This window comes from Pristis pectinata, chromosome 3 (assembly GCF_009764475.1).
Source record: "Pristis pectinata isolate sPriPec2 chromosome 3, sPriPec2.1.pri, whole genome shotgun sequence".
NCBI classification, from domain to species: Eukaryota; Metazoa; Chordata; class Chondrichthyes; order Rhinopristiformes; family Pristidae; genus Pristis; species Pristis pectinata.
Genome location: NC_067407.1, coordinates 66518943 through 67095658, shown reverse-complemented (window position 1 = coordinate 67095658; position 576716 = coordinate 66518943). Strand labels below are relative to the sequence as shown.

The window sequence follows — 576716 nt, the reverse complement described above, 5'->3', positions numbered from 1 at the left end:
CCTGAACTTCTGGCCCAGGCTGAGGTTCCATAGTTCTAAAAGGATGAACACTTGCCTGGGTGCGAGGCGTTGGGACGATTCCAGGCTGTTGAATGCCATTTTTCTCCTGGTGAGACTGCAGCTGGAGCACTATGTACAGTTCTGGTCTCCTTATCATATAGTCATAGAGTCATAGAGCAATACAGCACAGATACAGGCCCTTCGGCCCAACCAGTCCATGCTGACCATGGTGCTCACCCAGCTAGTCCCAACAGCAAAAAAAAAGTTGCATGTTTCAATGAGGTCACCTCTCATTCTTCTGAACCAGTCCTAACCTTCTCAAATCTCTCCTCACTTGACAGACTAGGAGAATGAGGGGTGATCTTATTGAGGTGTATAAAATCATGAGGGGCATAGATGGGGTCAACGTGCACAGTCTTTTTCCCAAGGATGGGGAATTGAAAACTAGAGGGCATAGGTTTAAGGTGAGAGGGGAGAGGTTTACTAGGAACCTGAGGATCTTCTTTTTCATCCAGAGGATGGTTTGTATATGGAATGAGCTGCCAGAGGAAGTGGTTAAGGCAGGTACATTAACAACGTTTAAATGATACTTGGAGAGGTACATGAAGTGGGCCATATGCGGGCAAATAGGACTAGCTTAGATGGGAATTTTGGTCAGCGTGGACCAGTTGGGCAGAAGGGCCTTTTTCCATGTTGTATGACTCAATGACTATGACTTGCCATCGCAGGAACCAGTCTGGTGATGCTTCGTTATATGAATATCTGTTTTTAGCATGAAGACTAAAACTGTGGACCTTAGTTCAGCCAGAATCTCACCAAGACTTATATAGTAAGACAGCTTTATTCTTGTCTTCAAATCCTCCAGCAATAACGGCCAACATACCACTAGCCTTCCTTTCTGCCTGCTGTACCTGACATTAGCGTCCAATGACTGGTGTACAACTGATGTCAATAACCTCACAGTTTCCACATTTTACTCTGCCAGCCATGTAAATTGGTAAATTGGTTTATTATTGTCACATGTACAGTGAAAAACTTTGTTTTGCATGCCATCCATACAGGTCATTTCATTACAACACTGCATTGAGGTAGTACAAGGGAAAAGCAGAATGCAGAATAAAGTGTTACATTTACAGAGAAAGTGCAGTGGAGGCAGACAATAAGGTGCAAGGCCATGACCGAGGTAGATTATGAGGTCAAGAGTTCATCCTATCGTACCAGGGACAGTTCAATAGTCTTATAACATCAAGACAGAAGCTGTCCTTGAGGCTGGTGGTACATGCTCTCAGGCTTTTGTATCTTCTGCCTGATGGGAGAGGGGAGAAGAGAGGATGTCCAGGACGGGTGGGGTCTTTGATTATGCTGGCTGCTTCACCAATGCAGCGAGAAGTGCAGACAGAGTCCATGGAGGGGAGGCTGGTTTCCGTGATGTGCTGAGCTGTGTCCACAACTCCCTGCAGTTTCTCAGCAGAATGTTGTTGCCCACATTCAGTTGAAGCCTCTCTACATCACCACTCACATCCCCACTCAGCTTCACGTCATCAGCAGACAGGGAAATGTCACATTTGGTGCCCTCGGCCAGATCGTCAATGTGGGTTGTTAATCGGAGGGCCCAGGGGTGGATCCAATCAGTATCACAGTCTGAGAAGGACAGTTTGTTCTGACTCTTTGTTTTCTATCTGTTAACAATCTCAATCCATACCAGTGTATGACCTCCGTGGAGAACGTTACCAGGATTGGGGGAATTGAGTTATGGAGAGAGGTTGAACAGGTTGGGACTTTATTCATGGAGCATAGGAGAATGAGGGGTGATCTTATGGAGGTGTATAAAATCATGAGGGGCATAGACAGGGTGAATGCGCACAGTCTTTTTCCCAGGGTTGGGGAATTGAGCTAGAGGGCAGGGGTTTAAGGTGAGAGGGGAGAAATTTAATAGGAAACTGAGGGACAACATTTTCATCCAGAGGGTGGTCAGTATAGGGAATGAGCTGCCAGAAAAGTGGTTGAGGCAGGTACATTAACAATATTTAAAAGGTACTTGGGCAGTTACGTGGATAGGAAAGGTTTAGAGAGATATGGGCCAAACGCAGGCAAATGGGACTGGCTTAGATGGGAATCTTGGTCAGCAAAGACTAGTTGGGCTGAAGGGCCTCTTTCCATGCTCTATGACTTCCAATTCCATGTGCTCTAACCTTGTTCACTAATCTCCTGTGTGGGATCTTATCAAAAACCTTCTGAAATTCCAAATACTCCACATCCACTGGTCCCTCCACTTGATATATCCCAAAGAACTCCAGCAGATTAATCAAACATCATTTCCTTTTCATAAATCTGTGTAGACTCTGCTCAATCATATTATTATTTTCTAAGTGTTTTGATTTCACATCCCTTATGATTGATTCCAGCATTTCCCAACTACTGACGTCAAGCTAACAAGTCAGTTGGGCCTTCTCCCTCCTTTCTTAAATAGTGGGGTGATGCTTCTCACCCTCCAATGGAACCATTCCAGTCATCTGGAAGATGAGAAACAGAGACTTCCTCCCCTCCAGAACCATATCTCTCAAATCTCTGGCATGTAGGTCATTAGCTCCTTGGGATTTATCAGTTTCCAGGCTAATTAACTTCTCCACAGGTATTTTGTAACTAGAAGTTGTTTCTTTTAGAGTCATAGAGTCATACAGCATGGAAACAGTCCCTTCGGCCCAACTGGTCCACACCGACCAGGAGTCCCATCCAAGCTAGTCCCATTTGCCAGTGTTTGGCCCATAACCTTCTAAACCTTTCCTATCCATGTACCTGTCCAACTGTCTTTTAAATGTTGTTAATATACATGCCTCAACTCATTCCACATACATTATATATATCACCCTCAATGTAAAAAAAGTTGCCCCTCAAGTTCCTATTATATCTCTCCCCTCTCACTTAAACGTATGTCCTCCAGTTCTTGATTCCCCAACCCTGGGAAAAAAAACTGAGTGCATTCACCCTATCTATGCCCCTCATGATTTTATACACCTCTATAAGATCATTTCTCAGTCTCCTATGCACCAGTGAAAGAAGTCCTAGCCTGTTCAACCTTTCCCTATAACTCAGCCCCTTGAGCCCTGGCAACATCATTGTAAATGTCTTCTGCACTCTTTCCAGTTTAATAACATCTTTCCTACAGCAGGGTGACCAAACAATATTCCAAATGTGGCCTCACCAGCATCTTGTACAACTGCAAGATAACACCCCAACTTCTGTACTTCATCCAACTTCATTCCTGACTGAATAAGGCCAGCATGCCAAAAGCCTTCTTCAACACCCTGTCCACCTGTGACTCCACTTTCAGGAAACCATGTACCTAAACTCCCAAGATCCCTCTGTTCTACAACACTCCCCAGGGCCCTACTTTGTCACTGGCACTGGAAACGTGGTTCTTCCATACTTCTAGGAGTTTTTTGTGTTTTCTTCCTGCAGAAAAAGTACTGAGTTCCTCTTCCATTTCATCTTCCCCTGTTGTAAATGTTCCCACCTTGGTCTGTAAGGGACTCACGGGGAGGTATCCCTTGACTGTAAGGGGTTTGTAACTGACCCCTTCTGGGAACGTGCTGGTGAGAGAACGTTGCTGCTGCCTGTCTCTTCCCCTTGGAAACACTTGTCATCTGTAGGAGCTTCAGCAATGGCATTGGGCTGGCTCCCAAGGTCGGGGTGGAGTGTCTATAGTCAGGGCTCTTGGGACTCAAACTCAAGGATCTCGCAGCCTGAGATGCCGTGCTGATAGTTACTGAAATGGTCCTGCGCCTGAATGAGGTTTGGCCAACTTCCGATCTTTCCTACTCCAGCTCCTTCATATAAAGGCCAGCAGTCCCTCCTTCACTCCTTTCAGTGCTCCTGAATCTCTCTCCATCTCCTAACCCCCCACCTTTCACAGAATGAGTAGTGATAGAGAGGATGCGCCCATGGTTACTGGGGTGATGGGTATGAACTCAGCTCATGGCACCTTACCTTAACCCACTGTGGTGAACCAACTCCTGGATCACGACTGGACATTTGGACTGGCCCACATCTTGTTCCTGGCCTTTACCTGGCCACAGAATGTGCATTGCAGAGGACATCAAGAGTCCTAGATGTTGGGAGGATGGGGCTATTGATCCAAAACTCCGAGATCCATGACCATCCCTGTGACCTGCTCCCTCTGCAGATTCTGTTCTCCTGCCCCTCCCCTTGGTTTTCACCTGCCTGAACCGCGAGCACTGAGTTCCTCTCCACATCTCTCCACCTCGCTCTTTCTAAAGTACTACTTAAAACCCACGTCTCTGACAAGCTTTTGGTCACTTGTCGTCGTACTTCCTGAAGCATTTTGCTCTCATGGTTTGATTGCTCCTGTGAAGTGTTTGACGTAAGACCATAGACCATAAGATATTGGAGCAGAATTAGGCCATTCAGCCCATCGAGTCTGCTCCGGTATTCAATCATGGCTGATTTTCTTTTTCTTTCCTCAACCTCATTCTCCCGCCTTCTCCCCATAACCCTTAACCCCCTTACCAATCACGAACCTATCAATCTCTGCCTTAAATACACTCAATGACATGGCCTCCACAGCCCTCTGTGGCAACAAATTCCACAGCTTCAACACCCTCTGGCTGAAGAAATTCCTCCTCATCTCAGTTCTGAAGGGACGTCCCTATATCCTGAGGCTGTGCCCTCAGGTCCTGGACTCTCCTACTAATGGAAACATCTTCTCCATGTCCACTCTATCCAGGCCTTTCAGTAGTCAGTAGGTTTCGCTGTTCCGCTACAGACAGCTTATGTCAAAGAGAAGAACGATAAATGTGTAACCTGTCTTTGCAGGGTTTGTGGAAGTCCATGTTTGACAAGGATATGACCACATTGAGGGAGTTTGAGAAGGCCACCAACAGCCAGTGCCAGGTCCGAATGATGCAGCAACAAGGTTCTTTCCGATTTGGCAAGTTCCCAGCAGACAAAGTGAAGGTGATTGAGCTCCCGTACAAAGGCGACGACGTCTCCATGGTGCTGATCCTCCCCATGGCCGGAGGCAACATGCAGGAGATTGAGGGTCGGCTGGGGCATGAGAAGGTGATGGGCTGGCTCAACAGGCTGAGCATGGTGGAGGTGGAGCTATCCCTGCCTCGCTTCCAGGTCGAGGATTCATTCAGCCTGACCAACAAGCTGAAGCAGATGGGCCTGGTCGACCTGTTCAACGCTGAGAAAGCCAGTCTCCCAGGTTTGTGAGCGACGTTGCCGCTGCCCTCCGGCACCACCCGCCACCCTGATTTTCCCGCCCTCCCCCCCCCCCCCCCCGCTCCTTCTCCTTCCCACCCACATCGGCCTGTTTCCCAGCTCCCACCCTTACCCCGTCCACATCACTGTCTCAATCCCTCTGTCCCCCGGTTGGTTCTCCCTCCTTTCTCCCCACCTCCATGTATCCCCGCCCTCTGCTCTCACCAACCACCCAACCGTTCCCTGCTCTTCCCTCCTCCTGTCTCCTGTTTCTCTCTCACACACCTACATAGCTCCCTCCTTACTCCGCTCCCCAACTCCCTCCACCCGATCCTGCCTCCCTCCCTCCACCCCATCCTCCCTCCCTCCACCCTGTCTCCTTCCCCACCACACCACTCTCCTTCTCTCCACACCCCCTCCCTCCACCCAGCCCTTCTCCCACCTCCTTCCACCCATCCTCCCTCCCTCCCCAACCCCCTCCCTCCCTCCTCTCCATCCTCCCTCCTCCCTCTCTCTCCGTCCCTCCACCCCATCTCCCTCCCTCCACGCCCTCCCTCCCTTCCCCCAATCTCCCTTCCTCTCTCCACCCCCTCTCCCTCCCTCCCATGCCCCCATCTCCCTCCCTCTCTCCACCACTCCCCCCCTCCCCCACACTCGTCTCCTGACACCCCTGTCCGTTCAGTTTCCCTACCCTGGTCATACCAGGATGCCTTATTCCTGTCTGTATCCCCCCCATCACTGTGACTCCCTGTGCTCCGCCCTCACCAGGCTGAGCTAACCAAAGTCTTGTACCACGCAGTGTTGAACCACATCCAGTCCTGCACACTGCTGGTCAGAGTCTGTTCCGATCAACCTCAGTACTTTAGGTTTTAGAGCAGTGAGCAGCCTACGGACTGCCCCAACCTGCTGGTGTTTCGTTTCTCCACTCACCGCGCATTGATGTTGCGTTTGGGGGAATATTGACTGTGTTTACCTTACAGGACTGGTTGAAGGATTGCACACTGACCTTTACGTCTCTGATGCATTTCATAAAGCCTTCTTGGAGGTATGTTGCTTTATCTCTTACCTCTAAATAAGCCTTCTGTTGACCTGACAGTTGCTCTTTAGGAATGCAATACTGCAGCTGAAAAATATATTGAAATCATTGCATTTCTTGTCTGTATCCACTTACGTTCTGCTTTATTGCGTATTGCTGTAACTCTCCCTAATACAAGTATTTGTGTCCACAGTTGGAAAGTCCAGATAAAGTCATAGAGTCACATAGCACAGAAACAGGCCCTTTGGCCCAACTCATCCATGCTGACCAAGTTGCCTAACTGAGCTAGTCCTATTTGCCTCTGGGTGAAAAAGTTGCCCCTCGGGTCCCTTTTAAATCTTTCCTCCCTCACTTTAGACTCTCCTACCTTATCTATGCTCCACATGAATTTATAAACCTCTATTAGGTCACTGCTCAGCATCCTATGCTCCAGGGAAAACAGTCCCAGCCCATCCAGTCTCTCCTTATAACTCAAGCCCTCCTGCCCCAGTAACATCCTCATGAATCTTTTCGCACCCTTTCCAGTTTAATGACATCCTTCCTATAGCAGGGTGACCAGAACTGTACGCAGTACTCCACATGTGGCCTTACCAACACCTTGTACAGTTGTAACATGACAGCCCAACTCCAGTACTCAGTGCCCTGACTGATGAAAGAAAGCATGCCAAATGCCTTCTTCACCACCATGTCTACCTGTATCACCACTTTCAAGGGACAATGAACCTGTACCCCTCGGTCTCTCTGTTCTACAACACTCCCCAGGGCCCTACCATTTACTGTGTAAGTCCTGTCCTCGTTTGACTTACCAAAATGCAACATCTCACATTTATCTGAATTAAATTCCAAAGATGAACATGTCCCAGTTCGACAGTGGTGATGATCCATTGCCTGCACCAGACTGCAATCCAGTTTACCTTGTTTATGGATTCAAATTCCATTCAGAGCCCTGATCCTTGAAACTAAGTTATGTAAAATAGCTGAATTCAGTGTTGAGACCCAACGGTTGTAACATGCCCAGTCAGAAGGTGAGGTGCTGGTCCTCACACTTACATTGGGCTTCTTTGGAACAGTGTAGGAGGCCCAAGGCAGAGAGGCCAGAGTGGGAGTGGGACAAAGGGTGGGAACAACACTTGAATCTGTATCTGGCCTGAGGGGAATTGTTGAATTGCTACCTAACTGTCCGAGGCTTCTTTAATCTGAGACAGCATTACTGAGTGCCCAATCTGTGCAATAGCAATGCTCATTGTTTTATTCAGTCTCAAATCTGCTCTGAGACAATACAATGGGAGAGTGCAGATTCTTTACACCATTTCTCCTTTATATTTAATTTTTTTCTTATGTTTTTATTTATTGGCCCAGCCAACCTATCAATATAGCTCTGTAAATTATAGACTTGTCAGTAATAAATGCTGGAATCCATTACAAAGGAGGTAGACTCATAGAGTTATACAGCATGGAAGCAGGTCCTTCAGCCCAACTCATTAATGCTGACCAGGTTGTCTTCCTGAGCTAGTCCCACTTGTGCTTGTCCCATATCCCGCTAAACCTTTCCTATCCATGTCTTTTAAATGTTGTTAATGTACCTGCCTCAGCCACTTCTTCTGGCAGCTCATTCCATATACATACCAACCTTTGTGTGAAAAGTTGCCCCTTAGGTTCCTATTAAATCTTTTCCCCCTCACTTTAAACCTATGCCCTCTAGTTTTAGACTCTCCTTCCCTGGGAAACAGCAGGATATTTAAAAAATCATAATTCAGCAGAGACAGTGTGGTTTTGTGAAAGGGAAATTATGTCTGACAAAGTTAATGGAGTTCTTTGACAGGTACAGTGTAGAAGGAACCAGTGGATGAAGTGTATTTGGATTTTTATAGGGCACTCATTATGGTACCAGATGAAAGGTTATTGCTTATGGTTAGACCTACTGCATAATAATGGGAGTTACATGGATATGAGATTGGATAACGAACAGAAAGCAATGTGAGGATAAATGGGTTATTTTGGATTGGCAAACCATCCAATTCGTGTGCTGGGGGCACAACTATTCACAAACTAAATTAAGGACATGGATAAAGGGGCCAAGTGTATTATAACAAGATTTGCTCAGTACAAAGGTGGTTGGAAAACGAGTTGTGTGAAAGACTTGAGTTTGCAAAGGGATATAGATAGACAAAGTGAGTGGGCAACAATTTGTCAGATCGAGTATAATGTGAAGAAGTAGAAGTTACCCAATCTGTCAGGAAGAGTAGAAAAGTGTACTGTTTAAATGAGAGAAATTACAGATTGCTGAAATTCAGTAAGTCTGGGTGTCCTTGGATATGAAAAGTAGAAGGTTAACATGCAGGTGCAGCAAGTAATCAGAAAGGCAAAAGAACATCAGTCTTTAAAGCAAAGGGGATGAAACTAGGGAATTCTTGCTCCAATTTTAGAGGGGGTTAGTGAGGCCACACCTGGAATACTGCATACAGTTTTGGCCCCTTACCTAAAAAAGGATATTGTAGGTGGAGGCAGTACAAGGAGATTGATCAGGCTAATTCCTTGGATAAGAGGATTGTTCTATCATGAGAGGCTCAACCAGTTGGTCTGTATTCTAGTATGGTCCCCATTTTTGAAGCAGGGGTGGGGGTACACTTGCACTGAGAAGGTTATTCAGAGAAGGTTCACAAGGTGGACCCTTGGGATGAAGGGATTGTCTCATGAGGAGAGCTTGTGCCAATACTCATTGGAGTTTAGAAGAATGATAGGTGATCTTCTTGGAATGTAAGGTTCCGAGGAGTCTTCACAGAGTGGATGCTGTGATACTATTTCACTTTTAGGGTAATCTAGAACTTGGGAGCATAGTGTCAGGATATGAGGATGAGGAGGAATTTCTTCTCTCAAAGGACTGTGACTCCCGTAATTCTCTAGCCCAGAGATACAGCATGTGCAGACTGGGCCACTGAAGGCCAAGATAGGCAGATGTTTGGTCTACGGGGGACTTGAGGGTTATAGAAAACAGACAGGAAAGTGGAGCTGATGTTACTAGATATTGGCAGAAGCTCACAGGGCCCTTTGGCTACCCTGGATGCAATTCTTGAAGGACAGTTGAAAGTTAACATACAGGCCTGACCGGTGAAGAGCAACAACATATCTTCCCTGAGCAAATTTGTGAATCAGATGAATGTTTACAATGTTCAATGGTGTCAGGGACCCATCTCTCACAGCAGTGTTTCACTCCAGATCATTTAATTAACATGCTGGGATAGTCTAGAGTGAAGCTTACTCTGTATCTAACCCGTGCTATCCCTACCCTAGGAGTGTGCAATGGGACAATGTGGAGGGAGCTTCACTCTGTATCTAACCCATCTGTTCCTGCCCTGGGAGTGTGTGACGGTACAGTGTAGAGGGAGCTTTACTCTGCATCTAACCCTCTGTCCCTGCCCTGGGAGTGTGTGATGGGACAGTGTGGAGGGAGCCTCACTCTGTATCTAACCCTCTGTCCCTGCCCTGGGAGTGTGTGATGGGACGGTGTAGAGGGAGCTTTACTCTGTATCTATCCTGTGCTGTATCCATGCTGGGACAGATGGGATGCGATGGGACAGTGTAATAGGGATTTTACTCTATCTCCACTCCATTGTGCCTTATCTGGGAGTGTTTTACTGGTGGTGTGAAGATTGTGCTGCACTCTACCTCGCCTACATTGCACGTTTTCTGCAAGTGTTTGCCAGTGCAGTGTAGAAGCAGCTTTGCTCTCTGTTCAGCATGCCTTGGGAGGGTTTGAGGGGGCCGTGCGGCTGTGTACTGGGTCAGCCTGACATGGGACACGTTGCCTGGCAGGTGAACGAGGAAGGCAGTGAGGCTGCAGCAGCCACGACCGTGATGTTGATGGGACGTTCACTGCGGCCAGGCCTGGAGGTCTTCAATGCCAACCGGCCCTTCATCCTGCTGATTCGAGAAGTCGCCATCAATGCCATCATCTTCATGGGGAGAATATCTGACCCCTGTGGTCCTCCACAGCAACGAGGGCAATGAATGACATCATCGTTACTGCAATTACACAAACTTAATCAAGTACTTACAGGGTTGTTATCTTATTAAACAAAATTAAGAAAGATAGACTGCTCTGTCACTTCTTTCAGATCTCGGGAACAGCAGCTCACAGTGAACAAGTGTAATTGTAAAGCAAAATACTGCAGGTGCTGTGAACCTGAAGTAAAAACACAGCGTTGCTGGAAGTACTCGGCTAGGTGGGCAGCATCTGTGGAGAGAGTTAACCCTTCATCTGCCAATATGCTGCCTGACCTGCTGAGTATTTCTGGTTTTGCTTCTTAAGTGCATTTGCATTGTCTTTTCCTCTTCAAGTCAGACAGCACGGAAGCTCCCTTCAGCCCAGCTCGTCCATGCCAACCAAGATGCCCATTTACGCTGGTTTCATTTGCCCCATATCTCTCTAAACCTTTCTTGTTCATGTACCTGTCCAAGTGTCTCTTAAAGGTTGTTAATGTACCTGCTTCAACCACTTCCTCTGGCAACTCATTTCACCCTCTGGGTGAAAAAGTTGCCCCTCAGGTTCCTATTAAATCCCCTCTCACCTTAAACCTCACCCTTGATTCCCCAACCCTGAGAAGAAGACTGTATGCATTCACCCTATCTATGTCCATCATGATTTTATACACCTCTATAAGATCACCTCTCATTCTCCCATGAATAAAATCCCAGCCTGCCCAATCTCTCCATAACTCAGTCCCTGGAGTTCCAGCAACATCCTTATAAATCTCCTCTGCACTCTTTCCAGCTTAATGACATCTTTCCTATGGCAGAGCAACCAAAACTGAACACAATATTCCAAATGTGGCCTCACCAATGTCTTGTACAACTGCAACATAACCCAGTTTTTACCCAGGCCCTCTAGATTGAAGAAGACTAGCTTCCACTGCAGTTCCATGGGTTCTGATGAGGCCACCAGACTCTTCCACAGGTGAGGCAGGAGGTGGCTCAGGTAGTTTGGGGCAATGAGGTCCTTCTGCTACTTGCACTGGGCTTGTGTGTGCTCCTGATGAAGTGATTCCTGGTGTCATCCTGACTACACCTCCTCCATTTGGTACGTGAGCCAAGGATTCCACTCTTACAAGGAGGCTCCAAGAACATCCATGAATGGTTTTCTCCATCCACTGTGATCTCTTGCCATGACATCATCCAGGATTAGATCTGTGTCCAGAGTCTGGTGCAAATTCCGTGGCCTGTCATGTGATGACAGCTTCAGTGCTGGGAATACTGGCTGGGAACAGTGAGAGGTAATTGGTAATTGTCACATGTACCGAGACACAGTAAAAAGCTTTCAGCTGTGTGCCATCCAGACAGATCATTTCATACATAAGTACATTGAGGCAGTACAAAAGAAAGGAGAATGCAGAATATAGTGTTACGGTTACAGAGAAAGTGCAGTGTAGGTAGACAATTAAGGTGCAAGGGTCACGACGAGGTAGATCGAGAGATCAAGAGTTCATCTTTATTGTACAAGAGATCTGTTCAAGAGTCTTATAACAGCGGGATAGAAGCTATTCTTGAGCCTGGTGGTATGTGTTCTCAAACTTTTGTATCTTCTATATGATGGGGGGGGAGAAGGTCTGGGGTAGGGTGGGGTCCTTGATTATTTTGGCTGCTTTACGGAAGCAGCGGGAAGTGTAGACAGAGTCCGTGGAGTGGAGGCTGGTTTGCGTGATGGACTGGGCTGTGTTCACAACTCTGCAACTTCTTGCGGTCTCGGGCAGAGCAGTTGCCGTACCAAGCAGTGATGCATCCGGATAGGATGCTTTCTATGGTGCATCCGTAAAAATTGATGAGGGTCAACGGGGACATGCTGAATTTCCTTAGCCTTCTGAGGAAGCAGAGGTGCTGGTGAGCTTTCCTGGCTGTAGTTTCCATGTGGCTTGACCTGGACAAATTGTTGGTGATATTTACACCTAGGAACTTGAAGCTCTCAACCATCTCGACCTCAGCACCATTGATACAGACAGGGGCACCTACTCCAACCCACTTCATAGAGGCAATGACCAGGTCTTTTGTTTTGCTGACATTGAGGGAGTGGCATTTAGGAAGGAGCCATAAGGCAAGGGATCTCAAAATAAATGGCAGGATATTGAGTGGTGTGGAGGACATTGAAGCCTACATCTACAGATCTGTAAGGTTAGTAAAAGGCATATGGGATTCTTTCCTGAACCAGCTGAATACAAGAGCAAGAAGGTTAAGAATATAAGAATAGAAGCAGGAGTTGGCCATTCAGCCCCTGAACTACTCTGGTGTTCAGCAAGACCATGGCTGATCTTTTACCTCAGTACCACTTCTCTGCACCAACTCCACATCCTTTAATATCCAGAAATCCATCCTGAATACACTCAGAGACTGAACCTCCACAGCCTCATGGGTCGAGAATCCTGACTACTCACTGCCCTCTGGGCGAAGACATTTCTTCTCATCTGTCCTGAACAACCAGCCCTTACTTTGAGACCCCCAGTTCCGGCTTCCAGCTAAGTGGAGGATCAAGTCAGCACAACCGTCATAGTTATAAAATAAACAACAGAAAGTGCAGAAAACACTCAGCAGGTCAGGCAGCATCTGTGGAGAGAGTAACAGTTAATGTTTCAGTGGTGATCTCCCGTCAGAACTGGGAAAGCTCGGACGCCAGAGAGAGGGAGGGGTGGAGAGGACAGAGGGAGCGTTCGTGATAGGAGTCACTCCAGATGCTGGGGTCTGGAGCAACAAACAAGATGCTGAGGATCTCAGCGGGTCAGGCGACATCTGTGGAGGGAAATGGACAGTCAACGTTTCAAGTTGAAACCTTTTCATCTGGGCTGAAAGAGTAGAGGAGAGACAGCCAGTATAAAGAAGTGAGGGGCAGAGGTGGGGCAAGAGCTGGCAGGTGATGGGTGGATCCGGGTGAGGAGGGGTGATGGGCGGATGGGGGGGGGAGAGTGGGAATAGCGACAGAGGCTGGGAGGTGGGAGGTGGAGGTGACAGATGGTGGAATCTGATAGGAGGGGAAGGTGGAGCATGGAATCATGGGAGGGAGGTGGGGAGGGCAGATGGGAACAGTGGGGGGGGGGACCCAGTGGGAGGAGTGTGGGGGTGAGGGGCAGATGGAGAGGGTGGGGGAGGGGAAAGAAACAGGGTGATGGGGGCCGGGGTGGGTGTGGAGGAACCGGGTAGATCAGGAGGGGAGAGAAAAAGGACAGAGGGGGATAGACTGGCAATTGAATGCCGTATATGGTGGGGATATCAGTCGGAGGAGTGTTGGGGGAGGGGGAAGGGCCGTGGTGGGAGGAGGAGGATGGCCCTATTCAGGGACTCCCATTCATTTCCTTCCATGTTCCCAGGCAGCTTAGCTGAGTCTTGCCCAGCCCTCCTTTCCCATCACTCTCCCTCCCATTCACACTCCCTCCCCATCACTCCTCCCTATCCCATCACTCCCCTTCCCCTCCCTCATTACTCCTTCTCCCCATCACCCCTCCTCATCACTCCCACTCCCCCATCACCCCCACTCCCCCATCACTCCCTCTCCCCCTCCCCATCACACACTCTCCACCTCCCCTCATGATGACCCCACCTCCATCACAACCCCTATGCTCCCTTACAGCCTCTCTCCCCCTTCCCCCTCCTCCACTATGGCCTCTCATCTTTGATCCCAAGGTGAGATTGTTGACACACACCTCTCATCAGTTCCTCCCTTTGCTGGTGTGTTGCCGAAACCCTCACTCATTGCCCCTGGAGATGATGAGTTCAATGCATTATTGTGCAGCCTCCTCCATTTCAGCTCATAACCCTGAGGTTTATCAAAACTCTGTAGCCCATGTCCTAACCTCACCCCTCAAGTGATCATCCAATTGACGTGTCATCTTGTTTTTAAAGCCTCACAAGTCAAGTCAAGTCAGGTCAAGTTTATTGTCATGTGCACAAGTATGGTGAGGTACGGATACAATGAAAAACTTGTAGCAGCATCACAGGCACATAGATTCAGACAACAAACAGAATATGAATTGTATATAAATTATGCATAAATTGTACAAGACAATGAAGAAAAATAGACTGTGTGAAACAAGAGATTAGTGCAAAAAAACAATCAGAGGCAAGTCCATAGTAAATTTTTTTTAAAAATTTTATTTACAGCGTGGTAACAGGCCCTTCTGGCCCAATAAGTCCGCGCCGCCCATTTTAAACCCAAATTAACCTACCCGTATGTCTTTGCAATGTGGGAGGAAACCGGAGCACCTGGAGGAAACCCACGCAGACACGGGAGAACGTACAAACTCTTTACAGACAGCAAAGGGAATCGAACCCTGATTGCTGGCGCTGTAATAGCGTCGCCCTAACCGCTACGCTACCGTGCCACCCCCTAACCGCTACGCTACCATGCCGCCCCACACTGCCCCATAGTAGTGCAAGAGAAACCTACCTGCACTCAGTTTTGGCCACTTGCCTTCAGGTGCAGGGAGCTTCATTGGATTTCACTGCTGCAAGGGTCTCAGGATGTTGGATGTAGTTAATGATGCAATCTAAATGCAGGTCGTCTCATTCTGGACTGGGCTGTATAAAAAGAAAACATGGCCCATGCAGTTAGAGTTTGGGAAATACTGCCGGAGCAGCTGGATGAGAGTGTGAACGGAAGGAATTTGCAGAGTTGTGGGGAGGGCAGCGGAATCACTCCTATGTAGAGTTGGTAGGGAGTCAACGGGCCCAAGTATCAACTCCCATACTGGAACCATTCTGGGAATCACTACCGAATTATGGACGCAGATTCCACCATAGGACATACAATGAAATCTGGACATACGTGAGGAAAATAGGGCAGCTCAGTTAAAGTGATGGCTTGGGACCAAGTGCTCTCTCAGAGAGCCCACCCCCAGCACAGTGGGCCAATGGAATCAAGTGGCGCTGATTGATTCCATGAATAATTGCAAATCTGAAAATACTGCAGATGCCGGAAATCTGAAACAAAAACAGAAACAGAAACACTCAGCAGGTCAGGCAGCATCTGTGAAAAGAGAAACAGAGTTAGTGTTTCAAGCTGGAGACCCTCTCTCAAAACTGAGAAAGAGAACTGGGAAAACTTGTCTTTAAGTTAGTTTTACGTTGCAGAGGATTGTAGAGAATGAGAGGTAATCTTCTCGAGGTGTATAAAATCATGAGGGACATGGATAGGGTGAATGCATAGAACGCAGAAAAACTACAGCACAATTCAGGCCCTTCGGCCCACAAAGCTGTGCTAAACATGTCCCTACCCTAGAAATTACTAGGCTTACCCATAGCCCTCTATTTTTCTCAGCTCCATGTACCTATCCAACAGCCTCTTAAAAGACCCTATCGTATCTGCCTCCACCACCGTTGCCGGCAGCCCATTCCACGCACTCACCACTCTCTGAGTAAAAAACTTACCCCTGACATCTCCTCTATACCTACTCCCCAGCACCTTAAACCTATGTCCTCTTGTGGCCACCATTTCAGCCCTGGGGAAAAGCCTCTGACTATCTACCCGATCAATACCTCTCATCATCTTATATACCTCTATCAGGTCCCACCTCATCCTCCGTCGCTCCAAGGAGAAAAGGCCGAGTTCCCTCAACCTACTTTCATAAGGCATGCTCCGCATTCCAGGCAGCATCCTTGTAAATCTCCTCTGCACCCTTTGCGCACAATCTTTTTCCCCAGGGTTGGGGAATCAAGAACTAGAGGGCACAGGTTTAAGGTGAGGGGGAGAAATTTAATAGGAACCTGTGGGGCAACATTTTCTCTCAGAGGGTGGTCCATAAATGGAATGAGCTGCCAGAGGAAGTGGTTGAGGCAGATACATTAACAACACTTAAAAGGTACTTGGACAGGTACATGGATAGAAAAGGTTTAGAGGGACATGGGCCAAACACAGGCAAATGGGACTAGCTTAAGTGGGAATCTTGGTCGGCACAGACCAGTTGGGGCGAAGGGCCCATTTCCATGCCGACTTGGTAAGGGGGTTAAGGGTTACAGGGGGAAGGTGAGAGAATGGGGTTGATAAAAAATCAGCCATCAGCCAGTTTTGACCCGAAACGTCAACTGTTTATTTTCCTCCATAGATGCTGCCTGACCGAGTTCCTCCAGCATTTTGTGTGTGTTGAGCCATGATTGAATGGCAGAGCAGACTCAATAGGTCGAATGGCCTAATTCTGCTTCTCTCTTGCATGGTCTTATGGACTCCATGACAAATGGAACATCTGTGATAGGGTGAGGCTGGGGTTGGGGTTGCTGTGGGGATAAGTGGTGGTTACTGGCGGCAGTTGGTGAGTGATTAAATGTTGCTAAATGCAGGGATGTGGGATGTGACTAGCAAGTCAGGCTATTGAAAACAAAGAGAGACATCATCACAGATGGATGACAGGGTGGTGACCCTCTGGAATTCTCAACCCTGGATGGTTGTGGAGGCTGGATCTTTGGAGATATTTACAGAGGAGGTAAATATATTTTTTGAAAGATCTGGGGATTCAGCAGTACAGAGGGTTAAAGGTTACAGGGTCAGCAGTACAGAGGGTTAAGGGTGTAAAAATACGAGCTTTTGGAGGAACTCAGCAGGTCAGGCAGCATCTGTGGAAGGAAGTGGACAGTCAACATTTCAGGTGGAAACCCTTCACCTGGATTGAAAGAGTAGAGGGGAGATAGACTGTAATAAAGTGGTGAGGGGGAGGGCTGGAGCAAGAGCTGTCCACTTCCCTCCACAGATGCTGCCTGACCTGCTGAGTTCCTCCAGCATTTTGTGTGTTGCTCCAGAGTCCAGCATCTGCAGTCTCTTGTGTCTCCATCTTGTATTCTATGGAGTTTAGAAGAATGAGGGGTGATCTTTTGCAACAGATAAGATTACCGGGGGGGGGGGGGGCTTGAAAGGGCCGATGTTGAGATGCTTTCACCAGTGGGAGAGTCTCCAGTGAGGGGACATGGTCTCAAGAAAAGGACTGGCCCTTTAAAACCAGGTGCATAGAAGTTTCTTTTCACAGAGGGCAGTGGAAGCTAGATCATTAGATCATAAAAATCATGAGCGGCAGATATAAGGTGGATGGCCATAGTCTTTTTCCCAGCGTAGGGGAGTCTAAAACTCAAGGGTGTATGTCTAAGGCAAAAGTTTAAAATATACCCGAGGGGCAGGTTTTTCACACAGAGGGTGGTGGATATATGTTACGAGCTGCCAGAGGAGGTGGTAGAGGCAGGTACAATTGCAATGTTCAAAAAACATTTGGACAGATACATGGATAGGAAATAGTTTAGACCGATATGGGCCAACTGCAGGCAAGTGGGACTAGTTTAGGTAAGCGCCTTGGTCGGCATGGACGTGTTGGGCCAAAGGGCCCGTTTCCATGCTGTATTGTGCTAGCAATATTTGAAAGGTTGAAGAATTGAGACTATGGGAACTGGCACTGGAGTTGAGACCAGCATGGATCAGCCATGATCATATTGAACAGTGGAGCAGGATTGATGTGCCCACCTCTGCTTCTATTTTCTTGAGTTCTTACATCTGAAATCACCAGTTCTGTCACAGACAGAGAAAGCTAGTTACTGGAAGTTGTAGAATTCACTACTGAGTCAGAATCAGAAGACTGCAGCGGTGCCCAGACAGAAGATGAGGTGCTGTTCTTCAAGCTAACAATGGGCATAAAAGTGCAGGATGGCAGGTCAGAGTGGGAGTGGGAGTGGGAGTGGGGACGGAGGCAACCAAACACTCAAGATCACCCTGCGGTCTGAACACAGGTTTTCTGCCAAGCGATTGCCCTATCTGTGTTTGGTTTCTGCAACATAGAGGAGGCCACATTGTGGACAGTGATGCAGTAGAGTCATAGAGCACGGAAACAGGCCCTTTGGCCCAACCAGTCCACGCCGACTAAGATGCTGTGCATACATTTACTTGTGCATATCTCAATAAGCTCCACTTGACTTAACTTGATGCCCATCTAGACAAGTCCCATTTGCCTACATTTGGCCCACATCTCTCTAAACATTTCCTGTTCATAAACCTGTACAACCCCCTGTGTGAAAAGATTGCCCCTCAGGTTCTATTAAATCTCTCCCCTCTCACCTTAAACCTATGTCCTCCAGTTCTTTAAGATCTTATCTTTATTAGTCACATGTACATCAAAACACACAGTGAAATGCATCTTTTGTGCAGTGTTCTGGGGGCAGCCCGCAAGTGTTGCACACTTCTGGTGCCAACATAGCATGCCCACAACTTCCTAACCCGTACGTCTTTGGAATGTGGGAGGAAACTGGAGCACCTGGAGGAAACCCACACTGTCACGGTGAGAACATACAAACTCCTTACAGACAGCGGCCTGAATTGAACCTGGGTCGCTGGTGCTGTAACAGCATTACATTAACCTTTACACTACCATGCCCTGGGGGGGGGGGGGGGGGGGCAGAAAAGACTGTGTGCATTCACCCTATCCATAATCTCATAATTCTTCTCCATGGATTGTCATCTTGTCGTGGTGGAGAAGCTTGTGTGGTCCTGAGATCCCGAGAGCGATGCCGTCTGGAGCTATGCTCCTGGTAGGGTCACCCATGGCAGTAAGGTCGATGGTGAGGTCCCTGACAAAGAACAATCCAACCAAGACCTCAACGGTAGAACAGGTGGACGAAGGTACTTGAACTCAATGGCTGTGAAGGCGGATGAAGGCTGCAACAAATCCATCAGCTCCAATCGTCGTGGTTTCCATGCCATTGGAATCATTTGGTTGATTTGTGAAGTATCGTGTGCTTTTTGTAGTGCAACATCAAGTACACGTTAAACAAATACATGCACAGGCGTCTTCGCTCTGTGGGCTATAAAGCCCGAACTGCCATCTGGAACTACCTGTCCTGAACGTGGAAGAACTTTCAGAGCCAAGATTGGACTCGTAAACCACTTGAGTAAATAGATCAACATAAATAGATTAACAGAACGAAGACCATCATCCTCGACCTCGAGGGATAGCCACGACGAATCTCATAATTATATACGCCTCTATAAGATCACACCTTATTCTCCTGTGGTCTAATGAATAAAGTCTTAGCCTTCTCAACCTCTGACTATAACTCGGTCCCTCAAATCCTGGCCATCTTTTCCGCACTCTTTCCCACTTAATGGCATCTTGCCTCTAGCAGGGTGACCAAAACTCAACACAATATTCCAAATGCGGTCTCACCAACTTCTTGTACACTGGATTGGGAGAAGTGCCAGTGAATCACTGATTCACCTGGAAAGATTGGGTCCCTGGGTAGTGGAAAAGGAAGGTGAATGCTCTCCTGTGGTTGCATCAGTTTTTACACGTGTTTCCATGATCTCAATTTGTGGAACCCATGTCAGATGTATTACTGTTAATTAACCAAGCATCTCAGCATCTGTAGAATGCCTCCTACACTTGTGTCAAACTGATGGCCTGGACCTAAGCACCGGGTGACCTCCACACGTCGCTGTCCATGGAGAGCGGCCCGCTTGGCGAATGGGATTGTGGGGATTGTAGTTTCACCTTCCCTGGGATGCATTCACATCCCATCAGGAGGTCAGGCAGTGCAACTACATCTCCCTATGCGCCTTTCCCAAAACCGCCCCAGCTTTATCGCTGACTGTAGCACGGAGATACATGAGATAGCTTTGACTAAAGTTCGTGGGAGCGCAGTCCAGTCGTAGTTCCTTTACCCCATTCCCAAATAATCCGCGCAACACTCACCCGCCCCGGGTCACTCCTTCTGACCGAAATGGCGGCGGTGTTGAGTGCATCATGGGAGGTGTAGTCCTGCCAGCATCGTTTCCGGTGATCTGAAGCGGGCCGGAAACTACGTGTCCCAGGGTCTGTGCGACAGGGCATGCGCGGTAGGGCACGCCTGGGCGAGGAGTGTCCGGTAGGCGTAGAGCGGTGAGTAAGGCCCGCCGCCGGTAACCGGGCAACGGCGCTCGGCCGGGGCAGGCGGCTGAGGCGGCGCCATGGGGCCGAGCTGAAGCACAGGGCGGGGCGGAGAGGAAAGCGCGGGAGGTGCAGGGTGTGAGGGCCCGGCCTGGGTGCTGGGGGAGGAGGGAGAAGCCCGCGGGACCAGCCGAGGAGCTTCCAGTCCGGGGCTCGGTTGGGCCATAGTTTTAATGGGACGGCGGGCGTGACCCATTGGGGCTCCTCCCCTGGAGGGCCTGTTTACCTGGCCCCTCCTCCTGGGCGCGGCCAATCGTGCCCTCCCCTTCCTTGGAGGTGGGGCCGATTGCCCTCCCTCTCCCTCCCCCCACCTCACACTGCCACCCCCCTACCCTGTTCACCCTCTCAGGGGCATGTTCATCTGGGTCGCTCGCCTGCTGGGCAGGAGAGATGGGGTAGTGGGGAACTTCTGATGAGGGCTTGCCCAAACAGGGGGTGGGTCTTTGCCAATTGAAGCCCTGTCACAGCACAGAAACAGGCCTTTTGGCTCATCACGGTCATGCTGACCTTTTTGCTCACCTACACTAATCCCATCTGCCTACATTAGGACCACATCTTTCTATACCTTGCCTATTCAACTGTCTGTCTAAATGCCTCTTAAACATAGTTGTATCTGATTCCACAATCTCCTCTGGCAGCACATTCCAGATACTAACCACTTTCTGTGGTTTAAAAAAAGTACCTGTTAGATTCCCTTTAAATTCTCCTTTAAACCTATGCCCTCTTGTTTTTGATATCCCTGTCATATAGTTGTGGAGCCATATCTGCGCTGAGGAGGATTATGCTAGCTAGGACAAACCCTCCAAGCCCTGGTGGGTACTAAGTGGGAGCCACCCCAACTCACTACTCCCCCGCCCCCCCCCCCCCCCCAGCTTTGCATCCCTTTCCCCTTTACTCCCATCTTAGCTTCCCTCTCATCTTCTCTTTTGCCACCCCCTTCCATGGATCCCCCAGAGGTTAAGTTGTGTTAATTTTGGGATCGTGACCTTGGTTGAGGCCATCACGGCTGTAATTCAGTGATTGAAGCTTCCTTCAAGGGCACTCTGAGTGTTCAGCAGTTAGAGGATTGTAATTGTTTTATTATTGTCAATACAGTGAAAAACTTTGTTTTGCATGCCATTTACCCAGATCATTTCAAAACACAAGTACATGGAGGTAGTACAAGGGAAAAGCAATAATAGAATGCAGAATATAGTGTTACAGTTACAGAGAAATTACCATGCAGGTAGACAATAAGGTGCAAGGGTCATGATGAGGTAGATTGTGAGGTCAAGAATTCATCTTTATCGTACAAGGTGGGTTGTGTGCTTTCGGTTGATACCAGTGTGTAAAAGGCAGAGAAGTACAGAATTGGAAGAGTGTACTTGAGATACTGATTAGTTGTAAAAGATTCATTGTTTTATGGGCATGATATGAAATATGTACACATGAGATGAGAGTCATTTTAGAAAATTCATTTAGTGCATCTGCTGTGCCTGTATCTTCAATGGATATTACATTACATTGGCTATGTGGGATCATTTTATTACTAGACTACTTATGCTACCACAGGGAACTTCTCTGCATGACCCAGAGCCACAAAATAACGTTGTTGGCAAATGAGCTCTATTTCCTCTTTTTGTTTTGCTGCTGCTTCATTTTTGAACAGATCATAAATCAGAACATCTCTGTGTAACAATGTCAGTATTTGAAGGTTTTGTGAATCTAATGCGAATGTTATAAATCTGTGCTTCGTTACAAAGTCCACATTCAAACTGCATAGTTAATATATTTGGGATACTCTGGTACAAATGAAAATAGCAGCAGGAGGTAGGCCACTCAGCCCCTTGCCTGCTCTGCCATTCAGTTTGATTTGGCTGATCTTCCCCAGGCCTCATCTCTGCCAGTTCCTCGTAGGCCTTAATTTCCTGATCTTTCAAAAAAAAATTATATATTTCCTTTTTAAATCTGCCAGGGTAAAGAATTCCAGAGATTTATCACCCTCTTTTACTGTGGTGTAAATGGTACAAACTGCTACATGGTTCTGTTGTGAACTAACTGCAGTGCAGAAACTGGAAACATTTGGAAGCACAGTTTTCCTCAGTGTGCTGGAAAGTGGAAGGAAATTGCACAAGGTAGCAGTTTCACATTGCGACAATCATCAAGAACCATTCTTGCAAATGATCATGAAAGACAGCAATGAAATGCACATTAATAAGACTGCAGGAACTTCCCAAATTTGTTGATCTGGATAGACAAAACATTGAATCAGTAAATGTCCATTGTCCATTCACGAATCGCTTCCAATTTAGAATGCAGGAAGATGCATATCAACACACTGTAGCTCTGGCAGCCATGCCAGTTTGAGGAAAGCAACAGCAGATAGATAATGCAAAATTGTGGAAGAAGAGAAAATTGTAGCCCACATTATGGCCCACAAATTCAATGCAGTGTAATTCTGGACACTGGTACAAGATAACAGTGAGGAATAGTTCCAATTTCTGAAACAGGACAATGCCATGATATAATTATGCATACTCACATGCGTGAACAGAAGGGTAGGATTCTACAAAGGAGAATGGCAACTATTATCGCAGAGGTCAGGCTGTTTGCAGATAACACAAATAACCTTTGGCTCTGGCTGCCAGTACCAATACAGATTGGCAAAGTATTGTTCAAATTCCTCCCTTTCTTCCGCCCCCAGTCCCCCTCTCCCCGCCTCCCTCCTCCTCCTTCTCCCCCTCTCCCCACCTCCTCCTCTCGCTCTAACCCCCTACCCATTCCTCTGTGCCCTTCTCCCTCCTGCCCATTTTTCTCTACCCTGCCTCTCCTAACCCAGATCCACTCTCTACCCGCCCCTTTCATGCTTGCTCTCAGGAAGGAAGAGTTATGATGTAATGGAGGTGGAAGTAGGTAGTCTGTGTAATGGCAGAGGTTTCTGATCCTAAGTTCGCCCTGGGTCAGATATGCCAAAGCTGCAACACGTTTGGTTCAGTTTGAAATAAAACAAAGGATGCCAGAAAACACTCAGCTGGTCAGGCATCATCTATGGAGAGGGAAGCAGAGTTAATGTTTCATGTCGAAGGTCTTTCAGCAACTGTGAAATTTTTGGTGTACTTTCAGTTTACCGGAAGGAGTGGCAAGCGAACAGGGTTTAGGACAGAAAGCAAATGGCTTCGGTTTTATCTATTACTTGTTTTGAGGAAGTTTCTACTCAACCTCTTTCAGTTGTCAGATAAATGGTCAGTCAATTTAAGAGCAGGTGGAAGGATGGAGAGAGTTGTAGCTGATCTAGAACTGAGCACTGTCAGTGAACACGGAGACTGACGTCAGAGTTTTGCTGTTGTAAGGGCTGGTGTTTTGGGGGGTATTCATTTGATGATGCACACATTTGCTGTGAAACCACCAAGTCATGTTGTTCTTGTACTGTAAAAATAAATAAAACTGTAGAGTGGAACAAGGGTCCCTGGATCTTTTCGATGTCAAGTATTTAATTTCCATTTCACAAGTTGCTAAATTTTCTGACATCATGTACTTTCTGACTTTATTAGTTAATATCTTTTGTTTTATAGATTGAGACTACGGAATGGCTAGGTTCTACAGGAACCCCGTGCTGGAGCATTGTTGCATGTTTTGCGATGCAGCATCACTGTACTGTGGCACAGTTGCATGGTAATTGGTAAGTTTGTTCTCTGTGGGACTGGTGGGCGTGTCAATTGAAGGGATAGTGGAAATTAGCCAAAATTCCTTGCCTGGCTCAGTGATCTACCTTTGATCTGTGCTACAATATAGTAGAATCCTACAGGGGTTGAGCAGCCTTCACCAGTAACCTCGTGACACATGTTTCACTTGTTATTGCTTGGCATTTTTACCATAAGCGACGTAACTTGTAGAGCTGCTTCCTTGCTGCTCCAGCGGTCTGGGTTCAATCCTGACCTCTGGTCCTGTCTGTGGAGTTTGCACATTTCTCTGATAGTGTGGGTTTCCCCTGGATGCTCCTGTTTTTCTCGCACATCACAAAGACATGTGGGTTGGTAGGTTAATTGGCCACTGTAAGTTGTCCCAAGTGGGTAGCATCCTAGTGGAGTTAATGGGAATGTAGGGAGAACAAAATGGGATTAGTGTGATGGGGTTGATCAGAGGATTGAAGAAACCGTTTCTTTGTTGTATGACTCTAATTCTATAATTGTCTGCCAACCACAGTGATGGTCTTTAATTAATCTCTAACAAGGCTCTTACATTCACTCAACTGACTTTCTCTGTACTAACCCCCAGTCCACATCAAAAACATCCAACACTCTTTCAACCCTTCCTCTATCAACCAAGCCTGGGACAGTGAGACCAATTATAGCGCCAGAGCTGCCACCCCAACAGAGTTGACCAGGCTCTGTACAGGGCATGAATCAAATCCCGTGCCTTAGCACCCACTGTACTGATCTGCATTGCCCTGAGGTATGCATCCACTCAGTGGGGTGCTCGCTTTTTCAATGAGCACTGCTATCAGAAATGCCCTTGCCACTGGACTAAATTTGGCAGCAGTAATCCTGTAGCAGCAATTAGAGTTATACAGCATGAAACAAGCCCTTCAGCCCAACAAGTTGCCTACCTGAGATGATCCCATTTGCCTGCGTTTGGTCCATATCCCCTTATTCTATCCATGCACCTGTCTAAATGTCTTTTAAACACTGTAATTGTACCCACATCTACCTCTGGCGACACATTCCATGTACGCATCACCCTCTGTGTGGAAAAAGTTGACTCTCGTGTCTCTGTTAAATCTTTCCCCTCTCACCTTAAACTTATGCCGTCTAGTTTTAGACTCCCCTACCTTGGGGAAAAGACCCTCATGATTTTATAAATCTCTATAAGATCACCCCTCGGCCTCCTACATACCGGGGAAAACAGTCCCAGCCTATCCCGTCTCTTCTTATAACTCAAGTCCTCCAGTCCCGGCAACATTCTTGTGAATCTTTTCATAAGATATCTTTATTAGTCGCATGTACATCGAAATGCACAGTGAAATGCATCTTTTGCGTAGAGTGTTCTGGGGGCAGCCCGCAAGTGCCGCCACACTTACGGTGCCAACATAACATGCCCACAACTTCTTAACCTGTACGTCTTTGGAATGTGGGATGAAACCAGAGCACCCGGAGGAAACCCACGCAGACACGGGGAGAACTTACAAACTCCTTACAGACAGTGGCTGGAATTTCTGCACCCTTTCCAGCTTAATGACACCCTTCCTATCGCTGGGCAACCAGAATTGTGCACAATACTCCAAGTGTGGTCTCACCAATGTCTTGTACAATTGAATTAGTTGGTGATTGTTGCAGATGTGATAATAACAAAATGGAATGGCAGAGAGAAAGTGTTTGATGGTGCAGGCACATGCTGGTAGGGGGAGATTTTCTTGTGGGGAATACTCAGGTGGAAGTAGGTTCTGCTGAGGGATACAAGGAAGTGACTGGAGACTGCCCTGCAAGCAAACTAGGGACTACAAAATTGTGATGTCCAGGGTTGGTGGTAAATATGGGTGAGATTCTTCAGATTGGATGTGTGCTTGGGGAGGAAGAAAGGCAAGGTTTACAGAGAGGAAGATCGAAAAGCCATAGGTTGCGGGGACATATCACTCAACAGTCGAGCTGGGGGGTAGGTGGACAAATGGACATTTAAAGGAGAAATGAGAATAAGGTGCTCAAAGGTGGTAGACACACTTTGGGTGGTAAGGCACAAGGGAGAATGCATCTATTTTAATGCAAGGAATTTGACAAGCAGATGAACTAAGAATGATAACTAGCTTAAGGCAATATTGTTATTATCACAGAGATATGGCTGATAGAAAGGCAGACTGGCAACTCAATATTCCAGCCTATTCCAGCTACTTCAGCATTGCAATATTAATGAGGGAGTACATTACTGCAGCAAAAAGGGAGGATGAACCAGAAGGTTCTTCAAAGGAGGCCAAGTGGGTAGAGCCTGGAAACAAAAAGCAGGCAAGTACTTTGTTTGGGGTGTACCACAGACTTCCTAACACAGCAAGAGATAGAGCTGCAGATATGTAGGGAAGTCATGGAAAGGTAGAAACAAAAAGCAGGCAAGTACTTTGTTTGGGGTGTACCACAGACTTCCTAACACAGCAAGAGATAGAGCTGCAGATATGTAGGGAAGTCAGGAAAAAAAAAGCAGGCTTGTTTGGTACCACAGACTACACAGCAAGAGATAGAGCTGCAGATATGTAGGGAAGTCATGGAAAGGTAGAATAACAATAACGTTATAGCAATAGGGATTTCATCTTTCCCAATATTAACTGTGATCACCTTAATATGAAAGGCTTAAAGTACATCCAAGAGAGTTTACAAAGCCAGTACCTGATCCCCTGAGAAGGGGTAATTCAGGACCCAGTCTTAGGAATATAGCTGAGCACATGTCTAGTGTCAGTGGGGGAGCATTTGTCGATAGTGACCATGACTCTGCAGGTTTCAAGGTAGTTATGGAAGAGGATAAAGATGGATGCACAATTATAGTCTTGAATTAGGGGAAGGCCAGTTTCAAACCTATAGGCCCTGGCTGCAGCTACTTGCAGTTAAGTCTACATCCAACAAGCAGAGGGATTCAAAAATGAAATATTGAGAGTTCAGGGCCAACTGTTCCCGTGAGGGTGAAAGGTAAGGACAGCAAGTTCAAGGAACCTTGGATGTCAAGGGGAATTGAGAGTTGGATTAAAAGGGAATATTTGGGCAGGCATGCATTTAAAGGGAGAGGGGGAAAGTTCAAAGAAGATATGCATGCAGAGAGTGGTGGGTGCCTGGAATGCACTGCCTGGGATGGTGATGGAGGCAGATACAATAGAGGTGTTTGAGGCTCTTAGGCACATGAATATGCAGAGAATGGAGGGATATCGACCATGTGCAGGCAGAAGGGATTAGTATAATTAGGTATCGTTAGTTTAATTAGTTCAGCACAACATCATGGGCTGAAGGGCCTGTTCCTGTGCTGTTCTATGTATAGAGAAATGGTGATTGCCCTTCAGGAGGAGAGAGAGTGGACTGGGGGTACTCAAAAAAAAAGAAATTAGCAGGGCATAAAATATCACTGGCGGACAAGACTAAGGAAAATCCCAAGGCAAAAGAATAACCAGGGAGAAAGTAAGGTCATTTAGAGATTAAAGGGGCAATCTGTGCATAGAGTTAGAGGTCAGGTCTTAAATTAATACTTCTCATCTGTATTCATTAAAGAGAAATACATTGTAGTTAGAGAATTCAGAGAGGACAGTGGTGAAATTATAGAACATGTTCTCATTAAAAAGGAGAAGGTATTAGATGCCTGAATGGACTTAAAGGTGGATATATCCCCAGGGCCTGACAAGATGTATCCCAGGCAAAGATTGCTGGGGATCTGACAGAGATCTTCAAATCTTCGCTGGTTAACAGGTGAGGTGCCAGATGACTGGAGGGTAGCAAATGTGGTACCTAATTCAAGAAGGGCAGCAGGGATATGCCAGGTAATTACAGGCTAGTGAGTCTAATGTTAGCAATGGGGAATCCTGAGGAACAGGATTAATCAGCACTTGGAAAGGCAGAGATTAATCAAAGATAGTAAGTAAGGTTTTGTTGGATGAAGGTCCTATCTGACCAATTTGACTGAATTTTTCAAAAGGGTAAGGAAATGTATGATGAGGGTAGTGTGGTTGATGTAATCTATCAAGAGAGAAAGATGGTTATTTCACTCTCTACTTCCTTTAATTTTGCCTTCCATCCTCCAAAGAACTTCTTCCTCCATTAGGATGCCCACCCTCATTCACCACAATGGCCAATGATGTTGTTACAATAGTAATGCTGCTCAGTACAAGACGGACCACGGGTTTGGACATCTGATGTATATGCTTGGCTGAGGAGCCAGTGGTGCAAAGCTACCATCTGTGGGATTATGATTGAATGTCTGATAGTGTCAGAGTCGTACAGCACAGAAACAGACTCTTCGGCTCACCAAGTCTGTGTAGACCATCAAACATTGACCCTACACTAATCCTGATTTATTCTCTGCACATTTTCATTAACTTCTCCTGAACTCTACCACTCACTTAGACACTAGGGCCAATCTGTAGTGGCTAATTAACCCACACATCTTTTGGAATGTGTGAAGAAACTGGAGAACCTAGAGGAAACTAATGGGGTACCTTGCTAAAATCTCGTGTGCCTCTTCTTTGGTCACCAATCCTTCAACAGCTCCAAAAATAATTTCCATTTAATAAAACATTGAGGGACTTGGGAAAAAAGGGGCAGGGATTTTAAAACTGTTGGAGTGAGAGCCAGTATAGGTAAGGAAGCGTAAGCATACAGGACGGAAGAGATTAAAAGTGAGTTGAGATGCATGCAGTAGAGTTCTGGTTGTGTACAAATTCTATGTAGGGAAGAAAGTAGAAGGCTCACCAGTTTACTGGCTGGAATAGTCATCTGGAATGTGGCTTTCAGCAGCAGGTAAAGAAAAGTAGGGGTGAAGATGAGCAACGCTACAGGGGTGAAAATAGGAATTCTTGGTGATAGAGCAAATTTGTGGAGGAAAATTCAAATCTGTTGTACTGAACACTGTGGTCACGAATGATCTGGTTCACATTCTGACGGGATGGGGAATGGTGCTCAGGGAACTGAGTTTGTTGTGGGAACCAAAGATTCTGGCTTCAGTCTTCCCTATATTAAGTTGTAGGAAATATCTGCTCATCCAGTATTAGATATCACCTAAATGGTGTGACAAATGTGAGAAGGTGGAGTAGTGATGAGATAGACAGAGCACTAATGCACATGCGAAACCTAATAGTGTGTCTCTGAATGAATTTGCTGCAAGAAATAGCCAAAGATGGATCTTTGGGGGACGATAGAGATGGTGCAATAGCAGAAATAGTGCTAGCCATGGTTTGAGAGATCAGATTGGAAGCAAACAAGCATGGTTAGACCCAACAGGATAGTGGAGGAGAGGCTTTGGAGGGGGATGAAGTGATGGCAGGCTGTGGGTGAGTCTGGAGGGATGAAGATTTTGTTTACCAGATTCAGAGGCTCCAAGGATGTCAGTTGAGTGTTCAAAGTATTATAGCAGGGTTGCAAACTAGATTAGAGGAAAAGGCAGACACATATTTGAGAGATGACAATATTTTGTATAGGAAAGGGAGCATGGAATTGTGAAAATAATTCGTAGAGGACAGTAGTAATGAGGATGTTTTTTTTAATGAGATAGCTGCTGAGGTAAACTTGGAAATGAGAAAAGTGGTAAATGGGAACTATTTACTTAACAACTAACATTAAGCCTGGGATGGAAAGTAGCTTGTATATTTATGTATAGTTTATATACTGTGTGTTGTGCCTGTGACACTGCTGCAAGCAAGCTTTTCATTGTACCTGTACCTCACCGTATGTGTACACATGACAATAAGCTCGACTTGAGACTTGGTCAATATTTGGTTGAATGAGGGTGAAGTGAACAAGGAGTGGGCCTTATGGACGAGTTGAGTTTGGAGGAAGCAAGACTGGTGCTGGAATAGAATCTAGGGAGAAACCTGATTTCACGACTTGGTTGGGGAAGAGGAGAGTGGCAGATGCAGCTTCTGTGAGTCCTCTCTGGTTCCAAAGTCCCTTGATGAGGTTTTTCCATGAGGTCATACCCTTTATTGATTGGTCAGTTGAAAAAAGCTATGGGACTTGGTGACTAACAGCATGAAAATCCTGGGAACAGTGCAGTGATAATCGATGGGTGGAATATGTCTTGATATGTCTCATTTGTCTGTGCCTGTATGAGAGGGAGCCATTCTCCTTTAGTAACCACAACGCTGCTTCTTCCCCGCAGGACTGTGTGAGCTGTACTGGGAGCCATGGAAAAGGAGGGCAGCATCCAGCTGGAGGTCCCGGATTTCAGCAGCTCTGTGCTGGCCCAGCTCAACCAGCTGCGGATGCAAGGGCGGCTCTGCGACATCGTGGTCGACGTCCAGGGGAAGTCCTTCCGCGCCCACAAGGCTGTGCTGGCCGCCAGCTCACCCTACTTCCGTGACCACATGTCCCTGGGTGAGATGAGTGCCGTTTCCATCTCTGTCATCAAAAGCCCGGCGGTGTTCGAGCGCCTGCTGGCCTTCTGCTACACAGGCAAGTTGTGCCTGCAGGTGGCCGACATCATCAGCTACTTGACAGCGGCCAGCTTCCTCCAGATGCAGTACATCATCGATAAGTGCACACAGATCCTGGACGGCATCCACTTTCGCATTGATATCTCCGAGGTGGAGGCAGGGCTGAGCCAGGATGGGTCAAAGCGCCCGGGCCAGCCCCGTGGTGGGGGAAGTGCCCTTCCCCCGAATCCACGGCGAGGGCGGGCATCCTCAAACTACGCAGGGGGTGCAGCCCACGGGAGCCCACTGCCCGACGAGTTGGGGGCCGAGGGTGGCAATGACGAGAGGCTGGTGCGCATCGACCGAGTGGGCCAGTGGTACGTGGAGACTGGTGTCAGTAGTGACCGCAGCCCGGAGACCATCCGGCAGATCAGCAGCATGCGGATCAAGACGGAGACCCCAGATGAGTGGATTGTGTCGGAAAACCAGCCATCCGGGGAGGACGGCAGTAGTGCAGAGGAGGTGACAGCCATGGTTATCGACAGCGCTGGTCACAGCACCCTGGTCCAGGATGCCTTTCACACCACGGCCTCGAGCGGCAAGACCTCCAGACCCTCCAGCAGCTTCAGTGAGATGGACAGGTAGGGAGGGGAGGACGTTCTGTGTCTTTTGTATACAGCTTTGCTCTGCTGATATTCGGGCAGGGTGTGGGGTCCCAAAGGTCTGGGTTAGGGCCCTGCAGGGCAGACAGACCTGGGGTGGATCAGATAGGGTGGCGAGGTGTCAGGTGGGGCTTAGTGTCCGTAAAAAGCATAGTTTAAAATGTGCACAATGGATCTGTGCGTGAATGGACATTAGAGCCAGGGTTTAGAACGGACATGTTGATGCACGGATTAGTTTGTGGACACACTGATCATTCATGTTGGTACTTACAAGGTTGCTAGTTTCAGAATGATCTAAGCACATAAATAAATTGATCACAGTTTGGCTTTTACCAGCAACGTTTGACAGCATGAAAGTTTAAGGAATGGTCCAAATGAAGCGTTTGAGATGATAAAAGGATTGGATGGATTATAAAGAGGGGATGTTGTTCCCCCTTTTGCAGGAATCTTTCAAATGTAATTGCTTCATTTTTTTAAGAACTTCTGGTGTTTGTTTGCAGTGGTGAGCAATTAGCCTGCTACTTGCCCAGGTTAATAGATGACTAGGTAGAAATGGCTATCTTAAGTTAGCTGACTTGGAATTTATGGTACCTGGGATTGTGCATCCATGGATTCTGCTGAAATGTACGATGTTCTAGTTCAGTGTGCTATGTCCACAGTATGTGGGTTTGGTGAGATAATGGCACTGGGATAGCTTTGTATTTAAATAAATAAATTAAATAGATCTACAGTTGTACAGTATGGAAACAGGCCCTTCAGCCCAACCTGTTCATGCTGACTGAGATGCCTTTCTACACTAATCCCATTTGCCTGCGTTTGGCCCATCTTTCTCTAAATTTTTCCTATCTATGTACCCGTCCAAGTGTCTTTTAAATGTTGTTAATGTATTTGCCTCTACCACCTCCTCTGGTAGCCTATTCCATATACCCATCACCCTTTGTGTGGAAAAACTGGTCTTTTAATCCCCTTTGAATCTTTCCCCTCGCAGCTTAAACCTCTGCTGTCTAGATTTGGACTCCCGTACTGACAGAAAAAGACTGTGACTACCTACTGTATCTATGATCCTCACAGTTTTATAAAACTCCATAAGGTCACCCCTCAGCCTCCTTCGCTCTAGGGAAGTCAGTCCCAGCCTATCTAAACTCAAGCCCTTCAGTCCAGGCAACATCGCCGTGAATCTTTTCTGCACTCTCTCTAGCTTAATCACATCCTATTTTTAATACATTAAAGTAAGTCATCAACTACATCTGTAGTAAGTGTCTGCAGCTTGAGGAACTTGAACTTGGAGTTGAAAATTAACAAACTACAGATATTGGAAATCTGAAATAAAAATAGAATGCTTGAAACACTCAGCAGGTCAGGCAGCATCTGTGGAAAAAGAAACCGAGTTAACCTTTCAGGTCAAAGACCCTTCATCAGAAATAATCTGATGAGGGGTCTTCGACCTGAAATTTTAACTCTGTTTTTCTCCCTCCACTGATGCTGCTCGACCCGCTGACTGTTTCCAGCATTTTCTGTTGCTTATTACTGGGGAAATGGAGCACTCCATTGGCACAGGTAATAATTGAGTTAGGCTAAGCAAATTGAATAACAAGGGATAAGAAGTGGTAGGCAGGTGGGTGTGGGATAAGGTTCTGGTGAAAGGAAAATTAGAGAGAGGAGGAAATGCAGGATAGCAAATTGGCAACTGAAGTCTAACAGGAAGGGTCAGTGTATATTTAAAACAGAAACTTTTACTTGTTTACTTCTAATAAGAGTCAGGAGGGAAAAAATGGTACACGGGCAAAATAGAAACTATTATTTGTTGCTGGAACTCAAAATAAAGTAGAATCAGATTGGAAGAAGCTAAGGAACAGCAAGAGACAGGAATATTGGTGGGAGTTGTTTTTAGAGACATAACCTTTGGCCCATCCTGTCCAGGTTGACCATCAAGTACCCATCTACTTTAATCCCATTTATCAGCACTTAGTTCATAGCCTACTATACCATGGTGATTCAAGTGCATGTCCAGATGCTTCTTAAATGTGAGAGTACCTGCCTTCACCACCACCTTCTCCAGCAGTGCATCCAGATTGCAACTACCCTCTGAGTGGAAAGATTCTTCTTCAGGTCCCCTCTAAAGTTCTCACTCCTCATTGTAAAGTATGCTCTCTGTTCATAGTCACCCTTGCCATGTTTCTTACTATCTACCGATCTCTTCTGGGGAAGGTACGACCTGTACAAAAGGGAAGGGTTACACCTGAACTGGAGGGGGACCAATATTCTTGCGGGCAGGTTTGCTGGAGCTGTTGGGGAGGGTTTAAACTAGTTTGGCAGGGAAATGGCAACCAGAGTGATATGTCAGAGGTTGGTGCATTTAGTGTACAAGTAGATGCAGAGTGTAGAAAGACTGTGAGGAAGGATAGGCATTTGAAAGGGCAAAATTGCAGTCTGTTGGATGGGCTGAAGTGTGTCTACTTTAATACAAGAAGTATCAGGAACAAGGGTGATGAATTTAGAACATGGGTAAGTACGTGGAACTATGATGTGGTGGCCATTACAAAGACTTGGCTGTCACAAGGGCAGGAATGGCTGCTGGATATTCTGGGGTTTAGATGTTTCAAAAGGGACAGGAATGGAGGTAAAAGAGGTGGGGGGGGGGAACAGTTTCACATCTGTAGAAAGGGAGGACATCCTGGAGGGATCGTCTACTGAGTCAGTGTGGGTGGAAGTCAGAAACAGGAAGGGAGTGATCACTCTATTGGGAGTATTCTACAGACCCCCCATTAGTAGTAGAAACACTGAGGAGCAGATCGGGAGGCAGATTTTGGAGAGGTGCAAAAATAACAGGGTTGTTGTCATGGGTGATTTCAACTTCCCTAATATTGATTGGCACCTCCTTAGTGTAAAGGGGCAGAGTTTGTTAGATATGTCCAGGAAGGATTCCTGACACAGTATGTGGACAAGCCAACTAGAGGAGAGGCCACTCTGGACCTGCTACTAGGCAATGAGCCTGATCAGGTTTCAGAACTCTTGGTGGGAGAGCATTTTGAAGACAGTGACCATAACTCCTTGACCTTTACCATAGCTTTGCAGAGGGATAGGAGCAGATGATATGGGAAAGTATTTAATTGGGGGAGGGGGAATTATGATGCTATTAGGCAGGAACTTGGGAGCGTAAATTGGGAACAGATGTTCATGAGGAAGTGCACAGTGGAAATGTGGAGGTTGTTTAGGGAGTACTTGCATGGGATTCTGGATAGGTTTGTCCCATTGAGGCAGGGTAAGGATGGTAGAGTGAAGGAACCATGGTTGACAAGAAATGTAGAATATCTTGTCAAGAGGAAGAAAGAAGCTTACCTAAGGTTTAGAAAGCATGGATCAGACAGGGCTCTGGAGAGTTGCAAGGTAGCCAGGAGGGAGCTTAAGAATGGACTTCGGAGAGCCAGAAGGAGGCATGAGAAGGCCTTGGTGAGTAGGATTAAGGAAAACCTCAAGGCGTTCTACATGTATCTGAAGAATAGGAGAATGACTAGAGGACTAGAGTGAGGGTAGGACCGATCAGGGATGAAAGTGTAAGAGGTAGGGGAGGTCCTTAATGAATACTTTGCTTCAGTATTCATCAGTGAGAGAAACCTTGACGTTTGTGAGGATGGCATACGACAGGCTGATATGCTAGGGCATGTCGATGCGAGCAAATGGGATGTGCTGGAACTTTTGAAAAACATTAGGATAGATAAGTCACTGGGGCTGGACGGGATATATCCAAGGTTATTATGGGAAGAGATTGCTGCGCCTTTGGCGAAGATCTTTGCGTCCTCACTGGCCATGGGAGTAGTGCCAGATGATTGGAGGGTGGCAAATGTTGTTCCATTGTTTAAGAAAGGGAGTAGGTATATCCCTGGGAATTATAGACCAGTGAGTCTTACTTCAGTGGTGGGCAAATTACTGGAGAAGATTCTTAGACAGGACTTATGGGCATTTAGAGAAGCATAGGCTGATTAGGGACAGTCAGCATGGCTTTGTGAGGGGCAGGTTGTGCCTCAAGAGTCTGATTGAATTCTTTGAGGATATGACAAAGCACATTGATGAAGGTAGTGCAGTGGATGTGGTGTACATGGATTTTAGTAAGGCATTTGATAAGGTTCCTCATGGAAAGCTCATTCAGAAAGTCAGGAGGCATGGGATGCAGGGAAGCTTGGCTGTGTGGATTCAGAATTGACTCACCCATAGAAGACAGAGGGTGGTGGTAGATGGAGCGTATTCTGACTGGAGGTCGGTGACCAGTGGTGTTCCATTGGGATCTGCTCTGGGACCCCTGCTCTTTGTGATTTTTTTTTATAAATGACTTGGATGAGGATGTTGAAGGGTGGGTTAGTAAGTTTGCTAATGACACGAAGGTTGGTGGTGTTGTGGATGGTGTAGAAGGTTGCTGTAGATTACAACAGGACATTGAAAGGGTGCAGAGCTGGGCTGAGAAGTGGCGGATGGAGTTCAGCCTGGAAAAGTGTGAAGTGATACACTTTAGAAGATTGAATTTGAAGGTAGAATGCAAGGTTAATGGCAGAACCCTTAGCAGTGTGGAGGAATAGAGGGATCTTGGGGTCCACGTCCATAGATACCTCAAGGTTGCGTGCAGGTCGATAGGGTTGTTAAGAAGGCGTATTGTATGTTGGCCTTCATTAGTCAGGATGTTGAGTTCAAGAACCTCGAGGTAATGTTGCAGCTCTATAGAACTCTGGTTAGACGACACTTGGAGTATTGTGTTCAGTTCTGGTTGCCTCATTATAGGAAGGATGTGGAAGCTCTAGAGAGGATACAGAGGAGATTTACCAGGATGCTGCCTGGATTGGAGAGCATGTCTTATGAGGATAGGTTGAGTGACTTAGAGCTTTTTTCTTTGGAGAGAAGGAGGATGAGAGGTGACTTGATAGAGGTGTACAAGATGATCAGAGGCATATATTGAGTGGACAGTCAGAGACTTTTTCCCAGGGCGAAAATGGCTAACATGAGGGGGCATAATTTTAAGGTGATTGGAGGAAAGTACAAGGGGGATGTCAGAGGTAAGTTTTTTTTTACACAGACAGTGGTGGGTGTGTGGCATGTACTGCCAGCAGAGGTTGTGGGGTCAGATATATTAGGGACATTTAAGAGACTCTTAGATAGCCACATGAATGATAGAGAAATGGGAGAGAAGGGTTAACATTTGGGAAGGTAGGGTTAGATAGATATTAGAGCAGGATAAAATGTCAGCACAACATTGTGGGCCGAAGGGTCTGTACTGTGCTGTAGTGTTCTATGTTCTACCTTTTCTATGTCTCTCATAATTTTGTATACCACCACCAGGCTACAGACCAAATGTGGGTAAATGAGACTAGGATAGATAAGCACAATGGTTGGCATTGATGTGGTGGGCTGGAGGACTTGTTTCGACTCTGAGGCCCCTCCTCTGCTCGAAGAAAAACAACCCCAGCCGATCCAGTCTCTCCTCATAACTGAAATGCTCCATCCCAGGCAACATCCCAGTGAATCTCCTCTGCACCCTCTCCAGTGCAATCACATCCTTCCTATAGTGTGACAACCAAAACTGAATACACTATTCCAGCTATGGTCCAAGCAAAATTTGACCACGACCTTCCTGCACTTGTATTCTGTGCCCCAGCTAATGAAGGCCAGCATCCCGTATGCCTTCTTCACCACCCCATCAACCTCTGCTGCCATCTTCAGGGATCTTTGGACTTGTAAACCAAGATCCCTTTGTTCATGGTGTACGTCCTATTCTTGTTAGTCTTCCCAAAATGCATCAATTCACACCTGTCAGGATTAAGTTCAATCGGCTATTGCTCTGACCAACATACCAGTTGATCAGTATCATCCTGTAGCCTAAGACTACCCTGCTTACTATCACAACACCACCAATCTTTGTCATCTGCAAACTTGCTAATCACACACCTTACAATTGTAGGCACATAATTAATGTATACAACAAACAACAAGGGTTTCCAGCACTGTTCTCTGTGTGCACCGCTGGTCACAGGCTTTCAATCACAAAAGCAACCCTGTACCATCATCCTCTATCTCCATTTACCAAGCAAAGTTCGGATCCCGCTTGCATTGGATCCCCTGGACTCTAATCTTTTGTACCAGCCTTCCATGTGGGAGCTAGTCAAACCACAAGAACCGCACTGCCCTTATTAATACACTTTGTTAGCTCTTTAAAAAGTTTAATCAGATTGGTCAGACAGAATCTGCCACCAACAAATCTGTGCTGACTGTCCCTGATCAATCCCCTCCATGGACTCTGTCTACACTTCTCGCTGCCTCGGGAAAGCAGCCAACATAATCAAAGACCCCACCCACCCCGGATATTCTCCCTTCTGCCCCCCCCACCCCCCCCATCGGGCAGAAGATACAGAAGCCTGAAAGCACATGCCACCAGGCTCAAGGACAGCTTCTATCCTGCTGTTATAAGACTCTTGAATGGTCCCCTAGTACAATAAAATGGACCCTTGACCTCACAATCTACCTTGTTATGGTCTTGCACCTTATTGTCTGCCTGCACTGCACTTTCTCCATAAATGTAACACTTTATTCTGCATTCTGTTATTGTTCTCCCTACCTCAATGCACTGTTATAATCTGTGTGGATGGCACGCAAAAACAAAGTTTTCAATGTACCTTGGTGCATGTGACAATAATAAACCAATTCCAATCCTATCTCTCAGAATTTTTTCCAATAATTTCTCTACCACTGACATTAGACTAACTGGCCTTCAATTACCTGGCTTATTCCTGCTGCCCTTCTTGACTAAAGGGTGCACATGTCATCTGGCACCTCACTAGTAGCCAGTGAAGATGCAACTATCTCCACCAGGGCCCCAGCAATCTCCTCCCTTGCCTCCCATAGCATCCTGGGATAGATCATGGCAGTCCTGGGGATTCATCCACCTTTATGCCTGCTAACGCATCTAATACCTCCTCCTTTTCAATCACAAAGTGCTCTAGAATATCAGCATCTCAAAAGAAATCTCCAACTAACTACAATGTCTTTCTCCTTGGTGAATACAGATGAAGAGTATTCACTTTAGACCTCGCTCACGTCCACTGGCTCCATGCTCAGATCGCCTGCTAGGTCCCTAATGGCCTCTACTTTTTACCTTTGTACCTCCTTGGTCTTAGTATACATAAAATGTTTTGGAATTTTCCTTAATTTTATATTTGTGGCCCCTCTTTTCCCTCCTAATTTCTTTATTAAGCACCACCTACCCTTTCTATACTCCTGAAGGGCCTCTCTTGTTTTGTACTACACCTACCATAAGCTTTCTTTTTAATCAAACCCTCTTTATGCCTTGATATCCAGGGTTTCCTGGACTTCCTGTCCTTGCCCTTCTTCCCTGCTGGAACACGTTGGCCCTAAACTCACTATTTCACTTTTAAATGACACTTGGATGGGACAAGATCTAATAAACTGAACGTGGATTTATAAAAGGGAAATCATGCTTTATAAGCACAGTAGTGTAGCGATTAGCATAACGCTATTACAACGCCAGCGACCCGGGTTCAATTCCGGCCGCTGTCTGTAAGGAGTTTGTACTGCGTGGGTTTCCTCCGGGTGCTCCGGTTTCCTCCCACATTCCAAAGATCTATGGGTTAGGAAGCTGGGGGATGTTATGTTGGCGCCGGAAGCATGGCGACACCTGTGGACTGCCCCGCAGACACTCTACGCAAAAGATGCATTTCACTGTGTGTTTTGATGTACATCTGACTAATAAAGAAATCCTATCTTAAATCTGGAGTATTTTGAGGATATGACTAACAGAGTAGGTGAGGGAAAACCAGTGGATGTGGTCTATTTGGACCTTCAGAGAAAAGATTTATCAGGATGTTGCCAGGACTAGAGGGCGTTAGTTATAAGGAGAGGTTGGCCAGGCCGGGTCTTCATTCCTTGGAACATTGGAGAATGAGGGGCAACCTTATAGAAGTGTTTAAAATTATGAGAGGCATAGAGGTGGATGGTAAGAGTATTTTCTCTGGAGTAGAGGAGTCCAAAACTAGGGTGTACATGTCTAGGGTGAGAGGGGAAAGATTTAAAAATTACCTGAGGGACAACTTTTTTCATACAGAGGGTGGTGAGTATATGGAACGAGCTGCCAGAAGAAGTGGTTGAGGCAGGTACGATAGCATCATTTTAAGAAGCACTTGGATAGGTACATGGAGGGGTGGGTCTTGGAGGGATAAGGGCCAAACACAGGAAAGTGGGACTAGCTGGGTGGGCACCGTGGTCAGCATGAACTGGTTGGGCTGAAGGGCCTATATCCATGCTGTATTGCTCTATGACTCTATAACTCTACGAGAGATTTGCATCCAAAATTAAAGTGCATGGGATTATGGGTAAGATATTGTTATGGATAGAGAAGTAGTTGGCCGACAGAAAAATAGGAGTGAGAATAATCTTTTCTCCAAGTAGCTGACAGTGAGTGGTGAGGTACTGTGGCGATATTGACCTCCTTGTCCAAATCACTTGTATGGATCATGGATAACTGGGTCTTCATCACCATACCTTGTTGCACCCACCTCCTGCAGTCTTTCCAACAGGATCATGACATATTTATTCCTGTTCTCTGTTTTCTTTCCAAGGCAATCCTTTATCTATGTCATTATACAACTATTAGTTTGAAGTGCCCTAAATTTGTTTGATCATTTCCGTGGCTCCTTATTCTTAAAGTCTAGTTCAACCAAATCCATTGAATCCCCCTTACCTATTCTGTTAGTTACAATCTCCAAGTATTAACATAGTTGTCTTGTGAAACAAATCAATGGTAACTTTGAACACAGTAGAATTGAGCACAGTAGTAACTGCAACGGTGTGCCTCGAGTATTCAGCTAATGGAACGGTGTGTCTCGGGTATACGGCGAATGAAGTGGTGTATCTCAGAAGTCATCTCAGGATTACTTGCAATGCCACATGCTACCAAGCACAGAAATACAAATGTAAGTAAATGCATGGCTGGAGAGTTGGTCCAAGAGCAGAGCTGTTGATTTCTGAGCCATTGGAATCATTTGTGGGGTAGGTGAGAGCTGTATAAATCAGTGGGACCAGGACCAATATCCTTGTAGGAAAGTTTGTTAGTGCTCTTGGAATGGGAACCTCAACGGGGATTTGGGAAGGAGAAAAATTAAACGAGAATGGAAGTTAGAAAAGTAGCAACAAAATAAATAGGCAGAGAAAATGTGGGAAAGCAGTGAATGTGGTCAAAGTACAGAATGATGTCAAAAGGAACCATATCTAAATACATGCAGCTTTCAACAGATGAATTAATGGCACAAGTACAAAGTATGACTCATTGCCATTACAGAATTGTGACTGCAGGCTGCCCAAAGCTGGGAGTTGAATGTTCAGAGGTATTCCCATTTAGGAATTTCAGGCAATAATGTAAAGGAGGTGGTGTAGCACTATTATCATGCAATGACATCAGTGCTGTGGTGAGAATCAGTCGTAGCCCGACAGATCATGATGTGGAATTAGACTTTGGGTGGAGCTCAGAAGCAGCAAAGGGCTGTAGGGAGTATTGAGAAAGAAAAGGACCTCTGTGTACAACTCCAAAGATCCCTGAAGAAAGCAGCACTGGCAGATAAGGTCGTAAAGAAGGCATGTGGGATTCTAGCCTTCATTAACCAGGACATAGAATATAAGAGCATGGAGATCATGGTACAACTTTATAAAACATTGGAATATTGTGTGCAGTTCTGGTCACCACGCTATAGGAAGGATGCGATTACACCGAAGAGGGTGGGGAGAAGATACTACTAGTGTTTCAGATATGAGGAGACTGGGCTTGTTTTCCTTGGAGCAGAGGAGGCTGAGAGGGGACTGCATAGTGGTATACAAAATTATGAAAAGCTTGTAGTCTTTTAATTGGAAGTTTCTTACTATTTACATTATTTATTAGTAAGAAACTTCCCCTTGTGAGGTATCTAAGACTACAGGGCATAAGTTTAAGGTGAGGAGTTAGAGGTTTAGAGGGGATCTGAGGAGGATTTTTTTCACGCAGAGGGTGGTTGCACTGCCTGTGGTGGTAGGCACTGTAACAACATTTAACAAGCACTTGAATCACCAAGGTATAGTAGGCTGCAGACCAAGTACTGGTAAATGGGATTAGTATAGATAGGTAGGTGGCTGGCATAGACCGAATGGGCTGAAGGGGCTGTTCAGAATCAGGTTTATTATCACTGACATATGTTGTGAAATTGGTTGTTTTGTGACAGCAGTACAGTGCAAGACATAAAAATTGCTTTAAGTTACAATAGTAAATAAATAAATAGTGCAAAAGAGGAATAATGGGTTCATGGACTATTCAGAAACCTGATGGTGTAGGGGAAGAAGCTGTTCCTAAAACACTGAGAATGGGTCTTCAGGTTCCTGTACCTCCTCACCGATGGTGGTAATGAGAAGAGGGCATGTCCCAGATGGTGAGGGTCCTTAATGATGGATGCCACTTTCTTGAAGATGTCCTCCATGGTGGGGAGGGTTGTGCCGATGATGGAGCTGGCTGAGTCTACAACCCTCTGCAGCCTCTTTCGATCCTGCACATTGGAGCCTCCATACCAGGTGGTGATGCAACCAGTTAGGATGCTCTCCACTGTACATCTGTAGAAATTTGGAAGAGTCTTTGGTGACATACCAAATCTCCTTCTTCATGATTGCATCAATGTGTTTTTGTGCTCTCTGACTGACATTGGTGGGAGTTATTAATATACCACCAATTAATGTTTCTAATATTGTGCATGGCATAAATCAGGCAATTTGACTGCATATAACAGGATAGTACAGTAATCATGGGTGTTTATATAAAGGCTGGACGAGTTAAATTAGCACTAAAAAAGTGAGGAGGAATTCTTGGAGTGTAAGCAAAATGGTTTTCTAGATCACTACATTGTGGAATCAGCTGGGGAAAAGGCTATTTCAGATCTCGTAGTGTGCATTGGGGAAGAGTTAATTAGTTACTAATCTTGTTAAAGAGCTTTAGGGTAGAGTGATCATAAATAGGATCGACTTTTACATTGAGTTTGAAGATGATGTAATTCAATCTGAAACTGAAGTTTTAAATCTGAACAAAAAAAAATGACAAAGGAATGAGGGGCGAGATGTCTGCAAGTTGATTGGGGTCTGCATGGAGAGCTATGATGATTGACCGGTAATAGCTAGTGTTTAAAAAGTTAATATGACATGCAAAAAATATATCCCTTACAGCACAGCAGGGAAAGTGGACCATCTGTGGCTGACAGGACCATCTGTGGCTGACAGTCTCTATCAGGGACCTTCCCTTTGCTCTCTCCACCTCTTCTCCTCTGCAACTTAAACCATATTTGATATCTAACTTTGCCTCATTCTAATGAAATGTCATTAACCTGAAACATTAGTTTTGTTTCTCTCTGTATAGATGCTGTCTGGCCTTCTGTTTCCACCATTTATGTTTACACTTCAGAGATTTCTAGCACTTAATTTATCAATCACTCACCATTAGGAGAAAATACTTGCATCCTTTTTTTCTACCAAAGTGGATGAGATCACATTTTCCTCATTGTTTTCTAACCACCGTGTCCTTTCCCATTCACATAACCTGCCCCTGAAGCCTCGCTGCATCTTGCCTGCAATCCACACTGCTACTCAGTTTTGTATCATCAGCATATTATACAATCTCCTCATCCAAAGCATTGATAGATTTTGAATAACCGGGACACACTACCAATCCCTGCGGCACGTCACTGTCTTGTGGCTCGATTATTCCTACGTTCCAGTCTCAGTCCATTAACTACTCCTCAATCTGTATTATCCCCAAAGCTGTGTGTCTTAACCTTGTTTAAGGACTTCTTGTATGGCACCTTATGAAAGGTCTTTTGAAAGTCTTAAGTATAACGCTCCAGGAAACCTGAGTGCGAGTTCAAGTTTCCTGAGTTCAGGAAACTAGCGGAAATGTTTTGGGGAGCCTCAAATTTACAGAAAGGAGAATGAGGGAAACCAGGAGGACCGTGTGGATATTGTTATAACATTGAAATAGTTAATATTGAAACAGATGATGGATTCAGCAGCAGCGTGGGTGATGTTGTGACTAATTGAACTGAGTCACCAGATATAAAAGTCTTTATTCAACACAGCAGATCTTCTGGAGATAATCTAGTTCTCCTCTCCTGACACAATGGTTTATACTACTTGAACACAAAGACAACAATAAACATTCAACTACAGTTTCAATGGCTATAATTACCGACTTTAAAATGTTGAATGTCGACAGGTAACTTTGCAGAATTGCATATTTGCAATAGTAGCACATCCCAACTAGCAGAACCCCTTTGAATATTCAAATACTGGTGGCTGGTCTGAGAGCTTCTGAGCACAAACTCCAGACACCCAAAATGTACCTCTTTTGTCACCGTGTTCAGGGATGGCTCCCTGAATATACAACTAGACAAAATATTAAGTGACAAAATATAACTAGACAAAATATTAAGTGACAAAACAGACTTGTCCTAAACTGTGCATTAAGTGGCAGGCTTACTCCTTTAACAATGTAATAATGCTATACATAATTTCATAACTCCAGAATAATCCCTAATAGGTGAACTTGGCCGAGGTGCATGGCGTAACAGTGGTAGAGACAGTCGGTCATAGTGATGGCATGGATATGTAGTCTGAAACATTGGCTGCAACATGATGCCGAGATTGTAAGCAGTCTGGTCCAGTTTTAGACATTTGCCAAACAGAAGGGTTGGAGTCAGTGGCTTGGGAGCAGACTTTCTGATGGAGATTGAAAAGAATGAAATATCGTCTTTTGACTTTTCCACACTAGTTCCTCCTTTCAGAATGTTTTCTCGCTGATATGTTGTATATCGGTATTTTGTCTCAATGTCCTGTCCATTTGCTGCATTTGCCTATATTGGCGCTGACTAAACTGTCCATCATTGCTGTGTTTGCTGAACAGGTTTAGCCCATCGGGCAGTGTAGTTTGCACCGTGTCGGAGCGTCACAGAGCGAGGAGTGAGTCTCCAGGCAAAATCGATGAGCAGAAGCAGTCCAATTCACAGGTAACTCCATCAGTGCCAGTAGGGCAGTTGTATCATTCTCAATGTAATTAACCAGCTCCAGATTTTATCTTGGGCAGAATTTTTGTTTCTAAGTCCAGCGATTTCGTTTCCCAAATATAGGACAATCCTTGAGATTAGGATGTGGGAGGCTACGGTATCTGCAGAGCTGTGGCCTTTGTTGGTATAACTATCACATTGTTCTGCTGGTGAGTGGGTGCTGACTATCTCAAGATTTTATACAACAGTAATGTGCTGTATTTTGGGAAAACAGGAACTGTTGAATGTTAGAGTTAAAAAAAAAACTTTTGAGAACCATAGGTCCACCGTCACTCATTCCTCCCAAGCACTTCCACATGTCATCTTACATACTTATCCCAAATTTTTTGAAGAAAAGTTGTTTAAGTTACATTTGAATGAATAAATTGCTCAGAGAAACAAAGACTGGAGATGCTGGAATCTAGATGAAAAAACGAGATGCTGGCGGAACTCAGCATGTCAGGCAGCATCTGTGGAGACAAGCAGGTGGTCAACATTTTGGGTCAGGACCCTTCTTTAGGACTGAAGCTAGGAAAAGGAGAAGCCCAATATATTGGGGGTGGGGGGGGGGCGTGGGAACAGAGCAGTGATAGGTGGACAAAAGAGGGGAGGTAGGGTGGGCACAAGGTGATATGTAGATGCAGGTAAGAAATGGTGATAGGCAGATGCGGGAGAGGAGGGGAGAGCAGATCCACCAGGGGATGGGTTAAAGGTATGGAGGCAGGTCCCCCTTGGGGGGGTGGTGGGGGGAGGGGTAAAAAAGAATAACTTGCTCATGTACATTTCTGAGGAACTTGCTCCAATTTTTGGAGAGACAAGAGTCTGCAGATGCTGGAATCTGGAGCAAAAAACAAACTGCTGGAGGAACTCAGTGGGTCAGGCAGCATCTGGAGAGAGAAATGGACAGTCGATGTTTCAGATCGAGACCCTTCATTTGGACTGAAAACATTCATGCTCCACCTTCCTCTCGTATCAGATTCCATCATCTGCAGCCCTTTGTTGCCTCCACCTGTCATCTCCCAGCCTCTGTCGCTATTTCCATTCTTCCCTCCCCCATCTGCCTATGACCCCCCTCCTCACCTGGATCCACCAGTCACCTGCCAGCTCCTGCCTCGCCCCTTCCCCTCACCTCTTTATACTGGCTATCTTCCCCTGTACTCTTTCAGTCCAGATGAAGGGTCTCAACCCAAAACCAACTGTCAATTTCCCTCCACAGATGCTGCCTGACCTGCTGAGTTCCTCGACCAATATGTTTTTTGCTCCATTGTTTGGCTTCTGTCACAGTGAAATGACGGGCTGGGATCTAATACACAAACATGCTGTGAATGGGATTGGAGAATCCTTTAAGATGTTGGGGACTTGGAAATATATGTGTTTGTTGGTGGCTACCAAGATATTTTCTTTTGGGTTTTCCAGTCAATCTCTGGCAGTGAATGTAATGGGAAACCTCTTAAGCTATCTGTATGTCCAAGTGTAACTTAATGAAGCGAGTGGAAGGAACTCAAGTTTGCTGTTGGAGAAATGAAAGTGCTACAGTTGAGTCAAGAGAGGCAAAGGCTGCAGCTTGCTTCAGAAGAGGCACTTCCCTGGATGTGCTGTGAGGAGGGGAGGCAGATACTCTTTCTCCAGCAGCCAACTACTGAGATGAAGGAGGCATGGTTGGAAATTGTGGAGGAGGGTCAGAGTACTGTGGTTGGTTAGTTGGTTGGCTGTACAACTGCATTGTAGCATTGTTGGAATGTGGTGATGGTGCCCATATTGTTTTAATGATCTCAGCAGGTATGTACTGTGCTACATCAGGGTTGGGCACTACATTCTGCTATGCACATCACTCTATGCCTTCACTCTCCCACCTCAGTTAATCTCTCTTCATGTCCACTTAGATTGCAAGTGCATCCATCCTGTTGTATCTGCCTAATTAGCGGATCTGCTCAATCTAATTGGTCTGTAATAGTAATCTTTAATGATGTACTCCACCCACTGAATGAACATATGCCTTCACACACATTATTTCTTTCTCTCCTTGCAATAAAGAGCATAGAGTAGAAGGGAGGGTACAGGATATGGTCTTCCATAGATCTTAAAGCTGATTGCTAGAGAAGGGGGCATGAAGATTCAGTCTCCTTGATCATCTAAGGAGGGAGTTGCCAGTCTTGGTAACTTGTGATGCAATTAATGACAAGCCACCTACTTGTCATGTAGCACTCTCTGTGGGCTTTCACCTGGTGGTTTTTACTTCACAAGCAATCAAGACCAGATTGTGGAGTAGAGTATAGCTGTGAAGAGTTTGCAATGGAGGACAAGCTCTGCCTAATTGGATAGGGGTGGTGGACCCAAGGACTTCTGATGAAAAGGAGAATCAAGGAGCTGTAGCAGGCAATTTGCAATGTACTGGCAGGCTGTCCAAGCACACAGACCACAACTGTAGAGAGAATAGAGAAATCTGCCTCAGGCAAGAGGGTAAGATGCAGCCCACTTTCCAGATGCTATGTTCCACAGAGGGAGTGGCTTGCAGCATGAATAGTCCTACACTCCTATCAAAAGAAACCAAACATGCCTTGAACACCACCCATGTAGACTTTGCTCACATATCGGTTGCCTTAAATAAAATGAATGATGTCTTGGCCTACTAAGGATGGATAATTGATTTGTTGGCCCCAGGATGGCTTTGTAACATTTATGGAATGGGAGGTAATGGAGAAGGAGTGTCGTTTGCATATATTTGAGACGTGTCTCACTGGGATGCATAGAATCATAGTCATACAGCACAGAAACAGATCCTTCTGCACACTGCATTCATGCCCACCATCACACACCCTTCTATACCAATCCCATTTACCAGCACTTGGACTGTAGCCATCAATGCTTTGTTGATTCTAGTGCTCATCTAGATACTACTTAAATGCTGTAGAGTATCTACTTCTACCTTCTACTGGGACAGTATAACAGATACGTTAGCATTCAAAGCCTGCATTCCAGATTCCAACCACCTTCTTGAGAGGGGGAGAAAAAGTCTTCCTCAGATCCTCTAGAAACCTCTTGCCCTAATCCTCTGCTCTTGGCTTTAGTTATCTCCATGATAGGGAAAAGTTTCCTGCCAGCTACCCTATGTATGCCTCACACAACTTTGCATACCTCCTATCGGGTCCCTCCTCCGCTCCAAGGAAACCCAGCCTATCCCGTCTCTACTCTGCCAAGAAAGCTCACCAGCACCTCAGGATGTCCCCTTTGACACTCACCAATTCTTATTGATGCATCATAGAAAGCATCCTATCTGAATGCATCATGGCTTGGTATGGCAACTGCTCTGCCCGGGACTGCAAGAAACTGCAGAGAGTTGTGGACACAGCTCAGCACATCATGGAAACCAGCCTCCCCTCCTTGGTCTCTTCTCTATACTTCTCGCTGCCTCAGTAAAGCAGCCAGCATATTCAAAGATCCCAGCCACCCTGGACATTCTCTCTTCTCCCCTCTCCCATCAGGCAGAAGATACAGAAGCCTGAAAGCTCATACCACCAGGGTCAAGGACAGCTTCTATCCCACTGTTATGAGACTTTTGAACGGTTCCCTAGTACGATAAAATGGACTGTTGACCTCACAATCTACCTCGTTACGACCTTGCACCTTATTGTCTAACTGCACTGCATTTTCTCTGTAGCTGTGACTTTATTCTGCATTCTGTATTGTTTTACCTTGTACTACCTCAATGCACTGTGTAATGAATTGATCTGTATGAACGGTGTGCAAGATCAGTTTTTCACTGTACATCAGTACAAGTGACAATAATATTCCAATTCCATTACTGAAATGTTTTAAAGCAGTCTGAGTGAACTGTGTATTAAGGGCATCCTGGGCAGAAATGAGATGCATTGCTGGGATAACCCTCTTCATCAGCTGCGTTCAAATTGACAGATGAGGATCTGAGCTCTTTGCTTGTCTCTCCTGCATCTCCAAGCCTTACTGTTTCACTGCTACAGTTTGCAGAGCATACAAAACTACAGTTCTGGAGTTGCTGACTGACAGATTCATGCAGCATAGAAACAGGCCATTTGGCCCACCACGTCTAGACTAATCAGTGGGCACCCATCCACATTAATCCATCTTCCAGCACTTTGCCCGTAGCCTTCTATGCCTGGGCCATTCAAGTGTGTGTCTAGACACTTAAATTCTGTCAGCAACTCTGCTTCCACCACACTCTCAGGCAGTGTGTTCCAGGTACTCACCACTCTGGGTGGAAAAATGTCCCCTCAGATCCCCTCTACCCCCTATCTACATCCTCTGGTTAAAATTCACCTCTGATAAGGGGAAAAAGTTTCTTGCAGTCTACCCTTTCCATACCCCTCATAATTTTATAAACCTCTATCACGTCTCCTCTCATCTTCCTCCACTTCAGGGAAAACAGACCCAGTCTATCGTAGTAACTGAAATGCTCCATCCTAGGCAACACCCTGGTGAATCTCCTCTGCATCCTCTCCAGTACCATCACATCCTTCCTGTACTGTGGTGACCAAAACTGCATGCAGTACTCCAGCTGAGGTCTAACCAATGTTTTATAAAGTTGGAGTCCATAAGAGCAGAATTAGGCCATTTGACCCATCGAGTCTGCTCCGCCATTCAATCATGGCTGATTTATTTTTCCCTCTCAAACCCATTCTCCTGCCTTCTCCCCGTAACCTTTGATGCCCTTACTAATCAAGAACCTATCAACCTCCGCTTTAAATATACCTAATGACTTGGCTTCCACAGCCATCTGTGGCAATGAATTCCACAGATTCACCACCCTCTGGCTAAAGAAATTCCTCCTCATCTCTGTTCTAAAAGGATGTCCTTTTATTCTGAGGCTGTGTGGCCCAACTGTGTAGTCAGAGGCTTTTCCCCAGGGCTGAATTGGTGGCCACAAGAGGACATAGGTTTAAGGTGCTGGGGAGTAGATATCGAAGAGATGTCAGGGGTAAGTTTTTTACTCAGAGAGTGGTCGGTGCATGGAATGGGCTGCCGGAAACGGTGGTGGAGGCGGATATGATAGGGTCTTTTAAGAAACTGTTGGATAGGTACTTGGAGCTGAGAAAAATAGAGGGCTATGGGTAAGCCTAGTAATTTCTAGGGTAGGGACTTGTTCGGCACAGCTTTGTGGGCCGAAGGGCCTGAATTGTGCTGTAGTTGTTCTATGTTCTAGGTCCATAGGACACCCAAAGCGACTGCGCAGGTTGACTCTGTGGTTAAGAAGGCATATGGTGTATTGTCCTTCATCAATCGGGGAATTGAATTTTGGAGCCGAGAGGTATTGTTGCAGCTATATAGGTCCCTGGTCAGACCCCACTTGGAGTACTGTGCTCAGTTCTGGTCGCCTCACTACAGGAAGGATGTGGAAGCCATAGAAAGGGTGCAGAGGAGATTTACAAGGATGCTGCCTGGAATGCAGAGCATGCCTTATGAAAGTTGGTTGAGGGAACTCGGCCTTTTGTCCTTGGAGTGACGGAGGATGAGGGGGGACCTGATAGAGGTATATAAGATGATGAGAGGTATTGATCAGGTAGATAGTCAGAGGCTTTTCTCCAGGGCTGAAATGGTGGCCACAAGAGGACATAGGTTTAAGGTGCTGGGGAGTAGGTATAGAGGAGGTGTCAGGGTTCAGTTTTTTACTCAGGGAGTGGTGAGTGCGTGGAATGGGCTGCCGGCAACGGTGGTGGAGGCGGATACGATAGGGTTTTTAAGAGACTGTTGGATAGGTACATGGAGCTGAGAAAAATAGAGGGCTATGGGTAAGCCTAGTAATTTCTAGGGTAGGGACATGTTCGGCACAGCTTTGTGGGCTGAAGGGCCTGAATTGTGCTGTAGTTTTTCTATGTTTCTAACTGCTTGGACAGTGATCTGTTTGACCAAATCCTGTCCCTGCCATCACAAACTCCAGACCAAGTGACCAAATGCAGATTACAACTGCCTGCCTCAAGGCTTCAGTGTTCCCTTGGGAGCAAACTCTCTCCTGGCAGAGCTGCCATCTACTCCCTGTGGAGACCAACCTGTCCTTGGGTGGCATCTCTTTGTTCCTGGAGAATAACAATATGCTCCCGGGTGCCATCTCTCCATTATCTCATTACAGCCACCTGAATCCAGGTTATCAGTGCTATAAAGGGGTCAGCCTGAGAGTCCACAGGGTGCCAAAGAATGGCCTCTGCCTGTGCCTCAATACTGCCTCATGAACAGCTCGCTTGCCCCATCAGTCACCTCCTGCCCCATCTGTGGAAGAGTCCGCAGTTCATACATTGGCCTTGTTAGCTATCTCAAAACCCATAAAACCAGAGCGGAAGCAAGTCATCCTCTGTTCTGAGGGACTGCTGAGGAAGAAGTGTATGCAAACAGAACAGGTGTCTAAGCTAAAATAGGTGGTATAGTGGACAATGAAGAAGATTATCAAAAATTACAGGGGCAATCTTGATCAGTTGAGTAAGTGGGCCAAGGAATGGCAAATGCCGTTTAATTCGGATAAGTCCGAGGTGTTGCATTTTGGAAAATCAAATCCAGGTAGGACTTTCACAGTGAACGGCAGGACCCTGAGGAGTGCTGCAGAACAGAGGGATCTTGGAGTACAAGTACATGGTTCCCTAAAAGTGGAGTTACAGGTAGACAGGGTGGTGAAAAAGGTTTTTGGCATGCTGGCCTTCATAAGTCAGAGATTTTGAGTATAAAAGTTGGGAGGTCATGGTGTGGTTGTACAGGACACTGGTGAGCTGCACTTGGAGTATTGTGTTCAGTTTTGGTCGTCCTGCTGTAGGAAAGATGTTATTAAACTGGAAAGAGTGTAGAAAAGATTTACAAGGATGCTGCCAGGACTTGAGGGACTGAGTTATAGGGAGAGGTTGGACAGGCTTGGACTTCATTCCTTAGAGCTTAGGAGACTGAGGGGTGTATAAAATCATGAGGGACATAGGTAGGTGAATGCACTCAGTCTTTTTCCCAGAGATAAGATAAGATATCTTTATTAGTCACATGTACATCGAAACACACAGTGAAATACATCTTTTTGTGTAGTGATTTGGGGGGCAGCCCGCAAGTGTCACCAGGCTTCCGGTGCCAACATAGTATGCCCACCACTTCCTAACCTGTATGTCTTTGGAATGTGGGAGGAAACCAGAGCACCCGGAGGAAACCCATGCAGACACGGGGAGAACGTACACACTCCTTACAGACAGCAGCCGGATTTGAACCCGGGTCACTGATGCTATAAAGCATTACGCTAACCGCTACACTACTGTGCCTGCCCGACAGTTGGGGTATCAAGAACTAGAGGGCACAGGTTTAAGGTGAGAGGGGAAAGATTTAAGAGGAACATGAGGGGCAACTTTTTTACACAAAGGGTGGTGTCCATATGGAATGAGCTGTCAGAGGGGGTGGTTGAGGCAGGTACAATAACAACTTTTAAAAGACAGTTGGACAAGTACATGGATTCAAAGGTTTAGTGGGATATGGGCCAAACGCTGGCAAATGGGATTAGTTTGGTGGGGCATCTTGGACAGCATGGACCAGTTAGGCCATGCTGTATATGACTATGACTTTATATCAGTTGTTAAGGGATGAAGAAATGACAGGAGTAGGTAAGTTAAAGTACATATTTACCATAGAGATTGCTGGTTTCCTCTGCGGGGCATAGGTTGGTCCATTGCACATCAGGACAATCTTCCCCTCCAGCCTAACCAGGCCCTGAGCCCAAGAGGCCCCTTCCTGTCTGCAGAGCCAGTCTGCAATTCCTCCCAACTTCAACATGAAGGGTGCAGAATAAACATTTTCTTATTAGTCCACCAGTGGCATTCTTATCTTCCTTGACTGTCGATTGGAGCTGGAAGCAGAACAGTTGAGGAGCAGATTGGTGTCACCTTGTCACATTTGGATAGGTCATGATGCTTTCTCTGGCATTTCTCCATATTGCAAGGGGGTGTCATTCCTGGATGATGGCTCTGTTGCCAGCTCCTGAGCTCTCCTAGTTTTTGTCTTTGAAGACCTCCTGGCTGCATAACCCCTCCTTCCCCATGCTTCCATGGCAAACCACAAGGATCCTAAGGTCATGGCTGTTAAACTGAGGGGCTTGCTCTGTCCTTTGTCCTGTTGCCGTCTCGCTCATGGCAACTTTCTGTAGTAATGCATCACCATGGAGAAAGTTCCTTTAAAGGCTGGAGCCCTGATGTTCTTGCTCCATAGCTAAGGAAACATTGGGATCTGTGCTGCTTCCTGTGGGCCATGACAATGCAAGCTTGCGCTGTTACGAAAGGATCGTGATCAAAATCTACAATCCTTATGCACTAGGATAAATTGAAGAGTGAACCACGCAACGTGTATTAATGCCCCTTTTCTGGAGTAAATGAATTGCTAGGCAAGTGTGCTTTCTACACGTTTTAAAATATTTATTCAAGGGATGTGGGCTTCACAGGCTGAGCCAACATATAATTACCCATCCCTAGTTGCCCTTGAGAAGGTGGTGGTGAGCTGGCTTCTTGAATCATTGCAGTCCTTGAGGTGTGGGTATTCCTACAGTGTTGTTAGGGAGGGAGTTCCAGGATTTTGACTCAGCAATGGTGAAGGAACAGCGATATATTTCAAAGTCAGGATGGTGTGTGGCTTGGAGGGCAACCTCCAGTGGTGGTGTTTCCATGCTTTTGTTGCCCTTGTCCTTCTAGTTGGTAGAGGTGGTGGGCTTGGAAGATGCTGTCTAAGGAATCTTGGTGAGTTGCTGCAGTGCATCCTGTATATCGTACAAACTGCTGCTACTGTGGTAGGTGGTGGAGTGAGTGAATGCTTATTGATGGGGTGTCTATGTCCTGTATGGTGTTGAGTTTTGAGACTCCATGTCAAGCTTCTTTAAGAAGCTTTGGTGGGCTATATACATAGTCCATTATAGTTTCATGGACATAAAATAATCATAAAGGCTAACGAACTGCTGGTCTTGAAATCCAGACAACTTGAATAGAAAGGGTTGAAGGTTATGCCACAGCTTGTACAGAGCTCTGGTTGGACCACACCTGGAGTACTGTGAAGTGTTCTGGCTACCACACTTTCAGAAGGAGGGATTGAGAGTGTACAGCATAAACTTATTAGGACGATACCTGGACTCTCAATTAAAGGGATAAATTTTAAAATCTAGGATTGCATTCCCTGGAATGCAAATTCTGGATTTTGGAAAAATGGTTAAATTCATTTATCTATTCCTTTCTGCGATGTTCTACAAGCCAAGAGAGGTCGAAGCTTGGAGCTCACTTGGTAAATTGGTTTATTATTGTCACATGTACCATCCATACAGATAATTTCATCAGATCAATAAAGTGTTACAGTTTCAGAGAAAGTGCAGTGCAGGCAGACAATAAGGTGCAAGGCCATGACGAAGTAGATTGTGAGGTCAAGATTCCATTTTATCCTACAAGGGGACCGACCAGTAGTCTTATAACAGTGAGACAGAAGCTGTCCTTGAGCCTGGTGGTACGTGCTTTCAGGCTTTTGTATCTCCTGTCCAATGGGAGGGGTGAAAAGAAAGAATGTCCAGGGTGGATGGGCCTTTGATTATGTTGGCTGCTTTATTGAGGCAGCAAGAAGTGTAGACAGAGCCTATGGAGGGAAGCCTAGTTTTCATGATGTGCTGAGCTCTGTCCACAACTCGCTGCTGTTTCTTGCTGCCTTGGGCAGAGCAGTTGCAATACTATGATGCATCCAGATAGGATGTTTTCTGTGGTACATCTATAAAAGAAATTGCTGTAAATGGGAACATGCTGAATTTTTTTAGCCTCCTGAGGAAGTAAAGGAGCTGGTGTGCTTTCTTGGCCATGGCGTACTACGTGGTTGGACCAGGACAGTCAATTGGTGATGTTCATTCCTAGGAACTTGAAGCTCTCAACCCTCTCGACCTTGATGTAAACAGGAGCATGTACACCTCCTCCCTGAAGTCTATGACCAGCTCTTTTGTTTTGCTGACATTGAGGGAAAGGTTGTCGTCATCTCCTTCCTGTACTCTGATTCATCGTTATTTAAGATTCAGCCCACTACAGTGGTGACATCTGCAAACGTAGATGGAGTTAGAGCAGAATTTGGCCCAATAGTCGTGAGTGTATAGGGAATAAAGTAGAGGGCTGAGGACACAGCCTTGTCAAGCACCAGTGTTGAGGATAATCGTGGCAGAGGTGTTGCTGTCTATTCTTACTGATTGCGGTCTGTTGGTCGGGAAGTCAAGAGGTGCTGAGTTCTAGGTCTAGGAGTTTGGAGATAAGTTTGCTGGGAATTATAGTATTGAAGCCTGAGCCGTAGTCAATAGATAGTAGTGTGACGTAGGTGTGTTTATTATCTAGATGTTCTAGAGATGAGTGTAGGGCCAGGGAGACGGCATTCGCCATGGACCTGTTTCAGCGGTAGGCGAATTGCAGTGGGTCAAGGTTGCCTGGGAGGCTGGAGTAGATGTGTGCCATGACCATGCTCTAGAAGCACTTCATGATGGTGGGTGTCAGAGCCACCATACAGTGGTCATTCAGGCATGTTACCTTATTTTTCTTTGGTACCAGGCTACCCCACCAGCTGATCTGCACAGGATCTAAGGACACGATCAGGGACTCCATCTGTACCAGATGCGTTCCGCAGGTTCACTCTCCAGAAGACTGATCTGACGTCTGCAGTGGTGACTGTGGGTTCAGGTGCATTGGAGGCTGTCGGGGTGGGTGGTGACATTTCATTTCCCGCTGTTCAAAATGTAGATAGAATGCATTGAACTCATCGGGGAGGGACGCGCTGTTGTCACCGATGCTGCCTGACTTCGTTTTGTAGCCCATTATAGCACGTAAACCCTGCCACAACTGATGGCTGGTCTGAGACTCAATTTTGGACTGGTCTCATCTCTTGGCATCCCTGATAGCTTTAGCTTTATGAGGGAAGTATCTCAATTTCTTGTATTGATCAGGATCCCCTGATTTAAATGCCGCAGTCCTGGACTTCAGTAGGGAGTCAATCTCCTGGTTCAGCCATGGTTTCCAGTTTGGGAACACCTGGATTGACTTCTTTGGTACACAGCCCTCTACACACTTGCTGATAAAGTCTGTGACTTTACTGACTCTCTTCAACAACTAGCTAATACTTTGTCAATTTTAACTCTGATGTTGATAGATTTCCTTTATTCATGTGTATTAAAGGGAAAGGATGGGTATATGTCACAGATCAGCTGCAATATCAGATTAAGATGGAACAAGCTTGAAGGGCTCATTGTTCTATTCCCAGTCTTTAGTTCCTATGCTGTTCTGGGCTTGAATCAGAAATCTTCAAATACACCTCAATGGGGGACCATGTAAGTGTTCATGAAATCCTGCAGCGTAAAAGAAAGTCATTTGGCCCATCATGCCTATGTCAGCTCCTTGAAAGATCTATCCAATTTACTACCACTCCACTGTTTTTTTCCACAGTCATAGAACCGAGAACAGTACAGCACAGAAACAGACCCTTCAGCCCACAATGTCTGTGCTGACCATGATGCCAATCTAAACTAATCCCATCTGCCTGTACATGATCCATACCCCTCCATTCCCTGCATGTTCATGTGTCTGTGCCTAAATGCTTTTTAAGTATTAACTATTGTTTCCTCAAGGCAATTATGTAAACACAAAAACTTGCCTCAAACTTCTCTTTTAAACTCCACCCCCACCCCACCACCACCACCACCACCACCTTAAAATTATGCTCTCTAGTATTTGGCATTTCCACCCTGGGAAAAGCACTGACCCTTTCTATGCCTCTCATTATTTTATAAACTTCTGTCAGGTCTCCCCCCAGCCTCTAATGCTCCAGTGGAAACAATCTAAGTCTGTCCAACCTCTCCTTTCCGCTAATACTCTCCAATCCAGGCAACATCCTGGTTAACCTCCTCTGCACCCAATATTGATTGGCATCTGCTTCGTGCCAAAGGTTTAGATGGGGAAGAGTTTGTTAAGTGTGTCCAGGATGGATTCCTGTCACAGTATGTTGACAGACTGACTAGAGGGAATGCCATATTAGATCTAGTATTAGGTAATGAACCGGGTCAGGTGACAGATCTCTCGGTGGGTGACCATTTGGGGGACAGTGACCACCGCTCCCTAACCTTTAGCATTGTCATGGACAAGGATAGGAGCAAAGAGGACAGGATGATATTTAATTGGGGAAGGGCACATTATGAGGCTTTAAGGGTCGAACTTGCGAGTGTAAATTGGGATGATATTTTTGAAGGGAAACGTACTATGGAGATATGGTTGTTGTTCAGGGATCTCTTGCAGGATGTTAGGGAGAAATTTGTCCCGGTGAGGCAGAGAAAGAATAGCAGGGTGAAGGAACCATGGGTGACAAGAGAGGTGGAACATCTAGTTAGGAGGAAGAAGGCAGCATACATAAGGTGTAGGCAGCAAGGATCAGATAGGGCTCTTGAGGAATATAGGGTAGCAAGGAAGGAACTTAAGAAGGGGCTGAGGAGAGCAAGAAGGGGACATGAAAAGGCCTTAGTGAGTAGAGTTAAGGAAAATCCCAAGGCATTTTTCACTTATGTAAAGAGCAGAAGGATGATGAGAGTAAAGGTAGGACCGGTTAGAGACAAAGGTGGGAAGATGTGCCTGGAAGCTGTGGAAGTGGGTGAGGTCCTCAATGAATACTTCTCTTCAGTATTCACCAAGGAGAGGGGCCTTGATGACACTGAGGACAGTGTTGGTAAGGTTAATGTTCTAGAGCATGTTGATATCAAGAGAGAGGATGTGTTGGAGCTGTTAGAAAATATTAGGACAGATAAATCCCCGGGTCCTGACAGAATATTCCCCAGGCTGCTGTGTGAGGCAAGGGAGGAGATTGCTGAACCGTTGGCTAGGATCTTTGAGTCCTCGTTGTCCACGAGAATGGTACCAGAGGATTGGAGGGTGGCAAATGTTGTCCCCTTATTCAAAAAAGGTAGTAGGTTTGACTGCATTATTTGGGATCGTTGGAGAAAAAGATATAACTTTGAAGGCTTCTGATCTACACATTCTGGCTTTTATTCCTCTTATAGCCAGGAGAGCTGTGTTGCTTAAGTGGAAGGAAGTTACTCAGCCTACTCATGCTCAATGGTTACGGGATGTTTTGTCATACCTGAATCTAGAGAAGATTCTTTGTTCAGTTTTTGAACCTAACTTAGACTTTCAAACCCTGTGGGGATCTTTTTTGAATTATTTTCAAAACTTTTGATTTGGTGACTAAAATACAGACATTGGCTGACATTGTTACGTTTCAAGGGTTTTTCCTTGTTTTTTTTATTAAACAGCTTTGGTTTTTTGTAGTGGGAGTAGATTTTTTTTATAATAAAATATTCCAATTTTTCCTTTGTTAACTAACTATTACATGTGATTATTAATTTAGAGTATTGTGATCCTAAGTATGATTTCATACAGCCACAGATCCCTGAAAGTTGCCTCACAGGTGGATAGGGTAGTTAAGAAAGCTTATGGGATGTTAGCTTTCATAAGTCATGGGATCGAGTTTAAGAGCCGCGAGGTAATGATGTGGCTCTACAAAACTCTGGTTAGACTACACTTGGAGTACTGTGTCCAGTTCTGGTCACCTCATTATAGGAAGGATGTGGCGGCGTTGGAAAGGGTGCAGAGGAGATTTACCAGGATGCTGCCTGGTTTGGAGAGTATGGATTATGAGGAGAGACTAAGGGAGCTAGGGCTTTACTCTTTGGAGAGAAGGAGGATGAGAGGAGACATGAGAGAGGTGTACAAAATATTAAGAGGAATAGATAGACAGCCAGCGCCTCTTTCCCAGGGCACTAATGCTCAATACAAGAGGGCATGGCTTTAAAGTAATGGGTGGGAAGTTCAAGGGAGATATCAGAGGAAGGTTTTTTTACCCAGAGAGTGGTTGGGGCGTGGAATGCGCTGCCTGGGTTGGTGGTGGAGGCAGGTACGTTGGTCAAATTCAAGAGATTGCTAGATAAGCATATGGAGGAATGTATAAAATAGAGGGATATGTGGGAGGAAGGGGTTAGATAGTCTGAGGCGAGGTTTAAAGGTCAGCACAACATTGTGGGCCGAAGGGCCTGTATTGTGCTGTACTGTTCTATGGTTCTTTCCAAAGCCTTACTGTAATGCAGTGACCAGAACTGCACCGAATAATCCAAGTGTGGCAAACCAAAGTTTTATGCAATTTTAGTCCCGTTGAATAAAACAGACATGAGTGAGCCATATAGGAGTTGGAAGGTTCTGATGACCAAATGTACAACATACAGTTTGTCCCAACCTCAGGAATTTTTAAACCCTGGTGAGAAAATCGAGTCTTTCATGGAGAAAGATTGGAGATAAGGTTTTTACAATTAGTTCCCACCCAGCATCTAAGATCGTTCAGACTCTGAACTCTTTGGGGTTTGATTCTGTTGTCTTTATAGTTGTTTCAGGCTTTCTAATTTGCTATATTTGTGGTTTTGTCACTTTAATTATCTTGGTGACAGAGCCTGTGCCAGAGTCAAAATGGTGTTAATTGGCACAGGATCTACATGCCCATCTATATGCAGCTCTTTCATTTTATACAGAAGATACAAAGCCTGAAAGCACGTACCCCCAGGCTCAAGAACAGCTACTATCCTGCTGTTATAAGACTATCGAATGGTCCCCTTGTATGATAAAATGGACTCTTGACTCACAGACTACCTCAATATAGATTTGCACCTTATTGCCTGCCGGCACTGCACTTTCTCTGTAACTATAGCACTATATTCTGCATTCTGTTATTGATTTTCCCTTGTACTACCTCAATGCACTGTTGTTATGAAATGATCTGTATGGATGCTATGCAAAACAAAGTTTTTCACTGTACCTTGGTACATGTGACAATAAACCAATTTACCATTCTACACACCATGCACAACTCAGTGTGAGATGTGAATGCGTAATGCAATAGGGTTTTGAAGATTGAGATGGAATAGTATAATTTGGATTCAGAGTACTGGGTAGTGATCTCTGCTGCCCAATGTGTAGCTAGCTGGCACGGCCAACAAGGACACTTGGGTCTGAAGATCCAGTTACTGCCAAGAGCAGCCAAGCTGGGCATCGGAGGTTTAAAACTTTGGCAAAGGTGAAACTTTTCCAAACCAATCAGCATTTTCAATCCCATGTTTTAACAATAAAGAAATTTGCCAATCCAATAAAACATCCAAGTACCAGCAGGTGATGCCAGGTAACAGAATGGGCAGCATAGAGACTGTTGATGTTGAGTTTATAGGTTTCAGATATAAAAGTTACATGATGTAATTTTAACATTGACACTGAGGAATGTAGAAAATATAATGTTACCTGCTTTAGCTATCGGCTGCGTCTCAATAGCAACTCTCTAAGGTGTGGGTTCAAATCCCATTCCAGAGATTTAAGCACATAATCTCGGCTGATACTTCAGTGCAGCACTGAAGGAATGCTGCATTCTTGGAAGTGCTGTCTTTCTGATGTTAAATCAAGACCCTGTCTGCCCTCTCAGGTGGAAGTAAAAGATCCAATCGCATTACCCGAAGAAGAGCAGGAAAATTCTCCTCAGTGTCCTGCCCAATTTTTATCCCTCAACCAACCTTACTAAAACAGCTGTATGTAGTAACACCACTACTCCTGGCCAGAAAAGAGATGATTGCGTATTTCCTCCATCAGGCGCGCCTGGAGATAGCACTGCAGTAAGTGATTAATTTTATGCACATAATTATTCTCCATTTAATGCTTTTTTGGGTGACTGCTGTAGTTTCAGACTTGTTCCATTTACAAAGACTTGTATTGATAGGCTGCTCTGGTGTGCTGTTTAAAAGATTTCCTTTGCGCTAAGATGGACTATTTTGATGTTGAAACTGTTGGCTGCCATTGTAATATCAGTAGACACCCTGAACTAAATCAGACTTACTCATCATTATCACGGTTCTGATTGTGGGGACTCGCTGTGTATAATCCAGCAGTTCTAACTCCTACACTGCAGTGGCGAGTACACTTGAAGAAATGTTATAGACCTTGACTTGCTCTAGGACTTCCTGAGGTTGTGAAAGCCATGAAATAAATGTATAGAACACATTTTGAAATGAGACCCAGTAGGTCAAGCGGCACCTGGGGGGGGGGGGGTCGAAACGGAATTGTCAACGTTTCAGGTCCTGATGCAGGGTTTTGATCAAAAACATCAACAATTCTTTCCTCCCCACAGATGCTGCTCGACCCACTGTGAGTTCCTCCAATAGATTTCTTGTTGGTCCAGATTCCAGCATCTGTAGTTTCTTATGTTTCCATTTTGAAATGACTCACATTTATATAGTCTCTTTCACGATTTCAAAGCATCTTCAAACTCTTCAGCTGTTGACATCTTCACATGATGTGGGTTACAGGAGTGGTGGAGGGCTTACCTGCTTGATACCAAGTTTCTGGGTCTTTGGCCATTACAATGGACTTGGGAGCTGGACCTTTTGTTCAGAACAAACCACGAGAGAACATAACTGAGTTCTTTCAAATGGATTCCATTTGGGTAGATTGCTTATTTGAGGTGAATGCAGGCACATCAACACAGGATTAGAGAATATTAAGTTTGGCTGGACTTTTTGAATTGCCGCCTTTGGAAATAAGTTCCCTGAATTTGTGGGAGGATTTACTGCAAGCCTTTTAAGAAGGAACTGGGGCTTCCTGCATTTGAAGGGCTTTTTGTGTTCTCAGGGTTAAATGCAGCATGTTTGCCTGCAGTTTGCTTGAGAGTTGATAAAATGTTTGTATTGTTTTCCGAGCTTTCGTATTTAGACTTGCCTACCCCAGAGAGGCCAGTGTTCCATGTAGACTTTACTGTAACTGCTTGGGGCAGGTTGAGTGGATCAGCTGATCTATTTTTATCTTATGTTAGCTACAGTTGCTACTGGGCCAGGATGTCGTGGACTGGCTGTGTGAGGTGCTGGCCCACCACGTCCTCTCTCCGGATGCAGTGGGCTGGATGAACTGGTCAGGCAAGGCAGAAGGAGCTCTGAGTGGAGTCTTGGCCTTGAACGTCACATCCAGAGGCCCTCAGCACTGATAGTCGAAGGCATTTAAAAACTATTCAAATGGACTTAAATCCTTAAAACATTTTAAATAATTTTAATCAAAAACACCTTAAAATGCTAACAAAATACATTAAAAATAAATTAAATGACTTGAGCATTAAGCGCACAGAACCAGTGACTGTTACCATCTTCCAACACTGGTGCATCTGAGCTTCAACTCCTAGCCTTGCTTGCTTGGCCATGTGTGTGCAGACGTCCGTGACTTCTGAGACTCAAGCAGCCGATAGTCGAGCATCGGTCAGCACAATTCACCCCCATTGTTTCTTAAACAAATCAGGCAGCTGATTAAGATAGAGTACAGTTAGGTGAACAGGAAGTGGGATAATTGGGTCGTTTGCTGAAAAAATAAGTTGCTGTCATTTAGAAGTGAGGTGCGTAGAAATTTCTTCTCCGAGAGCAGCGAATCTCTGGAATTATCTGCCCCTGAGGGTGGTGGAGGCCGGATCATTAGATATATTTAAGTTGGAGATGGATAAATATTTGAAAGATGGAGGGTTATGGGGAACTGACACAGAAGAGGAGTTGAGATCAGCGTAGATCAGCCATGATCATATTGAATGGTGGGGCAGGTTTGAGGAACTGAGTGGCCTACTCCTGCTCCTATTTTCTTATGTGTTCTTGTATATTTTTTGATAGTGTTGGTGGAGAGATGGACAGAAAGAGCTATGGATACACTTCGATATGACTTGAGGGGGATCAGGGGGTCTTGGTTTGGTATCTTATCAATAAACAGCACTTTCAGCAATATAGCCTAATGTACAGAACTCCCTGGAGCGGGTCTGAATGCACAGCCTGGGTGAGGGCATTTCAGTGATATTCAGGAGAGGTTATTTTGAACACACTGCATCCAAGTTATCTGATATTAAGTAACCATGACAGCAATATTATGACTGATAGCATTTGGAGTGCCTAAAATGTTGTAGCAGTAGAGTGCTCAGTTGGTGCAATCTGATACCTTTGCTGTTATTGGGGAAACCTTGATGTGAGTGGTGATGTATTTATTGTTCTTGTCGCTGTGTAATGACTCATCCAACCCTTTTTTTTGTTGCTTTTGTGAAAATAAGTTTGTACACATTTACTTAGTTCCAATGCAAGTCTGCGATGTGGATGAAGAATGTCAGGACAGTGGTGATGCCACTGGATAAGTAATTCAGCAAATCTGGACACATAATATGGAGCAATGGGTTAGGATCCCACTAGAGCATCTGGGATATTTAACTTGTTAATTGAATAATTTTGGAACACAAAGCTGGTAAACGTGGCCAAAAAACCACTGGATTGTGGGTGCCCTTTAGGGGAGGTCATCTGGAACATTTAATCTGTGTTGGCCTATTTGTCCTCCAAAGGGTGTTCCTTTCAAGGGCAATTGGAGGTGAGTAGTGAATGCTGGGATTGCTAGTGACATCCCTTCATTCAGTTAATTTTTAAAAAAATTTTGTGGGAAATCTATGGAGAGTTTAAGACAAATTTCTTACTAAAGACTCCCCCTTCAGGATCTTAAAGGAAGTGGTAGCCTTTTAGACTATAACTTTACTTCGGCATGTTTTGCATGTAAATAAATCTGACCCAGTTATTTAGGCTTTAGGCAGTGATGTAATGGTGGGCTATTTTCCACTGCCAAAGGTTACAAGCAACTTGACTTGATTGGGAACTGATTACCACAGACGTGCTAACTAGTACAAGGTAGTGAATAAAGATGCAGATTCCACTGGCAGAATCAGTCATTAGCAAAGAATACAGTATTGCCTGACACAAGAACAGTGTTGAATGAGGGGTGCTGGTGATGGGATGGTGTATGGAGTAGGAAAACTACTAATGACGTTTTCAGAAGGTCTGGTGGCAGTGAAATGTAGTTGTGGCAATGTGTCTGCCATTATTGAATTTTGGGCATTGCCCTGGTGTGGGAGAGGCAGGATCAAGGACCAAGAGAGAAATGGATTGATCCACTCCATGACATTTGGTTGGATGTAGTTTACAGAAACCTGCTGCAATATAGGAGGAGTAAACGTGTGGGTTCTTGCGTATACTTTATTCCAAAGATTAAGTGGATTCATGATTCTGAATGTTTGGTGTTGCAGATTTACTGTGTGGACATTAATTTAAACATGCACTTAAAAAGTGAACACGAGTTTAACCAGGAGAATTGGGGATCCTGATGGTATAATGTAAGCTGACCATACTTTAACCAAATCCCAAGCATCTCTTCCAAAACCTACTCGTTTATTATTCTTTCTCCATGACAACCAAGTGTTTCTGCATTGCCTGGTACATCTCCATAATTGGATTATTAATGAAATTTCTCTTCTGATTTTGTTATATTTTCATAAATCAGTACAATTTCCCAGAGTTGCTATCAATAGTTTCACTCACAATTCTGAGTCTCTAACATTCTGAAACATTCTCCCGTTTATAGAAAGAAAGATGTTCTTTGAAGAACTAACTTGTTAGCTGATTAAAATTCTCTGACATTCGATCATGAGTATGCCTTGACCAGTGTCGCCACAATATATTATCTGGTCTTCTGTGGGCACATTGACTACATTTCCTACATTACAACTGCAACTATGTCAAAAGAATACTTCATTTGTTGTGGAACATCATGCTAATGAAATGCAAGATCTTGATATAAAAATCAATAACACTACACTGGCTGACGTCTGCACTGTTTGATTAACCCTTTCCTCCTATTTCCTGCTCCATTTGCACCTTCTGAATTGACACTGTGTTCTCTTCTAGACTGGTGACGTCCCACTTTTTGGCGCCACTGGCTACGAAGAGTACCTCCGGGACCAAGAAGTGGCTGAGCGCTGGTACCGTTACAATCCTCGGCTGACGTGCTTGTACTGCGGCAAGTCTTTTAACCAGAAGGGGAGCCTGGACCGCCACATGCGGTTGCACATGGGCATAACGCCTTTTGTGTGCCGGATCTGTGGGAAAAAGTACACCCGCAAGGACCAGCTGGAATATCACATACGCAAGCACACTGGGAATAAGCCCTTCCACTGCCATGTGTGCGGCAAGAGCTTCCCATTCCAGGCCATTTTAAACCAGCACTTCAAAAAGAACCATCCTGGCTGCACATTGCTGGAAGGGCTGCACAGTATCTCACCAGAGACCACCTCCAAGGGACAGAATGGTGAACAGTCGCCACTTCAGGACCAGCCAAAAGCAGTGGGTGAACTAATTCACACTTCCATCTCAACTACAGGGCCTGACTGACTGCGTACTGGGGGCAGACGTCTGTCTGAGAGACTCCGGGGACACTGTTTTTCTTTAGAGTGGACTATTTCATTTGGATTTAGAACCATTTATATCAAGGGTTTTTTCTGCAGGAAAGGAAGATTAAGCCTCCCAGCTGCAGGGTTGCTGAAATTCACTATCAACCATTACCCTTTCCATTATCATGACTTTTCCCTGCCTTATAAAAGTAACAAGAAAGGGATTCTTGGGTGTATAAAGATGAGAAGGGGCGGTGGGGAGAAAGTACCCTGGATATTAGAAGACTGAGTAGCTAATGTTGAATGACCAGATCCAATAAAAGGTATTTTGCTGTAAGGATCCCAGTGATACTCTTAGGATAGTTAGTAAACAGTCTGAGCCCCCTCCTGAGCTCATCCCTCAGTAGGTCCTGGGTAGATCCAGAGGTGCCTCCCTGAAGCTGTTGAAGTGATTTATTCAGAGCTGTCACCATCTAGAAGGGACAACATAAAAGAAAACAAGACCTTCAGGAAAGATGTTACTGTTCAGGCAGTTTGGGGGTGAAAAATGCTGGGGAGGGGAAATGGATCTGGAGTGGAACATCCTAATTATGTTCCTCAGTGTGAGGTGACTTGTGCGGCAAATGGAAAACCCTGTGGTTCTGTACATTTCTGTAAACGACTGACAAATGTGTTTTAAACCATAGATAGTGCTTAAAAGAAATGAAAATACTCCAAATGAACATGGGTGCCCTGGTTTGACAGTAGATTTACAGTTGAGTGGATTTGAGTGTGTCATGTTTCTCATAGTGTATGTGTCCTTTAACCCAAGAGATCCCTTTCAGGAATGAAAGTCTATCATAGTTTATCTATCTAAAATACCTGCTCTGAATTTTCCAATGAAGCATTTCTGTGTGAGTTTGTGAAGCTGTTTTTATCAAAAATGGATTGAGGAAATGTACAGAACACAGAATATTCCATAATTTATAGCATTCCTAGAATAAACTAAATGAAGTCATTGATCTTTCGACTTTGGTGCAGAAATGCTTCTGAAGAACACGTTAGAGGAATGGGGCAGGGAATGCAGTAGGTGGGAATCGGAGTGCTTCAACTCGCCCTTCTTGTGCAACCTGTGTCTCTAACAAGGTGCTCCACTGTGACACGATTGGAATCTGTTTCTCTCTCTTTCTCATGCTGTAAAATTTTTGTTTTACTTTCAATTGATGCTGTTTATTGTTCTGGTAATGATTTCAGCTTAATGGATGGTGGAAAATCTACTATTGATGAGGAAAACAGAGATGATGATTGGAAGAATTTATAGGTAGAGGGAGAGAAAAAGTGGGGTTCCTGAACAAAGTTAGAGTTGGGCCATTTCGTAGTGATATGTTCAGACAGAAAGAGGGAATTCTCTTCCTCAGTAGGAACCTGAGGCGTTACTTTTTCACCCAGAGTGGTCAGTATATGGAATTAGCTGCCAGAGGAAGTGGTTGAGGCAGGTACATTAACAACATTTAAAAGGTACTTGGACAGGTGCATGGATAGGCAAGGTTTAGAGGGATATGGGTCAAACGTGGGCATATGAGACTAGCTTAGATGGGAATCTTGGTTGTCATGGACCAGTTGGGCCCAAGGGCCTGTTTCTGTGCTGTGTGACTCTATAATAAAACTATTGAGGCTCAGGGCCAATTGAACATTTCAAAACTAAGGTTGATAAGATTTTTGTTCATACAAGGGTATTAATGAAATGGGATTTGTTATAAGGAGTTAAGAGACAGATCAGCCATGCTTTAACTGAATGGAAGAAGGAGCTCAATGGACTGAATGGTTTCTTTCTGTTCCAATGGCTACTAACAACCAGGACCATAAGTGTTTCATATTACAAAGTCTTGAAGAGCTGCGTGAGTCGGAGCTGCTGTTGTACTCAGGGTGTGAATGATTTAAACCAATAACTAGCTTTGTGTAATTAGGTGGACCTAGCCAGGACAAATACTGAAACAAAAACAGCTTGGATGGAGCTTGCCATGGGATGAATCAAGCAGTGATCAGGGACCACTAAGTTTGTGAAGGAGTTTTACATCACTATTCCTGGAATGGTGTGTGTTACGAAACTTGCATTCAATCAGGAACAAGCAGAACTGTGGCCAAAATAAGGATTATTTACTTAATGCTACAAACAAATGGACGGTAAACATAGTCCATTCTTCCCAAATAGTTCTTGGAAGCAGATCATCCCAAATCATATTTACCCATAATTTTCAAAAATCCATCCACCCCAACTAATTCCGAATGGTGTCTTAGTTTCTGTCTTAGCTGCTAACCCTGTCGATGAACTCCATGAAAAGCAAGGGGCCCAGTACTGAGCGCCTTCAGTAACGCCTCCTCGGCAACTGAAATCTGCCTTTTACCTTTCGCTTCCTGCCACTGAGCTTAATGTTTAATGCAATTTGCTCCTCTTCTCTTCGATCCCAGGGGTTTTGCTTTCTTCATCAATCTGCCATGTGTGACTTTGTCAGACACCTTGTTGAAGTCCACAGAAACCACACATCATCAACAATATTCAATGAAGTGAGCCAAACCTCACCTTTCCTTTTAACAAAATAATAAACCATGTTGCCAGTCCTTAATTAACCTGTGCCTTTCTTAAATGCTAGTTTGTGCTGTTCTAACACTGCTGTCAGACTCCCTGGCCTGGAGCTGCTCAGTCTGTCCATTGTCAGAGAGATACAGCACAGATACAGGCCCTTCGGCCCACTGGACCCATCAACCACCCATTTTTACACTAATCCAAAAGTGATCCCATTTTACTCCCAAAAGCACGGGGAACACCACCACCTGAAAGTTAACTCCAAGCCACACACCATCCTGACTTGGAAATATATCATGGTTTGTTCACTGTCACTGGGTCAAAATCCTGGAACCTCCCTCCTTAACAGCACTGTGAGTATACCCATACCTCAAGAAGGCAGCTTACCACCACCTTCTCAAGGCAATTAGATATGGGCAATTAAATGCTGTCTCAGCCTCTGAAGCCCTCAACCTTTGAAAGACTATATTAAAAAAATTATCATCAATTCAACCCAGAATCTACCCTTCACCTACACATCCAGGACACTTTACAGCAGCCAGTTAACCCACCAACCATCACATCTTCAGGATGTGGTAGGAAATCAGAGCACCCTGGGGGAAATCCATGGGGTCACAGGGAGAACGTGCAAAGGGGGAAGAGCACCAGAGGTCAGGATGGAACCTGGGTTACTGGGGCTGTGAGGCAGCAGCTTTATTAAGTGCACCATTGTGGCTCCCTGTTTAAACAATGGCGCACACATCAGCTGTCTTCCATTTCTCTCACACCACGCCTGTTGGGGAATAAGCCTGTGCTATTTCCTGTCTTACTTCTTTTCACAGCCTGGAATACACTGGTATCTTATTCACTCTTAAAGCTGCTTAGATCATTCGCTCTGTTCATCATTTTCACTATGTCACGTTCTTCCTCAATTTTAATGTCCTCATCATACCCTGTCCTGTGAAGAGGGTTCATTAGTACTTTATGCACGTCTCCCCCTCCTCACTTATGCTGTTGTTTCATCATAACACCCAGCCTTCCCTTTTTAATTATCTTTCCCATCTTGTACTTGCAGAACATCTTCAGGTTTTCTTTGATTTTACCTGTCAATGCATTCACATGCAATCTCATTACCCTCCTAGTGCCCCTTTAAATTCCACCCCTGCACATTCTCTCCGCTCCACTTCAAGTGTTGGGCTCTCAGTATCCATCATAAGCCTCCCTTTTAGCTCTATTCTGCCCTGTACGTTCCTTGACATTTGTGGAGATCTAGAGTTGGGAGCTCCCCCCTTTTACATGATTACTTATTGAGTAAAATAGGGCCAATCCTAATTTCTAACTTTTACTCTTGGTCTGCCTTGTGCTCTCTACCTTGACACTGTTAAATCTAATTAAAATATGACCATTGCCACAGTATGATATCCTCTGCCATCTTTTTCACATGTTCATCCTACAAAACTAAGTGTACTGCTGCTTCCCTCCCTTGTTGGACTTGCTTTGTACTGATTTCAAATGCATTCAAGAGAAATGTTTTCAAAATTCTGCTCCTTCCATACCCTCTACTCTGACATCGTCCCAGTTAATGTTAGGATAGTTGAATTTCTCAGCTACCATTGCCTTGTATTCTTTGCACTCTTCATAATTCACCTACATGTTTTCTCCTCTCATTCTCTCTCTCTCTCCCTCCCAGAAATGTGATTGCCTCTTTCTATTCCTGAGTTCATCCTGTACAGCCTCATTTGTTGGGCAGCTCACATTTCAGCTCTTTCCCTCTAAATCCGTATCACCGACACAGTAAACAGGAGTGGTCTGAGAACAGAATCCCCCACAACAACACTTCTTCCAACCACTGAAAAGCTGCTGTTTCCTTTCCTCGAACCAGTTTTTAATCCAGTTTTCCATCTTCTTAATTTCACGTTTGATCTTCCATGTCGTACCTTGTCAAAGTCTTTTCTAAATTCCATTTACATGACACCCACTCCATTTCCTCATCTACCATTTTATATAACACTTCCAAACTCCAGTGTAAACCAGTCCCAACATGCAGCATTTTTTTCATGCTCACCTGCAGATGTTAACAGCCCTGATGTTACACCAATAAGCTCAGCCTCTATATTCCTTAAAGATGCTGTGTGGTCACCTGGCAGATAGAGCCCCAAGATGTAATTTCACAGCCCTCTGATCTCTCCTTCCTCTCTCACAAACTCAGCATGAATCTAAAACTCATCCCACAGATCCTAGGGGTTAACCCAAACAATTTTATCTAAATTTGTACTTTCATTCTTTATGGTATTGCATGATTTTCCTCCCATCCAAAATCTTTTTAGTAAAAACCAATTCAAAATATTTGTTGGATACATCTGCCATTTTATTGATTGCCTACAAACATAACAGGTAACTCTTTTGGGGAGGGAAATAAAATCCATCTTCATAACAATAGAAAGGAAGTTTGGACCCAAGGTTATAACAAGGGAGAGAGGATAGGCTAACAGAGAGCAGATTGGACCCAAGATTATAATGAAGGAGAGGAGAAGATTGGGCTTGGGCTTTTAATTAGCGAGGAGGAGGTTGGGTGTGGAATTATAACGGAGATTGTTTACCATTGTAACTTATCAAAACTCTAATACATGATGGTTCTTTGATACGTAATTTATTTGTGCATCTTCATCCACCTGTATTATCTGTTCTATATTTTGTCTTTCCTCATGTCGGAATTGACCCGTTTTTCATTTTAAAAACTGATCTTCCTTTGAGTCCCAGTTGCTAACAGTGAACTCATCATGAAACAGAAGTGAAAGCAAGAGCTGGCTGAGGTGTGACAGCAAGTAACTTGTTAATAACTCAAGGGCAACTGTTGAAAACTTGTGAACATTAGTCACCACCATCTCCAGTAGGTAGGCAAAGAACAGGAGGAAAATAAACTGATATAAAATTTGATATGCTGTCTTTGTTTTGAAGTATTCTATTTGCCTATTCTCTCCACACTGGGGAATTGGGTAACCTGGCCCCAGTCACTTGGATTACCATCCATACAATCACTTGGCTGGTAGAACAAAAAACTTGAGATCACATGTAATGACAGCTCTTCCTAATGTCACAGCAGGGTCAACAGGATTTCACTGGCTGGGAAGTGGTCTGAGGGCATGAAGGGTGCACTTCAGTGGGCAAACAGAGAATGCAGCTTCAACAGAGTGCGGATGGCAAGGAGTTTGATACAAGAGGGAAAGAAAGTGCTGTGTGATTTAGAAACAAATTGGGTTAAGAAAATAATTAGTTAAATGAACTGGTAAAGCAGCCAAGTTAAATTACAACAAAGTACATAGCTGAAATTTATAACTTGAACAAAATTAACTTGATCATAAAAATCCCAAGTTGCTGATTGAATAAGCTATTGGTTTATTATTGTCACGTGCTAAGATACAGTGAAACACTTTTGCTTTGCGTGCCATCCAGACAGATCATTCCATGCATAAGTATATCGAGGTAGTACAAAAGGAAAACAGAATGCAGAATATAGTGTTACAATTACAGAGAAAGTGCAGTGCAGGTAGACAAATAAAGTGCAAGACCACATCGAGGTAGACTGAGAGATCGAAAGTTCTTTATCATATAAGATGTCTGTTGGTAACAATGGGATAGAAGCTGTCCTTGAGCTTCGTGTTACATGCTCTCAAGCTTTTCTATCTTCTGCCTGACAAAGGGGAGAATAGAGAATGACCAGAGAAGGAAGGTTAAAAAGGACAGTAAGAGAAGGTTGGTACCAATTAGGGAGTAAGACACTGATAAGAGTGTAGCTGTGGACAGGACAGGGTCGGAATAGTTAGTAGTACATTGTTTCAGTTGTTATCAAGAGAGTGCTGCTAGAATCTCAATACGATAAGTAGAGGTAGTAGAGCTGATGGATAGAATGAAAACTAATGAGGAGGAGGTCCTAAGTCTGGCCATGCCTGAAGTAATTAAGACACTGGTCCAGATGGATGCATCCTAGGTTGCTGAGAGAGGTTAGAGAAGGACTTACCATAATCTTCCAACCTTCCCTAGACATAGAAGACTGGAGAGTGGCAAATGTGACATCTTTTTAAAATGGGTGTATGGAAATGGCAGGCAATTTGCAAGATTTTGGGGAAAAGTTTATAATAAGTCAGGGAAAAAAATGAATATGCACCTGGAAAATTTTGGGTTGATAAAGTGCAGCTAATGATAATTGGAAATTATGTTTTACTACTCCCATTAATATTTTTGCAGAGGTACTAGAAAAGGTTGATAGAACGTAGTAAATGTCATCCATATGGATTTTTGGAAGGGGGTTGACAAGTTCCTCATAAAAGGTGAATTTGCAAAAAGTGGGGCCCAAGGAAGAAGAGACCAGGGTTAGGATGCAGAGAGTTATGTGAAAGTTATTCAGACCGGAGCATTTCAGTCATTGGTCTTCCCCAGGGGTCAGTACTGAGTCCGTTAGTTTAGTTTTTTATGGAAATTATGTTTATGGGTATGTGTGGTAAAAGTCTTAAAATTTGCAATTGGCACCAAAATTTGTATGGCATCCAGTGGCGAGGGTGGTGTTTAAAGTGCCAAAGCACATAGGCTAGCAGATTGGGCAGCCAAGTGGCAGATGAAATTTAGTACAGAGAAATGTGAAGACACAAGCGGCTGCAGATGCTGGAATCAGGAGCAAAAGGAAAACAAACTGATGGAGTGTGAAGTGATACTTCTGTGAGAGAGAGAGAGAGAGAGAGAGAGAGAGAATTAGGGGAAAGATGGAGGGAGGTGTTTTGCTGTCCCAAGATCTAGACCACTGGTCCCTTGCCTCTTCCTGTGTATCTGCAAAGCTCTGTGCATATCAGTGTGACAGGTTATTGCATCATGGCCCTCAGAAGCACCCACAGAAAGGCTTTGACAGCCTAAGGTCACCAACTGCCAAAGCTGTTACTGTTATTGAACTTTTCTGATATCAATCAACATTCAAATTGACTTGAGGTCTGATAAAGGATGTTCCCTGAACTAAAATGTTTAAAAGTTAAATGTTGATAGAACATACATATTTAAGCATTCAATCTAACTTAATTAAATCAAAAAAGCTCCACCTTTTCCCAGCTATTGATTTCTTGCATTCTTTCGAATGAGATGGCTGAACTTTTCATCAGCTTTAACCTGGCACTGATTTAGCAGACTGAGCTAAGAACTGTGGAGACATTTGTGCTGCCCTTTTGGGTGTGGAACAGTGCAATACTCCCTGAAACCTAAGCCAGCACTGGACTCTGGGACTGAGAAATGTGGCAAGTCCTGCTATCAGTATTAACATTAGGGCAGATCTGTTCCAGTGTACAGACTAGTTGGCACCATACCAAAGGGCAAGCAGGAACATAGAGATCCAGGTGTGCATGTGCAAATGCATGGAAGTTGTGTTGAAAATGGATAATGCACTTCAGCTAGAAGAGATGTATTGGAATGGTTTTGGGAATGAGAAAATTCAGCTAGAATGTTAGATGGGAAGTTGACAGGAAATTTGAAGGAGGGTTTATAAGATTATGTTGGGTAAAGACAGTAAACAGAGAAAAGTTGTTCCAGTAGTGAAGGATTTGAGGGCCAAACGACACAAGGTCATCACAAGAGAGACTGGGGACGTGAGGAGGTAATTTTGATACAGAGACTGGTCATGATCTAAACTTCATTGTGAATGTGGTGTGGTCAGTGTCTTCTAAAGGGAATTAGATGGGCACTTGAAAAATAATAATTTGCAGGGCTTCAGGAAAACAGTAGGAGAATTTAACTAAATGGATTGGTCTATGGGGAGCTGGCAGGGACAGTTTGGGTCTTCATGATTTTATATGCACGTAAGTATTTTCTATGACAGTTGTGATCTCTCGCAACTCGGTCCTATGTACACCATTTCCTACTTAAATAATTCTTCCTCTGTACCTAATACTATGATGCTGTTCCTGTTTTGAGTGGAAGCAGACCGTCGGGCATGTCCATTTTATGCTGGTGTTAATCCTCCCTGTGAAGAGTAGTCCTAACCCAGTGCCTTCTTCCTCTGAGCAGCTCCAGGCACTGCTTGAATGAGATTAAAAGCCCAGAAGTTGGCCACCTGCCGCATAGAGAGGAAAGGGTTGCAACTTATGCAGCAAAGCCATGTTAGAAAAAGCTCCAAATGGAAGATTCAGAATATAAGTATACTGTTCAATCTTATAGAACATCGAACAGTACAGCATAGAAACAGGCCCTTTGGCACACGATGTCTGCACTGAACACGATGCCAAATTAAACTAAATCTCTTCTGCCTGCACATGATCCATATCCCTCCATTCCCTGCATATTCATTGCCTATCTAATAGCCTCTTAAATGCCACTATTGTATCTGATTCCACCACTACCCCTAGCAGCCCATTCCAGGCACCCACCACACTGTCTGTGTGTGTGTGTGTGTGTGTGTGTGTGTGTGTGTGTGTGTGTGTGTGTGTGTGTGTGTGTGTGTGTGTGTGTGTGTGTGTGTGTGTGTGTGTGTGTGTGAGATATGCCACACACATCTCCTTTAAACTTACTCCCTCTTACCTTAAATGCATGCCCTCTAGTATTTGACACTTCTACTTTGGGAACAAGATTCTGACTGTCTATTTATGCCTCTTATAATTTTATAAACTTCTATCAGATCTCCCTTCAGCCTCTGACATTCTAGAGAAAACAACCCAAGTTTGTCCAACCTCTCCATATAACTCATACCCTTTAATCCAGGCAGCATCCTGGTAAACCTCTTCTGTACCCATTCCAAAGCCTTCACATCCTTTCTGTAATGGGGTGACCAGAACGGCGCACAATACTCCCGCAAGTGCGGACTAACCAAAGTTTTACATAGCTGCAACATGACTTCTTGACTCCTGTACTCAAAACCCTGACCAATGAAGGCAAGCATGCCATATGCCTTCTTTACCACCCTATCTACTTGTGTGGCCACTTTTGGGGAGCTTTGGACTTGGGTCCCTAGATCCCTCTGTGCATCAATGCTGTTAAGGGTCCTACCATTAACTCTATACTTTTCCCTTACATTTGACCTCCCAAAGTGCAACATCTCACACTTGGCCAGATTAAACTCCATCTTCCATTTCTCCACTTGTAACTGATCTATATCCTACTGTATCCTTTGACAACCTTCTTCACTGTCCACAAATCCATCAGTCTTTGTATCATCTGCAAACTCAACCAACCCGTCTGCATTTTCACCCAAGTCATTGATATATATATCATAAACAACAGAGGTCCCAGTACAGATCCGCGTGGAACACCACTAGTCATGGACCTCCAACCAGAACAATGCCCTTCCACCACTACCCTCTGTCTTCTCTGGCAAGCCAATTCTGAATCCAAACTACAAAGTCACCATGGATCCCATGCATCTTAATCTTCTGGATCAGCTGCCATGAGGGACCTTGTCCCATTTTATCTCCCATGTTGTTGCTCAAGATCAGAAGATCCATTCAGCTACCCACATGACAAATTCCTCTTGGAAGGGATTAAGTATAATGATTTGCTTTGATAAAGCAACTGCCACCGCCTCAGAAAAGCCCAGAACATCTTGCAGGCAACAAGGTACTTCTTGAAATATTATTTTAAATATTGTACCTGCTCAGCTGCTCAGGCAGGATATGTGGGAAGAGAAACAGTTAACATTTTAGGTAATCAACTGATAATTAGAAATGGAATAAGAAACAAAACAAGTTTAAGAGAAGGAGATGGGGAAGAACAAAAGAGGTCTTTGATGCACTGGAAGATTAGGGAGATGATCCCAGAAGGCAATGAGGGTAAGTAACGGGGAAATAAGCATGAAATGAGTCTACAGGAGGTCAGGTTGGACAGGTACATGGATAGGAAAGATTTAGAAGATTATGGGCCAAACTCGAACAAATGGGACTAGCTTAGGTCAGCATGAACGAGTTGGGCCAAAGGGCCTGTTTCCGTGCTGTATGACTTTTGCAAATACAGTATCAAATGCCCTGCTGCATAGAGAATTGTTAAAATTTCCACCAGAAAACAGCAAAATAATTTCATTTATTTAAAAATTTACTCTAACCCAGAAGTAAAGGTGCAACTGAACCAGTTGTGTGTAGAGAGCAATCAGATGATCAAAATTCTGGAAAGCATGCCTGTGAGCTTCTGGTTTACTATGCTTTCCTGACTCCCATTTTAAGTTGGCAGCCGTGGAGTATTTCCCAGCAGCCGATAGTCAGGGAAACAGTCCTTTGTTGCAGGTGGGTGAGCTATAAAATCAGACAGAAGGCAGACATCGGTGGTCACTGGAATTGTTTCACAGTGGAGAAGTTACTTGCAGTCATAGACCATTGAATATCCGGGCAATTTTTGCATTTATCTTTCACAACTTCAACATCTCACATCCATCATAAGTGGGTAAAACTTCAGAGTGGAATGGCTATGAATTTACTAAGGGAATTCAGTAAGACAAGTTTTTCACTGTACCTCAGTACATGTGACAGTAATAAACAGAAAGAGATGATGCGAGGTATTTTATACAAGAGTTAATAATAAAAACATAATTATGTGGTCTTTAAACTACTTAACAGCTCTGTGTTAAGTAAGTGTTGACCTGAGGGAGGTGTTATATGTTTCCAGTAAAATGACTCCTTGCTCCCATGGAATGCACCTCCTGGGCCACATGGGAAATTCAGGATGTTTCCCACATCCTGGAGAACCCTGGGAGGACATATCATCAACTGGAAGTGCTCAAGATCTATAATTTTATACTTGAACCAGTTGCTTGTGCCACCACAGTGTATCCATGAGGCTGAGCGTTACATGGAGAGTACAATCCAGGAAGTGGGCACCCCATGGAGCAGTAATGGTAAATTGGTTTATTACTGTCACATGTACTGAGGTACAGTGAAAAACTTGTCTTACATACTGTCCATACAGATCAATTCCTTACATAGTGCATTGAGGTAGCACAAGGTAAAACAATTACAGAATGCAGAATAAAGTGTTACGGTACAGAGGAAGTGCAGTGCAGGTAGACAGTAAGGTGCATGGTCAAAACGAAGTAGATTGTGAGGTCAAGAGTCCATATTATCGTACAAGGGAACTATTTAATTGTCTTATAACAGTGGGATAGAAGCTTGAGCCTGGTGGTATGTGCTTTCAGGCTTTTGTATCTTCTGCCTGATGGGTGGGGGGAGAAGAGACAATGTCTGGGGGGGGGGGGGGAGTGGCTGGGATCTTTGATTATGTTGACTGCTTTACCGAGGCAGCAAGAAGTATGGCAGAGTCCATGGAGGGAGACTGGTTTCTGTGATGTGCTGAGCTGTGTCTACAACTCTCTGCAGTTTCTTGTGGTCATGAGCAGAGCAACTGCCATACAAAGCCATGATGCATCCAGATAGGATGCTTTCTATGGTGCATCGATGAAAATTGGTGAGGGTCAAAGGGGACAAGCCTCCTGAGGAAGTAGAGGCGCTGGTGAACTTTCTTGGCCGTGCTGTCAACATGGTTGGACCAGGACAGGCTATTGGTGATGTTCACTCCTAGGAACTTGAAACTCTCAACCTTCTTGACCTCAGCACCATTGATGTAAACAGGAGCATGTGCATCGCCCTCCTTCCTGAACTCCATGACCAGCTCTTTTTTGTTTTGCTAACATTGAGGGAAAGATTGTTGTCATGACACCATGTTACTAGGTTCTCTCCTTCCTGTACTCCGACTCATCATTATTTGACATACAGCCCACTATGGTGGTTTCATATGCAAACTTGCAGATGGAGTTAGAGCAGAATCTGGCCAAGCAGTCATGAGTGTATAGAGAGTAGAGTAGTGAGCTGAGGACGCAGCCTTGTGGGGTGCCAATGTTGGGGATAATCGTGGTGGAGGTGTTGCTGCCTATCCTCACTGATTGTGATCTGTTGGTCAGGAAATCAAGGATCCAGTTGCAAAGGGAGGTGTTGAGTCCTAGGTTTAGGAGTTTGGAAATAAGTTTGCTTGGAATGATAGTATTGAAGGTAGAGCTGTAGTCAATAAACAATAGTCTAACATAATGTGCCTTTACTGTCCAGATGCTCCAGAGATAAGTGTAGGGCCAGGGAGAGAGTGTCTGTCATAGACCTGCTTCGGCTGTCGGTGAATTGTAGCGGGTCGAGGTTGTCTGGGAGGCTGAATGTGTGCCGTGACCAGACTCTCAAAGCACTTCATGATGGTGGATGCCAGAGCTACTGGGCGATAGTCATTAAGACACGTTACCTTGTTTTTCTTGGGTACCGGGATGATAGTGGTCTTCTTAAAGCAGGTGGGAACCTCAGATTGAAGCAGGCAGAGGTTAAAGATGTCTGCAAATACCCCCGCCTGTTGATCTGCACAGGATCTAAGGACAAGGCCAGGGACATCATCTGGGCCGGATGCTTTCCGTGGGTTCACTCTTCGGAAGACTGATCTTACGTCTGCAATGGTGACCATGGGTTCAGGTGCATTGGAGGCTGTCAGGGTGGATGGTGACATTCCAATCCCCTTCTGTTCGAAACGTGCATAGAATACGTTAAGCTCATCAGAAAGGGATGCACTGTTGTTTGCGATGCTGCCCAACTTTGTTTGGTGGTCCATTATAAACAGAGCAGGAGGAGCAAGCAAGTGGTACAGGCATCCTCTGGGTACACCAGGATCTCTCACCTACACTCGCGTCAGAATACAGGAGAAAGTGGTGGTTCCTCAGGGGAGTACAGCCACACTCAGTGCACCGTGGTCGACTCAGCTGTACAGGGTAGAGGTGAGAAGGAGAGCTATAGAGATGGGGGAGTTCAATAGTTCGGGTGGGGTGGCAGAGTTTGGGTGGTACAGAATAGTTTTTTGCATCCCAGATGCCATGATCACAGATGGCATGGAGTGTCTGCAGGACATGTTGAGGGAGAGATTGGTCCCTGTCAGTCCCAGTGACGTAGGTAATGTTAGACAGGTGGTCACATCACAACTTAAGCATGAGTAAGCAGAGAGAGGTGATAATCAGATAATCCAGGAGCAGGCTGGTCACACACAAGTCTTCTGAATCAATCTTGTTCTGCAACAAATTCTCCCTTTTGGATGCTATTGGGGGGAATAGTGCAGAAAAGTGCAGTCACAGCCAGGAGCACAGCATTTTTAGGCCACAGATCAGAATGGCATGTTGCTTTTCTGGTACCAGGTCTAAGGATGTCACCAAATAGCTACACAGAGAGACTTTGAACCATTTCTGGGTCAAGTGGGACCTGTACAAATCAGTCAGGTGATGCTTCAGCAGGGCCAGAATCAATTTCCTTGCGGGGGTTTGTTGGTGCTTTTGGGAGAGTTTAAACTAGCTTGCCAGGGGTACAGGTACGTTAAAGGGAATTCAGGACAGAGAGAGATAAAACAGGAAGAGGTAGCTGGAAACGTAGTATGTGAAATAAGTAACACACAGCAAAAACAAATGTGGGCATCAGAGGGGGTGGTGCCCAGTCTGAATGCACACAGCACTTGCAATAAGGTACAAATAGAAATAAACAGGTCTGATCTCTGCTTTTACAGAAACATGCCCAAAGCTGAGAACAAAAAATTCCAGGGTATTCAACATTGAGGACAGACAAGGAAAAGGGGGCGACCTGCCCCATTCATAAAGGAGGGGATCAGTGAAGTGGTGAGAAATGTTCTTGGCGTGACAGATCGTGATGTAGAATTGGAATCAATTTGGGTCGAGCTTAAAACATTGGTAGGAGTTATCTATAGGTACCAATTAGTAGTTGTAATTTTAGGCATGGCATAAATCAGAAAATTAGAGGAGCATGTAACAGGCATAATACAGTACTCCTGGGACACATTAACCTGCATATAGAAGCGTGGAAACATACAGCACAGACACAGGACCTCTCAGTCGACCTCGTCCACACCGACTATGATGCCTACCTAAGCTAGATTGGACAAATAAAATTTGTTGTAATGAAGGGGAAAACAAATTCAAGAAATACTTATGTGATAATTTGCTGGATCAACATGTTAGACCATAAGATATAGGAGCAGGATTAGGCCATTTGGCCCATCGAGTCTGCTCCGTAATTCAATCATGACTGATTTTTTTTTAAACCCCATTCTCCTGCAAATTCCCCATAACCCTTAACCCCCTTACCAATCAAGAACCTATCAATCTCTGCCTTAAATACACCCAATGACTCGGCCTCCACAGTCCTCTGTGGCAACGAATTCCAGATTCACCTCCCTCTGGCTGAAGAAATCCCCCTCATCTCAGTTTTAAAGGGACGTCCCTTTATTTTGAGGCTATGCCCTCAAATCCTAGACTCTCCTATAATAGAAACATCCTCTCTACATCCACTCTATCCAGGCCTTTCAGTATTTGATAGGTTTCAATGAGATCCCCCCCATCCTTCTGAACTCCATCAAGTCCAGGACCAGGGACGTCAAACGCTCCTCATACATTAAGCTTTTCATTCCCAGGATCATTCTTGTGAACCTCCTCTGGACCCTCTCCAGGGCCAGTGCATCTTTCCTTAGTTACAGGACCCAAAATTACTCAAAATATTCCAAATGTGGTCTGACCGACAGCTTATAAAGCCTCAGCAGTACATCCTTGCTTTTGTATTCTTGTCCTCTTGAAATGATTGCTGACACTGCATTTGCTTTTATTACCAACTCAACTTGCAAGTTAACCTTAAGGGAATCCTGAACTAGACACCCAAGTCCCTTTGCACCTCCAATTTCTGAATTCTCTCCCCATTTAGAAAATAGTTTACACCTTTATTCTTCCTCCCAAAGTGCATAACCCCCAAACTTCCCTAAGCTGTATTCCATCTGCCATTTCCTTGCCCACTCTCATAACGTGTCCAAGTCCTGCAGATTCCCTGCCTCCATAACACTATCTGTCCTGTTGAGGAACCAACTAGGGAAGAGGCTATTTTGGATTTCATTTTGTCCAGTGAGAAAGGGTGGATTGATGAATTCATTGCCAAGGGGCCTTACATGTAGGCATAACATAACAGAACTTTAAAATGAGTCTGAAAGTAATGAGGGTCAATGCAAAACTAGGGTCTTAAATCTAAACAAAGAAAATGATGAAGGGATGCAAGGAGAGTTGGCTGTGGTTGATTGAGAGAAAACATTGAAAGGCATGATGGTGGACAGATAATGGTTAGCATTAAAGAAATAATGCATGCTTTGCAAAAATATATATACAAGAACTGAAAGGGAAAAGTGATTAGAGAAATGGAAGATTTAAATCAAAGTTAGAGACTTATAAAGTGGCCAGAAATAGAAGTAGATCTGAGGATTGGAAGCATTTTAGAACTCAGTAAAAGAGGAACAAGAAATTGAATAAAGCAAGATGAAAAAGAGAGTAGACTGGCAAGAAACATTAAAACAGACTGTATGTGCTATTATAGGTATGTAACACGAACTGACAAACTATGGTATGGACACAGATGGAGGAATTTCTAATTGGGAACTGGATAGGCTGGGATTGTTCTCACAGGAAGCTGAGGGGTGCATGAGGGGCATAGATACGGTGGATTGTCTTTTTCCCAGGATAGGGAAGTCTAAAATTAGAGGACATAGGTTTAAAGTGAGAGGGGAAAGATTTAAAGGAGATCTGCAGGACAGGTTTTTTCCACACAGGGAGTGGTGGGTATATGGAATGAGCTGATAAAGGGTGTGGTGGAGGTGGGTACAATTATGTTTAAGAGGTACTTGGACAGATACGTGGATAGGAAAGGAATAGAGAGATATGGGCCAAATATAGAAAAATGGAATTAGCATAAATTAGATACGATAGGGGCTTTTAAGAGACTGTTGGATAGGTATATGGAGCTGAGAAAAATAGAGGGCTATGGGTAAGCCTAGTAATTTCTAGGGTAGGAACATGTTCAGCACAGCTTTGTGGGCCGAAGGGCCTGAATTGTGCTGTAGTTTTTCTATGTTTCTATAGGAGGCCTCGCAGCTGACATGGATGTTGGGCTGAAAGGCCTGTTTCTGTACTGTATAACTGGAATAAGAAAAAAACAGTAATTACACAGTTATTTTGTTTCTCTCTTCATAGTAGACACACAAAACCTACCAGCTATATTACAGAATCATGTTCTTGTTAGAATTATGAACCGAGGGAACTCAGTATTAGTTTCAGAGAAGGTGAGTTTGATGATCTGCATCTAAGAAGTTTTGAAGGAAGGGTTGTTATACAGTTGATATTTTGGTTATCATCATTCAAGGTTCTGCAGATTCTGGGAATATTCCTGTAGGTTGGAGGGTAGAAATGTGACCCAATATTTAAGAAAGGAGGGAGAGAGAAAACAACAGGAACTACCAAGGAGACACAAGAGACTGCAGATGCTGGAATCTTGAGCAACAATCTGTTGACGAACTCAGCAGGCCAAGCAGCATCCGTGTGAAGAAAGAAATTGTCAACGTTTCCAGTTGAAACCCTACATTAGGAAGTACCAACCATAATGAAGGATGTATTAAAGAACAGAATAATAGGATTGAGCAGTCAGTATGGTATATAAAGAGAATATCACGTTTGACTGATCTGTTGAAGCTCTTTGAGGATGTGACTGGTTGATCAGGGAAGAGGGAACCAGTGGCTGTGGTGCATTTGGATTTCTACAAGGTCCAGTGCAAGAAGCTGGTTAATGAGGACAGAGCACAGGGAAGTGATGGTATAATTTACTTATATGATTTTTTTTTCTTTTGAACGTTGTGCCTTTAAACGCTGTGTGCCTGTTGCGCTGCTGCTGCAAGTAAGTTCTTCATTGTACTCGTGCACATGACAATAAACTCCGCCCGACTTGATGTACCAACATGGGTGGTTACTGAAGGCATAAAAGTGGGAATACACACAAGTTTCACAGAAGATGCAGAGCCGCAGGTGAGCCTTCGTGCACGCATAAGGCCAAGTGAGGTAAGCCAGGCCGATGTGTCCCGGCCCCGGCCCCGGCCCGCTGACAGACATGGGCCTTCCCTCAGCCGCTCCCGAGCCGGGGTTTGAAGACCCTCGCGCATGCGCGAGCTCATCCCGCGCCTTCCTCGCGCGACCGTTACAACGGCGCCTTTCAAAAAAAACCCGGACTTTCGAACTGCCAATCAGACCCACTGGATCAGCGGGCCGGATCAGGAATAGATTGACAAACGTATTATCCAATCGTCGGTCTTCATGTGGCTCCATGATCCAATCGGATTAGCGCCTCGGAGGCATGTTGCCCGCCTCCTTTGCTGGTCCCATGAACCCCCGCGTGGGGATGTCTATAAAGACCCACTGCGAGCGCCGCCCGGTCTCATGCGTTTGGAGGAGATGGAGGTGGGTGGTGGTGCAGGCCCGCTGCGGGCGGGTGGGCTCCGGGGCCGGCCCGGTGATGAGGTTATGTTGGTAGGGACATCCGAGTGTCTGTGATGAGGACCCAACATGCTGAGGGCGTGGAGCACGGGCGGGTTGGGGCGCGGCTCAGCCCCGTACCTCTCACCGACTCTCCCTTCCCTGTCTACAGGCGGCCGAGGTGCGGCGGCGGCGGCGGCTCCGGACGGGCGGAGAGGCTGATGGCCCAGGTAACGTAGTGCGGGGAGGGCCGCCGGTGTTGGGGGGGGGGTGTGTGGCGGCTGGTGAAGGGGACGGTAGACCAGTCCCCCGGGGAGAGGCGGAGCGGCCCGGTCACCGGCTGGAGCCGAGCGCACGGTCGCAGGTCGCCGCCTCCGGCCCTCGGCCCGCCCGCAGAGCCGATGATTAACGAGTAGTGGTCAGGACTGTTCCTGAAAACCTTCCGGATGAGGCTTGTCCCGTCGGTCGGCGGGCTGGAAACGGGGCAGGGCCGGGAGGGGCGTTGGACTTGTTAGGGGGTATTTGGTACCCGAATTGGGCGAAGAGAGGGCAGGGAGTGTCACGGTGGGCAAGGGCAAGGAATGTTCTAACGCATTTATAGAAAAAGGGCCGGGGGGGGGGGGTAACTATGAAAGTAGGTCCTTCAGGGAAATGTGCATGGAGCCGGGGCTGTAGGTGGCGTCTTAATTTCTGTAGCCAAAAACAAACTGATGGAAGAATTCAGTGCGTCAGGCAGCATCTTGGGTCAAGACGAGTTGCTGATGCAAGGTCTCATTTCTATCTGTATCCACTATGGTGAAAGAGATTTGAGAATTCAGTATGGTAGTTGATAAAATTCTGGAGCCCTTTATCATTGGAAGAAAATGGGTGTCCTAGTTACCATGGCTTTGTTGTGGGAGATCTTATTAATCACTTTGATTAAAGGTAATGGAATGCTCTGCGTTTTATGCACTCTGGAGACTTCAGCAATGTCACAAATGTTTTTGTATAACAGGGACAGAGCAGTGGTGGAGAGTTTTTGATGATGTACCGCAAGGATCAGTGCAGGGATCCTTGCTGCTTGTTATAGGCACTAATGATTTGAAAGCAAAGGTAAATACCATTTGTGGTCCTGGTGAGGAGGGTGCTTGTATTGGTCAGTTGGTATGATGGGCACAGCAATGGCAGGTGGAATTTGATCCAGATAAGTGTGGTATGATACATTTTGGAAGGGGCCAGATGATGAATGTTAGAGCCTTGATGAGTTTTGAGGAATGTGAACCAATGTTCTGTTTCTGTAAGTTTACTCATGGTATGGCTGTGGAACATGTGCAGCAGGCCCCACTGGTCAGAAAAGACTGAGCCAAACTGATGCTAGAGTGGGTCATCTAAAGTTGGAGAGTTAGATAAGAGTCTCACTGGCTGCAATGCGCCCAAACAGTAGAGGTAATCTTGTGTTGGGTCTCATAATGTAGGAGGCCACAGTCATAGTTCAGAATGGGAGCAGAGGATTGTAGCAGCAGGAAATGGGAAGCTCAGTCAATCTTTCTCTGATGTGGCATGTAATCTGTATCGATTGCATGCCCACTTGATCAGTTCAATCCATTCATGGTCACATTCATGATCAAGGATCTTTGGAAGGTTAAATCTATTGCATGCTCTGATGTGAGTTTTTATTTTCAGGTGCTTGACTCTGAAGGCAAGAGGAAGGCTAAAGGCAGGTGAGTGGATAGAGGCTGTTAATTTTTCTCCTGTGGGGTCTCTGATTTGGTAATTGTACAGTTAAATTTCATTGCAGTTTCTGTGTATCTGTCACCAACCTAATAAAAGTAGCTGATTGGCATATCAAGAACTCCAACTAATTTTGGTATTGTAGAATGAACAGGCTGAAATGCATGTTGCTGCTTTAAGCAAATTGCAATTTAGATGCATCAGTTTGTGACACTGTGTCATTTTGCTGTGTAGAGCTTTATCTGGAGACCAAGTGTTTTGTGGGTCACCTGTGAGCTCTGATGTTAGCCACATAACAGTTGATCTGTAACTGCCTTCCTTTCCTGAGACCCTGGGGTTGCAATGGTGTGGGGCTTTCTATCTGAGGATTGAATGATGAACTCATAGTTCAGCAGATAACTGATGACGATTTGATCATTGTCTTTCGCCATATACCTGACATTTCCTCTCAACACATGTTGTGATGTGTCATGTTTTCTACCCCAAGTTAATCCTCCTGTTTTTGGGTTCCAGCCTCAATTCCAAATCTGATGTTGGCCTGTGGATGGCATCAGGTGAGTAGAGTTCACTATTTGGTGGTGTGGGGTTGAATCAAGTGCACCTCTTCCAGTTCTGGATACATAAGGTCATGGTTCTAGGTGTCTGGAATATTGGTTTGAGTTTCTCAGACATCTGGGGAATTAACGTGCAGTTCATTAGGGATTTAAAGTCTGCTTTGTAGTGGAGATCTGGTATTGTCTTGCCAGATGCTGGGACAACAGTTTTTTTTGCACAAGGGGTGTGAAGGGTTGGGTGAGCTGTGATGGACTGGTATCCAGAATTGGAGAGATCTCAATCTTGAATCTGCAACCTTTTGCATAGCCCATTCCTGTGGGCAGTGATCTTTCACTAGCCTGTGCATAGATGATGGATTCACATCCTTTGAGATGAGGGAAAAAAATCAAATAGTATAAGTGGGTAGTTGATGGTCTGCAAAGGCTGAAAAGGTGTCTATAGTTGTATATCTACACTCTGTTCCTAAATGGCCAACACCTGACCCTGTGTCTGGTCCTTGGATCTGTGCACGGGGGTGGTGGGAAGAAGACATCTTGGATCCATGCATCTGTTTAAGATAATCCTTGTCCTTCCAGGTACTGGTGAAGGTGTCCTTGGTGGCTTTTCATGTGAAACCAGTGATGAAGAAGATTCTGCCATATGATCATGACTGATTCTAATTGAATCTGTTCCCTAAATCTGAGGTTTCACTGCTCTCTGCAAGTTTCACTGTGTTGTGGTCTTGTCAATAACTACATGGTCTCTATTTTCAGGGTGAGGTGACGAGGTGCTCACTGGATGATCCAGTGACGGAAAGGTGAGTTGTACCATTCTTGTTCAGAATCTGTTGATGTGGATAATTGCATGATCAGACTGGGTTGAAATTATTCCTAACAGTTGATGTGTTCAATGGCTCTTAACAAATCCAAGGGGTTGAAAACCCCTGCATCACATGGTATCAAAAACAAGGATATAGGTGTAAGGGGAAGGAGGAGTTCTGAAGGGGATTTGAGGGGAAAGTTTGTTTTTACCAAGTGGTTGCACTGCCAGGGAAGGTGGTGGGGTTCAGACACAATTGCTATGTTTAAGTCGCATTTAGACAGGCATTTAAATAGTCAAGGAACATCAGTATGGCATTAGTGTGGATGTGTAAAAAGGTTGGTATGGATGTGATGGGCTGTAGGGCCTGTTTCTCTGTTGTACCACTGACTGTCTGGAACTGGGTTGTTTCCCTTGGGATTCCATGAGATACATTGGGTAGGGATTTCTGCCAAAGATGGTGAATGCACAGGTTGGTAGTTTTAATTCATCAATGTATAGTGATTCCAGTCCTGAGATTTTTTTTTCTTCTTGCAGATTCCAGTTTGTTTTCAGATGTGGATCAGGACTGTTTATCAGCCTGGAACAGGTAGGCACTCGGTTCAATCCTTTTTCTGTTGTTTTAACTTGCCCTTCAATGTGATGTATGAATTAGGTCTCCTAGTCATGAGGACAAGTAATTGACTGATAGAAGCCAGTTCATTTGTTTTTAGAATGTCTCCTGTAAGCCTGGTTGCTAAAGTACCTTTTTCTCCACTCAGGTGTCAGGCTGCAGCTGTGGAGACCATTGCCTGGTGAGTATCTTGCTTTGTTTCCTTTCACAATAAGTACCTGTGATGAGAGCTGAAGACCTGAAATGTCTGTGAAGACCGTCTGATATTAGCTCTAACTGATTTGGTGTATGAAGACCACTGGATGTGAGACAAGATTGCCAGCAGTGACCTGACGTTTCTTTCTGTTCCAAGGCTGAGCTGCAGGAGCAAGTTGATTGGGAGCAGTGGTGGGTTTGTGGCAGCTGCTCAGGCATTGTCCTGGGAGAGGGATGACAACAGCAGGATTTTGGAAGAAGAACTCAGACTAGCAAGGTGGGTGTTGGTGTTCTTTGCACTCATTAGCAGGCAGTAGAATGTTCAAGCTTTTTTGCTAAAGGAGTGCTTTCAGCTGGCCTGCTTCCCATCAAGCCACCTTGCTTGATCTGCTTCCCATTGTCCTGTAACTGGGATGATGGGCCCTGTCAGAATTTGTACTGCAGCTTTAATGTTGTTGATACATGATGCATCACCACCATCCCATTTTGAATGAGGCCAGTGGTGGGATTTTAAGGGCATAGTAGTCTTTCATGATCTGTACTGAAGTACTCATCATAGTTTCAATTTGTCCTGTTAGGACTCTGAGCATGGAAAATGATGAAATGTTCTTGAACTCTCTCACTGACAAGTGATGAAAGGAAATTATCTGAATCTGTGCCAAGAGGCCAATATATTTTTCTCTTGTCAAGATGGGTTAGATTAATAGGGTTGGTTTTCCACTTTTCCAGTATTAATTTTCTTTTTTCTTCCTTTAGGTGAACAAACAGCCAGATATGACAAATTGAAGCCATTTACCTGTAAACAGGAGGGAGTGATGTCATGCCTGAGCACTGTATTAACATAATAAACATTTGGCTATTATTAAAGCTAAGGTTTCTGGTTTTTGGTGAGGGAGCATTCTGCAGATTGTTTGAATCTTCATTATTATGATTAACCAGATACTGTTTTTTGAAGGCATAAATGCTATAATGTATTAATCTGGTTTCTGCAAACTAAATAGAAACCAATCTTGTAGCAGATTATTTGGTATCACTGAAGCTTGTGTAGCTCATTGAATTTATAAATTGATTGCTGAGCCCCAGGGACAGAGCTGATGCTCTTGGACGGTGCTAGGATTAGTCAAAGGGATGAAACATTCTGAGGGGGCTGCTAAATCTGCAAGTGGGATGGTGGAGGAGCTTAAGTTCAAAAATTGCCATACTGCTCCAGGGACTTGTATTCAATTCTGACCTTACATGTTGGGTGAAGTTTGAATCTTCTCCCTGTGACCACCTGCATCAAAAGATACAGCATGGAATTGGGTCCTTTGGCTCACTGTCCAAATGTAGAAAGACTAAACACCCATTTTTACTTGCCCTAACCTATTAATCCTTACTCATAGCCCCTAGATTCTACCACTTGCCTACACTAGGGACAATTTGCCCTTCAATTTACATCTTGGGGGTGTGGTAGGAAATGCATGATCATGACACATAGGTCAGGATTGCCAAAGCTGATCCTGTTGGCTGTACCATTGACAATTCACATGTTCCCAGAGTGTTCAGGTTTCCCACACCCATCCCAAGAACATGATAGTTGCCTACAGTAAATTATACCTTCGTGCTAATTGGCATTTGAATCAAATGTGGGTTGTTAGGCATGTGAGAGAATAGGTTGCAGGAAATAAGATGAAAGGGGATAAGACCGATTACTTGGAGCAAACCTGGATCTAATGGGCCAAATGGCCTATGTTGTAATAAAATCCTGTGGTGTGGGTGGTGAATTGGGGATAGGGAATCGTATAGCAGAGGAAGCTGGGAGTGAAGATATGTTGTTCATGATGGGAAGGTGGCTGGCCAGGTGGGCAATGGTTGAGTTGGCTTTGGTAGTAACCTCCATAAATTTGAGTTTTTGTTGAAATGATAGAGAAACAATGTCCTTGCTGACCATCAGCCTCCCATTTACACTAATCCTAGATTCTCATCAATTATTTCTACCACTTGCCTTCAGTTACAGCAGCTAATTAAGTAACTAACCCACATCTCTGGGCTATGGGAGGAAACTGGAATACTGGGGGAATCCATGTGATCACAAAAAAACATACCAAGTCCATACAGAACTCAGTTAGAATTGTACTCTTGATGCTAAGAGGCTGTAGCTGAATGAGCTGTGCCATGTTGCAAATGTATTAAATGCTACTGAACATCTGAGTTCGGGACCACCTATGCATGAGGGATTATTTGATGACTTATCTCCTATGAACTAGTAGTTATGACCCTTTACCCTGGTGGTCTTGGTAATATCCATTTACAGGACACTCTATTCAGATGACTTGCGGCCCCAAGTTGATATTGACCTATTTGTCTAAAGGACATTTTCTCTCCATTTCAGAGGTAAGAGTACTGCAGATCAATGAGACTGTAGTGCCCTTGCTTGTGGAGCAGAGCTGGACAGTGTGCCATTTGTCCTCCAATACTTTTCCAGCAGGAAGGTTGTTGCTGAGGTGCAGTACTTTAGCAAGAGGTCCAGAAAGTTAGGATACATGGGATCTAGGAGGAAGAGATAGTTAATTGGATACAAAGTTGGCTTGGTGGTAGGGGGCAGAGATGGTAGTGGAGGGTTGCTTTTCAGATTGGAGACCTGTAACCAGTGGCATGCTGCAGGGACCAATCTTGAGTCCTTTGTCATTATATATTAATAATTTGGAAGAGAATATAGGTGGCATAGATGACACAAAATTAGTGGTGTAGTGGAGAGTGAAGAAGGTTGTCTAGTTACAACAAGATCTGGGCAGGGGAATGGCTGATGGAATTTAACAGACAAGTGTCAAGTGATACTTGGAGGAGTTAAACCAGGCCAGGACATACACTGAATGATAGAGCTCTGGAGAGTGTTATTGAACAGAGATCTGAGGATTACAATTACACAGTTTCCTGAAAGTGGCAACACAAATAGGCAGTGCTGGAGAAGGTGTATGATATGCTTGCCTTCATCAGCTGAGGCATTGAATATAGGAGTTGGGCTGTTGTGTTACAGTTGTACACAACGTTGGTTAGGCTGTATGGAGTAGTGTGTGCAGTTCTGGTTGCTACGCTACTGGAAGGATGCAATCAAGCTAAGGATCTTAGAAGCTAAGTCCAAGATATCCTGAAGATGGAGGGAGAACAGCCAGAGGTCATGGTACATATTGGTACCAACAACATAGGTAGGGAAAGGAATGAGGTCCTGAAAAAGAGACTATTAGAGAATTAGAAAGGAAGTTGAGAAGCAGGACCTCAAAGGTAGTAATTTCTGGGTTACTGCCTGTGCTAAGTGACAGTGGGTATAGGAACAGAAATGAGGTTGAGGGATTGGAGTAAGGAGCAGGGATTCAGATTTCTGGATCATTGGGGCCTCTTTTGGGGCAGGTATGACTTGGTCAAAGAGGACGGGTTGCACTTGACTCCCAGGGGGACCAATATCCTGGCGGGGAGGTCTGCTAAGGCTACTGGGGAGGGTTTAAACTAGAATTGTTGGGGGGTGGGATCCAAACTGGAGAGACTGGGGAAGAGGTGTTTGGCTCTCAAATAGAGAAAGCTAGTAGTAGGTACGATAGGCAGGTGATAGAGAAGGGACGTGCTCAGAAAGGCTTGAGATGTGTCTATTTTAACACAAGGAGTATTGTGAATAAGGCGGATGAGCTTAGAGCTTGGATCAATACTTGGAGCTATGATGTGGTGGCCATTACGGAGACTTGGATGGCTCAGGGACTGGAATGGTTGCTTCAAGTGCCGGGTTTTAGATGTTGAGAAAGGACAGGGAGGGAGGTAAAAGAGGTGGGGGAGTGGTACTGTTGATCAGAGATAGTGTCACAGCTGTGGAAAAGGTGGACGTCGTGGAGGGACTGTCTACAGAGTCTCTGTGGGTGGAGGTTAGGAACAGGAAGAGGTCAATAACTTTACTGGGTGTTTCTTTATAGGCTGCCCAATACTAACAGGGATATTGAGGAGCAGATAGGGAAGCAGATCCTAGAAAGGTGTGAGAATAACAGTTGTGATGGGGGATTTTAATTTCCCAAACATCGATTGGCATCTCCATACAGTGAGGGGTTTGGATGGGGTGGAGTTTGTTAAATGTGTTCAGGAAGGATTCTTGACACAATATGTAGATAGGCCTACAAGAGGAGAAGCTGTGCTTGATTTGGTATTGGGAAATGAACCTGGCTAGGTGTCAGATCTCTGTGGGTGAACATATTGGTGATAGTGATCATGATTCTATCTCCTTTACGTTAGCACTGGAGAGAGATAGGAACAGACAGACTAGAAAGGCATTTACTTGGAGTAAAGGGAATTATGAGGCTCTCAGGCAGGAAATTGGAAGATTAGATTGGGAACAGATGTTCTCAGGGAAAAGTACGGAAGAAATGTGGCAAATATTCAGGATATTTGTGTGGAGTTCTACATAGCCATGTTCCAATGAGATGGGAGTCATGAGAGGATACAGGAACCGTGGTGTACAAAGGCTATAATAAATCTAGTCAAAAGGAAAAGAAAAGCTTACAAAAGCTACAGAGAGCTAGGTAATGTTAGAGATCTGGAAGAGTATAAGGCTAATAGGAAGGAGATTAGGAGAGCCAGAAGGGGGCAATGAGAAGGCCTTGGCGGGCAGGATTAAGGAAAACCCCAAGGCATTCTACAGGTATGTGAAGAGCAAGAGGATAAGATGCGAGAGAATAGGGCCTATCAAGTGCAGTAGTGCGAAAGTGTGTATGGATCTGGAAGAAATGGCAGAGGTACTTAATGAATACTTTATGCCAGTATTCACTACGGAAAAAGATCTGGGGGATTGTAGTAGGGACTTGCAGCGGGCTGAAAAGCTTGAGCATGTAGATATTCGGAAAGAGGAGGTTCTGAAACTTTTGGAGAGCATCAAGTTGGATAAGTCGCCGGGACTGGATGGGATGTACCCCAGGCTGCTGTGGGAGGTGAGGGAAGAGATTGCGGAGCCTCTGACATTGATCTTTGCATCATCGATGGAGACAGGAGAGGTTCCGGAAGATTGGGGGGTTGCGGATGTTGTTCCCTTATTCAAGAAAGGGAGTAGAGATAGCCCAGGGAATTATAGACCAGTGAGTCTCATCTCTGTGGTTGGTAAGCTAATGGAAAAGATCCTGAGGGGCAGGATTTATGAACATTTGGAGAGGTATAATATGATTAGGAATAGTCAGCATGGCTTTGTCAAGGGCAGGTGCTGCCTTACGAGCCTGATTGAAGTTTTTGAGCATGTGACTAAACACATCGATGAAGGGAGAGCAGTAGATGTAGTGTATATGGATTTCAGCATAGCATTTGATAAGGTACCCCATGCAAGGCTTATTGAGAAAGTAAGGAGGCATGGGATCCAAGGGGGCATTGCAGTGTTGATTCAGAACTGGCTAGCCTACAGAAGGCAAAGAGTGGTTGTTGAAGGGTCGTATTCTGCATGGAGATTGGTGACCAGTGGTGTACCTCAGGGATCTGTACTGGGACCCTTGTTCTTTGTGATTTTTATAAACAACCCGGATGTGGAAGTGGAGGGGTGGGTTAGTAAGTTTGCGGATGACACGAAGGTTGGAGGTGTGGTTAGTTTAGAGGGCTGTCAGAGGTTACAGAGGGACATAGATAGGATGCAAAGTTGGGCTGAGAAGTGGCAGATGCAGTTCAACCCAGATAAGTGTGAAGTGGTTCATTTTGGTAGGTCAAATATGATGGCAGAATATAGTATTAACGGTAGGACTCTTGGCAGAGTGGAGGATCAGAGGGATCTTGGGGTCCGAGTCCATAGGATGCTCAAAGCGGCTGCGCAGGTTGATTCTGTGGTTAAGAAGGCATATGGTGTATTGTCCTTCATCAATCGGAGAATTGAATTTAGGAGCCGAGAGGTATTGTTGTAGCTATATGGGTCCCTGGTCAGACCCCACTTGGAGTACTGTGCTCAGTTCTGGTCACCTCACTACAGGAAGGATGTGGAAGCCATAGAAAGGGCGCAGAGGAGATTTACTAGGATGCTGCCTGGAATGCGGAGCATGCCTTATGAAAGTAGGTTGAGGGAACTCGGCCTTTTCTCCTTGGAGTGATGGAGGATGAGGGGGGACCTGATAGAGGTGTATGATGAGAGGTATTGATCGGGTAGATAGTCAGAGGCTTTTCCCCAGGGCTGAAATGGTGGCCACGAGGACATAGGTTTAAGGTGCTGGAGAATAGGTATAGAGGAGATGTCGGGTAAGTTTTTTTACTCGGAGAGTGGTGAGTGCGTGGAATGGGCTGCCGGCAATGGTGGTGGAGGCAGATACGATAGGGTCTTTTAAGAGACTGTTGGATAGGTACATGGAGCTGAGAAAAATAGAGGGCTATGGGTAAGCCTAGTAATTTCTAGGGTAGGGACATGTTTGGCACAGCTTTGTGAGCTGAAGGGCCTGAATTGTGCTGTAGTTTTTTCTGTTTCTAAGGTGCAAAAAATATGCACAGGAATGTTGCCTGAACTCGAGGGCTTGAATTATAAGGAGAGATTGGATAGGTTGAGACCGTTTTCCCTGGAGTGAAGGAGGCTGAGGGGCAGAGTGAGGGTAGTCCTTTTTCCCCCAGGGTAGGGGAGTCTAAAACTAGAAGGCATTGGTTTAAAACAAGGAATTTAAAAGGGAGCTAAGAGGGCAAGTTTTTTCACACAGGTAGTAGGTATATGGAACAAGCTGCTAGAGGAAGCTGCAGAGGTGGGTACAGTTAAAGGATATTCGGACAGATACATGCATAGAAAAGGTTTAGAGGGGTATGGGTTAAATGCAGGTAAGTGGGATTAGTGTAGATAGTCACCCTTGTTGGCATGGACAAGTTAGGCCGAAGGGCCTGCTTCCATGCTTTATAACAATGAACCTCAGAAATGTTGAGAGAAACATTGAATGATGGAGCAGACTTAGCACCCAGTCTGCACTGAGTGTTGTTAAGATCACAATTATGTGCCATTTCACTTTAGATGTGTGATAAAGATGAATTTGAGGGCAGCCAGATTTGAGATGGATACTCTACAGTCCTTGTGATTGCTTCACCCGTGGCAGACAGCACAAATCCTTGTGTAGAAACTGCAATTGCATTTATCTTGTATTTTGAACATGGTCTCCTGGCATGACGCTGTGAACATGATGGACTGAAGGGCCTAGAGTCATGGTGTTTTATGACCCAGATGTGGGAGATAAGTCTGCATGTTTGTGACTTGGAATTTCAACAGGGATATCTTCTACTCCTGAGAGTTCAATTAACATGCTCTTACTCACAACTAGCTCTACCATGGTGCCAAGATAACCTCTATTTCCTCATAAGATACCCTCTGCCCTTGGCTGTTAGCAGGATAATCCATTGGGTGTTTGGGCTAGATCTAGAATAAAAAGGGATTAACGTAGTGGGTGCCTGATAATCAGCATGACTTGAAGGGCCTGTTTGTGTATAAATGTGATAGAGTAAAGACATTACCCCAGGTGCAGTCTCATTAATTGTAATGTATGCAATTTGGAACTCCTTCCCTGAAGAAATATATACTTGCTACATCGAGAGTGTAGCAAAAATCTACCAGATTGGTTTCTGCAATGACAGGTTTGTCAAACGAGAGCTTAAGAAGAGGCCGATATTTTCCAGAGTTTAGAACATGAGAGGTGACCTTATTGAAATGTATAAAATTCTTAGATGACTTGACTGGATAGTTATGGGGAGTACGTTCCTCCCAGACCAGAACTTTGGGTCAGTCACTAAATAATGTGTAGAGCTGTTGCCTCAGCTCCAGAGACCCTAGTTTGGCCCTCACCTCCAGGGCTGTGGGTGCGTAGAGTTTGCACATTCTCCCTGTGACTGTGTGGAATTCCTCCAGATGCTCCAGTTTTTCTCCCAATTCCTACAAACATGAGGATTGTTAGGTTAATTGGCCATTATAAATTGCAATAGTGTAGGGGGATGGTATAGTTGATAGTAGTGTGGGACAATGGGTTTGATTTGTGAGCTGGCAGATTTGATGTGCCATGTGGCCTATGTCATATCGATACATTGATTCTTTTACTATATCCATCTGAACTCGCCTTAACATTCTAGTTTACAGGGTTTAGCAGATAATCAGTCATACCCACATTCAAATAGAGATAGAAACATAGAAAAACTACAGCACAATTCAGGTCCTTCAGCCCACAAAGCTGTGCCAAACATGTCCCTACCCTAGAAATTACTAGGCTTACCCATAGCCCTCTATTTTTCTCAGCTCCATGTACCTATCCAACAGTCTCTTAAAAGACCCTATCGTATCAGCCTCCACCACCATTGCCGGCAGCCCATTCAATGCACTCACCACTCTCTGAGTAAAAAAACTTACCCCTGACATCTCCTCTATACCTACTCCCCAGCAGCTTAAACCTATGTCCTCTTGTGGCCACCATTTCAGCCCTGGGGAAAAGCCTCTGACTATCTACCCGATCAATACCTCTCATCATACACCTCTATCAGGTCCCCCCTCATCCTCCATCACTCCAAGGAGAAAAGGCCGAGTTCCCTCAACCTACTTTCATAAGGCATGCTCCGCATTCCAGGCAGCATCCTAGTAAATCTCCTCTGCGCCCTTTCTATGGCTTCCACATCCTTCCTGTAGTGAGGTGACCAGAACTGAGCACAGTACTCCAAGTGGGGTCTGACCAGGGACCCATATAGCTGCAACATTACCTCTTGGCTCCTAAATTCAATTCCCCGATTGATGAAGGACAATACACCATATGTCTTCTTAACCACAGAGTCAACCTGCGCAGCCGCTTTGAGCATCCTATGGACTCGGACCCCAAGATCCCTCTGATCCTCCACACTGCCAAGAGTCCTACCGTTAATACTATATTCTGCCATCATATTTGACCTACCAAAATGAACCACTTCACACTTATATCGAAACTTATATCAATACTTAGATCGAAAGATGCAGATGTTGGAAGTCTGAATATAAAGAAAATGCTGGAAACACTCGTGGGTCAGGTGTGAACAGAGAAATAGAGTTAACTTTTCAAGTCAAAGACCTGGTGTCAGAACTGTAAAAGAGAATTGAGTTAGTTTAATTCCCTTTATCCCTTCCATTCTTCCCCATCCACTGCAACTTGAAAATAACTTTTTTCCCCAGTTCTGATGAAGTGTTTCAGACCTAACTCATTAACTGTTTCTCTCTTCCCAGATGGTGCTTGACCTGCTCAGTGCTTCCCAACATCTGTTTCTATATTAATAATCTGCTTGATTCAGTAAGTGAGGGCAGCTGGAGACAAACGAAAACAAAGAAATCTGCAGTTTCTTTGACAGGAGAATCTGGAGCATCCATCTGAACTCGCCTTAACATTCTAGTCTACAGGGTTTAGCAGATAATCAGTTCAGTTCAAAGGTTGCTCCAGATGCTGGAATCTGGAGCAACCTTTGTTACTTCAACAACTTATCCCCATGGTAGTCCTGGCATCACTATATCGAAGGCATTACCTAGATCCATCCCTCTGCAACTGACCTATTTTCTTCCTGTCCCTGTTCTGAGCAAGGATCTTTGATCTCACGCTGACTCTGCTCCTCCCTCCACAGATTCTGCCTGGCCTGCTGAGTATTTCCTGCACTTTACTCCACTATACTAAGCCATAGTTCATTAATGGCCAGGGATCATCTGCCTTAGATCCTTTCTCCACCTCCAGTTGTGGACTGGTTCCCATTCCCGTTCCCACTGCTCCTCCCTGCAAGGACACATGCTGTTCGCGCATGCGTCAGATCCAGACAGTCCCTGCCCCGCAGTTTTGGAAACCCCCTCCTCTGCATCATCACGTGACTCGCTGCTAATCTTGATAGGCTGTTGCCTTTAGGGGGGGAGGTTTCGAGGCTGGGCAGTCGGAACTGCCCAGTGGCCAATGGGATCAACACCACTGACAAAGATTTGATTGACGGTTTGATTGTCCAATGGAGTTGAAGGAATGCTGGGCGTTAGTGGATCCCATGACGCCTCGCGCGCTAAATTATAAAAGGCTGCTGCGTGGGCCATGCGGTCTCATTCAGCGCCGGACAGTAACGGAGGTGAGTGGTTGCTGCAGGCAGGGTGGCTGCGGGGCGGGGAACCCCGGGTGCGGTTCGGCTTGGCCTCACGGTTTCCATTGATTCTCCCTTCCCTGTCTGCGGGGTCGTTCGGACGTGGCGGCTCCGCCCGGACGGAGTGAACATCTCAGGGTGCGGGGAGGGGTGGTGCGGTGGCCTCGGGTGCCGGGCACTGTGGGCCCGGTGTCGGCCGGGCGCCTGTGGAGCAGGGAAGTTGCCCGTGTGATTGGAGCCGAGCGCACAGTCGCAAGTCGCCGCCTCCGGCCCTCGGCCCGCCCGCAGAGCCGACGATTAACGAGTAGTGGTCAGGACTGTTCCCTGCAAACCTTCCGGATGAGGCTTGTCCCGTCGGTCGGCGGCGGCTCCCGCATGAGGCAGCTGAGTGACCATGTCTTTCCTCTCCTCTAGGTTTGACCTGCAGCTGCTGTCCATTGTCTGGATAAACAGGTAGCTTGTATCTTGGTCTTTTCATTGCCCGATTTCATAGAGACCTGATGTCTTAAAGATATTATTTTAAATGCTTTTGTTATTTGGGCAACGGTGTCTATTGTGTTATTGAAATGTAGTTGAACTTCAGTCCCTCACCGCGATCTTTCAATAAACATACTGGTCATCTGATATTCCACATTGCTGCTGTTATCCCTTGCACCTTTAAGGTGCAACATGTGCAGCTGTTAGTACTACTGCCTCATAGCTCCAATGACCCGGGTTTGAGGCCGGACCTTGGGTGCTGTCTGTGTGGCGTTTGCGCATTCGTACTTCGTCAGTATGGGAGTCCTGTTTTTCTCCCACACCCCAATGATGTGCGCGTAGGTTGATCGGAATTGTAAATTGTCCCTTCAGGTGTATGGCAGGTTAAATTTGGTAAATTGTATCTCAATAAACCAGTGAAAAATTTCATTTTGTATGCTCTCAATCCAGATCATTTTGTCAAGTCAATACATTGACATAGTTGATCACCAGTAACAATGCACAATATAGTTTTCATTTAAATTTGTTTTCTTTGGCCATTCAGCCATCAGCTACTGGGAATAGTTTCCTTTATCTAGATGAGTTCATTGTTCGAGTTATATTTGTATTAAGTATTTTAATCCTATCTGCCTCTACTGGTTCCTCTGCCATATTGTCCCATATACGTGCCTCCTTCAGTAGAAAGTTGCCTCTCAGTTTCCTTTAAATAATTCTCCTCTTGCCTTAAATCCATATCCTCTAGTTTCAGACTCCTCTGGCAGCTTGTTTTGCCTGCCCACTAACCTCTGTGGGAAAACTTTGCTCTTCAGGTCCCCATTAAATTTTTCCCTTCACCTTAAACCTATGTCCGCTAGTTTTGGGAAACCCTACCTGGGAAAAAGACTGTGATCATTCACCTTGTCTTTGTCCTTCGTGATATTATAAACCCCTTAAAGGTCACCCCTCAGCCTCCCACGCTCAGTCTCTCCTTTTAGCTCAAGCCCTCTAATCCCAGTAGCATCCTTGTAAGTCTTTCCTGCATCTTTCCAGCTTAATGGCACACAGTCCTGGTCCAGACTGACCACAAATGTGGTCTCAGCAATGTCTTGTGGAGCTGTAATGTGATGTCCCAAAATATTTCCACTTGCCACCTGTCCTTTAACCAGCAACCAGCCTCTGCCAGTCAACATTTGCAAGTTCCTGTCCAATGCCATCAAAATTAGCTATGGTCCCATTTAATACTTAAGCTTGTGGGCCAGTCCTGTTTTTTTTCCATGAGTATGGAAAATTAGGTCACTTGGCCCCTTGAACCTGGTTCACAATTTAATAATTGCATGGCTGATCTTGTTGTAATCTTGACTGCATTCCCATCAACCTGCTTTAGCTATTTACCCCTTTTCAAGATTTCCTGGGCCCTCAACCTTCTGACAAGAGAAAAAATGCCTCTTAGTATCAATTATCTTTAAGCAGTAACTCCTCGTTCTAGATTTGCCCATAGAATGAAACACTGTCAGGATCTCTCAGGGCCTTGAATGTTTCATCAAATCTGTCATTCTTTCAGTGGATGCAAAGCCTAGCCTAACCTTTAAGACATTAAAGATTAGGGTTGCCATTCTAGGTATATTTAGAACATAAAAAAACTACAGCAGAATTCAGGCCCTTTGGCCCACAAAGCTGTGCTGAACATGTCCCTACCCTAGAAATTACCCATAGCCCTCTATTTTTCTCAGCTCCATGTACCTATCCAACAGTCTCTTAAAAGACCCTATCGTATCAGCCTCAACCACCGTTGCTGGCAGCCCATTCCACACACACCACTCTGAGTAAAAAAACTTACCCCTGACATCTCCTCTATACCTACTCCCCAGCACCTTAAACCTATGTCCTCTTGTGGCCACCATTTCAGCCCTGGGGAAAAGCCTCTGACTATCTACCCGATCAATATCTCTCATCATCTTTCTATCAGGTCCCTCTTCATCCTCTGTCGCTCCAAGGAGAAAGGGCGAGTTCCCTCAACCTGCTTTCATAAGGCATGCTCCTCATTCCAGGCAGCATCCTTGTAAATCTCCTATGCACCCATTCTATGGTTTCCACATCCTTCCTGTAGTGAGGCGACCAGAACTGAGCACAGTACTCCAAGTGAGGTCTGACCAGGGACCTATACAGCTGCGACAATATCTCTCGGCTCCTAAATTTAATTCCCCGATTGGTGAAGGACAATACACTATATGCCTTCTTAACCACAGAGTCAACCTGCGCAGCTGCTTTGAGCGTCCTATGGACTCGGACCCCAAGATCCCTCTGATCCTCCACACTGCCAAGAGTCCTACCATTCATACTATATTCTGCCATCATATTTGACCTACCAAAATGAACCACTTCACACTTATCTGGGTTGAACTGCATCTGCCACTTCTCAGCCCAACTCTGCATCCTATCTATGTCCCTCTGTAACCTCTGACAGCCCTCTAAACTACCCACAACACCTCCAACCTTCGTGTCATCTGCAAACTTACTAACCCACCCCTCCACTTCCTCATCCAGGTCGTTTATAAAAATCACAAAGAGCAAGGGTCCCAGTACAGATCCCTGAGGTACACCACTGGTCACTGACCTCCACCCTTTAGTTAGTAGACCAATGTTGTACATGTTGCTCCACACGATGTTCTTGTCACTATTGTATGGCCTTTCAGTGGCTGAACATTGAAATAATTTGGTCTTGCTGGTTGCACGTGTCATGGTTGAGTGGCAGTGATGCAGCAGGAACTACTGCATGGCTCTAGCTCCCAGACTTGAACCTGGCCTCCAGTGCTGTCTACAGAGTGTAGATTTGTTTCCCACCTCTCAAAGTCATGCTGGAAGGTTAACTGGCTACAGTAAAAGTAGGCCCTGGTATAAATGGGTGGACAGAATTGAGGAGTTAATGGGCATGTGGGAGATGGCTTGTGAGTACTGACATTTGCTTGATGGGCCAAAAGGACTCCATGTCATTATATAAGTGCTATATAATGTGAGGGTGGAGGACAGTTTCTGTGGTTGGATCTTCAGGGCTGTGACACCTCCATATGTTCCATGTGCATTTGAACTGTGCCAGTGATGAAGCTTATTTGCTACTCTTGACATGTTGGATGACGAAGAATATGAACCACCTTACAGATTCTGAGGCACATAAAATTTAACACTGGTATGCCTGATGCTGTAACCAGTTACTAACTTGCCTCTCTTCTACAGGTGTGAATGCAGTCAAGTTGAAATGCCTGCTGCTGAGGTGAGAATTATCTGGATGTAGAGGGAGAGATTGCTGAACTGAATGTGGCAAACCCCTTCAATTGGATTTGGAACTCAGTCAAAGATCTAGTGAGGAGTTCACTTGTACTGGTGATGATGTTAATTGGAATACAATGGGAATCTCTCTGAGATGGTGTGAAAGAAATTTGACCATTACTGAATCAGTATGAGGTGACTTCAATTGCAGCAGAAGATTGCAGAAACTGAAAGTCCAAACCCAAAGCAGAATGCTGGGCATTGCCATCATTCTGTTCTTCATTTTCTTTGTCAGGTCAATGTTTTGTTCAAGATTGTCACTGTCTTCAATTTTCAGAAAGATTGGGCAGCACTTGGATAGGAAAAGCATAGAATTATGTGGGCCCAATGCAGGCAAGTGGGATAGGCATCAAATTCAGCATGGGCAAGGTATGGGCTGACAGGGCTGTTACTGTGATTCTATTAACTGCTCCATTGCAACCTATTTTGATGTGCACACTGTCGGATTCGGTTATTTTCAAATCCGCATGTTTTTCAGGAGTCGAAGAATGAGTTTAAAAACTTGGTGTTTAAGTCTTATTGGAAAAGTTTAAAACAAACGGTCACAGAGCACATGGCACTAGCTTTACTGCTAGGAGCCGAGACACAGGAACTAAAATGAGTTGGGGGAGGAGGAAGAGAGCAGAGAAAGCGATTAACAAGAAGCACCTTTTATACCTGGGATAAGAGGTACTCCTTGGATAACAACAGTCCAATCAGAAAACCTATTAGATGCCTGTGGCAAAATCAACCAATGGGAAAACACATTCACCTGATGGATGAACCAATAAGCTAAGAAGTGGTTATGCCTTGTACAGCCACTTGAGGTGTATCAAACACTGTATGTGCAAAAATTACTTAAGTATATTAAACAGTTGAATCCAACTACACTTTGTGCTTCCTAATTTCATGCTATTTGTAAACTTTAATATTTCTCAAAACACAGTATGGAACAGCTAGTAGAGCTGTTGCCTCTCACCACCAAAGACCTGGGTTCAATTCTGACCTTGGATGCTGTCTGTGTGGAGCATGTTTTCTCCCTAGCTTACCTCCCACATCACAAAGATGTGAGTTGGTAGTTTAATTGACCACTAAATTATCCCTAGTGTTTAGGTGAGTGTCAGAATCTGGGGGAGCTGATGGGAATGTGGGGAGAATAAAATGTGCAGTTAGCTTAACTGGATCATAGGTGTCCCTAATGATAGTACTGAGTTCTTGGATGTGGCCCAGGAACCCCACTTACCTTTTTGCTCACTTACTTGTAACCTGTTCCAGGCATGTCCCAAGGTAGTCCAGCACTGCGGACTTTTGTCTAGTGGAAACTTAATTCATATCAGGGTATTAACTTTTTTCTTTCAGATGCTGGAATTGTCTAGAGATGGGTCTGATGGAAGGTGAGTAATGGGACAAGGTTGAGTTAGTAAACCTTCTTACAATGCAGTCTCCTGTTAGGGATGAGTCTGTTTAGGCTGCTGTGCAGTTACAAATCTGTGTTGTGGTTAACCATGAGCAAGTCAGGTATTGGTATCCTTGCATCAGTGTTGGTTTGCAGTGGAAGTGAGCAGCATATGGAAAACAGTGAATAAGAAATTTCCCACTGCTTTTGGGGATCTTCAGATAATCTCACAGCCATGTAAATGTTTCTTCCATGTTTTGGGTGGTATAATTGATTGTGTCAATTTGCTATGTAGACCTTTGGAGAGCAGGTGTGTTTTGTGGGTCACCTGTGAGCCATGTATCAACAGTTGATCTGTAACTGCCTTCCTTTTCCTGTGACCCTGGGGTTGCATTGGTGTGGGGTTTTCTATCTGAGGATTGAATGACGAACTCATAGTTCAGCAGATAACTGATGACGACTTGATCATTGGTCTTTCGCATTTACCTGATGTTTCCTCCTCAACATAAATGGTGTGACATGTTGTTTCCTGTCCCAAATTAATCCTTCTGTTTTTGGGTTCCAGCCTCTGATTCCAGATGTGAACTTGGCCTGTGGACACCACGATGTGAATGGAGTTTGAGTGGTTAGCATGGGATTGAATCATGCGCATCTCTTGCAGTTCTGGTACATAATATCATTTATTTGAGTTCCTCAGACAATTCAACTTGCACATTTGTTGTGCCAGATGTTGGGACAATGAGGTGTGTTTTTGGGTAAGGGTTTGAAGGGTTGGGTGGGCTGTAATGGATTGGTATCCAGGATAGGAGTGATCTCAACCTTGAATCAGCAACCTGTTGCATAGCCCACTCCTGTGGGCAGTGATCCTTCACTGGCCTGTGGAGAGGTAGAGAATTAAAGGTTCCCAATCTCTGAGATTGGGGTGGGGAAGACATCTTGGATCTATGTATTTGTATGAGATCACCCTCGTCCTGGCACCAGTGAGGATGGGACAGTTGTCCTTGATGGCTTTTCATGTGAAACCAGTGATGAAGATGATTCTGCCATATGATCATGACTGATTCTAATCGAATCTGTTCCCTAAATCTGAGGTTTCACTGCTCTCTGCGAGTTTCACTGTGTTGTGGTCTTGTCAATAACTACATGGTCTCCACTTACAGGGTGAGGTGACGAGGTGCTCACTGGATGATCTGATGACATACAGGTGAGTTTTACCATTCTTGCTCAGTCTGTTGATGTGGCTAATTACATGTAAAGTCTGGTTTGAAATTATTCCCAACCGTAGCTGCATTCAATGACTCTTAATGACAAATCAAAGGGCTTGGAAGCCCCTATATCCCATGGTATCAGAAACAAGGGTGTAGTTTTAAGGGGGTGACAGAGGAGTTCTGAAGGGGATTTGAGGTGAAAGTTTGTTTTTACCAAGTGGTTGCACTGCTCGGGAAGGTGGTGGAGTCATATTCTCGCCTTATAAGTTGGCAATTAAATAGGCAACAAAAAGGAGGATATGGACTACATTGGGTAGTGGTTTCTGCTGAAAGACTAGATGGTGAATGCACAGGTCAGCAGTTTTAATTGTCCCATCAGTGTGTAGTGATTCCAGTCCTGAGATATTTCTCCTTTTGCAGATTCCAGTTTGTTTCCAGATGTGGATCAGGACTGATCAGCCTTGAACAGGTGGGCACTTGGTTCAATCCTCTTTCTGCTGTTTTAACTTACCCTTCAATGTGATGTATGAATTAGGTCTCCAAGTTATGAGGACAAGTAATTGACTGATAGAAGCCAGTTCATTTGTTTATAGAATGTCCCCTGTAAGCCTGGTTTCTAAAATACCTTTCTCTCTCCACTCAGGTGTCAGGCTGCAGCTGTGGAGACCATTGCCTGGTGAGTATCTTGCTTTGTTTCCTTTCACAATAAGTACCTGTGATGAAAGCTGAAGATCTGAAATGTCTGTGAAGACCGTCTGATATTAGCTCTAACTGATTTGGTGTATGAAGATCACTGGATGTGAGACAAGATTGCCAGCAGTGACCTGACGTTTCTTTCTGTTCCAGGGCTGAGCTGCAGGAGCAAGTTGATTGGGAGCAGTGGTGGGTTTGTGGCAGCTGCTCAGGCATTGTCCTGGGAGAGGGATGACAACAGCCGGATTTTGAGAGAACTCTGCAGACTGGCAAGGTGTGTGTTGGTGTTCTCTGTAAACATTCAATATCTGAGCATGTGAATTTGGCAAATTATAACTTCGTGAAGTGTGGGTGAGAAATTTGATGTGTGCTGTGATGCTGAGTGTGACAGTGACCTCACTGGTGTGAATCAGCCAGCAGCTTCGTGTTTTGGATCTGATTTCTTGGGCTGGGTTACTGTTTCAGAATTGATTTGGTAAAATATTCGCAGTTTTTTAATTTTTGTTTTTTCTTTTAGGTACAAATGGAGCCTGTCACCCCACATCAGATCTAATTTTGTGTGCTATGCATGTGTATGTCACCTTATAACACTGGGATAACAATAAACATTGTTGTTTAAGATACATCTGCATCTCAAAGTAGCATTAGTTTAATGTTTAGTCCTTTAAGACATCAGTTAAATGCAGCAGGATTTCTTTTATCCTTCTCTCACACCCCGTTGGCCTGAATGAGCTGCCTTAGGTGATAATGGGTTTACCAAACTCTGCCTTGGGCTGAGTTAAACAACCATTAATCTTCCTTAATCTGCAGATTAAAACTCTAGATTGTCCATGCTGTCCCTATCTACGTTCTGTGCAAGTATGGCAAGTGGTGGAGGAATCTTCAACTTCTAGTTCCACACTATGCGATTCCAACCACTGGCTTCTTGGTGTTCCATCTGGAGCCCTTGAGACTCCAGAAGGCATGATGACATTGCAACCAAATCCCATCCCTGCTGCCTGTAGCTGGTTACCATTCTAGACCGTAGCCACTCATTGGTTGAGGGTGCACAAAAAGAATCTTTTGTCTCAGTAGGAAGTTTGTCTACTCTTGTGATTTTTATAATGACCCTTGCAACCACCTCTGTTCTATGGAGTCCATACAGACAGCTCAAGTCCCTAACTACTGCAAGTTTTAGAAAATTTCCTGCATACTCTGAAGCTTGCATGCTTCTGTCTCATCCCAACTGCGAGACTGGTGCAGATATTTTGGTCAATGCAGTGGATGTAGGGGAAAGTTATGCCATGGAGGGGTTGAGGAAATGGTTTCCCTATAGACTTGCCCTTCCCAAGTTATCTCTGAACTGAGCAGTTAAGGAATTCTGCATGGATAAGGAGTTGCATGGGCCACAGTCAGAGAGCACGAGATAAACTATCACTTCTCAAACAATACAACAATCATTTGTAAGAAAGTAGCCCATCTATTGTTGAACAATTAAAGTGAAGTGGATAAACCAGTCTAAATGCAATTCTCCTTTAATGATGCACTTCTCATGAGTTTTCAGTTTGATTCTACAGCGTCTATTTACATTTGCGGTGTAAGGTACAACATTCTCCTACCCCACCTCTTTAGCTGCAGATCGTTACCCGTCCAGTTGTGTATCTGTTTTACTTGTTAATTTTGTTGAAATAAAACTCCCTAGTGTAATAGTGGCAACATCAGCTGTAGTGAAAACTATCCAAAAATGAAATTAACAGCTATCAATTTGAGTGTTTTTTGTGACCCTGGTTAACCTCTAGGCCACCATGGTAAAAGGCTGGCAAAAATGTGTTTAAATGAACTCTTCTGATAACATGTTTTCTTAAAAAACAAGTGCTGGAAATCCTCTGGTCAGTCTGCATCTGTGGGAAGACACCTGCAGCATTGGCATTTTGTTGACTTTTTTTTGTCACCATGACTCGTGATACTGAAGGAGGCAAGATAAATGTGAACCCAAAGAGTAAAGGGAAATGCAAGCTGACCTTCTGTCTACTGATTAAGTGATGCTGTATATGTGACAAAAGTGTTATTTTAAATATTAAGTTTTCAAAGATTAGAAATCAAAATTATACAGGAAGTGTTCTTGAACTGAGCCCTTGTGTAACTCCCACAAGTGTTACAGATTTGCCTTCAAATTACTAGCTGGTTTGTGCTTGATTGTATTTTAGCTGAGTAAAATTGGCCTTGCTGCAGCATAGACTTTTAACTTTGTCCTTTTGCATAATTGTTTCATGCAGTTATGTCTGTCATAATATTCAGTGTGCTGTCCACTGTTCCCCCTTTCACTATCCCAGCTTAATTTCCTAAATCTGTCTGACAGCCCCTTTGCCATCTTGTCAGGCTTGCTCAATACATTTCTGAATACACTTCAATAATTACACCCTTGGGTTGTATTGGTTTTCAAACATTACTTGATATTTCTTTAGTACCATTTCCTTTTACTTATTTGCACTGGTAACTTGGTTGTTTATTTTAAAGGTGTCTTCAGAGAAGGCACAAGAATAGTTTACTTAATTCCTCTGCCATTTCTTTGTGTCCCTGGGATCAATTCTATCTGAGTAGGGCCACACTTCTTATTCATGCCTACAGAAAGTTAAAAGGTGATTTGTAAGGCCATAAGATTAACCTTTTTGCATTCCACAGTATTAACATCCATGGTAAATTCCTTGATATATTGATCCGTAAATCAATCTTACATATGTTCTAAGAATTCTTTTTCTGGTACTAATTTGATTTGCCTAATCTATATGTAGATACAAGTCCTGATGATTATATAACCTATTTTATTTTCTTGCCACTAAAATTCATAGCCCTGTGAACTCCTGAGTGTGTTTCTTACTTCACCCAAACTGTCTTAAGCCCTTAAGGCATAACCCTCCCAAACACCAAACCATCCTGCTAGAATGTTGCTCCCAGTGCTAATAAGATGGAGCTCTGCACCCTCTCCAGTGAATCGATGAGTTAGTTATATTGTATCATAACTTCCCTGCTTTTTGATATCCTGGCTAATGAAACTATAACACTTCGCTATAACATAACATTTTACACTTATCAGGAGTAAACTCCATCTGCCATTGGTATCATCCTGTAGCCCAAGATGATCCTCATGATCAACAATATCACTGATCTTTGTCATCTGTAAACAGAATGTGTGTATATACTGGAAGAGTGCTAACAGCAATCTGTTCCACCAGTAAGAATAACTCCACATCATCCCCTGCCTCCAGTCACCAAGCCATTTTTGAAGAATTTGCCAAATGGTTGCGGCCTTTCACAACTGGTGGGGTCTTACCAAAAGCATTACTAAAATCTATATAGACTATATCAACTACATTGACATACTTTTGTAAAAAAAAAACACTTTTCTGTACTCTAGTCATCTGGCACCTCTGTGGCCAGAGAAGATTTGATAATTTCTATTGGAGCCTCTCAAATTTTCTTGTCTCCCATAACAGCAGGCACATACATCAGGTGCTGGAGATTTATTCTCCCTTAAGATCATGAAGGCATCCAATACCTCGACAGTAATTTGTTGTCGAATTCCACTGTTCTGCTCCCTGAATTAACTACAAAAGCAACAAAGATAAATATGCACAGGTTGTCACTAATCCCAAATGGGTCCTATTTTCTCCCTGGTTACTCCTGGGATTTCCTTAATCTTGACCAGTGTCATTTTGTGTCCCTTTTGCCCTTTTAAATTTTAAAAGCATCCCTACTATATTCCTGTAGTGCACCTTGGTTTTTTTGGTTCTTGATGTGGTTAAAACAGATGAGATGTAAAATTAGCTTGGCAATGGGAGGTGGAGAGTGATGGTGGAGGGTTTTTGTGAATGGACTGACCAGCAGTGTACCACAGGGATTTGTGCTGTGATGAAAAACACGATGATGCTGGAGGAACTCTGCAGGCCAGGCAGCATCCGCGGAGAAAAGCAAGTGGTCAATGTTTCGGGTCAGGAGCTGCCTTCAGGACTGAAGATAAGAAAAGGGGAAGCCCAATATATAGGGAAAAGCAGAGCAGTGAAAGGTAGATAAGAGAGGTAGGGTGGGCCTTTGGTGATGGGAAGATGCAGGTAAGAGTGATAGAGAGGGGAGCAGATCCACTGGTCAAAGGTGAGGAAAAAGGAGGTAGAAAAAAGGCTAGGAAAAGGAGGAAAAGAAGAGGCATGGGGGTGGACAGTGTTGAGGGGACTGCTTAGTGGGAGAATTCAATGTTTATGCCATTAGGCTTCAAGGTTCCAAGATGGAAGTGAGGTGCTGTTCCTCCAGTTTGTGCTTGGACTTCTGACAGTAGAGGAGGCTGAGGACTGACGTATCTGTGATGGAGTGGAAGGGGGTGTTGATGTGACTGGCAATGGGGATGCAGATTGCAGTTACGGACAGAGCACAGGTGTTCAGCAAAATGGTTGACTTTGGTCTCGCCAATGTAGAGGAGGACACATTTGGAGCACCAAATGCAGTAGATGATATTAAGGGAGGTGCAGGTAAATCTCTCACACCTGAAAGGACCGGGTCCCTGGATGGAGTGATGGAGGTGGTGTAGAGGCAGGTGTTGCACCTATGGCAGGGGCAGTGGAAAGGCCCTGGGGTGGGAGCAGGAAGGGTGGAGTGAACTAGAGTTGTGGAGAAAGCAGTCCCTGTGAATGGCAGAAAGGGATTGGGGAGTGGGAAAGAATAGTAGTGGGGTCCAGTTGGAGATGGCAGAAGTGAGAGAATGATGTTTTGGATACGTAGGCTCATAGAATGAAATGTGAGGACAAGGGGAACCCTATCCCTGTTGGGTCTGGGAGGGATAGGGGTGAGAGCAGAGGTGCAGGAAATGGCAGAGATACGTGTGCGAGCTCTCGACCACAGTAGAGGGGAAGTTGCAGTTAGTAAAGAAGTTGGACATATTGAATGTCTTGGAGTGGAAAGCCTCATCAAAGAGGTGGAGAAATTGAGAAAAAAGGATAGGGTCCTTGCAAGAAACGGTGGGAGAAGCTGTAATTGAGGTGGCTGTGGGTGTCAGTGGGTTTGTAGAAGATGCTGGTGGATAAGGAATCTCCTGAGATGGGGATAGAAAGATTGAGGAAGGAGAGGGAGGTGTCAGAGATAGTCCTAGTGAATGGGAGAGCAGGGTGAAAATTAGTGGGGAAATTTGAGACTGTCGATCGAGTTCTGCATGGGTGCAAGAGGTGGCACCAATGCAGTTGTCGCTATAGTGGAGAGAGTTGAGGAATGGGGCCGGAGTAGGCTTGGAACAGAGACTGTTCAACATAGCCAACGTTCAACTCGGGTATAACTGGGGCCCATGCAAGTTCCTTAGTCTGTAGAAAGAGGAATTGAAAGTGAAGTTGTTCAGAGTAGGACAAGTTCAGCCAGGCGGAGGAGAGTGTTAGTGGAAGGGGACTGGTTCTGTCTCTCCAAGAAGAGGAGGGTGGTAAGGCCATCATGGGGAATGGACGTCCAAGGTGAAGATGAGGTGCGTGCCAGAGAACTTAAAGCTATGGAAGAGTTGGAGAGCGTGTAGTGTGTCACAGATGTAGGTGGGAAGGGATTGGACCGGGGGGGACAGGCTAGTGTTCAGGTATGAGGATATGACCTCCATGGGGCAAGAGCATGCAGAGACAATAGGTCTGCTGGGACAGTCCTGCTTTTGTATTTTGGGGAGAAGATAGAAGCAGGCAGTCCTAGGTTGCAGGACAATCACGTTTGGTAGCTGTGGGGAAGAGATCTCCCAAGATGATGAGGTAAGTGATGGTGCAGGAGATAATGTCCTAGTGGTCCTTGGTGGGGTCATGGTTCAGGGTAGGTAGGAGGAAGTGTCTGAGAGTTGGCATCTGGCACGGCACCACCTTTGTCGGCTGGTTTCATGACATTGTCAGAGTTAGTACGGAGGGAAAGCAGAGCGTCCAGATGGGTGGGAGGTTGGAGTGGGTGAGGGGAGGAGAAAAGTCAAGACGGCTGATGTTGCGCTGACAGTTGTCTATGAATAGGTCCAGAGGAGGTAGCAGGCCTGGTGGGGGAGTCCAGGTGGAAGAAGAGGGCTGGAGGCAGGAGAAAGGGTCATCAGAAGGGAAAGAGGACTTCTTACCAAAGAAGAAGGTATGGAGGCGGCAGAAAAAAAGCTCTGCATTGTGCCAGGCTTGGAATTTATTATTGAGATGGGGGCGTAGAGGTATGAAGGTGAGGCCCTTGCTGAGAGCAGATTCCCAGCCTCAGAGGGGGAGGTCATGGTGGATGGTAAAGACCCAACAGGGGTCAGAGTTGGGGCTAGAGGAGGATGGGGGTGGTGGGTGGGGAGTGGAGGGTCCAGGCTGGTGAGAGGAAAGGACTGAGAGGGGTGTGCTGTGATTCCTATTGTGTATTAAAGCTTTGCATTAACAATTAGGATGGATGCAGGAGGTATGATTTGGAGCAACAAAACGTTCTGCTAGAGTGGAGAGGGGAGGTGGCCAGTATAAAGAGGAGAGGGGGAGTGGTGAGAAAGGAATCTGAGGTGTTTGGTGGATTGAGGAGGGGAGTAAGATGACAAGCAAGTAGGGGAGGTGAGTAAGGGTGGACTAATGATTTCCATTCTCACCACCTTATCTGAATCCAGCACTAGTAGTCCTTTGCGTTTCAGCTTACTCCTTCCAGCAGCTATCCCCAACCTTCACACTCCCCTGCCCACATCTCACTCCATCTGGTTTCTTTCCCATTTTTCCCCACTGTTTGTCTGCCTCCATCTCTCATTCACCTGCTACTGTCTCCTAACTCCACCCCTGTTCCCCTCCACTACTTGGCACCACCTGCCTGTCATCTTACACCCCTCCTCAGTCCACCAGATTCCTTTCTCACCATTCCCCCTCTCCTCTTTATACTGGCCACCTCCCCTCTCCACTCTAGCAGAACGTTTTGTTGCTCCAAATCATACCTTTCTCCTCCACACTCAGTCTAGATGGAGGGTTTCGACCCAAACCATCGACAATTCCTTTGCCCCCCCCCCCCCCCAACAGATGCTGCCTGACTTGCTGAGTTCCTCCAGCAGATTATTTCTCTTCTGTTTTTACTGTGGAGAAAGATATGAAGACTTTGGAACTAGGAAAACTAAATGGGGGAGGTCTTGGGGATAGTTTGCATTACAGTAGAGGAGGTGCTGGATGTCTTAAAGGTATGAAGGTAGGTGAATCTTCAGGGCCTGACTAGGTTTATCCAAGAACACAGGCTAGAGAAGAAATTGCAGGATTCCTGGCTGAGATATTTGCATCATCGTTAGCCATGGATGAGGTGCCCGTAGAATGGAGCGTAGGGAATGTTGTGCCTTTAGTTAAGGAGGGCAAAGAAAAAACTGGGAACTATAGGCCAGTAAGCCTGCCATCTGTCGCAGGTAAGTTACTGGAGAGGATTCTAAGAGATAAAATTTATGTACATCTGGAAAGATGGGTTGATTAGGGATAGTCAGCATGGCTTTGTGCATGGGAGATCATGTCTTACAAACTTGAATGAGTTTTTTGAGGTGACCAAGAAATTTAATGAGGGCAGGGTGGTAGGCATGGTTTATATGGACTTCATGAAGCCTTTTGATAAGGTTCCACATGGTATGCTGTAATGGAAGATTGGATAGCATGGAATCCAGGGAGAGCTGGCTAATTGGATACACAGTTGGCTTGATGGTGGAACGCAGAGGGTGATGGTGGAAAGTTGTTTCTTGAACAGGAGGCCCGTGACTAGTGGTGTGCCTCGGGTCGGTACTGGGCCCATTGTTGGTTGTCATCTATATCAATGATTTGGATAAGAATGTACAAGGCATGGTTAGTAAGTCTGCAAATGACACTAAAATAGGTGGTATAGTGGACAATGAAGAAGGTTATCAAAAAAAACACGGGGATCTAAGTGTGAGGTATTGCATTTTGGAAAGTCAAATCCAGGTAGGTAGGACTTTCACAATGAATGGCAGAGCCCTGTGGAGTGTTGTAGAACAGGAGGATGACAAGTTCATGGTTCATTGGAAGTGGATTCACAGGTAGACAGGGTGACAAAGAAGGCTTTTGGAACACTGGCCTTCATAAATCCGGGCATTGAGTATAGAAGTTGGGAGGTCATGGTGTGATTGTACAGGACACTGGTGAGGCTGCACATGAAGTATTATGTTCAGTTTTGGTTGCCCTCTTCAACCAGAAAGAGTGCAGAAAAGGTTTACAAGGATGCTGCCAGGACTTAAGGGACTGAGTTATAGGGAGAGGTTGGGCAGGCTAGGACTTTATTCCTTAGAGCTTAGAAGACTGAGGGGTGATCTTGTAGAAGTGTATAAAATCATGAGGGGCATAGATAGGGTGAATGCACAGTCTTTTTCCTAGGGTTGGGGAATCAAGAACTAGAGGGCACAGGTTTAAGGTGAAGGGCAAAAGAGGAACTTGAGGGGCAACTTATTTTTTTACACAAGGGTGGTATCTATATGGAATCAGCTGCCAGATGAAGTGGTTGAGGCAGGTACAATAACTTCTAAATGATATTTGGACAGCTACATGGATTGGAAAGGTTTAGAAGGTTATAAGATCATAAGACATTGGAGCAGAATTAGGCCATTTGGCCCATTGAGTCTGCTCTGCCATTTGATCATGGCTGATTTATTTGCCCCTCTCAACACCATTCTCCTGCCTTCTTCCTGTAACTTTTGATGCCCCTACTAATCAAGAACCTTTCAACCTCCACTTTAAATGTACCCAATGACTTTACCTCCACAGCCGTCTGTGGCAATGAATTCTGCAAATCCACCAGCCTCTGGCTAAAGAAATCCCTCATCCCTGTTCTAAGGGGAAGCCTTTCTATTCTGGGCTTGTGACCTCTGCTCTTAGACTCTTCCCACTACTGGAAATGTCCTTTCCACGTCCAAATGCTAGCAAATGGGACTAGCTTGGATGGAGCATCTTGCTCATCATGGACCAGTTGGGTCAAAGGGCCTATGCTGCATGACCCTATTTTGAATGCCTCTCTCTATGGTCTGCCCACTAATCTGCAAGTAGCTGCTCCCAAATGACTTTTTTCAGGTCCTATCTCATTATTTTAAACTCAGATTTCCACCATGCTTTACCACTTCCATAATCTTAACAGCAACAGAATTATGATCACTATTTTCGAGATGCTCCCCACTGACACACAGCCCACTGGCCAAAGTTGGAGCTTGGCGAGTGGCACTGGGAGTGATTCAGAAAATGAGCAATTAGTTTAACGCGGTCAACTTAAATTGGTGCGTCCAGCCCAGGTGCCGAGGAATGGCTGGGGGCATTGCTGCAGATGCTCCCGGGTCACGCATACAATATTGCATTACATGTGCGGAACCAAATGCAAGTGAAGGCAGCACAGTGCACACACCGCCAGAGTGGTTGAGAAAAAACCGCTGGGCATGAGCAGAGCGAAAGCAGCAATGGGCATGCGCGGCAGGAGAGGCCGCCCGCCGGTTGTACTGGGCATGCGCAGACTGAGCTTCGGTGCCAGTGGCGACGATGTTGGCGTCAGCCGCGGCCGGGACCTAGGCGGCGGCAGCGCGGCCAGGAGAGTCCGGTAAGGGCAGCTAGTGGTCGGCAGCATGTCACAGCTCGGGGACGGGGCAGATCCTCACAACACCGCAGCTCACTCCGACTGACAGGGCTGGAGGCCTTAGAGAGTGGGACTCCCACCCCAGGGAGAGAGAGAGTGGGTCCCACACCCCGGGGGGAGGGAGGGAGAGAGTGGGACCCCCACCCTGGGGGGGGGAGAGAGAGATAGTGGGACTCCCACCCTGGGGGGAGAGAGAGAGTGTGGGACCCCCACCCTGGGGGGAAGAGAGAGAGGCTTCCCCCACCCCTGCCTGGAGTGGGTCAGTGAGAGGGAGCCCTGTTCCCGATAGTGGTGGAGGGAGTGACAGAGGGATGTTTGCCCGCCTAAGATTGTCTGGGTCCCATGGCCACTGCGGCAGAGAATGGAAACAGAGTGAGAGAGAAGGGCAAATACCCCTGCCTACTGAGGGAGAGAGTAGGCCCCCTGCCCCCTGACTGGTTGGAGAGAAGAGAGACAGAAAGAGACAGAGTGAGATGGAGAAGGACCCCAAGCTGGGCACACTAATGGGTGTCCTGCTCCCTGAGATGGGGAGCGAGAGGCTGGGACCCCTGACCTCAGAGAGGGTGAGAGTTAGAGTGTAACCCGGTGACAGTGGAACAGCGATGTAGTTCCACGTGGAGATGTGTGACTTGGAGAGGAGTCTGCAGGCTCTGATGTTCTCTTGCAACTGCTGCCCTTGTCCTCAGTGGTGCAGTCGTGGGTTTGGGTGGTGCTGAGATGTGGAATAGCCTTCATGTTTAACTGCAGTGCAGTTTGTATATGTTGATACTGCATCTACTGTGCGCCAGTGGTGAGGTGGTTGGCGGATGGGGTACAAACTGAGCAGTTGCTTTGTCCTAGATGGTGTCAAACTTGTCAAGAGTTGCTGAAACTTTGCCATCCAGGCAAATGGAAAGTATGTCATAGTACTTCTGACCTTTGCCTTGTTGGTGATGGGAAGGTATTGGAATGTCAGGAGGTGAGTCACTTACCACAAGATACGCAGCCTGTGACCTGTTGTTGTCGACGTGCTATTTATTTGGTCCAATTGAGTTTCTTGCTAATGAATATCAAAGGTAAGTGGAGTTGGCTATTGCTTGGTCTTTTTGTGGGTCAATGGTTACTTATCACCTAAAGCCCTTAAATAAGGAAGGAAGAAATTGAGTGCATGGTAAAGCTAGCCTGAAATGTAAAATCAGGTACTGAAAGTTTCTGTAGCAACAAACAGTCTGCTGGAAGAACTCAGTGGGTCAAGCAGCATCTGTGGAAGGAAAGGAACTGTCGACGTTCTGGGTTGAAACCCTGCATCACGATTATGCACGGTTCCTTTCCTCTCTCAGATGCTGCTTGACCCGCTGAGTTCCTCCAGCAGATGGTTTGTTGCTTCAGATTCCAGCATCTGTGGTCTCTGCTGTCTCTGTTGGGCAATAAGGAGTTGGTAGATTTAAACAGATGGCTTGCACTAGTCTTCTTTATAGAGAATACACATAACATCTCAGAAATAGCTGTAAGTCAGGAATTGGAAGGAAGTGAGAAACTTAGGAAAATTACAATTACTTGGCCAGTGGTACTAAACTAACTGTTGGAGCTATGGGTTGATAAGTCACGGTTTTATTGAATGGCAGAGCAGGCTTGAACAGCCAGGTGGTCTACTTCTAACTTGTTTACTTACATGCCTGTGTCTTGCTGCAGGACACTGCGGCAGGAGTTTCTCAGGACAGTGTCCTGACCCAATCATCTTCAGCTGACCTTCCTACCATCATACAGTCATGGACTGCTTCATTTCCTGAAAAGTTGTGAATGACATTTTGCAATCATTAACAAACATTTCCACCTCTGACCTTATAATAGAAGGAAGGTCATTGATGAAGCAGCTGAAGATAGTTGGGCCTAGGACACTGCCCTGAGGAATTCTTGCATTGATGTCTTGGAGCTGGATGGTTGAACATAGAACACAATGCACGATTAAACTAATCCCTTCTGCCTACACAAGATCCATATTCCTCCATTCTCTGCATATACTTGTGCCTATCTAAGAGCCTCTTTAACGCCTCTGTTGTATTTGTCTCCACCACCACCTCTGACAGCGCATTCCAGGCACCCACCACTCTCTGTGTGTAAAACAAAACTTGCCCTGCTCATCTCCTTTGAACTTACCTCCTCTCATTTTAAATGCATGTCCTCTAGTATTAGACATTTCGACCCTGGGGAAGAAAGATATCGGGTGTCTACTTTATCTGTGCCTCTCATAAACTTATAAACTTCAGTCAGGTCTCCCCTCAGCCTCCACTGCTCCAGAAAAAAAACAACTCAAGTTTGTCCAACCTCTCCTCATAGCACGTGCCCTCTGTACATCAATGCTGTTAAGGGTACTCTACATTTGATCTCCCAAAGTGCAACACCTCACACTTGGCTGAATTAAACTCCATGTGCCATTTCTCCACCTGTGTCTGCAATTGATCTACATCTCGCTGTATCCTTTGACAATTTTCTACGCTATCCACAATACTACCTATTTTTGTATCGTCTGCAAATTTACTAACCCACCCATACACCTTTTCATCCAAGTCATTTATATACATCACAAACAGAAGAGGTCCCAGTACAGATCCCTGCGGAACACCACTAGTCACAGACCTCCAGTTAGAATAAGTTGCTTTGAACCTCCGACAACCACAACCATCTTCCTTTTGTGAGGTTTGATTCCAGTCATTGATATCGCTTTGATACCCATTGACTTAAGTTTTCCCAATGCTCCTTGACGCTGTGCTTTGTTAAAAGCTGCTGTGTTGTCATGGGTAGTCACTATCACTTCACCTGTGGAATTCAGCTCTTTGGTCCATGTTTTGGACCAAGGCTGTGACGAGCTGTGCAACAGAGTGGTCCAGATAAATCCCAAAGTGGGCATTGGTGAGCAGGTCATCAGAGAGTAAGTGCTCATCAACAATAGCATTGTTGATGATACTTTCCATCAGCAAGAAAAATCAAACTGCTGGAGGAACTTGGTGGGTCAGGCAGCATCTGTGGAGGCAGAGGGATAGTTGATGTTTTGGGTTGAGGCCCTGCATCGGGATCTGTCACTTCCATCACATTATTTGACTGGGCAGTAGTTAACCAGATTGGATTTGTTCTGCTTTTGGTGGAAAGGTTATGGTTAGGTAATTTTCCACATTGTCAGGTAGATGCTAGTGTTGCATCTATATTGGGACAGCTTGGCCGAAGGCTTGGATACTCGTGTTCAACTCTTCAATACTACAGCTGAGAAAGAACATTTTCACAAAGCAGTTATATGGTCAAAACAGAGCAGGGAGTTGAGGCAAGCCTTGAAATTTGTGCATCTGTTCCATTTTGCGGCTTCATTCCAGTTTGTTTTTATATACCATCAGAGGTACGTGGCATGGATTGTGTGAAGTGAAGCAACTTAATTTATGGAGGTCTTGTACTCTTAAACTCAAGTTCATAAAGAAAGGAAGTAATTATTGGAAATGCCTTTATTATACAGGAATTACTGTTATTCATTTCTTTGAATGATGATTTTTTGTGGTTGATCACATGCTATCTATTTAAGGCTTCTGGATCCATGGGCTGCATGACTCTTATTAAACAACTGGTTGCAGTTCTGAAAATAGCTTGTTGTTTTTTGAATCATGGACTGCATATTAGTCTGCAACATCAGTCCAAATTTGCCTTTGCTTAATAAACAGAGAACTCAAGGTGAACATCCTAATAAAAGTTGACTTTGTGCTGTCATTCATGAGTTCAGAATGGCTACACTTTTTAAGTACTTTTGCAATAAAACAATGGATAACTTTGTTAAAATTGTCTTCCATAAATTAATTTTGCACCAACTTATGACTTCCAAAATCTGATTCTTCATAAGGCATGCAGAATTGGCTATTTTGCTGCGTTCTCTTTGATTTTTCAAAATCAAGGACAGTAAACACTCTGATCTCTGCAGTTTTGGGGAGTATTCTGAGGTTATTGAATTACAAGATTATATGGTGCCTGTTCTGGCTCTTTGGCGGAGCTGTCGAACTTGTCCCACTCTCCTGCTGTTTTTCCGTCATCTTGAAAACTTCCCTTTGAGAATTTGGCAGCTTGTTTTGGGGGGGAAAATTGAGCAGGTCATTCTAAGAGCTGAAATATACGACTGTGAAATATGAAAGTTTCTATAATGGAATATGAATATCAAACAGTTTTAGTGTCTAGTGATCTGTAGATATTTATTGAAGTTTGATCAGCATTGATGCCCACATCAATGAATTAAAATATTTAAAGGCAGGTAAAGAGAGTGGAAGTATGTCTGTTATGATCAATCAGAATTGAGTACCTCAGTGACCCACTCCTATCACTGTATGCCTATAATCCTATTTGTATTGAGATATTGAAGAACAGGTGGCAGGTGATTACAGTATTCCTGATTAATGCTTCTCAGTTCACTTGATATTGGCTTGGAAGGAAAGGTATAATAGAACACAAACCATTGAGGGGCTCTACACATTTCCCACATTGCCATCCTGGATGACTCGAGCAATATTGCCCAGTGATCACCGAGATGAAGTGCCACTAGCCTAAAGGTTGAGCAGATAGTTTTTTTTTAAATCCAAAGATGTGTGGTCCTCAAATAAGGACATGATGATGGAGATAAAGATTGGCTCAGGAGAGTCTTGTAGGATAGGTGTCTACCCTACCCACATTCAGAATGGGCTGGTAATGAATTACCACTGGTTATGTAGAGGCCCTGACTTGGAACATTCAGTAAATGGCATCAGACTAGAGTTCCTTACTGTGGTGAAATGGGGTTGAGAGATTGCAATACTCTTAATGTACCAGCTGACACTAAGTTACCACTCCCTATCTCTCTACCCCTCTGGTGTGAGCTGATCCTGAGTACGCTTGCAATTGTCCTGGTGATTAATCTGTCAACAATCAAAATGAGCCATGGCTTCTGGTAACTGACCAGGCCACTCTTCCCCTAAGAGGTTTTTCTTTAAGGTAAAGCCTCACACCACAAACAATTGTAATTGAAACTTCCCCATTGATCTTAAGTTTCGAGCTAATGGATCAGATCAAAGCTCTGCCCAACAATGTTGTGGGAATATCATCAGAAGTTCAAGTAGGTGGCTCAACATTGTCACCTCAAGGACAAGAAGGGATGGGCAAAAATTGCTAGTCTTCCTGGCAATGCTCTGATCCCAAAAATGAAGTTAGGGAATGCAGCTGCCCTTCTGGCACCAACCCTGAGCAGCCAGGCTCGGCTTCTTACCCTCTCCCACCTGGTATTTGCGTCAGCTGCTTGATACAATTTTGTTGCAAAGTCGGGTTCTGAATTATATTCCAGATAATAAAACAACTTCCAATCTTCCAAAGGTTTCAATGGGTTACACTTCTATTGGGTTTCAGGTGGGAAGACAGTTTCAATGAAATTATGTTTTTTTTCAATGAGGTACGTTTTAAGTGGGAATTACAAATTTTAAAAACTCACCTCTAAAAGGAGTTCTTATCAGTACTTGGTGCTGATGGATTCCAGCAGGGCATTCCCCAGGGCAACCTTGGAATGGCCCTAGATGTGCTTCTGTCTTTAAAGATGGTTCCAAAACACGATTCCAAAGTCTTCCTGTTTTGTACAGTTTGAACAAGAAGTGTACAAATACATCAGAAATATTCTATCTTTGCATACTTATCTATTCTCACTAAAATCTGGCAGATACACCCCAAACATCCTTGTATGATGATAAAGGCAACCTCAATTACTGTTAGCAGATACTTGCTATTTGATCTAATTCATTTTCTTTAAATGATTAAACAAGTTAAGCGAAAGATTTCCAGTTCTATGGAAACAGACATTGCAAAGTACCTGCAAACTGGGTTTTACTGGTCTCGACCAACAGCTGTTAAATGACACCAAATCTGTTTAACATTGCTCTGCACATCCTCTTCAGTAACATCACAAATCCCCTTTCCGTTAATGGCTCATATACTTACCGTGCAAGCGGCTTTCCCATTCTCAGTTCTGTATTCAAGCACTGAACATGTTGACATGCAGTTGGCTCTTGGAACCAGGTTTGCTGCCTTGCACCACATCTCAAAGACGAAGTTGATGGTTGGGGACAAGATGACGGTGATGCCACTGAATGTGAAGGGTAGTAGTTCGATTCTCTCTTGTTGGAGATGTTCATTGCTTGGTAATTGTGTGGTGAGAGTGTTACTTGCCACTTATCAGCCCATGGCTTTATATTGTTCAGGTGTTGCTACCAGCAGGCATGGTTGGCTTAATTTGCTGAGGACTTGTGAATGGAACTGAACTGCACAATCATCTCTGAATATCTCCACTTCTGACCTTGTGATGGAAGGAAAGTCATTGTGAAACAGATGAGGATGGTTGGGACGAGGTCATTGTCCTAAGGAACTCGTGCAGTGATGTCCTGGGACTGGGATGATTGACCCCCAACAACTGCAACCATCTTCCTCTGTGCGAGGTTTGACTCCAACCACGGGAAAGATGCCCATTCACTTCAGTTTTACCTGGGCTCTTTGATGCCACATTTGGTCCAATGCTGTCTTAATGTCAAAGCCGGTCACTCTCACCTCATTTATGCAATTCAGTTTTGTGTTCCATCTTTGGACCAAGGCTGTGAAGAGGTCTGGAGTGGAGTGGTCTTGGTGAAGCTTGAACTGAGCATCTGTGAGCAAGTTATTGGAGAGGAACTACTACCTTGGAGCAGTGCTGACAGCACGTTTCATCTTTTTGCTGATAGAGACACACCCGACAATTGTAACTCTGCTGGAGCAGCAAGTGGTGGAAAACAAGAATTCAGTAACACACTAGAATGTTGTCTAGTCCCAGAGCCTTTGCTGTATTTATTATTGGTATTGGTTTATTATTGTCACTTGTACCGAGGTACAGTGAAAAACTTGTCTTGCGTACCGTTCATACAGGTCAATTCATTACACAAAAACTCTACAACCTGCGATGGCCGGGAATCAAACCCGGGTCAACTGCTTGGAAGGCAGCTATGCTGACCACTATACCACCATCGCTCGGATGTTGCTGTCAGATGTTCCTTGAATCAAATGTCTTATGAGACAATGGGGATCTTGGGAGAAAGCTAGGATGATTGTCCACTCAACACTTCTGGCTGAATATGATTGCAGATGTATTCAGCCTACCCTTTAGAGGGGCAGGCACAGTAGTGTAGTGGTTAGCGTAACGCTTTACAGTGTCAGCGACCCGGGTTCAATTCTGGCCGCTGTCTGTAAGGAGTTTGTATGTTCTCCCCGTGTCTGCGTGGGTTTCCTCTGGGTGCTCCGGTTTCCTCCCACATTCCAAAGATGTATGGGTTAGGAAGTTGTGGGCATGCTATGTTGGCGCCGGAAGTGTGGCGACACTTGTGGGCTGCCCCCAGAATACTCTGTGTGTTTCACTGTGTGTTTCAATGTACATGTGACTAATAAAGATATCTTACTTGTGCTAGATCCCACCATCACTGATGGGGATGGTTGTTCTTGGAACCACCTCATTGTTTTAGCTGTTTAATTGCCCTCCACCCTTCTCAACTAGATGTGACATGACTGATCTTTTGATTGCGGGACTGTTTAGTTCCCGCTACTGCTTGCTTAGCATGCCTGTATTGCAGCTTCACCAGGGTGGCATCTCAGTTTTAGCTGCACGCTACTGCAGCTGACATGCCCTTCAATCCTCAGAGGCAGGGTTGATCCCCTGGCTTTATTGTTATGGTAGAGGGTGGAAATGCCAGTCCATGAGGTTAGAGATGGTGATGGTGTACATTTTGGTAGCTGCTGTTGGTCGTACCACACAACAAGGTGGAGGGTGTTGTTGTTTGAGGATGTGACTTCGTCTCTACGAGGACTGTACAGTGGTTGCTCCTACCATTGCTATCATGAACAGATGCATTCAACTGATAGATTGGGTCAGGTCAAAGTCAAACTGATTTATCCATCATGCTGATTTGCTTACTATCTGTTTCAGAACATATCTGGCAAATATGTCCTTCATTGCTCAGTCAGTGCTAATGCTACCAAACTGTTCTAGGTGGTGGACATTGAAGTCCCCACCCAGAGATTCAGCACCACTAAAACTGTTGTCCAACGTGGAGGAGCACTGATTCATCATCTGAAGGAGGGTGGTAATCAGGAGGTGGTTTCCTTGCCCACGTTTGGTCTGATGCCATGGAACTTCTGAGGGTCTATACTAAGGACTCCCAGGGCCACTTCTGTCCATTGAGTTTGTCTGGCTAGTGAGAGTGGACATACCCAGGGATCATGAAATAGGTGTAAGTTGACGATTCGGGTTGAGAGGGAGGATGTTTTGAGATGTGGTGCAAGCCTCACAGGTGGATAGAGCAGTTATGAAGGCCTATGGGATGTTAGCTTTCATAAATCGTGGGATTGAGTTTAAGAGCCGCAAAGTGATGATGCAGCTTTACAAAACTGTAGTTGGACCACACTTAGAGTACTGTGTTCAGCTCTGGCCGCCGCATTATAGGAAGGATGTGGAGGCGTTAGAGAGGGTGCAGAGGAGATTTACCAGGATGCTGCCTGGATTAGAGTGTATGGAATATGAGGAGAGGCTTAAGATGCTAGGGCTTTATTCACTGGAAAGGAGGAGGATGAGAGGAGACATGATAGAGGTATATAAAATATTGAGAGGAATAGATAGAGTAGACAGTCAGCGCCTCCTTCCCAGGGCACCAATGCTCAAGACAAGAGGGCGTGGCTTTAAGGTTATGGGTGGGAGGTTCAGAGGAGATGTCAGGGGGAGGTTTTTCACCCAGAGAGTGGTTGGTGCATGGAATGCACTGCCTGGGGTGGTGGTGAAGGCAGATACGTTGGACAGGTTCAAGAGTTTGTTGGATAGGCATATGGAGGAATGTAAGATAGAGGGATATGCGGGAGGAAAGGGTTAGATAGTGTGAGGGTGGTTTGATGGACGGCACAACATGGTGGGCCGAAGGGCCTGTTTTGTGCTGTATGGTTCTATGGTATCCTGATGAAGGGTCTCGACCCAAAACGTCACCTGTTTATTTCCGTCCATAGATGCTGCCTGACTTGCTGAGTTTCTCCAGCATTTTGTGTGTGTGTTGCTCCAGATTCCAGCATCTGCAGAGTTTCTGTGTCAATTTACACCTTTTGTCTCCACAGATGCTGCTCAACTCATTTCTTCCAATGATCTGTTTTGTGTTCCAGATTGCAGAATCTGCAGTCTCTTTTGTCTTCATTGTGAAATAGTTGTCTGGCATTTGTCTGCAAGGCATAATTCCGTGAGTACAACTGAAACAGGCTGTCAAAAATAAAAAAAAATTGGAAATTAAAACAAAGTGCTGGAAACACCCAGTAGGTCAAGGGGCACCTGTAGAAAGAGAAATAGAGTTAATGTTTAAAGTCAAAGACAAACTCTAATCTCTGTTGTGGTTAGCGTAACGCTATTACAGCGCCAGCAACCCGGGTTCAATTCTGGCCGCTGTCTGTAAGGAGTTTGTACGTTTTCCCTGTGACTGCGTGGATTTCCTCCGGGTGCTCCGGTTTCCTCCCACATTCTAAAGATGTACCAGTTAGGAAGTTGTGGGCATGCTACGTTGGCGCCAGAAGTGTGGCAGCACTTGCGGGCTGCCCCCAGAGCATTTGACGCAAAGATACATTTCACTGTGTGCATTGGTATTGGTTTATTATTATCACTTGTACTGAGGTACAGTGAAGAACTTGTCTTGCATACCGTTCATACAGATCAATTCATTACACACTGCATTTGAGGTAGTACAGGGTAAAAACAATAACAGAATACAGAGTAAAATGTCACAGCTACAGCGAAGTGCATTGCAGGTAGACAATAAGGTACAAGGTCAAACAAGGTAGATTGAGGTCAAGAGTCTATCTGATGGTGTAAGGGAACCATTCAATAGTCTTATCACTGTGGGATAGAAGCTGTCCTTGAGCCTGGTGGTATATGCCCTCAGGCCCCTGTATCTTCTGCTTGATGGGAGAGGAGAGGAGAGAAGAGAAAATGACCTAGGTGGGTAGGGTCTTTGATTATGCTGGCTGCTTCACCAAGGCAGTGAGAGGTATAGACAGAGTTCATGGAGGGGAGGCTGACTTCCGTGATGCGCTGTGCTGTGTCCACAACTCTCTGCAGTTTCTGGCGGTCCTGGGCAGAACAGTTGCCATACCAAGCTGTGATGCATCCAGATTGGATGCTTTCTATGGTGCGTCGATAAAAGTTGGTGAATATCAAAGGGGACATGCCAAATTTCTTCAGCCTCCTGTGGAAGTAGAGGTGCTGGTGAGCTTTCTTGGCTGTGGCGTCTATATGGTTGGACCAGGACAGGTTATTGGTGATGTTCACGCCTCGGAACTTGAAGCTCTCAACCCTCTCGACCTCAGCAGCATTGATGTAGACTGGTGCATGTACACCGCCCCCTTTCCTGAAGTCATTGACCAGCTCTTTTGTTTTGCTGACATTGAGGGAAAGGTTGTTGTCACGACACCATGTCACTAAGCTCTCTATCTCCTTCCTGTACTCCAACTCATCATTATTTGAGATACGGCCTACTACCGTGGTATCATCTGCAAACTTGTGTTTTGATGTACATGAGACTAATAAAGAAATCTCATCTTATCCTGCCTGACCTGCTGAGTATTCCCAACATTTTCTGTTTTTATGTGAAACAGGTTGTTGCTATTCTGTAGGACAACACTCCCAGTTGAGACATCATTCTCCAGATGTTGATGAGGAGAACTGTGCAAGGTCAGCTGGGCTGCACCAAGATTGATGCAGTTTGGTGTGTTCAGGTTATCAAATCCACTTAATTAACTAAATTTGAATTCATAGCTATTGTAATGGGATTTGAATTAGTAATACTATTGCTAGATTGTTGGATTGAATTACTAATCTGGATTGCTAATGAAATTCCATTGATATCAGTTTTGGTATTTTCACAAGTTCAAGCCTTTCACAGTGTCCGTTCCAGATCTACCCTCTCCTTTCAAAGTTCAAATGAAGAATAATTGGCTTTAATTTCAAGATTATGCCCCTTGTTTGGATTCATCCATCTCAGGAAAGAGTATTTCAAATACCCTCAACAATCTAAACCTGGAACAAGCCAAGTGTATGGTGTGTTCCCTTGAACTTTAAGGCTTTAAGACTCAATATAATTAAACTCGCTCTTTGTAATCTAATTGTTGGGTGAGGCTTTGAAGAACAACCTGTAGACAAACGCCTTGGGGTGGAGCTCTGGGGGTGGGGTGGGGTGGCAAGTTGAGGGCAGAGCTCCAGGAGTGAAGGGATGAGGCCGAATACTGATTATTACACAGTGACACAGTATTTGCAGCACAGAAGTAGACCACTGAGCCCAGTGTGGTGTGTATACTGTACTTGAAGTGCCCTCCATCACATTGATGTATCCTTCCAGGTTCTCCTAACTACCCACCTCACATAATGGGATCCACATTTTAACCACTGAAGTAAAATGACTTCTCTTGAATTTTGTATTGGATTTATTAACAGCGATGTACTTATGACCCCTAATTCTGTTGTAGAGTGCTGTCTGAAATAATGTCTACCTTATCAATGCTTCCATAAAATGTCACCCTACTAGAGGAAAGAGCCAGGCTCTCTCCAATCATTGTTGACACCTCTTGCACTGAGTTCAGGCTTAGTTCTTGTCAATCATTTTATATCTTCTCCAGTGGCTGTATATCCCATATATAACTCTGAGAGCAGAATTGTTCCCAGCCTTCTATGTGGTTTAACTAAGATTCTCTAGGAATTGAATATACAGTGGCATGCAGAAGTTTGGGCACCCCGGTCAAAATTTCTGTTACTGTGAATAGCTAAGTGAGTGTAAAAGATGACCTGATCTCCAAAAGGCATAAAGTTAATGGTGACACATCTCTTTAATATTTTAAGCAAGATTACTTTTTTATTTCCATCTTCTACAGTTTCAAAATAACAAAAAAGGAAAAGGGCCCGAAGCAAAAGTTTGGGCACCCTGCATGGTCAGTACTTAGTAGCACCCCCCTTGGCAAGTATCACAGCTTGTAAACGCTTTCTGTAGCCAGCTAAGAGTCTTTCAATTCTTGTTTGGGGGATTTTCACCCATTCTTCCTTGCAGAAGGCTTCTAGTTCTGTGAGATTCTTGGGCCATCTTGCATGCACTGCTCTTTTGAGGTCTATCCAGAGATTTTCGATGACGTTTAGGTTGGAGGACTGTGAGGGCCATGGCAAAACCTTCAGCTTGTGCCTCTTGAGGTAGTCCATTGTGGATTTTAAGGTGTGTTTAGTATTGTTATCCTGTTGTAGAAGCCATCCTCTTTTCATCTTCAGCTTTTTTACAGAAGGTGTGATGTTTGCTTCCAGAATTTGCTGGTATTTAATTGAATTCATTCTTCCCTCTACCAGTGAAATGTTCACATGCCACTGGCTGCAACACAAGCCCAAAGCATGATCGATTCACCCCCGTGCTTAACAGTTGGAGAGGTGTTCTTTTCATGAAATTCTGCACCCTTTTTTCTCCAAACATACCTTTGCTCATTGTGGCCAAAATGTTTTATTTTAACTTCATCAGTCCACAGGACTTGTTTCCAAAATGCATCAGGCTTGTTTAGATGTTCCTTTGCAAACTCCTGATGCTGAATTCTGTGGTGAGGACACAGGAAAGGTTTTCGTCTGATGACTCTTCCACGAAGGTCATATTTGTGCAGGTGTCGCTGCACAGTAGAACAGTGCACCAACACTCCAGAGTCTGCTAACTCTTCCTGAAGGTCTTTTGCAGTCAAACGGGGGTTTTGATTTGCCTTTCTAGTGATCCTATGAGCAGTTCTCTCGGAAAGTTTTCTTGGTCTTCCAGACCTCAACTTGACCTCCACCATTCCTGTTAACTGCCATTTCTTAATTACATTACGAACTGAGGAAACGGCTACCTGAAAACGCTTTGCTATCTTCTTATAGCCTTCTCTTGCTTTGTGGGCATCATTTATTTTAATTTTCAGTGTGCTAGGCAGCTGCTTGGAGGAGTCCATGGCTGCTGATTGTTGGGACAAGGTTTGAGGTGTCAGGGTATTTATAGAGCTTTGAAATTTGCATCACCTGGCCTTTCCTAACGATGACTGTGAACAAGCCATAGCCCTAACAAGCTTGGTAAAAGTTATCTGAGAGCTCAAGTCTCTTGGGGTGCCCACACTTTTGCATGGTGCTCCTTTCCTTTTTTCACTCTAAAATTGTACAAACCAAAAATAATACACTAATCTTGCTTAAAATGTTGAAAAGAATGTTTCATCTTTAACTTTATGACTTTTGGAGGTCAGTTCATCTTCTACTCACTTAACTATTCACAGTAACAGAAATTTTGACCAGGGGTACCCAAACCTTTGCATGCCACTGTAACTTCTGTGCTTTTCAAGTGGGTCCCTCCAGAAGTGAACCCCAGTATTTTGGCTTTTTATAGTCTTATTAATCTGTGTCCTTCCTCCTAGTGTTATGCGCGCCCATACCCCTATGTTCCTCTTCTATACTTGCATGTTTTTTAAGGAGTGTGTGACCTCCTTATTCCTCCTAACAAAATGCATCACTTTGCACTTGATCAATTAAATTAAATAAAAAAAAATTAAACTAAATCAATTAAAAAACAAGTTGAAGTTCATTGGCTAATTTGCACCATTGCAAATTTATTAATGGTTTCCTGTATTTTCCCCAAGTTCTTTTGTAATAACATAACCCCTCAGCAGAGATGATGGCATCACTAATGTACCATAGGAAACTCTTTCATCTAACTTTCAATGCCACACTTAGGGAAACAATTTGAATTAAGTTCCCTTAATCTTATATATCTTATACATATAGATAATCTTAATAACTTCTTTAATGTGTTCCTACCGTACTACACCATTCAAGCTGTGGTTAAAACATCAGAAGGAGATGGGGCCAGTATTAATCTATTCTTCTCAGCCTAAGTGTGAATGGAAAAAGTTGCATGTGTGCTCTATTCATTAAATACAAGGCAAATTATTTCTATTTGTGGAATGGTAGGGCTAGTGCACAGAACCGGCTCATTGTTTTGTTTTAAACCAGTGATCACGTAAGTTAGTTCATTGACATTTTGACTCAACTTTAGATAAATAAGAGATTGGAAGAGAAGGCTACGTGGCCATTTGTGCCTACTCTATCATTCAGTAAAATCCAAAAATCTATGTCAACCTTGAATTTATGTGGCATTCTGGCTCTGTGGTATTCGCAGCATAGTGAATTCCTCATTCCCCAGGGAGGCAAAGTAATTCCTGACGGAAAAAGGGGAAAATGCAGACAGTGAACAAAGCTGCCCTGTTGTTGTGTGCCATTAGCTTTCTGAAGATTAATATTTACAGAGGCTCTGTTTTCTGTTTAGGTGGTATGATGCTGCATTGATCCTGCCTATCATTCCATATTCATTGTGTGTAAATGAGGCCTCTCACTGAGTGCTCACAAGAACACAAGCAGGAATAGGCTGTAGGACACTTGTGCTTGCCCTAACATTCAATAAGGTCAAGGCTGATCTTCTCACCTCTGCACCACTTCCCTGCACCAACCGGGTCAGGCAGCATCTGTGGAGGGAAATGGACAGTTGATGTCTTGCATCAGTCCAGATGAAGGGTCTTGACCTGAAATGTTGACAGTCCATTTCCCTCCATAGTTGCTGTCTGACCTGCTGAGTTCCTCCAGCGCCTTTGTGTATTGCTCCAGATTCCAGCATCTGCAGTCTCTTGTGTCTCCCTGCATTAACCCCTGATTTTCCTTAATAACTAAAGATATATTGATCCCTGCCTTGAACGTATGCAGTGACTGATGCTCCGCAGCCTCTTGGGTAGAGAACTCCAAAGATTCAGCACCCTCTGGGTGAAGATGTGTTTTCTTATTTTCAGTCCTGAATGGCTAACACCTTTGTTTCAGATTATAACCCTTGGTTATAGATGCCCAGCAAGGGAAATTATCAATTCTCGCATCTATCCCATCAAGCTTTTAAAAATGTAGTATATTTCAGCATCTCATTCTACTAAACTCTAGGCCTGGTCTACTTAATCTCTCCTCATAGGACAAGTCTGCCATTTTAGGGATCATTCTGGCAAAACTTATTGCACTTCCTCTTTTGCAAGTGTAGTGAGGCCAGACCTGTACGCAGTATTCCAGGCACAGCCTCACTAGTGCTCTGTATTACTGCAGTGAGATGTCTTTAGTCTTGAGCTGAAGTTCTCTTGCAATAAAGGCCAACATGTAATTTGCCTTCCTAATTGTTTACTGTACCTGTATGTTAACTTTGTGATCCATGTGTAAGGACACCTGGATCCTGCTGAACATCAACATCTTTCAATCACTTACCGTTTAAGAAATACTCCACCTTTTTATTTTTGTTTACCCAATGAGGATGCCCTCTTCTTTTTCAGTGTTAAATTCAACCTGCCACATCGTCATCCACTCACTTTGATTGTATCCCTCTGAAGCTCCTCTGCATCCTCCTCACAGTTCAGTTGAGATCTTAGTGTGTGAGGAATAACCTCGTCCTGCTGCAAGGAACACTTTGCAGTTAATAAGATAAGATTTCTTTATTAGTTACAAGTACATCGAAACACACAGTGAAATATATCTTTTGCGTAGAGTGTTCTAGGGGCAGCCCACAAGTGTCGCCATGCTTCTGGTGCCAAAATAGCATGCCCACGACTTCCTAACCCGTATGTCTTTGGAATGTGGGAGGAAACCAGGAAACCAGATCGCCCGGAGGAAACCCACACAGACACGGGGAGAATGTACAAACTCCTTACAGACAGTGGCCGGAATTGAACCTGGGTCGCTGGTGCTGTAATAGCATTGCGCTAACTGCTACACTGCAGTGCTTGACCATACAAGTGGTGTCTGAGAACTTTTTGTAAACTTTTGAAGGACTGTCTGTATTAACTGTATTAACTATTTAACTGACTGTATTAGCCTTTAGCTTTTCCCTTTTTCCCCTTTGTGAGGTTTCATGATGTTGAAAATTATAACGTGGGAGATTCATTCTGATTTATTTTCACCTGGTCTCTCATCCCTGGTTTCTTTCTCCCCAAGGGTTTTGATGTCAAAAATAAAGAAACAAATACCATTGGTTTATTTTCAGAGATCCTTTGATACAATCCAATCTCTTTCAGGGTGCTGCTGTGCATTGTTGAGAGATGGATGATCAGGCTGCTTTGAGGAAAGTGAGTGGTTCCTCAGACTCTGTTTCCACAGTGAACAGCGAGGAGTTTGTCATTGTGCCTCAGCATGCAGAGGATTCTTCCTCCACCAATGGGGAGGACAAACCAGCATTGAAGGTAATCAAATGTTTCTTCTTCTCACAGATTACTAAGAGAGAATCAATTATAATAAAAACTGTTTTATCTGTCTCTTTACGACTAACCCCTAAACCCTCCTGCTTAAAATTTAATTGCCTCATCACTCTTAGCAGGCTTTTCATCCTCCAATCTGTATAATGGAGTTGTACAGCACGGAAATGGGCCCTTTGGCCCATCTGGTTCATGCTTACGTTTTCATCAAAGCTAGTCCCATTTGCCTGCATTTGGCCCATGGTCCTTGAGTCCTGATAACATCCTCGTAAATCTCCTCTGCACTTTTTCCAGCTGATTGGCATCTTTCCTCAAGCAAAGTGACCAAAACTGAACACAATATTCCAAATGCGGCCTCAGCAATGCACATTACAACTGCAGTACACATGCAACATAACATACCAACTTCTTTTCTCAGTGCTCTGACTGATGAAGGCCAGCGTGTCAAAAGCCTTCTTCACCACTCTGTCTACCTGCGACACCTCTTTCAGGGAACCATGTACTTGTACTCCTAGGTCCCTCTGTTCTACAACACTCCCCAGGGCCCTACCATTCACCGTGAAGGTCCTGCCCTGCAGAAAATGCAGATTTCCAGCATTTGCAGTTTTATGATTTCCATAAACTGCAGCTTGTCCAAATTTCTGCCCTCTAGCACTGTCCTCACCAGACTATGCAAGCCCATTCCCTGCCCTTCTCATTGACCTGCATCGTAACTTGATTTCCCAAAACCTCAAACGTAACATTCACACCTTTCTGTTTGCACTTCCTTATTTTAATATCCCTGTTGTTATTGACTGTGGCCCCATGCTTCTGACTTTTTTGTGCTTTGCCTGACCATTGTGGCCGACCCTTCAGCTCCCAGGATCGCAAGCTCTCGGGTGCCCAGTTTTAGGCTTGGAGGATCACTTTCAGATCAATGCAGAGCAAACAGCACAGCTAATGAAAGAGCATCAAGACCTCCGGCAGAGCAGGATGGGGGACTGAGGAAGAATTAGAACCTTGTGAAGAGTGGATATCAGTGAGAGTATTGAGATGCTCTGTGGAGGTTTGCGGGGTGGGGGGGGGGTGGTGGGGGGGAGGGGGGGCAGGGTGGGAAAGAAGATAAATACTTTGGGGATACAAGTTACTTGGGATGCTGCCAGAAAGTCGTCTATCTTCCTCCGGCTTGTTGTGTGGAGGTTGCACGTTCTCCCTGTGGTCATGTGTTTTTGTCAGGTACCCTGGTTTCCTCCCACATCCTAAAGAGATGCAGTTACATTAATTGACCACTGTAAATTACCCCTAGTATAGGAGGATGACAGGAGAATTGGGTGGGAGGAATGGCTGGTCATGTGAGAGTCATAAGTAGGAGAATGAAATTTCTGAGAGCTGGCATAGATAGAGTGGGCTGAATGGCATTCTAGTTCATAGGAAAACATCAGAAAAATGAATGCCTTTTTAACCACCTTCTCCCATACCCTTTCTTACACATTGCTTCCAATTCAATGACCTGTTGTGCTGATAATGTCTTCAGCCCCCTTGCAATTATGTGTGTCGTGTACCTTCCTTTCCCTCTCCTCCCTCACACTATCCTCCATCTCCATGTTCTCTCTGACCTGCACCCGCCTCAAAGTCTTGATCTTCTTTCCAAGCCACCTGGCTTCCTTCAGAGCGTTCCTTCAGTACCTCAAAATAAATAGCTTAAGAGTTTGCAAAGACGAGGGCTGCTGAGGCCTGGCGCCATTGTCTTCCAGTGCACTGAGGCACCATTTTCTTCCCGTGCCTAAGTCAGCCACAAACTGTTTCAGCTATAATCCAAGATTCTACTAATGTAGAATACTGTGGCATGCTGTGGTGGGATTAGATGTGGTGCAGTGTGGATATGTTCATTGCTTTTGTATATTCAACTGATCATTGGTTTGATGAGGTATTGATTTAGGAAATCAGAATCTGATTCTGCCACACTTTCAGGTAGAAACAAAAACAGAAAATGCTGGGGTTGCTCAGCAGGTCACATAGCATCTCTGGGGAGAAAAGCAGCATTAATGTTTTGGGTCAGTAATCCTTCTGATGACACTTCTGCCAGGGATTTCTAGCTTTGAATGTCCATAATTTTCCATTTGTGTCAGTGGCCAGATTGTGTATTAGCAGCCTCTTACTGCTCAGTTTGTTTCACCTGTTTTGATTCCAGTCCAGATTTTTGGCATACCTGTAACACGTTGTCAGACAGACTGCTGTGTGTGTGCACTAGAGACTTGTATCATAGGTGCTTGGTTTACTTGCATGGGTCAAGTCATGCTGGACCTGGCTTGCCCCCTGTGATCCCTGCACAATCCCAGTAACCACCGTTGGGAGGAAGAGGCCTGACCTCAATGGGCCTCCACGCACTGGAACCAGGTGACGAGGTCTCAGCAGCAACTATATCGTACAGTGACCTGACCCTTGGAATATCAGTGACAGTCTTTGACAGAAGGCAAAGCTAGGCACAGACCTTTGTCTCCTGTCAAAGGTTTTACCAGTCCTTAAATACAGCTGATGTTCAGGCATATGTATAAAAAAAATTAAAGAAACGTTTTAGAATTTTAAAAAATGTATACTAACTAAAAATACATAAAATAATTAAAACATGCCACTAAAGTAAAATAATTAAATAGGAATCCTATTCAGCAGGCCTAGAACTCTCACATAAGTCAGTAGATTCTCAGATCAGGTCTGACCCATCATAGGGACTGAGTGGTGATATTCCAGCATAGTACTGGGGAGTTCCAGCAAGATGGGCACTGCCCGTAGGGTCCAGTGAGAGCCACTCCCATCAGCATACCTTGGGCTTCTTAGCACATGCACGGAGGTCTGAGACTTGAAGTTTCAACAGCTGAAACCCTCTGGTTCTATGGATGTTCCATAGGACATGGAAAGGCTACATTCGTTGAAGGATGGTACAGGGAAGTTTGTTTCCAGTAGTTGAGGGGTTGGTAGCGATGCTTGGTGGTTGCTCTAGTCAAAGTATTTCATATCTAATGCAGTGATTGTTTAGAGTATATTTTCTTCTTGAAATAAATCCTCTGCTTGGGAGGGGTTAATTTCCTAACTAAGTCATATGATCTTTGTAAATTACCTCACTGAAGTATAAAATTTGCTTCAACCAAGATTTTGACTTTGTTATTTTTAAAATGAAATGAGTTTACTTATGGCTCTTCAAACCAAGTTAGATGAAGTGGGAAAGTTTTTAATGTGTGTCACAAGACAAAATACTTGTTATATTTAAGTCAGTATTGCTGAGAGGATTTTTTCTTATCGATGTTGAGCCACTATTACACTTTAGATGTTGCCCCTAAGTCTTAAAGCATTGCTAGACATAACTAATATATAATTTGAAGAATTTTATATGCAGTCTGTAATTGTTAATTCTACCTCACTTGATACTGGATAATGCTTGACAAATGCTTTTATTATTTCAAGTTCTCTCATTGGAATATAAAATGATTTAAAAGCTATTGGTGGAAATGTGAATTATTGGATGCAGATGTCATAACATTCCTCAGTTGAAAGGTGCACATGCCCCATTCCTTCAATTGGCTTTGTAAACATTGTTCAGAATTTATCAAATTTTAGTTTCATGATGCAAAAAAAAAACTACTAGAGGAACTCAACATCTGTGAAGCCAAAGGGATAGTTAATGTTTCGGGTCAAGACCCTGCATTAGGGCTGAGAGTGTAGAGTGGAGATAGTATAAAGAGGTGAGGGGGATGGGTGAAGCAGGGGCTAGTAGGTGATAGATGGAACCAGGTGAGGAGAGAGATGATGGGCAGATGGAGCCAGGTGGGGGAGAGCGAGGGGTGGAGTTGGGAGACAGTGGCTGGTGGGTGATAGGTAAAGAGGAAAAAAAGGGGTAGATGAAGTCAGTGGGTTGGAAGGATGGAAGTAGAGACCCAAGAGGCTACAGATGCTGGAATCTGATGTAGGGAAGGTGATAACACCATAGGCTACCTGTGCTCCTTTCTCTCTCCTCCTGATGCACCCAGAATCTCCCCTCCCCCACCCGGTTCCATCTGCCTATCACCCACACACTGCACCTACTGGGTCTTCTATTCCCTCTCCAAACCGGTTCCACCTGCCCCCCATTCCTTCCTTACCTGGCTCCACATATCACCTTCCTTACTTATCAGGTTTCAGAATGTGCAGCCTCTTGCGTCTCTGTATGTTTTGTGGTGGTGTGTGCTAAAACCCACAACAGGTGTTCCTTGGACTTGGCAAGGTCAGAGTGATGAAGGCTGCCAAGTTCATTTCAGAACTCCAGCAAAAGTTATAAAATGAAGTAGTTTATTGTAAATGTGAAATGAGATTCTGATTAGTGCAAGTAAGTGCTGATTTTATTTAAGCAGTATGTTTTCCAAGCTTGTATAAATTTGTTTGTATTTCAGATCCTGTAATTGAAGAGTTTAAAAATCCCCAAATATTAGGTGGAGTTGGGGAATTTGCAGTAGCCTGTGACTGGATGAATTCCTTGAACTGTAATGTGTGTCCGTGTATTGCGAATGACATTGCAGTATGTTACTTTGTCGCCTCTGTCTCCAGATTGCTTGTAATGGGGATGAGCAGCAGCTAAAGGCGGCACTGGAGGAAGGCCAGAAAGACGAAATACCAACTGGAGCAGGAGGAGAGAGGGGATGTAGAAGCGTGATGACCCAAGAAGAATTGGTGAAACAAAAGCCTCTGTATTTAATCTTGGATTCCTCTGCAATGGAAGGTAATCAAGCACTTGTTGGTGTGTGCTTAATACAGTTTATTTATAGACAACTGGCGCACAGAGACCTGTTGCACGTACATGGCAACGAGGTACAAGTAATAGTTTGTTTTCTGCTATGGACTTTACTATTCATATCTTCATATGAGAAGTTAGTCTCTGACACTGAAAGAAATTGTAAATTGCGTAATCTATCTGGCACATACTTTTACCATCATAAATATTGCTCAAACCTGTGTCACGCCGGTCCATGGGGGCAGAGAGAAACCTTATTTCTAGGCTCCAGCCAGCTTTGAGTGCTGCAGCAGAAATTTTCACCACATTAGGCAAGTTCTTTGTCGTCTGTGGCACGCTATGAGGAAGGTGAACAAAGCAAAGGGGAAATGTCAGATCTAATTTGCACCCTGTATCCTATTTTGGATGTTTTTCAATTATCTTGCTTCCAACCTCTGCCCTGACTGTAGCCTCAGTATTATTTGCATGTGTACTTCCTCAGTGAGGAGAGGAAGTTGTTTTCCTGAGACAGAGTTCTATTTGGCTTAATTGTTAAAAGGTTATATTACAGATTGGACTGTTTATTTGAAGTTCATGTCCTTGAAAATTCATGCCATCTGCAAAGCAGCATTGTGTATAACCAACTAAATCTGTGATACAAATCTAACACCAGAAACTGCTGGAAACGCTCTGCTGGTCATGGAAGATCTGTGGAGAGAAAAATGGAATTAAGGGTTTCAGGTCAATGGCACATTATCAGAGCTGGGAAAGACAAAGCAAGTATGTTTTAAGTTGCAGAGAGGGTGAGGGGTGGAGAGACTAATGTGTGTGTCTGTGATTGGGTGGATACCTAGGTTGCCCAGATGACATGGCTGCATTTGGTGCTGGAGGGAAGCCATTGAAAGTGAGCATGGTAACCATTCCTGAAGCACATTGCTATGCTCTGTCAGAAAGGAGTTAGACATGGATTACCATTCCAACCATTCTTGAGGCACTGTCTGTATAAGAACTGCATTCATTCAAGGTAAAAAGCCCATCACTACCACCTTGGGGAAATTTGGACAATAAACAGAATGCTGGAGATATTCAGCAGGCCAGGCAGCAGCTGTGGAGTGAGAAACAGTGTAAACACTTCAGGTCAATGAGTTTTCATCAGAAGTAGGAAAAGTTAGAGCTCAAAACTGATTCAAGGGAAGGGGAGGAGTGGAGTGCCACGCCAGCATCACCAACACCCCAAGCACTTTGTGTGAATTGTGGGGTCATTTTGCAATGAATGTACAAACAGAGCAATGGTTGCGATATTCATTTAATTCCAATAGTTATGAGATCCATCTAACTCATTATTTAGCTTGGTCAGTTTAAGACATTTTGGGTGGTGGGTATAGATGCTGTCCATTCGTAGGTCCTTCTCTTTCCTCAGAGATTTCTGCAATGCTGGTTGATTTGTTGACTTGAAACTGCTGGTTTCTCGGAGTGTTGAAAGCTCAAGTTGTCTACATTGATCCTTTGAAACGTCTTGGTGCGGAGGGAGCTCTTTGAACCCATTGATTCAATACCAGAGCGATAAGATAAGATATCTTTATTAGTCACATGTACATAGAAACACACAGTGAAATACATCTTTTTGTGTAGTGATCTGGGGGCAGCCCGCAAGTGTCGCCACGTTTCCGGCGCCAACATAGCACAGAGTGTAAGATCATTGGTCTGTTATCAGATGCCTGAAAATTCCTGCCTCTCCCACAAGTGTTGCCACACCAGGTTCCTGACATAGTTTGAATATCTATGTCCCAGATTACATTTGGAATGTAGCTAATCCCTGTTTGATGGGGTGATTTCATTTTGGGTAAAATGGAATGAGGATACAAGGTGTCATCAGGGGAAAGGAGTAATAAACAGAAGCAAGATGAAAATAGACAAACTCTTTTAAAGTTTGGTGCTTATTTCCTGACCTTAAAATAGCTGTTACTGGGAATCTTGATAGAGTCTTCTAATGGTTGATCATACAGTGCAGATTTCAGCACCCAGTAATCTGTCACTCTACAGTGACCTGGAAATATCATGGATTGGAGAAAGAAAGTATATCCCTTCAGATTGTTTTTAAAACAGATTGATCAGTCTGAAGAAATACCAATTTATTAATATATCAGTGTTAATTACCTCTGCTGCACAAGTGTTACTAATGTAGGATCACAACTATTGAGAGAGTCATTTACAAACATGAATTTGAGGTGAAACCTGTTGGAATCTTTACACCCTTTTACGAAACATGGTCCTCAACATTATTGTATACCTCCTGTGTTTCACAAGCAGGAAGGAGATGGTGTGGGTACAATTAACAAGGAATGCCTTTGAACAGAGCTATGCATTTTGCTCTTCCTTCTTTCAGCAAAAGTCTCTTTGTAAAAGGAAGTTAACAGAATTTCATGTTCATTTTTGTTTATTGGCTTTAATAGAGTTTCTATGAGGAGATCTAACTCAATTTTGTGGCAGAACAGAATTCTTGAGTCCATTGCAGGGGCTTGAATGTATAAGAAACTCCTCTTGCATCTTGGGATATTAGTATGTGTTAGGTTCACATGCTTAAATATGCATTCTCATGCAGTGCAATAACCTTGAGTTAATGGTTGTTACATTCAACACTCAGACCCTGCGAATGTGTGCAGAGCTGCTCAGTTTGTTCCTGGATGGAAAGCCTGCCTGCCATCCACTGTGTCAACAATATGTATGTGGAATTTGTACTTTGCCCCTCAGTTAAGGTGTGACACTGCTAGTTCATTTCTTCATGAGCTTTTGGTATGAAACTTCCCTCACAGTAGTAGATATGATGGTATGTATGCTAAACCACTAAATTCTGCTCATGCCTGCACTGTGGCATTTTAATAGGAATTGATATTATCATGAATAGAATTCCTCATCAACAGGTAATCACCCACTCTCATCTGTTGGACACACTGCATGAAAACTGAGGTGGTCTGTCCTCTCCTGGGAAGTAAATATTTATGTAATTCCTTCATATATCCCAGAATACAAAAGCAGAGAGAAGTGATTTCAGGCTGTTCCTTATTGGCCTTGCAAATTTTGGTACTTGGATATCCCAGCATTGAGCAGTTTCTATGTGCTCTCTGAATACAGCAGGACGGAGCACTCCTGACTGTTTGGAATGAATACAGCATATAGATTACTAATAGGTTTATTATTGTCATGCATACTGAGACACAGTGAAAATCTTTGTCTCCAGACCATCCAAACAGATCATTCCATACATAAGCATATTGAGGTTGTACAAAAGGCAAAACAACAACAGAATGCAGAATATAGTGTTTCAATTACAGAGAAATTGTCTACCTACACTTCGCTTTCTCTGTATGATGGTCTCTGAGGAATTATGTAGTTGTTGAGATGAACAGTTATCAAGAGGCACCTACTATTATTGATACTTGTGGTTTCTTCCTGAAAATCATCAATTTTCCCAAGTCTCTAATGTTACTTGAATAAATCTGTAAATTGGGGCTCTTCTAGGAAAAGTGGTGGCATCATGTCATCTTCGAGCATATACAAGATTTTGACTTATCATCGGGTTGAAAAGGTAAGGTAAGAACAGACTGGAAGTTGAATCCCGATAAGCCACCCAATAAGTTTCTAAATGGATTTGTCAGGGATGATGTATTTGAGTTCTGATTTTGAACTCTTCCACAAGTGGAGACATGGTTTGTACCTCTACATGGGTATTCCATGATAAGGGAGTCACTTTCTGACTTGTCAAAGTCTTCTCAACTAGTGAAAATCTCTCAACTAACTCTAGTGCAGTTCTAACAGCAATTACTATCTTGCTGCCAGAAGAGGTGGTTGAGTCAGGTACAATAATAACATAAAAGACAACAGGACAGGTACGTAGATAGGAAAGGTTTAGAGGCATATGGCACAAATGCTGGCAAATGGGGTGGTCTTAGGTGGGCATCTTGAATGGCAGGAATCAGTTTGGCCGAAGGGCCTGTTTCCGTGCTGTATTACGCTATGGCTCTATGCTTGATCAGCACCTTATTCAACAACTTCTATTTGTTTTAAAAAGTTAATTCCCACCACCACTGTTGAAATGTGAGGACAGTGTACAGCATCTGCATGAAGCACCACAGTAACTTTCCAGGCCTCCTTTCACAGCTTAATTGAGGCTAGTTAGTACTGTGCATTGTCTGATCTCAAAAGGTCAAGGTGCAAAACCGATTTTCAAGAACAATAACAGAACTGAGAGTTCACAGGAAGTTTCGGTTTCTCACAAAGAGAAGTTTGAGTGGTGATCTAATTTATTGAGGGATTGGAAAGGACAAATGTAGAGAAGATATTTCCATTTACAGGGGAATTCCAAGCAAGTTGTCATAAATATACCACTAATAAATACAGTAAATTTGGGAGAATTTTTTACCCAGAGAATGATATAGATAAAGAACTGCCAGGAACATTCAGGAGGAAACTAGGGTGAAAGAAATAAGACATGGAAGGGGCGTGTGTGAAGCCTGAATACCACCACAGACTAGTTACTGTGTTTCTTGTAGATGGTGTAGACTACAGCGTGGTACACCAATGCAGGAAGGTGGTGGGTGAGATGTCAATTATGGGGAATGTTTTACCCTGGAACTTCACTCACCCAGGATAATGGAGAGATTCTCATCACATTCCAGTCTTGTAGTCTGTAGGTGGTAGAATTGTTTGGTGGAATTAGGTGAGTCATGTGTTGCAGATTGCCTGGCCTCTGACCTGTAAAAACCACATTATTTGTTTGGGTGATTCAATTGTTACAATCTCCAGGATGCTATTGGTATGTGAGAAGTTGGTGGTAATTGGATATCAAGGGAGGTGGTTAGACCATCTCCTGTTGGAGATAATTGTCACTGATGCTTAAGTGACGTGAATGTTGGTTACCACATTATTAAACAGAAATTTAATAGAAAGGAAGTTCTACAGCCCCTTGCATCCATGTCAGCTAGAAGTGTGAATGTTGTCCAGCTATTTCAACATATGGGAACAGGCTACTTTATTACTTGAGGAAAGAATTGTTAATAGAACCGAGCACATTGCAACCGTTAGTGATCAGCCCCACTTCTGAACCTATAAAAGAAAGCAACTTGAAAAATTTGGGGACATGAGAATCTGGGACAACAAAGAAGAAACTGTAGGAACTCAGTGGATCAGGCAGTATCTGCGGAGGGAAATGGACAGTCTGAAAAGTCTCTAGGCCTAGGTCATTGCCTTGGGGAACCCCTGCATCAATGTCCAGGAACTGAATGATTGGCTTCCAATAACCTTAACCGCTTTCCTGATGCAATGTATGACCTAGTGAATGAAGTTCTCTTTGATTCCCCTTGACTTCACTTTTACCAGGGCTTCTTGATGCTACAGTCATTCAAATGTTGTCATAATGTCAAGGACTATTATCATTGCACTTCTGGAATTCATCTCTTTTGTCCATGCGAGTTTGGTGACTGTAGGAATCATAACTGAGTATCTGTGGGCAAGTTATTGAGTACGTGCTGCTTGCCACTACTGTTAATAACTCTTCCATCACGTTACTGATTGAGAATAGACCACTGGGGTAATAATTGGCTTGTATTTCCCCTACCTTTTATGGAGAGGCCATCAGTGGCAGTTTTCCAATTTACTGGCCAGATGCTGACACTATAACTGCACACAAACAGCTGGGTATCATATCAGGATTGAGCAGTATGTGGGACACAGCTGGTTCCTGCTGAAGGTGAAATCACAGCTTTATCTGAATCAACTTTCTTAATTAGTAAAAGGAAAAGATGCATGCTTTTTTAAAAAAAAGCATGCATCTTTTCCTTTTACTAATTAGGTGAAGTCACTGTTCAGTTTCATCAACATTCATAAAAGAGGATATCATAACATTTACGTTGAGCATATATTGGAAACTCCATGCTGTTTGGGCAGTCAGGGCAATGCATCTAGACCCAAGGTAAGCTTTTCGTGTAGTGTTGGATATTGTTGCCACATTCTGACACACAGCTCTGGTCTGAGCCAGGCAAGAACTCCTGACCACCTGTAGACATAGACCATATTTTGCCATTTCACTATAGCTAGTAGAGTCAGAGTTATACAGCACAGAAACGGGCCCTTCGGCTCACCCTGTCCATGCTGATCATTAAGTACCCGTCTATCCTAATTCCATTTCCCAGCACCTGGTCCATAGTGTTCTATGCCTTGGAGATTCAAATGCTCATCCAGGTAGTTAAATGCTGTGCATATACCTGCTTCTACCACTTTATCAGGCAGTGTATTCCAAACTGCAACCACCCTCTGGGTGAAAAAATATTTCCTCAGATCCCTGCTAACCCTCTTACTCACCTTAAACCTATGTCATCTGGTTTTAGACATCTCCATTATAGGGACAAGTTCTCTACTGTCTACCCTATCTAATGCCTCTCATAACTTTGTATACCTCTGTCAGGTCCCCCCCTTCAGCCTTCTCCGCTCCAAGGAAAACAAACCCAATCTCTTTAGTCCCTCATAATGGAAATGTTCCAGCCCAGGCAAATCCTGGTAAATCTCTGCACCTTCTCCAGGGCAATCGTTTCCTTTCTATAGTGTGATGTGCAGAACTGCATACACTATTCCTGCTGTGGCTGAACCAATGTTTTATAAAGTTGTACCATGATCTCTCGGCTCTTACATTCTATGCCTGACTAATGAAGGCAAGCTTCCTGTATGCCTTCATATCATAGAGCTAACTGTGACAGTCATGCTAATACATAATTTCCAAAAAGGCTGTAAAGTCAGTAGGAAGGTCCCGCAAGCAGTGACTAGATAATCCATTTTTAGAAATATTGAATGAAAAATATTGACCTTCCAAGTTGTGTTATGGGATCTCTTGCTTTCACCTGAGAGTGCAGATGGGTCTTTAGCTTAATGTTGTATCAGAAAAATAGCACCTCTGAGTGCAACATGGCCTCAGTGCTGCACAGAGTATCAGCCCTGATATTTGTGCTTGAGCCTCCCGATTGGGACTTGAACCCAGAACCTCTGATTGCTGCAGCTGAGCCACAGTGGCATTGCCTTCCGTTATGGGCAGGAATCCTGAATTGTCAGTAAAGTGTACTTGCAGATTTGCTGCTTAGGCAACCCTCAAGCTGATGTATAGAAATAACATGACATAAAACAGCAGCACAAGAATAATGTGCACAGTTTCACCCAGTATTATTGCAGCAGCTTTGGGAGGGGTATCATTTGGCAGCATGAGTCTCTGATAAAGATCTTCCTCCTGGTTTATCTCCAGCAGTGTGTAAAAGCTACAAATGACAGAATAAAGAGAGGTTATTTACATTTAGGATCTTTTTCCATCTTCTACTCACATCATAACCTGCCGTCCTCACCAGCTGTCCCCCTGGCCTCGCAGCGAGCAATGTGGCAGGGTATGGCACAGACAGAGAAGGCCTCATTTCTGATGCCTTGACAAAATCCAGGTCACAACATGTCTCAAAGGGAGGCTACCACCTTTGACTTGGGTTGACTCAGTTCAAGCATGAAGAAGTGTTTTATTAATTAGTCTATCTTTTGCCAATATTTACCATTTATGAAATGTACACTGTCAAGGTGCAATCTCTTCTGATGAATGACTTGCATTTACAGCATTTTGCCTCTATCTCTGGAATATGTACTGCAGGCCAGAAGTCTTGTTGTATGATGTGGTTTTTACCTGTTGTGAGAGTTATTAATCTATGGGCACTTTTTACAGAGCTGCACGTACTAAAGGGTGCATCACCAACTGCTGAGGAAGAGGAGAGCGTGCTGTTCAATAAGTTAACCTACCTTGGATGCACTAAGGTAACCTCTCCACGCAATGAAGGGGAGGCTCTTCGTGCTATGGCCAAACTGCGTTCCAGTTGTCAAGTTCCTATTCCCGTTACCTTGTATGTGCCTAATGTTGCTGACGGATCTGTAAGGTAGGTTTTCTTTTAGTTCAATTAAACTTATCTGGGTATTTTCAGATTTACCACGGAGCTAGTGCTAATTATATAAATAGATGCAATATTAATTGTTAAATGAGTAAATAAATATCAAAAGTGGCATTGAAGCCTAAATCCTGTGCTGGGGTTGAATGGTCTCTACTTTGGGAACAGTGCCCCTTTTAATATTTGACATTGACAGCATCAAATGCTCCAAGACTAATTTGTTCTGCACAGCACAACTGATCTCAGTTCTCAGAAAAGGGCTGCTAGTTCTGTTGTATTATGGAACCATTTTCTGCAAATTTGCAGTGCCCATAATTGTTGACAGTAGGGCCATTGTGAACCAGTGGAAGAAGAGAGATGTTTGTCTTTGGTTCAGGCAGTGGCTGAGACACAACAAGGTTTCCAGAAGTGAAACTGGTTGTTGGTGCACAGTCTTCTTAGCAGAATCCATTAAGTGAATGAAAATTATCATCTTATTAAATAAGATGGCTTATTCATCAAACATAACTACTGCCTTTTCAGATGCCTCTCAATCCGTTACATTGGTGCTGTTGTTGCTTCTCTTCGCTATTAAGTATGCTCATTGATGCTCAGTTTGGGCAATAACAGAAGCAATGTTTGACCAAACATGGGTGGAGGAGTGGAATGCCAGAGCAGATAGGAGGGTAACTACCCATGACTACAAGATGGAATTTTACTCAGAACAACCCCCCCCCCCGTGAGATTGATCAATTTTATTGGAGACTCCTGCAATGGCTGGGGTGACGGCAGATGTAAAATGATTGTAGCAGTTGAAGACAGCTTTGGAGATTACTGTGAGTGTTCCTTAAGGAAGTGTCCTCAGCCCATTCATCTTCATAAGGTCATGAATATGAATGTCCATTGATGGATGACACTGATAAAACTGATCATGTTATCCAAGTCCTGATGTAGGATAACAGCCAAGATGAGCTGACATGCAATATTTTGAAAAGATGAAGTCCAAGCTAACGTCTTTTGACTATAATATCGTCAACGTCTTTGAATTCCCTTATCATCAATTTCTTGAGGGCTGCCATTAATTTGAAACTGAGCCAGACCAGGCACACCAATGATGTGGCTACAAGAAGTTCTCCATTGTCGATAGAGTCTTGAGCCTCATCTATAGCTGCAACAGTAAAGTTGAACATACCCAGGATTCACTCGATTACGTCCCTTCTATTGGGCTGAGTATCTTGTAGCTTGATCCAGATATTCACCACCCTCCATGTGAAAAACTTAGCCCTCAGATCTCCTTTAAATTTCTCCCCTCTCTCCTTAAATCTGTGCCCTCTAGTTCTGGACTCCCCTGTCCATGGCTATCTATCCTATCTTTGCCCCTCATAATTTTATAAACCTCTAAGGTCACCGCTCAGCCTCCTACGTTCCAGCGAGGATAAACCCAGCCTATCCAATCTCTCCTTATAACTATAGCACTCCATTCCAGTCAACATCCTGGTAAGTTTCTTCTGCATTCTCTCTGTTGCCAACACATTCTTCCTATAGTGTGGTGACCAGAACTGTAGACAATGCTCTAAGTGCAGTCTAACCAATATTTTGTACAACTGCAACATGATGTTCCAACTCTTATACTTAATGCCTCAGCCAATGAAGGCAACTATACCAAATGCTGCCTTCACTACCCTTTCCACATGTGTAACCAATTTCATGGAGGGTGGAATGAAAGAATCAAATGCTCATAGTTAAAATGCAGAGAGACATTCTGGCAGCACTGAAACATGTTTCTGATGGATGTTCAACAAGGACAAAGAAGCTAGTCTCCTTCACCAGTGTCAGACAGATTTGAGTATAGTTGGAGTGTTGTTCAGAGGCCAAGTGTGCTTTCTTTAATAAGTATTCCCTTCTTTAATTAATGTTTTTCTAAAATTTATTCAAGGGGTATGGATTTTGCAGGCTGAGCCAGCGTTTAATTGCCCATCCCCAATTGCCCTTGAGGTGGTGGTGAGCATGGCCCGAAGATTAGGGTACTGCTGACATTGAAGGCTCATTTATTAAGAGATAAAGGGGTGAATCAAGTAATTTTAGGCCAGTCAACCTAACCTTGGGAAAATTATTGGTAATAATTCTGGGAGCCTTTATTAATCACCATTTTGGAATTAATCAAGAACAGTTAGCTTGGGACTTACCAAATGAATCATACAAAGTTTATTTCATGTAGGCTATCTTGTCCATGCTGACAAAAAATGAGCCACCCAATTTGACCCCAGCTTTCATCACTGGGCCTGTAGCCCTACAGGTCAGGGCTCCTCATGTATCCATCTGTTTAAATGTAATAAGGGTTTTCTTGCTCCACCACCCTTTCTGGCAGCAGGTTCAGACCCCTGCAACCCCTAGGGAGAGAAAAAATATTTCCTTATCTTCCCTTTAATCCTACCAATTATTGTCAATCTATGCCCCTAGTTTTTAACCCTCTACTAAAGGGAATAATTACTCTACCTAGGCCCTTCAATTTTACACACCTGAATTGTCTCACCTCACCCCGCCAAACAACCAAGTCCATCCACTTTTAGAGCGACAGTTTTCCAATCCTGGCAAACTCCTTGTAAATCTCCTCTGCATCCTCGCCTTTACAACCTTATCTTTCCTGTATGCAATACTCAAACTATGGCCTCACAGGTATTGCACACCATTCCAGCATGAACTCTCTGCTCTTTATTCTATGCTTTGGTTAATAAAGGAAGCATCTTATATGCTATCTTAACCACCCTATTGTCCTGTCCAACTGCTTGTGGACAAAGACTCCAGGGTTCCTCTGCTCCACACCACTCAATATCCTGCCATATATTGTTTATTGCCTTGCCCTGGTGCATCCTCACACTTCTCTGAATTCAGTCCTATTCGCCACTTTTTAGCCCTTTTGACCAGCCTATCAATAGCCTTCTGCAGTCTAAAGCTTCACCTCGAACATGACGCTAATTTATTTTTATATTATCTCTCCCCCTATGTTTGTCCAAAACATCAAGATATATTACAAAAAGCAATGGACTGAGTCCCAACTCCAGAGAAACCGCATGGGAAACACCAATCAACCACTACCATTGGCTTCCTATGTACTTCAGTTAATTTTGGATCCAATTTGCCACTCTCCCTTGGATCCTGTTGGCTTTTACGTTTTTGACCAGTTTGTTACCTTGCCTGAAGCCTCACTGAAATCCATTGACTACATCAAACACTTCTCGCTACTTCCTCAAAAAATTCAATATTAGACATGAGCTTCCCATCAAGACCATGCTGACAGTCCTCGCTTAATTTAAAGAAAGGATATACATTCCTTATAATGGAATCAAATGATTTGCACACCACCAAAGTAAAAAAAAAGGTTTGTAGTACTCAGTTTATCCTTTTTTTTTATACCATGGTACAATATTGGCATTCCTTCAATCCCCTGACACCATGCCAGACCCTGGGAGGATTGGAAAATGACAGGCAGAGCCTCCATAATTTACTTCCTTACTTCATTTAAGAGCCTGGGATTCATTTCATCTGGGCCTGGTGGTTTATCCAATTTCAATGATGCTAACCCCTTTAGTACTTCCTCTATTACAACATTCAGCCATTCACTGCTTCACAGGTTATACTTGATCTCCTTGACTGCTTTTGTTTTGAGATGACTGGGAGGGCCGTTGGAGATAATGGATTGATATTGCTCACATAAATGTCAGCTGGGCATTTTACAAGGTCCCACGTGACAGACTGGTCATAGAAGTAAAAGTCCGTGGGACCCAAGGGAAAGTGTAATGTTGGATCCAAAACTGGTCTAGCTAAAGGAAAAGGATAATGGTCAGAATGTGTTACTATGGTTGGAAGACTGTCTGCAGTGGGGTTCCTTCGGGCTCAATTTTAGGTCTTTTGGCTTTTGAAAATGCTGGAATAGCCAAATAATCCGAAAGAAAAGGTGAACCAAATAAAGCTAAAACCTTGGGCACTGGTTATCCCGATGAGTTAGTTTCTTTAAATCTGGGCTCAGCAGGTGAGCGATGCTTAGAATGCCACAGTAATTGCCAGGCTATGGTTAACCCTCCCAGCGGCGTTTCTGCTGAAGGGTAAGATTAAAGTCCAAGGTAGGAGTGTGTGTAGCACAGAAGAGAGCTTGATGTGTTTCAATGATAACTTGCCTATCACTGAGTTGACATAAACTGAGTGAGTTCTGTAGATATCACATTTTACAGTGGAGGCAGATACAATTACAAGATTTAAGGCGTTTGGACAGGTACTTGGATAGGAAGGGTGTAGAGGGATTCGGACCTAATGTAGGCAAATGGGATTAGCATCACAGTTGGTACGGATGAGGTGGACTGAAAGGGCCTGTTTCTGAGCTGTATGATTCTATGATTCTGTGATCAGTAGCAGTGCATTCAGTTGTCCAGAACTTAAGCTCAACTCTCATCACTAAACCTGTCTTTACCCTTTCATATGTTGCTTAGTCTTTCCTTAAAACTTTTGAGGATGTATGGTTGAATATTATATTTTATCTGAATTGAATTTTGTAAAGCATTTTAGGACACTCTACCTGATAAAAGTGTTACATAATGCAGTTTATTATTGAGGATAAGAGGCCACATGGAAATGGCAACTGGTGATTGGACTGACTGTCCATTAGTTTATCTATCCAGGTGCCATTTAAGTGGAAAATGCTGGAAATACTCAAGTCAGGGAGCATTAGTGGTGAGGAAAACAATAAACTGGTCAGCCTGATAGCTCTCAGAAAAACTGGGAAGGTTAGAGATGCAAAGACAGTACAGAGGCTGGAAAAAGTGGGGAGGGCAGGAAAGGGCAGATCTGTGATTAAATGGGGATGATGGTGCAACACAGGGTGATGATGGGAGAAGTCATGGTGAGCCCAGAGGAGGTGTAAGTGGGAATAACAGATTCATTATCTAAAATTGTCCAGAAGGCTGCACTGTTCCTAGTCAGAAGTTGAGATGCTGTTCCTCTTTTACATCAAGCTTCAATGGAACTTCTGACAAAATACTAATAGCTCTTTATTTTTGTTTAATTTTCTGTTCCTACTGGTCACGTGAGAAGCTCGAAGTCCAACAGATAAGCCTTTCTCAGCACAGGTTCCTTTTGGACATTAAACCAGTGGTTCCCAGTTTTTATCAATGAAAGACGCTCTCGTTCACAGTTGGTAACATACACCCATTCCCTACAAGAGAAAACCCCATGTTCCTGATGACATCATTGGCCACTTCTTTTAAGCAGTTAGGGCTGTCCCAGAAATTCCCAGGTCTGCTTAGGCAGCTCCTGTGCAAAATGTATTTTTGTTTACAAAGTAAATTTTTTTTATTCCAAAATAAACTTTATTCATCATAAAAAAAAACAAATTATATACAATAAAACAGTGCACACCTTTACATTTGTGTACGGATCAATCATTAATGTTACCTTTTTATATTAAAAAAACACAGCACCGATGCCACTCGTGTGGCTCTCTGGGGCGCTACCCCAATCCCGTATTGACAATATTTAAGGGGCTTTCTTGCCTGACCCTGCCCCTCCCTCTCCAGTGGCAGAAGAACCTAAACTCTAGTCCTTCCCCACTGAGCCCTTGCATTGGCTATACCCAGCTTCAGTTTATCCCTCAGCACGTACTCCTGCAGCTTGGAATGTGCCAGTCAGCAGCATTCCCCTACGGACATCTTGCAGTGCTGGGAGACCAACAAGTTTCGGGCAGACCAAAGGGCATCTTTCACAGAGTGGATGACCTTCCAGCAGCAGTTGATGTCCGTCTCTGTGTGTGTCCCCGGGAACAGCCCGTAGATCAGAGAATCCTCTGTTACACAGCTGTTGGGGATGAAACGTGACAAGGACCCTTGCATCTTTCGCCACACCCTCCTTCGCAAGCCCACAGCCTGCAAAGAGGTGGGCGACCGTCTCGTCCCCAGCACAGTCCTCCCAGGCTGGGACTTATGTTTCGAACATGCAGGAAGGATCTGACTGGGAGGGCCCCTCTCACTGCCAGCCAAGCGAGGTCTTGGTGCTTGTTGGTGAGTTCTGGCAATGAGGCATTCTGCCAGATGGACTGGACCATCTGCTCAGAGAACCACCCCACAGTATCCATCGAGTCCTCCTGCAGTGTCTGCAGGATTTTCTGTGCTGACCACTGCCTGATGGACTTGTGGTCAAAGGTGTTGGTCTGGAAGAACTTTTCCACGAAGGACAGGTAGTGCGGCAACGTCCAGCTGACTGGGACGTTGTGTGGCAATGGGGCCAGGCCCATCCTTCGCAACACCAGGGGCAGGTAGAACCTCGGCACGTAGTGACACTTGGTGCCCACATACTTAGGTTTCACGCACAGCCTGATGCAGCCACAGACGAAGGTGGCCATCAGTATGAGGGCGACACTGGGGACACTTTTGCCCCCATTGTCCAGGAACTTGTCCATGGCAACCCGTCGGACCCGCTCCATCTTGGATCCCCAGATGAACTGGAAGATGGCACGGGTGATTCCCAAGCCAGAGGAGCGAGGAACAGGCCACACCTGCGCCAAGTATAGCAGCCCTGAGAGCACCTCACACCTGATGACCAAGTTCTTCCCAGTTTTTGAGCGCCGTTCCCACAGTCCCAGTCTCTGCTTCACCTTCCCAATCTGCTCCTGCCAATTTTGTTACACGCCCCAGTCCCTCCGAACCAGATCCCCAGCACCTTCAGGTAGTCAGGCGTGAGAGTGAAGGGGACGTTGGATCGGTTGGGCCAGTTGCTGAAGAGCATGGCCTCGCTCTTTGCGCGGTTGACTCTGGCCCCTGATGCCAACTCAAACTGGTCGCAGGTGCCGGTCAATCTGTGAACTGACCTTGGGTCCGAGCAGAAGACGGCGACGTCGTCCGTGTACAGGGAGGTTTTCACCTGGGTGCCTCCACTGCCTGGCAATGTCACCCCTCTGATGCTCTCGTCCTTCCTGATGGATTCGGCAAAGGGTTCTATGCAGCACATGAACAAGACAGGAGAGAGAGGGCAGCCCTGCCTGACTCCAGACTTAATGGGGAAGCTGTCTGTTTCCCACCCATTGATTTGGACTGCGCTACTGATGTCTGTGTAGAGCAGTTGGATCCAATTCCTAATTCCCTCCCCAAAGTCCATTTTGGAGAGAACGTCAACATGTATGTGTGTGATATCCTGTTGAAGGCCTTCTCCTGGTCCAAGCTGACCAGGTAGGTGTCCACCCCACTGTCCTGCATGTAGGCGATGGTGTCCCTGAGCAGCACAAGGCTGTCAAAGATCTTCCTGCCAGGTATAGCACTAACTAAATGACCTCAATAATGACCTCAAAGCCTCTGAGCCATTATTGTGTTTGATGCCTCTGTTCCCTGAGGAGTCCTTGCACCACAACAATGGAACCACGAGACTAAATCATGTAAGGGTTAATATTGATCAATTACACCAGTAATGTGATGGGGGTGGGAGGAGTGTGTGTATATCTGTGGAATGTGAGTGGTTGATGCAAAAGGAACAAGTCTGGCAAATACATTCCTGGTTGAAAATTAATCCCCTTGAGAGGTTTAAGAAAGAAATTGCTGTTATATAGCTCTTTTATGACACCCATGTGATGTCTGCACATGCTTCACAGCCAGTTGTGACACGACAGGAACATAAGAAATAGAAGCATGCAGCCCTCACAGCTGCTCTGCCCTTTAATGAGGTCACAACTGATTTTCACCTTCAGTTTTCTGCAGTAACCTAGTATCTCTTGATTCCCTTAATATCCAAAAACCCATTGATCTTCATAAATACTTCAAAATACTGTTGAAGTGCAGCCAAACCCAACAATTGCAAAACCTGTTGGTGCTTCACACTCCCCAGTGGAGTGAGAAATATTGGGAAGGATACTGGTAAACTTTCAGCTCCTTTCATGTAGTAACAGATCCACCTGAATGGGAAAATGGGCTTGATTTAACTTTTGCTTGCGAAAGAGCTCCCCTTGACAGTGAAATGTATCTCAGAAGTACCCTCTGTAGCATTAGTTGAGATTACTTAATTTGACTCAAGTATTTAAGTATACTGTCATCAGTGAACCAGTAAATAAACACTGGAGAACAAATAATGTGATTTGCATTGGAAGGGGAATGGCTGCTATCAGGAAAAGTAGTGTTTGAAAGTTACTCTTACTGCCTTGTTGAATAGCTAAATGTTCATCCTGATTTGTGCTTGGAGTTGCACAGGAATGTTGTTGGTAACTGTATTGAACAGGAACTGTTATTCTGTGCAGAAATTCAGTGGGTAAACATGGTTTTATTTTTTTCTCCTGTGTCTCGCAAGTGGTGTATGTGCACCTAATTCTTTGGATCCATCGGACGTTTCCTGTCTTGCATTGGAGAGAGGTTGTACAGCAGATTTGCAGATTAGAGCTGTAACTTCTTTCCTTCTGTCTATGTGCACCCTCCTCCTACTTCCCTGGCTGTCCCTTCTCCCACTCCCTTGCTCTGGCCCTTATCCCTCGCTGTGGCCCTCCTCCCCTCCTCCCTCGCTGTGGCCCTCCTCCCCTCCTCCCCCCACTCCTCCTCCCTCCCCTGCACTGACTCTTTCCCCCAACTCCCTGCCCCTCTCCTCCTGCTCTGGCTCTTCCCTCCTCCCCCCCCCCCCCCCCCCCTCATTCTGGAACCATAAACATAATCAGGTTAGTCAAATAGGGTTTGCCTTCATCAAAATCATACTACCTCTGCCTTAATTCATTAAGACTTCTCCAAATGACACTTTCATTTCTTCCCTGGTTATCATTACTATAAGCTTCCCTTTTGCCAGTAAACAGACTGGCCTGGAGTTGCTGGGACTTCTGTGACATATAAAAGCAAAAAAAAACAGATGCTGGAAATCTGAAATAAACTCTGCAAATGCTGGAAATACTCAGCAGGTCAGGCTGGAGAAAAAAAAAGTTAATGTTTCAGGTCGATGGACTCTGTTTCTCTCCACAGATGCTGCCTGATCTGTACTGTTTCTTGCTCCACTGCCATCTGCCAGTCGCAGTTTCTTGTGTATCTCATTCATAATGTTGGTTGCTAGTGCCTATCCCTCGCCAACTTAGTTTGAACATCTCACAGCCCCATTAGTGAACTGCTCATTTATCCCTGCCCCCTCCTCCATTCCACCTCCCCTATAGGATGTTGGCCCAATTCCTGTTAAGGTGCAACCCATTCACCTTAAACAACTCACTTCTGCCCTGGAACTGATCCCAGTGCCTCAGAATCTGAAGCCCTCTGTCCTGCCCCAGAACATCCCAATGCTCCAGAATCAGAAGCCCTCTGTCCTGCCTCACTGCTCACCCACACATTAATCGGCCCTCTCATACTTCTGCTCACAGTGGTGGGTGACACCAGGAGTACTCTAGAGAATTCTACCCTGGATTCCTACTTTTAAACTTCCTCAGCTTCTGAAGCTCTGACAACAGAATCTCAACTTCCTCTTGATGTTGTGGGTTCTGACATGAACCACTGCTCCTGACTCTTCCCTTTTCTCCATGCTGAATATTCTGCACCCTTTCCATGACGTCCTTTACTCCCGCAGCAGGGAGACAGCCCTCCATGCTGATGGTGACAGGAAGGTCTGTCTGTTTTCTGAATGCTAAATTCTCAAGACCCTTCAGTGTTCTCCCTCCACCACTAAGCACATCCCCCAGCCTTTGCCAAGCTGCCTCAATCTCTGATACTGGGTATTGCTTTGAAGATACCCTGACGATGTTTGTGCTTCCAGTCCTTCCACCCACTCATTGACCTGAATTGATGAGTATTCTGCAGGGTACTATTCAAAGTTGTGTTAATGAGGTCTCCCATTATTGCAGGATTTCTGTTACCCTGAGGTGTATGAGCTACAGATTGGATATTGAAGTGAATTACTCAGCCATTGGTGGGAAATTCTACCATCCTTGTCATGAACTATTTGGGAACAACCCAAGCATGATTGAAAGATAATGGCCAGTGGAGAAGTGTTGTCCTTGCTTTCTGCAGGAATACCGGAAAAGTGTTTGGATTGTTGGATCATGGGTGCGGATTATCTGGTGTCGAGAATGAAGAAGGTTGCAAAATGTTTATCCTTCCTGCCTCTTGATTTTGTTTTGGGTATTGGAGTAATGAGTTGTACGGCTAAGGCCTCTGTGTTTCAGTGTGATATGTTCATTTTGGCAGCTTTGTTCTCTGCAGATTGAAACTTATTTAATGCCCGTAGGATGGAAATAATGTTTGGCAAATCTGTAAAGAAGTGTTACTGGTGATTCATTTTAGGTTACACATGAACACAAGAAAATAGGAGTAGGAGTAAGCCATCAGGTCCCTCAAGCCTGCCCTGCCATTTAATATAGTCATGGCTGATTGATGCTGGTCTCAACATATCTCCCATTTCTTTGTTTGCTGTTATTCTAGAGGTCCCACATTTGCCTTATGCACTCTCTACCTATTTATATATCCATGGAGTCTTTTGCTATTTGTTTTTATACTACAATCGAGAGTACAAAAGTGTAGTTGGGTTGGTTAGTAAGTTTGCAGGTGACACAAAAATTGGTAGTGTTGCAGATGATGAAGATGGTTGTCAAAAGATACAGCAGGATGTAGATCAGTTTCAGATATGGTTGGAGAAATGGCACCTGGAGTTTAATCCGTGCAAGTGTGAGTTGTACTTTGGGAGATCAAATGTAAGGAGAAAGTTTACAGTTAATGGCAGGACCCTTAACAGCATTGACATACTGAGGGATCTTGGGGTCCAAGTCCATAGCTCCCTGAAAGTGGCAAGACAAGTAGATAGGGGTAAAGAAGGCATTTCTTATGATTGCCTTCATTGGTTGGGCATTGAGTATAAGAATAAGGAAGTCATGTTGCAGTTGCGTAAAACTTTTGATTAGTCTGCACTTGGAGTATTGTGTGCAGTTCGGGTTGCCTCATTACAGGAAGAATGTGGAGGCTTTGGAGATGTTGCAGAAGAGGTTCACCAGGATGCTGCCTTGATTAAGGGGGATTAGCTATAAAATATCTTTATTAGTCACATGTACATCGAAACACACAGTGAAATGTATCTTCTGTCTGGAGTGTTCTGAGGCAGCCCGCAAGTGTCGCCACACTTCTGGTGTCAACATAGCATGCCCACAACTTCCTAACCTGTACGTCTCTGGAATGTGGGAGGAAACTCGAGCACCCGGAGGAAACCCTCGCAGACACAGGGAGAACGTACAAACTCCTTACAGACAGTGGCCGGAATTGAACCCGGGTCGCTGGCGCTGTAATAGTGTTACGCTAACCGCTAAACTACCGTGCCTGCCCACGAAGGAGAGGTTGGACAAACTTGGGTTGGTTCTTCTGTCATAGACTGAGGGGCAACCTGATAGAAGTTTATAAAATTATGAGATGCATATGTAGGGTAGACAGTCAGATCCCTTTTCCCAGGGTAGCCATGTATAATACTAGAGGGCATGCATTTAAGGTGAGAGGGGAAAAGTTTAAAGGAGATGCACGGAGCAAGTTTTTTTTACACAGAGATGGTGGGTGCCTGGAATGCACCATCAGGGATGGTGGTAGAAGCAGACATGATAGTCACATTTCAAAGGCTTTTAGATAGGCACATGAAAATGTAGAGAATGGAGGGATATGGATCATATGCAAGCAGAAGGAATTAGTTTAATATAGCATCATGTTTGGCACAGATGTCTTGGGCCAAAGGGCCTGTTCCTGTGCTGTACTGTTCTATATACATGCAAATTTTCTCTCAAAATTCATTTCTCCCTTTTATGAGCTTTTAAGTCTTCTACTGGATCCTAAACCATCCCAGTCTTCTGGTCTATCACGAGCCCCTTCCACTTTGTATTGCCTTCTTTTCAATCAAACATTACCTTTACCTCCTTTGTTAACCACAGATTGTGCCTCTTCCTCATTGAATCCTTGCTTTTGATTGGGATAAACCCTTGCCAAGCATTATAGACTAGCTGTTTGAATATCTGCCACTATTCATCTGCTGACATGTCTCTTAGCTTGTTTACCCAGTCCACCTTACATAACTCTTCCTTCATACCTTGCTGGAATTGGACACTGGTTTTGGTCCTGTGGTGTTCATCCTCAACCTGCATCTGGAATTCTGAAATATTGTGGTCACTGGCCCCTAGGGGATCTTTAACCACAAAATCTAAAATAGCCTGTTGACGGGTAAGCTCTGCAATGCTCTTAAAAAAAAATGCAATCCCTGATGCATTCCATAAATTTTTCTCCGATACCCTTGCAAGTCTTGTTAGTCCAATCAATATGAAGGTTAAAATCTTCCATGATAACTGCAGTTCCCTTCAAACATGCCCTTGATATTTCCCCATTTATGCTCCATCCTATCAAGGGGTCACATATTGGAGGGCTAGAGGCTACTCCCACATGTATCTACCTTTTCCTGCTATTCATGATTTCAACCCAAACTGATCCCACATCACCATCCACTCTCTCAACATTATGATTCTGCACTGCTCTGGTACCTTCCTTGATTAGCAGTACCACCCCACCTCCTTTCCCCTTTGGTCTGTTCATTTGGAGCAGTGTATAACCTGGAATATTTCATCCTGGTCACCCTGCAACCACATTTCTGTAATAGCTATCACATCATATTCATATGTTGCTATCTGTGCCATCAGCTCATCTACCTTGTTGCAAATGCTAAGTGTTTTCATATAACGAATATAAAGCTTTATTTTATTTTTAGTTATTTATAACTCTGGATTTGCTCTGTTTTGCAAATTTTTTCTTTGTCTTCTGCCCTGGCCTATCACACTTAAGGCTGTCAATTTCCCCCTCACTATCCTGTACCACTGCTCTTTCATTTCCTCCTGATTTATTAAAGCTTCCGTTCTTGACACCCTCCCCCCTCCTGGTTAATTTAAATCCCTATCTCCAACCCTAGTTATCTGATTTGCTAGGACACTCATTGAAGCCCAGCTCTTCCCTACTGCCAGTGTCCCATGAATCGGAACTATGCATTTAATCTAATCCTATTTACTTTTTCTCAATTTGCATGTGGCTCAGGTGATAATCTGGAGATTGTCACCCTCGTGGTTCTGCTTTTCAGTTTCATCAGTCCCATCTCTGTCACTCGTACTTACATGAACCACAGTGACTAGACCCTGCCCCTCCCATTCAGGTTTTACAGTCCAGAAGAGATGTCCTTAACTCTAGCACCAGGCAGGCAACATAGCCTTTGGGACCTTCTGTAGATTACAGTGTCTGTTCCCCTAACTATGCTATCCCCTATGTCTACTGCATTTCTCTTCTTCCCCACCTCCCACCACACCACCCCCCCCCCCCCCCGCCACTTCCCCACTTGAATGGCTCCCTGTGCCATGGTGCTACAGATAGTTTTCACATATTCGTTGCAGTCCCCACTCTTGTCCAGACAGGGAGCAAGAACCTCATACATTTTGGACAAGGGTAAAGGCTGACGCTCCTCCAGAACTCCACCACCCCACCCCACCCCCCCCCGCCTCTTCTGTAATCACATTGTCTTGTCCCTGACCATTCACCAATTTAGAGATGGTTAACCTAAGGGGGATGACTGCTCCTGAAATACTGTGTTCAGATAATTCTCCCCCTCCATGATGTATTGCAGTGTTTGGAGCTTGGACTAAAGCTCATCAACTCTGAGAAGAAGTTCCTTGACCAGCCAACCTGCTGCAGATGTGGTCAATGTTTACTACAGCGGGGTCCACCATTTCCCACAGTTTGCAGCTATGACACCTTGCCTGCCCAGGCATCTGTTCTAATTAAATGTATTTATTAGTTTAGTTAATTTATATTAGATTTCACCACTTTAAGAGTTCAGATCTTGATCACACTATTATACCAATCAGAATAGGCAGAATGAAAATAAAAGAAAACCTCTTCTGGACCCTCTCCAAAGCCTCCACATCCTTCCTGTAATGGGCCGACCAGAACTGCACACAATACTCTAAGTGTGGCCTAACCAATGTTTTATACAACTGCAACATCACTTTCTGACTCTTACACTCTACGCTCCTACCATGCCATATGCTGCCTTTAACACTCAATCTACTTGCATTGCCAGTTTCAGGGAGATATGGACTTGGACCCCAAGATCTCTCTGTACATCAACGCTGTTTAAGGGTCTTGTGTATTGTGTTAACTGTGTAATTTCCTCTTGCATTTGACCTCCCAAAGTGCAACACTTTACACTTGCCTGATTAAACTCATCATGTTGTGCCGCCCTTCAAACCACACTTATGACTATCTAACCCCTTCCTCCCACATATCCCTCTAACTTAAATTCCTCCATGCTTATCTAACAATCTCTTGAACTTGTCCAATGTATCTGCCTCCACCACCACCCCAGGCAGCGCATTCCATGCACCAACCACTCTCTGGGTGAAAAACCTCCCTCTGACATCACCCTTGAACTTCCCACCCAATACCCGAAAGCCATGTCCTCTTGTTTTGAGCATTGGCGCCCTGGGAAAGAGGCGCTGGCTGTCCACTCTATCTATTCCTCTCAATATCTTGTATACCTCTATCATGTCTCCCCTCATCCTCATCCTCCTCCTCTCCAGTGAGAACAGCCCTAGCTCCTTTAATCTCTCCCCATAATCCATACTCTCCAATCCAGGCAGCATCCTGGTAAATCTCCTCTGCACCCTTTCCAATGCCTCAACATCCTTCCTATAATGAAGCGACCAGAACTGGACACTACTCCAAGTGTGGTCTAACCAGAGTTTTGTAAAGCTGCATCATCACTTCGTGGCTCTTAAACTCGATCCCCCGACTTATGAAAGCTAACATCCCATAAGCTTTCTTAACTACCCTATTCACCTGCGAGGCAACTTTCAGCGATCTGTGGATATGAACCCCCAGATCCCTCTGCTCCTCTACACTGTCCAGAATCCTGCCATTTACCTTGTACTCTGCCTTGGAATTTGTCCTTCCAAAGTGTACCACCTCACACTTCTCTGGATTGAACTCCATCTGCCAGTTGTCAGCCCAGCTCTGCATCCTATCAATATCCCTCTGCAAGCTTCTACAGCCCTCCACACTATCCACAACACCACCAATCTTTGTGTCATCTGCAAACTTGCTAACCCACCCTTCCACCCCCTCATTTAAGTCGTTAATAAATATCACAAAAAGCAGAGGTCCCAGAACCGATCCCTGCGGGACACCACTAGTCACTGCCCTCCAATCAGAGGGCAGTCCCTCCACCACAACCCTCTGCTTTCTACAGGTTAGCCGATTTTGAATCCACACGGCCAAGCTTCCCTGGATCCCTTGGCCTCTGACCTTCTGAAGAAGCCTACCATGCGGAACCTTGTCAAACGCCTTTCTAAAATCCATGTAGACCACATCCACTGCACTACCCTCGTCAGTCTTCCTCGTCACCTCCTCAAAGAACCCTATCAGGCTTGTGAGGCAAGATCTTCCCTTCACAAAACCATGCTGGCTGTCCCTAATCAGTCCATGTTTCTCCAAGTGCTTATAGATTCTATCTCTTAGAATTCTTTCCAACAGCTTGCCCACCACAGACGTAAGGCTCACTAGTCTGTAATTCCCTGAACTATCCCTACTACCTTTTTTGAATAGGGGGACAACATTCGCCACCCTCCAATCCTCCGGTACCATCCCCGTTGACAACGAGGACTCAAAGATCCTAACCAACGGTTCAGCAATCTCCTCCCTCGCCTCACGAAGCAGCCTGGGGAATATTCCGTCAGGCCCCGGGGACTTATCTGTCCTAATATTTTCTAACAATTCCATCACATCCTCTCTCTTGATATCTACATACTCCAGAACATTACCGTCAACCTACACTGTTCTCAGCATCATCAAGACCCCTCTCCTTGGTGAATACTGAAGAGAAGTATTCCTTGAGAACCTCACCCACTCCCACAGCTTCCAGGCACATGCTTCCACCTTTGTCTTTAATCGGACCTACCTTTACCCTAGCCATCCTTCTGCTCTTTACGTACGAGAAAAAAGCCTTGGGATTCTCCTTAACCCTGCTTGCCAAAGCCTTTTCATGTCCCCTTCTCGATCTCCTCAGCCCTTTCTTAAGCTCCTTCCTTGCTACTCTATATTCCTCATGAGCCCTGTCAGATCCTTGCTGCTTACACCTTATGTATGCTACCCTCTTCTTCCTAACTAGTTGTTCCACCTCTCTCGTCACCCACGGTTCCTTCACCCTACCATTCCTTCTCTGCCTCACCGGGACAAATTTATCCCTAACATCCTGCAAAAGATCCCTGAACATCGACCACATCTCCATAGTAATTTCCCTTCAAAAATGTCACCCCAATTTACCCTCCCCAGTTCTCGCCTTATAGCCTCATAATTTGCCTTCCCCCAATTAAATATCTTCCCATCCTCTTTGCTCCTATCCCTGTCCATGACAATTCTAAAGGTTATGGAGCAATGGTCACTGCCCCCCAAATGCTCACCCGCTGATAGATCTGTCACCTGACCCGGTTCATTACCTAAAACTAGATCTAATATGGCATTCCCTTTAGTTGGCCTGTCAACATACTGCGTCAGGAATCCATCCTGGACACACTTAACAAACTGTGCCCCATCTAAACCCTTGGCACTAAGTAGGTGCCAATCAATATTTGGATAATTGAAGTCTCCCATTATAATAACCCCGTTATTTTCGCATCTCTCCAAAAACTGCCTCCCAATCTGCTCCTCAGTATCCCTACTGCTACTGGGGGGCCTATAGAATACTCCCAGAAGGGTAACTGCCCCTTTCTTATTCCTAACTTCCACCCATATTGACTCTGGAGAGGATCTTTCTACATTATCTACCCTTACTGCAGCTGTAACTGTGTCCCGGACCAGTATTGCCACCCCTCCTCCTCTTCTCCCCCCCTCCCTATCCCTTCTAAAACACTGAAAACCAGGAATATTCAATATCCATTCCTGCCCTGATGTCAGCCATGTCTTTGTAATAGCGACAATATCATAGTCCCATGTACTTATCCAAGCTCTCAGTTCATTTCCCTTATTCCTGATGCTTCTCGCATTCAAGTAAATTCACTTCAGCCCATCCACCTTACTACTTTTGTAGCCTGTACTCTGCCTCTCCATCCTCAAAGCCTCTCTACCTGTCAGATCTGACTTTTCCCCATCCCCTTCTTACTCTGACCTACTGCTTTGGTTCCCTTTCCCCTCGCAATCTAGTTTAAACCCTCCTGAACCACCCTAGCAAACCTGGCCGCAAGGATATTGCCCCCCCTCAAGTTCGGGTGTAACCCGTCCTCTCTGTAGAGGTCCCACCTTCCCCAGAAGAGATCCCAATGATCCAAAAATCTAAAACCCTCCCTCCTACACCAACTTCTCAGCCACGCATTTATCTGTTGCTTCTAGGTGTTTGAGGTCGCATTTATCTGTTGCTTCTAGGTGCTTGAGATCGGAGCTTTTGAAGCTTTTGATGGCCTGATCGTCAGTGCCAGGGTCATGGTCCAGTTGGAGGTTTGTGTAGGGGTCAAAGAGCTGATATTGTCTCCGCAAGGGAGGGGTCAACTTGCCAGACACAATGGCTATGCCATTGTCAGCAGGTTTGATGAAGGCATGGTTGGTCTGTTGTGAGTGGAATGCAGCAGGATTAAAGGGGGTGGGGGTACGTTAGGCTGCAAAAGGGCACTGGAAGAATTGAGACAGTTAATGTTATGGTGGCAGTTAGTGTTAATTGATCTGGACAGGGTAAGAAGTCAGAGGGAAGGATTCAGGTGGATTAGGCATTCTCAAGATGAGGGAAAAAGTTCAGTCTGGGGTGAGAATTTCTGGCTAAAGAAGTGGGTATTGGGGCAAGGGCAGTGGGAGAGTCAACATCATGTAAGATGGGGACATAGAGAATGAGGTTCTGTTGAGGACGGATAACTAGAGTGGAGAAGATCAAGAGGAATAGTGAAAACACAAGGGGTAGGACTTGGGGGGAGAGATGTGGTCAGAGGAAAGTGAAGAAGAGAAAGATCAGTGGTATTAGTGTTTGTGAATTGTTGAAGTTTGTGATGTTTGTCTGGAAGGAAGGAAGTCTTTTGTTGAAAGATCAGATGTAGTGAGGGATGAAGTAGAACTGTGGATCAGGACAGCACTGAGCTGGTGAGTCAGTGCTGTTGCAGAGAGGGGTCAGGAGAATGTACATATCAACGCACAGCCTCAGCATGGATCTCGGGATGTGGGGAAGGCAGTGATTTGAGAAATGCTGAATTACTTGAACGTACCTGTGATCTCGCATTGTCACAATCTAAACTGTGGTAGATTGGATTTTGGTTCTGATACACTACATGTTACTCTACTTAGCACAGTGCGACTGTTCTGCTGATAGAGTGTCAAGACAAGACTGTGGCTCCACAAAGATTACAAGGCAATCATGCTTTATAGTACTGGAGCAGATAGATGCATCTGTGGCAGATAGATGCTGAACTGTGGTCCTTCTTGCTGATCCCCAGTCCGACAGCTCTGTCCTCCAGGATTCAACCAGCTTGGCCAGTGTTGGCACAACCGAGATGTTTGGACATGGAGGTTGATGTCCCACACCCAGAGTACACTCTGCTCTTGCTTTTCATGTGTTGCTCAGCATGGAGGAGTACTTAGTGTTCTGCTGAAGGAAGACAACATGGGAATACAGGAAGAGGTTTCCTTGCTCATGTTTGACCTCCTGCCATGAAGTTTGCATTGCATCTAGAATCAATTTGAGAACCCTCAGGGCCATTCCCATTTCTGGTGGGATTTCACTGCTTATGGGAGAGGATATATTATAGGGATCACGACGGAGGAGTCTGGGATATTGGCTGAAAGGTTTGATTTTGTAGATATGACTGTGTCAGGTTATTGTTTGAGTAATCGGTGAGTCAGCTCTCCCAATGTAGATACAAGCCTGCAGATGTTACTGAGGACTTTGCTGGAACAGCTGGGCTTAGGGATAGTTTTGTCAAATCAAACCCAGTGGCTATAATGAATTCAAGTGCCCTGTATGGTTTTATTCTTTCACTTCCTCTTGAGGCTTTGATATAAATGTGTGGCAAGTTAGCCCATTTCAGAAAGGACTTGAGTTGACCACTGTGTGGACTCCCAGATAGGCCAAACTGGGCAAGGACACCAGGCTTCCTTGCATTTTAAAGCTTTGTGGGTGCTATTGCCAATGCTATGTTTTGAATTTGGTTCCCCTTACATATCTGATTTCCTTTTAAAGTTAAAGTAGCTTTCACTACCCTTTCACAGTGCTTTCTAGCTCATAACTTCTGCTCAATTTTTTTTTCTCATCAGCCCTCTGGTTCTTTTGCCAGTGCCTTAAATTTGTTGTCTCTGGTTACCAGACTCCTGTCAGTGAAATGTTTCTTATCTGTTCAGTCAATCCCTTTCATAATGTTGAACACCTTCATGAAATTGCTCCTGAACATTCCTTGCTGTGAGGCACACTGTCCCAGTGTCTTCCAATTGAAGTCCTTCATCCTTGATCTCATTCTTCTGCACCTTATATCTCACCTTAAGGTGCATCCTAAAGTGTGGTGTCCGGGTGGACTCAATGTGCCAGCTGTAGCCTAATCTGTGGTTCAGCTCTTAGCTGTTTTAAGTCAAAGTCAGTTGAATTTATTGTCATATGCACAAGTACGTGTATGCACAGGATGAAAAACTTACTTGCAGCAGCATCACAGGCACATAGCTGCAGATAAGCAGCATTCACAAGAAAATGTAAATTAAACATAAATTATACACAATTTTTACAAGAAACAGTTTCTACACTTAGAACAATAAAAAGCAAAGTCCATTGTAGTGCAAAGTGGTCATGGTGTTGCTATACTAAGAAAGTGATTAGGGTTGTGCCAGTTGTTTCAAGAACCAAATGGTTGAAGGAAAGTAGCTGTTCTTGAACCTGATGGTGTGGGACTTCAGACTGCTGTACCTCCTGCCTGATGGTAGCTGCAAGAAGATGGCATGGCCTGAATGGTGGGGATCTTTGATGATAGATATTGCCTTCTTGAGGCAGCACCTCACGTGGATACTACCAATGGTGGGAAGTGCCAGTGATGTATTGGGCAGAGTCCACTACTCTCTGAAGCTTCATGTTATCCTGCACATTCGAATTGCCGCACCAGACCATAATGCAACCAGTCAGGATATTTCTAACAGTACATCTGTAGAAGTTTATTCGAGTGTTCAGTGACAAGCTGACCCTCCTTAATCTTCTGAGAAAGTAAAGACACTGGTGCGCCTTCCTTGTGATTGCATCTATGTACTTGGCCCAGGACAGGTTATCTGATATGTCCAGAAATTCAATGCTGCTGACCCTCTCCACCACCGATTCCCCCAGTGTAGACTGACACATGTTCACCCTCCTTCCCCTTACTCAGCAAAGCTAAGAATTTCTCTTCTTAAATAGCCTTATCTGTTCTAAATGGAATTGGGTATTGAAGGGCAATAATCTGTAGAGGGGCAGGGGAAGAGTAGGGGATTAGGACCCTAAATGGGTGGCATTTTCAAAGAACCAGCATAAATGCAATGATCACTTGGGCTGCTATGCTGTAAGATTCTGATTCATCACTTATGTTGTTTAGATAACTTTGAACTGCACTAATCTTTGCAGTTCACATTAAATGCTTTCTTCTGTAAAATGAAGTTACTCAACCTTGATTTGTTTTATTCCTGGAATAAAACATCTTAAGGGCCACAGTTTCCATTGCCTTTCAGCTAACCTATGTTCCTTCCTTCCCCCCCACTCTACTTCAGGATAATTGATCAGGCTACGACTACAGAGATAGCTGCGTTTCCCATATATACAGTGCTGTTCTGTGTCCGAGATGTTGATGGGACTTCAGAGAGTAATTGCTTTGCATTTACTGAAAGTTACTGCAGTACAGACGAGTTCCAGCTTCATGTGTTCTGTTGCGAGATCAAAGAAGCTGTAAGTAATGTACTTTAACTGTTTGAGTGCTGAAATTTTAGTTTTCAAAATAAGTATGTGAATGCAGAATCAAAAGCAGAAATAATAAGTCATATATTTTTTCCTTGCGTCAGCAGACTTATTTGTGCAAAATTAATTTGACTAAATAACTGCAGGATCTGACTTCAATGCAGTTTATCATATCAGTCAGATCTCAAAGCACATCACATGCCGTGAATTAGTATTGAGCAGGTGAGTACAGCTTAATAAACACTCCGCCAGACCATGGCTCAGTGTATAAACTATGAGAGAGATTTATTAACAGTAAATTGATTAGCAATGTCGAACATTAATGTACAGAAGCAAACTGTTAGTGTCAATGTCAGAAGCAGTAGATGTAGCTTACATTAACCCACTCATGTGGTCAGTCACAAGTTCTTTTGTTGGGTTTTGATGTAGGAGTCAGATGCTTCACCTACTATCCTGATTTGGTAATGCAGAAGGATTACCAAATGAAGAACAAGGAATGATTGAAATAAGTGTATGAGAAGGCTAGTAGTGATGACTCAGGGCTGAAGCTGCTTCAGGCTGTAGTGGTTCAAGTCTCCTCTGGTTCTCAATCAAAAGGGGAAAGGATTTTCATTGAAGCATGCCTAGCTGTTGCTCACAGTAGGACTGCCAGCCTTTGGGGCTTGCCACTCAACTTGCCCGTATCTTGATCAGCTGGAGTCTGACTGGCCAAGCTGTCCTTTTCCTACTCTAAGAATACTGGAGCTATGCAGATGAACGTTGCAGGAGGTTTCAGAATAGAGCCAGGCTAATAGCAGTACAGTTTAATAGGCTAACAAAGGACATTTGGCGCAGAAACAGACTATCCAGCCCATGCTGACACTAGGGCTCCTGGATATCTTTCCTTGTCTAATCTACCAGTGAAACCCTCTGTTCCCCAGTTAACAAACATAAGGGTTGGAAAGATATTGCTTATTTAATGATTACAACCTTCAGACATGTTATTCCAAAAGTGTGAATTACGCAGACAGAGGGGAAGTATGACCGTATCCTGTATTATTTGCCTTAATGCTTCTCTTCAAGTTCAATCTTACAAAAACTGGCCTTCATTAATCTGGGCATCGAATACAGGCAACCACCCCGGACATTCTCTCTTCTCCCCTCTCCCAAATGGGCAGAAGATACAAAAGCCTGAAAGCACATACCACCAGGCTCAAGGACAGCTTCTATCCTGCTGTTATAAGAGTCTTGAATGGTTCCCTAGTATGATAAAATGGACTGTTAATCTCACAATCTACCCCGTTATGTCCTTGCACTGCACTTTCTCTGTAACCATAACACTGCATTCATTATTTATTTATTATTGTGACGTTGGACTGTTATTGTTTTCCCTTGTACTACCTTGATGTACTGATGTGATGAAATGATCTGTACAGATGGTATGCAAAGCAAAGATTTTCACTGTATCTCCGTGCATGTGCCAGTAATAGACCAATTTACCAATTCTCTTCCAGATAAATGACAAGTTGTCATTGGGTGCAACTGACTTGGTTCAGTCTTCCTGCTCTGAATCCAGTGCCTACCAGTTTAATAGTAGTGTTTCTATCAATCTGGATGACACATCTAACTGAATCCTGCACCTACATTGTCTACAGCACCTCTCAGTGGGTCGATCAGCATCTGTGGTAGTAGGAGGAGGGGTGGAAGAATTGTCGGTTTCAGGTGAAACAGTGCATCAGGACTCTTTTCCACCAACCACCCCCCCCACCCCCCCCCCCCCCCCCCACCAACCCCACAGATGCTGCCTGACCTGCTGAGTTCCTCCAGCAGTTTGCTTTTGCTCCAGATTCCAGCATCTGCAGTCTCTTGTGTCTCCACTGACTTAGTGAGTTGGTTAGTTTTAATGTTGGGATAATGTTCCTTCATTCTGGAACCCTTCAGCAGAGAAAAGTTCAACATTATTGATGTTCTGAAATGTCTCTGGTTGACCATTCAACTCTTTCAAAGAGTCATAGAATCATACAGCACGGAAACAGGCTCTTCGGCCCATCTCATCCACATTGACCAAGACCCTCATCTAAGCTAGCCCCATATGCCCACATTTGGCCTATATCCCTCTAAACCTTTCTAATCCATGTACCTGTCCAAATGTCTTTTAAATGTCATTATTGTACCAGCCTCAACAACTTCCTCTGGCAGCTCGTTCCAGAGATGCACTGTCCTCTGCGTGAAGACGTTTCCCCTCAGGTCTCTTTTAAATCTTTCCCCTCTCACCTTAAACCTATGCCCTGTAGTTTGTGATTCCTTTCCCTGAGAAAAAGACTGTGTACATTTACCCTATCAATGCCCCTCATGATTTTATACACCTCTGTAAGGTCACCCCCCCCCCCCCCCCAGCCAAGGAATATCCTACCTTGTCCAACCCTATAACTCAGGCTCTTGAGGGGATGTGCAGTATATCAGTCATAGTTACAGTGAAGATGTGGGGCATTTCAGAGGCTATTTTAGTGAAGGCATGGGTATTTCAGACATTATTATACTGTAGTGGGGCTGTGCATACTTGAGGTAATCCAAGTCAACTCTGTTCATCCTGCACTAATAATTTAGCCCTTTAAGTTTTGTGTAGTGAATCTGCATAGCACCTCACAATCTGCCTCAATTCCCCTTGCTATCCTTTGAGGTGTTGTACCCAGCACTAAGTGTGGAACTCCAGATAGGGTCTCGGTAGAGCTTTGTAAATGTGGAATGTGAGCACAGTGGTCAAACGCTAAGAATTTAACCCTGCACATTTCTTCCTGTCTTTCCAGGTCAGTCGAATTCTGTACAGCTTTTCTACTGCTTTCCGCCGGTCTTCCAAACAGACAGCAGAAGTAAAAGACGTGGGTGATACAAGCCCTGAGAGTGACAGCTATAACTTCACGGTCTCTCTTGAAGTGAAGGAGGATGATGGAAAAGGCAACTTCAGGTGAACTGAGATTGGATTGAGGAACAGGAGTGGATCATTCAGTCCTCTGGGCCTGCTACATTTAACACCACAACTGATTGTTCTGGTCTCTCCAACCATCAGGAACATCCCCTCCAGTTTCTAGTCTGTGCAGTGCCATTTGAGTTTTGTAGGTTGCTCTGGAATCCCCCCTTATTATTCTAAAATCCAGTGAATGTAGGCCTAACACCCAATCCCTCCATGCCTAAGTTCTGACATCCAAGGAATCAGCCCTGTAAGCCCTTGTTGCAATCCCTCCCTGGCAAGCACATCTTCCTTCAGGTAGGGAGACCAAACCTGCACACACAACTCCAAGTGGAGTTTCAGCAAGGCCCTGTACAGCTGCAGCATGATATCCTTGCTCCTGGACTCAAATCCTCCTGTAATGAAGACCAACATACTATTTGCCTTTCTAACTGCTTACTTTTGGTGACTGATACACGAGGACACCCAGGTCTTGTGGCACCTTTCCTTTACCCCAATCTACCACCATTCAGATAATCACCTTTCTGTTTCTATAACCAGTGGACAATTTTGCATTTCTCCACATTAAAATGCATTTGCCAAGCACTTATCCACTGAGCCAGCTTGTCTAAACTGCGTCGTCACTTCGTTGTGTCCTCCTCACAGCTCACGTTGCCCTTCCCCCAGCTTTGTGTTGTTTGCAGACTTGGAGATGTTACATTACTCATGGTTTTGAACATGTCTGTAAATATCACTTTACAGACTTTTACAAATATCACTGTCCATCTTTCCATTCTCTTCAAACTATTGAATTCCAAAAGTGGTACTGCTCCACTCTCCTCTGCACCCTCTCCAAGGCCTTGACATTCTTTCCAAAGCCTGGAATTGGGCAAGATCCAACCAGTGTTTTATAAAGTAACAGCAAGGCTTCCTAGTGTTGCTAATTCTCTGCAGCTATTTGAAATTGCCAATGCATGATTTCAGTCTAATGTTTTGATAATGTAGGCAAGTAGCAAAAATGCACCAAACTGTATTCATAGCATGAATCAGTAGTAAGTGACCTTGTGTTTTGATGCCTGAACCTTAAGTAGTTCCTCTTCTCTTCACAGTGCTGTACCGAAGGACAGAGACAAACTTTATTTTAAGTTGCGACAAGGGATAGAGAAAAAATTAATAATCAATGTGCAGCAAACGTCAAACAATGAACTCGCCATTGAGAGGTAACATTCCTATAAACTAACTGATGTAGTTCCTATTAAAGTTGGTCAGCTATAGTAATGATGACACAATAGACTGCAAATGCTGGGATCTGGAGCAAAAGCAAAACTGCTGGAGGAACTCAGCGGGCCAGGCAGCATCTGTGGCAGTCGATGCTTTGGGTTGAGACCTGAAACGTTGATTCCACAGATGTTGCATGACCCATGAATTCCTCCAGCAGTTTGCTTTTTGCTGCAGTAATGATGCAGTTCTGACTTTTGCTGCCAGATGGTGCATTTTATAAATTCTCATAGCCCTTACCTTATCGCCGTGACTCTGTGATGCCTCGCTTAGTACCTCATTCTTAATTGTGAAAGCTGGCAGAATATTTGATTGATTCCTGCTTCCTTTAGGTTATAGGTTGCTGTCAGGGTATGCACTGTGTCTGATTTTGTTTGCTTGCTTCCAATCAGTCTCCTGCGCCCTCCCCAACCGCCCCCCCACCCCAACCATCTATGCATAGATTCTGAAGGAGCAGTGTCACTGAGATCAGGGAATTTGGGTTAGAGAAATGAAGACGATTACGCTGTCATGTCAAATGGTGGCATCCCAGCACAGATCTGCTGAAAGGTGAAAGTACTCTTGGCATAGAGTACACGTGTTTCCTGGCAGCGTCTGAAGTTCTGCACATGGATGTGGGGCCACAGCAGCCGTAACAGCCAGATCTGGCCAAGTACTGCCCCAGTGGTTTGTGATGAGAGATTAGGAGCCAAGGTTGTCTTCACCAGAGGCTCCAGATGGAGGGTCTCAACCCAAAAAGTCAACTGTCCATTTCCCTCCATAGATGCTGCCTGACTCACTGAGTTCCTCCAGCATCTTGTTGTCTGACTATTGAGAAATTGCAATGGTTTGGCATCTAGCACACCAGGTGATGTTTGCCACACTTCAAGTCTACTTGCCCGCCAGGGCCTCAGTTCCCCCACCCTTGGTATTTACTTGCTCAGAGGTTGTAGTGGATGGCTGCCTTCTGCTGATGTTCTTGTGGAAGTTCTTTGTATTATTACCTTTCCGTTGTGCCTTTCTGCTTATTACATATCTATACTGGGGAATTCTCAAGGTATATTCATAAATGTGACCTATTCATCCAGCAGAAGGCAGGGCTGTTCAACTAATTTAGAGATCAGATGGTGTTTTTATGATCAATTTGATTTACTCACTGACTTGATGCAACTGTAATCTTAAAATACTGGCAAAGATTCTATAAAAAACTCCTTAAAATTGTTTTTCCTTCCCTCTAAATTTGCTTGGAATTTCATTTGAAGTTGCCACTTATCTTATTAAATGCTGTTCCACAAATATAAGGCAGCAAATCATATTACTGGTATTTTCGAGCTTCTGTACAATGTGCGATGTATTTTGGAGAGTCTACCTGTCCTATTGCTAAGAGTAAAACAACAATTTCCACTGGTGCAGCATCTCAATTTATTAAACATTGAACTTCTAAAATAAATTGTAAAGTTTACTTTGGAAGTTCAATGTTTAATAAATTGAGATGCTGCACCAGTGGAATCCAGGGAGATATTCCCATTACATTTTGAATATCTACATAGTTCAAATAATATTTGGCTCATTTGGTACCTAGGAGTGCAAGTGCAGCGTTCACAGAAAGTGATGTCACAGATGGATAGGGTGGTGAAGAAGGTGCTTGGCACGCTGGCCTTCATCAGTCAGGTATTGAGTATAGGAGTTGGGAAGTTATGTTGTAGTTATACAAGACTTTGGTGAGACCACACTTGGAGCATTGTGTACAGTTTTGGTCACCCTGTTATAGGAAAGATGTTATTAAACTAGAAAGAGTGCAGAAAAGATTTACCAGGATGTTGCCTGGACTTGGGGGCCTGAGTTACAAGGAGAGGCTGTGTAGACCAGGACTTTATTCTCTGGAAAGTAGGAGATTGAGGGGTGAGGGGCATAGACAGGGTGAAAGCACATAGTCTTTTTCCCAGAGAGGGGGTGCTAAAAACAAGAGGGCATAGGATTAAGATCAGAGGCAAGAGATTTAAAAGGGACATCAGGGGCAGCTTCTTCATGCAAAGGGTGGTGTGTATTTGGAATGAGCTGCCAGAAATAGTGGTTGAGGCAGGCACATTAGCAACATTTAAAAGCTATCTAGATAAGTACGAGGATAGGATATTTAGAGGGCTATGGGCCAAACATGGCAGATGGAACTAGCTCTCTGGGCAACACAGAAAGGGCCTGTTTCCATGCTGTATGACTCTATGTCAAAGGTGCATCTTTGATATTGACCCCAATGAAGATAAGGCTTCAGGAGATGCAGTTAGTCAGGTTCAAGGATCAGTTGTTGAAAACTGCATCAAATGCACATATGTGGAGAAAGAAAGAGATGTTATTCTGCTCTTGTTCCCAGGATGTCAGAAAGTGGAACATATCCAATGAATGATTCTCTTGAAGTATAATTGCTAATACTTTTTCTGAGTATGGCAGTTTGTTCAAACTATGCCCCGAGGATTTGTCAGTCTGTTTACGTTTGAGAGATTGAAAGGAAGCAGATGAGGAAATTGTGTATGTTTTAGCAATAATCTTATAAGTCTGTCATAATTGAAGGATTATTGTTTAAGAATAAATAAATGCAAACATGCCAGTTATTTAAAGTGATGGAGTTGATAAGGCAGAGAGGGCATTTGGAAATTTGAACTGTTTGGAATTGTATAACAAATCTGTTTAAATCTTTTGTAGTAGTAGACAGGGGAACACCTGTGAATGAGTTTTTTATAGGCTTCTCAAGGAATTTCAGAACTGTTTCACAGAAAGGACTGCTAGCTGAAATCAAAATGGAATTGAACGTGCATTATTGACCTGATTTAGGAGATTGGCTAGTCAGGTCTATTCTGCACAATGCAGGTGGGATGCTGTTCACTCAGTTTTGTGAATGTAACAGCCAGGGTTAGTCGAAGGTTGGATAGTTCGGGAGGGGCTAATATTTTAAGTGGTGAGCACTAGTTAGAGCTAATTACTACCAATCAAAGTTAATCAGCATCTTTTAAAAGGCTGGAGTGCAATCTAGCAGTTGTACAACACTGAAGCTCACTTGTGAAGAACGGCACATTCCAGGAGGGCAAAGGTGCCAGTTTTCTGATGTGCAGTGGAGGATGTGGAATATGAAGAGGTCTCCTGTATTTGCAGCAGGCTGTCCATGCTCACTATAAAGGCAGTGGGAGTGGAAGTAGGAGTAGACCAATTGGGCCCTGGTGAGATCATGGCTGATAAGGGCCACTGTCCTGTATGAACCCTATATCCCTTGATTCCTTACCATCTAAAAATGTGTAAAGCTCAGCCTTGTAAATACTGGGTGACCGAGGCTCCACAGATGTCTTGGGTTTACAATTCCAAAGATTCACTACTTTCTGGGTGAAGAAAGTTTTTTTTTCTTGTCTCAGTCCTGAATGACCAACCCCTCATTTTTAAACAGTGTACCCTGCCTCTAAAGACCCCAGGAGGTGCAAACACCATCCATGCATCTACTCTGTCTTGTCATTGTAAGAAGTTTGTCCATTTCAATGAGATCCTCTCTAAACTCTGGGCACCATAGACCCAGTCAGCTTCATCTCCATCTCTCAGGACAGGCCTGCCATTCCAGGTTTCAAACTGGCGAACTTGTGCTGACCTCGCATTTTTTCACATCATACACTATCTCTGTGTCCTTGCTTAATCACTTCATCTGTTCATATCTGCCCAAAGATACTGTGTCCTCTTTACAGCCCACACTGCCACCTAGCTGTAGTTCCCACTATTTCTGGAAGGTTTTCAGTGTCTTCGTGGTGAGGACACACACCATATTTAATTTCTCTGCTGCTGCCCAATTCCCCATAATAATTTCTCCTGCCTCATTACACATTTCATGAAGTAATTTTCTTTTACATTTCTACATAAACTCTTACAGTCGGTTTTTATGTCTCCCACTTACTGTCGTTTTCTGACAGTAAGTGGGAGACATATTATAAACCTTTGACCAAATACTCTCTTTAACTTATTAGCTACAGCTGGACCATGTTTTCTGTTGCTATTAATTTACCTCAAAGTGATGTAATGTATTAACTCTTTAAATGTTCCCCCTCATACTTTTCAATAGCCAATTTACGCTTCATGCCTTTGCATTTCTATTCTGCTTTAGCCCCTACTTTCAGATTAAACAAAAGCACTTTCAATTCTTTTGTAGCCTTGGTCCACTTTTGCTGAGTTCTGAAATTTTCCTAGATCTCAGCCTTACTGTTCTTTGGCAGTATTATAAACCTTTGACCAAATACTCTCTTTAACTTATTAGCTATGGCTGGACCATGTTTTCTGTTGCTATTAATTTACCTCAAAGTGACGTAATGTATTAACTCTTTAAATGTTCCCCCTCATACTTTTCAATAGCCAATTTACGCTTCATGCCTTTGCATTTCTATTCTGCTTTAGCCCCTACTTTCAGATTAAACAAAAGCACTTTCAATTCTTATGTAGCAGTGTTGTAGAATGCTCAGTGCCAATGATCACAGTGACTCCTTAACCACTAGCTCATCAATTAACCCTTTCTTATCACACATTTCCAGAGTTAAAATAGCCTGTTCCCTCATTGGTTCCTCCATATGCTGAGTAGAAAACCATCTCTTATACTCTCCATGGATTTGTCTTTTACACTATTACTGCTCCTTTGGATTGGCCAGTCAATATGTAGATCAAAGCTTGCATGTTTATTGCATTACCTTTGTTACTTGTGCCCTTACTTTCCTCACTTACACCATGCCCTGCTTATTCCACTACTTTTGAGGGCCTAAATACAACCCCCACCAATGTTTTCTGCCCCTCATGGTTTCTCAGCTCTATCGAAGCTGATTCCCGCTAAGATCCCTTCTCTATACAGCCTTTTGTCCAGACTACCCCTTCTCCTTTTCCATTTTCCCATCTCTTCTAAAAGTTGAGAGTCCTGGAATATTTAATTCCCAACCTTGGTCAGTTTGCAACCACATTCCGCTAATATCAATCAGATCATTCCCATTTATTTATTTTTGTGCCATTGATCAACCTATCTTGTAATGAATGCTGCCTTCATTCCAGATAAAGAACACAAGAAAATAGCAGGGGTGGGTCACCAGGCCTCTCAAACCTGCCCCACCATTTAATATGACCATGGCTGATCTATGCTGGTCTCAACTCCTCTTCTGTGCCAGTTCTCCATAACCATCTATTCTTAAATCTATCAAATACTTATCCACCTCCACTTTAAATGCTTCTAATGACCTCCACCACCCACCGGGGCAGAGACTTTCAGAGACACGAGAGTCTGCAGATGCCGGAATTTGGAGCAATACACACACCACTGGAAGAACTCATCGGGTCAAGTAACATCTATGGAAGGAAATGGACAGCCGATGTTTCAGGTCGAGACCCTTCAAATGGACTGAAAGATAGAGGGGAGACAGCAGTATAAAAAGATGGAGGGAAGGGGTTGTGGCAGGTGATAGGTGGATCCAGGTGAGGGGTTGATAGACAGATGAGGGAGGAATGAGAGTGGGGATGATGTCAGCAGCTGAAAGATGAGAGGTGGAGGCGACAAAGAGCTGAAGATGATGGAATCTGATGAGAGGAAGGTGGAGCATGGAATCAAGGGAGGGAGGTGTGGAGGGGAACTGATGGGAAGAGTATGTGGGTGATAGGCAGAGAATTCCAGAGGTTCACCACCCTCTGCAAGAAGAAATTTCTACTTGCCTCAGTTTTAAATGACCAGCCTCATGTAGTTACGTCCCCTTGTTCGAGACTCTCTGACGAGTGAAAACATCCCAATATCTAACCTGTCAAGCTCCCTTAGGATCTTTTATGTTTTTTACCAAAATTTCTATATGTATTTCAGGAGATTCCAACTTTCATCCCGAAATCTTTTTTTGACACTATTGATTCTAAAATTCTTTCATGTATATGGCAGAATAAAAACCCAAGGTTAAGCAAGAAATATTTACAAAAATTAAAAAAGGATGGTGGTATGGCTTTGCCTAACTTTAGATTATATTACTGGGCAATTAATATCAGATATTTAATTTTTTGGGCACAAGATTTAGATGTAATTCAATGTCCCAAATGGGTATACCTTGAGTATGAATCAGTGCAAGGATTTTCATTAGTTTCTATTTTAGGAGCCTCACTCCCTTTTGCACTTACTAAATTGAGTAAACATACAATACGAATATGGTTTCAATTTCGTAGATTTTTTGGATTGAACAAATTTAACTTACCAAGTCCCATTCAATCTAATTTTTTCTTTCAACCATCTAGAATTGACTTAGCTTTTTCTTTATGGAAAATGAAGGGAATAACATGCTTCTGCGATTTATTCATTGATAACTTTTTTATCTTTCGAACAGTTGTCGAATAAATACAATTTGCCTAGATCACACTTTTTTCGATATTTACAGATTAGAAATTTTTTAAAAGTTACTATACCTTCTTTTCCGACTCCATATAAAATTGAAATTACGGAAAAAATTTTAGGTTTTAACCCCTATCAGAAGGGCTTGATAACAATAATTTATGATCTAATTATGAAAATACATCCAGAGACACTTGATAAAATGAAGAATGAATGGGAAAGAGAACTCCAGATACTTTTACCCACAGAGACATGGAAGAAAATTCTTCAATTAGTTAATACATCTTCAATGTGTGCTGGACACTCTTTGATACAGTTTAAGGTGGTTCACAGGACCCATATGTCTAAGGATAAGATAGCCCGTTTTTATCACCATATAAATCCTATATGTGACAGATGTAATTCGGAGGTGGCTTCCCTGACACAAATGTTTTGGTCCTGTCCTCTTTTGGAAAAATATTGGAAAGGCATTTTTAACATTATTTCAACTGTATTGAGTATTGATTTACAACCTCACCCAATCACTGCAATTTTTGGATTACCAATGATGGAATCTGGCCACTTATCTGCTGCTGCCTGTCATATGATTGCCTTTGTTACATTAATGGCCAAGAGATCCATTTTGTTTAAATGGAAGGATCCAATACCTCCCACCACTTTTCAATGGTTTTCTCAAACTATATCATGTTTAAACTTAGAAAAAAATTAGGAGTGGCACTATTGATTCTTCACTTAAATTTGAGGAAGTTTGGAGTCCATTTATTCAATATTTTCATATGATATAGATCCCTTTTCAATAACCTTTGAATTTAGAGGAGCGGAGTTGACGACATAATAATGCTCTTTTTTCATTGAGAAATGTTAGTCCAGTTTTTTTTCTTTTGAAATTTTTTTAGTTTGTTTCGATTTATTACTTATAATTTTTTTTGATTTGGTTTTTTTTTATTATACAATAAATCTTTTTCTTTCCCTTTTGATTTTTTTGGTATTATATTCGCTTACCAAGAGACCGTGGGGTCTAGAATATATTTTTTATTCTTTACAATTATATGTCATGATTGTCCTCCTGATCTCTTTGTATCACATGTATAATCATTGACATTTTATCTATATATATATATATATATATATATATGTTGATACAGATTATTATATATATATATATATATATATATAATATATATATAATAATCTGTATTAATTTGAAAATTAATAAAAAGATTGAAAAAGAAAGGATCTTTTATGTTTGAATCCGATTGCCCCTTATTCTTCTCAACTCCGAGGACTACAGGCCTGAACTACTTAGTCTCTCTTGGCAAGACAACCCTCTCCTCTCGGGAATTAGCCGGGTGACCCTCCTTCAGACTGTCTCCAACGTTACTATATCCTTTTTTAGGTAAGGGGATCAAAACTGTGCACAGTTTTCCAGGTGTGGCCTTACCAATGCCCTGTACAATAGCAACAAAACCTTATTTTTAAACCTCAACCCCTTTTGCAATGAGGAGCCAGCAGTTTTGTCTTTTTTACTATTTTTCCCTGCTCTGATTCTAATTGGAGGTATAGGTGAACTTTGTCTGCCCCTTCCTGACAGACTTGAGTTCTCATTACCCATCTTGCTACCCTGCAAAATGTTTCTCTTGAGCGTTCTAAATTTCGTCTCACTAGAACCCTGTCACCAGATAGCCATCGAGGTCAGTGCCAGGCTTGTGACCCAAATGCTGCAGAAAATTCAATGAACTTCCATGAGTGAATAGGTTTGGTGAATTCAAAGTCCTGTCAGTTGTACCACGAGCCTCCCACACTTCTTTACTCATCTACAGCTGATGTCCCCCAGTCCAATTTCATTACCTAACATTTGCTCCACTGTGGAGTACACGCTGACTGGTGCTGCAAGCCTCAAGTTCCAGTCAGGTCACCCACACACCTGCCTCCACACCAACGACTTTCCTCTCTTGAAGTGATGGAGCACAGACTGCTAACGTTAGCAGGAGCTAACCACTGGGGTGCTCAAGCATTGCTTTACCCAGTGGAGGGAGATGATGTTGGTCATCACTGGGCGGCCAGTTGCTACAGCTGTGACCAGCTGTAGATTGGGACCATTGAAGGAAACATCTACCCCATGCACACTTCTGATGTGTAAGCTGTAGACAGTATAAGCTCCTCTTAGAGACACAAGAGACTGCAGATGCTGGAACCTGGAGCAACGCACAATCTGCTGGAGGAACTCAGCAGGTCGAGCAGCATTGTGGAGGGAAATGAACAGTTGACGTTAGCGAGCTCCACCTTCCTCTCCTATCATATTCCATCATCTTCATCCCTTTGTTGCCTCCACCTATCACCTCCCAAGTTCTGTCACTGTTTCCATTCTCCACTCCTCCATTTGCCTATCACCCCTCCTCACCTGGATCCACCTATTGCTTGCCAGCTCTTGCCCCACCCCTTTCCTTCACCATAACTGCTGCCTGACTTGCTGAATTCCTTCAGCTTTTTGTGATGAGCTCCTCTTACTTCTGTTTCCTCGACCATGCTGATACTCTTCCAGACATTTCACCCCTCCATAAGCCACTCGAGCCTCTCCCATTGTGCCCCCTTCAAGCCTCTCAAACTTCTCCTCATACCCTTTTCCACAAGCCTCGAGAACTTCCCCCAATCCCTCCTCCACAAGCCTCTCAAATCCAATCCCTCCTCGCACTCTACTCCACAAGCCTCTCTGCATCATACCCTCTTCCACAAACTGTCTGGACCATATCTACAAAACTCTTGCCTCCACCTCCCCCCCCCCCACACCCCCCCACAACCTGTAGGTAGCCCCTGATTCAGCCCACTGCCCCTTACATGAGTGCACAGATTAGTGTGCAAGTGCCAGTCAGCAGGACAGTATAAGCTCCTCTGATTTCCCTTCCCTTTAACTGTTCTACATTACAACCTCACTCGTGTCTCTCATGCATAAGAATTGAAAAAACAAAATAATCAAAATGACACTTGCGGGCACAACTGTTGTTGGATTCTGCACTTGTAGTTACCAGCTTGGACATTGACACGTCATGAATTGGAGAGTTGCATTGAGATGGGACCTGCATGTGGCAGCATCAGCCTGTGACTGGTCCGAAGCCAGGGCAAAGGACAGATATAGCCCATTTGTAGGTTAGCAGAGGCTGAGGACATGCAGAAGCTCTGCTGTAGAGGTCTCGGGCAATGAAAGAGGCTACAGTAGAAGGCCAAAGGGCATGCACTGGGAATTTGGAGCATTTGGAAGCCTGCTAGGACAGCTGACAAGGAGCAGAGGTGAAGATGAGCAACAACCTGTCAAGGGGTGCAGTGCAGAGTTTGGAGCTCACTCTTTCCCCAACTGTTTGCAGAGTTGTGAACTCCTATAGTGTAGTCCATGATGGCTAATGCCTAACCTCCATTGCACCACAAAGTGCAGCCACACAACACGTAAGCAATGCAAAGAAAGCTTCTCCTGCTGCTGTTGAGGCAGTGGATCACATTGGCAAAGGGGCTTGCAGAGTCTCACAGCAATCAGTTCACCAACACATCACCAGGGTTGCTGAGGCACGGAACCAGGAGAAGTGACATGTATAGCATAAGTCCCCTCTCAGAAAGGCAGTCCTCCCACGCATGCCTTCTGCCTATTAAGGCACGCCTGGATGTGCCAGGACTGTTTTCCCAGGAGTGAAGGCGGCTAAGGGGTGGCCTTATGGAGGTTCATAAAACCATGAGGGGCGTAGATAAGGTGGATGGCCAGCTTTTTCACCAGGGTAGGAGACTCTAAAACTAGAGGGTATAGGTTTAAGGTGAGAGGGAGATTTAAAGGAGAAGTAAGGGGCAAGGTTTTCACACAGAGCATGGTGGGTATATGGAATGAGCTGCCAGAGAAAGTGGTAGAGGTGGGTACAATTACAACACTTAAAAGACATTTGGGCAGGTACATGGATAGAAAAGGTTTGGTGGGATAGGGCCAAACACGGGCAAATGAGACTAGCTCAGGAAGGCACCTTGGTCAGTGTGGACGAGTTGGGCCGAAGGGCCTCTTTCTGTGCTGTGTGACTTTAAGTAATTAAACTTCTAAATTGTGTTCATAGTACTTGGTAAGTAATTGCCTGCATGCCTTGATGTGTGAGCTGTCAGTAATATATATGGATTTCATTTTATTGTGTGCATCAATCTATAATTTCCCTATGTCACACTCTTGTTCTTTCCCAGAATATACTTAGAGAGTGTTTGATTGTTCATTAGAGACTAACAACATTTGCATAGTTTGGAATTTAAAAAAAACAAGTCTAGACCTTGTGATCTTAGTGTATATTTTCTTTGTAGAGTGCTGTGGAAAGTCTTGTGCACTGAATACAAATTGTCTACTCCATTCCGTAATGAAATTGGCAGTTATTGTTTCTGAAGTCACTTATAAAGGAATAATTCATAGCCTGTAAATCTGACAATTTCTGTCTAAAGAATGTAATTCTTCCCAGCACAGAAAATGGTACCTTTTATTGCTTGATACATGTTCAATAGACTGTTTTATTCTGTTAATTCCACAACCTCATGAGATCCTGCCCACAACAATCCATGTGGCAAACCTTAGGAACATTTATAATTTGCCAGCCTTTTGGTATTCTGCTGTGGAATGAGAAATCACTGTTGTTTTAAAAATAAATGTGGTTGTGATTCAGTTGCTGAAGTCATAGGGGAATGTCATGCTTGAAAGGTGGACATAGTTTTCCCCATTTTGATAGTGGGTGCCCCAGTGGTGCAGCAGCTAATACTGCTGTAGCACAGCTCCAGCAACCCAGGTTTGACCCTGAACCCCAGTGCTATCTGTGTGGGGTTTACAGGTTCTGTCTGTGACCACATGATGCATTTCACTGTGAGTTTCAATGTACATGTGACAAATAAAGATATCTTCCCTTATACTCTGGGTGCACTGGTTTCCTCCCACATCCCAAAGATGTGTTGGTAAGTTAATTGACCCACTGTAAATTGCCTCTAGCATAGGTAAGTGGCTGGTGGGGGAGGGAGGATGATCGGGACGTGAAAGAGGACAGAGTGCAGGGAAATGAATGGGGGGCAGTGGGATTGTTGGGAATTCTCACGAGCTCGACACAATGGACCAAACAATCTCTTGTGCTGTAAGGAAATATTAGAACAGGAGATGTAAGTTTGTGGTCAAAGTAAACAGCATTAGCCCCAACTTTCCTTTTTGTTTGAAGTGCTATTTGACATTTTCAATGTTGTGTGTTTTCCAGGTGTTTTGGCATGCTCTTGAGCCCAGGGACAAATGTGCGGAACAGTGACATGCATCTGCTTGACATGGTGAGTTTGGAGTGAACAGACTAATTATGTGAGGTTGAATCCAGTTACTATGTTGAAGTGCCAAGTCCATAAGACCATTAGACATAGAAGTGGAATTAGGCCATTCGGCCCTCCGAGTCTGCTCCACCATTCGATCATGGCTGATTTATTTTTCCCTCTCAACCCCATTCTCCTGCCTTCTCCCCGTAACCTTTGACGCCCTTACTAATCAAGAACCTATCAACCTCTGCTTTAAATATACCCAATGACTTGGCCTCCACAGCCGGCTGTGACAATGAATTCCACAGATTCACCACCCTCTGCCTAAAGAAATTCCTCCTCATCTCTGTTCTAAAGTGACACTCTTGCCTCTGAAGAAGGTAGTTTTGATTGACTTAAAGTAGGCCAAGTTCAGTCCAGGAACCTTGAGCAGTAAAGTCGAGGTTCCATCTGCTATCTAAGATATTGATTTAAGATTCCTCTGCATTTTCAAAGATGAGCAAAGTGTTCCCACTGGTTCAAAAGCAAAATACTGCAGATGCTGCATATCTGAAATAAAAGCAGAGAATGCTGAAAATAGTCAGCAGGTCAGGCAGTGTCTGCAGAGAGTGAAGTGGTTAACAGTTCAGGTCAATGACCTTTTATCAGAACTGGGGTAAGATGAATGGATGTTATGATGATGAAGCAGGGAGGGGAAGTGAAGTGCATGGAAAGCAGGAGGACGAAATGATAGAGGGATGATAGTACAAGTTGAAAGAGTGGTGAGATAATAAAGGAAAAAAAAACTATCCAGAGGAATGTGAATGGAGGAGGCGAAAACATTGTCTGAAATTAACAAAGGAAAATATGAAGTCATTGTGGTTTGCTGTCAGGCATTTCCTCTTGAAACTTGGGTGGTTGTGGTTGATGTGTTTACCTTTGAAGGGACAATGCCTCTTCAGTAAGAGACTATTTTCAGGGGTGTGGCACAGTGCTTCTCTTCACATTTCTGTCATTTGCCTTCTCACTATCTGCTGCTTTTATTTTTGTTTTCAGGAGTCCATGGGAAAGAGTGCTGATGGGAAATCCTATGTCATCACAGGGATGTGGAACCCTAATGCTCCTGCCTTTCAGGCACTGAATGAAGAAACCCCCAAAGGTAAAAATGGCTCATTTTCATCCACTGTCTTCAATACTCTGTGCAGGAGTGCAAAACAGAGAACAAAACAGCACAGGAACAGGCCCTTCGGCCCACAATGTTTTGCTGAATTAATTAAGCAAATCCCTTCTGCCTGCGCAATGTCCATATCCCTCCATTGTCTATACATTCATCTGCCTATCTTAGAGCCTCTTAAGTACCTCCATCGTATCTGCCTCCACTACCACCCCTTACAGTGCATTCTAGGCACCTACACTCTGTGGAAAAAAAAAACTTGCCCCGCACATCTCCTTTGAACTTATCCCCCTCACCTTAAATGCATGCCTTCTAGTATTGGACATTTCTGCCCTAGGAAAAGATACCGGCTGTATATCCATGCCTCTCATAAGCTTATAAACTTCTTTTGGGTCTCCCTTCAGCCTCTGCCACTCCAGAGAAAACAACCCAAGTTTGTCCACTCTCTCCTTATGGCACATGCTGTCTAATCCAGGCAGTATCCTGGTAAACCTGTTCTGCACCCTTTCCAAAGCCTGTACATCCTTCCTATGAATGGGGTGACCAGGATGGGGAGATTTGGGCCTACAGGTTCAGAAATTGTTGGGAGGGATGATGGCTGAGTAAAAAGGAAAATGGGATATTACCCTTTGACTGAATGAGCTGGAGAAAAAAAGGAGCCGGGTGTGGGAGGCATGTTTATATAAAGCTTTAGTTTGTCCCCAGTTCATTCATTCAGGGATGATATGTTGGTCCTGGAGGTGTGCAGTAAAGTTTTGCCAGAATGTTATCTGGTCCAAAATGTTTAAAATATACAGATCATATCATCTTGGCTTGTATTCAGAGTAAAGTATTATCTGAGGTGTGTAAGATGGTTGAAGAATTTCAGAGTCATAAAGTCATACAGCATGGAAACAGGCCCTTCAGCCCATTACATCCACACTACCCAGCAAGCACCCAACTAAACTTGTCCCATTGTTTTTCTCCTGTACCTCAAGTTGAGTTCATAGTCATGTGCATGAGTATGATGAGGTATAGGTACAATGAAAGACCTGCAGCATAATCATGGGCATGTTGGTGCAGACAACACAAGTTATATGTAAATTGTACAAGACAGTGAAGAGAGAGGAAACGAAAGACTGCAAAAACAAGACTGTGCCTTTTTTTTTGCACTATCAGAAACAAGTCCATGTTGGTGCAAGAAGTGGTCTGTAGTGTTCTCTTGAGGGTTGTGCAGGTTGGTTCAAGAACCTGATAGTTGTAGGAAAGTAACTGTTCCTGAACCTGGTGGTGTGGGACTTCTGTACCTCCTGTCTGACGTTAGCAGTGAGAAGAGGGCATGACCTGGGGGGGGGGGGGGGGGGGGGGGTGTCGTCCTTGATGAAAGATGCAGCCTTCTTGAGGCAGCGCCTCTTGTAGATGCTGTCAGTGGTGGGGAGGGCTGTGCCCATGATGGACTGGGCTGTGTCCACTACTGTCTGCAGCCTCTTGTGTTCCTGTGTGTTGGAATTACCTTACTGGGCCATGATGCAACCAGTCAGGATATTTTCAACAGTGCATCTGTAGAAGTTTCTCAGACTGTTTGATGACATGCCAAATCTCCTTAAGCTTCTTAAGAAAGTAGTGGTGCTGTCACGCCTTCTTTGTGATTGCAGCAATGTGCTGGGCCCAGGACAGGTTATCCAAGATGTTAGCGCCCAGGAGTTTGAAGCTGCTATCTCTCTCCACCTCTGACCCACCGATGAGAATCTCTATCAATCCCCCTATCCCCACCACTAATTCTCCTGCTACCACCTCCAGTTGCCAGTTTACTTATTCAGCACATCTTTGGGATGTGGAAGGAAACCAGAGCACTTGGAACATTAACTTTGTTTCTCTTTCCACAGATGCTGCCTGACTGGCTGAGTATTTCCAGCATTTTCTGTTTTCATTACAACAAATATTGACTAATTATAGCTTGGATTTGTTTTACTTGCAGATGTGAGGGTGTACATGACGGTGGCAGTGGATTTGGTGATCACTGAAGTGGTGGAGCCAGTTCGGTTTCAGTTAGAAACTGTGGTCCGTGTGTATTCAGCCAATGAGAGGTTCTGGTACTTCAGCAGAAAGACCTTCACTGAAGCATTCCACATGAAGCTGAAACAGGTAGGGCTGCTACCTAAGAAGGAAACACACACTACATCAGGCCTGTGGAGGAGAAGTGATGGTTAAGAATGAACACTGAAACCTAGCAAGCTATAACTCCACTTGAGGGCCAAGAATTAACCACACTTGGGTATCTGAGCCCAAGATGCCTAATACTGTTATTTAGAGATAGAGATGGATCTGCTCTGCTGACACCAAGAGATGCATCCTTTGGCACTAAATGTAAACCCTAGTATGGCACTGCATCCTCTCACATAGGCACAAGCTGTTGAATCTTTACACTAATCCCTATGTCCCTCCAAGGTTCCCTGTGCCAGAGGTGGGGAGCATGGTGAGAGGCAGTTCCCCTCCCGGAGGCCTAGAGGAGAATCATTTCATTCCCTGCCCTAGATCTGGGAGAAGGAATCTTTGGGACATCCTAATAGCAACACAAGCTTTCTCATGTTCTTCATTCACAATGCAGGTTACGGTTGTTGTCATTAGTGAATGTGTAGGCACAGGACATTTTACAGAATTGTCTAACCAGTGTGTTTACGCAATCAAGTGAATAGGTAAGAAATCTTCAGACATCCCAAAGCACTGCAGGCAATTAAAGTACTTTTGATGTGTGGTCTCTTTTGTCTTCTTCTTGGGCAGCTTCTTGGGATTGAGGACAACTTGTTTCCACTCCAGTTCTGTGGTATCTGCAGACTGCCACAGCTGGGGCAAGAGGTGTTTGATGGGTGAGTGGGTAGTTTGTGAGGTGGTGCGCTCCTTCCTCTGTTTTCACTGGAGTTCCCAATGCACAGACTCTAGCTTCTCAGTGCCATCCCAATGCTACATCATTTTGAGCATTAACGGGCCAAGAATTCCCAGGAGTTGATGAGGATGTTATGTTTTTTCAAGGAAGCTTTCAGAATATTTTTGAACCATTTCCACTTTCCTGGTAATGCCTTGCTGTGACAGTGTTTCGAATATAGTGGCTGTTTCAGGAGTTTGGTGTTGGGCATGCAAACAACATGGTCTGCCCATCAGAGTCAACAGCCCTCCATAGATGCTGCCTGACCTGCTGAGTTCCTCCAGCTTTTTGTGTGTTGCTCCAGTGGAGTACAGCCTCAGTTCTGAGGATGTCAACATGGGAGAGGGCACTGATGTTGGTTCACTTATTCTGCTAGTGCATTTGGAAGACTTTGTTGATAAAGTCTTGGGTGTTGGTTGTATCTCTCCAGTGCCTTTAGGTCCCTGCTGTAGGTAGTCCAAGTCTATAGGGCAAAATCACTTCTGTCTGGTAGACCATGAGCTTTCTCATCAGGTCCTGATCTTCGGATGACAAATTCTGAGACTGTTCTGGTCTCCACGCTATAGGAAGAATGTGATTTAAGCTAGAGAGGGTGCAGAAAAGATTCACAAGTGGCTGCAACTGGAGGGCTTGAGTTATAAGGAGAGGCTGGATAGCCTGGCACTGTTTCCCCTGGAGTGAAGGAGGCTGAGGGGTGACGTTACAGAGTTTATAAAATTATGAGGGGCATAGATCAGGTAGATGGTCTTTTTCCCAGAGGAGAGGAGTCTAAAACTAGAGGGCATAGCTTTAAGGTGAGAGGGGAAAGATTTAAAGGGGACCTGAGGGGCAAGTTTTTCTACACACAGAGGGTGGTGGATATATGCAACAAGCTGCCAGAGGAAGTGGTTGAGGCAGGTACAGTTACATTGTTTAAAAAAACATTTGGACAGGTACATGGATAGGAAAGGTTTAGAGGGATATGGATCAAGCATGGGCAAATGGGACTAACTCAGGTATGCACCTTGGTCAGCTTGGACAAGATGAGCTGATGGGCCTGTTTCTGTGCTGTATTACTTGGTGATTAAAGGTTGACCTGAAGGTTATGGTGAATTTTATCATTGATATCTGCCTTTTCTGTGAGGTAGCCCCTGAGCTATGGGAAATAGTCTTCATTTCCTAGGGTCTGGAGATGGATAGATTGGTAGAGAGTGGTATTGTACCATTGGGGTAGAGGACCTTTGTTTTGTGAATGTTTGTGTAAACCCCATCCTCTCCTACACTTTGTAAGTAGGTGAGAGCTTAGAGCTTGGTCTCTGAATGTGTGCACATGCATGCATTGACTGTACTGCAGTTCAATGACTGAGGTTGGAGTTACTGTGGGTCTGGTGTGGAGGTGACATAGATTAAAAAGTTTCCCATTCACCTTGTAGATTAGCTCCACTCAGGAGGCAAGCTTGTTGGAGCTGCCATAGAATATTGCGTTGAGAATAATTGGAGAGAGGATTGGAGAGATGACTTGCTCACCCTCAGTCTGCTTTGAGGTTGGGTCTGTGACAGGAACTATTGACTAAATCCCAGCTTGCATGCTGTTATGTAGTAGGCATTGGATGGGTCACTGGTCAAGAAAGACATTGTATCACGGTTGATGCTGCTCTATGCATTTCTCTTGGCATTTTCGCACAGTGAAGATCGCATCCTTCGTTCCTCTTGATGGGTAAAATCCATACTTTGATTTGGGGAAGGGCATCTTGGCCACAGGAGGAGGCAGTTGAGGAGAACCCTTGGAATGACCTATCCTCTTGTTACCACAATAGGATTTCTCCTTTCTCTGAAGGTGGTCACAATTGCAGCATCCTTCAGCATGTTCTACTTCTGCTCAGACTTGGGAAACAAAGCTGTGAATTTGGGTCTGAAGCTTCTCTCTGCCAACTTTTAGAACTTCAGTAATGATACTGTCTGCTCCCAAAGATATTTTGTTTCTCAGTTTGTTTCTTTTTGACCTTTTGGCCCAGAATGGCAATGAGACTGGACTGGAGAGTTTGCTATCGGATGGAGTCAAGGCCACATCTGAAAGACAGAGTCATGGTTGAGGAGATCTTCGAAGCGTTCCTTCCAGCGTGCACCGACTGCTTCTGTCCTGGCTAAGCTTCAGTCTGTTCTTGGCTCTCAGCAGACTGGGTCACTGGGTGATCTTGACAGTGCTGCAGAACCCATGCACTTCATAGTTCTCAACAAGTTGCTGGACTCCTGTGCTTTTTCCATACAGCATCTGTCTATCTGTCTTTTTTAGGCTGTGAGGTTTTTGTTTTGTTGAAGCTCAGCATTCAGATGCTGTAAACTGCTTGTCAGCCCTTTGAGATTAGTTATAATGCAGAAACCTGAGCAGCCAATTTGGCATGTCAAGATCCCTCCGATAGTAAGGTGTTAGTAGGTGCAGTCAGGTTGCCCAAGCCTTTTCCAATGGAGCCATGGATCTTTTTACGTCGACCAGAGATGTCCCACCTGAAAGATGACATCTCTAACAATGCAGCACTCCCTCAATATTACGCTATTATCATCCATGGTTGTCAAACTGCAGCTGCTAGCTTTCTGCTTCACAAGCAATATCCACTGAGTGTCGAGCAAAATATGAGCTGCTGGAGGAACTCAGAGGGTCAGGCATTTTGCTCCAGATTCCAGCATCTGCAGTCTGCAGCACCAGCATCTGTGTCTCTGAGCCTCTACTGGTACAAGAAAAGCCCCAAAAGAATGCATGTAATGGCACATAATGCAGAGCTGATGGATTTAGAAGCGAGGACAGGTACAGAGGAGGGGCTCTGACCTGAACTTTGTGGAGCCTAGTTTAATGGTTTTAACCAGGATGGGAATTGAGAGCTTTGAATGTTAAAAACATTAACTTGATCTTTATGGTGTAAAGGATGATGTTATTGAATGCCATGCCAAATATCAACGAATAGCTCCTAGTGGGATAAGTTGCATTTAAATATTGCTGCTCTGTGAGCTAAACTCACCAAGCTGAATAATACTTACAAACCTGTGGCTTGAGACTACCCTCCACACCATCAACACCACCATCACCAATTTTTGTTTTGTAAAGGTCTGACTGTAGAAGTTCCATTCTTGCCCTGCCCATGTTGTTGGTACAGACATGGGTTGTGTAGGTGGTCACTTCATGGTTGACATGCTCCCTTTTCCCCCTTTTAGCCCTGCAGAACACTCATCACCCTCTGTGATGTTCTTCACCCTGGCACCGGGGAGGTGGTACTCCATGTGGGTCTTGTACTGATGGTGACAGGAATGCCCGTCTGCCTGTAACCATGGAATCCGCAGGACCACTGCACTTTCCTGTCTCCTCAAGCAGCTCTTTGTCCCACGGTACCTCACTCTGGACTGCACTCCATCAAGGTGTAGTCACCTCCATCCGTCTCCATGCTGTGTACTGGTTTAAGTGTGGTACTCAACCTAAAGATTCCTGACCTTGGTGTCCTTACAGGGCAGTGCAGAGCCACTGCCTCACAGCTGCAGTGACCCGGTTCAGTCCTGACCTTGGGTGTTGACTGTTTGGAGTTTGCACATCCTCCCTGTAAGTAGGAGCTCCAGTTTCCTCCCACATCCCAAAGACATGCAGGTTTGTAGGTTAATTGGCCACTGTAAATTGCTTTCAGTGAGTAAGTGAGTGGTAGAATCTGGGGGAGTTTAAGAGACTGTGGGGAGAATTAAAAATGGGATTAATGTAGGATTAGTGCATTTGGGTGGTTGATGGTTGGTGCGTATTCAATTGGCCAAAGGGCCTGTTTCTGTCTGTGCTATGACTCTAAACTCATCGACTGTAAGGTCTAACAGGAGCTTGGAAAACAAGCTGTAAAATTACTGAACTGAAGAGGGCAGTGTGGTCCAAGTCTAGTGGGTTCTGCAGCGCGTTGCAGGAAGTCCCAACCCAGTTTATTTACTTACCACCTGGGACAGTCTGTGCAGCGAACACTTGGAAGCAGAGAAATAAATTTCTCGTTCAAGTTATTGTTGCCGATTAACTGGACTCTGACAACTTGCACTTGTTTCTCAATCATGCTTTATTTACTTGTGCACAAGGAGAACAGTCCAGCCTCTGTCACCGAACTGCTATAAAGTTTCAACAAAGAATTGTCATTTTTATACAAATATTGACCAATTGAAAACTTGCGCACCTTCCAATCCCTTATTTGCATAAAAAGTAACCAATCGTGCTACATTAATACAGGTGTTAATAACCAATAGAAACTACATGTTAACGGCCAATTACACCTTAGTGTTGGTAAAGTAATCGTCCAATAGTCAATCCTTCGTTTGCATCTATATTTTGTTGAGGTCTGCTGAGTCTGCTCATGTCCTTGGTACATCATGCTGTACACGTGGGAATTCATCCTCCCAAGGACTCTGTTCTGTCTTTAGTTAGCTAGCTGCAGACTATCTTAACCCTTGTCATGCTGCAGCTTCCATAAAGTTACTAAACTTAACCTTTTAAGTTATAACAGTTTATCACTTGTGTCAATGTTAGTAAAATCCAAGTCTTGCCTTCTGTCATGTAAACATGTCAGTCTTTCTCATGCTTTTTGCCCTTTTTTTTCTTCTACTCTTTTCTCCTGTTACACCCTTTTGATGTTGTCCCTGTACTCATCTGAGTTGGAATCTGTTGCTTTTCCATTTTCCCTGCTTACTCATTTCGCTGTTTGTTTTGCGCTGACTGTGTAAATACATGTGCCTGTATTTTCTGCACTGCATTTGTGCATAAGTTTGGGTTTTGTGCTGATGTTAGGATTTTCTATTTTGTATTACCTGTATGCATACAATTATAGCTCTGCAGTACCAATTACATATACTGTATGTTTCTGAACTTCTATCTTTTAGCATTGTATTACATGCTGGGGTACACAGCAACTTGAGAGTCAAAACTATACTGGCAGGGAGGGTGAGAGACAACTAATCTATAAAGACATAAGACATTGGAGCGGAATTAGGCCATTTGGCCCATCGGGTCTGCTCCACCATTCGATCGTGGCTGATTTTATTTTTCCCTCTCAACCCCATTTTCCTGCCTTCTCCCCATAACCTTTGACTCCCTTACTAATCAAGAACCTATCAACCTCCGCTTTAAATATACCCACTGACTTGGCCGCTACAGCCCTCTGTGGCAATGAATTCCACAAATTCACCACCCTCTGGCTAAAGAAATTCTTCCTCCTCCTCTGTTCTAAAGAGACACCCTTCTATTCTGAGGCTGTGCCCTTTGGTCCTAGACTCTCCCACTACTGGAAAATCCTCTCCATATCCAATCTATCCAGGCCTTTCAATATTCGGTAGGTTTCAATGAGATCCCCCCTCATCCTTCTGAACTCCGGTGAGTACAGGCCCAGAACCATCAAATGCTCCTTATTTGTTAACCCTTCCATTCCAGGGATGATTCTTGTAAACCTCCTCTGGACCCTCTCCAATGCCAGCACGTCCTTCTTTAGATATGGGGCCCAAAACTGCTCACAATACTCGAAATGTGGTCTGACCAATGCCTTAATAAGCCACAGCATCATGTCCTTGCTTTTGTATTCCATTCCTCTCAAAGTGCCAACATTGCATTTGTATTTCTTACTACTGACTCCACCTGCAAGTTAACCTTTAGGGAATCCTGCACTAGGACTCCCAAATCCCTTTGCATCTCCGATTTCAGAATTTACTGCCCATTTAGTAAATAGTTTATGCCTTTATTCCTTCTACCAAAATGTATGACCGTACACTTCCCTATACTGTATTCCATCTGCCACTTCTTTGCCCATTTCTCCCAACCTGTCCAAGTCCTTCTGCAGACTCCCTGCTTCCTCAACACTGCCTGCCCCTCCACCTATCTTTGTATTATCTGCAAACTTGGCTACAAAGCCATCAATTCCATCATTCAATCATTGACATATAACATGAAAAGTAGTGGACCCAACACCGACCCCTGAGGAACACCACTAGTCACCAGCAGCCAACCAGAAGAAGCCCCCTTTATTCCCACTCTTTGCCTTCTGCCAGTCAGCCAAACTTCTATCCATGTTAGTACCTTTCCTGTAATACTATGGGCTCCTATCTTTTTTAGCAGCCTCATGTGTGGCACCTTGTCAAAGGCCTTCTGAAAATCCAAGTAAACAACATTCATCTATCCTGCCTGTTACTTCCTCAAAGAATTCCAACAGATTTGTCAGGCAAGGTTTCCCCTTAAGGAAACCATGCTGACTTTGGCCTATTTTATCATGTGCTTCCAAGTACCCCTCTCCAAGCCTGTAGTTCAGAGTGCTCTTTGTACCTACTTAAACTTGCAATCTGCTGTGCACTTGATTTCTGTAGAAGGCTTGAAGGTGTGTATGAGAGAAAGAGAACACATGAAGGAAGATTGAGTGAAACAGAGATGGTCCTCAAACTATTGCAAGACTGGGGGCGTGGAATGGTGATCATGGGTCTCAGTGGGAGGGAGGGAGTCGGTGGAGAGTTGGAACCATTTAATGGGAGCATGGAGAAATAGAGTACTCTGGACTAGGTTTGTTGGGAATGATTTGAGACTGAAATGTATTTGGTCTAGAAGGGAGTAAAGCCTAATCTCCAGTTACCTTGAACTTCCTTGCAATTGGACCAAGTCCTCACTCTGTCAAGACTATGTGACAGCTATGTGAAATGGTCACCTCATCCTAAAAGGAATCATGCCCAGGATTCTTGTGGTCAAGCCCGGCAGTGACAGACCTGAACGTCGTACCTCTTTCATAGCCTGACAACTCAAACTTAATATTGTTGAACTGAGTGAAGCACAACTGCAAGAGTTGCCCAGCTCATGGAACCTGGTGGTGGGTAGACCACGTTCTGGAAGGGCAGAATTCGCCATCAAGAATGAACCAGTGCCACATCTCCATGACTACCCCGTAGGATAAATTACAGTCTCAAGACCTTCAAATTTGCACTCATGGGAAATAAGCATGTTATGACATCAATGTATATGTAGCAGTTCTGAATAAGGCCAAAGAGGAAACTTGCCCAATCTTCAAGCAATCCCTGGCCCAGATCCCAAAGGGAGACAAATGGATTTTCACAGCATTGGAAAGGACACAATCCTCTGGGGTTGTCTGATTGCTGTGGAAGTGGTGGGAAAGGTTAACTCCACTGGGGTCCAAACTCCTGATGAAATGTTGGAATGTGATTTTGTCATAACCAAAAAAAACTGTTACAGTGGAGAAAAAAATGACAAGTCCTCTTGACAATACCCTCAATCCAAGCACTGGCACCTGATAGATTATGTCCTTGTTTAAACATGGGATCAGAAGAATGTTTTCAACACCTTTTCCATGATTGGTGATGATTGCTAGACTAACCAAAGCAAAACCTGTCCTGAAACCTCCACCAACTGGGCCTTTGAATGATGATGTCACAAAAAATTCAATACCAAAGGACTTAAAGAAAACCCTTTATTCATGCAGTGTGATGCCTCCCAGCCCACAGGAGCCAATGTCCAGTGTCCCTCATCTGCTCTGGCACCCACCACATTACCATCAGGAGGTCCAGGAACTAGTTGACTGTAACAAGGCATTCTTCGTCTGGAAATATTATCATATCTCATGGGAGAGAAAGGTGTCTACAGGCATCCAAAACCAAGGTCCAATTAAAAAAAAACGAGTGTAAGAACACAGAAGATTCAGCAACTAGCTGATGACCACACCACTCATGGATTCTTAAGCACTGTCAAAACCCTGCACGGTCCAAGGGCCCATCCCACTGAGAGCTGAGCAGAGGAGATCTTACCAAGGACTGAGGGGATGTCAGCACCAGATGGAGCAAGCACTTTGAAGAGTCCCTCGTTTGAGCCTTGTTCTTCCCAATCTAGACTGAGTGCTACAACCAGCCTGATGAGGTTGAAAAGGCTGCTTGCAAACAACAAGGCCTATTGAGCAGATGAAATCTCTACTGGAGTGCTGAACTGTGGCAAAGAACACTATAGGCACAAATTCATAATCTCATCTCCCCCCTCCAGGAAGAGAAGAGCAGAGCAGAGAATCTCAGAGACACTGTAATATCATGACCATCTTCAGGAAAGGAGATAATCCAACTGGAGTAATTATAGAGGGATGTTCCTCTGTCTGCATCCCAGAGTTGCCATGCGGATTCCAATCACCAAGAGGTAAAGTGGATATGATTATTCAATAAAAATGTAGAAGGCAGCTCCAACTACTCTATGTGGCATTTCTTGACTACACAAAAACCTCTGACTCAACTGAGAGGGAAAATGGAGCACGTTTCTCAAGTTTGGCTGTCCCCAGAAATTCATTACCGTTCTACGTCTGCTACATCACTACATACAAGATGTGAATCTAAGCAACAGACCGAGCCTGTTGCAGACTAGGGGCATGCAAGGGTGTGTCATTGCACAGTGCTTCTCTCAACCATTTTTGCTGCAATACCATACCTCACCTCTAAGTTTTCTGCTGGAGTGGAGCCAATCAGTAAGGTGAATGGGAAACTGGCCAACCTTTGTCTGTCATTAATTTTCAGTAGATGGATAACAGTGGAACGTAGGAGGTTGACTTTCCATGGAGCATAGGAGGCTGAGTCTTTTTCCCAGGGTAGTGGTGTATAAAACTGGAGGGCATAGGTTTAAGGTGTGAGGGTAAATATTTAATGGGGATCTGAGGGGCAAGTTTTTCACATGGAGGGTGCTGGTATATGGAAGTGATAGAGATGGGTACAATTCCAAAATTTAAAAAAATACAATTGGATAGGTACATGGATAAGAAAGGTTTAGAGGGATATGGGCCAAATGCAGACAAATGGGGTTAGCTCAGGTAGAAAATTTGGTTGGCATGGAAGAGTTGAACCGAAGGGCCTGTTTCGGGGACTTGCATTTGTGGACATGGGAGACTGAACTCCAGAGCTCCAAGTCATTGACTCTTTCTTTGAAGCATGTGAGAGGATGAGCTTTGTGTGAAGTAGCTGGAAGACAAATGTCTCCCACCAACCTGCTCCAGCTGTTCAAACTGTCCTCCCTCCCCCACCCCCAGCAGTGAGTGTCCATGACAAGATCCTGGCAAGCATGGGTTACTTGCCATAACTTGGGAGCCACTTCTGAAACATTGATAAGAAAATTCATCAGAAAAACAGCAGCCATATTATGTAGAGCAAAGTGCCACTAACAGATGTGGGAATGCCCAGATCATCATCTCCTGGTTTAGTGATCTTGTTATTGGGATCTGATGAATTCTGTTTATGTACCTGTGCCATGGAATATTGGCAGATAAACAGCAAGTATTTAACAAAGCAAAAGATATGTAGTGTCCTAAAAAAAACATGATTATTGTACCACTTCAGTGGCTGACCATTTTCATGGCCTCAAAAGAAGATTGCTGTGCTCAAATAGCTTATTATTTTTCCTTTGCAGTCAGAAGGTAGAAACCATGCTGGTAGTGTTGACGCAATGTACGAAGTGGTGTCCCTGCAGAAGCAATCTGAGAGGGATAGAACTGCACCTCCTGCAACTGGCTTCATGCTGTACCTTGGGAGACAGACCAGTGTGACCCTTTCACCCCAGGATGATGAGGAAGAAAAAGGTACGTAAAGAAGTTTGGAAAATGTTGTTCTTAAGTAGAAGTGGGTACTTAAGAACACCTAAGTACTTAATTGGGTACTTGTGAGAAATAAAGTGGTCTTGGAAATAAAGATCCCCAAGCCTTCTAACATAGAATTAAAAGTATTTTTTGATTTGGATATCATTTTGACAGTGCAACATTTTAAGACTTCATCCTTCTTTGCCTTGCCTGTTCAAGTGTCAGTTTAAATGCTTCTTAAGCATAGTAATTGCATCTGATTCCATCACCTCCTCTGGCAATGCATTCCAGATATCAACCACACTCTGTGTAAAATAAAAAGAATACCCCCCAGATCCCCTTTAAAACTCCTTCTCTCACCTTGAACCTATGCCCTCTTGTTTTTGATGCCTCTACTATGGGAAAGATCTTCTGACTATCTACCTATCTGTGCCTCTCACAATCTTCTATACTTCTATCAGATCTTCCATCAGCCTCCTTTGTTCCAGAGAAAACAAGTCCAGTCTATCCCCATAGCTAAAGTCCTCCAATCCAGGCAACATCCTAGTGATTCTCCAGCACAACTACATCATTCCTATAGTGTGGCGACCTGACACAGTACTCTAAGTGTGGTCTTACCAGTGTTTTGTAAAGTTGCAACATGATGTACCAACTTTTGTATTCTATGACAGCAAGTATCTATCCTATCACCATCCATAGTATTCACCATCCTATCTATGTTGCTGCTTTCAGGTAACTATTGAGTGGGCCCCGAGGTCTCTTTGTTCATCAACATTCCTTAGTACCCTACCATTTACTGTGTCTGTCCTCCCCTAATTTGACTTCCCAAAATGCATCACTTCACACTTGTCAGGATTAAATTCCGTCTGCCAATGCTCCACCCAACTTTTCACCTGATCTGTATCCTGCTGCAGTCTTAGACAACATTCCTTGCTATCCACAACACCACCAACCTTCGTGTCATCCGCAAACTTACGAATCATACCTCCTACGTTTACATTCAAATCATTTGAATATATATCACAAACAGCAAAGGTCCCAGCACCAATCCCTGCGGTACACCACTAGTCACAGACTCCCAATCAAAAAAATACTCTTCCACCACTACCCTCTGCCTCCTAACACCAATTAGCCAGTTTGCCTTTGATCCCATGTGTCTTAACATTCTGGACCAACCTACTGTGTGGGACCTTGTCAAATGCCTTACTAAAGTCCATATAAACAAAATCTTCTTTGTTACTTCCTCAAAAAACTCAATCAAATTAACCAAGACAGAATTTCCCCTGCATAAAGTCATACTGACTATTCCTGATCATCTCTCCCCTTCCAAATGTACATAAATCCTCTCCCTTTAGAATTTCTCCAACGATTTCCTACCACCAACATAAGGCTCACTTTACCTTGCTGCCCTTCTGCACATTTTCAGTAATGCAAAAAGGCTCATTTCACTGTGTGTTTTGACATACATGTGACTAATAAATAAAAAATATCTTTAATATCTTTAATATTATTAATTGTCCTCCAGTCTTCCATTACTTCACCTGTGGCTAACAAAGATGCAAACATCTCTGCAGGGCTCCAGCAACTTCCTCCCTCGGTTCCCATAGCATTCTGGGATTTATCAACCCTTATGCCTTCCAAAATATCTAACACTTCCAACTTCTTAATACTTGCACTCTCCAGACTGTCAACGTATCCCCCCTGAACTCACTGTCCTTCATGTCCTTCCCCTTGTGAATACAGATGAGAAGTACTCATTTAGGACCTTGCCCACATCCTCTTGACCCACACATGGATTACCTCTTTGGTCCTTAGGGGACCCACTCTTTCCTTAGCTACCTTCTTGATCCCAATATCCTTATATAATGAATAATGACTTGGATGAAGTCAGTCCCTAGGTTGTAGTTGTCTAAACCTGTCATAAGCTTCTTTTCTTGATCAAACCTCCAATAACCTTTGCCATCCAAGGTTCTCTAATCTTGCCATCTTTTCCTTTTGTGCTATTGAAATTAGCCTTCCCCCAGTTCAAGGCCATAACTTGAGGATCAACCTTATCACTTCTTCTAACTACCTTGAAACTTTCAGAATTGCTGTCACTGTTTCCAAAGCATTCCCCCAGTGATATTTCCACAACCTACTCTGTTTCATTTCCTAATATGAGGTCAAGTACAGCCCCTTCTCTCGTAGGACTATCTACATGTCTCAAAAAAACTATCTTAGATGCACTTAACAAATTCCGCTCCATTTAAGCCTCTTACATTAAGGCAATCCCAGTCAATATTGGGAAAGTTAAAATCCCCCATTAATATAACCCTATTGCTTTTACACCTTTCTGTAATTAGTTTACCTATCTGTTCCTCTAATTCCTGCTGACTATTGGGAGGCCTATAGTGTAACCCCAGCAAAGTGATTGTCCCTCTCTTGCTCCTAAATTACACCCATATAATCTCAGTGGATGATCCGTTCAGGATATCCTATCTACATACTGCTGTGATCTCCCTAACCGGCAGTGCGATTTCCCCCTCTGTCAAGTCTGAAACCTCTTTCTCCTGGGACGTTGAACTGCCAGTCCCACTTTTACTCAACCAGGTTTCTGCGTTTGTAATAATATTGTAATTCCAAGTACTGATGCATGCTTTAAACTCATCTGACTTGCCCATGAGGCTCCTTGCATTAAAGTAAATGCAGTTGAGCCCATCAGCCCTCCCACACTCCCTAACCTGCCTCTGTCTGCTCTGCCCACTGGACTTGCTTGATTTATCCTAAATGTTCAGGTCAATTTCCCCCCTGCCCCACTGCTACTGAGTTTCCTATCCACCTGCCAAGTTAGGTTAAACCCTCCTGAGCAGCATGAGTGAACTTCTTGCAAGTATATTGGTCCTCCTCCAGTTTAGATGTAACTCATCCTCCTTGTACAGGTCCCACCTGCCCCACATTGGAGGCATACACAGTCACATTTTCTGGAAATGAATAACATATTTGGAAAGTACTCTCCAGTGCATTGTCATTGATTTTTTTGTAATGGCATAGTAACAAAAAATGTAGGCTTGTAATGCTTTTGCAGACCTAAGGCTTGTACAGTTTTTCCAGGGTTTTATTTTGACTAGTGTCAGTTGTGATTCAGTGGTAGCATTCTTTCTTCTGCATTGGAAGGTTCCTGAGCCACTCCAGAGACTTGAGCACAGAAACCTAAGCTGGCAGCATAGTGCAGTCTATAAGGAGTATTACTGTGTGCAAGGTTCCGTTTTTCAGGTGAGGCATGAAATGAAGGTCCTCTATGGCAATCCTAACAGACCCTTGAGCACAATTTCAATGTAGAGCAGAGAAGTTTTCCCTGGTCTGGTTGCAAATATTTTCCCCTCAGTCATAGTCATAAAAAAATTGGTTCATTATCACAGTGCTGTTCATTATCACAGCTGCTGCATTTCTTATATTACAGTATTGAACGCATCAAATAGTGTTTAATAGTTAGAGTAATGTGGGTGCCTGAGTTTGCAAAACGTGGCCTAAAAATACAATGAAATAAAAAAAACCTTTTTTCCTGAAACATTAACCCTTTCCACAGATGCTGCCTGACCTGAAGTGTTTATGTTTCTGGTCTTATTTCAAAAAATGCAATATTTTGCTCATTTCTTGAAGTTATACATACTCACTATGCCCCTGATTTCTCCTTTAATGGATTTTTAAAAATATCTTAACTGCGAGAAAGTGATTATTTAACCTTTCCACCATATTTTACGCTATAATGTTTCCTGTCTCTGACTACGGGACGTGCATTTGCCATCAGTAATCTCTCCCTTTTACTGGTTGAGTCATGTGTTCAACTTTTGCTAATTTTTTTTGCTCATCTTTTTCTGATTTTGAATCCTAGTCTCCAGACTTATTACTTCATAAGATCCTTCATTTAATCTGACACTTTCTTTAATTACTTTTGTAGCTAGAGTTGTATTGGTGTAAGCAGCGATGGTATTAACAATCCTGATTCATGCTCGGGAGTGTGTGCCACACACACTCGCTCTCCCAAATCTCCAACTCAGGATGGGGAAGAAGTGAAGCTACTTCAAATGTTTATAAGCGATGCAACCACCTTTCTATAGAGATGCATTAGAGGTTTGATGACCAATACTTTCTCAAGAGGCACGTCAGAAACCAACGCCTTTGAAGCTGAATGAGACCATTTTAACCTAATACTTAGTTTATGTTGCTGTCGGCTAGGATTCCCAAGACCCAGGAAACCTGGCAGCTGAAGGGCAGCTTGGAAAGCCATCCATGCTGTAGCTTTATTGCAGTATTGAAGGAGCAGGAGGAACAAGCCCCACAAAATCAACTGTAAACTGCCTCACCGTCTCAAGCTATACATCTTTCAGCAGCACAGCACGTCTCTCCCCTCCGATTCCTTGCAGAGCATCTGCCGTCCTGTCCCTTACTGCGCCTGTGCCTCTGCATGGCAATTGATTAGACTGACAATGGTGGGAAACAGAATTAAAAATAACAGTGGTTTCCTCAGCTGTTTTTATAGTGTCACCACCACCCCATCATCTCTCTGTTATCATCCAAAATGTTGCCTCCAGAGGAGCAGAAAGTGAGTGAAAGTAGGATAATTAAGGAAATGGAAAAATGCAACAGAAACAGGTGTACAAAAAGATTAGCAATGAACATACAATGACGTTCCAGATGGGAGTTACAGATAAATGTGCTCTAAATAGTTTTGCATCATAATCAGACATATCTGATCTGAGGGAGGCTAGTCGACAATACATCATGAGGAAATTAAAATTAGATAGCTTTGATTATATGAATGAAATTGGGCCAAAGCATCACAACTAGTTGTTGATTTAGAAGCTGATATTAAAGCTGTTTAGAAGAATGGGGATAATTAAAACAGTTTGTTTCATGATTTCATTGATAAGTTTCCAAATCCCTCCTGAATTGGTTTAAAAAATGGTAATTGGTTTCTTATTAAGTATTGGATTCAAACACAAGCACATCACCTCTTTCTTTTGGCAATGTAAGGAAAAAAGGCAGGCAAAATGCCCTTTTTTGGGGAGGGGAAGACTAATCTGTTTTTCAGACCTAGTTAGATATGGAGCTCATGCAATTGTTGCATTGATATTCTCCAACAGAATGAGTTAATCATAGGCTCCCTGACTCACGTGCAGCCATGAATTGTCCACCAAAAACACAATCTCAGTTGTTTCTGTGCATATTTTGAGTAATATTCATTATTCAAATGTAGAATATTACAGATGCTGGAAATCTAAAAAAAAATTGGAAATGTTGGTAATGACAGATCAGAAGCAGGGTTCATGCTCAGATTGGCGACCTTGCATTGGAAGAAGTTAGAGAAGAAACGGGTAAGTGAGCACGGAGAAGAAAGCAGGTGGGGAGTGAGTAACAAAGCTAAAGACCTGTCATGACGTGAGAGGTAGAGAGATTACGTGACAGAAAGGATGATGGTGCCAGATGAAAGCAAGCAGCTGCTGCTCAGAGAAAGGGGGCAGTGGCTGTATGCTGAATTGGCCGATGTTGGATCTATTAGCCTGTAATGTCCTCAGTCAAAAGCTGGGGTGCTGTTCCTAAAGCCACAGTGAACTTCAATGGCCCAGTCTCAGAGGATGAGGGCAGAGAGCTCAGAGTGGGGTGGAGAATGAAAGTGAGTAGGAGCTCAGGGCCGTGTTTGCAGTCTGAACTGTGCAAAGCAGCCATCCACTCTGGTGTAGGAGGACTTGTACACTGAACTTGTGCACTAAATATTAACGGCTGCAAGTGAATTGCTGCTCCTTCTGGAAGGAGTAGTGGCATCCTCCTGTGGGTGTTAGAAATGGGACAGACCAATCAGAAGCACTGGTGTGATATTGAGCTGACATAATATTGAGTGTGAACCTTTTTACGAATCCCACTATGTGCCTAACTGCTCGTTAGCATTGAATGGTTGTCTGTCTAGCAATAGGCTCTGCAGGAAAATATTGTGCTTTCTGTTCTCTGTCCCTGTCATGCAGTCTGGCCCACCATCCCTCTTTCTCCTAATCGTTGTTTTGTTTCTTCATTTCTCCCATTGCCATGTTCTTTCACAATCCGGTATCACCCCTTTTATCATTTTGAGTCTCCCTCCTATAGACCTTTCCTTTTGCCCTCTCCTCTCCCCCCCTCCCTCCCTCCCCCCCTCCCTCCCCCCCTCCCTCCCCCCCCCTCCCTCCCTCCCTCCCTCCCTCCCTCCTGTCTCACTTCCGATTGTCACTAACCTGAAACATTAACTCTGTTTCTTTCTCTGCAGGTGCTGCCTGACCTACTGAGTATGTCCAGCAATTTTTGTTTTTACTTTCTTTTTTTTTCAGATTTCCAGCAGCCACTGTATTTTGCTTTTGTATTAGCCTAGATAGTGCTTACCATTTTGTCTAAGGAGCCTGTCTACAACTGAAACCGTACTGAGACCTGTGTTCCATTGAGTCACACAACTAGATAAGTGGGGAGAATTTTGAAGTAAATAGTAGGGCAAAGGATTAACGTTGGGAAGATGTAGTAAATCAAAGAATAGAGACCAGGCTAGTGAGTACAGTACGCTGTGGGAAGTGATAAACTGTGCAGGAAGGGATAGAGAGTACAAAACTAAGAGTACATAAGGCTAGAGGCTGAAAGGACAAAACTAAATGCTCAGTATCTGAATACACATAGCATTCAAACCAAAACAGGAGAACTGTAAACAAGTATTATCTGATGATCATTACAAAGATGTGGCTTCAGGATGACGTACGTTGGAGCCTGAATATTGATAGGCACATGATATTTAAGAAGGTCAGGAAGCTGGGTAAAGGTGGAGGAATGGCTGTTAATTAATTGTCTTGCACAATGACCTTTCTTCAGGAAACCAGGATGTAGAAACGGTTTGAGTGGAAATGAGAAATAAAGGCAATAGATCACCTGTGGGAGTGGTGTACAGACCCTTTGACAGTAATCGCACAGTATAAAGGATGAAATAACGGAAGCATGTCAGAAAGATATGGTGATAATCATGGAAATTTTAATCTGCGTATAGAATGAAAAGTCACATGGGCAAAATTAGCCTGGATGAAAGGATCATAATGTTTGTAGAGGAAAATGTTCTGAGGCCAATCAGAGAGCAGGCTGTACCAGATCTGCTATTGTGTAATGAGATGTGATTAATGAATGACCACATCGTGAAGGTGCCCCTGAGGTGGCAGCAGTTGTAATGTGACTAAAATTTACAATGGGTGTGAAGGAGAGAAGGATGGATCCAAGACTTTATCCAAGATAAAGGTATTTTAAACTTGAACAAGGGCAATAATGAGGGCATGAAAGCAGAGAGATCAGACATTCAAGATGCAGTGCAGTCACTTAGTGGGATCTCCAGAGCACACAATAGAAGTATTCCAATAAGAGAGAAAAGTTCCAGCTGGAGGAGCTGCTATCTGTGGTAAGCTAAAGAAGTTAAAGAAGAAAAGATGTATAATTGCGCGAAGGTGGGTGACAGTCAAAAGATTGACAGAATATTAAAAAATGCAAAGAATGACTAAAGGAATAATTAGGAAGGAAAAATTAAAATACAAGATAAAGCTGGATGGAAATATAAAAACGGAGCAAGGGGTTGACTGTGTGGGTTTCCCTGAGTGCTCTGGTTTCCTCCCACATCCCAAAGGCATGCAGTTTGTTAAGTTAAGTGGTCACTCTGAATTGTCCCTGGTGTGTAGATGAGTGGTAGAATCTGGGGAGAATGGATGGTACTGTGGGAAGAATAGGTGAGTGGGGGAATGGGGTTGCTCAGTGAGCTGACATGGAGGGTGGGCCTAAGCATCATAAGGAAATATGAAAGATTGTAAAGAGAAGAAGCTCATGGTATAGGAGGTAACATACAGGCAGAGATAGAAGATTGGCTGGCTAACAGCATTGGACTAAATACTGTAGGCCTTTTACTGGTTGACAAGATAGATGTAACCAGTGGGGTGCCACAGAGATTGGTACTGGGACCTCAACTTTTATGTTGGCACTGAAAGTATGGTTACTACTAAGTAACTTAGTGATAACACTAAGATAGACAGGAAAATGTGTGAAAAGTACATATGGAGCTCCAAAGAGATGCAGTCAGGTTAAATGATTGGGCAAAGATCTGACAAATGGGGTATGATGTGGAAAAAAATGGGAAATTGTCCTAATTTGGCAGGAAAAATAGAAAAAGCATATTACCTAAATGGTGACACAAGAGACTGCAGATGCTGGAATCTGGAACAACACAAAAAAAGCTGGAGGAACTCAGTGGGTCAGGCAGCAACTGTGGAGGGAAATTGAGAGTTGACATTTCAGGTCGAGATCCTTCATCTGGACTGGGTTGTGTTGTGTTACTTAAATGGTGAGAGATTGCAGAGCTCTGAGATGGAGGGATCTGGGTGTCTTAGTGTGTGATTTGCAAAAGGCTTAGATCAGGTACTATAAGATTTAATAAAAGTCAACAGAACCTAATCATCCTTTGGTATGAGAATTAAATATAAAAGGTAAGAAGTTATGTTAGAATTACATAAGATATTATTGAGACCACATATGAAGTACTATGTACAGTATTGATCTTATTTAAGGGATGATATTAATGCTTTGAACACAGTTCAGAGAAGGTTAACTAAATTAGTATCAGAATGGGTGGGATGCCTTTGTAAGGAAAGGTATGACAGGGTACGCTTGTATCATTGGAGTTTAGAAGAATGAGAAGAAATTAGTTTGAAATGTATAAGATCCTGAGAGATCTTGACAGGGTGGATGTTGAGATTATGTTTCCTCTTGCAGGAAAATCTAGAATATGGGGTCACTGTTTAAAAAATAAGGGATCGCCAATTAAGCCCGAGCCCAGACCATCATGGAAACCAGCCTCCCCTCCATTGACTCCGTTGACACTTCCTGCTGCCTCAGGAAAGCAGCCAACATAATCAATGACCCTTCCCACCCTGGACATTCATTCTCCTCCCCCCTCCCATTAGGCATAAGATACAAAAGCTTGAGAATGTGTATCACCAGGCTCAAGAACAGCTTCTATCCCACTGTTATCAGACTCTTGAATGGACCTCTCATATGCTAAAAGATGAACTCTTGATCTCCCAATCTGCCTTGTTGTGGCCTTTGCACTTTGTCTACCTGTACTGCACCTTCTCTGTAACTATAACACTATATTCTGCATTCTGTTTTCCTTTTTACCACCTCAATCTAATTATATATGGCATGATCTATCTGGATGGCACGCAAAACAAAAGCTTTTCACTGTATCTTGGTACATGTGACAATAATAACCCAATACCTATACCAGATGAGGCAACGGTTTTTCTCTCAGATGAGCATGAGTCTTTGGAACTCTTTTCCTCGAAAGGTGGTGGAAGCAGAGATTTTGAGTATTTTTAAGAGAGAAGCAAATAGATTCTTGATAAGAAAGAGGGTGAAAGGTTACTGCAGTTGGGCAGGAATGTGGAGTTAAAGTTCCAATCAGATCAGCCATGGTCTTAATAAATGGAGGAGTAGTGCCTACTCATTCTAATTCTTCCTAATGCAATGGATGACTGGTGTTTGTTGACGATCATGGGGCAACAGCTTCAATGTCAAGACCTTTAGCATTTTAACCTCTTTCAAAGTAGTGTTATAAGTACTATTGGTGCACTTTGTTTTTAACAAGAAATCCATATGTCCATTGAATCTTTTACCAAATTCTTTCTCTGCATAGTTACAAGGCACAGAGTTCTTCACTTTACATAATCCAGACTTGAAAGAGGAGAAAATTTTGACATTCTTTGGGCAGTATTATAGTAGAGTGGAATAGATCGAGTGTCGTTGAAATTACTTTGGTGAATGTTAGGCAAGCTCAATAACAGGCGAGTGATCTGCCCTGCCATGTTACTGCTTAGATGGCTTGTGCAATAACTAAGAGCTTCAGGGAGGCTGGGCTTGCAAGGTTTAACTGTAAATAACAGATTACATGATCTTCCAATTGTTCCAACAATGCATGCTCAGCCATATTGATACTCATGTAGTTGTCACATTATAGCATCACTGTTAACCTCTGGCTCCCATCTCATGACTCTCCCTCTCCTCTTTGTAAAGGCTGTCTCCTCTCTCCATCCTTAGTCCTGATGCAGGGTTTCGAACCAACACGTCGACAGTTCCTTTCTCCCCACAGATGCTGCTCGAGCCACTGAGTTTCTCCAGCAGATTGTTTGTTGTTCCAGATTCCAACATCTGCAGTCTCTTGTGTCTCTCACTGTTAACCTAATGTGCCATATCAGCAGACATAGTTAAACACCAATGTGAACCCAAAATACTACTAGTAACTATATAATTGGTGTAGATACTACCCTCCTGGACCTTTATTTTTGTCTCACCCTCATCCTGTTTTATTACTTCCCATCCCTGTGGAAAGATTTGCTTTCAACATCCTAACACAACATATCTCCTTCTCATCCAAAAGCTGCTTCAACTCATTGCATGCAATTCCACAGACGGCCAATCATCGAAGTATTTGGTCAGGCTGGGCTGTCGTTCCCACAGATATGTGCTATGGTCTTTGTCAGATTTCTGTCTTTACACCCCATAATAGTAAAGGTCAGAAAAAAATTCCCTGGTGCCATCTGGTGACTTATCATACAATTGAATTGAAGGAAAGCAGAGGGTACTGAATTGGGGCTGAGGTGTAACAACCAGAGGGAAAAGTGCATTCCTTTTTGTTAGGAAACAAAATGAGGAGTTAATGCTCCCTATTTGTTGTTTATTTTCCTCAGCTCAGTCCACCTCTTCACAAAGCACCATCTCTACTTGTCCTTGTAGGATTAGCGGTGAAGGGAAAAGGCTCACCTGGTTTTTTATTCCTAAAGCTATATATGTAGGATGCTGCTGTGAAATACCCAGATGCTAGGGGACATGGCCTAATTGCTTGTCAATGGGCCTTGTTTGAGTACCAAGGACTTCATGCGGAAGCTGGCAAAGGAGCTGTCCTTGTCATGTCAGCCTGCAGAAGGAAAAGTGTTGTACATTTCATATGCATGCACACAGTTGTAATTGCTTTGTAGACTGCTTTAAGTATTTGGGAAACCAGCCCGCATTTGTTTCATTGGGGTTAAATTTGACGTATCCAGTCTAAATACACTCAGAACTGACTGACAGGCAGTGAAAATGTCATTCAAAAGCATGTATCACGGCTTGGTATGGCAACTGCTCTGCCCGAGACCACAAGAAACTACAGAGGATTGTGGACACAACTCATCACATCACGGAAACCAGCCTTCCCTCCATGGACTCTGTCTATCCTTCTCGCTGCCTCAGTAAAGCAGCTAACATAATCAAAGACCTCATCCACCCCAGACATTCCCTCTTCTGCCTCCTCTCATTGGGCAGAAGATAAAAAAGCCTGAAAGCATGTGCCACTAGGCTCAAGGGCAGCTTCTAATCTGCTGGTATAAAACTATTAAACAGACCCCTAGTATGATAAAATGGACTCCAGACCTCTCAGTCTACCTCATAGCCTTGCACCTTATTGTCTGCCTGCACTGCACTTTCTTTGTAACTATAACACTTTATTCTGCATTCTCTTATTGTTTTTCCCTTGTACTACATCAATGCACTGATGTGATGAAATGATCTGTAAGGATGGCATGCCAAACAAAGTTTTCCACTGTACCTTGGTACATGTGACAATAATAAACCAATTATTACTGGAAGGAGCAAGGACAAGGATGGTAAGGTAAAGGAACCTTAGATGGCCTGAGAGATGATAAAGTCAGTCAGGAAGAAAAGGGAAGCATAGATAAGGCTTAGGAAGCTAAAATCAGATTGGGCCCTTGTAGAATATAAAGGTAGCAGGAAAGTGCTCAAGCAAGCAAGCAATGTTCTGAACAAGAGTGCTGACCCGAAACGTTGACCGCCTGCTTTTCTCCACAGATGCTGTCTGGCCTGCTGAGTTCCTCCAGCATCATCGTGTTTTTCATCTGTTGGAGAGGATACTGAGGGATAGGATTTATGCGCATTTGGAAAGGCATGGCCTACTTGGGGTCAGTCAGCATGGCTGTCTGGGGCAGGTCATGCCTTACAAACTTAATTAAGTTTTTTAAGGAGGTGACAAAGGTATTTGATGAGGGCAAGGAAGTGGACGTTGTCCACATAGACTTTAGTAAGGCATTTGATAATGTCCCTCATGCTAGGTTGATTCAGAAGATAAAGGTGCATGGGATCCAGCGGGAATTGCAAGTTTGGATTCAGGACTGGCTTGCCCTTAGAAGGCAGACTAAGGGTGGGAGGCTGTTATTTTGGCTGGAGGTCTGTGACCAGTGGTGTTCAGCAAGGATCGGTGCTGGGACCTCTGTTGTTTGTGATATATATCAATAATTTGGATGAAAATGTAGATGGGTGGATTAGGAAGTTTGTGGATGACACCAATGTTGGTGGAGTTGTGGACAGTGTAAAGGACTATCAAAAAATACAGCGGGATATAGATCAGTTACAGATATGGGCAGAGAAGTGGCAGATGGAGTTTAATCCAGGCAAGTCTAAGGTGTTGCACTTTGGGAGGTTAAATAAAAGGAGAAAGTATACAGTTAATAGTAGGCCCCTTCATAGCATTGAGTTACAGAGGGATCTTGGGGTCGAGGTCCATAGTTCACTGAAAGTGGCTACGCAAGTGGATAAAGTGGTAAAGAAGGCGTATGGCATGCTTGCCTTCATTAGTAGGGGTTTTGAGTATAAGAGTAAGGATGTCATGCATACTCTTAGCCATTCCTAGATAACAGCTATATAAAACTTTAGTCAGGCAGCACTCGGAGTGTTGTGTACAGTTCTGGTCACCCCATTATTGGAAGGATATGGAGACTGTGGAAAGGGGGCAGAAGAGGTTTACCAGGATGCTGCCTGGATTAAAGGGTATGAGCTATAATCTGGCAATGGCACTGGCATTGGGACATAACTGCCTCGTTCAGTTGTATTAGAATGCATCTAGAAGGTATTTAGCTGCTGCCCATTGATACAAAGGCCTATTCAAAATCAGACTGGAAAGAGACTGTTACTTAAGCCTGGTGTGTGATTTAGGAACTTGGTTGCTTCTGTGAGGATGTCAGCTTTGTCGTATTGGGGAGCTCTGTTGTGGTTCAAGCCCTAATCCAGGGACCAGCATGTGATCTAGGCTGACAGTCTTGTTGATTACCGAGGAAATGTTACTCTATCATTAATGCACTCTTTTGGGTGGGACTTTAAACTGAGGCTCCAACTCTACCCTTGGGTAGATCTCAGCTTTTTCCTTGGTGCCCCTAGCTGCTCAAATGATTTGTGCTGTAATTTGATGTATGAAAAGTGGGCTCTTAAATTACTAAGCTTAAAGCTCACAACTGACAAAATCCTTAATTACTTTAGACTGGTCAGTGAACAATTATAAACCGGTCAATCTAAACCTTGCACTCCTTTGTCTTGGTTCCTAAATTAATAGATGCCACTGACTTTTACTCTGATCATTGACTAAAATATGATGTTTCGTGCTATGCACTAATCAGAGCATCAGAATTAATCTTGCTCTTCTATTGGCCAGCATGAAACTTGAGGCACAGGGCCTCAACTGTGAATGTCACTGACACTTGGTGTCCAGGTTGCACAGTTTTCTTCACACCCAACTACTTTGAAATTATATAAAAAGCAAAGGCTTCCTCATCTACCCTAGTTACATCAGATTGGCAATCATTTACACAGGTTTTAACTCTCAGTGATGAATATATCGGCAATCATTAATCAGTTAAGGATGTTTGTGATTACATGCATTGGTACTGTCTGCTCTAATTAATTTACACCTTGGAATACCTGACTTTCCTTGTGGAACCCCTCCAACTAACCTCCTGGTCTCTGGCCTAATGCTTTTGCGAAATATTTTAGTGTGCTCTTGACCGGTGTTACAAGTTAATGGTTCAAAATTCCACACATGGTAAAAATAGATTCTTGTTGCAGTGCTGCTAAGAGATGCTTTAATTGAATGAATTTGGATTGATGGAGGCAAGTATTGGTGTAATGGCTTCAGCTGTTGCTGTAGGTGTGAAGCTTCCCTGCAAGCACTGTTCTATGTTCAAGTCTATCACTTACATTATCAAGCCTATCACTGAATTCAGCAAGGCACTGCAAGTGGAAGGCATTTAGCCATCACTAATTTACCAGGTCATTGAATGCTATCCACTTGTTCCCACTCACTGCCCTTTCCCAAACCTCTGAAAATATTCCACTTCATTTTAGTATTGCTGAAGGTTGGTAAGTGGCTTGATGCAGTAGAATCCTTTTTCAGTTGCTGAGGGAACCAAAGATGGAAATAACAGGGGCATGATCAGTCTTTCAATCCTCATTGGTTACTGGAGTAATATAAGTGGCAGGATAGGTGGTCACATTACATGACTATTCAAAAAGGCAATACGATATATTAAGAAACACAATGTAACATTGGTGGAGTAGTTATAGAAAACCATTATCATGGACAAAAAAAAACATTAATTTGAAAGGCATGGATTAATCAAGGCGAACCAACACAGATTTGTTGAAGATTTCTGACTAACTTCACTACTATTTGATGAGGGAACAGAGATGGTTGATCAGAGTCATGTAGTTGATATACATGTGGATTAGAAGACATTTGACTAAGTGCCATAAAGAAAATAGAAGGTCATGGAATTACCAGAAAGGGGCAGTTCAGAGACATAAAGTGAAGGATTACTTGTTATGACTGTTGACCCATTGGGTCCATGTCGACTCCATATGGAGGAATCCCATCAGTCTTATTTCTCTTATAGCCTTGCCTTATTCTCTTCCACATGTCCATCAACTCCCCTTTGGATCCTTTGCCATTAACTTACAGTAGGGGCCAATTAATCTATCAGCATGCTTCTGGGATGTGTGAGGAAGCAAGGCCATTGTTCCCTTCAAACCTGTTCTACCATTCAGTATGGCCATAGCTAATCCTCCAAATTATAATATCTTGTTCCAGCTTTCTCCCCATATCCCTTGATTACTCTAGCCCCAAGAAAAATAACTAACTCCTTGAATCTATTTAACTGTTTGGCTTCAACTGCTTCCTATGGTGGGGAGTTCCACAGGAATTGATTAGTTTATATGGCTTCTCCTCATTTTTTGTTCCCAGGCATCACATAGTGAGCACTGGAGCAGAGAAACTTTGCTGAGCCTTTATAAAGCTTTGGTATTGTGCGCAAGTCAAATTGAGTTTATTGTCATGTGTGCAAGTACTGTGAGGTACAGGTAAAATGAACGACTTGCAGCAGCATCACAGGCACATAGGTACAGACAACACGTAGGATATAAATTATACATAAAATTATACTGTGAGGTACAGGTAAAATGAACGACTTGCAGCAGCATCACAGGCACATAGGTACAGACAACACGTAGGATATAAATTATACATAAAATTATACAATACAGTGGAAAAAATCTACAAACGCAGGGCATTAGTGCAAAAAAAAACAGACACAATTGAAGACAAGTCCATGGTAGTGCAAAAGGTTGGTCTGTAGTATTTCATTGCTGAGGTAGGGTTAGGGTTGTGCAGGTTTGTTCATGAACCTGATGGTTGTAGGAAAGGAGCTGTTGCTGAACCTGGTGGTGTGGGATTTAAGGATTCTGTATCTCCTGCCTGAGGGTAGCAGCGAGAAGAGGCCCAGTGGTCAATCCACTTTTGGAAGGATGTGAAGGTCCTGGAGAGGGTATAATGGTGATTTGTCAGAATGCTTCCAGGAATGGTCACAAGGTTAGGTTGGAAAAGAAGTAGTTTTCCTTTGAGCAAAGGAGGTCGAGGGGAGATTTGATAGAGATATTTACTGCCTACAAGGGAGGTGAAATTGGATATAATCCAAGATTTTAAAAGGGAATAGGATGGATACAAGGGAAATAAGCCTGCAGGGTTATGGAGATGGAGCAGGGAATGAAACCAACTGGATTGCTCCCTAGAGAGCCAATTGACTCGATGGGCTGAATAGCCTCCTCCTGTGTTGTAACAATTCTCTGACAGTCCCCAGAACCTGCCACAAATACCAGCATTAACAGGCATCCTTACAAACACGGACACATTTCCAGGATTGTTCTAAATATGGATCCAATCTTGATAATTGCCTGTCAATACTAACCTATGCAGAGTTGAACATTCTTTGATGTAACACTCGTTTTACTTCGGGGTGTGTATTGATCATCATCCTGCCCCTGCCTTGACCTCTCCAGTGTTTGTAACTCCTGCTCTATTTACCTGCTCACTATCAGTAGCTCAGTGAAGGCAGCAGTGTGGGGAGGGAAGATCGGGAGCAGGAGACAGAGGTTGTGGATGAGCTTCAGGCAGCTCGAGGCTGTGTGTGGACGTGGTCAGTAACAGCAGGTCAAGGGGGAGGATGAAATATCAAAGCTGCAGGAGGTCATGGGTGGTGGTGTTAGCAAGTAAACCAGCATGGTGGTGAACGATGCTTCCCCTGGGCCTGTGGAATAGTTTAAAACCTATCCACGTGGATTCCACGGAGCTGACTCCTCTCCCACTGCCTTGCCTTGGGTAACAACATCAGTTGCCCTGCTCCTGCTGCAGTCTAGTGACATAATTTGCCTGTGTTTTCAATGAAAAAAAAACTTTGAGAAAGGAGTGCTGTGAAATAAATAGAAAATGCTGGAAACACTCAGCAGATCAGGCAGTGTCTGTGGAGAGAGAAACAGTTAACACTTCAGGGGGATGGAACAAAAATCTCCACTGATTTTTGAGTGGGTTAGAAAGATCTGTGGAGAGGGCAGTCAGAGACTTCCATCAAGATGACAGAGTTGAAATCACTTCTAGTGTGGCCTCGACTTCAAAATCTTTATTAAAGGTCCTTGTCCTTGTGCAATGACTGTAGAATGGTGAAATCAACAACGTAATAACTAACACCAACATCTGCTCAACTTCTTGCCCTGTGATTTCCCAGCCTCTCGAGACCCCAGTGTAAAAGACGGGCTGTATAATGATGCACAGCTGAAATAGTCTCTCCCTCTCTGCTCTCTTGCAGACAGTGATAATGAATTGTCAAGCGGCACTGGGGACGTTTCCAAAGAGTGTCCTGAGAAAATCCTGGAATCGTGGGGGGATTTGCTGCAGAGATGGTAAGTACCACAACTGACCATGAAGAAGTGTGCCTGCTTTCTGCCACAGCATAATATAACTCTGGATACCATCTTCCTCTGCTCATTTCTTCTGTGGTCATTGGCAAAGCTAATAAATGGTGCAGGCCAGCACCCCCCCCACCATCCCACCTGCTGTCCATCATCTCTCCACCCCTTGAGCGCATGTACACACACACACACACACACACACACGCACGCACGCTACAGTAGGGGAGGAGTTAGTATTCAAACAATTTTTTTGTTGTCACATGCAGCACATGCTGAAGTGTTATTGTGACTAAGCAGTAGCCTCGGGTTGTGACTTGTCCTGAGCATGTACGCCTATTGACAGAGTCTCTTCCTTCAGGCACAGCAACCTGACTACCAGACCCAAGGGGCTGCCTGTCCTTGTCAGACGTGGTGTTCCAGAAGCACTCAGAGCAGAAGTTTGGCAACTGTTGTCGGGTTGTCACGACAACCAAGCAATGCTGGAAAAGTACAGAATCCTGATCACTAAGGTAGGATACACCTCAGCAGTGGAAGTAGAAGTATCATTGACCAAGCATCCAGAACCATTTCATCAATTCATTATGTTCACACTTTGTAGACCCAGGGTTGTGTTTAAATTTGAAGTCTGTGTTCACACCCAGCTGCATGGTCCTGTGTTCACACACACTCACGTGGCTCCGTGCTCACAACTTGCAGTCCCACAGTATGGTATTCATGGCATTGCAGGTTTCTGTATTCACACTTTTAGACTTGTCGTTCTGAATACATATACTGTATATGGAGATGCGATTCAGTGGTCGGACATAGTCATGTGGCATTGTGTGCTCATCTGTAGCCCTGATGGTAGCATGTTCAAGGGGCTCTGAATATTCTATCAGGTTCCTCAGGTTTATCAGGAGGATGTGCTTGCATGGACAATTTTCGTGTTTTGGGTTTGACTGGTTTGACTGGCTCTGCATCATCATTTTAGTCCTGGAAAATTTCTGATCTGCAGAGCTTTCACTGTTCCACTTGCTGTGACACATGCACATTCAATGGTGTTGAATATTGACAAAGGGTTGATTTTTCGCTTAGCAGATGCATTTAAAGCTTCATTGCACACTTAGGCTTTTGTGTCATTAAACGGTTGTGTTGAATTTCTGTTGTCATTAGTTTATTGTGTGCTTTTTTTGTTTCTGCTGTGTTTTAAGACTCTATCAATTTGTCGTTGCAAGTGCATCAGCTTCCATGCAATGCTGTTCACAGTGAGGGTCTCTTCATTGATTGGCTTTTTCATCCCATGAAGGACTGAACTCTTAAACTCGTATTGGGGAATGGTTGTTTACCATTGCATCATTTCATCAAAGTGCCCCAGTGGGTGGGCACTGAATCTGGAGGTTGTGCTCAACTTGGAGCCGGCAATAAATTTGGATTGCTGGTGATGGAGGCAGCTTTTCTCAGCTTGCCTTTATTCCTTCTACACCTGCAATTTGGGGTTGTTGGAAGAGTTGTGTGCTCCTCATGTGGCAAGCACAGTGGTGATCCAGCTCTAAAGTGTTGACTCCTTGTGAGCTGGTGTATTCTCTGGAACTCTCCCTCAAAAGGCAGTGGAAGCAGAGTCTTTGAATATTTTTAGGTAGATGTAGATAGATTCTTGATGAGCAAGGGAGAGTGAAAGGTTCCAGGTTTGGGTTAACTAGACAGTAACCAGTACTGATGAGTACACAAGAGACTGCAGGTGCTGGAATCTGGAGCAAAAAACAAATTGCTGGAGGAACAGTGGGTTGACCAGTATCTATGAAGAGAAAGGAATCGTTGAGGTTTTGGGTCAAGACCCTGCATCAGGACTGAGGGAAGATATCCTAATCACATACCGTTTCACCCCTCCTGCTTTCTTTATAATGGCTGTCTTCCCTTTCCACTCTCAGGGTCTCGATCCAAAACGCCAACAATTCCCCCTCAGATGCTGCTCGACCTGCTCAGTTCCTCCAGCAGTTTGCTTTTTGAACCAGTAATAGTGAATTCCATGACTGACCGTGAGGGAATGTTGTCCTGCTTAGCTTCGACATTCACAGAGAGCACAGGGGAAGTGAGAGGTGGGCAACACTCTGGAGGTTTGATCAGTGCCCATGGGACTGTACTCATCGTTTCCGGTGTAGAGGAATCAAAGAATATGCCTTTTCTAGGGGTCCTTCCATAACTTTAGTGCTTCATTGGCTGTAATGTGATCACTGCCATACAATAGGACCACATGCACAGCATGCTCCCGCAAACAGCAGCTTTATAATGATTCAATAACCTGCTTTGATGGTGTTACTGGGGGAATACATATAGCCAGGATACCAGGTGTAAAAACCCTGCTCTTCCCTGGAATGTTTTCTACTCACCTGTGAGGGCAGGGGGATTGTTTAACACCTTACCTGAAAATGAGCACCCCCGTCACCTGAGTGTCAGCCAAGATTTTTGTCCTCACCTCTGAAGTGGGAAGTGAACCCACATCCTTCTAACTTGAAGGTGAAAGTGGTTCTTCTGAGCCATGACAGGAAAAAATGGAGGAGGAAATCAGGGTGGGGTGCTGTAGGAGTTAAAAGCACCCTGGTGAGGGAAGGATATCGGCGGGGTGTCACACTGCAAGTCCCTCTGCTTTATGATTAGGAAGGACAACAGATAAAAGGACTGAGAAAACTGGGAGGAAAGAAATTTAAGCTCTGCAGGTTAAAAACAACATACAGTAGGTCTTGAATTAGAGAATGTACTGTATATATTGAAGAATTTATTTGTTTGCATAAATAGTGTCACATTCCAGACAGTTCAAACTTGTAACCTATCCACAACAAAGATAAGCTCAAATTTAAAAGCAGATAGAAAATAATTAAAATTGTAGCTTTCAAGGATAGGAATAATATTGGTATAAAACTGTGTACATATGCTTCAAGTTTCCCAGCTCTCAGTGCCAAGGCTTGGAATGCCATCACTCAGCAAGGCTGGGTGTGTTGCTTTGTCAGTTTGATTGCTGGCATGCAGTATGCCCAGGAGGAAGAGAAGTGCACCATTCTGTTGTCAGCACTGCTCCATTCTTGGTGTGTGAGCTATGAAGGCAGACAGGAGAATAATAGCCAGTATGATATAAATGCTGTGATTAATAGACTGAAAAGTGATGCTGATCAGATTTTACAGAAGCCTTTTCTGCTTTATCCAATGAACTTGTGTTGCACATGTGTACTGGAGCAGCTGTTTTTCATATTCTCAGCAGTGTTTGACCTGGATTATATTTCTTTTTGTTAGCTTAGCAAGATGAATTTTAGAATACAATTCTGAAGAGAGCACTTCTTTAAATTCGTTTAGATTATGTGAAAGAGACTTCTTTTTTGTACACTTCCCATGGCATAGTGTGCAATGAGTTGGAGATTATGCTATTGTAAAGAACAGTCTGATGTGGAGGTGGGGGGGGGGGTGGTGTTTGGGGTTACACAGATGGTTACTAGAATGATTTATCAAGCATTTTGAGAGGTGAGCTCAGGCACGGGGGAGCAAAAAAAACTTTTATCTGAACGGTGCATTTTGCAACCTTGAAGCCAATGAAATACAAAGCATAGGACATAGGCAGGTCTTTTAAATGAAAACAGCCACTTTGTGCACAGCAGAATCCCACAAACAGCTACATGACAATTACTTGATCATCTGTTATGTTTGATGCATTAGTGCAGTGTGACATTTACCTGATGATCTGTGGAATAATTTTTCAAAATAAAACCATTCAATCTTTTTACTTCAGTGAGTGTTGGGTACCAACATCAAACCAGCACTTCCTCACCTCTGATCTGGTCCTGTCAGCCTGGGTCATGGGATTGAGGCTCTAGAGTGAGATTTGAACTCATAAGCTTCTGTCTCAGATTCAGCCTGCTGTGATGGCCCTTGAACAAAATGCACAAGCTTTTCTGAGAAATGATGGCAAGGAGTTCCATTGAAATGTCCTCCTGGTTTAACTTAGACCATAGGATATAGGAGCAGAAATGGGCCATTTGGCCCATCAAGTCTACTCCGCCATTCAACCATGGCTGATTTTTTTTTCAACCCCATTCTCCTGCCTTCTCCCCATAACCCTTAACCCTCTTACCAATCAAGAACCCATCAATCACTAACTTAAATACACCCAATGACTTGGCCTCCACAGCCCTCTGTGGTAATGAATTCCACAGATTCACCACCCTCTGGCTGAAGAAATTCCTCCTCATCTCAGTTCTAAAGGGACGTCCCTTTATTCTGAGGCTGTGCCCTCGGATCCCAGAATCTTCAAATGGAAACATCCTTTCCACATCCACTCCATCCAGGCCTTACTTGCCATTACTTTGGTATGTTTGTGAGTCTGATTACCTGTCTGCTCTTTTATTAATGTTTTCTGGCTCCTTACCAACTCTGGATCAATGTTCCCTAATCATTTAGCCATTTCACCAAAGAAACCAGTTCCATCCTTGTCACTCTTCATACCACTGGGAGAGTAAAAGATGGATTTTTCATATCCTCGTTCACTTGAGTGCTAATGATAGATCTTCAAGGATAATGCATCTTGATATGAATAGGCTGAAAAATTCTTCTTTAAAAAATATTTGTGGGTTATGGGTGCTGCCTGGAAGCCACATTGCTTGCCCTTGAGGAGGTGGCAGTGAGCCACATACTTCCTGAAACCTTGCAGTCCTGGTGGTGAAGGTGGAGATACAAGAGACTGCAGATGCTGGAACCTGCTGGAGGAACTCAGCAGGTCGAGCAGCATCTATGGGGGGGGGGGGATGTGGGGGTGGGCGGGGAGGAATTGTGGACATTTTCGGGTTAAAACCCTGCATCAGAAGCCATTGAAAGAGATATTTTGACAGGTGACCAAAATCTTGGTCAAAGAGAGAGGTTTAATAACACAGATAGGAGCAGGGGCAGGCATGTAGCTACATGAACCTGCTCCACCATTCAGTAACTGATCTGATATTGGTGTTGGTTTATTATTGGCACAGATACAGTGAAAAGCTTTTGTTTTATATGCCATCTGGACAGATCATGCCATATATAATTACAATGAGATAGTAAAAAAGAAAACAGAATGCAGAATATAGTATTACACTTTCAGAGAAAATGCAGTGCAGGTAGACAAAGTGCAAGGGCCACGACATGGTAGATTGGGAGATCGAGAGCTCATCTTTAGCACATGAGAGGTCCGTTTAAGAGTCTGCTAACAGCAGGATAGAAGCTGTCCTTGAGTCTGGTGGTACGTGTTCTCAAGCTTTTTATCTTCTGCCCAATTGGAGAGGGGAGAAAGAGGATAGCTGGGAGGGGTTATTAATTATGTTGGCTGCTTTCCTGAGGCAGTTGGAAGTGTAGACAGTCAGTGGAGGGGAGGCTGGTTTGCGTGATGGACTGTGAGGGGGAAAGTTCAAAGGAGAGTTGAGAGGCATTTTTACAGAGTGGTTGGTGCCTGTAAAGTGCTACCAGGGAGGGTGGTGGAAGCTGATATGATAGCAATACCTAAGAGGCATTTAGACAGACGTGAACATTTACATGCAGGGGATGGAAGGATATGGACCATGTGTAGGAAGATGGGATTAGTTTGGATTGTCATCATGGTCGGCACAGACATCGTGAGCTGAAGGAGCATTCTCGTGCTGTATGATCTGTCTGATGCATGTTCCTTCTCTCTCTTTTCTGGTTAAGGCTTCAAGCTTCCCCAGTTAACACTGCTGTGGTCATAATTTCTCTGAGCCTTCAGCCCTGCCCTTTGAAGCTGCCAGCATTATTTTCCCCCTTTCCTTTGTTCAACATTCAATGTGTTGATTTAGAACAGTACAGCACAGGAACAGGCCCTTCAGTCCACCATGTTGTGCTGAACTAATTAAGCTAATGACACCTAATCCCTTCTGTCTGCACATGGTCCATATCCCTCCATTCTCTGCACATTCATATGGCTATCTAAGAGCCTCTTAAACATCTCTATTGTGTCTGCCTTCACCACCACCCTGAACAGCATATTCCGGGCACCCACCACTCTCTGTGTGTAAAATAAAAACTAGCCCTGTGCATTTCCTTTGAACTTTCCCCCTCTCATCTTCAATGCATGCCCTCTAGTACTAGATATTTCAACCCTGGGAAAAGATCCGTCTCCTCTATCTATGCCTCTCATAATCTTACAAACTTCTGATAAATTCTGGTAATTGTGTGCAATTCTGGTCACCTCACTATAGGAAGGATGTCGAGGGTTTAGAGAGGGTGCAGAGGAGGTTTACTAGGATGCTGCCTGGATTAGAGGGCATGTGCTATCAGGAGAGGCTGGACAAACTTGGGCTCTTTTCTCTGGAGCAGCGGAGACTGAGGGATGATCTGTTGGAAATGTATAAAATTATGTGGGGCATAGATAGGGTGGAGAAGCACTATCTTTTTCCTATTATTGAGCGATCCAATACCAGAGGGCATGCATTTAATGTGAGAGGGAGTAGGTTCAGAAGAGACGTGAGGGGTACGTTTTTTACCCAGAGAGTGGTGGATGCCTGGAATGCGTTGCCCGATGAGGTGGTGGAGGCAAATTCATTGGGGGCTTTTAAGAGGGGCTTGGATGGGCACATGAATGAGAGGAAAATGGAGGGATATGGGCATTCTGTAGGTAGGAGGGATTAGCTGTGTCAGCACAACATTGTGGGCTGAAGGGCCTATTCTGTGATTCTATGTTCTTCTATCAGGTAGAAACAACTTTAACAATACAGCACCTTTTAAAACAACAGGACATCCAAAAGAGTCTACCAAACCTTTCTGTGGTGCAGTTGCTGTGTACTGCTGGAGGATATTTGAATCACTGTGCTTTCTAATCCTGGATTTACTTTCAGTTTTCTACTCTCTTGAATGCCACTGGGCCTTAAACTAACAATACACCTGAAAAAAATTAATAAAAGCAGTACCTCAGGATATCCATCTAAAATTACATCCAACATCGTTCACCTTTGCCTTTTATGTTTTCAATGGCCCAATTTAACCTACAGTAGGAGCTATGGAAAAAATACCACACAGAGTACATTGAGAAACTAAGGAAACATTCAGATGAAAGCTGGCTTATCTGAATTATTTTAACACCTATAGAAACACCTAACTCTCCTCAAGCATCAATTAACTAAGATCCTACTGAACCAGCATGAAGCAGACTGTTTGGGGGCTTTATCAGTTAATTATTGCTAACCTCTGAGAACAGTTACTTAGCAAGGCAAGCTTCTAAAATCAGTAAGAGCTTCAATAATCACCTCTGTGCACAATTTGGTGATCTCCCAGCTGAAGGAGATTCACAAAGCACACCAAATGCTCAGCATAGCCAGGATTCAAAGAACAGAAATCTTTGTCAATTTCGCAATCATCTTATCATCACCATGCAACATCAACTGTAATTATTGCAGGTCAGAGCAGGGAAGTGATGCTGAGGTAAATCTCTGCCAGTGCATTATGTTAATGCTATACTATCTTCAGCAGTGATAGAGTCAGCAACTGTTCTCTCAGGCTCAATGATAAGTGACGGGTGTCCTTTGAAGGTATGCATGAACAGGACAGATTTATATACAGTAGTGACCAGTGCTCATTTCATTTTGCGAAAGACACGTACTTGTCACACACATGATTATAACTTCAATCTTCAGCTCATCACTCTCAGGACACATTCAGGAAATGACTGGGAATTCCCAGGTCACAGAGTCATGGAAACAGGCTCTTTGGCCCAACACGTCCATGCTGACCATGGTGCCCACCTCATCTGTCTTCCTTACAGGAACATGTTGGTTCTGTTTTCTGATCAGCTGTCCTTTGAACAACTCAGATGTGTACTTGCCCAATAATAGCCTCTCCCAATCTACTCCCCAGTTCCTGCCTAATACTGTTGTAATTAGCCTTCCCCCAATTTTAGCACTTTCCCCTGAGGTAGAGCTTTATTCATATGCATAATTGTCTTTAAACTTGTGGAGTTATGATCACTGTTCCCAAAATGCTCTCCCACTGAAACTCCGACCACTTGGCCAGGGTTATTTCCCAGTACAAGGTCTGGTTTGGCCCCTTCCCTGGTTGGACTATTGATATCCTCAAGAAACCCTCACGAATGCACCTAACAAATCCTGCCCCATCTAAGCCTCTGGCATTAAGGAAGTCCCAGTCAAAAATGGGAAAGTTAAAGTCACCCATTGCAAACAATCCCATTGCTTTAATATCTTTCCATAATCTGCCTACATATCTGTTTCTCCAGCTCCCAATGGCAATTGGGAGGCCTATTAGTATAACCCCATCATTGTGATTGCACCTTTCTTATTCCTGAGCTCTACCCATATTGCCTCACGAGATAATCCTTCAAGGATGTTCACTCTAAGTGCCACTGTGACATTCTCCCTGATCAGCAGTGCAACTCCTCCACTTCTTTTACATCCCTTTCTATTACATCTAAAATATCTGAATCCTGAAACTTTGAGCTGCCAGTCCTGTCCTTCTCTCAACCAAGACTCTGTAATGGCCACAACATCGTAGTTCCATGCACAAACCAAGGATCTAAGTTCATCTGCTCTACCTGTAATACATTGAAATAAAGACACTTCAGCCCATCAGTCCCACCGTGTTTATTAACCAAGTCCTGCCTGTCTTTCCTTTCAGGCTTATTTGTCCTAACCCCTATCTTCCCCTCATTCCCTCCACTTGCTGACCTCCTGCTCTGGTTCCCATCCCCTGCCAGATGTCTTTCCTTCAGAAAAGAGAAACATAGAAAAACTACAGCACAATTCAGGCCCTTCAGCCCACAAAGCTGTGCCAAACATGTCCCTACCCTAGAAATTACTAGGCTTACCCATAGCCCTCTATTTTTTCTCAATTTTAGAAGATGGGCTGGAGACCAGAGAAGAATGGAGAAAGATGTTCATGATGATTGAAGGAAATAATTAGGAAGGAAGAAACTATTTTTCTTGCAGGGAAAGCATTTGAGGGATATAATTTTAAAATTAAAGCTAGGCCCATTCAGCTGTGATTTCAGGAAAGGTATTACATATCTGGAACTTTTCCAGATTTCTTTCAAGGATGGTGGTCAGTTTAAAAATTTCAAAATGGAAGCAACTAGAGTTTAGCTAGATTGAGACACAAGAGACTGCAGATGCTGGAATCTGGAGCCACAAATAATTTGCTGGAGGAATTTAGCAGGTCAAGCAGCATCAGTGGGGGGGAAAGGAATTGTTGACGTTTCAGGTTGAAACCCTGCATCAAGTCATGCAGGGTTTTGACCCGAAACGTCGACAATTCCTTCCCCAGAGCCCACCACCCCGCCCCCACTCCCCCCGCCACCCTACAGACCTGCTCGACCTGCTGAGTTCCTCCAGCAAATTGCTTGTTGCTAGATTTACTTAGCATGGGCATTAAGGACTATTGAACCAAAGGGGATAAAAGAGTTAGATATAGATTGAATAAGGAACAGTCTTGAGGGGCTGATTGGCTTCCTCTCATTCCTGTGGTAGGTACATTTCAGTGTGAAGTACCAAACCCTTTAAAGATGCACAAGCTGACAACAAAAACTCGGGTATAAGATTCCAGAAGTCCACACCAAGATCAACAGAGGACGAGACCAGCCAAAAATCCTTTGAAGTTATTGGAGTAGTGATTTGAAGTAGGTGAGAACTGGAAGTATGGGAGATGTCAGGGAGGGCAATGGAAGGCTAAACAGAAAGGCTAGACACAGGAGAGAGGGGTTGCTTGTGTTAGTCACCTGCGATGCTCTTGTGTCTGCGATACGTTATATAAATATGGTAATATGTAGGGGATGACGTGAATTGTGCCAAGTGAGAATTCTGCATTGGTTTCTCTTCAACATCTTTCACTATGTATCTTGATCCTGATTTACAGAATTGGCCCAGTGCCAACAGAGACCAAATTTCACCCTCCATGCCCGTCCCCTATTCCTTGCCATTTGTACATATCATATTTGTCTATGTCCATTTAGAGTTTTTTATAATTCCACTAATATAATAAGATGTAAAGAGTCTTCAATATATGTGAGGCTGATTTAAAAAAAATTAGAAACTTGCATTTATATGGCACCTTTCATGGACTTCACAGATGGTGTACTCAAGGCCACATTTGGAATATTGTGTTCAGTTTTGGTCACCCTGCTGTAGGAAAGATGCCATTAAGCTGGAAAGAATGTAGAGGAGATCGAGTGACTGAGTTATAAGTGGAGGCTGGGCAGCCTAAGACTGTCTTCCTTGGAGTGTAGGAGACTGAGGGGTGACCTTATAGAGGTGTATAAAATCATAAGGGGGCATAGATAGGGTGAATGCACTCAGTCTTTTTCCCATGGTTGGGGAATCAGGAGATTTAATAGGAACCTGAGGGGCAACTTTTTCACCCAGAGAGTGGTCAGTATATGGAACGAGTTGCCAGAGAAAGTGGTTGAGGCAAGTACATTAACAACATTCAAAAGATACTCGGACAGGTACATGGATAGGAACGGTTTAGAGGGATATGGGCCAAACGTGGGCAAATGGGATTAGCTTAGATGGGAATCTTGGTTGGCATGGAAGCCTGAAGAGCTGAAGGGCCTGTTTCCATGAGATGTGACTCTACTCACTGTTGTGATGCAGTAAACAAGTAACTCTAAATCACTCAAAAATCATCTGTTTTCTGGTGCATTTAAATGGTGTCCCCCTTTATACAATTTCTGGCACTATTAAGGGCATAGTTCTAACTGTATTTATCTTGCTTTGTTGCTTAGATCATGGGCTGAATGATTAACCCCTCTGGAAACATAAAACATGCAAAGATTTAAAATTTGCAGTGTTCCTAGCTCTCTAATAATGGGTTAAAAATGAAAGGTTCAGTGTAATAGTGGTACTGCCAAGGCAGCTTTATGGATCAGGCTAGTACTTTTTTTTGTACAACGATAAATGGACATATAAATAACTCATGGTTGAACTATTCATTCGTTCCCACCTCCTCCCAGATCACACCATATTGTCCCATTGCTGTCAATCTCAGCCGCAGTAATAGCTTTAATCTTTAATTACCTCTGAGGTGCAATTCCTCTATAAATAGCTTACGAGAGCACAATATTAGTGACGGGTCTGGGAAGGCACAAAGCTCCCGGGGCGCTTCAGTTTGATTGCTTTATGTGGCTGCAAAGCCTGTGGCACAGACTGAAAGAGAGGGAGCAGCTTTATAGAGCAGCCTGTTGTCAATGTAAATTGTGACTCAGCGCTGCAGCAGAGTGGACCAGTAGGTCAAAAACAACAAATTACTATGTCAAAACAGACTCCAGTAGAAGGCTTATTAAAATGCACAAACAAGTAATAACTAATGTAAATCGATCAGCAAATGATGTACTCTTGTAGGTAATTATCATAATAGACCCGGGTAGTTGAGAACCAAGTTGTTCTAGACCAGAACCCATATAACCCAGATCCTGTTGTCCCCCTGTGCCTGCATACAATGACCTAGGAAATATTCTTTGGGGAGTTTGACCCATTACTTGTATCTGCCTGAAAGAATGCATTTTTGCTAAAGGGGCATGTAGTGGGCAGAAGGAGGGGCACAGTGATGCAGCTGGTAGAGCTGCTGCCTCTCAGCACCAGAGACCTGGGTTTAATCGGGACCTCGGATGCTGTCTGTGTGGAGTTTGCACTTTCTCCGTGTGACCTCCAGGTGTTTTGTTTCCTCCCATATCCCAAAGACACATGGATTAGTGGTTAAAATTGGCTGCTATAATTTGACCCTAGTGTGTAGGCGAGTGGTGGAAATTGGAGGGAGTTGATGAGAATGTGGAGAGAATAATAATAAAAATGAGATGAATGCAGCTTTAGTGTAAATGGGTGGTTGATGGTCAGCACAGCCTCAAGGGGCCAAAGGACTTTCCATACTGCATCTCTCTAGGACTCATTGAAGAAACCAGTTTAAAAGTGAGTCATGGAGTCATACAGCACGGAAACAGGCCCTTTGGCCTAACTGGTCCATGCCAACCAAGATTCCCATCTAAACTAGTTCCTTTTGCTCACATTTGGCTCACATCCCTCCAAACCTTTCCTATCCATGTACCTGTCCGAGTACCTTTTAAATGTTGTTAATGTAATCTGCCTCAACCACTTCCCCTGGCAGCTCATTCGATATACTAACCACTCTCTGGATGAAAAAGTTGCCCTTCAAGTTCCGACTAAATCTCTCCCCTCCCACCTTAAGCCTATGCCCTCTAGTTCTTGCTTCCCCAACCCTGGGAAAAAGATTGTGTGCATTCGCCCTATCTATGCCCCTCATGATTTTATACACCTCTATAAGATCACCCCTCATTCTCCTACACTCCAATAAATAAGTCCCAACCTGCTCAACCTCTCTTCATAACTCAGGCCCTTGAGTCCTGGCAACATCCTTGTAAATCTCCTCTGCACTTTTTCCAGCATAATGGCACCTTTCCTATAGTAGGGTGACCACAACTGAACACAATATTCCAAATGCAGCCTCACCAAATCCTGTAAGAAAATGCTATTAGAGAAGTGGATTGCATGTTCACAGAGCTGATCCCATACATCTCATCCTCTTCCCTCTGTGCCCAAAGATCTGTCAATCTTGACTTTGAACAAACTCAGTGATGGATCATCCACAGCCCTCTGAGCTGGAGAGGTTCAAATCAATCCCTTTATCCTTGGATCATACCCCTAAATTCTGGACACTGCAACTCCAGCGATTGCAGATAAGTCTCACTCCATCTGTGGTGAGAGACAACTTCCCTTGTCCCAGGGACCAGTCGAGCAAATCTCTGCTGCACTGGCCCCTGTACTTCAGGGATGGAGGCAGAAACTTCACATACTGTAATGTTCCAAATAGGGTCTCAGCAAAGTTTTTTGCAGACAGCAGGGGTGCATTCCTTTTGTACTCCACACCTCTTGCAATAAAGACCAATCATTTTTCTTCAAAATTCCTAGTTCTATGAAGCAGCCTTTCAGAACTGTTCTCTATGCCAGTTTCTCAACATAGGTAAAAAGAATTGAATCCTCTGTATGTTCCAAAGTCAATGACATGATGTTTCCCCATGTTAAATATCAACTGCCATCTTGTGTACTTGTTTGCCCCATCACTGTCTCTTTACAGAATATTTCCATCCTTACCACTCACATTCTCAACCAGCTTTGTGTCATTTCCTAACTTGGATCTGTTACACACTCATCACCTAACTCATTAATATAAATTGTGAATGGCTGTGGGCCCAGAACTGATTCCCAGAACTGGCTGTCAGCTTTATTCCTGCTGTTTTTTGTTCTTTAACAAATTCTCAATGGCATGAAAATATGTTACCACCAATAGAGACACAAGAGACCACCAATGAGCCCTTATTTTGTGTAACATGCTTCTGTATGGTACCTTATCAATTGCCTTTTGAACATCCAGATACATTACATACATCTCGAATCTGGGGGAAAATAAACAGCAAATTCACTAAACTTGATTTTCTCTTCAGATCATGTGTATTTGTGCAGTTACAACACCTGGAAGAGTGCTGTGGATCAGGACGATAGAATCACAGGATGGTTATAGCACAGAAGGCCTTTTGGCCTGTTGAGTTGATACTGATTTAATATAAGAGGAATCTAGACTGTTCCTTACCTTCTTCCTGCAGCCCTGCCAATTCTTCCCTTGCAATACAATTGAATCTGCGTCCACTGATCCCTTGACAGTGAACTCCACACCTTAACCTCTCCCTGGATGATTTTTTTCCTTGTGTCACTTCGGTCATTCACTTTCACTTTGTATTTCCTGATCTTGATTTCTCCAATGGGAACAGTTTCTCTGTCAGAGCAGTCTATCACTCTTATGATTTTGAATACTCCTATCAGAGCCTCACACTGTCTCCTCTATTCCAAGGAAGGTATCCCTAGCTTCTCCAGCATAGCTACATGACTGAAGTCCTTCATCCCTGGAAAAATTTTAGTGAATCTCTTCTGCATCTTCTCAAGCCTTTACACCTTTGTGCCCAGAAGTGGCCATTGTACTCCAGATGTGGCTGAAGCTTTACAAAGGTTCATGATGACCTCCTTGTTTTTATTACTCCAAACCACTATAAGTCCCATATACTTTAACCACTTTCTCAACCTTCCCTTGCCACTCTCAATGAACTATGCATGTATACCCCAGATCTCTGTTCCTGCATCCCTTTTACAATTGTGCCCTCTCTTTATAGGCTTGCTTTCAAAATGTAACACTTCATGTTTCTCAGAATTAAATTTCATCTATGACCTTATCTGCTCTTTTCACCAGCCTGTCTACATCTCTTTTCCTCTTGCTTTCCTCTTCACATTTCACTACACTGTTTTTGTCATCTTCAGATTCAAAATAATGCCCTGTGGACTCGAATCGAAGTAATAATCATGCTTTTAGAAAAGTAGTGGTCCAAGTACTGACCTCCGGGAACTCCACTGTGCCCTTCCCTCAAGTGTGGAGAACAATCTTCTACCACTTCCTATTTCCTGTTAATCAGCAATTTTTTGACCCATGCTGTTGCAGCCCTTTTTTATTCCATGGGATTCAATCTAGATTGAAGCCTATAATGTGACATCATATCAGATACCTTTTGAATGTCCATATGTACTATCAATCACATTTCTCTCACTGACCCCCTCTTAAGAACAAGAAATAGGAGGGGACCATTCACCCCTTGCTGCACTATAAAGTAAGACACAGATGATCTTTTTACCTCAGTACCACTTTCCTGCACTAACCCTATATCCTTTCTAACTCAATATCTAAAACAAAATCTTTTGATCTCTGATGACGGAACCTCCACCATTTTGTTGACTAGAAAATTCCAACAATTCACTGTCTGCCGTGAAGAAATTTCTTCTCATCTGCGTCCTAAATGGCTGATTCCTTATTTTGAGACTGTCAGACCTGCTTCTAGACACCTCAATGAGGGGGGAAACCATACCTACCCTGTCGTCCCTTAAGAACTTTGTGTATTTTAACCAGGCACATCTTCCCCTCCCCCCTCTCCTCCACTTTCCGCAGGGATTGCTCGCTCAACGATCCCCTTGTCCGCTCATCCCTTCCCACGAATCACCCTCCTGGCACTTATCCCTGCAACCCTTCAAAGTGTTACACCTGTCCCTACACCTCCTCTCTCACTTCCATTCAGAGCCCTAGACAGTCCTTCCAGGTGAGGCAGCACTTAACATTTGAATCCATTGGTGTCATTTATTGCATCTGATGTTCTTCTTGTGGCCTCCTCTACATCGGTGAGATCCGACCCAGTGTGGGACAGCTTCGTTGAGCACCTTTCCTCCATCTGCCACAACAGCCAGGATCTCCTGGTGGCCTGCTATTTTAATACCACTTCCCGTTCCCACACTGACATGTCTGTCCACAGCCTTCTCTACTGCCAATTTGAGGCCAGATGCAGGTTGGAGGAACAACACCTCATATTCCGTCTTGGTGGTCTCCAACCTGACGGCACCAGCATCACTTACTCTAACTTCCGGTAACCACTCCCCTTTGTTTTCCTTCCCCCCCCCCGTTTTCCCTCATTCTTATGGCCCTTTCACCCCTCTCTGTCCCCTTCCCCACCCTCACGATCTGCCCACCACCTTCCCTTTATTTCACGGTCTACTGTTGTCTCCTATCAGATTCCTTTTTCAGCCCTTTGTCCCTTTCACCTCCCAACTTCTTACATCACTCCTTTTTACCTCCCTCCCCCACCCACCTACCTACCTTTCCACTCTCCCCTTGACTCACCTATCACCTGATAGCTCGTGATCCTCCCACCTCCCCCACCAGCCCCCCTCCCCCTACCCCAACCCTTCTATTCTTCTGCCCTCTTCCAGCCCTGCTAAAGGGTTTCGGCCCGAAATATCAACTGTTCATAGTGTCTGACCTAGTGAGTTTCTCCAGTGTTTCATACGTTTTGCTCCAGATTTCCAGCATCTACAGTCTCCCTTGTGTCTCGGACTTTTTTATTGGCCAGTTTAGCTGTGATTCTTGCTGTGGTTTTGTTCCAAAGCTGCTCAGAAGGCTGACTGTGAATTGTGCTTGACATTTGCAATCTATTCAGCTGAGAAAGGCATTACAATACTTCCCCACTCTAGAGGTACTGCTGCTCGTTGTTGCTCCATTTAGGATTAGCCAGCTGAAGTCTTGCCATTCTGGAACTAGTGATGTTTGTTGCATAGCTTTACACTCTGAGCTACTTAGGGCAAGCTTCATTAGTACTTTATGACCAGTTTGATTGAAGCTGTTCACAAGATCCAACCCACATCTGGTGTGATTAAACACTGTCACAACAGTGAGAGGCATTTTACCAGTCCGAGCTGATCACCCAGTGTTTGCTCAAGCCTGTGTGAGCAGTTGTACTGCAGCTCATGGGGCAGTCAACACTTGTGAGTAGGTTTGCTGCAGAGACTACACACACTACGAGGAGCCTTAAATCACAGTCTGTCGCTGGAGGTTCCACCTTCCCTTTCCTGTACGATGGAAGGTCAATGAAGGTGAGATGGCATGAACTCCCAGCGCCCTTCTGGTTCATTATTGTTTAGGACTATGGAGCAGCAGTGGCTTTTATTTTAAGTATTTAATGTCTCCCGTTTTCATGAAAGAGGCACACTGAGCGATTTCATCACCTCTTCCTCTTGTTAGTTAGAACCTGGCTGGCTTGTGATACTACGTGCTTCACCTCCCAAAAGTCTCTGCTGCTCTTACGCAAACATCTTAACTCATTATCTTTATACTCACTGACTGACTTTAATGTTAAAATTCTCCTCCTCCTATTGTAAACTTACCATGACATCGACACATCCCATTCAAAATATGTACTGCATATATTGGGAAGTGGGCAGTGTGTTCCCTGGAGTGGGCACTCTGAGCTCTGTGTGTTCCCTGGAGTGGGCAGAGTGACCATGAGCTTAAGCTGTTAAACAGGTTATCAGGTCAGTGAGTGAACGGGGGCATTTAGAGAGTGAGACATTGACAAAAGAACATAGAAAGAAGAATATGGGAGTTGTGAAATGCAGTACAAGAAGACATGGCCAGCAGGTCAGGATGGCATGTCCTCCACTCCCAGAGGGAAAATAAGGAAAAGGGAGATAAAACAACAAACAAGTTGAGCCAATATCACAGATGGACAACTGGTACTAACAGAAATCAAGTTACTTGAAGCTTAGCTTCACAAAGCAATCATGCAATCTGCATATGGTTTCTCCAGTGCAGAGGAGACCATGTCGTGAGCACTGAATGTGGTACACTAGACTGGAAGAAGTCCAAGTGAATTGCTGATTCACCTGGACAGACTGTTTGGGTCCCTGGATGGTGGGATGGGAAGAGGTGAAAGGACAAGTATTGCATCACCTGAAGCGGCAAGAAGAAGTGCAGTAAGAAGAGGGGTGGTTGGTGGGAACAGAAGAGTGGACCAGGGAATTGTGAATGGAATAGTTTCTTTGAAATGCTGAAAAGGGATAACTTCTTTTGTCTCCTTCCCAGTTCCGACCAAGGATTTTCAACTTGAATTGTTGACTGTTGCTCTTCCCTCAGATGCAGACTGACCTCCTGAGCATTTCCAGCATTTTTTGCTTTTATTTTAGATTTCCAGCAATGTTTTGTTTTGATTTTCACTTCATTGGTGAGACCACATCGGGAATACTTTGTACAGTATTGGTCTCCTTATTTAAGGAAGGAGATTGAAACATTGGAAATAATTCAGGGAAGACTTACTACTTGCAGTACCTGGAATGAGCCTGTTGTTTTCTGAAGAGTTGTTGAATGGGCGAGGCTTAGCAGTTGGTGTTTAAAAGTTGGAGGGGAGAGTTGCTTAAGTTCCATAGGATCCTCAGATGTCTTGAAAGGATGGATGAAAACGTGGATTATTGGGTTGGTAAGTTTGTAGATGACACAAAGATTGATGTTGTAGAAGGTTTCCAAAGGATACAGCGGGATACAGATCAGTTGCAGCTATGGGTGGAGGAATGGCAGATGGAGTTTAAACCAGCCAAGTGTGAGGAGTTGCACTTTGGGAGATTGAATGTAAATGGACAGTGCACAGTTAATGACAGAACCCTTAACAGTGTTGATGTACAGAGAGATCTTGGGGTCCAATGTTATAGCTCCCTGAAAGCAGCTGCACAACTTGATAGGGTGGTAAAGAAGGTGTATGGCATGCTTGCCTTTATTAGTTGAGACATTGAGTTCAAGAGTCAGGAAGTTACGTTGCAGCTTTATAAAACTCTAGTTAGGCTACATCTGGAGTATTGCATTCAGTTCTGGTCGCCCCATTACAGGGAGGATGTGGAGGCTTTCAAGAGGGTTCAGAAGAGGTTTCTGGATTAGAGGGCATGTAAGGTTGAACAAACTAGGGTTGTTTTCTCTGGAGCGGTGGAGGCTGAGAGGAGACCTGATAGAAGTTTATAAAATGACGAGAGGCATAGGTAGAGGCAACCAGTATCTTTTTCCCAAAGGTCAAAATGTCTAATACTAGTGGGCATGCACTTAAGGTGAGGGGGGAAAATTCAAAGAAGATGTAAGGGGCAAGTTTTTTACACAGAGAGTGGTGGGTGCCTAAAATGCACTGCCAGGGGCGGTAGTGCAGGCAAATACAATAGGGGTGTTTAATAGGCTCTAGATAGGTACCTTGATATGCAGAGAATGGAGGGATATGGATCTTGTGTAGGTAAAGGGATTAGGTGTCATTATCTTAATTAGTTTGGCACAACATTGTGGGCCAAAGGGCCTGTTCCTGTGCTGTACTGTTCTATATATAGAGAGGATGTTTCCTCTTGTGGGTGAATCTAGAACTAAGAGGCCATTCTTTAAAAATAAAAGGCCCTTGCACCTTATAGTTTCCCTGCACTGCACTTTCTCTGTAACTGGAGGGAGGGTTTTAGATTTCTGGATCATTGGGATCTCTTCTCGGGAAGGTGGGACCTGTACAGAGAGGACAGGTTACACCCGAACCAGAAGGGGGCCAATATCCTTGCGGCTAGGTTTGCTAGGGTGGTTCGGGAGGGTTTAAACTAGTTTGTGAGGGGGAAGGGAACCGGAGGAGTAGGTCAGAGGAAGAAGGGGATGGGGAAAAGTTAGATCAAACAGGTAGAGAGGCTTTGGGGAAGGAGAAGCAGAGTACAGGCTATAAAAGTAGTAAGGTAGATGGACTGAAGTGTGTTTACTTAAATGCAAGAAGTGTCAGGAATAAGGGAGATGAACTGAGGGCTTGGATAAGTATGGGGGACTATGATATTGTGGCTATTACTGAGACGTGGCTGACGTCAGGGCAGGAGTGGATATTGAATATTCTCGGTTTTTGGTGTTTTAAGAGGGATAGGGGAGGGGGGAGAAGAGGAGGAGGGGTGGCGATACTGGTCAGGGACACTGTTATGGCTGTGGAAAGGATGGATGTTGTAGAAGGAACATCTCCAGAGTCTGTATGGGTGGAAGTAAGGAACATGAAAGGAGCAGTTACTCTACCAGGAGTATTCTATAGGCCCCCCCCCGGTAGCAGTAGAGATATAGAGGAGCAGATTGGCAGGCAGTGTTTGGAGAGAAGCAAAAATAACAGGGTTGTTATAATGGGAGACTTCAACTTCCCAAATATAGACTGGAACCTGCTTAGTGCCAAAGGTTTAGATGGGACGGAATTTGTTAAATGTGTCCAGGAGGGATTCCTGACGCAGTATGTCGACAGGCCGACTAGAGGGAATGCCATGCTAGATCTAGTTTTAGGAAATGAACCAGGACAGGCGAAGGATCTATTGGTGGGTGAGCATTTGGGGGACAGTGACCATTGCTCCATAACCTTTAAAATTGTCATGGACAGGGACAGGTGCAGAAAGGACAAGAAGATATTTAATTGGGGAAGGGCGAACTATGAGGCTATAAGGAGAGAACTTGGGAGTGTAAAGTGGGATGTCCTTTTTGAAGGGAAATGTACCATGGAGATGTGGTCGATGTTCAGGGATCTTATGCAGGATGTTAGGGATAAATATGTCCCAGTGAGGCAGAGAAGGAATGGCAGGGTGAAGGAACCGTGGGTGACGAGAGAGCTGGAACGACTAGTTAGGGAGAAGAAGGTAGCATACATAAGGTATAAGCAGCAAAGTTCAGACAGGGCCCGTGAGGAATCCAGAGTAGCGAGGAAGGAACTTAAGAAAGGGCTGAAGAGAGCTAGAAGGGGACATGAAAAGGCATTGGCTAGTAGGGTTAAGGAAAATCCCAAGGCCTTTTACACATACGTGAAGGGTAGGAGGATGGCTAGGGTAAAGGTAGGTCCGATTAAAGACAAAGATGGGAGAATGTGCCTGGAGGCGGCGGAAGTGGGAGAAGTTCTCAGTGAATACTTCTCGTCGTTATTCACCAAGGAGAGGGGTCTTGATGACGCGGAAGGGAGTGCTGGTAAGGGTAATGTTCTTGAGGTTGTAGATATCAAGAGAGAGGATGTGTTGAAGTTGTTAAATAATATCAAGACAGATAAATCTCCCGGGCCTGACAGGATTTTCCCCAGACTGCTTCGAGAGGCGAGGGAGGAGATTATTGAACCGCTGGTAAGGATCTTTGAGTCCTCGTTGTCCACGGGGATGGTGCCAGAGGATTGGAGGGTGGCGAATGTTGTCCCCTTGTTCAAAAAAGGTAGTATGGATGGTCCAGGGAATTAGAGACCGGTGAGCCTTATGTCTGTGGTGGGTAAGCTGTTAGAAAAGATTCTAAGGGATAGGATCTATGAACACCTGGAGAATCATGGACTGATTAGGGACAGCCAGCATGGCTTTGTGAAGGGAAGATCTTGCCTTACAAGCCTGATAGAGTTCTTTGAGGAGGTGACGAGGAAGATTGATGAGGGTAGTGTGGTGGATGTGATCTATGTGGATTTTAGTAAGGCCTTTGATAAGGTTCCTCATGGTAGGCTTCTTCAGAAGGTCAGAGGCCAAGGGATCCAGGGAAGGTTGGCTGTGTGGATTAGGAATTGGCTTGCCTGTAGAAAGCAGAGGGTTGTGGTGGAAGGAGTGCCCTCGGATTGGAGGGCAGTGACTAGTGGTGTCCTGCAGGGATCGGTTCTGGGACCTCTACTTTTTGTGATATTTATAGATGACTTAGATGAGGGGGTGGAAGGCTGGGTTAGTAAGTTTGCAGATGACACTAAGATCAGCGGTGTTGTGGATAGTGTGGAGGGCTGTCGGAGCGTACAGAGGGATATTGATAGGACGCAGAGCTGGGCTGACAAGTGGCAGATGGAGTTCAATCCAGAGAAGTGTGAGGGTAAATGGCAAGGTACTTGGCAGTGTAGAGGAGCAGAGGGATCTGGGGGTTCATATTCACAGTTCACTGAAAGTTGCCTCACAGGTGGATAGAGCAGTTAAGAAGGCCTATTGGATGTTAGCTTTCATAAATCGTGGGATTGAGTTTAAGAGCCGCGAAGTGATGATGCAGCTTTACAAAACTCTAGTTAGACCACACTTAGAGTACTGTGTTCAGTTTTGGTCACCGCATTATAGGAAGGATGTGGAGGCATTGGAGAGGGTGCAGAGGAGATTTACCAGGATGCTGCCTGGATTAGAGTGTATGGAATATGAGGAAAGGCTTAAGGTGCTAGGGCTTTATTCACTGGAAAGGAGGAGGATGAGAGGAGACATGATAGAGGTATATAAAATAATGAGAGGAATAGATAGAGTAGACAGCCAGCGCCTCCTTCCCAGGGCACCAATGCTCAAGACAAGAGGGCATGGCTTTAAGGTTATGGGTGGGAGGTTCAGGGGAGATGTCAGGGGGAGGTTTTTCACCCAGAGTGTGGTTGGTGCATGGAATGCACTGCCTGGGGATGTGGTGGAGGCAGATACATTGGACAGGTTCAAGAGTTTGTTGGATAGGCATATGGAGGAATGTGAGATAGAGGGATATGCGGGAGGAAAGGGTTAGATAGTGTGAGGGTGGTTTGATGGACGGCACAACATGGTGGGCCGAAGGGCCTCTTTTGTGCTGTATGGTTCTATGGTTCTGTAAGACTATTCTGCATTCTGTTTTGTTTCCCTTTTGTACTACCTTGATGTACTTGTGGATGGAATGATCTGTCTGGATGGCATGCAAACAAAAGCTTTTCACTGTATCTTGGTACATATGACAATAATAAACCAATCACAAAAGCGCGCGCGCACACACACGCACACACACACACACACACACACACACACACACACACACACACACACACACACACACACACACACACACACACACACACACACACACACACACCTCTGCAGTCTCTTGTGTCTCCAGTTGTAAAATCTATCTGGTTACACATGGGATGTATCCAAGTGACATAAATCATTACATAGAGTTTATTATTTCTTTATATTAAATATATATTTTATCTGAACATACTTCCAGCATAATCAAAGACTCCACCCACCCGGGACATTCTCTCTTCTCTCATCTTCCATCAGGTAGAAGATACAGGAGCCTGAGGGCACATACCACCAGACTTAAGGACAGCATCTACCCCATTGTGATAAGACTATTGAATGGTTCCCTTATACGATGAGATGGACTATGACCTCACGATCTACCTTGTTGTGACCTTGCACCTTATTGCACTGCACTTTCTCTGCAGCTGTGATACTTTACTGTTATTGTTTTTACCTGTACTTCATCAATGCACTCTGTACTAACCCAATGTAACTGCACTATGTAATGAATTGACCTGTACGATCGGTATGCAAGACAAGTTTTTCACTGTACCTCAGTACAAGTGACAATAGCAAACCAATACCAATACCCCCCTCCCTAAGGACACAGTAAAAGATGTTCAATCAGAAAATATTTTATCTGAGGACATGATTTCAGCTGAGTGTGTTGTGAGTAAGCAGTTTGTGAGGAGCTGATGGTTTTGACGGTGTGGTGGAGGTGCAACTGTTTCTCACATCTTACCACCTCTTGTTGCACTGAAGTAAAGCACTGCTGGTCAGTAGTTGAACTGTATTGCCCAGCTAGCTGTAAATCCTGCCAGGAGGAGCAGGTGGAATGGGAAAACAGTAATTGGTTTTCATCAAATGTTGTGCAGAAAGTGAGTCTACTTCTCCATGGGTAACTTGTTGATATTAGCATCATTCGCTTGCAAAATGAAAGCCTGCTGCTTGTTGAGACACTGGAAGAGCAGAGTTTTTTTAAACATTAGTTAATGCAGCACACAGATGACACCACAGGCTTCTTCTCTCAACAGTTTATCTTTCATTCTAATTATTTTGCCAGTACATGTTTTATTGCCAATGAGCTCACTATTTTATCTCATCTCCTTTGAAAGCACTGAATCTTGCGGGGGTACGGTTCTCTGGTGCTGACAGCTCTCCCTTAGCTCGCACCAGGTGAGAGACTGATGCTGCTTTTGGACCTCATTTGCACAGCATTACTTCTCCAAATTCTCCATTAAACAGCGTAGACAATCTTATGTCTGTTACCCCTGTCTTTAATTTTGCAAAGAACAACTCTTAGTTGTTTATGTGGAAAAGAACTTAAAGGAACTATTTGCCGGCAGCATGTATTATGGCTGAACCCATTTCTCCCCTTCTAGTAGGTATCAGTAAGGCTTTCCAACAGATATTACTGGATAGTGATCAGGAGCAGGAACGTTCTTACCTTTTCTATGCAGTTTTGGCTACTGGACTCAATTTTTAAAATCCTTGTTGAGTTCAGCTTGAAATACAGACGAGACATTGCTTCGTCGCCTACCATTTTGCACTGGTTGGTACAGCCAAGCCATCAGGGGTCCTTCCCTAAATGCCACTCCATGGGATATCCACCAGGAATAAGGTTGATATAAAGTCCTCATATAAACTGTTCCTTTAATGCCAACTTCACCTTGTCTGCGCCATGAAAGTTTTCTTGCATGTGGTGTTGTGTGCCTCATTTAGGATCTTTAGGTATCTGCAGTGCATTACTGAGAGAGTGCTGAACCAACAAGAGGAATTGTTAAATCCAGGCTTGCCTGCTGTCACAGATCAATGTGAAAAGAACCTGTGGCATTATTTTGAAGACTCTTTCCCCAGTATTTATCCCTTAAACAACATCCCAGTGTAGATTACCTACTCATTATGTTATTACTGTCTGTGGGATCTCACCGTGTGCAAATTAGCTGATGCATTTCTCATGGTATAGCAGTGTAGTACTTCAAAAGTTCTACAGTGACTTGGTGAGATTTTGTTTTTTTCCAAGGGTCACAGGTTACTCAACACTCAAGGAATAGAACAACTCTATTGGTTCACTGGGAAATGACCATTACTGTAAAGTTCACAATTAAACAAAATTGGTAAATTGGTTAAAATTGGTAAATTGATTTATCATTATTACATGTACTGAGGTACAGTGAAAAACTTTGTTTTGCATGCCATCCATACAGTTTATTTCATCACACCAGTGCATTGAGGTAGTACAAGGGAAACAATAACATAATGCAGAATAAGTGTTACAGAGAAAGTGCAGTGCAGGCAGACAATAAGGTGCAAGGCCATAACGAGGTAGATTGTGAGGTCAAGTCCATTTTATCATACAAGTCCGTTTTTTCAACAATCTTATAACCATGGGATAGAAGTTGTCCTTGAGCCTGGTGGTACGTGCTTTCAGGCTTTTGTATCTTCTGCCCGATGGAAGGGGGGAGAAGAGAGAATGTCCAGGGTGGGATAATTATGACCGAGAATATGACAACACACTCGAGTTGAATTGGTCAGTCAGACAGTAACAGCAAGGTGGCTCTGCATTGGTCCTGGGCAGCAATAGTCTTCCTCATGGTTTTCTACTTGCCTTACATTTTCTTGAGCTGCTCATAGTGTGAAGCCAAGGCTTGCATTAGATTCACCTCAAGAAGCTCTGGGCTGGCTGGTCAAGTTCGAATACATTTTCTCTGTGGTAAATGAAAATAAAAATACAACTGCAGATGCTGAAAATATGACATAAAATCAGAAAAAGGTGGTAACACTCAGCAGGTTAGGCAGCATTTGTGGGGAGAGAATCAGGGACATGAGACTCCGGATGCTGGAATCTAGAGCAACAAACAAGATACTGGTGGAACTCAGTGGGTCAGGCAGCATCAGTGGAGGGAACTGGACGGTTGACATTTTGGGTTGAGACCTTTCTGGAATAAATGATAGCAGGGAGGTGGCCAGTATAAAGAGGTGAGGGGAAGGGGTGGAGCAAGAGCTGGCAAGGGATAGGTAGATCCAGGTGAGGAGGGGTGATAAGCAAGTGGAAGAGAAAAGAGTGGAAATAATGACAGAGTCTGAAAGGTGAAAGGTGAGAGGTGGAGGTGACAAAGGGCTGCAGATGGTGGAATCTGACAGAAAGTGAAGGTAGAGCATGGAATCTAGGTGAGAATGTGGTCGGAGAGCAGGAGAGCAGCAGAAATCATGAGGGAGCAGTGAGAGAAGGTCTCACAGAACTCCACTTAACACTTGCCAGCTCTTGCTCCTCTGCTTTCCTCCCACCTCTTTATACTGGCAATCTCCCTTCTTTCTTTTAGTCCAGATGAAGGGTCTCGACTCAAAATGTCGACTGTCCATTTCCCTTCACAGATGCTGACTGACCTGCTAAGTTCATCTAGCATCTTGTTTGAGAGAGAAATAGAGTTAGCTTTACAGGTCTTTCCAAAGATGCTGCCTGATTTGCAAAGCATTTTCCATTTTTATACCTTTTCTCATTGATTTTTAACCCAAGTTCCCACTATCCCTTTCATCCCATGGTCTTTTCTCACTTTATCAATCTGTCAGGTGGGGCTCTGTCACATGCATTGCCAAAGTCCATGTATACTATATTGAGTACGCTACCCTCATTGACCCTCCTTGTTACCTTCTCAGTAAATTTAATTAGGTTAGTCAGACCTAACCTTCCCTTAACAAATCCATGCTTGATTCACTTGCCCCTCGAGCTGACTTGTGCCTTTCCTCAGAATTGTTTTCCAACATTTTGTGCAGCACTGGTTTGGTTATTTTGAGTGGTCTCTCTGTATGTACCAATCAGATTGCTCTTACAGGGAGCTGACTTGTTGGGCTAATTGGCTGCCCCATCATGAGGTTGTACAGCACAGAAACAGGCCCTTCAGACCACCATATCCATGCTGACCAAGTACCCATCTATACTAGTCTCATTATGCAGTACTTAGTCAGTAGCCTTCCACGCCTTGGCAATATAATTACTCATCTAGATACTTAAGTGTTGAAACTCTGCTTCCACAATCCTCTACAACATGAAGTTTGCTCCAGATTCTAGCTATCCTCTGGGACCTATCACACTTACCAGAAAGGTTTCTTGCAATTTACCCTTTCTATCCCCCTCATTATTTTGTACATCTCTGTCAGGTCTCCCCTGAGCTCCTCTGTTCCTAGAAAAACAAACCCAGCCTATCCAATTTCTCCCCATAACTGAAAAATTCCATCTCAGGCAACATCCTGGTGAATATCCTCTGAACCCTCTCCAGTGCAGTCATGTTCCTCCTGTGGATTGGTGATCAGAACGGCATTCAGTGGTCCAGCTGTGGCCTAACTAATATTTTATAAAGTTGTACAATAACCTCCCTGCTCTTGTTTTCCAAGCCTGGTGAAATGAAGAGAGAAGAAAGACTGCAGATACTGGAAATCTGGAGCAACGCACAAAATGGTGGAGGAACTCAATGGGTCAGGCAGCATCTATGGAGGAAAATGGACAGTCAACATTCTGGGACAAGACACTTCATCTGGACTGAAAGATAGAGGCGAGATAGCCAGTATAAAAAGTTGGCGGGAAGGAGTGGTGGCTGGTGATAGGTGGATCCAGGTGAGGGGGTTGATAGGCAGATTAGGGAGGATTGAGAGTGGGAATAATGTCAGGACTAGAAAGAAAGAAAGGAGATAGCCAGTATAAAAGGGTGTGGGGAGGGGTGGTGCAAGAGCGGGTCTTCACTTCCCTCCATAGATGCTGCCTGTCCCACTGAGTTCCTCCAGCATTTTGTGTGTGTTGCTCCTGGGCAAATGAAGGCAAGTATCCCATGTGCCTTTTAACCACCTCATCAACCTGTAAGAAGTGTAGACAGAGTCCCTGTAGGGGAGGCTGTTTTTCGTGATGTGTTGAGCTGTGCCCACAACTCTCTGCAGTTTTTTGCGGTCTTGGGCAGAGCAGTTGTCATACCAAGCCGTGATACATCCGGATAGGATGCTTTCTGTGGTGCATCAATAAAAATTGGTGAGGATCAACAGGGTCATACCAAATGATGCAAATGAGCGTGTACTCTGCAGACCCCCCACCCCATCCTGAAGTCAATGGCCAGCTCTTTTGCTAACACTGAGGGAGAGGTTGTCATGACACCATGCTATTAAGCTATCTCCTTCCTGTACTCCGACTCATCATAATTTGAGATTCGGCTCACTATGATGGTGTCACCTGCAAACTTGTAGATAGAGTAGAATCCAATCACACAGTTATGAGTGTATGGGGAGTAGGGGGCTGAGGACGCAGCCTTGTGGGGCACCAGTGTTGAGGATAATCATGGTAGAGGTGTTGCTGCCTGAAACATCACCTGTCCATTTCCCTCCATAGATGCTGCCTGATCCGCTGTGTTCCTCTAGCATTTTGTTTGTTACTCCAGATTCCAGCAAGTGTGTCTCTAGACCATGGAATATTAGTTGCCAGTCCTGCCCTTCTTGAAACCATGTCTCTGTGATAGCAATAATATCAATGTTCTCAGTTCACCTGCTTTATTCAACACTCATTGAATACAATAGATGCAATTTCACCTTACCTTCCTCCCATGTGCTTTATCGCACCTATGCATACTCTTCCTCCAAGACTGACTTGTTTTTTTTCTGTATTTGACTGTGTTAATGTTTACCATGTGCTCACTCGAAGCAAATATGGCATTTGGAAGTTACAAGGACTGAAACAGCAGTTAGGAGAATGCTGAGCTAACTTTTCAAAATATCCGACCATTATTTGATGCATTCCTGTGGAAACTAAATAGGGTTTCTCCAGAGACTCGGTCACTGGTTGCTGCTTCTGTTTTTTTTTAAAGAATAGGATACTTTCAATCAACCCCTGTCCATTGAGGAGCAGCTCCAAAAAATTCAAAACAATTAATTGACAACCGGGTCAATTATCCTATTGAACTGCTTTTAAATTGTGCATGAGAGGTGCTTTAATTGTTGATTTGCATTGCTGGCCATGCGTCCCTGGCCACAACTGCAGTGTTTCTCCTTATCCTGATATTCCTTTCAGTCACTGCCACTCAACTCACTCCTTAAATGTGTTCCTCGCACTCCTTTCCAGTTTCCTGAATTAACCTCTCTCTTGTGCTTAGTTTCATTATTTGTTTTCTGGTTGTGACTCCTTTCACATTTGAATTTATGTGAGCTTCAAAGATAACCCATTTTTGTAACATTTTAATGAAGCAGAAATGTCCCACTGTGGTTTACTCAAACAAAACAAATCACACAAGATTTCAAAGCAGATGACGAAGGCAATCAAGGAAGGACATTTGAAGATGTGCCAAAAGACGGAAGAGAGGTTGGGATGCAGAGAAGCTCTGGAACTCCATTTATCAAGGGTGGGGTAATGAAGGTCAAGAATGCTCAGCAGGCCAGAACCGGAGGAGTGCAGAAAATCTCATAGGGTTGGAGTAGATTGCAGAGAGGTACAAGTCCAAAAACAGCAATGACATTATTGAAATGGGTGCTTTCTTTAACTGAGAGCCAGTGTAGGTAGCAGTGAGTGAATGAGGCTTTGTGCAAGTTGTGATGCAGAGTGCAGAGACTTGGATGATCAGGTTCATGGGAAGTTGAAGGGAACCTAACTGGAAGTTGAAGGGAACCTACTTTAGCATAATCAAAGCTGGACATGATAAAGACATGGGCGATGGTTTCAAAAGTAGATGACCTGAGGCAAGGTTAGAGTTGGGCCATGCTACTCAGGTGAAAATAAGATTAAATGGTATGAGGTCGGAAGTATAATTTTAGGACCGATGTGATACCAGTATTGTGAACAGTATGATTCAGTTTGTCAGAGAGAAGAATGGAGTTGGGGGTGGGAGAGTGGAATATGTGATCATGTTTCTGGGCTCCTCTATATTTAATTGGAGCAAATTTGTACTTAGCCAGTACTGGACAAGCAGACTTGTGGCCAATTAAACCAAATTAAATCCAGCACATGACAAACCACAACAGGCAAAGATTTTGCCTATTAACTGTATTTCTTTATTAATTGCGATTTGTTCAAGCAACTCAAAGATTCACTACATAGTTCCATAAAGTAAATTTCATTAACTCTTTAGTTACGCAACTCTTTTAACAGTTTCACAACCTCCAAAACTCATTAAGTCTTTTCTGATATTACCTGCTCAAGATGAACCTGGCCAGGATTTGACATGGCGAGTTCCTCTCCTGGTCAGAGACTTGGGGTCTTCTTGTGTAATTGTTGGTCTCTGGGTTTATTGCTGTTGATCATCTCATAAGGCACCTTTTTATGCATTTCTTTGTAAAATTTTCAGACATTGCTTTGACTTTATAGCCAGTTAAATGGTTATAAGTCAACTCCTTTTGCACATATATTCTTATTGTTTGATACTTTCAAATTCTTGCTGGTTCCCATAATCACTTTAGCCAGCTGGTCCGCAATTATCAGAGTTTAGTCTTGTACAGTACTGTCCCTGGAACAGTATCTGAAAATTATCTGCGTCTCTTGGTTTCAGGAATAGTGGGAAAAACACAGTACTGTAAAGTTGTCTCAGGTGGAAAATTACTGCAGCTATGTCCCCACACTGCCACTAACCAGATGTTCAAATGTCAGTATGACCACACTTCACATCATCCCTTCATGCTGATCGTCTCTTTTGTTGTTTTCAATTCTTCCACTTAACTCTTTTTTTCTCTCCTCGGCTGTCCGCAGAGTGGAGAGGCAAAGAGAGGTGAAATCAGTGTATGTGTGCAAGCTGATGTGTTTTCAGGTGATACTTGTAAGGGACAACATGTACTTGAGAAGTAAGGGGTCAAGACTAGATTCTTGGGTGATAGCAGAAGTATCAGTGGTGTGTGAAAGAAAGCTTTTACTGGGGGTGATTCTCTGTCCATGAATAAATGTGTTTAGTTTATCCATTCTTTGGCCACCTGGATGGCACTGGCAAGGTCAGCCTTTTGTGTCATTCCCTATTGACCTTGAGAAGGTGGTGGTAAGCTGCCACTTTGAACTATTGCAGTCCTTCTGGTGAAGATACTCCCTCAAGGTTGTCGGGAAGGAGTTTCAGGATTTAGACCAAGCAGTGAGGAAGGAGCAGCAATTTAGATCCAGAGAGATTCATTGGATCATACAGCACAGAAATAGGCCTTTCAACCCAACTTGTCCATACTGACCAAGATGCCTATCTACACGTCCTATTTGCCTGCATTTGTTGCATATCTCTCTAAACCATTTGTAACCATGTACCTGTCCAAATATCTTTTAAACTTTGTAATTGTACCTGCCCCTGTCACTTTCTCTGGTAGCTCGTTCCATGTGCCCAGCACCTCTCAGATCCTCTTTAAATCTTTTCCCTGTCACCTTAAGCACAGCACAGCTCAGACGCCATCTATAAATTTGCCAGCGACACCACTGTTGTTGGCAGAATCTTAGATGGCGATGAGGAGGTGTACAGGAGTGAGATAGATCGGCTGGTTGAGTGGTGTCGCAACAACAACCTCGCACTCAACGTCAGCAAGACCAAGGAATTGATTGCGGACTTCAGGAAGGGGAAGTTGGGAGAACACACACCAGTTTTCATTGAGGGGTCAGCGGTGGAAAGGGTGAGCAGCTTCAAGTTCCTGGGTTTCAGAGGATCTGTCTTGGGCCCAATACGTTGATGCAATGGTGAAGAAGGCACGCCAGTTGTTCTACTTCAGTAGGAGTTTGAGAAGATTTGGTACGTCACCAAAGACTCTTGTAAATTTGTACAGATGTACAGTGGAGAGCATTCTGATCGGTTGCATCACTGCCTGGAATGGAGGCTGGAATGGATCAAAAGAGGTCGCAGAGGGTTGTAAACTCAGCCAGCTCCATCACAGGCACAACCCTCCCTGCCACTGAGGACATCTTCAAGGAGCAGTGCCTCAAGAAGGCAGCATCCATCATTAAGGACCCTCACCACCTGGGACATGCCCTCTTCACGTTACTACCATCAGGGAGGAGGTACAGGAGCCTGAAGGCACACACACAACATTTTCAGGAACAGCTTCTTCCCCTCCGTCATCAGATTTCTGAACGGTCCATGAACCCATGAACACTACCTCGTTATTCCTCTTTTGTAGTACTTATTTATTTTTGTAACTTATAATAATTTTTACGTCTTTATGTCTTGCACTGTACTGCTGCCACAAAACAACAAATTTCACGACATACGTCAGTGGTAATGAACCTGATTTTGATTCTCATTGAGCCTTTGCCCTTTTATGACTCCCCTACCCTGGGAAAAAGACTCTATCTACCCTATTTATGCCCCTCATAATTTTATAAACCTCTACAAGGTCACCCCTCAGCCTCCTTTGCTCCAGGGAAAATAGTCCCAGCCTATCCAATCACTCCTTATAACTCAAGCCTTCCAGTCCAACATTCCTGTGAATCTTTTCTATACCCTTTCCAGCTTAATCACATCCGTCCTGTAGTGTGGCGACCAGAACTGCATACAGTACTCCAAGTACGGCCTAAGCAATGACTTGTTCAACTGTAATATGACATCCCAACTCCTATACTCAATGCCTTGGCTAATTAAGGCAAGCATACCCTATGCCGCCTTCACCATTCTGTCTGTGTTGCCATTTACAGGGAACTATGTACTTGTACTCCAAGTCCCCACAGTTCAACATCACTGCCCAGGGCCCTGCCCTGAAGAACTCCTGCAGTGTTGTCCTGGGGCTGAGATGATTGACTTCAACGATTTTCCTTTGTCTGAGGTATGACCATCTGCTGGAATGTTTTGCCCTTGATGTCCATTAACCAGTTTTACCAGAGCTCCTTAATACTGTACTTGGTCAAGTGCTGCCTTGATGTTAAGCGCAGTCACTTTCACCTCACCCCTGGAATTCACCTGTTTCGTCCATGTTTGGACTTGGGTTATAATGAGATCTCAGGTGGAGCAGTCCTGATGAAACTCAAACTGGTCATGGCTGAGTAAGTTATCATAGTGTCATATAGCATGGAAACAGGCCCTTCGGCCCAACTGGTTGATGCCAGCCAAGATTCCTATCCAAGCTTGCCCCATTTGCTCGTGTTTGGCCCATATCTCTCTCAATCCTTCCTATCCATGTACCTGCTCAAATACATTTTTAGGTGTTAGAACCATAGAACACTACAACACAGAAGACAGGCCATTCGGCCCTTCTAGTCTGTGCCGAAACGGTATTCTGCTAGTCCCATGTACCTGTACCCAGTCCATAACCCTCCAGACCTCTCCCATCCATGTATCTATCCAATTTATTCTTAAAACTCGAGTGAGCCCGCATTTACTACATCAGATGGCAGCCTGTTCCATACTCCCACCACTCTTTGAGTGAAGAAGTTCCCCCTAATGTTCCCCCTAAACTTTTCCCCTTTCACCTTAAGGCCATGTCCTCTCATACTTATCTCTCCTAATCTAGGTGGAAAGAGCCTACTCGCATTAACTCTGTCTATGCCCCTCATAATCTTGTAAACCTCTATCAAATCTCCCCTCATTCTTCTGCGCTCCAAGGAATAAAGTCCTAACCTGTTTAATCTTTCCCTGTAGCTCAACTCCTGAAGACTCAGCAACATTCTAGTAAATCTCCTCTGCACTCTTTCAACCTTACAAATATCCTTCCTATAGTTAGGTGACCAGAACTGCACACAATACTCCAAATTTGGCCTCACCAATGTCTTATACAACCTCACCATAACATCCCAACTCTTATACTCAATACTTTGATTTAAGAATGCCAGGATGCCAAAAGCCTTCTTTACAACGCTGTCTACCTGCGATGCTACTTTCAAGGAATTATGTATCTGAACTCCCAGATCCCTTTGTTCCTCCGCACTCCTCAGTGCCCTCCCATTTTACTGTGAATGTCCTACCTTGATTTGTCCTTCCAAAATGCTTCCTCACACTTGTCTGCATTAAATTCCATCTGCCATTTTCTGGCCCATTCCTCCAGTTGGTTCAGATCCCTCTGCAAGCTTTGAAAGCCTTCCTCGCTGTCCACTACGCCTCCAATCTTAGTATCATCAGCAAACTTGCTGATCCAATTTACCACATTATCATCCAGATCATTGATATAGACAACAAACAACAATGGCCCCAGCACAGATCCCTGAGGCACACCACTAGTCACAGGCCTCCAGTCTGAGAAACAATCATCCGCTACCACTCTGTCTTCTCCCACACAGCCAATTTCGAATCCAGTTTACAGCCTTTCCACGGATACCTAGTGTCTGAACCTTCTGAACTAACCTCCCATGTGGGATCTTGTCAAAGGCCTGACTAAAGTCACAAGATCACAAGATAAGGGAGCAGAAGCAGGCCATTCGGCCCATCGAGTCTGCTCCAAGGAAAAGGGAAAAAGAAATGGGGTGGGAAAAAAGAGAGAGAAAAAAAAACAAAACTATTCTAATCCCATTTGCCAGCCTTATCCCCATATCCCTTGATACCCTGACTATTTAGATATCTGTCTATCTCCTCCTTGAATACCCCCACTGATCTGGCCTCCACTGCTGTGCGTGGCAAGGAGTTCCACAATTTCACCACCCTCTGGGTAAAGAAACTTCTCCTCATCTCTGTCTTGAAACTGTACCCTCTAATTCTAAGATTGTGCCCTCTGGTCCTGGACACGCCCACCAAGGGAAACAGCCTAGCCACATCTACTCTATCCTTACCTGTCAACATTTTAAATGTCGCTACGAGGTCCCCTCTCATCCTTCTGTACTCCAGCGAGTACAGTCCAAGAGCCGACAAACGCTCATCATACTTAAGCCCTTTCATTCCTGGAATCATTCTCGTAAATCATCCACAGCCTTTCCTTCATCTACTTTCTTGGTAACCTCCTCGAAAAACTCTACAAGATTCGTTAAACATGATCTACCATGCACAAAGCCATGCTGACTATCCTTAATCAGCCCTTGGCTATCCAAATACTTGTATATCCAATCTCAGAACACCTTCCAATAATTTACCCACTACTGATGTCAGGCTCACTGGCCTGTAATTACCTGGTTTACTTTTAGATCCTTTTTTAAACAACAGAACTACATGAGCTACCCTCCAGTCCTCCGGCACCGCACCCGTGGCTAAGGACATTTTAAATATATCTGCCAGGGCCCCTGCAATTTCTACACTAGTCTCTCTCAATGTCCGAGGAAATATCTTATCAGGCCCGGGGGATTTATCTACCTTTATTCGCTGTAAAGCAGCAAGCACCTCCTCCTCTTTAATCTCTATATGTTCCATGACACTATTGCCTGTTTCCCTTCCTTCCATATCCACTATGCCAGTTTGCTGAGTAAATACTGATGCAAAAAAACTGTTTAAGATCTCCCCCATCTCCTGAGGCTCCACATATAGACGACCACTCTGATCTTCTAGGGGACCAATTTTGTCCCTTACTATCCTTCTACTCTTAATATACTTGTAGAAACCCTTCGGGTTTACCTTCACATTATCTGTCAAAGCAACCTCATGTCTTTTTGCCTTCCTGATTTCCTATTTTAGTATTTTCTTACTTTTTCTATACTCTTCAAGTACCTCATTTGTTCCTAGTTGCCTATACCTGCTATACCCCTCTCTCTTTTTCTTAACCAGGTCACCAATATCCCTTGAAAACCAAGGTTCCCTATGCTTGTTAACTTTGTCTTTAATCCTGGCAGGAACATGCAAACTCTGCACTCTCAAAATTTCGCCTTTGAAGGCCTTCACTTACTGAGCACATCCTTGCCAGAAAACAACTTATCCCAATCCACTCTTCCTAGATCCTTTCTCATTTCCACAAAATTGGCCTTTCTCCAATTTAGAACCTCAACTCGAGGACCAGATCTGTCCTTATCCATAATTAACTTGAAACTAATGACATTATGGTCACTGGACTCAAAATGCTCACCTACACATACTTCTGTCACCTTACCTGCCTGGTTCCCTAATAGGAGATCAAGTATTGCATGCTCTCTCATTGGTACCTCTATATATTGATATAGAAAACTTTCCTGAACACATTTGACAAATTCAAAGCCATCCAGCCCTCAAATGTTAATGTACCTCCCTCAACCACTTCCTCTGGCAGCTCATTCCATATACTGACCACTCTCTGCGTGAAAAAGTTGCTCTTCAGGTTCCTATTAAATCTCTCCCCTCTCACCTTAAAACGATGCCCTTGAGTTCTGGATTCCCCAACCCCGGGAAAGAGACCGTGTGCTTTCACCCTATCTATACCCCTCATGATTTTATACACCTCTATAAGATCACCCCTCATTCTCTTCCGCTCCAATGAAAAAAGTCCCAACCTGCTCAACCTCTCTGGAACTCAGTCCCTCAAGTCCTGGCAACATGCTCATAAATCTCCTCTGCACTCTTTCCACCTTAATGGTATCTTTCCTATACCAGGGTGACCAGAAATGAGCACAATATTGCAAGTGCAGCCTCCCCAACATCTTGTACAACTGCAATGTAACCTCCCAACTTCTATGCTCAATGCCCTGACAGGTGAAGGCCAGTGTGCCAAAAGCCACCTTTACCACCCTGTCCACCTGCGACACCACTTTCAGGGAGCAATGTACTTGTACACCTAGGTCCCTCTGTCCTATAACAGTCCCCAGGCCCTACCATTGACGGTGAAAGTCCTACTACCCTCATTTGTCTTCCCAAAATGCAACACCTCGCACTTATCCAAATTAAATTCCCATTTGCCATTCCTCGGCCCATTTCCCCAGTTGATCAAGATCCCTCTGTAAATCCTGATAATCATCTTCACTGTCAACGACACCACCTATTTTAGTGTCACCTACAAACTTATTAACTATGCCTTGTACATTCTCATCCAAATCATTGATGTAGATGACAAATAGCAATGTGCCTAGCACCAACCCCTGGGGATCACCATTTGTCATTGGTGAGTAAGTGCTACTAAACAGTACTGTCGACTTTGGCTTCCATCACTTTGGTGATTGAGAGTAGACTGGTTGAACAGTAATTAGCCAGATTGAATTTGTCCTGCAGTTTGTGACAGGACCTACCTGGCAATTGTCAGGTAGCTGCATGTGTTGTAACTGGACTGGAATATCTTGGCTAGAGGTGCGGCTAGTTCTGGAGCACAAATCTTCAATACTTTACCCAGGATGTTGCCTTTGCTGCATCCAGTGCTTTCAGCTGTTTCTTGGTAAGTGGAATAAATCAAATAGGCTGACTTAATGAGCTGAAGTTCCAGAGGGTGTGAAACCATTGAGAGAGAAAGGGATGAGTTCTGGGCAATCTGAGTTATCTGTGGATGGTGTTGGGCTATTAGCGGCCCTTGGCTTAGGGGGATGGACCCCTCAGAGTTGGTACTTGTTTATGGAACTCTGAGCTATCTCAAAAGTGCTGTTGTCAACACCTCATACTAAATACCGAATGAGAGCAATGGTCATCAGATACCATAAGGTAAAATTGAAAAGAATTTTGAAGTTGGCTGGATGAAAATAAAACCAGACAAACATGATCCTTACCGTCCAGGTGCTGGTGGAGAAGCATCAGAGGACGAAGGTGTAGTCAACCATGCTGCAGGTTGGAAAAAGGTCAAGGAAAACAAAGATTAAAGCAGAAAATGCTGGAAATATTTCGATGTGTCAGTATTTCCAGCATTTTCTCTTTTTATTTAAGATTTGCAGCTTTGGCAGTATTTTGCTTTTGGATTACTGCTCTATGTCAGGAAGGCCTATCTGGAAGTAGCTCTGCTTCTTTCTCTGGAGGAATTTCTGTACGTCTCCTGTGTTTGCCTTCAATGGTTTTGGTTTCCCTTGTTCTTTGAAGGATTATCAGTGATTTTGATCAGGGCTGCTTTGGTCCCATGGCAGAGGAGAAACCAGACTGGAATGGTTCAAACAAGGAAGTCCTCAGGGTTAGAAAGCTCTAATGGATTTAAATAACTTCAGAAAGAAGGGTAAGCTGGAGACTTGGTTTTAATCTACAAGGGACAAGAGGGTGTTGTTGAGCAGAGAGTGACAACAAGTGATTTGAAGGAGAGGAGGATAAGTCCTGAGGAGAGAGAAAAGGTAACTATATAGTCTAACATGGGGGCTGGGAAGGGAGCTAAGATAGCTCATGGTTAAGTTGGAATAGGATGGGGATGCCAGGAGGTGCATTTTGATGATACCATACCAGGGATGAAGAACTTTAGTTATGTAACTAGACTGGAGAAGCTGGGGTGATTGTCCTTGGAACAGAGGAGGCTGTGAGGGGGCTTACTGGAGGATTCAAAGTCATGAAGGAGATAGACAGAGTAGACAGAAACTTCTTGTTGGTAAAAGGGTCAAGATCCAGGTGATTGGTGAAAGAACCAAAAGCCACATAAGGACTTTTATTCCATGCCACAATAGGTTTGTGGTTCTCCAGTTGGGTAGACAGCAGGCAACCATGTTTTAAAAGATGGAAGAAAGGTGGAACAAGTTGAGGTGACCAAAGGAGGTTGAAGTGCCAGAGGAGTGGGTGGGGGGTGGGCAGAAGGAGCTGTGACTTGTTGATTAGAACCACTTTACCAGTGTGACACTCTGGGAAAACGGTATGGTTTTCTCCACACAGTGAGACTGCATTTAGGGGGAACCTGTCAACACCCACAATCCAATAACTGGGGACATTGTCATGGAGGGATTTGAATATGTATGAGAGCTTTAAATGCCAGATCTGCTGGCCTGGAAGCCAGAGTGGGTCAGTGATGGTGGATCAGTGTGGGAGGTGAATGAGGGGATGCTGTAGAGAGCCAGTGCAATGCAAGTGAGAGGAAAATAAGATAGAGCTCCATCCACCAAGCTCTTTCCATGATGCAGTACTGAGGCTTGGGATTTAAGCCTGGGAGGAATGTTAGAGATGATCCAGAGGTGCAGAAGGTAGTTAGTCATAGAGCAATACAGCATGGATGCAGGCCCTTTAGCCCAACCAGACCATGCTGACCATGGTGGCCACACAGCTAGTCCCAATTTCCTGTGTTTGGCCCTTATCCCTCTAAGCCCCCACCCCAACCCCTCCACGTACCTACCCAAGTACTTCTTAAATGATACTATTGTACCTGCCTCAACCACTTCCTCTGACAGCTCATTCCATATACTCACTACCCTCTGCATTAAAAAGTTGGCTCTAAGGTCCCTTTTAAATTTCTCCCTTCTTACCTTGAACCTATACCTCCTAGTTTTGGACTCCCCTACCCTGGGGAAAAGACTATTATCATCCATTTTATCTATGCCCTTCATAATTTTAAACACTTCAATAAGGTCACCCCTCATTCTCCTATGTTCCAAGGAATAAAGACCTTGCCTGGGCAACCTCTCCCTTAATGGAATTGACAAAGTAAATTGCAAAATAGGGCAGAGGGAGAACGATTAAAGCTGTAAAGGGTGGATATCAGGAAATTCTTCATAGTGAGTAAGTTGAACAGATTTGCAGGATAGGCTGTGCCATAACTTTCAAGAAGCAATTGGATACTGAAATCTCTTGTTAAATAAGAAAGCCAACTGGTTATCCTTATCTGTGTATGTTTTGTGGTATTGATCAAAGTGAGAGAAGTGTTTGGAATAGTCTTGCCTGATGGGAGATGGAACCACCCAGCCAGGTCTCTCTACAGATATGGCTGAAGATGACCATTTACCACTTGAGCTCAGTAATCCCAGCCACTGCTCTCAAAACCTTTCCCTCTATTACACATGAGTGAACAAGATCAGCAGAAAGGCTGCACTGAACCTACCAATAATTTCCTTCATGGTTAGATTCACAGAACACAACATGCATAAACTCAGTTAACTTCATGGTCAATTGCCTCTTTTTTTTTGGTCCGTAGCTTCCACTTTGCCCTTTATCAGGTTTCCTTTGAGGCTTGTGCACCTCTTTGATTGTCTCCTCCTTTGTTTCCATCCTTCTTTACTCTCCAGTCCCCAGTACCTAAGTCAGATAATTCCTTATCTGTGTCAGTTAGCCTCATGACCCACTTTAGGATCCCTGTAATTCCCACAGCTTCCTGACCTCTATCCCTTGATCAGCTGGCTTTCTGTTGCAGTGGTACAGTGATGCCTCAGCTCCAGCAACCTGGGTTCAACCACCGAAAGCACAGTTTGTATGGAATTTGTATGTACTTCCCGTGATCATGTTGGATTCCTCTGAACGCTCCAGTTTCCTCCCAGAGATGTGTTGATCTGTTGGTATATTGCCACTGTAAATTGGCCCCAGTGTGAGTCGATGGCAGGAGAATCAGGGTGATGGGCAGTTGACGGAGATGTGAGAGAGAATAAGTTACAGCGGAAATGTGGGCGAATAGGACTATGGATTTGTCTGAGAGCCAGAATAGATTCAGTAACCTCCTTCTATCTTGCAAGAAAATATGAGGAATAATATTTCCTCTGCAGGGAGACCTGGATGGGTGGTTCCATCTCTCCGTCAGGCAAGACCATTCCAAACACTTCTCTCACTTTGATCAATACTACAAAACATACACAGATGAGGATAACTATTTGGCTTTATTATTTATCGAGAGAGATTTCGGTGTTCAATTACTACTTCAAAGTTATTGCACAGTCTTTCCTGTAAGTCTGCTCCACTCACTATACGAAAATTTCTTGATTTTCACTCTTTACAGCTTTAAGCCTTTTCCCTCTGTCCTACTTTGTAATTAACATTCCTCAACTACTTACAAGTAACCATTGATCTAGCACCTACAACATCTCAAGGTGCTAGACTAATATTATTGATGCTGAGCCACACAAGAACGTGTTAGAGCAGATGGCTGAAAGCTTGTCCATAGAGACCATTTCACCATGTGTTTTAGAGGAGGGAAGCGAGACAGGAAGGTTTTGGGAATGAGTTGCAGTACTTGGGGCTTTAGTAGGTGAGGCACGGCGGGCAGTAAAACAAATTCACTGACACAATGTGACCTGTAGCTCCACTTACCAGTAAATGTAATTTGCTCTATTACTGTCATGTACTGAGGTACAGTGAAAAACTGTTTTGCATGCCATCCATACAGATCATTTCACAGCATCAATACATCGAGGTAGTACGAAGGAAAACAATAACAGAATGCAGAATAAAGTGTTACAGTTACAGAAGAAGTGCAGTGCAGACAGACAGTAAGATGCAAGGCCGTAATGAGGTAGATTGTGAGGTCAAGAGTCCATCTTTTCATACTAGGGGACTGTTCAATAGTCTTATAACAGCAGGATAGAAGCTGTCCTTGAGCCTGGTGGTACATGCTTTCAGACTTTTGTGTCTTCTGCCCAATGGGAAGGGGCTGAAGAGAATATGTCTGGCGTGGGTTGAGTCTTTGATTATGTTGGCTGCTTTACCGAATTAGCTAGAAGTGTAGACAGAGTCCATGGAGGAGAGGCTGGTTTCCGTGACGTGCTGAGCTGTGTCCACAACTCTCTGCAGTTTCTTGCTGTCACGGGCAGAGCAGTTGCCATACCAAGCTGTGATGCGTCTGGATAGGATGCTTTCTATGGTGCATCGATAAAAATTGGTGGGTGTCAAAGGGGACATGTCAAATTTCTTTAGCCTCCCGAGGAAGTAGAGGCACTGGTGAGCTTTCTTGGCCGTGGCATCAAAGTGGTTGGACCAGGACAGGCTATTGGTAAATGTATGTGTTGTGAGTTAGGGTATGATGCTGTTGTGGTTACCTAGTAATCTGTATCCTGCTATTCTGTTGCAGGAAACAGTTAGGGTTGAGGCTTGTAGGCAAAAAACCTGCGTGAAATTGGAGTATGATCCTCTACTAATCGTGTAGGCTACAGTGGATGAGCTACACACTCAACACAATAATTAGCTGTGGTTAAAAGGGCAAAGAAGACACTGGGTTGCACCAGCCAAGGGAAAGCGTGTAAATAAAAAGAAATTGTATTGCTGTTACAGTTGTATTGCACTGGCCAGATCCCATCTGTGCTATTGTGTCTAGCCTGGTTATCTATAATCATTGAAAGGATTACATTGCTGTTAATCATCTTCAGTGCAGCACATCGCTACATCCCTACTCCCGACTGCTGCGATCTGCCAGGGTACAGATGAGCAGTATGTGTTTTACCTTGCATATTGTCATACAACTGCCCTCAATAGTATCATTTAATTAGTGACCCCTGACTGTATTGTGAGCCTTTGGAAGTGAAATATAAATCTCTAGAAGGAGGCAGAATCAGATCTATTATCACTGGTATATGACATGAAATTTGTTGTTTTTGCGACAGCAGTACAGTGCAAAGACGTAAAATTACTGTAAATTACAAAAATAAATAGTGCAAAAAAAAGAATAATGAGGTAGTGTTCATGGGTTCATAGACCATTCAGAAATCTGAAGGCAGAGGGGAAGAAGCTGTTCCTGAATCGTTGAGTGTGGATCCTCAGGCTCCTGTACCTCCTCCCTGATGTTAGTAACAAGAAGGAGGCAGGTCCCCGATGGTGAGGGTGCTTGGTGATGGATGCCACTGCCTTGAGGCACTGCCTCTTGAAGATGTCCTCGATGGTGGGGAGGGTTGTGCCAGTGATGGAGCAGGATGAGTCTAGAACCCTCTACAGCCTCTTGCGATCCTGTGCATTGGAGCATCCATACCAAGCGGTGATGCAGCCAGTCAGAATGCTCTCCACCGTACATCTATAAGAACTTTGTAAGTGTCTTTGGTGACATACCAAATCTCCTCAACCTCCTAACGAAGTAGAGAGCCTATAGTGTGCCTTCTTCGTGATTGCATCAATGTCTTGGCCTGTGTGTGTAAATAGTTTTTGCAGGCAACAGTGCACTTTACATCATTAACTGAAGTGACAGTGTTGCCTGTAGTAAGTTGGGAGTATTGTGGTTGTGCTGCATCTTGAGGAGCCACATTTACAGGGAGAAGATGGAACAAATTGATGATAGGCCAACTTGTGTTCCATGGTCTTAACTGACAGCACCCCACCTTCTGCCCCCACACCCACTCAATCTTGCCCCACACAGCCACCTCCTGCCTCTTGTTCCCACACCCCCGCCCCCCCCCCCCCCCACCACCACACCTTCCCTGTCTTGAATCTCACACCTTGCCTTCTGCTACCACACACGTCACACAATCATCTCCTGCCTCTTGCTCCCTCACCCTCACTGCCCTGCGCCCTCGCATCCCGCCTTCAAACTCCTCCTGCCATTCCCGGCTTCTGCTTCTGCCTCTCCTACATCTGTGCAATGAGCCTGTCGGCATAAATGCAAATGCTACAGTGCAGGCCACAAGTAAATTTATAATGAGTAGTTTTTGATTGCTATTTGTGTAATTAATAATGCAAGGAATTTTCCTTCAGTGATATTACAGCTGGTGCTGGGGTTAGTCTCAGGAAGTTTGACTTTATATTCTTAATAGCTCTGTGCAGGCTAATAGCTCAAACTCTTGGGTCCCACATCTGCACTCTTTACCTGTTTTATGAACCTGTCTTAATAGGATAGTGCGGCTGTAAGCTGGCTAGCCCTGTCCCGTTATCTTCATTTGTTACGCTCTAGGATAGCGTTACAGTGAGTGGCTGTGAGCCTGCGTGCGCTTGGCAACTGTTACCAAGCGACATAAAGGGAGAAAGCAGCTCCGATGGCCATTGGTGGTTCTGCTGCTGCTGCTCGTTTGGAAGCAGGAAACCAAGGTAGCTGGAGTAGAGAATTCTTCCGCATCAGCTGCGATAGAGCAAAGGCGAGGGGCTCAGGTGCAGCTGCTGCGGGACGGGGAGTGTGCAGTAGCAGTGCTAATGTGACACTGAAAGGATTGCTTCTCGAGCACAATGGAGGTGCCAGACTCCTCACTAAATCAGGAGATTGCTGCATTATTCTGTCAGCATTCCTTCTCGCAAGACCGTAACACTGATTAATATATGTGGAAGGCTGGGGATTTCAAATTGTGCAGGAATACGGCTTGCATTGCTATTTTTGCCCACTTCCTCTTACTTATCAATTGATTTCCCGATGCTCTCAGACCCCCTGGATTTAGAAGGCGAAGTGTTTCAAGAGACTTCAATGGGAGAAGAAATATAGCATGTGGAGAGCCGTATGAGAGGCTTGTGCATTTCTCCCAGAGCTTGTCTCCCTCTCCCGCTCTGCACACAATGGCTCTCAATGAACAGCTGGAAGCAGTACACTGGAGGGAGCTCGTCAGCAGCATTGCAATGCTGAGGTGTGTCAGCAGTCCTCTGCTGCTGAGGAGGCATGTGCGGCTGTGAAGCGCTGACTGCGGAGACCAACGGGAGCAGCAGAGCGAGCCAGAGGAGCGGAGCAAGCCGCAGCAGCAGCAAGAACAGATGCCTTGCCGGCGACCTGCAGTCACCGTGGACTGTGGCCCACACCCGTCTGTGTCATGAACCACTCCACGACTAAATGGAATTCCGTGAGCCCAAGCAACACCTCAGCCAACCTGTCCAATCACCGCGCTTGCCCACTGGGCTTCGGCTATTACGACATGGTTGATGTATGTGTTTTGGAGACTGTGATCATTGTGCTGTTGACAGTCCTGATCATCATGGGGAATCTGACGGTCATCTTTGTGTTCCACTGTGCCCCCCTCCTTCACCACTACACCACCAGCTACTTCATTCAGACGATGGCCTATGCTGACCTGTTCGTAGGGGTAAGCTGCTTGGTTCCTGCTCTCTCCCTCCTTCACTACTCCACAGGCATGCAGGAGTCCCTGACCTGCCAGGTGTTTGGGTACATCATTTCAGTGTTGAAGAGCGTTTCTATGGCGTGTCTGGCATGCATCAGTATTGACCGCTACCTTGCCATAACCAAACCGCTCTCCTATAGCCAACTGGTAACTCCGTGCCGCCTTAGGATCTGTATCATTCTCATATGGATTTACTCCGGGACAGTGTTCTTGCCCTCGTTCTTTGGATGGGAGAAGCCAGGATATCACGGAGACATCTTTGAATGGTGTGCCACCTTCTGGGAAACTAATGCTTACTTCACAGGCTTTATAGTCTGCCTGCTGTATGCCCCAGCAGCCTTCATTGTTTGCTTCACCTACTTCCACATATTTAAAATTTGCCGGCAACACACCAAAGAAATCAATGAACGCCGTGCCCGATTCCCCAGCCAGGACGTGGAAGCTGCCGAAGGTAGTCCCAGCCCCGACCGGCGCTATGCAATGGTCCTGTTTCGGATTACAAGTGTCTTCTACGTGCTGTGGCTTCCCTACATTGTTTATTTCCTGCTGGAGAGCTCGCGTGTGCTGGAAAGCCCTTCGCTGTCCTTTGTGACGACGTGGCTGGCCATAAGCAACAGCTTCTGCAACTGCCTCATCTACAATCTCTCTAACAGCGTCTTCAGGCTGGGATTACGGAGACTATGGGAAGCCCTCTGCTCATTGTGCATGTGCTTGGGAGATGAGGCTATGCGAGATCCCATACCCAGGAAGAGAGCCAATTCCTGCTCCATCTAATAGTTCACCTATTCGGAGGAGATACACCAGCTTGGCATTCTGTATGGTCTTGCGCACTTGTGTGAAGATGTGTAGGAGAGCAAAGGCATCAATGACCAAAGGGCTCATCGGAAGGGGCTGTGGTGGAATGTGGGCACAGGAGGAGGGGGGTTCAGCCCCTTCAGCCTGTTTTCCTATTCGGTTAGGTCATAGCTTAACCTCATCGGCGCTCCTCGGTTCCATACCCATAATATTCAACATGGTTCTGTAACCTTCAATGTCTTTGCCCTAGAAAAAATATCAATTTATTTTGAAATGTTGAATTGAACCTCAGCCTTTGGTGGAGAGTTCTAGATATCTACCATGCAGAATGGGGCAAAAGCTCTCTAATGTTTTCACAGTTTGGAAATACAATGGAACTCGTAATATAATTGATGTTTTAACCACAGAAAACCCTCGGCTCCATTCTGAGAGGAACTGACTGGTTAGCGAATTGCATTTACTGCATTGTAATGAGGAACCGAGACTGAGGAGTGAAGTCACTTTTGTGAAGAGTGCACACTGTCTGGTCACCTGGAGTATGGTGCAGTCGCTTGTACAACTTTCTGTGGGAACCTTAACACTTTTACTAGGTGTGCCATCTTCTGTGGTAGGCAGCAGTTCTTTATAATATTTTCAGTGTCAGCTTGCAGATGTACTAAATAATAGGTGGAGTTTATTCTTTGTCTGCGCCTGATGTACTTTCACATGTTCACTAGTTCGAGGAGAACAGTTTAAATTTGAGCAAGAATTCACAAGATCACAATTGAATTCACTTTCAAAAATTTGAACACAAAAAGAAAAATGATACAGTGCAGTTAATCGTTACTTACCCTGAAAGATGCTTCTGGTCATTGTGTTTACTGCAACAATGACTTGGCTCGTACCATCTGTGGTTCTGGCACAGTTGAGATGAGCTTCGTGTACGAAAGTGTTGCAAATGCCCTCCAGGCTGCTCAATTCGTAGGCATCGGGATCGATGACTTGAAGAGTTAAGGGGAGAATCTTCCGATTCTCTTCATATTGTCGTGCTACTCAGGAATATGTTGTAAAAAGGAAAACAGTACTTGTATTGCTGTTGGTGTGAATGCTGCTGATTAACCCCTTGAGCTCTCCAGTTCCTTTACAGTTGGCCAACATTGACTGGAGTGGAATTGTGCAGCATTCCTCCACTTCTAATGTCAAGTGGCAAAGCCGGCTTTCTATTTATATGACAGATGCAAAAACGTTGTTGCGGGACGCAAAGGGCTATGTACTGTGTGATAAGAAAGAGTTAAGCAGTAAGAATGTAACGTTAAATTATTGTAAAACTATTTATTGATTTATTAACTTTTACATTAAAAACAGACTTTTATATATATATATATAAATGTATATCTATCTACTACCTATTTGAGCCGCCTGTATTCTTGAGGTCAATAAATGGATAATCCTGAATCCTGATTGTCTCTCAGTTCATTGCATTCAGCCACAGGCTTCGACTGCTTATTAATGCATGGGCTGGATTTATTCAATAAAGGCACACTTGGGTTACTGGAACAGGCCTTTTAAAAGTCTGCATTTTCACAGTTTTTGATTATGGTCAGTACAGGATGCATTGTGCTTCTTTCACCCTCGGCTGAATTCCATTTCATGTCGCTATTCTCTCTCAGAAAACGTGAACACAAGGAAATGGGAGCAGGAGGAGGCCACTCGCCCTCAAGCCTGCCCTACCATTCATTCTGATCATGGCTGATCTATCCCAGGCCTCAACTCCTGTTCTATGCCAATTGGTTTATTATTGTCACATTTACTGAGATACAGTGAAAAGCGTTTGTTTGTGTACCATCCAGAAAGATCATTCCATACAAAATTACATTGAAGTAGTAGACATCAGAAAAAAAATGGAATGTTAGAATATAGTGTTACAATTACAGAGAAAGTGCAGTGCACGTAGACAAAAGGTGCAAGGGCCATGATGAGGTAGATTGAGAGATCAAGGGATTTATATGACATGAAATTTGTTGTATTGCAGTAGCAGTACAGTGCAAAGACATAAAAATACTATAAATTACAAAACTAAATAGTGCAATAAAAAGGAATAACAAGATAGTTTTCATAAGTTCATGGACCATTCAGAAATATCAAATAAAGGGCAAGTGTGTAGGTATGAGTTTTCCAGGCATGTTCCCCAGGTGCTTTTGAGATTATGCATCTGGGTGGTTAGGGAGTGTCTCACCCATGAAACATTGCAACAGTATGTGATGGACCAGTTGGTCTTCACCTGTCTGGCATATTTCAACAGGATCACACCTCTAGGGGTACAGGGATATGATGATGGTTAAATTATTCTACTAGCAGTCAGAATTCTGGACCATTGGCCCAGAGACACGAGTTCCAATTCCATCTTATCAGTGGTAGACTTTCATTTCAAGTCATAAGATACATTGGAATTTTAAAAATCTCAGTGAAGTTGATCATGAAACCACTGGATTGTTGTAAAAACTCATCTGGTTCATTAATGTCCTCCAAGAAAGACAATCGAGCAATCTTACCAGGTCTGGCCTTCACAGGACTCTGGACCCACCAGTGTCGTTGACTTTTAACTGCTCCCTCAGTTCAGGAACAGTAAGGGATAGGAAACACATGCTGGCATTGCCAACAGTAACTGCAATTTATGAATAAATTTAAAATTAAAAGAAATGTTGTTACTGGAACCATCACATTGCAGGTGAGGTACCACACTTGGCTTTCCAGCACTGTGCCTTGGAGTTCTCTCCAAGTGTTGCTGTCATTTTTCTTAAACAAGGAAGCTTGAAGCTTTATACAAGGCCCACCCCCTCAGCTCTGTGATATTTGTGTACAGATTATGTGTATGGTTCTAAGTGAATTATTTTGTCATGATCTAAAGCAAGCTGGAGATGAAACAGACCTTGACATTAAGGGGGAAGAATATGTTTGAAAAATATAAATGTTGGCAGAAGAGGAGCTTGGAGTCTACTGAGATCCAGTGAAAAACTTAGTTTTGCACACCATCCATACAGATCATTTCAAAACATAAGTACATTGAGGTAGTACAAGCGAAAAACACTAACAGAGTGCAGAATACAGTGTTACAGTTACAGTTAGAGAAAGTGCAGTGCAGGCAGACAATAAGGTGCAACGCCATGATGAGGTAGATTATGAGGTTAAGAGTTCATCTTTAATGTGCAAGAGGTCTATTCAAGAGTCTTAACAATTGGATAGAAGCTGTCCTTGAGCCTGGTGGTACTATGTTGTGGTGTCTGGCATCCTTAAAAGTGGATAATTTGCCAGGTTCTGATAAAATGTATTCCACTCTCTTAAAAGAAGGAAGAGAAAAAAAATAGCAAAGGCTCTGACCATCATGTTCTAATCTTCTTTGGCTACAGGCATGGTGGTGGAGCACTGACTAATGCTGAAGTTTATTTAAAAAAGAATTAGACCAGGTAACTAGAAGCAGTTAGCCTAACATCTGTTGAGTGCATGTTATTGGAAAATTATCTGGGAAAACAGCATAAATCAGCATTTAGGGAGATGTGGATTAATTAAAAATACTCAAAATCGATTTGCCTCATCTTCATGGACTTGAACTGGTATTTGACAAAGTCACACATGACAGAACGATTGGGAAAATCAGGGCCAGTGGGATCTAAGGGAAAGTGGCAAGTTGGTTAAAAATTGTTTCAGTGACAGAAAGCAAAGTTCAATGGGAATTTAAGTGATTTAAAGGGCTTTATGCAATGGATATCCACAGAGTTCAATTCCAGGCCCCTTTTCTTTTATTACTTGTAATTGTTTGGACAATTGTAGGGGTCGCAATTAAAAATTGTCTGATTGATTGATAGTGAGGAAGTTTGAGGCTGGACTGGTTGGGTGGGAGCAGAAGAGATGAAGGGAATTCAAACTGGAGAAGTAAGAGATGATAAGTTATAGGATATTAAGAAATGTAGAGGAACAGAGTACATGTCCATAGACCCCCTAGAGCTAGCAGGATAGGAGAAAAGGTAATTAAGAAGACATATGGGATACTTGCCCTGGATTTCTCTTGAAGACACAAGAGACTACAGATCCTGGAGTCTGTAGCATTACACAAAGGAGCTGGAGGACTCAGCGGTTCAGACAATATCTGTGGAGGTAAATAGACAGTCAATGTTTCGGGTCAAGGCCCTTCATTAGTCTCGATCCGAAATGTCAACTGTCCATTTCCCTCCACGGATGCTGCCTAACCCGCTGAGTAACTTCTCCTGATTCCTTATTGAGGAACTATTTCCTGTAGCTGGAGAATCCAGTTGGGATGGAGTCCCAGGATTGAGGAGCATAAACTTCTTTATTTAGGGGATTCAAAATCTCCCTCAGAGTGCTGTACATGCTCAGTCACTGAGTATGTTCAAAGGAGAGAAAGGATTCTGATCACAAAGGGAATCCAAGGAGAAAGACAGGAAAGTGGACATGAAGGACAGGATCTGCTGTAATATTGAATATCAAAGCAGACTTGAGGGATAGTGTGACGTGCTCTTGCCTCTAGTTCTTGATCTTATATTTATTAAACTCCCAGTGATTCATGAAAATTATTTATGGCACTTATTCTGATAAAGTTCTGTTTCCACTGCACTCACATGGATTGCAGTGAGGAGACTGGTCACTTCAGGATTTTTACCTGTTATGATCCAGTGAGATGACCAAGGTGGGACCATTCTCCAAATTTATACTGCTTTCTTGTTAAGCCTCATCTTTTAATTGACCATAGAAGATGTGAGAGTTTGTTGAATGCAAGTCTTGATTGCAAGACAAATCTTTCCTGAACACTTTTAATGGATTGTATGAAGTGAATGCTGGTTCTCCTGATGGGCTACTTAAAAGCATACCTGACTGTGCTTAATCTGGAAGGTGCCTTCTTGACATTTGGTAAAGCTATAGAAGCAGTAAAGGTTTGAGAATGTGGCCCTTCCCTTCCAATATTGGAAGTGATGTAAGATATCTTGGTCATGCTGCTGTTTTCCTATTAACCCTTGTCCGCATTGAGGTGTAATTAAATTATCCAGACAGTGTAATTAACGTTGAAAGTATGCAGAGCCCCGAAATAGAAATGGTTCCAGGCAAGTGCCTTGGGAAGGTTGATATAAAGGAAGCAGAGCATAGATTGTGAGACAAGTTGCTGGATACAGGTAGATCCCAGTGTCACTTAGCTCAGGTGTACATTGTAATGTACCCGCTTTCTCATTCTGCATTCCTCTTCAGCATATTGTGATGTCCTTCCAAGAATATTTACCACCTTATTTTTTAAAGTTATCTAAATACTGTATGTGACATTGTTACCAATACTTTTTCTAAGTCATTTAGTGAAGCTATATCCTGGTGAATCTCCTCTGCACTCTCTCCAACACAATCACATCCTTCCTATAGTGTGGCGACCAGAACTGTACACAGTACTCCAAGTGTGGCTTAACCAGTGTTTTGTAACATTGCAACATAATGTCCCAACTTTTGTATTCTATGCCCCAACCTATGAAGGTAATCATGCCATATGCTTTCTTAAAAGCATATGTTTTTTAATATGTTTTAACATGTTTTTTAAAAGGGATGGGGGGGGAGAAGAGGAGGAAGGGTGGCGTTACTGGTCAGGGACACTATTACAGCTGCAGAAAGGGTGGGTAATGCAGAAGGATCCTCTCTGGAGTCAGTATTGGTGGAAGTTAGGAACAAGAAAGGAGCAGTTACTCTACTGGGAGTATTCTATAGGCCCCCGGGTAACAGCAGGGATACTGAGGAACAGATTGGGAGACAGATTTTGGAAAGGTGCAAGAATAACAGGGTTGTTATCATGAGAGACTTCAACTTCCCAAATATTGATAGGCACCTGCTTAGTGCCATAGGTTTAGATGGGGCAGAGTTTGTTAAGTGTGTCCAGGACGGATTCCTGTCATAGTATGTTGACAGGCCGACTAGAGGGAATGCCATATTAGATCGAGTATTAGGTAATGAACCGGGTCAGGTGACAGATCTCTCGGTGGGTGAGCATTTGGGGGACAGTGACCACCGCTCCCTAACCTTTAGCATTGTCGTGGACAAGGATAGGAGCAAAGAGGGAAGATATTTAATTGGGGAAGGGCAAATTATGAGGCTATAAGGCTAGAACTTGAGAGTGTAAATTGGGATGACATTTTTGAAGGGAAATGTATGATGGAGATGTGGTCGTTGTTCAGGGACCTCTTGCAGGATGTTGGGGATAAATTTGTCCTGGTGAGGCAGAGAAAGAATGGCAGGGTGAAGGAACCATGGGTGACAAGAGAGGTGGAACAACTAGTTAGGAAGAAGAAGGCAGCATACATAAGGTGTAAGCAGCAAGAATCAGATAGGACTCATGAGGAATACAGAGTAGCAAGGAAGGAACTTAAGAAGGGGCTGAGGAGAGCAAGAAGAGGACATGAAAAGGCTTTGGCGAGTAGGGTTAAGGAGAATCCCAAGGCTTTTTTCACGTATGTGAAGAGCAGAAGGACTGATTAGAGACAAAGGTGGGAAGATGTGTGGAAGCTGTGGAAGTGGGTGAGGTTCTCAATGAATACTTCTCTTCAGTATTCACCAAGGAGAGGGGCCTGGATGACGCTGAGGACAGGCGATGGTAAGGTTAATGTTCTAGAGATGTAGGTATCAAGAGAGAGGATGTGTTGGAGCTGTTAGAAAATCTTAGGACAGATAAGTCCCCGGGACCTGACAGACTATTCCCCAGGCTGTTCCGCGAGGCGTGGGAGGACATTGCTGAACCATTGGCTAGGATCTTTGAGTCCTTGTTGTCCATGGGAATAGTACCGGAGGATTGGAGGGTGGCAAATGTTGTCCCCTTATTCAAAAAAGGTAGTAGGGATAGTCCAGGGAATTACAGACTAGTGAGCCTTACGTCTGTGGTGGGCAAGCTGTTGGAAAGGATTCTAAGAGATAGGATCTATGAGCATTTAGAGAATCAAGGACTGATTAGGGACAACCAGCATGGCTTTGTAAAGGGCAGATCATGTCTCACAAGCTTGATAGGGTTCTTAAAGGAGGTGACCAGGAAGATTGATGAGGGTAGTGCAGTAGATATGGTCTACATGGATTTTAGTAAGGCGTTTGACAAGATTCCACATGGTAGGCTTCTTCAGAAGGTCAGGGGGCATGGGATCCAGGGAGGCTTGGCCATGTGGATTCAAAATTGGCTTGCCTGTAGAAAGCAGAGGGTTGTGGTGGAGGGAGTGCATTCAGATTGGAGGACTATAACTAGTGGTATCCCACATAGATGGGTTCTGGGACCTCTACTTTTCGTGATATTTATTAATGACTTGGATGAGGGAGTAGAAGGGTGGTTGGCAAGTTTGCAGACAACACAAAGGTCAGTGGTATTGTGGATAGTGTGGAGGACTGTCGAAGATTGCAGAGGGATATTGATAGGATGCAGAGCTGGGCTGAGAAGTGGCAGATGGAGTTCAATCCGGAGAAGTGTGGGGTGGTACACTTTGGAAGGACAAACTCCAAGGCAGAGTACAAAGTTAATGGCAGGATTCTGGGTAGTGTGGAGGAGCAGAGGGATCTGGGGGTTCATATCCACAGATCCCTGAAAGTTGCCTCACAGGTGGATAGGGTAGTTAAGAAAGCTTATGGGATGTTAGCTTTCATAAGTCGTGGGATCGAGTTTAAGAGCCGTGAGGTAATGATGCAGCTCTACAAAACTCCAATTAGACTGCACTTGGAGTACTGTGTTCAGTTCTGGTTGCCTCATTATAGGAAGGATGTGGAAGCATTGGAAAGGGTGCAGAGGAGATTTATCAGGATGCTGCCTGGTTTGGAGAGTATGGATTATGAGGAAAGACTAAGGGAGCTGGGGCTTTACTCTTTGGAGAGAAGGAGGATGAGGGGAGACATGATAGAGGTATACAAAATATTAAGAGGAATAGATAGAGTGGACAGCCAGCGCCTCTTTCCCAGGGCACCAATGCTCAATACAAGAGAGCATGGCTTTAAGGTAATGGGTGGGAAGTTCAAGGGAGATGTCAGAGGGAGATTTTTCACCCAGAGAGTGGTTGGTGCATGGAATGCGCTGCCTGGAGTGGTGGTGGAGGCAGATATGTTGGTCAAGTTCAAGAGATTGTTAGATAGGCATATGGAGGAATTTAAAATAGGGGGATATGTGGGAGGAAGGGGTTAGATAGTATTAGGCGTGGTTTAAAGTTCGGCACCATATGGTGGGCCGAAGGGCCTGTATTGTGCTGTATTGTTCTATGGTACCTATGGAGTGGTGAAGAGCTGGAACTCACTGCCATGGTGATTTTGTAGAGTGCATCCATTTGAGGGAAATTTAGAAAGGCACTTGAGAATGGGATGTGAGATGTGCAGAGAAAGATTCACATCTCAGAAGTGTGAAGCAAAGTCATTGAGCATCTGGGGTGAATGATTCATCACTCTTCTGTACGTTCATTTTATCTCATTCTGTGCATGAACACAGCATTAAAAACAATTCTTTTACCCCTCTTCTGCTGAAAGCCTTCTGGTAAGTCTCCCTTCAACAGCAAGTGGCTCATAAAATGAGCACACAATTGAGTTGTGCTGATGACTATACCCAATAGTACACTGAATCCCAGACTGGTTGTGTTTTGGAGCAGCACATTTTGGTCATTCAGAATGACTGAGAATGGCAGTAATTGAGTTGCACCAGCTTAGTTTATGAGTGAGAGTGAGCAGTTAGAATATTGGCATGAAAATATCCAGAAATAGAGGAACCAAATCAGGTGCATGAAGCAATAAGGCAAAATATTGGTAACCATCAACTCTACAAAAGAGAGAAATCTGTAAAATGCCATCAAAGCTCCTTTTAAAACAAATGTTGGAACAAACACACCGTTAATGTGGATGAAGACACACTGCTCCTACTTCTTACTCCATACCTAACAGCAGTCAGGAAAGGGTGCTGTGCTGTCATCTTGTGATTTCCCCAGTTGAGTGGGGAAGAAAGATTTTATTGTCGGGAAATTGTTGGTAGGTGTGTGTACTTAGAAATGGTGAGGCAGTGTGGCTATTTCACACAGAGTCCCCACAAGAGGAGGTAGTGTGTGTTTGCAGTATATATTCATTCTGATATCCAGAAGTGATAAAAAGTACAGAGCATCACAGAAGTCTACCCTGGTGCCCCTGCTGCAGTCCCCATTGTTAATAGGTGCATTTGTACAAATGTGGTTTGCATGTTGTACTCTCTGTTCATCCTAAATTCAATCCAACAAGTTCCTTGTTCATCTTGTTCATTTGCACCAGGGCTGAATTTCTGGGGTGTCATTCTCCAGGTGGGATAAAGAAATTAATTGGGACTTTCTGTTGCTGATATCTCTCTAAACCTTTCCTATCCATGTGCCTGTCCAAATGTCTTTTAAATGTTGTAATTCTACCCACATCTGCCACTTCCTCTTGCAATTCATTCCATATATGCACCTTGTGTGAAAAACTTGCCCCTCAGGTCCCCTTTAAATCTTACCCCTCTCACCTGAAACATATGCCCTCCAGTTTTAGACTCCTCAATGCTGGGGAAAAGACTGTGACTATGCCCCTCATCTCTCATCCCTCGTCCCTCGTCCTCCTATCCCTCATCCCTTGGCCTCCTATGGTCCAGGAAAGGCAGTCCCAGCCTACGAGTCTCACCTTATAACTCAAGCCCTCCTGACTGGGCAACATCCTAGTCAATCTTTTCTGCACCCTCTCTAGCTTAATGACATCCTTCCTGTAGTGTGGTGACCAGAACTGCACGCAGTATTCCAAGTGCAGTCTAACCAACGTTCTGCACAACCGTAACATGACATCCCAATTCCTGTGTTCAGTGCCAGGCTGACGAAGCAAGCATACCTTACGCCTTCCCACCTTGTATAACTGTGTCCCCGCTTTCAAGGGACTGTTTACTTGTAACCTTAGGTCTCTCTGTTCTACAACGCTCTCCCAGGGCCCTGCCATTTACTGTGTACACTGTGTTCTCTTCCCACCCCTGTCCACTTGTTCTCCCTACTGCTGCCCTGTGTCTTTGTCTCTCACTAACACCCCTTCTGCTAGCTCTCTCCCACTTTCCTTTCAACCCCATCAACTGTCCATCAGTCTCCCTTCCCTACTTGATCACGTCCAATCTGCTTGCAGTTTCCTTTGCCACATCTGTTCACTCCCTGCTCCCCCATTCTCCACACTTCTTCTTCCCTGCTGCCCTGGATTCTTTATACTCCTCTCTCTTGTTTTCTCTTTTGGTCACCTTGTTTCCCTTCTCCCTCTCCATTGCCCACTTAGTATTTTTTTAGTTTGGATCTGGCAACTGACGGTTCATTATGTTACCTATGTTGGTATCTTATACCAACAAAGAAAGCCCATCAGGTCTATGCCAGCTCCCAGGAGAGCAATCCCATCACCCCCACTCCCCCTTCCTTAATTCCCTGTACCCCTGCAATATTCTCTCTCACACAAGCCCCTCAACTCCCCCTTGATCTTTCTTGCCACAAACCAAAATCAGGGGTAATTTACAGAAGCCACTTAACCTACCAGTACACCTTTGGGATGTGGGAGGAAACCAGAGCACCTGGGGGAACCCAGGCAGTCATTGGGAGAACGTGCAAACTCCACACAGACAGCAACCAAAGTCAGGATTGAACTGGGTGGCTGGAGCTGAGGCAGCAGCACCAACCATAATGCTATTGTGACTGCTCATCTCAGCTTTGTCCTCTGGGCTGGGGTACCCTTCCTATGTTCCCTCTAGCTCGGCAGGGCTCTGCAGTGCTGAACTGTGCACAGATCTGACATGCTGCTTTGGAAGTTGTGTTCATTGCCATTGTCTCCATTGTCTCACAGCAAAATCTGGCACTCAGAGTGAGCTGCACACATGTCTGTGTTGAATAGAGCAAGGACAGTTGCCAGGAATGAGCTTATATTTGTGAGAAACACTATTTAAGTGTCTCTGTCTCATGATAAAAATTGTGCAGCAAATACAGTTCTTCTTGTGATTCCAGGCATGTTAATAACAAAGTGAGGGCTGAAGAGAATGAGGATATAAACTCCATGTATTCCAGTCGGCTTGAAGGGCAAAAGGTACATTTTGCACTAGGATGCAATTAATTAAAGCAGTTTAAATTATTTAACAGTGCAAGTTATCTCCAGGTAGTTATTAAAACCCTTGTGATTAAAAGTAATCTTGAGGAAAAGTTCAGCTCTGCAGGCTGATTCACAGCCTTACTCCAACGATTGTTTGTCTGGATCATTGTTCTGTCTCATTACACAAAAGACACACTTGTGAATCGGGGTCTGCATGCGTTCTGCCACAAAGAGAACAGTGGCCATGGAGGAAGCTGTCCTGCTTCTCAACTGCAAACATTGTTGATCATGTTGTTCCAGCTCTCCAGTCCTACTTGGAGCTGCGCAGCTCTGCACATTGCTGCTTCCACAGCTTTTGCCCCTCAACCATGCCCCAGTACAGTCAAGATAAGGAAATATTTGTGGTTCTGCTCAATGTACAGAGATCCGTCACTGCCCCCAGGACATGGTATGAAACCAGTAAGAGGGTCCCAGGATTATGGGGGTTGGTAGGGATGATCCCTGAGTCCAAAATGTTGGGTGAAGGTGGTCCCTGAGACCCCAGTGTTGGGCGGGGGTGTTCTCTGAGCCTACGGTGTTTGTTGGGGATGGTCCCTGAGCCCACAGTGTTGGGTGGAGTGAGGGTGGTCCCTGAGCTCACAGTGTTGGGTGGAGTGAGGGTGGTCACTGAGCCCACAGTGTTGAGTGGGGTGGAGAATTTCCCTGGGCCCACATTGACATGGGGTCTCTCGGCAACAGGGCAGTGGCTCAGCGGCTATCTTTTCTGTCCCTTATCTCTCAACAAATCATTCTACAGAATTAAACTGGCTAGGAAACTAGCCACATGAGCTGGGTTCACAAGATTTTTTTGAGTGTTTTTCTTCCCTTTTAAAAAAAAGTATTTTTAAGCTGTTGTTTCTATTGTCTGCACAAAAGGCTAGGCAGCAACACTTCTTCAGAATTGAGAGTCTGCTTCATTTCCTTTGTCACATGGCTGGACCACCCCCTCTGTCGCTGAAGAGTTATTCCCCAGAAGCAGCTGACTCCCGTGGGTGCGACTCTCTGTTCACTCTCACTGATATAGCCTTTAAATTGGTCATTTGGTTTATTATTGTCACATGTACCAAGGTGAAAAACTTAGTTTGCATGCCATCCATATAGATCATTTCATCACATCAATGCATTGAGGTAGTACAAGAGAAGAGCAATAACAGAATGCAGAATAAAGTGTGAATGTTACAGAGAAAGTACAGTGCAGGCAGACAATAAGGTGCAAGGCCATGACGAGGTAGATTGTGAGGTCAAGAGTCCATCTTATTGTACTAGGGGACTGTTCAACAGCAGGATAAAACCTGTCCTTGTGCCTCGCTCTCGTTCTGTCTGTCACAAGATCACAAGACAAGGGAGCAGAAGTAGGCCATTCGGCCCATCGAGTCTGCTCCAAAGAAAAAGAAAAGAGAAATTGGGCAGTGGGGGGGAGGGGGTCACTCACTCATCTGCTTGTCCTCATAATTATAGCATTACATTTACATGCCCGGTATTGACAAGAATTTACATGCCCCTACTGCACTTTTTGAACAGGAGGACAACATTAGCTATCCTTCAGTCTTCTGGTACCTCACTTGTGGCTAGCAAAGATGCACAAATCTCCATCAGAGCCGCAGCAATCTCCTCCCTTGTTTCCCATGCCATTCTGGGATAGATCATGCTAGGCCTGGGGATTTTTCCACTTTAATGTGTTCCAATTACTCTAGCACTTCCTTCTGCCTGAAACAGATATGTTCCAGAATATCACTATAGCCCTGCCCTAACTCTCCATCCTCCACATCCAATGAGAAGAATTCATTTAGGATCTCTCTCATATCCCCGAACTCCAAACATAGATTTCCCTTTTGGTCCCTTAAGGGACCTACTCTTTCCTTTGCTACCCCCTTGGTCCCTGGAACATAGGAGATTGAGGGGTGACCTGATAGAGGTATATAAGATAATGAGGGGCATAGACCAAGTGAAAGCACATGATCTTTTTCCCAGAGAGGGGATGCTAAAAACAAGAGGGCCTCGGTTTAAAATTAGAGGTGAAAGTTTTAATAGGAACATCAGAAGCAGCTTCTTCATGCAAAGGGTGGTGCATATTTGGAGTGAGCTGTCAGAAATGGTGGTTGAGGCGGGCACATTAGCAACTTTTGAAAGCCATTTAGATAAGTACATGGATAGGAGAGGTTTAGTGGGCTATGGGCCAACTGCAGACAGATGAGACCAGTTCGCTGGGCAACACAGTCGGCATGGATGAGGAGGGCCGAAGGGCCAGTTTCCATGCTGTAAGACTCTATGACCCTTTCTTCTAATATAGTATAAGAGGATTTGGGATTGTCCCTCATCCTGCTTACCAAAGCCATTTCCTCTTTTTGCCCTCTAATTTTTTTTCTTAAATTTGTGTCAACACAAAGGAATCCTCTTTTGATCGCAACAGCTATCAATTCCAATCACACTGTCAAAATCCCCATGCCCTTTGAACATTTATTCTGTTATTGGGAGTTGTGGTTTTAGCCAATTATTGAAATAAGCAGTTTGTTCACCAGTGTCAGGTGTCTCATGCTGTCCATGCCAGTAGCATGCTGCCCCTCAGCTTTCTCTTGCACCTGTTTTGTGACAGATGTGGTTTCAACACTCTCAGTTCATTGTTATCAGAATGATGCATTTACATTCCACTTGCCAAACCACCCAGTGAAGAAAGGTCTCATAAATCAGGTGTAAAAATTACAGGTTCACACCGGGTCAACCATCAGTTGAATTGCTCAGAAAATGGCTGCAGCTCCAGGGCAGACGGTTCTCAAGTGCCCTGCTAATATATTCATTAAAACCAGATTCAAATAAATAAAGTGTTAGGGCTGCAGCTCACGTAATTAATCGTGTGCTGCAAATTCCTGTTCAGTTTTCTCTCTCTCTGCTTTATGCTTGGTCTGGGACCAGTACCTCATAATAATAGACAGTAATAGAATTGGAGGCATGCATAAACAATGTAAAAGAGCTTGAGAACAGATCAAGTAAAGAGGTGTTCTCCCAGGGAAAGCACCCAGTCATGCCAACTAACCTCCTTCCATCTGTTCAGAATGATACGTCACAGGAGGAGCCCCTTTGCCCATCAGTCCTTCCCACTTGCTACAAAAGTGCTGTCCAATTAGTTCCTCTCCCTGCTCTTTTCCAAAACCCTCAAGTGTTTCTCTGCTTGACTGTATATCCAGTTCCATTTTAGAAGTTACAATTGATCCCGACTCTCTACAGCCAGTAATTTCCTGATGACAACTTTTCTTCCTGTTTAATTTTATTCTTGGTTTCTTTTGCCTTTGAAGGTGTGTAAACAAACCTCTCTGTCTTTTTACCAGTTATCTTCAACTTTCATGCCAGTGCAAACTGTTTCTCCTTCTTACTCTATCAAGACCCTTCATAATTTTGTACACCCCAAATAAATCTCCTCTAAAGAGAGCAAGCCCAACCTCCCTATTCTTCCCACATAACAAAAGCCGTTGATCACTGGTACCCTTCCAGCAAATCTTTTCCACAAAGAATAGCTAATAGTGGCACATCGGATACAGCCACAGTCTCACAGCTCCAGTGACCCAGGTTCAATCGTGACCTCTGGTGCTGTCTGTATGGAGTTGGCATGTTCTCTGCATGAATGCCTGGGTTTCCCCTGGATGCACTGGTTTCTCCCCGCACCCCAAAGATGTGCGGGTTGGTAGGTTAATTGGCTGCTATAAATTATCACTAGTTTGTAGGTGAGGGGTAGAATCTGGGGGGCAATTGATCAGAATGTGGGGGGGATAGCTTGCAGGGAAAATTAGTAGGGGGAATGAGCTGACATACGTTTGATAAGTTTTATGTAGTAAGGAAAAATGGAATCTATAAGCTGTTGTTGAATTGGTTGAAGTGGCAGTTTGGTCAGTCTAATATTCCTACTTCATGTGGCACTGATGGTTATCACAGAATATTACAACATGGAATCAGGATACTTGCCCCCATCAGCTGTGTACTGACACTATTCTCAATGTCAGCCTGGTCTATACCCAGTCTCATTTGTTTCTCAGATCCCTTTAATATTGCTTTTTCTGTAATCTGTCAAGCTCAGTTAAAAGCTGAAGTGAAGCAAGCAAGTCATCCATCAGAATCAGGGCATTTCATTTGATTGGACTTTTATTCCTCCCCCCCTCCCTTACAACCCAGCGGTCAACCTGAGGAAACCCTTCACAAGTAGGACACAGCAAGGGCAGTATCAAAGGGACTGCATGAACCTTTTGTACAGTACTACAACGGAATGAATCATGGCACCCTGCATTCTTAGCAGACTGAACAGGGAGACTTAAAAAGATGCTCATGTAGGCCATTCAGTCCCTGTGGAGAGCTAATAGACCCCTGAGCAGTCACTTTGCCAGGGATTAAAGATCAGTTCATTCAGACTGCTCCCATCAACAACAAGAAGACTGCGTTTTTATTGGTTGAAATCTGGGCACCTTTAGTCTGCTAAATTCAGCTGTGCCTGATTGCAGCCTGGATTTCTATCTCAGTCAGTAGAAGCTCCTTTATTTTTCTCAAATAATCCCCATTTTAAGCAAGTCAGTCAAGATACTGGTGCGACTTCTATGCCATCATTATAGAAGCACAGAGAGATGCAGCAAGAAAACAGGCTTTTTGGGCTACTGAGTCCGTGCCTGCCATCAGCCACCCACTTACACTAATCCTACACTGATCCCATTCTTTTATTCACCCCACATTCCCATCAACTCCCCCCCGATTCTACAACTCACTTACAGATTATGGGGCAATTCACGGTGGCCAATTAACATACCTGAGCCCGGAAACAGACCCTTCAGCCCAACTCATTCATGCTGACCAAGTTGTCTGCCTGAGCTAGTCCCATTTGCCTGCATCTGGCCCGTATCCTTTTCCTATCCACGTACCTGTCCAAATGTCTTTTAAATGTTGTTATTGTACCTGCTTCTACCACTTCCTCTGGCGGCTCGTTCCATACACAGACCACCCTCTGCGTGAAAATCTTTCCCCTGGGGTCCCTTTTAAATCTTTCCTGTCTCACTTTTAACCAATGTCCTCTGGTTTTAGAATCCTCTACCCTGGGAAAAAGACTGTGACCATTTACCTTATCTGTGCCCCTCATGATGTTATATCCAGGGGAAAAAGTCCCGGCCTGTCCAGCTTCTCCTTATAACTCAAGCCCTCCTGTCCTGGTAACATCCTTGTGAACCTTTTCTGCACCCTTTCCAGCTTAATGACATCCTCGCTATAGCTGGGTGACCAGAACTGTACATAATACTCCAAGTGTGGTCTCACCAATGTCTTGTCAAGTTGTAATATGATGTCCCAACTCTTGTATTCATTGCATTTGCTGTACGAATTACCTGTCAAATTTCTGTAGACACTGCCCTTCAAAGTATTTTTCATTGGCTGTAAAACAGTTTGGAACTTCCCAATGTCAAGGACTTGCAGACTTTGCATTTTCAAATTAGCAATGGAATAAAGAGAGTTCGGATTGAATGCATTCAGCTCATCAAAATCGCCCCTTCCATGCCTGTTCTATCCTACCATCGGTCCTACTTCCCATATAATCTTTCTGCATGTCCTGTGCACAGGCTCTCCTTAATATTGAGTGGTATTCCAGCCAGTAGGCAATTTAGAATGATCAGCTAAATTTCCTTGGCAACTTCATCTAATGAAATGTTATGTTCTTCCCTTACAACAGTGGATATGATATGTAAGCATCTGTTTCAGGCTAGCTTAATACTGCCTGGTTCTCACTAAATTTAGACCGAGCTGGTGCCGATATTTATCTTTGTTACTAATACACTCTTCACGTGTGTGAAGACTACCCTTCACGTGTGTTGGGGTACATAAAAGTACGTACCATTGGTGGTCTATATTGGTTTCATTTGAGCTTGACTGAGTTCCAGTAGAAACCTTCTGCACAGTCTTGCTTTATTCAGGCATTGATCTGTCACAGACTTTTAAAAAAAATACTAGGTTTTTGATGAAATATTGATGAGCTCTGTGTGGATCATTGCTGGAATTTAATAATAGAAGAGAGACTGTCCTGGGAGAGCTGCCAGCTTCTGTTGTGACCTCTGCAACCTCCATTCTCTTGAGTTGAACTGCTGAGAAAAGGATAGTTAACATTTAAAGGATTGGACCATAAAAGAATATAGTGCTGCAGACTTCAGGTTCTTAAACTCTCAGTTGAACAATGAGAGCTTGGATTAGCTTCATTCAGATCATCAAAATCACCCCCTCCATGTCCCATGGACAGGCTGTCCTAGAATAGGCCCTCTCCTTCCATACCTCATGCCCTCTCTATCCTATTGTAGATTCTACCCATCCATGTTCATGTCCTTGCATGTCCCATGTCCACTCTCTCCCCAATTACTGACATTTAATCCCCTTCCACACCCCATGTCAACTCTCCACGATCACAGACATTTAATCCCCTTCCACACCCACGTCTACTCTCCCTGTTTTATGGACTTCCTCCACACTTTTAATCCCAGATCCTGTGCACATTTTAACATGTCAGCTCTTTTGTTTCCTGATGGAATGAAGCAAGTTTTCTTTTACTGGTTTCGACCAAATGTCAACCTCACACATCCACTGCAGACTAATATTTAGGAGAAGTTGAGACTTTGTTTTGTTGTCAGATGTACACCATGACAGTTCTAATGGTGTTGCGAGTTGAATACTGAGGCATGTGGCCATGATGCTGAAATGTGCACTGCTGTTTGATCTCAGGATGCTGTGCCCATGCACCTTGTCTACAGTATGAGACTCCTGACTTTCAACTCACTGGCCCGATCTTCATGCTGTACAGAAGCAGTTCACTCAGCCTCCTGCATGGCCTCTGTGTTTTTCTAAGAAGCACTTATATCATTAGATCATCTCAACGTTTACAGAAAATCAGCCTTTAACGTGCTCACTTAATTAATTAAAAATTGCTGTTTCCCGGCGTTCTGCTTTACTTTTGTCAGGTTTCTATGGTCATTAGCTTTAAATGACTACTTTAAATTTATGCTTCCTGCATGAAATCAGGAATAATTAACAATATTAGAATATGTACCATATTTCAGATCTACATGTGAAAATCATTAGGTGCCAAGCCACTTAGTGATATCATCTTTATCCAACCTCTGGAAATATTGCTACTGCTTATTCAGACCTCTCCCTCTACAAGTGAACCACAGCTTTAGGGCTTGCTTTTTTCCTGCAGTTTTATTAACCTGAGTCACTACTTAGTAATTTGTGCACCCAGTCTCCAGATCCTTCTAAACCTGTGCCTGATCCAGGCAATTATTTTCCATGGAGAATATGACCTCCTTGCAAAATGTAGCACCTCACACTGGTCTGTATTTTACAACTTGGCCATTCTGAAAGTTTATTATTGTCCTGTGCTGTGCTGCAGATTCCCTCAGAGTTAAATGTGTCCCAGTGAGCAAAGCTGCAATTTGATATTTCTACTGAGAGAAAGGCATCTGTTTTATAAAGGTATTTTGTTTTATGAGCTCTCCGTGTAAGCAAAGAATCTTTCTTCAGCCTTCTCAGGTCACTTTTAACACTAAAGTTAAAACTAGACATTCAATGGAATGTCACCTCATAAAAAGGCTTTCAAATTCATCCTCTAGTTTCCACTTCCTTTAGAACTGAAAAAGCACAAAAAATTGATGCAAGATCAGTGACACCATGCATTGGGATACACTGTAGCTTTCTTCTGTGGGTCATTGGGAACTCCTTGCAGGAAGCCAACACTTTCTTCGGGCAGCTAGGGACAGGCAATAACTGCCAGCCTTGCCTGTGATGGTCACATCCTGAGACTGAAAATTATAATGGTGGAGTGTATATCTGGGGGAAAAGTCAGTGGTTTCTCAGGAGTCTGAGATGCTCACTTGTTCAGGTTCATGGCATGGATACCCCTTCTTAGGCATGCCCCTGTTTCACCCTCAACCTCACCAGTGGATGGTTTTCCCACACCAGCTGAAATCTGTACACCTCAGACTGTTACTGCAGCCTCCCTCCTGACTTAAGGCTAGCTCTCTTCCTCATGTTTCTCCATGTTGTTTATGTCTGTCTTGCTCGGTACAGATGGCAGATGACATGTCAGTGAAAATTTGGGGTTTGATGCCACAGTATTGATTTTGTACTTTAAGTGCAAATGAGCAGCAACTTTGAGCATTAAAGTCATAGAGTTATACAGCACAGAAACAGGCCCTTTGGCCCAACTCGTCCATGCTGACCAAGTTATCTGCCTAAACTAATCCCATTTGCCTGCGTTTGGCCCATATGCCTCTAAACCTTTCCTATGCATGTACTTGTCCAAATGTCTTAAATGTAATTGTATCTGCCTTTACCACTTCCTCTGGAATTTCATTCCATATACCCACCACCCTCTATGTGGAAAAACTTGTCTCTCAGGTCCCCTTTAAATTCTGCCTCTCTCACCTTACACCTATGCCCTCTAGCTTTAGTTCTGGAGGCAAATTCTGGAGGTATGAGTATGATTAACGAAAGACAGATATGAAGTCGCAAGAAGGAGAGCTCACTCAGCTGCTGGGGAACTCAGGGTTGAGCTGTATCCCCCCCCCCCCCCCCACTCCTGGTTGTGGGGTATTGAGGCATATCTTTCAAATGGCCCTTCCAGTGGGACTGTATCAGCACCACGTCATATCTGGTTTGGCCTTAGGAAAACCTGGACCTGAGAGAGAGTGGAGTGAAGAATCCACTCCCCAACATGTGGTGCATTGCTGAGCTTTAAATTCCTGCCATCTGAATACAGGATATAATGTAAAAGTATGAAAAGAATCACAAGGATAAGCTCTCAGAAACTCAAGGTGAGCTTGTTCTGCTGCGCAGGAATTCCCCTGTTTTATTTCAGCTTGTGAACACAGGGCTGGTTTTGTCCATTTCAATTAATTCTTTCTTTGAAGCCCTAGTGGCTGCTGCAGAATAAACTTGGGAAGCAATTTCACACAGTGCCCATCACACCACAAGTCACCGTTCAAAAATAGCTGTCTGTATTTAATTCACTGGACTCCTTCGAGGTTTCAACACAATTCCCTCACTGCCGAACCGCAGACAGAAATGTTATGTGCAGCATTAAACAGAATCCTATTGGTGGTGAGATTATAAAACTGGATTTGTCTCCAGTTACATAGCTGGGCTTTTCACCTTTCTTCCTTGGAAAGGATGTAACTATGGAATAAAAGCAGAAAATGCTGGAAGCACTCAATAGGTCAGTCTGTAACTGTGGAAAGAAAAACAAAGTAAACATCTCAGGTCAAAGACTTTTTGTCAATTCTGATGGGTCATCGATGCAAAGCCTTAATTCTTTTTCCTTTTAATCTGGCTCGCTGCTTTCCTTTGGATTTTGCAGCCTTTACCTTCCTGATCAATTTGCCTCAAGAGACTTTGTAAAATCCTCGGTAGGCTAATCGAATATGTTGCCCTCATTGTCTTCACCTCAAAAATAAAATTAGTCATTGATTAAATACAATTCTTAACATATCCATTTGTTTGTCCTTGAATACTATGTGTCTCTCTAATTGCTGATTCACACTGTTCCTTCGAACGTTTTCCAATAATTAGCACCTCTGATGTCAGGTTAACTGGTTACACAATCTGTCCCTTTCAACATTTTTAGACAATGGTACCACATTTTTAGTCTCAATACCATGCCTGTATGCAAAGGGAATTGGAAAATATAATACATTTGTATAACCTCTCATCATATTTTGCTAGGAAGTCTAGGTGACATTTTGGTAAATCTACATAGGGCTTCCTCTCAGGCTGGTATATCCATTCTAAGGTGTCGCGTACACAATTGCACACACAGTTTCTATTATTGTATTCCAAGTGTGAATTACTGGATTTTTATGACTGTTATATGACATCTCCAAGCATTCTATTATAAAAACAAATTGAAGGAAACACTCAGCAGGTCAAGCAGCACCTGTAGAGAGAGAAACAGTTAATGTTTCAGATTGATGACCTTTCTTCAGAATTATTCCTTTAGCCGGCTGTTGATTATTTTCTGTCAATTGGTTAGTGTATTTGGAGAGCAATTGCAGAGTCATGCAATAGCAAGCATTCTCAGTGGCCGTATACAGTTTCTGTCACCCAGGGCTGAACTTCAGTCATCAACAACGTGCAGTGTGGTTTATGTTTTGCTACAGTCTGGGTTTCCTAAAGCTTGGCCACTGCGGACCTTTTTCCATCTAAGACCTCTTCAACAAGACGCATTGTCTGGGGAGTGGGTTGAAGCCAGATGTACCAAACAAAATGAGGGCTGGCCCATTGTGGTCATCTGATGCACATATCACCATGAAACTGTGAGTGTGGAAACTATGTTGAGAACAGGAGATGCCAGAAAGACAAATTTCAACACCAGCTCATTATGTCTACTTTCTGTTTACTGCTGCTTAGCCAATAACTTGTCTTCAATTCCATGAGCTTCAACATTTAGTTAATAGTCTCTCCTAATGGGGGTAGGGTTACGGATTAGGGTTAGGAGTTAGATGTTAGGAAGGGTTAACGGTTAGGTTTTGGAGTTAAGGTTAGCGGTTACAGTTAAGGTGTCAGTTTGAATGAAGGTTAGGGTTAGCACTAGGGCTAGGTGAGTGGGGTCAGGTGCTCAAAAGCGAGAAATGTATTCAGATAACATCTATAAACTATCTGTCCAATGCTATAGTCACCTCCTAACAAATTCCATGAGATTCATCAGATATGTAAAGCCAATCACTTCAACAGTTTCAATGTGACGAATCACTCCACCCTTCACAGGTGACTCTAGTATTTCCTAATAACAGATTTCAGAATAAGTGAATGATAATTACCTCGTTTCCATCTTTCCTAAATGATGCAGAGTTTTCCAATCTGAAGGAATGGGTACTGAGGCAAGAGAACTTTGGAAGATTCTGGTTAGAGTGTTTCACTATTCTCAGCTACTTCCTACAAACCCCAAACTGGCTCTGGGAATTTGTCACGTTTGTTGCAGTTATTTCCGATATGACAGTTGTGTTGTTTAAGGTTTTTGAGGCTCTGTCACTGCTTCAGTACTATGTTTCTCAAGATGCCAAAGATGCATCCTCCTCCTCTCATGTGACTGTAAATGCAACAAGCAAACAGTTTCCTTAATTTCATTTACATTATCACCAGAAAAATGATAATAAAGCATTGCCTATATTATCATTCTTCTTCACATTTTTTTGCTATTGTTGTAGTTTTATGTTGTTGCTTTCATGCCTGGTGCTTTTTTTGGGTAAGAAGTGTTCTTCTGTCCCTTCAGGGAGAATGATGGTTCTATAATATGGGAGTGATGAGTCATACAGCACAGAAACAGGCCCTTAGGCCCGCCGACTCTGGGCCGACTATCAAGCATCCATTTTACACTAACCCTACAATAATCCCATTTTATTCTCCCTACACTCCCATCAACACCCTGCAGATTATACTACTCATCTACACTAGGGGCAATTTATAGGAGTATTTGGAGGAAACAGGGAGAATGTGCAAACTCCACACACAGCACATGAGGTCAGGATTGAACCCGGGTCGCTAGAGCTGTAAGGCAGCAACTTTACTAGTTATGCCACTATTACTTAGAAATTATCTAGTTCAGCATATGTCATACCATTGAAAATGGATATACTGTGGAACAACACTTGATAGCGACCAGTCATTTCATGTTCCTCCAAAAATTTGATTGGTCACTTCCTGGCATACCTCGTGTTTGTGCATCTGGCATATCTGAGTTCCTCCAGCAGATTATTTGTTGCTGAAAAGTATTAGCGTTTCTTTCAACAAATGAAAAAGTAAAAATAATTAAAACATAAAAAACTAATCTAATTAGAAGACTAAGAAAGAAATTAAAGTAACATATATGTAAAATAAATGACTGGCTGTGCCTTACTTTTTTCCATCTAATCTCTGGGACCAGCAATTTCCATTCATCATGTACCCCAGGTCAGACTGGCAGGCAGTCAGTGAGGTGTGGGCTCCACTGACTTTAAGTACTCAAGATATCACTCGGCCAGAAGCTGCTATCTTTCAGATTGGTGAAGTTGCATCTGTTCCCTCAAGCAGACACAAAAGATGTCATGACACTACTTGAAGACATCTGCACTTTCATCACAGCCACTAAAGAAATCAATGTGAATGTAGGGTTTTAAACAGGTTATTTGCAAGTGTAACCTTCTGGTACTTACTACTAAACTAACCAAAGTGCCCTAAGACCCATTCTAAAAATAGAGCTCAGTATGTTGCTTTCAGTCGTGCCTGAGAGTGATGGACGGGCATTGTCTGCAGTAATCAGGTGATCAGGTCATGTCATGTGCACTAGTATGGTGAGGTACAGGTACAATGAAAAGTTTGCTTGTAGCAGCATCACAGGCATGTAGATTCGGACAATGTCCAGAACAGAAATTATACAAGACAGTGAAGAAAAAGACAGTTAAAAAACAACACAATCAGAAATAAGTCCATGGTAGTGCAAGAGGTGGTCTGTGTGTTCTATTGCTCAGGTAGGGTTAGGGTTGTGCAGATTCGTTCAAGAACCTGATAGTTGTAGGAAAGTACCTGTTCCTGAATCTAGTGTTGTGGGACTTTTAGGCTTCTCTACCTCCTGCCTGATGGTAGCAGTGAGAAGAGGGCATGGCCCTGATGGTGGGGATCCTTGATGATAGATGCTGCCTTCTTGAGGGAGTGCCTCCTGTAGATGCTATCAATGGTGGGGAGGGCTGTATCCACTACTCTCTGCAGCCTCTTGCATTCCTATGCGTTGGAGTTGCTGTGCCAGGATTATACAGAGGGGAGGACTGGTGTGTTGGCTGTTTAAGGGAGGTTCAAATGTGATTGCTTGTGGGACACCACAATGGATGGCCTGTACTCAGTGAAGGATAGAACAGTGATGGATTGCCTGGATCTGGAATGTTGACCATGGTCCACACTGCTGATCACTCTGATTTCTGGTTCTCTTATTCCATTTTCGGTATTTTAGACAGTAGAAATTCTAATATTTAATTATTTTGCCTTTGGCCCTTCATTTCTGATATCTGCTGCTTGACCTTCCCTGTTAACTTTGTGTGGACCCTTTGTGTAAAATAGCTTTGGCTATATTTTTTTGCTTAATCATAATTTTCAAGCAGTAGGCGCCCTTGTTAGTGTTCCTCTGTGGGACAAATTACTTACCAATTAATTTCAGAACTTCAAAATCATGTTCTAATTCGACTATTGGATCTTTGGATCATCTCTGAACAACTAGCCACATCATCCTCATGGTTCAGCTCACCTCCAACATCTCTCACCTTAACCCGAAGCAGCAGTTTCCAGTGAGACTGATAATCTCCAGTAGTGAGAACAGTGAGCACGAGAGGGGTGGACTTCCCACTGCCTGCAAACTGACACCCTAACCCTCTGATATGATATTGAAATACGGAAGTCAGTGACGAGCTGGAGGTCAGATAACGACATGTCTGGAGTCAGCGCTGTGCCAGATGTGGAGCACTGATGTGTGGACCTGGACGGCGTGATGCACAAAATTAAGGCACTTTTAGCTTGAAAGTTATGCTGAAGCAGGAAGGTCGGGCCAAACGATTTCACACAAATGATCCAAGTATGGGAAAGGTAACAAACAGGGCTGGCTGGGACACGCAACACAGACCTTATGCAAGAAGCTCAGTGCAGGCTGGAGATTTATTTATTTTTCTTTATTTTCCTTTATGTTAATTTTTGAAATTAATTCCTAAGATGCTTAATCTTTTTTTATTTATTTAATCCTGTGTGTACTGTTTTTCAAAACTTCTCCATGGATTTGTCACCTTGTCGTGGTGGAGAAGCTTGTGTGGTCCTGAGATCCCGAGAGCGATGCCGTCTGGAGCTATGCTCCTGGTAGGGTCACCCATGGCGGTAAGGTCGATGGTGAGGTCCCTGACAAAGAACAATCCAACCAAGACCTCAACAGTGGAACAGGCCGACGAAGTTATTTCAAACTCAACGGCTGTGAAGGCGGATGAAGGCTGCAACAATTCCATCAGCTCCAATCGTCGTGGTTTCCATGCCATTGGAATCATTTGGTTGATTTGTGAAGTATTGTGTGCTTTTTGTAGTGCAACATCAAGTACATGTTAAACAAGTACATGCACGGGCGTCTTCGCTCTGTGGGCTACTTCCAAGATTGGATTCATAAGCCACTCGAGAGCCCATAAATAGATCAACGGAATGAAGACCATCATCCTCGACCTTGAGGGCTAGCCACGACTGCGACTGTTTTTCAAAAGTTCTTGAAAAGGCCTTTGACAGCAGGGAACAGTCTAAAGGGCCATCAGTGTGTTTCGAGGAAGGAGCCTCAGGATACACCCCCTGAGAGCTAGTTGCTACTTATAATCCCACTTCACTTGAGCTCAGCAAGAAGCTCAGTGCAGGCTGGAGATTTATGTATTTTTCTTCATTTTCCTCTAAGCAGATCAAGATAGCGAGGGCAACTGAGCTGACCCTCTGTGCTTAATTTCAAAAACTAATTTGGAGTGGGCAATGGGCGGTGAGTGGGCCAGGTCCAGTACGATCCGGCCCATTAACTTTGATTCCCCATGTCCGATAGTTTGCTGTCCTGTGCTGTATCCCATCAATGCCAGTAGCTGTGTCATGCTGAGCAGTGTTGGTGAGTGTAGTTTAACCAGTGCTGTATTCATTAATAATATTAGCTCTTTCCAATTATATTCTGTCTTCTCATACAGTTTAGTGCATTGCTGCTGAACTGATATTAGGCAGAGAGATGCGGTGTACAGCTGGTGCAATCCGTGCAACTAGAAGCCAACATTTGTAACTCAATCTCTGCCATAAAAATTATTTAAAATATTTGATTTTATTTTTAATAGTTTAAGCCGATCTGTATTATTTTTGCATGTCGGAGATTCAAAAATTATTTCAAAGGCAGTAGTAGTCAAAAGTCCATCAGTGTGTTTTGGGGAAGGAACCTCAGGGTACAAGTCCTGAGACCGAGTTGCTACTTGGAACCTGCTGCACTTCACTACTTGTTACCATGTGAGGCTTCACTACACTTTGTTTCCTGCTTTGCCACAGCGACCAAAGTAATGGTTGTAAAGCACTTTTGGAATGCCTGAAGTTGTGAAATGCATGCTCTTTTAAAATTTATTTTATATTAATAATTTAAAAGCCAAGGGAGTATAGCTCTATTGCACATCTTAAGGACAGCTGCAGTGTTTGGTACAATAGCTACAGACCAATATCATTCATTTCTATCCATGCTTTTTTATGTGCATTCATGGGCTAATAGAGATGTTTTAAAATAATTGTGTTTCTGATTAGGTGATCACCCTCTGAGAGGTGATCTTATAGAGGTGTATAAAATCATGAGGAGCACAGATAGGGTGAATACACTCTATCTTTTTCCCAGGGTTGGGGAATCAAGAACTAGAGGGCATAGGTTTAAGGTGAGAGGGCAGAGATTTAATAGGAATTTGAAGGACAAGTTCTTCTTTACAAAAAAGGGTGGTATCAATGTGGAGTGAGCTGCCAGAGGAAGTAGTTGAGGAAGGCACAATAACAACTTTTAAAAGACAGTTGTTGGACTGGTACATGGATTGGTAAGGTTTTAGAAGGTTATGGGCCAAACACTGGCTTGTGGAACTAGCTTGGATGGGGCACTTTGGTCGGCATAGACCAGTTGGATCGAAGGGCCTGTTTCCATGCTGTGACTATTAATTTTATGACTCTATTAATTTTACTTATGTGCAATAATCAGTTCATTATCTGAAAGTGTCCGACTACTACTTCAGTCTGTTTTTCCTCCAAGTTTAAACCAAAATCACGCCAAAATCTATAATTATCTTTCAGTGTGCTTTTTGCAGTTTTGAATAGCTGGTAGAAAATTCACACTACTGGTAATGTCTGCTTTGCAATTAGCTACCACTGGACAAATTAAATATGGAGACAATAAATTGCAGCTCATTCTTAAACAAAACTGACCTGTAAGTGTCAATGTAACTGACATTTATAAACTAATTATATTTCAGAAGGCTCATGTTAGTCTATGAACCATGAAGTTCATTCACAGGATTTGGCTTTGGTCCACACCAGCTGTTACTGTTTAACCCAGTCACATCTAATTTCAATAGACTTTTTCAAAAAGTGCAAGTGTAAAATGCTGGATGTGGATGCAGAGAGAGAGAATGTTGGAAATCCTCAGCTGGTCAGGCAGCATCTGCGGAGAGAAGAGCAGAGTTTTGGGTTCATGTCCTTCAACCAGAGCTGGGGAAGGTTTGAGATAGAAGGCTGGAAAGATTAAATTTTAAAAGGGAGTAGTATGCCAGGTAAAAGAGGGTGATAATGGGACAAGCAAAGAAATAAAAGGTCTGTGGAAGTGGTGTAAGTGGGAGAAGTAGAACCATTATCTGTAATTTCAAAAGGAAAGCAGTGTGAATGCTGGACATCTGAGATAAAAACAAAGTGTTGTAAATGCTCTTCCTCTGAAAATGTTGAACTTGTGTTGAGTCTGAAAGGCTGTAATCATCTCGTCAGAAGATGAGGTGCTGTTCCCTTTTGTCACATATACCCTCCTGCTACCTTTAGAATCTGGGGACTTGCCACGCAATATCCCAGGCTCTCCATCAGCAGCCTTGGGAATGTCCAGCCACCAAGAAAGCAACACAATGGTATACATTCAAGAGGAAGTGGCCCTGGAGGAGCTCAGCAGCAACTCTAGTCATTATGACATCTCCTGGCATCAGGAGAAACATGGGCAAAGAGACATCTTGCACCCTCCCTCAGCTGATCATCAGTACTGCTCCTTATTAAGCACCACTGGTGTAAACACTGAGGGCACTTCACTAAGAGTATTTCAGTAATTCCTTGAATGATAGAATCTGTCAAGATGTAGCAGCTAGACTAGGTCTGCAGCAGGTGGTCATAGGACAACATTATGCTCCTTTAATGACCTCCTACCTAAGATCCACAAACAGAACTGTCTTGGTAAACCTATTGTTTCAGCCTGCTCTTGCCCTGCCTTGACTCAACCCTATTCCCCGGTCTAGTCCCTTCCTATTTATATCCATGACACTTCCAATGCCCTCTCCGATGACAATGCACTTTCGATGACAATTTCCAGTTCCCTGGTCCCATTCTCTTCACCGGGGATGTGTAATCCCTTTACACCACCATCTCACATCAGGAAGTTTTGAGGACTTTCCGTTTCTTCCTTGAATAGAGGCCCAACCAGTTCCCCTCCACCAATGCACTCATTCAATTGGTGAAACTTGTCCTTATACTCAACAGCTTCTCCTTCTATTCCACATTCCACTCACTTTCTCCGGATTAAAGGTGTAGCTGTGGGAACTCGCATGGGCTGTAGCTATGTCTGCCATTTTGTTGGATCGTGAAACAGACCTTGCTCCAGGCTTATGAAGGACCACTCCCCACGTCTTTTTCTGACACATTGATGACAGCATCCCACACCAGGGCAAACCTCAAGAATTCATTTTGTTGCCAATTTCCACCCTGCTCTCAACACTTACGTGGTCCTTCTCCTTTCTGGATATCTCTGGCTCCATCTCAGGAGATAGACTAGCCAATAACATCTTTTACAAGCCCACGGACTACCACAGCTGCCTTGTCCATACATCCTCTTACCCTGCTTCCCTTAAGGATGCCATTCCCTTTTCCCAGTTTCTTTGTCCCTTTCACATTTGATCCAATGATGCCTCTGAAATGTCCTCCTCCTTCCTGCAACGTGGCTTCCCCTTTACCATAGTGGATGGAGTTCTCAACCCCATTTCCTCTATTTTCTGCTCTTCGGTTCTCACTCCCTCTCCCCCAGGACAGAACAAAGAGTTCCCTGGTCCTTACCTTCCAGCTTACCAGCCTTCACATTCAATGGATTATCCTGAGCAATTTCTGCCAGCTCTAGCACGGTTCCACAACCAGTCACATCTCCCTCTCTCCAGCCCTTTCTGCAGTTCACAAGGACAGCTCACTTCGTGACTCCCTGGTCCACTCTTGTGTCCCTCCCACCCCCCAACACCAATCACCATCCCATGGAACCTTCCCATAAAACCACAGGAGGTACAACACCTGTTCATTTGCCTCTTCCCTTCCCACTATCTGGGACCCTAATAGTCTTTCCAAATGACATTTGGCATCCTTTTAGAAGAAACATTGAATGTTCCAACTTCAGGTAGTTCCAGTTCAGAATCAAGTTTATTATCACTGACATATGTCATAAAATTTATTGCTTTGTGGCAATAGTACAGTGCAAGACATAAAGACATAAAAATTACTATAACTTACAAAAATAAATGAATTGTGCAAAAAAAAAGGAATAATGAAGTAGTGTTCACGGACATGGCAGAGGGGAAGAAGCTGTTCTTGAAACTTTGAGTGTGGGTCTTCAGGCTCCTGTACCTCCTCCCTGACTCCCTGATGATAGTAACGTGAAGAGGGCATGTCCCGGATGGTAAGGGTCCTTAATGATGAATACTGCCTTCTTGAGGCACCACCTCAAGGCACCTTCTTGATGTCCTCGATGGGTGGGGGAGGGTTGTGTCTGTGATGGAGCTGGCTGAGTCTACAACCCTCTGCAGCCTCTTTCGATCCTGCACATTGAAGCCTCCATACCAGGCGGTGATGCAAATGGTCAGAATGCTCTCCACTGGACAGCTGTAGAAATTTGCAAGAGTCTTTGGTGACATACCAAATCTCCTCAAACTCCTAATGAAGTAGAGCCACTGGTGTGCCTTTTTCAAGTTTAAGTTTATTGTTGTAGGCAAACATACCCAGTGTATAAATACCATGAAAATCAGCTTTCTGCAGCAGCAGCAGCACAGTATGTTACATACATAAGTTAATATAAACTTAAATTAACATAAATTATACATAACTTAAGTGACAAAATAAATAAAGTAAACATAATGACATTAATGCAAGTTGAGAGAGAGGGACAAAATATAGTCCGAGCTAGTGTTAGGGTTTTTCAGGTTGGTTCAAGAACCTGGTGGCAGTGGAGAAGATGTTGTTGAACCTTGACGTTGGGTCTTCGGGCTCCTCATCATTTCCCATCATCGTGCTTATGTTCCTTTCTCACCTTGTTTCAATAACATGCCTTCCTAATGATCAGTCCTTGTGCTCCTTATCACCTGATCTGCCTCAACCTATCTCCATATAGTCTTCTGTCTCACACCTCACTCCTCTGCCCAGCTCTGCTTTCAAAAGTGAACCCCTTCACTCTCACCCCTGTTCTGAGGGAGAGTCCGTGCCCTGAAATGTTGACTGGTTTCTCCCTCCACAGATGTGCTTGACTGGCTGAGTTCTTCCAGCATTTCTGTTTTTCTTGCTTAATGCTCTTTTGGTAGCTTAGAACATACTTTGCTAACCATAACAGAAAATAGCTGTTGCTCTTGGACAATGTCCTTGCTGGTCTAACTGCCTGCCACAGCACAGATGAAGTCCAATCTTTATCCTGAAGGCACTGTACCATGACCCTCATGCCAAACGAACCAGCCCTGGTTTCTTGAGGAATATGCCAACACCTGGCATACATAAAAACAAGCTGCCAACACAGGACTGCAGGCGCTAGATAATGGAAGGAGCATGCTCTTAAGTAGAGATAATTGACTTTGCCACCAGTGTATCAGATTAAAACTTAATGATTCTGCTGTGACCAGCCTCAAATGATGGCGGCTGTTTAATTAAGTGGGAAGTTTAGAGAGCATTCCCATCTTTGGGGAATAGCAGAGTTTAGAACATGAGTGCAAAAGACAGGGCTGAAGCATTTGCAGCCACTTTCAGCCAGAGATGGCAAGTGCATGATCCACCTTGGAGTAGTTTACTCCTACTAGTAATATCTTTGAGGGCGCTATTGTGGCAGTGGATGTTGGGTGAACTAAGCAGGGTCAGTATTGATTGACGTTCAGCTCTCCACTCATTGTCCTACTGCTGCACCTAGTTCTAATATGGGCATGTACCTGGCTGGAAAGTACAGAACAATATATCATCACCCAGTGAGCAGCTTTACCAATCCACTTACTGTGACAAAGTAATTTCACAGATTCATTAACTGAGCATTTTAGAAGCTTTCCCTTGAGACCTTGATAGGCTCTGATACGATTGCACTGATATTATGGTAGCTCCATTTAAGTAATCAGAAAATGTAAATCAAAAAAACTGCAGATGCTGGAAATCTGAAATAAAAACAGAAAATGCTGGAAACACTCAGCAAGTCAGTCAGCGCCTGTAAAAAGAGAAAAGAGTTAAAGTTTCAGGTCAAAAACCTTTCTTCAGAACTGGGAAGGAGGGACAATAAGTTAGCATTCGATTGCAGAGAGAATGGGGGAGGGGTAGATAGGACAAAAAATGTGGAGGTTGTGAAATGCAAGGCTCTAAGACATGCCCTGCAAAGTCTGCTGGGCTAATGGAGAGAGAAAAACTGAGACAATATCACAGATGGAGGACTGGGCTCTCATTTTATAGCGTTTTCCAGATACAAGTCATTGTAGATGCAAGACCAGTTTATGCTGGGGCTCAACTCCTCTGACAGTAAACACCACATTGACCTTCCCAACTGCTTGCTGTGGCTGCATGTTAATGTTGAGCGGTTTGTGCCTGAGGACACTCAGGTCCATCTGAACACCAACACCTTCCAACTCTCACCATTTCAAAAAGCCTCTGCTTTTCTACTTTTTCTATCTTATATTCCATCTGATATATCTTAGCCGAGTTGCTAAACATCTCTGTATCCTCACAGCCCATACAGCTACCCTTGTAACATAGGCAAACTTGAATATAATACTCCTGATACCATTATCCAAATGATTGACGTGGATTGTGAATAGATGTGGCATCAATACTCACAGTCTCTCCAACCCAAAAAATAACCTATTTATTCCTGCTGTCTGTTTTCTGTCCATTGACCAATCCTCATTCCAGACTAGTATATTGCCCTCAATCCCGTGTGGTCTAAATTTTGTTTTAATAACCTCTCCTGAAGGTCTACTTATTTGTCCTTATCTATTCTGCTAGTTACAATCTCAAACACATCTTAATATATTTTGATGGTCTTTTTCACCATGTTTTCCAATGAAATCATTTTAAGACTTTGCATCCTGCAAATCTTGATGGACTCTGAAGGGTAAGTCTGGCCTTTGTTATGAGGTATTCCCCCAGAAACATCCAGACTTTGCCCCGACCCATGAATCTTCACCCATCCCTTCATCCCCACTGCAGTTGTTGTAGGTAGGCTATCAGTCCTGATTGTTTCATGACGATTTTGTGTCTTTTATGTTGGTTTTGCAATATTGGATGAACCGTAATTGCACCTTCTGGCTTTTGGTGTTACATTTTTATAGGTCCAGGGAGAGGGGCGCCCTAAGGTTTCCTTGTGGTAGCAGGAGGAGTATTCCTGCTCCTTCTGCTTCTCCTGGAGTTTGACATTAACACATTCTAATAGGTGCCCTTTCAGCCCAAACCCACCCAGTTTCTCAAGTTTAAATGGAGTCGGGATCCCAAATGACATCCCACCAGACCTTGATATTACCATAGTAACAGGTCGTCCCCAGGTTACGGCAGGATTCAGTTCCTGTGAACTGTTCGTAACCCGGGCAGACCCCAGCTGGTCAGAGACCCTTTGTCAGAACTGTTCTCTTCCCACAGTTTGTCTGTTGACTGTTTCGCTTTCCACAGATACTGCCAGACTTACTGAGTTTTTCTTGCATTTTCTGTTTGTATTTCAGATTTCCAGCATCTGCAGTGTTTTTTTGATTTTCACAAAATGGACTTTATTGGAAATAGGGAATAAATTGGGGGAAGGGGGGAGGGTATCAGGAATAGATTGAGAGATTTTCGACACAGGGAGAGAATCAGAGATTGAGTGGAAGAAATGAGTTCATTGAAAATTTACAGTGCACAAGGAGGTCCTTGACCCATCATGTCTGCACTCACACCAAGCTTCCCAGCGTAATCCCACCTCCCAGCACTGGCTCTGTAGCCCTGCAGGTCGTGGCTCTTCAAGTATCCATCCGTGTACTGTGTAAATGTGATGGGGGTTTCTGCCTCCACCACCCTTTCAGGCAGTGAGTTCCAGACCCCCACCACCCTCTGGATGAAACTATTTTTCCTTATCTCCCCTCTACTCCTTTTCCCAATTCCATCTGCTGTGTCTTTGCCCATTCATACAGCCTGTCTATATCCCCCAAAGTCTCTCTGCATCCTCCTTTGCCACCTAGCTTTTTGTCATCAGCAAACCTGGATACAGTATGCTTGGTCACATCACCAATCATTGATATAGATTGTTACCGGCTCGGGTGCTTATAGTGATCCCTGCAGCACCCCACAAGTCATAGCTTCCTAACCTGAAAATGACCAGTCTAACCCAACTGTTTTCTGTCCATTAGTGCATCCTTAGTTCATGCCAGTATATTAACCCCCAATGCCCTGTGTGCTAATATTGTCTGAAGCTCATTGCTAGAAAGGGTGGTGGAGACAGACGCTCACATCACATCACAATAGCCTCTTTTGCAGTACCTCATTCAAGGTTTACTGGAAGTTCAAATACCCTACATCAGCTGGTTCACCTTTATTGATTCTGCTGGTTACAACTTCCAAAACAAATACTCTAATAAATTGTCAAACATGATTTCTCTTTCATAAATCCATCTTGACTTTCCCAATCCTGTTTTATTTTCCAAGTGTGCTGTTACAACTCCCTTAATAGTTTCCCACATTTTTCGTACAATTGATGACAGGCTAACAGGTCTGTAGTTTCCCCCTTTTCTCTTACCTTCTTTTCTTAAGTAATGGGGTTGCATTTGCTTAGCTGTGATTGGAAAGGAAATGGATATGTTGGGAACATGGAGGGTTTGATTGATTGAAGGGTAACGGATTGGGAATAAACAGAGAAGTCCATGGAAGTGATCAAGGGAGATTGAGATGTAAGCAGAAACAAAGTGAGAAAAAGGAAAGGTTGGGGAAGGAAGAGTTTGAGTCCAGAGGTCATGGTGAACGAAGAAGACATAAAGAGGACAAACTGAGGTTGTTTTTTCTGGAGTGGTGTATTGGTATTGGTTTATTATTGTCACTTGTACTGAGGTACAGTGAAAAACTTGTCTTATAAACCGATCTTACAGGTCAATTCATTACACAGTGCAGTTACTTCAAGTTAGTACAGAGTGCATTGATGTAGTACAGGTAAAAAAATAACAGTACAGAGTAAAGTATCACAGCTACAGAGAAAGTGCAGTGCAATAAGGTGCAAGGTCACAACAAGGTAGATCGTGAGGTCATAGTCCATCTCATTGTATAAGGGAACTGTTCAATAGTCTTATCACAGTGGGGTAAAAGCTGTCCTTAAGTCTGGTGGTACGTAGAGAAGACAGAATGTCCAGGGTGGGTGGGGTCTTTGATTATGCTAGCTGCTTCACCAAGACAACAAGAGGTAAAGACAGAGTCCAAGGAGGGCAGACTGGTGTCCGTGATGCGCTGGGCTTGGTCCACAACTCTCTGCAGCTTCTTGTGGTCTTGGGCAGAGCAGTTGCCATACCAAGCCGTGATACATCCTGATAGGATGCTTTCTATGGTGCATCGGTAAAAGCATCAGTGGAGGCTGAGGGGAGACCTGATAGAAGTTCATCAGATTATGAGAGGCATAGATAGAGTAGACAGCCGGCATTTTTTTCCCCGGGGTCAAAATATCTAATAATGGAGGGCATGCATTTAAGGTGAGGGGGGAGAGTTCAAAGGAGATGTGCGGGGGAGGTTTTTTACACAGAGAGTGGTGGGTGCCTGGAATGCGCTGCCAAGGGTGGTGGAGGGGTATGAACCATGTGCAGGCAGAAGGGATTAGGTGTCATTAACTTAATTAGTTCGGCTTAACATCATGGGCCAAAGGGTCTGTTCCTGTGCTGTACTGTTCTATGTTCTGTAAAGATCAGATAAAGGAGAGATTCGCTGTGAGGACTTATGCATGTGATTCACTTGGATAATAAATATCCACATATATGGTGTACCCATCTTGTTCGTGTCATATTTACTTTTTAGAACACCTTGTGGATCACACCTGTTTTTATAAAGCGATGTATCCCTGTCCCACAATGCGAGATATGCTACTTTTGTGTGCATTATGGATGCCTTATGGTACTACACTGAGGAGAAAAAAAACAATCCTAGGTTCCAAAGTCACTAATTTCTGTTCAATTTTTTTCCAGGATTCTGTTCAGGAGAACGTCATCACCCGTGATATTAATCGGACTTTTCCAGCCCATGATTACTTCAAGGACACTGATGGGGATGGACAAGATTCACTGTTTAAGATCTGTAAGGTAGGATATTGGAATCCAAGAGCACCAGCTGCCTTCTCCTGTGCTGGATATTTGCACAGGACTTGGACTTTGATGCTGAATCTATACCTCACTATCAGTGTTGTGCAATGCTCTCTGTGAATTTTTCCTCAGCGACTATTCACCTGTCCTAAAGTATGGTATAAAGTATTTTCCATCATCTCCACAAAAATTAGCTCCAAACCTCGGTGGGTTTGAAGAAGTTGTGGATCTGTAAACGTGCTTGTCAAAATGTGATGCATTGAGCACAGTTCAGCAGTGAGAGATGTTTCAGTGTTATGTTGGGTATGTCTGTGTGTGATCTATACAGAGAATGGTACTGTGCTTGTAGTTAGTGTATTGTGCATGCACACATCAGCATTGAGGCTATATTTCTTTGTCCCTTCTCTGTGTAACCTGCACACAGAATGACACCTTTCTTATTTAGTGTTGTGTGGCATGTAGGTAGAATCAGCTGAGGTTAAGGGAAGGAGTAAAGGGGCAAAGAATTTAAGGTAAGAGAGATGTCAGGTCATGGAAGGCAGAGAGCTGCACGTGAAATCTGAAGAAGGAAGAAAAGGAGTTCCAAGTTAACCTAAATATACTTCAGTTCAGTTAGTTTCTGGCCCCAATCACATTCTTGGAATTACTTTGGGAGGCTGAGTCCTTACCTCCCCCAGCCATCCCTTTGCCTGAAGGTTTTTGCAGCTTGTAAAAATGTTTTGATGTAGTGGGTGATCCTGCAGAACTGGCTGACATTCTCCTCCTTGTGTTCTATTATTTCTGTGTCCAACAGCATTGTCTGTTTTTGCACAAGCTGCATTCAAACTGGACAGGAGATGTCTGCTGTCCTGTGTTATCTTTCACACTGACATAAAGTGAGGACAGGGGTCACGAGATGCACAGGTAGAGGATCCTAATGTAACTGTATTAATGAGGCTATTTATCCTTCTAACCATTGTAGGCTTTAGGTCAATAAAACTGGTTACAGGGTCTGCAACCACAAGACCCCATGAGAAAAGCAAATTATTACAGTTGCTGAAAATCTGAAATAAAAACAAAAATGCTGGAAACACTTAGCAGGTCAGGCAGCTTCTGTGGAGAGAGAAACAGAATCAACATTTCAGGTTCCAATGAGACTCATCAAGCTGAAATGTGAACTGTTTCTCCCCACAGATGCTTCTTGATCCAATGACTATCTCCAGCATCATCTTTTCTTTAATCTTTTATTTTATTTATGATCCTATTAAAAGGGAGACTGGAAATTGGACTTGAACTTTGTGTACCCTGTGACACAGAGGGATTCATTTTGAACAACAATGTACTAAAGATCTGATTTCTCCAGACTTAAAATCATCTGTGTGCTGGCGGGGTGGGGGGGGAAGTGCAGGGGGGATGCAGGGGGAGAGCTCATTGCTTGTTTAGAGTATTAAAGTACTAGGGGAGGTGAGAATGCTTTCTACTTTTAAACCGGGCTTTTGATTTTGCTGTTGGATATTATTTTAATATCCAGGGAATAGAAAAAAAACCCAACACCTCTTGTTTTCCTTTCTGACCAGTGTTCTGTTGGGTGGCTAATTGTTGGGCAGGTAATTTAGCTGGCTAAAAGTCCCTCGCCCATTCAGTATTGCAGTTACTATTCCCCACTACATAAGCCTTCCTAAACCTTCCATCCTAATTGTACTTCTTATCTCTAAACACCAGGACACAGCTTGGACATGATGTGTTGATACCCCTTTTGTGCTGCGATTTCTTTCTGTTTTTAAGTCCTTGTTCAGATTGACTCTCTAAACTCTTACCATAATTCCAAAATCCTCAAATCCAGCTTTATTTCCTCACCCAATATCAAACTGACCCTCACTGAAATTTCAAAGTACACTGATTTAGGCTCTGGGTCTGTATCCCTCCTTGGTCATAACTAGAGTATCTCTAGCAATGCCTTTTCTTCCCATCTCTGCAGATCTGGGGCTTCACAATGGTGCAGCTGGTATTATCTGTATGAAATCTGCATGTCCTCCCTGTGACCACATGGGTTTCCTCCAGGTGCTCCTGTTTCCTCTCACATCCCAAAAATATGCTGGCCAATATTGATTGGCACCTGCTTAGTACCAAAGGTTTAGACGGCGCAGAGTTTGTTAAGTGTGTCCAGGACAGATTCCTGTCACAGTATGTTGACAGGCCGACTAGAGGGAATGCCATATTAGATCTAGTATTAGGTAACGAACCGAGTCAGGTGACAGATCTCTCAGTGGGTGAGCATTTGGGGGACAGTGACCACCACTCCCTAACCTTTAGCATTGTCTTGGACAAGGATAGGAGCAAAGAGGACAGGAAGATATTTAATTGGGGAAGGGCAAATTATGAGGCTATAAGGCTCGAACTTGAGAGAGTAAATTGGGATGATATTTTTGAAGGGAAATGTACTATAAGGATGTGGTCATTATTCAAGGATCTCTTGCAGGATGTTAGGGATAAATTTGTCCTGGTGAGGCAGGGAAAGAATGGCAGGGGGAAGGAACCACAGGTGACAAGAGAGGTGGAACAACTAGTTAGGAGGAAGAAGGCAGCATACATAAGGTGTAGGCAGCAAGGATCAGATAGGGCTCATGAGGAATATAGAGTAGCAAGGAAGGAACTTAAGAAGGGGCTGAGGAGATCTAGAAGGGGACATGAAAAGGCCTTGGCAAGTAGGGTTAAGGAGAATCCCAAGGCATTTTTCACATGTGAAGAGCAGAAGGATGACGAGAGTGAAGGTAGGACCAATTAGAGACAAAGGTGGGAAAATGTGCCTGAAAGCTGTGGAAGTGGGTGAGGTTCTCAAAGAATACTTCTCTTCAATATTCACCAAGGAGAGGGGCCTTGATGACGCTGAGGACAGTGTTGGTAAGGTTAATGTTCTGGAGCATGTAGATATCAAGAGAGAGGATGTGTTGGAGCTGTTAGAAAATATTAGGACAGATAAATCCCCGGGGCCTGACAGAATATTCCCCAGGCTGCTGTGTGAGACGAGGGAGGAGATTGCTGAACCATTGGCTAGGATCTTTGAGTCCTTGTTGTCCATGGGAATAGTACCAGAGGATTGGAGGGTGGCAGATGTTGTCCCCTTATTCAAAAAAAGGTAGTAGGGATAGTCCAGGGAATTACAGACCAGTGAGCACTATGTCTGTGGTGGACAAGCTGTTGGAAAGGATTCTAAGAGATAGGATCTATGAGTATTTAGAGAATCATGGTCTGATTAGGGACAGCTAGCATGGCTTTGTGAAGGGCAGATCATGTCTCACAAGCCTGATAGGATTCTTTGAGGAGGTGACCAGGAAGATTGATGAGGGTAGTGCAGTAGATATGGTCTACATGGATTTTAGTAAGGTGTTTGACAAGATTCCACATGGTAGGCTTCTTCAGAAGGTCAGAGGGCATGGGATCCAGGGAGGCTTGGCTGTGTGGACTCAAAATTGGCTTGCCTGTAGAAAGCAGAGGGTTGTGGTGGAGGGGAGTGCATTGGAGGGCTGTGACTAGTGGTATCCAACAAGGATTGGTTCTGGGACCTCTACTTTTTGTGATATTTATTAATGACTTGGATGAGGGAGTAGAAGGGTGGGTTGGCAAGTTTTCAGACGACACAAAGGTTGGTGGTGTTGTGGATAGTGTGGAGGACTGTCGAAGATTGCACAGGAATATTGATAGGATGCAGAGCTGGGCTGAGAAGTGGCAGATAGAGTTCAATCCGGAGAAGTGTGAGGTGGTACACTTTGGAAGGACAAACTCCAAGGCGGAGTACAAAGTTAATGGCAGGATTCTGGGAAGTGTGGGGGAGCAGAGGGATCTGGGGGTTCATATCCACAGATCCCTGAAAGTTGCCTCACAGGTGGATAGGGTAGTTCAGAAAGCTTATGGGATGTTAGCATTCATAAGTCATGGGATCGAGTTTAAGAGCCTCGAGGTAATGATGCAGCTCTATAAAACTCTGGTTAGACCACACTTGGAGTACTGTGTTCAGTTCTGGTCGCCTCATTATAGGAAGGATGTGGAAGCATTGGAAAGGGTGCAGAGGAGATTTACCAGGATGCTGCCTGGATTAGAGAGTATGGATTATGAGGAGAGACTAAGGGAGCTAGGGCTTTACTCTTTGGAGAGAAGGAGGATGAGGTGAGACATGATAGAGGTATACAAAATATTAAGAGGAATAGATAGAGTGGACAGCCAGTGCCTCTTTCCCAGGGCACCAGTGCTCAATACAAGAGGGCATGACTTTAAAGTAATGGGTAGGGTTCAAGGGAGATATCAGGCATGGAATGCGCTGCCTGGGGTGGTGGTGGAGGCAGGTACGTTGGTCAAGTTCAAGAGGTTGTTAGATAAGCATATGGAGGAATTTAAAACAGAGGAATATGTGGGAGGAAGGGGTTAGATAGTCTTAGGCGAGGTTTAAAGGTCAGCACAACATGGTGGGCCGAAGGGCCTGTATTGTGCTGTACTGTTCTATGGTTCAATAGGTTAATTGATCACTGTAAATTGCCCTTAGTGTGTAGGTGAGGGGTAGAATCTGGGGGGATTTGGTAATTGGTTAATTTTTGTCACATGTACCAAGATGCAGTGAAAAGCTTTTGTTTTGCCTGCCATCCGGACAGATCATTCTGTACATAAGTACATCGAGGTAGTACAAAGGGAAAACAAAACAGGATGCAGAATACAGATAAAATGCAGCGCAAGTAGACAAATAAAGTGCAAGGGCTATGACAATACATTGAGATATCAAGAGTTAATCTTTCAACGTTAACAGCGGGATAAAAGTTGTCCTTGAGTCTGGTGGTTTGTGCTCTCAGGCTTTGTATCTACTGCCCAACAGGAGAGCGGAGAAGGAGAACAACCGAGGTGGGAGGGGTCCTTAATTATGTTGGCCACTTTCCCGAGGCATTGGGAAGTGTAGGCAGAGTCCATGTGGGGGAGGATGGTTTATATGATGGATTGGGCTGTGTTCACAACTCTCTGTAGCTTTTTGCGGTCTTGAGCAGAGCAATTGCCATACCAAGTCATGATGCATCAGGATAGGATGCTTTCTATGGTGGATCTGTAAAAATTGATAGGAGTCATAGGGGACATGCTGAATTTCCTTAGCTTTCTGAGGAAGTAGAGGCATTGGTGTGCTTTTTTTGGCCGTGTGGCTGGACTAGGACAAATAGTTGATGGGAATGTAGGGAAAATAGAAAGGAGTTAGTGTAAATGGGTGCTTGATGTTTATTGTAGACTTGGTGGGCCAAAGGGCCTGTTTTGCTACTCTGTGACTGAATCTACCACTCCTGAAACTCCTAAGGGAATCCTTAATCCTCACTTCCTTTGATCCTATCACCTGTCAGTGGGGACAGGTGGACACAGCCAGCTCAGCCCCTGGATCTACTCTCAGTCCCTCAAGTATTACAAGATGTATCTGCATCACCAAGGCATGGATTTATTCGGGTCCCTAATTCCTGTTGAATGGTAATGCTCGTGCACCTTCTCAAACCTCTGCCGCTTGTGTGAAGAAGTTGTCTCTGCAGGAATGAGAGGTAGGGGGTTCCTGGATTTGACCCAGCATGTGACCTGGGGACAATAGTGGGGAGCTTAGACGTGAGCATTCCTGTGCTCCTGATGAAAAACACGATGATGCTGGAGGAACCATGTTACATTCAAGTTATATTCAGCTAGGTAAGAGGAACATATCCAGCTCTTGTCTGTATTTGTCTACTTGTTGAGGAATTCACCCCTTGCATGTAGACATAGTTGTGCAAGTTTTTATTTAATTAAAACAAAGACTCATTCTGAACAGTAGCAGAGCCAAAAGAGCTGTCAGGGTGGCTTATGGATATTTCCTGTCCCATCAACCAAGAAACAGTAGTACCCTTGTCAATGTATTCAAAGTAAAACCAGATGGGCACTTCAGGAAGAAGGGGTTAGAAGTGGCATGGGGCTGGATGGAATGGAATATCAGCAGCGATAGGTTGGGCTGAAGGGGCTGTTTTTGTGCTGAAAATACTATGTATTTCTTCATGTAATGTATTCAGAAAATCCACATTGTTGGAAGATAAAAGATCATCAGAAGAGGATCATTTCGCCCCTCAAGCCTTCTCTGTCATTCAACAAGATTGTGACTGATCCTCCACCTCAGCATCATTTTCCAGCACTATCCCCATAATGTGCTGAATTTACCAATCCCTGTTTTGAATGAACTCAGTGACTGAACCTCTACAGTCCACTGGGGTAGAAAATTCCAAAGACTCACCAACCTCTGAATAAAAAAAGATTCTTCTCACCTCTCTCCTTTGTCATCTATCCCTTATTCTGCGACTGTGCCTGCTCAGCCAGGGGAAACATCCTCTCTGCATCCAGACCTAGGGCCCTATGAGAATTTTGTCATTTCCAATGAGATCTTCTCTCACTCCCCTGAACTCTAGCTAATACAGGCCTAGTCTACTCAGTGTCTTGCTCATATGACAGACCCACCATCCCAGGAACCAGTCTGGTGAATCTTGGCTGCTTTCCTTTATAGCAAGTATTTCCTTTTATACACAGAACTCCAGGTGTGGTCTCTCAGAGGCCCTATACAATTGTAATAAGTCATTCTTATTTGTGCTCAAATCCTCTTAAAATAAAGGCCTACATACTACTTCTCTCCTGATTGCTGCACGTAAGCTTTCAGTAACTTTTGTACAAGAATGCCCAGTTCCTTTTAACACCCGACATTTTCCAATCTCTCAGTACTTAAAAGCTACTCAGCATTTCTGTTTTATCAACCCAAGTACATCACCTTACATTTTTCCACATAATACTTCATCTGTTGTCTACTCCCTCAGTTTGCCTCTATCCCCTTGTGGCTTCTCTAGACTCTCATCCCTACCACATTCCCACTCAGTTTCATGTCATCAACACTGTGGAATGTCCCATTTGGTCTCCTCAGCGGAATCGTTGATACAGATTGTGAATAGCTGGGGTTCGCGCAAGATTCCCTGCAGTACCCATTAGTCACAGCCTGCCAGCTTGGGAAGGATCTGCTTGTTCCCGACTTTGCTTTCCATCAGTTGACCAACTCTCAAGCCACATGAGTTTATTATCCCCAATTCCATGCCATACAGTCATACAACATGGAAACAGGCCCTTCAGCCCAACTTAGCCACGCTGACTAAGTTGCCTAGCTGAACTATCCCCATTTGCCTGCATTTGGCCCATATCCCTCTAAACCTTACCTATCCATTTACCTGTCCAAACTACTTTTAAATGTTGTAATTGTACTTGCCTTTGTAATTGTCTGGTAGCTCGTACTATATACGCACCACCCTTTGTGCGAAAAGGTTGCCCCTCAGGTCCCTTTTTACTTTTCCCCTCTCACTGTAAACCTATGTCCTCTAGTTTTGGACTACCCTGGGGAAAAGACTGCGGCTATTAACCTTATCCATGCCCCTCGTGATTTTATAAACCTCGATAGGGTCACCCCTCAGCCTCCTACGATCCACTGAAAACAGTCCCAGCCTATCCAGTCTCTCCTATCAAGCTCTCCAGTCCCGGTAAAATCCTTATGAATCTTTTCTGCTCCCTTTCCCAGCTTAAGCACATCTTTAACGACATCCGACTAATGCAAGGTAACAAAAGTAAAGGGCAAGTGGAAATCTGGAATTGTCTGAAATTACCAAGGAAATCTAGAATAAAGGAGTGGTAATGCCGGAGGCCTGGTTTGAAGCTGAGAAGCTTTAGCTCAAATCTACATTGAGCTCTGTTGCTATAGTGCAGGAGAGCAAGAGAAGTAAAGTGATGGGCAACGTGACTTGGAGGGTGTGCCTGCAGACTGAGCCAGAGGTATTCTGCAAATGTGCACTTGGTTCCTCCACATTTTGAGTAGCAAATACATTAAATTGAATTAGAAGATGTACAAGTGAACGGCAGCTTTAGGGCTAAGGACTGTTTGGCTCCCTGGTTAGTGGGAAAGCACAATATAAAGGGGCAGATGTTGCATTTTCTGCAGTTGCATAGATAGATGCAGTCAGAGGAGGAGTGCATGCTGGATGAGATGAAAGAACAGACCATAGAGTCATGAAGGGACTGGTCCATTTGGAATACTGAAGGAGAGAGATGGAGGATGTGTTGAGTGGAGTGGACATTAAGACAATACATGCAGGATACGGGGTAATTATTCATTAGATTTCTGTTCATTGTCCAGAAACGTGTATGATATCTCGCTGAAGTAAAATCACAGGTGGCTAGTGGGATGTGCTGCAGCTTGCTGGGATCCCCGTGTTCCTGGGCAGTGTTGTTGTCAGCAATCCAGACCTTGAGGTAGTTCAACAGATACTGCGCCAAAGAGTGGAGGGATCCGCTCCACGTGGGGGCACTGGCTGACGTCCTCCATCCATGTCTAACCCACTACCTTCTGCTGGGTTTTTTTGAATTTCTACCAGTGAAGTTGTGCAGAGTCTTGATCTGAAAAATATTTCTACAAGTTTTGTAGACGGTGTAAGTTTCCCGTCTCTTTTTGCTTCTATATTTGGGAGGTGGGATGCACAGAAACAGTTTGCTGTCAATTATTACATCTGCTATGTTCATTAAGCATCCACTCTCCCCTCCTCTCTCCTTAACACACAGTGCATTGGACAAAATGGCTTTATTTGGAGATGAACACTTTTTAGTTTCACACAGGGCTTTGTGATGCCAGTTTATGTTCAATACTCTGGAAGAGAATCAAGGACAGTGCCAAAACCACCTTCTGCCCCTCCTTTCCAAAGGCACTGGTTTGTGTCCATATGTATAAAAAAAATGTTAAATCTAGAATTTTTGCTGATTATATTATCAAAATAGCTGCACCTGACTGAGAGTTGTGTGTTTCTTCCAGCCCAGCAGATTCACCTTCATGTCCAGCTGATTAATGACACTGATCCAAAAGTTACATCTGGATCTAGCAGCCTGCCAGCACCAACAGTACTGCTGCCCTTGTAATTATTACTGTGACTGATTTTATCATAACCCAGTGTTAATTACTCTAAATGGAAATTGCATTTTCTTTTCAGTGCAAATGAGAACGAAACCTGCACCTCTGTAATGCCTTGTGTGACTTAAGGATCTCCTGACATTTTTTCACAGCTTATGACGTATAGTGTCAGTGTTGAAAGGTAGGAAGCCTGGCTAGTTAGTTTGCACGCAGTGAGTTCTGGCAGTTTGCAATGCTGAATTGACCAGGTAATCTGTTTCCGTGACCATGGTCGAGGATAAATATTATTCAGAGAGAACTCTCTTGCTTTTTTCAAAGCCGTGCTTGGGATAGTTTTCAGACTTGGTTAAGTGTCTCTTCCCAAAGGTGGCACATACAGCAGTGCAGCACTCCCTTGGTTCTGCACTGGGCTGTCAACCTGAGCTATCCTCATGTCTCTAGAGTGAACCTACAATATTCTGACTCAGCTGAATCAGGTAAATCACATAAATAGGGTCATAGACAAGGCTTTAAACTAAGTTGGGGGGGAGGGGGAGGGTATGGGTCCAAGAATGGGATGCTCAATAAATCAAGAGGAAATAAGAGCACAGTGGCACAAGATAGTGAGGGGGAAATTGACAAGCAAAATGTGACAGACTGGGGCAGAAAATATAAACAAAAGTATGCAGGACAGAGTTAGTAAAAACTTTATCTGAATGCATGTAGCACTTGCAATAAGATAGGTGAGTTGACAGCACAAATAGCAACATATGAGAATGACCTAATAGCTGTTACGGAGGCACGTTTGCAGGGTGACCAGAACTGGGTGTTCAGTATTCCAAATTATGCAGTGATCCAAAAGAACAGGCCAAAAGGGAAAGAGTTGGGGTGGCCTTGTTAATCAAGGAAGGAATCAGAGTGGTGTTGAGTTATGATATAGAGGTAGTGGACAGTAATGTAGAATCAGTTTGGGTTGAAATCATAAATAGCAGGGGAAAGAAGACGTGGGTGGGAGTAACCTCTGCCCCTGAAAATGTGACCTCTTGATAGGGCAGTTCATGAATGGGGAAATATCTAGGGCATGTTTGAAGGGGACTGCAATTGTCATGGGAGATTTTAATCATCGTGATTGGCAAGGGTTTCATCGAAGAAGAATTTGTGGAGTGTATCAAGAATTGTTTCTGAGAACAGTATGTTACGGAACCTACCCAGGAATGGGCTATTTTAGATCTGGTCATAAGTAATGAGGAAGGATAATTAGAAGTCTTGTGATTAAAGATCTCCATTGATGGTAGTGGCTATAATATGATAGAATTCCAGATGCAGAGTGAACACCAAAGGACCAAAACCAGCTGGTCCATAACACTCAGCAGGAATTTATCTCAATGAGAAAGAGGGATTTTATGAGAAAAAGACACAATCTGTGGTTAACAAAGGAGGTCAAGGATAATGTTAAATTGAAAAGGAGGGAATACAAATTGGCAAGGGCTGGTGATAGACCACAGGACTGGGAGGTTTTTAGGATCCAGCGGTAAAGGACTAAAGGGAAACTTGTGTGTGGTATCAACTCAAACAGTAAGAGTTTCAATGAATATGTAAATAGGTGGAAAGTGGCAAAAGTAGGTGTGGGATCTCCAGAAAACAAGGCTGGTAAATTAATAACAGGTATGTTAAATGAATTTTTTGCATCAGTTTTCACTGTGGAGGACACTGCAAATATCACTAAGATAACAGATGGGCTAATTTCAAGTAACAATGAGGAACTTGTAAAAATTCCAATCACAAGGCTAAAGTATTAGAGAAACTCATGGGCTAAAGTAGACAAATCACCAGGACCCGATGGACTGCACCCAAAGGTTTTAAAGGAAGTGGCTGCAGAGAAAGTGAACCCATTGGTTGGAATGTTTCAGAACTCACTGAATTCCTGGAGGGTACCAGAAGATTGGAAAACAGCTAATGTGACTCCCTTGTTCAAAAAGGAAGGAAGACAGAGGGTGGGGAACTGTAGGCCAGTTAGTTTAATGTCTATTGTTGGCAATATGCCTGAGTCAGTAGTCAAATAAGAAATAACTAATCATTTGGGAAAGCTGAATATCATCAAACCTTGTAGACTAGGTTTTATTAAAGGTAAATCATGTTTGAGAACGTGACAGGGAGAGATGATAGAGGGGATCCTGTGGAAGTATTTAGATTTCCAAAAGGCATTTGACAAAATGCAACGTAAGAGGAAACGTGCATAAATTAAGAGCCCAAGGTGTTGGAGGAAATGTGTTACCGTGCATTGCAAACTGGCTGGCTTGTAGAAAGGGTTGGTATAAATGAGGCAAGGCCTGGCTCTGCTTACATACCTGCCAAAACAGATACATCCTGTATCAAACCCCCACCCTACTACAGCCCAGGACCCCCCCACTTTATTAGATCAGAACAACTTCTGGCTCCACCAGACTACAGCATGTTCCCATTCTGCTGCCCCTCGTTCACAACTTCCACCAGATTCTGTGGCTGCAGCAATGACCGGGAAGGACGGGGTGGGTGTGGAAGAGTTGCAAATCGGCAGCACATTGGAGAGGGCACACAACAATTCTGCATCCCCTCTCCTCTGTGCTGGTCTCCCTAGGTGGACTTTTTGATTGCTAAAGCGTTCTGCACATAGGAGGAGAGAGAAGGAGCTGCCTCTGCTCGTGCTTACCATGGTGATGGTTGGTGGCTGCAGAGGTTGTAGCTGACCCTCAGGTAAACTGCGCTACCCAGTTTGTAAATCTGCTTCATTGCACACACACACACACACACACACACACACACACACACACACACACACACACACACACACACACACACACACACACACACACACACACACACACACACACACACACACACACACACACACACACACACACACTCTCACTCACTTTAAATTGCAAACTTCCAAAGTACTCCCCGCACCCAAAGTGACCATAAATCAGTAACCACAAATTAACTGAAAAATCTGGACACATAACACCCTGAAGATGTTGTTTGGGTATCAGCACAGTCTGACACTACTGTGTCTGGAAGGCTTGAATTGTAAGGAGAGACTGGGTATGCTGGGACTGTTTTACTTGGAGCATGGGAGGCTGAGGGGTGAACTTATAGAGGGATACTAAAATCCTGAGGGGCATAACTAAGGTGAATGGTCACAGTCTTTTTGCCATGCTAGGAGAGTCTTAAACTTAGAACTTAATAAGATTATGAGAGGCATAGGTAGTGTAACAGCTGGTATCTTTTTCCTAGGACTGAAATGTCTAATACTAGAGGGCGTGCATTTAAGGTTAGAGGGGGTACAAAGGAGATGTGCGGAGCAAGTTTTTTTACACAGAGTGGTGGGTGCCTGGAATACGCTGCCAGGGGTGGTAGTGGAGGCAAATATGATAGAGGCATTTAAGAGGCTCTTAGGCACATTAATGTGCAGGGAATGGAGGGATATAGATATTGAGTAGGGAAAAGAGATTAGTTTAGTTAGGCATTTAATTAATAGTTTAATTAGTTTAGCACAACTTGGTGGGCCGAAGGGCCTGTTCCTGTGCTGTACTGTTCTATGTTCTATATATAACTAGAGGGCGTAGACTTGAGGGGAGAGATTTAAATGGGACCTGAGGGGCAAGTTTTTCACACAGGATGGTGGGTATATAGAACGAGCTGCCTGAGGAAATGGTAAGGTGGGTAGAATTACAGCATTTAAGAGACATTTGGACAGGTACGTGGATAGGAAAGGCTCAGAGGGATATGGACCAAATGTAGGCAAATGGGACTTGCTCAGGTAGATGTTTTGCTCGACATGGAAGAGTTGGCCGAAGGGCCTGTTTCTGTGCTGTATAACTCTACGACACATCCTCTTAGTGTTCTGTCAAGAGCCAAAGAGGGGAAGTTACACATAGCTCACAGCAGAAGCAGCAAGCATCGCAGCCGAGGAGCAGTCTTGTCCCTTATTGAATATGTCGAGTTTGAAGCCTAGCACTTGCCTTTAGATTGTTCATTAACACAACGCGGTGTAACCCTGCAGAGGTAGCCTCATTTGCATCCCCTCAGTCAGCATGAAACAACTCATCAAACTGAAGGGGTGAAATAGTCTCAGGTGCAATGGCGCTGCTCATAATGAGAAGCCGAGTCTGGAGCTGCAAGGTCACAGAGTTAATGACAAACCAGTCAAGTCGGCGTTCTAATAACGGCAGTAAATTGAGTAATCATGCACCTTGCATGACTTATGTGTCCCATCGTGTATCATTGTGTCTGTGAAGGAGTTGGATTCCTGAATCATTGCACATTATTGTGGTCAGGTTGGACTCTGCACTCCGTCAAACTGCCCACATCCCTGGCCCTTTTTCCAGTAATCACAAGGGCTTGGCCAATCACTTGGGCACATCAGCTCCTTCCCCAGCTGTGTACAAGTCTGCAGACAGTAGCTACCTTCCAGAAGTCAGTGTGGAGCTGACTCAGCTGACACATATTCCTAGACCGTTGATAAGTGGTACTGCCTCCCACCTTCCTACCCACGCACTCCCTGCATGACCATCCCATCAGTCACCCCTGCATATCCAAGCACTCAGCACACTGCCCTCTCACAACCAGCAGGGAAATGAACAGGCTCTTCGTGACCCAATTCTGGACTCCTAGGTCAGATTCTTTTTGCCTCCACTAATGTTTTCATGATTGGAATCAAAGAGTAATCAAACTAAATTAAAAATATTTTAACATCCCATGACTTTCGCCTGGGATTTTGTTTACAACAAATTCCTGTGCGCTCCAAGGCCCATAATTCCAGTACTAGGATTCCAGTCCCTCAATGTCCAAGCGTGGAATGTCTTTAGTGAAGGGATGAGCCACCCAAAAAGTGTGGTGAAGCATGTCACAATCCCCACTGTAGTGGTGGGATAGGGTCTGTGGATGGTCACACTGTAGTGGTGGGGTAGGGTCTGCTGATGGTCACACTGTAGTGATGGGGTAGGGTCTGCTGTGGTCACACTGTAGTGGTGAGATAGGGTCTGCTGATGGTCACACTGTAGTGATGTGGTAGGGTCTGCTGATGGTCACACTGTAGTGATGGGGTAGGGTCTGCTGATGGTCACACGGTAGTGGTGGGGTAGGGTCTGCTGATGGTCACACTGTAGTAATGGGGTAGGGTCTGCTGATGGTCACATTGTAGTAATGGGATAGGGTCTGCTGATGGTCACACTGTAGTGGTGGGGTAGGGTCTGCTGATGGTCACACTGTAGTGGTGGGGTAGGGTCTGCTGATGGTCACGCTGTAGTGTTGTTGTTGGCCAAGCGATCCTGAAGCCTGGATGAAACTTGTCGATATATGTTTAGATTCCCCTGCACTGGTTTGTTGTACACATCGTACAGTGGTTTAGTCTGTGGCTCTCTTCCATCCAGTACAGGAGGGTATAGCTTTCGCACCTTTGAGCCTCCACGCTCCCTCTCAGGTCATGATATAAACACCCAGACTATTCTCCCCAGTGTCCTGGTCAGCACCTATCTCTCAACAAACGCTTAAAGTCAGACCAGTTGGTCAATATTACTCCTGGGAACTTGCTGTGGACACATCACTTCTACATCCTCCAACGGTACACAGCAACTGCACCACAGGTGGACTCTTTAGATGTCCTGCTGTTTTGAAATACGCTGTGCAATTAAAGGTGTTTCTACCTGAATACAAGATTATGAGAGGCAAAGATAGAGTCGACAGATATCCTTTTCCTGGGGTTGAAATATCTAATACCAGAGGGCATGCATTTAAGGTGAGGGGGGAAAGTTCAAAGGAGATGTGTGGGGCAAGTTTTTTTACACAGAGAGTGGTGGGTGCCTGGAATGCGCTGCCAGGGGTGGTGGTGGAGGCAGATATAACAAAGGCATTTAAGAGGCTTTCAGATAGACACATGAATATGCAGAGAATGGAGGGATTGGACCATGTGCAGGCAGAAGGGAATAGGAGTCATTAGTTTAATTAGTTTCGTACAATATGGTGGACCAACGGTCCTGTTTCTATGCCATATGTTTTATCCTCCCGATAAAGTAAAGGCAGAGAGGACCTGCCCCCTGGGGCAAGGAGCACAGTTTTACGTCAATCATCATGTAATGTTCCCATGTAAAGTCGTTAAACTGTGTGGGACTGGGTCCTGAGATGCTCTGGGATGAATTATTGCCATTGTAATGTGACAGGCTCAGCCGACTGCCTTAGGATAGATCATGCCTTCCTGCTTCACTTTGTCCTTTGTATATCTGAAGTGGATGCGGGTGATTATGTTTGCTGATTCTGCAGGTTTGGTTTATCAAGATGTTGATCATCTTTGTTGGTGGACTTTTCAAATTCAGTTGTTTTTAACAGTGTGCTACCTAACATAATGCAGAAGGGATAGAACGGTTGAGAGAACCGGGCAACACAGGAGCTGTGACTGCAGCCAGGGAGTGCAGAACTTGTAGTGGTGCAGTGATTGATGGTGACTGCGGCAGCTAGTACACAACAGAGCAATCCTTCATCACTCTGTCTAGAGGCTGAATTGTGGTGCTGAAAGCAGCTGGATTTTTTATGCACACCCAATGTATATTGATACATATTCAGGTATTATTCCTTCAAAGTAAACATCCACTGGCATCACTGGAGACCTTCGTACAAGTTCCCTTTCATTTAGTCATTAGCCGGCGGAGATATTGGAACTAAGCCCAGGTCCATTGTCAGAGGTCATTGTAAGTAGAAACCCAAGTCACTGTTGGGATCATTGTTTTCATGACCTGGCTTGGGGATGCAGGACTTAATTTCAAAGAACGTTGGTATTACAAAACTTAGAACTGTTATAAATTAGGAGGGGAATGGCAATGGACCACAAGATAGATAGATGAAATAGGGGACACATGGCAGATGAATTTTAATCCAGAGAAGTACCATTCAACAGAAAGTATGAGCAAGACAATATGTAAAAAACTAGTTCAAGATTAACAGGAGTTCTCCAACAGAGAACTGTGAATGATCAAAGCTCCACCTCCTGTCTTATCCAGTAATGAATGGTGGTGGACAATTAACTAGTTAACAGAGCATTAACATCCTCATTGATGGCATGGCCAAGCACGTGAGTGCTGAAGACAAGGCTGAAGCATGTCCAGCTAGAAGTGTAGAGTGGATGATCCATCTCGACTTCCTCCTGAGATCCCACCATCTCAGAAGCCAATTCATTTCACACTATGATGTCAAGAAGGGGTTAAGAGCTCTCATACAACAAAGACTACAGTACTCAATATTTGTGCTCTGGGCCTTGCATGCCTCTAGCCAAGCTGTTCCAGTAGAGTTACAACCCTGGCACCTGCCTGACCATGTGGAAAATTACCCAGGTATGTCCTGTTCACAGAAGCAAGAAAAATCCAGTTAACTTCCATTCAGTGTCTCTTCACAATTAACAGCAAAGAGATTGAAAGTATCATCAACAGTGCTAACAACTCAGCGATGCCCAGTTTTGGTTTTGCCTGGACCACTCAACTCCAGACATCTTCACAGCCTTGTTCCAAACGTGGACCAAAGAGTGAATTTCAGAAATGAGGTGACAGTGACTGCCTCATCAAGGCAGCATTTGACTGAGTATAGCATCGGGATCCTTGGAAAAACCTAATGTCATTGGGCATCAAGGGAAAACACTCCAATTGTTGGAACCATTCATTGCACAAAGGAAGATGGTTATGCTGTGGAGGTCAATCATCCCAATCCCAAAACATGGCTGCAGAAGTAACATCTTCCGCTGATTCGTCAATGGCCTTCCTTCTATCATAAGGTCAGAAATGGGAAGTGGGCATTCACTGAAGAGCGCACAATGTTCAACTCTGTTTGAACCCCTCAGCAAACGACGTAGCCCATACCTGCATGCGCCAAGACCTAGGCAACAGTCAGGCATGGGCTGATAAGTGGCAAATAACATTCACACCACATAAGTGCCAGGCAATGGTATTCTCAATGAGAGAGAATCTAACCGTTCACCCTTGATATCCAAAGGCATTGCCATAGAGTCATACAGCATGGAAACAGACCCTTCGGACCAACTGGTCCATGCTGTCCAAGATTCCCACTTGCTCGCATTTGGCCCATATCCCTCTAAACCTTTCCTATCCATGTACTTGTCCAAGTATTTTTAAGTGTTGTTAATGCACCTGCCTCAACCACTTCCTCTGGCAGTGCATTCCATATACTGACCACTCTCTGGGTGAAAAAGTTGCCCCTCAGGTTCCTATTAGATCTCTCCCCTCTCACCTTAAACCTATGCCCTCTAGTTCTTGATTCCCCAACTCTGGGAAAAAGGCTGAGTACATTCACCCTCTCTATGCCCCTCACAAGTTTACACACCTCTATAAGATCACCTCTCATTCTCCTGCGCTCCAATGAAAGAAGTCCCAACCTGCTCAACCTCTCTCCATAACTCAGTCCCTCTAGTGCCGGCAACATCCTTGTAAACCTCCTCTGCACTCTTTCCAGCTTAATGGCACCTTTCTTATAGCAGAGTGACCAAAACTGAACACCATATTCCAAATGTGGCCTCACCAACCTATTGTACAACTGCAACATAACATTCGAACTTCTATATTCATTGCCCTGACTGATGAAGGCTAGCATGCTGAAAGCCTTCTTCACCATCCTGCCTACCTACAATGCCACTTTCCGGGAATCATGTACTTGGTAGTTCGAGGTCCCACTGTTCTGCAACACTCCCCAAGGCCCTACTGTTCACTGTGAAAGCCTTACCCTCATTTATCTCCCCAAAATGGAACACTTCGCATTTATCCAAATTAAACTCCATTTGCCATTCCTCAGCCCACTTACCCAGCTGATCAAGATCCCTCTGTAAATCCCGTTAATCATCTCCAAATCTCCCACTTTTAACACCCAGAGGGAAACCATTCACTAGATACCTAATTCGTTCACTTCCCCCCACCTCACCCCACCAAAAACAGTGCACTGATGAGAGCAAGTCCGACGCTGGATTTTCTACAGTGAGTGACATGCTCCTGATGCTCCAAAGACTTATCTTCCACAAGGCACAAGTCAAAGACCATGACAGGTATTCTCCTTGGTGGATGAGTGCAGCTCCAACAATATTCAAAAGTGTTCAATACCATCCAGGACGAAGCAGCCCATTTGGTTGGTACCCCTTCAACCACCCTAAACACTCATTCTTTTCACCACTGGTGCACTGTGGCGGTAGTGTTCACCATCTACAAAATGCATTGCAGTCACTCACCTAGACTTTCTGACAGCAGCTTCCAAGCTCATGATCTCACTTCCAAAAACGACAGGTGAACCCAGAAACCCCACCACCTGCAGGTTCTCCTCCAAGTGGCACACTATCCTGATCCTGAAATATGGACAAGCATAGGAGCACAGAGGACAGGAAGATATTTAGTTGGGGAAGGGCAAATTATGAGGCTATAAGGCTAGAACTTGCGAGTGTAAATTGGGATGACATTTTTGAAGGGAAATGTACTATGGAGATGTGGTCGTTGTTCAGGGATCTCTTGCAGGATGTTAGGGATAAATTTGACTCTGTGAGGCAGAGAAAGAATGGTAGGATGAAGGAACCATGGGTGACAAGAGAGGTGGAACAACTAGTTAGGAGGAAGAAGGCAGCATACATAAGGTGTAAGCAGCAAGGATCAGATAGGGATGAGCAATATAGGGTAGCAAGGAAGGAACTTAAGAAGGGGCTGAGGAGATCAAGAAGGGGACTTGAAGGGGACTTGAAAAGGCCTTGGCGTATAGGGTTAAGGAAAACCCCAAGGCTTTTTTCACTTATGTGAAGAGCAGAAGGATGATGAGAGTAAAGGTAGGACCAATTAGAGACAAAGGTAGGAAGATGTGCCTGAAAGATGTGGAAGTGGGTGAGGTCCTCAATGAATACTTTTCTTTAGTATTCACCAAGGAGAGGGGCCTTGATGACGCTGAGGACAGTGTTGGTAAGGTTAATGTTCTGGAGCATGTAGGTATCAAGAGAGAGGATGTGTTGGAGCTGTTAGAAAATATTAGGACAGATAAGTCCCCGGTGCCTGACAGAATATTCCCCAGGCTGCTGTGTGAGGCGAGGGAGGAGATTGCTGAATCGTTGGTTGGGATCTTTGAGTCCTCGTTGTCCACGAGAATAGTACCAGAGGATTGGAAAGTGGCAAATGTTCTCCCTTATTCAAAAAAGGTAGTAGGGGTAGTCTAGGGAATTATAGACTGGTGAGCCTTATGTCTGTGGTGGGCAAGCTGTTGGAAAGGACTCTTAGAGATAGGATCTATGGGCATTTAGAGAATCATGGTCTGATCAGGGACAGCCAGCATGGCTTTGTGAAGGGCAGATCATGTTTCACAAGCCTGACAGGGTTCATTGAGGAGGTGACCAGGCAGATTGATGAGGGTAGTGCAGTAGATGTGGTCTACATGGATCTTAGTAAGGCATTTGACAAGGTTCCACATGGTAGGCTTCTTCAGAAGGTCAGAGGCCAAGGGATCCGGGGAAGCTTGGCCATGTGGATTCAGAATTGGCTTGCCTGTAGAAAGCAGAGTGTTGTGGTCAAGGGAGTGCATTCAGACTGGAGGGCTGTGACTAGTGGTATCCCACAAGGATTGGTTCTGGGACCTCTACTTTTCATGATATTTATTAATGACTTGGATGAGGGGGTAGAAGGGTGGTTGGCAAGTTTGCAGATGACACAAAGGTTAGTGGTGTTGTAGATAGTGTGGAGGACTGTCGAAGATTGCAGAGGGACATTGATAGGATGCAGAGCTGGGCTGAGAAGTGGCAGATGGAGTTCAATCCAGAGATGTGTGAGGTGATACACTTTGGAAGGACAAACTCCAAGGCAGAGTACAAAGTTAATGGCAGGATTTTGAGGAGTGTGGAGGAGCAGAGGGATCTGGGAGTTCATATCCACAGATCCCTGAAAGTTGCCTCACAGGTGGATCAGGTAGTTAATAAAGCTTATGAGATGTTAGCATTCATAAGTCGTGGGATCCGTGAGGTAATGATGCAGCTCTACAAAACTCTGGTTAGACCACACTTAGAATACTGTGTCCAGTTCTGGTCGTTATAGGAAGGATATGGAAGCGTTGGAAAGGGTGCAGAGGAGATTTACCAGGATGCTGCCTGGTTTAGAGAGTATGGATTATGAGGAGAGACTAAGGGAGCTAGGGCTTTACTCTTTGGAGAGAAGGAGGATGAGGGGAGACATGATAGAGTTGTACAAGATATTAAGAGGAATAGATAGAGTGGACAGCCAGCGCCTATTTCCCAGAGCACCAATGCTCAATACAAGAGGGCATGACTTTAAAGTAATGGGTGGGAAGTTCACGGGAGATATCAGAGGAAGGTTTTTTACCCAGAGAGTGATTGGGGCATGGAATGCGCTGCCTGGGGTGGTGGTGGAGGCAGGTACATTGGTCATATTCAAGAGATTGTTAGATAAGCATCTGGAGGAATTTAAAATATAGGGATTTGTGGGAGTAAAGGGTTAGATAGTCTTAGGCGAGGTTTAAAGGTCGGCACAACATTGTGGGCCGAAAGGCCTGTATTGCGCTGTACTGTTCTATGATTCTATAATGCCATTCCTTCATTGTTCCTGATTCTAAGTCCTGGAGCTCCCTCCCCAGCACCACTGTGGGAGCACCTTCACTAGAAGGACTGCTGACTGCAAAATCCAAATTAGTCATAGAGTCATACAGCGCAGAAATGTGCCCTTCAGCCCACTACGTCCACACCAACTTTTTTGTCCATTTGGCCACATTAGGTTCGTATTCTTCTTTGTCTTGCCTGCACAATTGCCTGTCTAAAAATCTCTTAAACATAGTGATTGTATTTGATTCAACCTCCTCCTCTGGCAGCAAGTTCTAGATATCAACAGCTCTGTGTCTACAAAAAATTACCCCTCAGATCCCCTTAAACCTCTGCCCTCTTGTTTTTGATATCCCTACCATGGGGAAAAAAGGATTTTGACTACCTACCCTATTTGTGCCTCTTGTACTCTTATATACTTCTATCAGGTCACCACTCAGCCTCCCCTACTCCAGGGAAAACAAGTCCAGTTTATCCAATCTTTCCCCAGAACTAATGTCCTCTGATCCAGGCAATGTCCTGGTGAATCTCCTCTGCACTCTCTCCAGCACAATCACATCCTTACTGTAGTGTGGTGACCAGATCTGCTCACAGTACTTCAAGTCATTAATAAGGAGCCTCCATCCTAGTTACCTTCAACCAGGAGCTACTCTCACTTTCTCTGGTACTAGAGGTTTTCACATTCTTTGCAGATTTTTTTTCATCTGAAGTGTTTATTATCCTTTTGCTTTTGGTACATTTGACCAGTTTATAAGGAAGTACATTTTTGTTCCTTACTGGCTGACTGAGCTGAAGAATGTGACAGTGGGAGAGAAGGTTAAGTAAATACACTGAATCTCTCAGTCACCGGAGACTAAAGGGCTTTGTTGATACTGCCACTCACCACCTCCACATTTTTCTCACTTGGTTCCCTGATAATCTCATCACAACCTTATGTTGGAGAAACAAATGTCAAAACCAACTTGAGTGGAAAGTGATTTATATTTTCATTGAACAACATCAACAGAGGGACTTCAGTTGTCCCAATATAGGCTGGAATTGTCACAGTGTAAAGGGCAAAGGTGGGGGGGGGGGGGGGGTGGAATTCTTGCAGAGTTTGTGAACGAACATTCTTGATCACTGTGTATCCAGGCCAAAGAGGAAGGAAGTTGTGCTAGATCTTCTAGATCTTTGCCGATTTCAGGTAACCCACTTCCACCAGTCCACCTGGGGTCTCTCTCCTTTGGTTCAACTTTTCTATCCCTGCTGTTACCTAAACATCACCTCTCCCACCTGGTTCCATCTGCCCATCACCCATATACCTATTCTTTCCCCTCCCCAACTTGGTTCCATCTGTCCATCATCCCTCCCTTATCTGGTTCCACCTATCACCTGCCAGCCTGTGTCTCAACACACCCCTCCCCCATCTCGTTCCATTTGCTTATCGTTCCCCCACCCTCATCTGGTTCCCTCAATGTCTCACCCCTCCTTCTCAGTTCTATATACTGGCTATCTCCCCTCTACACCCTTCAGTCTTGATGTTGGGTCTCGACCCAAAACATCAACCATTCCTCTGCCTCCACATTTGTTGCTCAACCCACTGAGTTCTTCCAGTGGTTTATTTTTTGCTCCAGATTCCTGCATCTGCAGTTGCTTATGTCTCCTTGTGCTAGATGTTGTTGTCAGGGATGAAGAGAGCAGCAGTTTGGAAATGGTGATCACATCATCAAGTTTAAAATGGTTGGGGAAAGGGCAAGCTATAACCAAGCATAAACTACAAGGGAGACTTTCAGTGAGTTGCATAGGGATCAGACCCAGAAAGATTGGAATCAGAAGTAAGCAGATAAGACATTAAGTAGAAATTGTAGGCCTTCAAAGAAGAAAGGGTTTAATTATATAAATGACACATATCCATGAGTGGGAAAGAAAGAGCACTCAGATAGATGTGGCTCTTACACCACCGCTAAACACAGTAATAACGAAGCTAAAAGTTAAAACCACAGAGGAGGTCTACAACAAAAGGGGGCAAAGGCAGAGCATGAGAATAAATGAGTAACCAAGATACAGGGAACCCCAAAATCTATAAACAAAGGGTAAAAAAAAGCATAGGTATGAAGGACCAAAAAGATGGTCTTGCACAGCATGAGAGTGTGGCTGAGTTACTGAGTATGCACTCAGCATCTGTTTCCATTGGAGGATCCTGCTGTTATAGCAGTAAAGGAGGTGGCAGGTGTGACACTGGACAGGCTACAAATAGATACGAGCGGATCATTTTCAAAGTAGAAAATTCACCTGATGTGGGTGAGATATATGATGGGTTATTGAGGGCTAAACTAGTGGAGGCTATGGCTCAAAACTCCAGTCCTCTTCAACTGTAGAGGTGGTACTGGTGGAGGATTTCAGATACTGGAAATCTGCATGACCTGAGTATTTCCAACATTTTCTCTTACTTTAGATCTCCAGTAACTGCTGTGCCTGATTCGCACAGTTCCAAGCATTGTTTTTTCCAGCCTCTGTTCTCATTTATCTCCTGTTATTCACACCTCCTCCAGAGATTCAGCTGCAATTAACAAGCCTTCACCTCCCTTTCTCAACCTGCATCCCCACTTGTGTCAGTCAGTCTCCACCCCTCCTCCTCCTCTGCAACTTAAAATGTGTTTGATCTCTATCTTTTCCTCATGGAACATACAACAGTGCAGCGTTGGAACAGGCCCTTCAGCCCACAGTGTCTGTGCGGACCATGATGCCAAACAAAACTAATTCCATCTGCCTGCACATGGTCTATATCCCTTCATTCCCTGCTGGTTCATAAGCTTGTCTAAATGCCTCTTAAATGTTGCTATTGTATCTGCTTCTACTACTTCTCTTGGCAGTTCCAGGCATCTATGTTCTCTGTGTAAAAACCTGCCTCATAAATCTCATAGCACACCTCACAGTACAGCGTAGGGACAGGCACTTAAGCCCACCATGTTGTGCCGAACTAATTAAACTAATGACACCTAATCCCTCCTGCCTGAGCAATGTCCCTATGCCTCCATTCTCTGCATATTCATCTGCCTATCTTAGAACCTCTTAAATGCCTCTATCGTATCTGCCTCTACCACCACCCCGGCAGCGCATTCCAGGCACCCTTCACTCTCTGTGATTAAAAAATACTTGCCCCACAAGTATTCCCCCTCTCTCACCTTAAATGTTTGCCCTCTAGTACTAAAAGTTTTGACTCTGGGAGAAAGATACCAGCTGCCTACTCTATCTATGCCTCTCATAATTTTATAAACTTCTTTCAGGTCTCCCCTCAGCCTCCACCGCTCCAGAGAAAACAATCCAAGTTTGTCCAATCTCTCTTTATAGCACATGCCCACTAATCCAGCCAGCATCCTGGTAAACCTCTTCTGCACCCTCTCCATACCCTCCACATCCTCTGTAATGCGGCTACCAGAACTGGACACGATACTCCAATTGAGGCCTAACCAAAGTTTAATACAGCTGTCACATTCTGATGAAAGGTCATTGACCTGAAACCTTGACTCTGTTTCTCTCTCCATAGATGCTCCCTGACCTGCTGAGATTTTCTAGCATTTTCTGTTTTTATTTTTGTTTACACAAAGGGAATAGAATAAATCCAGCAATTAGAGGCTAGCCTGCCTAATCTCATGTGGGAATTATCTCAGGAAAATGATCTGAGGCAAAAATAATTGAATTTTCAGAAGATATTTCATAAGATGCTGCATATCAAACGAATTGAAGCCCATGAGATTAAGGGAACAAAGGCAGTGTGGAAGTAATTTAACTATGGGACAGAATACACATTCTTCAAATTCGGAAGTATACAGTAGTATTCCTTAGGGGTCAGTGTTATGACTTCTGATCTTCTTGAGGTATTTTAATGACCTAGCCTTGGGTGTGCCTAATGTCAAAAGTTTGTATGTGGTACAAAATTCAAAAATGGAGCATACATTGAGTGTAGTGACAAGATACCTGAGGATGTAAGTAAATTGGCAGAATCATTTTAGATGTAATTTCATAGAGTTGCTTTACTTTTTGATAAGAAGATTAAGAAGAGACAACATTATCTACATGGTACAACTTTCAATGTTTGCGATATCTGACACCTGTGAGTGTACCCATACAAGTCAAAGTTGATTTTATTGTCATATGTGCAAGTCCATGTATGCACAGGTGCAATGAAAAACTTACTTGCAGCAGCATCACAGGCACATAGCATTTATAAGCAGCATTCACAAGAAAAACATAAACATAAATTATACCCAATTTTTTAAAGAGAGAACATAATTAGAACAAAAAAAAATCGGTCCATTTTAATACAAAATGATCAAAATGGTCATAGTGTTGCTAAACTGTAATGAACAAGGTTGTGCCTGTTGATTCAAAAACCAAATGATTGAAGGGAAGTAGCTGCTCTTGAACCTGGTGGTGTGGGACTTAGGCTTCTGTACCTCCTGCCCGATGGTAGCTTTCAAGGTGCTGGGATGTTGACCAGGCTGCTAAATTGTACAAGAGACCATGAGGGATATCAAGATATCTGTTCGACATCTCCCAATATCAAGACATTGGACAGGGTGCTGAAGAAAATTGTGAGCACAGTGGCTGGAATGAAGGACTTCAGCCATGTGTAGAGACAGAAGAGGCTCTTGGTGAGGCCACAGTTGGACTACTGTGTACAGTTCTGTTTGTCACACTATTGGAGGGACCTGATTGCACTGGAGAGGGTGCAGAGGAGATTCACCAGGATGTTGCTTGAGATTGAATATTTTGGTTATGTGATGAGACTGGATAGGCTGGGATTGTTTTCCTTGGACTGCAGGAGGCTGATGCGGGTCCTAATAGAGGTATACAAAATTGTGAAGGGGATAGATAGGGTGGGTAGTGATAAATTTTTCCCCATGAGAGGTGTCAGAATCTAGAGGGCTTAGGTTTAGGTTAAGAGGTTTAGAGGGATCTGAGGGTGGTTGGAATCTGGAATGCACTGCTCGAGGGATCGGTGGAGGCAGGTACTCTCACAACATTTCAGAAGTATCTCTTTGAGCACTTGAATCGCCAACATATAGAGGCTACAGACTAAGGGTTGGTAAATGGGAGTGGTATAGATGGGTACTTGGTCATCAGCATGGACATGGTGGGCCAAAGGGCCTGCTTCTGTGCTGTATGACTCTCTGAGTAGATTTGATAGTGTGCTCTAAGAATCTCTCTCTCTGTCCCTAAGAATAAATTTGATAGTGTGCTTAAGTGAATGAACTTAATAGACTGACTAAATAGAAACCGTTTCCAGTGAGAGAAGGGTCAGTAACCTGAAGGTATAGATTTAAGGTGACTGGCAGAAGAAAATAAGGGTGACCTGAAGAAACTTTTTGTTTTACCCAGTTACCTGTGATCTGAGATGCTCTGCCTGGAAGGATGGTGGAAACAGATTCTGCAATACCATTCAAAAGAGAATTGGAGAAATAGTTAAAAGGAAAAAAAAATTATTTGTGGTTTTAAGGAAAAGAGCAGGGGAGCTGATTGATTGCATGGATAAGCAAGATACAGGTCTGAGGAGCTGAAGGGCCTTCTCCTGTGCAATAGCTTATGATGCTGTTCCAGCTTTCACCCCTATTTGGTTCCATGTTCCACCTATCCCTCCTATCAGATTCTACCATCTTCACCTCCACCTATCACCTCCCAGCCTCTGTCACTATTTAATTCTCCCCTCTTCCATTTACCTATCACCCCTCCCCACCTGGATCCACCTATCACTTGCCAACTCTTGCTCCACCCCTTCCCCTCCTCTTTCTGCTGGCTTTCTCCTCTTTCAGTCCAGATGAAGGGTCTTGACCCAAAACCGACTGTCCATTTTCCTCCACAGATGCTGCCCGACGCACTGAGTTCCTCCAGCAGTTTGTTTTTTGCTCCAGTCTCTTCACCCCTTATCCCTTGATCCTTGTAGTCCTGAGAATAATTAACTCCTCCTCGAATATATTTAATGATTTGATATTAACTGCCTTCCATGACAGAGAATTTCACAGGTTCACCAGGTTCTGGGAGAAGAAATTTCTCCTCATCTCAGTCCTGTGTGACCTCTGGTCCTGGGCTCCCTCGCCATCAGGAATATCCTGCATTTAATCTATCCAGTCCTGTTGGAATTCTGTAGGTTTCTATGAGATCCCATTCTTCTAAATTCTAGTGACAGAGGTAGCCTAATATGTATACTCAGATCTACTTTACCCTTCTGGTGTTCTACTCTCATAAATCATGGTCATTCTCCTCAGTAGGAGGCTACTTGCCCCTGTCTGCCAGTGATGACTTCTATATAAAGCTAACACTTTCCGTGCTCTTTCCACATAACACTGAATAATTTCCCCATTGGTCCAGTTATCCAAAAATTGTGATTGGTTTTGCCTCCATTATCCATTTGGACATAGCATTCCATCTCACAATTTGAAATTCTCTCGTCTCTCAATTAGTTCCTTTACATGATACCTTAAATCTGTGCCAACTCATGAGCCTCCCGCTATAACTTTCCCCCATTAATCCATCAAAGTCATTGCAGTTTATTCTAAATCTTCTCCTAATCTTCCCTGCTTTAAAAAGAACAATTCCAGTTTCTCCAGTCCATCCACATACCCTACTGAGGGTATAGTGCTCTATATTAGACACACTGCTTCAGTTGAGACCTGAACAATAATATATAAAAATTTAGAATGGCTTTTTAGCATAAACTGTTTTCTTCAGATGTTGCCTGAGCATTGTGATTGATCAATGCATTGAACTTCTGCTAAATATCAGCTTGATCTGACCGATAGGAATATGCATATTGAGGCAATGAGCCTTTGCCTGCTGGCATGAGTGAATTGATGAGGAGATACTGTAATTCTCAAGATGTTGTGAGAGTGCAGCCCTGATATATAACCTAGATCAGCCTTTAATGAGGCACCGTTTTCTCTCCTCCATTTGCACAAGGGACACAGACCGAGTGGTTCTTAATCAATAGTTCTACATGAGGGAAGGCCTTTTATTATAAACCTGATGAATGCATGTGTCAAACAGAACAGAATTTACTTCTTGTTGGCAATCTATTTGTAGGAATTTAGCTGTCAAGTCAGTAACTTTAAATTATGTCTCAATAAACTTTTTTTAAAGAGACTACTATAAACAAGTCTCAGACAATGAAATTTAGAACTAATGACAGGGTTGAAGGTCCCTGCAAACAGTCCCATGTTACCGACTATTTGCAATATCACTGGTGTAGTCAGTGCAGTAATACAGGAACCGTAGGATCCAATTTGAACTCAACAAGAGTGCACAGATATCAATAAGATATTTAATTATATGGATAAAATTGATTGAAGTCAAGAAGTCAGGGTGGAGATATTGTTAGGTGGTTGGGAGTACAGATGCTTTAAGAAAATCAAAGTTGGGATTGTTTTCTCTGGCATATCAGAGACTGAGGGGTGACCTGATGGAAGTTTATAAAATTATGAGGCATAGATAGGGTAGATATTTTCTTCCCAGGAAATGTCAAATAGTAGAGGGGGAAAGCTTAAAGGAGATCTGCAGGGCAAGTTTTTATACAGACAGTGGTAGGTGCCTGGAACTCACTGCCAGAGGATATGGTGTAAGCAGATATGATAGCAACGTTTAAGAGGCATTTAGACAAGACACATGAACAGGCAGGGAATGGAGGGAGATAAATCATGTGCAGGCAGATGGGATTAGTTTGGATTGGCATCATGGTTGGTACAGACACTGTGGGCCAAAGAGCCTGTTCCTATGCTGTACTGTTCTATATTCTATATAACCTAGGGCCACAGGGAGAACTCCACACATCCTTATGAATAGTGCATTGGGAATTTGTCCATTCACTGAAAGGGCAGGTGAAATAGCAAGCTAACATCTCAGCTGAAAGTTGGTATCTTCGTCAATGTATCACAAATACTGCACTGCCCTAAAGTTCCAGTTTGGATTATGTATAGAAGTTGTGAGGGGCCGACTTAGTTTCCTAATGGAGGGTGACAGTTTGCCCTTAATTTTAAAGCTAGAAGTCTCCAAATTGAAAATGCATGATTGTTTTAACTTGTAAGTTTATTGGGATGAATCTGCCAGTGGAGCACCTCGCTCTGCCACGAGCAGTGCTCACCTAGCTTGCCTTGATTTTCATTGCTGTCTTTCCTTCTCCACAGGCTTACTCTGTGCACGATGAGGACATCGGTTATTGCCAGGGCCAGTCTTTCCTCGCTGCTGTTCTCCTGCTGCACGTAAGTAGACTGCTATATGCTGAGTGACGACCATCAATAGTACAGTCGCCAATTTGGAAGACAGGTGCTATGTTAGCCTTTATTACAATGGAGTTTAAAGTTTAGAGTCTTACTGAGGTTGAATAGGATTTTGGTGAGACCTCATTGTGGAGCACTGTATGCAGATTTTGGTCCAATAATAAAGCTACAGTTGCCTCCCAGAGTCAATGCAGCACAGACTCACCGAATGAATTCCTGAGATGAAGGGCGGTCCTGCGGCAAGAGACAGAGTGAGCATGAAGCTTAGGAGAAGGAGAGATCATATCAACAAGGTGTTCAAGATTCTGAATATCCCATTCAGCAGGGTAGACTCTGAGGCTGTTTCCTCAGGCTAAATAGCCGAGAACTAGGGGCCATGGTCTCGAGGTAAGGGTCTCCCTTCAGGACTAAACGGAAGAGTAATGAATTGATGTTAACCTTGCATTCTGTACCTCAAGAGTGACTGAGCATCAACAACAAGGTCAATGGATGTTTGGACACAAAGGGAACTGAAGGATGTAGGAAGGGAGCAGTGGACAGAGCAGGGACCTTACAGAATAGTAGCACAGAGCGAGAGACCATATGGCCCTACTCTTCCTAATTCTTAATCTTATGCATGTTGCTTCACCAGACAAAGTTGAACTCTGGTTGGTGTGGTGTTTGTGGAAGCTTGCTGTGCACGTTTCCAGCCACATTTCCGGTATATCATCATTTCAAAGCTACTGCATGGGCAGCAAGTGGGCATTCTGTGATCACGGAAGATGCTGCATAACCACAGAGCTGTCTGCCTCTACTGTGTGGGGGTCAGGTGATGAGGGATTGATTGGCACTCAGGTTACAGTTGGGATTTGCAAGGTACTGTCCTGAGCTCTTCTCTGACTCAGAGCTCTGTCACCTCTCTAGCTTCTCTTCACACTTTTTGCTCGCTGCTTTGCCTTGTCTGAATTTTTGATGGCTTTGTGTCATGGAGAGGAAGAAACAGGCCCTCTGGCACAGAAGCGGGCCCTTTGGCCCACTGAATCCACCTCAACCATTGAGCACCCATTTATACTAACCCCATTTTATTCTCCCCACATTCCTATCAACTCCCCCCAGATACACACTGGAGGCAATTTACAGCAGCCAGTTAAGCTACTGTCCTGCGTGCCTTTGGGATGTGGGAGGAAACTGGAGCACCCAGGGGGAACCCATGCAGTCACAGGGAAAACGTACAAACTCCACAGAGCTAGCACCCCAGGTCAGGATCATACCCAGGTCTCCAGAGCTGTGTGACAGCAGCACAATGTGCTGAGACACTGTGGATTTTGGAAAGGACCCTTGTTCTGCTGGGAGTTCAATCCTGTATGAAAATAAATAAGCCCTGCTGGTATTGCCTGTGGTTAATTGTAATTCTTAGTAGTTTGTGACTGAGTTGACAGTGTGGATCCCCAACCATTCTAGAACCTGTTTGAATTTCAGCTGCATGTCTACCTTCCTACTGGTGAAAATAACCCCAGCAACAATAAATGAGAGCAAGGGTGTAAACCCAAGACTTAGATGTTTGTGGAGACCCAAGAGACCACAGATGCTGGAATCTGGAACAAAAAGCCAACTGCTGGAAGAACTCAGCAGGTCAGGCAGTATCCGTGGAGGCAAGGATTTAGTTGACGTTTGGGGTCGAAACCCTGAACTAGGACTGAGAATGTAGAGGGGAAATAGCCACAATAAAGAGGTGGGCACATGGAGCCAGGTGGGGGAGGGGGGTGGGTGGAATTGGGAGACAATAGATGTGTGTGCCTATGTAACCATTAAATGATTGAGCAACACTCTGCTGCTGTGATCCTAGCCCTCTTTGCTTCTGAGACCTGGACTACCTACAGCAGGTACTTCAAGACACTGGAAAAATAACAGCAACACTGTCTCTGCAAAATTCTCAATTTCCTAGAAGGATAAGAGAACCAGTGTCAGTGTCTGCCCCTAGGTCAACACCCCCAGCACTGAGCCCCTAGTTACACTCCATCAGCTCCTTTGGGCAGGCTATATCGCTGGCATGCCCAACACCAGACTCCCAAAACAGATACTCTATCCCAAGCTCTGTCCAGGTGCCCAGAGAAAGTGACTCAAGGATGTTCTCAAAGCCTCCCTGAAGAAGTAAAACATCCCCACTGATTCCTGGGAATCTCTGACCTATGACTATTTTAAGAACAGAAAGAACATTAGGATGGTCCATGTATTGAGGGTGCACAGGAGCCCTGTGTAAATGGTGGGAGGAGCGCATTGTTAGGATAGGGGATGAGGTCTACACGAACATGTCTAAGATAGTAGGTAGTGAAGATAGTAAGAAGGATGGACAGGTAGAAAGTCAGGATAATCTGCTGATCAATAGAAGTACAATAAAATCAATAGCAGATACCAGTCTAAACGTACTATATTTAAATGCACGTAGCATCAGGAATAAAGTAGATGACCTAGTGGCACAACTACAGGTTAATAAATATGACATCGTTGCAATCACTGAGTCGTGGCTTCATGATAGATGTGATTGGGAACTGAATGTCAAGGGGTATACAGTATATAGGAAGGATAGGCGGGTAGGCAGAGGGGGAGGTGTGGCCATGATGGTTAGTAGCGATATAAAATCAATAGAAAGGAAGGACATTGGGTCAGAGGAGGTGGAATCCTTATGGGTGGAGCTAAGAAATAGCAAGGGTAAAAGAACAATAATAGCAGTCATATATAGGCCCCCGAACAGCAGTCAGGAAGTGGACCATAAGTTGCAGATTGAGATAGAAAAAGCGTGCCAGAGTGACAATGTGAAGATAATTATGGGGGATTTTAACATGAAGGTGGACTGGGAAATGCAGCAAGGCGGTAGTACTCAGGAGAGTGAGTTTGTGGAATGTCTAAGGGATGTTTTTCTGGAGCAACTTATTGAGGAGCCCACCAGGGGATCGGCTGTTTTGGATTGGGTGCTGTGTAGTGAACCCGAGGTGATTAGGGAACTAAAGGTAAAGGAACCACTGGGAACAAGTGATCACAATATGATTGAGTTTAGTTTCAAGTTTGAGAAGGAGAAGCTGATAACTGGTGTATCGATATTTCAGTGGAATAAGGGAAATTACAAAGGTATGAGAGATGAGTTGGCCCAAATTGATTGGAGGAGTAAGTTAGCTGGAGGGACAGCAGAGGAAAAATGGAAGAAATTTCTACAGGAAATAAGGACAATGCAGGACAGATATATTCCAAGAAAAAAGAAGGTTTTGAATGGAAAAAAGGCACAGATGTGGATAACGAGGGAGGTGAAGGATAAAATAAAAGCAAAAGGGGCGGCGTACAAAGTAGCAAAAATTAGTGGGAAAACAGAAGATTGGAACGATTTTAAAAATCTGCAGAGAGAAACTAAGAAGGTCATTAGGAAAGCAAAGATGAGTTACGAAAGGAAGCTGGCGGACAACATTCGGAAGGATTCTAAGAGTTTTTTTAAATACATAAGGAATAAAAGAGAGACACGGGTTGACATAGGACCAATTGATAACGGTGCAGGAGGTATTATAATGGATGATAGTGAGATGGCAAGGGAATTGAATGAATATTTTGCATCGGTCTTCACCGTGGAGGACATAAGCAATGTGCCCGTTAGTCAGGAGTCTCACGAATTGGAGCTGAGTTCAGTTGAGATTAATAGGGAGAAGGTGCTAGGAAAACTAAAGGGGCTTAAGGCTGATAAGTCTCCCGGACCGGATGAGGTGCATCCCCGGGTTCTGAAGGAGGTGGCTGTAGAGATAGCGGAGGCATTGGCGATTATTTTTCAGGAATCGATAGATTCTGGCATGGTTCCGGAGGACTGGAGGGTAGCGAATGTAGTTCCGTTGTATAAGAAAGGTGGGAGGCAGCACAAAGGCAATTACAGACCTATTAGTCTGACGTCAGTGGTGGGAAAATTATTGGAGTCTATCCTCAAGGAGGAGGTTACCGAATACCTAGAGGCGCAAGGCAAGATTGGACCTAGTCAACATGGTTTTGTGAAGGGGAGGTCCTGTCTGACCAACCTATTGGAGTTTTTTGAAGAAATCACAGGTAGGGTGGATAAGGGAGAGGCGGTAGACGTTGTGTATTTAGACTTTCAAAAGGCCTTCGATAAGGTGCCTCACAAGAGACTGATTAATAAGATGAGAGGTCATGGAATTATGGGCAGGGTAGCAAAATGGGTGGAGCATTGGCTGGTTGGCATGAAGCAAAGGGTGGAAATAAAAGGATCTCGTTCTGGTTGGTTACCGGTTACTAGTGGTGTGCCGCAGGGGTCGGTGTTGGGGCCGCTCCTTTTTACCTTGTACATCAATGATTTGGATGATGGAATAAATGGTTGTGTGGCTAAGTTTGCGGATGACACCAAGATAAGTGGAGGAGTAGGGAGCATAGAGGAAATAGAAAGAATGCAGAGAGACCTAGACAGTTTAGGAGAATGGACAAGGAAATGGCAGATGAGATTCAATGTTGAGAAATGTGCAGTTGTACACTTTGGAAGCAGAAATAAGCGGGTAGATTATTATCTAGAAGGAGAGAAGATTGATAGTGCGGTAGTACAAAGGGACTTGGGGGTACTCGTACAAGATACCTTAAAAGTTAACCACCAGGTTGGATCGGTGGTTAAGAAAGCGAATGCTATGTTGGCATTCATCTCGAGAGGTATAGTGTATAAAAGTAAGGAAGTGTTGATGAGGCTCTACGGGGCACTAGTGAGGCCTCATTTGGAATACTGTGCGCAGTTTTGGGCCCCACATCTTAGGAAGGATGTGCTGACGTTGGAGAGGGTTCAGAGGAGATTTACGAGAATGATTCCAGGAATGAAAGGGCTTAAGTATGATGAGCGTTTGTCGGCTCTTGGGCTGTACTCGCTGGAGTACAGAAGGATGAGAGGGGACCTCGTAGCGACATTTAAAATGTTGACAGGTAAGGATAGAGTAGATGTGGCTAGGCTGTTTCCCTTGGTGGGCGTGTCCAGGACCAGAGGGCACAATCTTAGAATTAGAGGGTACAGTTTCAAGACAGAGATGAGGAGAAATTTCTTTACCCAGAGGGTGGTGAAATTGTGGAACTCCTTGCCATGCACAGCAGTGGGGGTATTTAAGGAGGAGATAGACAGATATCTAAATAGTCAGGGTATCAAGGGATATGGGGATAAGGCTGGAAAATGGGATTAGAATAGTTTTTTTTTCTTCTTTTTTTCCCACCCCATTTCTTTTTCCCTTTTCCTTGGAGCAGACTCGATGGGCCGAATGGCCTGCTTCTGCTCCCTTGTCTTGTGATCTTGTGATCACCTCATAAACTACCCACCTACCTACCCGTTAGAATCTCTTACCCCATCTGTGACAGTCTGTGGTTCCCGCCTTGGCCTCATCAGTCACCTCAAAACCCACAAAGCCAACTTAGAATATAGAACATTACAGCACAAGAACAGGCCCTTCGGCCCATGATGTTGGTGCCAACTGTGATACCAATTTAAACTGCACATCTGCCTGCACATGGTCTATATCCCTCCATTCCCTGATTTTTAGGGCCTGTCGAAATGCCTCTTAAACATTGCTGTTGTACCTGTTTCCACCACATTCCCTGGCAGCATGTTCCAGGCACCTTCCAGAATCTGTGTAAAAGAAAAACTTGTCTTGTAAGTCTCCTTTAAACTTTCCTCCTTTCACCTTAAAGCTATGCCCGCTAGTATTTGACATTTCCACCCTGTCTATGCCTCTCATGATTTTATATACTTCTATCAGGTCGCCCCTCAGCCTCTGATACTCAACATCCTGGTGAATCACTTCTGCACCCTCTCCAAAGCCTCTATATCCCTTCTGTAATGGGGTGGCCAGAACTGCACACAATTCTCCAAGTGCGGCCTAACCAAAGTTTTATACAGCTGCAACATGACTTCCCAACTTTTATATTCAATACCCTGACCAATGAAGGCAAGCATGCCATATACCTTCTTTACCCCACTTTCAGGAAGATATAAACTTGCACCCCAAGATCCTTCCGTATATCAGTGCTCCTGAGGGTCCTGCCATTTACTGTATACTTTCCTCTTGCATTTGACCTCCCAACGTACAACACTTCACACTTGCAGAAGCAAGTCACCTTTGACCCCCAAGGGAGTACAGTGAAAGAAGATGGCTTGAGCAGCATTGTTAGTGTTTGCATGTTGCAAGGGCAGAAAGACTGTGTAGAACACTCACCGCCTCACCACAACCTGAGATCTTATGCTCCTTGGAGAGACAAGAGATTCTGCAGATGCTGGAATCTGGAACAACACACACAAACTGTTTGAGGAACTCAGCAGGTCAGGCAGCATCTGTGGAGGGAAATAAACAGTCAATGTTTTGGTTCGAGACTCTTCATCAGGACTATGTTCCTTGCACCTTTGAGGATGCCATTGTGGATCTAGTTCATTATCCCACACCATGCCTTTGATGACTGTGAGGCTCTGTGCATAGCCATGCTTTTGTGATGAGAAAGAAAGGCTTTTATTTTGCCTTTCCTGACCTGTGGAGATCCCAGAGTGGATCCCAGAAATGACAGCCTGTCAAATAAGTGGCCAGCACTCTTTCCTCTGTGTCAGAAGGTTATGTGTTTGTTGTTGCTGTGGGAGCTCGCTGTACAGGAATTAAAACAGAAATACTCAGTAGGTAAGGAAATAAAATTAACCTTTCAGGTCAGTGACTCTTCATCAGAACTCCAGCTTGGCATGCAGGAGTTGGCTGTTATCTCTCCTACGTGATATCAATAACTGCACTTCAGGCTGAGCCTCAGACCACCTTGGGAACTCATGCCCAGAAACTCAGTTACAAACTGTTGTCTTTATCAGCACAATGTGGCAGTAAACTACTCACTTATTGGAGTGTAAGGCCAAGGCCATTCAATTCCCATATTGGGACAAGTGGAATGTCACCGTTCTCCTCTAGGGAGTTGCAGGGTAATTTGGGGCACATTGTTCTGGGATTCTTGAGTACCCCAGGCTGTCCTGCAGTGATGCCAGACTGGGATCCATCTGGGTCAGTCACTTATAAAAACAAAAAATGCTGCAAACATCCATCAGGTCAGGCACCATCTGTGGAAATAGAAGCAGTCAATGGTTCAGGTTGTGACCCTTTATGAGAATGGAGAAGTAAGTGGGGCAAGAACAGACTGAAACAGTGAGTCTGCCTGGGCAGTCCTGCTTGTGGACCTTGGGCAGAAGGTGGAAGCAGGCAGTGTGGGGCTGAGGCATTGCCAGGTTGGAAGCTGTGGAGGGAAGATCTCCTGAGGAAAAGAAGTCACTCATGTCCTGCCAGTCCTCACTAACCAGCCTGCCACCACTATTCTCCAGATGACTGCTCCACCTCACCCAGAGTCATAAAGTGAAAGAGAGATACAGCACAGACAGTGGCCCTTCAGCCCATTGTCTCAGCAGCTACCAACCACCAATTTATTGACGAATCCTACTCGAACCCATTTTATTCTCCCCACATTCCCATTGGCAAAATGACTCAATTTCTTTGCACAATGCTGATTTTCTAGCACAGATTGTGTTAAGGATGCTTAACTCTCATTCCTAAATATCACACTTCATTTAACATGTTGGGCATCTCATCAATTAGAAACTCATTCCAACATGGGCTTCTGTTGTAGGTCGATCCTGACCTTGGGTGCTGTCTGCCTGGAGTTTGCATGTTCTCCCTGTGAGTGTGTGGGTTTCCCCCAGGTGCTCCAGTTTCCTCTCAATCCCAAAGATGTGCGGGTTGTTGGGTTAACGGCCACTGTAAGTTGTGTAAGGAAGGGGGGGATTTGATGAGTGTAAATCTATGGTTGATGATCAATGCAGATTCGGTGAGCCAAAGGGCCTGATTCCATGTTAAATCTCACTATAACACTACGGGTCCATAACTAATGCCACCCACACCCACCCCCATCCAGTTTCTAGTTAACCTACCAATCCACAGTCATTGGGATACGGAAGGAAACTGGAGCACACATGGGAAACCCACACAGTGAATGTGCAAACTCCACATAGACAGCATTGGAGGTCAGGATTAAACCAGGACTGCTGGAGCTGTGTGGTAGCAGCTCAGCTGGAAGCACCACTGTGCCATCCCAATCTGCTGAACCCCCATCTCTCCCCCTCAATGATCCCATGTTCTCCCTATTCAAAATGCCAGTGGCAATTCCTTAAAGCATCTGTACTGCCAAGCACCCAACAGTCAGTCTCTACCCTGACATCTTGTCCCATGCCAATACCCCCCCACCCCAATCCCAATCCCACCTCCTGCTATGCTCCTGAAGTACAGGCCTCTTATGCCGCCCCTTCTCCCAGCCTCCCAGAGGAGAACCAGGCCTATTGCCTGGTCACTGGTGTCTGTCGAATTCATGGACCTCTGGGCAACTGCTGCGTAGTCACTTAAGTAATAACTGATCAAAGGAGAAGTATCTTGTGGCTTGCCTGCTGCCTACCCTGGGCAGTGCTAAGGAAGTGCAGCCCTCTCGAAGATGGCACTTTTTGGATTAGGTGTTAAACCCAGGTCCATTCTACAGGGGTACTATTGAATGTATCCTGACTGGTTGCTTCATGGTCTGGTATGGCAATTCGAATGCACAGGAACGTAAGAAGCTGCAGGGAGTAATGGACGCAGCCCAGTACATCACGGGAACGTTCCTCCTCACCATCAGTAGTATCTACAGGAGGTGTTGCCTCAAGAAGGCAACATCCATCATCAAAAATCCCCATCATCTGGGCCATGCCATCTTCTTCCAACTACCATTGGGCAGGAGGTACAGAAGCCTGAAGTCCCACACCACCAAGTTCAAGAACAGCTACTTACCTTCAACCATTCAGTTCTTGAACCAACTGGCACAACTCTAATCACTACAATTTAGCAGCATTATGACCACCTTGCACTACAGTGGACCTTTGTTTTGTTCTAATTGTGTTCTTTCTTGTAAATATTATGTATAATTTATGTCTTTGTTGTGAATGCTGCTTATATGATGCTATGTGCATGTGATGCTGCTGCAAGTAAATTTTTCATTGCACCTGTACATTCCTGTACTTGTGCATATGACACTAAACTTGACTTTGACTTTGACTACGTAGATGCAAAAGCCACTGCTGGAAGAGTGGCAGTGTTCCCTAGATCCCTGATCAATATTTATTCCTCAGCAACATCACTGGTCCTTGCTGTGTGTGAGACCTTGTGATGGACAAAGGAGCTGTCACATTTTCTAACTTCCCAGTGGTACCTTTTGGTATCTATAAACCACCTGATCTGTCTGGAGGTCATGGAAGACACTACTAACAAGCAAGACTTGATTAAAGAGCATTATTACAGTACATCTAATCCACAGCTACTTGGGTTCAGTGTGTTCAAACCTGCAACAGATGCTCATTTTGAAATGAGTTTCTACATCTGACGTGTTAAGTGAATTAAAATATTGAGGGATGAGGGTTGAAGCATCCTTAACATGATCTGTGTGAGAAAATTAGTAGTGTGCAAAGAAATTAGGTCAGTTGTTGAGAGCTGCCCCACTACGTTCAGGAAGTAGAGTCACCTGTTGTCCTTAATCCCTCTTCCTTATCCCCAAATCCATCAGTTCATAACATCCACATTCATTTCAACTGATGCTACAGAAATCTAAGCAGGAATGACAGCAGCTCATTAAAGTTGGCTTACAGACCTCAAGATAGAGGCAGATTAGGAAGAGCCCATGACACTGTTTGCCATTTCCTATGCCCTTGTGGTATCAAATATCCCTCTCACACCCTTAAATTGCATGACTCATCAGTAAAGGGAAGGGGCTGGTGAGGCCTGTGTTATCGGAGAACATACATGGAGCAGGGGTGATAAAAGAATCCAAAAGTGGAGTTTCCTCACATCATTAGAGGAAGAAGCTGTTACAAAATAGAGGTGTACACGTGCCTCCTCTGTAGCAGATCCTTCCCTGCAATTCTGCCCACCCAGGCAGTGGGACCCAGTCCAACCCACTGGATTTATTCCACTGAACCAGAGCTGCTTCATAATGCAGGACACAAAATTGAACCCATTTCATAACAGCCAGGCTAGCTCCCTTACTCCCCCTGGACTGGCTCCCAGCCCTGTCTCCCACAAATATCCCAGTTTGTCGTGGGGTATGCAGTGGATCCTGACGTGGAATGAATGTCTTTCTGCAGATGCCAGAAGAGCAAGCATTTTGTGTCCTGGTGAAGATCATGTATGACTATGGTCTCCGAGAACTCTACAAGAACAATTTCGAGGATCTTCACTGCAAGTTTTACCAACTGGAAAGGCTACTCCAGGTACGTGTCACGTTTAAGCAAAATTTAGGTTAATTTGCATGAAATTAACTTACTCATAAAAAAAGCAAGTTGAGCTAACTGGGTGGAATAGATTTGGTTCAGTAGCCTGTTGACCTTAGGGCCAAGAAGCAGTGCATAGGTGGGGCACAGCTGCAATGGCGAGGTGGGCTGAGTTCAGTGATGCATGTCGCTGTGGGTTGGAGGCATTGTGTTTGTGGGTACTGGGCTATGGGCCCAGTACAGGGGATTGGGAATGATTTGTCTGTCTGTATCTGCGGAACCCACCATTCCTTTATTCCAATTCAACACTTACTTTCTGAGAAGTATATAGAAACACAGAAAAACTACAGCATAATTCAGGCCCTTCAGCTCACAAAACTGTACCTATCCAACAGTCTCTTAAAAGACCCTATCGTATCCGCCTCCACCACCGTTGCCGGCAGCCCATTCCACACACTCACCACTCTCTGAGTAAAAAACTTACCCCTGACATCTCCCCTATACCTACTTCCCAGCAGCTTAAACCTATGTCCTCTTGTGGCCATCATTTCAGCCCTGGGTAAAAGCCTCTATCTACCCGATCAATACCTCTCATCATCTTATATACCTCAATCAGGCCCCCCCTCATCCTCCGTCGCTCCAAGGAGAAAAGGCCGAGTTCCCTCAACCTACTTTCATAAGGCATGCTCCGCATTCCAGGCAGCATCCTAGTAAATTTCCTCTGCACCCTTTCTATTGGCTTCCACATCCTTCCTGTAGTGAGGCAACCAGAACTGAGCACAGTACTCCAAGTGGGGTCTGACCAGAGACCCATATAGCTGCAACAATACCTCTCGGCTCCTAAATTCAATTCCCCGATTGATGAAGGACAATACACCATATGCCTTCTTAACCACAGAGTCAAACTGCGCAGCCGCTTTGAGTGTCCCATGGTCTCAGACCCCAAGATCCCTCTGATCCTCCACACTGCCTAGAGTCCTACCATTAAGACTATATTCTGCCATCATGTTTGACCTACCAAAATGAACCACTTCACACTTATCTGGGTTGAACTGCATCTGCCACTTCTCAGCCCAACTTTGCATCCTATCTATGTCCCTCTGTAACCTCTAACAGCCCTCCAAACTATCCACAACACCCCCAACCTTCGTGTCATCCACAAACTTACTAACCCACCCCTCCACTTCCTCATCCAGGTCATTTATAAAAATCACAAAGAGCAAGGGTCCCAGTACAGATCCCTGAGGTACACCACTGGTCACCGACCTCCACGCAGAATATGACCCTTCAACAACCACTCTTTGCCTTCTGTGGGCCAGCCAGTTCTTGATCCACAATGCAATGTCCCCTTGGATCCCATGCCTCCTTACTTCCTCAATAAGCCTTGCATGGGGTACCTTATCAAACGCCTTGCTGAAATCCATATACACTACATCTACTGCTCTCCCTTCATCGATGTGTTTAGTCACATCCTCAAAAAATTCAATCAGGCTTGTAAGGCAGGACCTGCCCTTGACAAAACCATGCTGACTATTCCTAATCATATTATACCTCTCCAAATGTTCATAAATCCTGCCTCTCAGGATCTTCTCCATTAGCTTACCAACCACTGAGGTGAGCCTCACTGCTCTATAATTCCCTGGGTTATCCCTACTCCCTTTCTTGAATAGGGGAACAACATCCGCAACCCTCCAATCTTCTGGAACCTCTCCATCATCGACAATGCAAAGATCATCGTCAGAGGCTTCGCAATCTCTTCCCTCGCCTCCCACAGCAGCCTGGGGTACATCTCATCCGGTCCCGGCGACTTATCCAACTTGATGCTTTCCAAAAGTTTCAGCACCTCCTCTTTCCTAACATCTACATGCTCAAGCTGTTCAGCCCGCTGCAAGTCCCCACTACAATCCCCCAGATCTTTTTCCGTAATGAATACTGACGTAAAGTATTCATTGAGTACCTCCACTATATCTTCCGGATCCATACACAGTTTCCCACTGACTCCGTAGACAGTCCCTCCATGACGTCCACCTTTTCTGCAGCCGTGACACTATCTCTGATCAACAGTGCCACTCCCCCACCTCTTTTGCCTCCCTCCCTGTCCTTTCTGAAACATCTAAAACTCGGCACTTGAAGCACCCATTCCAGTCCCTGAGCCATCCAAGTCTCCATAATGTCCACCACATCGTAGCTCCAAGTATTGATCATCTAAGCTCATCCACCTTGTTCACAATACTCCTTGTGTTAAAATAGACACATCTCAAACCTGTCTGAGCACATCCCTTCTCTATCACCTGCCTATCGTACCTACTACTAGCTTTCTCTATTTGAGAGCCCAACACCACTTCCCCAGTCTCTCCAGTTTGGATCCCAGCCCCCAACAATTCTAGTTTAAACTCTCCCCAGTAGCCTTAGCAAACCTCCCTGCCAGGATATTGGTCCCCCTGGGATTCAAGTGCAACCCGTCCTCTTTGAACAGGTCATACCTGCCCCAAAAGAGGCCCCAATGATCCAGAAATCTGAATCCCTGCTCCCTACTCCAATCCCTCAGCCACGCATTTAACCTCCTCCTCATTCTGTTCCTATACCCACTGTCACTTAGCACAGGCAGTAATCTGGAAATTACTACCTTTGAGGTCCTGCTTCTCAACTTCCTTCCTAATTCTCTATAATCTTTTTTCGGGACCTCATTCCTTTCCCTACCTATGTCGTTGGTACCAATATGTACCACGACCTCTGACTGTTCTCACTCCCCCTTCAGGATATCTTGGACGCGATCTGAAACATCCTGGACCCTGGCACCTGGGAGGCAAACTGACTTCCGAGTTTCTTTCCTGCGTCCACAGAATCGCTTGTCTGCCCACCTAACTATAGAGTCCCCTATCACTAGTGCCCTCCTCACTCCTTCCCTACCCTTCTGAGCCACAGGGCTTGTCTCTGTGCCAGAGACACTGCCACTGTTTTTTCCCCCAGATAGGCTGTCTCCCCCAACAGGTGTACTTATTGTCAAGGGGTACAGCCACAGGGGTACTCTCTGGTACCTGATTCTTCCCCTTCCCCCTCCTGACTGTGACCCACTTGCCTGACTCCCGTGGTCCCGGTGTGACCACCTGCCTATAACTCCTTTCTATTACCTCCTCATTCTCCCTGACCAGATGAAGGTCATCGAGCTGCATCTCCAGTTCCCTAACATGGTCCCTCAGGAGCTGCAGCTCGACACACTTTATTTTTATATGCCCTCTTTATTTTTCTTGGAGAGGTGTGCAATCTTGAATCCACTGAAGATCCATTACCAACCACTACCATTCTGCAAGCTTTGTAATGTGTCCTCCATTTTGTTATTTTTTTTCAGCTTTGTGTACCATATAGAATCAAGTCTTTCTATTTGAATAGTTATCACTGTAGTGGAACATGGGGTCAGGCTTTGGAACTTGTTGGCTAGGCATAGAGTATGCATTGTGGATTGCACACTACCACCGAAGCCTCCAAGTTCGAGTTTATTGTTGTCATAGGCACACATACACTGGGTATAAATGCTGTAAAAGTTAGGTTTTTGCCACAGCAGCACAGTACATTACAAGATGAGAACAAGCATAGCATAAATTTGAATTAACATAAATTTTATATAACGTGTACAAAATAAACATAACGACACTAGTGCAAGATGGAGAGAGAGAAAAAAAGTTAGACTGAAGTAGTGTTATTGTTTTTCAGGTTGGTCTGTAGTTTGATTTGTTACACTTCCAGAACTTCCTTGAAGAGGGATTTCAACACTTTCTGACAACTTATGTTAGACTGACTGGCCTTTCATTTCTTGTTTTCTCTCTGCCTCCTTTCTTGGTAGATGTAATATGTTTGTTGTTTTCCAATCCACAGAAGTTGCTCTAGAATTGAGGGATTCTCGCTAGGTCACAGCCATTGAATCTGCTGTGTCTGCAGCCAGTCCTAACAGAAGCCCAGAATGTAGGCCATGAAGTCGAGAGAAGTTGTTGTCCTCTTGACCCATGTGTTGCTCTACCAGTTTTTGTTTTACTGATAATAACAACTGGATTCTTCAATCTTATTAACCCCTTGCTTTCTTGATCTATCTGGGATACTTTTTGCCTTCTCTGCTGTGAAGAAAACACAAAATGCCAAGATTAATGCCTCAATTGTCTCCTTCAATATGTCTCTTGTCTCAGCCTCTGAAGGACCTGTACACACCCCATGTTTACCTTCTGGACCCTCCTACAATCTCATGTTATATATTTCTTGCTGGTTTACTCTCATGATTGACTTTTTCCCCCTCTTTTGGTAATCTTTCAGTTTTAACATCCCTATTTTCAAGTTCACTACTCTATAATATTTTGATAAATTCCTTATAATTATAAAACTACTTTAGTTAAATGCAGGTACAGGTGGGGCACATTTTCTATGGAGCTTGTATTTATCAATGTATTGCACTGAGTTAGGAATTTTTAAATATTTCTTTAAGTATGTACCATTGTTTAATTGCCATCATGATTAATGGAGTTGTACAGCACGGAAACAGGCCCTTCGGCCCATATTCACCATGCCGACCAAACTATATGTTTAAGCTAATCTCATTCTAAACTAAGCTAATCCTCCAAGGAGTAAAGGCCCAGCCTGTCCAACCTCTCCCTGTAATTTATCTCCCAATCCACCTTAGCCTGCTCAAACTACTTAGCTATACAAATGGCTTTGGTTAAGTTTAGAACTCTGGTGTTGGACAAGGACATTGGAATTGCATTTGTTGTGAAACTCCATCCTGTTATGATTCCCCAAAGGATCCTTTCCTATAAGGTTACTAATTACCCTTGTCTCACAATAAAAGAATATATCTGAACCAGCTCGTTCTCTGGTCAGCTTCACAGCACTTTGTTCGAGGAAACTGTCTCAATTGCATTCTATGAACCCTTTCTCGTGATGACCCATGACAACTTGATTTGTCCTGTCCACATGAAAACTGAAGTACTCATTGTTATTGTATCACCTTCACTACAAGCTTTGTTATTTCTTGATTAATACTTCACCCCATGAAGTAGCCTACAAAATTACTCCCATAAGTGATGCTATGTGCCTATGATGCTGCTGCAAGTAAGTTTTTCATTGCACCTGTGCACGCATGTACTGGTGAATGCAACAATAAACTCGACTTTGACTTTGAAGTATCAACAAAGGATCTCATCAAAAAAAGGTAAAGGGTTAAAATTTAAATCAAGTTATCTCACTACAAGGAACATTCATAACAAAATAGATCGACCCTCTTATCTCTGCTTATATCAGTTCTACTTTCTGATTATTTAAACATAGCTCATTCTGGACTATTGCTTTCTGACGTCCCCCATTATCAGGGCTAATTCCCCTTTCTTTTCCGCTCTTCCTATTGCTTCAAAATCTCAAATTCAAACCTTCAAGCCCTTGCAAACATGTCTCTGGGATAGCTCTCAGTCCAAACCTACTTACCACTATTTGTGCCGTTAACTCATCTATTTTGTTATGAATGTTTCTTGTAGTGATTTCAATTTTAACCCTTTACCATCTTTTCTTGATGATATCCTCATTGATACTTCAAAGTCAAAGTCGAGTTTATTGTCATATGCACAAGTACCTGTGTGTACAGGTGCAATGAAAAACTTACTTGCAGCAGCATCACAGGCACATAGCATCATATAAGCAGCATTCATAAGAAAAACATAAATTAAACATAAACTATTCATAATTTTTATGAGAAAGAACACAAATAGAACAAAAAAAAACAAAGTACATTGTAGTCCAAAGTAGTCATAATATTGCTATCCTGTAGTGATTAGAGTTGTGCAGGTTGGTTCAAGAACCAAAAGGTTGAAGGGAAGTAGCTGTTCTTGAACCTAGTAGTGTGGGACTTCAGGCTTCTGTACCTTCTGCCCGATGGTAGCTGCGAGAAGATTGCATGGCCCGGATGGTGGGGATCTTTGATGGTGGATGTTGCCTGTTCACTGTTATAGTTAAACTATGGATGTCCACTATTATAGTTAAAGTCTATCCACTTCTGACACAGTTTTCTTATCCTTGTCCAACTCAACAACAATCTTCTTGCCTTGACATTACATGTTGGATTTCAAAATTTCCCCTCACATCCTTACTTGCACAGACACCAGAGTGATATGTAACCTGTTTTTAAGGAATGTTGATTGGGCTAAATGCCCTAGAGACCACGTCTTGAATTCATGATCTTTTCACCTCCGAGGCAAGAATGTTATTCCCTGAACATGGCTGACACCATGTGTGAAATATCAAGTACACAGTTATAATGCAGGAGTGGAGCTCTGGATTATTAACTTCTAAATCCAGTCCGGCTGCAGCTCTTGATAGAAAATTTATTTTTTTGGATCTGAATTTACTTTAAACAACATAAATCTATTTAAGTAAATTGGAGGGTGATCTACACAACTGGTAATTGAATTCTATAAATACAGGAAGAAAGGAAGTTGAATGGCAGAATGAGGCGTGCTACAATTATTTATGGTAATGAAGTTTAAATATAAACTAGAATTTAAATTTGAGTCTGGAAACTTTTTATTTCAGTAATTTACTTAAACAAGTTGCTGCTGTGCAAATGGCTAACTCCATTATTAAAACTGCCTATATTTTAGTGTCAAACATTTCACAAGGTAAGAGAAAATAATATAGTGAAAACATAAGGCAGGTAGAATATCATGTATCCATGTCTATCCTTAGATGCATGTCCATCACTCTCACCTGCTACATGTTCATAGTTCCATTGTACCCACAGGGTACTGTACCATAGTTACAGTTGTACACTTCTTTGACATGGACATATCATTGATAGAGTTCTGTCAGACTAATGTATCACATGGTTAAAGTTAGAGATTATCACCACACTGTCCCATGGTTAGAGTTGGCGTGTTGCATGGATAGAGATTGTCACACACAACTGTATCACAGTTATTTCATTCTGCTACATTAGCCTGTCTGATGATCATAGATGCACTGTCACACTGCCCTCCCATGGTTTTGCTCCAGATTTCTCCCACACACACCAGTCACACACCCACAATAAGAGCTTGGTCACCTGGCCGTAGGGTTGGAGGTCACTTGGTTATAGTCACACCACCACATTTCTAACTAATCTAAACAAATGTGTAAAAAGAGCCTCTCGGCTGAACTCTAGTAACCTTATGGCATCACATTTGAAATTAGAAGTCACATCAATAAATCTGATTGCCCTATTATAGGAATGATGTGGAGGCTTTGGAGAGAGTGCAAAGGAGGTTTACCAGGATGCTGCCTGGATTAGAGGGCATGTGCTGTAAGGAGAGGTTGGACAAACTTGGGTTGTTTTCCCTGGAGCAGCAAAGGCTGAGGGAAATCTGATAGAAGTCTATAAGATTATGAGAGGCATAGATCAAGTAGGCAACCTTTTACCCAGGGTCGAAACGTCTCATACTAGAGGGCATGCATTTAAGGTGAGAAGGGGTAAGTTCAAAGGAGATGTGTGGGGCCAGTTTTTTTACACATGGTGGTGGGTGCCTTGAACAGGCTGCCAGGGGTGGTGGTGGAGGCAGATACACTAGAGGCATTTAAGAGGCTCTCAGATAGGCACATAAATGCGCAGAGAATGGAGGGATATGGGCATTGTGTAGGCAGAAGGGATTAGTTAGGCATTTAATAACTAGTTTAATTAGCTTGGCACAACATTGTGGCCCATAGGGCTTGTTTCTGTGCTGCACAAGGTTCTATATAACGTAACCATATACATTTACATAATCTATCAAATGAATGTTGGCCCCATCTCACCCACTCTTGTTCAGGTACAGTTCCCAGTTGTTAAGCTTCATGTATGTGTGCTTGTCAAGCTGGAAGTTCTTTCTTTCCATCTGGGCTGTGTTCCATTTTAATAATACACAGTCACTGCTTATTTAACAATAGCTCAAACACAGTGGAACTAAATCAGGAGAGGAGAATGCTGCAGATGCTGGAAACCAGGGATAAACCAGGGAAACACTCAGCAGGTCAGGTAGTGTCTGTGGAAAGAGGAACAGAGTTAATGGTTTAGACTTTTATCCAAACTAAGATAAGGAGTCCCTGATATGATGCTGTCTGACCTGATGAATTTTCCCAGCATTTGCAGAAATATTTTAGGTCTAAACAGCTTTTGCAGGAATCTGACTTTCCCACTCCCCATTCACGGTGTTCTACTACTGAATAGGATCATAGAGCAATACAGCCCTTAGGCCCAATGAGTCCATGCTGACCATGGTGCCCACCCATCTAGTCCCAATTTCCTTGATTTGGCCCATGTCCTTCTAAGCCCCGCCTCTCCATGTACCTATCCAAGTGTTGCTTAAATGATTAACCACTGAAAACCCACTTAATTTGATCAAATGATCAATCAATCTGCATCAACCACTTCCTCTGGCAGCTCATTCCATCTACTCACCACCCGCTGAGTGAAAAAGTTGCCCCTCGTCCCTTTTAAATCTTTCCCCTCTCACCCTAAATCTATGTCCCCTAGTTTTGGACTCCCCTACCCTGGGGAAAAACTGCTACCATCCACCTTACCTATGCCCCTCATGATTTTATAAACCTCTAAGATCACTGCTCATTCTCCTATGCTCCAAGGAATAAAGACCAAGCCTGGCCAACCTCTCCCTGTAACTCAGGCTCTCTAGTCCTGGCAACATTTTTTCTGCACTCTTTCCAGTTTAAACATGTCTTTCCTATAAAAGGGTGACCAAAACTGTACACAGTACTCCCAAGTGCAGTCTCACCAACGACTTGTACAACTACAACATAATGTCCCAACTTCTATATTCAATGCCCTGACTAATGAAGGCCAGTGTACTAAATGCCTTTATCACCACCCTGCCTACCTGTGACGTTGCTTCCAACGACTATGCGCTTGTACTCCAAGGTCCCATTACACTCCCTAATGCCCTACCATTCTTAAGTCCTACACTGGTTTGACTTTCCAAAATGCATTACCTCACACTTAACTATATTGAAATCCATTTGCCATTCCTCAGCCCACTTGCCTAACTGATCAAGATCCCCCTGTAATCTACAATAACCTTCTTCACCATCAACAACACCTCCTAATTTCATGTCATCTGCAAACTTACTGATCAAGCCTTGTGTATTCATATCCAAATCATTTATATAAATAATGAATAACAAGGGTCCCAACACCAACCCCTGCAGCACACCACTAGTCACTGGCCTCCATTCCAAGAAACAACTTTCAACCACCACCCTCTGCTTTCTACCTCCGAGCCAATTTTGAATCTACCTAACTAGCTCTCCCTGGATTCCATGGGACCTAACCTTCCAGACCAGCCTACCCTGCGGGACCTTGTTGAAGGCCTTGCTAAAGTCCAAGTAGACAACATCCACTGTCCTACTCTCATCAACCTTTTTGGTTACCTCTTAAAAAAAACTCTAAAAGGTTCATCAAGCATGACTTTCCACGCACAAAGCCATGCTGACTCCTCCTAATCAGAGTCTGTCTATCCAAATACTGGTAGATCCTGTGCCTCAGATTTCCGTCCAGTAACATCCCCACTACTGATGTCAGGCTGACTGGCATGTAGTTCCCTGGCTTGTCTATGCTACCTTTCTTAAACAATGGAACGACATTAGCCACCTTCCAGTCTTTGGGAACTTCATCAGTGGCTAACAATGAAGCAAAAATCTCTGCAAGGGCCCCCGCAATTTCTCCTCTGGCCTCCCACAAAGTCCTAGGATGCACTCAGTCAGGCCTTGGGGACTTATCCTCCTTAATGCACTGTAAGGCTGAAAATACCTCCTCCCTGGTAATATGAATGTTCTCCAAAACATCTCCACCAGCTTCCCTTATCTCTTGAGCAAGCATGTTTTTCTCCTCAGTTAACATCAAGGAGAAATATTCGTTAAAAATCCCACCCATCTCGTGCGGCTCAAGACATAGGCAGCCCTGCTGATCTCTCCTGGCCTACTCTCTCCCTGGCCACCCTTTTACTCTTTATATCACTATAGAACCTCTTGGGATTTTCCTTAACCTTACCTGCCAGGTCCATCTCATACCCTCTCTTTGCCCTCCTGATTTTTCTCTTAAGAGTATTCTTAATCTTTTTATAGTCATCAAGGGATTCACTCGTCTCTGACTTCCTAAACACTATCTGTGCTTCCTTTTTCTTGACCAGAGCCTCAATATTCCTCATCAGCCAAGGTTCCCTAAACTTGTCAGGTTTACCCTTTACCCTAATAGGAAGGTGCTGCTCCTAGACTCTAGATATCTTGCTCTTAAAAGCCTCCCACTTGCCATTTGTTCCTTTCCCTTCAAACAGGCTCACCCAATCGACCAAATTTCCCCAAAGTTAGCCCTGTTTCAGTTTAGGACCCTGACCTGAGGATTTGTCCTATCCTTTTCCATCACTATTTTAAAACTAATAGAATTACGGTCACTAGAGCCAATGCTCCGTGACTGCCACTTCAGTTACCTGCCCTACCTCAGTCCCTAAGAGAAGGTCCAGTATTTCACCCTCCTGACTAGTGCCCTCTATATATTGACTCTATATATAAACTTTCCTGGACACATTTCACAAATTCCACCCCGTCCAGGCCCTTAACACTCTGGGTAGTCCAGTCAATACCATGGAAATTGAAATCTCCCACTAATACAACCTTTTTATGTTTACAACTATAAGCAATTTCTCTACACACCTGCTCCTCGAGTTCCCGCTGACTATTGGGGGATCCATAACACAGCCCCACTAGAGTTACCCATTCTTGTTTCTAAGTTCTACCCATATGGCCTCGCTGGACAATCCCTCAAGAATGTCATCTCTAGGTGCTGCTGTTAAATTATCCCTTATCAGAAAGACAACACCCCCTCCTCGCTTAACTATATCTCTGTCATGCCAGTAGCATCTGTATCCTGGAATATTGAGCTGCCAGTCCTGCTCTTCTCTCAGCCATGTTTCTGTTATGGCTATAACATTCCCAGTCCTTAGAGTCAATCCACGCTCTGAGTTCATCCGCCTGACCTGTTAAACCTTATGCATTGAAATAAATGCAGTTTAACTGGGTATTCCTTTCCCTGCCTTTACTGTGCCAGCATTCTGACAATTGGCTGATTTGATTCAGATTTTTCTTTTCAAAATATATCCTGTTACATTGTGTGGGAGACTGATGCACCCAGACCAATGCTAGTGATGCTGTCCAGATGAACTGAATGATGGACAAGAGTTGACTGCGATTGCTTGATATTCCCCTCCTCCATTGCAAAGCATTTGTTCTCCTTGCCTCATTCATTGGGAAAATGTAAGTGTATGAAGTAGTGAGCTGTTCTCTGCTCCAGTTACTTGTAGAAGTGCGTGTTGGACTAAAACCCCTGACTGTCGCTCATTGTTTGCAGGAGCAGCTGCCCGAACTCTACAATCACTTCCTGGACCTGAACTTGGAGGCACACATGTATGCTTCACAATGGTTTCTCACGCTCTTCACTGCCAAGTTCCCTCTCTGTATGGTCTTCCACATCATCGACCTGCTGCTCTTCGAGGTAACCACACCTATACCCACACTCACTTCTATAAACACACCCACACTTGTAATGGTGAAAAGAATTGCTCACACACATCTGTTCTTGGGGAATACAGAAATGTATTTATACAATCGATCTTTCACCTATAGGGAGAGGAGTGTCCATTCAACCCTTTGAGTGTGTACATACACTCCACCCGATGGTACAGAATTCTTATGCATGCTTAGAGATAGAACAATTGCAGTTTGCCAATGTGCAACGGTTTAGTTATCGCTCAGGAACCAACCCTGATGACACTGCTTCCACTGTGATCAGTGCATGTGTTATCAGGGCCATCACCTCCAGATTATGTCAGGTGGTCTTATGGCATGGGTATTACTTTGTACTGATGCAAGACTCATAGGGGTCTTTGAAACGTGGCCTTGTATACCATGTAACATGCCCGGCTGCCTGGAGGCTGCTGAATATGCTGCAGTTTTACAGTGTTCAAGTTGACATGATGTTGCTAGTCTCAGTCGGCAATGTCTCTCATCACATTTGTAATCTGAAACATGCACTCACACATGCGTTAATGCACACACACTGTATAACCCTATACACTTGCTCACATACACCCTCACAAACATATACACTCATTCGCACATACTGCGTAGACATGCACACTCGTACAGAACACATAAATGATGCCTTACGTATATACCCCTACTGTAGGACTGTTGTCGCCCCCGGCTATCTGGTCTACAGTGGCTGGGAGTGATCTGCCACCCATTGATTTAATAGATGACAGTGAACCCGAACTTCCTATTCTGTGCTGATGTATCTTTGCCTGAGGTTGAGAGACGACAACAGCCTTAATGCTCGGATACCTTGCCTTTTCACCTTACCCCACCATGCTGCAAACTCAGCCCCACATAATCACTACCGTCTCAGGAGTTATTCCACCAACAACCTCTAATCCACAATTTTATACGCACACTTAAACACACTAACTCTTGAATACACAGACCTCTAATACACCTTCACTTTTTAATACACACCTAGTCTCTAACACGTATGTTCGCTCTCCAATGCACATTTGCTGTCTAAAATACACACATTCACAATCTCATGCAAACTGATGCTCTGTCTAAGCGCATACTGCCCCTAAGCACATGCTCTGTCTAAACACATACTGTCGCTAAACACAAGCATTGCCAGTAAGAGGCAGCACCGATGGGATTGGACCCCAGTGAGAGTCATTTCCAGAATGCACTGGAAATAAAGGATGATGTAAGTATCATTAAGGAATGATTTTGGCCCAGTAGTTTGGGATGTAAAATTAGTATGGTGGGAGTGGTGTACTAATTCCCTATGGCAACTTAGTTGAAGATGAACTTAGCCATGAAATAAGAAAAGCTGGGAAAGCAGAGGGATGAGCCAAGTAACTACAGCCCAGTGAGTCTTACATCAGTGGAAGGAAAATTACTGGAAAAAAATTCTAAGGGATAGGATTTATTTATACTTGGGAAAAGCAGGGATTGATCAGCAATAGTTAGCATGGGTTTGTCCATAGGAAATCCTATTTTACTAATTCGATTGAATTTTTTGAGGAGTTTCTAATAAGGGACATTGTCTACAAGGACTTCAGAAAGGCCTTTGACAAGGTCCCGCATGGTAGGTTCATCCAAAAGGTTACAGCGCAACTGGCAAAGTGGATCCAAGGTTGGCTTGGTAATAGAAGGTAGACGGTGGTAGTGGAGGGTGGCTTTTCTGATTGTGATGTGACTGTGACCTGTGGCGTACCACAGGAATCAATGTGAGGACCCTTGATGTTTGTGATACACATTAACAACTTGTATGTGAATGTAGGAGGTATGATTCATTACCAATATGAATTGAGGTATGATTGTGGACTTCAGGAAGGGGAAGTCGGGAGAACACATACCAGTCTTCATTGAGGGCTCGGCGGTGGAAAGGGTGAGTTCCTGGGCGTCAACATCTCAGAGGATCTATCCTGGGCCCAATACATTGATGATATCATGAAGAAGGCATGCCAGTGGCTCTACTTTGTTCGGAGTTTCAGGAGGTTTGGTATGTCACCAAAGACTCTTGCAAATTTCTGTAGATGTACGGTGGAGAGCATTCTGACTGGTTGCATCACCGCCTGGTATGGAGGCTCCAATGCACAGGATCACAAGAGGCTGCAGAGGGTTGTAGACTCAGCCAGCTCCACAGTGGGCACAATTCTCCCCACCAACGAGGATGTCTTCAAGAGGCGGTGCCTGAAGAAGGTGACATCCATCACTAAGGACCCTCACCATCCATGACATGCCCTCTTCTTGTTAACCTGAAGACCCACACTCAGTGATTTAGGAAAAGCTTCTTCCCCTCCTCCATCAGATTTCTGAACAGTCCTTGAACCCATGAACACTACCTCGTTATTCCTTTTTGTTTGCACTATTTAATTATTTTGTAATTTATGGTAATTTTATGTCTGCACTGTACTGCTGGCGCAAAACAACAGATTTCACATCATATAAATCAGTGAAAATAAACCTGATTCTAATTCTGATTCTGAAATTTGCAGATGACATGACAATTTGAACAGTTGTAGATCGTGAGGGTGATTGTCTTAGGCATGACATTGATCAGCTGAAAAGTGAGTGGAGCAACGTCAGATGGAATTTAATCTTGGCAAATGTGAGGTGATGCATTTTGTAAGGTCAAATAAAGGTAGGACACACACAGTAAAGCCCTAGGGAGTGTTGATGAGTTGAGGCACCTTGGAGTACATCCATAGATCCCTAAAAGTGGAAACATGGGTATATAGGCTGGCGAAGAAGGCATATGGCATACTTGCTTTCATCAGCCATGGCATGCTGTGTGGGGACATCATGTTGCAACTTCATAAAGTATTGGTGAGGCCACACCTGGTGTATTCAGTGCAGTTCTGGTCACCACATGATAGGAAGGATGTGATTGCACCAGAGGGGGTGCAGAGGAGGTTCACCAGGAGGTTGCCTGGGATGGAGTGTTTCAGTTATAAGGTCAGATTGTACGGGCTGGATTTATTTTCCCTGGAGTGGAGGATGCTGAGGGGTGATCTTCTAAGAGGTACACAAGACAATGAGGGGGATAGATCTTAAGAGTCTTTTTCCCATAGTGGGAGTGTCCAAAACAAGAGGGAATTACTTGGAAAGTAGGACATTTAGAGAGGATCAATTGGGAATTTTTTTCACACAGAGAGTGGTTGGAATTTTGGAAAATGCTGCCTGACATAGTTGGGGCAGTGTTTAGTCAAGCACTTGAATTGCCAAGGCATAGAAGGCTACAGACCAAATGTACACAGATAAGTACAATAGTCAGCATTTGCTTGGTGATCCGAAGGGCCTGTTTCTGTACTGTACAACTCTATGACACACAATAATAACGAGGATTTAATCTTCCTATGAACTGGGCATCTGGAGGACTGGCAAATGGAAGTAAAAGTTGTGCAAGAATCAACAAGCATTCCCCCTTCTCACCTTTGGAGGAAGGTCATTGGTGAAGCAGCTGAAGAAGAGCCTTGGTTCCTACAGAGGCTGCAAGTCTCAGTATTGAAGTGAATGGTCTCCAACTAGTGGTCTACCACTAGTTCTTGCCCTCAATTGTTTATGATTTACATTAATGTCCTGGAGGAGGGAACAAAATGGAAGGTTTCCAATTTTTGCTGATGATACGAAAATAGGTGGCGGGGCATATTGTGATGAGGACATTGTGATTCTGCAATGGGACATAGATAGATCGGGTGATTGGGTGAAAACCTGGAAAATGGAGTTTAGTGTGGGGAAGTGTGAGGTCAGGTAAGAGGAATCAAAAGGCGGACTATTATCTAAATGGAGATAGACTGCAAATGAGTAAAGTTCAGGAGGATTAAGAGCATAGAACAGCATAGCACATGAACAGGCCCTTAGGCCCATGGTCTGTGCTGACTATGATTCCAAATTAAACTAAACTAAACCTACACGTGATCCATGTCCCTCCATTCCCTGTTTATTCATGTGTCTGCCTAAATGCCTCTTAAACACCACGATCATATCTGCTTCCAACACCACCCCTGGCAGCCTGTTCCAGGCACCCACCACTCTCTGTGTAAAAAAAACTTACCCCGCACATTGCCTTTATAATTTCCCCCTCTCACCTTCAAGCTATGCCCTCTAGTATATGACATTTCTACCCTGGGAAAAACACTTTATCAACCCTATATATGTCTCTCATAATTTTATAAACCTCAATCAGATCTCCCCTCAGCCTCCAATACTTAAGAGTAAACAATCCAAGTTTGTGCAACCTCTCCTTATAGCTCATACTCTCTAATCCAGGCAACATCCTGGTAAACCTCTTCTGCACCCTCTCCAAAGCCTCCACATCTTTCCTGTAATGGGGCGACCAGAACTGCACACAAACTCTAAAGGCACCCTAACCAAAGTTTTATGCAGCTGCAACATGACTTCCTGACTCTTATACTTAGTGCCCCAACCAATGAAGGCAAGCAGGCCATACACTTTCTTTACCACCATATCTAGTTGCTTTACTACTTGGACCTAAGTATTCTTGTACATGAATCACAAAAATTTAGTGGATAGGTCCAACAAGTCCTTAAAAAAAGGCAAACAGCATGTTGGTCTTTATTATGAAGGGGTTGGAATTTACAAATAGGGAGGCTTTGTTGCAATTGTACAGGGCGTTAGTGAGGCTACACCTGGAGTACTGTGCACAGTTTTGGTCCCATTACCTAAAAAAGGATACAGTAGCATTGGAGGCAGTCTAAAGGAGATTCATCAGGCTAATTCCTGAGATGAGACAGTTATTCTATCAAGAGAGGCTAAGCAATCTGGGTCGGTATTCCTTAGAGTTTAGAAGAATGACTGGTGACTTTATTCAAAAATGTAAGCTCTTAATGGGGTTTTCCAGGGTCCTGATGCAATGTTTTAACCCAAAACATCAACAATTTCTTTCCTGCTACAGATGCTGCCTGACCCTCTGAGTTCCTCCAGCACATTGCCTGTTGCTCCAAATTCCAGCATCTGCAGTGTCTTGTGTTTCTATTGACAGAGTAGATGTTGAGATGTTTTCACTAGTGGGAGAGTCATGAACTTATATGTAGAACAGTACAGCACAGGAACAGGCCCTTCAGCCCACGATGTTGTGCCGAGCTAATTAAATTAGTAATCAAATGCCCAACTAAACTAATCCCTTCTGCCTGCACAATGTCCATATCCCTCCATTTCCCACACATTCATGTGCCTATCCAAGAACCTCCTGAATGCCCCTATCATATCTGCCTCCACCACCATCCCAGGCAGTGCATTCCAGGCACCCACCACTCTCTGTGTAAAAAAAAAACTTGCCCCACACATCTCTTTTGAAGTTACCCCCTCTCACCCTAAATTCATGCCCTATGGTATAAGACATCTCAACCCTGGGAAAAAGATGCTGGTTGTCTACTCTATCTATGCCTCTCATAATCTTATAAACCTCCATCAGACCTCTCCTCAGCCTCTGCCACTTCAGAGAAAACAACCCAAGTTCCAACCTCTCCTTACAGCATATGCCCTCTAATCCAGGCAGCATCCTGGTAAACCTCTTCTGCACCGTCTCCAAAGCCTCAATGTCCTTCCTATAATGGGGTGACCAGAACCTAATGTAATACTCCAGATGTGGCCTAACTAGAGTTTTATAAAGCTGCAACATAGCTTCCTGACTCTTGAGCTCAGTGCCTCAGTTAGTAAAGGCAAGCATGCCATATGCCTTCTTTACCACCCTATCAACCTGTGCAGCCACTTTCAGGGAGCTATGAACTTGGACCCCAAGATCCCTCTACATTGCTAAGGGTCTTGCCATAACAGTGTACTGTCTCTTTATATTTGATCTCTCAAGGTGCAACACTTCACATATGGTTGGGTTGAACTCCATCGGCTACTTTTCCACCCATATCTGCAAATGATCCATATCCCACTGTATCCTTTGCCAGTCTCCTACTCTATCCACAACACCGCCAATCTTTGTATTATCTGCAAACTTACAAACACAGCCATCCATATTTTTATCCAGGTCATTTATATACATTACAAACAGCAGATGTCCCAGTATGGATTCCTGTAGAACGCCACTAGTCACGGACCTCCAGCCAGAATATATCCCAGTGACCACTACCCTCTGTCTTCTGCGGGCAAGCCAATTCTGAATCCAAACCACCAATTCACCGTGGATCCCATGCATCTTAATCTTCTGAATGAGCCTCCCATGAGGGACCTTGTGAAACAACTTATTAAAATCCATGTAGACAACATCCACATGTTCCCTCCTTTCTCCTTGAGTGGTCCTACCTGCTCCCGAGTTACACTCTTGCTCTTGATGTATGTATGGAATGCTTTGGGATTAAAGACATGGGCAAAGTAACAGGCCGGTCATTTAAAACTGAGATGTGGACAAATTTCTTCTCTCAGAGGGTTGTGAATCTCTGGAATTCTCTGCCCCGAGGATGGTGGAGGCTAGATCATTGGATATATTTAAGGTGGAGATGGATAAATATTGGAAAGATCAAGGAATTGAGGATTATAGGGAACTGGCACAGAAGAAGAACGAGGCCAGCATAGATCAGCCATAATCATATAGAACGGTGGGCAGGTTTGAGGGGCCCTGATGGGTTATTCCACTCACTGGGTCCCCTGTTTCCATGTTCCCTGACCACTCAGAGAGGTGGTGCTGCTCCCCCCCACTCCCTTTACGTTTACCAGGTTCACTGAAGTATTACTGTGTAACAACTTATTAAAAGGAGAATTAAAAGTCTGTTGGAGAATTAATAATAAAACGTCCGATAGTCCAGCACCATGCCTGATTAGCTGAGTGTTACTGTATTGATATTTCAGTATGACATAGAATCAGCCCATTGAGTCTGTACTGGTGCTCAGAGCAATTCCATGCCACAGTGAGCCATTCTCCTTCACATGCCTATTATTCCCACCATGATTCTCCTGCCACCCAGCTATGTTAGGGCCAATTTACAGCAGCCAATTAATCTACCATCCCACATGTGTTTGGGATGTGGGAGGAAACCGGAGCACCCAGGGGAAACCCACGAGGTCACAGGAAGAATGTACAAACTCCATCCAGACAGCACCGGAGGTCAGAATTGAACCTGGGTGTCGAACGCTGTAAGACAGCAGTGCCACCCACCGCACCATCTCGCCATCCTTGACCACTTCTCCTCCAGTCCGTCCATCCACTTCATCTTATCTTTGCATCAGGCCACCTTGGAAGGAGTTCCATGCTCTTGCTGTTCCAGTTCCCTTCTGAAGGCGCCGATTAACGCAATCAGTGAATTCCAGATCAGAGTCAATGTTTATTGTCATTTGCACAAGTACATGTATGCACAGGTGCAATGAAAAGCTTACTTGCAGCAGCATGAGAGGCATATAGCATCATATGTGCAGCATTCACAAGAAAAACATAAATTATACACAATTTTTACAAGAAAGAATGTAATTAAAACAAAAAAACAGTCCATTTTTGTGCAAAGTTATCAAAGTGGTCCTAGTGTTGCTAAACTGTAATGATTAGGGTTGTTCCAGTTGGTTCAAGAACTGAATGATTGAGGGCAAGTAGCTGTTCTTAAACCTGGTGGTGTGGGACTTCAGGCTTCTGCAGGCTACAGATAGATGGGTAATAGATGGATAAGGGGAGTGAGCAGACAGAACAGGGTCCCCCTGTGGCCACTTCACTAACAGGTCTACCCCTTTTGATGCTGTTGGGGGGGTGGGGGGGAATGACCTTTCAGAGGCCAGCACCAGTACTGGGTCAATGGCACTGTGCCTGACTCTGAGGCAAAGAAGAGAAGGATGAAGTCAAGCAGAACGATAGTGATAGGGGACTTGATAGTAAGGGGCGCAGAAAGGTGTCTCTGTGGCCACAATCAAGACTCCAGGATGGTGTGTTGTCTCCCTGGTCCCAGGGTCAAAGATGCCTCGCAGCGGGTACAGGACATTCTGCGAGGGGAGGGTGAACAGCCAGAGGTTGTGGTCCATATTGGTACCAATGGCATAGGCAGGAGCAGGGATGAGGTCCTGCAAAATGATTTTAGGGATCGAGGTAGAAAGTTAAAAAGCAGGACTTCCAGGGCTGTAATCTCAGGATTACTACCCGTGCCACATGCTAGTGAGGTGAGAAATAGATACATAATGCAGTTCAATATGTGCCTAAGGAGCTGGTGCAGGAAGGAGGGCTTCAGATTTCTGGATCATTGGGCTCTCTTCCAGGGCAGGTGGGACCTGCCTTACGTCTGTGGTGGATAAGCTGTTAGAAATGATTCTAAGAGATAGGATCTATGAGCATTTAGAGAATCATGGACTGATTAGAGACAGCCAGCATGGCTTTGTGAAGGGAAGATCTTGCCTCACAAGCCTGATAGGGTTCTTTGAGGAGGTGACCAGGAAGATTGATGAGGGTAGTGCAGTAGATGCGGTCTACATAGATTTTAGTAAGGCGTTTGACAAGGTTCTACATGATAGGCTTCTTCAGAACATCAGAGGGCAAGGGATCCAGGGAAGGTTGGCTGTGTGGATTCAGAATTGGCTTGCCTGTAGAAAGCAGAGGGTTGTGGTGGAGGGAGTGCATTCAGATTGGAGGGCTATGACTATTGGTGTCCCACAAGGACCGGTTCTGGGACCTCTACTTTTTGTGATATTTATTAATGACTTGGATGAGGGGGTGGAAGGGTGGGTTAGCAAGTTTGCAGACGACACAAAGGTCGGTGGTGGTGTGGATAGTGTGGAGGGCTGTCGAAGCTTACAGAGGGATATTGATAGGATGCAGAGTTGGGCTGAAAAGTGGGAGATGGAGTTTAATGCGGAGAAATGTGAGGTGGTACACTTTGGAAGGACAAACTCCAAGGTGGAGTACAAGGTTAATGGCAGGATTCTGGGTAGTGTGGAGGAGCAGAGGGATCTGGGGGTTCATATCCACAGATCACTGAAAGTTGCCTCACAGGTGGATAGGGTAGTTAAGAAAGCTTATGGGATGTTAGCTTTCATAAGTCGTGGGATCAAGTTTAAGAGCCGTGAGGTAATGATGCAGCTCTACAAAACTCTGGTTAGACCACACTTGGAGTACTGTGTCCAATTCTGGTCGCGAGGGGGAAGGGAACCGGAGGAGTAGATCGGAGGAAGAAGGGGATGGGGAAAAGTTAGATCAAACAGGTAGAGAGGCTTTGGGGAAGGAGAAGCAGAATACAGGCTATAAAAGTAGTAAGGTAGATGGACTGAAGTGTGTTTACTTAAATGCAAGAAGTGTCAGGAATAAGGGAGATGAACTGAGGGCTTGGATAAGTATGGGGGACTATGATATTGTGGCTATTACTGAGACGTGGCTGACGTCAGGGCAGGAGTGGATATTGAGTATTCCTGGTTTTCGGTGTTTTAAGAGGGATAGGGAAGGGGGGAGAAGAGGAGGAGGGGTGGCGATACTGGTCAGGGACACTTACGGCTGTGGAAAGGATGGATGTTGTAGCAGGATCATCTCTAGAGTCCGTGTGGGTGGAAGTAAGGAACAAGAAAGGAGCAGTTACTCTACTAGGAGTATTCTATAGGCCCCCCGGTAGCAGTAGAGATATAGAGGAGCAGATTGGCAGGCAGTGTTTGGAGAGAAGCAAAAATAACAGGGTTGTTATAATGGGAGACTTCAACTTCCTAAATATAGACTGGAACCTGCTTAGTGCCAAAGGTTTAGATGAGACGGAATTTGTTAAATGTGTCCAGGAGGGATTCCTGGCGCAGTATGTCGACAGGCCGACTAGAGGGAATGCCATGCTAGATCTAGTTTTAGGAAATGAACCGGGACAGGCGAAGGATCTATTGGTGGGTGAGCATTTGGGGGACAGTGACCATTGCTCCATAACCTTTAAAATTGTCATGGACAGGGACAGGTGCAGAGAGGACAAGAAGATATTTAATTGGGGAAGAGCGAACTATGAGGCTATAAGGAGAGAACTTGGGAGTGTAAAGTGGGATGTCCTTTTTGAAGGGAAATGTACCATGGAGATGTGGTCGATGTTCAGGGATCTTATGCAGGATGTTAGGGATAAATGTGTCCCAGTGAGGCAGAGAAGGAATGGCAGGGTGAAGGAACCATGGGTGACGAGAGAGGTGGAACGACTAGTTAGGGAGAAGAAGGTAGCATACATAAGGTATAAGCAGCAAGGTTCAGACAGGGCCCGTGAGGAATCTAGAGTAGCGAGGAAGGAACTTAAAGGGCTGAGGAGAGCTAGAAGGGGACATGAAAAGGCATTGGCTAGTAGGGTTAAGGAAAATCCCAAGGCCTTTTTCACATACATGAAGGGCAGGAGGATGGCTAGGGTAAAGGTATGTCCGATTAAAGACAAAGGTGGGAGAATGTGCCTGGAGGCGGCGGAAGTGGGAGAAGTTCTCAATGAGTACTTCTCTTCGGTATTCACCAAGGAGAGGGGTCTTGATGACGCGAAAGGGAGTGCTGGTAAGGGTAATGTTCTCGAGGTTGTAGATATCAAGAGAGAGGATGTGTTGAAGTTGTTAAATAATATCAAGACAGATAAATCTCCAGGGCCTGACGGGATTTTCCCCAGGCTGCTTCGAGAGGCGAGGGAGGAGATTGTTGAACCGCTGGTAAGGATCTTTGAGTCCTCGTTGTCCACGGGGATGGTGCCGGAGGATTGGAGGGTGGCGAATGTTGTCCCCTTGTTCAAAAAAGGTAGTAGGGATAGTCCAGGGAATTACAGACCGGTGAGTCTCACGTCTGTGGTGGGTAAGCTGTTAGAAAAGATTCTAAGGGATAGGATCTATGAACACCTGGAGAATCATGGACTGATTAGGGACAGCCAGCATGGCTTTGTGAAAGGAAGATCTTGCCTCACAAGCCTGATAGAGTTCTCTGAGGAGGTGATGAGGAAGATTGATGAGGGTAGTGCAGTAGATGTGGTCTATATGGATTTTAGTAAGGCCTTTGATAAGGTTCCTCATGGTAGGCTTCTTCAGAAGGTCAGAGGCCAAGGGATCCAGGGAAGGTTGGCTGTGTGGATTCAGAATTGGCTTGCCTGTAGAAAGCAGAGGGTTGTGGTGGAAGGAGTGCCCTCGGATTGGAGGGCAGTGACTAGTGGTGTCCCGCAGGGATCGGTTCTGGGACCTCTACTTTTTGTGATATTTATAGATGACTTAGATGAGGGGGTGGAAGGCTGGGTTAGTAAGTTTGCGGACGACACTAAGATCGGCGGTGTTGTGGATAGTGTGGAGGGCTGTCAGAGCTTACAGAGGGATATTGATAGGATGCAGAGCTGGGCTGACAAGTGGCAGATGGAGTTCAATCTGGAGAAGTGTGAGGTTGTACACTTTGGAAGGACAAACTTCAGGGCAGAGTACAGGGCAAATGGCAAGGTACTTGGCAGTGTAGAGGAGCAGAGGGATCTGGGGGTTCATATTCACAGTTCACTGAAAGTTGCCTCACAGGTGGATAGAGCAGTTAAGAAGGCCTATTGGATGTTAGCTTTCATAAATCGTGGGATTGAGTTTAAGAGCCGCGAAGTGATGATGCAGCAAAACTTTAGTTAGACCACACTTAGAGTACTGTGTTCAGTTCTGGTCGCCGCATTATAGGAAGGATGTGGAGGCGTTGGAGAGGGTGCAGAGGAGATTTACCAGGATGCTGCCTGGATTAGAGCGTATGGAATATGAGGAAAGGCTTAAGGTGCTAGGGCTTTATTCACTGGAAAGGAGGAGGATGAGAGGAGACATGATAGAGGTATATAAAATATTGAGAGGAATAGATAGAGTAGACAGCCAGCGCCTCCTTCCCAGGGCACCAATGCTCAAGACGAGAGGGCATGGCTTTAAGGTTATGGGTGGGAGGTTCAGAGGAGATGTCAGGGGGAGGTTTTTCACCCAGAGAGTGGTTGGTGCATGGAATGCACTGCCTGGGGTGGTGGTGGAGGCAGATACATTGGACGGGTTCAAGAGTTTGTTGGATAGGCATATGGAGGAATGTGAGATAGAGGGAATAGCGGGAGGAAAGGGTTAGATAGTGTGAGGGTGGTTTGATAGACGGCACAACATGATGGGCCGAAGGGCCTGTTTTGTGCTGTATGGCTCTATGGTTCTATGGCCTCATTATAGGAAGGATGTGGAAGCGTTGGAAAGGGTGCAGAGGAGATTTACCAGGATGCTGCCTGGATTGGAGAGTATGGATTATGACGAGAGGCTAAGGGAGCTAGGTCTTTACTCATTGGAGAGAAGGAGGATGAGGGGAGACATGATAGAGGTATACAAAATATTAAGAGGAGTAGATAGAGTGGACAGCCAGTGCCTCTTTCCCAGGGCACCAATGCTCAATACAAGAGGGCATGGCTTTAAGGTAATGGGTAGGAAGTTCAAGGGAGATATCAGAGGGAGGTTTTTGACCCAGAGAGTGGTTGGTGCATGGAATTCACTACCTGGGGTAATGGTGGCGGCTGATACGTTGGTCAAGTTCAAGAGATTGTTAGATAAGCATATGGAGGAATGTAAAAAAGAGGGATATGTGGGAGGAAGGGGGTAGTTAGTCTTAGGCGTGGTTTAAAGATTAGCACAACATGGTGGGCCGAAGGGCCTGTATTGTGCTGTACTGTTCTATGGTTCTAAACAAGACAGTTTGCATCTGAACTGGAGGGGAACTAATATCCTCACCGGGAAGTTAGCTGGTGCTACTTGGGAGAGTTTAAACTATAGTGGTAGGGGGATGGGAACCACAGCAGCAGGGCAACAGATGGTAGTAGGGTTGAGCGCAAGAAAGATGGTATGACAAGTCAGACTGAAAGGAAGGGCAGCAAGGGGCAGGCTAATTAACATGGTGGGACTGATGGGCTGAAATGTGTTTAATTCAACGCTAGGAGTATTACAGGTAAGGAGGATGAACTTAGAGGCTGGATCAGCACATGGAATTATGATGTTGTTGCCATTACAGAGACCTGGTTATGTGAGGGACAGGGCTGGCAGCTCAACGTTCCTGGGTTTTGTTGTTTTAGATGTAATAGAGAGAGAGATAAAAGAGGTGGGAAGGTTGCACTAATAGGGGAGAATGTCACAGCAGTACTCAGAGAGGACATATTAGAGGGCTCATCCACAGAGGCAATTTGGGTGGAGCTCAGAAACAGATAGGTGCAATTACGCTGATGGGATTATACTATAGGCCTCCCAGTGGCCACCGAGAGGTGGAGGAACAGATATGTAGACAGATTATGGAAAGGTGCAGAAACAACAGGGTTGTCATAGTGGGGGACTTTAACTTCCCCAGTATTGATTGCACAAGCTTAGATAGGGCAGGATTCTTCAGTGCATCCAAGAGGGGTCCTTGAAACAGTATGTGGAGAGTCTAACTTGAGCAGAGAACATACTGGACCTAGTTTTGGAAAATGAGCCAGGCCAGGTGACAGACCTGACAGTGGGTGAACATTTTGGGAATAGTAACCACAATTCATCATGTTTTAAGATAGTTATAAGTAGGGATAAAATTGGATTTTGCGGGAAGGTACTAAATTGGAGGAGGGCAAATTATGACAGGATAAGACAGGAGCTAAGGGGCGTTGATTAGGAGCAGCTGCTGTCGACAAGTCCACGTTTGACATGTGAGAGTTGTTTAAAGACCAGCTGATCAGATTTCAGGATTGGCACGTTCTGGTAAGGATGGTAAGGTAAGGGAACCTTGGATGGCCCAAAAGTTCCTAAATTTAGTCAGGAAGAAAAAGGAAGCTTATGTAAGTTTTGGGAAGCTAAAATCAGACTGGGCCCTTGTGTAATATAAATATAACAGGAAAGTGCTCAAGCAGGCGATTAGGAAAGCCAAAAGGGGCCATGAAATGTCCTTGGTGAGCAGGGTCAAGGATAATCCCAAAGTATTTTATATTTGTATTAAGAAAAAGAGGACAACTAAGGAGAGGGTAAGTCCACTCAAGGATAAAGGAGAGAGTTTGTGCTTAGAGTGGCCGAGGTGTGCCACTCATTTAGAACCTCAAGTGGCTGAGGTTCTAAATGAGTACTTTACATTGGGATTTACCAAGGAGAAGGATTTGGAGGATAGTGAAAACAGAGTGGGGCATGCTAATGTGCTGGGACATTTTGAGATTAAGGAGGAGGTAGTGCTGGGTCTTCTGAAAAGCATTTTGGTGGCTGTCCCCAGGGCCTGATGGCATATATCCCAGAGTATTGAAGAAAGCAAGTGAGGGGATTGCTGGGGCTTTGACAAGGATCTTTATGTCCTCACTAGCAACAGGTGAGGTCCTGGAGGACTGAAGAGTAGCAAATGCTGCTCTTGTGTTCACGAAGGGAAATAGGGGATGATCCAGGTAATTATAGGCCAGTAAGCCTCACGTTAGTGGTATGGAAGCTGTTGGAGGGATAGGATTTATGCGCATTTGGAAAGACGTGGCCTGCTTAGGGACGGTCAGCATGGCTTTGTGCAGGGCAGGTCTTGTCTTACAAACATGATTAAGTTTTTTGAGGAGGTGACAAAGGTGCTTGATGGGGTAAGGCAGTGGACGTTACCTACATGGACTTTCGTAAAGTGTTTGACAAGGTCCCTCATGGTAGGTTGATTCAGAAGATAAACATGCATGCGATCCAGGGTGAATTGTAGGTTTGGATTCAGAACTGGCTTGCCCATAGAAAACAGAGTAGGGGTGGAAGGCTGTTATTCTAACTGGAGGTCCGTGACCGGTGGTTTTCCACAAGGATCAATGCTGGGACTTCTTTGTGAAATGTATCGATGATTTGGATGAAAAAGTAGACGGGTGGATGAGCAAATTTGCAGATGACACCAAGATTGGTGGAGATGTAGACAGTGTAAAGGACTATCAAAGAATACAGCGGGATATAGATCAGTTACAGATATGGACAGAGAAATAGCAGGTGGAGTTTAATCTGGATAAGTGTGAGATGTCGCACTTTGGGAGCGCAAGTGAAAGGAGAAAGTATATAGAAACATAGAAACATAGAAAACCTACAGCACAATTCAGGCCCTTTGGCCCACAAAGCTGTGCCGAACATGTCCCTACCTTAGAGACCCCTGGCCCTCTATTTTTCTCAGCTCCATGTACCTATTCAAAAGTTTCTTAAAAGACCCTATCGTATCCGCCTCCACCACCATTGCCGGTAGCCCATTCCACACACTCACCACTCTCTGAGTAAAAAACTTACCCCTGACATCTACCCTATACCTACTCCCCAGCACCTTCAACCTATGTCCTCTTGTGGCCACCATTTCAGCCCTAGGAAAAAGCCTCTGACTATCTACCTGATCAATGCCTCTCATCATCTTATATACCTCTATCAGGTCCCCCCTCATTCTCCATCGCTCCAAGGGGAAAAGGCCGAGTTCCCTCAACCTGCTTTCATAAGGCATGCTTTGCAATCCAGGCAGCGTCCTTGTAAATCTCCTCTGCACCCTTTCTATGGCTTCCACATCCTTCCTGTAGTGAGGTGACCAGAACTGAGCACAGTATTCCAAGTGGGGTCTGACCAGGGTCCTATATAGCTGCAGCATTACCTCTCAGCTCCTAAATTCAGTTCCACAGTTGATGAAGGACAATACACCATATGCCTTCTTAACCACAGAGTCAACCTGTGCAGCTGCTTTGAGCATCCTATGGACTCGGACCCCAAGATCCCTCTGATCCTCCACACTGCCTAGAGTCCTACCATTAATACTATACTCTGCCATCATATTTGACCTACCAAAATGAACTACTTCACACTTATCCGGGTGGAACTCCATCTGCCACTTCTCAGCCCAGCTTTGCATCATATCTATGTCCCGCTGTAACCTCTGACAGCCCTCCACACTATCCACAACACCTCCAACTTTTGTGTCATCTGCAAACTTACTAACCCACCCCTCCACTTCCTCTTCCAGGTTGTTTATAAAAATCACAAAGAGTAAGGGTCCCAGAACAGATCCCTGAGGGACACCACTGGTCACCGACCTCCATGCCAAATATGACCCTTCAACAACCACCCTTTGCCTTCTGTGGCCAGCCAGTTCTGGATCCACAATGCAATGTCCCCTTGGATCCCATGCCTCCTTACTTTCTCAATAAGCCTTGCATGGGGTACTTTATCAAATGCCTTGCTGAAATCCATATACACTACATCTACTGCTCTCCCTTCATCGGAGTGTTTGGTCACATCTTCAAAAAATTCAATCAGGCTCGTAAGGCAGGACCTGCCCTTGACAAAGCCATGCTGCCTATTCCTAATCATATTATACCTCTCCAAATGTTCATAAATCCTGCCTCTCAGGATCTTCTCCATCAGCTTACCAACCACTGAGGTAAGACTCACCGGTCTATAATTTCCTGGGCTATCTCTACTCCCCTTCTTGAATAAAGGAACAACATCCGCAACCCTCCAATCCTCTGGAACCTCTCCCATCTCCATTGATGATGCAAAGATCATCATCAGAGGCTCCGCAATCTCCTCTCTCGCCTCCCACAGTAGCCTGGGGTACATCTCATCCGGTCCCAGTGACTTATCCAACTTGATGCTTTCCAAAAGCTCCAGCACCTCCTCTTTCTTAATATCTACATGCTCAACCTTTTCAGTCTGCTGCAAGTCCTCACTACAATCACTAAGATCCTTTTCCATAGTGAATACTGAAGTATTCATTAAGTACCTCTGCTACTTCCTCTGGATCCATGCACACTTTCCCACTGTTACACTTGATAGGCCCTATTCTTTCACGTCTTATCCTCTTACTCTTCACATACATGTAGAATGCCTTGGGGTTTTCCTTAATCCTGCCCTGCCAAGGTCTTCTCATGGCCCCTTCCGGCTCTCCTAATTTCCTTCTTAAGCTCCTTCCTGTTAGCCTTATCCTCTTCCAGATCTATAACATTACCTAGCTCTCTGAACCTTTTGTAAGCTTTTCTTTTCCTTTTGACTAGATTTATTATAGCCTTTGTACACCACGGTTCCTGTATCCTCTCGTGACTCCCGTCTCATTGGAACATGCCTATGCAGAACTCCACACAAATATCCCCTGAATATTTGCCACATTTCTTCCGTACTTTTCCGAGAACATTTGTTCCCAATTCAAGTTTCCAATTTCCTGCCTGAGAGCCTCATAATTCCCTTTACTCCAACTAAACACCTTTCTAGTCTGTCTGTTCCTATCTCTCTCCAATGCTATTGTAAAGGTGATAGAATTATGATCACTATCTCCAAAATGCTCTCCCACTGAGAGATCTGACACCTGACCAGGTTCATTTCCCAATACCAAATCAAGCACAGCCTCTCCTCTTGTAGGCTTATCTACATATTGTGTCAAGAATCCTTCCTGAACACACTTAACAAACTCCACCCCATATGCACCCCTCACTGTATGGAGATGCCAGTCGATATTTGGGAAATTAAAATCTCCCATCATAACAACTCTGTTATTCTCACACCTTTCTAGGATCTGCTTTGCTATCTGCTCCTCGATATCCCTGTTACTATTGAGCAGCCTATAAAAAACACCCAGTAAAGTTATTGACCCCTTCCTGTTCCTAACCTCCACCCACAGAGACTCCCTTGACAGTCCCTCCATGTCGTCCACCTTTTCTGCAGCTGTGACACTATCTCTGATCAACAGTGCCACTCCCCCACCCTTTTGCCTCCGTCCCTGTCCTTTCTGAAACATATAAAGCCCGGCACTTGAAGTAACCATTCCTGTCCCTGAGCCATCCAAGTCTCTGTAATGGCCACCACATCATAGCTCCAAGTATTTATCCAAGCTCTAAACTCATCTGCCTTGTTTACGATACTTCTTGCGTTAAAATAGACACATCTCAAACCGTCTGTCTGAGCTCATCCCTTCACTATCACCTGCCTCTCGTACCAACTACAAGCTTTCTCTATTTGAGAGCCAAATACCTCTTCCCCAGTCTCTCCAGTTCAGATCCCACCCCCCAAAAATTCTAGTTTAAACTCTCCCCAGTCGGTTCAGCAAACCTCCCCGCCAGGTTATTGGTCCCCCTGGGATTCAAGTGCAACCTGTCCTTTTTGTACAGGTCATACCTGCCCCAAAAGAAGCCCCAGTGCTCCAGAAATCTGAATCCCTGCCCCTCACTCCAATCCCTCAGCCATGCATTTAACCTCCTCCTCATTCTATTCCTATATTCATTGTCACGTGGCACAGGCAGTAATCCTGAAATTACTACCTTTGAGGTCCTGCTTCTCAACTTCCTTCCTAACTCCCTATCGTCTTTTTTCAGGACCTCTTCCCTTTTCCTACCTATGTCATTGGTACCAATATGTACCACGACCTCTGGCTGTTCTCCCTCCCTCTTCAGGTTATCTTGGACGCGATCTGAAACATCCCGGACCCTGGCACCTGGGAGGCAAACTACCATCCTTCCTGCATCCACAGAATTGCCTGCCTGCCCCCCTAACTATAGAGCCCCCCATCACTACTGCCCTCCTCTCTCTTTCCCTACCCTTCTGAGCCACAGGGCTGGACTCTGCTCTAGAGACACTGCCACTGTTGCTTCCCCCAGGTAGGCTGTCTCCCCCAACAGTACTCAAGCAGGAGTAGTTACTGTCAAGGGGTACAGCCACAGGGGTGCTCTCTAGTACCCGACTCTTCCCCTCCCCCCTCCTGTCGTTGACCCACTTGCCTGACTCCTGTCTCCCCGGTGTGACCACCTGCCTATAACTCCTTTCTGTCACCTCCTCATTCTCTCTGACCAGACGAAGGTCATCGAACTGCATCTCCAGTTCTCTAATACGGTCCCTGAGGAGCTGCAGCTCGACACACCGGGTGCAGATGTGGTCGTCCTGGAGGCTGGGAGACTCCAGGACCTCCCACATTTGACACCGAGCACAGAAAACTGCACTCATTCTACTTCCTTTCCTCAAATCATCTACCTCGCCTCGCCCCTCTGCTGCCTAAGCCCGTTGAGCCAAAGCCCAATCACTCTGCTCCTTCTCACTCCACTGCCCGCTCCGACGCTGCCCGCTGGATATGGCGGTTTGCTTTTTAAACTGTCCGCGCGCTACCCGCTTATGTCACACGCCTGCGCAGTCTTGCCCCGCTATTCCCGATTAGAGAAGAAAAAACTTAGCTGCTCCGAAGTTCGCAGAAACAACCCGAAAACAAAACCGCCGAAGTTGTTTTTCTCGCTTTTTAAACTGCCCGTGCGCTAACCGCTTATGTCATGCGCCTGTGCAGTCTTGCCTCACTATTCCGGATTAGAGAGAAAAAAAACTTAGCTGCTCCGAAGTAGACCGAAACAACCCGAAATCGAAACCAACGAAGTATAGTTAATGGTAGGCCCCTAAATAGTATTGAGGTACAGAGGGATCTTGGAGTCCAGGTCCATAGTTCACTGGAAGTGGCAACACAAGTAGATAAGGTGGTAAAGAAGGCACATGGAATGCTTGCCTTCATTGGTAGGGGTGTTGAGTATAAGAGTACTGAAGCTGTGCTGCATCTTTGTAAAACTTTACTGCACTTGAAGTTCTGGTTGCGCCATTATAGGAAGGATGTGGAGACTGTGGAAAGGGTGCAGATAAGGTTTACCAGGATGCTGCTTGGATTAGAGGGTATGAGCAATAGGGAAAGGTTGGACAAACTTGGGTTGTTCACCCTAGACCGTCAGAGGCTGAGGGGAGACCTGATGGAGGTTTTCAAAATTATAGGATAGATGGTCAGAATCTTTTTTCCGGGGTAGAACTATCAAACACCTGAGGACATGCTTTTAAGGTTAGAGGGGGGAAATTTAAAGGTGATGTGCGGGGCAAGTTTTTTTATGCGGAGACTGGTAGGTGCCTGAATGGGTTTCCAGGGGCAGTCATGGAAGCAGGCAGTTTGGTGGAGTTTGAGGCTTTTGAAGGGAATGGAGGGATATGGATGATACACAGGAGGAAGATATTTAGTATAAATTGGCATCAAGATCGGCACAACATCATGGGCCGAATGGCCTGTCCAGTGCTATGCTGATCTATGTCCTCTACCTCCTGCCCGATGGTGGCTGCGAAAAGATAGCATGGCTTGGATGGTGGTGATCTTTGATGATGGATGTTGCCTTCTTGAGGCAGCGCCTCCTGTAGATACTACCGATGGTGGGGAGGGATGTGCCCATGATATGTTGGGCTGAGTCCACTACTCTCTGCTACTTCTTACATTCCTGCACATTCGCCTTGCTGTACCAGACCATGATGCAACCAGTCAGGATACTTTCAACAGTTACTCCCTGAGTATAAAGGTTTTTACACAAGTATCTTTTGCCTAGAATTTTAAATCTGTGCCCCCCCCCAGTCCTTGAACTATCCACTAATGAGGACAGATTCCCTCCATCCACCCTACTTACACCAGTGATGAATTTGTTCACTTCTGTTAAACTTCCTGTCAACATCCTTAGCTCTAAGGAGTAGTGCTCTAACTTCTCCCATCTAACATAGCTGAAATACTCATCCCTTGAAATATTCCAGTAATTCCTCTGAATCCGATGAGGATCGTCTCTTACTCACTCACTCTCACTCACACATTCACTCTCACACGTGCACGTGCACACTTCCACTTGCACACTCACTCACACACAACCCACCACCTTCTGTCTTAATGCTCAACTTCAGTGCACTGCATTAATCCCACTCTGTATTCACAAGTCCTGTGGTCGAAGAATGGAATTACTTATTTCACATAAAAAAAATAATGTTTAACAATATCCAGAAAAAGAAAATTAAATACTATTTTGTTCTGAAGTTTTTGCCTGGGAACATATCTCTGTAGTGAGGAAGTTTGTCTGTCTGATCACAGGTAGTGTGCCACCAGGTAATTGTACTGCCAGCGTCCCCTAGTGATCATTACTAGAATTGTAAAGCAAGCAGTCTGCAAGTAAAGTGTTTGAGCATCTTTAGTATATTACCATTGCCATATCTAGTATGTCATATGTTGGTAACGTAGGCTGACACTTCAGTGCAGTACTTGGAATTATTTTGGTTGTTTTTTAGACAAGGTGATAAATCAAGGCCCACTGTCTGTATCCTCAAGTTGCCATAAATACTCCTTGTTCTATTTCAAAAAAAAAGGACAAGGAAATTCTCTCCTTAATGTCCTGGCCACTTAAATAACTCTAACATTATAAAATCATTTGCTTCGTTGTTTTGTGAAAACTGGGTGCCGCATTATCTATAAGATGACAGGTAATACAATTCAGAAACTACATCATGGACTATAAAGCATTTATAGAAGACCACCATCATCCCGGTACCTAAGAAAAACAAGGTGACGTGCCTTAATGACTGCCACCTGGTGGCTCTGACATCCACCATCATGAAGTGCTTCGAGAGACTGGTCACGACACACATTAACTTAGCCTCCCAGAAAACCACGACCCATTGCAATTCGCCTACCATCAAAACAGGTCTATGGCAGACGCCATCTCCCTGGCCCTACACTCATCTCTAGAGCATCTGGTCAGTAAAGGCACCTACGTCAGACTATTGTTTACTGACTACAGCTCCACCTTCTATACTATAATTCCAAGCAAACTCCAAGACCTGGGGCTCAACACCTCCCTCTGCAACTGGATTAAGAACATAGAACATTATAGCACGGTACAGGCCCTTTGGCTTACACTGTTGTGCTGATATTTTATCCTGCTCTATGATCTATCTAACCCTTCCCTTCCACATAGCCCTCCATTTCTCTATCATTCATGTGCCTCTTTAAGAGTCTCTTAAATGTCCCTAATGTATCTGCCTCCACCACCTCTGCCGGCAGTGCGTTCCACACACCCACCACTCTCTGTGCAAAAATCTTGCCTCTGACATCTCCACATACCTTCCTCCAATCACCTTAAAATTATGCCCCCTTGTTTAAGCCATTATCGCCCTGGGAAAAAGTCTCTGACTATCCACTCGATCTATGCCTCTTATCATCTTGTACACCTCTATCAAGTCACCTCTCATCCTCCTTCTCTCCAAAGAGAAAAGCTCTAACTCACTCAACCTATCCTCATAAGACATGCTCTCCAATCCAGGCAGCATCCTGTTAAATCTCTTCTGCACCCTCTCTAAAGCTTTCACCTCCTTCCTATAATGAGGCAACCAGAACTGAACACAATACACCAAGTGTGGTCTAACCAGAGTTCTATAGAGCTGCAACATTACCTGGTAGCTCTTGAACTCAATACCCCGACTAATGAAGGCCAATACACCATACGCCTTCTTAACAACCCTATCGACCTGCGCGGCAACCTTGAGGGATCTATGGACATGGACCTCAAGATCCCTCTGAGCCTCCACACTGCTAAGAGTCCTGCTATTAACCTTGTATTCTGCCTTCAAATTTGATCTTTCAAAGTGTATCATTTCACACTTATCTGTGTTGAACTCATCTGCCACTTCTCAGCCCAGCTCTGCATCCTGTCAATGTCCGACAGCAACCTTCTACACTATCCACAACATCACCAACCTTCGTGTCATCTGCAAACTTACTAACCCATTCTTGACTTCCTTGACTTCCTGACCAACAGACCGCAATCAGTAAGGATAGACAGCAACACATCCGGCACGATTATTCTCAACACTGGCGCCCCAAAAAGCTGCGTCCTCGGCCCTCTACTCCCTACACACTCAAGACTGCGTGGCCAGATTCCGCTCTAACGCCATCTACAAGTTTGCAGATGATACCACCACAGGGGGCCATATCTCAAATAACAATGAGTTGGAGTACAGGAAGGAGATAGAGAGCTTAGTGACATGGTGTTATGACAACAACTCTTCCCTCAACATCAGCAAAACAGAAGAGCTGGTCATTGACTTCAGGAAAGGGGACGGTGCACGTGCGCCTGTCTCCATCAACTGTACTGAGGTTGAGAGGGTTGAGAGCTTCAGGTTCGTAGGAGTGAACGTCACTAATAGTTTGTCCTAGTCCGACCACGTAGAGGCCGCAGCCAAGACAGCTCATCAGCCCTCTACCTCCTCAGGAGGCTAAAGAAATTTGGCATGTTCCCTTTGACACTCACCAACTTTTGTCAATGCACCATAGAAAGCATCCTATATCGATACATCACGGCTTGGTATGGCAACTGCTCTGCCCAGGACCGCGAGAAACTGGAGAGAGTTGTGGAGACAGCTCAGCGCATCACGGAAACCAGCTTCCCCTCCATGAACTCTGTCAATACTTCACGCTGTCTCGATAAAGCAGCCAGCATAATCAAAGACCCAACCCACCCTGGACATTCTCTCTTCTCTTCTCTCTCATCAGGCAGAAGATACAAAAGCCTGAAAGCATGTACCACCAGGCTCAAGGACAACTTCTATCCTGTTGTTATAATATTGAATGGTTCTCTAGTACATTAAGATGGACTCTTGACCTCACAATCTACCTCATTATGACCTTGCACCTTATTGTCGGCCTGCACTGCATTTTCTCTGTAGCTGTGCACTTTATTCTCCATTCTGTATTGTTTTACCTTGTACTGCCTTAATGCACTGTGCAGTGAATTGATCTGTACGATCGGTATGCAAGACACATTTTTCACTGTACCTTGGTACAAGTGACAATAATAACCAATTCCAATTCCAATAAAATGCATTAGGTGATCCTGATCTTACAACTAATAAAGTTGGTATTGTAACACAGTGTAATACAGAGCATAGTGCAATCATTGCACAGCAAGATTCCACAAGTACCAATGCAGTCTGTTCTCTGATAGTGATGTTGGGTGAACATTAGCATCCTTGTATTTAGCTCCTGCTGTAGTGCCCTCCATTCCTGTCTGTGTAACCTGTGCCTTTGAGGTTTCTGAGTTTTGTCCGGTTCTTGCCTCTTTCTCTCATTCACCATCAGTGCCTTCAGCTGCATCAACATAAGCTCTGTGATTTCCTCTTTAAACCTCTCCATTCCTCTATCACTCTTTCTTCTCTTAACGTGCCACTGAAAGCGTCCTGTTTCTCCGTGGCTCATTGTTTGAATTTTGTTGGACGACCATCCTGGACATGTCTTTGATCGCCACGTGTTTAAAGCTGCTGTGTAAATTAGAGCAGTTGTTTTTGGGTCATGAAAACATTTTTCTCAATAAGTTGAAGCAATATCACCAACATTTTCCTTAATAGAGGAATGGATGTCACCAGCTGTTAGTTACACTTTGTCTTCCCTGTATAATGATGGGGATATTTTGAGCTGCATTTGCTTGCGAGCAGGATGAAAACACCCCAGGGTATGTGGCACTGAAGTGATCAGCGAAAGCATTTGTGTGTATAATTGGAGCAAGATGTGTTTACTCTCACTCTCAAGTCTTCCTGTAATCTATTGTTTGCCTTCCTGCATGTTACCATCCAGAGATTTGACAAACAGGTCGCTTTGAACACCAACACCTTTGAATCTGTCACCACTTTTAAAAACAAAAAATTCTGTTTTTTCTGTAGAAATGGAGAACTCTATATTTTTCCACATTATTTTCTGTCTGCATGTCTTACCCATTCACTGAGCCTCTGTATCCCTAAAGATTCTTTGCATCTTTGTTCGTGACTACTGCTAACACCCAGTCAACAACGACACCACCTAAGATAGGTGGAGTCATTGGCAGTGAAGATGGTTATCAGGATTTACAAAGTAATCTTGATCAGCTGGGTAAGTGGGCCAAGGAATGGCAAATGGAGTTTAATTCAGATAAGTGTGAGGTGCTGCATTTTCAGAAGACAAATAAGGGCAGGACTTTAACATGAATGGTAGGACCCTGAGGAGTGTTGTAGAGCAGAGGGACCTAGGAATACAAGTACATGGTTCCCTGAAAAGTGTGTCACAGGTAGACAGGGTGGTGAAGAAGGCTTTTGGCACACTGGCCTTCATTAGTCAGGCCATTGAGTTTAGAAGTTGGGATGTTATGTTGCAGTTGTACAAAACATTGGAATATTGTGTTCAGGTTTGGTCACCCTGCTATAAGAAAGATGCCACTAAGCTGACTTTGACTTTGAACGAGTGCAGGGGAAATTTATGAGGATGTTGCCGGGTCTCGACAGACTAAGTTATGGAGAGAGGTTGAAACTTTTTTTTACTGGTGTGTAGGAGAATGAGGAGGGATCTTATAGAGGTGTATAAAATTATGAGGGGCATAGATATGGTGAATGCACAGTCTTTTTCCCAGGGTTGGGGAATCAAGAACTAGAGGGCATAGGTTTGAGGGGAGAGGTTTAATGGGAACATGAGGGGCAACTTTTTCACCCAGAGGGTGGTCAGTATATGAAATGAGCTGCCATAAGAAGTGGTTGAGGCAGGTACATTAACAACATTTAAAAGGTACTTGGACAGGTACATGGATAGGAAATGTTTAGAGGAATATGGGCCAAATGCGGGCAAATGGGACTAGCTTTGTGGGAATCTTGGTCGGCATGGGCAAGTTGGGCTGAAGGGCTTGTTGTCATGCTGTGTGACTGTGGGACTCCATGGACTCCCTCACCCAAATCATTGTGAACAGTTGGGATCCCAGCACAGATCCCTCTGGTGCCCCATTAGTCACACACTCCCAATAAGAAAATGACATATTTATTCCTACTCCTTTTTTTGTCTGTCAAGCCACAACAGGATGTTGCTCACAATCCCATGTGCTGTAATTTGATTTAATAACCTCCTGTATAACACCTTCTTGAAGGCCTTCTGAAAGACCAAATACACCATATCCACTGATTCCCCTTTTTCTTCATTTTTGCTAGTTACAACTTCAGGAAATTGTACCGTGTGCAGTTCTGGTCACCGTGCTATAGAAGGATGTCATTAAGTTGGGGAGGGTGCGGAAAAGATTCATGAGGACGTTACTGGGGCTGGAGGGCTTGAGTTATAAGGAGAGACTGAATGGGCTGGGATTATTTCCCTGGAGCATAGGAAGCTGAGGGCTGACCTTCACAAGAACACAAGAAAATAGGAGAAGGTTCTTCAATGGTGAAAAATAAGAGGTACAGAGAGACTAGGGGGGCTGAAAGAAACAAATGTTTTTTAAAAAAAAAGAGAAATTAATGAGACTGAGAGGTGATAAATCCCCACGACCTGATGACATGCATCCTGGGATTTTGAAAAAGGTGATTTTAGGAGTGGACTCAGCACAATGCATCATGGACCCATGCCCCCCCCCACCCCCCCACCCCCCCCCCACCGTTGAAAGGCAATTCCATCATCAAAGATCCCCACCATCCAGACCGTGCCATTTTCTCGCAGCTACCATCGGCAGGAGATACAGAAGCCCGAAGTCCCACACTGCCAGGTTCAAGAACAGCTACTTCCCTTCAGCCGTTCAGTTCTTCAGCCAATCAGCACAACCCTAATCACTACCTCAGTACAGCAACACTATGACCACTGTGTACTACAATGGACTTTGTTTTTTCTTCTGATTATGTTCTTTCTTGTATATGCATTATTTGTTTAATTTGTTTACTTGTGAATGTTGTAGCTCTAATGCTATGTGCCTGTGATGCTGCTGCAAGTAAGTTTTTCATTGCATCTGTGCATACATGTACATGCATATGACAATAAACTCGACTTGAGAGGTTCCTCAAGCCTGCGCTGGAATTCGATATAATTGTGGATCGACCTGTCCCAGGCTTCATCTCCCCTTCTGTATGAGTTCCCCAAAGCCCTCAATCCCCCAATCTTTCAAAAAATTATCTAACTCCTCTTTAAATACTTACGATAATCTTGCCTCCACAACGCTGCAGGGTAGCAAATTCCGGAGATTCACCACGTCCTATGTCCCCTCATCTGAGACACTCCCACAGGTGGAAACAATTCAACGTCTACCCTGTCAAGGCCCCCTAAGGACTTGTGCCTTTTTGTAAGATTCCCCTTATTCTACTAAACTCCAAAGAATACGATCCAACTTTTATGCCGCTTGTGGTAGGAAGCCCCTCTTGCCCCAGGAATTAGCCTGGTAGATCTCTTCTGGACTCCAGTGCTAGTTTATCCTTTCTTAAGTAAGGAGACCAAAACTGTGCACAGTACTCCAGGTGTGACCTCACCAACACCCTGCACAACTGTAACAATACTTCCCAATTTCTAAACTCCAACCCCTTGCAATAAAGGACAATATGCCATTTGCCTTCCTAACTACTTGCTGCACAAGCCTGCTAACTTTATAAGTTTCATGCAAAAGAACACCTGGACCCCTCTGTACTCCACTCATTGCACTGTCGCTCCATTCAGATAAAAGTCTGCCTTTAGATTCCTCTTGCCGAAATGCATGAACTCACACTTTGCTCCGTTAAACTCCACTTGCCAAGTTTTTATCCACTCACACATCCTGTCTATAGTCTGTTGCAGAATTTAAATATCCTCAGCACAACACACCTTCCCATCTATTTTTGTATCATCAGCAAATTTGGATGCTTTCCGCTTTGCCATTTCCTCCAACCCAATCTAGTACCATCTTCAATCTCTCTTGTTAGACATACGTAATTATGGGCCAAACACAGGCAAATGGGACCTGATTAGATGAGCATCTTGGTCAGCATGGATGAGTTGGGCCAAAGGGCCTGTTTCTGTGCTATATTACTCTATGACTCTATATTTGGACATATTTTCCTGTTCGGTTTTGAGCCTTTAAGGGATATATCTTTTATTGTAAACTACGTATTAATTCTTCAAATGTTTGCCGATGCTCCTCTATTATCATAGCTTGTAATGCTGTTTTCCCATCTACCATAACCAATTCATGCTTTGTACCTTTGTAGTTTGCTTTGCTTAGATTTAAACTAAGTCACTTTAAACCTTGATATAAAATTCTATCGTAGTATGATTATTCTTCCCTAAAGGCACCTTAATTCACCCTTCTTCATAGCCCAAATTGGATCTAAAATAGCCTGTTCCCTGTTTAATACCTTAACCTACTGATTTAGAAAACAATCTAGTATTTGCTCTGTCCTCTTTATCGTTAGTTCTCAGTGTAAGCAAAGTTTTGTAGTAATTAACTCTTAGTGTATTGCCAAATGACAACAGATTCCTGTGGAAAATATAGGAACTTCTTGCCACACAGTTGTTGCAATAGTGAGGCAAATGAACGAAACCAATAGGCACATCTCCATCAACAACTTTCCAATTTCGGTGTGTAATTGCACATCTGTGCTCAACCATTTGGTGTGATTTTACACCAAGCACATGAGCCTTGCTGTGCCTTTACTGTTTAATGTCTATCTTTAAGTTGATGAATATATAAGCTTCCAGACATGTTTATTCATGCACTCACTCTTGACACACCCTTTATTAACCTTAAACTCATCATATTGTAAACTGATCTCCAAATACGTGATGTTCGTGAGGAACTGAATCGAGGTTAGCTGTCAGGAATGAGACACTGAAAGTCACCTTGTGGAATTTAAGTGCTAAGAACATGAAGAGGTAATTCAGTCTGCCTCATTCATCAAAATAAGCCATCTAAGCATATCTTAATAATCAAGGTCATTGTTAATACAGATGGGGTCCATATGGTCTACCCACCCAGACTGCCCTTGATACTCTTCATTATGCCCTCTAATTCCTTGTTAAATGATTTGTCAGTCTTTTCCTGCAGTATATCAGGAAGTCTGTTTTGTGCTGTTGTTTTGTCTGTTGTGCTGTCTGTTTTGTTTTGTGCTCTTCCCCTTTGCTGCAGGAGTCTTGAGTTTTGAGAGACTCATACAGTGGAAAAGCCCAGAAATATGCTTTCCTGACACTAAACTCCACATTTGAAATGCTGGGAATGAAATTTTCACTTGAAAGGCAAAGTCAAGTTTGTTGTCATACACACAGGTGCAATTAAAAACTTACTTGCAGCAGTATCACAGGCACATAGCATCATATTAGCAGCATTCACAAGAAAAACATAAATTAAACATAAATTGTACACAGTTTTTACAAGAAGGAACACAATTAGAACAAAACAAAGTCCATTGTAGTGCAAAGTGGTCATTTATTGGTCTTACTGAGTTTAAATTCATTTCCTCATTTTAACTATCCAGTATGAAGGGTTGAATATTTAGCTTGTTTCTCAACAATGGGTTGGCCCTGAGCAATTACTCAGTTAATTGGATGTGGTGCAGTTTGCCATATAAGAGGTGCAGTTAGCTACTCTCTGATTGGCTGCATTTTTCATTACCTTCAGTAGTGGGTGTAAGTTAAGACATTGGTGAGAATGAAACAGTGTTCCTTGGACTGTGGAAACCTGACTTGTGAGGTGTTTAATTTCCTCAGGAGGTACAGTTGAAGTTTGTTTTTATACAATGGCTATGTGGTGGGAATAATTTGAATTTGATTCTTATAAAAGTTTAGTTCTACCAGGACTGGAAACAAACTAACTACATCTTGAATTTGGATGCAGCTGTGCAGGACAGTGAATCTTTGTGATGGTTAAAATTTCTGGTTAAGTGCATGAACCACCATGCCCTCTCAGTTTGTCTGGGGTTGCATGTGTATGCTGCTGCTGAGTTTGTACTGCTCAGTGTTTCTCTGTTCAGAAGACAGGTTGTCCACAGCCTGTCTGTCAGAGGATCTGGATCATGTTGTCATTCGAGGCAGTGTTAGGACACTGCTGAATACTGAAAGGCCTGGATAGGGTGGATGTGGAGAAGATGTTTCCATTAATAGGAGAGTCCAGGATTCAAGGGCACAGCCTCAGAATAAAGTTGCTTTAGAACTTTAGATGAGGAGGAATTTCTTCCACCAGAGGGTGGTGAATCTGTGGAACTTATTGCCAAAGAAGGCTGTGGAGGCCAAGTCATTGGGTATATTTAAGGCAGAGATTTAATTCTTAATTGGTTAGGGAGTTAAGGGTTATGGGGAGAAGGCAAGAGAAGGTGTTGAAAAATAAATTCACCAAATAAATCCTGTATCTTATGGACACAAAGAGAGCAGTAGGTGATTGTTCACCAGGGTGGAAGAGGGAGCCAGGACTCAAATGCTGGGAACTCAGATTAGAGGGATGGTCTATTGGATGTTTATTGTTGGGCAGTACAGAGATAGATAATCAAATGATTTCAGGGTTGACCCTGAGCGGTATTGTGACACTGTGAAGTAGGAATATTACATGAGAAGGAGAATGATAACAGTGGGAGATAATTATATGTTGGGATAAGGATAGTACCCTGTCATGGATGGCTGATAATGGGTTACTTCGTGTTCGGGTATGGCTGCCATCCTGAATGAATTGTGGAAACTCAATCAGGAGGGTGGACAAAATCAGGAGTACGCTCGGCATAATCTCCAGGTTGCTGCATGTGTTACCTGCTGAGCAGAGGAGGAATAGGCAGGAGTAATGCAGGGCTGGTGTGGGAAGAGCATTCACATGGGGGCAATGGAGCAAGTTCTGAAGCAAGGGAAGGGAAGAGTTGTCTGCAGAGACTGCATCTGTCTGGCTCAAATAGAGCTCCTTGTGCAAAGAGTAGAACTCAGCAGAGTAAGTTTGCCACTTGTTGTGGGAATCCTCTTGGACAAATATTTTAGTGCAGGAAATATGCATATTACTGTAAGGGGAAAGAGGATCAAATAGCTGTTGCAGATAAATACAGAGATTAAAACTGAGGTGAAGCAATAGAAGCATATGATAAAGTTCACTGACCGAGCTAGTGAAAATCATGAAGCGTGAAATGAGAAAATGCTGGCATGGAGTTTCAAAGGAAACTTCTTTACAGATCAGTTATAGGCAGAGGAATGGCAGATGGAGTTTAATCTGGGAAAGTATGAGGTGTTGCACTTTGGGAGGTCAAATATAAGGGGTAAGTGTACATTTAACAGCAGGACCCTTAACAGATTTGATGTACAGAGGAACCTTGGGGTCCAAGTCCATACCTCCCTGAAAGTGGCAATATAAATAGACAGAGTGGTAAAGAAGGCATATGGCATGCTTGCCTTCATCGTTAGGGGCATCGAGTATAAGAGTTGGGAAGTCATGTTGTAATTATTTAAAACTTTGGTTAGACTGCATTTGGAGTATTGCATGCATTTCTGGTTGCCCAATTACAGGAAAGATGTGTAGGCTTTGGAAAGGGTTCAGAAGAGGTTTATACCAGGATGCTGCCTGGATTAGGGGGTAAGAGCTATAAGGAGAGGTTGGGCAAACTTGAATTGTTTCCTCTGGAGCATCAGAGGCTGAGGGGAGACCTGATAGAAATTTTTAAAATTATGAGAGGCATAGATAGGGTAGATAGTCTTTTTCCCAAGGTTGAAATGTTGAATATGAGAGGACACAGCTTTAAGGTGAGATGGACAAAGTTTAAAGGGGATATGCAGGGAAAGTTTTCTTTAGAGAGTGGTGGGTGCTTGGAACAGGCTGCCAGGCTGGTGGAAACATAAGATAGAGGCTTTTAGATAGGCACATGAATATGCAGGAAATGCAGGGATAGGGATCATGTACAGGCAAAAGCGGTTTGGTTTAATTTGGCATTGTGTTCAGCAGAGACATTGTGGGCCTAAGGGTCTGTTCCTCTGCTGTACTGTTCTACATACTGGCAGTTGTTTCCAACTCCCTCATGAGGGCACAGAGGCAGAAAGAAAACCAATTATCTTTTGCGTTCTGAGGAGCATTGAGGACAACCACTCACAGTTGTGGGATTTTGATGGAACAAGAAGAGAGAAACTGCTTCTTCTGGAAATTGAATCTCTTCGGTAACCAGAGGCCATAGACTTAAGGCAGTAGAGGTAGAGGGGGAAATGAGAAGTTTCTTCCCAGGGATGGTGTTTAAGATATGGAACACACAAAAGTGGTGGAAGCCGATTTCACTGAAACTTCCAGAAGGTAATTGGAGTTGAAGAGCAGTCGGTTACAGAATTGGAGGGTGCTGGATCACATGGTGGGCTGAATGGTCACTTGCATTGCTGGATTCTGTGAAACAGCTGTGATTCATTTGAGCAACTTTGTTTTTAAAAGCTATGCTCCACAATAATGAAAAGAGTTTTTTTTAAGTAATAACAGTATTCATGGATTTATACTTGGAAGTGGAGAACAAAAGGGAAAGGGCATACATTGCAATACAGTAGTACAGGTCCTAAACAGCACCCAAAGAGCAGTGGCATCTTATTCCACAGGAATTGTACCAGTATGGCTGTTCATTTTGATACGATCTTAGGACACGGTTACTGCAGAGAATGGGAAGGTGGGTTAGGAGCAATTTCTTCCTGCATGTAGAATAGAATGCTTTGCCAATGAAATTGATGGGGCCAAGATTGTTGAACCTTGTAACAGAAATATAGGTAAATATTTGATGCTGAGGAATGCACACTGCTCAGGATGGGGGCAGTGGAATTGCTTTAGGATGTTTCTGTCAGCAGGTACAGATAGAGACTTGTATTTCAATGGATCTAATTTGCCTTTAATAAGCCATAGAGTTATACAGCACAGAAAACAGGTCCTTCAGCCCAATTAAGATGTCTATCCGAGCTAGTCCCATTTGCCTCAGTTTGGCCCATATCCCTCTAAACCTTTCCCCTGCATCTACCTGTCCAAATGTTTTTTAAACATTGCAATTGTACCCACCTCTACAGCTTCTTCTGGCAGCCTGTTCCATGTACCCACCACCCTCTGGGTGAAAAAGTTGACCCTCAGGTCCCTTTTAAACCTTTCCCCTGTCACCTTAAACCTCTGCCCTCAAGTTTTAGACTCCCCTCCCCTGGGAAAAAGACTGTGACCATCCACCTTATCTGTGTCCCTCATGATTTTGTATACCTTGTAATTCAGCAATGGTACACAATTAGTTTCTCCTTTCCTTGTATGCTTCAAAGATTGTTTCTCAGTAACCACCTTCAGAATGTGAAACTTGTAATGCAAGTCTTTCACACTCACAACAGGCTTTGTTGCCCTTTGGTATTTGTATCTCTCTCTGAAGCCTCAAAGCCTGGAGGCCAAATTGCACTGTGACCGCAGCTCTGCACAATCTGATCAACACCTCTTCCCCCTCCTATTCAGCATTCCATTAATGTTTGGGATTGACAGTTTGTGTTTAGACATTTTCAGCATCTCCTCCCTTTGATCTTTGTTCCTTACCTGTTTCCTCCTTCATTATCAGTTGCATAATTTCATTGCCCTCTGTGAAATACTGTGAGACCAGACACAGACAAGGCGGCCACTTCACCGAGCATCTGTGCTCTGTCTGCCGTAGCCATCTTGAGCTCCCGGTTGCCAGCCATTTCAATTTCACCGCCCCCCCCCCCCCCCCCCCCCCGCCACTCCCACACCAACATATCTGTCCTCGGCCTCCTCCACTGCCAGGGTGAAGCTAAACACAAACTAGAGGAACAGCACCTCGTATTCCGCCCAGGTAGTATACAACCTGATGGTCTGATGGCATGAACATTGAATTCTCCTATTTAAGGTAACCTGCACCCCCCATCCCTTTTCTCTCTCCTCCTGATCTACCCAATTCTTCCTACATTCACTCCATCTGCCCCTCACCCACACACTCCTCCCACTGGGTCCCCTCACCCCCACTGTTCCCATCTGCCCTCCCCACCTCCCTCCCTTGATTCCATCCTCCACCTTACCCTCCTATCAGATTCCATCATCTGTAGCCCTTTGTCACCTCCGCCTTTTTATCACCTCCAAATGTTATTCCGTATCTCAGATTTTTGTAGTGAATTGTGAATTGTATAAGGGCTAACTTCTATAAGCCGAATGGCTGTAACACAGGATCACCTGTGCACCAGTTGTTGAGGTCATTGTGAATTCAGTGACTTACTTCAGATTGAGCAGCTCCTTAGCTCTCTCTAGTGGTGCTCTCAAATAACAGGTATTGGTTTACTATTGTCACTTATACGGTACAGTGGAAAAACTTGTCTTGCATACCAATCGTACAGGTCAATTCATTACACAGTGCAGTTACATTGAGTTAGTACAGAGTGCAATTAGGTAGTACAAGTAAAAACAATAACAGTACAGAGTAAAGTGTCATAGCTACAGAGAGTGCAATAACGTACAAGGTCACAACAAGGTAGATCGTGAGGTCAGAGCTGATTTGGAAGTGGCACCAGGTAGTAAGGTGATTGGTAGGTGAATATTCTTATCAGCCAGTTACTCTATGCAGTCAGGCAATTTGTGATTGTTCAAAGATTTGTGAGCCTGCATGAAATGTTTGATACTGAGGAATTCCTGGTTACCTTACGCTAATGGGATGCACTGAAGAATATCTGTGGGAGATTGACCTGGCACAGTCCTGCAGGGTTGCCAGTGAAAGAACCAGGCATTTAAACCTTGCCCTTCACAACCTCCCAACATCGCACAGCACCTCACAGGCAATGAAATACTTTTAAAATGACGAGAGAGTCAACATAGCTTAGTGTGGGGGAAATCCAACCTCACTGATTTGATCGAGTTTTTTGAGGAGCTAACCAAGAAGATTGAAGAAGTCAGGTTGGTCAGTGTTGTTTATAGGGATGTCAGTAAGGCATCAGACAAGATCCCACATGGTAGGCTCATCCAGAAGGTTATAGCACATGGGATCCAAAGCAAGCTGGCTGATTGGGTACAAAAATGGCTTTGTGATAGGAGGTAGCAGGTAGTGGTGGAAGGATGATTTTCTGACTGGAAGTCTGTGACCAGTGGTGTACCACCGGGATTGGTGCTGGGACCGTTGTTGTTTGTATTAACAACTTGGATGTGAATGTAGGAGGTAAGGTTAGTATGTTTGCAGATGACCCAAAAATTGGTGGTGTGGATAGCAAATACATTTTTTTTAAGGCTCGCAGGCAGATAGATTTAGATTAATTTGGCATCATGGTCAGCACAGATATCGTGGGCTGAAGGACCTGTTCTGTGCTGTACTGTTGTATGTTGTGTGTTACAATCCTTTTAAATAAATGAAGTCATTGTCTGCTTAACATCTTTTGCATTCAGTCAGTTATCAAAACTGGGAGTGATATTGTACCATGCTCCCTCATCTTGCGGCGGGACCGATATGACGGACAGCTTTTGTGCCAGTCACCTAGGAGCTGAACAGGATAATAAAGTTTTAATTTGGGAGCTAATGACCCTTCCAAAACCTTCTTGAAGGGCCTTCTCACAGACCGTGTTCAAATATTCTTCCTCCTCCCACCCCACTTACCACCCTCCTGCTGCCCTCTGAAGTTCTTTTCAGCACGTTTTATTGATGGGCACAAATGAAACAACCCTTGCCTGTGTGCAGTATTTTCCAGACAACATTCAGGCATGGGCTGATTCGTGACAAGTACGTCCACACCACAGAAGTACCACACACTGATCACATCCAACAAGAGCAAGTCTAACCATCTGTTCTTGACATTCATTGGCAATACCTTTGGCAACCATCAATATCCTGGTATCACCATGGACCCTTCCCACCATCAGTCCTATCTACAGGAGGCACTGCCTCAAGAAGGCAACATCTATTATCAAAGATTCCCACCAGCCAGGCCATGCCATCTTCTCGCAGCTACCATCGACCAGGAGATACAGCAGCCTGAGTCCCACACTACTAGGTTCAAGAACAGCTATTTCCCTTCAACTATTCAGTTCTTGAACCAACCTGCACAACCCTAATCTCTACCTCAGTTTAGCAACACTGTGACCACCTTGTATGACAATGCACTTTTTTTTGTTCTATTTGTTCTTCCTTGTAAAAATTGTGCATGATTTATGTTTAATTTATGGTTTTGCAAATGTTGAGTATCTAATGCTCTGTGCCTGTGACGCTGCTGCAAGTAGGGTTTTTATTACACTTGTTCATACATGTACTGGTGCATATGATAATTAACCTGACTGACTTTGACTTGAAACTCAACTGGACCAGCCACATAAATTCTGTGGCTACCAGAGCTGGCCAGACACTGGGCCTCCTGTGGCAGGTAACTTCCCTCCTGACATCTCAAAGCTTTTCCACCATCTACAAGGCACAAGTTGGGGATATAATGGAATATTCTCTACTTGCCTTGATAAGTGTAACTCCAAGGAACCCCATACCATCGAGGACAAAGCAGCCCGCTTGATTGACACCCCAACAATCACCCTATTGATTCATTCCCTCCACCACCCGCGTGGAGTGGCTGCAGTGTTACTGTCTACAAAATGCACTGCAGTTACTTGCCCAAATACTCCCACAGCACCTCCCAACCCTGCACTCATTACCACCAAGCAGAGCAAGGGCAGCAGGCACATGGGAATGCCACCACCTGCAAGGTCCCCTCCAGGTCACACACCATCCTGACTTGGAAATATGTCACCAATCCTTCACCATCACTGGGTCTGAATCCTGGAACTCCCTCCCCAACGACAATGTGGGAGCACCTTCACCACAAGGACTGCAGCCACTCACTCCGAATTTCTGAGGGCAATAAATCCTGGCCTTGGCAGTGATGCTGAGATCCTGAAATTGAATTTAAAAAAGTGAAATGGGAGTTGTTATTAGGATGAGCAAAACCAGAACCAAAAGCATTGAGGAAATTCCAGGGTTATAGGGCTAAGGTGTCGAAATGAAGGGGTGAAATCTCAGGGAAACACAACCAGCCAGAATCAGAGGGGTGGAGGAAGGATGATATCACGGTGATAAATATTGGAGATGGAGAACTGGGAAACTGAAGTCAAAGTTGAGTTTATTGTCATCTGCACAAGTACATGTTTGCACAGGTGCAATGAAAATCTTACTTGCAGCAGCATCACAGGCACATGGCATCGTATAAGTAGCATTCATAAGAAAAACATAAATATAAATTATATACAATTTTTATCAGAAAGAACACAATTAGAACAAATCTGTAGCTACTACCAATGGTGGAGAGGGATGTGCCCGTGATGTATTGGGCTGAGTCCACTACTCTCTGCAGCTTCTTGCATTCCTGTGCATTTGTATTGCTGTACCGGACCATGATGCAACCAGTCAGGATACTTTCAACAGTACATCTGTAGAAGTTTGTTAGAGTGTTCTGTGACAAGCTGAACCTCCTTAAGCTCCCAAAGAAGTAAAGATGCTGGTGCTCTGTCCTTGTGATTGCATCTATGTGCTGGGCCCAGGACAGATCATCCAATACGTTAATGCCCAGAGTCAAGAAGGACAACGTGGATGTGAAAACAGGTGGTTTCAGGATGGGGATCCGGAGGGAATTATCCTGTCCGTAGTGGTGTCTGGTAATATTTAAGGGAGTCAAAGTTATGTCTGAGTTTTAACACTGCTTCCCTTTTCTGTTTTCTCAGGGACTGAGCATCATTTTCAATGTGGCCCTGGCTCTACTGAAGGTAAGAATGGAAATGTAGAAACAAACACTAGCCACTACTTAAAGACCATTAGAGTTTTGTCACCTTGTCCAGTCCAGCAACCTGGAACACTAACTTCCTGAGGCAGCATCTAATTGATCTGTTTAAATCAAAACTTGAAAATCTTTGTGCAACACAGAATCAGTTCCTATTATTAAATGGGCTTGATGATAGGAGGCGGAGGGTAGTGGTGGGTGGGTGTTTTCTCTGACTGGAATTCTGTAACAAGTGGTGTACCACAGAGGTCGGTGCGGGGACCTTTGTTGTTTGTAATATATTTATATAGATGACTTGGATGAGAATGTAGGTGTATGATTGGCAAGTTTGCAGATGAAATGAAAAATGGTGGAGTTGTAGATAACAAAGAAGATTATTTAAGGATACAGTGGGACATAGATCAGCTGAAAAGTTGAGCAGAGCAGTGGCAGATGGAATTTAATCCAGATAGCTGTGAGGTAATGTAGTTTGGGATGTTAAATTTGTAGGACCTATAGAGTAAATGGCAGGGACCTTAGGAGCATTGATGTACAGAGAGACCTTGGGGTGCAAGTCCATAGCTCCCTGAAAGTGGTGACACAGATGGATAGGGTAGTGAAGAAGTCATTAGGTATGCTTGCCTCCATAGTCCAAGGCATTGAGTATAAGAGTTGGGATGTCATGTTGCAGTTGTACAAAACTTTGGTTAGACTGCACTTGGAGTACTGTGTACAGTTCTGGTTGCCACACTACAAGAAAGATGTGGTAGCAATAGCGAGGGTGCAGAAGAGACTTGCCAGGATGTTGAAATGGAGGGCTGTGGTTATAAGGAGATTGAATAGGTTGGCTTTATTCTCACTGGAATGTAGGAGGCTGAGGGGTGACCTTAAAAAGGTTTATAAAATTATGAGAGACATACATAGGATAGATGTCAGAATCTTTTTCCCAGTCAGGGAGTCTAGAACTAGAGGGCACAGCTTTAAGTTGAGAGGGGAGAAATTTAAAGGGTATCTGAGGGGCAAGGTTTTCACACAGAGTGGTGGTTATCTGGACCGAGTTGCCAGAGGAGGTGGTGGAGGCAGATACAATTACAATGTTTAAAAGCCATTTGGACAGATACTTGGATAGAAGAGGCATAGAGGGATATGGGCCTAATGTGGGCAAATTGGATTAGTGTAGGTAGGCACCACAGTCAGCATGGATGAGGTGGGCTGAAAGGGCTCGTTTCTGTGCTGTACATTTCTATGATCATCCATGTTGTTTTCAGAAGAAAGGCCTGTGATTGGCCACAGAGGTTGTCCCTGGGCATAACCTGCTACTTGTAAATTCACACCCCAATCTGGATTTTATTTCAAATTCGATTTCTTAATGATAACTCTTTGTCAATCTACTACAATCAATGTTCTTGGCTGCCAATCTCTGCCATTTTAAGACAATAGAAACGTACATAACAAGGCTGCCCAAATAGCACAGCACTTCCGAGGCTTCCTCACCACACCTTTGACAAACTCCAGACTCCCTGTCCTGGGGGACAAGAAACACCAGGTTCATGAGAACATCAGGTCACTTACAAGCCTCAATCCACCTCTACTTTGAAACTGATGGCTAATGAGCTGCTAGATCCAAATCCTCAACTCCTTACCTGACATCACCTTGGGACCATGGCAGCTCCAGGCTGTCACTCACCACTGCTTCAATGGCAGTTAGAGGTGGGTATTGCATCGGCTCCTGCCAGAAATACCCACATCTTAAAATCAATTTTTTTTAGTGTTGGTCCAGCTCTGGTGCTGGAGGTTTTCTGCTATTTGTAAAATCACCATGTCTGTTATGTGTGGCAGTGGCATTAATAAGATCTCCTTAAATTCATGGAATTAACTGCTAGTGTTGTATGTGTTTCAATATCTTCCACCTCTTCTTCTCATGTAATTCCTACCTCCTTGTGACAACTTACCATATTTTCTCAGATGGAAATGCTGACCTCGCGCAAACCATTTTCCTTCGGTTCCCATCTTTTGATGCAGCATAAAAGCACAGTGCTTAGGTGGTTACAGGGGTCTTCTGGCAGTGTATCAGTACATAGAGTCGTACAGGACAGAAACAGCTAGACCCGTTTGGCCCATATCCTTCGAAATCTTTCTTATCCATACATCTGTCCAAGTACCTTTTACATATTGTTAATGTACCTGCCTCAACCACTTCCTCTGGCAGCTCATTCCATATACTGACCACCCTCTGGGTGAAAAGGTTGCCCCTCAGGTTCCTATTAGATCTCTCCCCTCTCACCTTAAACCTATTCCCTCTTGTTCTTGATTCCCCAACCCTGGGAAAAAAACTACTTGCATTCACCCTATGCCCCTCATGACTTTATACATCTCTATAAGATCACCCCTCATTCTCCTCCTCCGCTCCATGAATAAAGTCCCAACCTGCTCAACCTCTCTTCATAACTCAGAGTCCTGGCAACATCCTCATAAATCTCCTCTGCACTCTTTTCAGCTTAATGGCATCTTTCCTATCGCAGGGTGACCAAAACAGAAAACAACATTCCAATATAGTACAGGGACTGCCCCTCCACTTCCTCACCCTTGCTATCAATGTCCAAGAAACAAGCATCTGATCCTTATGAACTGCTGGATCCAAATCTTCCAACTCCCTATGTAACATCGCTGTGTGCCCGTGGCAGTGCAAGGCTACAGTTCAACCTGGTGGGCCAGTTTGTTTCAGCCAGCATCTGAATGACCTGGTGCCAGTGCTGTCCTCCAGGATCACTGGCATGGCTCCCTGCTTTTCTGATAGGACCAACCCCTGGGCTTCCTGTCAGCCACTACTTCCCATTTGTACCCATAGTTCTATCTCAGTTATTTGAGTTGTTTTATTGCTCTGGGTGGTGTGTTTAATGAATTTTGTAGATCAATTAGCAACTTTATTACTCTCACACATAATGAATTGAACTATCCTGCTTTTCTCTTTGATTGACTGTACTCTACCCACTTCTGAGCAATCGGCACTTTAATAAGAACATTCCTGTGTCTGGCAGGATGTGGGCATCGTTGGCCAATCTGGTTCCTAAGTGCTCTGTATATACCATGTGGTATGATTTCTTTGGAAAACTGGTCAAGAAGCACTATCAGACTTGCTGTGCAATCCACAATGTCCACAATCTTCTGTCCATGTTTCTGTGCACCCGATGTATAAAAGCATCCACACGGACTCAGTGGCATCCACTTCTGGATGTAATACATTTCCAAAGCTGTGAAACAGGAATCTGGAAGGAGTGGGCATTGCCATGAACTGCTGCCTGTTACTTTCAAAGACTTTGTGAGTTGCTGCACTGCTTCTGTAGATAATATACTCTGCAGCCATGGTGTGCTACTGGTGGATCTGAAAGGCTGCTTTGTCCCAGAGAGCGTTGAACTGTTGCAGTTGTGTACATTCAGGCAAGCATTGAGTTTTCTATCATGCTCCAGGGTTGTGTTTTATGAAGTTGGAAAATAAGAAGTCACTTGTTGCAGAATATCTGCTGGTATATTTGTAGCTGCAATATTTCAGATTTCACATGATACAGAAAGAGACCATTCAGCCCATCGGGTCAATGTTGGCATTCAGAGCATTTCCATTAGTCCCATCCCCCTACCTTTTTTCCCAGTAACCTGTTCTCTATCTCATGCCCATCAACTCCACCATGAATCTCCTACCATCAGCTACATCAGGAGAAATTTATATTACAGGCAGTCCCCAGGTTACATCAGAGATACGTTCCTGAGAACGGTTTGTAACTCGCACTGTTCGTAAGTCAGAAACAGTATGCAGGAGAGGATCACAGAAACAGCTGTGACAGGAGAGCAGGCAGGCATGGGAAGAGCAGCCACCATCCCAGATATGGGAGCAGTGTTCATAGCGAGTACTTGAGGAGAAAGCCGTTTTGATGTGGAAGGAGAAATTAAGCTTCCTGATGGCAACCTTATGAATGGAAATGTGAGGGCCCTGTTCGGAATTGGAAGCAGTAGGATGTCGAGATGTCAACGGATTTAAAAAAAAAGGATTAAGGCTGGAAACACAACAGATAAGGTGAGTAGCTTGGAGAGCACTTGATGTTTTGGATGCATTGTTAGAAGATCATGGACTACTAGTGATTTGGCACCTTAGCCCTCTAACTCACTGGAAGAAATCAGATGTCGTTAGAGGGAAGATATGCCTTGGGGTTTTGATCTTGACCAGAGCTAGAGTTTTAAAATTATTGAGGCTCAATTAATACCAGAGATTGGATGGAAAAGTTGATATACTCTTGAGAATTCTAAATGCAAATAGAAGAACCTTTCAAAAATATAGTTTGGTTACTTATTCAAACACTTGCATCACAACAACATTATATGACAGAAAACAACGGCAATCCTTTTTCTTTCAATTTTTCAACACTAGAGGTAGTTTCTCCATTCATGCTACAGAACAGCTCTCCATTACTCAAGCAAAACAGTGGAACTAGTTCTAAACTAGAATTAATACCACAGCTGGCAATGAAAGATTCATTCAGGGAAGGGTTTTGAAAGCTGGTGTTTATTATCTGATCTGTTGTGCAGAATTTCTTGAGCTAAGCACAAAATAAAAGCTTATTGATGCAATCTTCCAAAACAGTCAATTCCTTTTAAAAGCTTTTCTGCTCTGGGTTCTCCCAGGATCAATAGTGGGAGAAGGTGTCAGAGAAAGGGTGCTGAAAGCATTCACAGGAATGTTGTCCAGACTGGAGGACTTGAGTTATAAGGAGAGATTGGATAGACTCAGACTGTTGTCCCTGGAGCGCAGGAGGCTGAAGGGTGAACTTCTAGGGGTTTATATAATTGAGAGGCATAGATAGGGTAGGTAGTTACAGTGGGGGAGTCTAGAACTAGAGGGCATAGGTTTAAGGTGAGGGAGAAAGATTTAAAGGGGACTTGAGGGGCAACTTTTTCACACAGAGGGTGGTGGGTATATGGAACAAGCTGCTAGAGGAAGAGGTAGAGGTGGGTGCAATTAGTGTTTAAAAGGCATTTGGACAGGTACATGGAGAGGCAATGTTTAGAGGGATATGGGCCAAATGCTGGCAAATGAGATTAGCGTTGATAAGCCTTTTGGTTGGCATGGATGAGTTGGTCCCAAGGGTCTGTTTCTGTGCTGTATAACTCTATGAATCTATATTTATATATAAGGGGTCACCTTATATATACAGAGATGATGCAAATTTTTTTCCTTGGGGTCATTAGTGTTTGAGACTCTATTACTCAAAGGGCAGTGGAAGCAGAGTCTATGAATATTTTTAAGCTGGAGGTAGACACAATCTTGATAGGCAAGGGGGTGAAATGTTACTGGGATATACGGGAATGCAGAGCTGAGGTTACAATCAGATCAGCCCAGATCTTATTGAATGGTGGAGCAGGCTCGAGGGGCTGCAGTCTACTCCTGCTCCTAATTTACATGTTCATAAGCAATTAATGTGAGGAGGAGGTTCTGTGAACAACATCACTTTCAGGTGTGGAAAAGACTGAAATATTTGCAGACAGCTTCGGCCAGAAGTGCCAAGAGAACAATATATCTCGGTTCCCTCCTGAGATCTTCACTGTCTCAGAAACTGGTGTACTCTCAACTCCCTTCCTGTGATATCCAGTAACATTTGACAGCACTGGATACAACCTCTGGTCTCTGGGTGTAGTCAACATCCCAGGTGTGGTGCTGATGCTCAAGACCCAGCCACCAAGGTGCTCTGTCATTACCCAGCTTTGTGGAAAAGTCCCCAGAAATGTGCTGTCCACAAAAAGCAGGACAACACTAATCCAGCTAATTAGTACCCAATCAATCTATTCTCAATAAGCAATGTGATACACTGCAGAGCTAAATTCCAGAGGTGACCTGAGAGTGGCTGTTTTTGACATTGGCAGCACTTGACATAGAGTGCTGTCAAGGAGCCCTGGCAAACTTAAAGCCAATTAGCATCACCTTATTGGTTGGAATTATGGTGAATGACTGCAAGACCCAGACAATATTCAAAGTCAAAGTCTGGTTTATTGTCATATGCACAGGTGTAATGAAAAGCTTACTTGCAGCAGCATCACAGGCACATTGCATCAGATACACATAATGCACAAGAAAAACATAAATTATACAAAAACATACAATCACCAAACTCCGAGACCTGGGACTCAACATCTCCCTTTGCAACTGGATCCTTGACTTCCTGACCAACTGACCACTATCAGTGAGGATAGGCAGCAATACCTCCAGCACGATTATTCTCAACACTGGTGCTCCACAAGGCTGCGTCCTCAGCCCTCCACTCTACTCCCCATACCCTCATGACTGCGTAGCCAGATTCTGCTCTAACTCCATCTACAAGTTTGCAGATGATACCACTATAGTGGGCCGTATCTCAAATAACAATGAGTTGGAGTACAGGAAGGAGATAGAGAGCTTGGTGACATGGTGTCATGACAACAATCTTGCCCTCAATGTCAGCAAAACAAAAGAGCTGGTCATTGACTTCAGGAAGGGGGCAGTGCACACGCTCCTACCTACATCAATGGTGCTGAGGTTGAGAGCTTCAAGTTCCGAGCCTGTTCTGGTCCAACCTCATATATGCCATAGCCAAGAAAGCTCACCAGTACCTCTACTTCCTCAGGACACTAAAGAAATTTGGCATGTCCAGTCCAGATGAAGGGTATCAACCTGAAATGTCAACTGTGCATTTCTCTCCATAGATGCTGCCTGACCCACTGAGTTCCTCCAGCACTTTGGGTGTTGCTCAGTGGTAGAAGCTGCAGGTTTGGGAGATACTGTTGTGGTAGTCTGGGTGAGTAACTGCAGTGCATTTTGTGGAGAGTACACACAGCTGCAGGTGACTTTGCACTGGTGGTCAAGGGAGAATATATGTTGAGGATGTTTGGATGGGGTGCCAGTCAAACAGATGGCTTCATCTTGGATGGTGTTGAGCTTCTAAGGAGTTGTTGGAACCACATCACTCTGTGCATGTGGAGGATGTTCCATCACACTCCTGGCATGCCTTGTAGATGGTAGAAAGGTTTTAGGGTATCAGCAGGTGAGTCACTCACCACAGGACGCGTAGGCAACACTTGACCACCAGATGTTCCAGGTTGGGGAAACAGGACTGAGACAGAATCGCCACGTCTGTGCAATGCACGATGAGTTAATCATGAAGCAAACGCTACTGCCTCTGCCTTTACCTGATGCCGCCATCCAGTCCAGGTGGTGGATGGTGAAGCCTTTGGGCTGGAGTGCTATGTCCAGAGTGCTGGGCGTGAGCCGTGACTCTGTGAAGTAGAGTACACAACAGTCCCTGATGTCCCTCTGGTACTGCAGTCTTGCGCTGAGGTCTTCAGTTTTATTTTCCAGAGGTTGTACATTAGCCAGGAGGATGGTAGGGAGGGGGGACCTTAGGGCCCTGCGCTTCAGTTATGCCTGGAGTCCTCCCCGACAGCCACGTTTTCTGAGACAATGGAGACCTCCCCTGACCTTCCAGCTACTGCACTCGTTCCCTGGGTGGTCTGGATTCCCGAGTCTGTCAGGTCTGAGATCGTTAGTTCTTTTAAATAGGTTGAAACAATTACTGCACTCTCTGTGGCTGCAGATTTCAGCTGTAATAGTTTCAAGCGGGAGTACTTGATGATTCCCTTGGGAGCTGCACACAAAGCATCGCCCCTCTCTGGCACCTTTTTTGTTTTTAAAAAAAAGGACCGAAATCCACAGAATAAAAAGATCTGTTCCTCTATTTCAACACCATCTTCCCATTCTTCCCCTCGATGTGTTCTGTACCTACATAACTATCTGCCTCCTCTAAATATATTCAGCAACTTAGCCTCCATAGCCTTTTGTGGCAGAAAATTCCCCAGGTTCACCACCCTCTGGTGAAGAAATTCTTCTCCTAAATGTCTTATCCCCTGTACTCTGAGACTGACCCTTCATTCTAGAACAACCCCATCCTCACTGCAACTAGTCTGATTACCCCTGTCTAACTTTTGTATTTGTTAATAGCATCCCCTCTCAATCTTCTAAACTCTAAGATAAGATGTCTTTATTAGTCACAGTACATCGAAACACACAGTGAAATGCATCTTTTGCGTAGAGTGTTCTGGGAGCAGCCCACAAGTGTTGCCACGCTTCCAGCGCCAACATGGCATGCCGACAACTTCCTAACCTGTACGTCTTTGGAATGTAGGAGGAAGCAGGAGCACCCGGAGGAAACCCACGCAGACACGGGGAGAGCATACAAACTCCTTACAGACAGCGGCAGGAATTGAACCCGGATCGCTGGTGCTGTAATAGTGTTACACTAACTGCTACACTACTGTGCCTGCCCTCTAGTGAACATATGGCATTCTAGGCATCAAAACTTTGCAACACTCCCTTCATAAGTACATCCTTTCTCAGGCAATGGGATCAAAACTGCAAAAAAAAACTCCAGGTGAGGCCTCACCAAGGCACTGTATAATTGTAGTTAACCCATCCTTGCTCCTGTACTTGAACCCTCTTGCAATGACAGGCAACATACCATATTTGCTTTCAGTGACTGATGTCCTTTGTACATCACGTATCCAGTCTGTCACCTTTTAAATAATACTGACTTTGTTTTTCCTACTAAAGTCGATAACTTCACATTTATCCATATTTATACTGTATCTAAGATGTATTTGCCTGCTCATTCAACTAGTCTAAAGCTCCTTGCAGCCTCCTTGCATCCTGCTCACAATTTCACTGAGTTTCTTATCACCTACAAATTTGAAAATATTATATTCAGTTCTTTCATCTAAATCATTGGCATACATTGTCTCACCAGTTGCCATCTACCATCCCAAGAAAGTTCCATTTATTCCCACTCCCTGTCCTGTAGTGCTCCAAATGTGGTCTAAGCAAGGTTTGATTTAGGATTAGCAAAACCACACTACTTTTCAACTCTCTCCCTCTGGAAACAAATCCTGGTGCTAAGTTTGCTTTTGTTTAGGTCCCTGCCAACCTTTAGTGATTGGTATAGTTGTACTCCAAAATCCTTTTGTTCTGCCACCTCACCTTCCAGTAATTTGACCTCCCTACCTGTTCACCCAAAATGTCGTACCCTACATTTACCTGAGTTAAGTTTAATTTGCCGGTCATTTGCTCAATCTGTGAGTTTAACGTTGTGCTCCTGTAACTTGTTACAATCCCCCTCAATGTTGTCTTCAAATGTGATTTTGATTCATGAACATGGTGCCAGCACTGATCCTTGTGGAACCACCACCCACCCTACCATCCACCTCCCTCTGACAGCAGCAACCCTTTACTCCCGCTCTCTGTGCTGAAGCCTGCTTGCTATTCATTCTGCTCCTTGTGACCTGATTCTACTTTCTCTGACCTCATTCATCAGTCTGTGGTATGGGGTACCTGTTGCTTGTCCAGAAAGGCAGTAGGGGATGAGCAATAGGTGCTGGCCTTGCCAGTAATGCCCACGTTTCATAATGGAATGAAAAAAATTGATTAGAAACATAATCAAAGTGGCTATATAAACACTGTGGTTGCACGAGCAGGCTAGAGGATGAGTGTTCTGCAGTGAGTGACCCTCTCCCTGGTATTTGGTTTATTATTGCCACATATACTGAGATACAGTGAAAGGCTTTTGTTTCCATGCCATCCAGACAGATCATGCCATATATAAGTACATCGAGGTTGTACAAAAGGGAGAAAAAAACACAATGCAGAATATGGTGTTACAGAGAAAGTGCCTGGTTGAATATAGTTCCAATCACATGCAAGTTCAGCACCTTCATGTTCACAGGAATTCACATGAAAACCACCTGTCTTGCACCTTCCCTTCATTACTGTACCATGCCTTCAGTGTGTTCCATGTACTGAACGCTTTGCAGTGACTCAATAAAATTTCAACATTTCCTTACGACATAGGAGACATTTGACCCTTCATCCATGCTGGCTCTCAGAGCAATCCCATTCTCCCTCTAATTTTCCTGGAACCAATCTCCCCAGATTCCCATCAATTCTACGGCCCACTTGCACTAGGACAATTTTACATTTGCCAATTAACCTACTAACCTGCTCGTCTTTGGGTTGTGGGAGGAAACTGGAGCACCCAGGAGAAGCGCACATGGTCACAGGGAGAATGTGCAAAACTCCACACAGACAGTACCAAAGATCAGGATCAATCCTGGGTCTCTGGCTCAGTGGCTCTAATAGCTGCACCAATGTGCCTTCCCATTTCATCAATAGCACCTCTCAAAGCCAGGGGAGCAAAAGTTTGAGAATTATATTATTTGTGACTTACCTTCCAAGTTACATACTATAATGACTTGGAAATACATCACTGTTCTTTCAATTTTGGTGAGTCAAAAATGTTGCAGGTGACTACTCAACAACACTCTAGGAGTTTAGCAGTTCTCAGCACAACCTCTTCTCCAAGGAAATTAGGGGCAGGCATTAAATAGTGACCTTGCCAGTGATGTCCATCCTCTATCAGTGAATAGATAGAACGTTGGCTTGCTGAAGTGCAGAATGCAGTTACAAAATTTGTGAATGAAACAAAGTGTGGAATTGTAATAAACAGTGAAGTAGACAATAAGGAGTCTCAAGGATACAGGCAAATTGGTTGTATGGGTGAATGCTTGACAAATGAAATTTAGTGCAGTCAAAATAATGCACATTTGAGGAATAAGTATACAATTTTAATGAGGGTGCAAGAACAGAGAGACGTTGGGGTATTTTATACAAATCTTGGAATCTTGGGACAGGTTAACAAAGCAATTGATAAAGAGTTTCATAAGTAGAGGTAGAAAATACAAAAACGAGGACTAAAGCTTAAAGCATTGGTTTTGTAAACAGGTTTATTATAAATTGGAGCAGGAGTAGATTGTTCAGTCTCTCAAGCTTGCTCTACCCTTCAATAAGGTCACAGCCAATCAGGTGTTGATCTCAGCTCCACCTTCCAGCCGATTTGCCACAAGTCAGCTGATTGTTGACTTCAGGAAGGGGAAGGAGGGCGAACATGTCCAGTCTACATTGGGGGGATCGGCGGTGGAGAGTGTCAGCAGCTTTAAATTCCTGGGTGTTAACATATCGGATGACCTGTCCTCGGCCCAGCACATAGATGCAATCACGAGGAAGGCACGCCAGCATCTATACTTTCTTACTGGTTGCATGATGGTCTGGTACAGCAATTCAAAAGTGCAGGAACGTAAGACGCTGCAGAGAGTAGTGGACTCTGCCCAATACATCACAGGCACATCCCTCCCCACCATCGGTATTCTCTACAGGAGGTGCTGCCTCAAGAAGGCAACATCCATCATCAAAGATCCCCACCGTTCAGGCCATGCCATCCTCTCGCAGCTACCATCGAGCAGGAGGTACAAAAGCCTGAAGTCCCACACCACCAGGTTCAAGATAGCTACTTCCCTTCAACTATCCAGTTCTTGGACCAACCAGCACAACCCTAATCACTACAATTTAGCAACACTATGACCACTTCGATCACTTTTCACTAAAATGTACTTTCATTCTTTCTTGTAAAAATTGTGTATACTTTATGCTTAATTTATGTTTTTCTTGTGAATGCTGCTTATAGGATGCTATGTGCCTGTGATACTGCTGCAAGTAAGATTTTCATTGCACCTCTGCATATGCGTACTTGTGCATATGACAATAAATTCGACTGACATTTTACCATAATCTTCAGTTCCCTGCGTTTATCTGTCTCATCCTTCTATGTACTTGATGGCCAAGCATCCACTGGAGTTGAGGATACAAAAGATTCGCATCTCTCTGAGAGAAGAGATTCCTTCTCTTCAGTGGATGACACCTTATTTTGAGAGTCTACCTCAAGTTCCAGATTCCCCCCATGAGGGGAAACATCCTCCCAGAATCTACCCTGTCAGGCCCTTCATAATATGTTTCAATAAGGTCACTTCTAAACTCCAGGTTAGAGTAGAGGCTTATTCCGCTCAATCTTTCCCCATGCAACTCCTCCATCACGGGAATCAGTACATTGCCTCCAGTCCAACTCTATCCTTCCTTAACTTCGGTAACCAAAACTGCATGTGGTACTTCAGGTGTAGCTAGACCACCTTACTCTTAGACTCCATTCCGCTTGTACTAAATACCTGATTCCACTTGCCTCCTTAACTATTTGCTGTAACTGCATGCTAACTTTGTTTCTTGTAAGATGACACCCAGATCTCTGAACACCAGCATCAACAGTCTCACACTTTGTAAGTCACACTCTTCTATTCTTCCTATTAAAGTGCATAACTTCACATTTTCCTTCATTAGATGCTCCATCTGCCTCCTTGATGCCCACTCAGTTTCTGCAAGGGAACGTAGACAGATTGTGTTGTCCTCGCAATTCACTTTCCCATCTGCGCTGTACTGTCAGGAAACTTAATTGTTCTCAGTCCCTTCATATTCATCATGAATGTTGAGTGTTAAGTAGCTGAGGCTGTGGCATAGATTCACTGGGTGCAGCTTGCATCTTAAAAATTACACATTTATCCCCACCCATTGCTTTCTGTAATACTTCGCTCTCAACCCCATGAGCCCTTATCTTGTGCAGTAACTGCATCAGATGACTGAACGACCCTATGCCCTTTGGCTCCCCCTCACCTGCTACATAATTCCTGAAGAACTCCAATAAAGTCTGCACATCCTCTCTGTGATACTGTGGGTTCCTTTGGGTGCTTCAGTTTCCTCCCACGTCCCAAAGACGTGGGTTGTTTGGCTACTGTAAACTGACCCTGTTATGTAGGTGATTGATAGAATCCAGGGAGATGGTGAGAATATGAGGGGAATAAAATATGGGATTAATGTAGGACTAGCATTAGGATTAGGATTATCATAAATGGGTGGTTGATGGTCAGTATGGACTCAGTGGCTGAAGGGCCTGTTTCCATACTGTATCCCTATATAACCCTCTATGAGCTAAACATGATCTCCCCTTTGTAAAACTGTGCTAACTCCCCATTTTCCCAGTTCTCTACCATTGTTTTATTTGCATATTCCAGCATTTTCCCAACACCTGATATTAGGCTAACCAGACAGTCATTCCCAACTTTCCCTCTCCTTCCTTGAGTAGTGGTATCAAAGCTATATTTTCCAATCCTCACTGTCCTCTATTTTCCAGTGACAGAACAAACGCAGGCAAATAGGACTAGCTCAGGTAGGCACCTTGGTCAGCATGGACGAATTGGGCTGAAGGGCCTGTTTCTGTTCTGTATGACTTCAAGGGAGACATTTGGCCCATAGACTCCATACTATATCTCAGAGCAATTCCATTTCCCTACTTACTTTTCTCACCTGTGACCATTGACGACCCCTGATCATGTTACAGCAGCCAATTACAGCAACCAATCTACCCAACAGCCAGGACTTCTGTGGGATGTAGGTGGAAACTGGAGCACATGGGGGAAACCCAGGCAGTCATTGGGAGAATGTGCAAGCTCCACACAGACACCACCGGAGGTCAGGATCGAAACCAGATTACTGGAGCTTTGAGACACCTGCACTACCCTCGGTGCCAGTGTGTCACTCAATTCAGGAGAAACTTACCAGAACCTAGAGAATCCTGGACAGTTTTAATCTTCGGCCCACCATGTCCATGCCCATCTACACTAGTCCCATTTGCCAGCACTTGGTCTGTAGGCTTGGTGATTCAAGTGCTGGCCTAGATATACTGTAACTTAAATATTGTGGGAGTATCTGTCTCCACCACCCACACAAGCAGATTGCAACCATCCTCAGGGCCCCTCTTAACCTCTCATCCCTCACCCTAAAACCATGCAGTCTAGTTTTGGACAGCTCTGCTATGGAGAAAAGGTTCTGACTATCTATGCTCCTCATAATTTTCTATTCCTCTATCAGTTACCCTCTCAGCCTTTTCCACTCCAAAGAAAGTAAACTCACCCTATCCACTCATACGTGAAACACTCCATCCCCATGCAACATACTTGTGAATCTCCTCTGCGTCCTTTCTAGTGCAATCACTTCCATCCTATACTGTGATAACTTGAACTGCAGATAATATTCCAGCTGAGACCTGCCAAAGTTTTATAAGGTTGTGTCATAACCTTCCTATTCTTATATTCTCTGCCCTGACTAGTGAAGGTAAGTATCCCATGTGCTTTATTCACCTCATTTTCTACCTTTGCTGCCATCTTCAGGGATCCTTGAGCTTCTGCAGTGTCGTCCCCCTTTCCTCAATACACACTAGGGCCTGAGCATTCATTTTGTATGTCCTGGCCTTATTGGTCTTCCCAGAGTATATCACCTCGCATTTATCAGGCTTAAATTGTATCTGCCATTGTTCTGTCCAACTGATCAATGTTACCCTCTAGCCTCTGACTGTCCCTCTCACTCTCAGTAACACCACAGAATTTCATTTCTTCTGCACTCTTACTAATCATACCTTTTGCATTCATAGCCAGATCGTTAATATAAAAACAAACATTAAGTGTCCCAGCTCCATGTACTGTGGTACACTACTGGTCACAGGCTAACAATCATTAAACAACCCTCCACAATATCCTGCCTCTTAATGGTTTTCTTCTTTTTTTCTTTCCTGTATTCTTCTCACACACCTTACTTTGTTCCCATCAATAATATAACTTTATTATCTACTTTGCTTTGGAACCCATTGCCTCCAACCTTTTGGACCAGTTTTGCACATGGTTGGACACCTTACTGAAATTCATGTAGACTTCTTCAACTACACTGCCTTCATCAATACATTTCATTACCTCGTTAGGAAATTCAATCAACTTGGTCAGACAGAATCTTCGACCTACAAAGCCATCAGATCCAGAGATCTGTTGGCTCTTTGCCCCATTAGTTTGACTCCAACAGGAATATTATGGACAATTCTGCACACCATGCAGAGTCAATGGATGGAAAGGTCTGTTTCCGTGAATAAGAGTCCAATTTTATCAGTCTTGGAATAAGTACAGGAATTGGCTTCTTGGGTAGACTAAGGAAAGTGGGATGTTCTTGTTAGAGAAGGTTAGATAAGATCATGAAAGGTTTGAATAGAGTACATGAAGAAACCGTTTCCAGCAGCTGGTGAGTTGATAAATGTGGCAAAATCACATGTTGCTGGCAAATGAATCAGAGGTAATATATGGGTGAATATTAATTATAATGACACAAGAAGGTTATTTGGCCCATTAGGTCTATGCTAGCTCTCAGGGAGCAATCTCATCAGTCCTATTTCCCTTCTCCTTATTTCCCAGTCCAACTGCAACATTCTGTCTCACACATGTCCATCCACTCTCCTTTGATTTATTTTGTCCTTCACCTACATTGAGAGGTAATTTGCAGTAGTCAGTTAACCTGCCAGCATACCTTTGGAAGAAACCAGAGCACCCGGGGAAACCACACACAGTGACAGAGAGAACATGCAAACTCCACCCAGACAGTACCAGAGGTCAGGATCAAACCCAGGTCTCTGGAGCTGAGAGGCAGCAGTTCTAACTGCTGCATTACTGCGAGTGGATAGGATTTGGAGCAGACCTGCTGATAAAGTGGTGGATGGAGATTCAGTTGGAGCCCTCATAAGCAGCTTGAATAAATACTTGATGGAGAAAATATTGCCAGGGTTTGGGGAAAGGGCAGTGGGATTGAAATTAACTGGATCTTCTAAAGAGCAGGCATTCACTACATGGACTGGATGGCTTCTTCACAGCACTCGAGAATCCTATTTCTCTATTCATGCAGATGGGATTAAACTGTATGAGATGCTACACAGTAAAATGGGCATAAAGGAGAATGGAAATGGACCACAATTGAATTATTCAAAAGCATGGGAAAAGATCAGGATTCGCAATAGTCTATGTGGAATATTAAGGAGTACAGGGAACAAGTGGGAAAGTGGGATTAATATGGGGGTATTACAGCTTGCAGGAGAGTAAAATCAATCTCGATTGGTTACTAAAGACTTTAAGGGGTGGGTAGGTAAGTGGCATTGGTGAGGTGGGATTTTAACATTTATTGGGATTGAGCAAGAGAGTGATATTTTAATCGACACTGGGAGTGAACCAGAGAGCAAGATTATACTCTGTTGGATATTAAAACGTCTCAGGAATGAGCAAACAAACATTTTAGGTGACATGTGATGTCCAAGAGTGTAGAGAGTGAAAAAGTGAAGTTGGACCAAATGGATTGTTGGAGAATGAAAGAGTCTCCATGCTCCAACACGGAATGTATCTTTTGAAGGCGAGAGAAGTGAGGAGGGTTATTAAAGGGTATTCGGAGAGAGCAGGAAAATGGAACTAGATACAGGTATTATTGAGTGCAGACAAAGAGTAGGAGAGTATGGTTAGTCCAGGTGGAATACTGTGGATAGTGGTGTGAGTTATTAAACAGAATGAGGCACAAGTAGGAAGATGTCATTATGAAGACTGAGGTATTAAAAGGTGATTTAAGGAGATGGATTAAACCATGTGGCACAGTAAAAATTGCAGATTAAGCATAAAAATGGGATCTTAAGGAGTGATCTTCTGTTGTGGTTAGCTTAGCTTTAACTTTTGGAATCTTTGGAAGATTTTAATCCCAAAGTGGCAACCTAGAAAAGTCAATTAGAGAAGTCAGTCATACAGCACGAAAAAAGGTCCTTCAGCCCAACCAAGATGCCCATTTAAAGCTGGTCTCATTGCCAGTGTTTGGCCCATATCCCTATAAAACTTTCTAATCTATGAACCTGTCCAAATGTCTTTTTATAAGTTGTTATTGTACCTGCTTCAACACTTCTTCTGGCAGCTTGTTCCATATAAACACCACCCTCTGCGTGAAGAAGTTGCCCCTCAGGTCCCTTTTAAATCTTTCCCCTCTCACTGTAAAACTATGCCCTCTAGTTTTTGATTCCTTTTCCCTGGGAAATAGATAGTGTGCATTCACCCTATTTATTCCCCTCATGATTTTATACTCCTCAATAATGTAACCCTTTATTCTCATACACTCTAAGGAATAAGTCCTAGTCTGCCCAACCTCTTCCTATAACTCAGGCCCTCAAGTCCTGGCAACATTCTCATAAATCTTCTCTGCATTCTTTTCAGTTTAATGATGTCTTTACTGTAACAGGGTAACCAAAACTGAACACAATACTCCAGGTGTGGCCTCACCAATGTCTTGTACAACTGCAACATAACTTCCCAACTCAATGCCCTGATTGAAGGCTAACATGCCAAATGATTTCTTCACCACCCTATCTTTGACACCACTTTCAGGGAACCATGTACTTGAACTCCCAGGTCCTTCTTTTCTACGACACTTCCCAGGGCCCTGCCGTTCACTGTGAAAGTCCTCCCCTGGTTTGACTTCCTAAAATGCAACACCTCACACTTATCTGGATTCAACACCATTTGCCATTCCTCAGCCCACTTACCTAGGTAATCAAGATCCCCTTATAATCTTTGATAACCTTCACTATCTATGATACCACCTGTTTTAGTGTTATCTGCAAACTTACCACCCATGCCTTGTACACTCTCATCCAAATCATTTATATAAATGACGAACAACAATGGGCCCAGCACTGATCCCTCTGGCACACCACTATTCACAGGCCTCTTCTGGAAAATCAACCTTCTACCATCATCCTCTGCTTGCTACCATCAAGCCAATTATGTATCCAATTAGCTAGCTCACCCTGGATCCCATGCGTTCTAACCTTCCAGAGTAGCCAACCATGCAAAACCTTATCAGGGGTGTTGCTGAAGTCTATATAGACTACGTCAACCCTTGATTTTCCAAATGTGTGTACATCTTATCCCTCAGAATGCCCTCCAATAACTTAGCACTTAGCTACGACAGAGGATAGGCTCACTGGTCTATAGTTCCCAGGTTTTTCTTTGCAGCCCTTCTTAAAGGCAGTCATTAGCCATCCTCCAGTCTCCTGGTACTTCATCCATCACTAATGATGATGCGTATATCTCAGCCAGGGCTCCTTCTAGCTTTCCACAGTGTTCTTGGATATACCTGATCAGGCCCTGGACATTTATCTACCTTCATATGTTCTAAGATGTCCAGCATCTCCTCTGCCATAATGTGGACCAACCTCAAGACATCCCCATTAACCTACCCAAGTTCCCTGGTCTTCATGTCTTTCTCCATGGTAAGAATGGAGGAGAAATATTCATTGAGGCTCTCGCCCGTCTCCTGCGTCTCTACATATAGATGTCCACTTTGATCTTTGAGGGGCCCTATTCTCTCCCTAGTTATTCTTTTCCCCCTGAATATACAATCCCTTTGGATTCTTCTTAATCTTCTCTGCCAAAGCTATCTCATGCGCCCTTTTTGCCCTCCTAATTTCCTTACTAAGTACACTCCTGCATCCCCTATACTTCTCCAGGGATTCACTTGATCCCAGCTGCCTGTACCTGACCCTTGCCTCCTTTTTCCTGACTAGAGCCTCAATATCTCTTGTCATCCAGGATTCCCTAGTCCTGCCAGTCTTGTCCTTCACTCTAACAGGAATATGCAGACCTTGAACTCCATCTCACTTTTAGAGCCTCCCATTTGCCGGAGGTCCCTTTGCCTGCAAACAACCTACTCAATCAACTTTTGCAAGTTCCTATCCAAAATTCACCTTGCCCCAATTTAGAACTTGAACCTGTGGACCTGTCGTGTCCTCTTCCATAACTATTTTAAAACTAATAGAACTATGGCTACTGGTCCCACAGTGCTCCTCAGTCATTTGCCTGGCCCTATTTCCCAAGAGTAAATCAAACTTTGCCCTCTCCCTAATAGGGCCCTCTATATATTGCCTGAGGAAACTTTCCTGAGCACACTTAACAAATTCCACTCTATCTAAGCCTTTGCACTATGGCACTCCCAGTCTATAATAGGAAAGTTAAAATCCCCTACTCTGACAACCCTATCATTGTTGCAACTCTCTGCAATCTCCCTACATATTTATTCCTTCAATTTCCGTTGACTATTTGGGGGCCTATAGTACAGTCCCAACAGAATGATCACCCTCTTCTTATATATTAATAAGCTTAGTAGTTCCAATGGTGACAAAGCGACCTCCTCCTTGTATCCCTTCAATGATCTGGTATCTGTACAGTACATTCTGGACTCTCTCCTTGCATCAAGAATGGATGTATTGATATATTTCTTTGGAATACAGTGCAACAGCATATCTATGATCATGCAACCAAATGACAGCAAGGCTGGTCAATGGAGTACCATACTGCATGATGCCACTAAATGTTTAGGGTAGGACTCTATCCTTAAAAAAATTCCTTGTATATCATCACTTCTGGTTCCACACCAAAAATATGGGCTATCCCACAACAAGAGATGAGGCAGAATCATCTCCTTTGTAGTACTATAATGTTTCTTGACCAGGTGGACACTTCAGGTCTATTTGGCGACTCCAAGTGCAGACTGGGCGACCGTTTGGCAAAGCAGCTCTGCTTGGTCCTCAATGGACATCCTGAGTTCCCAGTTCAAACCATTTAAATTTCCCTTCCCATTCCCACACTGACCTGTCCATCCTTGGCCTTCTCTACTGCCAGGATGAAGCCCAATGCAAACTGGAGGAACAACACTTTATATTCCGTCTGGGTAGTCTACAACTCAATGGCATGAATGTTGAGTTTTCCAATTTCAGGTAACCCCTTTCTCCCACCCCCCTCTCCTTCTGATCCTCTTCCAGTCTTCCCATTTTTGTCTCCTTTTCCACACACCCCCCCAGCCCTCCTTCACCCATCTTCGTCACCTTACCCCTCCTGGTTCCATCCACCCACTTCACACACCTCCTCTCCCCACTACTCTCCCTCTTCCCTCCCCATTTAGTTCCACCTGCCCTTCACCTCTCCCCCAGTGGTTCCCGTTCTCACCTCCTTTACTTATCAGTATCCAGCACTGGCGGCCCTTTGTGTTGCTGCTTATCTCCCTCCAGCCGCTGTCTCCACCTTCACCCTCCCCTCCCCCCACCTTGCTCCATCTGTTGTTTTTCCTCTCTCTCTGTCTGCCTCCATCCATCATTCACCTGCCACTGTCTCCCAACTCCACCCCCACTCCCCTCCCCGACCTGGCACCACCTGCCTTGTTATCTTACACCCCTCCTCAGTCTGCCAATCACCTAGGAATTCTTTCTCACCACTCTCCTTCTCCTCTTTATCCTGGCCGTCTCGCCTCTCCACTCTCCATCCTGATGCAGGGTTTCAGCCTGAAATATCGACAATTTCTCCCCCCCCCCCCCCCCCCCCAAGATGCTGCTTGATCCGTTGAGTTGTTCCAGCAGATTGTTTGTTACTTCAGATTGCAACATCTGTTGTGCCTCTTCAGATTTATTTACCTACCTTGTTCATATACTTTTTGTCTAACTACTGTGGTACCAAGCAAGGAACAAGTTTTGTGAGTAGACAGCTGTTCTACTACTCCAGGCCTTCATGGCCTGTTAGAAAAGTAGGCTGGGATGGTTAACCTTTCCTGTGCTAGCAAGCAGTATTTTCTCAGAATGGCCACTTTATGTTGCACTAGAAACACTCGGCTCCAGACCTCATTGCAGCTTGGTCCAAATGAGCTGAATTCCAGAGGTGAGGTAAGAGTGATTGCCCTTGATATTAAGGCAGTATTTGACCGGGTGTGGCACCAATGGTTGGAGGCATACCATGCACAAGAAAGATGTTTGATTGTCAGGTCAATGATCTCAGCTCCAGGATACCTCTGCAGCAGCTCCTCAGGGCGATGTCCTTGGCTCAACCACCTTCAGCTGCTTCATCAATGACTTTCCTTCATAAGGTCACAAAGGGGAAGTTTGCTGATAATTACACAATGTTCAATTCCATTTGAAACTCCTCAGCCAATGAAGTAACCCATGCCTGCACTCAGCAAGGCCCAGACTGCATTTAAGAATGTACTGATGAATAGCAAGTAGCATCCACACCACGTAAATACCAGGCAATAATCGTCTCCACTGACTGCCTGTTCTTAATGCTGAATCACATTACCATCGCTCCCCTTCCAATGACCAGAAACTCACCTGGAGCAGCCACATAAAATACCATGGCCACTAGAGTAGGTCAGAGGCTGGGTATCCTGTAGTGAGTGACCCATCTCCTGACATTCCAAGGTTTTTCAGCATCTCCAAGGCACAAGTCAGGAGTGTGATAGAATACTCTGCACTTGTCTGGATGAGTGCAGTTCCAGAACACTCAAGAGATTGACACCATCTCAGACAAAGCTTGACTGGCATCCCATTACCCACCTTAAACATTCATTCCCACCACCACTGCCACATGGTGGCTGCAGTGAGCACCACCTACAAAATGACAACAGTTACTTGTCCAGGCTACTCCGACAGCACATCTCTAACTCATCAGGTTTCTACCCCTATCGGTCTTTCATCACTACTGGGTCTAAGTCCTGGAATTCCACCCCCACCCCAAGCCCCCAGCATTGCCATGAGAGCACCTTCCCCAGAAGGACTGTTGCAGTTCGAGAAGAAAACCCAAGCCACACCCCCCCCCCCCCCAAGGGCAATTAGGGATTGGCAATAAATCCTGGCCATGTTAGTGATGCAACATCCAGGAAAATGGGCAAAGTGTTAACAGAGTTCACAAAGAGACATGGTATAGACACGGTAGGTTACATTTAACTTGCTGACCCCAGTGTCATCAGTGGCAATGTAATAGGTCGATAGGGATGAAGTGAAGAGTAAATCTGCAGTGTGAGTGAAAGCAAAGGAATGTAGAGTAATGTAGTTAGAGTCATAGAGTAATTTGGCACAGAAACAGGCCTTTCAGCCCAACTCATCCATGCCAACCACAGTGCCCACCAAACTAGTCCCATTTGCCTGCATTTGGCCCATATTCCCCTAAGCCCCTCCTATCCATGCACTTATCCAATTGCCTTTTGAATGTTGTTATTGCACCTGCCTCAACCAGTTCATCTGGCAGCTCATTCCATATACTGACCACCCTCTGTGCGAAGAAGTTGCTCCTTAAGTCCCTTTTAAATCTTTCTCCTCTCACCTTAAACCTATGCCCTCTAGTTTTTGGTTTCCCCTACCCTGGGAAAAAGACTGTGTGCATTCACTTTATCTATGCCCCTCATGATTTTATACCCTGCTGGGGACACATACCCGATCCTGGATGTTGGGAGGTGACTATGCTCACAGAGGGGACTGCCATTTTAAAAAACACATGTCATCGTTACAAATAAACTTTAAACAACAGCCACCACGCAAGTCGTTAGGGCTGAGTCTGAATCAATATGTCACATTTGCAGAGAGAACAAAGATTAAGGAGAGCACACAGCATAAGGGAGGCTGGACCACTGAACAATGTGTGTCCTGCTGCCTGCTAAGGCTGTGCATCGCAGCCAGCTGTCTGCATGGGAGGGGAGGGGCTGGGGGCAGCATGTCAAAGGACTGAGCCAGCTGGTAGCTGAGGTGTCTCACACAGCTCCCCCCCTCCTCCCACCCCCATTGGCAGGCAGCTCCCATGAGATGTGGGCTTGCAGGCTGGCTCCCTCATTACACATTCACATCAGTGCTGAGAACAGCAGCCGTCACGTTTCCAGCCAGGGGCGATGAGCTCACCGACTACATTAGCAGGAGCAACTCTGCTTGGGCTCCTCGGCGCGGACTGCAGGCAGTCACAAACGTGCTGTCGCCTTTCCATGGACCACACAATGCCAACAAGCCTGTGCTCGGCAACGACCCGGTCCTAAGAACGAGGTGAACCACCCTGCTTTCTCCTGCACACTCCGACTCCCGAGCCAGCAAGCTGGATCCGTCCTGCTTCCTCCTGACAGAAGAGGGGCTTCCCTGTTCCGCCCCTTCCATCTCGGCCGTGCAGAACCCCCGCTCCAAAGCCCAGGAAGCACAGGACGATGGCCACAAGATGGTGAATGAGTATGCCTGCCGGCTGCTGGAGTTGCTGGGGATGGGCCATCGGCTGTTTGTGCCTCGGCTGCTGCCGGTGAGCATCTTTTCTCTGAGAGATTGAGGCTGAGGGCTGGGGGAGGGGGAGCCAGCAGGTGTATAGGCCTGGAGCATGTAATTAATGACGTTTGCCGGGAATCAGTGAGCTGTTGATGGCTCTGTGTGTGTGTGTGTGTGTGTGTGTGTGTGTGTGTGTGTGTGTGTGTGTGTGTGTGTGTGTGTGTGTGTGTGTGTGTGTGTGGCCCTTGAATCATTAGAAGCAAGGCTGGCTGTTCAGGCTGCAGCCCATGACAGAACGGTTGCAGCTCCCCTGCTGCCCCTGCTGGGCTGCCTTAAATACAGGTAGCTGTGTCAAAATTGCCCCCACTTGTTTGATGGTACGTCTGCCCATGTAGAGGGAGCTGGTGATATCTTTGGTTTTCCCAAAATACTGCACCTGAGTGTTCCTTCAACCGATTCCCCAACCATGGAAGTTTTTTGTCTATGGGAATGTGCTGGGGCATGCGATGGTTCACACGCAGGAAATTAACCCCCTGTGGCGATGGAGAGCCAGGACACTTGAAGCTTCCATCCACTGGTATTAATCACTGTCTCTCAGAGACCCGTAGGAAGAGAATTCTCCTGTTTGTTGACAGGGTGTGGTACTGTCACTGATAGGGTGTGGGTCTGTCACTGACAGGGTGTGGCACTGTCACTGACAGGTTGTGGGTCCGTCACTGACGGTGTGGTACTGTCACTGACAGGGTGTGGGTCCCTCACTGACAGGGCGTGGGTCCCTCACTGACAGGGCGTGGGTCCCTCACTGACAGGGCGTGGGTCCCTCACTGACAGGGCGTGGGTCCGTCAATGACAGGGCGTGGGTCCGTCAATGACAGGGCGTGGGTCCATCAATGACAGGCTGTGGGTCCGTCACTGACAAGGCGTGGGTCCCTCACTGACAGGGCGTGGGTCCCTCACTGACAGGGCGTGGGTCCCTCACTGACAGGGCGTGGTACTGTCACTGACAGGGTGTGGGTCCATCAATGACAGGGTGTGGGTCCGTCACTGACAGGGTGTGGCACTGTCACTGACAGGGTGTGGGTCCCTCACTGACAGGGTGTGGTACTGTCATGAGTGCGGCGCTGTCTCTGGTAGGGTTGTGATCCAGTCTGTCCTTTAGTGTTGGGGTGGTAACCTCAGAGTGTGTGGGACGCTAACCTTCGAGAATGTTGGGGTGGTAGGCTCTGAGTGTTTCATAAGACCATAAGATATAGGAGTAGAACTAGGTCATTTGGCCCATCATGGCTTTTTTTTCCCCTTTCCTCTACCCCATTCTCCTGCCTTCTCCCCATTACCCTTAACCCCCTTACCAATCAAGAATCTGTCAATCTCTGGCTTAAATTTACCCAATGACTTCGCCTCCACAGCCCTCTGTGGCAGCGAATTCCACAGATTCACTGCCCTGTGGCTGAAGAAATTCCTCTTCAGTGTCATATGGTAGCATGGGGTGGTAGCCTCTGGCGGCCATGCAGGGAAGGTTGGCACTCTCTGCCTCTTGCCTCAGCCTGCTCCAAATTCTCCTGATGGCTGCCTTTGTGTGAGTATAGCTGTGTGTAAACCCTGGTGTCTAAAAGGACAGGTCTGGTCAGGGTGCCGTGGGACATTCCCTTCGACCAGTCTGCACCACCTGTCTCTAGAGGAGAGGTTTGTATAGAAATGCCGCCTTGACCAAAGTCAGTGGTCTGCACAGAATGTCCGTGAGTGGCTGTGGGGGAAGGAGTTGGTGGAACCCATTCCCCAAGCAGATGGTCAGTCACGTGGCAGAACATGTCATCATTAGGACCTCTGCTGGGCTGGAAGTGGGAAGGTCCAACAGGTCCTCCATGTACAGCTGGAGCCTAAGTCCAACCACAGAGTGCTCCAGAGGATAAGGACATTTCTTCGAGTATTGGTATTGCTTTATTATTGTCACATGTATCGTGATACAGTGAAAAACTTTTGTTTGCGTGCCATCCAGGCAGATCATGCCACACATCAGTACATTGAGATAGTAAAAAGAAAACAGAATGCAGAAGATAGTGTAGTGGGGTGTGTGTTTGCTAAGGAGAGGGATGTAGTGGTCCTTATCGAGGTTTGCCCCGAGAGCAGCGTTACACAGGACTCAGAGCTCTACGCCCATTCCCAAGGACTAACTGCCACTGGAAAGTTATCAACTCAGTGAAGGGAACTGTGTGGTCAACCCAAAACTCTCTGGTCTTCCAGTGCAAGGAGCTGCTCATGACTACAGTGCAGACTGGCAAATTCCAGGGTCCTGGACCAGGTGCTGAGGGATGCACTAAAGCCACAGGCAGCCACCATAGACACTTCAGGGCCCTGTTACCATTACACCCCAAGGGCTGGACCCATACCAAAAGAACCCCTCCGACTGGTTGATCATGGAATATGTGTAAAGGAGCCATTGACGTCACCTTGTAGTGTGAATGACGACCTGTGTGTGTGTGTGTGTGTGTGTGTGTGTGTTTATTTATTTTTATATATATATATATGTGTATGTGTATATATATATATATATATATATATATATATATATATATACACATACACACATACACACACACACACACACACACACACATATATATATATATTCACAAATTTTATGAATCAAGCTTATTCTGGGGGAAATAATTGATTTATCTCTAAAGAGATAAAACCACATCAAAGCAACCAGTGGGTACTCTGCTCTCCTGGAACTACAAGTTCCTTCTGTCAGTGCCACAGGCACGGCTTGTTCTGAAGCAGAGCCGGGGCACAGAACACACCAGCACTGAGCCAACTGACGCACAGCAAGATGTCAGCTGGATATAGTCTAATCCTGATTTTCTAGATTTCGAGTGCTTCAGTAATAACAGTGCGGCAAGTGATGTAAATGAGGATTACTGGGCCAATTGCAAAATATTTTTGGGTCAGGGTTGATTGTATCATACTGTCGGTCTGGGAATAATTGAGTAGCACTCTTGCCTCAAGTCAAAAGGCCATGAGTTGGACCCCCACTGAGCACACACACTCTCAGCTGACATTCCAGTTCTGTGCTGAATGAGTGTTGCAGTGTTGGAGGTGCTAACTTTCAGATGGGACATGAAATTGAGAGCTCATTCGCCCATCAGCTATAAGATCCAATGGTACTGTTTTGAGGAGTTCCAATTGCTAGGTTATGATTTATCCCTCAACTTTCATCATTGTTCTGGGATCTTGCTCTACGCAAATTGGCTCACACACAAATCAGCTGCCAAGATTTTGGAGCATGCAAAGTTTGTGAAAAATGCCCATAGGGAATCAATTTCTCAAATTTCCACAAACATGACAAATCAGGGGTAAATTGTGGGAGCTTGGCAGTTCAGGGGTTAATTGTTGAACTATAACTGACGCTATTAAATCAAAGCAGTTAGTGAGAATTCTGATGTGACACCACGTTAAGAATTTACATTTGATCAGAGCTGGGAATGTGGGATGTGTCTGTCTACACCTTTGAGCTCATCTGGGATGCAACCAATTTAGACATTATGTGTTGGATCAATCATGCACTTCCAAAGCTGTTTATAACTCCAGGATACAAGGAAAATCCTCACTTTTCACTGCATTTCCAAACTTCTCCATCTGCCCCTCCCACCCTCACCTCCAATGAGTACTAAGAGCTTGTGGACATTTGCCATCTGCTCAGCTGCATCCATTGTACCTCCCCCTTCCCCTTGTTCTGGTCCTTCACTGAAACCCTTGCTTCTCTGAGTTTATCTTGTCCATGAGATCCAATTCCTATTCTCTCAGCCCCACTCTGCCAATGAACCTGAACACCCCACAACCTTTCCTAGCCCCTGTCTCATTGACACTTTCCCCTCTTCCCTTTATCTTTCATGTCATAGCTCTGGTTCTCAGAAGTACTCACCAGTCGTTTGTAAGATTATCATCCCATTTCCAAACTCCCTTTTCTCTCCAGAATCCTTGAATGTGTTTACCGAATCCATGCCCATCTTTCCTGGAGTGCTCTGCCTTCTATTTCCTTGACCTCATTGTAAGTTTTGATTATGGTCAAACACACCAAACTCCACTAATGCCACTCCCTCTGTTGAACTGCTCTTACTTGGTTTCCATTTTACAATCCAATGGTAGCCAAAGCTGCTGGTGAAGCCTTCATCCATGACGTTATGGTTTTTAGACTGGAGTTCCTCTCCTAGCCAATCTCTCACACTCTGCCATCATAAACCAGTTAATCTGAAGCTACCTCTATCTTGTACTAGGTCCTGCTTGTCCATCACTCCTGTACTTTCCCTTGGTCAAGTTAAATTGCAATGACTGCTTCCAATTTAACATAATCCAATTTAGTTTATGGATTAAATGGTTTTGTGGCTAACTTTGCAGATGACACCAGGAGCAGGAAGTGTTGAAGAAACAGAAAGGTTGCAGGGAGACTTGGACAGTTTTGGAGAGTGGGCAAAGAAATGGCAGATGAGATATAATGTTGAGAAATGTGCAGTTGTACATTTTGGAAGAAGAAATAAATGGGCAGATTATATCTAGATGGGGAGAAAATTCAAAATTCGGAAGTGCAAAGGGACTTGGGGGTCCTCGTGCAGGATACCCTAAAGGTTAACCACCAGGTTGGATCAGCAGTAAAGAAAGCAAATGCTATGTTAGCATTCATTTCAAGAGGAATAGCATATAAAAGTAAGGAGGTGTTGATGAGGCTCTATGGGACACTGGTGAGACCTCATTTCAAATACTGTGTGCAGTTTTGGGCCCCTTATCTTAGAAAGGATGTACTGATGTTGGAGAAGGCTCAGGGAAGATTTACGAGGATGATTCCCAGAATGCAAGGGCTTACATACAAGGAGCGTTTGTCGGCTCTTGGACTGTATTCATTGGAGTATAGTAGAATGAGACGGGACCTCATGGAAACATTTCGAATGTTGAAAGGATTGGACAGAGTAGATGTGGCTAGGTTCTTTCCCTTGGTGGGTGAGTCCAGGACAAGAGGGCACAGTTTTAGAATTAGAGGGTACCCATTTAAAACAGAGATGAGGAGAAATTTCTTTAGCCAGAGGGTTGTGGATTTATGGAATTCTTTGCCACATACTGCTGTGGAGGCCCGATCATTGGGGGTGTTTAAGGAAGAGATTGATAGTTATCTAATTAGTCAGGGTATCAAGGGACATGGGGAAAAGGCCGGGAATTGGGGCTAGATGGGAGAACAGTTTAGCTCATGGTGAAGTGGCAGAGCAGACTCAATGGGTCAAATGGCCTACTTCTGCTCCTTTGTCTTGTGATCTTGTGTGATTTCCACTCGTCTATTTAAGTTTGTTAATGCACCTATGCTGCCAGTGCCACCCTCTACCAGCAAAAGTCCTCATCTCACGAGTTGATTTAGACCTTGTCTACATTGCCCTCTCATCTCTGGCCATCTCTTCAGCTACCTTTTTCCATGTCTTCGCCTGCTTCATGAACCACCTCTTCAATGAAGCTTTTTCTCATCTTTCAAATTCAAGTTTGTTGTCATGGACGTATATACCCAGGGGATAAATGCCATGAAAATTAGCTTTTTGCAGCAGCAGCACAGCACATTACAAACATGACAAACATAAATCACATAAGCTTAAATTAACATAGATTATACATAACTTACACAACAAAATAAATGTAACGACATTAGTGCAAGTTGAGGGCAATATAGTCTGAGGCAGTGTTAGGGTTTTTCAGGTCAGTTCAGGAACCTGGTAGCAGTGCAGAAGAAGATGTTGCTGAATCCTGAAGTGTGGGTCTTCAGGCTCCTGTACCTCCTGCCTGATGGCAGCATCGAGAAGAGGGGATGGCCCAGATGGTGGGGTTCCTTAATGATGGATGTCACCTTCCTGAGACATTGCCTCTTGTAGATGACCTCAATGGTGGGGAGAGCTGTACCCATGATGGAACTGGCTGAGTCCATCGGGCTCTGTAGCCTCTTGCATTCCTGTGCATTGGAGTTTCCATACCAGGCTGTGATGCAACTAGTCAGAATGCTTTCCACTGTAGAATCTGTAAAGTTTATCTTCAATGACATGCCAAATCTCTTTAAACTTCTAAGGAAGTAGAGACGCTGGCTTGTCTTCTTCATGTTTGCAACTATGTGCTGGGCCCAGGATGGATCCTCCAAGCTGTTGACACCCAGTAACTTGAAGCCGCTCACCCTTTCCACTGCTGACCCTTCAATGAGGACTGGCGCTAGTTCGCCTGACCTCCCCTTCCTGAAGTCCACAATCAGTTCCTTGGTTTTGCTGATGTTGACCACAAGGTTGTTGTTGTGACACCACTCAACCAGTTGACCTATCTCACTCCTGTATGCCTCCTCATCACCATTCATGATTCTACCAACAACAGTGGTGTCATTGGTGAATTTCTGGATGACGTTGGAGCTGTGCTTAGCCACGCAGTCGGAGGTATAGAGAGAGTAGAGCAGGGGGCTAAGCATGCAGCCCTGAGGTGCACCTGCATTGATGGTCAGTGAGGAGGAGATGAGGTTTCCAATCCATACTGATTGTGGTCTCCCAGTGATGAAGTCGAGGATCCAATTGCAGAGGGAGGTACAGAGGCCCAGGTCTGGAGCTTGACAATAGTTTTGAAGGGATGAAATCTTTTCATTCTCATTTACAACTGTGTACTGGGTAAATGGGCCACAGCCTCTTGGTATATGCTGGTATTAGCCCCTTATGTTAGTTCCCTCCTACCTCTCAATTTCAGCCATTCTGATCCTGTTATAGCTATCTTGCTCCACCTTTAATTCTGTGCTCTAGGTGTCTTGGGGTCTCTCATAGCAATAAGGTCCCCACTCTCACTGTTCTGAATGAAGAATTCCATTTTGGATTGGAAATAATTGTCTCATGTTTATAACTCCTGGTTTTATTCAAGCAAGTGGAAGCATCTTCCCTACCTTTATCCGATCAAAGCCTGTCATAAATTTAAAGACCTTTATCAGGACAGCCCTTGTTCTTCCCTATTGAAGGGAAAAGAAGCTCAGCCTGGTGATTGTGACCCTGTCAGTGCTGGTTTAATCCCTGTATTATCTGTACTTTTTCCCAGTGACTGTGTTTTTGTAAACTTCCTATGTTAATGGGAGGTCTCAAACAAGGTATCGTAACTGCAAAATATGGGGTCTGTCATTTAAAACAGAGATGTGGAGAAACTTCTCTCAGGGTAAAGTGAATCTCTGGAATTCTCTGCCCCCGAGGGTGATAGAGGTCAGATCAGGAGATATATTTAAGGTGGAGATAGATAAATATTTGAAAGATTGAGGAATTGAGAGTTATGGAGAACTAGCACAGAAGAGGAGTTGAGGCCAACATGGATCAGCCGGGATCACATTGAATAGTGGGGCAGACTTGAGGAGATGAGTGGCCTATTCCTGCTCCTATTTTCTAGTATTCTTGTGTAAAGGTGCAGTGGAATGATTTTTTTAAAGCTGTGCCAAGATCATGCACTAATTCAGATATGTATTGCAATTATGACGGATTCCATGTGCATTTGCCAGAAAAAAGATTGTGAATTGTACATGTCTGAGTGACAAGTGTGTAATCAAGTCTGAAAGTGATGGAGGCTGTGCTGTATTACTACTGGTCGATACTGTTCAAGGTTTGGAACTCATTCAGGGCAAGGTCTAAGATCAGTGCTTTGTAACTTGGCTCACTCGGTCTTTAGAAATGAATGAGAGATCATTGACCCAATTTTTGCTTACCTAACCAAAAGAACAACATGGTGGGAGGAAAGAGCATTAAGAGGAGGAACTAATTGATTTTCAAGGCGGAGAGTATTAGGAAGCAGCAATCACAGCATTCATAAGATTCAGTGACAGAGGAAAACAAAGGAACGAGAGAAAGAGGGATGTTCAGTGAGATGGAGGGCAGGTCATTGGCTCAGCACATAGTGTTGCTGCCTCACGGCTCCATTGACCAGGGTTCGATTCTGATCTCCAGTGCCATCTATGTGGGCTTGCACATATTCCCAATGATCACATAGGTTTCCTCTGGGTGCTCTGATCTCTTCCCACATTTCAAAGATGTGTGTGTTAGTAAGTTAATTGTCTCCACTGATTAACCCTGGTGTCTAGGTGAGTGGTAGAATCTGAGGGGAATTGATGGGATTAAAGTGGGATCACTGTAGGATTAGTGTAACTGCTGTATGATGCTACGATTCTGGAGTCTGTGACTCCAAATGAGGACTTGGCAGATCTTTACAGAAGTAGTTACTGTGGTAATGCTGAAACTGTACGTGGTTTTGGTTAGATCAACTGGAGCTGCAGCTTCTGTTCTGGTTGCCACGTACAATGGTGAGATTCATGTGTTGGCAATGCCGCTGAGATAAAGAACTGATTGTAGGCATATTATATATGTGTGAGCTTACCGTGTATGTGACTGTTGTGTCAGACTGCTGTTGAGAGTTACAGTCTTCAATAAAGAAGGTTCTATTGATAGTTCTACCTTTGCAAGCACCAACAATAAAGAGCCAACATTGCGCAGACATTGGTGCTCTGCTGTTCTATGTTATGTGTTCTTCAATGCCTTCAAGTTTGTGGTGTTGTTGCTTGAGAGAGCAGGGTGGTAATTTACTATAAAGAAAATAAATAGAGCAGTGAAGACAGCAGGTGGGGACCATAGCAGATGTTGGCAAACCAGAGAGAAAAAAAATGAGGAAATTGACTATTTGTCCAGTATATGGGAAGTGTCCTAGCAGAGATTATGGAGAAACACGGCCTTTTGTTAGAAGAGAAAGGTAGTGTTGTTGCTGGTGGTAGGGCAGGCACATACAAGACCTAGGTGAGTCTGCAGATAAGGTCTAATATTAAGGCATGTTGGAAAGAGAGTCATACTGCATGGAAACAGGCCCTTCGGCCCAACTGGTCCATGCCAACCAAGATTCCCATCTAAGCTAGTCCCATTTGCCCATGTCTGGCCCATATCCCTCTAAATCTTTCCTATCCATGTACCTGTCCAAGTACCTTTTAAATGTTGTTATTGTATCTGCCTTCCTCTGGCAGTTCATTCCATATGCTGACCACTCTTTGGGTGAAAAAGTTGCCCCTCAGGTTCCTGCCAAATCTCTCCACTTGCGCCTTAAATCTATGTCCTCTAGTTCTTGTTTCCCCACCCCTGGGAAAAAGACTGTGTACTTTGACCCTATCTATGCCCCTCATAATTTTATACACCCCTATAACATCACCCCTTGTTCACCTACGCTCCAATGAAAACAGTCCCAACCTGCTCAACCTCTTTCCATAACTCAGTCCCTCAAGTCCCAGCAATATCTTCATAAATCTCCTCTGCACTCCTTCCAGCTTAATGGCATCTTTCCTACCGCAGGGTGACTAAAACTGAACACAATATTCCAAATGTGGCCTCACCAACGTCTTGTACAACTGCAACATCCCAACTTCTATACTCAGTGCCCTGACTGATGAAGGCCAGTGTGCCAAAAGCCTTCTTCACCACCCTGTCTACCCGTGATGCCACTTTCAGGGAACCATGTACTTGCACTCCCAGGTCCTTCTGTTCTACAACACTCCCCAGGGCCCCACCATTCACTGTGAAAGTCCTACCCTCATTTGTCTTCCCAAAATGTAACCCCTCGCACTTATCGAAATTAAACTCCATTTGTGATTCCTCGGCCCACTTACCCAGCTGTTCAAGATCACTCTGTAAATCCTGATAACCATCTTCACTGTCAACGACACCACCTATTTTAGTATCATCTGCAAACTTACTAACCATGCCTTGTACATTCTCATCCAAATCATTGATATAGATGACAAATAATAATAATGGGCCTAGCACCAAGCCCTGGGGAACACCACTAGTCCTGGGCCTCCAGTCCCAGAAACAACCTTCCACCATCACCCTCTGCTTCCTACCATCAAGCCAACTTTGTATCCAATTAGCCAGCTCTCCCTGGATCCCTAGCGATCTAACTTTCCATGGCAGCTTACTATGTGGAACCTTATCAAAGGCCTTACTGAAGTCCATATAGACCACATCTAACACTCTGCCCTCATCAGCCTTCTTGGTTACTTCTTCAAAAAAACTCAATTTCGTGAGACATGATCTCCCACGCTGACTATCCCTAATCAAACCATCTTATCCCTCAGAATCCCCTCTAGTAATTTACCTACCACAGCTTACTGGTCTATAGTTCCCAGGCTTTTCCTTGCAGCCTTTCTTAAGTAAAGGCACAACATTAGCCACCCTCCAGTCTTCTGGCACTTCATCTGTCGCTAACGATGATGCATATACCTCAACCAAGGCTCCTGCAATTTCTTCTCTAGCTTCCCACAGTGTTTTTGGAGACATCTAGTGCTGTCAGATTTTCAAGACGATAAGTTTGGCACATGCATCCAGAGACCAATGGAACTGGTTGGCAAACATGTGGTCAGCTGGAGGTACCAGCAAAACACTGCAACTTCCAGATTTTTTACACCAGGCATTGCAGGATTGTTCAGGGCGTGGACTGGTGGATGGGAGGATTCAGGCAAAACTACTTGAGACACTGGACTTAACGTTCAAGAGGATATCTAGAATATACCTGCCAGCATAGAAACAGGTGAGGAAGTTTTGCTCAGGGCACGATTCTGAGGTTCAAGAAAAGAATGAGCCCACAGAGATGGTAATTGTGCTGCGATCTCTGATGGGGCTGAACCTCATGAACTCTACATAGGTTTGGAAGGAAACTGGTAGGTCACACAGCTGCAAAAGGTGGGTGTCTTGCCAGGGATACAACTGGAACACCCGGCCTCAAGATTTCCATTCAGGTTTCCTTGGAGTTATTATTGCCACAAAGTAGGAATATTGTAGGGGGGATACAACTCACTGAAAAAAGAAATTGCTAATAAGATGGTGGTATCTTCTTGTCTTGGACGCAAGGGGACTGATATAGACCACAGTACAAAATTAGATAATGCAGAGATGGAAGTGGAAATGTATCTATTGCATTCTCAAAGAGCATAATAAAGGCAATAAATTTAAGGCCAGCTTATTGATTAAAGAATTAACTTTATATATGCTCGTTGATACATCAGCAAGTAAGTCTGCTATTTGACAATATGTGTCTGAAAAATCTTTCCATTGAGACAGAGCAACATGGTGTTGCACACAGATATCATACCATGGTGTCATGAAAACAACCTTTCCCTCAATGTCAGCAAAACAGAAGAACTGGTCATTGACTTCAGGAAGGGGAGTGGTGTACATGCTCTTGTTTACATCAGTGGTGCTGAGGTCAAGAGGGTTGAGAGCTTCAAGCTCCTGGAAGTGAACATCACCAATATCCTCTCCTGGTCCAACCACGTAGACACCATGGCTAAGAATGTTCACCAATGTCTCTACATCCTCAGGAGGCTAAAGAAATTTGACATGTCCCCTTTGACCCTTGTGAATTTTTATCAATGCACCATAGAAAGCCTCCTATCGGGATGCATCACAGCTTGGTATATCAACTGCTCTGCCCGAGACTGCAAGAAACTGTAGAGGGTTGTGGACACAGCTCAGCATGTCACAGAAACCAGCCTCCCCTCCATGGACTCTATCTACACTTCTTGCTCCCTTGGTAAAGCAGCCAACATAATCAAAGACCCCTCCCACCCCGGACATTCTCTCTTCACCCCCCTCAGGCAGAAGATACAAAAGCCTAAAAGTACGTACCACCAGACTCAAGGACAGCTTCTATCCCACTGCTATAACACTATTAAACGGTTCCCTAGTACAATAAAGTGGACTCTTAACCTCACAGTTTACCTCGTTATGGCCTTGCACCTTATTGTCTGCCTGCAGTGCACTTTCTCTGTAGCTGTAACACTTTAATCTGCATTCTGTTATCGCTTTCCCTTGGACTACCTCAATGCACTGTTGTAATGAAATGATCTACAGTATATGGATGCATGCAAAACAAAGTTTTTCACTGTACCTTAGTACATGTGACTATAATGAACCAATTTACCAATTTACGAATACTAGAGAGATTCTCCAAGTGATGGGGAGGTGAGCTGTTGAGTTGCCTATGTGGATGAATGGTCCAGGTGCCTGTTTATATTTATGGACCATGATCGTAGGGTTACAGGCTGCATTCCCGATGAAATGCTAATGGTAAATGATAGTTAGATGGCTACTGTTTCAGTAGCTGGGACAGTGAAAGTAAGTACAACCTGGGATGAAAGTGCAGTAGTACAGAGTGCTCTCTACAAGGGCAGATGTGGTACACCAACAACATTGCACAGGGAACTTCGCAACAGTTCTTCTGGCGAGGAGTGTGAAGCTTGGGCTAAAAGGTGAGCCAAGAAATTAAACATAAGGCCTTTCTGGGAGGCAAACACCCAGTGCTTGGCCGAAGCATGTCAGTGTTGCATGCTAAAAAAATTGAGAGAAGACATTGGATCCAAAATTGGCTTGGAAATGGGGGACAGAGGGTGTTTGTGATATTCATTAATGATTTGGATATGAATGTAGAAGGTATGATTAGTAAGTTTGTAGAGTACAAAAATTGATGGTCTTATGGATGAGGAGTGGGATAATGTTTGGCTACAGAAAGACGTTGATAGGCTGGTAAATTAGGGGGACCAACAGCAAAAGGAATTTAATCCTGATAAGTGCAAAGTGATGCATTTTGAGAGGTCAGATTAGGGTAGGAAGTATACAATGAATGATAGGGTCTGAGGGAATATTAAGGAACAAAGGCACCTTTATGTATAAGCCCAAAGATCCCTGAAGGTGGCAGCATAGGTAGAAAGATTAATAAAGAAAACATAAAAATGCTAACCATCATTAACTGGGAAAAGGAATAGGAGAGCAAAGGAAGTTATGGTGCCGCTTTATGAAACACTGATGAGGTCACATCTGGAATATTGGATGTAGTTTTGGTCGCCTCAATATAGAAAGGATGTGATGCTCTGGAGAGGGTGCAGAGGGGATTCACCAGGATATTGCCTGGGATGGAGTGCCTCAGTTATGAGGAGAGATTGGAGAGGCTGGGATACTTTTCCTTAGAGCAGAGAAAGCTGAAGGGACGTATAAAATTATGAGAGGAAAGGATAGGGTAGACAGTAATAAACTTTTCCCCAGAGTTTATAACCAGAGGGCATAGGTTTAAGGTGAGGTTTAGAGGGGATCTGAGGAAGAACTTATTCCCTCAGAGGGTGGTTGGAATCTGGAACACACTGTCTGAGGGGTGGAGGAGGCAGGGACTCTCATAACATTTGAGAAGTATCCAGACAAGCACTTGAATTGCCAAGGTGCAGAAGGTTATCAACTAAGTTATAAAACTCTGGTTAGACCGCATCTGGAGTATTGCATTCAATTCTAGTCACCCCATTATAGGAAGTATGCAGAGACTATGGAGAGGGTGCAAAAGAGGTTTACTGGGATGTTGCCTGCATTAGAGGGCATGTGTTATAAGGAGAGGTTGGGCAAACTTGGTTGTTTTCTCTGGAGTGTCGGAGGCTGAGGGGAGACCTGATAGAAGTTTATAAAATTGAGAGGCTTAGATAGAGTAGACAGCCAGAGTCTTTTTCCCAGGGTCGATATGTCTAATACCAGACGGCATGGTAAAATGAGAAGGGGAAAGTTCATAGGAGATGTCAGAAGCAAGATTTTTTACCCAGAGACTGTGGGTGCCTGGAACACGCTGCAAGGGGTGGTGGTGGAAGCAGATACGATAGAGGTGTTTAAGAAGCTCTTAGATAGGCTCATGAATATGCAGAGAATAAAGCGATATGGATCATATGCAGGCAGAAGGGATAACGTGTCATTAGCTTAATTAGTTCGGCACAACATTGTGGGTCAAAGGGCCTATTTCTGTGATGTATAGCCTGACCTTGCAATTATAGAGCCATGGGTGAAGCCGCATGGCAGTGAACGGTACCATAATATCTTCAATTGTGCAATGAGTGGACTTTATCAACAAAAAATATAACTTCCTTGACATAAAGAGAATACTGAAGGCATTTACTGTTAGCAGTGCTGACCGTCTGCATGTCTCGCAGTAAGAGCTGGGCATTTGTCTGTTTCACTGGGAGTGAACTAGTGAACCAGGTGTGGCAGTGAGACACTAGGACTGAAGGTGTTGGTTACGGAAATGCCTCTGGAGACCACCACCACAAAATGGACCTGCAAAGCAAAACAACAGGTTGGCCAATGGATTAGACCAGGGCAAGTATTCCAGTGGGAAAGGTGATCCAAGGCCAGGATCAGTGGAAGACACAGCACTATGAGTGACCTGAGTTGGAGGCATCACTTGGACAGTGACTGGACATTTTCAGAAGAGCAAGGCTACTTGCAAAGTGATGGTAGTTGGTTCAGAGGAAGAGTCTGACCAATGAAAGACCCAGTTCACAGGATGACGGCTGTGCCGTAACAAGAATCTAAAATAAAAACAGAAAATGCTGTTAACAAGAATCCACAGGCAAGGTGAGAAGCAGAAGGATCTGCATGGGGTGTAGTGGTATGGTGATACTGAGTCTGGCACAGGCGATACCAATGGAGCAGATGAGACTCTGTGAGCTCGGTGGAAGAGCTACGTGCCTACAAGGCTCTGTTGTTTACAGAATTGCGGAATAAAGCCATAAAGCACAAAAAGGGGCCCTTCAGCTTACTGAGTCTGCACTAAGCAACAGGCATCCATTGACACTAATCTCACTTTACTCTCCCACAGTCCCATCAACTCTCCTCAGATTCCTCACACCAGGGGCAATTCACAGCAGCCAGCTAATCTACCAATCTTTGGAGTGAGGGAGGAAGCCAGAGCACCAGGGGGAAACCTACCAGGTCACAGGGAGAACATGCAAATTCCACACAGACAGCACCAGAGGTCAGAGAATCTGTGTCACTGGAACTGTGAGGCAGCAGCTCCACTTGCTGACACCACTGTACGATCTTGGTCAGAACCAAGCACAGACTAAGTTGGATGCTTCAGGGGAGGACCTGACTGAAACATGGAGACAGCTCACAAGCTGTGGAGGTCCTACAGGGGATGCCAAGACAGGTTAGCCCAAGACAGCGTAGCCAGAGTGTGGCAAGACAGACGGTGCGGTTATGGAGGAGTTGACTATAGAAAGGGAAGGTCAGAGGAGATGACTTGTGGTTCCAAAAGAGACAGAGGAAAGATGAAATGTGTCTACAGTGAGTCAGAATGGGAGTCAGGATGCAAAATGGAGTGAAAGCAGAGACAGAAAACTGGAAAGCCTTAAAAAGTAAAACAAGTAGAGATTGTTAGGACTGAGTTCATGGTATAGAGCAATATGCCATGCTCAATTGTAGTTGCTGCAGCAGATGATAATTAGGAGCCATGAGTTGAGTGATCAGTTTGGTATTGTGGTGTCACCAGGAAGGTGGTGGTCAAGACCATGTATTCACAGTAACAACAATAATGTTAAAGCCACAGTTCAGAGCAGAATGTGAGACTGGATGTGCATGAAGCCTGTTTGGGCAAGTGCTGCAGTGGAGTTAACAGTGCCTGGAGTGGATATAAAGTGCAGCTTACAGTGAAGAGTTCAGTGAATAAAGCAACAAAGTGATCAAGTGCATTTCTACTTAGTTAAATTTACATCTGATATTAATGTAAATAGTTAACCAATTGCACAGCTTTATGCAGGTAAGTAAATGATTGTTTGTATAGATTTAATATCTTTTAAAAGGGGAAGCAGTGTCTTATATAGGTGTACCTTTAAAAAATGAGGTACTATGTGGTGTGACCTTTGATACGTTGTTGTATGAACACTGCCATTGGTTGAGAGCTGCTGTCTTCAGTAAAGGATTTTCATTGAACTTCTCTAACTTGCCTTTGCATGCAGCAACATTTTTAAGAACTGATAGACAGGGCAACTATCAGCCAAAAAACTGACATGAAACAAGATTGGAAAAACCTGGGAATTTTAGCCTTGAAATTTGGTCATCAAGAATGATTTTATAAACATAAAGTCTTACAGGCCCTCACAATATCCTAAGATTCCTCACAGCTAATGAATCACCAATTAGTAGTAATCACTGTTCAGTAATCTGTCAATGGTTAATTTGTTTTGGTGGGGTCAGCTAGGAATGAATGTTAGCAATATATAAGAGATCTCCTCCTCTACAATAAGCTGCTGAGCGATCTTTGCCTTGTTGAGCAGCTTAGTTTAACAGCTAACCTGGAAAATAATACTTCGGACAAAACAGCACTGTGATTATGCCAGTGGATGGGGGCAATTTAGGGTGGTCTATAGATATTATCATGAGTGAATAAGAAGTACTGTCTGTTCGAAACAGTTGAAGGAATATTTAGCAGTGATGTCAGAAAGCAAGTTGCTGCAGAGCATTGACTTGTAGGATGGGCTTGTGGGTGGGTTGGTGGAGGCAGAAAATGCTGCCCAGGCAAGAGCTGGTTATGATGATGATGGGATTGGTGCTTTTGTGAGTGAGTGGGTGATGTGACCTCATCCAGCCCAAGCTACCTTCTCAACAGTTCTACTGCTCTTTGTATTGACCCTTTGTGCTAACTTATTCTGCATTCTATTACCTTTATCCTTATCTGACGATGCTTTATAAAGTGAACAGTTTTCTTGCACTGGTCTAGTCAATTCCCTTAGTCACTTCAAGCGGACGTGCCAAGCCCTCAAAGTTCCACCCTTCAATGAGGTGACAATCTCCACAACAACCTTGCTGATTAATTCTGACCCATGCCACACTTATCAGCATAATTTCTTTAGTTGTGTACAGGCCCTCCCCAGGTTATGAGCACACAACGTATGTACAGTCCATACATATGAAAGAGAGTTTGCAAAACTGGTGATATGGATTTACCGATTGCTGTGGGACTGCAGGCATCTTCTGCCGTGTGGGATCTTGGTTTGTGGCAATATTATTGCATCTTGCAGAGAAATCTGAATGGTTGAGTTAAACGCCCTGGCTTAACTCCACATTGGCTTTGGTTGGCCTATGTTTTCATTTAAAGATATTGCACGTTGGCTGCATTTCCAACTTGCGAACTGTTCCGGTTACAAACAGTTCTCAGGAACGGAATCCTGTGGTAACCTGAGGAGCGCCTGTACATCATGTGTCTGCTTATGCAAGACAGTTACTTGGCTGCTCAATCCCATTTGAGATCAGGCTGGAGATTCCCTTTATTTTCCCATTAAAACTCCCAGAATATTTCCTGTTCTATTCAACGCAGACTCCCACTTTGATTTCTCTCTGGCTTGATGTTAGACTGAGGTGAATGTTAACCATTATACCACCAAGGAATCAGCCTCACTTATATTTTAAACTCAAGTAGTCCTGATCTTTCTCTCTCTCTCTCACACACACACACGCCCGCACACACATGCTCACACAATGGTCAGCATGAACTCGGTGGGCAGAAAGCCCTGTTTCCATGCTGTATGACTCTGACAAAGCTCAATACCACACAGAGCCAAGTTGAATTGTCGATGGAGCTTCATGTTTTTGAATTGTTTATTGGAAGATCACATCAGCTTCATGCCCACTATTTTCGTTTGCCAATCAAAATAACCTGGTAGATATTAATACTACCCCATGAAACCAGCATGCTGCCCTTTCAAATATCAATCTAAATCTGTAAACATTGGTGAGCACATTGTAAAATATAGACCACCAATGTGGCTTTACTGTTTCTACAGGAGCATTTCAAGGCTTTGTGTATGCTGTATCTGACACTAGTTCCCCAACACATACTGCAGGCCTCAAACAATCAGGAACATTTGTATAGTATTTTCTTATGGTAACAGGACTGAAGCTGCTTGCAGAAGAATCAAGAACTAGAGGGCATAGGTTTAAGGTGAGAGGAGAATTATTTAATAGGAACTTGAGGGGCAACTGTTTTGCACAAAGGCTGGTATGTATGCATCAATAATAGGTATACCGCTTTGGATACTGTTGGTGGGGATGACCTACCAGGAACTAGTTGCGGAGGTCTGGTCTCTGGCACTGAGAGTGGACCCTCAACTCAGAAGGGGAAGAAGGAAGAGAGGAGAGCGGTAGTGATAGGGGATTCTATAGTCAGGGGGATAGATGGGATATTCTGTGGGGATGATCGGGAATTCCGGATGGTCTGTTGCCTCCCTGGTGCCAGGGTCCGGGATATCTCAGATCAGGTTCAGGTTATTCTCAGGAGGGAGTGCGTGAACCCAGATGTTGTGATCCATGTAGGGACTAACGACGTGGGCAGGAAAAGAGAGGAGGTCCTGCGTAAGGAGTTCAGGGAGTTAGGTGCTAAGTTGAGGGGTAGGACATCCAGGGTAACAATCTCAGGATTGCTACCTGTGCCACATGCGAGTGAGGAGTGGAATAGGAAGATTAGGCAGATTAATACGTGGCTGAGGGGATGGTGCGAGAGGGAGGGCTTCAGGTTTATGGATAATTGGGATTTGTTCCAGGGAAGATGGGATCTGTTCCAACGGGACGGTTTACACCTGAACTGGAGGGGTACTGACATTCTTGCAGGAAGGTTTGCTAATGCTGCTCGGGGGGGTTTAAACTAAATTTGCAGGGGGAGGGGATCCAGAATGAGAGAGAGGATAGCGAGATGGAGGGTAGATTTCAGGTAGGAACTACACAATTTCGGAACATTAGTATGAATGGAGAGAGGAGAAATGGGTTAAAAATCCTATATCTGAATGCACGGAGTGTCAGGAATAAGGTAGGCGAGCTTGAAGCTCAGATACGAATGGGTAAGTATGATGTTGTTGGGATAACGGAGACATGGCTGCAGGGAGATCAGACCTGGGAAATGAATTTTCAAGGATATACATGCTATCGTAAGGACAGGAAGGTGGGCAGAGGGGGTGGGGTGGCCCTGTTGGTGAGGAATGAGATTCAGTCCCTTGCAAGGGGGGACATTGAATCAGGAGAAGTAGAGTCAGTGTGGATAGAACTGAGGAACTGTAAGGGCAAAAAGACCCTAATGGGTGTTATCTACAGGCCTCCGAACGGTGGCATGGATATTGGGCGCAAGCTGAATAGTGAGTTAATGTTGGCATGTGGCAAGGGTAATGTCACAGTGGTTATGGGGGATTTCAATATGCAAGAGGACTGGGAAAATCAGGCTGGTACTGGACCCCAGGAAAGGGAGTTTATAGAGTGCCTCCGGGATGCATTCTTGGAGCAGCTGGTACGAGAGCCGACCAGAGAGAGGGCTATTCTGGATTTAGTGCTGTGTAATGAGCAAGATTTGATAAGAGAACTCGAAGTAAAGGAGCCATTGGGAGGTAGTGACCATAACATGATAAGTTTTTATCTGCAATTGGAGAGGGAAAAGGGCAAATCAGAAGGGTCAATTTTGCAGTTGAACAAAGGAGACTATGGAGCCATGAGGGAGGAGCTGGCTAAAGTTGACTGGGCGGGCATCCTAGCAGAATTATCAGTGGAACAGCAATGGCAGGTATTCTTGGGAATAATGCACAAGGTGCAGGATCAGTTTATTCCCCAGAGAAGGAAAGACTCAAAGAGGGGAAAGGGGCCACCGTGGCTGACAAAGGAAGTCAGAGATAGCATTGTGTTAAAAAGGAAGAAGTATGGCAGAGCCAAGCTGAGTGGGAAGATAGAAGATTGGGAAATTTTTAAGGTGCAGCAGAATTTAACTAAAAAGGTAATTCGGGAAGAAAAAATGAGGTACGAAGGCAAGCTAGCCAGGAATATTAAGGAGGATAGCAAAAGCTTTTTTAGGTATGTGAAGGGAAAGAAGTTAGTTAGGAACAATGTTGGGCCCTTGAAGACCGAATCGGGTGAAATTATTACGGGAAACAGGGAGATGGCAGTCGAATTTAATAAGTACTTTGGATCTGTCTTCACGGGGGAAGACGTGAGAAATCTCCCAGAGGTAAGGATGGACAAAAGGCAGAGGGTGACAGAGGAACTGAAGTGGATTGACATTAGGAAAGAAATGGTGATGGGTAGACTAATGGGGCTGAAGACTGACAAATCCCCAGGTCCAGATGGTCTGCATCCCAGGGTACTAAAGGAGGTGGCTCTAGAAATTGTGGATGCATTGGTGATCATTTTCCGATGTTCCTTAGATTCGGGGTCAGTTCCTGAGGATTGGAGAATGGCTAATGTTATCCCACTTTTTAAGAAAGGAGGGAGGGAGAAAACGGGGAACTATCGTCCAGTTAGCCTAACATCTGTGGTGGGGAAGATGCTAGAGTCCATTATTAAGGATGAAGTAGCGGCATATTTGGATAGCAATGATAGGATTGGGTCGAGTCAACATGGATTTACCAAGGGCAAATCATGCTTGACTAATCTACTGGAGTTTTTTGAGGATGTAACCAGGAAAATAGATGAGGGAGATTCAGTGGATGTTGTATACCTCGACTTTCAGAAGGCATTTGATAAAGTGCCGCACAGGAGATTGGTGGGTAAAATTAGGGCTCATGGAATTGGGGGGCAGGTATTAACATGGATAGAAAACTGGTTGGTGGATAGGAAACAAAGGGTAGGGGTGAATGGATGTTTCTCAGAATGGCAGGCCGTGACTAGTGGGGTGCCACAGGGCTCGGTGCTGGGACCGCAGCTGTTTACGATATATGTTGATGATTTAGATGAAGGCATTGTGAATAACATTAGCAAGTTTGCTGATGATACAAAGTTGGGTGGCAGTGCGACATGTGTAGAGGAAGTTAGGAGAATTCAAGGTGATTTGGATAGGTTGGGTAAGTGGGCAGATACTTGGCAGATGAAGTTTAATGTGGATAAGTGTGAGGTTATCCACTTTGGGAGCAGGAACAGGAAGGCGGATTATTATCTGAATGGTGTGGAGTTAGGTAAGGGGGAAATACAAAGGGATCTAGGAGTCCTTGTTCATCAGTCACTGAAAGTGAATGAGCAAGTGCAGCAGGCAGTGATGAAGGCTAATGGAATGTTGGCCTGTATTACAAGGGGAATTGAGTACAAAAGCAAAGAGACTCTTTTGCATTTGTACAGGGCCCTGGTGAGACCACTCCTGGAGTATTGTGTACAGTTTTGGTCTCCAGGGTTAAGGAAGGATATCCTGGCTATAGAAGGCGTGCAGCGTAGGTTTACGAGGTTAATTCCGGGGATGTCGGGACTATCTTATGCTGAGAGGTTGGAGAGACTGGGATTGTACACGCTGGAATTGAGAAGATTGAGAGGGGATCTGATTGAAACATACAGGATTATTAAGGGATTGGACAAGATAGAGACAGGAAATATGTTCCAGATGTTGGGGAAGTCCAGGACCAGGGGGCGTGATTTAAGAATAAGGGCTAGGCCATTTAGGCCAGAGGTGAGGAAAAACTTCTTTTCCCAGAGGGTTGTGAATTTGTGGAATGCACTGCCTCAGAGGGCAGCAGAGGCCAATTCTCTGGGCACTTTCAAGAAGGAGCTAGATAGGTTTCTTATAGATAGGGGAATCAAGGGATATGGGGACAAGGCAGGAACAGGATATTGATTGTTGAGGATCAGCCATGATCTCAAAATGGTGGTGCAGACTCGAAGGGCCGAATGGTCTACTTCTGCTCCTATTGTCTATTGTATGTGGAATGAGCTGCCAGAGGAAGTAGATGAAAAACAGTATGATGCTGGAGGAACTCAGCAGGCCAGGCAGCATCCGTGGAGAAAAGCAGGCGGTCAACATTTCGGGTCAGGACCTTTCCTCAGGACTGAAGATAGGAAAAGGGGAAGCCCAATATATAGGAGGGAAAAGCAGAGCAGTGATAGGTGAACAAAAGAGGGGAGGCAGGGTAGGCACAGGGTGGTGATAGGTCGATGCAGGTAAGAGATAGTGATAGGCAGGTGCGGGGGAGGAGGGGAGAGCAGATCCACCAGGGGATGGGTCAAAGGTAAGGAGAGAAAGGAGAAAAAAGGGGAGGAAGAAAAAAGAGAGATAGGCTAGGAAAAGGAAGAAGAGAAGAAGCATGGTGGGGGGGGGGGTGTTACTTAAAGTGGGAGAATTGAATGTTTATGCCATTAGGTTGCAAGTTTGCAAGACAGAAAATGAGGTGCTGTTCCTCCAGTTTGTGCTTGAAATTCTCCTGGCAGTGGAGGAGGCCAAGGACTGACATCAGTGACAGTGTGGGAGGGGGAGTTGAAGTGACTGGCAACGGGGAGATGTAGATCGCAGTTACGGACAGAATGCAGGTGTTCTGCGAAACAGTTACCTAGTTTGTGTTTGGTCTCACCAATGTAGAGGAGGCCACACTTGGAGCACCGAATGCAGTAGATGATATTAAGGGAGGTACAGATGAATCTCCATCTGACCTGAAAGGACTGTTTGGGTCCCTGGATGGAGGTGATGGAGATGGTGTAGGGGCAGTTGTTGCACCTATGGCGGGGCAGTGGAAATTTCCTGGCGTGGGAGTGGGATGGGTGGTGGGGGGGAGGAGGAGTGAACTAGAGAGTCGCAGAGAGAGTGGTCCCTGCGAAAGGCATAAGGGGGTGGGGAAGGGAAGATATGCTTGGTGGTGGGGGTCCCATTGGGGATGGCGGAAGTGGCGGAGAATGATGTGTTGGATATGTAGGCTGGTAGGATGAAATGAGGACAAGGGGGAGCCTATCCCTGTTGGGTCTGGGAGGGCTGGGGGTGAGAGCAGAGGTGTGGGAAATGGCAGGGATACGGGTGTGAGTTCCCTCGACCACAGTTGGGGGGAAGCCCCAGTTAGAAAAGAAGTTGGACATCTGGGATATCCTGGAGTGGAAAGCCTCATCATGGGAGCAGATGCAGCGGAGGCGGAGAAATTGAGAAAAGAGAATCGCGTCCTTGCAAGAGACAGGGTGCGAGGAGCTGTAATCGAGGTAGCTGTGGGTGTCAGTGGGTTTGTAGAAGATGTTGGTGGTGTCAGTGAGCCTCTCAACTCTTTCTCTGCTATTACATTGAACAGTCTCTGTTCCAAGCCTAATCTGGCCCCATTCCTCAACTCTTTCTCCGCTATGTCGATGACTGCATTGATGCCACCTCTTATACCCATGCAGAACTGAACAGTTTCATAAATTTCGCCACAGATTTTCACCCTGCTCTTCAATTCACTTGGACTATCCCTGACACCTCTCTCTCCTTCCTCGATCTTTCCATCTCCATCTCAGGAGATTCTTTATCTACTGACATCTTCTACAAACCCACTGATGCCCACAGCTGCAGTCCTTTGTTTATCTGCCAGAGGAAGTAGTTGAGACAGGTACAATAACAACTTTTAAAAGACATTTGGACAGGTACATGGATTGGAAAAGTTTAGAAGGTTATGGGCCAAATGCTAACAAATGAGAATAGCTTTGATGGGGCATCTTGGTCGGCATGGGCCAGTTGGGCCAAAGGGCCTGTTTCCTTGCTGTATAACTCTATGAACTCTATGAAGAAGCCTTACCAGGAGTTCCTGTGAGCGAGGTTAGGATGGTGGCTAAAGAATGGGCTAAAAAATTCACAATAGAAGAGCATGTGGAAGGAATGGAGTGTGTGGAGAGGCAGAGAAGGTTAAGGGGAAAATTTTTGGACGTTAGGGCATAGGTAGTGAAGGAGAACAACTAAGAAAGAGGGGAAATCTGTAAGAGGCCAAAGGTAAAGGAACATCTTCATTGTGGTGGATTGTACATGCTGGAGGGGGTTACAGACTTAGGTGATGGTGAGGCAGCAGAGTGAGTTGAAAGCACTAACACTTTCAGCCTAACCACTTAAGCTAAAGGTCCTCGTGGCTGTGGTTGACTGAGGCTAGCTTAGTGGGATTGTTGGTGACGTAGAGAATGGAAAGCTCCCATCTCCGGCATTGCTGCTTCCCCCTTTTCAATAAACAGAGTTAAAGCCATATTCCCATGAGTTGGTTATCTGCTTAATGTATCCCACATCCAAGCCACAGCTCATTTTTGATTTTGCCTTCACAGACCTCAAAGGAGGACTTGCTACAGGCCGATTTTGAAGGGGCTCTGAAGTTCTTCCGTGTCCAGCTGCCAAAGCGATACAGAGCCGAGGAAAATGCCAGGAGATTAATGGAGCAAGCCTGCAATATAAAGGTAAGCAAACAAGTTGACGGGGGCTTGGAAAGAAGCACGTGACTGGTAAAATGTGGACTCATTGATACGCCAGGTACATGATACCAACCTGCTGTGAGGACAAGTAATGTTCCGTGTTGGTTGGTTTACTAGGTGCAGTTAATCAGAAGAGGATGAATCCAGCTCAGCTCAGATTTGTATCCAGTGAGTGTCAGCATTAGACTGGTTGAGTTAAACACTGAAGCAGTAGTTATGTCTGTCTCATAGGCTCAGAACAGTTTAATCCAGACCACTCGCCACAAGGTAAATGAGGAAAGCCATTTGGCCCATTGTGGCCCATCCACCTAAAATAACAAACCTCAGCTGTCGTTCTCGAGGAACTTCTAGTACTGGAAAAAAGATACACACGTGAAATAGTCCACACCATAGATGAGGAGCAGGTAGCAATGGACACAAGGTTCCCAAACACTCCAGTGGTAGGAGTTTTCCTGGCCTGATGTCTGAGCCGGTTGTAAACTAGCTGATGGAAGTTGATTGTTGTAATTACTTGTTACTGTATTTGCAGGAGGCAATCTAGGTGGACATTACTCTTATATCTAGCAAGCCCTGATTCACATCCAAGAATTTATGTACTTTTATTTCTTAAACTCCAGTTATATTATCAGATATTCAGTTGTGTATCGTGTTCTGACGGGTCTAAAGTTTGTTCATTACCACAATGAGTCTGCATCCCTTGTTCTTGAGGTATGCCTGTCTGTAAATCATGCATATGCTGTTTAACTTTTGTACTTTTCCTGAGGTCTCTTTCCATTCACCATCTTTCCATCAGGGATCAATCCTATTGCACTGCATTGTCTCCTAACCCTGAACATTTCCTTTGTGTCTCAGTCCCTGAAAATGAGAGTTAATTGCAGCCTGACTGGAGCTTGCAAAGTTTCAAGTATGATCCTCTCTGGTGTCTGGAAACAAAGGAAAAAAAAAGGAACAAATGCATTTACATAGTGCCTTTTATGACCCCAGGATATCCCAAAGAGTGACAAGGAAATTGAGTACCCTTAAAAGTATGGTCACTGCATTTTCAGACTGGAGAACAGCAACCTATGGTGTGTACACTGATGGAGACACAATAGACTGCAGATGGTAGAATCTGGAGCAACACACAAGATGCTGGAGGAACTCAGCAGGTCAGGCAACATCTGTGGAGGGAAATGGACAGTCGATTTTTCAGGCAGAGTTGAAGGCTGAGCACGATGCTGAATTAAACTAATCTCTTCTGCCTGCACATGATCCATACCCCTCCATTCCCTGCACATTCATGTGTCCATCTAACAGCCTCATAAACGTCACTATTGTATCTGCACTCCCCCCAGCAGCCCATTCCCAGACGTCCACCACTCTATGTGTGTAAAAAACTTGCTCTGCACATCCGCTTTTAACTTTCCCCCCTCACCTTAAACGCATTTCCTCTAGTACTTGACATTTCTACCCTGGGAAAAAGATTCTGACTGTCTACTTTGTCTATGCCTCTCATATTCTTATAGACTTCTCTCAGGTCTCATTCTCTCCTGTCTCCTGATTCTCACACTTTTTCCTGGAATTTGGCAGTTGGATCACCTCTTTGCCAAACTTCCCTCAGTTGTATTCTTCGACACTCCTTCGGGGTTGAGGATGACTTCCCTCTCCTCTTGTTCTGAGGTGGTTGATGAGGATAACATGGGACTGGCAGCCTGCCATAGATGGGATGGGCAGTGGGGAGTTTGTATTCCTTCCCCTGTACCCATTGGGCCTTTGTGTGCTCCTGATGCGTGGTCACAAGCTTCTCAATCCCATCCTGCGTGTTCCTTCTTCTCCTTGAGCAGTCCTGGACCAGAACCTCCAAGGAGTCAGTGGGGATGTTGCACTTCTACAGTGAAGCTTTGAGCACACCCTTGAATCTCTTTCTCTCTCCACCCAGTAGTCTCTTCAAATGACAGAGTAGGAGGTGAGCAGGTTTGGATGTTGTGCACAGCCTCTGTGTGCTCCTATCAGAAACACTCAAGGCAGCCAGTGCTTTCCCAGGTACTTCTTCTCCACTTCGATGAGTAAAAGCATTTCACTCAGTGCTTTGGATGCTGTACTCATTGCTGTCTTGCTCCTTTCATATGTTTCATCTTATTTCACTGGCCTTAAACTGTATAAACCTATTCAGCATTAACAGAAGTGCACCTTGTTAAAGAATAACCTCCTTGTTTAGTCCCAGTGTCTCAGAAATTCCTGCCCATATCAGAGTCATACAGCATGGAAGCAGGCCCTTCGGCCCAACTCGTCCATGCCGATTGTGTTGCCCAGCAAGCGAGTCCCATCTGTGCGTGTTTGGCCCATAGCTCACTAAACCTCTCCTGTCCACGTACTTGTCTAGATGGCTTTTAGACGTTGTTAATGTGCCCGCCTCAACCGCTATTTCTGGCAGCTCATTCCAAATACACACCACCCTTTGCGTGAAGAAGCCGTCCCTGATGTCCCTTTTAAATCTATTGCCTCTGATCTTAAACCTATACCCTCTTGTTGTTTAGCATCCCCTCCCTAGGAAAAAGACTATGTGTTTTCACCCTGTCTATGCTCCTCATGATCTTACGGTCTCCACCAAGTCATCCCTCAATCTCCTACATTCCTACGGGAACAAAGTCCTAGTCTACACAACTTCCCCTTGTAACGCAGGCCCCCAAATCCAGACAACATCCTGGTAAATCTTTTCTGCATTCTTCGTAGTTTCATAACATCTTTCCGATAACAGGGTGTCCTGGGTATCATTCACACTGTGGTCTCCAGCAGATTTCTTTGTACTCATCAGTCAACTTCTGGCTCACTTCCTTAGCTTCTCAAGCTCTCCGAACCACACGTCATCCAGCAATACATCAAATTTTGTTTAATGAAGGTCCAGTGAAGCCACTTGCAAAGTATTAAACAATAAAGATGCTAGGACAAGACGAGCTTAGGGTGTCAATGATCATTAGTGATGGATGTTTTGTTATATTAGACCTTGTTATGTTAAAGTGGCTGAGTTGCTTGCTTCACTGGCTTTGAGTCCGCGTCTTTGCCATTGCGTCTTTGCCATTGTATTTAAACACCCAAGTCTCGTGTTTCCTGCTATGTTTAGTTTTCTTGGTCATGTGTTTTCTTCTGTGTTTATTAGTCCAGGTCTCATGTTTTTTTGCTGCTTTTGGCTGCTGTTGCCAATTACAGCGCACTTAGGTATTTGTGTCTCATGTTCTTTAGCTGTGTTTAGGTATCTGAGTCTTGTTTCTTGCAGTGTTCAGATGCACAGGTCTTGTGTTTTTGGCCATACTCAGATATGCAAATCTTGTGTTTCCTGCTGTTTAAGTGCCCAAGTCTTGCATTTCCTGCTATGTTTAGGTGTCTACCTCATGTTTCCTGCTGTGTTTTGGTCTGTGTGTCTCATGCTTCCTACTGTTTGGAGGCATAGAGTCATGGAGTCATACGAGACAGGAGTAGGCCCTTCGGCCCACCGCATCCATGCCAACCGTCAAGTACCCATTGGTACGCGAGTTTTGTTTATGTGCCAAAGTCTCGTGTTTCCTCCTGTGTTTAGGTGTCCAAGTCTCTTGTTTTCACCTGTGCTTAGGTACCCGAGTCTTGCGTTTCCTGCTGTGTTTAGGTTATTGAGTCTCGTGGTTCTAACTTTGTTATGGTGCCTGAGGTATTTTTGTCCTGCTGTGTTTAGCTGTCTGAGTCCTGTGCTCCTTCTTGTGTTTAGCTGCCCAAGTCTTATTAGGTGTCTGCGTCTTGTGTATTTTGCTGTGTTTCGATGCCCAGGTCTTGGATTTCCTACTTCGTGTGAATGGCCAAGATCGAAAATGCTGGACATCGAAATAAAAACAGGAAATGCTGGAAACACTCAGCATCTGTGGAGAGAGAAACAGTTAACATTTCAGGTCCAGGACCTTCATCAGACTGGGGAAGAGAGAAAACAATTTACTTTTCAGTATCAGAGAAGGTGTGGGAGGGATGGGTAGAATGGGGAGAATACCTCCGATACAGTGAGACCAAGTGACTCAGTGTGGCAGTTACCAGCACATTATGCACCTTTGTCTGTGCAATAGGTTGTTGCTTACAAGGCTGTGGGACATGTCCTGCTACTCAGCCTGTGCTAGTAGAAACTGAAAAACTGAACTAAAATGACAGCAAGCAGAATTGTCCAGTTCTGCTACAGATAGAAAGGGTGAGTTACCTGAAGCTGGAGAATTCAATATCAAATCCTGCAGGCTACAGTGTGTCTGGGTGGAGTATGAGGTATTGTTCCTCAAGCTTGCATTGGGCCTCATTGTAACAGTAGAGGCCACAGACAGATCTTCGTGGGAATAGTATGGGAGTTAAAGTGGCAGGCGAGTGGAAGCTCAAGGTGACTCCTACAGACTGAGCGCAGGGGCTCTGCAAAGTGATCGCACAATCTGCATTTGGTTCTCCAATGTAGAGGAGATCACACTGAGAGCAGTGAATGCAGTAGAATAGATTGAAAGTTAAGTTATTAAATCCTTTCTAAAATTGATCTACCAACCATCATGTTTAGGTCATGTTATTTTGCTGTATTTTGCTACATGGCGTTTCATGTTTTCTGCTGTGATTAGGTGCCTTGTCTTGTACCAACTAAGTTTACATGCTCAATTTTCTTTGGTGTCTGAGTCCCGTGGATCCTCCTATGGTTAGGTGTCCAAGCCTCATGATTTACAGAAATCAAATAACAGCAGATGCTGGAAATCTGAAATAAAAACAGAAAATGCTGGGAACTCTCAACTGGTCAGGCAGCATCTGTGGAGAGAGAAACTGTTGACGTCTCAGGTCTGAGACCCTTGGTCACAACTAAAAAAGAGAGAAAACAACTTATATTTCAGTAGCAGAGAAGGTGTGGGAGGGATGGGTAGAACAAAGAGAATATCTCCAATAGGATGAGATCAAATAACAATGCAGTATATTATGCTTCTATGTCTGTGTTATGCATTGTTAATAATAAAGTTGTGAGACATATCCCACCAGCAAAAAAGAAAAATTGAGCCAGGCAGAAATGGCCAGTTCTGATACAGAGAGAAGGAACATGCGAATTACCTGATTAGATGCTGCAGACAGATAGGTCAGGGTGGTAATGGGATGGAGAAGTAAAATGGCAGGAAGCCAGAAGCTCAAGGTCACTCTTGTGGACTAGGCATAGGTGCTCCACAAAGTAGTCACCCAACCTGTGTTTGGTTTCTCCAGTGTAGAGGAGGCCACATTGTGGACACCAAAAGCAATACACTAGATTGGAAGAAGTGCAAGTGAATTGCAATTTCACCTGGAAAGACTGTTTGGGTCCCTTGATGGTGGGGAAGAGAAGTGTTGCATTTCCTGCAGTTACGTGGCAAAGAGCCCATATGACAGGAGGTGATTGGTGGGGACGGAAGACTGGAGCAGGGAGTTGCAAAAGGGAATGTGCTTTTCTTTTTGCTGCATTTTGTTGCCTGAATCTTATGTTTTTTGCTGTGTTACAGTCTGTGTGTCCCATGATTGATACTGTGTACAGGTGGCCAAATTGGAATTGGTTTATTATTGTCACTTGTACCAAGGTACAGTGAAAAGCTTGTCTTGTATACCATTCATACAGATCAAAAATTGCATTACACAGTGCATTGAGGTAGTACAAGGTAAAGCAATACAGAATGTAGAGTAAAGTGTCACAGCTACAGAGAAAGTACAGTGCAGGTAGACAATAAGGTGCAAGGTCATGGTCAGGTAGATTGTGAATTCAAGAGACCATCTCATCGTATAAGGGAACCGTTCAATAGTCTTATCACCGTGGGGTAGATGCTGTCCTTGAGCCTCCCTGTCACAGTCTCAGAGAATCTGAGCAAATTCGTCAAACACGATTTACCTTTCATAAATCAGAATCCAAATCAGGTTTATTATCACTGACTTATATATCATGAAATTTGTTGTTTTGCAGCAGCAGTATGGTAGTAAAGACATAAAATTACTATAAATTACAAAATAAATGAATAGTGTGGAAAAAAAAAGGAATAACGAAGTAGTGTTCATGGGCCATTCAGATATCTGATGGCAGAGGGGAAGAAGCTGTTCCTAAATCATTGTGTATGGGTCTTCAGGCTCCTGTAGCTCCTCTCTGATGGTAGTAACAAGAAGAGGGCATGTCCCAGATGGTGAGGGTCCTTAGCGATGGATGCCGCCTCCTTGAGGCACCACCTCTTGAAGATGTCCTCGATGGTGGGGAGGGTTGTGCCCATGATGGAGCAGGCTGAGCCTACAGCCCTCTACAGCCTCTTGTGATCCTGTGCATTAGAGCTTCCATACCAGGCTGTGATGCAACCAGTCAGAATGCTCTTCACCATACATCTATAGATATTTGCAAGAGTCTTTGGTGACATACCAAATCTCCTCAAATTCCTAATGGAGTAGAGCCACTGGCGTGACTTCTTCGTGATTGCATCAATGTGTTGGGCCCAGGAAAGATCCTCTGAGATGTTGACGCCCAGAAGCTGCTCACCCTTTCCACCGCAGACCCCTCAATGAGGACTGGTGTGTGTTCTCCCAACTTGCCCTTCCGGAAGTCCACAATCAACTCCTTGGTCTTGCTGATGTTAGGTGCAAAGTTGTTGTTGCAACACCACTCAACTAGCCGATGTATCTCACTCCTGTACACCTCCTCGTCGCCATCTGAGATTCTACCAACAACAGTGGTGTCATCAGCGAATTTATAGATGGCGTTTGAGCAGTGCTTAGCCACACAGTCATGAGTGTAAAGAGAGTAGAGCAGTGGGCTTGGCACACATCCTTTTGAACAAGGCAGTCATGTTGGTACTCTCCAATGGGTCCACTACCTCTGCTGCCTCCTCCTTTAAAATCCTTGAATGCAGTCAATCGGGTCCCAGTGATTTGTCCACTTTAGCCCCATGAGTTTCTCTAATACTTCACCCCTTGTCATTGGGATTTTTACGTTCCTGCATGTTATTTGAAATTAGCCCATCTGTTACCTTGGTGCTATTTGTAGTATTCTCCACAGTGAAGATTGATACTAAATGTTTAGTTAACATGTCTGCCATTTCTTTCCTTCCTGTTATTAACTCACCAACCTTGTTCTCAAGAGTTCCCACACCTTCCTTAGCCACCTTCTTCCCTCAAAATCAAATTTCTTCCCTCTTTATGAGCTTTTTAATCTTTCACTCCTTTGTCCGAAAGACTTCCCAGTCCTCTGACCTACCACCAGCCCTTGCCACTTTGTATGCCCTACTTTTCAATTTAACATACCCTTGTGCTCCTTTGTTAACCACAGGTTGTGCCTCTTTCTCATGGAATCCCACTTTCTCATTGAGATAAATGGCTGTTATGGACCAGCTTTTTGAATATCTGCCATTGTTCATTTACTGACCTGTCTCTTAGCTTATTTTCCCTGTCCATCTTAGACAACCCCACCTTAATACCATTATAATTGCCCTTATTTAAGTCGAAGACGGTGGGTTTTGGTCCTGTGGTGTTCACACTCAAAATGAATCTAGAGTTCTATCATATTATGGTCACTACCATCAATGGAGATCTTTAACCACAAGATCCATTTTAACCCTTCCTCATTTATGAGACCAAATCTAAAATAGCCTTTACCTGGGTAGGCTTTGCATTGTACTGCTGTAAGGAGCAATCACTGATGCACTCCACAAATTCTTCTTGTACAATATCCTTGCCAGTTTGACTTGTCCAATCAATATTTAGATTAAAATATCCCTTCTCATCTCCTGCAGTGTTTAGGTGCCTGAGTCTCATGTTTCTTTCAGTGTTTAGTTGTCTGAGTCTTGTGTTTCCTACAGCATTTGTGTTTCTCCTGTGTTTAGCTATCTGATTCTAGTGTTTTCTCCTGTGTTTAGGTGTCTGGGTCTGCCAGAGAAAATAGTTGAGGCAGGTACAATAACAACATTTAACAGACATTTGGATAAGTACATGGATGGGAAAGATTTAGAGGGATATGGACCAACACAGTCAAATGGAACTAGCCCGTAAGGTGAGCACCTTGGTCAGCCTGGATGTGTTGGGCCAAAGGGCCTATTTCCGTGCTGTATTACTCTATGACTCTATTTGTGTTTGTGTCTTGTGTTTCCTCCTGTGTTTAGCTATCTGAGTCTCATGTTTCCTCCTGTGTTTAGGTGCCTGAGTCTTGTGCTTCCTGCTGGTTTGGGTGCCCTTTTCCTGGTTGTTTAACCACCCAGCTGCTTGCTCACATATCCTTTAAACTTTCATCATGAGTGTTGCTCTGTTGACCAGCATTCGTGGGCCACGCCAAACTTTTCCAGTTTTATTTTTCTCCTGAAGTTACTCACACTGATTCTGTTATGAGAAAGGAGGCTCTAGGATTAAGGCCCACTGATGTTTACAACCGACAAAGGACTGCCAAAGCAACATGGTATTTCATTTAATTATATTTCCACCTTTTTGTGTCCTGCTTGCCCAATATCAGGAATTTGTAATCCCATTTTGTCCTGTTGTGTGTGAGATGGGGACAGATTGTCAGTTCCTTTGCAGTCGACGACAGCAGCCCTGCCTCTGTGCATTTTTCCCATTATCCATAAGTGCCTTGCGATGAACCGTTAAGCAACAGAGGTGATCTTACCTTGAAGACCAGGTGACATTTTTCTCGATGAAAAAATGAACTAACTGTGAAATTTCTCTCACATGATCCCATTGAGTGGTTTCTCTAGTTATTCCTACTCCTTAAGGCTTTCTCTTGCATCCTAGCAACCAGTAATTGGTCCCATCCCCCAAGTCCCGTGTCTAACACAGTCTGAGGGCAGAGATCAGAACAGTGAGAACGCACTGTTCCTGCAGACTGAATAATCCAGAGTGTAAACATTTGACTCTAAACCCACCGCACTTTCAATTAAATCAACAACTCACTCCATTTAACCGAGAATAATGGGGCTGGAAGGTTGTGGTCTGAAACCTCCCTGTGTGGTCATTTATGGTTACTGATACCTTCACTCACAGGAAGGCCCGACTGCACAGATGGGGAGGTTGGTGAGGCTGAGCAGAGGTCTTGTGTGTGGCTGGGTCCTGCAGTCTGTACCCCTGGGTGTGCTGAATGCCACCTACTATTTGAGAGTGATGCAAGCCACCTTGCCCAGGAAGACCTCCCGTTTCCTCAGCTAGTTTTGTCCTCAGATGGGAGGTGACAGAGAACCACTGGTTCACCCCTTCGCGCCCTGTGCATCTCCAACAGGACCTGCTGAGTGTTGCTGGAGTTTTGAGCAGCAGGAGGAGTTGAAGGCTGATTGCCAGCCAAGGTCAGCAGGAGTTTCTGAAGGCAGAAATTTAAGCAAAGAGTGACAGTGTGATGCGTCTAGTAGAGCTGCTGCCTCACAGTGCCAGAGACCTGGGTTCAATCCTGACCTCTGGTGCTTACTATGTGGAGACCATGTGGGTTTCCCCCAGGTGCTCCGGTTTCCTCCCACATCCCAAAGATGTGCGGGTTGGTAGGTTAATTGGCCACTGTAAATTGCCTTTCGCACGCGTGTGTGTGTAGGTGAGTGATAGAATCTGTGGAGAGTTGATAAGGATGTGGGGAAAATAAAAAAGGGATTAACGTAGGATTAGTCTAAATGGGTGGTTGATGGTCAACACGGACTTGATGGGCTGAAGGGCCTGTTTCCATGCTATATTGCACTCTGAGTGGTAAGAAAGCCTAATGTCACTGGTGAACAAACTATTAGGGAAAAATTGAGGATCGACATAAATCAGCCTTTAGAAAGGTTGCTCCAGATATTGTGGATGTTTACAGTGATGTTGTATCTAACTGGATGAAATTTTTGAGGGTGTAACTAGGATCACTGACGAGGGTAGCACATTTGTTGCATTATACCTGCATGGATTTTAACAAGATAGTCGACAAAATCTTATGTGCCATATTGATCACAAAGTTCAAAGCCCTTAGCATCCAAAGGAGAGTTGGACTGAAAATTGGTCCATTGTGGTTTTCATGAGGATATTGGAGAAATGTGAGGAAAGATTTGCAGGGATACAGAATAGATGCCAAGGGATGGAGATAGTGAGTTGCTCCAGAATTGACAGTGTGGTTCATCGTGATGAATAAAGTTGTAGGCTGCAGGAAGATATCAGGGGACTGATTAGGTGAGCACTAAAGTGAAAGTGGAAGTCAGTCTGCAAAGGTATGAGGCAGTGGATTCGAGGAGGGCAAACCAGGTAAATGTTAAATGGTCAGGATGTGGAGCAGTGCTAAGAGATGGGGGGTTCACAAACTGGATGTCCACACACCCCTTAGAGTACCTGCACAAGCACATGCAAATCCTCCTCCTTATTTATTGCATCCGGTGCTCCCAATGTGGCCTCCTCTACATCGGTGAGACCAGACGCAAACTGGGTGATCGCTTTACCAAACACCTGCACCCCGTCCACCGTGGTTATCTGGAGCTCCCGGGTTCCAGCCATTTTAATTCCCCTTCCTATTTCCCACACCGACACGTCTGTTCTCGGCTGCCTCCTCTGCCAGGGTGAGGATAAACACAAACTAGAGGAACAACAGTTCATATTCCGCCTGGGTAGTCTACAACCCGACGGCATGAACATTGAATTCTCCAACCTCCGGTAAATTCCTCCCCCCTGTCCCTTTTCTCTCTTCTACTGATCTACCCAGTTCCTTCTGCACCCACCCCAGCCCTCATCACCCTGTTTCTTTCCCCTCCTCCACCCATTCCATCTGTCCATCACCCACACACTCCTCCCACTGGTTCCCCTCCCCACTGTTACCACCTGCCATTTCTCTCCATAGATGTTGTCTAACCCACTGAGTTCCACTAGCATTTTGTGTGTTGCTCAAGCCAATAACAAGATTAGGTAATATGTGCCTGTCTTGTTGGAGGCACAGAATACCAGAGCAGGGAGTTCATGTTAGCACTGTGTAAATACTGGTTCAGCCACAGTTAGAGCACTGTGTGCAGTTCTGATCACCGCACTGCAACAAGCATGGGGAAATTTGCAAGGGCGTTGCAAGGGCTGGAGCACTATAGTGATAAGGAGAGGCTGTCTCGGCTTAAAGGAGATGGAGGAGACACTTGACTGAGATGTATAAAATTAGGAATCTCAGATAGGTTCGACAAGAAAAGCATACGTCCCTTGCAGAGACCTTGATAACCACGGTGTAGTTTAATTGGTGGAAGGATTAAAGAGGATCTGAGGAAGATATTTTTTTCACACAAAGTCTGGTGGGGTGTGGAACTCCCCAGCTAAAAGTACAGTGGAGGTGGTAACCTTAGCCACATTTCATGTCCGTGGAAAGTGCTTGAAGATCCATTACCCACAAGTTTGCCCTTGCACCTTATTGTCTACCTGCAATGCACTTCCCTATAGCTGTGACACTTTACTCTGTATTCTTTTATTGTTTTTACCCTGTACTACCTCAATGCACTGTGTAATGAATTGATCTGTATGAATGGTATGCAAGACAAGTTTTTCACTGTACCTCGGTACAAGTGACAATAATAAACCAATACCAATACAAGGCCATATACAAAGGGCTGGTAAGTGCCAGGGCAGCACAGTGGCACATCAGGTGGAGCTGCTGCCTCACAGCTCCAGCAACCCTGGTTCAATCCTGACAATTGGTGCTGTCTGTGTGGAGTTTGCATGTTCTCCCTGTGACTGTTTCCCCTGAGTGCTCCAATTTCCACCCACATCCAAGACGTGCAGGTTGATAAGTTAATTGGCCGTTGTGAATAACCTCTACTGGTAGCAGGAGAGCTGGAGGGAATTGATGAGCACCTGAGAGAGAATAAGTTACCAGGAACTAAGGAGAGGAATGGGATTGATGGGATTGATGGGATTGCTCTGAGAGCCGACGTAAAGTCATACAGCACAGAATCAGGCCGTTCGGCCAACTGGTCCATGCTAACCAAGATTCCCATCTAAGCTAGTACCATTTGCCCTTGTTTGGCTCATATCCCTCTAAACCTTTCCTATCCATGTACCTGTCCAAGTATCTTTTAAATGATGTTAATGATACTGCCTCAACCACTTCTTCTGGCAGCTCATTCCATATACTGATCACTCCCTGGTTGTCCATCAGGTTCCTATTGAATCTTTCTCCTCTCACCTTAAACCTATGCCCCCTAGTTCTTAATTCCCCAGCCCTGGGAAAAAGACTGTCCACGTTCATCCTATCTATGCCCCTCGTAATTTCATACACCTCTATAAGATTACCCCTCATTCTCCTATGCTCTAATGAAAAATGTCTCAACCTCTCTCCATCTCAGTCCCTCGAGTCCTGGCAACATCCTCATAAATCTCCTGCACCTTTTCCAGCTTAATGGCATCTTTCCTATAATAGGGTGACCAAAACTGAACACAATATTCCAAATACGGCCTCATCAACGCCTTGCACAACTGCAACATAATATCCCAACTTCTATACTCTTGGGGCTATCAGCAGCACTCATTATTCTGAAGCAACTCTTCCTCACTAGGCCTGTCAGGACCCAGCTTCTTGCCTGGGTTGGCCTGTTTCACAGAAAGTGGTTGTGAAAGGCACAGGATGCCCTACAGCACCATGGCTATGGTTGAGCTGTAAGATCATGCTAGTCAAACTGTGCACAGAAAGCTCCTGCAAGCTGAATCAAAAATCGGTTCATCATGTAGGTAGGCTGAGGTGCATGTGGAGAGCACAGGGAACACTGAGCAGGGATTCCACTTCGGACCTCCAGCCAAGGGCCAAGACAACTGCGGGTGTTCCAGATGCAGCACCCAAGGTCATTCAGTTCCAACAAAGGAAAATCCAGTTAGTGTCACTCTTCCATTCTTTCTACATATCCCTGCAATTATTCCTACTTGTACTTACCAGTTTGCTCTACTGAATTAATTCAGTCAACCCATGCATTCTGAATCCCTCATGGAGAAAGTTCTAGTCATTGACCTGAGACACTCTGTTTCTCTCTCCTCAGATGCTGCCTGGCCTGCTGTGCATTTCCTATTTTTATTTCAAATTTCCAGCGTCTGCAGTATCTTTGACTTCCCATTCTAAATCCTTGTGTAAAAAAGAAAAATGTTTTTCCTTGTGTCACGTTTGGTTCTTTTGCCAGTCTCCCTAAATCTGAATTCTTTGGTTATTGATCAAAACCAATACTTTATTAAATTTCCCTTAGCCTTAGTCACTCAAGGGAGAACAATCCAGTCAGTGCACATAATGGAAGACCCTCATCCCTGATACCACTCTAGTCAACTTCATCACCCTTACTAAATCCTTAACATTGTTACTTCACAACTTGTGGGTGTGTAAAGACAAAGCAGGTCAAAAAGATACTCCATCTCAAAATCTCTGTGCATTTTAATGGAGGGGTCAGTGGCCATTCTGAATCTCAGGTAGTGACACTGCAGCCTGAAGTACTATATTGTGATATGGTATGTAAAAGGTCACTTTGAAGAAACTTATCCCAGTCAATATTGCCCACCATCTGACTGCTTCAAAGTTGTTCCCCTTGTTACTTTGAGCACCCATGTAAATGCCAGCAGTATTTGTGTGGGGCCAGCACTGTTTTGCGTAACGTTAATTGGTGGCCACGGTGACACATCCTTCCCCTGGTCCTTTATCCAGAGCATCAGCAAAAGAAAGCAAGGTCCTCTTCTCCAGGGTCAGCAGTGACCATGGTTGTGAGTGGTCCCACTAACGTTCCAGGTTCTGTTTTATATTGGGGGCCTCGCAGTAAAAGTACCCTTGTTATTAATGTTCTCTAGTGACTGAATGACTCATAGTTGATGCTGCTTATTTGTCTGCTTATTACTCAGTAAGCATGATCGCAAAGTATGGTCCAACTAAAATGTACAACACACAGAACCACCTCCCCATCCTTCGCATCACAATCTGAACTGCCTTTGTCGGAAGTTGTGCTGCACAGACATTTCTCTGCTGTACCACATCTCATCCTATTAACCCTTTCTTACCCAGAGACCAGTCACACATCCCCTTAAATCCATCTATACCCTGTGTTGCAAGTTCCACATTCTATCCTGAACTGCCAATGGATTTATGAGTGACTAAAATGAAAAAATGAAAAAAGAAAATTGCTGGAAACACTCAGCAGACCAGGCAGCACCTATGGAAAGAGAAATGCAGTCTTTGTTCCATATTAAAACCACTTTGTCAAAACTGAAAAAGTGAGAAAACAATTCAATTTTTGGTTGCAGAGTGGGTGGGGGGGGGGGGAGATGGATGGGACAAAAGGAAAATCGCTGATAGAGTGAGGTCATGCTCTTCACAAATATCTCAATCCTGGTCTCATCCTACCAGAGATATTCCCTTTGTCCTTGTTTACTCCCTTCCCAAGTTCTGATGAATTGTCTTGAATTCAAAACGTTAACTGTTTCTCCACAGACGCTGCCTGACCCACTGAGTGTTTCCAGCATTTTCTGTTTTTATTTCAGATTTTCAGTGCCTCCAATTTATTGATTTTCTTTTTTATATATTTGTGACCAATTTGTTAATGGTCTATAATTCGGATTCCACTAGAATAAGAAACATTACTCGGTACCCAGCCTGTCAAACTCGCCCATGATTATAAACTCCTCAGTTGGGTTACTCCTCGGCCTTCTCTCGAGTAAGGAAATTGATTTGTCCTCCTTTTAAGGAAATGTGCAGCATTGTGCAACATGTTCTGTGAAAGGGAACACAAGTGAAAAAGTGTCACAAGTCCTGTGTCAGTACTCTGGCTGTTTGTGGAGTAGTCTGTGGTCATGATCTGATGGGAAGGAATCAATGTACAGCAAAACTAAATGGAGAGAGCAGGTGGAACTGGGTGATCAGACTGGGAGATGGTGATTGATAAGAACCTTTGTAGTTGTACTCTTTTATAAAATTTGCAGGTTTACATTACAGTTCATTAATCTGTTGTTGTACATTGTACCAAGCATATTATTACATTTGCTGTTAATGTTCACTATGTCAATATGGGATCAGTCTTTCATTGCCAAACATTGCATAAGCTATAAGTGTGGGAGGTTATTATTCAGGGCCCAGCCCTTTAGTTAAAAACAAGTTGCAGGAAGGTCAGGCAGCATCTGTGGAGGCAAAGGGATATTCAACATATTGGTTCAAGACCCTGCATCAGGACTGAGGGTTTTTGGTCCAGATTCCAACATCCGCAGTCTCTTGTAAACTTCAGTGTCCAGTGCCAGGAGGGCCCCAAACTGTGGCCCCTCCCCTTGGCTGCACCAAGCCTCAGTGTGCCCCTCAGCACAAGCTCCTGCACCTTGGAATGTGCCAATTGCAGCATTGGCTTGCGGCCATCTCTTTGCGCTGGAAGACCAGGCAGCACACGGTATGTCTTTCGATGAGTTGATGATCTTCCAGTAGTGATCGATGTTTACTTCAATGAACGTCCCTGGGAACAGCCCCTCAACAATGACCACTGCGTTCCTTTCCAGACTTTCTCAGCCAACACACAGTCCAGAAGCTGGTTGATAAGAACCTGGATGGGTGCCCATTCCTAACACAATCTGCAGCATCCTCTCAATTGATATGCCAATGCTATCCTGTTTAATGTAAGGAGACTGCAGTTAAAGCACCACATTGGCTATAAGCCACGCCAAAGGTCACTAGGGAAATATCTATTGTTTATATTTCCCTCCTGTGCCTCTGCCACCTTCCTCCACGTGTTGATTCCTTCATATAGCCCTTCCCAATTAACCTCTCCAGACCAAGAAGCAATAAAGTAGATTAGGTTACATGTTGTGTGCTGCAAGGTGTCTCCACCTGCTTTTCAACTTTTCCCTACATCACAGTGGAGCCCAGATACAGTCTGGAGCTAGCTTTGTACCTTTGATAATAGTCATGAGGTGGCACCTCTACAATGCAGCTAGCTCCTTCAGGGGCTGGTCAGAGTTAGTCAGTGGACACTGGTGCTGAGTGGAAGTATGTACACGCATCCGATACAGTATTTCCTCTAGTGCTTGAGATCTGAGGACTGGCCAGCACATCACCAAGGGTTGTGCCAACTCCAACCACACTCTCTCCCCCTCTCTCTCATTCTCCCTATGTCTCTGTCTCTTTCTTTCAGCCCTCCTCCTCTCTCTCTACCCAACTGTTAAGCATCCTTGCAAGGTAGCCAGTGTAAGGGCTGGCCAGGATATCACTGAGAGGTGTGAAAACCATTACCACATTCCCCTCTCCCACCTCTCTCCCCCTCACTTTTTCTCCCCGTCACCCTCTTCCCCCTCCCCTTCCCCTTCTGTCTCCCCCTCTGTTTCTTTCTCCACTCCCCCCTTCATCCCCTTCTCCCTACCCCTTTTTTCTCCCCTTTTCTCTTCCCCTTCCTTGTGCTTCCCTTCGCTTCCTATTTCTTTCTCTCCCCATCTGTCTCTCATTCTCATTCCCCCTCTCCCCCTCTATTTTCCCCCCATGCTTCTATGTCTTCCCCCCCTCCTCTCTAGAACATGGTGCAATAGCTACCATCACTTTGCCTAACTGTTCCCTTCCTCACACTCCCTTCCCTCCTTCCTCCCTCCCTCGCTCCATTCTGCCATTTAATATGTAACTTCCTCACCTGGTCAAATTCCTTCATGATGCATTGCAGTTGTGAAGACGTATCAGTACTGCTGAAGTAACATCATTTGCACTCTTATGTTGCAGTTGTACAAGTCTTTGGTTAGGCCACTGTTAAAGTACTGTGTACAGTTTTGGTCACCCTGTTGCAGGAAAGATGTGGTTAAACTGGAAAGAGTGCAGAAAAGATTTACAAGGATGTTGCCAGGATTAGAGGGCCTGAGTTACAGGGAGAGGTTGGCCAGGCTACGTCTTTATTCCTTGGAACATAGGAAAATGAGGGGCAACCTTATAGAAATGTTTAAAATTATGAGAGGCAGAGATAAGGTGGATGTTAACAGTCTTTTCCCCAGGGTAGGGGAGTCCTAAACTAGGGGGCATAGGTTCAGGGTGAGAGGGGAAAGATTTAAAAGGGACCTGAGAGGCAATTTTTTCACGCAGAGGGTGGTGGGTACATGGAACGAGCTGCCAGAGGAAGTGGTTGAAGCAGGTACAATAGTAACAGTTAGGAAGCAATTGGATAGGTACATGGAGAGGTGGGGCTTAGAGGGATATGGGCCGAATGCAAGAAATTGGGACTAGCTGAGTATTGCTCTACGACTCCTGTAGGTTCCCAAGCAGTGTCAGGAATGTCTAGATTAGAGTCTTCTCTGGGACTGTTAACAGTGAGCCTGATGTGAACACTGATTGCTGAGCAGATGCTGTGACATAGTTTGCTGCACTGGCTCACCTTCCTTCAGAAAATCCCAACCCTTTCATTTCAAGTTAGTGTGGAATAGGTCTGACGATTCAGTGCTGAAAACTGACAGTCCAGGAACTCCCCTGATGCGGTTGAAAATGCAAATTAGATCCGTTTTTACACCAGCCTTCATGACCACAGAACGTTCTACAACCAATGAAATTTTTTGGTGTCGACACAGTTGGAATGTTTTCCTGTGACCCAGTGTTAAAGTCAAAGTCGAGTTTATTGTCATATGCACAAGTACATGTATGCACAGGTGCAATGAAAAACTTACAGCAACATCACAGGCACATAGCATTAGAGAAACAATATCCACAAGAAAAATTATACAAGAAAGAACAAACAAAAGTCCATTGTAGCACAGTGGTCATAGTGTTGCTCTACTGAGGTAGCGATTAGGTTGGTTCAAGAACCAAATGGTTAAAGGAATGTAGCTGTTCTTGAACCTGGTGGTGTGGGACTTCAGGCTTCTGTACCTTCTGCCCAATGGTAGCTGCGAAAAGATGGCATGGCCCAGATGGTGGGGATCTTTGATAACTGTTAAAAATTAATAAAGTTATTGAGTGGTTTGCAAGGTTATTTTTAAAACTGAAGAATTAAAAATAAAAACATTTAGCAATCAGATAAATCGATAACAATCTGAAAAAAGCTTAAAAATGTTGAAACCTGCCTTAGAGCCAGGCAGCAGATCTCCTTAATGTGAAGCCAGTGGAGGAGGAGTCGGTGTGTCATCTCCAGGCTACTGCAGGTTGTTCTGACAGATTCTAAAGCTGGGGAAATGCCACAGCTTCAACCTCCATGATTCCACCCTCGGGAAGTAGCCATGAAAAATACTGCAAACAGCTGTCAAAAGTTCAGCACATCCACATTGGTACCCAGACGCTTTGAAATTCCGAGCTCACTGGTATGTGAATGCTTCAGTCACACACGGAAAATCCTGCTCATTATCCTCGGGAGAAGGTGTGGAATTCTTTTCTGAGTCCTGTCATAGGAAGAGATTAGTAGGTGGATAGAGGAGTCGATTCATGATGTGCTCTGAGCTCCCAGAAAAAATGCAGTATCCCCACTGACTCCTGGGAACCACTGGCCTGGGACTGCTTGGTGGAGAAGTAAACAGAGCAAGGAGCCACCTCCTGCCCCACCTGTGGAAGGGTCTGTGGTTCCTTCATTAACCTCATCAGTCACCTCAGAACTGGAATGGAAACAAGTCACCCTTGATTCCCAGGGGCTGCCTAAGAAAGGGTGGAAGACTGATATTACCTGTTCTCCTGTGAGGTGTTTATCATGTATTGTGGCAGCAACCACAGGGGGATGACTCTCTAAAGAGAAGTTTATCTGCACACCATTGGCCACGAAAATCATGTGCTCATTCTTTTGTAGCTGAGGCTATCTAAATTCTGAACCTTGTGGTTTGTGGATAGTAGTGGAACACACGGCATCAGCGCATCACTCCACTACATCCACTCCTTGCCTCTTGCCTTCTAAGAGCTGGGACACATGCTGCAGGTTAAATTTGAATGAGCTTTTTTCCTTTGTTCACACTACAGAGAGTACCAGGCTTAGTCATCATTATTCCACACTGGCTCAAAGCCTACAGGTTGAGTTTCCTAAGGCATCATAAAGTAATACAGCAGGAAAACAGGCCCTTCAGCCCAACTCGTCCATGTTGACCAAGATGTCCATCTAAATTATTCCCATTTGCCCACGTTTGGCCCATATCCCTCTAAACCTTTCCTATCCATATACCTGTGCAAGTGTCTTTTAAATGTTCTTATTGTACCTTTTCCTTGGCCAGCTTGTTCCCTTTACAGACCACCCTCCGTGCCCCGCAGGCCCCCTTTTACCATAACCTATGGTCTCTTGTTTTAGATTTCCCTACCCTGGGAAAAAGACTGTGACTATCTATCCTATCTCTGTCCCTCATGATTTTATAAACCTCTATAAGGTCACTCCTCAGCCTCCTTCACTCCAAGGAAAACAGTCCCAGCCTATCCAGTCTCTCCTTATAACTCAAGCCCTCCAGTCCCAGTAACATCCTTGTGAATCTTTTTTGCATCCTCTCCAGCTTAATCGCATCCTTCCTATAGTATGGCAACAATGCACACAAGTCTCTGAGTGCGGTCTCACCAATGTCTTGTACAGCTGTAACAAGACGTCCTAACTCTTGTACTTAATGCCCTGACCGATGAAGGCAAGCATGCCAACTGCCTTCTTTACTACTCAGTCCAGCTCTGTTGCTGCTTTCACAGAATTATGTGATTTCACCCCAGGTCTCTCTGTTCATGAACCAGTATTTTTCAAGTCTGCTCTTCTGGTTTTATTTGTCAAGAGACATGATCATTGCTGGGCAGGCCTGCATTTATCACCCATCCCTCATTGAAAGTGAATTAGGAGTAATGTAGACCACTTGGCCCCTCGAGCCTGCTCGTTCTGATCTGTTTGTCACCTGAACTCCACATTCTCACCTAACCCACGTAACCTCTCACTGCCTTGCTTATCAAGAACCTATCTGTGCCCCTCCAATGCAGTCAGTTAATGCAGCCCTTCCACAAGAGCAACTGAGGTACGGACAGTGGAAGGGAAGGCCATACCCGTGGAGGACACTGATGGCACTCTGGTAGCTCAAGGTGCCAGAAGGACCTTTCATAGCTTCAGACACATTCAGAAACAATTCACAGAAAATTATCAAACGTAGAACAGTGCAGCACAGGAACAGGCCCTTCGGCCCACCATGTTTGTACCAACCATAATGCCAATCCAAACTAATCCCATCTGCCTGTACATGGTCTATATCCCTCCATTCCCTGCCTATTCATGTGCCTGTCTAAATGCCTGTTAAATCTTGCTGTTGTATCTGCTTCTACCTCCTCCCCTGGCAGCACGTTCCAGGTACCTACCACACGCTTTGTAAAAAAAACTTGCCTCGCAAATCTCCTTTAAATTCTCCCCCTCTCACCTTAAAGCTATGCCTTCTAGTATTTATCATTTCCACCTTGGGAAAAAAAACTGACTACCTACCCTATCTATGCCCTTCATAATTTTATAAACTTCTATCAGGTCGCCCCTCAGCCTCCAGCACTCCAGAGAAAACAATCCAAGTTTGTCCAACCTCTCCTTGTAACTAATACTCTGTAATCCAGGCAGCATCCTGGTGAACCTCTTCTGCACGCTCTCCAAAGCCTCCAAGTCCTTCCTGTAATGCGGCGACCTGAACTGCACACAGTACTCCTCAATTAAAGAAAAATGCAATTCACTTAGAAACACATTTAACAGAGGTAAAATGGTTAGAAACTTTGTAAGTTAAAATAAATCTTAGAATAACAGTTACCTTCCTAATGAAGGCCAGAAAGCCTGTTCAAATACTGGCCCAGAGCTGAGGGGCCAGGTGGAAAGTGTACCCGACCCCTGGACTCAGCAACCTATGTAGCCCACCGGACCCTGTGGTGTGTCTGGGGCGGAATGGGAGGTTAGATACAGTTGCTGCCGTGCAGATTGTAGCTTAGGCAGTTCTGCTGAACAATCTGGGCCTGCCAATGACCTTTCTTTGACCTGAAACATTGATGATCTCTCTCCTCAGATACTGTCTGACGTACTGAGTATTTCCTGCATTCTCTGTTCTTGTTTCAAATTTCAAACAAATATTGTATTTGGCTTTTGGATTGCTTAACACTCTAATATCACTGCCAACAAAGTAGCTGTTTCTTTATGAAATTTGCCAATCTTATATAACCTATGCACACAGCGTGTCACGTAATTAACAAAACCTGTCAATGACCATTCTGCAATCACCACTTTGTCAGTGATTGTTGGAAGAAATAAGGGCTTTCTAAAGCAGTCAGCTTTTCATCATTAATAAACTACATAATGTCTATAGCTTGTTCCTTATTTCCAAATAATTAGTTGTAATCGACAGCCATAAGACCCCATGTTTTGTCTGGTAGAGGTCCAATATGTTGTCTCAGCAAAGAATATGATTTGTAGGACCGGTCAGCACACACCTTGTCACAACTGTTACTAGGGTAAATCGATGGGGTTAGCAGATCTCTTCAACAAGACACAGAAGATATAGAAATACCGTTTATGGAACAACACCACTGGAAAATTGCAAGTTTAGAGGGAGTTACAGAAAAAAAAGATTAAGTTTTAATTAGCTTCACTTCCCATATTTGTCAACTTGGACAAGGTTACTGGGTGGTTTAAGGTACCCCTGTCAATTGTGCAGTTTTGAGACAAGGCACGGATGCTGCTACTGGGAATTCCCAAGGAGTACAGAGGAGGAATAACAGTGAGACAATGGGCAGGAGGGCTCAGCCATTCAGCTGCTCCAGTCTCTGCACAAGCACTCTTTGTGTGGTGTATCCAGGGAGGAGTCACGGGGGAATTCCTGGTTTATGCCTTTGGAAAAGAGCTCCATCAATTTCCATAGTAAATGCCCACACATGACGTTTGGGCTTTCCAGTTTACTAGTATTTGTCGGGGCAAGATTTCTGGCATTTAGCTGAACTCCATAAGCAAACCTTGTGCATGTTTAGTGGGTTCCAATCCTTCTTTCAACCTATTTCTGAACTTGATGGGCTTGGTTCTGAAAACTGAAGCTGAAAGTTGACAGGACCAAGACGGTGGCTGGGGGAAGGGTGACTTGAGACACTTCAGAAGCTTTCTTTGGAAACTCTGAAAGACAATGGTGGATATTTATGCACCAAAAGAACAAAGCAAGCTTACGTCAAGTACTGTGTTGGTGGGGGTGGATGTGGGAATGTTTTAATAATTAAAGTTTGCTTGTAAACAGAATATTTCAAAGTCAATTAAGTGACTTTGGGGGGATGGTGAAGCAGACACGATAGTGGTGCTTAAGAGGCATGAAAATGCAGGAAATGGAGGGATATGGATCATGTGCATGCAGGTGGGCTTAGTTTAATTTGGCATCATGTTCAGCACAGACATGATGGGCCGAAAGGTCTGTCCTGTGCTGTACTGTTCTATGTTCTATGTAAATGATATTTGGACCCAGAATATGTTGAGTGTTCAGGACCAACAAAATCTCAAAATGATGTCAACCAAGTAACCTTGTCAAACGTGAAATCGTAAGCCACAACTCCCTGCTTTGTTAGTAAGGGAAACCTTGGCTTGCTGTTGTTTGGTAGCAAGCTGAACAGAAACTCTAGTATTTGCTTGTTCATGCATGTGAGTGAAATATCAGTGTCTGTGGATATGCGCAGTAACTGGAGTGGCCCTCAGAAGTGATTTGGATTGATAATCTGACCCTCCACTCATTAAAAAGGTGGGGATCACTTGTAAGGGGGGGACCTGCATATTATTTCTAACCATTCCCAGGCATGTAACCCTTGGTTCAGTCGGCAGCACTCTCACCTGTGAGTTTAGGTTCAAGCCCTCCCAAGAGACTTGAGCATGGAATCTGGTCTATGTCTCCCAGAGCAGGGCTGAGTCAGTGCTGCACAGTGGATAGTGCTGTTTCTCAGTTGAAACATTAAGCCCGCCATTGCCCCTTCTATTAGGCTTATAGGATCTATGTGGGAAAAGGTCATGCGTGTGCTCCCTGCACTGACTAACAATAACCAAACACCATAACAAATAAGTACATTTACTTCACTGAATGTTGTTGAGCTGCGCTCATCCTGGCAAGAGGTGAATGTTCCATCACACTCCTGACTGGTGGAGGGGCAGCACAGTGGCACAGCTGATAGAGGTGCAGCTTCACAGCACCAGAGACCCAGGTTCAATCCTGACCTTGGGTGCTGTCTGTGTGGAATTTGTATGTTCTCCCTATGACTGGGTGGGTTTCCTGTGAATGCTCCAGTTTCCTCCCACATCCCAAAGGCGTGCAGATTGTTAGGCTAATTGGCTTGTAAATTGTCCCTGTTCTGCAGGCAAGTGCTAGAACCTGGGGAAGTTGATAAGAATGTGGGAACAATAAAATAGGATTAGTCTAGAATTAGTGCAAACTGTATGTGTGGTCTTGGGCCAAAAGGCCTGTTTTTGTGCTGTATCACTATATGACTTTGTGGTGAAAAGCCTTTGGGAAGTCAGGAGGTGACCTGCTCTTGTAACCACAGTACTTACGTGCCTGACCCAACCAAATTCCTGAGCACTCACTTGTCTCCTGCTAAGATTTAGGAATTTGATGGTGGGAGTGAAACCCAAACTGAGCATCAGTGAGTAGGTTATTAGTGTGTATATGCTGCTTAATTGTACTGTCAATGACAGCTTCCAGCATTTTGCTGGTGATTGAGACTAGACCAATTGGGTGGTAATTGGCCAGGTTCGATTTGCCCTGCCATTTGTGAACAGGACATATCTGCGCAGTTTCTACATTGTGGGGTAGATGCCAGTGTTGCAACTGGACTGGAGCAGCTTGACTAGAGGTGCAGCTCATTCTGGAGCACAGGTTCTCAGTACTACAGCTGGGATTCGCTGTATCCAGTGGTCTCAGCCACTTCTTGTTAGCCTGTGGAGTTAGAGTTATACAGCACAGAAACGGGCCCTTCAGCCCAACATCCAAGCCAACCTCAGGTATCATCCTATTTGCCTGCATTTGGCCCATATCCCTCTAAGCCTGTCCTATCCAGGTATCTGTCCAAATGTCTTTTAAACGTTGTAATTGTACCTGCGTTTCACATATTGTACCTTCGTTCCACATATCCACCACCCTCTGTGTGAAAAAGTTGCCTCTCAGGTCCCCTTTAAATCTTTCCCTTCTCACCTTAAACCTGTGCGCTCTAGTTCTAGACTCCCCACCTGGGAAAAAGACTGTGACCATCCATCTTATCTATGCCCCTCACGATTTTATAAGCCTCTATTAGATCACCCCTCGGCCTCCTTCACTTCAGGCAAAACAGTCCCAGCCTATCCAGTCTCTCCTTATAACTCAAGCCCTCCAGTCCTGGCAACATCCTGGTGAATCTTTTCTGCATCCTCTCTAGCTTAGTGAATCAAATTGGCTGTAGCCTGGCTTCTGTGTGGTGGTTCATTCACTCAAATGCTTCAGTCCTGCCTTTGGAACTTGGTTGTTGGGACCCACCAATGTTGAGGATGGGAATGATTTGAGCCTCCTCCACCCCACCCATAAGCTATTTAGTTACTCACCAACATTCTTGGTAAAATGTGGCGACAATACAGAGCTTTAATCTAATCCTTTGGTTATTGGATTGCCTAGCTCTGCTGCTTTTGCTGTTGAAAATGCCAAGTGGGTATGAGTCACATCTTCAGCAAGTTGGCATCTTGTGCTTAAGTACATCAGGTGCTGCTCCTGGCATGCTCCTGCACTCTACGTTAATTGGTGTGGCCATGACAGCCATGTGCGGTCACGCTGGCCTTCATCAGTCAGGGCACTGAATATAGGAGTTGGGATGTTATGTTGCAGTTGTACATAATGTTGGTGAGGCTGCACTGGGAATATTGTGTTCAGTTCTGGTCACCCTGCTATAGGAAAGATGCCATTAAGCTGGAAAGAGTAAAGAGGAGATTTACGAGGATATTGCCAGGACTTGAGGGACTGAGTTATGGATGATCTTATAGAGGTGTATAAAATCATGAGGGGCATCATCAATGCACACTGTCTTTTTCCCAGGGTTGGGGAATCAAGAACTAGAGGACATACGTTTTAAGGTGAGAGGGGAGAGATTTAATCTGAGGGGAACCTGAGGCACAACTCCTTCTCCCAGAGGATGGTCAGTATATGGAACGAGCTGCCAGAGGAAGTGGTTGAGGCAGGTACATTAACAACATTTAAAAGATACCTGGACAGGTACATGGATAGGAAAGGTTTAGAGGGATATGAGCCAAATGTGGACAAATGGGAATCTTGGTTGGCATGGACCAGTTGGGCCGAAGGGCCTGTTTCCATGCTGTATGACTCTATGACTTATCCCTCACCACCTGTTGCAGAGGGAGCTGTGTCCCTCAGTACAGGGCCAGCTTGATCAGTATGCCCTCCCTTGGTACTTTTAATGCTTTCACCTCATGGAGTGGACTTTTAACATCTGAATATTCCACCCTGATAGTAACGAAAATATAGAATTTTGTAGAGCAGAAGAAGTCTCTGGAATCACTGAATGCAGCAGTATGCCAGAGGCACAGTGGAAGTGGAAGCTGTGCAGAGGTACCTAAATGTTAACTGTGCTGGTTGCTGAATTTTCCCATTGACTCCATCATTGTGGTCTTTGGAGCAATGGTATATGGAGGAGAGACTTCCCCTCCAGCACTTAACAGGCTTCCACCAAATTCTCCTCCCTTCTAACTTAACACAACCGTTGGATTGAACATCTGTTGAGCCAAGGGCCTGTTTCTGTGCTGTATAACTCTACGACTTCGCAGGATGTCAAGAAGTGGCTGAGAGCACTGGATACAGCAAATCCCAGCTGTAATACTGAGGACCCGTGCTCCAGAATGAGCTGCACCTCTAGCCAAGCTGCTCCAGTCTAGTTGTAACACTGGGATCTACCCCACAATGTGGGGTTGGACTCTGGCAGAGAACTGCCACCTCTTTGGTACGTCAACAATGGAAAGACTGCTTTACATAGTGACTGGCAAACATGTATCTGCATCAGAGAGTTGAGAGTTCAAGTCCCACATCAGACACATGCCCAGGGAATCTGGGCTAACGTTCCCAACCTAGTGATGAGGGAGCACTGCATTACTGGAGAGTTGAGCAGGAAATCTAGGCTAACATTCCCAGTGTTGTGGTGATGGCATGCTGCATTAGTGGAGACACTAATTTTCATGTAAGATGTCAATCCAGGACTCTGTCATGTGGATATGTTAAGTCCCATAACACTATATTGAAGAGAAGCATTGGCATTCTGCCCCAGTTCCTCACCAATATTCATTGCTTAACCAACATAACTAAGATAGATTGTCACATTGCTGTTCACAGGAGCTTGCTGATTGCAAATTGGCAGCTGTATTAAAACAATTAAATTCTTCACTGGCTGAATGGACACTACAGGACGTGCAGAAATCATGACGGGCACTAAATAAATGCACATCCTTAATTCTTTCAGACCTTGGCAAATTACCATGTAATAAAATTACTGATCCTCACTATAACTCAGCCCGCATTAAACAATACTTCTGTCCCACCTCCCCTCCCCACAAAACCAATCTTTTGAGTGGATTAATTGCCATGCAATAAGGTGTTACCTAATTAACATCATTTGCATTTCACATTGGGTTTCCCTTTGTCTGCGTTAGAGAAAGGAGTAGTACCTCTGACTGTGGGTTTTGCGGCTACATGCTAAGTAGGGCCACTCCTCAGCCAGCACTGCTGCTCACTAACCTGCCCTCAGGAACTGGTGGACCGAATCAAGCCACTCCTTAAAAAAAAGCACGTGAATTGGTCAGGAATGCAGGGCATCTGAAAGCTTCCCTTCTATCGTTGCTGCTTCCTGGTTTGGAGAGTGAGTGTACAAGCTATAGTCAGCTCTGGGGAGGAGAGAGAGAGAGAGAGAGAGAGAGAGAGAGAGAGAAACGTGTGCTTTGCGGAACAGGTGCCTTGAAAATCAGTGAGGGAATATTCCAGAACCTCCAGACAACTTGTTTCTCCTGAAGAACCTGTTACTCCTCTCTTGGGGGACTCGACGATACTTACAAGAACCAGTCAACTGAATTCAACTGCAAATTCTCGAACTTAAAAAGCCACCTGCAAAGGCAGTGATCTGAACCAGGAAATAGTTGTCTGTTTCTGTGGCCTCCCTGGAGTGAATTGCCTTGCGGTTGAGCTGCGTATATTTTTTTGTTGAAAAATAAGGACTGTGCATGAAGAACCTTGGAGTGTTTGTGTGAGAGTGAGCGAGTCAGAGGACTTCCTCTCTGAAGCCTTCGCCTCCACAGCTGCTGCCCTAGAAACCTATTCAAATGCAAATGTACAAGGTGTCACTCTCGAATATCTAACTGTTCTACGAGCCGTGGTCCTTCAAGGAATAGCGAAGACATCGAAATAACGAGAGAGCACAGAGGCTACACGCAGCCCTCCCGTCAGCAGAAACAAGCAGGAAGTGGTCAGCACACTGAAGTAAAGGATCTCCTTGTCATTGGGTGTGCTCTTCTCGAGAGAAGAAGGCATATTTCATCGCTCTCTGTCTAACAGAATGCTTACGGAAAATCAGGATCAGGCACAGGTGGAGCGAGAGAGCCGATAGTTAATGGGCCAACTCTGCAGCGGTCTCAGCTTCCACCAATGGGGCTCTGTGCACTCATTGATAATGGAGTCTGACCCGTAGCCCATGCTTCAAGTAGGAAGAGGGACAGATTTTAATCAGCTATTCACCACAACTAGTTTCAGAGCTTAAAGTGGATGCAGTGCGGACTCTTCACTTTCTTACCAACTTTCCCTGCGTTCAGGGGACGTTCTCTTATTTATTTAATTTATTTTTATTTAACATCTTGCATCCAAGATGATGGAAGAAGTTTCTATAACAGTAGCCTACGATGCCCATGTCTTCAGTCAGATGGATGAAGAGGACACCTTGGCCAGCATGGTCGCAGTCACGAAGCCCAAGTCCATGGTAGGTTGATACAAGCTTAGCTTGGTCAGTGAGGCAGAGCAGGAGCCAGGTTACATCAGGGGTTTTGGATGAGTCATGTGCCACTGAGATGGGGTGTAAAAGATGCCCTGAGTATTCTGTACTTTCATTTTTCTTAATTACAACTGTACTTCAAAAGTGCCATATTGGCTGGGAACCTCTCGGGCATCCTGAACTCCCTCCCCATTACCCCTCTATTCTGTACCCCCAACTCCGGTTTCTATTTTTGGTGTAATGTTGTAGAGGCGATGCTATGGGACTACTGATGCAGAGTAAGGGAGTTCCATTTCCACTGTGGCAGTCTAAAAATACGGGTTCAGAAATAAAAAGCTGCTGTCGTTAAAAGTGGCTATGAAATGGTCAGATTCACCGGGAAGAAAATCCGCTATTGTCAGGTGATGTAAGTTCGAGTGGCCTAGCATGTCACCTGTCAGTCCAGCTACAGATACAGTAAGTGCTGGCCTTAGCAGTAATGCCCACATCAACTTACGAACAATTCCCTTTATGTTTTGTGTCACAGTTTCAAATGAGGGTTCCCTGTGGTAAAGTTCTCCTCCAACTGGAGGAAAGTCGAGGTTTCTGAGATTACAGCTAAACTGTTGTGAAAGAGCTGGAAATTTCCTCTGAGCATGTACTCATAATGCCAAGTCTAATTCTAACAGTTTAAACTTTTGTGGTAAACAGATACTTTAATTTCCCTTCAGCCCTTGCTCCAAACAGCCTCACTCAACAACAACTGAATACATTGGGGGATGTTATCAACTTTCCCTGATTAACATCATAGGACTGACTGACTCCACACTGTCACATTGCTCCATGGGTTTCCTCTCTGAATAAGCTTTTGGTAACATTCGAATATCTCCGTATGAATCTCCTCACCTTGGATGTTCTATCATTGTAGAGGTGCTGTAGCTGCTGTCATCTTGAAATTGAGGACTCTGTGGGAGCTGGGTGACCTCCAGAGGTTTAATCAAGTGCCCGTTCTACATTGAATCTTGGATTTTTTGGTTTGCAAGGCTAAGTATATGAGCATTTGGTTATCATGTTACTGAGTAGCCATTAGTTCTTTCAGCAATGTCAGAGGCATTCTTGAACTTCAATCTCAGTTTTCTGCCAGCCTGACTTGAGGCTGACAGGTGACCTTATAGAGGTTTATAAAATCATGAGGGGCACAGATAGGGTGGATGGCCAGTCTTTTTCCCAGGGTAGGGGAGTCTAAACCTAGAGGGCAGAGGTTTAAGGTGAGACGAGAAAGATTTAAAGTGAGGGGCAACTTTTTCCACACAGAAGGCATTTGGTATATGGAACGAGCTGCCAGAGGAAGTAATAGAGGTAGGTAAAATTACAACGTTTAAAAGATATTTAGAGGGATATGGGCCAAATGTAGGCACCTCGGTTGGCATGGACAAGTTGGGCCGAAGGGCCTGTTTCTGTGCTGTATAACTCTCTGACATTTCAGTTTCTCAAATTTGGGGCAAAAACAATTGTGCCCCTGTGCTCAAAGGCATTAAACCTCACAGAAGGTATGGCGTATACTTAGGTTTAGGCCTGATCAGTTTAATTTGAGTGAGCTGTCATTAGTTTAGAAAGCTGCCACAAGGCACCTTACAGGTGTGCAATTTAGAAAGCAAACCGAAGGAGGTGTTTTTTTTCCAGAGAGGCAGGATGATAAGTGGCTGTAGGAGGGAGGTTTCAAGGGTCAGTCACCAGTGGTGAGGAGAAGGGTGTGCAGGCAAAGCTGGAATTCAAGTTAACTTTATTGTCATGTGCACAAGTAATGTGAGGTGCTTGAAAACCTTGCTTGCACTGCATAACAGGTACAGACACCACAGTGTACAGACAACACACAGAATATAAATTATGCATCAATTATATTGTCAGGTAGACAGCTCAGAGAGGTGGTACACATGTAAAACACAATGGATAACTCCCCACCTAAACTGCAGAATGAGCTTCGAAAATCATTTTGCAGCTGAGTTGCAGACAAATCAAACAAACTTGAAGAAAGCTATCATTGACTATTCATGTCTAATTTGCAGTAGGGCACATTTGTTTCCGCAGAGGAGCTAAGCAGCTTAAACCACAAACGCTTTTTAATCGTTCTAACAATATTTTATACCTGTTGTTGCCTCATGGTTCCTGTTGAGAGCTAGCTGCTACCCTTCCTCAGCTATCAACCATCACTCCTCAGGGAGGATCAGGGGAGGGCAGGACATTTGGCACCCATGGCCTGGAGGTTGGAGGGGAGGAGTGGGGTTTCTGCTTTTTTCCCTTTTCACACCTAGGATGGGGCAATTTGGCTCCAACACTTGTCCCATCAGCCTGGACACTACTCCTCACCAGCGGGGTAGTCTGACTACCCAAAAGGTCCACAGGCAGTCCATGGGACCTGCTGTCTGACGATTGGTGGACTAGTCGTGCACGGACTGATCCCATGTGGTCTACTTGTGTATCACTCTCCTTCCACAGACCATCTCTCTCTTCCTTCTCTCTTTTTCATTCTCATTCTTTTCTCCCTTCTTTCTCTCTCTCCCCTCACTCACCCTCTCTCTTCCTCTCCAACACCCACTCCCCCTGTCCCATTCCCCCTCTCTCCCTTTCTCTCATTTACCTCTCTCTCACACAAACTCTCTCTCTCTGCCTCTCACATACACACTCTCTGGATTGGCACAAGCAACAGTGTCAGTGTATTTGAGAGAGAGAGAGAGAGTGAGCAGAGTACATTTGGCATTCAGGATCCAGGCTGATTTATTCCTCTCCAGCCTCCATCTCCACTGTGATCAGCTCTTTCAGCAGAGATCAAAGATTGAACCAGGAAGCAAACCTGCAAGTCTTTGTTACCCAGTTATACTCTGGGTGCCATGCTGGTTCAGCACTTAAAGCAGTGACTGCAGTTAAGACATAATCACTCAGCCTCGACTCTGAACAGCTCACTGCTGAGGAGGCAGCTCATACCGAGCACCAAGAGCAGTGGCCAGCCATGACTGAGCTCTGCTGGTTTGCTTCTCTGAATCTGCATCTAAACATGCAAATTGATTTGCATTGAACATGCTTGAATCTGCATAACATTCTTGAAACCCTGCAACTTCCACCACCTTCAGCGAGGTGCCACCACCAGACCCATGCTCCTCTCCACTTTCAGCATCCCAAAGGCATCATTCCATCCCAGGCTGCTCCTTGCTTATGGCCCTTATCCTGTATAACTGCAAGAGGTGTCACACCTGTCCTTTCACCCTGTCCCTTCCCACCATCCAGGGACCAAAACAGATTAAGCAGCGAATCACTTGCAGTACACTAGATTAGAGGTAGTGCATTAGGTGTCCTCAATGTGGTCTCCTCTACATTGGAGAAACCAAACCCAGATTGAATAATGACTTTACATAACACCTCTGTTCAATCCACAGGGGTAACCCTGAACTCAAGACACTTTAATTCTTCATCCCACTCTGACCCCCTTTATATTTGACTTTCCACATAAAGTCCAACTTAAGTTCAAAAACAGTACCTCAACGTCTGTCTACACTCATTACAGCCCTCAGGAAAGATGATTCAGCAATTTCGATAAACAGTCAATCCAGTTTATGTGAAAATGGCCAGTTCTGGTACAGGAGCAGAAAATACTGGAGGTGCTTGGTGGTTCAGGTGATATCTGCAGAGGAGCAGGTTTGGCCTTTTGGGTGGATGACCTTTTGTGATGAGGGGTCATTACCCTAAAATATTAACTCTGTCTTCCCTCAGATTCTGCCCGACCTGCTGAGTTTTCCCAACTGTTTCATATTACCAACACCTTGAATCTGCTTGATTGGAGCTTGTTTCAGAACAGGCCTCAGGAAGCAGAGAACATCCTGATAAGTTCCAAGGGTCTGGGTATTTCAGAGCTTTAAAGGATACTACCAAGGGAAGTGAATGCCATCTGTAAGAATTAATGTCTCCTGGAGGTGATTACAAAACCTAGCTGTTGACATGATTGCAATATCCCCTTCATGGATTCAGCTGAACGTCATAGATTCATACAGCACAGAAACAGGGCCTTCAGCCCAACTCTGCCATGCCAACCAACTTGAGCAGTCCCATTTCCTGCGTTTGGCCCCTATTCCTCTAAACCTTTCCTATCCAAGTACCTATCTAAATGTCTTTTAAATGTAATAATTGTACCTGCCTCTACCACTTCCCCTGGCAGCTCATTCCATATACCCACCACCTTCTGTATCAAAAAGCTTGCCACTCTGGTCCCCTTTAAATCTTTCCCCTCTCACTTTAAACCTATGCCCTCTAGTTTAAGACTTCCCTACCTTTGGAAAAGACCATAACCATCCACCTTATCTATGCCCCTCATGATTTTATAAACCTCTGTAAGGTCACCCCTCAACCTCCTTCGCTCCAGGGAAAACAGTCCCAGTCTATCCAGCCTCTCCTTATAACTCAAGCCATCACTAGAGATTAGAAATAGAAAGAGTCCCTCTTTCTAGTCTCTTCTGTTCTTCTCTTTGAGACTTCATCAAAAGTGTTACTCAGTAAGATCAGGCAGGACATTGGTGATTAATAGTGGTCAGTAATTCACTAATAACCAACAGCACTGAGTGACAGACTAGATATTCTCTTTCACCTCCAAAGCAAAACAAGGCAGATGCAAGAAATCTGAAATAAAACAGACAATCCTAGAAGACCTCAGCAAGTCAGGAAGCATCGTTAGAGAGAGAGAGAGAGACAGAGTTAAATTTTCAGGTCAGTGCCCCTTCATCAGAACTGGGAGAAAAGTTAGAGAGCACATGTTTTAATCTGCTTTGTAACAGAGGAGAGAAGATGAGAAGGCGGAAGGCAAGACAATTGGGATAAGATAAGGTGTCTTTATTAGTCACGTACATCCAAACGCACAGTGAAATACATCTTTTGTGCAGAGTGTTCTAGGGGCAGCCGCAAGTGTTGCCACCTTCTGGTGTCAACATAGCGTGCCCACGATAGCATGTCTGTATGTCTTTGGAAGGTGGGAGGAAACCGGAGCACCCAGAGGAAACCCACAGAGTCACAGGGAGAACGTACAAGCTCCTTACAGACAGCGGCCAGAATTGAACCTGGGTCGCTGGCGCTGTAATAGCATTACGCTAACCGCTATACTACTGTGCCTGCCCTATGCCCAATGATGGTATAGGGTGATAAACGGATTGGTAGCAAAGAATTGTTGTACAGGAGGTGTGATTGGGAGGAGCAGAATAATTACCTGAACTAATCAGAAGATAGAAAACTACGAATGCTGGAAATGTTTACCCAGAATTGTAGAACTCATGGTTGAGCCTGAAAATGTTTTAATGTGCAGAGTCAGAAGATGAGCTGTTGTTCCTTGAGTTTGTGTCAGCTTTGTTGGAACAATGTTGGAGGCAGAGGTCAGAGTGAGGAGAATTAAATTACAGTTCACTGGAAGGAAAGACACTGAAATTTATATTGCTTTTCTCAGAATGACTCAGCTAATCAAGTACTTTTGAAATTGTTGCCATTATCAGATTGTGGCATTTGTGCACATTGAGGTCTCATTGACAGCTGTGTGATGGTGACCCCCAGGTAAAACATCTCCTCTGGTGCCAGCTGTAGTGAGACCCATGTTTTCCTAAAGAGGGGAAAGGGCCAAGTTAATTTCCTTCTTCTACCAGCCTCTGCACCATTTCTCCCCCTCAGTGATTTCACCAACTTAACTCATCATGCCCTCTCTCCTTTGCTCCCCATGCAAGTGTGCAAGTTACAAGTGTGTAAACCTGCAAGTTTGCTCCCCAAGCTTGCAGGTTCCTGTGACCAAGATAGAGATTTAACTGCTTCTGCTAGTTACTCCTCTTCCTTAGCCCAGCATGTCTGATTCACCACGGCCCAGCCCTCCACTGACTCTTTTCTCTGGTGCCCTTCCCCTCATACCCCATTTGTTGACCTTGGGCCTGACCACCTTCTTTTGCTCCCACAAACCCATTTCCAGGAATCCGCTGACCACTATATCCCATCCTGGTCACCGTGATGCTAATGCTCAGCCAGTCCCAATTATGTACATCACCAAACTCTCTTGTAAAACAAAAAGACCATTGATCCCCCTCCTTTCACACACCATTGCCCTACCTCCAGCTTGTTTTTTTCTCCCTGGAAATTCCTTGTCCCTCACTCAAGATCACCTAACCAGATCATCTGGCCTTCATCACTTTTGGTGGGATCTTGCTTTGTGCAAATTGCCTGCTGTGTTTCCTGCATTACAGTAGCAAACAAAAAGGTAACTCATTGGCTATAAAGTGCTTTAGGATATCCTGAGGCCATGAAGGGGGCTTTTACAGTCACAAGTCTTTCACGTACCTGCTCGATTACCAAGAGTGCTAATTCTACTCTCTCTGTAGCTCATCTGTTGCTTGAAGCCCTCACTTTTGTTACACCATTCATGCCCCATAAAGACTTGAACTCATCCAAAGCTTTGTTACTCACCTCCTAATTTGCACCAAGTTGTGTTCATCCAGCATCCCATTGCTCATTAAACTACATTTTCCAGTCTGGAAGTATCTTGGCTTTGAAGTTTATAATATTTATTACTTAAATTCATCTCTCCCTCCCCGATTCCACCCCACCCTCCAAACATTGGCCTTGTTGCTCCTTTCATTCTAGCCCCTCACTGACTGGGTCCCCTCCCCACCTCCCTCCCTTTATTCCATGCTCAACCTTCCTCTCCTATTTAGACTCAGGAATTCCTTCTCAAAATCTCCATCTTTTCATACACTTTCTGCCTTTAGAACTCTCCTAAAAACCTCTAAAGCTATAGGTCACTGACCCTTACACGTTTATTATTTTTCTCACAACATGGGAGACCATTCAGCCTGTCGACTTTATGCCAACTTACACAGGGCTATTCCACCAATTATGTCCCTGTAATGCATTCTCTTTCACATACCCATCAACTCCCACCCAATTCCCCCGACACCCACCTATACCAGTGACAACTTATAGTGGTCAATTAACCAGCATGTATTTGGGAGGAAACCGGAGCACCATGTGGTCACAGGGAGAAGGTGCAAACTCCACACTGATAGGTCCCTAGGTCAGGATTCATCCTGAGCTGCTGGAGCTATGAGGCAGCAGCACAAACATTGTGCCACTGTGTATTGTTAAAAGTGACTTTATCAGGAATAGAGGGCATCACAACTGGAGCCTAAGTCAAAGGGCATCACCAGAGTTTTAATACTCTGACCTCATAGAGTCAGAGTTATGGGCAGGCACGGTAGTGTAGCGGTTAGCATAACACTATTACAGTGCCAGCAACTTGGGTTCAATTCCGGATGCTGTCTACAAGGAGTTTGTACGTTCTCTCCATGTGTCTGTGTGGGTTTCCTCCGGGTGCTCCGGTTTCCTCCCACATTCCAAGGACGTATGGGTTAGGAAGTTGTGGGCATGCTATGTTGGCACCAGAAGCGTGACGACACTTGCGGGCTGCCCCCAGAACACTCTATGCAAAAGATGCATTTTGCTGTGTGTTTCGATGTATATGTGACTAATAAAGATATCTTTTATCTAATACAGCATGGAAACAGGCCCTTTGGCCCAACTCCTCCTTGCCAACCAAGATGCCCATCCACGCTAGTCCCGTTCGCCTGCAGCTGATTCCATATACGCACCATCCTCTGCGTGAAGGAGTTGCCCCTCAGGTCCCTTTTAAATCTTTCTCCTCTCACTGTAAACCTATGTCCTCCAGTTTTTGATTCCCTTTCCCTGGGAAAAGGACTGAGTGCATCCACCCCATCTATGCCCCTGATGATTTTATACACCTTTAAGGTCAGCTCTCAGTCTCCTACACTCCAATGAATAAAGTCCTAGCCTGTCCAACCTTTCCCTTTAACTCAGGTCCTCGAGTCCTGGCAACATCTTTGTAAATCTTTACACTCTTTCCAGCTTAACAACACCTTTCCTACAACAGATTAGCCAAAACTGAACACATTGCTCCAAATGCGGCCTCACCGACGTCTTGTAGAACTGCAACATAACATCCCAACTCCAATACTCAATGCCCTGACTTGTGAAGGCCAGCATGTCAAAAGCCTTCTTCACCACCCTGTCTACCTGCAACACCACTTTCATGTTGCAGTGAAGCAGTTTCCATACCAATGACAGAGGATTGTGTTACTGCAATCCCACTCTGGTTAATAGGCACCAAGACCTCTGCTCAGCGCCCGTGGTCACAGATTTCTCACATATTCCACCGAGGTTCAGACACAGCTGGAACTCCAGTGACAGAATTTCTCTGCTAGGCAACACAGCTTAGGTAACAAAGCTATATGCAGCCAGAACAATAACTGGAATTGTGGAGTACTTTTGAATCAAATTACTCTAGGAGATCCTGGTGAATAATTCCTACAGGAACCTCTATTTACATCCCAATGCTACTTTGTAGATCGATTACAGTAACCTCAGCACCAGCCTAAATAAAAGTAGTTAACTCTGTACGATTGAGACATTGCAACTGAGCCTTCAATCTGAAGATATATTCACGCACACTCCTGGGATTCGCTGTGCAAAATTCTTGCAATTGCATTCCACTTACTATGTTTAAAGTAACCCAGTAACCTGGTTTCTTTGTTGTGGTTGACAGATAATCAGGCTGTGTGGTTAATGATTCTTTTACACACACATTTCAGGGTGGTAAGTTAAAGACAACAAATTAGTGGTGGGTAGATCACAATCAGCTTCTTGATCATGGTATCCCTGTGGTTTCACTTGTTCGTTAGCATGGCTTTCTCATTCCAGGAATTTTTACTGTGCTGTCCTGAATTTTAATATGAAGTTGCTGCCATTAAATGTTCCTGTAAAATAGTATTATAGTTAGTTACAACAAACTAAAGTTCTTGGTAGGAGGTGGGGGAGACAAAGCTCAGTGTTATTATTCTGCCACAGTTTACGTGTCTAGATGTGTTTCTGTATGGAGTCATGAAGCAATAATGTGGAACCATCCAGTATGTTTGATTTGTTAATACTGAGAGCATAGGTAAAGCAGAGGCTGTTGATCAACCCCACTTGTCTCCCTTATCACATCACTCTCTGCAAGGCTCAGTTGAGAGTATGCTCTTTCTTGGTTGCCCCTTTTGGGGGCAAATACTCACAGCACTGCACTACTGCCTCAAGTGCAATAAAAGACACCATTTTCCCTCGTGGGTGGATGCCAAAGATCCCAAGGCAGTGTTCTGAGGGAGTCCTTCATCAGGGAGAACAGATGGTCTTGTTATGTCTGTCACATTGCTGGTTGTGGCAAATCACTGCATCTAATTTTCCTGCATATTCTTCTGTAATACAATGGTGACCTTATTTTCTCAGCTGTGGGAATCCCTGCAGGATTTGTTGCCCATCCCTAATTGTCTGGAGAAGGCGGTGGTGGTCCATCTCTTTGAAATACTGTGGCTTCTGTTCAACATACTATCATAGTGCAGTTATGTAGAAGGCACGCGCTGCAGCACAGTTACATAGTTAGGGTGGTGAATGATGATGTGAGCTTTGACTGTTAATCCATACTCACCAGTCGAGTGCAGAGTATTCCATCTTTCTCCTGGATTCTGCCTTGTTGACGATGGAAAGGCTTGTGACGTCATGAGGTGGGTCAGTCTCCGCAGATACCCAGCAACTGGGAGTTTTCTTGGTCTTTGGGCACTACCCTGCGGAAACCCCATGGCAGTGACTAATGCGTAAAATAGTATTTCTGCCACTCAAGTGCCAGGCCTGACCATCTACAGCAAAGAGTAAAACCTAATCTCTATATTCAGTGGCATTGCCCTCACCATATGTCCCACCTTCAACATCCTGGTGATCACTGTTAACCAGAAATATATCTGGACCAGCACTCTAGCTACAAGAGCAGGTCAAAGGCTGGGTATCTATGGTGACTGACTCGGCTCCTGACACCCAAAGCCTTTGTCATCTACAAGGCACCACCCAGAGTAATTCTGCAACTTTGGCATGATACCATGGGGTCAGGGTAATATGGAGGGGTTCTAGGGCCTATACACCACTGCACTGCCTCTTCTGGTGAAGTGGGATGTGTCCAAGGCTGGTTATGGAGGTATCAGAGTGAAAGGCATGGTTTGAAATGACTCATCTGTGGGACAGCTCTCCCAATTTTGGCACCAGTCCCCAGATTGTAGCGAGGAGCATTTTGCAGGTTTAGCTAGTGTGGCCATGCCTTTGTCACCAGATAACTCCAGCCTCCTGGAAAACCTCGACCCACTGCAATTCACCTACCACCGAAACAGGTCTACACCAGATCATCTTTTGTTGTCATTGTTCATGTCTTTTTGTGGCAATTTGGTCCAATTGAATAGTTACTAGGCCACTTTAGAGAGGGCAATTAAAGGTTAACCACCTGCTGAGAGCCTGGCATTACACATAACTAGGACTGGTAAGCACAGCAGATCTCCTTCCATTGAGTTTTTGCAGTCCTTTGGTCATCATTACAAGCAATAGCTTTTTTGTTAAATTGCAGATTATTTAATTAATTAAGTTTTCCCTACTTCTCATTGTTAGAACTCTTGTCTCAGATTATTAGTCTAAGGTTTTGGTTTATAAGTCCAATAATATAACTACTCTGCAACCTTAGCACTAAAAAAACAACTACACTTCAAAATTAAGGAGCTGGGGGAACTCAGCATGTCAGGCAGCATCTATGGAGGGAAGTGAACAGTCGACGTTTTGGCTGAGAACCTTCATCTGGACTCATTTCCCTCCATAGATGCTGCCTGACCCGCTGAGTTCCTCCAGCTCCTTTGTGTGTTTCTCCAGATTTCCAGCATTACAGTATCTCATGTCTACACTTCAAAATTACTTCATTGGCTGTCAAATGCTTTAGGATGTTCAGAAGTCATGAAAGAGGCCTTAGAAACTCTGTCTGCATTCGTATCTCACAATTTCTCTCAAACCTACACCAACTGACCATGATGTCAATTTAAAATGCACATCTGCCTGCACATGTTCGATATCCCTTGATTCCCTGCCTGTTCATGTGTCTGCGTAACTGCCTCTTAAACATTGCTACCGTATCTGCTTCTACCGCCTCCCCTGGCAGCACGTTCCAGGCACCTACACGCTATTAAAAACCTGCCTCATAGATCACCTTTAAGGGGGATGAGGGGAAGTTCCTGAAATAGCAGAGGAAGCATTTGGCAAGTTAGTCGATCTGTGGAAAGGATGAGTCAGTGAACTGATCAAGATGTAGGGCTAAATGTAACAGTTTTGTTTTCCATTTTTATCTAGTCTTTGGCATTCAGATCACTTGCCTCTATCCATTTTACCAGTTATTTAATATTTCTAACAGTTCATCTCAAATCTTTACTTAGCCAAATAAAGCAATCCCCAGATTCCTAAACTTCACTTCAAAATCTAAATTTGTGTTACCTCAGAAACAATCTTAATGGCAGGTATTTTCTTTCCATTGATACAACTGCACAATTCACCAGGTAGAGCCTTGTTTTGGGACAAAATAACTCCCCTCCCTTGCAGCATCAGATTTAACTGTGTTGCAGTGAGGGAAGGTTGCATCATCCAGGCTTAATTTCTCCAAATTAGAAGATTAAAGGGCAATCTAATTACAGACGTGGACTGCTTCATTTGATAGACTATGGGGATAACCAGAACAAGGGGGATTATTCCATTCACAACTCCTCAGCAAATAAAAGCAGTCTATACCCACATGTAGCCAAGCCTTCTGGCATAGGCTGATAAGTACAAATCCCAGATAATAACTATCTGTGTTAAAAGAGAGTCCACCTTGATGTTCAGTGGCATTGTCATTGCTGAGACCCTCACCATTAATATCCTGGAGCTCACCATTGACCAGAAATTCAACTGGACTAGCCATGTAAATACTAGTTGTTCGGAAGCTGGGTAACCTGGGGAGAACGACTCAAAAATCTTTCTGCCACTAAATGGGATGTGTCAGGAGTTGATGAAATAATCTTGTGCTTCCAACAACCTCAGGCTAGACAAAACAGTCCATGATTGGCACTCTGTCCACCTCCTGCTATCAGCAGCCCCTGGCTGCAGTGGGTGCTGCGCTTACCAAGGCTTCTTTAGGAGCACCTGTCAAACCCATGACCACTACCACAACCAAAACAGGTGGTCAGGCAGAAGATACAGGAGTCTGAGGGCACATACCACCAGGCTCAAGGACAGCTTCTATCCCACTGTGATAAGACTATTGAACATTTCCCTTACACGATGCGATGGACTCTTGACCTCGCAATCTACCTTGTTATGACCTTGCACCTTATTGTCTACCTGCAATGCACTTCCTCTGTAGCTGTGACACTTTACTTTGTATTATGTTATTGTTTTTACCCTCAATGCACTGTGTAATGAATTGATCTGTACGAACGGTACGCAAGACAAGTTTTTCACTGTACCTCGATACAAGTGACAATAATAAACCAATACCAATAATGGGATAAATGAAGACAATGGAAAGTTAAAGAGGTTTATAAAATCATGAGGGGCATAGATAGGGTGAATGCACACAGTCTTTTTCCCAGCGAGTCAAGAACTAGAGGACATAGGTATAAAGTGAGAGGGGAGAGATTTAATAGGAACCAGAGGGACAACATTTTCACCCAGAGAGTGGTCAGTATATGGAATGAGCTGCCAGAAGTGGTTGAGGCAGGTACATGAACATAACAGAATAGGCCGTATCTCAAACAACGATGAGTCGGAGTACAGGAAGAAGATAGAGAGCTTAGTGGCATAGTGTCATGACAACAACCTTTCCCTCAATGTCAACAAAACTAAAGAGCTGGTCATTGACTTCAAGAAAGGGGGCGGTGTACATGCACCTGTCTTCATCAATGGTGCTGAGGTCGAGAGGGTTGAGAGCTTCAAGTTCCTGGGTGTGAACATCACCAACAGCCTGTCCTGGTCAAATCACGTAGAGGCCACAGCCAAGAAAGCTCACCAGTGCCTCTACTTCCTCAGGAGGCTAAAGAAATTTGGTTTGTCCCCTTTGACTCTCACCAACTTCTACCAATGCACCATAGAAAGCGTCCTATCTGGATGTATCACGGCTTGGTACGGCAACTGCTCTGCCCAGGACCTCAAGAAGCTGCAGAGAGTTGTGGACACAGCCCGGCGCCTCACAGACGCCAGCCTCCCCTCCTTGGACTCTGTCTTTACCTCTCGTTGTCTTGGTGTAGCAGCCAGCATAATCAAAGACCCCACCCACCCGGGGCATTCTCTCTTTTCTCCTCTTCCATCGGGTAGAAGATACAGGAGCCTGAGGGCACGTATCGCCAGACTTAAGGACAGCTTCTACCCCACTGTGATAAGACTATTGAACGGTTCCCTTATACAATGAGATGGACTCTTGACCTCACAATCTACCCTGTTGTGACCTTTCACCTTATTGCACTGCACTTTCTCTGTAGCTGTGACACTTTACTCTGTACTGTTATTGTTTTTACCTGTACTACATCAATGCACTCTGTACTAACTCAATGTAACTGCACTGTGTAATGTATTGATCTGTACGATCAGTTTGTAAGACAAGCTTTTCACTGTACCTTGGTACAAGTGACAATACCAATACCAACATTTAATCGGTACATGGATGGGAAAGGTTTAGAAGGGATATGGGCCAAAAACAGGCAAATGGGACTGGCTTAGATGGGATTCTTGGTTAGCATGAACCACTTGGACTGAAGGGTCTGTTTCCATGCAAACTGACTGTATGACTCTATAACCTACAGGAAGATGGCAGGTGGTGCCTTTTAATGCCACAGCCAGCCTCAATTGAAGACCTGCTCAAGTGTTCTCAGGACTTGTGCACAGTGGAATTTTGCATGTTTTGTTAAATAAGGATTATAAACATTGTTTGATGTCACCACATGTGTAGAGTGTCCTCTCTAAAGGGCTGGCTGAACTTCATATTACAACCTTCAGTTCTGACCTGAAAATGGTTCTCCAAACCTCTGATGTAGAAGGACAACAGCAAAAGGCAGATGGGGACACCATCAACCGCAGGTTCCTCTCCAAGTCCTGACTTGGAAGTAAATCCCTGGTCCTTCATTGTTGCAATGTCTAAATCCAACAGCACTGTCAGAGCACCTTCACCAGATGGACTGCAGTGGTTCAAGAAGGCAGCTCATCACGACCTTCTCAAGAGCAGTTAGGGATGGGCAATAAATGCTGGTCCTGCTCCTGGCACATCCTGTAAATTGAAAATTAAATCTAGGTAGTTTAGTGATGATGTAGGAAGTCCCCTTGATGGTGAAATCTGAAACTCGCTGCCATAAAATGGTGTCATTGGTTGCAATTTGTAAGGTGAATTCTTAGACAAAGGATGGGATATGGAGTCAAGATGAATTTATAAATCTAATAAGATACTCAGGCAGGCTTTATCTGAATGGTCCCCTGAATAAGCCAGCCCTCACCCTCTCTTTATTGACAATTCACAGAGCTGTATATAACCTCAGGTCATAATGACAGGGGCTATCAGCGGTGCCCTCAGCAAGGAGAACTTGGCCCTGATGTGTTCAGGCAGAGACTGAGTGTTGTATAATTTCCACTAATCGCCCTCTTTCCTTCAATCTCTCCAGGTGCCAACAAAAAAACTGAAGAAATACGAGAAGGAATACCAAACCATGAGGGAACAGCAGGCACAGCAGGAAGATCCCATCGACAGATACAAGGTAGAGAAACATGTAAAACCTGCCTTGTTAGTGACGATGTTGGGAGCGCACTGAGGGGTTGGAATCTCACAGGCAGCTGAAAAAAACAGGATCAATGTCTGGAGTCTGTGGTACAGGCTATACTGTAAGAAAAATCAGTGAAAGCAAATTAACATGGGGAGCCTTGAGGGTTCATAGAGTCTGGGGTGTTTTTGTAAAGCAATACATTGAGGAACGAACCAGGAAGCAGACTATTTTACATCTGGTATTGTGTAATGAGAAGGATTAATGTGTGATCTCACAGTAAAGATCCTCTAGGAAAGAGTGATCATAGCATGTTAGACATGAGATGTAGATGTTTAGGAGACCTCCATCCTGCTGATGAAATACCACAACTCTGATCTGAGATACTGGTCATACTTTTCACATTTCAAGGTAGGTATGGAGAGGGATAAGGATAATTTGGAAATTAAGGTCTGGAATTGGGAAAATGCCAATTTCAAAGACATAAGACAGGGCCTGGCAAAAGTAGACTGGGACAGCTATTTGCAGGAGTGTCTACATATGACAAGTGGGAGTCATTCAAAAGTGAAGAATGAGAGTTTAAGTCCAACATGTTCCCATAAGGGTGAAACGTACAGGAGGCAAGTCCAAGGAGCCCTGGATATCATGGGTTTGATAAAGAGAAAAAAAAAATCTCACGGCAGGTATGAAGAACTGAAAACAGATGAAGCACATCAGAAAGCATAGGGAGGTACTTAAAGTTAGTAGGGCAAAAATGGGACCATGAAATATCACTGGTTAGGCAAGATCAAAGAAAATCCCAAAGCATTTTATATTAAGGGCAATGTAGCAATCTAGGTGTGAAGCCAGTGGATGTAGGGGAGGTCTTAACTGAATATTTCATCTGTATTCAATAAGGAGAAAGGCATTGTAGTTGGAGAATTAAGGGAGGAGGATAGTGAAATTCTGGAACATGTTATCATTACAAAGAAGGAATTAGACATCTTTGTGGGCTTGAAGTTGGATAAACCCCCAGGTGCTGATGAGGTGTAACCCAGGCTGCTGTGCAAGGCAAGGGAGAAGGTTGCTGGGGCACTTAACTTTTCACTGGCCAAAACAAATCTGGCACCTTTATTCAAGGGCAGCAGGACGAAGCCAGTTAGTCCAATGTCAGTGGTAGGGAATTTATTGGAAAAAATCTTGGCATGGCAGGGATTAATCAGAGAAAGACAGCATGGTGTTGTTGGGGAGAGATTCTGTCTGACCAATGAGATTGAATTTATCAAAGAGGTAAAAAAATGTATTGATCAAGGCAGTGTGGTTGATTTAGTCTGTACAAGTCCAGTAAGGCTTTTGATAAGGTCCCACCTGGGACTGGTCCAAAAGGTTAGAGCCCGTGATATCCAGGGCAAATGGCAGATTGGATCTAAAATCAGATTGGTAATAGAGGCAGAGATGTGGTGGTGAATTGCTTTTCTGACTGTAAGTCTATAACTAGTGGTGTACCACAGGGATTGGTGCTGGGACCCTTGCTGTTTGTTATATATATTAATAATTCACGTATAAATATAGGAGATATGATTAGTAAGTTGGCAGATGACACAAAAATTGGTGGGGGTGTTGATAGTGAGGAGGATAGTCTTAGGCTACAGAATGATATTGATCAGTTGGTAAAATGGGCAAAGCAATGGCAGAATGAATTTAATCCAGAATAGTGTGAGGTGATACAGTTTGAACATAAAACAGTACAGTATATGAACAGGCACTTCGGCCCACAGTGTTGTAGAACCATAGAACCATACATCACAAAACAGGCCCTTTGGCCCATCATGTTGTGCCATCCATCAAACCACCCTCACACTATCTAACCCTTTCCTCCCGCATATCCCTCTATCTCACATTCCTCCATATGCCATCCAACAAACTCTTGAACCTGTCCAATGTATCTGCCTCCACCACCACCCCAGGCAGTGCATTCCATGCACCAACCACTCTCTGGGTGAAAAACCTCCCCCTGACATCTCCCCTGAACCTCCCACCCATAACCTTAAAGCCATGCCCTCTCGTCTTGAGCATTGGTGCCCTGGGAAGGAGGCGCTGGCTGTCTACTCTATCTATTCCTCTCAATATTTTATATACCTCTATCATGTCTCCCCTCATCCTCCTCCTTTCCAGTGAATAAAGCCCTAGCACCTTAAGCCTTTCCTCATATTCCATATGCTCTAATCCAGGCAGCATCCTGGTAAATCTCCTCTGCACCCTCTCCAACGCCTCCACATCCTTCCTATAATGCGGCAACCAGTACTGAACACAGTACTCTAAATGTGGTCTAACTAAAGTTTTGTAAAGCTGCGTCATCACTTCACGGCTCTTAAACTCAATCCCACAATTTATGAAAACTAACATCCCATAGGCCTTCTTAACTGCTCTATCCACCTGTGAGGCAACTTTCAGTGAACTGTGAATATGAACCCCCAGATCCCTCTGCTCCTCTACACTGCCAAGTACCTTGCCATTTACCCTGTAATCTGCCCTGGAGTTTGTCCTTCCAAAGTGTACCACCTCACGCTTCTCCGGATTGAACTCCATCTGCCACTTGTCAGCCCAGCTCTGCGTCCTATCAATATCCCTCTGTAAGCTCCGACAGCCCTCCACACCATCCACAACACCGCCGATCTTAGTGTCATCTGCAAACTTACTAACCCAGCCTTCCACCCCCTCATCTAAGTCATCTATAAATATCACAAAAGAGTAGAGGTCCCAGAACCGATCCCTGCGGGACACCACTAGTCACTGCCCTCCAATCCGAGGGCACTCCTTCCACCACAACCCTCTGCTTTCTACAGGCAAGCCAATTCCTAATCCACACAGCCAAGCTTCCCTGGATCCCTTGGCCTCTGACCTTCTGAAGAAGCCTACCATGAGGAACCTTATTAAACGCCTTACTAAAATCCATATAGATCACATCCACCACACTACCCTCATCAATCTTCCTGGTCACCTCCTCAAAGAACTCTATCAGGCTTGTGAGGCAAGATCTTCCCTTCACAAAGCCATGCTGGCTGTCCCTAATCAGTCCACGATTCTCCAGGTGTTCATAGATCCTACCCCTTAGAATCCTTTCTAACAGCTTACCCACCACAGACGTAAGGCTCACTGGTCTGTAATTCCCTGGACTATCCCTACTACCTTTTTTGAACAAGGGGACAACATTCGCCACCCTCCAATCCTCCGGCACCATCCCCGTGGACAACGAGGACTCAAAGATCCTTACCAGCGGTTCAATAATCTCCTCCCTTGCCTCTCGAAGCAGCCTGGGGAAAATCCCGTCAGGCCCCGGTGATTTATCTGTCTTGATATTATTTAACAACTTCAACACATCCTCTCTCTTGATATCTACAACCTCGAGAACATTACCCTTATCAGCACTCCCTTTCACGTCATCAAGACCCCTCTCCCTGGTGAATACCGAAGAGAAGTATTCATTGAGAACTTCTCCCACTTCCGCCGCCTCCAGGCACATTCTCCCACCTTTGTCTTTAATGGGACCTACCTTTACCCTAGCCATCCTCCTACCCTTCACGTATGTGAAAAAGGCCTTGGGATTTTCCTTAACCCTACTAGTCAACGCCTTTTCATGTCCCCTTCTAGCTCTCCTCAGCCCTTTCTTAAGTTCCTTCCTCGCTACTTTATATTCCTCACGGGCCCTGTCTGAACCTTGCTACTTATACCTTATGTATGCTACCTTCTTCTCCCTAACTAGTCGTTCCACCTCCCTCGTCACCCACGGTTCCTTCACCCTGCCATTCCTTCTCTGCCTCACCGGGACATATTTATCCCTAACATCCTGCATAAGATCCCTAAACATTGACCACATCTCCATGGTACATTTCCCTTCAAAAAGGACATCCCACTTTACACTCCCAAGTTCTCTCCTTATAGCCTCATAGTTCGCCCTTCCCCAATTAAATATCTTCTTGTCCTCTCTGCACCTGTCCCTGTCCATGACAATTTTAAAGGTTATGGAGCAATGGTCACTGTCCCCCAAATGCTCACCCACCAATAGATCCTTCACCTGTCCTGGTTCATTTCCTAAAACTAGATCTAGCATGGCATTCCCTCTAGTCGGCCTGTCGACATACTGCGTCAGGAATCCCTCCTGGACACATTTACCAAATTCCGTCCCATCTAAACCTTTGGCACTAAGCAGGTTCCAGTCTATATTTAGGAAGTTGAAGTCTCCCATTATAACAACCCTGTTATTTTTGCTTCTCTCCAAACACTGCCTGCCAATCTGCTCCTCTATATCTCTACTGCTACCGGGGGGCCTATAAAATACTCCTAGTAGAGTAACTGCTCCTTTCTTGTTCGTTACTTCCACCCCTACGGACTCTAGAGATGATCCTGCTACAACATCCATCCTTTCCACAGCCGTAACAGTGTCCCTGACCAGTATCGCCACCCCTCCTCCTCTTCTCCTCCCTTCCCTATCCCTCTTAAAACACCAAAAACCTGGAATATTCAATATCCACTCCTGCCCTGACGTCAGCCATGTCTCAGTAATAGCCACAATATAATAGTCCCCCATACTTATCCAAGCCCTCAGTTCATCTCCCTTATTTCTAACACTTCTTGCATTTAAGTAAACACACTTCAGTCCATCTACCTTACTACTTTTATAGCCTGTATTCTGCTTCTCCTTCCCCAAAGCCTCTCTACCTGTTTGATCTAACTTTTCCCCATCCCCTTCTTCCTCTGACCTACTCCTCTGGTTCCCTTCCCCCTCACAAACTAGTTTAAACCCTCCCAAACCACCCTAGCAAACCTAGCCGCAAGGATATTGGCCCCCTTCTGGTTCGGGTGTAACCTGTCCTCTCTGTACAGGTCCCACCTTCCCAAGAAGAGATCCCAATGATCCAGAAATCTAAAACCCTCCCTCCTGCACCAACTTCTCAGCCACGCATTTATCTGCCACCTCCTCCTGTTCCTGCCTTCACTATCGCGTGGCACCGGCAGCAATCCCGAGATTGCTACCCTTGAGGTCCTGTTCCTCAGTCTTCTGCCTAGCTCCCTGAACTCGCTCTTTAGGACCTCATCCCCCTTCCTACCTATGTTGTTGGTGCCAACATGGACCACAACTTCTGGCTGCTCTCCCTCCCGCTCAAGAATCCTGTGGACCCTATCTGTTTCCCTGACTATCGAGTCCCCTATCACTACCGCATGTCTCTTTCCCACCCTTCCTTTCTGAGCAGCAGTACCAGTCCCAGTGCCAGAGACCTGGTAACTGCAGCTAGGCCCCTGCAGGTCATCCCCCTCAACAGCCTCCAAGGCGGAAAACCTGTTACTGAGGAGAACAGCCTCCGGGGTTCCCTGCTCTGGAACTAATGATGCCGAATTAAACAAATCCCTTCAAAATAGAACAGCACAGCACCAGACAGGCCCTTCAGCCCACGATGTTGTGCTAATCTTGATGCCAATTTATACCAAATTTCCTCCTCCTGTTTATCATCCATATCCCTCCATTCCTTTCATATTCATGTGTCTACTGTATCAAAGAGCCTCTTAAACTCTGCCAAACTGCCTGATTCCACTACTACCCCTGGTAACCCATTCCAGGCACCTACCAGTCTCTGTGTAGAAAATCTGGCCCCTCATGTTGCCTTTAAACTTCCCCCCTCTAACCTTAAAAACATGTCCTCTGGTGTTTGACATTTCTACCCTGGGGAACACCTTCTGACTGTCTACCCTATCTATGCCTCTCAATTTTCAAAACCTCTATCAGGTTTCCCCTCAGCATCCAGCACTCTAAGGAGAACAACCCAAGTTTGTCCAACTTGTCCTTATAGCTCATACCCTCTAATCCAGGCAGCATCCTGGTAAAACCTCTTCTGCAGCTTTTCCACAATCTCCACATCCTTCCTATAATGAGGTGACCAGAACAGCACACAATACCCCAAGTGCAGTCTGACGAAAATGTTATATAGCTTCAGCACAACTTCCTTACTCTTATACTCAACACCCCCTACTCTTATACTCAACCACCTTATCCACTTGCGTAGCCACTTTCAGCGAACTATGGATCTGGGTTCCAAGATCCCTCTGTACCTCAATGCTATTAAGGGGCCTACCATTAAATGTATACTTTCTCCTTTCATTTGACCCCCCAAAGTACAATACCTTACACTTGCCTGGACTAAGCTCTATCTGTCACTTCTCTGCCCATATCGGTAGCTGATCTATATCCCGCTGTATTCTTTGATGGTCCTTTACACTGTCCACAACTCCACCAATCTTGGTGTCATCCACAAACTTGCTAACCCACCCATCTACATTTTCTTCCAAATCATTGATATATAACACAAACAGAGGTCCCAGCACCGATCCTTGCAGAACACCATTGGTCACGGACTTCCAACCAGAATGACAGCCTTCCACCTACACTGTCTTTTATGGGCAAGCCAGTTCCAAATCTAAACTTACAATTTACCCTGGATCCCATGCATCTTTATCTTCTGAATCAACCTACCATGAAGGACCTTGTCAAATGCCTTACTAAAGTCCATGCAGATAACATGCACTGCCTTACACTCACCAAGCACCTTTGTCACCTCCTCAGAAAACTCAGTCAAGTTTGTAAGACACGACCTGCCCCACACAAAGCCATGCTGACTATCGCTAAGCAGGCCATGCCTTTCCAAATGTGCATAAATCCTATCCCTCAGTATCCTCTCCAATAACTTTCCTATGACTGACGTGAGGCTCACTGGCCTATAATTACCTGGATTATCCCTATTTCCCTTCTTGAACAAAGGCACAACATTTGCTACTCTCCGGTCCTCCTGGACCTTGCCTGTTGCTAGTGAGGATACAAAGATCTTTGTCAAAGCCCCAGCAATCTCCTCACTTGCTTCTTTCAATATTCTGGGATATATGCCATCAGGCCCTGGGGACTTATCCACCTTCATGTTTTTCAGAAAACCCAGCACTACCACCTCAGTCTAAAAATGTCCCAGCACATTAGCATGCCCCACTCTGTTTTCACTATCCTCCAAATCCTTCTCCTCGGTAAATACCAATGCAAAGTACTCATTTAGTACCTCAGCCACTTGCTCTGACTCCAAGCATAAATTCCCTCTTTTATGCTTGAGTGGACCTACCCTCTCCTTGGTTATCCTCTTTTTCTTAATACAAGTATAAAATACCTTGGAATATCTGTGACCCTGCTTGCAAAGGACACTTCATGACCTCTTTTGGTCTTCCTAATCGCCTGCTTGAACACATTCCTGCCAGCTTTATATTCCACAAGGAACCAGTCTGATTTTAGCTTCCTAAACCTTACGTATGCTTCCTTTTTCTTCCTGACTAAATCTAGGACCTCTCAGATCATCCAAGATTCCCTTACCTTACCATCCTTGTCCTTACTCCTTACCAGAACATGCCGATCCTGAACCCTGATCAGCTGGTCTTTAAACAACTCCCACATGTCAGATGTGGACTTGTCTGACAACAGCTGCTCTCAATCAATGCCCCTTAGCTCCTGTCTTATCCTGTTGTAATTTGCCCTCCCCCAGTTTAGTACCTTCCTGCAAGATCCAATTTTATCCTTACTCATAAATATCTGAAAACATCATGAGTTGTGGTCACTATTCCCAAAATGTTCACCCACTATCAGGTCTGTCACCTGGCCTGGCTCATTTCCCAAAACTAGGTCCAGTATGTTCTCTGCTCTAGTTGGACTCTCCACATACTGTTTCAAGAACCCCTCTTGGATGCACTGAAGAAATCCTGCCCTATCTAAACTTCTTGTACTAAGGAAGTTCCAATCAATACTGGAGAAGTTAAAGTCCCCACTATGACAACCCTGTTGTTTCTGCACCTTTCCATAATCTGTCTACATATCTGTTCCTCTACCTCTTGGTGGCTATCAGGAGGCTTATAGTAGAATCCCAATGGCGTAATTGCATCTTTCCTATTTCTGAGCTCCACCCAAATTTCCTCTGTGGATGAGCCCTCCAGTGTGTCCTCTCTGAGTACTGCTGTGACATTCTCTCTTATCAGTAGGTCAACCCCTCCACCTCTCACCCCCCCTCTCTATCACGTCTAAAACAACGAAACACAGGAACATTGAGCAGCCAGTCCTGTCCCTCACACATCCAGCTCTTTGTAAAGGCAACAACATTGTAATTCCATGTACTGATCCAGACTCCAAGTTCATCCTCCTTACCCATAATACGCCTAGCATTGAAATAAACGCATATTAGCCTATCAGTTCCATCATGTTTATTAGCCTGTCCCTTGCTGTCCTTCCTTGCAATCTTACTTGTCATACCATCTTCCTTGCCCTCAACCCTATCACCTGTTGCCCCGCTGCTGTGGTTCCCATCCCCCTGCCACTATAGTTTAAACTCTCCCAAGTAGCACCAGCAAACTTCCCAGCGAAGATATTGGTTCCCTTCCAGTTCAGATGCAAACCACCTTGTTTGTACAGGTCCCACCTGCCCTGGAAGAGAGCTTAACGATCCGTAAATCTGAAGTCCTCCTTCCTGCACCAGCTCCTTAGCCACGTATTGAACTGCACTGTTTCTCACCTCACCTCACTAGCACGTGGCATGGGTAGTAATCCTGAGATTATGGCTCTGGGAAGTCCTGCTTTTTAACTTTCTACCTTGCTCCCTAAAATCATTTTGCGGGACCTCATCCCTGCTCCTGCCTATGCCATGTACCATGACCTCTGGCTGCTCACCCTGCCCTCTCAGAATGTCCTGTACCCACTGCGAGGCATCTTTGACCCTGGGACCAGGGAGACAACACACCATTCCTGGAGTCTCAATTGCGGCCACAGAAACACTTTTCTGCGCCCCTTACTATCGAGTCCTCTATCACTATTGTTCTAACTGACTTCATCCCTCCCTTCTTTGCCTCAGAGCCAGGCACGGTGCCACTGACCCAGTTACTGGTGCTGACCTCTGAAAGGTCATTTCCCCCCCCCCCCCCCCCCCCAACAGCATCCGAAGGGGTCCACCTGTTAGTGAGGGGAATGGCCACAGGGGAACCCTGCTCTGTCTGCCTACTCCCCTTACTTCTCCCAGTGGTCACCCATCTACCTGTAACCTGCACCTCAGGTGTGACCACCTCACCAAAACTCTCATCAATAATATCCTCAGAATCCCAGATGATCCTAAGTACATCCAACTCCAGTTCCTTGACCCAGTCTGTCAGGAGCTGCAGCTGGGTGGACTTCCCACATCTTGTAGGAGGAGCATTCCACTGCCCTGGCTGCCATTTTATCTACACTGTCAAAGGTCATAGATTATCAGGAAAATAAAAATCTTACCTGCTCCTCACCTGTGCCTCCTCACTGAAGCCTCTCCAGCCAAAGCCTCAGCTGCCCAGTCCTGCACTGGCCCTCTCTCACAATGGCAACTCTGTTTGACTCTACTTTCTTTTTTATTGGCAAAAGTGTGTGGCAACTCAGCCAATCAGAAACAACTTTTTACAAGCTGCTGGCTCCTTCCCCCCACCCCGCTGCTCTGGCTGCTGCAACTGGAGAAACTGCCTGCACGTGGTCCATGTCCCTCCATTCTCTGTATATTCATGTGCCTATCTAAGAACCACTTAAGCACCTCTACCATATCTGCCTCCACCACCACCCCTGGCAGCACGTTGCAGGCACCCACCACTCTATCTGTAAAAATAATTTCCCCCACATATCACCTTTGAACTTTCCCCCCTCACCTTAAACGCATGCCCTCCAGTATTAGACATTTCGGATAAAGATTCGGCTGTCTCCTTTCTGCCTCTCATAATTTTACAAACTTTTATCAGGTCTCCCCTCAGCCTCCACTGCTCCAGAGAAAACAACCCAAGTTTGTCTAACCTCTCCTTATAGCTCATCCCCTCTAATCCAGGCAGCATCCTGGTGAACCTCTTCTGAACACTCTCCAATACCTCCACATCAGTCCTACAATGGGATGACCAGAAATGAATGCAATACTCCAGATGCAGCCTGTTATTAGTTTGGGAGAACTAATAACAGTAGAACATACACAACGAATGGTAGAGACCCAGGGAGCATTGACCAATGAAAGTCCAAGGATTCCCAAAGGTGGCAGCCAAGTGGATAAGGTGGTGAAGAAGGCATATGGGTCACTCATCTTCATTAGCCACTAAACTCATACCAATAATAATAGACAATTAAAGGGCTCAAGGAGGGAGGATCTTAACCTCTATCACAAGAAAAATATACCAGGCAAACGAATGGGACTAAAAGCCAGCTGTTCCCTGAGCCCAGTGGCCTGCATCTTTAGATCTTAGAGTGGCTGTAAAGATGTAGATGCATCCCAAAGCTGCCTGGATTTTGGAAAGCTTCCAGAGGATTTGAAAACAGCAAAGATAATGACCCTGTTCAAAAAAGGAGGGAGAGAGGAACTAGAGGAGAGTTATCCACAAGTCTGTCACTCAGAAACATTGTAATCCCTTATTAAGGAGTAAATAGGCAGGACATTTATAAACTCAAGCAGAATCAACATGGTTTATGGAAGGGAAATTGTGTTTGGCAAATGTATTAGAGTTCTTTGAGGATGTATTAAACAGAATAGATAAAGGACACCAGTCAATGTAGTGTATTCAGATTTCCAAAAGGCATTTGAGATAAGAGTGCAGGGGTTGGGGTAATTTATCAGCATGGATAAGGGGGTGGCTGACTAATAGAAAACTGTTGGGAAACTAAGTGATTTTCAGATTGGCAACCAGTAACTAGTGGGATGCCACAGAGACAAATGCTGGGGACTTCACTTGATTATCCACATTTACCTGTTTATTATGTTCATATGTTGGAATAGTGCAGGAAAAATGAATGGATACAGATTGTGTCTTCGTTTTTTGCACAGTCTTTTTTCCTCTCTCTTCACTGTCTTGTATAATTGATGTATAATTTATACTCTCTGTGTTGTCTGTACCTGTGATGCTGCTGCAAGCAGGTTTTTCATTGTACCTGTACCTCACCACACCTGTGCACATGTCAATAAACTCAACTTGACATCAGCCAATAATCCAAAGAGCCAGTGCAGAGTCTGTAGTGTGGCTGCACTTCCTCAGCAGTAAAGTGACACTGTGTAATGTGGTAGGGCTTTGTCCTGCTGTGTTTTGTGCCACACTGTCTGCCTGAGGGTATTAAAGAGAATATATATTTTTCAATACCCCCCCAAATTGCTCCTTCCTCTCACTTGGCAAAGGCCACGGGGTGTTGTATTGTTGGAGAGGATGCACATTGTGACAAGCAAAGTGTCACAACTCTTTGGGTCAGAACTCTTCACTTGTACATTTGTGATTCATATCAATGTGCACTCCTGAGAATCTAATATTCATCCTTATTCGTTACAGGTTTCAATCGCTAATTTTAATTTTGATTTGTAGCCTAGTTATTAAGAGTTATTAAGTTACCATTATAAAAGTTACCATGATTAGGCCACAAAGGCTTTGTCTTTTTGTCCCTAGTAATTGCTGAGATGGTTCTGTTTTCGGGTTAACTGTGGATAGAGTACTACAGCACAGAAACAGGCCCTTTGGCCCAGCTAGTCCATGCTGCCTGATCTTCTGCCTAGTCCCATCTACCTGCACATGTTGAATGTATGTTGAAGACTAAGGATGAGAGGGAATGGATGTTGAAAACCAAGGCAGAAGTGATCCCAATTCTAACCCTGGATGCAAGGTTGTTGTTAAAGGGAAAATATAAAGAGTCACAGAGTCATACTGCACTGAAAGAGGCCCTATGGTTCACCTCCATGCTAACTGTTGTACCTATCTATGCTAATCCCACTTACCCACATTTGGTGATACAAGTGTTAGATGTTTCTTAAAATGTTGTGAGTGTGCCTGCCTCCACCTCCTCAGGAAACATGTTCCCAGATTTCAATCAACCCCTCAGAAAAAAAATTCCCCCTCAGATCCCCTCCAACCCATCTACCTCTCACCTTAAACCTATGCCCTCTTATTTTCGACACCCCACCATGGGGAAAAAAGATTCTTACCGTCTCCCCTATCTATGCCCCATAGTTTTGTATACCTCTATCAGGTCACCTACCATCTTTCTCTCTCCATGGAAAAACAAAGCCTATCCAATCTCTCCTTAGAACTGAAGTGCTCCATTTCTGGTGAATCTCCTCTGTACCTTTTCCGGTGCAAAGCCCAGCTTTTATATTCTGTGCCACAGCTGTTGAGGTAGAACATCTCATATGCGTTCTTCACCACCTTATCTGCTTGTGCTGCCATTTTCAGGGATATATGGACTTGTATCCCAAGCTCCAATCCTATGGACTTGTCATCTACTGTATATGTCCTACCCCTGTTTGATCTTCCAAAATGCAACACCTTGCGCTTGTCAGGATTAACTTCCATCTGCCATCGCTCCACCCAACTTTCCAGCTGACCTATATAATGCTGTAGCCTAAGACAATACTCAGAGTCAGGGTTGTACAACGTGGAAACAGGCCATTCAGCCCACCCCACCACATCCACTCAGACCAGTGGGCACCCATCTGTAGTAATCCCATCTTCCAGCACTTGACCCATAACCTTCTCTACTTCAGCAATTCAAGTGCTCATCTAGACACTTATTAATGCTGTCAGCGACTCTACTTTCAATACTCTCTCAGGTAGTGTGTTCCAGATACTCATCACTCTCTGGGTGAAAAGGATACCCCTTAGATCGCCTCTAAATATTTTAATCTTTACCCCAAATCTATGTCCTCTAGTTTTATCTACTTTTGATAAGGGGAAAATTTCCTGCAGTCTGTCCCCTCAATTTTATACAGCTCAATCATGTCCACTCTTAACCTCCTCTGCTCTGGAGAACAGACCCAGCTTCTCCGGTCTCATTACTGAAAACTCCATCCCAGGCAACATCCTGGTGAATCTCCTCTACACCCTCTCTAGCACTATCACGTCTTTCTTGTAGTGTGGTGACCAGAACTGCATGCAGTATTCAAACTGAGTTCTAACCAATATTTTATAAAGTTGGAGCACAACCTCCCTACACTTGTATTCAGTGCCCTGACTAATGAAGGCTGGTATCCCTTATGCCTTATTAACCACATTATCTACCTGCACTGCACCTTTAAGGACTTTTGGACTTGTACACTCGTTCCTCAATCCTCCCTAGGACCCTACCATCCACAGTGTATGTCCTAGCCTCATCAGTACTCCCAAAATGCAAGTACTCACCTCGCATTTATCGGGATTAAACTCCATCTACCATTTCTCAGGCTATTTCACCAACACATCGATATCAACCTGTGGCCTAAGACTACCCTCCCCACTGTCACCAACTCCACCAAAATTCGTGTTATCTGTCAACTTACCTCCTACATCCAAGTCATTCACGTATATTACAAACAGCAAGGTTCTCAGCACTGATCCCTGTCTCTGATTTATTCTTGCCTTTCCAAGTGACCATTGATCCTGTCCCTCAGAATTTCCTTCCAATAACTTCACTACTCCTGATGTTGGGCTCACAGGTATGTAATTATCTGCCGCCCTTCTTGAAAATGGGGACTCCTGTCATCTGGTACCTCATTTGTGACCAGCAAAGATTTAAAGATCTCAGTCTGAGCTCCAGCAATCTCTTTCCTTGCCTCCCAGAGCAACCTGGGATAAATCTCATCTGGCCCTAGGGTTTTGTCTGCCTTTAAGTCTGGTAAAGCATCGAGTACCTCCTCTTTATTTATGAAGACTTGCACTGGAATTTCACCTTCCCCTTTGCTGTACCCTCCAACTACCAAGTTTGTTTCCTTTGTGAATACAATGAAAAGTATTCATTTAGGACCTCACCTATACCTTCTGGCTCCATGCACAGATTGTCCCTGTTGTCCCTGATGGTCCATATTCTTTCCCTGGTTATACTTCTGCCACTTATGAAATACCTTCGGATTTACCTTAATATTGTCTGCCAGTGATATTTCACTACCCCTCTTTGCCTTCCTAACTTCCTTTTTAAGCACCTCTCTATGCCTTTTGTACTTGTGACGGGCCTTGCTTGTCTTTAGTTCCCTATATTTGCCACATGCTTCCTTTTTTCTCTTTATCCAATCCTTGATATCCCTCAACATTCAGGGTTCCCTGTACCTGTCATCCTTCAGGTAGATTGGGGAACATGTCTGCCAGGAACATGTTGGTCCTGAACTCCTTTGGATGTTTGCCACTGGACAGATGTAGATGCTCCCAATCCACCTTTGCAAGGTGCTGTGTGATCTTAATGAAATCGTCTTTTCCCCCAATTAAAGGCCTTTATTCCTGGTCCATCCCTATCTCTTTTCATAACCACTTTGAAATATACAGAGTTATGGTCCTTTCTACAAAATGCTCTCCCACTAATACTCCTTCCATTGACCAGCTTAATCCCCTAAGATAAGGTCCAGTTATGCTCCTTGCTTCGTTGGTCTATCTACATACTATGTTAAAAAGCTCTTATGGACACACCTCAAAAGTTCCAGCATCTGCAGTCTCTTGTGTCACAAGACTTTCAGCCCCCTCCAAGCCTTTTATGGTAAGGCAATCCCAGTTAATATTTGGGAAATTGTAATCCCCTACATTTATTAGATCTCTCTGCTATCTGTTCCTCTATCTCCTGTTGACTGTTGGGAGGTCTTAACACACCCCAAACAAAGTGACAACACCCCTTTTGTTCCTAATCTCTACCCATATGACCTTGGTTGTGGATCCTTGTAGCAAATCTGAATACTGAAGTAATGCATTCCTTGATAAATGCAATGCCACCTCTTCTTTTACATCCCCTTCCATCTTGTCCAAATTCTGTACCCTAGGGTACCAACTTTCCAGTCCTGTCCATCTTTCAACCATGTCTCAGTAATGGCAACAATATCATAGTCCCAAGTGTTAATTAAAGCTGTGATTCATCTTCCTTTATAGATAGACTCCTTGTACTAAAATAGGTGCAATTTAGCTTTGTTTTTCCCCCTCATGCATTTTTCTGACTGATCTGCCTTCTGGACTTACTAAGTTTTTCTCCTCTAGGTGACTGTACCTCCCCATCTGAAGAACTACTATGCCCCATTACCCCGCCAACTCAGTTTAAGTCTACTCTAATAGGACGAGCAAATCTCTTCACAAGAATGTTGGTCCCACTCTGGTTAAAGTTCAACCCATCCCACTTTCCCCAAAAATGAATCTAAAGCTCATCCTCCCACAATATCCCTTCAGCACACATTCATCTGACTTATCCTTCTATTCTATTTACTCAGTAGTTCATGGCACTGGAAGCAATCCAGAGATTACAACCTTTTAGGTCCTGCTCTTTTAAAAGCGACCTTACTCATGTTGCAGGACCTCATCCCTTCTCCTACCCGTCATTGGTACCAATATGTACCACAACCTCTGGCTGTTCATCCTCCCCCTTCAGAATGCCCTGCAGCTGCTCTAAGACATCCCTAACCCTAGCACCAGGGAAGCAACACACAAACCTGGAGTCTTGTTTGCAGCCACAGAGAACTTATCTGCTCCCCCTAACACTGTCGCTCTCCCAGACTTATTCCTCACCTTCTGTGCACACAGCCCTCCATGGTGCCACAAGCTGGGCTTTTGATACCATTTTCCCCTGGGAGGCCATCCCTCCCAACATTATCCAATGCAGTATACCTGTTTGAGAGGGGAGTGACCACAGGGGATCCTGCACTTACTGCCCTTCCTGGTGGTCACCAATCTCCCCTGTCTGAACCCGCAGTGGGACCAACTCACTAAATGTACTATCACGTGTTCCACATCCCAGATACTCCATAGCAAGTCCAACTGCAATTTCAACTGCTCTGTGGTCTGACAGGAGCAGCAGCTGGACAGACTTGTCACAGGTGTATTCACCAGGGCTACTGGAAATGTCCCTCATCTCCCACATCTTGCAGGGTAAGCATATCAGTGCCCTAGCTTCTATTATCCTTTATTTCCAGCCCCTGCTACTAAGAAATCCCTTACCTAGTCACTACTCACTCTCCTCACCAAACCCGACACTCATGGAAGCCCGAAATTCCACCTCCCGGACCCTCTTAAAATAGCTGCTACTGCTCTCCCTTTATAACACGCTGCTGATCTTGCTGCCGCTTCTAGGCCTTACCTCTGCTCAAACCTTCCTGACACTCCTTTTGTAACACTCTACAACACCACGTTTTTGCCTCATCTACAAACTTAGTAATCATACCTCCTACATTTACATCCAAGTCTTCAATATACATTACAAGTGAAGATCCCAGCACCAATCCCTGTGGTACACCGTTAGTCCAGTCAGAAAAACCCTCCATCACCACGTCTGCCTCCTATTACCAAACCAATCTTGGATCCATTTTTCCAGCTTGCATTGCTGTAATCTTTTGAACCAGCCCACCATGTGGGATCCTATCGAAGGCCTCACTAAAGTCCACGTAGACAGCATCTACCAAACTGCCCTCATCAATTTTAATCTAATTAGCGAGACAGGATTTCCCTGTGAACAAAGCCATGCTGACTATCCCTAATCCTGCCTTTCCACGTATAAATAAATCCTGACCTTTAGAAGTTTCCAATAATTTCCCTACCACTGATCGATATTCACTGGCCTATAGTTTAGGGGCCTTTACTTACTGATCTTCTTGAATAAAGGTACCACAGCATCCATCTTCTAGATATCCGATACCTCATCTGTGCTAGCGATGTTGTTAAACGTCTGTCAGAGCCCCAGCAATCTCCTCCCTTGCTTCCCATAGCAGCCTGGGATATGTCTCATCTGGCCCTGGGGATGTATCCACCTTTACAGTATGTTCATTGAAAGTTGCCTCACAGGTGGAAAGAGCAGTTAAGAAGGCCAATGGGATGTTGGCTTTCATAAATCGCGGGATTGAGTTTAAGAGCCGCGAGGTGATGATGCAGCTTTACAAAACTCTAGTTAGGCCACATTTAGAGTACTGTGTTCAGTTCTGGTCGCCTCATTATAGGAAGAATGTGGAGGCATTGGAGAGGGTGCAGAGGAGATTTACCAGGATGCTGCCTGGTTTAGAGCGTATTGAATATGAGGAGAGGCTTAAGGTGCTAGGGCTTTATTCACTGGAAAGGAGGAGGATGAGAGGAGACATGATAGAGGTATATAAAATATTGAGAGGAATAGATAGAGTAGACAGTCAGCGCCTCCTTCCCAGGGCACCAATGCTCAAGGCGAGAGGGCATGGCTTTAAGGTTATGGGTGGGAGGTTCAGGGGAGATGTCAGGGGGAGGTTTTTCACCCAGAGAGTGGTTGGTGCATGGAATGCACTGCCTGGGGTGGTGGTGGAGGCAGATACATTGAACAGGTTCAAGAGCTTGTTGGATAGGCATATGGAGGAATGTAAGATAGAGGGATATGCGGGAGGAAGGGGTTAGACAGTGTGAGGGTGGTTTGATAGACGGCACAACATGATGGGCCGAAGGGCCTGTTTTGTGCTGTATGGTTTTATGGTTCTCCAAGACATCCAACCTTAATGCTAAGATGGTCTAGAATACAATTGTTCCTCTCCCTGAACTCTTCATCTACCATGTTTTTCTTCTCAGTGAGTACAGATGAAAAGTAATAATTTAAAACCTCACACACGTCCCCTGGCTCCATGCACAGATTGCCCATTTAGTCCCCAAGGAATCCACTCTTGCCCTGGTTGTAATCTTCCTCCTAATATACATAAAATGCCTTGGGACTTCCCAGAATCTTGTCTGCCAGTGATATTTCATGGCCCTACTTTGAACATAGAAGAATATGACACAGAAATAGGCCCTTCGGCCCACAATGTCTGTGCCAACAATGATGCCAATCTAAACTTAGCCCAACTGCCTGCATTCCCTGTATTCCCTGTCTGTTCATGTATCTGTCTAACTACTTCTTCAACATTGTTATCGTATCTGCTTCTACCACTTCCCTTGGTAGCATGTTCCAGGCATCTACCACTGTGTGGAAAAAAAACCTTGCCTCATAAATTTCCTTCAGACTTGCCCCCTCTCACCTTAGCCCTCTAATTTCTCATTTGAATACTCTCGTATACCCTTCAAGGGACTCTGCTGTTTCCATTGGCCTATAACTGCCATATGCTTCCTTTTTTCTTCAAACCTCCATTCTCCTTTGTCATCCAGGGCTCCTTCATCTTGCCGTCATTACTTTTTATCCTTTCATTAGCTCTGAACTCTACCTCACTCTTACAACTTGTTGGATGATGTTCTACTCACAAGCAATTGCTCCCAATCTACTTTCGCCAGGTCCTGTCTTGTGTTAAAAATGTTTAGGACCTTTACTTACAGACAATTCTTATCTTTTTCCCTAACTAACTTAAATCTTACAGAATTATGATCACTCTCCCAAAGTGCTCCCCCACTGACTCTTCCACCACTTGCCTGGCCTTATTTCCCCAAGATTAGATCCAGTGTAGCACCTTCTATAGTGGGACTATCTACATATTGGTTCAAGAAACTCTCCTGGATGCTCCCATCTAAGCCACTTGCACCAAGGCAATCCTGGTCAATATTGGGAAAGTTAAAATCCCCTACTACTATGACCCTACACCTTTCTGTAATTTGTTAACATATCTGCTCCTTTATCTCCTGCTGTCTGTTGAAGAGCCTGGAGTACAATCCCAGCAAAGTGATCACCCCTTTCTTCTTTCTAAAAATGCTGCCCATATAGCCTCATTGGAAGAGCCTTCCCAAGTACAGTACGGATGTTCTCCTCATCAACAATGCGATGCCCCTCCCCTTTTACATCCCCCATACATCCTGCTCAAAACGCCTGTACCTTGAACCGCCAGTCCTGCCCTTCTTTCAACTACATGTTTGTTATTCCAATAATATCCTATTCCCATGGGCTGATTAATGTTCTAAGCTCATCAGTCTCACTTGTCAGGCTCCTTGCATTAAAGTAAGTACAGTTTAGCGTACGAGTTCTCCCATGCACCTTATCATGACCGTCTGCTCTGCCTACTGGACACTTTGTTTATCCTCAATATTTGACTCCAACTCCCCACCTGCAGAATTACTACACTGCATCCCACCCCCCTGCCAACTCCCTGATAGCATGTGTAAACATCCTGGCAAGGATTTTGGTCCCCTTCCAAACTGTCCTGCTTGTACAAGTCTTACCTGCCCCAAAAACGTCCAAATGATCCAAATATCTAAAGCCCTGCACCCTGCACCATCCCTTTAGCCACACATTCATCCTACCTATCCTCCCATTTCTACGCTCATTGGCACAGACATTACAACCTTAGAGGTCCTACCCAACTCCCTAAATTCACTTTGCAGGACCTCATCCATCTTTCTACGTATGCCATTAGTACCAACATGTACAACAACCTCAGGCTGACCACACTTCCCTCTCAGAATGCCCTGCACCTGCTCTGAGACATCCCCGACCTTGGCACCAAGAAGGCAGCACACTCCCAGATGCCTCATTCACAGCCACAGAAGTGTCTGTTTGCTCCCCGCCATGTCAGCACCTACCACTATAGCTCACCTACTCTTACAACCCATGGTATGAACATTGAATTGTCCATTTTCAGCAACCCACGCCCCTGATGTGCTCCTCCCACACACACTCACCAATCCACCTGGGTGTTTTCTCACCTCTCCCATCTTCCTCCCACCCCTGTTCCATCTGTCCATCATTCCCTCTCATCTGGTCCCACCTGTCACCTTCCAGCCCCAATCCCACCCACTGCTCCATCCTCCTCTTCCCCCCTGCTCTCCCCCTCCCTCCTTTCCAACCCCTCCTCTTCCCCTCCTCCCCTCCCCTCCTCCTCCCCTCCCTCTTCTCCCCTCCTCCCTCCTCCTTCCCCCTCCTCACCCTCCCCCTTCTCCCCCCTCCTCCTCTCCCTCTTCTCCCCCTCCCTCTTCTCCCAAGGATCCACTGTGGATCCTGCACCACTCCTTATGCAGTAAGGCAGCTCTAGTCCAATCAACTAAACTTCACTGACTGCAATTACAAAGGGAGGTTCCACCCAAGGCACTGTGTTCAGCTGCTCGCCCGAAACTGGAAGCTTCAGAAAACCAACCTGCAAGGATTTAACTGTAAAAAAAAATTACTAGTCTTTAATGTTAACTGAGGATAAACTAAATAAAATATACACCTACACCTTCCTTTCTCACTCACCAAACCCTGCACACTGATCGCTGCACTCCAGGAAATACTTTGTTCAGTTGTCTCTGGGTGATTTTACTGTTGTATGATCTTCAATACATGTATTTCATGTCAGCGTTCCTCCTGTATGTTATGGTGAGTGCCCTCATGTATTCAGCCCATTGAAATATTCTCTATGTAGTGGATCATTTCATTACTTTTCTATTTGTGATTTTCTGACCTATTCTGGACCAGTAAGCACAGTTCTGTCCTTGTTCTGTTTGTATATTAACCATTTTTCCCCTGAAAGGTCATTGGGAATCTTTTAGTGGTACTGATCCTTCACAGTCCCTGGGCTCTCTTGGTGCGCGACAAGATCTGGTTAATTTTCCCCATTTCCTTCTCTTCTTTCAGTTCATTACATTTTCCTAAAGTGCGATACTTCATGGAGAAATGCTTGAAGCGACTTTCTACTCAAAGAAATGACAAAGCTCCCACCACTTTAATATGAGGCAGCTCACTACTTACTACAGATTGGACCATGGCCATCTAGAACTAGTGCAAGGAATTCCTTATAATGCATCAGCATCTGCCTCGCAATGCCCTGGGGCATGAGCAAGAAGAACTCAGGATGCAAAATTGCATCTTCAATGGAGTTTTGTGTTTGTTTTGAACATGTGTTTTCACCTGCTTGTTATCTTTCTTCAACCGGCAAAGAAAAAGAACTTTTGTTTGGACGGATCATTGTCACCTCAAGTCATCTCAGCACGTTTTGTAACACAGCTGTTGAAGTGTAATCACAGTCACGGTCCAAGCGGGTTTGGGAGCTTCTGCGGACGTCAAATAAAGGAGCAGACAAATCATTTTGTGGTGATCATGAGGGCAGAGGGGAGAACTCTTCAAATAGTGGCATGGGACACTGTATTCATCAGAGTGGGCACATTCAACATCTCATTCAAAGGATGGCATCTCCAAAGGTGATCCCCCCATTCGCTCAGCAACATTGTGATGCCTCAGACCACATTATACGCTTGTTCCTCCATAGGAGCTTGAATCCCGCAGCCTTCTGACTTGGGTGAGAGCTCTGGCAACTGAACCACAACCTACTTTGGAGAAATCTGACCCACTCTTTGAATTGAAATACTGTGACTTCGCTGCAGTCCATCAGCTGGGTCCAAAGGACGTGACTGATTATATTTTGGTGTAGAATGTTCCTTCTTCTGATGCTGAACACCTGCCTTGTTTAAATCTGGATTATGATATGCACACTGCTGGGCCTACTGAGTATTTCCAGCACTCTGGCCCAGACTTTCCCATTGTTGCTACTCACTTATTGTGTGGAGTGCTTCAGCTGATATAGTTGTACTTCCTCTATCAGATCCTTCTGGCGAAACCAGGGTGTGGAATGAAGTCTCTTCTGATGCTTACACTGTTACAGGCAACATACAAACTTGAAAAGAAACTATTCTTGTCTCAGAACATTAGTGCTATTTTAGGTAGATCTTACAGTCATTTCTTTGCAGAAAAAACTCCTCAGATTCTTTTCAATTCCTCTTAGTGATTTTCAAGATTCCTTTTGAATGCCGTGTACAGTTTGCCATCAATGCAAAGCAGTTGATGGCATCAGAAAGTTTTCTTTAATCTTGGCTCTTATACATCCAATACCTCTTGCCTATCAGTTTTCCTACAGTGAGAGTCATCAGTTTGTCTTCTCAGGTTCACTGGTAATTCTCTGTGCTAAGTTCCATGTCCTACCTTCGTAATTTTGTGTCCTAGTCATTCTAGTCTTTCCCTGTAACTCAGATCCTCCATTCCTGATCCCATACTAGTAAACCTGAATTGTACATGTGGTTTGGGAAGATGCTAAAAGTTACTTAGTACACTAGATGTGACCTTGCCATTGTTCTGTACAGTGACCTCCCTCCTGCACACAATCCCTCTGGATATGGAAATACGGTGACCTTGTCACAGTCTGCCAGCAGGACCAACAATTGGGTGGCACAGTAGCGCAGCTGGTAGAGCTGCCGCAGAGCTCCGGGGACCACAGCTCCAATCCTGACCTTGGGCGCTGTCTGTGTGGAGTTTGCACGTTTTCACTGAGACCGCATGGCTCCAGTTTCTTCCCCCATCCCAAAGACATGCGTATTGATGGGTTAATTGGCCACAGTAAATCACCTTTAGTGTGTAGGTGAGCAGTAGAATCTAGGGGGAGTTGATGGGAATGTGGGGAGAATAGTGTGATTAGTGTAGGATTAGCATGGGTGGATGCTCGACACTGACTTGATGGGCCGAACAGCCTATCACCATGCCAACTGACTCAATGAGCATTTAAATGTTGAATGTTTTTTATTCTAATGTTGAAAACTGTTTTGTTTAAATCTGGGTTACCACTATGCACACTACCAGCATTCCAGTCAGAGAAAAAATCTGTGGTGTCAGTAAAAGTGAATTTGAAGGTGTCGGATTGCCTAGTCCAACTGGTTCACTGCAGTTTGGTTGAGTTTTACCTCGTGTCTGAAGTGGCCCTTTGAGCATTTGGTCAAGGTGAGCAGTGGATGCTGGGATCTACCAGGATCTATTGGCCTGGCTAATAATGCCCAGATCCTGAGAATCGACAACGATTAATCTGTTCATTTAACGCAATCCTTTGCTGGCAGCCTTTTAATTTTGCATCATTTTTAAGTCATTGGGTTCAAAACCCATCAATTAATTTCTTGCCTGGCATTTTGTAAAATGGTTTCACTTTGAATGTGAGGAGCTCCCTATAGCTCCCACCGACCTTCCACCCTCCTGTGCCTTCGATATCTGCATCGCCAAAGACCCCGAGCTGTCTGCCCCACTCGCTGCAGCATAAATCTATAAACTGGGGGCTGAGTAGGTCAGTGGAGGTGGTCTTTGTAGAGAACCATTCCTCCCCCCCGCCGACATACTGATCGAGAATAGCCCAGCCCCTCCAGAAAACCCACCAAAATGACACCAGCATTTAACGAGTTAAATCATGAGGCTAAGTTGCATGGACTGGTCTTGTATTCGATTGAATATAGAAGCTTAAAGGCTGTTTAAGAGATTAAAGGATTTAATAGGCTAGACAGAAAAGTATTTCCTTTGGTGAGAGAATCCAGAAAAAGGGGAGAGGACCTTAAGACTGAGTGAGGGTGGTGTTAGAAGCAGAGAGGTGAGTGTCTGGAACTCCCACACCCCCCTCCCCCTACCTTGAGTCACATAAAAATAGCAAAACTGAGGTTAGGTGAAGGTAGCTACATGGAGACGATGCATTAGCCTTGATCTGACTGAGTGGTGCAATGGGCGAGAGGGACTTGAACACTCTCCATTGGCTGAACAATCTCCATTGGCAGAACAATCTCCATTGGCAAACAGTCCTCGTGCCTTAAAAAATCAGTGGGTCGATATTAAAAAGTGTTTTAAAGTTGCCAGTGACACAAGGTACAAGATCACCACTCTCAACACTGTTTCTCTTATTTCACTTCCTCCCCCCTCCCTGCCTACGTCATCCCCAACAGCCCTGGGCTTCTGCCACAGCTGAGAGTGAGGGATGCGGTCCCTGCAGATGCACCCAAGCCACCCAGGACCACTCTAGGGCACCTCACTCCATCCACCCCACTCCCTGACCAATCCCAGTAAAGATCACAATGAAAGGAGTTTGCACATCTTGTTGCTTTCGCCGGCTCCACCTGAGGTGTAAGTGTTTGCTTTGTTTCCGCTCTACTGCTTTCCTCTTAGCCAGCAGAATCGTCGTAATGGAATCAAATTCCTCAGCAACTGTGAAATGCTCTACAGTCACTCCAGCTCATGGGGCTGTTTCAGTCCCCCTGACCAATACAGCCAAAGTCTCCCTCCACCAGAATCAAATGATTGTGTAAAGACAGAGAGGGTGGAGATGTTTAAAACCAAAATAACACTCCTCAGTATTCTTGAGCACACAAAGACATTTACACAGCCAGCATTTGTCACATTAAAAGTTTCAGCTTTAGTTTCAGTTGTCTTCTAGTGTGATATTGCACTCCAGTGTGACCCACACAGGCAGTACCAGAACCTGACAGGAACTCTTCCATTTCCTTCTCTCTGCCTTATCAGTATTATCTCTTGTTTTTAATCTCTGCCATAATTTCACTCCACCTGAGGCCCACACAAACTGACAGTCGAAAGACCGGGGCTGTGGTCCCTGCAGAATGTGTGAGATGGAGGTGTCACATTGCTCCTCAGAGTCCCGTAAGTAGCTCCTAGTCCCAGGACCTGACATGGCAGTGATCAACATGGTGTGTATTTTCCAATTAGCACGTTAGGTTTTTAGATAATTAACTTTGCAACTTGAAACTGAAATAATTAACAGAAGGGCCACTAGCAAGCTGCCCTGTTAAAAGATATTCCTTCCCTGTGACAGGGCACTGGTGTTGAATCTGATACTCAGGGACCAGATGTGTACTTCTGAGCCTATTGTGAAAATATTGTTGGAATTCATGTAATGGCTGCTGCTGCTGCTTTGCAATTGTACCAAATGATTTCTCACATCGGGAAGTACTCTTGAAACTTAAAGGTTGTCTTCACGAATGTGTATAGCAGACCTTATAAACTGGATGATCAGCTTTGAATGGAATGATGTCTGGACATCAGTGAATTCCATGTGTGGATCATTTCTCCCCATATTCCTAAAACACACCTCATGTTGCTTGTTCCCAGTTTGTTGATAATCCCCAGCCAGGCCGATGTTTCACTGCTCTCCACATTAGAATGGTTTGCAGAGGTGTTCTGATGAACGCCACACACCTTTGACAGTATTTCATTTCTCTCAGAGCACTGGCTTCCATCTGAGGCCATGCCATGCTTGTGTTGTGGTGAAACTCGGGATCTTGTAAATGATTTGAAAGTTATCTGTGGAATGTTCATTTGCAACAAAATAAATCTGTTACATTTTGTAGCCGGTGTTTAGTTGTGTTTCCTGGTGAGGGACGTGGTCGAGATCTTGAGAATTAACCGCATCTGCCAATTACTTATAGCTGAGTTACCTGGTGAACCCAATGGCAGAGGCAGTGTCCAAGATCAAGCCACCATAAACACTATTATTTCCATACATAACAAGTCAGTCTGCTCAGGGACCTGAGGTCAATGAAATGATGGACCACACTCCTTCCAGATGAAGTAGCAATTCACATGTTCTTCTCCCAGTCGAGTGTACTGAATTCGGTGTTCACCACATGGTCTTCTCTAAGTTGGAGGAAGTAGACGCAGCTTTCCATTCATACCCAAGGGAGACCCTTGCTTTCCGGTCGCCTCTCACGCTAATTCTCTGTCCCACTCCCACTCCACCCTCTCTGTCTTTGGCAGCCTGCGCCATTGGTTCCAGTGAAGCCCGATGCAAGCCTGAGGAACAAGACTCGTCTTCCAACATTGCACTTTACAGCCCTCAGGGCTCAACGTCAAACTCAACTACTTCAGATACAGTAATTAGCCACTTAAGTCCTTTAAGCTCAGAGTTTCAGCATTCAGTGTTTTGTCCCTCTTCTGGTATCTAAGATTTATTTCACCAGCTACTTCCACCTGCCACAGATGCACCTTCTTGTGTCACCACTTGTGTCACTCGGCCTCTCCTGGTCTTCTTTCTTGTTTTCACTGAGTCTCCCTCTCCCCCTTCCCAACTCTCCCTTCTCTACAACTTTCCCGATTCGTTTGAGATTCTTCAACCTAGAACGTTAATTCTGTTTCTCTCTCCACAGATACTGCCTGACCTGCTGGGTATCTCCAGCACCTTTTGTTTTTATTTCAGATTTCCGGCATCTGCAGCATTCTGCTTTTGAATGACAGTAAATGTCGGTTCAGAAGAGAAATGAGGCAGATCAACAAGGGAAAGGAAATGGAACGGTTCCACATAGAAAAATACAACAGTCAGGAATAAGATCTCTTTATTAGTCACAGTACATTGAAACACACAGTGAAATCATCTTTCGCGTAGTGTGTTTTGGGAGCGGCCCACAAGTGTTGCTACGCTTCCGGCACCAACATAGCATGCCCACAACTTGCTAACCCGTACGTCTTTGGAATGTGGGAGGAAACCGGAACACCCACAGGAAACCCACACAGATACGGGGAGGATGTACAAGCTCCTTACAGACAGCGGCCGGAATTGTACTCGGGTCACTAGCGTTGTAAAGCGTTACACCAACCACTACACTACCGTGTCTTCAAAACCAATTATATCATAAGCAGCACATTCTGAAGCTGGGCATTTCAACCTATTGAACCTTATGTTCCCACTCTCTATGTACAATACAGCTTATGCTAGACTTCACTCTCTCATTTAATCTCCTTCCATATCCCATGTAATCTCTATCCAATCATGGCCATTAGCCATATGTGCTGCCACACACCGGGAACAATCTCTGTGGGTGTCATTGATGTTGATGTCTGCTCATTACCCGCATGGCCCATTACAGGGGGTGTCCAGGAAAACAACCATATTTAATGATGGGTATTGTTGTGAATGATCTGTCACATCTTTCAACAGTTGCCTGCCATAAGGGGACCTTTTCAGCAATCAGTCAGCCCGCACATCTTTGGGATGTTGGAGGAAACCAGAGCACCCATGAGAAATACACAGTCACAGGAAGGATGTGCAAATTCCACACAAAGGGCACTGGAGGTTGGGATTGAACCTGGGTCACTGGAGCCATGAGGTAGCAGAACTAACAGTGAGCCACCATGGCACCTTGATGGGTGTCTCTATTTGAAAGCAAGTTAATGAAAATCATTTTTAATCTCAGCTACACTGTAGAACAGGTGAAGGATCTCGACTCGAAACACCAGCTGTCAGTTTCCCTCCACAGATGCTGCCTGACCTGCTGAGTTCCTCCAGCATCTTGTGCGTTGCTCCTGATTCCAGCATCTGCAGTCTCTCTTGTGCTTAAAGTGTATCCTGATGGTTAAACGTTTTGAAGTGAATACAGCTAATTTTACAGCTATGGAGCCTGAGGTGCTGAGTCATTCAAGACAATGGAAGTGAAAAAAATAAAGAGAAGTGGGGTTAGTGCAAGAGGATGGTCCTGAAAAAAAGGTTTAGCCATGAGGGGTAGAATGGCCTACCCCTGCTGTTAGCTTCTTTATCAGGTTTTCAAATGTCACTCTGAGTCGCACTGATATCAGCTGGAAGAGAACCATATCCATCCCTGACAGTTGCAACACTGGTTGTCAGGCTGCTAGCCAGCACTTGGCATACCTTCCATTCCATTTCCAGAAGTATTGCAACAAGTGAGTGCAAAGCTCTTCTCCAATGCTGCATCGAGCATGCAGGAAGAACAGACATGACTTGAGCTCAGACAGAGTCGACCCAACTTTCTCTCGGTGACCCGTGGGACCAAGCACGATGACAGTGCCTGGTGACAGCCCACACGAGGTAAATCAGGCTACAGCAATTGAGTGATGGAGTTTTCCTGCAGCCAGAGAAATGTTTTATTGACCAACACCTGGAGCGTGCTCTGCTAACTTAAACCTGGCTGCCAGTATTGAGTGGGAGCAGGACAGACAGGTTGCGGGAGAAGGAGGTAGCAGGAGTGGGAAGAGGTGGCTGCAAGGTGCAAGGGATGGAGACAGTTGGAAATGGGAGTGGTGAGAGAACAGAATGGAAAATTAAACTCCAAACACGTTAATGGAAAGCTGGGATTAAGAGGCTGAGATGGGTGAAGCAGTGTGGGAATTTGAAGCAGTTAGATAAGCCATTACATTCCTGCTTGCTGCTGGCACAAACTGGCTTTGGGAAGTTGCTGGGGCAGTTGGGTTCTGCAAGTCAGTCAGCAGCACCATCCAGTGGCCGTCACTTGCTGTTGCAGGCAGACTTGAACTTCGTTAACAGTGCCGGTCTTCCAAATCCAAGCCGGAGCTGACGGCACTTACCAGTTTGCCTCCTCGAAATTACGACACTGCAGGGTTAACCCACTTCAGTTGCAGAGCGCCAAACTTCTGATTTCCTGGATGTGAGTGATAGAGGGAAAACTGAGCTCTCAGCACTCCAGTGCTACTTGTTCCAAGTGAGCCACCCATTATGGGCAGAGAAATGGCAGATAGAGTTTAATCCGGCCAGGTGTGAGGTCTTGTACTTTGGGAGATCAAATGTAAAGGGACAGTACACAGTTAATGGCAAGACCCTTAACAGTGTTGATGTACAGAGAGATCTTGGGGTCCAAATCCATAGTTCCTTGAAAGTAGCTGCACAAGTTGATAGGATGGTAAAGAAGGTGTATGGCATGCTTGCCTTTATGAGTCGAAGCAATGAGTTCAAGAGTCAGGAAGTTATGTTGCAGTTTTATAAAACTCTAGTTAGGTTGCATCTGGAGTATTGCATTCAATTCTGGTTGCCTCATTACAGGAAGGATGTGGAGGCTTTGGAGAGGTTTACCAGGATGCTGCCTGGATTAGAGGGCATCTGCTATAAGGAGAGGTTGGACAAACTTGGGTTGTTTTCTCTGGAGTGACAGAGGCTGAGGGGAGACCTAATAGAAGTTTATAAGATTATGAGGGCCGATAAGTAGAGAGCCGATATCTCTTTCCCAGGATTGAAATGTCTAATACCAAAGGGCATGCATTTAAGGTGATGGGGGTAAGTTCAAAGGAGATGTGTGGGGCAAGTTTTTTACACAGAGAGTGGTGGGTGCCTGGAATGCGCTGCCGGGGTGGTGGTGGAGGCAGATACGATAGTGGCATTTAAGAGACTCTTAGTTAGGCACATGAATACACAGAGAATGGATGATATGGACATGGTGTAGGCAGAGGGATCAGTTTAGTTAGGCATTTAATTACCAGTTTAGTTAGTTCGACACAACATCATGGGCCAAAGGTCTTGTTCCTGTGCTCTACTGTTCGATGTTCTATTACCAGCTATGGCTATAGGATGGTGCTTGCAACATCTGACTCCCCAGCTAACTTTCCAAAGCCGCCCCTGTGCCCATCAATGCTGGCTGTGCCAATCTGCAGTGCAACTGGAGAAACGGGAGCCAGCAAGCAACAACTTGCTGAGGGTTTCTGATCTGTTAGGTTTGGTAGGTCCTAAGAAACACTCCCTTGTAATCACCAGTTCGTAGGGAAGCCAATATGCCTTCCCTCTCCCAAGAGATAAAAACCAAATGCAGGAGTGTTCATCATGAGGCTTAGGGTCAGACAGCAAGAGGGCAGGCAGTCCATGGCATTATTCACCTGATTCCACCATCACCCACCTTTCCACAGAGAAGCAGGTAAGCATCACCCTCACCCTCCTCACCTTAGGTTTGTTCCAAGAAAAAAACCTTAAACAATAGGCACCTCATTTGTTGACCTTCAAAAGGCCTTTGATACAATAACAGAAATGGTATCTACTCACTCCTGTTGAAAATTGCCTGTTGACAAAATGTGCACAGAGTTCCGTGAAGGAATGAAGGCAACAATCTCATCTGGAACAAAGCATCATCTGGCAAATACACTGATAATGTTGTGCCGTAAAGTTTTGTCTTAGTGGCTTCAGGCTTGGCAATTTTTCCATTGTCAAATGTGCCTTTCAAGATAATCACATTGCCATTCTAACTGAATCGATAATGGATCAAAGATTGTTCAATAACAAACTATTTCAAAGCAAAATATCATTTCACTCAGCTCACTCTTTGGGATCTGCTCATTGCAGGTGAAGCTGCATTCATCTGTAACTCATCTGATGAATTCCAAATCATCATCAACAAGTTCTCTGATTATAACCAAATTGAGCATGATAATCAGTAGCAAGAAAACTGCTGGCATGTCAGAGGGAACTTACATTCCACCAAGCTCCAGACAAAGTGGATAATTGGTGTTATCTTGATTTATCGCTTAGACTCTTTCACCTTTGTCAAACTTCCTCCAGGTATCTGAAGCAGCAAACTGCTAATCTTGTCCATACAGCCACAGCCTGTGTCCTCAGAATTCTTTCTGCCTAATAAAGCTGAGAAACGTATTCCAAGTAAGAGCAGTGTTTAGACGGCCTTCATGTTTGATCCCTGAGAAAATTCCTTGTAAAAACTTGGAGCCATCATATCACTAACAAAGAAATCCTTGAGAGAACTGGTCCGTAATCAATAGAGAGGGGGACTCTCACTGTCTCTGCTGGCTGGACAACATACCTCAATACCATCTCTCAAAAGCTGTGTGGATAATTCAAGAACAATGAACAACTCATGGTGCAGAGGAAGGCCAAAGTTCTGATGCAGTGACAAGGCCATGCAAAATCTCAGGTAATTCAGCATTTCCACTAACAATTAGGAAAACCCCACCTACAGCAGTTCAGTCTGAAGAGGTTGGCTTAAATGTGGTTCATTCATGGCAGAGAGACACTGAAGAGCTCAGAGTGAGGCCTGCAGATGGAAGCAGACTGCACTCCAAACTCTTAAAGCTACTATGGTAAGGTCTGCCACTTGCACATTGGGTTCTTCTCTCAAACTACTGCCAAGCGACCAGCTAACTTTGTCACGTTTCCTTTCATTTATGGAACTGAGGAATCCTGGGAAATCTTAGCATCAGGCATCCCAGCCTTGCAGACATGAGACTGCAGATGCTGTAGAGTCTTGACCTGAAATGTTGACCATCCCTTTGCCTCACAGATGCTGCCTGACCCACTGAGTTCCTCCAGCAGTGTGTATTTTATCCCAGGGATTTTTATCATTATGGGAATCTGGGTGTCACTTGCAAGGCCGGTAACTATTGAACATCCTTTATTGCACTTGAGAAGGTGGTAAGCTGCCTTCTTGAATCACTCCACTCCTTATGGTGAAGGTGCTCTCATAATGCAGTTGGGAGGGAGTTCCAGGATTTAATCCTGGCGATGATGAAGGACCAGCTGTTAATTGATCTCAAAGAGAGGGGAAGAGTCTCCTTGCAAGGAGAGGGTGGCGATGGTGGAAGTTGTCAGTGGACTAGGTGAGTCATTTAGTACTGCACCTCCTCTCATAGCCATGGTTAAATCCACAGACTAAATCAACACTTGAAGGACCAACAATATATTTCCAAGTCAGAATGCTGTGTGACTTGGAGGGAAACCTGCAGGTGGTGGTGGTCGAGGTTGCAGATTTATGAGATGCTGTGGGAGGAGCCTGGGTGAGTAACTGCAGTGCATTTTGTAGACACTGTGGACCACTGGTGGAGGAAATGAATGTTTAGAATGGTGCATGCAAGGCCAATAATTGTCCTGGATGGTACTGGGTTTCCTGAGAGATGTTGCTGCACTCATTAAGGCAAGTGGAGAGCAGTCCATCACACTCCTGACTTGTGCATTGTATACAGTATGTTGGAAAGGCCATGGATGTCAGAAGGTGAGTCACTTACTGCAGGATACTAGCCGTGAACCTGCTCTTGTCATCATCTACGTGTCTCGTTCTGTTGAGTTCCTAGTCAGCATTCACCACCAGGATATTGATAGTGGAGGACCTGGGAAAGGTAATGCCATTGAATATCAAGGGTTGATGTTTGGACTTTCTCTTGTTGGAGATGGTCATGGCGTGGTACTTTGGTCATGCAAATGGTACTTTCCACTTATATCAGCTCATGTCTGAATGTTGTCTGGGTCTGGCTATGTGCAGACATGGGCTGCTTCATTTGCTGCGGAGTTGTGAATGGAACATTGTGCAATCATCAGTGATCATCCCCACTTCTGACCTGCTGAGCATTCCCAGCATTTTTGGTTTTTATCCCCACTTCTGATCTTATGATGGAAGGAAGTAAAATAGGTGGTATTGTTGACAGTGAAGAAGGTTATCAAGAATTACAGTGGGATCTTGATCAACTGGGTGAGTGGGCTGAGGAATGGCAAACAGACTTAACTCAGATAAGTGCAAAGTGTTGCAGTTTGGAAAGTCAAACCAAAGTAGGGCCCTTGAAAGTGTTGTGGAACAGAGGAACACAGGAATTCAGGGACATGGTTTCCTGAAAGTGGCGTCACAGGTAGACAGGGTGGTGAAGAAGGCTTTTGGCATGCTGGCCTTCATCAATCAGGGCATTGAGAATAGAAGTTGGGATGTTATGTTGCAGTTGTACTAGACACTGTTGAGGCTGCACTTGGAGTATTGTGTACAGTCATCCTGCTGTAGGAGAGATGTTATTAAACTGGAAAGAGTGCAGAAAAGATTTACAAGGATGTTACCAGGCCTTGAGGTACAGAGTTATAGGAAAAGGTTGCTCAGACTAGGAGACTGAGGGGTGATCTTATAGAGGTGTATAAAATCTTGAGGGGCATAGATAGGGTGAATGCACTCAGTCTATTTCCTAGATTGGGGAATCGAGAACAAGAGAACATAGGTTTAAGGTGAGAGGAAAGAGTTAACAGGAACTTGAGGAGCAATGTTTTTATGTAGAGGGTGGTACATATATGGAATGAACTGCCAGAGGAATTGGTTGAGGCAGGTGCAATGACAACTTTTAAAAGCTAGATGGACAGGTACATGGATAGGAAAGGTTTAGAAGGTTATGGGCCAAATGCAGGCAAATGTGACTAGCTTAGATGGGCATCTTGGTCAGCATAGACCGGTTGGACCATTTGTAGAGTCATACAGCATGGAAACAGGCCCTTCAAAGGAAGGACATTGAAGAAGCAGCTGAAGATGGTTGGGCCCAGGTTACTGCCTTGAGGAACTCCTGCAGTGATGTCTTGGGCTGGTCCTTTGTGCTGCTGGAGTGTTTTCCCTTTGATGCCCATTGACATAAGTTTTACCAGGACACCCGATGACAGTTTTGGTCAAATGCTGCCACGTTGTCAAGGTTAGTCAATGCCACAAGAAATTGCAGAGTTGTGAACGCAGCCCAGTCCATCACGGAAACCAGTCTCCCCTCCACTGATTTTGTCTGCATTTCCCATTGCCTTGAGAAAACAGCCAGCATAATCAAAGGCCCTCCCATCCTGGTCATTTTCTCTTTTCCCCCTTCCCATCGAGCAGAAGATACAAAGCTTGAGAACACATAGCACCAGGCTCAAGGACAGCTTCTATCCCACTGTTATAAGACTCTTGAATGATAAGGATGAATCCTTGATCTCTCAATCAACTTTGTCATGGCCCTTGCGCTTTATTTCTCTCCCCATACTCCACTTTCTCTGTGACTATAACACTATATTCTACATTCTGTTTCCTTTGTACTACCTCGATGTACTTATGTATGGAATGATCTTTCTGGATGGCACGCAAACTAAAGCCTTTCACTGTATCTCGGTGCATGTGAGAATAATAATTCAATTACCTCACCTCTGGTCCATGTTAGCAACAAGGCTGTGATGAGTTCTGAAGCCATGGTCCTGGTGAAACTGGGGATTAGTGAGTAGGTTCTTAGTGAGTGACTGCCATTCAATGGTACTGTGGACAACAGCTTTCGTCACTTTGTAATAATTGAGAGTAGTCTGATTGGTTGGGAATTAGCTGGATTGATCCTGCTTTTTGTGCCCAGGGCATATCTGAGCAATCTTCCACTTTGTTGATTATGCTACCTTCTGCTACTCTAGACTAGTTTATTTTGTCTTTGGCTGACCATGGTCAAAGTCAGGGTACCCTCCTGCCTTTTTTATGGCACATTGAAGAAAAAATTCTGATTGCACTGAGGAGATTAAACAATGGTTAAAGAATCTCATGAGAAGGTGTTTTTGACAGCCTCAGTTTATGATCTGGAAAACTGAAGTAAAAATATCATCATTAAAAGGAGTCATCTCTAAAAATGCACATCAACTCTCGTGGTCGGAGTCATTTAATTTTGTCTGTTCACAGATGACTCACATTCTGTTATAAACATACTGTTGTTATTTTGGATAAAGCTGTGAAGAGAAAAGATGACAGGTGCTGGAAATCTGAAATAAAAACAGAAAATGCTGGAACTTCTCAGCAGGTCAAGCAGCATCTGTGGAGAGAGAAATACAGGTAAAGTTTCAGGTCAATGACCTGATAACTGGCCAGCAACCTGAAAAATTATCTGTTTCTCTCTCTGAAGTTGCTTCCTGCCTGACCTGCTAAGAGCTTCTCAGTTTTTATTTTGGATAAAGTTAATGACTTAAATTAATATTTTAAGTATAAGGATGAGAACTGGTGGTAAATCTTGAGGTAGTGGGTAGGTTGGTGCCTATCAGAAATTACCAAATAGTTCTCCAGCCTGTGAGCATTACCAACTTTTTCCAGGTCTCTTCACAAGGGTCAGCACAAATATTGGGCATTTGGAACTCACTCATGTCCGTTACCTGACCCACAGCCGCATTAATCTTTGGTTATAAGTTAAGAAAGATTCCAAAGCTAAAAAGACAAGATAGGATTTTGGTAACATATGTAGTGTGAAAGATAAAATGAGCCTGGCAGTGATTAGAATGCCTTTGCTGTAATGGTGGATGGATGACACAATTGAGCAAAGATTCTTTTTTCTGCCTCCCCTCTATTTCTCCATGTGTTGGATCTCTGTCTGCCTCCACATTTGCATGTTTCTATCCCTGAAACAGCCCCTCCTTCCCTCCCTTTCCCTCCATCCCTTTCCCTCCCTCCCTATCTCTATCTGCCTCCACAGCACCCCTCTCTCTTCCTCCTCAATGCGGCCCTTTTCTCCCTCTCTTTCTCCACAGTACCTCTCCCTCTCCGTTTCTGCCCCTGTGTCCCTCGCCTCTACGCCCACAGTCTCACTTCCCTCACCATGACCTTAATCCTTTCCCCACAAGTGACTCCTGTCCCTTTGTATTACTGGCATTCACATATTTCATGTTTCCTTATGTCAAGGAGGATTCCATTCACCAGGCCTGTGCTGGCTCACCAGTCCTGTCCCCCCACTCATTTCCCAGTAACTTATTCTTCCACCACTGTGTCTCCTTATTCCACTCTGCTCCGGTTTCTTTGCTCAGTGTCTCTTCTCTTTGTCCCTATTTTTATTTCCCCCATTAGCCCCTTTAACTGTGTTATACCTTCTGCTCTTTTCCACATCCTGTTTTGCAAGTTGGTACTGTTATTGTCCCTCCTGCCACCTCTCTGTGTCTCCCACGATACTGGTGCTGGACACGGTTCCCCTATTATCCTCCAGTCTCTGCACCCAGCGTTGTTTTGGCCTGCGTTTCCCTCCCACTCACTCCCAGAGGTGCTGCCTCCTGTGTACAGACCCACTGGTGGTCAGCAGTGCTGTCTCAGTGACTTCATTGGTCCATTTTAAAGCAACTCCTTATTCATGTTTCTCTGATGCCAATCAGATATTTAATATGGATCTGCCTCTCTCTCCCCCACCTCTGTCTTCCCCACCTGTCTGTCTGCCTCCCCCATCTTTCTCTCACCCCACCTCTCTCCCCTCCACCTCTCTCTCTCTCTATCTCCCCCCTCCCCCACCTCGCTCTCCCCCACCTCTCTGTCCACCTCTCTCCCTGACCTCTGTCCCTCCCCCACCTCTCTCTCTCTCCCTGACCTCTCTCTCTCCCACCCCTCTCTCCCCATTTCTCCCCCATCCCTCTCCCCCACCTCTCTCCCCATCTCTCTCTCCCCTTCTCTCTCTCTCTCCCATCTCTCTCTCCCCACCCCTCTCTTTCCCTACCTCTCTCTATCTCCCCACCTCCCTCCCACCCACTTCGGTCTCTCTGCCCCACCTCTTTATTCAGTGTTCCAACCTCTGCTCTTTGTTCCACAGCGGGAGAACCGGCGTCTGCAGGAGGCCAGCCTGCGCCTGGAGCAAGAGAACGATGACCTGGCTCACGAGCTGGTGACCAGCAAGATCGCACTAAGGAATGACCTGGATCAGGTGAGTGGCTGGGTGTCCACACTGGAGTGTCTGCTGTCAGGGAAAGAGGGAGCGTTGTAGGGAGACACCTCCCTTCCTGTAACACCCTCCAGGATTTTCACAGATTACCTTACAAACGGTGAAGTGGGCCACAACCGCCATCGTTGCTGCGGGAATCATAGCGGCCAGCCTATGCACAGCAAGATCCCACAAGCTGTTGCATGATAACATCCAGAAAATCCCTCACTGTAATGATAGCGGTTGGGTGATGCATGTTGTTTGAAGAACTCCCCCTCAGAGTCACAGTGTGGAAGCTGTCACCACCACCGTAGAGACAGACAGTCCTTCTCACTAATGTCAGGACGCAGAAGCGGCACTGCTGACAATGCTGCTGTCCGTCAGTGCTCCACCAGCAGAGCCAGCCTGCATTACGTTTAATGCTCGTTTGTTCAGCAGTTGGGAATAGGTCATCGTGACCGTGCCAGCATTTACTGCCCATCCCCAGCAGGCACTGGACTGGCCAATTCAGGGTCGTCCACACTGGGTCAAGATCAGAGTGTGAACCAGCCACGATCTTCCAACCAAGAGTTGAGCCTGCCTCCTCTGAGCCAGGTGCTACAGCTTGAGGTTGCAGTGTTAAGGAAATACGGGGGCTGAGAGGGATGATGCGCCGGGAATGTCCACACCCTCTCCACTGACCCAGCCATGACCCACCACACAGATTGAAGACAAAGCGGATGTCCTCAACAAGGAGCTCCTGCAGACCAAACAGAAGTTGGTGGAGACGGAGGACGAGAAGAGGAGGCAGGAGGAGGAGTCAGCCCAGGTAGGGCCAGGTCATGGGATCGAAACTGGGGCCACGTCTGGGTGTGGGAGCAATGGCCTGGGCTGTGTCCGGGTGCGGGAGGGAGACCCTGGGCCAGGGCTGTGGGTGGGAGGGAGTTCTAGGGCCAGGCCCGGGTGTGGGAGGGAGGTCAGAGGACGAAACCCGGGTGTGGGAGTGAGGCCCGGCCCAGTTCGACACTGACACTGACTGAGCCTCCAAGGGTGATGCAGGTTTGAACTCCCCTCTGGGTTTTCCATTACAGATTAAGGAGGTTTTCCGCAGAGAGTTGGAGAAAGCGGAATCAGAGGTGAAGAAGACGAGTGCTATAATTTCAGAGTACAAGCAGGTACTGACGGTCAGGCATCAATATCTGCGGACACATGCGGCTCAGGGCCACTGGGACTGGTGCCTGAGAGGTGGAAGTTATGCTGACGGAGCTGAGAGTCGGGGATGATGGGGCTGAGGGTCAGGTGGAGGAGTGCGGCACCGACCCCTCTGTATTTATGGGGCCATTAGCCATGGACTAGTCTGACTGCCATCCCACTGCCTGCTCCTGGATCTTCTGAGTCCTGGGTTTAGAGGAACAAAACCAGGTTTAAATAGCTCCTCGCACCCCACCACCGCCCCCCCCCAAAACACCATCTCCCAGAACAGTCCATACGGAGCCATTAACGCTCAACGACTCAAGAAAATAGGAGCAGGAGTAGGCCACTCGGCCCCTCAAACCTGCCCCACCATTCAATATGATCATGGCTGATTCTATGCTGGCTTTAACTCCTCTTCTGTGTCAGTTCCCCATAGCCCTCAATTCCTCGATCTTTCAGATACTTATCCACCTTAAGTACATCTAATGATCTGTCCTCCACCACCCTGGGGGGCAGAGAATTCCAGAGATTCACTGCCCTCTAGGAGAAGAAATCCCTCACACCTCAGTTTTAAATGACTGTCCCCTTATTTTGTAGCTATCTCCCCTTCTTCATGACTCTCCCACTGGTGAAAGCATCCCAATATCTAGTCTGTCAACCTCCCTTAGGATCTCATATGTTTAGATAAGATTAGCCCCCATTCTTCTCAACTCCAAGGTTGTGTCCAGACTGGATGTATTTTTGTTCTTTCCCCGACACCTGCCTTCCCTTCTCCTCTCCACGGCCTTTGTCAGCCATCCGTCGTGTAACCGGAGCAGCACTGATCCTTCCTCTTTGTTCAGATCTGTTCACAGCTGAGCACACGCCTAGAGAAGCAGCAGGCCGCCAGTAAGGAGGAGCTGGAGATGGTAAAGGTATGTGTGAGCCTGACCCCAACTGATGAGCTGGCTCTGAGTTTTCCTCTCCTGCACACATCCAAGGATGGCTCCTACCTCCTGGTGTGGCCGTCACTGGAGGGTCTGTCCCAGGGCTGACCTGGTTCTCATTGTGGGTCTTGTGCAGGACAAATCCAATCTGGCTAATTACCATCCAATCTATGTACTTTCAATCACCAGCCAATTTTTTTTTAATTATTCCAAAATAAACTTTATTCATCATAAAAAAACAAACTACACCAATAAAAGTGCAAACCTTTACATTCATGTACAGGTCAATCATTAGTGTTACCTTCTTTTTAAACTCACAGCACCGATGCCACTCATGTGGCTCCCTGGGGTGATACCCCAATCCCATATTCACACTACTTAAGGGGCTTCCTTGCCTGACCCCGCCCCTCCCTCTCCAGTGACAGAAGAACCCTAAACCAGCCAATTATTGCAAGCTATCATCAACAGTGCTGTCAACCAACACTTAGTCACCAGTAAGCTACTTACCCAGATCCAGTTTGGACCACATTTGACTGAGTGTGGCATCAAGAAGCTGGTAAACTGCAGTCAATGGTTTTTGAGAGGCAAACACTCCAGTTGTTGAAGTCAAGCCTTTCACAAAGGAAAGTCATTGTGGTTGTTGGAAGTCAATCATCTCAGCCCCAGGACATGACTGCAGGAGTTGTTGAGGACAGTGTCCTCAACCAAACCACTTTCAGCTGCTTCTTCAATGACCTTCCTTCCATCATCAGCTCGGATGTGCACTGACGATTGCACGATATTTAATTCCATTTACAACTCCTCATCAAATGAAACAGTCCATATTTACATGCAGTAAGACTGAGAAACCATAGCCACTGTGGAGGAAGTGGATGAGATAGTGACACAAGCATGTGTGTAATACTGAACCCAAGGGATGTACTTAGTTCTCCAAAACATCCTGAGATGCCTGGCTGGGAATGGATTTAAATCCTGCGGTACAGAGGAGCATTCATCCAGGCCCCATCCAGAGTCCTACTGCTCAATATGTTTCCTATTAGTCCCGCTTTACCCCCACGACACCACAAATTCTTCCTCTGGGCCCACCGCCCTGTCTGCCAGTGCATTCCAGATCCCAACAGGAACAGAAGCAGGCCATCACCCCCACAAGACGTTCCCCATTTTCAATCCATCTCCCCACCTTGTTTCTGTATCCTCTATACCTTTGCCTAAAAAAAGCCTTAGTCACATAGTAATACAACATGGAAACAGGACCTTAGGCCCAACTGGTCTCTGCCAACCAAGATGCCCATCTAAGCTTGTCCTATTTGCCAGCATATCCTTCTAAACCTTTCCTATCCATACAACTCTCTGTCCCCCTCCCTCTCCGCACTCTTTCCCCCCTCTTTCCCTCTTTAAAATGTCTTTTAGCTCTTGTCAAACCTAATATCGTACAAAAACTTGCCAGTCTTGGTTTGGGAGTTTTAATTGCTTGCCAGCCTCCGTAGCTTTTGATTCCAAGATTTCTGGATTTTCACAGCTGCTTGTGTGGACAGTCACCTCCCGACTGCCCAGCTCTTTTAACATTCTCCTCTTGCTCTGGATCACATCTCTTCCCCTGGGAGAGTGGAAGGGTGGGGAGGTTTTAGTTCTGCCTTTGGAAACTGGTGAGCCCACTGATGGAGCGGTCCTGTGTTCGACCATCAGGGTAAAGTGCTGTCTTGTGAACGGTGCTGCGAGCTCTTCAGAAAGGACGGTGAGCTGATCCTGGAACCTGGACAGGCCAACGTGCACCAGGATGTGGACGAGGAGAAGGAACTCCTAAAGAAGCAGCTGAGGGAGATGGAACTGGAGCTGGCACAAACCAAACTGCAGCTCGTGGAGGCTAAATGCAAAATACAGGTACAGCTCGACAGGGGGGGTAACACCAGAACCAGCTGCTGGTGAAGGACTTACACCTGGGTGCATGTGTTCTCCCTCTCTCTAACACTCCCCACTTCTCCTTTTCCATCTACCTCCTCTCTCCCCTCTCTCCCCTCTCCCCTCTCTCTCCCCTCTCTCCCCTCTCTCCTCTCTCTCCTCTCTCCTCTCTCTCCCTCTCTCTCTCTTGCCCCTCTCGCTCCCTCTCTCCAAATCTCTCCTGCCGCATCCCCTCTTTGCCATTCTCTCTATGTTCTCGCTCATGCTCTTTCTCCCTCACGCACCCCTTCATGTCATCTCATTCTTGCTCTTCCTCTTCCTCTTGTTATCTCACTTTCTCCCCCTCCCTATCTCTCATGCTCTCTTTCTCTCATTGCAGTCACACTCACTTTCTCTCTTGTTCTCCCTCTCTCATGCGCTCTGTCTAGTTTTACTCTCATTCTTCCCACCAAGCCCCATCTCAGTCTCTCTCTTCCCTGTTTTTCTCTCTCTCTATCCCTCCCTCACTATCCTTCACTATGTCTCTGCATGTCTCACCCTCCCTCTCTCTCTTTCACATTCCCCGTTCAATTGCTCTCCCTCTCTTTCTCACTCTCACCATCTCTCTTACCCTCTCTCTCTCTCTGGAATTCTCTCTCTCTCTCTCTCTCTCTCTCTCTCCTTCCCCCCCGCATCTCTCCCTCTCTCTCCCCCTCATCTCTCTATCTCTCTCTCTCCTCCCCTCCCTCCTCCCCTCCCTCCTCCCCTCCCTCTTCCCCCTCCCCTCCCTCGCTTCTCCTTCCCCTCTCTCTCTCCTGCCCTCTCCCTGTCTCTATCCACCCTGTGTGTGTGTGTGCGTGTGTATGTGTGTGTGTGTGTGTGTGTGTGTGGTGAGCATTTGTTACTTTGGAGCTGAAATCCTTCCCTGTTGTGTGTGCATTTACTAGGAGCTGGAGCACCACCGGGGAACTCTGCTCAACGAGATTCAAGCCACCAAAAACTCCTGGCTCAGCAAGACTCTGAACTCTATCAAAACTGCCACCAGCACACAGCCCCCGCCTACTCCCCCTCCCAAGGAGAGCACATAGTCCTGGCCAGCTCCAAGCAGTGTGTGAGCAGCAGCCTGACCACCACCCCACTCAGCCAGGCTGCACAGAGGGAGGGCCAGTCCACACAGAGGAAAGGCGGGTCCTGAATGGGCTGCCAATTGTTGACCCTTTTGTACATTCATGGACTTTGTCATTACTTAATCCAATGTTACTAACTGTTGGTTTGTGTATTGTAAGGCAACAAATGTATTTTATATTACCTTGGTGTTCCCTTCATCGCCATTGGTTTTTGATCGACGTTGCCGCTGGATAATGTAGTAAAAGCACCAGTTCCGTACTCTGCATGAGGGAAGGTCTCCCTGCAGTATTCCCCTCCTAATCTAACAACATTCTCCCTCCCTCCCTGAGCTCAGTGACTGGCAACGATCAAGCTCTGTCCCAGACTGAGAACCATTGAGCTCTGTCCCAGACTGAGAATGATTGAGCTCTGTCCCAGACTGACAGAACGATCGAGCTCTGTCCCAGACTGAGAGCAATTGAGCTCTGTCCCAGACTTACTGAGGACAATCGAGCTCTATCCCAGACTGACTGAGAATGATTGAGCTCTGTCCCAGACTGAGAAGGATCGAGCTCTGTCCCAGACTGAGAGCAATTGAGCTCTGTCCCAGACTTACTGAGGACAATCGAGCTCTATCCCAGACTGACTGAGAATGATTGAGCTCTGTCCCAGACTGAGAAGGATCGAGCTCTGTCCCAGACTGAAAGCAATTGAGCTCTGTCCCAGACTGACTGAGAACGATTGAGCTCTGTCCCCGACTGACTGAGAATGATCGCGCTCTGTCCCAGACTGAGAACAATCGAGCTCTGTCCCAGACTGAGAGCAATTGAGCTCTGTCCCAGACTTACTGAGAATGATTGAGCTCTGTCCCAGACTGACTGAGAACGATCGAGCTCTGTCCCAGACTGAGAGCAATTGAGCTCTGTCCCAGACTTACTGAGGACAATCGAGCTCTATCCCAGACTGACTGAGAATGATTGAGCTCTGTCCCAGACTGAGAACGATCGAGCTCTGTCCCAGACTGAGAACGATCGAGCTCTGTCCCAGACTGAGAACGATCGAGCTCTGTCCCAGACTGAGAACGATCGAGCTCTGTCCCAGACTGAGAACGATCGAGCTCTGTCCCAGACTGAGAACGATCGAGCTCTGTCCCAGACTGACTGAGAATGTCCCACTGCTCACACCCATTTGCCCAGCTGGCTTCAGTTGCATTGTTTGTGTTGGTTGCTGAGCCTCACGGCCATTCGCTGGACATCTCATGTGTTACCTAAACATCCTGCATGGATCTTCCTGCAGGACGGCCCCAACCTTCTCCTCCTAGAGTCTTTACGAACCGATGTGTGTAGACGTGGCAATGTAACTGATACAGACTCAATTTGCACAATGTATAAAGAAATAATCTATCTTGTTTCTCTAATTTTCAAACTGGCTCGGTATTAAATGTAGTTAAATTTAGGAGAGATTTTATGCTTAACCTGCTTCCTGTTCTGGAAGGAGGTAGGTTCCTTTTGTTTCTGGTTGTCTATAGTTTCAGGCTCCCCATCTCTTTACTCATGGCACAGACCAGCCCCATGGGACAGCTTGAATTTCTAACAGTTGTATTTTCGAAAATAAAGTAACTGGCTCAGACTTGCATCTGCCTGAATTCTGTGACACATCCACCATGGAAGCTAGCACACCCGCCTGCAGGGCATTCCCAGATTCGTCGATCACTTTGCCGCTCATCCGATGGGGATCAGATATAAGATGGGGTACACTCTCAGAAAGCAAAGGCTTGAGACTATTTCTCCCTGGCACTGCATTGCTGGCAGGAGGTCCTGACCACTACCTGTGGCACAGACACTGGTTAACTAAGCAGGGCTTGTCCATGTTACCAGATGTTAGTCACAACACCATTGCAGACTTCCATCCCTAACCAACATTGGGTGAATGACACAGAAATAGCTGTAATTGGTAAGGCACCTTTAATCCAGCATAATCACTGGACAGGGTGGTGAAGAAGACGTTTGACGTGTTTGCCTTCATCAGTCAGGGCATTGAGTACAAGAGTTGGGATGTCATGTTACAGCTGTACGAGTTTTTATGAGACCACACTAGGGGTATTGTGTGCAGTTCTGGTCACCCAGCTATAGGAAGGATGTCATTAAACTGGAAAGGGTGCAATAAAGATTCAGGGGGATGTTGTAGGGATTGGAGGACTTGAGTTATAAGGAGAGGCTGGATAGGCTGGGACTGTTTTACCCAGAACATAGAAGGCCAAGGGGTGACCTTATCGAAGCATGTAAAATCATGGGGGGGCATGGATAAGTGAACGGTCACAGTCTTTTCCCCAAGGTAGCAGAGTCCAAAATTAGAGGGCATAGATTTAAGGTGAAAGGGAAAAGACTTAAAAAGGACCTGAGGTACAACAAGAGGAAGTAGTAGAGACAGATACAATTACAATGTTTAAAAGACATTTGGACAGGTACATGGATAGAAAAAGCCTAGAGGGATATGGGCCAAATGCAGGCAAATGGGACTAGCTCAGATGGGCATCTTGGTCAGCCTGGATGTTGGGCCAAAGGGCCTGTTTCCATGCTGTATGACTGACCCCGACGTGAATAAACTCAAACGCCGCAGGGTGGGAATCATAGGCAGGACTGGGTAACAGTCCAGCCACATCCTCACCCAGAAACACACACCTCCAAAGAGGACTGGGAAACAGAGGCTCAGACAAGACCTTCAGCCAGGACTGGAAGCCAGTTCCACACTTGAGTACACATTTTGCAGAGGTCTGGGTGACAGTCATACCCACGCTGATAGTTGTACAGACACCAAAGTGTAGCAGTCACACCCCACCGTGGGCAGTGGGTAAGAGTGTGCACATGTGTGTATGTGGTCATTTACACCAATACAACAGAGTTGCAGAACACCTTGCTGGCAACAGCCATCAGGTGAGCATTTTTATTTCTTAATTCATTTCTTACCTTGTTTGAGGTGTTTATAAATGCATCTGAAAGCTTGCTATAAACATCTGCAGAGAAAACTTGATTCACATTCAGTGATGAAATGGTTTATATTATTTAAAGACCCATCAATGGATAGAAGATGTAATGATAGATCGGTCTATCTGGGGTTAGTGTCAACAGATCTTGCACCAGACACCAATTAAATGATCTTTGTAAAAGAACATTAGAGCCAATGTCCAACGGGTGGCTCAGGAAGACTCCACATTGGAGATCAGACTGGAAAGTTTCACATTTAATTGTCAATCCTGCTGTACAGCTCTGGAATGAGGTCAAGGGTGAAGTAACATTTTGCCTCAGTAATGGTGGAATCAGGGCAAGGTGAAGAGCCTACGAGCGGAACGCAACAATCATGCAGTAGTTTAACCTATAAAAAGACTGGGCAAACCAAGTTAGCAGTAGAGGTGGAGGATGAATTCATGAAATGTATACAAGGTGCTTTCCTAGATCAGTGTGTTGAAGAATCAACTGGGGAACAGGTTACTTTAAATCTAGTATTGTACAGTAGAGAAGGGTTAACTGAGGTACTGGTAAGTTAAGGGTCCTTTTAGGCATCCCTGCAACTGTGCTAAGTGTTACACCTGCCCCTAAACCTCCACCCTCACCACCATTCAGGGCCCTAAACAGTCCTCCCAGGTGAGGCAGCACTTCATGTGAATCCATTGGGGTCAGTTATTGCATCCAGTGCTCCCGGTGTGGCCTCCTCTACATTGGTAAGACCCGACGCAGATTGGGGAACTGCTTCGTTGAGCCCCTTCGCTCCATCCGCCATAACAGGCAGGATCTCCCAGTGGCCACCCACTTCAATTCCACTTCCCATTCCCACACTGACATGTCTGTCCGTGGCCTCCTCTACTGCCAAATTGAGGCAAGATGCAGATTAGAGGAACAACACCTCATATCCCCCCTTGGTAGTCTCCAATCTGATGAAGTCAACATTGATTTCTCTAATTTCTGGTAACCACTCCCCCCCCCTCCTTTGTTTTCCCTTATCCCTCTGGCCCCTTTACCCTTTCTCTTTCCCGCTTCCCTCACCCTCATGACCTGCCCATCACCCACACCTTCCTCCCTCTGGTTCACCACCTTCCCTTTATTCCATGGTCTACTGTCCTTTCCTATCAGATTCCATCTTCTTCAGCCCTTTGCCTCTTCCACCTATCAGCTCCCAGACTCTCACATCATTCCCACTCTCCCCCTCCCCCACCTGCCTCTCTTCCCCCTCTTACTTGGATTCACTTATCACTGGCCAGCTTGTGCTCTTCCCCCTACCCCCCCCCCCCCCCCCACCCTCTTATTCTGGCTTCTGCCCTCTTCCTTTCCAGTTCTGATGAAGGGTCTCAGCCCAAAATGTTGACTGTTCATTTCCCTCCATAGATGCTGCCTGACCCGCTGAGTTCCTCCAGCATTTTGTGCGTGTTGCTCCAGGTTTCCAACATCTGCAGTCTCTCCTGTGTCTCCACTTAAGAAAATAAGAATATAAGAAATAGGAGCAGGAGTCGGCCATCTGGCCCGTCGAGCCTGCTCCGCCATTCAATAAGATCATGGCTGATCTGGCCGTTGACTCAGCTCCACCTACCTGCCTTTTCCCCATAACCCTTAATTCCCCTACTATGTAAAAACCTATCCAACTGTGTCTTTAATATATTTAATGAGGTAGCCGCTCCTGCTTCTCTGGGAGGAGAATTCCACAGGTTTGCTACTCTCTGGGAAAAGCAGTTTCTCCTCATCTCCATCCTAAATCTATTCCCCTGAACCTTGAGGCAATGTCCCCTAGTTCTAATCTCACCTACCAGTAGAAACAACTTTCCTGCCTCTATCTTGTCCATCCCTTTCATAATTTTATATGTTTCTGTAAGATCCCCTCTCATTCTTCTGCATTCCAGCAAACGTAGACCCAGGTGACTCAATCTCTCCTCATAGGCTAACCCCCTCATCTCCAGAAACAACCTGGTGAACCTCCTCTGCGCTGCTTCCAAAGCCAGTATATCCTCTCTCAAGTAAGGAGACCAGAACTACACACATTACTCCAGGTGCGACCTCACCAGTAACCTGTACAGTTGCAGCATAGCCTCCCTGCTCTTAAATTCAATCCCTCTACCAATGAAGGCCAACATTCTATTTGCCTTCTTGATAACCTGTTGGATCTGCAAACCAACCTTTTGCAATTTATGCACATGCACAAGTCCCTCTGCACAACAGCATGCTGCAATCTTTCACCATTTAAATAATTATCTGATCTTCTATTTTTCCTTCCAAAGTGGATGACCTTGCATTTACCAACGTTGCACCCCATCTGCCAGACCCTTGCCCACTCACTTAACATATCTATGTCTCTCTGCAGACTCTCCGCATCCTCTGCACAATTTGCTTTTCCACTCAATTTAGTGTCATCAGCAAACTTAGACACACTACACTTGGTCCCCTCTTCCAAATCGTTAATGTATATAGTGAACAGTTGTGGGCTCAGCACCGACCCCTGCGACACCCCCACTCACCACTGATTGCCAACCAGAGAAACACCCATTTTCCCAAATCTCTGCCTTCTATTGGTTAACCAATCCTTTATCCATGCTAATACATTACCCCTAACTCCATGCATCCTTATCATGGATATGTCTTTTACATGGCATCTTGTCAAACGCCTTCTGGAAATCCAAGTATACAACATCCACCTGTTCCCCTCTATCCACTGCGCCCATTATATCCTCAAAGAACTCCAGTAAGTTTGTCAAACAGGACCTGCCTTTCCTGAATCCATGCTGTGTCTGCCTGACGGAACCACTTCTATCCAGCTGTTTCACTATTTCTTCCTTTATGATCGCTTCAAGTATTTTCCCAACTACAGACGCTGAGCTAATTGGGCTATAGTCACCCGCCTTTTGCCTACATCCTTTTTTAAACAGTGGCGTGACATTCGCTGTCTTCCAATCCACCAGGACCTGCCCAGAGTCCAAAGAATCTACCATAACTTCTGCCATTTCTTTCAGTTCCCTGGGATGCATCCCATCAGGACCAAGGGACTTGTCTACCTTTAGGCCCACTAGTTTGCTCATCACTACCTCTTTAGTGACAGCGATTGTATCGAGGTCCTCACCTCCCATCGCATTCATAACATCTCTATTTGACATGTTAGACATGGCCTCCACCGTGAAGACCGACACAAAACAGTCAGTCAAAGCCTTGGCCATTTCTACATTACTCAATATTAGTTCCTCCTTCTCATCTTCCAAGGGACCTACATTTACTTTAGTCACCCTTTTCCACTTTATATAATTATAAAAGCTTTTACTATCTGTTTTTATATTTTATGCGAGTTTACTTTCATAACCTGCCTTCTATTTCCTTATTGCTTGCTTAGTGGTTCTTTGTTGCTTTATAAAGTTTTCCCAATCTCCCAGTTTCCCACTACTCTTGCTGAGTTTGTATGCACGAGCTTTTAGTTTGATTCCTTCTTTTACTTCCTTAGTTATTCCAAGGCTGACTCTCCCCACCTTTACCGTCCATGCTTTTAACTGGAATATACTTTTGTTGAGCACTGTGAGAAATCTCTTTGAAAGTCTCCCACTGTTCCTCAACTGTCCCACCATATAGCCTGTGTTCCCAGTCTACGCCAGCCAACTCCTCCCTCATCCTGTTGTAGTCTCCCTTGTGTAGGCAGAATACACTGGTTTTAGATCGAACTATTGCACCTTCCATTTGTATGAGAAATTCAATCATACAAATATCATACAATCATCACTCTTTCCAAGAGGATCCCTAACTTCAAGATCGTTAATTTTACCTGTCTCATTGCACAGGACCATTGAGATAAAGTGCCCTAACACTCATTGTCCTTTTAGAATCTAGTAACCTTTGTGTCCTTTGCACAAGCCCCCTAGGACATTGATCCCGGTCCTGCCCAGGTGTAGACCGTCCGGTTTGTACTGGTCCCACCTCCCCCAGAACTGGTTCCAGTGCTCCAGGAATCTGAAATCCTCCCTCCTGCACCACTGCTCAAGCCACATATTCATCCTAACTCTGCTGCTATTCCTGCTAGCATGTGGCACAGGTACCAATCCTGAGATTATTACCTTTGAGGTCCTACTTTTTAAATCTCTCTCCTAGCTCCCTGAATTCTTGTAGGACCTCATCCCACCTTTTTCCTATATCATTGGTACCTACATGCACCACGACAACTGGCTGTTCACCCTCCCCTTCCAGAATGCCCTGCAGCCGCTCTGAGACATCCCTGACCCTTGCACCCGGGAGTCAAGACACCAACCGGGAGTCCTGTTCGCAGACACAGAAGCTCCTATCTATTCCCCTTCCCATGGAATCCCCTATCACTATAGTTCTGCCACTCTTTTTCCTGCCCTCCTGTGCAGCAGAGCCACTCACGGTGCCATGATCCTGGCTACTGCTGCCAGTGAGCCATCTCTCCCAACAGTATCCAAGGCAGTATATCTGTCTTGAAGGGAGATGACCGCAGGGGACTCCTGCACTACCTTCCTGCTACTGTTCTGCCTGTTGGTCACCCGTTCCCTATCTTTCCTTAGGCCCCTAAACTGCGGTGTGAGCAACTCACTAAATGTCACTTAAATCCAGATATGAAGGTACAAGGCTTGAGTTGCCTGTAGAATGGGAAGCTGTGTTCAAAACATGACAGTGGACAAGCAGTGGCTAACATTTAAAGAATGAGTAGAATGTTCACAACTAATAACAGATATATATCCCTCCATTGATCTCTATAAGTGCAAGGCTCTTTGCCATCTTCACCCCTCTCTCCCCCCCATCTCTCTCCCACCTCTCTCTCCCCCGACCTCTCTCTCCCCGACTTCTATCTCCCTCACCTCTCTCACCCCCAAACTCTCCCTCCCACCTCTCTCTCCCCGACCTCTCTCTCCCCACCTCTCTCTCTCTCCTACTCCTCTTCCTTTTTTCTCTCTCCCCCCCATCTCTCTGTATCCCCCTCTCTGTATCTCTCTCCCTCTATCTACATCATTCTCTCTCTCTCTCTCTTTCTGTATCTGTTTCCTTGTAACAGTCAGGAGCTTCCCAGCTTCCCATTGCTCCATGTTAAATGATGAAACTTGAATCCCTGGAAAACGAAGATCTTCCATCAAACGGAGCTCCCCCATTAGTGCCCCATACTCGTCACCCACACACATCACAGGGAATTGGGGTGTTTTGGATGCCCGCTTTAGACAGCTGTCTCTGTGCTTGTGAATTGTGCACAAGGAGTGCAAGAGACTGCAGTCCATACCAGCATTAGGAGAAGCTCTGTCTGCACCCCAGCCCTGTGTTACAGTGAAGAGGAATAGGCCCTGGCCCCAATGGGGCCAGTGAGCGAGGTGGGACATGGTGGCCCAGGAGAAGGAGTTCTTCCTGCTGCTTCGGTAGCACAGAGACCACAGGCTCTGGGCTGGGACAGCCAGCAAAACAGCATCGTGTCATTCGTCATGGGTTCTGTGATCTGGGTTTTAAGAGTTGGGCCTTCTGTTTCGTTTAAATCTGACTCTGATTGAACACAACAGGGACACTCAAATAAGCCAATAGGAAAGGAAAGCAGTTTCCACGGTAACTGATGGTGCCCAGGGGAGCTCCAGGAAAAGTGAGTAATTGGTCTGTGGCTGAAAAACAGCCCCACCTGTACACATGTGTTCAACAAGTGAAGTCAAGTGACATTCCTGCTCTCCAGACCTGTCTTGTGCATGTCCCTTGAGCTTGTCCAACAGGTCTGAGTTTCTTGTTCCCTGTGCAATGAGAGTGGGGGCTGTAGGAAGGAGGAGCAACCAAACTGTGGCACCGTGGTTCAGGGAACCATTCAAGAGGGGGGAGAGAAGAGAAATGTAGTTGTAATTGGAGATAGTATAGTCAGAGGAATAGACACAATTCTCTGTCGCAAGGATCGAGAGTCCTGAAGGTTGTGTTGCCTGCCTGGTGCCCAAGTTCAGGACACCTCATCTGACCCACAGAGGAATCTGGAGTGGGAGGGGAAAGATCCAGTTGTCGTGGTCCATATGGGTACCAAAGACATAGGTGGAACAAGGAAAGAGGTTCTGCTGAGGGAATTTGAGCAGTTAGGGACTAAATTAAGATAACAGAACCAAAAAGGTAATAATCTCTGGATTGTTACCTGAGCCACATGCAAATTGGCACAGGGTCAATAAGATCAGAGAGTTAAATGTGTGGCTCAAAGATTGGTGTGGGAGAAGTGGGTTTGAGTTCGTGGGACATTGGCACCAGTACTGGGGAAGGAGGCAGCTGTTCCAATGCGATGGGCTTCACCTGAACCATGCTGGGACCAGGGTCCTGGTGAATCACATAACTAGGGCTGTAGATAGGCCTTTAAACTAAATAGTAGGGGGGTGGGTTCAACAGATTGGAAAAGAATGAATAAAGTAAAAGGGAAGGAGAGCACAGGAGAGGTTACTGAAGTCCCCAAAGAAAAAAAGACAGAAAGTTTAGAAAGGGATAAGAAATTAACTTCAGGCAACATGGAGACAAATTTGAGAAGAGGGCAGTGAATACAGGACTGCAGGTGTTATATTTGAATGCACACAGTATACGAAACAAGGTAGATGAGCTTATACCACGGTTAGAAATTGGTAGGTATGACGTTGTGGGCACCACAGAGTCTTGGCTGGAAGAAGATCACAGCTGAGAGCTAAACATCCAAAGATACACATCCTATTGAAAAGACAGGCAGGCAGGCAGAGTGGGGCGGGGTGGGGTGGCTCTGTTGGTAAAAAAAATCAAATCCTTAGCAAGAAGTGACATAGGATCAGAAGGTGTAGAATCTTTATGGGTAGAGTTAAGAAACTGCAACAGTAATAAGACCCTAATGGGAGTTATATACAGGCCTCTGAATAGTAGCCAGGATGTGGGGTACAAATTACAACAGGTGACAGAAAAGGCATGTAAGAAAGGTAATGTTACAGTAGTCATGGGGGACTTCAATACGCAGGTAGACTGGGAAAATCAGGCTGGTACTGGATCCCAAGAGAAGGAATTTGTAGAATGCCTATGAGATGGCTTTTTAGAGCAGTTTGTGGTCAAGCCCACTGGGGAAAAGGCAATTCTGGATTTACTGCTGTGCAATGAACCAGATTTGATTAGGGATCTTAAGGTAAAGGAACCCTTAGGAGGCAGTGATCATAATATGATAGAATTCACCCTGCAGTTTGAGAGGGAGAAGCTAAAATTGGTATTACAGTTGAGTAAAGGTAACTACAGAGGCATGAGAGAGGATCTGGCCAAAGTTGATTGGAAGGGGACCCTGGCAGGGATGACAGTGGAGCAGCAATGGCAGGAGTTTCTGGGAGTAATTCGGAAGATGCAGGATTATTTCATCCCAAAGAAGAAGAAGCATTCTAAAGGGAGGATGAGGCAACTGTGGCTGACAGGGGAAGTCAAAGACAGCAGAAAAGCAAAAAAGAGAGCATACAATATTGCAAAAATTAGTGGGAAACTAGAGGATTGGGAAACTTTTAAAAACCAACAGGAGGCAACTAAGAAAGCAATAAGGGGAGAAAAGATGAAATATGAAGGTAAGCTAGCCAATAATGTAAAAGACCAAGAGTTTTTTCAGATATATAAAGAGTAAAAGAGAGGCAAGAGTGGACATCAAACCGCTGGAAAGGTAGTAATGAGGAACAAAGAAATGGCGGACAAACTGAATAAGTACTTTGTGCCAGTTTTCACTATGGAAGACTCCAGCAACATGCCAGAAATTCAAGAGAGTCAGGGGGCAGAAGTGAGTGTAGTCGGTATTATTAAGGAGAAGGTGTTTGGAAGCTGGAAGGTCTGAAGGTGGGTAAGTCACCTAGACCAGGTGGACTACACCCCAGGGTTGTGAAAGAGGTAGCTGAAGAGATTTGTGGAGGCATTAGTAGTGATCTTTCAAGAATCACTAGATTCAGGAATGGTTCCAGAGGACTGGAAAATGGTAAATGTCGCTCCACTCTTTAAGAAGGGAGGAAGGCAAAAGACAGGAAATGATAGGCTGATTAGCCTGACTTCAGTGATTGGTAAGATTTTAGAGTCCATTATTAAGGATGAGGTTTCGGGGTACTTGGAAACACATGATAAAATAGGCCAAAGTCAGAATGGTTTCCTTAAGGGGCAATCTTGCCTGACAAATCTGTTGGAATTCTTTGAGGAAGTAACAGGGAGGATAGACAAAGGAGAGTCAGTGGATGTTGTTTACTTGGATTTTCAGAAGGCCTTTAACAAGATACAGCACATGAGTTTGCTAAATAGGACAGGAGCCCATGGTATTACAGGAAAGGTACTAACATGGATAGAAACAGATAGCAATTTATAGCAAGAGTGCCTGAAATCTCCACCCATGCTTTTCCCAGCAATCTTGGATGCATCCCACCCAGAGCAGGTCACTTTGAATACAGTTGGCTTTTCTCATTGTTCCCCTTCATCACTTTCTAGCCCCTGTGGATCTCAACCACCTCCTCATTCACTGTCCTGTTGGCAGCAACTTCTTGCAGTAGAGGTAAGTGCAGAGCTCTCGTGGAAACCTTGGTCTCTAACCCCCAACATTTGCCCGGTTACTGTTTAGTATTTAAATGCTGGTAGTAGAAGACTTCTAGTCTCTCTTTTTTGTGGCTACTAGCTTGTCTCACTCTTCATTTAGTTTATCACACCCTCCTGAGCCTTTGGTATTCAGCCTGATATTGTTTTTATTCACTGATGGTACATTGACGTCGCATGTTGGCATGACCAGCATTTGACCACCCTTCAAGGTCCTTGTGAAGGAGGTGTTGAGCCACCTTCTTGAATCACAGTGGTTTTGGGAGGGAGTTCCACGATTTAGAGAATGAAGGACTGGTGATATAGTTCCAGGTCAGGATGGGGTGGGACTTGGAAGGGAACCTGCCGGATTTCCCTCCATCAAGGCCCTAAGCTCTAGAAATGCTTCACTAAACCTACCTACCTCCACCTCTTCTTCTTTTAGATGTTGCTTGTGATAAAACTGCCATAAATGGTCTGGGACATTTCCTCACATTAGAAGTGCTATGTAAATACAAGATGTTGCTGATGAGTGATTGGGCTATATTTATCCAGTGTAGGTCTCTGCCAATTGCAGGGCTTATTTTAATCATGAATAGGGTAAGTGAATCACATTGGTATGTAAAAGTTATTTACGTTAAAACTTTTAACTTCAAGTTTCTTTTTCATATGAATGATGTTTGAAAAAGTACGGTATGATTACTGATCATTAGAGCTGAAAGAACATAAATTCTTTTTGAATGGGATTTTGTTTTTAGTTAAACCAGTGTTATACAATTCAGACTGTCAGATCAGGAGGCAAAGGAGAAGGAGAATTACCTTATAATTATATCACCTTAATGATTTTAGTTATGTCTAAATATTTTTAGATGCTTTAGTTAACTACTTTTAAGCCTGTTCAATATTTTAATTTACTTTGATTTGGATGGCATTTAAGAGTCTTAGTTTCAAAACAATTAACAAACTGTTAAAATTCAGTCCCAGGTTTTACAACTGGCAAACTCTGCCCACCCTGTCCTGGGGGATTGGGGCAGAGTTCCCTCACTGTGCCACCAAAGGCAGTGTGACTGCTGAGACCATACCACAGGATTCTGTGTGTTCTCCTCCAGAAGTGGACAAGATAAGGGAAGGAATGGGGAATGGGGAGCAGGGGCTGGACCCGATCTGGCCTAAACTATGCAATAGACCCTTAGAGAAACAACCAATATTTCCCCAAATTCATCTCTCTCCAAGTATCCTTTGTTGCTATAAGTACATTTATGGAACATTGACGCAGTTTCTCTCTCCACAGTTACTGAATATTTCTAATATTCTGTTTTTATTTGGGATCTGTACTATGTTTCTTACGGATATTGTCGATGATAATTAACTTTGGCGCAACAGGTGTGGCCACTGTGAATGGGAACCTCCTGTGAAACACCAGATCCAATCTCTTCTCATTCTGTTCCATTACGTATCACTGTCAGATGTCAGTTGCCATCAAAATAATCAGAGGGAACAATCCTTATAGACTGTGAGTGCAACTTCAGTTGTAAGAACAGAGAGCAAACACCATTCAGGGTTGGAATTGGTGAGTGAGCGGTCTTGTTCTGAAAACCCCTTTCTGCAATTTAATTTAGTTTTGGATTTAGAACATAACTTATTACAATCTAAAGCTCGACCTTACAAATTACTGGCTACACTGTACTTGGAGTATTGTGTGCAGTTCTGACCACCACACTAGAGGAAGGATGTGATTGCACTGGAGAGCGTGCAGAAGCGATTTACCAAGGACATTGCCTGGATTGGAGGACTTTAGTTATGGGCAGAGATTGGACAGGCTGGGCTTGTTTTCCCTGGAGCGAAGGAGGCTGAAGGGTGACCTGACAGAAGTGTATGAGAGGTATAAACAGGGTAGATGGTCATAATCTTTTTCCCATAATAGGGGTATCAAAAACAAGAGGGTATAGGTTTAAGGCAAAAGGTAGGAGTTTTAAAGGGATTGATAAAGATTTTTTACACAGTGAGTGGTTGGTATCTGGAACGTGCTGCCAGAGTAGTGGAATCACATACAATCACTATCTTTGAGATATTTAGACAGACACGAATAGGCAAGACATAGAAGGATACAGCCCTAATGAAGGGAAATTAGATTAGTATAGATGGGCGAAAATAGGTCACACACGGATGTGATTTCATCCATTTTCATTATTTAATAAAATCTTTAAAAGTACATCTGAAAGTTTTAAAAAACTGCGAATGCCGAACATAAAAATGACATAAAAACAAAAAAACTGGAAACTGTCAGCAGGTCAGGCAACGTGTGGAAAGAGAAACAGTTAATGCTTCAGATCAGAGACCCTTCCTAAATAGTGACGAAGGGTCTTTGACCTGAAGTGTTAGCCTTGCTTCTCTTTCCACAGATGCTGCCTGACCTGCTGAGTGTTTCTTATTGTTTCAGAAGTTCAAAATCCTTTTGCTTTTACAACGTGGAATCAACTTGCAGCTGAGATTGTTGGTCAGTGGAGGTAAGTGATGTACGAGGTGTCTTAGCTTAATGGGGAGTGCTGCACAGGCTTGAGGGAGTACTCCAGCCTGGAGTTCCCAGCGCAACACTACTGGGGGTGCTGGCTTCCCACGCACTGTACAATGCCACAACTCTGACTTTAATAGTTTTATTCAAAAGTAAACAAGCTGCCAGGCAGTGGTGGTTAACAATTAATTAGGCAGTTAGTTGGAACTGGCAGCTGAAGAGTTTAATTACTGTCAGCAAGGGTTGAGTTCTTAGTTATGTTGGATACCCTTTTAGATAATGAATAGTCTCAGCTGATGCTCAGTAGTGCAGTTTCAACAGAGTGCAGTTGGAACAGAGTACAAATATTGGAATCTGATCAGTTTGGTAATGTGGAACAGAGCGGGAGGAAGGTGATAATCTCTAAAACAAACAAGGGAAAGATAAGGGCCATTCCATCAGGATGGAAAATTAATATTTGACCCAAGAAGCAAATAAAAAAGAAATATAAATTTACTTAGAACACAAATGGGCTTGTTACCCATGCTTCCTGTGCCATGTAGAAACTTTAAGATAATTCATGTGGTGAAGTAACAGAGATGGTTGACACAGTGAGGTCCTGTGAAAGCTTATAAAGCTCTCATTCAGGTGCAGAAGGAGTGATACATTCATTTCAGATCACCACACTTCAGGAAGGACGTGGAGGTCCCAGAGAACTGCAGAAATGGACTAGGGGTCACAGATTTAGAATTCTGGCCAAGAGGATGTGTGGAGGAATGTTTTCATGCAGAGACCATTAATGTTCTGCAATTCACTGCCTGTAGGGATGGCTGAAACAGAGTCAATCAGTCCTTTCAAAGGGGAGAAGGAGAGTAGCCTTCATGAAAATAGTTGTACTTGAACAATTCCATGATTCCATTTGCCATTTCATCAAATACTTGAACGGCAGTAAATGAAGATCAAAAATACTGCAAATGCCAGAAATCTGAAATGGAAACAATATTTTCTGTTTTTGTTTGACCTGAACCACAGTATCAGTGAAACTTACAGTGTGACAGATCAGACCCTGGGAATAAATAAGTTGATCTTTTCATTATGTACAAAGGTTTCAATTGTATGTGATTACACCAAATCCTGATCCCAAGTTTATTTGATTTGACAACTAAGGTCTCATATGGACACTACACATGAAAAGGCAGCAGCTGCAAATGTGTTTTTGAAGATCCCCGTGTTATAACGTTCCACACAAACATTAAAGTATTGGCAGTGCCAGAGAATAACCACAAAAATCCATAAATCAATTCTCACTAAAATTTAGAATACAAAGAGGAAGAGCAACATTGGAAGCCAGTTACAGACTAACTTCAAAGACTTCAATATGACACAGAACATGAGTTTATATCAGAATAAAACTTTACATACAACTTTTATTTTTTGGTGAGCGTGGCTCCAGGTAAATAATTGATACAGAATTATGTGTTGAGCAGATTAAACCAGTGTTCCTTTCAAGGTTGCCCATTGGTCTGAAATCTTTGAGGAACCAGTACTTTACATGGATTCCTTGCGTATTATCAACTGCTAAATGGTTTGCAAGTCGTACATTTTCTTTGTCCACATTTTCTTCCTGATAGAAGCTCATAAAATTATACGAGGCGTAGATAGAACAGACAGCTGGTACCTTTTTCCCAGGGTCGAAATATCTAATACTAAAGGATATGCATCTAAGGTGAGGGGGGAAATTTCAAAGGAGATGAGTGGGGCAAGTTTTTTTACACAGAGTGGTGGGTGCCTGGAATGTGCTGCTGATGATGGTGATGGAAACAGATATGATAGTGGTGTTTAAGAAGCTCTTAGATAGGAACATGAATCTGTAGAGAATGGAGGGATTAGGGACCATGTGCAGTCAGCAGGGATAGGGCATCATTAGCTTAATCAGTTCGGCAAAATATCATGGGCCAAAGGGCCTGTTGCTGTGCTGTACTGTTCTATGTTCTGTGTTCTTCTCAGTTATTTCTGACATAACTTTAGAAAAGTTTCATTTTAAGTACGACTTCTGTTCCTCAATAGCTGTGGTTTTTTTAAACCACAAAGTTTAGGATTTTATCTGTGTTCATTTTTTTTAAAAAATCTTTAGAAGTACGTATCAGGACCAAAAATAAAAATGAAATAAAACTGTGAATTCTGAACTTTTGAAATAAAAACAGAAAATACCGGAAGCACTCAGCATATCAGGCAGCATGCGTGGAAATAGAAACAGTCAATGCTTCAGGTCATAGGCCCTTCCTAAGTTGTGATGAAGTGTCTTTGACTAAAACGTTAGCCTTGGTTCTCTTTCCACAGATGCTGCCTGACCTGCTGAGTGTTTCCAGCATTTTCTTTTTATTTCAGAAGTCTAAAATCCTTCTGCTAAACAAAGCGGAATCGACCTGCTGCTAAGAGATTGTTGGCCACTGGAGGCAGTGATGTACGATGTGTCATTTTGGGCTTAGTGGGGAGTGCTGCAGAAGCTTGAGGGAGTATTCCAGCCTGATGCTCCCAGTGCAACACTACTGGGGGTGCTGCACTGCCAGGGTGCCGGCTTTAGGGGAAAGGCATTAACTCAAGGTCATCTGGCCTCTAAGAATGACATAAGGGCTTGCAAGGCATTACTTGGAGAAGGTCAAAATTCACTCCTCTAACATCATTGCCAAAACAAACAATATAATCATTTCCTTCATAACTGGTTGGACATAAATTGGGAATATCAGTCTTGTCCTAGCTGTTGGTGGCTAATGAAGTAAGAGGCATCTGACATCAGTATATATTTGGAGTACATTTCAGTTCATCTAGTCCTGGATATCAGGCAAGCAGTCTAATCACACAACAGCAGCAAGGAGGGGACGAGGTGGAGCTGTGTGCATACAGTGTACAGATGAAAAGTGACATTATGCTCTCCCACAATGTTGCCAAAAGCACAGAGGAGGTGGAGTGGAGGTGGGGTGGAGAGAAAGGACAAGGAAGAGATAAACAGAGAAGGAAAGATGCCAAAAGAAACGGAGAGACAGAGAAATAATGAGCATAGAATAAAGGAAAGGGAGGGAGCAAGAAGGGGAGAATGAGAGTTAGGTGGACATCTTGCTTTGCACCACTGACCCAACAGCACCCGGCCTCCAGGACACCCCCAACCCTGCCTGATCTCCAGGCCACCTCCCGATATGTGCCGCCCCACACAACATTCCCTTGGACATTCAGTCGGCCTTTGTTTCCCCCCTCCCCCCCACCCCACCTTTGACCTTCTCCAAGTAATGCCTTGCAGCCCCTCCCCTCTGTTTCCCTGCAATCAATCTAATGTCCCCTGCCCTCCCTGTGCCATAAGTTAAATGAGGTCGAGAGAGCAGCCTGGAGATAACGTATACTGTATCTGTAAGCTGCTCGTGGAGAGCAAGCTTGCCTCTAGACCTGAAGGTTGTGGGTTCAAATCCTGCTTTGCTACCGGACTGCTGCTCTCCTGGAGGCGCTACCTTTGGAGTGAGGCAGGTAATCTGAGACCCACAGTAAAAGGAGAAAATGCTAGAAGCACTCAGCAGGTCAGGCAACATCTGTGGAAAGAGAAACAGTTAACATTTTGGGTTAACGACTCTTCTACAGAACTGGAAAGAGCAAACAAACATGTAGAGAAGTGGAAGGGGTGGAGAGACCAAAATATGTGTGATGGGGTGAAGACCAAGTGGCACCTGGTGCTGGCTGAGAGAGGATGGGGAGTGGTATTGGTATTGGTTTATTATTGTCACTTGTACCGAGGTAAAGTGAAAAACTTGTCTTGCATACCGATCGTACAGGTCAAAATTTCAAAACTATCTCCTCCTGAGGAGATGAAATGCACTCAATAAGCACCAGTTCTCTGGCTGCACTGCCCTTTGAAGTGCGTGATCCTGGCTGATAGCTCAACAGTCCAGTGCAGAACCACCAGAGGGAGGTGCCATTGGCATCTGGTGCTGCCTCTGATCGTTTGGAAAGTGATGCTTCCATTTGGTGCCCTTCACAGCATTGTAGATCGAGATGATGAAATCTGGAAAAAGGCGAAGCCAGTATTTCTCTGGTTTTCCAACAATACTCTTGATCCTGAAAAAAAATAATAACAAACATGAGTTTGAGTCACAAGAGATATGATATTTATTTATTAGTCACATGTACATTGAACACACAGTGAAATGCATCCTTTTGCATAGAGTGTTCTGGGGGGCAGACCACAAGTGTCGCCACACTTTCCGGCGCCAGCATAGCGTGCCCACAACTTCCTAACCTGTATGGCTTTGGAAAGTGGGAGGAAACTGGAGCACCCAGAGGAAACCTACGTAGACATGGGGAGAACGTATACAGACAGTGGCCGGAATTGAACCCGGGTCGAGGGCGCTGTAAAAGCATTATACTGCAGATCTTGAAATCTTGGAGCACAGAACAAGATGCTGGAGGAATTTAAGTGGGTCAGACAGCATCTGTGGAGGGAAATGGACAGTTGATGTTTTGGGTTGAGACCCTTCATCTGGACTGAAAGTGTAGAGGGGAGATAGACAGTATAAAGAGGTGAGGGGAAGGGGTGAAGCAAGAGCTGGCAGGTGATGGGTGGATCCAGGTGAGGAGGGGTGATGGGCAGATGGAGGAGGGGAGAGTAGGAATAGCGACAGAAGCTGCGAGGTGAGAGGTGGAGGTGACAGAGGGCTGCAGCTGATGGAATTGAAGGAATATATTTGGGTCAGTGAGAGCTGTCCTTACCAAGCTCCAGGCACTGCGTACTTAGCACTCAACCAGGGCTTAAAACATCAATGGTGAAGGATCTCATTGGTCAGATAGGAGGGGTGCTGCTCATAGAACTTGCCTTTGGTAATTCCACACACATTGAATCCAGATACTGTCCGATGCATTCCTCATCTCCAGGTAAGAGTGGCTCATATTTAACCACAATGACAGAAAACAGGCACAAGAACATGAGAAACAGAAACAGTAAGAGGCCATTCAGCCCCTCATGCCTGTTCTGCCAATCAATGAGCTGATCTTTTACCTGTGTGTGACCTTCCTATACCAAACCACATCCCTCAATTCCTGTAATATCCAGAAATCTGTGGACCTCTGCCTTGAACATGCTGAGTAACCGACCCTCCACAGCCCTCAGATAGAGAATTCCAAGGGTTAGCTGCCCTCTGAGTGAAAGGGTTTCTTTTCATCTCACTCTGAATGGCCAACCCCTTATTTTGAAACTGTGACTGCAGGTTCCATCGAATGCCATCCCTGCATCGAGCCTGTCCAGCCTCAGGGGGCTTTGGGGCAGAAACCCCCAGGAGGGATTGTCCAGGGGTAACTCTGCCATGCAGTGCTTCAGAGTAAAAAAGATAAAGTGTAAAGGAGATCAGAGCAGTTATGAGAGAATGATACTGAAACATGTTTAAATTTAAGCAAGAGTAAAATGCTGGCTGGAGGAAATCCATGCTGGATGGGCTTTCAAGCAGCTAACAGGAGATCAGAAGTTTTTCACTGCCTTACCATAGGTCAGGGAGGAAAACCAGATTCAGATTTAAACTCAGACAATGTGGACGTGCTGTTTTACAATGAGCACCTAATAATGTCCTCGCCACTAGGCTACATCTCTATATAAAACATCAGGGGTCACTGAGTAAAGATCAGGAGCGGTGTCAGCTAAATCAGTCACAGGCCTTGTCCACAGAGCTATCAGATCAAATGTAGTAGAGGTCAGCTCAAGGTGGGTTGTCAGTCTGGTCTTGGATACTCATTCTTTGCTCAGTTCAGCTCAGGACCATTAGAGCGGCCTTCCTCTGCACTGTATTTTTCGTGGTCATACCATGGACCGTTAGTGCCTTTAACTCCAGCATCTGTGTGGTCCTTTATGACCATTTCTACATTCCCATCCAGTGTTGATCTGCACTTGCATGTGTTTCCCTGATATGAAACTATTGTTCTGCCAATGGCCTCAAAGCTCACAATGCCCACTACACCATTCAAAACCAGAAAGTCCTGCATTCAGACTGACAATGTCTAGCCTGAGTGGGACAGTAGTTAGGGCCCTGTAAATATGCTCAAAGAGCTTGGGTTAGGGAAAGGAGCAGTCAGTGATAGTTGTTGCTCTTCATAGTTTTTTTCTTGATTCCTAGGGGGAAGTGGGGGAACCACTGAGAATTTCCACCTTCAATTGCAGTAGAACTGTACCACTGCAAAAGATAACTGCACCAAATCCTCTGCCCTTAATTGGAAGCTGTTAGGACTGAAGGGAAGGAGAATCATTGGAACTTTTTATCTTTAAATCTGCAGAATAAATCAAAATGCAAATGATTGGCAATGATTTTTTCATCTGGATTCCAGCATCTGCAGTTCTTTGTTTTTCATACCTTTCGTTCTTTTCATTGAAATGTTGGGTCAGATTTCTTATGAATTTCAGGAGATCATTGGTAGTGTCATTGTAAATTTTATTCTTGCTTGGCTTCTTGCTTTGGCCCATGTTCATGTTATCCAGAACTTCCGGGTCGATCTAAGGTAAAAGGAATGAGTTTTTTATAATTATATGTTGCTTTTGTTTTCCTTTGCCCTTGAAATTCCCTGCCGCACATGGTCTTCCTCCTCCAGGCCACACTGTGGCAATAAACAGAGACTGGTAGAAACATTCGGCAGGTCAGGAAGCATCTGTGGTAAGAGAAACCACGCTGCAGTTCAGGTCGATGACCTTTAACCAGAACTAGAAAGTTGTATTTCTATCTTTTCTGATGAAGGATCTTCAACCTGAACCATGAACTCTGTTCTTGCTCCACAAATGCTGCCTGACCCGCTGAGTGTTTCCTGTATTTTCTGTTTTTATTTTAGGTTTCCAACATCCAAAGGGAGTATCAGCCTTGACTGTGGATTTCACCCTGGTTAAGTTTGAGCAGATGCACACTACCAAATGACTTACCTAGTCCATGAACAACTTCCACCATGAGGTGCTTCACTGTGCACTGCACAGAATGTAGTGCACTAGATTGGAAGAAGTACATGTGAGTCACTACTTCACCTGGAAAGACTGTTTGGATCCCTGCATGGTGAGAAAAGAGGAGGTGAAAGGATCTCCTGTGCTTGCTTGGGGAAATGCTGTGAGATGGGGATAGGCGGGGGAGATGGAAGACCAGACCAGGGAGTTGCAAACCAAGGTTGCTAATAGTGGTTTTGTGTGACCGGATATGGTAACTTCAACAACACTTGAATTCTAATACTCCTCTGGAACCTCTTCCCCTACTCTTTTCTCTGACCCATTTCTCCATCTAGTCCCACACCTGTTCATGTCTTCATTATCCCTCCTGATCCTCAGAAAGTGTCTTGGCGTAAACCTCCTACCTCCCATCTTAATGAATTCCAAGCTCGGAATGACATTGTGCTTTTCCTTCACTGCCTCAACTCAGAACCTACAGAATCGGAGCAGAAGCAAGTCATCCTCAATCCTGAGGAACTGCTAAGGAAGGGAATCCCAGAGAGAGTAGAGACAGCAAAGAACCTTTGCTAGGTTTTGACGACTTTCCAATGTTGTCATGCTGCCTAGTACTGATGTAAGATTGCATTCAGATTTCTTTAACATACAGTTTAAGTTCCCAGCAACAGTGAGGAACTATCCATTAATATAACCCGAATTTCTAAATCAGACCCTTTACATAACAGAAACGAAGGGAAGTCGGAAATGCGAATCACCCCATTCCCCCCACCATCAACTCACAGCATACCAAAACCCTCTGTGGTGTAACAGTCGATTGCATTCAGATTACATGGAACTTAATATGTTAGATACAAATGGTGCTTCAGAGAGCCCAATATTTCTGGGAGAACAATGCTTGTTGAATAACAGGTTAGGTATTTTACCTCGTTTGTCCACTTGTGAAATGACCTTCCCTTGACCTTGCCAACCTCATTCAGAATCTGTACTAGCTGACTCTCCTGTTTCCGTTTTGTTACAACTTCTTCATTCGCAAGGTCTTGGACAAACTTGCTCTTCCTGGAGTGAAAACCAGAAGTTAATTAATGCCCCCAGTTATGCACACCTCCAATAACCTTTGTCTCCTGTGTGACTTGGAGACAGCATTTTGCATAAGAAATTGCTTAGGAATTGGGTTAACTTCTACTCCTCAATAACCTGGTCAGTCAAGTACAGTCCAATGTAATACTCACCATGCAAAGGATTTTATTTTTCCAACAGAATCAGAGCAAGATCAGAATTGAGCCCCAAATCTGGAGATCCTCAGTGCGGTTTCTTCCGTGGGTGTGAATACCTTGGGGTAGTCTCTGCATTAAATGTGAATTGATAGTGTAGTTTAAGAAGGCAGCAATGGTAGGCTGGTCTGGAAGGTTAGATCACATGGGATCCAGGGTGAGTTAGCCAATTGGATACAGAATTGGCTTGGTGGAGTGTGCTGGCAGAGGCTTGTTTTTCAGATTGGAGACCCATGACCAGTGATGTGCTGCAGGGATTGGTGCTGAGTCCACTGTTACTTGTCATATGTATTTTGGATGAGAATGTAGGTGGAATAATTAGTAAGTTTGTGGATGACATCAAAATTAATGGTGTATTGGACAGTGAAGAAGGCTGTCTAAAGTTGCAACACCATCTAGATCAACTGGGAAAGTGAGAAAAGGAATGGCAAATGGATTTAACTCAAAGTGATGCATTTTGGGAAGTTAAACCAGGGCAGGACATACACAGTGAATGGCAGGGCCCTGGGAAGTATTGTAGAACAGAGAGACCTATGGGTATGTACATAGTTCCCTGAAAATGGTGACACAGGTAACAGAGTGGTGAGGAAGGCATATGGCATGCTTGCCTACCTCGTCCGGGCATGGAGTACAAGATTTGGGATTGTCTCATTACAACTGTACAAGATGTTGGTAAGATTGCACTTGGAGTATTGTGTGCGGTTCTGGTTCTCCACTATAGAAAGGATGTCAAAAAGTTAGAAGATGCAGAAAAGATTCACAGGGATGTTGCTGGGGCTGGAGGGCTTGAGTTATGAAGGAAGAGTGGATATGCTGGGACTGTTTACTCTGGAGCAAATTTGGCTGACTGATGACCTTATAGAGGTTAATAAAATTAAGAGGGGCATTGATAAGGTGGATGGTCACAGTTTCTTTCCCAAGGTAGGAGAATCCTAAGCTAGAGATCTAGAGATCTTGAGGTCCAAGTCCATAGCTCCCTGAAAGTGGCTGCGCCAATTGATAAGATGGTAAATAAGGTGTGTGGCATACTTGCGAGGCATTGTCGAGGCACTGAGCTCAAGAGTCAGGAAGTTGTGTTGCAGTTTTATCAAACCCTGGTTTGGCCACATCTGGAATATTGCATTCAATTCTGGTCGCCCCATAATAGGAAGGATGTGATAGACTTTGGAGAGGGTGCAGAAGAGGTTCACCAGGATGCTGCCTGGATTAGAGGGCATGTGCTATAAAGAAAGGTTAGACAAACTTGGGCTGTTTTCTCAGGAGTGGCAGAGACTGAGGAGAGATCTGATAGAAGTTTATAAAATTATGAGAGGCTTAGATAGAGTAGACAGCCAGTACCTTTTGCCTAGGATCAGATACTAGAGGGCATGCATTTAAGGTGGAAAGTTCAAAGCAGATGTACGGGGTAAGTTTTTTACACAGAGAGTGGTGGGTGCCTGGGATGTGCTACCATGGGTGGTGGTGGAGGCAGATATGATTGTAGCATTTAAGAGGCTCTTAGATAGGCACATGAATATGCAGAGAATGGAGGATATGGCAGAAGGGATTAGGCGTCATTAGCTTAATTAGTTTGGCACAACATTGTGGGCCAAAGGGCCTGTTCCTGTGCTGTACTGTTCTCTGTTCTAGAGGGCACAGGTGGGTACAATTCCGATGCTTAAAAGACATTTGGACAGGTACATGGATCAGAAGGTTTAGAGGGATATGGGCCAAACGCAGGCAAATTGGACTAGCTCAGGTAGGACCTTTGGCTGGCATGGACGAGTTGGGCCAAGGGGCTTGTTTCCATGCTTTATAACTCCATGGCCCTATGACTCAAACCACCACCTTTTCAGGGGCTACTAGTGATAGGCAATAAATGTTGGCATGTCAGTTTATAAAATTAAGAAGGGCATTGATAAGGTGGATTGTCACAAGTCTCTTTCTCAAGGTAGGGGAATCCAAAACTAGAGATCTAGGGATCTTGGGGTCCAAGTCCATAGCTCCCTGAAAATAGCCACACCAGTTGATAAGGTGGTAAAGAAGGTGTACGGCATGCTTGCGAGGCGTTGTCGAGGCATTGAGTTCAAGAGTCAGGAAGCTGTGTCGCAGCTTTATAAAACTTTGGTTAGGCCGCATCATAGTTTCCATGCCATGTGACTCTATGATGTGGGGCCATGTCGACTTGGCCCCACGTCATAGAGTCATAGAGTCACGTGGCATGGAAACGGGCCCTTTGGTCGATCGAGTCCACACTGAACATTAACCATCCATCTGCACTAATTCTACATTAATCCCATTTTTTGTTCTCCTCACATTCTCACCAACTCTGCCCAGATCCCACCACTCACTTACACACTAGGGGCAATTTATGGTGGTCAATTAACCAATCCACACATCTTTGGGACGTGGAGGAAACCAGAGCACCCAGAGGAAGCTTACATGGTCACAGGGAGAATGTGCGATCAGGATGGAACCCAGTCTCTGGAGGAAGATCTACCAGCTGGACCACTGTGGGGCCCAACTTACAAAATGCTTTTTTAAAAAAGATCAGGTTTCCTTGCTCACTAATGATTCCTCCCCACTGAGTGTTGAATAGGAAGGTGGCATATGCTGCTGCTGCTGCAAGTGTCCCATGGTAACAGCTGAGACCAGGTATATGATGTAGAGCACGGTAGTGTAGCGGTTAGCGTAACACTATTAGGGCGCCAGTCACCTGGGTTCAATTCTGGCCACTGTCTGTAAGGAGTTTGTACGTTCTCCCCGTGGGTTTGCTCCGGGTGGTCTGGTGTCCTCCCACATTCCAAAGACATACAGGTTAGGAGCTGTGGGCACGCTGTGTTGGCGCTGGAAGAGTGGCGACATTCGCGGGCTGCCCCCCCAGCACATTCACAGTTACGCAAAAAGACGCATTTTGCTGTGTGTTTCGATGTACATGTGACTAATAAATAAATATCTTAAATATCATCTCTGGTGGCTTCAGCCCAGTAACTGTAACCATGCTGTTTACCCCTGGGTACCTCTGTAAAGAGTTCTATGCTGTAGAGAAGGACAATTGAGAAATACTGTTTGTTTAACACTCACGCTCCTTAGAACGTTAGAATTCAAATGGAAAATGTCTCGGCTCAGTCTGTCGTACAGTTGGGAACCATAGAAACAGCCTTCATTGTACTCATCTGACTCACTCTGCTTCTTTCCATAGGAATGGATGTTGCTCAGCCTCCAGGAGTGTGATCCGGGTCTTGGCCGGAGCTAGCAATCCCTCTATGAAATCCCGGACTTCAGCATTCTCAGGCTTGCACAGTTTCTTATCGAGAGATGGTTTATTCTCACGCAAATCCTCCTCACTTTCATAAGGGTCTTTTCCCCCAGTTACTATGTAGTGCAACAGCCGTCCTAATGCCTGTCCAGGAAGGGAAACAAATTCAGAACTATATCATGGGGAAAGGATGCATACTTAAATCCCATTGGGTTGCCATGTCACAAAATATACATACAAGTAATATTTTATAGTTATTTTAAGACTGGTTCATGGGATGTGGATATCACTGGAATTCCCAACATTTATCGTCCATCCCTAATTGCCCCTGAACTGAGGGCACAGTTAAGAGCCAACCACATACAGGCCAGACTGGCAATATTGGGAGCTTTACTTCCTGAAGGACAATACATTAGTGAATCGATGGGTTTTTACAAAAAGCTGGTAGTTTCATGGATACTGTTGCTGAGAGCAGCTCTTTTCCAAATTCCAGATGTATTTAATTATTTGGTCTTAATTCCCCAGACACCATGGTCAAACTCTCCTATCTCTGGAGCAATGGTCCAGAACTCTGGGTACTGGCCCAGCAACTTAACCAGGACTCCACCTAACCCTGTACCCCTAATATATCCTGTTTTAGATTGCACCATTCATCTTCTTAAGTTTTATAGAATGATAGAAATTGCATACAAGAGGCCACTCTGTTCATGTCTGTACAAGATTCCCATTCTTATCCTAAGGACATGCACATTTTTTTCAAATGTTTAAAAGCTATTATGGAATCTACCATCATCCCCTTTTCTGGTTGGTTATTCCATAATTTAATAATGTAAAATAATTTACCTCAACCTTGCTCGTCCATTTACAGGTCCACACCCTCAAGTTTATTATTCTATTAAACAGACCTTTCAGCCTCCTGGATGAGAAATTCCCCTTTACTACCCTGTTTCTTGTCAAAGACAACGCGGTCTTGATGGGAGATAAAGGAAGAATAAAAATCCCTTTTTTGTCTACTGGTCTAATCTTGCAGTTTCCCTCAGGGACATTTCTTCCCTCTGCTGGGAAGTGAAAAGGAGACATTCCTGAGAGATGAGCTTGATTGCAAACCAGTCAATTGGTTCAGTTTACACTTTATAAATGTATAAAAGTATACAGTTTCACATGAATTTTGGTCTATTTCACAATGCCTCTCATAACGCAAGGAATAACAAAGTGAACCACTCTGTTATGGTGCTAAATTCACTTAACAGACCAGCAGATCCCTGATATCGATCAGTCCAGATCTTATGTTTAAGCTATTTTGACCATTATGGAACTAAGTTCTGCAGGAAGTTAAAAAACTGACCAGTGACCCTTCACCAGTTCGCCATGTTGGGCTACATCCAATTGAACTGTACATCACATTTGTTACCACCTTGTAATTGTGACTCCCTTAGTGACGAATTCTCTCTCCTCCCCATTCTCTGGCTCCTTCACCTGTTCGATTTTTCTCTGTTCTCACCTGGGGTGCTGATGCCAGGTGCAATAGCAGCCATCACTGCTATAACCAGCTAGCTCAGTGGAAACCAAGAAAAGAACCTATAACCCTACTGGTTTGCATGACTCTATCTTGGCCAAGCAGCTCATCTATTCATTGGGCTATTCTTTTAATAGAACAGAGTTAAGCATAATAGATACACAAGAGGATCTGCCACCTTAACACAGCACAACATTCATATCAATAGAACTGTACACACCAAATACCCCAATGACAAATACAGAACAACCTCTCCCTCCCTATTAGAACTGTCAACCTTTTCCTCTCTCCTTTACAACTTGTCTCTGTTCCTTCTTGTTCAACCCAATCACTTAGCAGACAGTTTTACCAGCTCCTCACACAATCTACATCCTCACTGTACCCAGCCTCTTGCCAGCTGTATCCTTGGCATCACCTAACCTAAAATAGAGACTGTTGGAGACACACAGCAGGTCAGGCAGTATTGTGGAGACAGAAACAGAGTCAATGTTTCAAATGGATGATCCAACCTAATCTAGCACCACTGCTTGAGTTATCTGGTCTTGCTTTCACTCTTCCCAGCCCCAACTGCATCCTGTGGTAAGGACTCCAGCCCCTCACCCAGATGACTCAGAGAGAAAGAAGTGGACCTGCAGATCCGCTTTGAAAAGCTCACTCGCGTCGAAAGTTGATGTTGGCTCTTGTTTCAGTTTCTGAAGTATTTCTGAGGCCTCCCAGGTCCCAGGTGATGATATATTCACAGTTGAATTGTTACCAAAGTTCACACTCTTGTCGAAATCTGCCAGGTGAACACGGTTTTCAACATCTGTGGAAAATCAAACTATTTTATTTCTCAATGCTTTGACCAGATACGTGCAAAAGTGAAAGCAGTTTAAAAGTCTATACCAATGTTATGCTCTATTTGGGATGATTTTGCACAAGTTTCATCAAACACAAGCAGATCTAAGTTCTAAGGAGTTCATACTGAGTATCAAATAAAAACTATAAATGCATCACCTATGGCAAGAGGGAGAAAGAGCTAATGTTTCCAGTCGACGACTTTTCATCAGAACTGGAAAATGTTGGAGATAAAACAGGTTTTGAGAGAAAGGAAGGAGGGGAAAGATCAAAATAACAAGGGATGAGAGTAGAAGATAGAGGGTAGAATAGGATGGTACCGGAACAAGCTGAGGACAGATTCCAGAACTGAAGAGGGACTGAGTATTAAAGTGACCCTCTCCTCAGTAAATGAAGTAGCCCATGCTTGCATTCAGCAAGACCTAAACAACATTCAGGCTGATAAGTGTCAGGTAACATTTACATTACACAAGCAATGGCCATCTCCAACAAAAGAGAGTTCAAACACCCACTCTTGACATTTAATGGCTGTCTCTGCCATCAACATCCTGGAGGTCATCATTGACCGGAAACTTAACACATAAATACCATGGCTCACATCACCTACAGCCTAACCAACTCTCACAAAATCACCTTTTACCATCGCTTCGAGAGGTTGGTCATGGCTAGAATTAACTCCTGCCTGAGCAAGGAACTGGACCCCCTGCAATTTGCCTACCGCCACAACAGGTCGACAGTGGATGCAATCTCACTGGGTCTCCACTCAGCTTTGGAGCACCTAGACAACAGCAAAACATACATCAGGCTGCTGTTTATCGATTACAGCTTGGAGTTCAACACCATCATCCCCTCAGTACTAATCAACAAGCTTCGAAACCTGGGCCTCTGTACCCCCCCTCTGCAACTGGATCCTCGACTTCCTTATCGGGAGATCACAGTCAGTGTGGATTGACAGTAACATCTCCTCCTTGCTGACAATCAACACAGTCGCACCTCAAGGATGCATGCTTAGCCCACTGCTCTACTCTCTCTACACTCGTGACTGTGTGGCTAGGCACAGCTCAAACGCCATCTATAAATTCGCTAATGACACCACTGCTGTTGGCAGAATCTCTGATGGCGACGAGGAGGTGTACAGGAGTGAGATAGATCGGCTGGTTGAGTGGTGTTGCAACAACAACCTCGCACTCAACATCAGCAAGACCAAGGAATCGATTGTGGACTTCAGGAAGGGGAAATTGGGAGAACACACACCAGTCCTCATTGAGTGGTCAGCAGTGGAAAGGGTGAGCAGCTTCAAGTTCCTGGGCATCAACATCTCAGAGGATCTATCTTGGGCCCAACACATTTATGTAATCATGAAAGAGGCACGCCAGTGGCTCTACTTCATTAGGAGCTTGAGGAGATTTGGTATGTCACCAAAGACTCTCGTAAATTTCTACAACTGTACGGTGGAGAGCATTCTGACTGGTTGCATCACTGCCTGGTATGGAGGCTCCAGTGTGCAGGACTGAAAGAGGTTGCAGAAGGTTGTAGACTCATCACAGGCACCACCTTCCACACCATCGAGGACATCTTCAAGAGGTGGAATCAATAAAGTAGCATCCATCATTAAGGATCCTCACCACCCAGGACATGCCCTCTTCACGTTACTACCATCGGGGATGAGGTACAGGACCCTGAAAACCCACACTCAGTGTTTCGGGAACAGCTTCTTCTCCTCCGCCATCAGGTTTCTTAGCAATCCATAAACTCATGAACATTGGCTTGTTATTCCACTTTTGCACTACTTATTTATTTTTGTAACTTATAGTAACTTTTATGTCTTTATGTCTTGCACTATACTGGTGCTGCAAAACAACAAATTTCACGACATATGTCAGTGATAATAAACTTGATTCTGACTGTGGTATTTTCTGGACTCCAGCTGATTTAATATTTTCATCATTGATTACAAATCCCCCCCGGACTCTCTTCCACATCCTTAACTTCTTCTGCCATCTCTGTAACTTCTAGCCCTACAACCCTCTATGATATTTGTGTTCCTATAATGTCAGGCCCCTTAATAAAGGCCCCTTAATAGCATTGAAGTACAGAGGGATCTTGGGGTTCAAGTCTATAGCCCACTGAAAGTGGCTACGCAAGTAGATAAGGTGGTATAAGATAAGATTTCTTTATTAGTCACATGTGCATCGAAACACACAGTGAAATGCATCTTTTGCGTAGAATGTCTGGGGGTAGCCCACAAGTGTCACCATGCTTCTGACATCAACATAGCATGCCCACAACTCCTAATCCATACATCTTTGGAATGTAGGAGGAAACCAGAGCACCCAGAGGAAACCCACGCAGACACGGGGAGAACGTACAAACTCTTCACAGTCAGCAGCTGGAATTGAACTTGGGTCGCTGGCACTGTAATAGTGTTACGCTAACCGCTACACTACTGTGGTAAAGGTGTATGGCGTGTTTGCCTTCATTGGTAGGGGTGTTGAGTAAGGAAGTCATGCACAACAATGTAGGCCAAATAGCCTGTCCAGTGCTGTACTGCTCTGTGTTCATCTTTTCATCATCCCATGATGTGCCTGCAAAACTCCTTGGAGCACCTTGCTACATTAAGTTGCTGCATAGGTGCAGGCTGGTGTTGTTCTTGATGTCGTAAATGGCTTACAACAATACGACGGAGGATGAGGGGGGACCTGATAGAGGTGTATAAGATGATGAGAGGCATTGATCGTGTGGATAGTCAGCAGCTTTTTCCCAGGGCTGAAATGATTGCCACAAGAGGACATAGGTTTAAGGTGCTGGGGAGTAGGTATAGAAGAGATGTCAGGGGTAAGTTTTTTACTCAGAGAGTGGTGAGTGCGTGGAATGGGCTGCCAGCAACGGTGGTGGAGGCGGATACGATAGGGTCTTTTAAGAGACTGTTGGATAGGTTCATGGAGCTGAGAAAAATAGAGGGCTATGGGTAAGCCTAGTAATTTCTAAGGTAGGGACATGTTCGGCACAGCTTTGTGGGCCGAAGGGCCTGAATTGTGCTGTAGGTTTTCTATGTTCTATGTTCTAATAACTGAAGTCCTCTCAACAGAGACTATTTAAAGAGTCTCTATGAACCGCAACAGATAGAGCCTGTGATGAAATCTACAGCAATGACAGCCAATAAAAGCAAGTTTATTTCTCCAGAAAAGTGCAGTGAGTGGAGGATAGTTGCAGGATACAAATGATGTCCATAAAATCAATCCCAGTCACTTAAAGGAACATTGATGAAAATGACTCACTTACCTCCATTCTGGCCGGGACTTGTATCACAGTGAAAGAAAATTTAATTGGGCAACCGCAGTCTTGATTCTGATTTAAATATCTAAAAAGTATAATTCAAATTACCTCTAAGGACATTTGATGGATGCAAATCTCGGTGTGCAAACTTTGCTCTGTGCAAAATCTGAAGAGCCTCAATCAACTGCTTCATAATGTCTGGGGCTCCTGAATGAAGTTCTTCAGGCTGCTGTTCCATGTATTCCTCCAGATTATACTCACAGAGATCCAGGCACACATATTCACAATAATCGTCAGATTCACAAGCCACCAGTTTAACAAACAGACTGCTTGCTTTGATCTTTGGCTCTGTGAGGCATTGCTTTTCCTTTGAGGCTTTTTCACTGAACTTCCTGTGGCACTTCACTGCTACCTCAGTCTCTCTGTTATAGAAACCAAGAAAGACTTCAGGAATGTTTTCCCTAGTAATCTTAAAATCCTCAATCCTGGATAGTTTCAGGTTCCCTATGTGGGCACATTCAACTTTCTGCAGTTTCTCCAGTGTTGTATGCCAACGTTTACTGTACTTCTTCCAATTTGAAGCAGCTTCTACATTTTTTTTACTATTCTTTAAGCCACTCTGATCCAATATTTTTTTTATTTCAGTGGCGTACCGTCTTTTGGCCACCATTATTGGTGTATTCCCATCATTGTCACTGCAGTACACATCAGCTCCCCTCTCACACAACATTTTAGTCAACTCAACATTTTTGATGTCCACTGCTGCCAGCAGGGCCATCCGCCCTGAATTGTCTCGTGCATTGATGTCAACACTGTAATCCTCCAGCAGCAGTTTGGCAACCTTTGTGAACTTGTTTTCTATTGCAAGAATCAGGGGTGTTTTCCCAGCCTGGTCTGGAACATTCACATCTGGTTTATGTTTTATCAGCATTTCCACCACATCGCTATCCAGCTTCGTATTTTTCAAAGCGGTGCTCAGAGGTGTTTCTTTATTATTGTCTATGGAGTTTACATTGGCCCCATGTTTCAACAGGGTTTCCACAATTGTCTGTCTGTTTTCCTTTAAGGCAAAAATTAAAGCTGTTCTGCCAAGGTTGTCAAGCACATTAACATCTGCATGCATTTCATCTAATAAGATGTTAACAATATTTTCATGACTTTCCTCCACAGCACTCATGAGTGCAGTCTTTCCACCCCTACCCACCTTTGCTTTAGCATCTGGTACTTGCCTGCGCTTGTTCACATCAGCTTTATGATTAAACAGGAAACGCAAGGCATCCTCATTGTCATGTTCTGCTGCTTCCATGAAGGCAGTAAAGCCATTGGCATCTGCCTCGTTGACGTCTGCACCATGGGACAGAAGCATTTCGAGCAAACTCACTTCACCAACTATCGCAGCAGTAATGAAAGGTGTTGCTCCATTCTTCCTCCTGAGATGTGGGTCTGCCCCATGCTCCAGTAATAAATGCACAACCTTTTCATGATTTGATTGTATAGCGCTATGGAGTGGTGACCAACCAAAACTCTTAGTCTGATAGTTAACGTTGGCTTTTTTCTTCAAGAGCAACTCAACAACCTGGTCATTACCTTTACCTGCAGCTAAAAATAGAGGGGTCCCTTTGTCATCAGGCTCAAAATCGACCAATGCTCCCTCTGCAATTAATTGTTCCACTTCTGAGAGATCTGAACTTGAAGAATCACAGAGGTCTCGAAGTTTATCACCAAGTGCTGCTGGATCCAACGTTACAGGCATTTTTCTTTTATTGTTGCAATTCAACCTCTTTCCTGTGTAAGAAAATAACAAATGATTATAGCATTATGGCAAACTGATTTCAAGATATCATCCCTGATCCTCTGGACATCTGACTGATCTTTAAATACTCATTGTGAGATGAAAGCATTAGCAATGAAGTCACACCATTTGTTACACTGCACACAGTCTGCTTCATTTGGATCTAATTTGCTTATTTAATCTCCTAAGGGAAAGCTCATCTCCCAAACTTCAAACCTGTTAAACACGTTTTCCTTTGTTATTAATGACCGCTAGGTTCTTCAACCCTGTAACTGTGGAGAGCTACCATCATAGAAATTTTATGACACTGAAGGAGGCCATTCGAACCATCGTGTCTGTGTTGTTTGAAAGCAAGCTCCCCTGCCCAATTCCCCTTTTGGCACTGGGTCTGTAGCCCTGCAGGTCACAACTCTTCTAGTACACATCCCAGCACTGTGTAAACGCGATGGGGGTTTCTGTCTCCACCACCCTTTCAGCCAGTGAGCTCCATTCCCCACCAGACTCTGGGTTGGAGAACCTTTCCTCATCTCCTCTCTGTCTACCAATTACTGTAAGTATATACCCCCACCCCCTTAAGGTAAATAGGTCTTCCCAATTTACACCATCCGGGTCCCTCATAATTTTTATACGCCTCATTTAAGTCTCCTCTCAGCCTCCCCTGTTCCAAAGAAAACAACCCCAGTCTATCCAGGCTTTCCTCATGGCCATAATTTTCCAGTCTTGACAACCTCCTCTGTACCCTCTCAACTGCAATCATATTTTCTCTATAATGTAGTGACTGGAACTGTACGCAGTGCTCAAGCTGTGGTCCAACTAGTGTAGTACAGTTCCAGGATACCCTTCCTGTTCTTATAGTCTATACCTCAGCAAATAAAGGAAAGCATCCCATATGGCTTTTGAATTACCTTATCGATCTGTCCTGCAGCCTTTAAGGATCTGTGGATGTACACTCCAAGATCCCTCTGTTCCTTCACACCACTGAATATCTTCCCACTGATTGTGTGTTCCTTTGTCTTGTTTCACCTCCCTAAATTCAGTGCCTCCCATTTCTCTGGATTAAATTCCATTTACCTTCCCTCTGCCGAACCCCCCAGACCATCAATATCTTCCTGCAATCCAAAGCTTTCCTCCCCACTGTCAAACATGTAGCCAATGTTCGTATCTTCCATAGACTTCCTTATCATGCCCCTGCATTTAAGTCTAAATCACTAATGCATTACAAACATACTGCGGAGGTATAGTGACAGAGCAGATATGTTGCTGAACCACTGACCCAGTGTGGATTTGAAACCCACTCTGGCAACTGGAAAGTTTAAATTCAAGCAACTAAATCTGGAATTAGAAAAAATGTATAGTAACAGTAACCATGAAACCAATGTAGTTGACACTTAACCTTCTCCTCAAATCAGGGCAATTAGGGTTAGATAATAAATGTTGGTATTGACAGTGCCATTCATACTCTTTGATTAAATAAAACAGCAAGGGCCAAGTACTAAGCCCTGTGGAACCCCACTGGTAACAGCCTTCCAGGCACAAATACACCTCTTCCATCCAATTTGTGTGGGCTAGGTCAAGCACAATCCAGCTCAATCTCACATTTGATCTTGTGCACAAAATTATGACATTTGTGAAGATGGCACTTATGAGTGCTTATGAATTTGGTTCAGTGCTGGGTACAAAAATAGCTGCAGTCTATGGCAACAGTAAAGATTAGGCTTCCATAGCAGAAAATGTAACCCACACCCTGTCTCTCATAGATTGAAGAAGCAGTGGATGAAGAGTGAGATAAATTAGAACAAATTGGTATCCATTGAAGGCGGGACAAGAATAATTGCTGTATTGCCTAAAACAGACAAGACCATTCTACCATGTGGAGATTACAAGGTGACACTGAACAAAGCTGCTGATGATGAGCAATACAAGTTGCCTACTTTACAGGATTTACATACAGTGATGACAGAAGTCAAAGTTATCACCAAACTGTCCACAGCTGACTGTGGATTATGAAAGTTAGCAATACTTGAGAAACAATACACAGAAAAGCCTTTACTTCAATTTTAGAACTATCTTATGGTGTGAAATTGTCACCAAAGATCTTCCGAGCAAAGATGGAGAAGATACTAGCGGTTAGCACGACGCTATTACAGCGCCAGCAATCGGGGTTCGATTCCCATTGCTGTCCGTAAGGAGTTTGTACGTTCTCCCGTGTCTGCGTGGGTTTCCTCCGGGAGCTCCGGTTTCCTCCCACATTGCAAAGGTGTACGGGTAGGTTAATTTGGGTTTAAAATGGGCGGTGCGGACTCGTTGGGCTGGAAGGGCCTGTTACCATGCTGTAAATAAAACTTAATTTAAAAAAAATTTAATTTAATATATCATTGTTTAAGTAATAAAAATGATGCAAAGATACCAAAGAAGAAAATCTTTGAAAATTAGATATATTCAGGATACTACACAAATAAAATGTAAAGCTCAAAAGAAGTAAGTGTACATTCATAGAGAAAGAAGTAACTTTGGGCTGTATTGTAATTGTGAAGACATGAAAATCTGAAAACATTGAAGAACAGATCACTCCTAGTCATTGTGCAGCCCAGTGCTAGATTTTTACCTGATCTTGCAACAGTACATCAGTTATTGAAGAAAGACAAAAAAATGGAATTGAGACAAAGAACAGAAATTTGCATATGACATGCAAGAACTGCCTAGGAAAAGAGCTTTTGTTAGTTTATACTAATACAAATATGTTAAAACTTGTGGGTGATGCTTTGAGTTAGGGTCTGGGAGCTTTTTCAGAGACATAGTTGATGACAGTCAAGGAAAAACAATTACATTTGAGTCACATAACCAGTGTTCCTGACTCAGAGAATCAAGGTTACAAGAGGTTTGGGCAGCGTTAATAATAGAGGTAACTTGGTTTTAAAGTTCACATAACAAATGTAAAATTAACTAAAAATATGCACTCAGCATGCCAGCTGTGCTGGCTGTAGGGCTACTAGCAGTCCCCAGGACAGCCCCACCTCCTTAACAGGAGGGGCCATGATGTCATCAGGTGTTGTGGGTGCAGGAGTGGATGAGTGTTTTACTAAGTGGTGAACAAGTGCTACTTACATGTGCATTGGGAAAGAGGCATTGGAGATTGTCTTTGAGGTGAAAAAGCTTTATTGATTCCTATTGAGCAGACTATTCACTACGGGCAGAGAAATTCTTGGTCCAAAGCAAACATTATTGATAATGATTGCCTCAAGAATTCAAAGGTGAGCTAATCACACAACTCTGTGTGGAGTTCGCACGTTTTACCCTGTGACTGCAAGGGTTTCCCCCAGTGCTCCAGTTTCCTCCCACATCCCAAAGACATGAAGGTTAGATGGCCACTGTAACTTGTCCCTAGTGTATAGGTGAGTGATAGAATCTGAGGTAAGATGAAGAGAATGTGGTGAGAATAAAAAATGGGATTAATGTATGATTGATGTAAATGGATGATTGATGGTCAGTAAGGACTTGAATGGGCTGAAGGGCCTAGTTCTGTGCCATATCTCTCTAAGGTTACTGCACAAAAATTCAGATCTAGGAGTGAAAATGCAGTCTTCAATATCAGATGATGGTTTACCACTTCGGCAATGGTGAAAGCAGAGAAGATGCAACGATATCACTCTGTAATAAGCTCATGTAAAACCTTTGAAAAGATGAGCCGAACCAGACAAATGTCCAGATATTGTCCATTAAGAGGAAACTCAGGAGGGCAAAGAGACAGTAGGAGATGGATCTGGCAGGTAAGATTATGGAAAATCCCAAGAGGTTCTATAGCTATATTAAGAGTAAAATAGTGGCCAGGGAGATAAAAGGTCCCCTCAGAGATCAGCAGGGCCACCTTATGTCTTGAGCCGCAAGAAGTGGGTGGGATTTTCAATGAATATTTCTCCTTGGTGGTTACTGAAGAGAAAATCATAGTTGCTCAAGAGATAAGGGAGACAAGTGGAGATGTTTTTGAGGAACAAAGGATTGCAAATGTTGGAATCTGGATGAAAAACACGATGATGCTGGAGGAATTCAGCAGGCTAGGCAGCTGGCTGGCCTGCTGAGTTCCTCCAGCATCATTGTTTTTTTCATGTTTTGGAGGACATTTGTATTACCGAGGAGGAGGTATATGCAGCCTAAGAGCCCATTAAGGTGGATAAATGCCCAGGGCAATTGAAATATTTACTTCCTTGTTAGCCACTGGTAAAGTTCCCAAAGACTAGAAGCTGGTTAATGTTGTTCCGTTGTTTAAGAAAGGTAGCAAGGACAAGCCAGGGAACTACAGGCCAGTCAGCCTAACATCAGTAGTGGGGATGTTACTGGAGGGAATTCTGAGGGACAGGATCTACCAGCATTTGGATAGACAGACTCTGACTGGCGGGAGTCAGCATGGCTTTGTGCATGGAAAGTCCTGCTTGATGAACCTTTTAGAGGTTATTGGAGAGGTAACCAAAAAGGTAGATGAGGGTTGGGCAGTGGATGTTGTCTATTTGGATTTTAACAAGGTAGGCTGGTCTGGAAGGTTAGGTCCCATGGAATCCAGGGAGAGCTAGTTAGGTGGATTCAAAATTGGCTCGGAGGTAGGAAGCAGAGGGTGGTGGTTGAAGGTTGTTTATTGGAATGGAGGTCGGTAGCTAGTGGTGTGCACAGGGTTTGGTGTTGGGACCCTTGCTATTTGTTATTTATATAAATCATTTGGATGTGAACACACAAGGCTTGATCAGTAAGTTTGCAGATGACAGGAGGTGTTGTTGATAGTGAAGAAGGTTATCGTAGATTACAGGGGGATCTTGATCAGTTAGGCAAGTGGGCCGAGGAATGGCAAATGGACTTCAAAGTGTGAGGTGATGCATTTTGGAAAGTCAAACCAGCATAGGACTTATATACTATGAACGGTAGGGCACTAGGGAGTGTAATGGAACAGAGGGACCTAGAAATACAAATGCATAGTTTGTTGAAAGCAGCGTCACAGGAAGACAGGGTCATGAAAAAGGCACTTAGCATGTTGTCCTTCATCAGTCAGGGCACTGAGTATAGGAGTTGGGACACTATGTTGCAGTTGTACAAGTCGTTGGTGAGGCCGCACTTGGAGTACTATGGACAGTTTTGGTCATCCTGTTGTAGGAAAGATGTAATTAAACTGGAAAGAGTGCAGAAAAGATTTACAAGGATGTTGCCAGGATGAGAGGGCCTGAGTTAAAGGGACAGGTTGGCCAGGCTAGGTCTTTATTCCTTGGAGCATATGAAAAAGAGGGGTGATGTTATGGAGGCTTATAAAATCATGAGGGGCATAGATATGGTGAATGGTAGCAGTCTTTTCCCCAGAGTAGGGGAGTCCAAAACTAGGGGGCATAGGTTTAGGGTGAGGGGAAAGACTTAAAAGGGACCTGAGGGGCAACTTTTTCATGCAGAAGATGGTGAGTATATGGAACGAGCTGCCAGACGAAGTGGTTGAAGCAAGTACAGTAGTGTCATTTAAGAAGCACTTGGATAGGTACATACAGGGGCGGGGCTTACAGGGATATGGGCTAAGCGCAGGAAATTGGGACTTGTTGGGCAGGCACTGTGGTCAGCATGGACTCAATGGGCCAAAGGGCCTGTATCCGTGCTGTATTGCTCTATGACTCTATAAAGAGACAAGGCTGTGCTATAACTAACGATGACCTGTCAACAGAACAGGCTATGTTAAATGGTGACACAGCATCATCACACTTAACGTGTTGAGAAGACAAATTTTAGAGGAGCTTCACACTGAACATTCAGAGCAAGTTGATTAGTAGGGGGACTTGGACTCATTTGTGATATTGTCACTGTACTAAGATACAGTGAAAAGCTTTTGTTTTGCATACCATCCATACAGTTCATGCCATACGGAATTATACTGAGGTAGTAAAAAGAAAACAGAATGCACACTATGGTGTTGCAGTTACAGACATAGTGCAGTGCAGGTAGGCAAATAAAGTGCAAGGGACACGACAAGGTATGTTGGGAGATCAGAGTGCATCTCTAGCGTATGAGAAATCTGTTCAAATGTATGATAACAGTGGGATCGAAGCTCTCCTTGAGTCTGGTGGGACGTGCTCTCAAGCTTTTGTATCTGTTAATCTATTTTACCAGTAGGTTGGAGTGTGAGTTAGAGAGCTTTGATGAGATCATACCTGGAGAATGGTTTACAAAGGTTCACCTGACTGATTTCTAGGCTGAGATATTGTGTCCATGATCCGCTGAGAGGTGTCATCTTTTAGTTGAGTGGCAGCATTGCTTGCTCTGAATTAGTAGGTCATAATGGTTTTGCATGCACTCAAAGCAAGCCAGTGACACCGACCACATGCATGATTAATTGGAGACATGACATTGATACATGCAGGTTGGTCAAGCCAAGAATGAAGATTAAAGGTCTCCTGGATCTTTCATCTTCATTCTTGGCTTATTATGTGAAGCCAATTCCCTCCCATTCTCCTGATATCAAAGAGGGAAACTATCAGCCACAAAGTAGTCACCATTTTGTGTGCTTGTAAAGTATGAAGTTTTTCAGTGCTGCAATGATTGTTGAAGCAGGACAGGGACCAGCCATCACAGCTGGAAGATTGAGAATATGTGACTGGAATATTAGTCTTGGAGAATATAGAGTCGGTCATGGCATTGATGAAGATGAGGGCAAAGACAAGGTGCATGTCTTGGCCAAATGCCATCTCCTTCCTACTGCAAAAAAGATTTGTCAAAGTAGGAAGGATGTGGAGGCTTTGGAGAGGGTGCAGAGGAGGTTTACCAGAAGAATGTTGCCTGGATTAGAGGGTATGTGCTTTAAGGAGAGGTTGGACAAACTAGGGTTATTTTCTCTGGATTGATGGATGCTGAGGGGAGACCTGATAAAAGTTTATAAAATTATGAGAGGCATAGATAGAGTAGACAGCTGGTATCTTTCTCCCAGGGTCAAAATGTCTAATACTAGAGGGTGTGCATTTAAGGTGAGAGGGGGAAAGTTTAAAGAAGATGTGTGGAGCAGATGTTTTACACAGAAGGTGGTTGGTACCTGGAATGCACTGCCAGGGGTAGTGGTGGAGGCAGATAGGATAGAGGCATTCAAGAGGCTCTTAGACAGGCACATGAATATGCAGAGAATGGAGGGATATGGACTATGTGCAGGCAGAAGGGACTAGTTTAATTAGGTGTCATTAGCTCAATTAGTTCGGCACAACATTGTGGGCCAAAGGGCCTGTGCCTGTGCTGTACTGTTCTATGTTCTAAATATCACTTATGTTGATCCAAATAGTGCAGGAAGGGAGTCTGCAAAATGTACCACATTAAAAAAATAATAATTGGATTCATACCAGGACATGGCTGACCCAACACTCAATAGTGGTTTGGGTTAGTTTAAATTTTAAGCAAATTAGGAAATATCAGCATCTATTTGCCTTGCCATAAATGTACCTGTGAAAGGACAAAAACAAAATTTCATTGGAAATCAAAAAAATCTGCAGATGCTGGGAATCTAAAATAAAAACAGAAAATGCTAGAAATACTCAGCAGGTTAGTTGCATCTGTGGGAAGAGAAACAGAGTTAATGTTTCTGTTTTAATGTTTGCAATATTTCGTTATCAGCCGAGTACCATCATTTCATGATGGATCTCTCTCAGCAGTCTCTCATTATTATCCATTGACTTTAGTATCAGAAGGGATTATGAAATCAAGAAAAATTCTAAAAGTTGAAAAATTCTAAGCTGTGTCATTGTGAAAGGTAATCCCTGCCAGGGTAAGGGACAGGGAGTATGGGGGCCCTGGTTTGGAAATTGGCTGAGCAGCAGTGAACAGAGAGTGGGAATAATGGGCAGGTACACGGACCAGCAGAAAGTGACTCATGATGTCCTGCAAGCACCATGTGTGAGGCCTCATCTATTTGCTTTATAAACGACTTAGGTCATTGTATACAAAAATCACATATCTATGTTTGTAGGTGACTGAAATACAGTGAACATGGTGATTGTGTGTAATTAATTACAAATTGCTTTCAATAGAATAACTGTGATTCGAGCAAATTGTGGCAAATGCAAGGTAATCCACTTTCAAGATAAAATGAATAGAACAGAACATGAAAACCAGAAATGGTGGATGTTTTGGGGATCCATGTAAATTGATCATTAAGATATCATGGATCGTTACAGAAAACCTAATGGAATACTGTCTTTTGTGGCTGGACAACTAGAATACAACAGAGATGAAGTCACGCTGCAACTATGCAAAACCTTTGTTAGTTTGGAAGAATTCTGGATACCAGAATTTACCTTTTGCCATGAAGGGTGTGTGGTGCAAATTTATCATACTGTAGCGGTTGCTACCGCGAAATAAAACAAGACGCTAGTCGGAGGATTGCCAAACAAGAACTGGTTTATTTTCCCGCCTTGCGCGGGCCCTTTAAGGGAGACTGTTCCCGCCCAATGCAACCGGCAATGACGTAAGTACTACGTCATCAAGACTTTCCCACGCGCGGGTTCTCCCCGTCGCTCGGAAAGACGAGGCCCGCCGCCATCTTGGGCCTCGTCGCTCCGACGCCGCGCGACCCGACTGCCGAGCCGGTTCACCCGACTAAACGGTGAGTCGCCACAATACCTTAAATACAAGGTCTAATTTAAAAGGAAAGATTACACATACCAGGGTTTATATTCCCTGCAATTTACAAGGTTAACAGGTGACTTGATTGAAGTTTTCAAGACATTATCATTTAAAAGACAGTTAGACAGTACGTGGATAGGAAAGGTTTGGAGGGATATGGACCAAACGCGGGAAAATGGGATGCTTAGTTGGTGTCTTGGACAATTTAGGCCAAAGGGCCTGTTTCTGTGCTGTATGACATTAAGGGGGAAATGGGGAACTGACTGGTGAGACAAATTCTATTTCTGCTGATATGAGAGTTCCGAATGAGGAAGCAGAGTGTAAAATTGGAGCCAAGCCTTTCAGTAATATGGTTAGAAAGCTCCATGACAGCGTGGTGAATTGGAAAGGCAACTGACGCTAGGTCAGTTGTTAATTTTAAATCTGACATTGACAGATTTTTGTTACCCAATGTACTAATGGATCAATGGAGTTAGGTCATATCTCAGTCATGCTCTCATTAAATGGTGGAACCTGGAGATCAGCCTTAACACTCACAGAAGCCATTGATGAATAACATCAGAGATGTGCTTAAGATTTAATGGAGTTGTCCAAAACTAAGATTTATAAGATTAGTTAGGGAGAAACTATTTCTAGCAGCAGGAGGATTGCTATGCAAAGACATAGATAACTAGAGGATAGTGGGTTCAGAAGCCTCGTGGTTTCATTAGGAAATCAGTATCCAGAGTCTTGCACTATTGATCAGAAGACAAGACTTTGAAACCCACTCACCACAACTGGGGAATTTAAATGAATTATTAAGTAAATTTGGAATAAAAAGCCAGTACCAGTAATGATAATCACAAAACTACTGGATTGTCATAAAAACCCTCTGATTCACCAATACCCTTTAAAGAAGGAAACTAGTCATTCTTATGCTATCTAGCCTACATGTGATTCCAGACCCATCAATGTGGTTGGCTTTTGACTGCCCAATTAAGTGGTCCCTTCCCAGAGCTTGGTGATTTAAAGGTAAACAATAAACATGTAGCCAGCATCCGCCACATCTCATGAATTAGTAAGCAGACAAAAATTAAGGTTATTTATAAAAGAACCCAAGGCAGCTGAGAATTATTTTCTTTTTTATGTGGAGGTAAAGATCTGGAATGAACTGCCTGAAAAGGCAAGAGCTCACAGCTGCGATAGTAGCTGTCAAAAAAATGGATAGATACCTTAAAAGAAAAAAATATCATTAGGATAATATAGAAGGAGTTAGTAAGGAGTGGATAGCCATGCAAAAAGGACTAAATGGCCAGCTTTTATGCTGCCTGCTTCTGTAAAGGCAAACACATCTGATTTACAGTCTAGTTGTCTCTGAACATTATTGACCCTTCTAAACATTTTGCAAATCGATGCTCAAAAGTCTCAATAATATCTTTGCGACTGGATTTGGCAGTTCAAAACATTAGAATGTTTCAGCAAACTGAAACTGATGCACAGATACAGTCATGGACTTGGAATGTTCACTTACTGGATTCTGTAATCAATTAAGGGTATGCCCTCCTTCGGACAGATGTTGCTTGAATAACTGGAATTTAAGTAGGACTGAAGGAAACAATTACCCTTTTCTGCTTCAATTCAAAATCAGCCCAAATCACACAAAAGTAAGCCGAAAGGTTAAGAAATGAAACCAATCAAATCCTAGACTGGGCAAATTACAACAAAATTGAAATCAATGTTAAGTAAAAAGTCCTAAAAGAAAACAAAACTAATTTTTAAGTTACATGAAACAGCAACAGATATAGCTTCTAACATTATCAGAATTTCACTGACTTACAGGCTGCTTGTCCAAAGTTCCTTTTCCTTTTCTTTAAAATGAAGAACGAGCAAACTACTTCCTGCTCTATGACAAATATTTGCCGGGTTGTGGGCGGGGTTATTATTAACTCAACTTTAGCTTGAAGATAACTGCATCATACTCAACAGAAGATTGACAGTTACACTTTGTATGAGTGCTTCCCTCTACTTTTACATCATTGATTTGACAGAACCTTCAAGCTTAAAGTTCACAGAAACTGATTAATTGTAGAATCTCTCCACTAATACAAGGGACACAAATTCATTTTGCTAGCTTTAATAAAAAGCTTGCACTTGTACGTTCACCTTTCGCATTCCAAAGCGCTTTATGCCCAAGGAAGTGCTGGTAAATTGTAGCTGCAGCTGTAATGATAGAATTATCCATCATTCAGTGGGTTATTTATCTATTGTGGCTTAGCTGGCTCTTTGCAAATACTCCCACTCCCCTGTTCTCCTATCATTCTGCAAACTTTTCCTTTTCCAGAATTTACCAATTACCATTTGAATCTGCTTCCACTAGCACTTTTTTGCCCATTCCATCTAGATCATAACTGGCTGTCTAAATCAGGAACATAGGCAATTTGTATACAGCAAAATCTCACCAACCAAATGATACTTTATAATGAGGGATAAGTATTGTTCAGAATAGAAATCCTCAACTCTTCTTTGAAATAAAATTGCTGTAGACAGATTTTAAAAAGTGAATAACACTTTCAGTTAACCTCGCATGGACAATGTGAGCTTTGTGTTATCAGGGTCATTTTACAAATGCAGAAGCCTGTGTTTATAATCCAGAGAACACATATTCAAAACCTGTGGAAGTTTGAGATTATCAATTGGTTTAAATACACTACTTTCAGTAAAACTAACCCTGAAGATCTCAGATTGACATTAATGAGAAACATAGTTCTATTATCCACAAAGTTTGCTGCTATAGTTCCTAAATTACAGCAGTGACTACATTTAAAAAGTTTGTCATTTGCCATTAAGCTCTTTGGAATGTCATGAAAGGAACGTGGAAGACATTATTTGATTCTTTAATAATAATTAATACAATTTAAACGTACTTCATTGATTGCAAAGCAGTTCAGCCCCAACCCAAGGTCTTTGAATTCATCTCCTAGAAACTTCATTTTGGGAAAAAGATAGCCCCTACTGTGCTGACAGCTATCGCAGTGTATATACATCAGACCATTCTGGAATTCCACATCTGCGACTTGCTGTGTAGAAGGATGAAACGAGCTAAGGAGTCAGGTGCACCATACCCGACCTCTCACTCCACCCTGCACTGAGCTCAGGACCATCACATAATGTACTGATGTGGGGGCCTGGATATTTAGCCCTTCAATTTTATACCTGCCACATTCATTGGAAGGAGTATTAATTTATTCAAGCCAGAAGGGAGGAAATTATAATCCTAATGATGGCCTAGTATCTTATTAAGAGAAAATACTGGAGGGAATTTCAGGGAATGCCATAAGACATTTAAGTTTAGTCAGAATAGTTTTATTCTGAAAGGGAAAATGTGTTTGACAAATTTGCTTAAGTTATTTGAGTAGGTAACAAACAGTGTGAATAAAAGAACCTGTAGATGTGGTAGTGTGGATTTCTAGATGGCAAAGCCATGTAAAAGGTTACTGCACAAGTGGTTAGAGGTAATATATCAGCAGCATGGCTAACTATCAGAAAACAGAGTCAGGATATATGGGTCTTTTTCAGGCTAGCAATTAATAACTAGCGGATGCCACAGGGATCAGTTCTGGGTTGCCAACTACTTACAATCTATATTAATGACCTGGATGGAGAGACTGAGTACACTTGTGAAATCAGTTGATAATACAAAGATAAATAACTTAGCAAGGACACAAAGGGTTAAAGACAGTCTAGGTGAATGGGCAAGAAGTTGACAGATAGAATATAATGTGGGAAAATGTAAGGTTATCTACCTTAAAAAGGATGAAATAGTAAATTATTTAAATTGAGTAAGACTACAAAATATTGTGGTATCAAGAGATTAAGGGGCCTAGTGCATGAAACACTGATTGGCATAAAGATACAGCAAGTAATTAAGAAAACTAATAGAAAGTTGTCTTTAACTACAAAAAGCATGGAATGTGAAACTAGGGAAGTTTTTACGTTAGGCCATCATTAGAAGTTTACATGTTCTCCTTGTGACTGTGTGCTACCCCTGGGTGCTCCAATCTACTCCCACATCCCAGACATGTGTTGGTAGGTTAATTGGCTACTTAGTGTATATGGGTGGAAAAATAATGAAAGGGGAGTTGGTGGGCATGTGAGAGAGAGTAAGTTGCTGGGCTACAGAGCAATAAGGAGAGGGGGAATGTGATTTATAGGTTTGTTCCACTGAGACCTGATAATTGAATGAACTCCTTATATATTTAATAATTAGTATGATTTTGGTTTCTATCTTTGAGAAATTATATACTTCCATTGGAGGCAGTCTGAGAAGCTTCACAGGGCTGATTGATGGGTTGAATGGATATGAAGAAAGATTGATTTCAGGTGAGCCTATACATTTGAATTTGGAATAAGACATGAATTTTTTGAAACATATAAGATTCTGAGGGGGGTTGACAGGGTGGATGCTGATAGGAGTGTTCTGCTAGAGGGAGTATTAGAACAAGAGGTCATAGTTTCAGAGCAATTGAGACCCAAACATTCAGGCAGGGTGGCAAATGGTAAGAAAGTTTCAACCATCAAGTAAGACAAGGGCAGCAGTCATAGGAGAACACCAATACCTTCAGGTTCACCTCCAATCCCACACTGCCACTGATTTGGAAATATTTGAAGATATATCCAAATGTTCTTCATTGTTGCTCTGTCTAATCCTGGAACTGTGGGAATACCTGTAGTGGTTCATGGGTCGTGGATCTCTGGAATTCTCTACCCCAGAATGTTGTGGAGACTCAGTCATCGAGGGTTTTTGATGAGGAAGTAGATTATTTTTTGATAAATTAGGGAATTGAGGGGAACTGGCATAGGAGAGGTGATGAAGCCTGGGACAGATCAGCCACTATTATATTAAATTGCTTGAGTGGCCTACTCCAGCCCATTTTCTTCTATTCTAAGAGATGGCTGTCACCTCATCCACAGTTAGGGACGGGCAATAAATGCTGGTCTTGCCGGATTCATAACCCTGTAAATAAGGAGGGATTTCCACCTCTCAGAGGATTTTTAGGCAGCACAGGACACAGCGAGTAGAGCCACTACCTCACAGCTCCAGAGACCTGGGGTTGATCCTGACCTTGGGTGCTGTTTGTGTGGAGTTTACACGTTCACCTTGTGACCATGTGGGTTTCCCTTGGGTGCTCTGGTTTCTTCCCACATCCCAAAGGTGGGAAAGTGATGGTGTTGAGAGAGATACAAGGAGGAAAATGGGATAACTCTACATGCGTGGTTTATGGTCAGCCTGAACACGGTGGGCGAAGGGCCTGTCACCGTGTTGTGCGAGTCTACGAGCTATGGAGGGCCTGATATTCAAGAGGGAGTCAGGAGACACGGGGAGAGCTCAGGAAAATGCCCTGAGGCTAAGATTACATCAGCCATCACCCAACTTGAGGAGCCGATCGGCCTATTCCTACTACTGTTCCTTATCCCCGAGGTTAATTTATCTCTCTGATTAACTTCTATTAATTACATTTCTGGGCTTAATTTAGAAAACAGAATTATTTTGAACTTTAGATAAACAGGTTTCCACGCTTGACGACTGCGATCTTGAGCACGGTGACAAGACCGCTGTCAAAAGGGCATCAGGGCGGTGGGCGGGGCTATGGTTCCCGCCGCTGATTGGCTGCTGACACACGCGGCGCGAACCTACTGGCGGGAGTTGGGTGCGGCGGCTCCGCGAGTGGGGGACTGGGCCTCGCGCGGGTCACGTGGGCGCTCGCCGACCGTTGGTTCCCTCGCCGCGAAATGGCGGCGGCAGCCGACTGGGTCGACGCTGCTGTGGGACGTCTAAGATGGAGCTGGTCTCCGGCTCGGGTAAGGATGGGGTGCCGTTGCCGCGTTTGGTCGGGCTATCCCGGGGTACCTGGTTGTTGCAGGAATTCTGCCGCAGTCCGCCGCAAACTGCAAGCTTTAGAGGAAGTCGGGAGACGCTGGGAACCGCCACGCGTCCTCCCAGCCCCGGGGCGCACCGCCCCCCGCGTCCTCCCAGCCCCGGGGCGCACCGCCCCCCGCGTCCTCCCAGCCCCGGGGCACACCGCCCCCCCCCCCCCCCATGTCCCCAGCCCGAGAACAGAACAATACAGCACTGGACAGGCCATTCGGCCCACGATGTTGTGCTGATCTTGATGCCAATTTATACCAAATGTCCTCTAGCTTCCCCAGTTTTTTGAAACACCCCAAAAGTGTTTTTAGTCACCTTTTTTGTAAATCAAAAGGCTGGGCAAAATCAGTTGTGGGTGTTTTGGTGCAGTGAGCAGCTTGGCATTTGAGATGCCAGAAGATAGCTTTGTAATTTGAAATTGCATACCCCAAAGAGTCAATTGATTTGTGGTAAAAATTCACAAAGGGGATATTTGTAAGTTGAGGAATTTACTGATTTTACGATTTGACGTAGCAGTAGAATGGAGTCAAGCTGCCCTTGTCCCAGGGATCATTGTCGTATACAGAAAGGTTAAGAAGATGGGACAGTTATTGAAACACACAAAATTCTAAGCGGCAGGACTGATGTTTACCCTGGCTGGGGTGCCTCGAATCAGAGGTCACATTCAGGTAGGGGTGGCGTAGCTAGTAGTGTTGCTGCCTCACAGCTCCAGCAACCCAGGTTCAATCCTGACCTCCAGTGCTCTTTCCGTGGAGTTTGCACGTACTCTCTGTGATTGCGTGTGTCCTCTGGTTTCCTCCCAAAAATGTGTGGGTTGGTAGTTTAATTGGCACTGTAACTTGCCTATAGTGTGTTGCTGAGAGATGGAATTTGGGGGGATGTGATGAGGGAATGTGGGAAAAATAAAATTGGTTAGGGTAGAATTACTGTAAATGAGTGGTTTATGGTTGGTGCAGACTTGGTGGCGAAGAGCCTGTTTCTATGCTGTGTCTCCATGACTGACTGAGCTGAAACCCAGTGAGTAGTGAATCTTTGGAAGTCTGTACTCAATAGGGCTTAGTTACTGAGTATATTCAAGATAAAGATTGATAGACTTTTGGATATTAAGGGAACTAAGGAATACAGGATTGATGTGACAATACTGTACAAATTTTGCGGCATTCTGCTGTTTTGTGCTTGTCATTATATCTATATTATTATTAGTTTGTTCCGTGACCTTCATGCAAACAAAATTTCATTGCACCTTGGTGTATATGACAATAAACTAATGTAGTCTTTTATCTTGATCTAATTGATAGAGCATGTGAGGCTGAATGTCCTGCTGTTTCCTCAATTCTTCAGTGCCCCTCCCTGCTCTGCATCATAACACCTATTCTGACTTTACCCAGAAGGATCTTCAACCTGAAACATTAACTCTATTTCCACAGATGCTTTCTGCTGAGTTTTCCAGCATTTTATTATGTCAGATTTCCAGCATCTTCAGTGTCTTGATTTTCATCTCATTGAAACATCACAAGTTTAGATGATTTCTCATCACAACGACTGCTGTAAATGGTGAGTATTTGCAGGATTATCTGTTTTGCTAAAGAAATGTATATGTACTTTGTAACAGGAGTGACTATGGAGAGCTCTGACTAATTTACCCCACCCACTCTGGAAAGCTGCTGGATTGCTAAAAAGTAAAATCTGTCTGAATAGTACCCGAGCCTGGGTACTATTGCTCTGTGAAGTTCAGCAATGTTTCCTTACAAACTGGCTGGAGCAACAGGAGCAGAACAGACCCGAATTAGTGTTTTAGTCATCTAAAAGTGCAAGATGTCATAAAGGTTTTGCAGTTCAACTGTAAACAGTCAGTTTATGACATTAAAGTTGTACAGCATGGAAACAGGCCCTTTAGCCCAACTGGTCCATGCCAACCAAGATGTCCATCTAAGCAAGTCCCATTTGCCCATGTTGGACCCATATCCCTCAAATCTTTCCATGTACCTGTCCAAATGTCTTTTAAACATTGTTGTTGTATCTGCCTCAACCACTTCCTCTGGCAGCTCGTTGCATATACATACCACCCTCTGTGTGAAAAAGTTGCCCCTAGAGCTCCTATTAAACCTTTCCCCTCTCGCCTTAAACCTATGCCCTCTGGTTCTTGATTCCCTAACCTTGGAGGAGAAAAGACTGTGTGCATTCACCCTATCCATGCTCCTCATGATATTATACATCTCGGGGAGTCACAAGTGGATACAGGAACCGTGGTGTACGAAGGCTATAATAAATCTAGTCAAAAGGAAAAGAAAAGCATACAGAAGGTACAGAGAGCTAGGTAGTGTTAGCGATCTGCAGGAGTACAAGGCTAAAAGGAAGGAACTTAAGAAAGAGATTAGGAGAGCCAGAAGGGGACATGAGAAGGCCTTGGTGGGCAGGATTAAGGAAAACCCCAAGGCGTTCTACAAGTTATGTGAAGAGTAAGAGGATGAAATACGAGAGAATAGGGCCTATCAAGTGCAGTAGTGGGAAAGTGTGTATGGATCGAGAGGTAGTAGCAGAGGTACTTAATGGGAAAAGATCTGGGGGATTGTAGTGGGGACTTGCAGCGGCCTGAAAAGCTTGAGCATGTAGATATTAGGAAAGAGGAGGTGCTGAAACTTTTGGAAAGCATCAAGTTAGATAAGTCGCTGGGACCGGATGAGATGTACCCCAGGTTGCTGTGGGAGGCGAGGGAGGAGATTGCGGAGCCTCTGACGATGATCTTTGTGTCGTCCATGGAGATGGGAGATGTTCCGGAAGATTGGAGGATTGCGGATGTTGTTCCCTGATTCAAGAAGGGGAGTAGGGATAGCCGGGGAAATTATAGACCGGTGAGTCTTACCTCAGTGGTTGGTAACCTGATGGAGAAGATCCTGAGAGGCAGGATTTATGAACATTTGGAGAGGTATAATATGATTAGGAATAGTCAGCATGGCTTTGTTAAGGGCAGGTCCTGCCTTACGAGCCTGATTGAATTTTTTGAGGATGTGACTAAGCACATCGATGAAGGGAGAGCAGTAGATGTAGTCTATATGGATTTCAGCAAGGTGTTTGATAAGGTACCCCATGCGAGGCTTATGGAGAAGTTGAGGAGACGTGGGATCCAAGGGGACATTGCAGTGTGGATCCAGAACTGGCTGGCCCACAGAAGGCAAAGAGTGGTTGTTGAAGAGTCGTATTCTGAGTGGAGGTCGGTGACCAGTGGTGTACCTCAGAGATCTGTACTAGGACCCTTACTATTTGTGACTTTTATAAATGACCTGGATGAGGAAGTGGAGGGGTGGGTTAGTAAGTTTGCGGATGACACGAAGGTTGGGGGTGTTGTGGATAGTTTGGAGGGCTGTCAGAGGTTACAGAGGGACATAGATAGGATGCAAAGTTGGGCTGAGAAGTGGCAGATGCAGTTCAACCCAGATAAGTGTGAAGTGGTTCATTTTGGTAGGTCAAATATGTTGGCGGAATATAGTATTAAAAGGTAGGACTCTTGGCAGTGTGGAGGATCAGAGGGATCTTGGGGTCCGAGTCCATAGGACGCTCAAAGCAGCTGCACAGGTTGACTCTGTGGTTAAGAAGGCATATGGTGTATTGTCCTTCATCAATCGGGGAATTGAATTCAGGAGCAGTGAGGTATTGTTGCAGCTATATAGGTCCCTGGTCAGACCCCACTTGGAGTATTGTGCTCAGTTCTGGTCGCCTCACTACAGGAAAGATGTGGAAGCCATAGAGAGGGTGCAGCGGAGATTTACAAGGATGCTGCCTGGAATGCGGAGCGTGCCTTATGAAAGCAGGTTGAGGGAACTCGGCCTTTTCTCCTTGGAGAGACAGGATGAGAGGGGACCTGATAGAGGTGTATAAGATGATGAGAGGTATTGATATGGTAGATAGAGGCTTTTCCCCAGGGCTGAAATGGTGGCCACAAGAGGACGTAGGTTTAAGGTGCTGGGGAGCAGATATAGAGGAGATGTCAGGGGTAAGTTTTTTACTCAGAGGGGTGAGTGCGTGGAATGGGCTGCCGGAAACGCTGGTGGAGGCTGATACGATAGGGTCTTTCAAGAGACTGTTAGATAGGTACATGAAGCTGAGTAAAATAGAGGACTATGGGTAAGCCTAGTAATTTCTAGGGTGGGGACATGTTCGGCACAGCTTTGTGGGCCAAAGGGACTGAATTGTGCTGTAATTGTTCTATGTTCTTAGATCACATGTCAGTCTCCTGCACTCCAGAAATAAAGTCCTAGCTTGCCCAACCTCTCAAGTCCTGGCAACATCCTCGTAAATCTTTTTTTTCACACTTTCCAGCTTAATGGCATCTTTCCTTATAGCAGGGTGACCAAAGCTGAACACCATACTCCCAAGTGCAGCCTCACCAGCATTTTGTACAACTGTAACATAACATCCCATCTTCTATACTCAGTACTCAATTCCCTGACTGATGAAGGCCTACATGCCAAAAATCACCTTCACCCTCTTCACCTGTGATTTTTAAAAAAAAGTTTTCTAGTGAAATAGTCTAATGATTACCTTATTTTGGGGGTGGTAACAGGGAGAGAACCTAATCAGTTACAAAATTAGGGGGGAGTCATTTAAAGTTGAGGTGTGTGGGAGCTTCTTGCAGCGGGTGGTGAATTTCTGGAATTTTTTATTTGGCAGGGTTATGGAGGCAATATCTTTGGGGGTATTTAAAAAGGAAGTACATTTTTTTGAAAGGTCAGGGAAGTGAGTGCAATGGGGAACTGGTGCAGAAGAGATGAGGCCTAAGGCACATCAGCCTTATCATATTGAATGGCAGGTGAGGTTTAAAGGCCTAAGTGACCTGCACTGCTATGTTCTTGTGTTCTAATCAGCTGTCTGGCTAATAATTTTGAGGTGAATACCACAGGTAGAACAGTTAGTCTACAATGGCAGGATGCAAGTGATGACTTACCACTTTGCTGATTTTAGCCTGAGGCTCAAAGTAAACGCTCTGATGTATCCTGGAGCCCATTGTTGCATGTGTTCCCAACAACTCTGAATGCAGTAGATCTATACAAGATGATGCACAGCTTTATCCTTGTTTCTTTGCTCATCCAAAGGTTCCAAATGGTTGGTCAAAGGTTGCTTCCTAAATATAATTTGGGATTCTGCTTAATACCAGTTTGAGATTATTTCATTGACAACAGGATTAACGAAGATTCCTTTTAAAGCCTAGAAATTTGTTTTTCTGGGTATCTAGAGGTGGCTTGGAGGTGTGATGTTTGTGACCACTGTTGCTTGATTCATTTTCATAAAGTAGTCTTAGCCTCTAGTGACTTATCCCTTTCTGTGGCTCCTGGAGGCAAATCAGTTTGATTTCTTGTGACTGGATAAATTATAGTACAGACTCCAGGCTTGAAGAATGGGAAGTTGTTAAAACAAAATCAGATACTTTAGCTGTGATGCTTTGTTTTTGAATTCTTATTTATGCTCTGATAAAATAGTGGCTGTCTCGAGAGAATGGGTTGGATCAATGAGCACTGGATCCTTCTGCACAGGTACTCCGGACTATTTATTGAAATCACAGCTTGCATAAGGTATTGAACGTTTTTCTATGGCACTAAAACTCCTGTTTATGTGCTAGAATTCTTTTATTTCGGTGTGGTGGGAATGCATCCAGCACATGAACTGCTGTAGTTATTTTACAAGACCAATCATTTCTAGGGCACTGAGGGGTGGGCAGTAAATAGAGTTATTGTCCAATGTACCTTTGTTCTGACCATTGTAGTGAAAACTGCATTGTGAGCAGCAGTTTACTAAAATGAAAGAAGTGCAGGTAAATAATGCTTTTCCTGGTTAAGTGTTTGGGACCTAGGAGAGCGAAAAGGGAGGTGGTAAAGGGGCAAATGTTGCATCTCTTGCAGTTGTTTGGAATAAGGTGTTGAGAATGAAATTTGGAGGGCGAGTGAGCCCTTCACATTGCAAAGGAAGAAAAGTATTTTAGTGGTGGCATTACTTTGGAAATAGATGAAATGATGGAGGATGATCCACTTGTAGTGGAGGCTGGTTGGTTGAAGACAGTTTCCTGGCCCCATTGCTTTTATACTTCCATCCAAGGAGAGCCCAAGAGCTCTTCAATTCTCTTCATTAAAGACTTGGCCACTACCCCTCATCCACAACTGTCCTCTGACTATTATGTATTTACAGTGAACAGTGTTTCTTTTGATTCCACTCACTTTCTCTAAATGCTGTGGGAAACCATTTGTGTCCAGGAATGCTCATCACTGTGGGGCTTGTGGAACATTATTTCCTTGTCCCATCCCTCATACCTTTGTCCAGTAAATTTAATGATGATGGAAGCAACTTCCTGGTCTTGTTCTGAACTAGAATCTTGCTGTCAAATTCATTCTGGTTTCAGCATCATGTGCTCCATCTTGAACTCTTGTTTATCTTCATTTCCATTATGGACAAGTGATTAACATTGACTATGTACTCACCATCTCCCACAGCTGAACTAATTTCATTCTTCCAGTTTTTATACCTTCCTTATTGTCTCTGATAATGTCACCTTGTTTTTGTTTTAAGATAGAAAGACCTATTCTGCCTGTTGGGTATCTGCTGACTCCCTATTTCCCTGTAATCTATTTTTTCTTGTTTGTGCCCACTGATTCCATCGTGATTCTCCTGCCACTTGCCAAGGGGAAATTTATAGTGGGCCAGTTAATCTGCTAATGAGCATATCTTTGGGATGTGGTAATAAACCAGAGCAGCTGGCAGAATACATACCATAGGTGGCATGGGAGGTCAGGATTGTCTGGGTTGCTGGAGCTGTGACAGCAGCATTACTTGTTGCTCCACTGTGCATCAGATTTGCCTTTTTTCCTCAACCCAGGTTTCACATCTTAAGTTGCCAGGGTTCCTGACTTTCCATTCCCTGCACGTATGACACAAAAGCATCATGCTGCTGACATACTTTTTAACATCCAGCAAGACTACTTCCCCGGCACATTCTGTTTCACTCCTACTTCATCGATTCTCATTTCCCATGACAATCTCACATGCTTTTCACCCTTCCCATTTTATAGGGAAAGATAGTTCAATGGTACTTCCAGTTTAGTGCACTGTATTTGCTGCTCATGATGTGACTCCTGTACATTGGGAAGATCAAACACAGATTGTTAGACAACCATTGACTCCACAACTGTTACCCCAGTTGCCAGTCGCCTGTCACTTTAATTTTCCTTTCCACTCTGACCGTTCTGTACTGTTCTCAGCAGACTTAAGGAAAGCCACATCTTCTTGCAACCAGCAAGGTTATGGCCTTCTGGATTCAATTTTTTCAATAATTTTGGATAATCAGTATTTCCTGCGTTTCAAATTTGTCAGATTTCCAACATCTGCAGTATCTTCTTTCATTAATTTCTTAATGATTCGGCTTCTCCAATTTACATCTGGAGACTGATCTCTTTTTTTCACTTGTCTTAGTACCAACCTCTTTGGCTTCTACTATCCATTCCTTTCTAGCATTTAATTTCACCTGACTTCCAACCTATCAGAGACCTTTTTCTTTTTTCCTTCTTCCTCACCTTCCTTTAAACCATAGAACCATACAGCACAAAAGCCCTTCTGCCCACCATGTTGTGCCATCCATCAAACCACCTCACACTGCCTAACCCCTTCCTCCCGTATATCCCCCCATCCCACACTCCTCCATATGCCTACCCCACAAGCTTTGTTAATTTTTTTTTGGATCCCATCAAACAATGGACTTTTGCTCCATAGCAGCTGTTTGAAATGGTGAGTATTTGCAGGATTATGTGTTTTATTAAGGAAGTGTATATGTACTTTGCAACAAAAATCACTGTAGAGCCCTTACTGATTTATCTAGCCCCCTGCCCTTGAAACTGAGGTACAAAAGTCAATTCTTAGAAAATTACTGGATTAGCTGAAACCCAAAACCTGCCTTGAGTTGTGCCTGAGCCTGGGCTGCTCAGTTTACTCAAACCAGCAGGAGAAATAAAACAAATTTCTAAATATTGTAGAAGTTTTGCAGGTAGCTGTAAAATTACAAGTCAGCCTTCAGCATTGGGCAAAGCTTTCTGTGGGTTGATAGAAGGGAATCTTTAATTGGTAGACTAATTGTTTCTGTCATCAATACCTTACTCTGAACTGTTAATCTTAGTCTTGGGGGTGGTGGGGGAGGACACAGATGAGGCTCAAAGTAAATGCTCTGATGTGTCCAGCAGCTCAAAATGTATAGTTTTTCAGCAAAAACTGAAAAGCAAATGGGCTTTATACAGCTGGATATACCTTGTTTCTGTGCATGTTAATTTTTTAATATACATTCTCTGAACTTAAACATAGAATTTTTGATCATATTGCTCATAGAGTTATGGAGTCGATTGCTAGCCAACTAAATTACTAGCTTGCAGATTTCTGTCACACTGGGGTCATTTGTGATAGACATAGAGACCATTAATGTTTCACATTTGTAAAGTGTGGTCTTGCTTTATATTCTTCTATTACTCAGGAGGACAAGCTTTTGTTTAAAACCAGTTTATTTTCTCCACAATGTGATATTGGTCAGTTTATTTTGTATATGCAATGTTCAAAGAATGTTTCTATAGAAAAACTGTCCATACTCAGCTGTAACTGTGCTGCTTTAACAATTTATTGTTATCGAGGACTGATGTGAGATAGATTCCATCAATGTATGTTGATTATGAACTCTTGTCTGTATGTTCCAGACCACTCATGAATATCAGAGCTTGGACAAGGTATTTGCATTTGCCAGGAAGGATGGCTTACAGAAGTCCAAGGAAGTAACCACTTCAAAAAAAAATGTAGGTACTTTGTGAAGTGAGAACTGAGACTATATTTGGAGCAATTTGTTTCATAAAAGAATATTAAATTAAATATGAGGAAGAATCACCAGGATTAGCTGCACATCTCTGCATACCTTATTTTTCATGGGTCAATAAGAAATTTTGTTGCTGATTTTGAGAAGCCTTTGTTAGCTAAAACCAGGAGGTATAGAGCCACAATTGTTAAATGGAGCTGTGTCGTAATTTGGGCATGGACAGTTGGTGAAAGAAGTTTGAGGGGCAAAATGGCCCACAAATGGTAATGTGCGAGTACTGGAAAAGAAATAGTTGAAACTTTCAACCAATGAATTAGCAGCCCATCTGTTGCTAATTGCTTCTGCTTTGCTGTTTGGGGAAAAAAAAACACATAACAGTACAGCATAGGAACAGGCCCATCAGCCCTCCATGTCTGTGCCAACCATGATACTAATCTAACTAATCCCATCTGCCTGCACATGGTCTGTATCCCTTTATTCCCTGCCTATTCATGTGTTTGTCTGAATACTGCTAAAACATTGCTATTGTATCAACTTCTACCACCTCCCCTGGCAGCACATTCCAAGTACCTACCGCACTATCTATATATTTATTTATATGTGTGTGTGTGTGTCTATGTATATATATATATATAAAAAAATAAAATCTTGCCTGTCAGATCTCATTTAAACTTGCCCCCTTTCACCTTAAAGATATGCCCTCTAGTATTTGATATTTCCTCCCTGGAGAAAAAGACTAACTATCCTATTGGAAGGACAAACTCCAAGGCAGAGTACAAGGTTAATGGCAGGATTCTGGGTGGTGTGGAGGAGCAGAGGGATCTGGGGGTTCATATCCACAGATCACTGAAAGTTGTCTCACAGGTGGATAGGGTAGTTAAGAAAGCTTTTAAGAGCCACGTGGGATTGCGTTTAAGAGCCACGAGGTAATGATGCAGCTCTACAAAACTCTGGTTAGACTGCACTTGGAGTACTGTGTCCATTTCTGGTCACCTCATTATAGGAAGGATGTGGAAGCATTGGAAAGGGTGCAGAGGAGATTTACCAGGATGCTGCCTGGTTTGGAGAGTATGGATTATGAGGAGAGACTAAGGGAGCTAGGGCTTCTCTCCTTGGAGAGGAGGAGGATGAGAGGAGACATGAGAGAGGTGTCAAAATATTAAGAGGAATAGATAGAGTAGACAGCTAGCGCCTCTTTCCCAGGGCACCAATGCTCAATACAAGAGGGCATGGCTTTAAAGTAATGGGTGGGAAGTTCAAGGGAGATATCAGAGGGAGGTATGTTGGTTGAGTTCGAGATTGTTAGATAAGTATATAGAGGGATATGTGGGAGGAAGGGGTTAGATAGTATTAGGCATGGTTTAAAGGTTGGCACAATATGGTGGGCCGAAGGGCCTGTATTGTGCTGTATTGTTCTATGGTTCTATCTATACCTTGTAATTTTTTATACTATCATAGAGTGTACAGCGTGGAAACAGGCCCTTCAGTCCAACTTGTCCATGCCAACCAAGTTGTCTACTTCAGCTAGTCCCATTTTGCTTGCATTTGGCTCATATCCCTCTAAACCTTCCTTTCCACGTACCTGTCCAAATGTCTTTTAAATGTTGTAATTGTACCCACTGCTACCACTTCTAGCAGCTCATTCCATAACCCACCACCGTCAGAGTGGGAAAAACTTGCCCCCTCAAGTCCCTTTTAAATCCTTCCCCTCTCACTTTAAACCCCATGCCATTTAGTTTTGGGAAAAAGACTGATCATCACTTTATCCATGTGCCTCATGGTCTTATAAGTCTCTATAAGGTCACCCCTCAGCCTCCTGCACTCCAGGGAAACAGTCCCAACCTCTCCAGTAACATCCTTTAAGTCCCTTTCCAGCTTCATGACATCTGGATGACTGGAATGAAGGAGCTACTTTATGCGCAATATTAGGTAACCTTTCAGCCTGTGATGCTCCAGAGAAAACAATCCCAAGTTTGTAAAACCTTGTAGCTAATACTCTCCAATTCAGACAACATCTTGGTGAACATCTTCTGCACCCTCTCCAAACCTCCTCATCCTTCCTGTCGTGTGGCAACCAGAACTACACACAATATAGGTACTGGATTTCCAATTTTCAGAGCTGCATTGTTCTGTGTGGTAGTGCTGCCTGGCTGTGGCCTGCAGTCTGATGCTGAATTGCTAATGTGTTTCAGTACATAAAATCCACAACACAAGTGATAATGGACTTCTTCCCTTCCTGTTAAAGAAGTGATACTTAATGCTTGGTTGTGGGAGTTGTGTGTTGAAGTGAACATGTTCAGATTTAATTTTAATAAGCTCTGTCTGGATCCTTGTTTTGCAGGACTGATGCAGTCCCACCTGAACCATATGTGAGGCCTATTTAATTCTAAATTCTCTCAGCCTCCTAGGGAAGCTAGAAACTTTTATTGAGGTTTAATTCTGTAGGCTCATATCACCACCTGTGGCTTTTTGGTAGCAGAACTTGTGAATTGGGACAATGAGAGGAGGGTGGCAGACCATTTAAATGTTTAGTTTTCCTAGCTTGACCTGTTGTCAATTTTTAAGGTACAGCAGGATATTGCCAAGATTAGTAAACTTTAATGCCATAGACATAAGTCAGGGGTCTTTGGTCATCTCCTGTCTGTCTGTTGGTACCTACACTCTGCTGTAAATTTGAGCAGAGTGATGCAAATGATGAGTATTGGGAAATGTGATGTCAATGATCAAGTGATCTTCAAAGTAAACGTTCTGATGCATCCTGCTGCTCAAAGGAAGATATTTGCCTTGGAGTCTAGTTTCACATAGGTGATAGTGGGATATAGAGTGTACCACATCTCCCTGGGCTCTGATAGATTTGATGCATGCAGAGTGTGATAAGTTGTTGTAATGGGCACTAATAATTGTTTTGTGTGGTTGACAGGGGCAAGGGCTTTGAACCTCTCACTTTTTCAATATGGTAAGTGAATGTTTAATTCAGTGTAATTGAGTTTTTAAAAAATATCTAGCTTTCCTCCATGGTTGAGATTTTATGTGCCAAGGTTTTAAGATGAGTGTTTGCTTAATGACCAAAGAGGGAGGGTTAATTTGAAGCATGAACAGAGTCTGGGAGGAGTTTGATTTGCTTCATTTCTTGCTGTGATGTAAATAGATTCAGCTTATTTTCCGAGACACTGACATTAGTGTTCTTGACTGTGGCATATTCAGCACATGGATTGTTGAGGTTAAGCTGGAACACTTGCCATTAATTCCAGGACATTGAGGTATGGGCAGTAAATGCTGTCCTTGTTCACATTCCCCATATCTAAAGCTAGGATTAAAGGTGAATATCTGTACTTGTCTTCAGGTGGGATTGTGTGAGGCTTGGCAGTATGAGACCCAATTGATTTAACCTTCTCTTTCCTTCCCCGCTCCCCCCCCCCCCCCCCCCCCCCCCATTCAATCCTCCAGTACTTCCATTCTTGAACCTGAACTTGACAGGCCATTTCTTACATAACCTCTGAAAGCCCAAAGCTCACTTAAACTATAGTTGAGCCTGCAGCTGTCTGTTCAGTGGATCTACTTATTAGCAGGCCACAGGTTGATGTATTGAAAAATATTTTGCAGTCCTACAATAAAATGCCATTAATTTTGTCCATTAACAAAGATTTTTCATGAGGTATTGTGTCGAGGCTTATCAGTGGAAGGAAATGTGTATCAGATGGCTGGCTAACAAGTTTGAGATGAATGTCATAGCCAGAATAGCAGGATGCAAATGATGACATACTTTTTTTTTGCTGATTTTGATATGAGGCTCAAAGTAAACGCTCTGATGCATTCTGAAGTTTGTGTGTACACACCCCTAACCATCTGTGAAGGTGACCTAACCACTGTTGGATTGTTAGATTTTCAGAGTACTGTAACCAGTACCACTAATCTTTAGCAGCTTTATTTTCATGGTGATTTCACTATGTAGCTTGAAGTTAATACTCTATACCATGAGTTTACACAACAGCATGAAGGAAATGGGCTTTATACACTGTATGTAGGGGGGACTAAGTTTTGACCTTGTTTCTCTGCTCATCCAGCCTTGCCACACATAATTGAATGTATATTTTTATATTTGTAAATGGTTAGAGATCGTATGTTGCCTTTAGGGGTTATTTCATTGGCAGCTTGGGCCAATAAATAGATACCTTGTGAAATTTAGATTCTTGTACTTGAAAGTTAGCAGTTGTGTGGAGATTGGTGCTAGGTTCACAGGTAGGCTATTTTTTTCAATTCTTGTTTATTCTGGTATCAAACAGGGTTTGCCACGTGAGGATGGACTGGGTTGATGAGCTTTGTCGATGGATCCTTCTGCTCTGAGCTTTCCAGGCCCATAGTCACGGAGGACATGCAAATTCCACACAGCACCGGAGTTTGGAGTGGAATCCAGTCACTGGATAATTAGTTAACTATTTGAAAGATCAAGGAATTGAGGGAGAGGAGTGGAGGTCAGCATGGATCAGCTATGATCATTTTGAATGGTAGGCAGGCCTGAGGGGCTGAATGGCCTGCTCCTATTTTCTTGTTTGGAGACAGCTGAAGACCTGGCTGCTAACATTGGGGCAAATGCAAGGTGGAATCCACATCTTCATTTAGTTGTGGCCTGGGTAGTTTACGAATCTATTTATTAATCCCAGGATGCCACATTCTTTATAAACCACTCTCTATCAAGGATTTGTGGACAAGACATATCCAAGTTCGTGTTTTGGCACACCTTTTAGAACTGACATTTAAGCTATATTTTATCTCATAGTGACTGATTTAGAGAAGGTTTGGGAAAACAATTCCACAATTTTCCACTCCACCTCCATCAGATGTACCCCTCCTGCATCAGATAACTTGCTTATTTTAAATGTAAAATAAATGTAGCTACCTTTTCTAATACCTTCTCCAGATCAACTTTGTGTTCCATCCATTCTTTTGCCCAGATCAACTTTGTCCGTGTTGTGAATGAGAAAACAGATTTGTTGGGTCTCAAAAGCAAGGACTCTGAATACAGTCCGGCAGTAAATGATTTTATTTACAAAAGACGAGTGTTGGAAAATGGTAACAGGAATAACACGTGCACAGTGTGGGAGAATTGCACCAGGGATCGATCGATCGAGCTCTCTCTCGCGCGCACACACACACACTGAACTAGGTACATGCAATCAAGGAAAAACAATTCAGTGCAGGCACAGCCCTTTATGCTACTAGGGACACTAATGAAAATGCTCCCAACCCTTTGACAGTGCACACCTCACCAACGTTTTCTCCAGCACAGTTCCACGGTACTCAGCCTGGAGTGAAGTAGGATGGTCCCTTGAAGATGGCAAAAAGAGGGAGCTGAGCACACGTGGCCCCCTTTAGTGCTGAGGGGGTCCAGCCAGGTAATTTACAGGGGGCCAATGGCTCGGTGCCAGCAAGGACTAATCGATTACAAAGGCTAATGGCCCATTGCCAAGTACAAAGGTACTTAAAGGGTCCAATGGTCAGGTGTGTGCTGATGGGTGGGGCAGGGCCAAACCTTGATTTGCAGTGGTGTCTTCTGACCAGATAGTGGGCAGTACTGTCACATGACAGTCACGGCCCTCCACAATACAGTCCACCCCTCGGAAGTCACACCACTCACCAATCATTACATGGAATACAGTGAAAAGAAAACCCATATATTGTAATAGAAGTCTTACCCTTAACAGACTGATAAATCATGGTAACAACTATTTCTAAGCTTAAAACTATGTTAATATACAGCACTAATGAAAGGCAGACATGCTCTTGATAATCTGGCAAGCACAGCATAATATACAGACAGCAATAACAATGAGAGTGAGAGCAGTCACCCAGTGGATGACATTTGCCCACCATCCCCCCAGAAACCTAAACGGCCACCAGTTTTCCCCATGAGGTGTCGTGCTGGAGGAACTGGTCCCTCGATTTTTGAATTTTAGCCACCGAGTCCTGAATGTGAGCAGCAAAGTGGGTGATATTCCTTGACTCATCAGGGATAAATGCAGTACTCCTTACCAATCACTGCACACAGGTACCACCATCAGCGAGTAGGTAATCCAGGGCCATTTGATTCTGCAGGGCGACCGTCCTGACAGCCGTCAAGTCTGCTGCCGTTTGAGTCAGGGCGTCTTTGGTGTGTTGCAGTGCCACTGTCATTTCATTAGCCAGTATCTGGAGCACGCTGGTCATCTGGATGACCTCACAGGACAATCGGGCTGTGCCATACCTGGGAAAGGCTATCATCCAAAACCTCGCCACCTCTGTAATGGCCCTCTTGTCCTGGTGGCTGCTGTATGCCGGGTGCTCCCCCAGGTAGTCTAGGAAGTGGATTTAGGGCACCACAAATGCTGGAAAGCAACAACCATACCAGCTTGCAGGGAGCCATGGGTAGGCATGGTGGCTGCAAATCTGGTGGGTCCTATTCCAAAGCCCAGGGAGCTCCCAGCTTAGCAGCACCATTGGCAGTGGTCACTAGGGCACTAGTGAGAAAAGGTTCTTTGAGGTCTCAAAGGTAGAGGACTCTGGTCACAGTTTTTGAAGTTTTAAAAATGATTTAATCATAAAGACAAACGGAACAATGAATGGGAACATGCACATACGCACGCAGGTGATCACGAAACGTGGGGGAAATTGCAATGGGGGTGAGATGTGCACACACACACGCACGACAAACTGGTTACAAATGATCAGGGGAAAAAACAATACGATGCCTGAACACCCTGAATCTGTGCAAGCATCGGCTGTACGCTACCGGGAATCTACTCAGGACACTTACCAGTGGAAGTGCACACTTACCAATGGTCCATTTGGTGTGGTTTCGATTCCTGCAGCAATAAAAAGAGAGAAAACCATGCATATGTGGTGTTCTTTATAGTGCTGGAGAGCTGGGTGGAGCCAGCCCAGGTAATTCAAAAGGTCCAATAGGTCATGGCCAGGTACAAAAGGTGTGTACCGAAGCCACTGGGCAAGAGTGTGCACTAATAGGTGGGTGGAGCCAGACCCTGGTTGACAGTGGTGTTGCTTTCAACCAGTGCTCAATGGTGTCACTTGACAGCCATGACCTTTCACACTACATTCCACCCCTCAAAAGTTACCAACTGCCAATCATGGGAATAGCTATAACTAAGCTAAACAATATGCGTCAGTGTGCAGTACTAATGGAAGGCAGGAGTTCTAATAATCTGACAAGTACAGCACAAAATACAGATAGCTATAACAATTAGAACGAGGGCAGTGGCGCGGTGGATGACAGTTGCCCACCATCCCCCCAGTGTCCCAAATGGCCACCAGTTTCCCATGAGGTGTGCTGGAGGAGCTGGTCATTCACTTTTTGAATTTTAGCCACCGAGTCCTGAATGTGAGCAGCTATGTTGGTGATGTTGCTGGACTCATCAGGGATAAAGGTACAGCACTCCTTACTAATCACAACACCGGTGCCACCATCTGCAGAAAGTAGGTAGTCCAGGGCCATCGGATTCTGCAGGGCTACCAACTTGATGGCAGCCAGCTCCGCTGCTGTCCTCATCAGGGCATCCTCGGTGCATTGCAGTGACATTTTCATTTCATTGGCCAGCGTCTGGAGCACACTGGTCATCCTGATGACTTCATGGGACATTCGGTCCATGCCATACGTGGGAAAGGCTGCCATCCAGGACCCCTCCGCCTCCGTGATGACTCTTTTGTCCCAGTGGCCGCTGTATGCCGGGTGCTCCCCATGGTCATTGAGAGCGTGGATATAGGGCACCACAAACGCTGGAAAACAGCAACCGTACCAGCTCGTGGGGAGCCACGGGTAGGCACGGTGGCCACAAATCCAGTGGGTCCTGTTCAAAGTCCAGGGAGCCCCCCAGCTTAGCGGTGCCGTTGGCAGTGGTCACTGAGGCCGCTGGCTACCGGCTTCGCTCACAATCACTATGGCCAACTGAAAAGGTGGAACTGTGCTCATTCTGGAGTCTGCACCAGCATTCCCTCGGCTTACTCAGCGGCTGTGGGATGACAGTGAGGGTCAGGTGGAGGTCAAATTGTAGGAAGGGAAGTACCAGCTCCTGAAACACCCACCCCATCGGGAATCGCTGGAAGGAATGTCCTGTAGTGGTGAGGGGAGTGGTGGGGGACTACCATCGCCCCCCCCCCCCCAAACTGATATACTGAACCTGACAGGTGCAAAAAGTCTGTGTAAGCAGTTCATTTGGAGATTATCCAGGGGGATCGCTGTAAGTGATAGAGCTTCACCAGCGTGTGCTGGGGTTCAGACGCAAATCCAGCAGTCTGATTGGTTGGAGGTGTTGGCGAATTTGTAAGTGATTCTGAGGAAGGTGTTAGCAGGCGTTCCAGTGCTGATCATCGCGGTGAGCAGAAGGAGTGACTGGAGTGGTGCCATCATCCTGTAGCAGGGTGGGAGGGGGGGTTTGAGGAACAAACTCATTCTCGGCAGGTCAGGTGTTGGGTATGGAGACAGGACAGGTTAGTTTGACCCGGAATCGCGACCCAACGGGTGTCCCCGGGACCACGCACAACAACTTCTCCCTTCTGAGGGGGGCCCTGTGGCTGTCGGACCCACACTCTTCCGGAGTCTTCGGTCTCGGGGGGGGGGGGGGGGGGTGTTTTCGAGGTTTTGTAAGTTGGGTGGTGGGGAGTGTGCCAGATGGTGGGATAATGGGGACCCCCCCTTGGCCAGTGGGCTGTGTATTGAGCTGGTCAACGGCCTGCTGCAGCACGCCTGACCACCCCTGCAGTGTGCAGGAAGGCATTAGCATGCGTATTGTTTCTTTCAGCAGGCCGTTCATTCTTTCTATCAGGCCCGATGCCTGTGGATGGTAGATGAAATGGAACAGCCATGAGATCCCCGCCTCAGCCACCCAGTTCTGTACTTTAGTCCCCGCTAAATGTGAGCCCTGATTGGATTGTACCTCCCATAGGACTCCATAGATGGGGGAGAGGTACTGCAATCCTTTGATGGTGCTGTTCTGGACATCCGTCTCACAGGGCACCGCCACCAGGACACCGGAGTGTGTGTCCATCATCGTCAGGGCGTATTGCTTTTTATTGTGGCGTGGGAGTGGTCCGATATAGTCTATCTGCCACACGCAACCCGCTCCAGTGCCACAGCGAATGTGACCCGGTGGCCCCGCCGGCCAGCCTCGTGGTTTCACTTGTTGGCAGATGGAGCAGTTTACGACAGTGGTCTTGCACTGGTCCACTGTGAGGGCGACCCCGAACTGCTCTGCCCAGTGCCGCGTACTGTCAGCCCCTAGGTGACCACTCTTGCCGTGTGCCCATGCAGCTAAGGTGCTGAGGTCAAGTTCCTCTGGGGAGGCAGTAGCGCAGCGTATCTAGGCAGCCTGGTCCACAGCGGCATTATGTATGGCCTCCTGGGTATTTTTGGGGGTATGAGCATCCACGTGGTGGACCGAAATCTGTCCTTGGGCGGCCTGATCTCAGATGAAACACCAGTGTCCCTGTCCCCAGAGGGGGTGTCCATGAATTTCCCACCCCGTTTCGTGCCACCGTGCCATCCACACCGCCATACTGTTGGCTACTGCCCAAGAGTCATATAGATGTGGACCGGCCCGGTGGTGTTCTGTTGGGTGAGTGCTACTACCGCCAGTTCGACCAATTGGCTGGACCCACCCACTCCCTCTTTTGTCAAGGTTTTCCTTGTGTCGGGATGAAGTGCCGCAGCTTTCCAGTGCTGTTTCCCATTTTTCCAGCAGCTGGAGCCATCCGTGAACCAGGCGTGCAGTTTTTGTTAGGGGTCAAGGGAGTCGAAGGGTTGGCCCCAGGACACAGGGAATATGTCCTGGGGGTGGGTCCTGGGACTGGGGGAAGGATATGACATGTTCGTGGAGATGGCTGACCTCTTCCGGGCCAGGTTCGGTCCGGTCCGCAATGTACCATTTCCACTTCACTATCGAGGACCTCTGGGCTCGGCCCTCTGTGTGTGGAGTCAGGGTTCTTGACCCAACGCATTTTGGACAGGTGGGGGCAAAGGACCACAGGGTCGGTACCGGCTTGCTGTTCGGTTGTGAGGGGCACTTAGGTAGCAGGCAAGCAGCTGGCGCTCGAAGGGGCTGTAGCGGGTGGCGGCCTCAGGCAATGACTTAGTCCAGAAGCCAAGCGGGACTCTGCGTCCCTGGACCTTCTGCCAGACGCTCCATTTGGCAACCGACTCACTAGTGGAGACCTGTAACTCGAAGGGGACCCCTTCCTGGCAGGGACGAGGGGCAGGGCTTGCTCCACTACTTGCTTGGCTGCCTCAAAGGCAGCCTGCTGTTCAGGTCCCCAGGAGAAGGCGGCTTTCTTGCAGGAGACCTTGTAGAGGGGTCTTGTGGGGTAAGGTGGGGTATGTGTTGCCGCCAATTGCCAAGGAGGCTCATGAAACTGGGTGTCAGTCTTGGTGGGGACGACAAAATTTAAAATCTTATTTTGTGCAGTTTCAGGAATGTCTCGTTTGCCTGCATGCCACTGGATCCCGAGAAACAATACATTCTGGGTTGGGCCTTGTACCTTTTCCATATCAATGGCCCAGCCCTGCTCTCTGAGGGAGGAGATTAGCATATCAAGAGCCTCTGAGACAATGGCCTCTGAAGGCCCCTGTAAGAGTATGTCGTCTACGTAATGGTGGACTGACACCCCTGGGGGAAGTTGAATGGCTTGCAAGTCCCAGGAGATTAACCCATGACATATTGTGGGGCTACGAATGTAGCCTTGTGGTAGACGTTGAAATGTATATTGTCTCCCGTCCCAGGTGATTGCAAATTGGTCCTGGGAGGTATGATGGAGGGGGATGGAGAAGAATGCATTGGCCAAATCCACAACAGCATACCATGGTTTGTCAGGTACAGCGGCAGCGGGGGGAGGGGGTGTGGGTGGCAGCCTTGTTCAGGTGTCGGTAGTCCACTGTCATGCGCCACGTTCCATTCTTTTTGCAGATGGGCCAGACAGGGCTATAGAAGGGGGAGGCTGCGGGTCGAATGACGCCCTCCTGCAGCAGGGCCTGGACGGCCTCTGTGATGTCTTGGTGTCCCCACCCTATACTGCTGACTGCAGACGACCTTGGAGGGAGGGGGAACAACAACCGGTTCCCACTTGGCTGCCCGGACTACGACTGTAGCCCGGGTGACTCCAAAAGTGAACTTGCCCTGGTTGGTGTGTAGGGACTGTTCCTTTAAGACATTAATCCCCAGTGTGTATTCAGGCAAGTCTGCAATTAAAACAGTTACAGTTCAAGGACGTTGGTTCCCGATAGCCATGCGGACTCTGACTTACCTCGTGGGCAAAAGGGAACCCCCCCAACCCCTCTTATCTGCATCTGTGCCCCCTTCCACGCAGCGGGGTTCCCTGGAATGATGGTGTGCTGGGCACCTGTGTCGACAAGTGCCATCCATCTCTGCACGTTCCCCTTTCCCCAGTGTACCGCTACGGGTATGTGTGGCCTCAGGTCCCCCAGGCGTGGGAGGGTGGTGGAGCAGACGCGCTGGGGACCCTGGCCTTCATCCTATGGGGGGGGGGGGGGTGGAGATCTGCCACCCTGTGAGTGAGGGTTCCTGCTAGCAGAAATGAGACATTTCCTGTCGCAGCAGGTCCCGGAGCTGAGCCCAGAGAAGGCTGCTTCAGGTGGGGGAGGGGCGAAGGCAGTATCAGTATCTGCGGGGGCAGCCCACGTGGTCCGGCGGTTGGGGGCGCCCCCTGTGTCGGACTTGAACCCAGGGTGGTTGTAGGTCTTCCCCCAGCTGGGCTTCCCCCCGCAGAGCTCCTTCCATCGTGCGTGGAGAGCGGAGCTCGGGACTCCATGTATGCTGGCGCGGTCCACTCCTGTGCGCAACAGGTCCAGGTACAACTGTCTGCACGTGAGACGAGAGGTGGTGTCCCCAGCTCTTGTCTCTGCTCTATGGACCGGGGTGGGTGCCCCCCCCCCCCCCCCCCCCCCCACTGCATGTACTCTAGCCCTTCCAGGAGAGTGATGGCTTCCCGTATGGTCTTCCCACAAGCCGGTCCCATGAGGGGCAGGACCACTGGCCTCAGGTTGGGGTGCACGGTGGTGACCAGGTACCCCGCTAGCGCGCTGGTCGCTGTGGTATTCTCTAACAGCTCGAGGTCGCCAGTCCCTGCATAAATGCCGGTGACCAGTGCCCATTCCCTGATGACCCTGGAGCCCTCACTAACTGTACTCCACCGTGGTCGCCCATATAAGTCCCACTCGAGGAGGGTAGGGTACCAGGACATCACGGCGGTCACCACCCGATCCCTCACGGTGGCACCCGCAGGGCGTTATTAATGCTTTGTTGGTCCAACAAGCTCCCCAGGGCGCTCACTTCCTGGTGAGAGAGGCTCACATTGGGGGCCCACAGTCAGAGCAGCTATGCGGCCAGTTGTTCACCCGATTGCTGGCGGTAATGATCTGCCAGCTGGGTAAGCTCCTTAACAGAGAAGTCACGGGTCTCCATGGTCTCAGATGGACTGTGGGCACTTTCCCCTGCAGAGGTCCCATCCTGACTCCCTTCCCTTCTGTGGCGGACCTGGGACCACGTGGTGACGGATCGAGCCTGGAGGGCTTCGGGTCGTAGGGGGGAGGGTGGGTGTGATGGGACTCAGGCTCTTCGGGTACCCCCTCCTCATCATTGTCCATCCATATGTCCCCGTCCCCCAGCCATGCGTCCGGCTTATGCTGGACCAAGGCCTGGATTTTAAATGGGTCTGGCTGCCACCCAGATCTGCGGGCTGCCTGCGCCTGCTGCATTTGAATCAGCCTGCAGGTGACCTCGGTACCCCTGGCCTCAAGGTTGTTGGCCCGGGTCTGGGCAGTCTGAACTGCCTCCTCGGTATAGAGCATCGCTGCTGGAGCATCTCTATCTCCTTTTCCTTCTGGAGACATGTACTCTGCAACTGGCTAGTAATCCCAACCTGGTATCTCTGGAGGGACACTAGGAGCCAGAAGACACCCCTTTGACTCCCTTTGGCTCTGGGGCACCCTGACTTCTGGAGGAGCGCAACCACGTGGTGCCCCAGTTTCTCACCATGTGGATCTAACTGCTCAGCCCAGTCCACTGGCTTACTGTGGTCTGCCAGCATGCTGGCCAAGCTCCCAAATCCCTCACTCTCATCAGTCCACCTGGGAATCTTCTCCTCAGTGCCTGCACTTGCCTCCTTTCCCCTGTTCCAGAACATCCTTCCTGTGTCTGTGTCCAGCCAAGACCTTTAAGAC

General features: G+C 44.6%; 5 protein-coding genes and 4 non-coding genes across 16 annotated transcripts in view; 7 read left to right on the top strand and 2 right to left on the bottom strand.

Moving 5' to 3' along the window:
• The window catches only part of serpinc1 (serpin peptidase inhibitor, clade C (antithrombin), member 1), a 24057-nt gene extending 13708 nt beyond the window's left edge, over positions 1 to 10349 (top strand). Inside the window, exons 5-7 of the mRNA XM_052012650.1 lie at positions 4834 to 5227; positions 6204 to 6268; positions 10073 to 10349. Coding sequence (XP_051868610.1) covers positions 4834 to 5227; positions 6204 to 6268; positions 10073 to 10267 — 654 coding nt within the window. The 3' untranslated portion in view covers positions 10268 to 10349. The remainder of the gene's footprint in view (positions 1 to 4833; positions 5228 to 6203; positions 6269 to 10072) is intronic.
• Positions 10350 to 20093: 9744 nt separating this feature from the next.
• Positions 20094 to 69738, top strand: zbtb37 (zinc finger and BTB domain containing 37). Of its 3 annotated transcripts, XR_007956039.1 has the most exons (6): positions 20094 to 20139; positions 23739 to 23845; positions 30001 to 30894; positions 43874 to 43976; positions 59493 to 59679; positions 63805 to 63953. XR_007956039.1 is itself a non-coding variant. In XM_052012555.1 (5 exons), the coding sequence occupies exons 3-5, from the start codon at positions 30026 to 30028 to the stop codon at positions 64285 to 64287; spliced, it is 1455 nt and encodes a 484-aa protein (XP_051868515.1). In that variant the 5' UTR covers positions 20094 to 20139; positions 23739 to 23845; positions 30001 to 30025; the 3' UTR covers positions 64288 to 69738. The 3 variants fall into 3 exon arrangements, 2 of the variants coding, with proteins under 2 accessions (XP_051868515.1, XP_051868516.1); XM_052012555.1 differs by lacking the exon at positions 59493 to 59679 and having other exon boundaries at positions 63805 to 69738; XM_052012556.1 differs by lacking the exons at positions 20094 to 20139; positions 59493 to 59679 and adding an exon at positions 21444 to 21482 and having other exon boundaries at positions 63805 to 69738.
• A 15280-nt stretch (positions 69739 to 85018) lies between these two features.
• On the top strand, positions 85019 to 85092 carry LOC127568989 (small nucleolar RNA SNORD47). The gene has a single exon (XR_007956121.1). It is a non-coding gene; the product is annotated as a small nucleolar RNA SNORD47 (small nucleolar RNA).
• Positions 85093 to 99903: 14811 nt separating this feature from the next.
• Positions 99904 to 99985, top strand: LOC127568985 (small nucleolar RNA SNORD79). Its single transcript, XR_007956117.1, has one exon. It is a non-coding gene; the product is annotated as a small nucleolar RNA SNORD79 (small nucleolar RNA).
• A 2264-nt stretch (positions 99986 to 102249) lies between these two features.
• On the top strand, positions 102250 to 102323 carry LOC127568988 (small nucleolar RNA SNORD47). Its single transcript, XR_007956120.1, has one exon. It is a non-coding gene; the product is annotated as a small nucleolar RNA SNORD47 (small nucleolar RNA).
• Positions 102324 to 112549: 10226 nt separating this feature from the next.
• On the top strand, positions 112550 to 508892 carry rabgap1l (RAB GTPase activating protein 1-like). 6 transcript variants are annotated; one of them, XM_052010819.1, is made up of 27 exons: positions 112597 to 112667; positions 121890 to 121963; positions 128850 to 129014; positions 133581 to 133752; positions 141488 to 141695; positions 162419 to 162593; positions 165389 to 165546; positions 166638 to 166748; positions 178396 to 178462; positions 179477 to 179579; positions 181552 to 181718; positions 191903 to 192071; positions 209099 to 209192; positions 209560 to 209710; positions 289073 to 289186; positions 317868 to 317942; positions 328132 to 328257; positions 339653 to 339796; positions 376932 to 376973; positions 423729 to 423857; positions 466266 to 466358; positions 502072 to 502182; positions 502883 to 502987; positions 503250 to 503294; positions 504195 to 504266; positions 505965 to 506159; positions 507104 to 508892. In XM_052010819.1, the coding sequence occupies exons 3-27, from the start codon at positions 128874 to 128876 to the stop codon at positions 507242 to 507244; spliced, it is 3108 nt and encodes a 1035-aa protein (XP_051866779.1). In that variant the 5' UTR covers positions 112597 to 112667; positions 121890 to 121963; positions 128850 to 128873; the 3' UTR covers positions 507245 to 508892. The 6 variants fall into 6 exon arrangements, with proteins under 6 accessions (XP_051866777.1, XP_051866779.1, XP_051866778.1 ...); XM_052010818.1 differs by having other exon boundaries at positions 112598 to 112667; positions 503250 to 503333; XM_052010817.1 differs by lacking the exon at positions 121890 to 121963 and having other exon boundaries at positions 112550 to 112667; positions 503250 to 503333.
• Positions 119652 to 119723, bottom strand: trnag-ucc (transfer RNA glycine (anticodon UCC)). The gene has a single exon. It is a non-coding gene; the product is annotated as a tRNA-Gly (tRNA).
• Positions 252666 to 253745, top strand: LOC127567782 (G-protein coupled receptor 52-like). The gene has a single exon (XM_052010823.1). It carries the CDS (start codon positions 252666 to 252668, stop codon positions 253743 to 253745), a length of 1080 nt encoding a protein of 359 aa, XP_051866783.1.
• A 12127-nt stretch (positions 508893 to 521019) lies between the features above and the next one.
• LOC127568605 (2-5A-dependent ribonuclease-like) lies at positions 521020 to 554737 on the bottom strand. The gene is made up of 7 exons (XM_052012557.1): positions 554650 to 554737; positions 538457 to 540133; positions 534865 to 535040; positions 532646 to 532863; positions 529134 to 529266; positions 527642 to 527781; positions 521020 to 525365 (listed from the first exon to the last, which is right to left on the bottom strand). Exons 2-7 carry the CDS (start codon positions 540099 to 540101, stop codon positions 525188 to 525190), a joined length of 2490 nt encoding a protein of 829 aa, XP_051868517.1. The 5' UTR covers positions 540102 to 540133; positions 554650 to 554737; the 3' UTR covers positions 521020 to 525187.
• Between the last annotated feature and the right edge of the window lie 21979 nt (positions 554738 to 576716).

Bases quoted from the DNA above. Each gene is read 5' to 3' on its own strand.
- zbtb37 (XM_052012555.1), top strand. From the start codon at position 30,026: ATGGAAAAGGAGGGCAGCATCCAGCTGGAGGTCCCGGATTTCAGCAGC. The intron at 30,895-43,873 runs GTAGGGAGGGGA...TTTGCTGAACAG, and splicing joins AGCTTCAGTGAGATGGACAG to GTTTAGCCCATCGGGCAGTG. The intron at 43,977-63,804 runs GTAACTCCATCA...GTTCTCTTCTAG, and splicing joins AGAAGCAGTCCAATTCACAG to ACTGGTGACGTCCCACTTTT.
- rabgap1l (XM_052010817.1), top strand. From the start codon at position 128,874: ATGGATGATCAGGCTGCTTTGAGGAAAGTGAGTGGTTCCTCAGACTCT. The intron at 129,015-133,580 runs GTAATCAAATGT...CTCTGTCTCCAG, and splicing joins AGGACAAACCAGCATTGAAG to ATTGCTTGTAATGGGGATGA. The intron at 423,858-466,265 runs GTAAGCAAACAA...CAATCTCTCCAG, and splicing joins AGCAAGCCTGCAATATAAAG to GTGCCAACAAAAAAACTGAA.
- LOC127567782 (XM_052010823.1), top strand. From the start codon at position 252,666: ATGAACCACTCCACGACTAAATGGAATTCCGTGAGCCCAAGCAACACC.
- LOC127568605 (XM_052012557.1), bottom strand. From the start codon at position 540,101: ATGCCTGTAACGTTGGATCCAGCAGCACTTGGTGATAAACTTCGAGAC. The intron at 532,864-534,864 runs GTCCACTTCTTT...CTTCCTGGACAG, and splicing joins TTTTCAAAGCGGATCTGCAG to GCATTAGGACGGCTGTTGCA. The intron at 525,366-527,641 runs GTATGAAAAACA...ATTTTTTTTCAG, and splicing joins TTCAATGAAAAGAACGAAAG to GATCAAGAGTATTGTTGGAA.